The sequence below is a fragment of the Papio anubis genome, chromosome 9 (genome assembly GCF_008728515.1).
Source record: "Papio anubis isolate 15944 chromosome 9, Panubis1.0, whole genome shotgun sequence".
Lineage (NCBI taxonomy): Eukaryota > Metazoa > Chordata > Mammalia > Primates > Cercopithecidae > Papio > Papio anubis.
In genome coordinates this window covers 105,260,058-105,709,243 of record NC_044984.1, presented here as the reverse complement: position 1 = coordinate 105,709,243, position 449,186 = coordinate 105,260,058, and the positions used below count along the sequence as shown (strand labels likewise).

At 48.9% G+C, this 449,186-nt stretch overlaps 2 protein-coding genes, 1 long non-coding RNA gene and 2 pseudogenes across 9 annotated transcripts; 2 read left to right on the top strand and 3 right to left on the bottom strand.

Annotated features, from left to right (window-relative positions):
• Window positions 1–17,114: 17,114 nt before the first annotated feature.
• Window positions 17,115–17,842, bottom strand: LOC101001001 (annotated as a pseudogene).
• Window positions 17,843–36,280: 18,438 nt separating this feature from the next.
• PHETA1 (PH domain containing endocytic trafficking adaptor 1) lies at window positions 36,281–44,431 on the top strand. Of its 2 annotated transcripts, none has more exons than XM_021922930.2 (3): window positions 36,281–36,459; window positions 39,139–39,283; window positions 41,697–44,431. In XM_021922930.2, the coding sequence occupies exon 3, from the start codon at window positions 41,733–41,735 to the stop codon at window positions 42,438–42,440; it is 708 nt and encodes a 235-aa protein (XP_021778622.2). In that variant the 5' UTR covers window positions 36,281–36,459; window positions 39,139–39,283; window positions 41,697–41,732; the 3' UTR covers window positions 42,441–44,431. The 2 variants fall into 2 exon arrangements, with proteins under 2 accessions (XP_021778622.2, XP_031506618.1); XM_031650758.1 differs by lacking the exon at window positions 36,281–36,459 and adding an exon at window positions 36,486–37,041 and having other exon boundaries at window positions 41,697–42,560.
• An 11,706-nt stretch (window positions 44,432–56,137) lies between these two features.
• Window positions 56,138–375,638, bottom strand: CUX2 (cut like homeobox 2). Of its 5 annotated transcripts, XM_031650756.1 has the most exons (23): window positions 309,526–311,218; window positions 193,285–193,395; window positions 189,650–189,697; window positions 142,773–142,851; window positions 114,228–114,362; window positions 112,197–112,320; window positions 110,330–110,406; window positions 109,241–109,307; window positions 107,430–107,478; window positions 101,710–101,814; window positions 98,922–99,113; window positions 98,778–98,836; window positions 97,674–97,722; window positions 97,481–97,580; window positions 95,423–96,064; window positions 93,886–93,987; window positions 85,039–85,802; window positions 83,259–83,418; window positions 72,434–72,703; window positions 68,024–68,212; window positions 64,289–64,562; window positions 58,824–59,173; window positions 56,138–57,981 (listed from the first exon to the last, which is right to left on the bottom strand). In XM_031650756.1, exons 1-23 carry the CDS (start codon window positions 309,754–309,756, stop codon window positions 57,932–57,934), a joined length of 4,227 nt encoding a protein of 1,408 aa, XP_031506616.1. In that variant the 5' UTR covers window positions 309,757–311,218; the 3' UTR covers window positions 56,138–57,931. The 5 variants fall into 5 exon arrangements, with proteins under 5 accessions (XP_031506616.1, XP_031506614.1, XP_031506613.1 ...); XM_031650754.1 differs by lacking the exon at window positions 309,526–311,218 and adding an exon at window positions 375,434–375,638 and having other exon boundaries at window positions 56,138–59,173; XM_031650753.1 differs by having other exon boundaries at window positions 56,138–59,173; window positions 309,526–311,217.
• Window positions 138,988–139,473, bottom strand: LOC116268932 (annotated as a pseudogene). Its single transcript, XR_004176201.1, has one exon. The product of XR_004176201.1 is annotated as a peptidyl-prolyl cis-trans isomerase NIMA-interacting 4 pseudogene (transcript).
• An 8,324-nt stretch (window positions 375,639–383,962) lies between the features above and the next one.
• Window positions 383,963–409,315, top strand: LOC110740759. Its single transcript, XR_002515851.2, has 3 exons — window positions 383,963–384,050; window positions 391,446–391,547; window positions 408,162–409,315. It is a non-coding gene; the product is annotated as an uncharacterized LOC110740759 (long non-coding RNA).
• Window positions 409,316–449,186: the final 39,871 nt, after the last annotated feature.

Sequence of the window (449,186 nt, the reverse complement as noted above, 5' to 3'; positions counted from 1 at the left end):
TCTGTCTCAAAAAAAAAAAAAAAAAAAAAAAAGTCTGAACGGATCATCCCATATTATTTGATCACTTTCTTATACCTGGGGACACTGAGGCCAAGATAGGACAGTTACTTGTCTGTAGCCATGCACCTGCCAGGCGGCACCCACAGAGCAGCCTGGTACCCAGCCAATGCCAAATGGCTGCTGAAATCTGCCAGCCACAAGCACTTTCCCTCTCACTGCCCAGACAGCAGCTCTGCTGACTTAAATTGGGACTTGTGGTTCTTCCCCTTTTTAATCACGGTTCAAACCTTCTCGCCTGCCAGATTTCTCGGAGGCCCAAATTGGTTTCCTTCCTCACTTAGTCGCTTCTTGCCGGCATCCCCGCCGGAGTCCAGTTTTTTGTTTTGGCGCTCGCTGAGACCCCAAGACTTCTCACTTTTTGTGTTTATTTTCCCTTGGAAAGGCAAAGGGATTCCAACAAATAACCTTCCCATCACCATGCCCTAGATTTGAGAGTGCCGCTGCCACGAGCACAGCGAGGTCGTCATCGCCACTGGGAGGCCGGCGAGCCGCGGCTCTTCCCGCTCGGCAGGTCACTGGGGCCCAAGGAGTGAAAGGGTTATTCAAATTCCCACGACTGATCGGTAGCTCTCGGAAACAAGTCAGGCCGTCTTAGGGGAGCAGGTCCAACCGCTCTTCCTCCTTGCTGTGAAAAACGCCAACACCTCCTGCTGGCCAAGTTCCAGAAAGCCGAAGACTCACAGGATTAATAACAATTACAACACAAGGGTCAATAGCAATAAATTAACAATGATCAATGCTATTAATACTTCTATTAGCAATTAGTATTAATAATAATTTTAAAAACAAAAGTTAATTAGTAGAAACACAAATACATGATAAGTGCTTGAGGTGATGGATACCTCATTTACTCTGATGTGATAATTACACATTGCATGCCTTTATCAAAATACCTCACATACTCCATAAATATATGCACCTACTATGTACTCATAAAAATTCAAAAAGTGGGCCGGGCGCGGTGGCTCATGCCTGTAATCCCAGCACTTTGGGAGGCCAAGGCGGGTGGATCACAAAGTCAGGAGTTCAAGGCCAGCCTGGCCAATATGGTGAAACCCCATCTCTACTAAAAATACAAAAATTAGCCAGGTGTGGTGGTGGGTGCCTGTAGTCCCAGCTCCTCGGGAGGCTGAGGCAGAAGAATCACTTAAACCCCGGAAGGGGAGGTTGCAGTGAGCTGAGATCATACCACTGCACTCCAGCCTGGCAACACAGTGAGACTCCGTCTCCAAAAAAAAAAAAAAAAGTTCTCTGTTCTGTATCTCCTAGCTGTGCAGTCACATAGATTCTCTGGGCCTCAGTTTCCTCATCTGGAAAATGAGGACAGTGACAGGACGACAGGACTGACCCCACTGGGTCGAGGGGGAGAATTTGGTGAAAAAACACATTAAGGGCTTAGGAGTCTGGGAGGTACTTCCACATAGCAACGACTGATAAAGAATGTTGAATATAGTGCGGGCGCCATGGCTTATGCCTGTAATCCCAACACTTTGGGAGGCCGAGGCAGGCAGATCACCTGAGGTCGGGAGTTCGAGACCAGCCTGGTCAATATGGCAAACCCTGTTTCTACTGAAAATACAAAAACTAGCTGAGCATGGCGGTAGGTGCCTGTAATCCCAGCTACTCGGGAGGCTGAGGCAAGGAGAATTGTTTGAACTCAGGAGGCGGAGGTTGCAGTGAGCCGAGATTGCACCATTGCACTCCAGCCTGGGTGAAAAGAGTAAGACTTCATCTCAGAAAAAACAACAAACGAAAAATGTGATTATAATCTATGACTGGGTGTGAGAGTCCCATGTCCCTCGAGAGTTGTGAAGAGCAGTGGCCACAAAGACCAGCCCTGTGAACAACAGACCTTCACACCCCTTTCACCGATGCAGACACTGAGGTTTGAGAGCAAAGATCTTGCCCAGGGTCACCCAGCCAGAGTGGAGGCCTTGGTGTCTGCATCTGTAGAATATGCTTCTGCAGGCCTGGGCCACAGGCGAGGAGGAGGCCCGGGGACCTGGTCTGGCCCCCAGCTGGGCAATGGCTACTGCTGGCGTTTCCCCTGCCCGAGTTTCCATCACAGCACTGCTGTGCAACCTCCAAAGGTCCCCTCTTGCTGCCAGTAAGAGGCTCCCACTTTCTGAGCCTCAGTATCTCTGGCTTGTCAAATGAGCATGATAGTAGTTGGGTGAAGGGAAATGACATTGTGTAGGACACTTTGTCCCTAGTGGCCTTCAGCGAATGTGCAGGGTGCTGAGTGTTATCAAAGGACACTGCGGCACACTGGGCTCCTCCTGGCTGTTCCTCAAACTCACCTTCATGCTCCCACTTCAAGGCCTTAGCACTGGCTGTTCCCTGTGCCCAGAATGCTCTTCCACCAGATGTTTTTTGTTTTGTTTTGTTTGAGACAGAGTCTCGCTCTGTTGCCCAGGTTGGAGTGCAGTGGCTCAATCTTGGCTCACTACAGTCTCCGCCGCCTCCTGGATTCAAGTGATTCTTCTGCCTCAGTCTCCTGAGAAGCTGGAATTGCAAGTGAAAGCCACCAGGCCCAGCTAATTTTTTGTAGTTTTAGTAGAGACAGGGTTTCACCATGTTGGCCAGGCTGGCTTCGAACTGCTGACCTCCGGCAATCTGCCCACCTCAGCCTCCCAAAGTGCTGGGATTACAGGCGTGAGCCACCACGCCCAGCTGTCTACCCTTGCTTTCCTCACTCCCAGGAGATGTCTGACCGCCCACCAAACCTAAACCAGCCCTGCCTCCATTGCTGACCCTCTCCATCTCTCTTCTGCTCCTGCTTCTTTTTTTCTTTCTTTCTTTCTTTCTGTTAGAGATAGGGTCTCACTCTATCACCCAGGCTGGAGTGCAGAGGCACAATCATGGCTCACTGCAACCTTGAACTCCTGGGCTCAAGTGATCCTGCTGCCTCAGCCTCTCAAGTAACTGGGACTACAAGTGCATCCCACCATGCCTGGCTAATTGTTTCTATTTTTTGTAGAAACAGGGTCTCTCCATGTTGTCCAGGCTGGTCTCAAACTCCTGGGCTCAAAAATCCTCCTGCTTCAGCCTCCTAAAGTGCTGGGATTACAGAAGCCACCGTGCCTGACTTGCCTCTGCATGTTTTTCCTTCCTTGCCCTTGTGGTCTCCTGACTTCATACCAGAATCATTCATTCATCTGTTTATTGGTGGTCTCTTTCCCCCACCCCCAGGAGCAGGTCAGCTTCACTTGGCCAGGCATTTGGGTCTGTCTTGCTCACTCTTGTGAGCACAGTTCTTAGCACATAACAGGTGCTCCTGGTGGCTTAAAAACAGTCCACACTTCTTTGACACACCTCCCTTGAAAAGGTGGAACCTGATTCCCCTGCCCTTGAGTGTGGGCTGGACTTAATGACTCATTTCTTTCTTTCTTTTTTTTTTTTTTTTTTTGAGACAGAGTCTCGCTCTGTCGCCCAGGCTGGAGTGCAGTGGTGCGATCTCAGCTCACTGCAACCTTGGCCTCCTGAGTAGCTGGGACTATAGGCGCGAGGGACCATGCCCAGCTAATTTTTTGTATTTTTAGTAGAAACAGGGTTTCACCGTGTTAGCCAGGATGGTCTTGATCTCATGACCTCATGATCCACCTGCCTTGGCCTCTCAAAGTGTTGGGATTACAGGCGTGAGCCACCGCACCTGGCCTTAATGAGTCATTTCTAACGAAGAGACTAAAGTGGAAGTGATGCTGTGTGACTTCTGAGACTGAGTCATAAGAAGCATTTAGGCTTCTCCTTGTACTCCCTTGAGCCGTCCACTCTGGGAGAAGCCAGCCACGGTGTCTTAAGGACACCCAAGTAGCTTTATGATGGCCCATGTGAGGAGGAACTGAGGCTTCCTGCCACCAGCCAGCAAGGAACAGAGACCTCCTGGCAGCAGCCAGGACTGAAACCATCTCTTCCAACCATCCTGGAAGTGAATCATCCAGCCCCAGTTGGGCCCCAAATGAGAACAGTCCTAACCCATTTTTGTTTGTTTGTTTATTTAAGAGATGGGGTCTTGTTACATCGCCCAGACTGGAGTGCAATGGCTATTCACAGGCATGATCCTAGTGCACTATAGCCTTGAACTTCTAGGCTCAAACAATCCTCCTGTCTCAGCCTCTCAGATAGCTGCGACTGCGTGTGTGTGCCACCAGCCCACGTTTTGGACTATAATCTCATGAGTGAGAGACCCGGAACTACAAGCTAAGTCAGATTGCATGTGAATTCCTAAAACCATATGAGATAATAAAGGTTTGCTGTTTTAAGCCAGTAAACGTGGGAGTAATTTGTTTTACCCAACAATCAATAATTAACACAGAGCTCAAGAAACCTTGGGGGGCCAAGCAACCAACCCTTTTCCCACCCGTTAGGGTCCAACAGAGACCAAGAGGGCTCAGGAAATGGTACTCCTTGGTCAACACACATCTGCCCCAGGCCAGAAAATAATTACATTACTGGGTCCTTCCCTATTTGCCTGGGTGGGCAGAACTCCCACAGCAGATTCCTGGGCTCAGGGTCTGATCTGCTGAGCTCAGGTGCCTGATGTCATCTCTCCCTGTGCTTCCTTCCCTTAGCTTCGGTTCCGTTTTCTGTCCTCCCAGTGCTTTAGAAGCTAAAATTGCCACAAGTCCTTCCCTAAGAAAAGCATGAACAGTATTTACAATCTGGACTCCATTTATGGAAGCGTGCGCCACACTGAGAACATCACAGGCCTTATCTCTTCCACCCCAAATGAAGGGTTTGCTATTCATTTTCCCGTTTGTCAGATGAGGGAACTGAGGCACAGGGCAGTGAAGTGAGATGTCCACGTCACACGACTGGTGATGGAGCAGCTGGTGTGGACTAAAGACTGGTCTCACTGAGCGCCCTACCTCTTAACCACCTACTGAGCCCAAGTAATAATAAAAAATGGAAATAATAACAGAATTAATGACTCTGAATTAGTGATTAATTATTATTATTATTATTTTGAGATGGAGTCTCACTCTGTCACCCAGGCTGGAGTGCAATGTCTCGATCTTGGTTTACTGAAACCTCTGCCTCCTGGGTTCAAGCGATTCTCCTGCCTCAGCCTCCTGAGTAGCTGGGATTACAGGTGCACATCACCACGCCCAGCTAATTTTTGTATTTTTAGTAGAAAAGGGGTTTCCCTATGTTGGTCAGGCTGGTCTCGAACTCCTGACCTCGCGATCTGCCTGCTTCGTCCTCCCAAAGTCCTGGGATTATAGGCATGAGCCACCACGCCCGGCCCAATGATTAATGATTAATTAATGTTCTTTTTTGTCTTTTTTTTTTTGGAGACAGAGTCTTGCTGTCACCCAGGCTGGAGTGCAGTGACTCAATCTTGGTTTACTGCAACCTCTGCCTCCCGGGTTCAAATGATTCTCGTGCCTCAGCCTTCCAAGTAGCTGGGATTACAGGCATGAGCCACCACGCCTGGCTAATTTTTTGTATTTTTAGTAGAGATGGGGTTTCCCCATGTTGCCCAGGCTGGTCTCAGACTCCTGACCTCAAGTGATCCACCCGCCTCAGCCTCCCCCCTGCCTCAGCATCCCGCCCGCCTCAGCCTCCCAAAGTGCTGGGATTACAAATGTGAGGCACCTCGCCCGGCCTAATTAATAATTCTGAGTGATTAATGAATTATTAGAGGATTATGTGCCAGGCACTACTCTGAGGGCTTAGTTTAGGTAGATTACAATTTACTTTGCCCAAGTGTAAGGAGAGAATGTTGTTTTCCCCCATTTGACAGAAAGGAAACTGAGGCACGAAAGATGAAGTGACTTCCCCAACTTACAAGGCTGGTAAGTGGCCCCGAAGCAATTAACACCCAGGCTCCCCAGTTCTGATCTTCACCAAAAACAGCAGCGGCCGCGCACCCCAACCCCAGGCTCCCCCTTCCACCTCCCCCCCAACCTCAGCCTGCGAGCCACCCCCTCTTCCGCTAGCCGGGGAATCTGGTTTCTGGGGGAAGTGACTCAGTGGCCTCAGGCCCAGCAGATAATTATTCACTTCCAATCCCGGTAATTAGAGGCCCTAATAGCTCCGCAGAGGACGTGCAACCCAGTTACCCCAGCCGTCCCCACCCCGACCCGGGATCAACGTGGGGCACGCGAGCTCCCCGGGGCCGGGACTTGGCTGCAGTCCCAGGCGGCGGGCCCTGCGGGTGGTAGCGTGCGGTGGCAGCCGCTCGGTGGCAGCCGCTTTGCGCGGAGCTCTGGCGCCCCCTGGTGGCTATGGGGCGATCGAGGGCTGGGAAGCGAACTAAACTCCCCAGCCTGACTCCTCCTCCCGGAAAGAACCCTCCTCCTGGATTCCCCCCAAACCTTCCTGGAAGTTTCCCCGGCTCCAGGTTGGATGCCTCTCATCCACCATCGAGTAGTCATCAACGTTGAGAACACGGGTTTGGGGACGGCTTAATGGCTAGCTTCTCCTTTTAGTGCTGGGTCACCTTGGGCAAACGACTTGGGCTCTCTGAGCCTCAGTCTCCTCATCTGTAAAATGGAAACAAAGAATGGGGACATCAGTGGGGCGTGGTGGCTCACGCCTATAATCCCAGCACTTTGGGAGGCCAAAGCGGGCGGATCGCCTGAGGTCAGGGGTTCGAGACCAGCCTGGGCAACATGGCAAAACCCTGTCTCTACTAAAAATACAAAAATTAACCAGGCGTAGTGATGCACGCCTGTAATCCCAGTTACTTGGGAAGCTGAGGCAGGAGAATAGCTTAAACCCGGGAGGCAGAAGTTGCAGTGAGCTGAGATAATGCCATTGCACTCTAGCTTGGGCAACAGAGTGAGACTATCTCAAAAAAAAAAAAAAAAAGAAAGAAAGAAAAAAAGAAGCATCAAAATGTTAGCTAAAGCCAGGTGAGGTGGCTCATGCCTGTAATCCCTGTACTTTGGGAGGCTGAAGTGGGAGGATCACTTGAGCTCAGGAGTTGGAGGCCAGCCTGGGCAACATAGTGAGACCCCCATCTCTAAACAAACAAAAATGTTAGCTAAGTATAGAGCCAAAATAATTGAAAACAGGCACACAAACAGATACTTGTACATGAATGTTCATAGCAGTGCCATTCACAATAAGCAAAAGATGGAAACAACTCACATGCCCACCAGTGGATGAATGAATCAAGACAATGCTGTCTATCTATACGATGGAATATTACACAGCCATAAAAAGGAACAAAGCATTGATATATGCTGTAGCATATGTGGATGAACCTTGGAAGCATCATGCTAAGTGAAATAAGCCAGTAATAAAAGGACAAATATTGTATGATTCTGCTTATGTAAAGTACATAGAATAGGTAAACCCATAGACACAGAAAGTAGATCAGTGGTTGCCATGGGCTATGGGCAGCGGGAATGGGAAGTAACTTCTAATGAGTATGGGGTTTCCTTTAGCAGTGATGAAATGTTCTGGATCTAGACTGAGATAAGTGATGGTTGCACAACATTGTGAATGTACTACATTTAGTTAATTCATGAGGCTGGGTGCGGTAGCTCAAACCTGTTAATTCCAGCATTTGGGGAGGCCAAGGTGGGAGGATTGCTTGAGCCCAGGAGTTAGAGAACAGCCTAAGCAACAGAGTGAGACTCATATCTCTACAAAATAATAATAATAATAATAACAGTAACAATAATATTCGGGCGAGGTAGAATGTGCCTGTAGCCTCAGCTACTCAGGAGGCGCGGTGGTGGGAGGGAGGGTCACTTGAGTCCAGAAGCTTGAGGCTGCAGTGAGTGGTGATGGTGCCCCTGCACTCCAGCCTGGGTGACACAGCAAGATTCTGTCTCTAAGTAAGTGAATACATTTAGTTAATTCATTAACTAAAATTAATTCATTTTGGTATGTGAATTTCACCTTAATTTTTTAATGTGGAAAAAGGTGTTAGGATGCACCCTGCCCTCTCTATTCCTTCAGCCCTATCCCCCCACCCCACCCCCATCCTCCATCCCCCATCCCGTTCCCCAGGTGATCTTGACCCCAAGATGCAGATGTGTGGCAGAGGCTGGGAAGTTCTCCCGCCACACCCCCAGAACCTGGCAGAGACTGGGGCTGCTCCCACAGAGGAGGTGACATATTTATGGGCCATTCCTCGCCTGCACATCAGCCAGGGTGGCTTCCTGGTCCTAGATTACCACACTTGAGGCCTCCTGAGCCCCTTGCCAGCCCAAGAAGACTTATGCAGGACCTGAGGCTGCAGAAAGGCATGGGGGTGCCCACCCCTGGAGCTTGTCCACCTGCACCCTCTGCGCTGGAGGAGGCAGCAAGCAGGACCTCTCTGGGGAGTAAGACGTCAAGATGCTCAGAGAGGGGCAGAAGGTGTCAGAGGGCACCGGGCGTGGTGGCTCACGTCTGTAGTCCCAGCACTTTGGGAGGCTGAGGCGAGCGGATTGTCTGAACTCACGAGTTTGAGACTAGCCTGGGCAACATGATGAAACCCCCATCTCTCTCTTCCTCTCTCTCTCTCTCTCTCTCTCTCTCTCTCTATATATATATATATATATATATGAAAAGAGGGTGCCAGAGGGGGAGGCAGGAGTTGAAGTCATGGCTGGAAGGGCCCCGAGGCAGGAGGTGCCCTGAGCCAGCGAGCGGGGTGCAAGGTGCAAGGAGCTGCACTTTCTTCTGCCCTCTGTGGGGTTCTCAGGCCTATCAGACCATCAGTCACCCAGATGGAAGGGGATTATCTTCAGAGCCTCAGGCGCCTGAGTCACTTCCTTTCAGAACTCAGACGCCAGCTCCCCTGGTCTGCGCTGGGGGTGGGCTTGAGCTTATTCTTGGGCCAAGAGCAGGACACTATGGCCAGCTGCCTGGGTGCGCCTCAGGGCTCTGCCACATAGACCCGCTGTGTGACCTTGGGGGAAATCACTTCATGTCTCTGAGGCAGCTGGGGCCACAGGGCCACGGAGAGGAGGAGAGGAGAGAGGGGAGTATTTGGCAACACTGTTAGAAGCAGAAGTAGAAAGAGGAGGGTGGGGCTGGAGGGTGGGGAGCGCAGCTGACCCCACATTTCCGTGCTGGGAGCCACTCACCGCGAGGCCAAGGTCGAAGTGGACATGGGCTGTGGCTGCCTGACTTCCCCTTGTGCTGGTAGAAGCACCTGATTTTCCATCCAGTCGAAGTTCAAGATGTTCTCTGGGGCTAACCCTCCCTCCTATGCCCCAGTGAGTGGTTCAGGGGTGGGCAGGTGGCCCCACAGGGCCAATGAGCCTCAATTCCAGGCTTTAACAGCACAGTTGGATAAGAAAATACCTCATTTTGGCTGGGCACGGTGTCTCATGCCTGTAATCCTAGTACTTTGGGAGGTCAAGGCAGGTGGATCTCTTGAGGTCAGGAGTTTGAGACCAGCCTGGCCAACATGGTGAAACCCCATCCCTACTAAAAAGTGCAAAAATTAGCTGGGGTGTGGTGGCACGCCTGTAATCCCAGCTACTCGGGAGGCTGAGTCAGGAGAATTGCTTGAACCTGGGAGATAGAGGTTGCAGTGAGCTGAGATTGTGTCACTGCACTCCAGAGGACATGAGCTCAGAATTTCTGAGGGCTGTCTTGCCTGGGAGTGAACACACTCATAGCAGAGCAAAGCCCAGAGACAGAGAGAAACCATCTTGATGACAATGTCTGTGCACCTAGATCCAGCCATACCTGAAAGCAGTCACTCTTGGACTTCTCAGCTCTGTGAGTCAGTCATTTCTTTTTGGCTGAAGCCTGTTTGTGTGCAGCTTTTAGCCACTTGGCAATGGCCAGAGAACAGCATTGGGTCCTCATAGCAATCATATCACCCAAAGGTCCTTTGTGGGCTCCTCGTACCTGAAACAGGAGACTGGGATGGTCCTGTTTGCATCTACTGGGCTGACTGGAATGGCCCTAGGGTTGAAAGTTTGCAGCACCAGGTGGCAGAGGAAGGCTGAGAGGAGTTGAGGCCCCATAAGGTCAAGAGAATACACTACCCCTCAACTTGAGATTTGCTGAGCCCCTACTATGTGCTAGGACTTTTCTAGGCACTGGGGATACAGTGGTGAACACAGCAGACATGGTGTTTCTTCTCATGGTAGACAGGCAGTTGGAAAGGGAATCCTTAAATACAAAGTGACAAGTTAAATACCCTTAAATACAGAATGACAAGTTCATGGGCCATGAAGCTCACTGAATCCTTTTAACAACCCTTATCATCTCCATTTTCCAGATGAGGAAACTGAGGCTCACAGAGGGGAGGTGACTTGCCCAAGGTCACACAGCTACTCAGATTCTAAGCTGGGGTTTACTTGCTCACTGTGTGACTTCAGGCAAGCTGCATCACCTCTCTGTTCTGGTTTCTTTATGTTTTAAAACAGAGACGGTAAAGTCTTTCCTAATTCTCAGCATCATGGTAAGAAGCAAAACCCACAACAAGTGCTCAGTAAACATCAGCTATTATTTTTATTTTATTTTATGTCTCTGAGATGGAGTCTTGCTCTGTCACCCAGGCTGGAGTGCAGTGGCACAATCTCAGCTTGCTGCAAACTCTGCCTCCTGGGTTCAAGTGATTCTCCTGCCTCAGCCTCCCGAGTAGCTGGGATTACAGGCGTGCCACCACACCAATTATTTTTTGTATTTTTAGTAGAGATGGGGTTTCACCATGTTGGCTAGGCTGGTCTTGAACTCCAGACCTCAGGTGATCCACCCGCTTCAGCCTCCCAAAGTGCTGGGATTACAGGCGTGAACCACCGCACCCAGCCTATTTCCTCTGTTTTACAGATGAGGAGTCCAAGGCACAGAGAGGTAAAGTGACTTGCTGAAGGACACACAGTTTGCAAATGGCAGAGTGGGGATTAGAACCCACTCATGCATATTAAACCCATTAATTTCCAGCCTAATGCATGGTTACAAGTTGCTTTTTACTATTTTTAAAAATTTTGAAAGACAATCTCGTTATGTTGCCCAGGCTGCAGTGCAGTGGCTATTCACAGGCACGATCATCGCGCACTATGGCCTTGAACTCCTGGCCTCAAGCGATCCTCCCGCCTCAGCCTCCCGAGTAGATGGGACTGCAGACATGCACCACCATGCCCAGCACAAGTTGCTTTATGAGTTTGGGGCTTTACCAGCAAATGAAAGACCTCCTTTGCTCTTCTGCAATCCAGGGTGCGACTCAGGAACCATGCCCGCCAGCTCCACCTCCCTTCAGCTCCTGACCCCGAATAGCCAGAAGGAAAATAAATCCCATGGAATCTATCTACAGAAGGCAGTCATTCTGGGCTTCTGGGCGGGGGTTGGTTGGTTGTGGGTTTTGCTAAAGCAGTACTTGGATAGGATTCTTTGGATTTGAAGCGGAGGGTACTAGGTGGTTAGGAATACTGGCTTTGCAGGCATGGTGGTGTGCACCTGTAGTCCCAGCTACTCGGGAGACTGAGGCGGCAGAATCGCTTGAACCTGGGAGGCGGAGGTTGCAGTGAGCCAAGATCGTGCCATTGCACTCTAGCCTGGGCAACAAGAGCAAAATTCTGTACCAAAAAAAAAAGGAATACCGGCTTTGGTGACCAGTAGGCTAGCACCGGCTCTGCCTCTTCCTGTGAGAACACTGGTGCCTCACTCACCATCTCGGAGCTTTGGGTTGAGGATTCACGGTGAGGCACCGTGTCAAACGAACACGCCCCAGCCCCAGGCAACACCTCTTCTTTGCTTTGAGCAGGTGAAATTTAGAAATTGAAATTGCCTCGGCTGGGCGCGGTGGCTCACGCCTGTAATCCCAGCACTTTGGGAGGCCGAGGCAGGTGGATCATGAGGTCAGGAGATCGAGACCATCCTGGCTAACACGGTGAAACCCTGTCTCTGCTAAAAATACAAAAAATTAGCCGGGCATGGTGGCGGCTGCCTGTAGTCCCAGCTACTCGGGAGGCTGAGACAGGAGAATGGCGTGAACCCGGGAGGCAGAGCTTGCAATGAGCCGAGATCGGGCCACTGCACTCCAGCCTGGGCAATGAGCAAGACTCCATCTCAAAAAAAAAAAAAAAAAAAGAAATTGCCCCGTGGGAGAAAATGTCCAGGAATTTGGGGGTCTGTGGCAGGGGTCTGGGGGGAAAATGAGAGGCCTCCTTAAAGGAGGGATGAAAGCATGAAGAGAGAGGTTGGCGATGCCAGCTTTTTTTTTTTTTTTTTTTTTTTTTTTTGAGACAGGGTCTTGCTCTGTCGCCCAGCCTGGAATGCAGTGGCGTGATCGCTCACTGCAGCCTTGACCTTCCAGGCTTGAGTGGTCCTCCTGCCTCAGTCCCCCAGTACAGGTGAATGACACCACGGCCAGCTAATTTTTAATTATTTTTGTAGAGAGGGAGTCTTGCTATATTGCCCAGACTAGTCTTGAATTCCTGGCCTGAAGCATTCCTCCCACCTCAGCCTCCCAAAGTGCTGGGATTACGGGTGTGAGCCACCATGTCCCACGTGCCACCTTTTTTTTTTTTTTTTTTTTTTTGAGACGGAGTCTTGCTCTGTCCCCCAGGCTGGAGTGCAATGGCGCGATCTCGGCTCACTGCAAGCTCCGCCTCCTGGGTTTACGCCATTCTCCTGCCTCAGCCTCCCGAGTAGCTGGGACTACAGGCGCCCGCCACCTCGCCCGGCTAGTTTTTTGTGTTTTTAGTAGAGACGGGGTTTCACCGTGTTAGCCAGGATGGTCTCGATCTCCTGACCTTGTGATCCGCCTGCCTCGGCCTCCCAAAGTGCTGGGATTACAGGCTTGAGCCACCGCGCCCGGCCCGTGCCACCTTTTAAAGCAGGACTCATAAATGCTGCACTTGCTAGGTGTGGTGGCTGACGCCTGTAATCCCAACACTTTGGGAGGCCGAGGTGGGCAGATTGCCTGAGCTCAGGAGTTCGAGACCAACCTGGGCAATATGGCGAAACTCTGTCTCTACTAAAAATACCAAAAAAATTAGGCGGGCCATGTGATGCCCGCCTGTAATCCCAGCTACTTGGGAGAATTGCTTGAACCAGAGAGGAAGAGGTTGCAGTGAGCCGAGATCGTGCCACAGCACTCCAGCTTGACAACAGAGACTCTGTCTCAAAAAAAAAAAAAAAAAAAAAAAAAAAAAAAATTAACAACCAAACAAAGAAACAGCCTGCACCTGAGCCAGGGGATGAGCCAGCAGGACCTTTCAGGACTTCAGGACTTCAGCAAACTTCACTCACACACAGCTACCCAACCCTTGGCTGGTGCCTCCTTTCCCCCACGTATATACCAGGGGAAGGGGACCCTTGAAGTGGAGGGACTCTGGCCCTCGCTATCGCTCCCTCTTCCTCCATGTCCTACCCAGTGTGGCGCCAGGACTGTGTGTTGTGGTGGAGGATAATTTCAGTTCCCTCTTGCGAGTGACTGGCTCAGCCCACTTCTTGGGTGGGGTGGCCACAGTGGAAGGAAGCTCTGCCTCAGATCCCATCTGGACCACCATCTGCCCCTGCTGGTGGCTAGGTGAAGAGGAGCATCACTGGAAAGGTTCGGAAGACTGAGATCTGGTCGCCAAACAGCGGGGACAGGGGACACCACCTCAGCCACTGACTCATGTCCTGGTCATTGAGCACCTGCTATGTCCCAGGCACTGCCAGGTGCTGAGACACAGCAGTGAACAAGGCAGACCAAACCCCCTGCCCTCCTGGACCTGCCCTCCAATGTGGGGAGAGGTCCACCAAGGGTACATCCACAGTTATCAAGCCCAGATATGTGACCTGCAATTGGCTTCTCCTGGTTTTTCTCCTATGTCACTGGCTATGTCTTCTCATCTCCTTTGTGGGTTCCACCTCATCTTCCCAATCTCCTGAGAAAAGCCCACAGGCCTCCCTGATGTCATCTCTTCTCTCCCCTCCTCTCTGCTGCAGCCACATGGCCTCCCGGTTGTGCTTCCTGCCTACGGGCCTCTGCACGTGCTGTTCCCTCTGCCAACAATGCTCTTCCCTGGCTATCTGCATGGTTTGTGCCCTTATTTCCTTCAGGTCTTTGCTCAAAGGCTGCCTTCTCAAAGAGGCCTTCCTTGGTCCCCTCCTAGTAAAATGGCAACCCCCGCAACCCATCCTCATGAACAATTCATATCCTCTTGCCCTGCTTATTTTTCTCCTGGGCTCTTAACTTCTCACTGCAAGCTCCGCCTCCCTGGTTCATGCCATTCTCCTGCCTCAGCCTCCTGAGTAGCTGGGACTACAGGCGCCCACCACCACACCTGGCTAATTTTCGTATTTTTGGTAGAGATGCGATTTCACCATGTTAGCCAGGATGGTCTCGATCTCCTGACCTCGTGATCTGCCCTCCTTGGCCTCCCAAAGTGCTGGGATTACAGGCATGAGCCGCCGCGCCTGGCCTTTTTTTTTTTTTTTTAACATAGAGATGGAATCTTGCTATGTTACCCAGGATGGTCTTGAACTCTTGGGCTCAAGTGATTCTTCTGCCTCAGCCTCCCAAGAGGCTGGGACTACAGGTGTGAGCCACTGTGCCCAGCAAAACTAACCATTTTATTTATTCATTCATTCATTTATTTAGAGACAGAGTCTTGCTGTGTCACCTAGGCTAGAGTGTGGTAGTGGCAGGATCATGGCTTACTGTAGCCTCGACCTCTCAGGCTCAAGTGATCCTCCTGCCTCAGCTCTGAATAGTGACACTCCAAAAAAAAAAAAAAGAAAAAAGCTGAATTTACAGGTGTGAGCCACCGTGCCCTGCAAAACTAACCGTTTAATTGATTAATTTTTTTGATACAGAGTCTCGTTCTGTCACCCAGGCTGGTGTGGAGTGTCGTGATCTCAGCTCCCTGCAACCTCTACCTCCTGGGTTCAAGTGGTTCTCCCCACTCAGCCTCCTGAGAACCCTAGAATTACAGGCAAGCACCGCCATGCCCGGCTAACTTTGTATTTTTAGTAGAGATGGGGTTTCGCCATGTTGGCCAGGCTGGTCTCAAACTCCTGACCTCAAATGATCCGCCTGCCTCGGCCTCCCAAAGTGCTGGGATTATAGGTGTGAACCACTGTGCCTGGCCATTGCCTGTCTTTTTAACTTGTATCCCTGGTGCCTGGGGCAAAGCAGTGCCCAGTAAATACTGGTTGAGAGAATGGCTAATGGGAAGAAGCTAAGGCCTCTGACTTAGTGGGAGGGGAAGGGTTGGGGTCACAGACCTTCCTGAAAAAGGCAATGGCTGAGTGAAAGCTTAAAGGATGAGGGGTAACTGGGTGAAGGAAGAAGCCTCCTGGGAAGGGAACCAGCACGTGCAAGGGACTGGAGCATGGTGCACTCTGGGAAGAAAGGGAGGTCTGGCGGCTGCAGCGGAGTGTGAGGAGAGTAAACCATGTGTGAAGAGGCTGGAGGGGTAGCCAGCAGCCAGGCTATGGAGGGCCTTGTCACCCATGGGGCAAGGTCTGGACTTGCTCCCAAGGCCATGGGGAGCCATGGAAAGGCTTTGAGCAAGAGGGTGCCATGACTTGATTTCATGAAAGTTCTAAGAGGATCCCTCGGCTGCTCAGTGGAGAATGAACCCCGGAGATGAGGGAGTTGGGAGTGGCAGAAGGGAGGCTGGAGGGGAGGCTGCAGTAGTCGACCTGGGGAGAGATAGCGGTGGCCTGGGATGGGGAAGTGGTGGCAGAGATGGAGAAGTGATGGATTCAAGACATGATTTGGAGGTAAAATCAGGACTTGATCTCAGTGGCCACAGCCCAGTTCTAGCTCCCAAATTCCCCTTTCTAGTTCTTCTAACTCACTGTCTTCTCTCCACACCTCTCCTGTTCCCAGCCACGAAGATGCCTGGGTGTTCACAGTAGCCCAAACAGAGACACCTGACGGTCATCAGTGGATGGATGGATGGATAAATCAAAGGTGGCATATCTGGCCAGTTGCAGTGGCTCACACCTGTAATTCCAGCACTTTGAGAGGCCAAGGTGGGTGGATCACTTGAGGTCAGTAGTTCAGTTCGAGACCAGCCTGGGCAATATAGTGAGACCCTGTCTCTACAAAAAATACAAACAAAAAAGTTGCCTGGAGTGGTGGCATGCACCTGTAGTCCCAGCTACTCAGGAAGCTGAGGTGGGAGGATTGCTTGAGTCCAGGAGGTTGAGGCTGCAGTGTGCCATGATTGTGCCACTGCACTCCAACCTGGGGAACAAAACGAGACCTTGTCTCAAAAAAAAAAAAAAAAAAGGTAGGGTATCCATACAAGGGAACATGATTCAGCCATAGAAAAGAATGAAGGAATGATACACGCCACAGTGGGATGAGCCTCGAAACCACGATGCTAAGAGACAAAGCCAGTTACACAGAAACATGTAGTGTTGATTCCATTCATATGAAATGTCCGGAATAGGGAAACCCATAGAGATGGAGAGCAGATGGCTGGCTGCCAGGGGCTGGGGGAGGGGCAATGGGGAGTGACTGCTTAACGGATACAGGGTTTTTCCTTTTGGGGTGATAAAAATGTTTTGGAATGATCAATGCTTCCAATTATCAAAGTAAAGGTGAAAAATAAGTTTTGGAACTTGATAGAGGTGGTAGCTTCATAATGTTGTGAATGTACTAAATGCTGCTGAATTGTTCACTTTATTTATTTATGTATTTATTTCAAGATGGGGTCTCGCTCCATCACCCAGGCTGGAGTGCGGTGGAGCAATCATGGCTCACTGCAGCCTCCACCTCCTGGACTCAAGCAATCCTCCCACCTCAGCCTCCTGAGTAGCTTGAAATACAGGTGCCTGCCACCCAGACCGGCTGTTTTTTTGGGGGGTGCCAATTTTAAATAGTTTTATTTAAGACATTGCATTTTCCACTTACAATACAGTGCTTATAAACTACAATGTTACTTCTTTCCCCTGTGCACATGTTCCATATAAGTATTGAGAATGTCCAGTAATTTAGCAGCTCGACTTTATTTATTTATTTATTGAGATGGAGTCCTGCTCTGTCACCTACGCTGGAGTGCAGTGGTGCGATCTCTGCTCACTGCAACCTCCACCTCCCGGGTTCAGGCGATTCTTCTGCCTCAGCCTCCCGAGTAGCCGGGATTACAGGTGTGCACCACCATGCCCAGCTAATTTTTGTATTTTTAGTAGAGACAGGGTTTCACCATGTTGGCCAGGCTAATCTCGAACTCCTGACCTCAAGTGATTCACCTGTCTCAACCTCCCAAAGTGCTGGGATTACAGCCGTGAGCTACTACGCCCGGCCCCTAGCAGCTCAGCATTAAAACTGCCACAGAATTTGTTACAAATTTGGGTTCTTCAGTGTTTTAGCTATGTGGAATCATGTGATCTTTATATTGGGGTTGGCTTAATCAACCTCTTAAATGGTTGTCCCTGAGGAAGTACCACTAGAGGGAGGAGCTCCATTACCAGGGACTCCCCCAGGTGAGCCTCCTGGCGGTCCTCCAGCACTTGGGTCCAGCTTGGTAGTGATGGGGTTGCAGTCTTTCTCCAGCTCTTTCTGCTGATGTTCAATTTCTTCCTTCTCTGCCATCTGATTCTTATAGAGCCAGTTGATAATTTCATTACAGTTGTCAAGAATCTTCTGTTTGTCCTCACCATTAATCTTGCCTTGAATTTTCTCATCTTCAACGGTGGCTTTCCTGTTGAATGCATTGGATTCAAGTGAATTCTTGACCCTCTGCTTCTCATCTTTAGCTTTGTACTGCTCATCTTCCTGGACCATACGCTCAATGTCCTCCTTGCTCAAACGACCCTTCATTAGGTCAAACAGTCATTCATTAGTGATAGTAATCTTGTTCTTTTTTCCTGTACTATTTTTTATTTTTTTGAGACATTGCTCTGTTGCCCAGGCTAGAGTGTAGTGGTGCAAACTCGGCTCATTGCAGCTTCGACTTCCTGGGCTCAAGTGATCCTTCTGCCTCAGCATCCCCAAGTAGCTGAGACTACAGGTGCACCCTATCATACCTGGCTAATTTTTTTGTATTTTTTTTTAGAGATGGGGTTTCACCATTGTTGCTCAGGATGGTCTCAAACTCCTGGGCCCAAGTAATCCACTTGCCTCGGCCTCCCAACATGCTAGGATTACAGGTGTGAGCCACCACACCCAGCTTCCTATACTTTTGTCCAGAGCACAGACACTGAGAATGTCTCTGACATCAGTGTCAAGTGACTTCAGTGTGAGGAACACTGTCACAGGAGGTATGCCCGTGAGCTCAAACTTGCCAAGCAGGCTGTTATCCTTGCTCATGGCACGCTCGCCTTCATAAACTGAGTAAGCACGACAGTCTGGCTGCCAGGGCAGGTAGTGAAGGTCTGTGTCTGCTTGGTAGGAATGGAAGTATTATGCTTAACAATGACTGTTGTGACTCAGCCAGCAGTTTCAATGAAAGGGAAAGAGGAGTGACATCCAGGAGCAATGAGTCTTGAATGTTTTCTGGTTTGTCTCCAGATCAGATGGCTGCCTGGGTAGCTGGATCGTAAGCAACAGCTTCATCAGGGTCAATGCTCCTATGCAGTTTGGTTTGTTTTATTGAGACAGGGTCTCGTACTGTTGCCCACGCTGGAGTGCAGTGGCACAGTCCTGGCCCACTGCAGTGTCAACCTCCTGGGCTCAAGTGATCCTCCCGGCTCAGCCTCCCAAACTGTTGGGATTACAGGCATGAGCCACCATGCCCAGCCTTCAGTTCTTTTCTATTGAAGAAGTCTTGGGCGAGCTCTGAATCTTGCAGTTAGAAGCTGAACCAGCAACCAGGGTGATATCATGAATCTGTGACTTGTCTGGTTTGGCATCTCGAAGGGCTTCTTCTATGGGTCCAGGATGCCATGGAACAGGTCAGCATTCAATTCTTCGAATCAGGCATGGAACAGGTCAACATTCAATTCTTTGAATCAGGCATGTAACAGGTCAACATTCAATTCTTCGAATCGGGCATGGTAATGGAGGTATAGATGTCAATTCCTGCCTAGAGAGAATCAATCTCAATTCTGGCCTGGGTGCTGGAAGAGAGAGGACGCTTTGCACGTTCACAAGCTGCATGAAGGCGTGGGGTCAGCTCTTTTTCTTTTTTCTTTTTGAGACGGAGTCTCCCTCTGTCACCCAGGCTGGAGTGCAGTGGCCTGATCTCTGCTCACTGCAATCTCTGCCTCCCAGGTTCAAGCAATTTTCGTGCCTCAGCCTCCTTAATAGCTGGGATTACGGGCACCCATTGCTACGCCTGGCTAATTTTTTTACAATTTTTTTTTTTTTTTTTTTGAGACAGAGTCTCGCTGTGCCGCCCAGGCTGGAGTGCAGTGGCCGGATCTCAGCTCACTGCAAGCTCCACCTCCCGGGTTCACGCCATTCTCCTGCCTCAGCCTCCCGAGTAGTTGGGACTACAGGCGCCCGCCACTGCGCCCGGCTAGTTTTTTGTATTTTTTAGTAGAGATGGGGTTTCACCGTGTTAGCCAGGATGGTCTCGATCTCCTGACCTCGTGATCCGCCCGTCTCGGCCTCCCAAAGTGCTGGGATTACAGGCTTGAGCCACCGCGCCCGGCCTATAATTTTTTTTTTTGAGACGGAGTCTTGCTCCTGTCACCCATGCTGGAGTGCAATGATGCGATCTTGGCTCACTGCAACCTCTGCCTCCTGGGTTCAAGTGATTCTCTTACCTCAGCCTCCCAAGTAGCTGGGATTTCAGGTGCCTGCTACCACACCCAGCTAATTTTTTTTTTTTTTTTTTTTTGAGACAGAGTCTCGCTCTGTCGTCCAGGCTGGAGTGCAGTGGTGTGATCTCGGCTCACTGCAACCTCTGCCTCCCACGTTCAAGCAATTCTTCTGCCTCAGCTTCCTGAGTAGCTGGGACTACAGGCGCCCACCATCATGCCCGGCTAATTTTTTGTATTTTTAGTAGAGTCAGGGTTTCATCATGTTAGCTAGGATTGTCTCGATCTCCTGACCTCGTGATCCACCCGCCTCGGCCTCCCTAAGTGCTGGGATTATAGGTGTAAGCCCCTGCGCCCAGCCACACCTGGCTAACTTTTGAACTTTTGTATTTTTAGTAGAGACGGGGTTTCACCATGTTGGCCAGACTGGTCTCAAACTTCTGACCTCAAGTGATCCATCTGCTTTGGCCTCCCAAAGTACTGAGATTACAGGCAAAAGCCACCATGCCCAGCCAGCTCTCCTGTTCTCACTGAGGTCCTTCTTATGCTTGCACGTGAGCTCAGCAGTGCAATGGCTGTCCATTTGGTTGCAAAGTCTTCTCCACCTTCTCCAGCTGTAGATTTGACCTCAAAAATTTCATCCTCAATAGTGAGGACTGACACGTCAAAAGTGCCACCTCCTGCACGCCTATAGTCCTGCTACTCAGGAGGCAAAAGTGGGAGGCTCTCTTGATCCCAGGAGGTTGAGACCAGCCTGGGCAACATAGTGAGACCTCATCTCTACAAAAAATTAACAAATTAGCTGGGCATGGTGGCAAACACCTGTAGTCCCAGCTATTCGGGAGGCTGATGTGGGAGGATCACTTGAGCTCAGGAGAGCAATGTTGCAGTGAGCCAAGATCGTGCCACTGCACTCCAGCCTGTGTGACAGAATGAGACTCTGTCTCAGAAAATAAAATAAGAATAAGACAAAATAAATAAAATAAAATAAAATAATAAATAAAATAAAATAAACTGCTACCTCCCAGGTCAAAGACCAGCACATTTCTTTCAGCTCCAACCTTTTGGTTTAAGCCATAAGCAATAGCAGCAGCAGTTGGCTTGTTGATAATTCTAAGTCCATTGAGACCACAATAGTTCTAGCATCTTTTTGGTAGCCTGATGCTGAGTCATTAAAGTAGGCTGGCCCTGTGAGCACAGCATTGGTAACAGTCTTCCCAAGGTAGGCTTCTGCAATTTCCTTCATCTTTGTCACAACCATAGGGGACACCTCTGGATAGAAGTTTTTTGTTTTGAGACAGGGTCTCGTTCTGTTGCCCAGGTTGGAGTGCAGTAGCGTGATCATGACTCATTGCAGCTTTGACCTCCCGGGTTCAAGTGATCCTCCCTCCTCAGCCTCCTAAGTAGCTGGGACTAGAGGTGCATGCTACCACACCTGGCTAATTTTTGTATTTTTAGTACAGACAGGGTTTCACCATGTTGTCCAGGCTGGTCTCGAACTCCTGGGCTCAAGCAATCCACCCACCTCAGCCTGTCAAAGTGCTGGGATAACAGGCGTGAGCCACCACACCTGGCCTGAAGCTTTTTGTTTTTCCCTTGTTCTCTCCTTGGACCTTGGGCCTGCCAGCATCACTCACCACCATGAAGGGCCAGTGCTTCATATCAGACCAGACAACAGCATGATCAAATCCACACCCAATAAGATGTTGGCCATCAAAAACTGTGTTGTTGGGGTTCATTGCAACTTGACTCTTTATGGCATCACCAATCAATCGTTCAGTAGCCACAAAGGTGGCATAGCTTGGAGTGGTTTGGTTTCCTCAATCATTGACAATTAACTTTACCTTTTTGTGCTGGACAATATGCACATAAGAGTTGGTGGTGGCAAGATCAACACTAAATGAAGGTCCCTTAGAAAATGGTTGCTGGCATGCAGGCCTGGCTCGGATTGTGAAGAGAGACACATGAACCCTAAAAGCAGTGGTCATATTCAATGAGACTCTAATTAAAAAAAAAATGTAGGGCCGAGCACGGTGGCTCACGCCTGTAATCCCAGCACTTTGGGAAGCCGAGTCAGGCAGATCACGAGGTCAGGAGATCGAGACCATCCTGGCTAACACGGTGAAACCCCGTCTCTACTAAAAGTACAAAAAATTAGCCGGGTGTGGTGGCGGGCACCTGTAGTCCCAGCTACACGGGAGGCTGAGGCAGGAGAATGGTGTGAACCCGGGAGGCGGAGCTTGCAGTGAGCCGAGATTGTGCCACTGCACTCCAGCCTGGATGACAGAGCGAGACTCTGGCTCAAAAAAAAAAAAAAAAAAAAAAAAATTTGGAGAGATGGGATCTCACTGTATTGCCCAGGCTGGTCTCTAGCTCCTGGGCTCAAAGTGATCCTTCCGCCTTGGCCTCCCGAAGTGTTAGGATTATAGGCGTGAGCCACCATGCCTGGCCCTAAATTATTCATTTTAAAATGGTTAACTTTTTGTTTTGTGAATTTTACCTTAATTAAAAAATAATGTAGGCCGGGCGCGGTGGCTCAAGCCTGTAATCCCAGCACTTTGGGAGGCCGAGACGGGTGGATCACGAGGTCAGGAGATCGAGACCATCCTGGCTAACACAGTGAAACCCCGTCTCTACTAAAAAAAATATAAAAAACTAGCCGGGCGAGGTGGCGGGCGCCTGTAGTCCCAGCTACTCGGGAGGCTGAGGCAGGAGAATGGCGTAAACCCAGGAGGCGGAGCTTGCAGTGAGCTGAGATCCGGCCACTGCACTCCAGCCTGGGCCACAGAACGAGACTCCGTCTCGTTCTGTGGCAAAAAAAAAAATGTATAAAAGGAACCCCCCGCACCCAACCCCCCCAAAAAAAGCCAGGCTCATGCTCTCTGATTTCTGCCTCCTTCACCCAGGTCAACCTTTGACTCCAGCATGAGGGGCTCTGAGAACCAAGATTCGCAGGCCCCCTGGAATTTCCCCCACATTGAGGCCCATATATCCATATGCCTGGCATTTTCCTTTCCTGGTGAACGTCTAGACTTGGGGACACTCCACCTTGCCCTTCCTACCCTGGGAATGATGCCAGTGTTAGTGTTGGCCCAGAATCCAGGGGTTCCACTGATGCTGCCTGGTAGCCTTCTCCCTCCACATCTGCCCTCTGCATTGGCTTCACTATCAGGCAGGCTCTGCTCCTCCCACTTAACAGGGTCTCAGGTCTGAGCCTGGCTGGCCAGGCATGGGTCACATGTCCATCCTTGAACCCCTCATCATAGCCAGGGGCACGGACCGCTCTGATTGCCCAGGCAGCGGGAATGGGCAATATGCCTTCCATGGAACTCTGTGTGTGTGTGTGTGTGTGTGTGTGTGTGTGTGTGTGTGTGTATGTGTGTGTCTTTCTGGGGGTACCACACATCTAATCTCCAAGGTCCACACAGCCTGTCTGCCCTGAACAGAGTGAAGCCCAGAGCAGGGAGGGGCTTCCCTAGGATCACACAGCCAAGAGTCCCTGACCTGACCAGGCATTCATTTCCCCATGCCATGGGTCAAAGGCTCAGGGACCTTCTCTCTGACTGTGACCAACAACGGATTGAGCCAGGGCAGACCTGTGAAATGTGAGGCATACACAAAGTACGGGATCTGAGTTTGCTGACAGCATGGTAGAAGTGGATAAGAGGCCTTGGGGAAGGGGACAGGGTATGGGAAGCTCAGCGGGAAACCCTACCCTGCTAGAACATCCATAGCCAGGGCTGGGCTGGCAGCCTGCCTTCCCATGAGAAGGTGGGACTGTCTTTTTGTGGGTACTCTCCTCATCTAATAAGCACTTAGCGAAATCTGCTGTGTGCCACGTGCTGGGAACATGGCAGTGCTAAAACAAAAGCCTCAGCTTTCATGGAGATTACATCCCAGAGGTGTGCTCCATTCATCCCACAAGCATTTACTGAGCACCTACTGTGTGCTAAGTATGGAGACAGGTGTTGGAGATCTGGTGGTGGTCAAGAAGATAAAGATTCCTGTGTTCATGGACACCGAACAGATAAATAGATAAGAAACTTCTCAGGCAGTGATGAGAGCTGTGGAGAAAATGAAATCAGCAAGGGTTGGCAATGATGGGGGTAGTCATAGAGCAGGTAGTCAAGGAGGTCTTCCTAGAAGAGGTGATGTTGGTTGTTTCACACGTAATGAGTCTCTCCGCATGTTTAAAACCAAACTTATACTCTTTTCTCTGAGTCCTGGTCCTGTCCCCCTGCTCAAGTTGCTGAGATGTTCAGACCAGGAACCTGGCCACTGCCTCGATTCTTCCCATTCTTTCACCTCTCACTTCTAACTTGTGACCATCTTGTACAGTTTTTCATAGCTGTTCCCTTTTCCAAGCCACCATCATCTTTCACTTGGACCCAGTCAGCATCTTTTGCTCAGAATCTCAGTGTCTGAGAGGCATCCAGGTTGTTGCATGTACTTCTTCTTTTTTTTTTTTTTTTGAGATGGAGTTTCGCTCTTGTTGCCCAGGCTGGAGTGCAAAGGTACGATCTTGGCTCACTGCAACCTCTGCCTCCCGGGTTCAAGCCATTCTCCTGTCTCGGCCTCCCAAGTAGCTGGGATTACAGGCATGCGCCACCACACCCGGCTAATTTTGTATTTTTAGTAGAGACGGGGTTTCTCCATGTGGGTCAGGCTGGTCTCAAACTTCCAACCTCAGGTGATCTGCTTGCCTTGGCCTCCCAAAGTGCTGGGATTACAGGCGTGAGCCACTGTGCCCGGCCTCTTCTTCTTTTTTTTTTTTGAGACAGGGTCTCGTTCTGCCACCCAGGCTGGAGTACAGTGGCGTGATCACAGCTCACTGCAGCTTCAACCTCCTGGCCTCAAGCAATCCTCTCACCTCAGCCCCTCAGTACCTGGAACCACAGGTATGTGTCACCAAGCCTGGTTAATATTTTTATTATTTGTAGAGATGGGGGGGTCTCCCTATGTTGCCCAGGCTGGTCTTGAACTCCTGAGCTCAAACAATCCTCCTCCCTTGGCTCCCAAACTGCTGGGATTATAGGTGTGAGACACCGTGCCCAGCCGCTTTCCTTTTTTCAATTGTGGAAAAATACACATAACATAAAACTTACCATTTTATCCTGAATCTGGTTTGGTGTTTGACAAACACACACACACACACACACACACACACCCCACACACCCCACCTCTGATTTTAACCATTCTAAACTGCTAAACGGTACAGTTTAATGACATTAAGTACATTCACTTTGTTGGGCAACCATCATCACTATCTAGTTCCAGAACTTTTTCATCCCCGCAAATGGAAACCTCGTGCTGGTTGGCAGTTACTCCTTACCTACCAACCCTGGGCAACCATAAATATTTCTTGCTCTATAGATTTCTCTCTCCTGGTTATTTGTTTTATTTTGAGACAGAGTCTTGCTTTGTCACCCAGTCTGGAGTGCAGTGGCACAATCTTGGCTCACTGCAACCTCCACCTCCTGGGTTCAAGCGATTCTCCTGCCTCAGCCTCCTGAGGAGCTGGGATTACAGGCACCTGCCACCATGCCCAGCTAATTTTTGTATTTTTAGTAGAGGCGGGGTTTCACCATGTTGGCCAGGCTGGTCTCGAACTCCTGACCTCAGGTGATCTGCCTGCCTTGGCCTCCCAAAGTGCTGGGATTATAGGCGTGAGCCGTTGTGCCTGGCTCTCCTGGTTATTTAATGTCAATGGAAACTTTATTTCTTTTCATGGCTAAGCACTATTCCATTATATGGATGTACCATAATTTGTTTCTCCATATATCTGTGGATGAACATTTGAATTGTTGCTAGTTTCTGGTGTTTCTGAATAAGGTTGCTATGAATAGTCATATACAGGTCTTTGTGTGATCACGTTTTCATTTTCTTTTTGGTAAGTACTTTGGAGTGGGATTACTGGTGAGTTTCTGTTCATTTTTTTTGAGACAGAGTGTCGCTCTCTCACCCAGGCTGGAGTGCAGTGGTGCAATTTCGGCTAACTGCAACCTCCACCTCCCAGGTTCAAACAACTCTTCTGCCTCAGGCTCCCAAGTAGCTGGGACTACAGGCACACGCCACCATGCCTGGCTAATTTTTGTATTTTCAATAAAGACGGGGTTTTGCCATATTGGTCAGGCTGGTCTCGATCCTGACCTCAGGTAATCCACTTGTCTTGGCCTCCCAAAGTGCTGGGATTACAGGTGTGAGATACTGCACCCAGCCTTTTTATTTTTATTTTTTGAGACGGAGTCTTGCTCTGTCACCCAGGCTGGAGTGCAGTGGTGTGATCTTGGCTCACTGCAACCTCCACCTCCCAGGTTCAAGCAATTCTCCTGCCTCAGCCTCCCAAGTAGCTGGTATTACAGGCGCCTGCCACCAGGCCCAGCTAATTTTTGTATTTTTAGTAGAGACAGGGTTTCACCATGTTGACCAGGCTGGTCTCAAACTCCTGACCTCAGGTGAATCCACCCACCTCGGCCTCCCACAGTGCTGGGATTACAGGTATAAGCCACCTTGCCTGGCCAAGTTTCTGTTCATTTTTACAAGAAATTGCCAATTTGCTTTCCAGAGTGGCTATACCATTCTACCTTCCCATCAGCGTATGGAAGTTCAGTTGTTCCACATCCTCACCAGCACTTGGTGTTGTCAGTCTTTTTAATTTTGGCCTTTCTAACTGGAACATGGTATTAGCTCATTTGGTGTCAATTTGCATTTCTCTGATGTGTAATGACACTGGGCATCTTTTCATTGCTTATTAGCCATTTGAGATGGAGTCTCAATGTACCCAGGCTGGAGTACAGTGGCGCGATCTCGGCTCACTGCAAGCTCCGCCTCCCAGGTTCACACCATTCTCCCACCTCAGCCTCCTGAGTAGCTGGGACTACAGGCGCCCGCCACCACGCCCGGCTAGTTTTTTGTATTTTTAGTAGAGACGGGGTTTCACCGTGTTAGCCAGGATGGTCTCGATCTCCTGACCTCGTGATCCATCCACCTCGGCCTCCCAAAGTGCTGGGATTACAGGCTTGAGCCACCGCGCCTGGCCCATATTATAGATTTTTATAAAATATCTGTTAAAACCTTTGTCCTGGGCCAGGCGTGGTGGCTCACGCCTGTAATTCCAGCACTTCAGGAGGCCGAGGTGGGAGGATTGCTTGAGTGCAGGAGTTTGAGACCAGCCTGGGCAACATGGTGAAACTCCATCTCAACCAAAAATCAAAAAAAAAAAAAAAAATTAGCCAGGCATGGTGGCGCATGCCTGTAGTCCCAGCTACTTGAGAGGCTGAGATGGGAGGATGGTTTGAGCCTGAGAGGCAGAGGTTGTAGTGAGCAGAGATCGTGCCACTGCACTCTAGCCTGGGCAACAGGACCAAACCCTATCTCAAACACAAACACACACACACACAAATATTTTGCCTGTCTTCAGATCGGGTTGCTTATCTTATTATTGGGTTGTAAGACTTCATTATATAGCTCTGGCATTTAGATTCTGTCAGATATATATATCAAGAAAATTTTTTTTCTCAGGTGGTAGCTTATCTTTTTGTTTCTCTGATGGTATCTTTCCTTTTCCTTTCCCTTTCCCTTTTCCTTCCTTCCTTCCTCTCTCCCTCTCTCTCTCTCTTTTAACAGGTTTTAAAAACAAACTTTATATTTTTTAAAGTCAATATGGGCCAGGTGCGGTGGCTCATACCTGTAACCCCAACACTTTGTGAGGGTAAGGCCGGCGGATCACCTGAGGTCAGGAGGTCAAGACCAGCATGGCCAACATGGCAAAACTCCATCTCTACTAAAAATACAAAAATTAGCCAGGCATGGTGGCACACACCTGTAGTCCCAGCTACTCAGGAGGCTGAGGCAGGAGAAATGCTTGAACCCAGGAGGCAGAGGTTGCAGTGAGCCAAGATTGTACTCCGGCCTGGGCAACAGGGCAAAACCTGTCTCAAAAAAACAAAACAAAACAAAAAACCCCAAACTTACTGAAGTCCAATTTTTAATGTTTTCAAGTTTATGCTCTTTGAGTCTTAACAAATCTTTATCCTAAAGTTGTAAAGATTTTCTATTTTTTATTTTATTATTTTTATTTCCTTTTTTTTTTTTTTTTTTGAGATGGAGTCTTGCCCTGTGGCCCAGGCTGGAGTGCAATGGCACGACCTTGGCTCACTGCAACCTGCACCTCCTGGGTACAAGTGATTCTCCTGCCTCAGCCTCCTGAGTAGGTGGGATTACAGGCATGTGCCACCATGCCTGGCTAATTTTTTGTATCTTTTTTTTTTTTTGAGACGGAGTCTTGCTCTGTCGCCCAGGCTGGAGTGCAGTGGCGCAATCTCAGCTACTGCAACCTCTGCCTCCTAGGTTCAAGCAATTCTCCTGCCTCAGCCTCCCAAGTAGCTGGGACTACAGGCGCACGCCACCACACCTGGCTAATTTTTTGTATTTTTAATAGAGATGGGGTTTCACCATATTGGTAAGGTTGGTCTCGAACTCCTGACCTCAGGCGATCCACCCGCCTTGGCCTCCCAAAATGCTGGGATTACAGGCATAAGCCACTGTGCCCGGCCCAATTTTTTGTATCTTTAGTAGAGACGAGGCTTCACCACGTTGGCCAGGCTGGTCTCAAACTCCCAACCTCGTGATCTGCCCACCTTGGCCTCCCAAAGTGCTGGGATTACAGGCATGAGCCATCGTGCCCAACCTTATTTACTTATTTTTTAGAGACAGGGTCTCACTCTGTTGTCCAGGCTGGGGTGCAGTGGCATGATCCTAGTTCACTGCAGCCTTGACCTCCCGGGCTCAAGTGATCCTTCTGCCTCAGCTTTCTGAGTAGCTGGGACTACAGGCATGTGCCACCACACCCAGCGAATTAAAAAACATTTTTTTTTTTTTGAGACAGAGTCTTGCTTTGTCGCCCAGGCTGGAGTGCAGTGGTGCATCTCGGCTCACTGCAAGCTCTGCCTCCCGGGTTCACACCATTCTCCTGCCTCAGCCTCCCAGTAGCTGGGACTACAGGCGTGCACCACTACGCCCAGCTAATTTTTTGTATTTTTAGTAGAGATGGGGTTTCACTGTGTTAGCCAGGATGGTCTCGATCTCCTGACCTCGTGATCCACCCACCTCGGCCTCCCAAAGTGATGGGATTACAGGCATGAGCCACCGCGCCCGGCGTTAAAAAACATTTTTTTTTAAGAGATAGATTCTTACTATTTTGCCCAGGCTGGTCACAAACTCAGGCGATCCTTCCAACTTGCTTGGCCTCCTAAAGTGCTGGGATTACAGGCGTGAGCCGTTGTGCCCAGCCGCCCCTATTTTCTTCTAGAGATTTTAGAGTTTAGCTTTTATGTGAAAGAGTTTGATTTATTTTGAGTTAATTTTTATGTATGGTATGAGGTAAGTATCAAGGCTATTTATTTCTATATGAATATCCAGTTATTCCAGCTCAATTTGATGAGAAGACTAATCTGGATTTTTCCCTTCAAATCTCCATTTTTCCCATTACTTAGGTCCAAAAGTTGAGAGTCCTTTTTTTTTTTTTTTTTTTTTTTTTAGACGGAGTCTGGCTCTGTCGCCCAGGCTGGAGTGCAGTGGCCGGATCTCAGCTCACTGCAAGCTCCGCCTACCGGGTTTACGCCATTCTCCTGCCTCAGCCTCCCGAGTAGCTGGGACTACAGGCGCCCGCCACCTCGCCTGGCTAGTTTTTTGTATTTTTTAGTAGAGACGGGGTTTCACCGTATTAGCCAGGATGGTCTTGATCTCCTGACCTTGTGATCCACCTGTCTCGGCCTCCCAAAGTGCTGGGATTACAGGCTTGAGCCACCGCGCCCGGCCGAGAGTCCTTTTTATTTTTATTTTTTATTTTTTTGTAGAGACGAGGTTCCACCCACCTCAGCCTCCCAAAGTTCTGGGACTGCTAGTATGAGCCACTGTGTCCAGCCCTGGGTAATATTTTTATTATTTGTAGAGATGGGGTCTCTCCCTGTGTTGCCCAAGCTGGTCTCAAACTCCCAGGCTCAAGTGATCCTCCTGCCTCAGCTTCCCAAAGTGCTGGGATTACAGGTGTGAGCCAGCATATGTGGCCCTGGAGTTATTCTTTTTTTTTTTTTTTTTGAGATGGAGTTTTGCTCTGTGGCCTGGGCTGAAGTGCAGTGGGGCTCACTGTATCTCAGCTCACTGCATCCTCTGCCTCCCACCTTTAAGCAATTCTCTGCCTCAGCCTCCCAAGTAGCTGGGATTACAGGCGCCCACCACCACGCCCGGCTAATTTTTTTTGTATTTTTAGTAGAGACGGAGTTTCACCATCTTGGCCAGGCTGATCCTGAACTCCTGACCTTGTGATCCACCCGCCTCGGCCTCCCAAAGTGCTGGGATTACAGGCGTGAACCACTGCGCCCAGCCCGTGGAGTTATTCTTAAGTCCTTTTCTTCCTTTCTCTTGTAGCAGGAAGAGCTGCAGACAAAACTCCTCAGACACCGAGTTAAAGAAAGAAGGGGTTGCCGAGCGCGGTGGCTCAAGCCTGTAATCCCAGCACTTTGGGAGGCCGAGACGGGCGGATCATGAGGTCAGGAGATTGTAGACCATCCTGGCTAACATGGTGAAACCCCGTCTCTACTAAAAAATACAAAAAATTAGCCGGGCGCGGTGGCGGGCGCCTGTAGTCCCAGCTACTCAGGAGGCTGAGGCAGGAGAATGGCGTGAACCCGGGAGGCGGAGCTTGCAGTGAGCCGAGATCGCGCCATTGCACTCCAGCCTGGGAGACAAAGCGAGACTCAGTCCCTAAAAAGTCTAAAAAAAAAAAAAAACTAGCCGGGCAAGGTGGCGGGCACCTGTAGTCCCAGCTACTTGGGAGGCTGAGGCAGGAGAATGCTGTAAACCCAGGAGGGGGAGCTCGCAGTGAGCTGAGATCTGGCCACTGCACTCCAGCTTGGGCGACAGAGCGAGACTCCATCTCAAAAAAAAAAAAAAAAAGAAGGAAGGGGTTTATTCGGCCAGGGGCATTGGCAAGACTTCTGTCTCAAGAGCCGAGCCACCCGAGTGAGCAATTCCTGTCCCTTTTAAGGGTTCACAACTCTAAGGGGGTGCGTGTGAGAGGGTCGTGATTGATTGAGCAAGCAGGGGGTACGTGACTGGGGGCTGCATGCACTGGTAATTAGATCGGAACAAAACAAGATAGGGATTTTCACAGTGCATTTCTATACGATGTCTGTAATCTATAGATAACATAACTGATTAGGTCAGGAGTCGATCTTTAACTACCAGGCCCAGGGTGCGCCGGGCTGTCTGCCTGTGGATTTCATTTCTGCCTTTTAGTTTTTACTTCTTCTTTCTTTGGAGGCAGAAATTGGGCATAAGATGATATGAGGGGTGGTCTTCTCCCTTTCTCTCTCTCTGTCTCTCATTCCCCACATGCAACATATCAGCAAATCTTATATATATCTTAAATATATATTAATATGGTGTGGCTGTGTCCCCACTGAAATCTCAGCTTGAATTGTATCTCCCAGAATTCCCAAGTGTTGTGGGAGGGGCGCTGGGGGAGGTCATTGAATCATGGGGGCAAGTCTTTCCCATGTTATTCTCATGATAGTGAATAAGTCTCATGATATCTGATGGGTTTATAAGGGGTTTCTACTTTTGCTTCTTCCTCATTTTCTCCTGCTGCCACCATGTAACAAGTGCCTTTCGCCTCCCACCATGATTCTGAGGCCTCTGCAGCCACATGGAACTGTAAGTCCAGTTAAACCTCTTTTTGGCTGGGTGTGGTGGCTCATGCCTGTAATCCCAGCACTTTGGGAGGCAGAGGCAGGTGGATCAAGAGGTCAGGAGTTTGACACTTGGACACAGGATGAGGAACATCACACACTGGGGCCTGTCGTGGGGTGGGGGAAGCAGGGAGGGATAGCATTAGGAGATATACCTAATGTAAATGATGAGTTAATGGGTGAAGCACACCAACATGGCACATGTATACATATGTAACAAACCTGCACGTTGTGCACATGTACCCTAGAACTTAAAGTATAATAATAATAATAAGAAGAAGAATAAAGAGATCAGGAGTTCAAGACCAACCTGGCCAACATGGTGAAACTCCATCTCTACTGAAAATACAAAACATTAGCTGGGCATGGTGGCAGCTGTAATCCCAGCTACTCAGCAGGCTGAGGCAGAAGAATCACTTGAATCTGGGAGGCAGAGGTTGCAGTGAGCTGAGACTGCACCACTGTACTCCAGCCTGGGTGACAGAGTGAGACTCCATCTCAAACAAAAACAAAAACAAAAACAAACAAAAAATATCTTTTTGTTCCCAGTTTTGGGTATGTCATTATCAGCAGTGCAAAAATGGACGAATACAGTAAATTGGTACCAGGAGTGGGGTGTTGCTGACAAGATCTGTAAAAATGTGGAAGTGACATTGAAACTGGGTAACAGGCAGAGGTTGGAACAGTTTGGAGGGCTCAGAAGAAGACAAGAAAATGTGGGAATGTTTCAAACTTCCTAGAGACTCATTGAATGACTTTGCCAAAATGCTGATAGTGATATCGACAATAAAACTCAGGCTGAGGTGGTCTCAGATGGAGATGTGGAACTTGTTGGGAACTGGAGGAGAGGGAACTCTTGTTATGTTTTAGCAAAGAGACTGGTGGCATTTTGCCCCTGCCCTAGAGATCTGTGGAACTTTGAACTTGAGAGAGATGATTTAGAGTATCTGGTGGAAGAAATTTCTAAGCAGCAAAGCATTCAAGAGGTAACTTGCAGGTTGGAAGTGGTGGCTCACGCCTGTAATCTCAGCACTTTGGGAGGCCAAGGTGGGCGGATTACCTGAGGTCAGGAGTTCAAGACCAGCCTGGCCAAGATAGTGAAACCCTGACAAAAAATTAGCCAGGTGCAGTGGTGCACACCTGGTGCCACCTACTCAGGAGGCTGAGACAGGAGAATCGCTTGAACCCAGGAGGTAGAGGTTGCAGTGAGCTGAGATCACACCACTGCACTACAGCCTAGGCCACAGAGTGAGACTCTCTCTCTCAAAAGAAAAAAAAGAAAAAGTCACTTGCAATAGAAAGAAAAGCCCATTTTCTGGGGAGAAATTCAAGCCAGCTCCAGAAATTTGCATAAGTAGCAAGGAGCCTAATGTTAATCCCCAAGACCATGGAGAAAATGTCTGCAGACCATGTCAGAGAACTTCCTCGCAGCCCCTTTCATCACAGGTCTAGAGGCCCAGGAGGAAAAGTGGTTTTGTGGGCCAGGCCCCAGGTCCCTGTGCTGTGTGCATCCTAGGGACTTGGTGTCCGGTGTCCCAGCTGCTCCAGCCATGGCTGAAAGGTGCCAACACAGAGCTCGGGCTGTGGTTTCAGAGGGTGGAAGCCCCAAGCCTTGGCAGCTTCCACATGGTATTGAGTCTGTGGGTACTCAGAAGTCAAGAGTTCAGGTTTGGGAACCTCCGCCTAGATTTCAGAAGATGTATGGAAATGCCTGGATGCCCAGGCAAAAGTTTGCTGCAGGGGTGGGGCCCTCATGGAGAACCTCTGCTAGGGTGGTGCAGAAGGGAAATGTGGGATTCAGAGCCCCCATACAGAGTCCCTACTGGGGTACTGCCTAGTGGAGCTGTGAGAAGAGGGCCACTATCCTCTAGACTCTGGAATGGTAGATTCACTGACAGCTTGCACTGTGCGCCTGGAAAAGCCACAGACACTCACTACCAGCCCGTGAAAGCATCCAGGAGAGAGCCTGTACCCTGCAAAGCCACAGGAGTGGAGCTGCCCAAGACCATGGGAACCCTTCTCTTGCATTTGGTGACCTGGATGTGAGACCTGGAGTCAAAGGAAATCATTTTGGAGCTTTAAAATTTGACTGCCCTGCTGGATTTCAGGCTTGCATGGGCCCTGTAACTCCTTTGTTTTGGCCAACTTCTCCTATTTGGAATGGCTGTATTTACCCAATACCTCCATCCCCATTATATCTAGGAAGTAACTAGCTTGCTTTTGATTTTACAGGCTCATAGGCAGAAGGGACTTGCCTTGTCTCAGATGAGACTTTGGACTGTGGATTTTTGGGTTAATTCTGAAATGAGTTAAGACTTTGGGGGACTGTTGGGAAGGCATGATTGGTTTTGAAATGTGAGGACATGAGATTTGGAGGGGGTGGGGCAAAATGATATGGTTTGGCTGTATCCCCACCAAAATCTGAACTTGAATTGTATCTCCCAGAACTCCCAAGTGTTGTGGGTGGGACCCAGAGGGAGGTCATTGAATCATGGGGGCCAGTCTTTCCTATGCTATTCTTGTGATAGTGAATAAGTCTCACGAGATATGAAGGGTTTATCAGGGGTTTCCACTTTTGTTTCTTCCTCACTTTCTCTTGCCACCACCATGTAGGAAGTGTCTTTCACCTCCCGCCAAGATTCCAAGGCCTCCTTAGTCATGTGGAACTGTAAGTCCAATTAAACCTCTTTTTGTTCCCAGTTTCAGGTATGTCTTTATCAGCAGTGTGAAAATGGACTAATACATATATCCATTAAATATATATCTATAATTAACCACTTCTCTCCACCTCCACTGCTCCACTCTAAGCCACCACCATCGCTTGCTTGAACTACTGCAGCAGTGTCCTCCCTGGTCTCCTGGCTTCTACTGTCATTCCCTGCAGTCCATCCTCCCATAACAGCTAGGGACCATGTTAAATCTAACACAGACCATGTCCCTCCTCTGCTCAAAACCTTCCCATGGCTCCCTATTCTTCTTAGAGTGAAAGCAAAATCTTTCCTCTGGTCCTTAAGCCCCTAGGTCACCTGGTTTTGCCAATAATCTCTGATCTATTGTTTTGGTTTTTTTTCTTTTTTTGACAGAGTCTTGCTCTGTCACCCAGGTTGCAGTGCAGTGGTGCAATCCTGGCTCACTGCAACCTCTACCTCCCGGGTTCAAGTGATTTTCCTGTCTCAGCCTCCCAAGTAACTGGGATTACAGGTGTACGCAATCATGCCTGGCTTTTTTTTTTTTTTTTTTGTATTTTTAGTAGAGACCAGGTTTCACCATGTTGGCCAGGCTGGTCTTGAACTCCTGACCTCAAGTGATTGACCCACCTCGGCCTCACGAAGTGCTGGAATTACAGGCGTGAGCCACTGCGCCCAGCCACCTGACCTATTTTCCTACTACTCTTCCGTTTGCTCACCTAGCTCTACTGGTCTTGTTGTTCTTCAAACATGCCCAGGATGGCCCCATTTCAGGGCTTTTGTACTTGTTGTTCCCTCTGCTTGGGACATCCTTCTTCCAGATAGCACATAGCTCCCTCCCTCATTCCTCCAGGTCTCTGCTCCTCAGAGAGGCCTTCCCTGACCACCTTGTCTAAAAGCTGCACTTCCAGCCTAGGCAAGATAGCAAGGCCCTCCATCTCTACAAAAAATTTACAAAAAATTAGCTGGGTGTGGTGGCGCACACCTGTAGTCCCAGCTACTTGGGAGGCTGAGGTGGGAGGATTGGTTGAACCCAGGAGTTCAGGTTACAACAAGCTGTGATTGTGCCACAGCACTCCAACCTGCATGACAAACAAACAAACAAAAACAACAACAACAAAAACTGCACTCCCAGGCTTTCTGCCCCATTGCCTTAGCGTACAGTCCTAGCATGAATAACTTACAGAACTCATTTGTGTTGTCTTGATTCTTGGCTGCACCTACTTACCTGGTTCAGGAGCAGTGCCTGGCACACAGTAGGCACTTAGTGAGAGGCTGAACGATGGAGAGCTGAGCCTGGTCTGACCTGTTCTTCCTGCTTTCAGGCCAGGACTGAATAGTGATTGGGAGGTGGCAGGTGGTGGAGAAGAGGCGTCAGGAACAGGAAGTAAGGAAGGGTTCAAGGAGCTGGAACTGTGTTATTTTGGGCAGGGCAAAAACAACAGCAATTCCTATTTCTTGAGAGCTTTCTTTTGTGCCGTGCACTTTACATATCATGATCGTCTTTATTTTCCGGATGAAGAAACGGAGGCTTAGAGAAGTGAAATGATTTCTCTAAGCTCACACAGTGTTCAGTGGCCTAGTGCGACTCGAACTCAAGTCTGCCCCATTCCAGAACTTTCTTCACCTGGAGCCAGGGGAAGCTTGCGAGGCGCCCTGTCCGTATGGAACAGTGCTGTATGGAAATGTACTGGATTCAGTTGTTTTCTGCCAATTACACATTTTTCAGGAGTTAGAGCTATTTTTCTAATATAACTGGGAGTTAAATTTGCTAAACCTGGCAACCCAGGTTTAGCAAATACTTTTATTATTTGTAGAGATGGCGGTCTCCCTATGCTGCCCAGGCTGGTCTTGAACTACTGGCTCCTGCCTTGTCCTAGGGGGAGTTTGGACTTAAGCCTAGGACTTCAGCGAATGGCCCGCCCAGGATCCCCAAATGCTTTTTCCAGGCTAATCCACGACCTGAGCCGGTCCTTACCTTTGGAATCGCAATGAGCTTCCCAGGCTCGAATCCTCTTTTCTGGGCTAGGGCACCGGGGAGTCGAGAGCCACGAGAGGACCCTTTAAGAGTGATTTCGAGGGCGGGCTCACGGGGGCGTGGCGAATTCGGGGGCGTGCCGGTTCGGGGCCGGCCAATCGGGAGGCGGGAAGAACGCGAGGGCGGTCCCGGCGCGAGCAGGCTGGGAAGGGTTAAAGGGGCGCGCCCGTGGGTCGCGGACTGTCCGGTTGCTCCCGCCTCCTTCCGTCGGATCTGAGCTCTCCCGCGGCTGCGCCGCCCCGGCCGCCCAGGAGACAAAGCGCTGCTGCCGCCGTTGCCGCAACCGGGCCAGTTCTGGACCATGGCCGGGTCACCCCCCAGCCTCGCGCCTCCCGTCCCGTCGCCGCCCTAGGCCTGCGCTGCGAGGTAAGGCGGGCCTGGCGGGGGGACCTGCACCGGGACACGGGACCCGGGTCAGGCCGCCCTGGGCCTCGGGGTTCCCCGGCCACCTGGAGAGCGCGCTGCGGGGATCTTCCCTGCTGGGACTTTGCACCAGTGGTCACTTCTCCAGCTGCCGAGGCGAACTTGGCCGATGACCACCCTCCCCGCCCTCAGCCCATAGGGACATCTGCCGCTGTGGGGGACTGCGGACAAGCCCCCTATTCTGCCGCTGATCACCCATCTGGGGCCCTGACTGTCCTTTAAGGAACTTAAGAGAGCTGCCACGCACAACACACAAAGGGACAGAGAGCAGCCGGGAGCAGGGCCACACCTGGAGAAGCAGCCCCTGCCGTGGGCAAGGGGGCTGCCTGTGTCTGGACGGCGGTGCTGGCACGTCCCTGGGGTCCCTGCTGGTGCGCTGACGGACAGGCTGGTCTTCAGTGTTCTTGGCACACATGTTTTTCAGCCTGTGCCTGCCACACCCTCTTCCCCACGCCCGCTGCTGGGGGACACTGAGGGCAGCTGGATTCAACCCCAGGACCTGTGATTCTGGCTTCTTTCGTTAAAGTGAGTGCCAAAATGCCATGCTTCAGTCTCCCCAGAGACCTGGGTTCCAGGGCCAGCTGTGCCCCTGGAGATCTTGGATGAATTATTTGCCTTTTTGACAGCTCTTTCCCTGAAAGCATTTTGCAAAATGACTCTTCAGGAGTAAATTCACTCAGCCCATAGAGGGATGGAAGTTAACATCCCCATTTTGCAGATGAGGCTGAGAAAACCCCGACTCACAGCAGCTAATATTTGCAATCCATTTCCCATAGTTTGCCAGTGGGTTTTCCTTCTTTTAGCTCATGGACCCTTGCCACACAGCCCATTTTAACAGACGAGGAAACTGAGGCTTGGAAAGGTGAAACAACTTGTCCAAGGCCTTCCAGCCTGGACCTGCAGAGGCAGGAACTTTGCCTTGGGAGCAGCACGGGGCCAGGCTCCCTCCAGCTTCCTGTCTGGCCCTGGGCTGTTGAATCAGCAGCAGTGCCCACAGTGGACTCTGAACTTCTTGGAAAACAGTGTGGGGAGATAAGGCAGGGACCAGGCCTTCGCTCCAGGCAAGGCTGGAGCCTGTGCCCCTGCAGTTTCCTGCCTTCCCTGTTCTGGTGGAGGCAGGGGTCATGGGCAGAGCTGGGTCCTGTGCCTGCTGGTGACTTTGAAGCAGTTTGGCCTCCATCTGGGCAGTGCAAGGAGGAGGTTTGCTGAGCAGGAGGGAAGTTGCTATTCCTTTGGCCTTGATGGGGTGGAGAGACCCCAAGATCGGCTCCTTTATTTGGGTGGCTTGCCTGGAGCATGTGATTCTGGGCACAGTTGTATGCCTCTGGCCAACTTATTGAACCTCCCTGTGTCCATTTCCACATCTGTGAATGTGGGGTGAGACCCCTTGTCATGGGGCCGTTGAGAAGTTTCAGAAGATACCTGCAGAATGAATCAAACAGCTATGTGAGCACCTACTGCATGCCTGGCACTGGAATTCAGACCACAAACGCCCCAGCTTTCCTAGAGCAGGCAAAAATGACCCAGGTATTAATAATTTCAGGTGGAGGCACAGGAGAGGGACTGGAGGGCCTCTTATGCATAGGGTGGCCAGGGACCACCTCTCTGAGGAGGTGACAGCTAGGCTGAGACCAAAGGATGGGGAACTGGCCTTGTGAAGACCTGCAGGCAGACAGCCGGGACCAAGTCTTGGAGGTGGGGATGTATCTGGTGTATTTAAGGAACAGAAAGGAGGCCAGGATGGCTGGAGCTGAGTGAACAAGGGGGAAAGAGGTAGGAAAAGGGAACTTGGAAGCCATGGGAGGCTTGGACTGTTTTTTTTTTTTTTTTGAGGCAGGATCTCACTATGTCGCCCGGGCTGGAGTGCAGTGGCATGATCACTCCCAAGTTCAAGGGGTCCTTCCATGTTAGCCTTCCAGACAGCTAGGACTAGAGGCTTGTGTCAACATGCCCAGCTATTTTTTTTCTATTTTTTGTGGAGGTAGGGTCTTGCTGTGTTGTCCAGGCTGGTCTCTAACTCAAGCGATCCTCCGGCCTCAGCCTCCCAAAGTGCTGGCATTACAGGTGTGAGCCACCGCACCCTGCCTAAGGATTTAATTTTATGCTGAGAGAAGTAGGGAGCCATGGGAGGGTTTAGAGCAGAGGAGGAGTGTGATTGGACTTAATTTTCACAGGATCCCTCTGTGGGGAGTGGATTTCAGTGTGGCTCGGAGAAAAGCCTAGGAAGGAGGCTTGGATCTTACCTTGAGGAACATGGACGGGGAGGGGGGCAAGGAGACTTGTGTGGAGGCTACAGCAGCCGTTCCAGTGAATGGTGATGGGGCCTAGAATGGGGAGGTGGAGTGGACAGATTAGGCAACTGATTTGGAAGACGCTGGAGAGGGGAGATCAACTGGACTTGATATGTGATCAGATGTGGGGGTGAGAGGGAAACCAAGGGCCATTTGCTGAGATCAGAAGTATGACACGGGGACGTTTGGGGAAAAGCCAAGAAGAATGTGAACTGCAGCTGTGCTCAGCAGGCGTTGTGTGCCTGGCCCCGTGCTCCGCAAAGTCCGTGTACTCACTGTATCATTGTCACAACAGCCCTGACTTAGGCCCTGTTACGATCCCATTTTACAGATGCAGAAACGGAGGCCCAGAGAGGTTAATAGCCTGCCTGGGGTCCCCCAGCCCAGATGCTGCAGAGCTGACATTTGAATCCAGAGAAGAGCAAGCTGAGGCTGGAGCTGAACAGAGGGCAGGGAGGCGAGTGGTGGCCTGAGAGGTAGGAGCGGAACTGGGCAAGTGGGGCGGGAGGGTCCTGTGAGAACTGGGGCCAGCATCCACATGGGAGTTCATGGGTGGTGGTGTGGGGAATGCGTGAATCCCTGTGGCTTAGAGAGGGACAGCTGTATCTGAGAGGCAGGGTAGGGATTCAACACCTGGAGACTTTGGGAGCTCTGGCCTTGGCCCCCCACTAGATCAGGACAGACTGACCTCAGTTTCTTTTTTTATTTTAAGTTCCGTGATACATGCGCAGAACATGCAGGTTTGTCACATAGGTATACGTGTGCCATGGTGGCCTGCTGCACCTATTGACCTGTTCTCTAAGTTCCCTCCCCTCACCCCCATCACCCAACAGGCCCCCGTGTGTGTTCTGCCCCTCCCTGTGTCCACGTGTTCTCATTGTTCAACTCCTACTTATGAGTAAGAACATGCGGTATTTGGTTTTCTGTTCCTGTGTTAATTTGCTGAGGATGATGGCTTCCAGCTTCATCTATTTCCCTGCAAAGGACATGATCTCATTCCTTTTTATGGCTGGATAGTTTTCCATGGTGTATATATACCACATTTTCTTTATACACTCTATCATTGATGGGCATTTTCTCAGTTTCTAAGTCACAATTCATGTTCCCTCTTCTAGGAAGCCTTCCCTGACTGCCTGTGTGGGTGACAGGAGGTGGCAAGGACAACCCCTTCCACCCTAGGTCAGGTAGTCCGACAGGGCCTCACTGCGGTCAGCTGCTCCTAGGAGAGCCACCACCCTGACCTCATTCCACCAGGCTCTGAGAAAGACGCCACCCAGGCAGGGCAATGAACACTGAGTGCCTACTGCGTACCAGGACTTTATATGCTTTGCCTCTTGAAAAATGTAGCTACCATCCTATGCAGGCTGAGGCTCTACAGTGGGAGATAAGGTGGGCTCTTAAAATGGCCGTAGAAAACCCCAAGGGAAGGTGGCCAGGCCAGGGACGCAGATGCCACCTCCCGATAAGTCCTTCCTGGCCAGCATTACCCCATCGTATACTCCTTGGGGGAAAGTGAGTGGGGTCACTGTGGCTGACGGCATGGAGTTAGAGTCCTCTATGCTAAATGGCATGGGACGCCCCCCTGCCCCTCCTTCCTGTAAGTCAGCCTAACCCTGGGTTTGCATGTTTGCCCAGATTCTTTCTTTTTTTTGAGATAGAGTCTGGCTCTGTCCCCAGGCAGGAGTGCAGTAGTGCGATCTCGGCTGACTGCAACTTCTGCCTCCTGGGTTCAAGCAGTTTTCCTGCCTCAGCCTCCCAGGTATCTGGGATTATAGGCACTCCCCACCAGGCCTGGCTTTTTTTTTTTTTTTTTTTGAGATGGAGTCTTGCTCTGTTGCCCAGGCTGGAGTGCAATGGCATGATCTCAGCTCACTGCAACCTCCGCCTCTTGGGTTCAAGTGATTCTTCTGCCTCAGTCTCCCAAATAGCTGGGATTATGGGTGTGCACCACTACACCTGGCTGTTTTTTTTTTATTTTTAGTAGAGATGGGGTTTTGCCATGTTGGCCAAGCTCGTCTTGAACTCCTGACTTCAGGTGAGAAGGATCGGCCTTGGCCTCCCAAAGCCCTAGGATTACAGGCGTGAGCCACTGCGCCCAGCCCCTGTCTTATTTTCCACAGGACATGAGACTACCTGGCAGACATCTTATCTGTTAACTGTCTGCTCCCTTTCACTTGCCAGTGGCATTTCAACAGCACAAGGGCAGGGACCCTGTCCGTCTTGTTTTTGCTCTATCCCTAGGCCTGGAACAGTGCCTGGCACACAGTAGATGCTTAATAAACATTCCATGAATGAAGTCAATCTCTACAAGTCTCTGAAGTTGGTTCCGCCCATATCCCTATTTCATGGACGGACAAACCAAGGTCGAACCACAGTCAGGGCTGGGACCTGGCAGGGACTGCGGAAGGCCAGCTGGTCTTGTTCTTGGGATGATGGAAACAGCAGCGCCTGAAATGAGGCCTGGGTTTGGATTTCAGCCCTGCCCAACCTGCTTTGTGACACCAGGGAAGCAGTTAACCTCTCTGTGCCTGTTTCCTCATCTGTTGAACCCAAGCCAGGCCAGTCCCTGTAACCTAAGGTCTATTGTGAGATCAAGTGAGTTCATCCCTCTGAAATGTCTGGCATGCGGCAGGAACTCACAACATTATTTCAGGGATACAGGAGGGCAGGAGGTTATGAGGCTGTCTGGGGAGGCTGGTGAGACCCAGGTTCCAGTCCTGTCTCTGCTCCTTAGGAGTTGTGGGCACATGGGCTGCCTGCTTCCACCCTGTGAGTGTCAGTTTCCTCATCTGTGAAACGGGGATGTAGAGTGGCCGCAAGGTCCCCTTGGGGCACTGGGTGACCTAGCATCAGTGGCCTTGTGCGTAACAGCCCTTCCATGGGGTCCAGGCCCCGGGCTCCCCTCCAGGCCCGGCGATTGCCGCCATGAAGCTGAACGAGCGCAGCCTGGCCTTCTACGCCACCTGCGACGCCCCAGTGGACAACGCAGGCTTCCTGTACAAGAAGGGCGGGCGACACGCAGCCTACCACCGGCGCTGGTTCGTCCTGCGCGGGAACATGCTCTTCTACTTCGAGGATGCGGCCAGCCGCGAGCCTGTGGGCGTCATCATCCTGGAGGGCTGTACCGTGGAGCTGGTGGAGGCCGCGGAGGAGTTCGCCTTCGCCGTGCGCTTCGCGGGGACCCGGGCGCGCACCTACGTGCTGGCCGCTGAGAGTCAGGCCGCCATGGAGGGTTGGGTCAAGGCCCTGTCGCGTGCCAGCTTCGACTACCTGCGGCTGGTGGTGCGTGAGCTGGAGCAGCAGCTGGCGGCTGTGCGCGGCGGGGGTGGCATGGCCCTGCCCCAGCCTCAGTCCCTGCCCTCTGTCCCGGCCCCAGTCCCAGCCCTGCCCCTGCCCCTGCCCCTGCCCCGCCGGCCCAGCGCCCTCCCGCCCAAGGAGAATGGCTGTGCTGTCTGGAGCACTGAGGCCACCTTCAGACCTGGACCCGAGCCCCCTCCGCCACCGCCTCGCCGCCGGGCCTCGGCACCCCACGGGCCCCTGGACGTGGCCCCCTTCGCCCGGCTGCACGAGTGCTATGGCCAGGAGATCCGGGCCCTGCGCGGCCAGTGGCTCAGCAGCCGGGTCCAGCCCTGAGGCCACCAGGGCACCTGTTTTAGGGGGACGCAAGCTCCACGCCCTCTGGGACAGGCTGACTGGGGGAGCTGGTCCTGAGGGAAATCATGGGCAAAGCTGGCCTCCAGTCCCTGAATGGCCTGGTTTTGGGGGATGCAGGCTCTGAGAAGGTGCTGGATTCTGAATGGGCCTTTAGGACCATGTGATTCAGAAGGCCTACCCTTGAGAGGACGTCACACGCGACACTAAGGAGAATCCAGGGCCTGAGGGAGAGGTTTCCTGAGAACTCCGGCCCCAGGGTGGCCTGAGCTGCCTGGCAGAGGCCTTTGCTGGCAACAGGCCTTGCTGGGCCTGCAGCTCAGAGGGTCACTGGGACTGAGGACAATCTGTGGCCTGAAAAGCAAATGCACAGTTAGTGCGGCTCCTGACCGGGCCCTCAGGGTGGACAGAGAGAGGATCGGTTGTGGCAGCTATACCTGGGCCTGGCCTTGCTCCAGGACCTGCCAGAGGAGCTGACCTGGCTCCGTGCCTGCCTGTCTCCAGGAGCAGGACAGTGGCTTGGAGGGTGGCGACCGGGGACACAGGTGCAGGTGTTAGTGCAGGACCGGAAGGGTGAGGTTGCCTGGTCGCTGGGGCTCCTGGCCTGGGCCGGCTGAGGCAGGACTCTGCCGGGTCCCCTGCCAGGCCTTATGGTGGTGCTCCTGGTGGTATGGCTTTCTGGCTGCAGGCCCTGTCTTTGTCTCCGTGGTGGCTCTCACAGGGCTTTCCAGACACTCCTTGACTGCATCCTTCAGTCTTGGCCCCCAGGCCTGGGGCCCCTTGGGAGCTCTCCTGACCTCCCTTTCTGGGCTGGGCAGCCATGGCCCGAGGTGACCTTCTAGCAGGTTCCCCCAGGGAGGGGAGGCCACCAGCTGACTCACCACCTAAGATGGCCCAGGTGCTGACCTAGTGGCAGAGAAAACACAGCCTCACACCGAATGCAACTTCCAGAGCCCCTCTTCAGCTCCAGGCAGCCCCCTCCAACAGGTCCCCTCCTGAGCTCAGCCCCCACCCCCATACTCCCGGTGGGGACCAGGTCTTGCCTAGCTTCGGGGCTGACCGCTGGTCCCCTTTCTTCTCACCACAGTGCCCATTCTTCATCCAGGGAGAACCTCGGGGCTGGGAATACCCTCTGGCCCTCACCCTGGGTCATGTTTACAGTCCTCAATGCCCCACACCAGGGGCTGCCTGAGGACACCTCCACCCTGACCTTGATTTTGCCAAACGCTGCCTCTTGGTGACAGACTCAGCCCGAAACCCCTTCTTTCTGTCTTTGGAGACCCTTGGGCTTGGGGAAATATGGAGGGGGTTGTGTCTGCAATCAAGGCCTCTCCAGCTCACGGCTGGCCCGGTGGGCTGGGACCTCAGTCTGAATTTTAAATACTTAGGGTGCATTTTTTTTTTTTCTGGCAACAAAACTTGATGTTTTCACTGCTTTAGTTTCCTGTTTGCTGGGGGGAGGGGATATGATCTGTGACTCTGGGCTTGGCTTGGGGGAACAGTTGTCACTGCTCCTGGGGAGAGGGGCAGCTTGGGCTGGAGAAGCACAGCCAGAGATGGAGCCCCTCGAGAGGGATCCTTGGCTGCTTCATTGTCTTCCCCCCAGCAAGCCCTGCTCTCCTCCACAGGCACCTCCGGGGTCTTGGTACGGTCCCCGCTCACCTCCTTCCAGAGTCCTGAGCGGTGTGGGTGGGGGTGGCACAGGATCTGGGGCTTGGGAGGGGTTCGGAGCTGCCCAGAGCCCCGTGTCCTGGCAGACTCAGCTGGTGGGGTGAGGTGTTAACCCCAGTCCTGGCGTAGGTTTACAGACTCTCAAGGTACGCTGGCCCTGGTCTCCTGGGAGAGAGGGGTGGGGGATGTCCCCTACCAAAGCACAAGGTGGGGTCAGGCTGCCTCCCAGGTTGGGTGTCGGGGGAGCTTTCCGGCAGCCTGGGAGGGAGATGCAAGGGCTAAAATAAAATTTTGTCAAGTAATGGCTGATCATGTCATTTTTTTCCCCATCAAAATCCTTGATTGATTTCCCTGGCAGAGCCCAGAGCAGGCTGTGCAAGGGCAGGGACTAGTGGGTGATACCACATGGCTGGTGCCCTGCCAGGCGCATTCTCACTTCTCAAGGCAGATGCTGGTCCCATTTTACAGATGTGGGAAACAGGCTCATTGAGGTTATGAAACTTGCCAAAGCCACATAGCTGGAGAGTATCAGAGCAGGGATGTAAATCTCTGGAATCCCATGACAGGATAGAGTCTTCAGGAGGAATATGAGGGAAAATGGAGCCCAAAGTTCCTTTCAGAAGGGAGAGAAGGCAGGGAAAAGCCAAGGATTTGAAAGCTAACTGGGCTGAAGACCTGAGAGTTGGGAGGGACATTAACAATCCTGATTAGGATGGCAGATGGAATAGTCGAAACTGCATGCTTCTCACTGATAAGTTCATGGAGGCTGTGGAGGGAGCTGGAGTGAAGACTCTGGCACCGATACAAGTTCAGAAGGAAAGAGCCTGTGATTGATTAGTAATATCTGCCGTGAGCACCACGTGCCTGGTAGTGGTGCTCATGCCATGTATCCGCTCTCTGACTGATTGAGTCTGTCTACTGGGTTAATGGGGGTTCACAGAAGGGGCTGGCCCAAGGTGGCCTAGCATGATGGACTTAAGCCCTAGGTCCTCTTCACATGGACTCAGTTTGGGTCACAGGTCTCCCTTGCAGGCCTGGAAAAATCCTGTACATTTAGGAACATGTGGCTTAGGGTGAGCAACCTATAGTCCTCATGTTCAAGAAATGAAAAGTATGAAGATCAGGGAATTATTGCCCTTGTGAGCATCCAGTGCATGCTGAATAATTTTTTCCATCTCTTGTGGGACCACAGCTGACAGATGGGGGCTGGGGAAGTGGCTCCCCACACAAGCTGAGTCAGGGCACTGCCTGTGGCATTTGTGACCGCAGCCACCATACAGCATGGGGCAAAGAGTGGGGGAAATAGTGGGAGAGAAAAACAGCTCCAAGAGGGAGGGTCAGCAGCAAAATGCTGGACATCCAACTGCTGATATGTCAGTGATTCCTCTGGACCCAGGGGAGGTGTTCAGGGCACAAGTCTAAGGGGGCACCATATGTGGTCAGAAGGAATATTCTGAGAAGCCACTCGGGGTAGAAGGTGAGGCCCTCAAGCAGGACAATGCAGTGAGAAGTTAGGCTGATTGCCAAACATCCTTCCACCCTAAATACTTAGTCAAATTCAATCAGTTACGCTGCCATAGGCTCTCAGGGAATAGCTAAACTTTAGCTGCCAGAGAGTGGCCGTGTGGCCTGATTTTGGCCAATGAGATGTGAGTTGGAAGAGTCTTCTTCCTTCCAAAATACGCAATAAAGAGCTCTTCATTGGCCAGGTGCGGTGGCTCACACCTGTAATCCCAGCACTTTGGGAGGCCAAGGCAGGCAAATCACGAGGTCAGGAGTTCAAGACCAGCCTAACCAATGTAGTGAAACCCTGTCTCTACTAAAAAGTACAAAAATTACCCGGGCATGGTGGTGGGCGCCTATAGTCCCAGCTACTCGGGAGGCTGAGGCAGGAGAATCGCTTGAACCCAGGAGGTGGAGGTTGCAGTGAGCCGAGATCGTGCCACTGCACTCCAGCCTGGGCAACAGAGCAAGACTCTGTTCCAAAAAAAAAAAAAAAAAAAAAAAAAGGCTCTTCATTGTTCTCTGTCGGGGTGGAGAAGGGGGAGTAATGTCTGTGATGTCTGGAACTTTGGCATCCATCTTGCAGTCATGAAGTTGACCACTCTAAAGGAAATGCCCCATACTGAGTTTGGCACACATTTGAGGGTGGTTCTGGGTAACCAACTGCAGGGCTGTTGTTGGCTCAGTGGGGTGCGGGTTGGGGCTAGAATGGGATTTCCTGTTACAGTAAAGGGGCCACTGCTTCTTACCCCTTCCTAAAGAGTGAACAAATATTGAAGGAAGATCATGTCCCCCTACGGCCCTGCCTCTCGGATGTTCCTAAGTGGGGCTGCTTTGTCCCTGCTATGTGCTATGTGGTTAGATCTGGTGCCAACTGTCTGCTTCCCCAACCCCTCTGCGGATGACTTCGCCACACTCACCTTGCACAAACTTTGTTATGAAAAAGTTCCTGCGGCCAGGCACGGTGGCTCACACCTGTAATTTCAGCACTTTGGGAGACTGAGGCGGCAGATCATCTGAGGTAGGGAGTTCGAGACCAGCCTGACCAACGTGGAGAAACCCTGTCTCCACTAAAAATACAAAATTAGCTGGCCATGTGGCGCACGCCTGTAATCCCAGCTACTCGGGAGGCTGAGGCAGGAGAATCGCTTGAATCTGGGAGGTGGAGTTTGTCCAGCCTGAGCAACAAGAGTGAAACTCTGTGTCAAAAAAAAAAAAAGGCCGGGCGCGGTGGCTCAAGCCTGTAATTCCAGCACTTTGGGAGGCCGAGACGGGCGGATCACGAGGTCAGGAGATCGAGACCATCCTGGCTAACACGGTGAAACCCCGTCTTTACTAAAAAATACAAAAAACTAGCCGGGCGTGGTGGCAGGCGCCTGTAGTCCCAGCTACTCAGGAGGCTGAGGCAGGAGAATGGCGGGAACCCGGGAGGCGGAGCTTGCAGTGAGCTGAGATCCGGCCACTGCACTCCAGCCTGGGCGACAGAGCGAGACTCCGTCTCAAAAAAAAAAAAAAAAAAGTTCCTGCTGCTTGTCCTAACTTCTAAAACCTCAGCATTCAACATGAAACTCTTCCAAGATGATAAAAGAATAAGTTGTCTAAGCCTAGCTGTAGGTTTTGCATTTTTCTGATGAAGACTTTTTAAAAAGGTGGGCAAAATATTTGCAAATCATTTGCAATCTGATATGCAGAATATAGAGATATCCTAAAACTCAACAACAACAAAAAACAACCTAATTTAAAATTGGGCAAAAGGCCAGGCGAGGTTGTTCATGCCTGTAATCCCAGCACTTTGGGAGACCGCGGTGGGCAGATCACCTGAGGCCAGAGGTTTGAGACCAGCCAGGCCAACATGGTAAAACCCTGTCTCCACTAAAAATACAAAAATTAGCCAGGCGTGGTGGTGGGTCCCTGTAGTCCCAACTACTCGGGAGGCTGAGGCAGGAGAATTGCTGGAACCCAGGAGGTGGGAGGTTGCAGTGAGCCAAGATGGCACCACTGCACTCCAGCCTGGGTGACAGAGCGAGACTCCATCTCAAAAAACAAAACAAAACAATCTGGGCATGGTGGCTCACGCCTGTAATCCCAGCACTTTGGAAGGCCGAGGTGGGAGGATCACCTGAGGTCAGGAGTTTGAGACCAGCCTGGCCAACATGGTGAAACCCTGTCTCTACTCAAGATACAAAATTAGCCGGGTGTGGTGGCAGGTACCTGTAATCCCAGCTACTCAGAAGACTGAGGCATGAGAATTGCTTGAACCCGGGACGGGGAGGTTGCAGTGAGCCGAGATCATGCCATTGCACTCCAGCCTGGGGGTACAGCAAGACTCTGTCTCCAAAAAAAAAAAAAAGGCTAAAGACTTGAGCAGACATTTCTCCAAAGAAGATATATAAATGGCCAATAAGCAATAAGTACATGAAAAGATGCTCACCATCAGTAATCAGTAGCAAAACACAAGTCAAATTAGGATGGCTACAGTCAACACAGAAAATAACAAGTGTTGGCCAGAATGTGGAGAAATTGCACAACCCTTGTGCACTGTTGGTGGGAATGTAAAATGATGCAGCCACTGTGGAAAAAAGTGTGGTGGTTCCTCAAATAGTTACAAATAGAATTATCATATGATGCAGCAATTCACTGCTTGGTATATATCCGAAAGAATTGAAAGCAGAGTTTTTTGTTTTTTGTCTTTTTGAGATAGAATTTCGGTCTGTCACCTGAGCTGGAGTGCAGTAGCACGATCTCGGCTCACTGCAACCTCTGCCTCCTGGGTTCAAGCAATTCTCCTGCCTCAGCCTCCCGAGTAGCTGGGATTACAGGCACCTGTCACCATGCCTGGCGAATTTTTGTATTTTTAGTAGAGATGGGGAGGCTGGTCTCGAACTCCTGACCTCAGGTGGTCCACCTGCCTCGGCCTCCCAAAGTGCTGGGATTTCAGGCGTGAACCACTGTGCCCAGCTGTTTTTTTTTTTTTTTTTTCTTATAGAGACAGGGTCTTGCCCTGTTGCCTAGGCTGGAGTGCAGTGGTGACACCATTTAGGCTCACTGCAGCCTCAATCACCCTGGTCCAAGCGATCTTCTCACTTTGCCCTTCCAAGTAGCTGGAACCACAGGTGCATGCCAGCACACCTGACTAACTTTTTTATCTTAGAGATGGGGGTCTTGCTGTGTTGGCCAGCTTGGTCTTGAACTCCTGGGCCCAAGCAATCCTCCTGCCTTGGCCGCTCAAAGTGCTGAGATTACAGACATGAGCCACCACACCTGGCTAAAGCAGGGTCTAGAAGAGACATTTGCATACCCATGTTCATAGCAGCATTACTCATGTGTCCATCCCAAGTGTCCATCAGTGGATGAGTGGATAAACAAACCGTGGTCTATCCAGGCGATGGAATATTTTTCAACCTTAAGGGACGGAAATTCTGACACATGCTACAACATGGATGAACCCTGAAGACATTGGGCTAAATGAAATAAGCCAGTCACCAAACAACAAATACTATATAATTCCACTTATAGGAGGTATTATTTTGATGCAAAAGTAATTGCAGTTTTGCTATTACTTTTAATGACAAAAGCCGCAATTGATTTTGCACCAACCTAATACTAAAAGTAGCCAAATTCAGAGACAAAAAATAGAAAAGTGGGTGGCAGGGGCTCAGGGGAGGCAAAATGGGGAGTTAGCGATTAATGAGTACAGAGTTTAGTTTTGCAAGATGAAAAGAGTTCTGGAGATGGAGGGTGATGATGGCTGCATTGTTATGAATGTTCTTGATACCACTGAACTGTACACTAAAAAATGGTTAAGATGGCAAAGTTATGACCGGGCACGGTGGCTCATGCCTGAAATCCCAGCACTTTGGGAGGCCGAGGTGGGCAGATTGCTTGAGCCCAGGAGCTTGAGACCAGCCTGGGCAACATGGCAAAACCCCGTCTCTAAAAAAACCACAAAAATTCGCCAGGCATAGTGGTATGCGCTTGTAGTCCCAGCTACTCAGGAGGTTGAGGTGGGAGGATTGCTTGAGCCTGGGAGGTGGAGGTTGCAGTGAGCTGAGATCACACCACTGCACTCCAACCTGGGTGACAGAGTGACCCCCATCTCAAAAAAAAAAAAAAAGAAAAAAGCAAACATTATGTATATTATGTATATTTTACCACAATAATAATAATAATAATAATAAGGCGGGCCCATAGATTGTTTTTTCCAAGAGGGTTTCCTGTTCCTGACACAGGGGCCAGCTACCTTTGTGGTTGCCCTGTGCCTGGGACTGAGAGCAGCTGAGTGTCGGGGCTGCAGTTGCTGCCCTCTCTTCACGGTCCAGGGGCGCAGCTGTTATTGCTTCTCTAGTTGTGAAGCTGAAAAATCCCAGGGCAGGGCACCCAGGCCCTCTAGGCTGCGGCTCCTTGAGAAAGGGGCCTCCCCTCTGTCCCTCCCTGGGGCCTGGCACAGAGAAGCCAATCTTTGCCGCCATCCCTCTCTCAGCTTCCCTGATTCTTCCTTCCTTGACTACAGCTGATCGGATGAGAGTTGGTCAGACACGAGCTGAGCCAATCAGGGTCCTGGGAACTAAGTTCAGTAGCCATAAGTGCTAAACTTAAGAGTTGATGGTGGCCGGGTGCGGTGGCTCAAGCCTGTAATCCCAGCACTTTGGGAGGCCGAGACGGGCTGATCACGAGGTCAGGAGATTGAGACCATCCTGGCTAACACGTGAAACCCCATCTCTACTAAAGATACAAAAACTAGCTGGGTGAGGTGGCAGGTCGTGTAGTCCCAGCTACTCGGGAGCTGAGGCAGGAGAATGGGGCGTAAGCGTGGGAGGCAGGGAAGCTTGCAGTGAGCTGAGATCCGACCCTGCACTCCAGCCTGGGAGACAGAGTGAGACTCCGTCTCAAAAAAAAAAAAAAAAAAAAAAAAAAAGAGCTGATGGTGAGCAACCCTTCTGGGACATGATGGCAGGAAGAGAAACAGCCAGGCCTTAGAGAGAGCTAAGATCACAATAGCCTATGCAACACCTATTGAAGTCCGGCTGAACTTCCTGTTTTGGGGTTTTCCAAGATCTCCCCTCGATCCTCCCAATAAACATTTGCATAGTTAAGTGGGTTATAATTTCTTTCAACCCAACAGTTGTAAGACACCCAGTGAATATCTGTTCTGTGCTCCTATTCTGTCATTCTCTTCTGTTTGCCAGTGTCCGTCCTAGGGGCTGGCACACCCAGGGGGCCAAAGAAAACCAACTGGATGAGAAGTCCCTCTGAGACCTATGACAGTCAGTGGGGCTTAACCTTTAGTTTGTGTCCAAATCACCTGGAGTGCTTCTTAAAAATGCAGATTCCTGGGCCCTGGCTCAGTAGGTTTGGGCAGGGCCCAGGAAACTGCATTTTGAGTAGGGTGCAAGGGATTCTAGGGCCACAGGTGAAGAAATGATAAGGTAGTGTGGTGGCAGCCTCTAAGATGGGCCCCAGGTGACCCTGCTTCCTGGTATCCACATCCTGGTATGGTTCTTTCCCACACTGAGTTATGGTGGGCCCATGTAGCCAATAGATTACACTGGATGCAACAATGGGGCTTCCAAATCTAGGTCACAGAAGACACTACAATCTCCGCTGTGGCTACTCTGGGGGAAGTCAGCCACCATGTTGTGGGGATGCTCAAGCAGTGGAGAGGCCTACCTGGAGAACTGAAGCGCACAACCAGCACCAACTTGCGGGCCATGGGAGTGAGCCATCTTGGAAGCGGATCCTCCAGTCCCAGAACAGCCTTCAGATAACTGCAGCCCTGGGTGATGGCTTAACTGTAACCTCCTGAAAGACCTACCAGCCAGAATCATCCAGTTACACAATCCCCAAATTCCCAACTCATGGAGATTATGAGAGATAAATGCTTACTCTTTTAAGCCACTCAATCTTGGTATAGTTTGTTATGCAGTAATAGACAACTAGTAAAAGTGATGCTATGATGATCAAATCCATTTTCCAGTTAAGGAAACTGAGTTTCATGGAAGGGCTCTAGAATTACCTGATAGTGGAGATTCAAAGCCAGGCCAAGCTAAGTTCAAAGCCTGTACTTTCATAGCTATTCCCTAGGGGGCTTGAGAAGATCACACATCAGCAAAGAGCTCAACTGTTTCTCCCTCTCATTGTGTGCAAGTAGGGAAACAGACCTGGAGTGAGGAGTCACCATTGTTAAGGTCACCTGGCTGGCCTGTCTGGGTGACGTTCCCTGCCCCAGGCCCCTGCTCTTGGGAATGGGAGTGCATTCAGTGTCCCAGGTACCTGCAAAGACAGCCTGGTTTCCATAGCGGCACAACTTGGAACCTTGGCTGTGGGGAGGTAGGGCTTCAGAATGACCACATCAATGGCCAGTCAGCTAGGGAGGGCTTGGTTTTGTGCATTTTCCAGGAGGTGGTAGGATGTGGGGCTGCCTGCTTAGTGGGAGGAGCTAAACTAGGAGGGAGGAGGGCACAGAGGCCTGAGGCTCAGGGCCTGCCCTCCGTGCTCTGGCCTGCCTTCTCCCCAGGCAGATGGGACCTCCTAACATCCTCAAAGTGCTAGATTGACCACAGCAACCCCCTGCCTCACACCCTCCATGGCTCCCTAGTGCCCTCATGAGAAAGGCATATTTCCTGCCATGCCCCGAAGTGCTTCACAATTTGGCCCCTTCCCTCTTCCTCCCCGCTGCCCTACCTAAACTTCCAGCCTCCTTTGGGCTTCTTCCTCCCTGGTTCTTATCCCAGTTCCACCCCTTGCCTATAGTTCTTTCTGCACTCCTCCTCTACTTCTCTTTTTCTTTTTTTTTCTTTGTTTTTTTTGAGACGGAGTCTTGCTTTGTCGCCCAGGCTGGAGTGCAGTGGCACAATCTCAGCTCACTGCAAGTCCCGCCTCCTGGGTTCACACCATTCTCCTGCCTCAGCCTCCAGAGTAGCTGGGACTACAGGCACCTGCCACCACGCCAGGCTAATTTTTTGTATTTTTAGTAGACACGGGGTTTCACCATGTTAGCCAGGTTGGTCTCAATCTCCTGACCTTGTGATAAGCCCGCCTTGGCCTCCCAAAGTGCTGGGATTAGAGGTGTGAGCCACCACACCCAGCCTACTTCTCCTTTCTTTTTTTTTTTTTTTTTTGAGATGGAGTCTGGCTCTGTCGCCCAGGCTGGAGTACAGTGGCCAGATCTCAGCTCACTGCAAGCTCCGCCTCCCGGGTTTACGCCATTCTCCTGCCTCAGCCTCCCGAGTAGCTGGGACTACAGGCGCCCGCCACCTCGCCCGGCTAGTTTTTTTGTATTTTTTAGTAGAGACGGGGTTTCACCGTGTTCGCCAGGATGGTCTCGATCTCCTGACCTCGTGATCCGCCCGTCTCGGCCTCCCAAAGTGCTGGGATTACAGGCTTGAGCCACCGCGCCCGGCCTACTTCTCCTTTCTAACTCTTGTCATCTTTCAGGCATCAGTTGGGATGCCCCCTCCTCCAGGAAGCCTTCCTGGACCCCACTACTTGTGCCCTCATGGCCTCCTGTGTTTCCTCTATCCAAGCTCTGAGCACACAGTAGGTACTCAATAAATGCTTATAGCACTGAGCAGACAGTAGGTACTCAGTAAATACTTAATAGCTGATGTACAGTTGCCCAGTGGCCCCCAGCTGGGCTCTCCACTCTCCTCTGCGCTCTGATCCAAACCTGTCTCCTCCTGGGAACTGTCCTGGCCTTCTCATTGCTCTCCAGCCCCTCCACTGTCCCATAGCCCCCAGTGCAGAATTTCACATTTTGCTGCGCTGTTGCTGCCTGCTTCACTCCAGGGCAGTGGCGGCAGATACCCTGTCAACACCAAAGCTGATGACCCAGAACATGCTTCAGTCACTGAAGCCCACAGGCACCTGTTCCCTCAGGTTCTCAGGTGGCTTGCACGGTGCCAGACTCCACTCCTGCCAGCCTGGTCCCATAGGGGGCCACACCCTAGGGGTTTCTGACCTCCGACCTTCTCAAGAGCTGTGAATGAACGGAGGGTCTGAAAGGCTAGTCTTTGGTTTTAATTTGAATCTTTACAACCACCTTGTGAGCAAGATGCCATTACTATCATCTCCACTTTATGGCTGGGAAACTGAGGCACTGCATAGTTTAGGCATTTGCCCAACGTCACACAGCTCTAAGAGGTTGAGCCAGAGTTGAAACCAGGCCATCTGGCTGTTGACTCCCATTTTCCTCACCAGCTCTGAGGATAGGCCATATCCATCCACCTGAAATGTCACATGCAATGGGCTGGTTCAGGAGCTCCAGGGCTGATGGGGGACTGGGCCCTGACCTGCCACCTCCCACCGCCACCACTCCATGATGGGGTGCCCAGGCATCCCAATGGGCCATCCTGCTGGGCTTGGAGCAACTAGTTATCCTAACCGAGACGGCGGTAACTGTCCAACTCTCCCTGCAAGGATATATGGAAAAACTGCGGCAACTGGAAGATTTCCAGACAAAGGGAAAAGGGCTGTCTTGGGACAGGCACATGGCTGGGCTCATGGGTGAGTAATGTTTAGTGCCACTTCAGGGACTCTCCCGACATTACAGGTCACAAAATCCCCTCCTGTAGTCTAATGCACAGAGACTCACTATCATGGGCTGGAAGAACCTACCCCCTACTTACAATAACAATAACTAATAGTTACTGAGTTTTTTCTTTTTTTCCTTTGCGGTGGAGTCTCGCTCTGTCGCCCAGGCTAGAGTGCAGTGGCGCGATCTCGGCTCACTACAACCTCCGCCTCCTGGGTTCCAGCGATTCTCCTGCATCAGCCTCCTGAGTAGCTGGGATTATAGGTGCACACTACCACGCTTGGCTAATTTTTGTATTTTTAGTAGAGATGAGGTTTCACCATGTTGGTCAGGCTGGTCTCGAACTCCTGACCTCATGATCCTCTCCCCCCTTGGCCTCCCAAAGTATTGGGATTACAGGCGTGAGCCACTGCACCTGGCATTTTTTTTTAAATAGTCTCACTCTGCCCACCCAGGATGGAATGCAGCGGCGCAATGGCTCACGACAGCTTCCGCCTCATAGGTTTAAGCAATTCTCGTGCCTCAGCCTCTCAAGTAGCTAGGACTACAGGTGCCCGCCACTAAGCTTGGTTAATCTTTGTATTTAGTTATCGAGTCCTTACTGCCATGCAGTTTTATGCATATGCATGTATATTCTTCACAATGACCTTCTGAGCTGGCTGCTATGATACCCCCATTTTGCAGATGAGGAAACTGAGGCCCCAGTTATACAACTAGGAAAGGCGTGATGCTACGTTGGTCAACAGGAAGCCCCTCTTGGCATTTTCCCATCGGGGCTGGGGGCACTAACCACTCACACACTGTACAGAGGTGGGCACAGCTTGCAAGCTTGACTCCTCATACCAGGCCCTGGAGTCTGACCAGCTTCCACCCTGCTGCAGGCTGGTCCACAAGGCACACTTGCTAACCCAGATGCCCACAAGGCCCAGGCAGGTTGCACAGTTGAGGGCTGAAGCAAACCATGGGCATATGCCCCATCTAAAGGTGGACAGACCTCATCTGGCTGTTGTCACACTGGAACGTGGGCCCAGTGTGGCCAAGATCTTGACTATTGCCTAGAGAAGCTCATGCTTTTTATGGGACATGCCCCCACATTTTAATGTTGGCAATTTTTTTTTTAGAGAGGAGGGTCTCACTGTGTTGCTCAGGATGGTCTCAAACTCCTGGCCTTAAGTGATCCTCCCACATTGGCCTCCTAAAATGCTGGGATTACAGGACTGAGCCACCATGCCAAGCCAATGTTGGCAATTTAGAAACCAGGCTTAAATTTTTTTTTTTTTTTTTTCCCAGAGACAGGGTCTCTCTCTACTGTCTATGCTGGAGTGCAGTGGCAATCACAGCTCACTGCAGCCTCAAATTCCTGGGCTTAGGCAATCCTCCCACTTTGGCCTCCCAAAGCACTGGGATTATAGGTGTGAACCTTTGTGCCTTAAAAACTAGTTGTAATCAATAGCAAAGACTTGGAATCAACCCAAATGTCCATCAGTGATAGACTGGATTAAGAAAATGTGGCACATACACACCATGGAATACTATGCAGCCATAAAAGAGGATGAGTTCGTGTCCTTTGTAGGGACATGGATGCAGCTGGAAACCATCATTCTCAGCAAACTATCGCAAGAACAGAAAACCAAATACCGCATATTCTCACTCATAGGTGGGAACTGAACAATGAGATCACTTGGACACAGGAAGGGGAACATCACACACCGGGTCCTATTGTGGGGAGGAGGGGAGGGATAGCATTAGGAGATATACCTAATGTAAATGACGAGTTAATGGGTGCAGCACACCAACATGGCACATATATACATATGTAACAAACCTGCACGTTGTGCACTTGTACCCTAGAACTTAAAAAAACAAAACAAAAATTAGTTGTAAAAAATACCATTTTGTAAAACATCTCTGAGGGCCCCATCTGACCTCCAGTTTGTACTCCTAGTCCCAGAACAAAGAAGCAAGACACCCAGAATTATTATACAATTCTGTATTTAGCGACTCGTTTACAGAACGTGTTCCTTTTTTTAAAATTTTAAACAAAGTTCATCAATCTCTCATAGAAACGGTTTGTGTATGTGTGTGTATTTTTTTAACCGTTATAGGACGTGAACCTGACAAAGTTGTTCACGGGTCCGCTAGCTTTAAGTACAACAGGATTTCTGTGTTCAAAAGACTATACTAAGTGCTTAATCAAATCCCGTCACACTAAAGCCAAATTTAGTTCTCTAGGAATCGGAGTCTGCGTGTAAGCCTGGATTTCAACGTTGTGTTGGTTTCAACAGTAAAAAGTGGTGTGTTCCCCCACGGTTGTCTTAATTGCAACAGGGTGGTGGTGGCTAAAAGGAGATGTTTCATTTGTTCCAGATTTGATTACTCTGAAAATTGGTCACTGTTTCCTATTGTCAAAATATAAAAATACCTTCATCTGGATAAAAATGTATACAGTGGAAAACTCTTCAATGCATAGCCTGGGTGTATGGAAAAGGTTTTCCTTCAGGGTTTGTGTTTTGTTGACTGTGTGGTGTGGAGACTGCAGCCTGGGCTGGGTGTGAGAGTTGAAATTTCTGGAACGGTCCTTATCTGTCCCCTTCTGGTTGCTGGGTTTTGCCTATATGGTTTCAAAATGCTAGCTACATCTTTGAAACCTCCATCGGCCATCTCACCCGCTGGCATTGCATCGGCATTGATTATAGTCACCTTTTCATCTTCATTCTGGGGAGTCACCCAATTCAGCCTTCCCACGGACAGTTTGAAAAAGGAAACGTAATAAAATCAAGGGAGAGAGATTCAATAACCAATATGGTGGCCGTTCCATCCAAATTGGGAACTCTCACCCTAGAAACCATGCCAAAGACGCTGGAGGAAGGGCTCCTTTGAGTTGGGGGTTGAGTCTCTGCTCCCCAACAGGTCATGCGTTGGAAGGTAGGAGAGTAGATTTGGAGGCTGGGATATGGTGAACATGCTGCGATGAACTTGGCCTTCCAGAGTTCTGCATGGACTTGGAGTTGCAGATGCCTTCCAGAAACAGCACCAGGGTCAACTTGAGAAAGAAGATGGCGAGAAGGGGAGCTGGGATCTCTAGTTTGATGAATCTACTTTTTGGCGCTGGTTACTAAGCTTCAGTGGTCATGGGATGACCAACACTGTCACTTTTGGAAAACACCAAGAGGGGAAGATGGTGGCCACAGTCTTGCTCTGGAATACCCACACTCCTACAAGTGGGGAAACTTCTTGGGTTGTGCCTATGGTTCACATGGGGAAATGGGGTCCCTCTGGTTCAAATGCCACTCTCCAAGCACCTGCCCCATGCCCACCTTTCCAAAGGATCTGGAAACACTTCTTGCCTATAGATGGACAAGATGGATGTCTGACCTCCATGGCCCACAGGTTTCTAACTAGTGAGACCTGTGTAAGCAGTTTGTTCTGTACCATGATACATCTCTTATAGGACGGTTGGGCCACAGCCCACATCTCTACAACATTTACAATGGCACGGATATTTTGTGTTATAAAGCTTGCAAAACAGACCACCAGAATGAAACACATCCTCAACGGCATCAAGATTTTCGTTTAGAGTCTTTTGGACTTTCTCTTTTTAGTACAGTTTCTGGAAGGGCAGTAGCAATGCGCTGTGTCTCACAGACAGATGTGGAAAAAAATCATGGTTCAAAGGTTATCTAGATTTTGGTCAGTCTTATAGTGTTTTGTGATGGCTTTGAACAATTGTCTTCTTTTAATCTCATCTAGTGGCAAAAACGACACAACTTCAGTGTATACTTCGCAACAGTTGTGACAGCATCCTGATTTTATAACTCTCTGTAATATCAAAACAGCATCAGCTGGGATAAATTCCAAAGGATCCTTTATTAAAATATCTAAAAGAGGTCTATAAATATTTATTTATTTTTCTAAAAGAGTTTGGAGTTTTCAGGTGAATATGTGGTGCCATTTTGCTTCTGCCTTCTGCAGAGGGGTCAGGGTGAAGAGGAGCAGGGGGTGCCGAAAAGTGGAGGCAATGGCATTTGACCCACCTGCTCACACAACTTCATAGAACTAGGATTACAACAAAAAACGTAAACGGCATAACATTGCTGTCCACATTTTGATGGTTGAGTTCCTCCCTCCCTTACCCCACCCTGTTGAGGAGAGTGAGTGAGAAAAGGAAGGTAGTTAGCAGGGTATGTCCCTTGCCCCCTCACCCTGCTTTCAGAACTCCCACTCCAGGGCCTCCTCCCGATTGGCAGCCCGCTCTAGTCGGTAAATGATGCTGTTCAGGTTGGCCATTTTTTCATGCCGCCGCTGCAAGTTGGGGTTCACCTTGGAACTGGGATGCAAGGCTCCAGCCGTGTCAGCAGTGGGGCTGGCACTCGGCACTTTGGCAGGGGGGGCGCCAGGAGGGGATGGGGAGATGGGAGCTGAGGAGGAGGGGACAGGTGACACAGACATCATGAGGCCTGGCGAGGAGGCGGCTGAGGGCGAGTTCAGTGACACCTCCAGGCTGCAGCGTGAGGACTCTGAGGCTGACTTAAAACTTAAAGGGTCCGGGTGAAGCCGCTCCCCAGCCTCACTCTCCTGGTGGGGATGAAGTGAGGGACAGTCTGGGGTGGATCCACCTGGAAGGAGGGGACTGGGAGCCACTTTTGGGAGTCCGTCATTACCCGGAGGGTCGGGATGCTCCTCTTTGGGGGGACCTTGGCCTTTGTCTGGCTCCCCTAAGTCCTGGGGCTGGCTGCCTGCCTCTTCCTCGGCATCCTCCTCTGTCTGTTCCTGCTTGATCCTCACTTGGGCCTTGTCCTGGGTGGTCAGGGGTGTGCTGTTCTCCTCAGGGCCCTCCTGAAGCTCCAGTTCCTTCATGGTTGGCTTCTGGTCCTCAGTCTCAGAGTCAGGGCTCTGCAGGGTGGGGTCCGGGTGGGAGTGGCCTGGCGGTAGGATTCCAGGACCCCCACTTGGGTCAAGGTCTGGCTCATCCTGGGTCCCCTCCACCAACATCTCCCGGCGCATCCGGGACCTGGGGCAGAGACGACGGTGAGCCTGGGGCTGGACAGGGGACATCCAAACCCTGGACTCCATCTGCATACATGGCATTTTGATCCCACCCACTGCCCTGGGGCTCTCTAGGCACTAAGCCTCCATACTTGCACCATCTTATTAAGTCTTCTCAACAACACCACAAGGTGGGTGCTATTATTATCTCCACTTCACAGGAAACAAGGCTCAGAGATGTTAAGTGACTTGTCCCAGGTCACACAGCTAGTAAGTGGCAGAACCGAGACTTGAACTCACGACTACTGAATCCCAAAGCAGATGATCTAGACCTGTGCTGGCCAACATAGCAGTTACTGGCCCTACATGGCTCGAGTGCTTGACATGAGGCTAGTCCAGATTGACATGTGCTGTAAGGGTACAACACACACCTGTTCTTAGGCTTAATACAAAACAAAGTGAAAGGTCTCATTAATAATGTTTATATTGGGCTAAATCAAATAAATGATTATGATTAGTTTTACCTCTTTTTTATGAGACAGTCTCACTCTGTTACCCAGGCTGGAGTGCAGTGGTGCGATCTTAGCTCACTACAACCTCTGCCTCCCGAGTTCAAGCAATTATCCTGCCTCAAGGCCTCCTGAGTAGCTGGGATTATAGGCGTGTGCCACAATGCCTGGGTAATTTTTGTATTTTTAGTAGAGACAGGGTTTTGCTATGTTGGCCAGGCTGGTCTTGAACTCCTGACCTCAGGTGATCCACCCACCTTGGCCTCCCAAAGTGCTGGGATTACAGGCTTGAGCCACTGGGCCCAGACCCAATTATTTTCTTACAGCGAATGAGGTCAAGAAATTTTAAATAACTTCTCCAAGGTCATAAAGCAACAGGGGTTTCTGTTTCCTTAGCACCTTCAATGCTGGGGCTCCCTGGCCATTTATGTGAACAATAAATTACACTAATATAGACTATTAGCAGCTATATAGTTACAAACATAATAATAACGGGCGCTTTATTGTGTTGGGCACTAGCTTAAGCACTTTTTGCTGTTTTCTTTTTTCTTTTTTTTTGAGATGGAGTCTCGCTCTGTTGCCCAGGCTGGAGTGCAGTGGCGCAATCGCGGCTCACTGCAACCTCTGCCTCCCGGGTTCAAGCAACTCTACTGCCTCAGCCTCCCGAGCAGCTGGGATTATAGGTGGGCGCCACCATGCCTGGTTAATTTTTGTATTTTTAGTAGAGACAGGGTTTCACCATGTTGGTCAGGCTGGTCTTGAACTCCTGACCTCAAGCAATCCACCAGTCTCGGCCTCCCAAAGTGTTGGGATTACAGGCATGAGCCACCACACCCAGCCTGTTTATTTCATTTTCTGTTAGGTTGGTGTAAAAGTAATTGGATTTTCTGCCTTTTTTATTCTTTTTTGTGTGACTTCTTTTTTTTTTTTTTTTTTTTTCCAAGATGGAGTCTCACTTTTTTTTTCCAGGCTGGAGTGCAGTGGGGGCACGATCTCAGCTCACTGCAACCTCTGCCTCCTGGGCTCAAGTGATTCTCCTGACTCAGCCTCCCGAGTACCTGGGACTACGGGTGCGCGCCACCACACCCAGGTAATTTTTGTATTTTTAGTAGAGAACGGGTTTCACCATGTTGGCCAGATGATCTCGATCTCTTGACTTTGTGATCTGCCTGCCTCAGCCTCCCAAAGTGCTGGGATACAAGCATAAGCCACCATGCCTGGCCTTTTGTGACTTTTTCAAATGGCAAAACCATTTTTTAAAAAAAATGGCAAATCCTTTAAAATGGATCAAGAAACATTTTTTTAAAAATGGCAAAAACCAGCTGGGCACGGTGGCTCACACCTGTAATACCAGCACTTTGGGAGGCCAAGGCAGGTGGATCACTTGAGGTCAGGAGTTCTAGACTACCCTGGCCAACATGGCAAAACCCCGTCTCTACTAAACAAAAACAGAAACAAAACAAAAGTGGCAAAAACTGCAATTACTTTTGCACCAACCTAATATAATAATCTCATAATGATATACTAATCTGATTTGCATTGATAAAGGAGACTGGCTGAGAGGGCACAGGAATTGGCATGGTCACAGGGCTCTGAACCCAGCAGTCTGGCTTTTATTTTCTTGCCCCTGCCTCCCTGCCCAGGTCCTGTGGGGCCCCATCCCAGGATCCTGGGCCTGGAGGAACTGTGACGGATCATCTAGTCCATACCGTCTCTCAATCCCCAATCCCCCCACAAAGGTGACCTTGCCCACCTTCCAGAGTTCTCCCCCATCTCCCTCAGCTCCCTCCAATGGGAAGAGCTTCGATGGGGAGGGACTTTGTCTGTTTTCTGTGGCGTCCGGTACAGAGTAGATGCTCAGTAAACATTTACCAAATGAAATAATGTGTTCTTCTGTAATTATAACCCTTTGAGAGTTCTTTGAGAGTGGAATTCTCTCTTCTCCTTTGTGCAAACTCCTATTCATCCGTCAAAACCCATCTCAAATACCACTTCTGTAAAGTCCTCCCCAGGCAGAATTCCCTTTTCCCTTAGCCCCTTGTTCCTTCCTGTTTCACAGCATTTACTAGATTATAAGTGAAATGTTCTGTTTTATGACTGTAAGGTCCTTAAGGGCAGGGATTGGTTCACTATGCATACATTAGAAACGTTTGTTGAATGAATATGTTGGATAATAATGGAGTGCTCAGTTCCTGTGGGGAATCAGAGGCGAGAAGATGTCCCCATATCCCCCAGGGAGGGAAGGAAATGAGCAGGCTTTAAGGACCTATGTCATTTGTTATTTGGCAGGCTCTGTTCTGAGCCAGATGATAAACCATATTTTATTTTATTTATTTATTTGTTTGAGACAGAGTCTCACTCTGTCACCCAGGCTGGAGTGCAGTGACGTGTTCTCAGCTCAAAGCAACGTCCACCTCCCAGGTTCAAGTGATTCTCGTGCCTCAGCCTCCGAGTAGCCGGAATTACAGGCCCCTGCCACCATGCCTGGCTAACTTTTGTATTTTTAGTAGAGACAGGTTTCATCATTTTGGCTAGGCTGGTCTTGAGCTCCTGACCTCAGGTGATCCGCCCACCTTGGCCTCCCACAGTGCTGGGATTAGGTATGAGCCACTGTGACTGGCCCAAACTGTATTTTATAATGCGTTTATACCCAGAGTTATTTCATTTGATCTACAATCATACATTGCGGGATAGGTATTAGGTTCCTTATCTGTAAAATAAGGGTGAGACTTGGACAAGTAAAATGACTTATGGAGGGATTGGGGACTGAGAGAGGGTACGGACTCGGGTCTGTGGGCCCCTGGTGCCCAGGAGAGAGAAGATGCTCAGTTGCTCCTCCCACCAATCTCCTCTTTCCTTGATCCCTTGGGGATCAAGAGACATTCTCTTCCCCTAGAATGGATGAGTGGATTTTCTTCTGTGGTACCATGTGAGTACCAGAGACTTTTCCTGCTCAGGAAGCTTGGCAGGGGCGGGGTGGGGGGGTGTTCCTCAGAGACGGTCCCTGAAATTCCCCCATCAAGCATTCTTTACAGGGGTCTCCTCAGAGCCAGCCCTGGGACTAAACTCCTAGGAAGCTCAACCTACTGCAGGCCAGTGACTTGTGAGAACAGGGAGTCAAGAGTGGGAAGAGCTATGGAAAGCAGCAGCCATTGAAGTAGGAATCACCCACTCCCTGAGGTAGTGGAGCCTGAAAAGGATATCAGAGGGGTTTCTTTTGGTTTCAGCGGTAGGAGGGGCCAGGAGCACGAAATCAGGGATCCAACCTAAGGCTCAATGAATAGTCAGGGTTCCTCAGGCCTGTACCCCCAAATACCTTTCCCTGTCCCTTCTTTGAGGCAGACACAGGGCAAACAGGGTAAAATAATAATAAAAATAATGACAATAATCACATCAATACCTACCACATACTATGTGCTGGATATATTTTTTTTTTTTGGAGATAGTCTCACTCTGTTGCCCAGGCTGGAGTATAGTGGCATGATCTCAGCTCACTGCAACCTCCGCCTCCTGGGTTCAAAGGATTCTCCTGCCTCAGCCTCCCACATAGTTGGGACTACAGGCATGCGCCACCATGCCTGGCTAATTTTTGTATGTTTCGAAGAGATGGAGTTTCATCATGTTTCCCAGGCTGATCTCAAATTCCTGACCTCAGGTGATCTGCCCATCTCAGCCTCCCAGAGTGCTGGGATTACAGGTGTGAGCCACTGTGCCTGGCCTACATGCTAGGTATTTTATGTAACTATGTTAGTCTATCAATCCTTTGTGCAACTCGATGAAGTAGATCCAGCTACTGTCCACCCCATTTTACAGGTTAGAAGACTGAGGCTCAGGGAAGTGAGGAAGGCTCCACAGCTGAAAGTAATGGAGCTGGGATTTCTTCCACATTTGCCTGCGATTTACTTTTTTTTTTTTTTTTTTGAGATGGAGTCTTGCTCTGTCGCCCAGGCTGGAGTACAGTGGTATGATATTGGCTCACTGCAACCTCCGCCTCCTAGGTTCAAGCAATTCTCCTACCTCAGCCTCCCAGGTAGCTGGGATTACAGGTGCACACTGCCATGCCAGGATAATTTTTAAATTTTTAATAGAGACAGGGTTTCACCATGTTGGCCAGGCTGGTGTCGAACTCCTGACCTCAGGTGATCCACCTCAGTCTCATTTTTCTTGTTTTTGAGACACGGTCTCGCTCTGTCACCCAGGCTGGAGTGCAGTGGTGTGATGGTAGCTCACTGCAGCCTCCGCCTCCTAGGCTTATGCAATCCTCTCACTACAGCCTCCCAAGTAGCTGGGACTACAGGTGTATGCCACTGCACACAACTAATTTATTTATTTATTTATTTATTTATTTATTTATTTATTTATTTATTTATTTTGTAGAGAGGTCTCCCTATGCTGCTGGGCTGGTCTCGAACTCCTGGGTTCAAGTGATCCTCCCGCCTTGGTCTCCCAAAGTGCTGGGATTATAGGCATGAACCACTGTACCTGGCCCTGTGTTCTATATCTAAGTGCCTATGTGGTGGGGTCTCCCATCTCCCAGAGGCTATGTGGGGCTCCCTCCAGGCTCTCGGATGGGGAAGGGGTCCCACCTGGGTTCTGCCACCCGCCCTGTGGGCATGCCCCCATAGTCCCACCTGTAGTTGTGGAACCAGTTGATGACGGTGTTGGTCTTGAGGTTGAGCTGGAAGGAGAGGAGCTCGATGGTCTGCTGTGAGGGGTAGGGTTCCAGCTGATAGGCCTTCCGCAGCGCCTCCTTCTCCTCAGGTGCCAGCACCACCCGGGGTTTCTTGATCTGCAGGAGGCTCAGGTCCTGGGGCTGTAGGCAGGGGCTGGGGCACTCCGAGTGGGTGGCCGGGGACTCACTGTCTGAGCCGGTGCTGATGAGGCCATAGCGACGTTTCAGGTAGGCTGGAGCCGGGGGGAGAGGGAGGGCTGAGAGGTGCTGTCCCCACCCCATCAGTTCCTGGCCAGCAGGAGTCCCATGGTGGGAGTGCATCTGTCAGGCCCACTAGGAGGAAGCCATCATGCCCTAAGCTTAGGAGCACGCCCCCCAGCCTTTCTCCCTCCTCACTCTCCTGCATCTCTCAACTCCCACCCCCACGCCACAAGATGCTAGCCTGACCTCACCAGCCAGGGAGCCCTGGCATGAGCGAAGACTTAGGATCATTCCTCACACATAGGAAGCACTCGAAACAGGGTGCTCCACGGTATTCTCTCTGTTTTTGTAGAGACAGGGTCTCACTCTGTCACCCAGGCTGGAGTACATGGGTGCAGTCATAGTTCACTGTAGCTTCAACCAACTAGGCTCAGGCAAACCTCCTGCCTCAGCCTCCCAAGTAGCTGGGATTACAGGTGTGAACCACCACCCCCGGCTAATTTTTAAATTTTTTTTGTAGAGATGGGGTCTCTGTCACCCAGGGCTGGAATGCAGCCACACAATCACAAGTCACTGCAACCTTGAAACCCGCTTCAAGCTTATCCTCCTGCCTCTTCAGCCTCCTGAGTAGGTGGGATTACAGGTGTGAACCACCACCCCTGGCTAATTTTTAAATTTTTTTTGTAGAGATGGGGTCTCTCTCTGTCACCCAGGCTGGAATGCAGTGACACAATCACAAGTCACTGCAACCTTGAACTCCTGCCTTCAAGCGATCCTCCTGCCTCAGCCTCCTGAGTAGGTGGGACTACAGGTGCGTGCCACCATGCCCGGCTCATTGAAAAAATTGTTTTGTAGAGTGTTTGAAATGCTTCTTCCCTGGTGCCGTAAAGAAATAGCACTTGAACATAAATTTAATTTACTTAGCAAGACCATTTTTATACTTTCTGCTGAAAGGGTACACTTACTTGCTAGCAGTTTTGCCACAAGAGTACACTGAACAAAGGAAACAGAGTCATTTATAATCTGATGTGTCCACCCTACTGCTGTGTCCAGTTTCCACTGACTGGAACGGGACCTCACATTCTGTATTTGTCCTGACTGGCTAGCAACTTAGAACTTTTTAAAAGAGGCAAAGGCAGAGGAGAACAAAGGAAGGAGGAAGTAACTTGTAGAACGCTGAGAAAGGTAAAAACACCTTCAAAGAAGGAAAAGGAACAGACTATGACCTAAGGCTTGTTTGGACCAGTATAGGCATGCCAGGGCAAATATTTAGGCTAAATTGTGGGAGCAAACATAAAGTACATTGATTTCTTTATCATGGCTAGCAGATATTTAAGAATGTTAGCACAGATCTTTGAATAAATTTTCCTTCTAAGAGAAGTTACTATTTATTCCTAATTAAATTGGGAGGAAAGTCTTTGAAGAGGAACCTTTACTTTATTTTTTACATAGAGGTAGGGTCTCACTCTGTTGCCCAGGCTGGTCTCAAACTCTTGGCCTTAAGCAATCCTCTCACCTTGGTCTTCCAAAGTGCTGAGATTACAGGTATGAGCCAACACACCTAGCCTACGATATCCTCTAGATTGTCAGAAGCATCCCTGAATTTCTGAACAGCCTTTGGTGGGCGGTAGGTAAGGACACTAATTTAAATGACTTACTGACTGCATAGTGCATGTTGACCCCAAATCATGAAGATGTTGGGGAGAAAAAAGCCCACTTCAGAATGAAAGAAGTAAGGTATGAGGGTCTTACTTAATCCTCACAGCAATGCTTTGTGGCTCTGAAAATGCATTTTTAAGATGGAGTCTCACTCTGTCGCCCAGGTTGGAGTGCAGTGGCATGATCCTCTTGGCTCACTGCAACCTCTACCTCCCAGGTTCAAGCGATTCTCCTGCCTCAGCCTCCCAGGTAGCTGGGATTACAGGCATGCATCACCACGCCCAGCTAATTGTTGTATTTTTAGTACAGATGGGGTTTCACCATGTTGGCCATCACTTCTGGCCTCAAGTGATCCATCCACCTTGGCCTCCCAAAGTGCTAGGATTACAGGTATGAGCCACCACATTGAGCTAGCTCTCTTATTTTTCAGAAATAGAAGGAAGCACAGAGAGGGAAAGTAATTAGCTCAAGGTCGTCACACAGCAAGGAGGTAGAAGGTCAAGTTCTCAACCATAGCATTGTCTGATGATGATGGCCCAGCCCTAGGTGCTCTTCAGAGCCTGGCGTGTCCCTGGGTCATCACACGACCTGCCCTCACGCCCTGGATGGCAACTTCAACCGCTCCTATCTTATCTTCCAATGGACTTTGAACTTTTGGAAATACAGAGTAATCCTTTATGCATAGCATGAGACTGGGCGCCCAGCTCAATGCCAGTTGATCTTCCATCCAAATACTAACCAGGCCTGACCCGGCTTAACTTCTAAGATCAGACGAGATCCCGTATTCAGTGTGGTATGGCTGTAGACAATGCCAGCTTATCTTATCAGGATATAATGTCACATAATGTGAGAACTTGCAATCTCCTTGCCCACCCCTACAAGAGAGGTTTCCTGTTTGCTGGTCCTGTCCTTTGTTATGTAGAATCTGTTATGGGCCAAGGGCTGATCTACAAAACAGGGAGTTGAGGCAGAGGAGGGAGGGAGGGAGGTACACAGAGTTTTGGGAAATAGGCAGTTGGGGCTGGCAACAGACTTTGGGGTAGCTTCAGAGGTGTGAAAGGACACCAAGAGATGGGGTATTCAGTTTCCTTTCCTTTTATTTTATTTTATTTATTTATTTTTTTTTGAGACAGAGGTTTGCTCTGTCACCCAGGGTGGAGTGCAGTGGCGCAATCTCAGCTCACTACAACCTCCACCTCCTGGGTTCAAGTGATTCTCCTGCCTCAGTCTCCCAAGTAGCTGCGATTACAGTGTGCGCCACCATGCCCAGCTAATTTTTGTATTTTTAGTAGAGACGGGGTTTTGCCATATTGGCCAGATTGGTCTTGATCTCCCAACCTCAGGTGATCTGCCTGCCTCGGCCTCCCAAAGTGCTGAGATTACAGGCGTGAGCCACTGCACCTGGCAGAGTATTGGCTTTTCATGGGAGAGGTAGTAAATATTTACAAATTAAAAAAAAAAAAATTGGAGATGGGGTCTTACTGCACTGCACAGGCTGGAGCACAGTGGCTATTCACAGCTTTGATCACAGCACATTGCAGCCTTGAACGATCCTCCTGCCTTAGCCTCCCAAGTGATCCTCAAGCGATCCTCTTGCTTTAGCCTCCGAAGTAGCCAGGACTACCCATGCCCCGCCACTGTCACAGGCTGTAAATATCTTCATTGCTTTCAATTACATTGTTACATTGTGTTTCAAGGTTGCTATTTCATGCAGTCCCATACCAGGCTGAGACTGGACTACGGAGGCCCTGGGTTTATGTGGGTTACAGCTAGGTATGGTTCTGGGGAAAAACTGAGATCCAGTGCTGGGGCCCATCCCCTGCCCAAGTCTTACCTTTCTTCTCCAGCTTCTTCATGTCCCTCAGCTTCTCCACGTTATGGGGGTCATTGAGCCACAGCTGCATGCGGACAAAAGGCTCCCGCCCCTTCAGGCTCAGCTTGTGCCAGGGTTTGGGCCGGGACAGCAGGTCAGACACGGAGCCCTGCGTCAGACCCAGGATGCTTTCCCCAAACAGCCGCTGCCCTGGGTATAAGGGAGGGGAGCAACCTGTTACCCCAGGCTGGGCAGAGAAGCCTGCTCCCAGGAGAGACATGGAACAGGCCAGAGACACAGGGGAGAGCCTCGAGGCTATCTCCACTGACTCAGAAGGGAGGGCCAGAGACGGCAGAGGACCCGCACCTGATGTGAAGCTGAGGGGGGTCTGTCTGTAAAAGAGATTTGGGGGCCGGACGAGGCAGCAACCAACAAAAGATTTTTTCTTTTTTTCTTTTTTTGAGACAGAGTCTCGCTCTGTTGCCCAGGCTAGAGTGTAGTGGCATGATCTTGGCTCACTGCAGCCTCCGCCTCCCAGGTTCAAGCAATTCTCCTGCCTCAGCTTCCCGAGTAGCTGGGATTACAGGCACGTACTACCACACCCGGCTAATTTCTGTATTTTTAGTAGAGATGGGGTTTCCCATGGTGGCCAGGCTGGTTTCGAACTCCTGACCTCAGGTGATCCATCTGCCTTGGCCTCCCAAAGTGCTGCAGTTACAGGTGTGAGCCACTGGGCCCGGCCCAAAAGTGCTTTTTTAACTTAAGAGGTTCTTTACTTCTAGGAGATCCCTGAAATTGTCTGCCAACATCATACATACAAATGTGTAACACCATGTTGGAGGATAATTTGACAGATTCCATCCCAGTTTTAAATATGCACAGTTTTGGAGCAAGCAGTTCCACTGCCTGGGATAGCTGTACTTGCCCAAGGTCAGACAGACTTATTTTTAGAGGCAGCAGGAAAGTGGAAAAAGTCAAAATACCCATCAGTTAGATAAAAAACTGTGGCGCATCCATGGCCTGAAACACTTTCCAACGGTGAAAAAGAATGCGGGTGACAGAATTATTCTTTTTTTTTTTTTTTTGAGACGGAGTCTCGCTCTGTCGCCCAGGCTGGAGTGCAGTCGCCGGATTGCAGCTCACTACAAGCTCCGCCTCCCGGGTTTACGCCATTCTCCTGCCTCAGCCTCCCGAGTAGCTGGGACTACAGGCGCCCGCCACCTCGCCCGGCTAGTTTTTTGTATTTTTTTAGTAGAGACGGGGTTTCACCGTGTTAGCCAGGATGGTCTCGATCTCCTGACCTCGTGATCCGCCCGTCTCGGCCTCCCAAACTGCTGGGATTACAGGCTTGAGCCACCGCACCCGGCCTACAGAATTATTCTAACATGGGAAGGTGTCCACAAAATGCTGTTCATTTTTCTTTTCTCTTTTTTTTTTTTTTTTTTTTTTGAGGCAGGGTCTCACTCTATCACCCAGGCTGGAGTGCAGTGGTGTGATCTCAGCTCACTATAACCTCTGCTTCCCAGGTTCAAGTGATCCTCCCACCTCAGCCTCTCAAGTAGCTGAGATCATGGGCTTGAGCCACCACACCTAGCTAATTTTTGTATTTTTATTTTTCATTTTTTTTTGGGACAAGATTTGGCTCTGTCACCCAGGCTGGACTACAGTGGTGTGATCTTGGCTCCCTGCAACCTCTGTCTTCTGGGCTCAAGCCATCCTTCTGCCTTATCCTCCCGAGTGGCTGGGACTATAGGCACGCACCACCACGCCCAGCTAATTTTTGTATTTTTTGTAGAGACGGGTTTTCGCCATGTTGCCCAGGCTGGTCTGGAACTCATGACCTCCAAAAATCCTCCCACCTCAGCCTCCCAAAGTCCTGGGATTACAGGTGTGAGCCACCACACCCAGCCTAGTGTTCATTTTTCAAAACAAGTTGCAACGCACTATGTTTGTCATTTCATCTATATAGAAAAAAAGGAGAGGAAATTAAGTGTATATATGTTCTTGTATGTGTTCAGAAAGTGTCAAGGAGACATTAAAAAACTGAAGTGTAGGCTGGGCATGGTGGCTTACACCTGTAACCCCTGCACTTTGGGAGGATGAGGTGGGAGGATTACTTGAGGTCAAGAGTTCATGACCAGTCTGGCCAGCATGGTGAAACCCCGTCTCTACTCTACTAAAAACACAAAAATTAGCCAGGAGTGGTGGCTTATGCCTGTAATCCCAGCTACTAGGGTGGCTGAGGCAGGAGAATCACTTGAACCTGGGAGGTGGAGGTTGCAGTGAGCTGAGATCGCACCACGTAACTCCAGCCTGGGGCTTGGGTGACAGAAGACTCCATCTTAAAAAAATACACACACACACACACACACACACACACACAAACACTGGAGTGTGACTGAGAGGCCAGTGTGGAGGGACTTATTTACTTTTTTAGTAACTTGTTTTTTTTCCTGTACTGTTCGGTATATTTTAAAACTATGAGTATGTCTTATTTTTATAATAGAAATTGTAGTGAAAATGTTGGGGTTCGTGTACATCCCTCTGGGAGGGGGGCATCACCTGCATTTAAGACTCAGAGGAGGCCGGGCGCGGTGGCTCAAGCCTGTAATCCCAGCACTTTGGGAGGCCGAGACGGGTGGATCATGAGGTCAGGAGATCGAGACCATCCTGGTTAATACGGTGAAACCCCGTCTCTACTAAAATGTACAAAAAACTAGCCGGGCGAGGTGGCGGGCGCCTGTAGTCCCAGCTACTTGGGAGGCTGAGGCAGGAGAATGGCGTGAACCCGGGAGGCGGAGCTTGCAGTGAGCTGAGATCTGGCCACTGCACTCCAGCCTGGGCGACAGAGCGAGACTCCGTCTCAAAAAAATAAAAAAAATAAAAAAAAAAAGACTCAGAGGAATTTGTGTCCCAAAAAGGGAAAGAGCCCTAGAAGAGATTTCTCCACTGTGGCCGGCAAGGACCTTAGCACTGGGTGAGGACTGAGCTGGAGTTCTGCAGTGATTGGGGTTCTCTACATCTTCCTGGAAGGAAGTTTTTAAAGCCGTGGACTGAGAATTCCAGGTACTCTCAGACTGCATTCACCTCCCTTTGTCCCATCCCAGACCCAGGTCAGAGCCAGATGCCTCACACAGGGTCCTGGATGCCCTGGGGCTGACTCCAGTGCCCTGGGATCTCACCATGGGCACTTTTATCTTTTTTTTTTTTTTTTTTTAATTTAACGTTTTTAGAGACAAGGTCTTTCTCTGTCGCCCAGGCTGGAGAGCAATGGCAGGATCATAGTTCACTGCAGCCTTGAATTCCTAAGCTCGTGCGGTCCTCCTGCCTCAGCTTCCTGAGGACTACAGGCATTCACTACAAAGTGTGAAGTTTGTATGCATGAAGTTTGCAGCTAATTTTAGGAAGCTTTTTTATTTTTTTGGAGATGGAGTCTCACTCTGTTGCCCAGGCTGGAGTGCAGTGCAGTGGTGCAATCTCAGCTCACTACAACCTCCGCCTCCTGGGTTCAAATGATTCTCCTGCCTCAGCCTCCCTAGTAACTGGGACTACAGGTGCCTGCCACCATGCTTGGCTAATTTTTGTATTTTTAGTAGAGATGGGGTTTCACCATGTTGGTCAGGCTGATCTGGAACTCCTGACTTCAGGGGATCCACCCGCCTTGGCCTCCCAAAGTGCTGGGATTACAGGTGTGAGGCACCATGCCTGGCCTATTTTTTATTTTATTGATTGATTTTTTTTTTTGAGATGGGGTCTCACACTGTTGCCCTGGCTGGAGTGCAGTGGTGTGATCTCGGCTCACTGCAACCTCTGCCTCCCAGATTCAAGCGATTCTCCTGCCTCAGCCTCCCAAGTAGCTGGGACTACAGGCATGCGCCACCACGTCCAGTTAATTTTTTTGTATTTTTAGTAGAGATGGGGTTTCACCATGTTAGCCAGGCTGGTCTCGAACTCCTGACCTCAGGTGATCCACCTGCCTGGGCCTCCCAAAATGCTGGGATTACAGGTGTGAGCCACCATGCCCAGTCATTAATTTATTTTTTTTTAGAGACAAAGTCTTGCTCTGTTGCTCAGGCTGGCATGCAGTGGCATGATCATAGCTCACTGCAGCCTTGAATTCTTGGGCTTACGCGATTCTCCTGCCTCAAGCTCCTGAGTTGCTAGGACTACAGGCATGTACCAACACGTGTGAAGTTTGTATGCATGGAGTTTTCACCTAATTTTTTAAAGCTTTTTAAAGATATGGGATCTTGCTATGTTGCCCAGGTTGGCCTCAAACTCCTGGCCTCAATCGATCCTCCCTCCCTGGCCTCCCAAAGCACTGGAATTACAGGTATGAGCCACTGGGTCACAGCTCCAGACACCTTTTCAAGGCAAGTAGGAGCCAACCCAGGTGGGAGGCGGCCTCTCTGATTCCCACCTGCTCCGTACCTAGATTGTTGTCTGTGAGGACCTCCTTCACCCTCTTGGTGATGGAGTACGTGTCCAGCTCGGGGGACATGGCAACGATCTCCTGGATGCCCCCTGGGGCCTGGCCGCCCGAGTACATCTTCCCACTCAGCGAGGAGCTGGAGCGGCCCTCTGGCTGCTGGTTCTCCTTGCTGCTCTCCAGGGACAGGCTCAACGGCTCCTGGGAGCTCTTCTCAGGCTCTGTGGGGCTGGGGGGTGGGGATGGTGAGGACCTTGGTTCTGTGGGACTGGCTGTGGGCCACAGAGAAAGAGAAGGCGGTTACTATAATCTGGCACAGACACATCCAGTTTCGGGAAGCTTGCTTCTTACAGCCAAGAGTTGCCAACCACCCATTTTGCAACCACTGTAGTAATAATCACTCAGGTAGGGACCACCCTGGATGCTAAAACTAGTGGATGAAAGTTTGATGAGGACTAGACTGGTATATTTACAAAGTCTCCAAGTATTTCCCCACATGATGCTTAGTAATTTTTTTTTTTTTAGACGGAGTCTCGCTCTGTTGCCCAGACTGGAGTGCAGTGGCGTGATCTCGGCTCACTGCAACCTCTACCTCCCGGGTTCAAGTGATTCTCCTGCCTCAGCCTCCCAAGTAGCTGGGACTACAGGCATGTGCCACTACGCCCTGCTAATTTTTTGTATTTTTAGTACAGTTAGGGTTTCACCATGTTAGCCAAGATGGTCTGGATCTCCTGACCTCACGATCCACCTGCCTCGGCCTCCCAAAGTGCTGGGATTATAGGCATGAGCCACTGCGCCTGGTTGATGCTTAATAATTACAAAGGGAAAAGTAGCCACTTCACAGCAGAGAGACCTGGTTGGACTCTCTCTCTGTCACCCAGGCTGGAGTGCAGTGGTGCGATCTCAGCTCACTGCAACCTCTGCTTCCTGGGTTCAAGTGATTCTCCTGCCTCAGCCTCCTGAGTAGCTGGGATTACAGGTGCTGGTGGGCACCATCTTAACCAATGATCCAAGTTACTATCATCAATCACAGGATGAGTTGGCAACGTGGGCCTCCTGAGAGGATGGCCTGAAAAGGACACGGCATCACTTCTGTGATATTCCCAGCCCCAACTACACAGCTCGAATCTGATTTCGAGGGAACATCAGGCAACCAAACTCAGACTGTCCAGGAAGTAACAGCCTCTACTCTTCAGAAAGGGCAACACTAGAAAACAAAGAAAGGCAGAACTGTCCAAATCAAAACATGAAAACTAAACACAAGTGATCTCGAATCCCATCCTGGACAGGGAAAAGAAATTTACATATTTTATTTAATTAATTCATTTTGAGACAGGGTCTTGCTGTGTTGCCCTGGATGGAGTGCAGTGGCTCGATGATAACTCACTGCAACCTCGACCTCCTGGGCTCAAGTGATCCTCCCCGCTTAGCCTCCCGAGTAGCTGGAACCACAAGTGTGCATCACCATGCCCGGCTAATTTTTCTTTCTTTTTTTTTTTTTTTGTATTTTTTAGTAGAGACAGGGTTTCACCGTGTTAGTCAGGATGGTCTCGATCTCCTGACCTCGTGATCCGCCCGTCTCGGCCTCCCAACGTGCTGGGATTACAGGCTTGAGCCACCGCACCCGGCCTAATTTTTCTTTTTTTGAGACAAGAGTCTCACTCTGTCACCCAGGCTGGAGTGCAGTGGAGTGCTCTCGGCTCACTGCAACCTCCACCTCCCGGGTTCAAGAGATTCTTGTGCCTCAGCCTCCCCAGTTGCTGGAATTATAGGCGCACGCCACCACACCCGGCTAATTTTTGTATTTTTAGTAGAGACAGGGTTCCACCATGTTGGCCAGGCTGGTCTCAAACTCCTGACCTCAGTGATCTACCTGCCTCGGCCTCCCAAAGTGCTGGGATTGCAGGCATGAGCCACAGCGCCTGGCCAAGATTTATATGTTGTATCTAAAAATTTATATAACATATAAAGGATATTACTGGGACAACTGAAGAAACCTGAATATAGATGGTAGGATACATGCCAGTATTTTACCACTGTAAAATTTCTTGTTTTTGGAAAGCACTTGCTGAAGTATTTAGGGCTAAAGGGACAAGATGTCAACGAATTCCTCAAATGGCAGAGAAAGAGTATGATTGTGGCAAAATTAATAACTGTTCAAACGGGGTACAGTACAGGAAGTTTGCTGTTCTTCTGTTTCAATTCTTCTGTAAATTAGAAGTTACCTCAAAACGAAAAGTTAAATAAACGGCAACTAAAGAAGTCAGCAATGATCTACAAGATCAACCACAGGAGACTGGCTGAATAACATACGGGAAATCCCTGCAGTGGGCTCTTCCGAGGCAATGAAAGAAAATGTAATGAAAAGATGTCCATAGTGCAATGCCACATTTAAAAAGCTAGACTGGGGACGGGTGCAGTGGTTCATGCCCGTAATCCCAGCACTTTGGGAGGCCAAAGTGGGTGGATCACCTAAGGTCAGGAGTTGGAGACCAGCCCGGCTAAATGGTGAAACCCCATCTCTACTAAAAGATACAAAAATTAGCTGGGCATGGTGGCGCATGCCTGTAATCCCAGCTACTCGGGAGGCTGAGGCAGGAGAATCACTTGAACCTGGCAGATAGAGCCTGCAGTGAGCTGAGATCACACCACTGCACTCCAGCCCGGACAACAGAGCAAGACTCTGTTTCAAAAAAAAAAAAAAAAAGCAGACAGATTTTTAAACTACGTTTTTCATTTTTTTTCTTTTCTTCTTCTTTTTTTTTTTTGAGATGGAGTCTCACTCACTCTGTCAACCCAGGCTGGAGTGTAGTGGCATGATCTTGGCTCACTGCAACCTAGCCTCCTGAGTTCAAGTGATTCTCCTGCCTCAGACTCCCCCATAGCTGGGATTACAAGCGTGTGCCACCACGCCTGGCTAACTTTCGTATTTTTAGTAGAGATGGGGTTTCGCCATATTGGCCAGGCTGGTCTTGAATTCCTGACCTCAAGTGATCCACCCACCTCAGCCCCCCAAAGTACTGGGATTACAGGCTTGAACTACCATGCCTGGCCCATTTTTCATTTTTCAAAAGACATTTTGTGTGAATATATATTGGAAAAACGATGTGAAAGATTTCTGGGGCTTGTGATCTCGGGTGGATGAATTTGCCAAGCCTCCGTCCTTGCATCTGTTAAATGGGGCCATAAGACACGTAGCACTACACACACACTGACCCTACTTGGGGCCATCGAGGGCCTCCATGAGATCACATGAGGCAAGGGCCCACCTCCACCTCCTCCACCACCTCTACCTCCTGGAGCATTAGAGGCACCCATGGGAGTCCCAGTGTGGGCTGAGCCTCCTGAGAAACCAGGACACGTGGGGGCGTCCCCAGGGAGGCAGCCCTAACGGGTTGGCAAGCATGGTGTGTGGTCTAGGAATCCCAGCGCTGGCCACACCTAATCCCAATAGAAAAAGATGCCTCTTCCTTGAGGCATTCGACTGCCACCTGCTGGAAAGTTGTTAAAATAACCATTAAAATGTATGACAGCTAAAAGAAAAGGGAGCAATAGCTTTACTTTCAGAAAAGACATCCGGAGCCCAGGAAGGGTTCCTTCCTTCTCTGTCGTGGGTGAGTCGGTCACATGGATCAGACCACTCCTATGCTCCAGAACCATCAATGGCTCCCCATTGCCCCTTGCACAAGAAATGTCTATCACCTTGTCTTGCTGATTAAGGCTCTGAACTCCCTTGTCCCTGCCTACCCCGCCAACTGGAGCTACAGCATCCCCCTCACTCCCCTTCACAAACATCTAGGCTCCTCTCTAAGCCCCTGTGTCTTTGCTCAGGCTGGTCTTGCCATCCTGAGGACTTTTCTTCTAATCCTGAATGCCTAAGCATTCCTCAAGACTCAGTCCTAAATGTCCCTTCCCTGAGGTCTATTAGACCTTTGGGGTCTAATAGCACCTTGAGTATATATTGTCACAGTTTGCTATAATTTCTTGCTTGGGCCAGATCTCTTCCTTACTGATGACAATGATGATGACGCTAATAAATTCCCTTTACTGAGCACTTACTACATGCCCAGTGTAGTATTATGTGCTTTATGCCTATGATCTCTTTTTAATTTTTTTTTTTTTAAATAGAGACAGGGTTTCACTATGTGGCCTAGGCTGGTCTCAAACTCCTGGACTCAAGTGATCCTCCTGCCTCGGCCTCTCAAAGTGTTGGGATTACAGGCGTGGGTCACTGCAGCTGGCCAATGCTCATGATCTCAAGTGACCCTCATGACACCTCTAAAAGGTAAGTACGATGTCATCCCATTTTATGGATGAGGAAACTGAGGTTCAGAGATGTTAGGCAACGTGTCCAAGATCACACAGCAATAAATGGCAAAGCCAGGACTTGAGCTGGGGTTGGGTTATGCCCCACACTGTCCTCTCATCTACCAACTGTGAGCCCCTTGAAGGCAAGGACTACAAGTTAGTCACAGATGAGTCCCCAGAGCCTGGGGGTAGGGCAGGGGCTCTGAGCAGATGCCTATGGAGTATTTTCAGCCAGGATCCCTGAGTACTCCTGAAAAGGGCAAGGTGAAGCTCCAGAGTTCCAAGTAGCAGCATCACAGCCCTTTGTGACTGTGGGCTCTCAAGAAGTCTACTGTGCCCCCTGCCCCAAGTGAGCTGATCCTGGCCATCCAGGTGGCATCCGTGTGATGCTGAGGCTGATGTGGGCATGTCCCAGGCTCACTGTTGCCAGCACTGATGCCATGCTGGTGTGGGAGGGCCAGCCTGGGAAAGTGAGAGTCTGTCCCAGGTATCTGCCCACTGTTGGCAGCAGGAGAGGGGCCGGGGCCAGCTGGAAAACTGACGGTCTTTGGGCCGGGCACAGTGGCTCACGCCTGTAATCCCTGCCCTTTGGGAGGCCAATGTGGGTGGATCACCTGAGGTCAGGAGTTTGAGACCAGCCTGGCCAACATGGTGAAACCCCATCTCTACTAAAAATACAATAAATTAGCCAGGTGTATTAGCACACACCTGTAGCCCCAGCTACTCTGGAGGCTGAGGCAGGAGAATTGGTTGAACCTGTGAGGCAGAGGTTGCAGTGAGCTGAGATCGCACCACTGCACTCCAGCCTAGGTGAAAGAGCGAGACTCCACCTCAAAAACAAACAAACAAAAAAACCACAAAAAACTGAGGGTCTTTGAAGGCGTCTGCCTCTTGGAAAACTGTCTGCACCCATGTCCCAACCTAGAGGGTCAAGAAGCGAAGCGAACAGGATGACATGGAGATAAACTCAGATGACTGGCAGGAAAGAACACAGCCACCCCCGAATCCCACTCCCCCAGGCAGAAACCCACCTTTCTGACTCCTCGCACTTTGAGAAAGCGATGGAAAGGTTCAGAAATTATCTCTATCAGGAGGAGTGTGCTAAGTACAGGGCTGCGGGGTCACATGTGAACAACTGGGTTGTCTGGAGAGGGAGGTGATGACAGGGAGAGGCGGGGTCTTCCTGCCTTGGTGGGCTTGAGGGTGGGGCGCTAGACCTGGTTGTGAGCAGCTGGGGACAGAGGAGAGAGCAGAGTGATCAACCCGTCCCACTCTGCCTGGGACTTTCCTTATTTTACTACAGAAAGTTCCAGATCCTGGGAAATCTATCTCTCCTGGAGAGACAGAGACGGTGCAAGAGAGATGGAAAGAGAGCCCTGGAGGGACAAGGAGGGTCAGGGAGCGAGAGACAGAGCAAACAGAGGGGGAGAGAGAGAGTGAGAGAGGTGGGCGGGGGGAGGGGAGACAGAGAGAGAGAGAGAGGTGAATAAAAAAAATGCAGAGTGAGAAAAACAGAAAGAAGACATTGGAGGTGAATGGGTGCAGTGGCTCAGGCCTGTAATCCCAGCACCCTGGGAGGCCAAGGTGGGTGGATCACCTGCAGTCAGGAGTCCAAGACCAGCCTGGCCAACGTGGCAAAACCTGTCTCTTCCAAAAATGCGAAAAAATTAGTTGGGTGCCTGTAATCCCAGCTACTTGGGAGACTGAGGCAGGAGAATTGCTTGAACCCGGGAGCCAGAGGTTACAGTGATCACACCATTGCACTCCAGCCTGGGCGATAAATAAATAAATAAATAAATAAATAAATTGGGGGAGAGAGACAGAGATCAGAAGAGAGACAGAGGGAAGAGAGGGACTGTGTATGGGGACAGGACAGGGCTTCCTTGACTGTTTGAGAGTTCTGAGAAGCCTCAGATGGAAGGGTCTGGAATACTGATGCTGCCACGGTGGGTAGTGCTGATTACACCTGGGACTGCGCCTGGCAGTGGGCATGGGGATAAGGGCATGCTTTATAACCCTCCCATGGCATCTGGCTCAACCTCAGTAACGGGTATGGTCAGGGCTCCAGCGCTGGTCCCTGCCCGCCTCAGCAGCCAGGGCGTACACATGAGGGACTGGGACAGGTCCTGACACCCAGCCCCACAGCCAGACTCTGTGGGACTTTGTGGGCAATGGATATACCCTTTTGCTTCCAGGCCCAGTGGGTTATGAACAAGCAGAGGCTGTGAGGGTGGATCTGCCATCACCACCCTCTCCCTAGGGCCAGCAGTTACAGTAGCCACTTCTAGGCCTGATTCCCTGATTATTATTATTATTGCTTTTGAGACAGGGTCTCGCTCTGTTGTCCAGACTGGAATGCACTCACTCCAGTTCACTGCAGCCTTGACCTCCTAGGCTCAAGCAATCCTCATACCTCAGCCTCCTGAGTAGCTGGGACTACAGGTACCCGCCACCACGCCCGGCTAATTTTTGTATTTTTGTAATTTTGTATTTTGTAGAGAAGAGGTTTTGCCATGTTGGTCAGGCTGGTCTTGAACTGACCTCAAATGATCTGCCTGCCTTAGCCTCCCAAAGTCCTGGGACCACAGGCGCGAGGCACTGCGCCTAGCCTTGGCTTCCTATTCTGGGAGAGCAGGGGACCCCCCCACCGCCACCTCTACTCACATCCCTTCCCAGGCTGTGCATGGTCCCACCTCCTAGCCGCTGCCTGTGCTGTTCCTTCCACAAGGAACACCATTCTCCATCTTCTCTGTTTACCTCTATCCTACCTGTAGTCAAATCCTTCCATGACAATAAAATTCAAAACCAAAACAATCAGACACTGGGGAAATGCAAATAAAAACTACAGTGAGATACCACTTACACACCCACCAGGATGGCTAGTGCCAACAAATGGGACATAACCCATGTTGGTAAGGACCTGGAGAAATAGAAACTCTTTGAACTTCCTCAGTAAGTTAAACACAGAGTTACCATATGATCTAGCCAACTGTACTAGATATATGACCAAAGAACTGAAAATGGAGGTTCATACACAAATATGTACACAAATTTTCATAGCAGCATTATTCAAAATGCCAAAATGGGGTCTAGCCATACAATGGAATATCATTTAGCCACAAAAAAGGAAGGAAATTCTGTTGCATGCTACAGCTTGTATGAGCTTGAAAACATGTTAACTGAAAGAAGCCAGCTACAGAAGGTCAAGTAGTACAGGATTCCATCTACATGAAACATTCAGACGAGGCAAATCCAGACAGAAAGAAAGCGGAGTTCCAGGAGCTGGGGGGAAGGAGGATGGGCAATGACTGCTGGATGGGTATGGGGTTCCTTTTTGGGGTGGTGGGAATATTCTGGAATTAGATACAGGTGATGGTCACACACCTTGTACACTTCAAAAATGGTTTAAAAGGTACATTTTATGTTATGTGATTTTTTTGTTTGTTTGTTTGTTTGAGACAGAGTCTCACTCTGTCACCCAGGCTGGAGTGCAGTGGTGCCATCCCGGCTCACTGTAACCTCCACTTCCTGGGTTCAAGTGATCCTCTCGCCTTGGCCTCTTGAATAGCTGGGATTACAGGTGCCTGCCACCACGCCCGGCTAATTTTTGTATTTTTAGTAGAGACGGGGTTTCTCCACGTTGGCCAGGCTGGTCTCAAATTCCCACTCAAATGATCCTACCGCCTCCCAAAAGTGCTGGAATAGGTGAGCCACGGTGCCCATCTGTTATGTGAATTTTACCACAATAAAAAAGTTAGTTAAAACATAACACCACAGACCAGGCACAGTGGCTCACCAGCTTGGGTGACAGAGTTAGACTCTTTCTCAAAAAAACCAAAAACCAACCCTTCCCCCACCACAACACAATAAAACAAAACCAACCCCCCCCCCCACCCACAACATTACAAAACAAAACCAACCCCTCCCCCACCACAACACTATAAAACAAAACCAACCCTCCCCCACCACAACATTATAAAACAAAACCAACCTCCCCCACCACATCACTATACAACAAAACCAACCCCTCCCCCAATTACAATATTATATAACAAACCAACCCTTCCCCTACCACAACACTATACAACAAAACCAACCCTTCCCACCACAACACTATGCAACAAAAACCAACCCCTCCCCACCACAACACTATAAACAAAACAAACCCCTCCCCCACCACAACACTATACAACAAAACCAACCCCTCCCACCACGACATTATAAAACAAAACCAACCCCTCCCCCACCACAACACTATACAACAAAACCAACCCTTCCCCCACCACAACACAGCAAAACCAAGCCAACCCTTCCCCCACCACCACACTATACAACAAAACCAACCCCTCTCCCCCCACCATAACACAGCAAAACCAAGCCAACCCCTCCCCCACCACCACACTATACAACAAAACCAACCCTTCCCCCACCACAACATTATACAACAAAACCAACCCTCCCCCACCACAACATTATACAACAAACCAAACCCTCCCCTACCACAACACTATAAACAAACAAACCCTCCTCACTGCCCACACCTCCACAACAAAAACCAACCCCTCCCCCACCACAACACTATACAACAAAACAACCCCTCCCCCACCACAACATTATAAACAAAACCAACCCCTCCCCCACCACAACACTATACAACAAAACCAACCCCTCCCACCACACCATAAACAAAACCAACCCTCCCCCACCACACAGTAAACAAAACCAACCCCTCCCCCACCACATTATAAAACAAAACTAACCCCTCCCCCCCACCACAACACTATACAACAAAACCAACCCCTCCCCTACCACACTATAAAACAAAACCAACCCCTCCCACCACAACACTATACAACAAAACCAACCCCTCCCCCACGACACTATAAAACAAAACCAACCCCTCCCCCACCACAACACTATACAACAAACCAACTCCCCACGACACTATAAAATAAAAACCAACCCTTCCCCCACCACAACACTGTAAAACCAAAACCAACCCTTCCCCCTCTATAACACTATAAAACAAAACCAACCCCTCCCCTGCCAGCACATTATAAACAAAGACCAACCCTTCCCCCACAACAACACTATAAAACAAAAAAAGGATGGAAGTCTTTTGTGAGGTAGGCTCTTGGTAGGCGCATTTGGGGACCCTAGGGGGCAGGGAGCCTGATGGCCCACAGCCCGGGGTGCTCATCCTAGCTCTGTCACTCACTGGGTGGTGGCCTTGGGCAAGTCACTGCACCACCGTGCCTCTGGATTTCCTCATCTGTGAAATGGGAATGATAAACAGTCCCTTTGGGGGAGACTGAGATGAAGATTACAGGACAAAGCACTTTGACCACTGGTTATTAGCATGACTGCTTTTTTTTTTTGAGATGGAGTCTCCCTCTGTTGCCCAGGCTGGAGTGCGGTGGTGCGATCTCAGCTCACTGCAAGCTCCGCCTCCTGGATTCACACCATTCTCCTGCCTCAGCTTCCCCAGTAGCTGGGACTACAGGCCCCACCACCAAGCCCGGATAAGTTTTTTATTTTTATTTTTTGTATTTTTAGTAGAGACGGGGTTTCACCGAGTTAGCCAGGATGGTCTCAATCTCCTGACCTTGTGATCCGCCTGCCTCAGCCTCCCAAAGTGCTGGGATTACAGGCATGAGGCACCGCACCTGGCCAGCATGGCTGCTTTTAATCCTCGTTACAGCCTTATGGAGAGGAGTTTTAAAATCAAACATTGTATTTATAAACTATTAAAAACATATAGAAATATACAGAAAACAATACATAAGTCCTCTCCTCCCTTCCACCCATCACTGTAATCGATGCTGACACTTCACTCCCGTCACTTCCGATCTCTTTTCTTGTTTTAAAGAAATAGGAAAGGGCCAGGTGCGGTGGCTCATGCCTGTAATCCCAGCACTTTGGGAGGCTGAGGCAGGCGGATCACGTGAGGTCAGGAGTTCGAGACCAGCCTGACCAACATGGAGAAACCCCGTTTCTACTAACAATACAAAATTAGCGGGGCATGGTGGCGCATGCCTGTAATCCCAGCTACTCAGGAGGCTGAGGCAGGAGAATCACTTGAACCCAGGAGGCAGAGGTTGCAGTGAGCTGAGATCATGTCATTGCATTCCAGCCTGGGCAACAAAGCAAGACTCTGTTTCAAAAAACAAAAAAAGAATAGGAAAGGAGCAGAGCAGACAAAGTCACCACTCCTGCCTCTTCCTGGCCCCCTCCCTGCCCAGTGCAACCTCCCTCCCCAGCGGGGGGGCTGCCTCCTTATACATTTCATTTTTTTTTTTTTTTGAGACGGAGTCTCACACTGTTGCCTGGGCTGGAGTGCAATGGCGAGGATCTCGGCTCATTACAACCTCCACCTCCAGGGCCATGAGATTCTCCTGCTTCAGTCTCCTAAGCAGCTGGGATTTCAGGCACGCGCCACCATCCCCAGCTAATTTATGGTATTTTTAGTAGAGACGGGGTTTCACCAGCACCCCCTGAGATGCTCCTGCCCACACTCACCCTGGGAGGCACCAGGCTGCTGGCCCACCGCCTGGCCGAGCTGGTCGGAGAGCCACAGCTGCATGCGGATGAAGGGCTCCCGCCCCTTCTGTGTCAGCTTGCTCCATGGCTTCGGCCGGGACAGCATGTCGCTCACACTGCCCTGTGACAGGCCCAGCACCTGCGAGGGGTGGGGCAGGGGGGTAGGTCAGCAGGCCCCTGGGACATGGGCCTGGCCCTCCCTCCCCTCCCCCACTTTTTTTTTTTTTTTTTTTTTTTGAGACAGAGTCTCGCAAGATCTCAGCTCACTGCAAACTTCGCCTCCCAGGTTCAAGTGATTCTCCTGCCTCCGCCTCCTAAGTAGCTGGGACTTGTACCAGGCTGGTGCATGCCTGGCCAATTTTTGTATTTTTAGTAGAGATGGGGTTTTGCCATGTTGGCCAGGCTGGTTTCGAACTCCTGACCTCAAGGGACCCACCCAACTCCACCTCCCACAGTGTTGGGATTATAGGCGTGAGCCACCACGCCCAGCCTCCCCTCCCTTCCCCTCTGTCAGAGTCCAGGCAGCCTTCATTTGTTCCTCATAGGTGCCTGCCATGTGCCTCTGCTGTGCCCTTCCCCTCTGGTACCCTCCCTGATGTCCCTATATGTAAAAATCCTTCAGTGCCCCCTCCTCCAGGAAGCCTTCCCTGACCTCCCACTTAAGTCATTTCTCCCTCCTCCGAGCTTGCCTGGCCCTTTGCCTATTCCCTATTTAAGAGGTGACACTTAAAACTGGCATTGCAGGGGCACCAACCAATCAGGACGCACTGAGGTCCCCTGGCTGGGGTGAGCCTTACTTAACCTTTTATTTTTAAAATTTTATTTATTTTTGTGGGGGGGATGAGGTCTTGCTCTGTTGCCCAGGCTGGAGTGCACTGGTGTGATCATGGCTCACTGTAGCCTTGACCACCTGGGTTCAAGCAATTCTCCCACTTCAGCCTCCTGAACAGCTGTGCACCACCACACTCGGCTAATTTTTTTTTAAATTTATTTTGTAGAGATGGGGGTCTTGCTACATTGCTCAGGCTGGTCCCGAACGCCCCCCCCCCCCGTTTTTTTTTTTTTTGAGATGGAGCATCATTCGGTCACCCAGGCTGGAGTGCAGTAGCAAGATCTTGGCTCGCTGCAACCCCTGCCTCCTGGATTCAAGTGATGCTCCTGCCTCAGCCTCCCAAGTAGCCAGGACTATACAGGCGCAAGCCACTACGCCCAGCTAATGTTTGTATTTTTAGTAGCGACGGGTTTCTCCATGTTGGCCAGGATGGTCTTGATCTCTTGATCTCATGATCTGCCCACCTCAGCCTCCCAAAGTGCTGGGATTACAGGTGTGAGCCACCGCCCCCGGCTTAATTTTTGCATTTTTTAGTAGAGACGGGGTTTCACCACGTTGGCCAGGCTGGTCTCAAACTTCTGGGCTCAAGAGATCTTCCCACCTCCATCTCCCAAAGTGCGACTCCCAGAGTGCGACTTGGTGAGCCACCAAATCCTGCCACATAACCCTTTAGTGGCTGGACCTCAGGCGATCTGGAGGGGCCTGGAGGAAGGGAGTTAAGTGGCTGTTTACTAGCCAAGATGGAAGCATTACCCGGTTTTAACAACCATGGAGCAGAACGGTGACCCTCCTTCCTGCGGGGCCCAGGGACAGGACTCAGAAATGGAGGGCCTGGGGCCCTGGGGTCCCGTCGGCCTGCTTGGGTGGGCATCCTGCTTCTCAGACATCTCCCAGAGCCCAGACGCTGTGCGCCCGCCCTGCACTCACCTTCTCCCCGAAGATCCTCTGGCAGATGCCGTTCTTGGCCAGCTTCTCCTTGACCTGGCGGGTGAGCTCCAGCGTGTCCACCTCACGGTACATGTACAGCTCGTACTGCTCGGGAGTCAGCGGCGGCACGGTGGGCTTCAGGGTGCGCGGCACGTAGGCCGGGTAGTAGGGCAGCCGCGCGCCTGCCTCGGCCGTGGCACCCTCAGCCTTGAGCTCGCCCGCCCTGGGGGGCTCGTCCTCCGCCCCTGCCGCCGCCTCGTCCTCGGGGGGTACCGGGGCCTCATCCCCGCGGGGCCAGGCGCGGCCATTGGGCTGGCCAGAATAGCCGGAGGAGGAGGAGGAGGACAGTGAGGGCGACACGGAGGCGTAGGGGCGGCTGAGCAGGCCGCGGTCGGAGGCCCAGTGGTGGTCGAAGTAGCCGGCGTCGCCAATCTCGGACTTGACCTTGCGGATGATGCTCTGCACGAAGGCGGCTGGGGACAGGACCGGGAGTGGCGCCTGCACGGGGCCCCCGCCGCCCTCCTCCTGCTTCACCAAGGCCGGGGCCCCGTTCTGGCTCGCGGTGGCCAATGACGGCCGCTCCGGAGGCGAGGGGGGCACCGAACGGCCCCTGGGTGCCGCCTCCATTTCCAGCAAGGCCTGTTGCTGCGCCTGCATCTCACGGCGTGCCTGCTCCAGGATGCTCTTGATGGCGTCCTCCGAGGTGCTGGCAGGGCCCGCGCCATTGGCAATGCTCAGTGGGGCCGCCGAGGTCTTGGGCTCGCCTGCAGGGAGGGGACAGGACGGCCCGAGGCCCAGGGTCAGGGCACGGCGTGCAGGGGATGTTCATAGCATCCCTGTTGATGCCAGCAGGGTGTCCAGGCAACCTCTGTGTCCAGCAACTGGGGATTGGCTAAGTAAATCATGATCCCTCCCTGTGGCAGAATATTAGGCAGCCACCAAAAATTCGGTTGGCAGTGAGGTTTTGGCATATGCAGAGAACATACTCATGGGGATAATGCAATGTAAGAACACACCTGACTTCTGTTTTGTTTTGTTTTGAGATGAGGTCTCACTCTGTCACCCAGGATGAGGATGGAGTGCAATGGCACGATCTCAGCTCACTGCAACCTCTGCCTCCCTGGTTCCAGCAATTCTCCTACCTCAGCCTCCCCAGTAGCTGGGATTACAGGCGCGCACCACCACGCCCAGCCATTTAGCTTTAGTAGAGACGAGGTTTTGCCATGTTGGTCAGGCTGGTCTCGAACTCCTGAGCTCAAGTGATCTACCCCTCAGCCTCCCAAAGTGCTGGGATTACAGGCATGAGCTACCGTGCCCAGCCTGACCTGACTTTTACATAGGCTATGATCCAACCATGCAAATGTTTAAAGACAAAGAAAACACGAAGGCACAGAAAAGGGGCTTGTTCACTTGTTCTGTTTTTTAAAAAATTCTTTAAAAATATTTCCTTCCTTCCCCGTTTCCCTTCCCTTCCTTCCTTCCTTTCATAGAGATGGCGTCTTGCCATGTTGCCCAGGCTGGTTTCAAACTCCTAGCTTCAAGTGATTCTCCTGCCTGGGCCTCCCAAAGTGCTGGGACTGCAGACATGTGCCACCATGCTCAGCTAATTTTTGTATTTTTTGTAGAGACGGGGGTTTGCTATATTGCCCAGGCTGGTCTCAAACTCCCGGACTCAAGCGATCTGCCCTCCTCAGCCTCCCAAAGTGCAGGGATTACAGGCGTGAGCCACTGTGCCCAGCCCTTCACTTGTTCCAATAGCAACGAATCCAAATGCCCATGCAGAGAATGGATCAAAAATAGTAGGATGGGCCAGGCACAGTGGCTCACACTGGTAATCCCAGCACTTTGGGAGGCTGAGGCAGTCAAATTGTCCGAGTTTAGGAGTTCGAGACCAGCCTGGGCAACATGGCAAAACGCAGTCTCTGCAAAAAATACAAAAATTAGCTGGGCGTGGTGGCTCACACCTGTACCTCAGGGTCTGAGATGGGAGGATTGCTTGAGCCTGGGAGGTCGAGGCTGCAGTGAACCAAGATTGCATCACTGCACTCTGACCCAGGTGATAGAGTGAGAGACATCCATCTCTAGAAAAAAAAAAAAATAGTGGGATGATCACACAATGGAACACTGTACAGCAGTGAAAAAGTCCTCATGCAAAATCACACATGAATCTTTTTTTTTTTTTTTTTAAAGAGATGCAGTCGTCGGGCGCGGTGGCTCACGCCTGTAATCCCAGCACTTTGGGAGGCCGAGGCAGGCAGATAACGAGGGCAGGAGATCAAGACCATCCTGGCGAACACGGTGAAACCCCATCTCTACTAAAAATACAAAAAAATTAGCCGGGCGTGGTGGCGGGCGCCTCTAGTCCCAGCTTCTCGGGAGGCTGAGGCAGGAGAATGGCATGAACCCGGGAGGCAATGGAGCTTGCAGTGAGTGGAGATCGCGCCACTGCACTCCAGCCTGGGAGACAGCGAGACTCCATCTCAAAAACAAGAAAAAAAAAAAAAAAAGATGCGGTCTTGCTGTGTTGCCCAGGCTGGAGTGCAGTGGCTCAATCTCAGGTGCGATCATAGCTCTCTGTGGTCTCAAACTCTTGGGTTTAAGTGGTTCTCCTCCCTCAGCCTCCCGAGGAGCTAGGACTACAGGTGTGAGCTACTGTGCCCTTTGTGTAAGACCTAGTAACATAATATTGAGTGAAAAAAGCAGGTCCAGGCTGGGAGCAGTGGCTTATGCTTATAATCCCAGCACTTTCGGAGGTGGAGGCAGGAGGATTACTGGAGCCCAGGAGCTCAAGACCAGCCTAGGCAACAAAATGAGACCCTGACTCTACAAAAAAAGTAAAAAAAAAAAAAAAAAAAAAAAATAGCCAGGCATGGTGGTGTATGCCTGCGGTGCCAGCTGAGGCAGGAGGATCACTTGATCCTGGGAGGTCGAGGCGGCAGTGAGCCATGTTTGCACCACTGCACTCCAGCCTGGGCAACAGAGGGAGAGCCTGTCTCAAACAGCAACAACAAAAACAAATCCAATAAGATGGCATTCAGTATCACATGTTTTCTTTTTTTTTTGACTGAGTCTTGTTCTGTCGCCCAGGCTGGAGTGCAGTGGCGTGATCTCGGCTCACCTCAACTTCTGCCTCCTGGGTTCAAGCAGTTCTCTTGCCTCAGCCTCCCGAGTAGCTGGGATTACAGGCACTCAACACCAGAGCCGGCTAATTTTTTTTTTTTGGGATTTTTAGTAGAGACGGGGTTTCACCGTGTTAGCCAGGCTGGTCTCAAACTCTTGAGCTCAAATGATCTGCCCGCCTTGGCCTCTTAAAGTGCTAGGATTATAGGTGTGAGCCACCACGCCTGGCCGGTATCATGTGTTTTCTATCAAGTTCCATAACAAACAACATAAACAATATATGATTTAGTGAAAAATATTTTCTACAAATGGCAAACACAAAGGAACAACAGGACAAAAATTTAGGATGAAAGACATCTCTGGGGAAGGAAGGCAGGGGTGGGATGGGGGAGGAAAATGCCAGATGTCAGTTATTGGGAATTTTCTAAATCTTGGGTTGGGCAATATGTTCCCAGAGGTTCATTCTGTCATTTACATGAATGAATGAATGAATGCATGAATATACACACACATATATACACATATATATGCACATGTGTACACACATACACACACACACACACCCGGGAGAAGGCCATGCAGGCAGCAGCCCTATGAGTGTGCCATGAACCAAGGATAATAGATGGATCTGTGCCCTGAGGAATGACAATTAACCAGTAAATGAAAAGGTGCTTCCCTCTGCCTTCAGAGTAGCGTTCCCGACACTGGAGTCTCTCCAGCTCTGTAGAAAGCCAGATCAATGTAACCCCTTCTTCATTATCTTTGTGTAGTTTTCATCCTAGTGGGTCCTCTTAGACCCATTAAAAATAATTTTCATTGCTTTTCCAATTAAAAAGTAATATAGCAATGGAACATTATTTTGTCATAAAAAGGAATGAAGCACTGACAGGGGCTACAACAGGAATGAGGCTTACAAACATGGGGCTGAGTGGAAGAGGCCAGACGCGAGGTAGCACACATGATATGATTCCATTTACACAAAATGTGCAGAATAGGTCAATCCACAGAAACAGGATGCAGATCAGTGGTTGCCAGGGGCTGGGGGGACAGTGGAATGGAGAAGCACTGCTTAATGGGTATAGGGTTTCCTTCTGGGGTGATGAACATGTGTGAACTGGAGAGAGATGATGGTTGCATAACACTGTACTAAATACTACTGAACTGTACACTTTAAAATGGTTAATTTTGGCCGGGCACGGTGGTTCACGTCTATAATTCCAGCACATTGGGAGACTGAGGCAGGCAGATCAATTGAGGTCAGGAATTTGCGACCAGTCTGGCTAACGTGGTGAAACCCTGTCTCTACTAAAAATACAACAATTAGCTGGGCATGGTGGCACGCACCTGTAATCCCAGCTACTCGAGAGGCTGAGGCAGGAGAATTGCTTGAACCTGGGAGGTGGAGGGTGGGTGGAGGTTGCAGTGAGCCAAGATCACACCACTGCACTCCAGCCTGTGCGACAGAGCAAGAGACTCTGTCTCCAAAAAAAAAAAAAAAAAAAAAAAAAGGCTTAATTTTATGTTACGAGAATTTTACCTCGATTAAAAAAACCTCATACTTGCCTACTACGGGAGCACAGAAGAGCATGCAAAAAAAAAGCACAAAAAGTTAAGATGAAAATGAAAGTCCCCCTTACCGTCTCCTAGGGGCAACCACGTGAAATATTTTCAAGTATTCCCTTCCAGTCTGTTTTCTTTCTTTTTTTTTTTTTTTAGACGGAGTCTCGCTGTCTCCCAGGCTGGAGTGCAGTCGCGCGATCTCCACTCACTGCAAGCTCCGTCGCCTTCTGGGTTCATGCCATTCTCCTGCCTCAGCCTCCCAAGAAGCTGGGACTAGAGGCGCCCGCCACCATGCCCAGCTAATTTCTTTGTATTTTTAGTAGAGACGGGGTTTCACCATGTTAGCCAGGATGGTCTCGATCTCCTGACCTCGTGATCCGCCTGCCTCGGCCTCCCAAAGTGCTGGGATTACAGGCGTGAGCCACCGTGCCCGGCCCAGTCTGTTTTCTAGACTACATGCATCGCATGATCGTACTCCATATGTGGAAGTATAGTCTGGTTTGTCCCCATTTAGTATCAACATGAGTGTTTTTTTTTCTTTCTTTCTTTTTTGGAGACAGGGTCTTGGTATGTTGCCCAGGCTGGTCTCAAATTTCTGGGCTCAAGTGATCTTCCTGCCTCAGCCTCTCAAGTAGTTGAGACTACATGCCTGTGCCACTATGCCCGGCTAAACATTTTTTTTTTTTTTCCTTTTCTGAGACTGAGTCTTGCTCTGTCGCCCAGGCTGGAGTGCAATGGCACGATCTCGGCTCACTGCAACCTCTGCTTCCCAGGTTCAAGTGATTCTCCTGCCTCAGCCTCCTGAGTAGCTGGGATTACAGGTTCCTACCACCATGCCCGGCTAATTTTTGTATTTTTAGTTGAGACAGGGTTTTACCATGTGGGCCAGGTTGGTCTCCAACTCCTGACCTCAAATGATCCATCTGTCTTGGCCTTCCAAAGTGTTGGGATTACAGGCATGAGCCACCGTGCCTGGCCCCATTTTTTCTTATCATTAAAAGTTCTACCTTTAAGGGCTGCACATGCCACTGAAGGGATATTATCTGCTTTACTTACCGGATCCCCCACTGCTGGACACTTAGGTTGTTTTTTTTCCAGTTTGTCACTCTTATGAACAATGATGGGAACGGCTTACATATAAACCCCTGTCCCCATTCTGGACATTTCCTTTGAATCCCAGAAGCAGAACTTGTGATTGAGCAGTTAGTCACATTCATTTCCTCCCCGGCAGTGGCTAGTGTGCCCACTGCTTAGCATTCATTTTTTTTTTTGCCAGGGGTATGGGGCAATAACCTTTGTATTTTTCCTCTTGCTGAACTCCTCCTAGACCCTGAATATAAGGCCACCGGCTGGTCCATGGATAGCAAACGTTTTCCTCTGCTGCGATGTTGTCTTTGACATTGCCCTGGTGCCTGCTTCTGACCCCCAGGAGAAAGTGCTGTATAAAGAGGTGGGAGCCCTGGGGTTTCCCTCTGTCTCTGTGTAACTGAACTCATGTCTTCCCTCCCTGGCCTCAGTTGTCCTGTCAGTTTAGTGGGAGACTTTGGCTAGTTATTTCTTTTTCTATTCTTTTTTTTTTTTAGACAGAATCTCACTCTGTCACCCAGGCTGGAGTGTAGCGATGAGATCTCAGCTTGCTACAATTTCTGCCTCCTGGGCTCAGGTGATCCTCCTGCCTCAGTCTCTTGAGTAGCTGGGACCACAGGTGTGTGCCACTACACCTGGCTAATTTTTGTATTTTTAGAGGAGATGGGGTTTCTTTTTTGTTTTTTGTTTTTTAGACTGAGTTTTGCTCTTGTTGCGCAGGCTGGAGTGTAGTGGCATGATCTTGGCTTACTGCAACCTTTGCCTCCTAGGTTCAAGCAATTCTCTTGCCTCAGTCTCCAAATAGCTGGGATTACAGGCACTTACCACCATGCCCAGCCAATTTTTGTATTTTTAGCAGAGACAGGGTTTCACCACGTTGACCAGGCTGGTCTCAAACTCCTGACCTCAGGTGATCCATTTGCCTCGGCCTCCCAGAGTGCTGAGATTACAGGCATGAGCCACCATGCCCGGCTCTGGCTAGTTATTTCTCATGGTTCTTTTCACCTCCATATCATGTTTCACCCATATCTGAAACCCATGTCTAGTCCACAGTAGGTGCTTAATAAATGTTTACTGCATGATTACATCCTTCTCTGTCTTGCATCTCTCTTGCTACTGGAACTGACCAAAAAGGAAATTAGGCTCAGGGGATTTTACAGGTGGGGCAGGGTAGCCAGGTAAGTCCCCTCTCCCCTCACCCCTCCCAGGGACCAGGCAGGAGGGAGGGCCATTCATTGGGAAACATCTCGGCTCCTGGCGACAACTGGAGGGATTCAGGACACCTGCTCGGAGCAGCCACCAGGGGGCAGCAGACACTGCAAAAATGGAGGAGGGCTTTGAAGCCGGAGTCCAGGGTCTCAGTCAGCCACAGTCTACGCTGTGCTGGGTGTGAGGATGGAACTTGGTCCCTGGCTGCAAGAAGCCCCTACAGCACAGGGAGGGACAGCCACACCAGCAGAGTCGTTTGTGACAGCGCGGAACTGCAACAAGGAGGTAATAATGATAATATTTGCTGTAATGATGGCTGATCTTTCAGGATTATACTGACCTCATTTGATCCTCACACAACCCTGAGAAAGGAAAACTAATACAGTCCCCCCCTGCTTTTTTTTCTTTTTGAGATGGAGTTTCGCTCTTGTCGCCCAGGCTGGAGTGCAGTGGCGTGATCTCAGCTCACTGTAAGCTCCGCCTCCCGGGTTCAAGAGATTCTCCTGCCTCAGCCTCCCAAGTAGCTAGGGTTACAGGCATGCACCACCATGCCCAGCTAATTTTTTTGTATGTTTAGTAGAGACGGGGTTTCGCCACGTTGGGCAGGCTTATCTTGAACTACTGACCTCAGGTGATCTGCCCACCTCGGCCACCCACAGTTCCCATTCTAAAGATGAGAAGATGGGCCGGGCACGGTGGCTCACGCCTGTAATCCCAACACTTTGGGAGGCTGAGGCAGGTGGATCACGAGGTCAGGAGTTCGAGAGCAGCCTGACCAACATGGTGAAACCCCGTCTCTACTAAGAACACACACACACACACACACACACACACAATTAGCCGGGCATGGTGGTGCGTGCCTGTGATCCCAACTACTCAGGAGGCTGAGGCAGGAGAATCGCTTGAACCCAGAAGGCGGAGGTTGCAGTGAGCCGAGACTGTGCCACTGCACTCCAGCCTGGGTGACAGAGTGAGAATCCGTCTCAAAAATAAAAAAAAAAAAAAAAAAAAAAAGAGGATGAAGGCACAAAGAGGCTAAGTAACTTGCCCAAGGTCACACAGTCAATAAACAGCAGAGCCAGAATTAGTGGCCAGTCCAGCTCCACTGCAGCAAGCAAGCAGGTCATTGTGGTGGGGGTGGAGGGAGGCGGGCGCAGTGTCCAATCCATCTTCTTGCAGGAGGTGACTTCTGAGTTGGGTCATAGGTATGAGCAGGAGTTGGCCAGGTGAAAGGCATCCGGGGTAAGGACAGCATCAGAGGCGCAGGGTGGGGTGCACGGCAGCTGGGCAGGACTGTGAACAGTTCACGTGACAGGCACGGAGGGGCCTGAAGACTGTAGGGCCTGTAGGCCTTGTCCAGTCTTGGGATATTTTTCTTTTATTTTTTTTGACGGAGTCTTACTTTGTCACCTAGGCTGGAGTGCAGTAGTGTGATCTTGGCTCACTGCAACCTCCGTTTCCCAGGTTCAAGCAATTCTCCTGCCTCAGACTCCTGAATAGCTGGGATTACAGGCATGTATCACCATGCCCAGGTAATTTTGTATTTTTAGTAGAGATGGGGTTGTACCATGTTGGCCAGGCTGGTCTCGAACTCCTGACCTCAGGTGATCAGCCCACCTTGGCCTCCCAAAGTGCTGGGATTACAGGCATGAGCTGCTGTGCCTGGCCAAGGGTTGAGATTTATGTTGAGAGCCGTGGCAGGGTTCTGAGCGGTGCCACGACCACCCATGCACTCAAGATGGGTCCCTCTGGCTCTGGCGGTTCTGATCCACCTGGATTCCCTCTGGGGTGGACAAAGGCAGACGAGGCCTCACCTCCTGTTCACAGCTGGCCCCGGGGGCCTCAGGCCTTGCCTGCAGGGGTCACACTCACCGCCCTTCTGCGACTCGATCTCCTTCTTGGCCTGCTCTAGAATGCTCTTGATGGCGTCGTCCGAGCCCGTCTCGGGTGTGCGGATTCTCGGGGTGATGCTGCCTGGGGAGGCAAGAAGGCATCTGTGGCAGGATCTGCATGTTGGGCTCAGTCTCCGGAGCCTGGTGGGGTGGGGGGCTGTCTCCTCCTCCCAGGAGAGTGAGGGTTAGACCATCAGTGAGATGGCAGAGCCACCGCTTAGTCTGCCTAACAAACTGTGGGCCTATGAATGATTCTGGCTTGAAATAAGAATCATAATAATGAGGCCAGGCATGGTGGCTAATGCCCATAATCCCAGCACTTTGGGAGGCCGAGGTGGGAGGACCACTTGAGGTCAGGAGTTTGAGGCTATCCTGGCCAACATGGTGAAACCCCGTCTCTACTAAAAATACAAAATTAGCTAAGCATGGTGGCGTGCACCTGTAATCCCAGCTACTCAGGAGGCTGAGGCAGGAGAATCGCTTGAACCCAGGAGGCAGTGGTTGTAGTGAGCCGACATTGTGCCACTGCACTCCAGTCTGGGTGACAGAACCAGACTCTGTCTCAAAAAAAAAAAAAAAAAAATAATAATAATAAAGAAACAGGGTGCGGTGGCTCACGCCTGTAATCCCAGCACTTTGGGAGGCCAAGGCGGGTGGATCACCTGTGGTCAGGAGTTTGAGACCAGCCTGACCAATATGGTGAAACCCCGTCGCTACAAAAAATGTAAAAATTAGCTGGACATGGTGGTGTGCAACTGTAGTCCCAGTTACTAAGGAGGCTGAGATAGCAGAATTGCTTGAACCCAGGAGGCAGAGGTCGCAGTGAGCTGAGATTGTGCTACTGCACTCCAGCCGGGGCAACAGAGTGAGATTCCATCTCAAAAGGGAAAAAAAAAAAAAAAAAAGAAATGATGATGACAATGACTATGGCAACTGCTGCCCCTAACAGTTCTCAAGCAGCACGGTGTGCCAGGTGCTGTGGTCAGTGTTTGATGCCCGTTTAATCCTCATGGTGTCTCCTGGAGGCTGACAGATGCAGAAACCGGGGCACAGATGAAAGGAGTCGTCTGAGGTCACCTAGTGGGTGAACAGCAGAGCTAGGACTCAAACTCAGGCATCTGTGAGGCCACAGCTAGGACCCTTCACACTGATTACCCAAAAAATCAAGTCTGGTAAGGCTGACAGTCTTACAAATGTGTAAACTGAGGCTTGGAAGTGTTTGGTGAGTACCTGCCAGGGCAGCAGCTGGAGACTTTTCCCACCACCCTTATCCTGAGTGCCCCAGGAAGGGCAGCCTGTCTCTGGCTAGGGCCAGGAAGGAGAGGGTGAGGATGTATTTCCTGCTTTTACAGAGGGGAAACTGAGGCACAGAGAGGCAAAGTCACTGGCCCTGGGTCACACAGCCAGGTGGTGGCAGAGCTGGGTTTTGAACCCAGAGCTCATGTCCTCAGCCCCCAGCCCTGATGCCCTGGACCTGGCGTGGTGGCCAGCAGGGACAGGCCCTCTTGGGCACTCACCTCGCTGCCGCACTTGGATGGTCCTGAGCGCCAGCACGTTCTGCTCATCCGATAGGAACTGCTTCATCTTGATGAAGGGCTCCTTGCCCTTCACCGTGAGCTTGCGCCAGGGCTTGGGCCGGGCTAGGATCTCGCTGACCGAGCCCTGCGATAGCCCCAGCACGTAATGCCCAAACACCCGCTGCCCGATGTTGTGTTTTAGCAGCTGCTCCTTCACCTGGAAGGCGATCTCTGCCGTGTCCAGCTGCTCCTCCTCTGCCCCAGGCCCCGACGCTCCGCCCCCACCACCATCGGCAGGCTCAGGACCACCTGGTGGCTCAGGGCCAGGGGCCGGGGTGGCAGGGGCTGTGGGGGGCTTGGCGCCGTAGAAGGCTGGGGGGAACACCAGCAGGCCGCCCGCCTCTCCCTTGAAGGCGGCCGGGGGCATCATCAATCTCTCCCCTGACGCCAGGCTGGGGAAGGGGGACAGCGAGAAAGTCCGAGGGCCATCAGGCCCCAAGCCGGGGCCAAGCAGGGGCTGCCCGGGGCTGGGAGACAGGGGGTCTTCAGGCCCTGGTGGAGGTGGGAGCTGCTGAGGGGAGGGGTAGGACTGCTCCGTGCCCAGTGAATCCTTGATGGAATCGTCCTCTGATGGGTCTTCCTCTAGAACACCCAGACAGACAGACAGACAGATGGGGAAGACAATGATGAGGGGAGACAGAGACAGGGAGAAAAAGAACCAGAGGGGGAGACAGACAGACAGAGACAACGAGAAAGAGAGACACAGAGAGAAACCACATGAGAGGGACAGAGAGAGAGAGCGCGAGACAGAGACAACATGTGAGAGAGACAGAGAGAGAGATGATGAGAGAGACAGAGAAACCACATGACAGAGAGGGGCGGGGAGAGAGGCGGGGGAGAGAGGGACGGGGAGAGAGGCGGGGTGGGGTGGGGGAGAGAGACAGAGACAGAGACATATATAGAGACAGAAAGTCAGAAATGAAGGGAGGAGGAGAAGGAGGGAAGGGGTTGGTGGGGAGGTGGGGTGGGGAACAGTGCTATAGGCGTCCAGCAGCTGGAAGTGCCGACCTTGGCTGTTTCTGCCCTACCCCTCCATTCTCCAAGCCCCACTCTTCCAGGCCCGGTCCAAATGCCAGCTCTGGGGAGCGCCCCACCCCATCACCAAGAGCATCAGCCGAGAACGTGCCACGGGCCCAGCACCTTGGCCTCGGACGGGAAGTCGAACTCGCCACCACCTGCAGATGGGCCCTTGCTGAGCACCCACCCTGGAGCTGACTCACTAGACCTGCACCCACGAAGCAGGCCCCAAGGTCACACCCATTTTATGGATGAGGAAACAGAGGCAGCACAGAATCCTGCTGGGGTCACAAGGTTAAAAGGTCAGCGAGTGGCCGGGTGTGGTGGCTCACGCTTGTAATCCCAGCACTTTGGGAGGCCGAGGCAGGCAGATCACCTGAGGTCAGGAGTTTGAGATCAGCCTGGCCAACGTGATGAAACCCCGTCTCTACTAAAAACATAAAAATTAGCCAGGTGTGGTGGTGCATGCCTGCAATCCCAGCTACTCGGGAGGCTGAGGCAGGAGAATTGCTTGAACCCAGGAGGTGGAGGCTGCAGTGAGCTGAGATCGCACCACTGCACTCCAGCCTGGGCGACAGAGCGAGACTTGGTCTCAAAATAAAAAGGTCAGCAGGTAGCTGAGAGGGGGATCACGTCCGCAGCTTCCCAGTGGTCGGCTGTGGGGGTGCAGTGAGAATGCCTGCTTGTCCCCCTGTAACCTCTTCATGAAAGCCCCTGCAGCTCAAGAAGGCTCAGCAGGGAGTGGAGCCCTTTAGAGGGCCTTGGAAGGGCCCAAGCCAGCTGTGTGACCCCAACTGTGATGTGGGTGTGTGTGGATGCCCTGCAGGACAGGCACACAGCAGCTGCCAAATCAATGCACACCTGTTGTTTTGTCGCTCTCCTGCCTGCATGGAAGGCAGTGGTCCTTGGGCATGAGCAGGCCAGAGACCCACAGGCAGTCCCCGCCCCAGCCCTCAGCCCCAGAGTATCCTCCTCGCCTACCAGGGCTGGCCAGGAGGCTGGGCTTCTCCAGTAGGAATTTCTGCGCAGGGAAGAAGGCCTCCTTTGCAATAAGCAGTGAGTCTTCAGGCTTGGCCATGCCCTAGGAGACAAGAGGCAGGTTGAGAGGGCACCTGGTGGGTGGAAGGCTCACTGGGACAGCCCGTCCTGCAGGGATGGTGGCAGGGACACTTACCTGGGGGAGGCTGCAGGTGCTGGAGGCCAGCTTCATGGCTTTCAGGATACTGCCGGAGCAAGTGGAGAGGGTCTGAGGTCAGCCAGCCCCCGGGCTGGAGGAGAGGTCTTGCAAGAGGCACTGACCCGGCTTACCTCCCTGACAATGACTGCTCCATTCCCCAGAATCCCATTAATTCCAGAGTCATTGCAATCCCAAGCCTGAAGTAGCAGGCTCATTAACAGGTGGTAGTGTTACCTGAAGGGGTGTTGCCTGAACTGATCCCATTCTGGCCAGCTTGAGTTTAGCTGGTTAATGAATCACCTCCCAGTTACCATGCCCATAATAAGTTCCCTTGTATGGTCTGCAGGCAGATTGGTTTTTTTTTTCTTTGAGACAGAGTTTCACTCTGTCACCCAGGCTGGAGTGCAGTGGCACAATCTCTGCCTCCTGGGTTCAAGCGATTCTTCTGCCTCAGCCTCCCGAGTAGCTTGGACTATAGGTGAGCGCCACCACACCTGGCTAATTTTTGTATTTTTAGTAGAGACGGGGTTTTGCCATGTTGGCCAGGCTGGTCTTGAACTCCTGACCTCAGGTGAATTGCCTGTACAGGCAGCTCTTGATGGAAAACGACTGAAGATGGTTGAATTTCATTTTGCTTTGTTTTTGAGACAGGGTCTCACTGTGTTGTCCAGGCTGGAGTGCAGTGGTGCCACCACAGCTCATTGCAGCCTTGACTTCTCAGGCTCAAGTAATCCTCCCACATCAGCCTCCTGAGTGGCCAGATCAGCCTCCTGAGTGGCTGGGACTACAGCACGCACCACCACCACTCCTGGCTAATTAAAACTGTTTTTTTCTCGTAGAGATGGGTTATCCCCATGGTTGCCCAGGCTGGTCTCAAACTCCTGAGCTCAAGCGATCCTCCTGCCTTGGCCTCCCAAAGTGTTGGGATTACAGGGATGAGCCACTGCACCTGGCCTAAGGATGGTTAAGGTTTGATATCCACAGTGTTACTGGAGAGAACAAATGGGGTTTAGTAGGAGGGAGGAAGATGATGAACTATGCCAAGCGCTCCTGGCCAGGGAACAGTGCTGGGGGTCTGTGGAGCCCCACCCCACATGGTACCTCAGCTCCGTTTTAATTTCTTCATAGTCAGACTGGGCCTGGAGCTTCTCTTCCAGCTTCTAGAAGAGCAAAGAAAGATGGTAAGGCTGGTCTGTGTGCTTCGGCCTGGGGCCGCCTGCCCCCCGCCCCCTCCCCAGGACCCACTTCTATGGCCTCGGACTTGGCTGTGAGCTGCCGCTCCAGGTCAGCGATCTGGTTGGCGGATGCCTCCTCCAGTTCCTGCAGCGAGCTCTGGAGGTGCTGCACATCCTTTAGCAGCCGCAGGATCTCCCTGTCCTTGGAGGCCAGCGCGGCCTCCAGCCGAGGGCCCGAGCACAGAGCGAAGTTCACCTTATCCTGCAGGCAAAGGGGTCTTTGAGGGGCTGAGAGGTGAGGGACTGGGGTCCACAGGTCTGGCCTCCCCACCCTTGAATCCCAAACAGAATGTACATTTGTTGATCTGGATGATGGTATGGGGTGTGTTTGTGTTGAAAAATTCAAAGTGCTGTACACTTATGATTTGTGCACTTTTCCTTATGTATTAAGTTACACTTTGACTAAAAGATTTATTAAAAAAGAACAACCATGACAAAAAGAAGTAGTCAGCTGGGGTTGGGGATTGGGCGCTCGTGACAGAGGAATCAGCATAGGCAAACGTTTGTTTCTCGCTCAGGTCTGGCTCCTGCTCCAGGGGTATATCCCCATTCTAGGCAACAAGGGACCCTCAGGATTAGACTTGACACCTTGGAGCCACGGGCCACGTTATGGGTGGCTCCTTCCTCTGCCTAATTTGCTGATAGCCCCAAGACCTACGGCTTCTCCACATTTTAGGAAATGGCCCCTCTGTCCTGGATGAAGATGGAGAGGTTGCTGTTTGAGGAACCTGAAGTCAGGCTGATGTCAGGCTTAGTTACAAATAAATCTAAGAAACACTTAAAAAAAAAAACCAAACAAACAAAAAGCCCCAACCCAACCCCAGCTTTCTTCCATGGAGATAAATGCCAATTAAAACAGGAAGCGGATGCCATTAATACATTAAATTAATTAGCATCGAGTGCCACTGTTGTGCTCAGAAAAGCACACCCCCCAAACCAGCAAAGTTCCCTGGGGCTGATTAGCACAGGCATTTGCCGGGTTCCACGGGGGTTAATTAAGAACCATTGGCAAATTCCTCTATGAGGCATCCTCATGGGCTCTCTCACTCTCCATCTCTCTCCACACAGCCTCTCTCTCCTGTGTTCACTCTGTCTGTGTTATGCCATCACCCAGGCACATGGACACACACACCATCTCCTGGGACACAGACACAGGCTGACACACAAGGACACACCTATAGCCACAGCACACACTAACACATGTACTTTCCCAAATACGCTGACACACACAAATACTCATGCATCAAAGAGAGACACTCACAAGGACACATCATCACACACAACAGACATGCATGTGCCCAAAGAAGCTACATGCTCTCCTGAGCAAAAACATCCCAGACATACCAAAGACACATTAATAATTATACTAGTAGCATCAAATACTTAGTGAGCATATACAATGACCCAAGCACCATTTTAGGCACTTTACATGTAATCCATTTTTTTTTCAGAGACAGGATCTTGCTATGTTGCCCAGGCTGGACTCAAACTCATGGGTTCAAGAGATCCTCCTGCCTCAGCCTCCTAAGTGGCTGGGACTACAGGCATGTGCCACCATGCCTGACTCATGTAATCCTTTTAATAACCCTATAAAGTAGGTGTTACTTGTATAGATGAGGAAACTGAGGCACAGTCAGATTAAGAATATGGTCAGTTGCCCAAAGGTCACAAGTAGAGACATACATACACAGTAACACATTCACAGAGACTCATTGCAATATTCAAATGGAAAGAGAGACATAGACACCTGGGCCTGTATATGTGGGTGTCAGATGAAGTGAAAATTATGCTCGCAAGTTCAGGTTCATGGGTGGAGAGGGAAGTCACCCTGGAGCAGACCTGTTATTATGTAAGGAATCATGAATCTCACCCCTTGGTATGCAGAGATCTGGAAAGAAGGCAGACCAATTCACATAATGAACCCACGGCTTTCTGGGAGAGCCAGGATGGAGACTGCTAATATAGGACAGAAGGGTAGGTTGGGGTGGCCTTGATGAAAGTCTCATCAAGAAATGACACCAGGACCCCAAAGAGGCACAAACCAGGAGGAAAGAGAAAGATGAATTGATTAATTAGGCCTAACACAAGAACCTCAGGGTTGATCACCGAAGACTGGCTCTTCACAGCATGTGCCGGGGGTGGGAAATCCCCCTAGAATCACCTGGCATGATTTGGAAACCAATGGCTGAGTATGAATGTTAAATTTTATCTTGGTGTGTGGCCCCACTGCAGTCCTGGTGATGATTGCCTATTGATATGTTGGCTGGCTCATACTCCTAAAAGTACCCAGTTTTGGGACTGAAAACCAGCAGGGGCATCACCATCCCTGGCATCCACCAAGCTGCTATGACCAGTGTTCAACAGCGACACCTGGTGGCATCCACAAAAACTGCATGCTGCTGTATTGCCTCAAACTCACTCTCCCCCACGTCCTTGCTGGTGCATCTGGCAATCAGAATGATCTTTGGTCTGAGGAAGTTTCTGGCATTCTTGGACAACTGGGGGTAAGGGAGGCCTTCAAAGGAAGATATTGGAACTCCTGGTAATAAAGGATATATGGAAACTTAGGCTTGAAAAGTAAAGAACTGTGGTTGTATTTTTATCCTCAGCTGATGTAGCAGGTCATAGTGATTACATTCAGTGTATGCACAGAGACCCACACACATTCACACTCCCAGTTTCAAATGGATGCACACAATCAACCACAAAGTGTCACTCACATGCTGAAACCCACAAACTCATCCATTCCCGATCTTTCCCTCTGCCCTCCCTGCTCACTTCCCCGACCCCATCCTTACCCCACTGGGCCCCTGGGGAGAGCAGCAAGCCAGGCGGATGGAGCTGTTGACAGAGGCCAGCTGTTCCCGGAGACTTTCCACCTCCCGCTGGGCAGCCTCAGCTCGCTGGGGAGAAGGGGACAGCGTGGGCGAGAGGTGAGCATGGCCACTGCAGAGCCCACTCTGCACTTCCACCTTCTCCCTGCACTGTCTCAGGCAGGGTTTGGGGAGGCGGACCTCCGAGGGCCTCAGGTCCTGCCATCCTAGTCCCGGACCCTGTCCTGGAGCTATGAAGACCAGTCACAGAGCCCTGTCTGGGCTGGGGACAAGAAATAGCAGCCTCTGAGGTTACTCCTGAGCTGAAAGGACAGGAAGAAATGCCCCTCTGAGGAGGTTCTGGGTTCTTGTGGGGTGCGTGGGACCCCCAGGGAGTCAGAACATTCCTGCTCTACAAAGGCAGGGAGAGAGAGGCTGTCTGGGTGGGACTGGCAGGTTTTCACACATTTCTAGATACTTCTGTCTGCCACATTAATTTCAGGCCTGGCTAGTCCGAATGCAAGAGCTGTCCCAACTCTCATGCCACCTGGTATGGACTGAGTTCCAGACACAGCATCTGCAGAGGTGCTTTCCCAGCCCATAGGCTATTGCAGCCCCTTGGCAAGTCATTTCCTCTCTAGGTCTCAGTTTATTTTTATTTATTTATTTATTTATTTATTTATTTATTTATTTATTGTGATGGAGTCTCACTCTGTCACTCAGGCTGGAGTGCAGTGGCACAATCTTGGCTCACTGCAGCCTCCCCCACCTGCGTTCACAAGATTTTCCTGCCTCAGCCTCCTAAGTAGCTGGGATTACAGGTGCACACCACTACATCCGGCTATTTTTTGTATTTTTAGTAGAGACAGGGTTTCACCATGTTGGCCAGGCTGGTCTTGAACTCCTGACCTCAGGTGATCCGCCTGCCTCAGCCTTCCAAAGTGCTGGGATTATAGGAGTGAGCCATCATGCCTGGCTCAGTTTCTCTTTTTGAAACGGGGGGCAATAAAAACATCTAACAAAAAGGGGTTTTGAGTGGTTAAAATCAGAATGCAACAGTTCACTAAACTGGGTCTATGGTAGATTTTTTTTTGTTTTTCTTTGAGACAGGGTCTCGCTCTGTCACCCAGGCTGGAGTGCAGTGGTGCAATAAAGGCTCACAGCAGCCTCCAACTCCCAGGTTCAATCGATCCTCCCATCTCAGCCTCCTGAGTAACTGCGATTACAGGTGGGCACCACCATGCCTGGTTAATTTTTGTAGTTTTAGTGGAGACGGGTTTTGCCATGTTGGCCAGGCTGGTCTTGAACTCCTGGGTTCAAGCAACCCACTTGCCTTGGCTTCCCAATGTGCTGGGATTACAGGCCTCAGCTACTGTGCCCAGCTGGTAGATTTCTTTCTTTTTCTTTGTGTGTGTGTGTTTTTTTTTTAAAGACAGAGTCTTGCTTTGTTGCCTAGGCTGGAGTGCAGTGGTGCGATCTTGGCTCACTGCAACTTCCACCTCCTGGGTTCAAGCAATTCTCCTGCCTCAGCCTCCTGAGTAGCTGGGATTATAGGTGTGTGCTGCCAGGTTTGTCTAACTTTTGTATTTTTAGTAGAGATGGGGTTTTTCCATGTTGGCCAGGCCGGTCTCTAACTCCTGGGCTCAAGCAATCCATCCACCTCAGCCTGCCAAAAGTGCTGGGATTACAGGCATGAGCCACCACACCCAGCTGGTAGATCTCAACTCTTCAAATTTCTACCTAGAAGGAAGCACCCAAATGTTAATACATTTAACCTTGTGGCTTTGGAGAGAAATCTGGGCTCACATCCTGACTTTGCAGCTTTCTGGTTATGTGATCTTAGGCAAGAGGATTCATCTCCCCAGCCTCAGTTTCCCTATTAATAAAATGGGGATTATAAAGGCAACTATCTCATAGGGTTGTTCTGCAAATGAAGTGGTTTGGCCAAATGCAATTTGGTACATATCTTCGCTTGGTGCCTGGCACATATAAATGCATCAATAATTGGCTAACTTTGTTAACATCATGAGGGTATATTACTGGAGCCATTACTTAGAGAATTGAAAGAGCTGTGGCTGTATTTTTACCTTTGGCTGGTAATGCAGGTCATAGTGATTATGTTTAACTCTATACTGACCTTGACAATCAGGATGCTATGCCCAATGTATGCATACTGAGACCCACACACATTCATGTTCACATTTGATTTATTTATACGTATCTTGCCTTGTTCCAGAAACGGTTCAATTTTGTTTTAGGAAGAGTTTCCTGGTGTGTGGGACTGTAAAGGAAATATTTTTATGCTTCTGTATAGTTAGGGCTCTCTGAGCATATCTGATTGAAAATTGAGATCTGGACTAAAGGACAAGGCTTGGAAATTCAACTCATGGCTGATCAGCTACTGAGAACCCCAGAGGTTTCCTTCCCTGGAGGTTTATGTGTTTAGACATCAAGGGTGGGTGAGACACACAGCACGGAGACAGACCCTGAACAATCAAGCTGGGTTTTAAAGCAATTAGTTGGGGCTAGGCATGGTGGCTTATGCTTGTAATTCCAGCACTGTGAGAGGATTGCTTGAGGCCATGAGTTTGAGACCAGCTTGGGCAACATAGCAAGACCCCATCTCGATGACAACAACAAGAAGAAAAAATCACGGGTGTGGTGGTATGAACCTGTAGTCCTTGCTACTTGGGAGGATCCCCTGAGCCCAGGAGTTTGAGGCTGCAGTGAGCTATGATCTTGCCATAGCACTCCGGTCTGGGTGACAGAGCTGGACCCTGTCTCTTGGAAAAGAAAAACAAAAAAAGCTACTAGTCTTATCTCCCCCTCAAGAGATGTGTTTCCATTCCAAAGACTAAAAGCCAGGTCTTTGTCTCTGTCCACATGACACTTGGGAGGTAGATTCTTTCCCTCCCTCTCTCAGAAGGTCCCTAGGTGAACACTTAGATTCAGAATTGGGGCAAACTCAAGTACATGTGGGATGATAGCTGGCTCTCATTTTCTCACCCCAGGAGTAAGAATCGGGGCAAACTGGTGTGGTTATTATCCTGTAAGTAATAATATGGATCTGCTGTACCCCAGCATCCTCATTAAAATAGTATTAATAAATACAGAGATTAAAAACCTAATAGAGTGACATTTATTTTCTTCTCCATACGTCTCTATAATGTGTGGGTTTTAGTTTTGGACTTAGGAGAAACATTATGAGAAATGCTTCCTATGCTTTCTATTCCAAGTACTATAAGATCGTTTATTTTATTATTTATTATTATTTTTTTTTGAGATAGGGTCTCACTCTGTCGTCCAGGCTGGAATGCAGTAGCATGATCACAGCTCATTGCAGCCTCCATCTCCCTAGGCTCAGGTGATCCTCCCACCTCAGCCTCCTGAGTAGCTGGGACTACAGGCGTACACCACCATGCCTGGCTAATTTTTAAATTTTTTGTAGATATGGGGTCTCCCTATGTTTCCCAGGCTGGTCTCAAACTCCTGGGCTCAAGTGATCATCCCACCTCGGCCTCCCAAAGTGTTGGGATTAGAGGCATGAGCCATTGTGTGCAGCCTTGCCCGTTCTTATAAAGTTTTATTGGAATACAGCCATGCTCATTCACTTACATATTGTCTATATTTTCATGCTATAATGGCAAAGTTGAAAATCTGTGTCAGAGACTGTATGGATTGCACAGCTGAAAATATTTACTCTCTCTTTACAGAAAGCTTGCCCTCCCCTGGGTTAGACGATGGGGCACCCTGCCGAGGAACAGCACACAGCTGTAAAACAGAGGAGCTGCTTTTTATACTGATACGGAAGGAGCTCAAAGATATAGACAGGGAAAAAGTAAGGTTCACAATGGTATACATAGTATATTATTATTTTGTTTTTAAAAGGGGTGGCTGGGCACAGTGGCTCACACCTCTAATCCCAGTGCTTTGGGAGGCCCAGGAGGGTGGACTGCTTGAGCTCAAGAGTTTGAGATCAGCCTGCACAACATGGCAAAACCGCATCTCTACGAAACATATAAAAATTAGCCGGGTGTGGTGGTGCATACCTGTAGTCCCAGCTACTTGGGGGGCTGAGGCAGGAGGATTGCTTGAGCCCCAGAGGTTGAGGCTACAGTGAGCTGTGATTGCAGCAATGCACTCTAGCCTGGATGACAAAGTGATACCCTGTCTCAATGAAAAGGGGGCACTGGTTAAAATAGATATATTCTGGGCAACATAGTAAACCCTCGTCTCTACAAAAAAATACAAAAAATTAGCACAGCGTGGTGGTGCAAGCCTCTGTTTCCAGATAACTGGCTACCTGGGAGGCTGAGGTGGGAGGATCATCTGAGCCGGGGAGGTCAAGGCTACAGTAAGCCGTGATTGTGCCACTGCACTCCAGCCTGGGCGACACAGTATGACCCTGTCCCCCTTGCCCCCCCAAAAAAGATATATTCGTGGGCTTGTGAATGGATTGACCATCTCTGGAAGGAGAACCCAGGGGCTGCTAAGAGAGGCTGCTGCAGGAGAGAACTGGGAGGAGGGCTGGACTTTCCAAGACAGGCCCTTGTGTAGCTTCTTGAGTTCTGAACTACATGAATGCATTACCTATTCAAAAAATCACACTAAAAAGGCTATGTAGCCCATACAAAATGGGGCTCACTTAATGGTCATTTCAGAAAACTATGCTGGACCTAAGCCCAGGGAAACCACTGCGGTCACTACCACCACTGTGACCTCGCCCTGTCTTTGGCCTTCCTGACCCTCCTAGGGGACACTGCTTCTATAGGGGTAGGGGCTCATAGAGTCTCAGCACTTCCAGCCCAGGCCTGCACCTTCGGGTGGCTTCCCAGGGACATAGAATCAACCCTTTTATCCAAGTCTCCTCTGCAGGAGGGAGTGCCCCCACCGTGCCCATAGAGCCACACCTCGGGCCTCTGCCCCTGCTGAGCCTTCTACCTGGCTGCCCTCCCTCAGGGAACAGCATCAGGACTCTGAAACCCAGCTACAAAGTCTCTTCCAAGAGGCCCCTCTTAACTGCCCCTGGGGAAAATGACCTCTCTCCCTGAGGGCCCGCAGACCTCGGGGCAGGTGGGTATCTTCTCCCACCCCACAGACAGGAAGATGGGCCTAGGGACAGAGGGCTCGAGGCCCTGCTGGCCTCTCCTGGCCATGTCTCTGGCTGGTGGCACTGCAGGGAGCTGGGGGACAGATGTGGTGGACACGCAAGACTCTGGGCTAGAGCCCCCTGGCTGTGGTCGCCCTTCTTTTAAAGTCCTGCTTGACTCTGCCCACCAGATGGCAGCACCTCTGAGCTGGAGGAAGGCAGGATGCAGGAGCCTCACTTAGAATCCGTGCCTAGATACGCTGTCATTCATTCTTTGGGTCTTAGCTCCACATCCTTTCCTCTCGGATGTCTTCCTGGACTCCTGCAGTCTGGGTCAGGGGCCCCTTCCTGCCTGTTGCTGCTTGGAGCACTCTATTTCCAAGTGTGTCTGTCTGTATTCCCTACCCCAACCCCCACCCCGGGCCCACCCTGGGAGCTTGGAGAGGGCAGGGCCTGGGGCCCAGACCCCTCCTGGCTCCCTTACATGGCATGCACAGGACCCACAGTTGAATAAATATTGGCGAAGCTCCGTCCCTTCCTCCTCGTCTGGCCCGAGACCCCCACCCCAGGCAGAGGGAACCTTTGGCACCCACGGGCGGGAACTGCGCCTCCTCACCTGATTAGCTTTCTCCAGGTTGGTCATGATCAGGCCGACTTCATCTGCCCTGAGACACAAAGATGAGGCCCTGAGGAAGGGCTTCCAGCGGGCTCCAGGCCTCCGCCCCTCCTGACACCCCCAGCCCCTGCCTGAGCCCAGGGGAGGGCTGAAGGCACTCCCTTCCAGCCTTGCTACAGGAGAGAAATCGGGCTGGGGAGAAAAGAGCCTAGGCTGTGAGGAAAAGGGAGTAGCGCGTCAGCACTGCACCTCTTCCAGGCAGTCTGGCCTCCCCTCTCCCCCAGGGGCCCTCTCTGAACTCCACCTCCAAGCCTTTGTCCCGGTGGTGCCTGGAATGCCCTTCTTCAAGAAAACGGCCCTCGGCTTTAAAATCCTGATCACAGTGTTCTCCTGGGAGGCCGCCCTGCACTGTCCCCAGTGGTCACTTGTTTACTGCGCTGCCCAGCCCCCTCCAGACTGCCAGCATGGAGGGGCTTGGGAGAGGTGTCCCCTCTGTTAGCAGGGGGTGGGAGATGTGGGGGGCATGTGGGGAGCACTTGGTGACTCAAGGCCACACACGTGCTTCATGCATGCTTAGGGCCTTCCTTGGCTCAAGCTGTTCCTGCTGCCTGGAGCACCCTTCCCTGCTTTCTTCACGTGGCCTTCTCTTCATTCTGAAAGCCACCTCCTCCAGGGAGTTCTCCCTGACTACCCTGGATAAAGGACCCACTCCTTCTTGTCATTCTCTTTTCCCGTCCCCAGTTCTTCCCTTTGTAGCATTTGCCATGTGCCAAGAACAGTGCTGGGCATACAGAAAGTGCTCAATATGTGTGAATGAACAAATGTATCACTGCACATCAGTTTTTGTCTCCTCTCCTTGACTGAGGACAGGGTCATGTTCTCATGTTTCCTCCAAGGATGCAGAACAGCACTGGATAAACAGTAGGTGCTCAATAAGTGTTTGCAGAAGGAATGATTTCTTAAAGCCTAAATAAACGCTTGAGTCCAGAGTAATTTAGGTGAATGCCTCTCAGCCCTGAGGATTGGAGTGTGGAGCTGGGGAGTGGGGACAGTCCTAGGGGGCCAGGGCAAAGGGGCAGGCCGCCACCAAGCAGCCCCTTGCTCAGCCCAGGTCCCAGAACATTATTTATGGCTGTGGTATGCAAGTGGCATAGCAAATGACAGCAGTGTGCCTTTGGGGGTGAGGAGCAGGGGTGCTTAATGAAATGGGGGCCTCCAGCAGAGAGTCAGAGGAAGGAGAAGAGTCAGAAAGAGGAGGCATGTCTGAAAGGTCAGAGGGAAGAGGCATGTCTGGAGGGACAGAAGGAGGATGTAAGTCCTGGAGGATCAGAAGGAGGAGGCAAGTACTGGAGGGCCAGAAGGTGGAGGCGTGTCTGGGATGATCAGAGGGAGGAGGCGTGTTTGGGAGGGTCAGAGGGAGGAGGCGTATTTGGGAAGGTCAGAGGGACGAGGTGTGTCTGGGAGGGTCAGAGGGAGAAGGCCTGTCTGGGAGGGCCAGAGGGTGGAGGCGTGTCTGGGAAGGTCAGAGGGAGGAGGCAAGTACTGGAGGGTCAGAGGGAGGAGGCCTGTCTGGGAGGGCCAGAGGGTGGAGGAAATACTGGAGGGTCAGAGGGAGGAGGCATGTCTGGAAGGGTCAGAGGGAGAAGGCCTATCTGGGAAAGTCAGAGGGAGGCAGCACGTCTGGGAGGGTCAGAGGGAGGAGGCAAGTACTGGAGGGTCAGAGGGTGGAGGCAAGTACTGGAGGGTCCGAAGGAGGAGGCCTGACTGGGAGGGTCCGAGGGAGGAGGTACACCTCAGCAGGGCTCACTTACTTGGATGCCGCCTCCTCGTCGTATTTCCGCCGCAGCTCTAGCAGCTCTGCCTGTGTAGCCTTTAGCGCTGGGAGAAAGCAGAGGCAGGGTAAGGCCCCACCTCCAAGTGGGAAGGAGCTGGGTCTCCCAGGGAGGTGGAGCCCACTCCCTCTGCGAAGCCCAGCAGGCAGAATGAGAGCTCGGGTAGTGACGGAGACCTTTCTCTCAGTCAGAATTGGTGACAGGCAATGAGTTTCCTGCCCCTAGAGGGGCTCAGGCTGGTGAGAAGGACGTGCAGTGGCTGGGGTGGGCAGTGCAGGGCGGATGAGGTACTCTCCATGGGCCTAGAAGCTCAGGGGACCCAGGCCAGGGTTGAGGGGTGGAGGCGTGGTGCTGTCTGCCCCATGACCTGGGGTATAAGCCCCTCAACATCCTTAAATCACTTCAGGACCTGGGCAGGGCCATCCATCCATGTGCTCAACCACCCCGCGGTTCCAACCTGGCAGGCCGGAGGACAGGGAAGATCCACACAATGAACAGATTCATCAAACTCCAGATTTCTAATTTCTCTGGGCAAATGGAAGGGCCTGGCCACAGGGGACCATATGGCAGCGGCCAGCTGGTGCTAAGCAGTGGCTGTCTCTTTAGATGAGGCCTCATTTCTCCAGTTTGCCCCAGACCTCACCCCTCCCCAATGCCTCCTCTAAGTCAGTGGCTTGGTAGTGTTTTGGCCCCTGCAGGGGTTGTATTAAATTAATTAATTAATTAGAGACAGGGTCTTGCCATGTTGCCCAGGCCAGTCTCAAACTCTGGGGCTCAAGCAGTCTTCTCACTTCAGCCTCCCAAAGTGCCGGGATTACAAGTGTGAGCCACCACGCTTGGCCACCACCTGAATTAACTCTCTCTCAAATCCTCTTTCCACAGCAATGTAGCCTCTGGGGCATAGAGGCTTGGACCCCCACTGGGTAAGATTATTCTTCCCAAACTCCCATTTTGCCCTCTTGATTCTAAAACACCTGGATGTGGCAGACCCCAAGCCATGACCCCTCGTTGACAGCATTACTGTCCCCTCCCAGTCCTCTCTCTGGGCCACATGGTGCTGACACATACCTGAATGTAGGACTTTGATTTTCTCCTCTGCCTCCCCCAGTCTGGCCGCCAAAGTGATCTGTACTTCTTGAAGGCCCCTGCGAAGAGACGAGGCCTGCTTGTGCTGGCTGTAGGGACAGGCCTTGCCTGGGGCCCCCGAGTCAAGCCCCATCTTGCTTCCTACCCCTTGCCCACTCCCTATAACCTGCACCTCTGTCTTTCTGCAAGTCCTTAGACACGACATTCAGGCACCTGGCTGTCCCGCTGCTCCACTGCCTATGTGGGCCCTGTCATGGTTGCCCCTGTTAGTTTCTGCCAGGATTTTTAGGGGCAAAAATTTACAGTAGCAAGCAACCTCTCCGGTCCTTAGTTTCCTTATTTTTAAAATGGGGTTTCTGATAGGGTCTGCTTCAGGGGGTGCTGTGAAGCATGCTCACTGGTGTGCCTAGCCCCTAGTAGTTCCTCAATATTGTGAATTACTGATACTGTCCTGGGGGAGTAACATTTCCTCTGTTTTCTTTTTTTTTTGAGATGGAGTCTTCCTCTGTCGCCCAGGCTGGAGTGCAGTGACCCGATCTCAGCTCACTGCAACCTCCGCCTCTCAGGTTCGAGCAATTCTCCCACCTAAGCCTCCTGAGTACCTGAGATTGCAAGCATGCACCACCACACACAGCTTAATTTTTGTAATTTTAGTAGAGACAGGGTTTCACCACGTTGGTCAGGCTGGTCTCAAACTGCCGACCTCAAGTGATCCGCCTACTTCGGCCTCCCAAAGTGCTGGGATTACAGGCATGAGCCACCGCGCCCGGCCCGTTTTCTTTTTATTTAAAGATAGGGTCTTGCTCTGTTGCCCAGGCTACAGTGCAGTGGCACAATCATAGCTCACTACAGCCTCAACCACCTGGGCTCAAGTGATCCTCTGCTCTGCCTCCGCCTTACATGTAGCTGGGACTACAGGTACATGCCACCATGCTTGGCTAATTAAAAAAAAAAAAAAAAAAAAAAAAAAAATATATATATATATATATAGAAATTTTTTTTTTTTTTTTGTGGCTGGGCACAGGGACTCACACCTGTAATCCCAACACTTTGGGAGGCCAAGGCGGGAGGATCTCTTGAGTTCAGGATTTTGAGACTATCCTGGCCAACATGGTGAAATCCTGTCTCTGCTAAAAATACAAAAATTAGCCAGGTGTGGTAGTGCACATCTGTAATCCCAGCTACTCGGGAGGCTGAGGCAGGAGAATTGCTTAAACCCGGAAGGCGGAGGTTGCAGTGAGCCAAGATTGCACCCTGCACTCCAGCTCTGTAGCCCAGGCTGGTCTTGAACTCTTGGCCTCAAGCAATCCTCCTATCTTGGCTTCCCAAAGTGCCGGGATTACAGACTGCAGTGGGCTATAATTGTGCCATTGCACTCCAGCCTGAGTGACAGAGCAAGATCCCATCTCTAAAACATTCTAATTATTGTAAAATAAAATTTAAAAATATTGCAGCACCAACTCCTGCTCTACCAATTTTGTACCTGGCAGTTCCCATAACTGCATAAGCTAAGTCCTAGAAGTACATGTCTTAATCATTAAAAAAATCCTACCAGTTCTGTTTCTCTAGAGAATGCTGAGGAATGGATCGCCCTTAGCCCCATTTACCAGGGGGGGAAATTGAGGCTCAGAGGATGATGTGACTTGCCCAGGGCTGGCCACTGAGTTCCTGCGGTGGAGCTTGAACCCAGACCCGGCTGGAGTCCAAAGCCCTCGGCCCTTCCTCATCTTGGTCTCCAGCCTGCATCTGGATTCTGGTAGGAGACTTTCCCTGTCCATGACCCAGCCAGGTGGGGCAGCAGGAGCCCTGCCCGTTCCTTCCTCCCTCCCACCCACCCTCCCTTCCTCACTTTTGTTTTTCCGCCTCATTTCTCTGCAGCAAGGTTTCTGTCAGGAGGGCTTTCCCGGGAATGCCTGGGAGGCGGCTTCCCTCGGTCAGCGTGGGCCCGGCAGGCGACGTCCCCTCTCTCTGCTCTGCAGGGAGAAAAAGAGGGAAAACCCCCATTGCCAAGAGAGCAACGTGACAGCCAGAGCGGCTTCCTGTAAACTGGATCGATCATCGATTGCGATCAATTTCCCAAACTCGGGCCTTGGAGAGAGTGCAGCTGTGGGGCCCTGCGGGCCCCGTGTCCTCAGCACACAGGTCATTTCCACTGTGACACCAGTGTCAGTACATGCAGAGCTTCTTTTGCCTGCTCATACCTCCGGGGCCTGCTTTATTATACTTTTAAAATTGTGGTAAAATATACGTCACATAAAACTCACTTTTTTTTTTTTTTTTTGAGACGGAGTTTCGCTCTGTTGCCCAGGCTGGACTGCAAGTGCAGTGGTGCGATCTCAGCTCACTGCAGCCTCTGCCTCCTGGGTTCAAGCAATTCTCCTGCCTCAGTCTCGTGAGTACCTGGATTATACGTGCCCGCCACCATGCTTGGCTAAGTTTTGTTTGTTTAGCAGAGATGGGGTTTTACCATGTTGTTCAGGCTGGTCTTGACCTCCTAACCTCAAGTGATCTGCCCATCTTGGCCTCCCAAAGTGCTGGGATTACAGGTGTGAGCCAATGCGCCTGGCCAAAATTCACTATTTTAAGCACCATTTTACAGTGACATTTAGTATATTCACAGTTTTGTGAAGCCACCACCACTAGTTCCAGAACATTGTCACTGCCCCAAAAGGAAACCCCTTGTACCCATTAAACAACTCAACCAATCTCCTTTCTGTCTCTATGAATTTGCCTGTTTTGACATTTCACACCACCAGAATCGTATATTATGTGGCCTTTCCTGTCTGGCATCTTCCACTCAGTACTATGTTTTCTTTTTATTTATTTATTTTTTGAGATGGAGTCTTGCTCTGTCGCCCAGGCTGGAGTGCAGTGGTGCGATCTTGGCTCACTGCAACCCCCGCCTCCCAGTTTCAGGCAATTCTCCTGCCTAAGCCTCCCAAGTAGCTGGGATTACAGGTGTGTGCCACCACACCAGGCGAATTTTTGTATTTTTAGTAGAGACGGGGTTTCATTATGTTGGTCAGGCTGGTCTCGAACTCCTGACTTTGTGATCCACCTGCCTCAGCCTCCCAAAGTGCTGGGATTACAGGCGTGAGCCACCGCGCCTGGCCAGCACCATGTTTTCAAAGTTCACCCATGTTGTAGCATGGATCAGTGCTTCCTTCCTTTTCATGGCCAAGTAATACTCCACTCTATGGATATTTTGTTTGTCCATTCAGCTGTTGAAAGCCACTTGAGTTGTTTCTGCTTTTGCTGTTATAAGTAACACTGCCATGTACATTTGTGTACACTGTTTTGAGCCCGTGTTTTCAGTTCTCTGGGGTCCACACCTAGCTGTGGTACTTCTGGGTCATGTGGTGAGCCTGTGTTTTAGTTAGCAAAGGACTGCCAGACTATTTTCCCCTCCCCACTGTGGAGGGCGCACATGTGGACGCTCAGCCATCACTGGCCTCACCTGCATCACGTCCGCCTTGGCAGGCCCTGTGGGGGCTCATCCCAGGGCTTGGTGGGTGCTTTTGGTGCTGAATTCGTCACAGGGGCAGAGGGTGCTTTGGGGCTGGCCATGGAGGGTGGGAACCTGAACGGGTCTCTTGACTTCCCTCTCCACCTGCCACGCTATATGTCTTACTAATTTGTTCACTGACAGTCTCCCTTTCTAGAAGATCATCACCACAAGGGCAGGATTTTTCTCTTTTACTCCCAATTGCGTTTCCAGTGCTAGGCTCAATATACACCCAGGAATTAGACGGTTACCAAAGGCCTTCACCTGCCCAGTTCCCTGCCCCAGCCACCCCCCAACAAGGCTGGCCGAGTTTGGCTCTGAAGATCTGCAGCCTGGTTGTTTATTGTAGATGCGCCGAGAAGGCCGTATCAGTACCTTTGGGGCTGAGGAGCTCGGGGTTCCTCTTCCACGAAGTGTGGAGGTCTCGCCGGGGCTGCCCGCTGGGGTCAAAGCTGGGGGGCTGCAGTCTGTCGTCTAGGCCGCGCGCCGCCTCAAACACAGGCACGGGGTCTGTGCAGGGAGAGAAAGACAGGGATGATGAGGGCCTGATGGATGGGGACACCTGGACTGTGGCTGCAGGGCCTGGCAGGCCCCACAGGAGCCACTGGAGTCACCCTGCTGGCTCGCAGGAAATAGCATGGACTTTCTGCTCCACGACGGAGCAGGCTCGTCCAGGCACTTGTTCAGGGCAGCATCTGCTCTCTCCAGGGTGTGGGTGTCCTGTCCAGCTGGGAATAATACTAACAATAATAACAGTCGACCAGGCTGGGTGCGGTGGCTCATGCCTGTAATCCCAGCACTTAGGGAGGCTAAGGTGGGCGGATCATCTGAGGTCAGGAGTTCGAGACCAGCCTGACCAACATGGTGAAACCCCATCTCTGCTAAAATTCAAAAAAATTAACCAGGCATGGTGGCTCACGCTTGTAGTCCCAGCTACTCTGGAGGCTGAAGCAGGAGAATCGCTTGAACCCGGGAGGTGGAGATTGCAGTGAGCTGAGATCACGCCACTGCCCTCCAGCCTGGGTGATAGAGCAAGACTCCGTCTCAAAAAAAAAAAAAAAAAAAAAAAAAAAAGGTTGTCCGAGTGCAGTGGCTACCGCCTGTAATCCCAGCAATTTGGGAGGCCGAGGTGGGAGGCTCACTTGAACCCAGCAGTTCAAGACCAGCCTGGGCAGCATGGCAAAATCGCATCTCTGCAAAAAAATTTAAAAAGTAGTCTGGGCTCAGTGGCTCATGCCTGTAATCCCAGCACTTTGGGAGGCCGTGGCGGGTGGATCACCTGAGGTCAGGAGTTCGAGACCAACCTGACCAATATGGTAAAACCCCGTTGCTACTAAAAATACAAAAATTAGCTGGGTGGCTGGGCGCGGTGGCTCACGCCTGTAACCCTAGCACTCTGGGAGGCTGAGGCGGGCGGATCATGAGGTCAGGAGATGGAGACCATCCTGGCTAACACGGTGAAACCCTGTCTCTACTAACAATATAAAAAATTAGCCGGGCATGGTGGCGGCGCCTGTAGTCCCAGCTACTTGGCAGGCTGAGGCAGGAGAATGGTGTGAACCTGGGGGGTGGAACTTGCAGTGAGTCGAGATCGTGCCACTGCACTCCAGCCTGGGGACACAGCAAGACTCCGTCTCAAAAAAAAAAAAAAAAAAAAAAAAAAAAAAAAAAAATTAGCTGGGTGTGGTGGCAGGCACCTGTAATCCCAGCTACTCGGAAGGCTGAAGCAGGAGAATCACTTGAACCCAGGAGGCAGAGGTTGCAGTGAGCCGAGATGGCGCCATTGCACTCTAACCTGGGGGACAGAGTAAGGCTTCATCTCAAAAAAAAAAAAAAAAAAAAAATTAGCTGGGCATGGTGGCACATGCTTGTAGTCCCTGTTACCCAGGCGGCTGAAGTGGGAGGATCACTTGAGCCTGGGAGGTCGAGGCTGCAGAGAGTAGAGATTGTATTACTATACCCCAGCCTCAGCAACAGAGTGAGATTCTGTTCAAGTGATCCTGCCTCAGCCTCCCGAGTAGCTGGGATCAAGGGTGTGCACCACCATGCCCAGCTAATTTTTGTATTTTTTTGTAGACACAGGTCTCATCATGTTGCCCTGGCCTCACTGCATTTTCTTGATTTTATGATGCCATCTGTGGCACTTTGAAACTGTGCCTTGCAGACCTCCAACTACAGCAAGGGGCACTGAGCAAGGATCTGGCTGCTGCTCTGAGATCCATCGCTCTGAGGCCAACCTTCCCATGGCCTCCACCTACATGCCTGTGTGCAGCGGGGATACCGAGGCGGGACTGCTCTGAGGGCTGACTTTGGAGTGACGACTCCCCCATGGCCTCACCCAGCACTTCCGTAGGCTGTGTGGGGGTCTAGATGCTCCCAGGTGGCTGCCCCACCTCTTCGCGAGCTCTCCCAGCCTCCCCGCTCCCTGTATTCCTATTTTGCACCAACATCCTCGCCCATGTAATTCTTGGTGTGCTTCTCAGTGGACCTGGTGACACCATCATTTGTGACACACGTTGTTGGTTAACGGCTTTTTCGGGGGGCAAAACACACATCTAGATGTAAGATGTCCACCAATTCCCCAATCACTCAAAGGTGAGGAATGCGCAGGTCCTACTGCCTGGAATTCAGTTCCCTCTCCCAGCCCTTCACGCCGCAAGTACATCTGCTTCCTTATACTCTGAAGTCCTGCCTCACTTCTTCCAGGACACTTTCCCCAAGTCCCCATCTAGGGCAGGGACTAAGAAACGTGGATCATCTCAGAGGTGTGTTGGCACCTTCCAGGCTACAAAGCCCATGCACAGGACTGGCTTCCCAGCATCCTCACGGCATCCCCTGGAGGCTGGCTTGGATCCAGTGCATTTTCACAGATGAGGAAACTGAGGCTCAGAGAAACCAGGTGACTTGCTGAAGGGTAGACGTGAGACTCGAAACTGGGTCTCTTGCTTTGATACCACAAAGGCCTCCTGTCCTAGTGCCTGCTCTTGCCAGCCCTAGCAGGTGCAGATGGTGTCCACGGCACCCAGGAAAGCCAGGGTCCTGGACATAGACCAAGGGGCCTAGTCTGGTTCAGTTCTTTCTAATGCATGGAAGCCCTGTCTTTTCCTGGTCCCTCCCCTAGAATTTTCTTTTTTCCTTTTTTCTTTTTTGGAGACAGAGTCTGGCTCTGTTTGCCCAGGCTGGAGTGCAGCGGCGTGATCTCAGCTCACTGCAATCTCTGCCTCCCGTGTTCAAGCTATTCTCCTGACTCAGCCTCCCAAGGAGCTGGGATTCCAGGTGTGTGCCATCACACCTGGGTAATTTTTGTATTTATTTATTTATTTTTTTTGAGATGGATTCTCGCACTGTTGCCCAGGCTGGAGTGCAGTGGCACGATCTTGGCTCACTGCAACCTCTGCCTCCTGGGTTCAAGTGACTCTTCTGCCTCAGCCTCCTGAGTAGCTGGGATTACAGATGCGCGCCATCACACCCAGCTAAATTTTTTATTTTTGGTAGAGATGGGGTTTCACCATGTTGGCCAGGCTGGTCTTGAACTCCTGACCTCAGGTGATCCACCCACCTTGGCCTCTGAAAGTGCCAGGATTACAGGCATGAGCTACTGCGCCTGGCCAAATTTTTGTATTTTTAATAGAGTTGGGGTTTCACCATGTTGGTCAGACTGGTCTCGAACTCAGGTGATCTGCCTGCCTTGGCATCCCAAAGTGCTGGGATTACAGGCATGAGTTATCATGCCTGGCCCCTCCCCCAGATATTTCTGCCAGCATCTGTTTGGCCCTTGCTCTCTGCTGGGAAGCAGAGGGATTAAGAAGATGGACCTCAAGGTTAGATATCCCTGGAGTCTGCTTATCTATACTTGCTTCTGGGGATTGCTGTGTGACTTTGGCAAGTGACTGTACCTCTCTGTGCCTCACCATAAATGTAGCAACCTCATGGGGCTGTGGTAAGGATCCATGTAAAATGCTCCACGTGGCACCACACACTTGGTCAGCTCAGAGTAAACAGAAGCCCTCACTTCTTTCTGAGCTCCAGTCACATTGGCTTCTTCTTACTTCCCACCTCAGACCCTTTGCACGGGATCCTTACCAGGAACATCCTCCCCTGAGCAACGCCTTTCAGCTAGTTAACACTTACTTGCCTTCCATAGTGCAACTCAAATGCCCCTGCTTCCAGGAAGCCCTCTACTAACCTGTACTCTGATATGAGCTGCCTGCACCTTTCCTTCACGGCACCCACTGCAGTTCTAATGCACGTTTATTTGCAGGTTCACCTAATTAACACCCACTGGACTGCAAACTCCACATGGGAAGGCCAGACTGCATCTGTTTTTGCACCCTCTCCCACCCCCCACCCTGCTGGAATTCTTGTACCCACCATGAAGTGTGACCCACAGTCCAACCCAATAAATATCTGCTGATGGAAGAAACGGGGCTGTGCCTGTACATGGGGCCTTCAGGTCTGGCTGGAACAAGGAGGCTTCCCTGTTTTACTCTGCTGTGGCCAGTTTGTTTAGGTGGCGGGGGCTCGGACAATGGGCGTCCATGCCGAGGTAAGCAGGTGCGCAGGAAGGCAGTGGTGGCTTTCATCTGCCGGCAGCCCCCACGCCCCGCCATTAGGCAGGGCCTGCGCAGCAGGGTATGCCATTATGTCTCCCCGGGCTGATGTAATTATACATTGACATAATTAACCCAGCAAGCGCATTAGGCAGGCCAGCTAAAAATTCATCTATAATTATTTGTTGTGTGCATGCTAATGAGTCCATCTGCACTGCCTTTGTACAACACGAACAAATTAATTTACAAGTCTGGATTTTTTAATAAGTTCAAGGAAACGCTTCCTATTGTGTCCTGGTTTTTGAGAAAGGAGGAAAAAAGGCGACGAGCACTCGCCGGGGTCAGGGAAGTTAGACAAACACAAGACGGTGTGGTGCCAAGTGGACCACGCAGGGCCACGGAGGGCTTGCTCCGGTTCCAAGGAGGGGGAGAATCCGGCTCGTGGCCCAGGGGCTCTGCTGGCCGTGAGCCCATTGAACCAAACGACTATACTTGGTGATAACGGATGTCTGTCACTCACCCTGTTCTCAGGGATTAGGTATTGATATTTCATTCTACTCTGAGGCCCTGTGGGTCATTCCTTGCTGGCTGTGTGCTCTGTCTTGGGGAGGCTGGCCTTACGTGGCTCCCTAGAGAGGCTGGTGGGAACAGGGTCTGGCTGGACCTTTGTCAGGTCCATAGATTTCAAAGCTCTGTCTTTTTGCCTTGCTTTGCAGGTACGGTGTAAAACAGTCATTAAGTTCACAGAGTCCAAAGTCCAGCTCAGGGTCCAGATCCCATGGGGCCTGGAGCCTCAGTTTCTCTATTTATAAACTGGAAACTTCCTAATTCCCAGGAATTATTATTACTGTTATTATTTAGAGACAAGGTCTTGCTCTGTTACCCAGGCTGGAGTGCCGTGGCTCGATCTAGGCTCACTGCAACCTCTGCCTCCTGGGTTCAAGCGATTCTCCTGTCTTAGCCTTCCGAGTAGCTGGGAGTACAGCTATCACCATGCCAGGCTAATTTTTGTATTTTCAGTAGAGATGGGGTTTCACCATGTTGGCCAGGCTGGTCTCAAACTCCCAATCTCAGGTGATCCTCCCACCTTGACCTCCCAATGTGCTAGAATTACAGGCATGAGCCACTGCGCCCAACCACTGATTTTTTAATTTTTGTAGAGATGGGGTCTTGCTATGTTGCCGAGACTGGTCTCAAATCCCTTCCTAAAGTGATCCTCCTGCCTTGGCTTCCCAAAGTGCTAGGATTACAGGTGTGAGCCACCACACCTGGTCTTCCCAGGAATTCTTATTGGGAAGATTTTAAAAAGATATTGAGAGAGGCAGTAGTGATTTAAGGATCGGGTGTCAGCTCCTACTGCAATTGGCCAAGCTAACCTCTTGGAGCCTCTGTTTCCTCATTTGTAAAATGGGGGTGCATGTCTAGGGTGGTTAAGGACTGGGGGAGAGAAGGTGTGCAGATAATTGCAGACCCAGGCACAGGGTGGCGCTTGCTAAGTGTTGTCTGCTTTTATCACCCCTAGACAAGGCAGCACACCAGGCGCTGGCATTCTGGGCGCTGGCTGTCTGGGCAGAGATGCTCTGTGGAACTCGGGACAGGGTATGGCTTCACCTGTTTGCATCAGTGCCCCAGAGACCCAGAATCTAATAATCCTGCTTTGAGCTAACTCTACTTTGGGACCCAAATATTTAAACTTAGAAAGTCACACTGGGGAGCGATCTATCAGATCAATCCGTCCAACATCCCTTCCACCCCAGGACACAGTGGGGTCTGATGTTATCCCTGAAATCTGCTGGAGAGTTGGTGGCAGAGGCTGAGATGGGCCCTTAGACCGTTTCCTCTCACACTGTGCTGTCCCGGATTCCCCAACTTGAGGGAGAAGGTGGCTGTAATATCCAGATGCCTTGGCCAAAGTCGGGCTGCAACGGAGTCCTAACGGCCAAAGCCCTTTCCACGGATTAGAATTCGTTCAGTCTTCACCACAACACAGAGGCAGGCACTGCTGGATCCCAATTTCCCACATGGAAAAACGGAGGCACTGGGGTGAAGTCATTTCCCCAGGGTGAGGCAGGGAGGGTTGAGCTGCCGTCCAGGGACACTGGCCCCGCTTGGCAGAACAGGGTGCTCAAGAGACCTTGCTGGCTCGAAGCAGGGGCACATCAGAGTCCCCTGGGGAATCTGTCAAACATCTCGGGGACTCAGTCCTAAAGATTCTCATGTGTGTCAGTCTTAGTCCTTTCAGGGAGCGGGTGGGGTTGTTCATGACTCGGCTGCTAGACCTTCTAACTAATGGGTGATTTCCATTCTCTCTCAGATACAATGGAGCTGTCAATTAAGATGCCCCGCCTTCCCCTGGCAGCGGGTCAGATGCTCTGCCCTGGGAATTTGAATGGATCCCTCAGCCGGCCCAGCTACCCACTGCTCTGGTCCCATCTGACCCAGGTGGTCTCACCATTCTCCCCCACCTTCTGCCATCTAATAAATTCCTTTCATGCCTAATAGTTTTGCAGAGCTGGCTTCTGCTGCATGGCACTAAAGAACCCTGATGGATACATGTGATGAATGATTTTGGGCCAAAGGAGACCTAAGAAATCACTGGTTTAATAGATTCATTTCAAGGCTGGGTAAAAATTGGGCCTAATAATAAAGAGACTGAGGACTGAATGCTCAGGAGGGTGCAGGGCCAGGTGTACCCTGGGCTTTCCCAGATGACATCACAGGTTTGGGGGAGAAAGGAAACCCTGTGGCTTAGACAGGGCGGATGCAGGGCAGCCTGGCCAGGAAGCAACCAGGAGGGGTGGACTACCGCAGTGCACCTCCAGGAAGGAAAGAGGAGGAAATAGGCTCTGAGGGTCTGTCTTGTTCGCTGACACACAGTAGGTGCCTCATAAACATCTGCTCACTAACTGAGGCAATGAGAGGTTGGCGAAGAGACCAGAGGCCCTTCCGAGCTGCACGAGGGGAAAGCGTCACTTGAGCAGAGGTTTGATTAGAGCGAGAGCAAGAAGCGAGAGGTGAGCTCAAAGTGCGGCTCTGCAGGCAGAGCCATCTGGGTTAGAATCCCATCTCTGCCACTTACTCATTGTGTGGTCTTAAGTGAAGCATTTCAGCCCTTTAAGCTTCAGTTTTCCCTTCTATAAAATGGTGACACTAACCGCATAACTAACTTACTATGAAGATGTGAAACCTAAGTTTTGCAACAGTGCCTGGTACACCTAAGTGCTCAGTAAAGAACAATGGGCTGATTCCCACAGAGGCCAGAGGGGACCACTGCTCGTGTCCCAGCTTTGCTCTGCTACTGCCTGGCCTTATCTCCTGGGCCGGGCTGCTTTGAGACAGACCATGAGGGCCCTGGCTTCTTACTATTAGACCAGAAGCACAAGTCGGACGGCTGCCCTCGGTCCTGCTGCTGGCCTGCTGGGTGACCCTGGACAACGCACTCAATTCTCTGGTTCCCCTGTCCAAATGCCCATTACAATATATCTCAGGCATGCACTCAACATTAGGTGTCATCAGATAGAGGCAGGAGGCCATGGAGGCGAGTACTTTGGCCCTGGGTCTATCCCTTACAACCAGGATGGTCAGGGAGGGTGATTATGAGACACGGCTGAACTTGATGCAAGAGATATGCAAGGGATTTATTAGGGGAAGGCCCACAAAAGAAAGAGGGGAAGGAAGGGGAGGAGGTGGGATGCTGGTCTGATGCCTGAGAAAGGAGGGAAGGAGGAGGGAGGAGTGGACAGGATGAACCTTGGACTGTGGCATGGCTCTGAGAAAGTCTTGGCCAGGCTGGTGGGGAGTTTCAGAGCAAGGTGTACTGGTCAGCTCCAGCTGCCATTAAAAACATACCACAGGCCGTGTGCCGTGGCTCACGCCTGTAATCCCAGCACTTTAGGAGGCCGAGGTGGGCAGACTGCCTGAGGTCAGGAGTTTGAGACCAGCCTGACCAACATGGTGAAACCCCTCTCTACTAAAACTACAGAAATTGGGGAACACTGTGATTTCCCCAAATCCCCAAAGACACGCTTAGAGAAAGGGAAAGGAGGCCAGGCTGGGAGGCTGGAGGTCAGACCCTGGCTGTAACACCACCAGGGAAAGTAACTTAGGGTCCCCGAGCCTCAGTTTCCCCATTAGTAAAAGGGAGATAACAAAAGGACCTACTGCATGGGGTTACGCAGGGGCTATCTGAGCACGCCGAGCTCCTGCTTCAGTGCCCGGCATCTGTGGACTCCAAATGAGTGCTGCTCTTATTATTATGACTCGTGGCAGTTGTGGAAGGTGCCACTCAGCGCTCCCTTCGAGAGAGAACCTCCCTCGAGGTGTTGGTGACACCTTCCAGGTGTGGCATCTTCCAATGGCTGAGCATGGCGGGAATAGTCCTGCCTAATGCTGGAACAGGCAATTGTACCATGGACTGAACTGTGACCCTGCCCGCCGCAGACCCGCATCCTGAAGGCCTAATCTGGCCCCCATGTGGCTACATTTGGAGATTGTCTTTAAAAAACAACAACAACAACAACAACAAAAAACTAAGTCTCACTCCATGACCCAGGCTTGAGTGCAGTGGCGTGATCTCGGCTCACTGCAACCTCTGCCTCCTGGGTTCAAGTGATTGTCCTGCCTCAGTCTCCAGAGTAGCTGAGATTACAGGCATGCGCCACCATACCTGGCTAATTTTTTTTGTATTTTTAGTAGAGACAGGGTTTCACCAGGTTGGCCAGGCTGGTGTCTAACTCCTGACTTCAAGTGATCCGCCCGCCTCAGTCTTCCAAAGTGCTGGGATTACAGACGTGAGCCACCGCACCCGGCCTGTGGTATCCTCTAGATTGTCAGAAGCATCCCTGACTTTCTGAACAGCCTTTGGTGGGGGAGGTGGGGACACTAATTTAAATGACCCATGGATCATCCCCTTTTCTGTGCATCAATAGGGGAAAGGCTGTGTGAGGACACAGTAAGAAGGCAGCTGTCTGCAAGCCAGGAAGGGAGGTTCTACTGGAAACTAACCCTGAAGGCACCTTGATCTTGAACTTCCAGCCTTCTGAACTGTGGGAAAGTAAATTTCTTGCTCCTGTTCTGGGTGTGTTTTGTTTTTTTAGATGGAGTTTCGCGCTTGTTGCCCAGGCTGGAGTGTAATGGTGTGATCTCAACTCACTGCAACCTACACGTCTTGGGTTCAAGTGATTCTCCTGCTCCAGCCTCCTGAGTAGCTGAGACTACAGGTGCAGGCTACCACACCTGGCTAATTTTGTATTTTTAGTAGAGATGGGGTTTCACCATGTTGGTCAGGCTGGTCTCAAACTCCTGACCTCAGACAATCTGCCCGCCTCGGCTTCCCAAAGTTCTGGGATTACAGGCGTAAGCCAAAGCGCACTGCCTGAGATTTTTTTTTTTTTTTTGGAGATGGAGTCTCGCTCTGTCGCCCAGGCTGGAGTGTGGTGGCGCGATCTCGGTTCACTGCAAGCTCCGCCTCCCAGGTTCACGCCCTTCTCCTTCCTCAGCCTCCTGAGTAGCTGGGACTATAGGAGCCCGCCACCTCACCCAGCTGTTTTTGTATTTTTAGTAAAGATGGGGTTTCACTGTGTTAGCTAGGATGGTCTTGATCTCCTGACCTCGTGATCCACCTGCCTTGGCTTCCCAAAGTGCTGGGATTACAGACATGAGCCACTGCGCCCGGCCTGTGGTATGTTTTTAATGGTAGCTGGAGCTGACCAGTACACCTTGCTCTGAAACTCCCCACCAGCCTGGCCAAGATTTTCTCAGAGCTGTGCTGCAGTCCAAGGTTCATCCTGTCCAATCCTCCCTCCTCCTTCCCTCCTTTCTCAGGCATCAGACTAGCATCCTACCTCCTCCCTCTCCCTCTCCTCTTTCCTAATAAATGGGCCTTCCCCTAGTAAATCCCTTGAATATCTAAAGCTGTCTTGGCATCTGCCTCCCGGAGGACCCAAATCACTTGCTTCTCAGAGCCTCAGTTTCCCCATCTGTAAAACCAGGACAAACACAGACCCTCCCCCTAGGAGTCTGTGGATATGAAATCCGTGACTGGTGCTGGTGCATTCTGCAGTGATGAGTCTGAAGCTGGCAGAGCTCCCCAGGGCACCTGAGTCCTTGTGCCTGCTTTACTCAGCCCGAGTTTATTGAACGACTGTGGGAGGCATGATGGTGAGCGAGACAGATGAGACCCCTGTCTTTGTGCAGCCGACATCCCAGTGGGGAGACAGGTGCTGCACCTTTGCAAGGGTGCTCAGTGGTACCATAAAGAATGTTTCCATCAACACCGACCCTGGGGGGGATCTCAACTCACCTTGGGGAGGAGATTGGGAAAGATCTCAGTGACATGGAACTAGGGGTGCTGCTGTGGAGCAGGGAAGATCTGTGGGAGAGAGGTCTAGGTAGGAGGCACCGCTTGTGCAAAAGGCTGGTGGCTGGAAGGAATCTGTGCAAAGCTCAGTGGCATCTGAGGATATGACACCAGGTCCCAGTGGCTAGAGTGGAGTTGGGGGAGATGAGGGGGACAGGTGGGCAGGTAGATCCCAAAGCCCCTCTGTTGATAATGTAGATGAGGGTGGGATTTATCCTAAGGGCAGTGGGAGGACACATTCTAATTTGCCTTTTTCAAAGGCTCATCTGGCTGCTTTGTGAAAAGTGGGGTGCAGAGGGCACCAGACAGGTGGCTACTGCAATAGTCCTGGCAGCCATGATGATGGCTCTGGTCACAGTGGTGGCATAAGTGGGAGCAGTGCTCAGATTCACGAGTTACACAGGAAACGTTGGTGGGACCTGGTGCACTGAGCTGAACAGTGTTTCCCCAAGTTCATGTGAATTTGGAACATCAGAATGTAACCCTATTTGGAAACAGGGTCTTTGCAGATGTCATCAAGTCAAGATGAGATCATATTGGAGTAGGTTGGGTCCTAATGCAATGATTGGAGTCCTTAGGAGAAGAGGAGAGGATGCACAGAGCCACACAGGGAAGGAGGCCACGTGAAGATGGATGCTGAGGTGGAAATGACACATCTAGAAGCCTAGGAGTGCCAAGGATTGCCGGCAGCCCCAGAAGCTGGGAGAGAGGCATGTGACACCACCACAGAGTCTCCAGAAGGAATTAACTCTGCCGACACCTTGATGTGGGGCTTCTGGATTCTGCAGCTGAAAGAAAACATTTGTTGCTTTAAACCGCCCAGTTTGTGGTAACGGGGCACAGCAGCCAGAGGAATCTGTTCCGCTGTGTTTTGGAGACTTGAGGTCCGAAATCCAGGTGTCAGTAGTCAGAGAGCCATGCTCTCCCCAAGGCTCTAGGGAAGACCTGGGCCTTTCCCCCAGCTTCTGGTGTTGCTGGCAATCTGGCTTTCCCTGACTTGCAGCTGCACGACTTCGATCTCTGCCCTCGTTGTCACATGACCTTCTGTCTCTCTCTCCCCGATTCTTATTCATTTATTTATTTGAGACAGAGTTTCGCTCTGTCACCCAGGCTGGAGTGCAGTGGCGGGATCTTGGTTCACTGCAACCTCCGTCTCCCGGGTTTAAGCAATTCTCCTGCCTCAGGTTCCCAAGTAGCTGAGATTACAGGCAAAAGCCACGATGCCCAGCTATTTTGTATTTTATTTTTAGTAGAAATGGAGTTTCACCATGTTGGTCAGGCTGGTCTTGAACTGCTGACTTCAAGTGATCCATCCACCTCAGCTTCCCAAAGTGCTGGGATTACAGGCATGAGCCACTGTGCCCGGTCCTTGTTTGTTTGTTTATTTACTTTATTTTATTTTATTTATTTATCTTTGAGACGGAGTCTCACTCTTTCGCCAGGCTGGAGTGCAATGGCGTAATCTTGGCTCACTGCAACCTCCACTTCCCGGGTTCAAGCAATCCTCCTGCCTCAGCCTCCTGAGTAGCTGGGACTAAAGGCACGTACCACCATACTCCGCTAATTTTTGTATCTTTAGTAGAGACAGGGTGTCACCATGTTGGCCAGGATGGTCTCGATCTCTTGGCCTTGTGATCTGCCGCCCTTGGCCTTCCAAAGTGCTGGGATTACAGGTGTGAGCCACCACACCCAGCTTCTTGTTTATTTTTGAGATGGGGTCTTGCTCTGTTGCCCAAACTAGAGGGCAGTGACATGATCACAGCTCACTGTGGTGCCAAACTCCTGGGTTCCAGCAATCCTTCCATCTTGGCCTCCCAAAGTGCTGGGATTATAGGTGTGAGCCACCATGCCTGGCCTCTCCTCTTCTTATGAGGATGTCAATCATACTGGATTACAGGTCACTCTAATGACCTCATCTTACCTTGATTATATCCTGCAAAGTCGCTTTTTCCAAATGAGGCCACATTTAGAGGTATTGGTGGTTAGGACTTCAACATATCTTTCTGGGGGACACAATTCAAACCATAACATTTGGCAATGGACTCGATACAAACTGTGAGACAGGGAGGACTGAGGAACTGCCAAGGCTCCAAGTATCATAGGAAGGAAGTCCTCACTCAAGTCTAACCTACTTCTCTCCTGCTGTATCCATTTAATCTGCCGTTCAGGGAGACAAGCCCATGCCATAAGGGGACCTGGTAGGTCCTAGGCACTGGTCCTCCTGCCTCCTCATTCTCTCTGACTCCTGAGGAACTGGGCTGTGGGTTCAGTTGGCTGCTCTGGAAAGTACACAGCTGCAATGATCGTTTACTTCCCTGGGTATTTTCCACTCCTTGTTTCCTCCCCCAACGCACAGTGCTGTGTTCCCAGATTTTACGTTGTACAGGGAACTCATTTCTTCCCACCTTCCCTATCTGGCAGGAATCCGTGGAGCCCTGAGCTACCTTGCTGGGAGTTGGGGTAGGGAGGAAAAAATTACAAACATCCAGACAATTGCAGGATTCTGCCAACTTCTGTGGAGTAGAATGCTCTGCCGGGCGGCTTGGCAAACCTGAGGGCCTCCCGTTTACTTTGTCCAGTGGTATTCAATGCATCAGCTAAATGTCATTGGCTCCTCTTACAAACACAAATTGAAAGAGAGAGAAATGACAAAAAATCTTTAAAATGTTTGGAAAACGTTTCTCAGAGAACCTGACAGCCATGGAACACCAAAGGAATCTGGTTTTTCATTCCCGTGTCTTCCCTTCCTCCCCTGGGTCCAGCTCTGGCTCTTCACATAGTAGGTGCTCAATTAACGTGGTTGTTTGAAAAGTGTGATAAATGATGACATTATTAGAGCTCTGGGTGAGAGGGTAGGGTGCCACAGAGTTTTAGAGTTTTACATGGGGGCATCTCTGTGGCAGGCAGGAATAATGGCTCTTCAAAGACATCTTGACCCTCAGAACCTGTGAGTGCTTTTTGTTGTTCTTTTTAGAGACAGGGTCTTGCTCTGCTGCCCAGGCCAGAGTGCAGTGGCACAATCACGGCTCACTGCAGCCTCGACCTCCTGGGCTCAAGTAACCAATCCTCCTGTCTCAGCCTCTGGAGTAGCTGGGGCCACAGGCACGTGCCACCATGCCCAGATAGTTTTTTAATTTTTATAGAGATGGGTCTAACTATGTTGCCCAGGTTGGTCTCAAACTCCTGGGCTCAGGTGATCCTCCTGCCTCAGCCTCCAAAAGTGCTGGGATTATGAGTGTGAGCCACCATGCCCCACCTGTGTGTTTTGTTACATGGAACAGGGACTGAAGGTTGCAGATGGAAAGGGATTACAGTCAGAGATTGACTGAAGAGGCTGCCCGGCTGTCTTTGAAGATGGAAGAAGGGGCCATGAGCCAAGGAACATAGGCGGCCCCAGCCCCAGAAGGTGGAAAAGACAAGGAAATGACTTCTCCCCTGCAGCCTCCTGCCTCCAGAAACAACACAGCCCTGCGAATGCTTTGATTTGTGCCCAGTGAGACCCATCTTGGACTTCTGTTCTGCAGAATGGTGAGATCATAAATGTGTGTTGTTTTAAGCCTCTAAGCTCATGGTATTTGTTACAGCCGTGACAGGTGACTAAGAGTCCCTAATGCAGTCGTCATTTATCCACCAGTCCACTACGTGTTGACAGCATTTCTTCAGTTGCCAAATATTTCCCGAGTGCCTGCTGTGTGTCAGGGAAGGCTCTGGGCCGTGGAGGTCCAGATGGAAGTGAGAGAAAATTCCTGCCCTCCTGGGGCTGATATTCTAGAGGGAATGATGGACAAAGGATGGGTGAGGCAACTGGAGTGAGACAGGCTCAGAAGCAAAATGAAGCAGGGCTGGGGGAGAGGGTGGGCTGGGTGGCGCTAACTAGGCAGCCTGGTCAGGGGAGTGGTGTCTCCTCGGAGCCCTAATGAGGCAGCTAGCAGGGGGGTTGCGGGGGAGTATTCTAGACACAGGAAACACCAGGAGAAACAGCTTTCATTAGATAAAGAAACGGCAGCTGACCGTCCTACCAACCTCCCCTGGGGTTACCGTCCCAGAAATACAACTTTGCTCCGTCTTCATAAGAACCAATCCATTTCACAGATGGCGACTGGCCCAGGGGACGCCCAGTGCCAATTTCCTCTCCCCTCCCTGCGCAGGCTGGGAGGGCGAGGCGCTGTGGCTGAGGGTGGCAGCTGGGTTCAGAGTGGGCTGTGGCCCTCCAAACGTGAGTGTTTGAGCTTCATCTCTCAAACTCCAGCAACCATCCGTCCTGGGGCAGATGGGCCCCACATCCACAAGGTTGGGTAGGGCAGGGGACAGATGAGACCCCCACCCAATTTCTTCAGCCAAGAGCTCAGAGGAAGTGGAATTTCTTGACCCCACCTCCAACAAGTGCCAGCACGTTGCATATTTCTATATCTCACTTAAATTATGGAAACAACTGGCCGGGCGCGGTGGCTCACGCCTGTAATCCCAGCACTTTGGGAGGCCGAGACGTGCAGATCACGAGGTCTAGGAGTTTGAGACCAGTCTAGCCAATATGGTGACACCCTGTCTCTACCAAAAATACAAAAATTAGCCAGGCATGGTGGCTTGCGCCTGTAGTCCCAGCTACTCGGGAGGCTGAGGCAGAAGAATCGCTCGAACCCAGGAGGCAGAGGTTGTAGTGAGCCGAGATGGTGCCACTGCACTCCAGCCTGGGCGGCAGAGAGAGACTCTGTCTCGGGGAAAAAAAAAAAAAAAAAAAAAGGGAAACAACTATGTGAGCTATCACTATCAGCCCCCTTTTCCAGATGAGAACACTGAGGCCCAGCCAAGGGAATCCACTTGCTCAAGGTCACCAGGCAAGAAAAAGTCAGAGATGGATTTGAACCCAGGCCTTTCCACCAAGCCAATGCGACCCAAATGCCAGACACTAGTGTACTCCCTTTACAATGTCTGCCATGTCCATTTGCCCCTGAAAGATGACTCACTTGACATCTGCCCTATGTGACTCACTTTTTATTTATTTTTGTTTTGAGACAGGGTTTCACACTGTCATCCAGGCTGGAGTGCAGTAGTGTGATCCTGGCGGCTCACTGCAGCCTCAACTCCTTGGGCTCATGTGATCCTCCCACCTCAGCCTCCCCAGTAGCTAGGACTACAGGCACATGTCACCATACCCAGCTAGTTTTAAAATTTTTTGTAGAGACGGAGTCTTGTTATGTTGCCCAGGCTGGTCTCGATCTCCTGAACTCAAGCGATCCTCCCACCTCAGCCTCCCAAAGTGCTTTGATTATAGGCATGAGCTACTGTGCCTGGCTGACTCACTTTTTAAAAATACATATATTTTAAAGGAATGTTTTGTCTCACTTTCATAAATAGAAAATCGGGATCTTGTATCATAAGTAGAAGGTGCTTCAACCATAAAAATAAAGGCAAGGAAAAAAAAAAAACAACAGAAAATGGATGTTACTGAATCTGAATTTTCATTAGACCTTGTGGCCTGCCCAAGACCTTGAGCCTGGGCTGCCTCTCCTGAGGTTCAAAGGGGAGAGCTGCAGGTGGTGTGGAGGTGTTGAAGATGCTCCAGCACCTGGCTGAGACTTTACTCAGAAGGGAGCAGAAAGATGGCACCCGCATGGCCTGCAATGTGTTCAAAGTTTCAGTCTTGGGTCCGGTCACACCCAGGCTGTCTCTAATATCATGTGGACTCTGCACCTGGGGAAATACTAGGTGCCGCCAAGCCCCGACCTCTAAAATCATGCCCCCACTCCAGCGTCTGGCAAGCCTGGTATCCCAGTGTCAGGAGAAGTGACAGGGCATCCGTGCAGCTCCTCGCCTGGAGCCAGCGACGCAGGTTTCTGTTAGGCTCAGCACTTCTCCCGGAAGCCTTCCAGCCGACACATGCGGCTGCCCAGAGCTGCCAGCACCACGCAGGGGTGTGAGCAGGACTTTATTTCCCCACTCACTCCCGCAACACGCAGATAGTCAACAGACAGACCAGGGCGGTGGCCATGACGATCAAACAGCCTTAGACCCAACCTGGATGTGCAGACCCCAAATCTAAAGTGTTTAAATACAACAGACCCTTCTGATGCGCTGATGACTGGCAGACTTGGATCCACTATGAGCCATCAGAGGTGGCAGGTCCTGATGGGCATGCAGGGATGGGGGACACTGTGGGGAAGTGTACCCCCCTTTGTCCTACACACACCAACCTGCTCTGGGGCGCAAACTGCTTAGTAAAATGACTAATTCATTTGGTTACATGGAATCCAAACCCATAGAGAACACAGTCAAAGGACTGATACTATCTGAAGACCACACCAGACTTTCTAAAGGCACTGGTGGGTACAACACAGCCTATTCCATCTTTCACCACTAGCTGATGCTGTTGGTGTTTTTTTTTTTTTTTTTTTTTTTTTAAATCATGGAGGGGGTTGGGGAATCTAGGAAAAGCTGTCTCTATCCTCCCACTATGTCCATCTGAAGGAAAGTGGCATTTGGAGCTTTTTTAGGAAACACGGAGCCGGAAAGGCTGTCCGAGAGGCTGTTTAGAAACACATTTATGCAGAAGTATGCGTGCACCCCTCCAAAATATCTTCGAGACAGAAGCCTTCTCCCATCTGGGCCTGGGCTCCGGGCGCCTGCGGGGGTGGGAGGCTCAGGCTATTGATGGTGGCAGCAAGACTAACTTTGATCCTTTAATCTAAACTTTTCAATAGCAGATGGGGTGCCAAGTCCTTATATGCAGCTGTGAGCCATGTGTCTACCCACTCCTTTCTTGGGGCAGTTGGTGGTGGGGCCGGCGGGGGCTTTCTCCTGGCTTGGGCAGGGACAGAGGGCTGGGAATGAGGGTCTTCTTTGTCAGCACTGGGTGCTGATGGTAATAATTAATACCACCACCACCAATAGCAACAGTCACTGTTTACTGAGCATTTACTATGTGCCAGACACCCAGCTAAGGACTTTACACTCCTCACCTTCCTCAGCCCTCCCAGTGGCACTGGGAGGTGAGTTTGCTTTCCAAAGGAGGAAACAGCTGCTCAGAGAGGTTGGTTGAGCCAGTTACTCAAGGCCACCCAGCCAGGGAATAGCACAGCCAGGACTCAAACCCACAGGTCTTACAATACAAATAAAGTTCTTGGCCAGGAGTGGTAGCTCACGCCTGTAATCTCAGCACTTTGGGAGGCCGAGGCGGGTAGATCATCTGAGGTCAGCAGTTCAAGACCAGCCTGGCCCACGGTGAAATCCCGGCTCTACTAAAAACAAACAAACAAACAAACCCTAACAAAAAAAAACCCCAAAACAACAACAACAACAAAATCAAGTACTTATATACTGAGCTGTGCAGAAAGTTCCAGGGGGGCAGGGGTAGTGTCTGTTTTGCTCAGCATCGTGCCCCCATTGTTGACAGAGTGCCTGGCAAACAGTAGGCACTCAATATTTACTGAATAAATTGCATGGGGCAATGACTGCTGGGCACCATGTTTAGTGTTCTCTGTTGCTCACTGAACCCATCCAAAGGCCCCTATAATGAGGGGAGGTCATTATCCACATTTTACATTGGGGAAACTGAGGCTCGGAGAAGTCAAGTGTGATGTGGGAAGCAAAATGGCAGCACAGGATTGGCCTGGTTCTGCAGGGAGGTCCTTCAACCTGGAGTCTTGCTCCTTCTTCCTCCACCCACCAGGTTGGGAGTGTATGACTGTCTCCCCCGAATGAAAGTTCCACTTGTTCTTCCTCGAGCAACACATCTGCATTTCAGCCAAGGCCTCATCCTTCCAGTCTGGAACTTTTCAATCTACTGGCAGCAAAGACCCTTTAACTGTTTTTCACTCTTTTTAGAGCTCAAATCTCCAGTGGTTTTGTCCAAGCTCCTTGGATTATTAAATTCATCCTGCAACTGGGGTAGTGGGTAGGAACTGGGTCAGGGGGCAGGTCTAGATTCAGGCTCCATCACTTCTCTGCTGTGTGACCTTGGGCAAGTGGCTTGAATTCTCTGAGCCCGTACTTCTTCAGCTTCCCAGTGAGGAAGGATGATGGAGCCTACCTCCCAGGGTATGTGTGTGTGTGGAATCAGTGAAATTATATCTGTAAGGGCTGAACACACTGCCTGACACACAGAAAATACCCCAGAAATGATCTCCACTTGGTGGTACTTCAACCTTTAAAACCAGGTCCAAAGGCCTCCCTCTCTGAGGCCTCCCCCAGCCGTCCTTCCTTGAAGCCTGTTCTCTGTTGTGTATTCTGGTTGTCTGCCTTTGGGTCATGTTGTCCCTGCTGAACCCGAGAGTCCCCAAGGGCAGGCCTGGACTTGAGCTTGAGTTCCCACAGGGCTAGGCACATAGCAAGCACTCAGAGCATGAGCTAATGAAACGCCACGGCTCAAATGCCTGTCCTCCCTTCCGAAAGGGACTGGCCTTTACTGAACACCTCCCAGGCAGCAGCACCCAGCTGGATGCTTTCATTCAGTCCACTTTTCAACCCCGAGCTGCTGGGAGGAGCAAAGTGTAGCCAGGGGGTCATGGGGAAAGGGCGCTCCTGGAAGAGGAAACGACGTGGGCAGAGGTGTGGCAGGAAATGGTGGGACACTGCCTTCTAAAGTTAACTGTCACCTGGGTGCGGTGGCTCACGTCTGCAATCTCACCACTTTGGGAGGCTGAGGCAGGTGGATCACCTGAGGTTGGGAGTTCGAGACCAGCCTGACCAACGTGGTGAAACCTTGTCTCTACTAAAAATACAAAATTAGCTGGGTGTAGTGGCATGTGCCTGTAATCCCAGCTACTCAGGAAGCTGAGGCACGAGAATTGCTTGAACCCTGGAGGCAGAGGTTGCAGTGAGCTGAGATTGCGCCACTGCACTCCAGCCTGGGTGACAGAATGAGACTACATCTCAGAAATAATAATAATAATAATAATAATAATAATAATAATAAATAAAGTTAACTGTCATCTTCAGGAAAATCTGCATTGTTAAGCTTTTCCTTTTTTAACGGGTGAAATACTGTTTTATGTTAACCTTCAATGTTCCACTGACCATTATGGGACTAACTGAGCAGAAGCGTGGGCATGGAGGAGGGAGAGGAGGAGGGAACGAGGGAAGGCTAGCACAGACAACAATTTCTAATCGTAGAAAATCTCTATTTCCTGTAGTTGTGCAGGTGGCTGATCCACTAGATGGCACTGAAATGAGTTATTTGGGACAAAAACAAAGCTAGATGCTTCATCTCCCCTGCTACTTCTATCAGTATCTATTATATTTCAACTGGTTCAAATGTAAATGTTTAAAAATTAAGATCACAAAAGTCCAAAAAAAACCCCTCATACCCTTGAGGTGAGAAAGATTTTTAAAACAGGACCTTATATTCAGAATCTACAAAGCAAAGGTTTGCTAAGATTTCTTGCTTTCTGCAAGTATTTTTTTGAATGCCTGCTACATACGATAGACAAGAGACTATACACTAAGTTGAGAAACAAAAGGTAAACCAGGGGAGAAGATACGAAACATGTATACCTGGACAAAGGTTAATATCCCTCATATACAAAGAGTGTCCACAAATCAATAAGAAAATAATCTACTCTCTGGTAGAAAAAATCTACTATCTGGGCTAAGGAGATATAAACCAGAGATTTCTAAAAGTATAAATATGAATGTTTTATAACATATGCGAATATATTTAGTCAACTAGTAAATAAAGGACTGCAATATAAAATCAGCAAGGAGAAAAACATTCTTATTCTGATCACTGATTCTGGGGTTTGTGGTCAATACAAGGCTACAATCTACTTTTCCTTCCCAAGTTTTCTTCTTGGTACAGCACAGTACCAATAGGGCATGCATTCCCAAGCCCCCTAACTGTCCAGTATTGGAGAGGGGTTAGGTAAATTACAATACAGCTATACAAGAGATTGTTAGGTTTGTACAATGAATCAAAGTTACTTGGGATCTATAATCACACAGGGAAATATGAGTGCTTCATGTCAGATAAAGGAAACAATTAAAAACGGTACATGCAGAATCAGCAACTGTTTTGAAAAAGTACACAGGGAAAAATCACGGAAAAGAAAAACAACAAAATGCTTTTCTAGCTGGTCGTTTTCCCTCTTTCTGTTTCTCTCTATTTTCTGAAGTTGACAGCATGCATATGCTACTTTTATAATCGAGGAGACAAATTTAAAAACTTTAAACGTTGTAGAGCATTTTCCTATTCTAAAGGCTCAGGAACCCTGTTGCCTGCACCACTGTTTACCCAATGTCTCTGACAACAGACCGAACCTCGCAGAATCAATAGCAGACGCTTGTCACTCCTGTAACTGTTATACCCTGATGTCAATGGGCTGCTGATTACTCAACCCTGCGGAATGCTTTCATGTACAGCGTAGCGAATCCTCACGTCCACCCCTGAGTAGGTTCTATTACTATCCCTCTTCTAAAGACACAGAAACCAGAGCTCAGAGAGGTTGAAGCCCTGGCCAAGGTCACACAGCACAAAACACCAAGCTGAGAGTTCCACCCAGGTGTGTCAGCCTCTATAGCCCGAGTGCTGAGCACCTTCCTGACCAGCCTCGCCCCCCAAGAGAAGGAGCAGGGTGAGAAATGTCTGCCAGGAACTGCCAATCTGCATCAGATTTGTAAAAACCAAAGCACAGAAGAAAACAACATTTTGGGGGCACTCACCTGTCTCTTATCTCCTCAGCAGTGTTCATCTGCCTGCCCTCTCATTTCCTCGTTCCTTGTTTTTTTTTTTTTTTCCTTTTAACTAATCACTCAGTTAACAAGTTAGCCTTCTGAAGCTTGGGTCCGTACCTAGCGGCTCTACGAGTGTGATAAAGGAATCAGCCATCACCAATACAGAAGTCAGAGAGGTTTAAATCACATCATCACCCACAACAATGACATTAATTATGCTTTTAACACGTTTTACTGCTTTTTTTTTTCTCACTTCACGCCACATCTGTGTGAACAATATCCAAAAGATTTACGGTTTTCTTTCGTAATTACAGACATCCAGGCTGCACACTTATCAAAATACTTGCTGAGCCATCAGGCTCTGTCGTATTCTCTGCCAAAGATCTGTGTTGGCAGCAGTCACTCAAAACAAAAATGTTGAATCAGGACTTGTGTGGCTTCGGGTGGCGGGGAGGAGTATTTCGACAAATAATTTGCCTGTCAAGAAATATAAAAACAGGAGCGTGCGCGTCCCGGAGAATTTTCCAGGAGTGTTATTTTTACGGAGGGGGTTGGAGCTGGGGGGCCGGCAGGGAGCGGGGAAGCTGGAAGCGCCCAACACACATTTGACATTTGGTTCTTGTGTCTGAGGATAAAATTTAATGAGAACAAAAATATGTCTTCCTAATTCCCCTAAGAAATCATTAAAACATTTTGTTATTCTTAAATGTCTCAAAAATGAATTAGAGGCCCTAAAGGGGCTGTTCGTATGGTACGTCTCCATCAGTTAAGGCTCCTCGTTCTCTAACTCGGTGACAGCTGGGGACAGCTCTCCCGCCCCTGCATTTCTGGGGAGGAGAGTTGGGAAACCAGACTCGTGGAGTCAGCGCCGGGCTTGGAATGACCTCCCTGCTCCCGGGCTTTGGGGAGAGAGGAGAGAGGGCACATAGACCTTCCAGAAGGTTCCATAGCAATCTTGGGACCTTGAGTGGCCCCTGGCCTATGACTGTTTTAACAGTCTTCTCTCCAGAAAGATGAGGGTCCCGTAAGAACACCCCCCAAATGAGGGCTCGTTTCCAAGTGGGTGGCCGTAAGACCCTTCTGTTTCCCTTTGTCTTCCTGCCTGTCCGTACCCCCAAGCACTAGACATGCTGGTGTCCCCCTGTGACTGTGATGACAGGCTATGTGACCGATGATTTGGTCACTTCTGCCACTCAAAGGTAAGCTTCTGAGGGCTGGGCCCATGTCTGTGTTTGTGGGATCACAGCTGTGCCTAGTGACCCCACAGTGTCCAGCAAGTGCCGGGCACACAGTAGGCACCCAATAAATGCTATCTGAGTAAACAAACACAAGATGAGCATGGAAGGGGGGGGTCTCATTGATGAAGTATCTCTTTGCTCCAGTAACCTTTCCTTCCGTTTTTGCTGCTGAGTCTTATTTCTAATATTCAACAATTATTAGGTGCCTACTGTGTACCAGGTTCTGAGTATACAAATTTACTATGATTCAGTCCGATGTCTGGTGCATCTCACATCTGCTAGGAAAGCTGGACACATACATGATAAGGAGAGTAGTTAACACTTAGTAAGCACTTGCTATGTACTGTGAACCTTGTTGCCTCCAAATAACAGCATGAGGCAGGTTCTAATATTATTCTCAATTTATAGAAGAGGAGACTGCAGCTCAGGAAGGTGAGTTAATTCCTCTACAGTCACGCAGTGAGTAAGTGACACAAACAGGATTTGAATCCGTGTCTTTGAGCCTGAAAGCACACGACTATCTATCTCAGTGCTGCCCCCTCGTGTTACAATTGAGGTACTACGGGGTCCCGTGGGAGAGCGCTGCCTGGGGACCCAGGGAGGCATCTCTGGTCTGTACAGGGTCATCCTCCAGTGTCATTCATCGTTGACACGGTGGGACCCAAAGGATCGAAAAGGGTGGGAAATAAGAGGGTGTCTTTTTATAGATCTCACTGATGAGAGTGGAGACATTTTAAGCAAAAAGGTGGCAAGGAATGGTGCCACTGGGCCTCTTAGCCATGAGTATGGTATGGCCGGCAATGAGCGTGATAATGACCCCAGCTGCAGACACATGGGCTCTCTTGGCCTCGTGCCATAGCGCCATGTCCTCGCAGGGACCACAGCCTGCAGCTGTGCCATCAGCTCTTGCCATTCCTTCCACTCTCATCACTGGGAAAACCCACGTGGCCGGACTGTTCCCGTGAGCGCGGGATGGGGTGGAGCATGGGACCAGGCAGCAGGCGCGTGTGTACTGGCTGAGCATCCACCCCAGAAGGATACCTCTGTGTCCTAACGCCTGGAACCTGTGAATGTGACTTTATTCAAAGTGTCTTTGAGCTGGGCATGGTGGCTGCACCTGCAGACCCAGCCACTCGGGAGGCTGAGGTGGGAGGATCACTTGAGCTCAGGAGGTCGAGGCTGCAGTGAGCCAAGATTGCACCACTGTACTCCAACCTGGGAAACAGAGCGAGACCCTGTCTCTTAAAAAAAAAAAAAAAAAAGAACCAAAGTGTCTTTGCAGATGTAATTAAGGATCTTGAGATGAAATCAATCTGGATTATCCAGGTGGCCCCTAAATCTAATGACAAGTGTCATTACAAGAGAAAGGAGGTTGGGCACAGTGGCTCACACCTGTAATCCCAGCTACTTGGGAGGCAGAGGCGGGAGGATCACTTGAGGCCAGGAGTTTGAGACCAGTCTGGGTAACATGGTGAGACTTTGGGACTACAAAAAATAAATTTAAAAAATTAGCTGGACTTGGGAGGCTGAGGCAGGAAGATTGTTTGAGTTCAGAAGTCTGAGGTTGCAGTGAGCTATGATCACGCCACTGCACTCCAGCCTGGGCCACAGAGCAAAGACCTCATATATATTTTTTTAAAAGGAGAGAGAGAGAAAGGAGAGGGAGACTGAGACCAAGATACAGAGGAGAGATTGGAGTGATGTAGCCAGAAGCCAAGGGACACCTGGAGCCACCAGAAGCTGGAAGAAGCCAGGAAGTATCCTCCTGAGCTTTCAGAGAAAGTATAGCCCTGTTGACACCTTGATCTTGGGCCTGTGGCCTTCAGAACAGGGACGGAATGAATCTCTGTTGTTTTAAGGCATCTATGGTAATTTATTACAACAGCCGTAGGAAACTAACTCAGCCTTCCACATGCAGCCACATGGAGCACAGTCTGAAAAAATTTGTAATACATGATGAGACCCGAGTCACGTCTCTCCCTGCCTGTGAGACCTTGGGCATTGGGCTCAACCTCTCTGTGCCACAGAGAAGCGAGCTGCTTGGACCTGCTCCCACGGGGCGTGTGAAATACAGAGCACAGAACAAAGGCAACTTCTACATCAGGCCTGTGCTTCTCAAACTTTCCCGTTTTCCAAGATCACCAGGGGAGCAGAAGCTAATTCCGTGGGCCAGGGATGAGGTCTGACACTCTGTATTTCTTTCTTTCTTTCCTTCCTTCCTTCCTTCCTTCCTTCCTTCCTTCCTTCCTTCCTTCCTTCCTTCCTTCCTTCCCTCCCTCCCTCCCTCCCTCCCTCCTTCCCTCCCTCCCTCTCTTTCTTTTTTTTTTTTTTTTCAGTCTTTCATATGATTTTATTTTCTTCCTTCAACCATAATAATATGATATCCAAATTTCGTCTTAACCGGTGGGTCTGTAAACACAGACTTATCCATCCCACTTACAGGCAAGGCAAATGCTGCTTCTTGAAATGGTCCCACCATGGACCCTCTGGTCATCCAACCCAAGTCGCCCCCTTGCCTGGCTTTATCTTCACTATACTGTGAGGCCACTTCATTGAGTCTCATCCCAGACTTTAACTTTTCCATGGCTTCCATGATTTTGCCATGTTTTTCACATAGAATGTGTCTGACCTTTACTGCATTGCCACCACCTTTGGGACCTTGAGCCTTCTTGTCAGCACTGTCACTCCCAGAGGCTGCTCCCCCTTTCCCCGCTTTTCCAGAACCAGTTTTTCCTTTGGGCGGCATCTTGGAAGCTTGTTGTTGAACCTCTTTTTCTTTTTGACAGAGTCTTGCTCTGTCACCCAGGCTGGAGTGCAGTGGCACAATCTCAGCTCACTGCAACCTCTACCTCCTGGGTTCGAGCAATTCTCCCACCATAGCTTCCCAAGTAGCTGGGACCACAGGCGCCCGCCACCATGCCCGGATACTTTCTGTATTTTTTGTAGAGACAGGGTTTCTCCATGTTGCCTAGGCTGGTCTCAAACCCCTGGCTTCAAGTGATCCCCCCATCTTGGCCTCCCAAAGTACTGGCATTACGGGCGTGAGCCATCGCACCCGGCTGAGACTCTGCATTTCTAACCAGCTTGCAGGTGAGGCTGGTGTTTCTGGTCCACAGACCACACTGGGTAGCAACAGGCCAGAAGACCTCCCTCTTCATCCAGCCCACACACTGTTGGAGGGCAGGCTGCGTCAGCATTACTGGACTAGTGCCCCAGGGCTGCAGCAAAAAAGCACCACCAGTGGCGGCTGAAAACAACAGACACTTATTGTCTTGCAGTTCTGGGGACCAGAACTCCAAAATCAAGACGCTGGCAGGGCTGTACTCCTTCTGAAGGTTCTGGGGGAGGATCCTTCTTGTCTCTTCCAGTTGCTCGCGGTTGCTGGCAATCTTTGGTGCTCCTTGCCTTGTAGCTACATCACTCACACCCCTGCCTCTGTTTTCACACGGCTTTCCTCAGTGGCTATCTCTATGCCCTCGCCTCTACTTTTTTCTTTCTTTCTTTTTTTTTTTTTTTCGAGACAGGGTCTTGCTCTGTCACCCAGGCTAGAGTGCAGTGGTGTGATCTCATTGCAACCTCTGCCTCCTGGGTTCAAGTGATTCTCCTGCCTCAGCCTCTTGAGTAGCTGGGAATACAGGCTTGCATGCTACTATGCCTGGCTAATTTTTGTATTTTTAGTAGAGATGGGATTTCCCCATGTTGGCCAGGCTTGTCTTGAACTTCTGACCTCAAGTGATCCTTCTGCCTCTGTCTCCCAAAGTGCTGGGATTACAGGCTTGAGCCACTGTGCCTAGTTTCATACTTCTTATGACACCAGTCATTGGATTCAGGGCTCTCCCTAAAGCCAGGATGATCTCATCTGGAGATCCTTAGCTAATTACATCTGCAAAGACTTATTTTCAAATAAGGTCATATTTTGAAGTTCCACGTAGACATAAATTTTGGAGGCCACACTATCCGACCCACGACAGTTGCCCCAGACAGAGGAACAGAGGACTTTCCCGTCCCAAACACAAAGATCCCAGAAATGACCTTGACATCCAGTCTAAATGACTCTGTGTTCTCTGTGGCTTGGGTTCTGCAGTCGGACAGCTGAGGGTGGGATGTCATTTTCCTCTTCACAGGCCCCCAGCCTCAAACACCTCCAGTAGTGCTGATTCCTGCCACTGTGTGGAAGGATGGGGAAAGGACCGGGGGAGGTCTGGGTGGGGAGAGTTACCACAGCAAGGCCTCCTCCGGGTTCTGCCATTGGTAAGCAGATCGTTTCAACTCTTTGGGCTCCTGTTTCTGGGTCAGTAAATGAGAAGGTAGCAGGGGATGGGCCATTTAAAATAAGAGGAAGTTTTGGCCGGGCACGGTGGCTCATACCTGTAATCCCAGCACTTTGGGAGGCTGAGGTGGGTGGATCACTTGAGGCCAGGAGTTTGAGACCAGGCTGGCCAATATAGGGCAACCCTGTCTCTACTAAAAATACAGAAAGTTAGCCGGGAATGGTGGTGGGTGCCTGTAATCCCAGCTACTCGGGAGGCTGAGGCAGGAGAATTGCTTGAACCCAGGAGGCGGAGGTTGCAGTGAGCTGAGATCACGCCACTGTACTCCAGCCTGGGCGACAGAGCAAGACCCTGTCTCGAAAATAAAATAAAATAAATAAAATAGGGGAAGCTTTTATGGATGTCTGGCATATGTATAGATCCTCTGTGTACAACCAAATGTTTTCAAACTGTAACCCAAACCAGGACCGAGAAACCACAGTCCCAGCACCCAGAGGCCCCTCCCAGGAACTCTTGCCCCCTTCAAGTGTTTGAAACCACTATCTTGATTTCCAACAGTACAGGTTGACTTTTTTTTTTTTTCAATTAAGGTGAAATTGATACAACAGAAAATTTATCATTTTAATGTGAACAATTCAATGGCATTTAGTACATTCTCGATGTTCTACAACCACTTGTTCACTTAGTTCCAGAATATTTTTATCCCCCAAAAAGAAACTCATACTGATTAAGCAGTCACTCTCCAATCTCCCTCCCCAGCCCAGGCAACCACCAATCGACTCTGTCTCTATCTATGGCTTTCCTGTTCTGGATGTTTCATGTAAATGGAATCCTACACTACATGGCCTTGGTTTCTGGCTTCCTTCACTCAGCACTGTGTTTTCGAGGTTCATCTTCATTGAAGCACATATCACAGCTCCATTCCTTTTTTATTTGAGACAGAGGACAGAATCTTGCTGTCATCCAGGCTGGAGTGCAGGCACGTTCTCAGCTCACTGCAATCTCCACCTTCTGGGTTCAAGCAATTCTCCTGTCTCAGCCTCCCGAGTAGCTGGGATTACAGGTGCCCACTACCACACCTGGCTAATTTTTGTATTTTTAGTAGCGATGGGATTTCTACTAAAACTGCTGAGTTGGCCAGGCTGGTCTCAAACTCCTGACCTCAGGTGATCGGCCCACCTTGGCCTCCTAAAGTGCTGAGATTACAAGTGTGATCCCCTGCACCCAGCCCTTCATTCCTTTTCATGGCTGAGTAATAGTCCCTTGTAAGTCTAGGCCACATTTTGTTTATGCATCCATCTGTTGATGACCATATGGACTGCTTCCCCCTTTTGGCCACTGAGTAACATTAATTGTCTGTTTTTAGATTTTCTGTAGGTGGAATCCTACAGGATGTGCTCTTCTGGGGCTGGCTTTTACTTAACAACAGATTTTTGGGGTTGGCTGTGCCATTCTGGGGGAGGCACTGGAGGTCTTGCCTCTATTGCCACCTGCAGGCAGAGAGCACTGGGAGCCCTCAGTCTTCTGTGCTAATGGGATGGGGGCTCTAGTGGGTAAGATTCCAGCTCCCCAAGGAGGTCCAGGTGGGATATCTCACCAGGATACCCCTAAAGCGGGCTCCTGGCTGATGTGACAACATGATGAGGGAAGATCGGGGGAGCTCTGTGGGGACATGTCACACCAAACTGGCCGCAGCCCCCCTGCCCTGTACGGAGTGCCTGGCCTCACCCAGGAACCCAGGTGTGTCCCCACATCCCACTTCAAAGTCCCTGTGTCGCAGTCCTAATGGCTATTTATTGTCGTTAACTATCCAATTATGGAGCCCAAGCGTTTCTTACCTGGTGCTTCAATTAATTGCTTGTAAACACTCAGAAAAGCAGCCTCCGCCTCCTGACTTCTCTTACTAAGGGCCACCACCTTTGGAGACAACAAGAGAAAGAGTCACGTGTAACCATGGCATCTTTGTCTGTAAGCAAATGTCATCATTTTTTTTTCCCCCACAAGAAAACACCTGCAGGTTTTTTTTGTTTTGTTTTGTTTTGTTTTGTTTTGTTTGAGACAGAGTCTCGCTGTGTCGCCCGGGCTGGAGCATCATAGAGTGATCTTAACTCATTGAACCTCAGCCTCCTGGGTTCAAGTAATTCTTCTACCTCAGCCTCCTGAGTAGCTGGGATTACAGGTGCCCACCACCATGCCCAGCTAAATTTTTTGTACTTTTGGTAGAGACAGGGTTTGACCACATTGGCCAGGGTGGTCTCAAACTCCTGACCTCAGGTTATCTGCCCACCTTTGCCTCCCAAAATTCTGGGATTACAGGCATGAGCCACCATGGCTGGCCATGCATTTTTTTTCTTGTTTGTTTAAGAGATGGGGTCTTGCTATGTTGCCCAGGCTGGTCTCGACCTCCTGCGATCCCCCTGCCTCAGCCTCCCAAAGTGCCAGGATTACAGACCACCACTGCACCTGGCCTTGGTCATTTTCTACCTGTGCAAACATGGGATGGGGGAGGGGCAAGAAGGAGAAATGAAGATTAAAAGTGTGGGCTGTGGAGTTAGAAAATCTGGGTTGAAAGCCCAGCTCCACTGTGTGCAGGCTGTGTGGCCTTGCACTGCCCCTCTCCGATCCTCAGTTTCTTCATCTGTAAAATGCAGGGTAAATAACAGGACCTACTTCCTAGGCCTGTTGGGATTAAATGGAGCTGCACCTAAGTGCTAAGCACAGGGCCCAGCACACAGTATGTTGGTAACACCTGTTATTCTTCTTATTAGTAAAGGGTAGATTGGAAGTTCAAATGTGATACATGATTTAGGAGGAAAGTGGGACATGCCTAGAGAATATTTCTTGCCACTGAAAATTAAAGAGAAATTGTTAAAGCTCTCGTAAGATATCAAACAATTTCAACAAATATTGGAGGGTAACAGCATTACCCTCTTTAAAAGAGGTGGAAATGTATGGGTGATTAAAGTGATTTAAAAAGGTTAGTTTCAGGCTGGGAGTGGTGACTCATGCCTTTAATCTCAGTGCTTTGGGAGGCTGAGGTGGGAGGACTATTTGAGCTCAGAAGTTCGAAACCAGCCTGAGGAACACAGTGAGACCCTGTTTATACACAAGATAAAAAAATTAGCCAGGCATGGTGGCTCGTGCCTGTTGTCCCAGCTACTCAGGAGGCTGAGGTAAGAGGATTGTTTGAAGCCAGGATTTTGAGGCTGCCATGAGCTATGATTGCACCACTGCACTTCAGCCAGGGCAAGAGAGCGAGACCCTGTCTTAAAAAAAAAGAAAAGGTCCATTACAAAATCTCTGTCATTTCTCTCACTGTTATTCTGAGAAAGTCCCTGGTCTCTCACATTCCAGCACGAATGAGTCTCTCGTTCCCTCAACAAATGTTTCCTGAGGACCTGCTGTGTGCCAAGCACTGCGGGCTGAGAGCCCGGCCATGGACAAGGCAGACTCGGGCCCCACCCTTATGGGACTTACAGTCCAGTGGGGACACTGGCATTAAGGCAGCTTCCCCAGATGACTCATTAATTACAAGTGCTAAACGCTTGGCAGAAAAGCACAGGGTGGCCTTGGGAGTGTGTAAGTTGGGGGGAGGCTGACCCAGTTTGGTATCAGAACATCAGGAGTTATCTCTCTGAGGAGGGGAAGTCACTTGGGGGAGGGCAGAAAAAAAGTTCTAGAAGCTAGACAAAGGGAAAATCACCAAGCCGCAGGTAGATCTTTTTTAAATTTAAAATTAATTAATTAATTAATTAATTTAGAGACGGAGTCTTGCTCTGTTGCCCAGGTTGCAGTGCAGTGGCACGATCTCGGCTCACTGTAACCTCTGCCTTCTGCGTTCAAGCAATTCTCCTGCCTCAGCCTCCCGAGTAGCTGAGATTACAGGTGCCAGCCACCATACTAGGCTAATTTTTTGTATTTTTAGTAGAGATGGGGTTTCACCATGTTGGCCAGGCTGGTCTCGAACTCCTCACCTCAAGTGATCCGCCCACCTCGGCCTCCCACAGTGCTGGGATTACAGGCATGAACCACTGCGCCCGGCCCTGTGGGTAGATTTTTATACTTGCTTAGATGGACAAGAGTCAGTTTCTACTCTGGGGACATGTGGTTGAGTGGGAGACACAGCTATGACCAGTAGGAAGCATAACACAGGAGGAGGTGCAAACCCTGGTGGCTCCTGTGAGCCCTGAGGGGGGGGCAATTCATTCAGAATCTTGGGGCGGGGGGGCATCCCTGATGGGCTAATAAAAAAAAATGACACCGAACGTTTACCGTGTGCCAAAAGCTTTTACTATTCATGACATTCTGTCTCCACGGACACATCAATCACCAAACAGCTGCTGCCACCTGCCCCATCGTACAGATTAGAAAACGGAGGCTCAAGGACATCAAGCCACTTGCCCAAGGTCACCCGGTTAGCAAATGGCAGGGCCAAGATTCACACCAGGTCTGGGGATTCAAATTGCCATTCTGAATTCAAATGCTGCCTTCCTTTTGTCCTGGATAGAAAAACCACCCCAGCCAGTGGGGCCGGGCCTTCAGAGCCCATGAGGATGCTGCTACCTTACAAGCCAACGACAGCTGCCCTGGGCGAGAGGCTGCGGTGCTGGTGACCTGGCACCCAAGAAAACAATGAGAAACAAAAGCAATTCATCTCTTGGGTCTTAGAAGAAGAATTATCAAAGATCAGCTGGAAGAATGACTCAGTGTTCCATTTTACGGTTGCCTGAGCTGAGTGCATGTGCTGGTTGGGGTCTGAGGAAAGGCACTGGCCTCCCATGAGAGACTGAGCAAAGGTGGGGACAAATGCTGGAAGATTCCTTTAATGTTCCCCTGTCCCTGCCTAGAACACCCCCTACTTTCCCTTCATGGCACTTATCAGTTTGCATGATTTATCTCTTCCAGTGGGGAAGTCTAAATCTAACATTATAAGGAGGATAACAGCTTTGGTCTTAGTTTTCCCCACTGGAGCAGAGCTGTTCAATATGGCAGCCACCGGTCCGTGTGCTACTCAGCACTTGAAATGCAACGATTCCAAACTGAGATGGGTTGTAAGTGTAAAATATAGCATTTCTAAGTCTTAGAAAGAAAAACGAATATAAAATATCCCAATAATTTTTATTTTTTTGGACAGTCTCGCTGTGTTGCCTAGGCTGGAGTACAATGGTGAGATCTCGGCTCACTGCAAACTCTGCCTCCCAGGTTCAAGCAATTCTCCTGCCTCAGCCTCCTCAGTAGCTGGGGTTACAGGTGCTCATCACCATGCCTGGCTAATTTTTTTGTATTTTAGTAGAGATGGGGTTTTACCATGTTGCCCAGGTCAGTCTCGAACTCCTGAGCTCAGGCAATCCGCCCACCTTGACCTCCCAAAGCCAGTAATTTTTATATTGATTACATTTTGAAATGCTTATGTTATGAACATATCAGGCTAAATAAAATATATTATTAAAATTAAATTCACCCACTTTTTTTTTTTTTTTTTTTTAGACAGAGTCTCACCTTGTCACCTAGGCTGGAGTGCAAAACAGCTGCAATTACAGATGTGCACCACCACGCCTGGCTAATCTTTGTATTTTTAGTAGGGATGGGGTTTCAACATGTTGGTCAGGCTGGTCTTGAACTCCTGACCTCAAGTGATTTGCCTGCCTCAGCCTCCCAAAGTGATGGGAATACAGGTGTGAGCCACTGTGCCCAGCTACACTTCTTACTTTTTAAATTGTAACTACTAGAACATTTTAAATTACAAATGTGACTTGTGTTCTTTTCCTCCTGGACACTGTTGATCTCATGGATCAATGGTTGGCAATCTTTGGTCCTTGGTGTGAATCTGGCCCTTCATCTGTTTGTGTAAATAAAGTTTTATTGGAACAAAGGCACAGTCACTCTTTATGTGTCTATGGCTGCTTTCATGCTACAAGGGCAGAGTTATGTAGTTGTGAAAGACACTTTGTGGTCTGTGAGGCTAAAAATATTTTCTATCTGGCCCCTTACAGAAAAAAGTTAGCTGATCCTTGCTTTAGGGGTTCATCTAACAGCTGGACAATATTTTTAAAAGCAGAGATCAAAAATTATCCTGAGGCCCGGTACAGTGGCTCACACCTATAATCTCAGCACTTGGGAGGCCAAGGTGGGAGGATTGCTTGAGTCCAGGAGTTTGAGACAAGCCTGGCAACATAGCAAGACCCTGTCTCCCCCCACCCCAACACACACACCCCTGGATGTGGTGGTGTACGCCTGTGGTCCCAGCTACTTGGAAGGCTGAGGAGGGGGGATCGCTTGAGTCTGGGAGGTTGAGGCTGCAATGAGCCATGATTGTGCCACTGCACTCTAGCCTGGGCAACAGAGAAAGACCCTGTTTCAAAAAAAGAAAAAGAACCCTGTGTGGTGGTGCACCCCTGTAGTCCTAGCTACTCAGGAGGCTGAAGTAGGAGGATTGCTTGAGCCCAGGAGTTCGTGGCTGCAGTGAGCTGTGATCACACCACTGCACATTAGCCTGGGCAATAGAATGAGACCCTATCTTTACAAACAAAAGAAATCCTGGACTGGTACTCAGTGTGAATCAGTTCATGTTTAGGGCTTCCCAAAGGCAATGTGACTTTCAAAGACAGGAGCCGTGTGGATTTCCTGCCTCATTCAGTTTCGTTTCAGGACAATGACTGGCTGTCTGTGGAAGGCCAGGTCCCTAAATTCCTTTTTTTTTTTTTTTTTTTTGAGATGGAGTCTTGCTCTGTTGCCCAGGTTGGAGTGCAGTGGTGCAATCTCAGCTCACTGCAAACTCCACCTCCCAGGTTCAAGTAATTCTCCTGCCTCAGCCTCTCGAGTAGCTGGAATTACAGACATGCACTACCACACCTGGTTAATTTTTTTTTTTTTTTTGAGACGGAGTCTCACTCTGTCGCCCAGACTGGAGTCCAATGGTGTGATCTTGGCTTACTGCAAGCTCCGCCTCCTGGGTTCACACTATTCTCCTGTCTCAGCCTCCTGAGTAGCTGGGACTACAGGTGCCCGCCACCACGCCCAGCTAATTTTTTGCATTTTTTAGTAGAGACGGGGTTTCACCGTATTAGCCCGGATGGTCTCGATCTCCTGACCTCGTGATCTGCCCGCCTCGGCCTCCCAAAGTGCTGGGATTACAGGCATGAGCCACCGCGACCGGCCACACCTGGTTCATTTTTATACTTTTAGTAGAGACGGGGTTTCACCATGTTGGCCAAGCTGGTCTCAAACTTCTGACATCAGGTGATTGCTCGCCTTGGCCTCCCAAGGTACTGGGATTACAGGCGTGAGCCACCGCAGTCCCTAAATTCCTGAGGGCATCAGAGCCTGACCTGGTACTGGGCCTAATGTCACTATGAGCATCTCTTGGCCCCAGTTTGTCCATCTATCAAGCGGGAAGAATAACTTCTACCTGCCTACGAAGCTGCTGGGGCAGGAGGAGCTAACATGCAGCAAAGACTCCCATGGAAGCTGATGAAAGCTTTCAAATAAATCTGAAAATTCTTCTTCTAATCACATAGGCTATCTTTTCCAAGGGTTGCAACTCAATGCATTTCACCCACATGCTGGGAACAAGTGAGCTTGGTATAAAAGGCCATGTTCAACAAGAGACTGTGTGTTTCTGTCTCATGGCTCTGCCCAAATATACAGAAGGGCAGCAGCAAAGTGCCCAGAATGACAGATTTGCCCTATGACAGAAGACCCTGGAAGGCCATGTGAAAGGAGGAGGAAAAGACAGGAAGAGGAGGAGGAAGAGGGAGGAAGAGGGAGGAGGAGGAGGAGAAAGAGGGAGGAAAAGAAGAGGAGGAAAAGGAGGAGGAGAAGATGGAGAATGAGGAGGAAGAGGAAGGAAGAGGGGAAAGAGGGAGGGGGAAGAGGGAGGAGGAGGAAGGAGGAGGAGGAGAAAGAGGGAGGAAAAGAAGAGGAGGAAGAGGAGGAGGTTTAAACACTTTGAACGATGATGAAATGATGAACGGAACATGGAAAGATGAGCGTAAAATGATGATGATGATAAATGATGAAGATGATGATGATGAACATTATGATGATGAACCCATATGATGATGGAACATTTGATGATGATGACATGGTTGATGATGATGACATTGTCGATGATGATGATGCAACATAAATGAATATGATGAAACATTTAAAACATGGCAACATGATGATGCAACAACATGATGAAAATGTGATGAAACATGATGATGATTTAAATTTATTGTTGATGATGATGATGATGGTACGAAATGATAACATAAAACAATGATGACCAGCCGATGATGATGATGGTTTATTTTAAACATGATGAACAGATGATGATGCAATGAACAGGCCGATATTTATTTAAAACAAATGATGATGATGACACGATGATAAAGATGACACGATGATGAAACATGACATTTAAAACAATGATGATGATGATGAACAATGATGATGATTAAACAATGTGATGATTAAAAGATGATGATGAATGGAGGAAGAAGGAGGAGGAAGAGGGAGGAGGAGGAAGTAGAGGAAGAGGGAGGAGGAGGAAGAAGTGGGAGGAGGAAGAGGGAGGAGGAAGGAGGAAGAGGGAGGAGGGAGGAAGGAGGAAGAAGAGGGAGGAGGAGGGAGGAAGAGGAGGGAGGAGGGAGGAAGAAGAGGGAGGAGGAAGAAGAGGGAGGAGGAAGGAGGAAGGAAAAGGGAGGAGGAGGGAAAGGAAGGAAGGAAGTGGAGGGGAGGAAGAGGGAGGAGGAGGAGGAGACCATCCACAGACACCCTCAAGAAGGTCACCATCAGGAATAGCCAGTGACCAGGGAAGGACATGGTGGATGAAGCCCATGGTGATAATGGGTGACAATGGAATGGATGGAACACAGTGGAATCAAAGTAGGGAAGCCAGCCTGCTCTAGTCACATAGCTCTTTTCAGCCAGGTGGTTAAAAACAGAAAATTTGGGCCCCCTCCCCCAGGTTGAGCTCCCCCAAGCTGTCTGAGGTCGCAGTGACATCTGGGAGCCACTGAGAACCGCTCTGTGCCAAGTTCTAAGCCTTACTGTGTGCTCCAGGCGTTTTCTTTGAAATCCCCGCCTTCCCCCAAGCACACCTTTAGGATGCGGGCATTGTGATCGGCCCTGTTCTACAGGGGAAGAAAGAAACTGAGGGGCAGGGATGTTAAGTAACTCGGCCAAGATGAGAGAACTAGTTAGTGGCAGAGGTGGTATTGGTGCCCAAGTGCCTCTCACTCCAGGGCCCAGACTTGCAGCTGCAAACTGTGCTTCTCCAAGTGCTGTGGGCATGAAAAGGGGGACCTGCCATCGAGACTGCACAACCCCTTCCCTGGGTTCCGTGGAACATACTTTGAGAACAGCCTCCCTCTACCTACTGGGTCCTGGGCTTTGGGGAGGGGAGGGTGATTCTGAGAGATGATCAGGGGTGGATGTCTGATGTGGCAGGAATTCCAGAAGAAGCTGAAGACTGGTGGACAAGCGAGAGGAGGCGGGTGCTTGGAGGGTCTCAGAATGAACTCCGGCAATGGAAAGGCAACCCAGAGATTGGGGAGTGAAGGAATGAGCTGGGTTCGGAGGGGAAGGGGTGTCCCTTGATGGCCTCTGAAGGCTGGTTGTCCCTCTGGGGCATGCAGATCAGGGGGCCACACAAAAGGCAAAGAGGGGAAAGAGTGGGGGGAGACACAGAGAGGAAAGGAGGGCCACAGAGAGCGAGGTGGGCTGTGGTGGGACCAGGTTTGGCGTGGTGGGTAGGGGCCGATGGGCCATGGAGAGGAGCGATGAGAACCCCTGGAAGCCATGAAGCAGGGGCGAGACTTGCTCAGATGTACCAGAGCGGGAGGGGCTCATGGTGACCACTCGGGGGTGCTTTGGGGTCTGGGTGGGAGGTACTGGGCTCCCCATCAGGGGAGGCACCCAAGTACATGCCCCTGTATCTGCGAGGCTGTGAAGGTACTCAGGGAGACCCACACGTGGGGAGGTCTGGCCAGACTATCCCGAGGGTTCCCACTCACTCTGAGAGTCTCTGTGAGAGATCCCTTTTCTTTACAGCAACCTTCTGATCTCCTACCACCCGGAAAATGGGGGTAAAGCCTACTTCGATTGGCTGATTTGTGCATTATTATTGTTGATGACAGTGACTACTGAGCACCGACTCTGTGCCAGGCACTGTGCCATGTACTGGATGCACATTAGCTTAACCCTCATCGCTCTGGGGGTGTGACTATCCCATTTAACTGAAGAAGATGTCGAGGCACAGAGGGTGATGACCACATGGGTTTGGGAGCTGAGACTCAGACCCAGCTTAGTCTGACAGCAAAGCCCATGCTTCTCAGCCTCCATTCAGAATCGATTCTTTGGTTGGGGGCTGGTGGAAGGAGCTGGAATAACCAAAAGAGTGGAGGAGCCAGGCAGGCAGGTGGGTGGGGAACGGGAGGCCAGGAGGAGCTGCAGGACTCGACCCTGTCTGCCTCCAGGTCTGTCTGCTGGGGCCCCCGTTCCCGGGCGAGTGCTAAAGTGCTCTCTGCCATCCACCAGTGATGCTGCCGAGCAAATGAAAATTACATTTTAATATCAGAGCTTAAATAAGAAATAAGTTTGATGTTTGTTTTTGATAGCTACTGTTGTCAAACTGGGCTCTCAGGCTCCAGCCAAAATGGGGCAGAAATTGGAGACCCTCTCTGGCCCTCTGGAGGGTCACCCGGGGTCCCAGAGAGACCCCATCCTAGCCTGTTTCAGGAGCCAGCACCAGCTGGTTCTAAAGACTGATTAAGGTTTGGTGTGGCTGCTCATGCCTGTAATACTAGCACTTTGGGAGACTGAGGTGGATGGATCATCTGTGGTCAGGAGTTCGAGACCAGCCTGGCCAACATGTGAAACCCCGTCTCTACTAAAAATACAAATATTAGGAGGGCAGCTGTAATCCAAGCTACTCAGGAGGCTAAGCTAAGGCACTAGGATCTCTTGAACCCGGGAGGCAGAGGTTGCAGTGAGCTGAGATCATGCCACTGCACTCCAGCCTGGGAGACAGCACAAGACTCTGTCTCAAAAAAAAAAAAAGACCGATTGACTGGAACAGAATTACTGCATTTGGCCATCTGTCATTGTCATTGTTTTGCCTTCTCAGATGTAAATCACTAATTCATTTTGAATTCCCAAGTGTAAGTCACTAATTCATTTTGAACCCTTAGGGGTAAGTCACTAATTCATTTTGAGCCCTCAGGTGTAAGTCATTAATTCATTTTGCCCTTTCAGGTAGAAGTCACTAATTCATTTTTTTGGACCCTCAGGTGTCAGTCATTAATTCATTTTGAGCCTTCAGGTGTAAGTCACTCAGTTTGAATTCACAGGTGTGTCACTAATTCATTTTGAACTCACAGGTGTAAGTCATTAATTCATTTTGAACCCTCATGGGTAAGTCAGTGATTCAGAGCTTGAGCTCTGAGGCCCTCTCTCTTCAGAGGTGCAGGTCTAGCTTCCAGATTCTGCCCTCAATGCCTCAGCCTGCAATGGTGATGGGCACGGGGTGCACAGTAACTCTGCAACAGCAGCAGGTGGTACACACTGAGCAACTACTATGTGCATGACCAGGGAATCAAGCCAGCCCTTCCCCAGTGCCCAAATACATAGTGATCCTTAGGGATGCCTGGAAAAGCACCAGGCACCCTGATTTGTGTTTGTGTTTTAGTGAAAGGAGGTGTTTGTGCTTGGTCTGGATTCTGAGCATCTCCACCTCTGAAGACAGGGCGCCCACGCATCCATCAGCATCTGCTGACATCAGGGCTGCAGGAATGCTACGTTCTATCCAGACATTGCTCCATTTCCTCAACTAGCCAGTGGGCATCCCAAGGGTAGAGGCTAGCATTTAAAAAAATTGAATATGGCTGGGCATGGTGGTTCACACCTGGAATCCCAGCATCTTGGGAGGCTGGGGCCGGTGGATCACCTGAGGTCAGGAGTTTGAGACCAGCCAGGCCAACATAGTGAAACTCCATCTCTACTAAACAAAAACAAAACAAAAAACCAAAATGGCAAAAACCACAACTACTTTTGAGCGACAGAGTGAGACTCCATCTAAAAAAAAGGCCATTTCTAAAAAATACAATATTTTATAAATGAAATAAAAATAAATAAAACTATACATGCAAAGCGTTAAGACAGTGTTTGACCCATCACAGATGCCTAATACATTTATTTGCTTAACAGATACTTATCAGGCATCTCCTAGGGATGGGGCTGTTCTAGGTACCAGGCATTCAGCGCCAAGCAAGACTGGCCCAAACGCCTACCTCTGTGGAGCTGACATGTTCAGAGGCAGAGGCGGGCAATGAAATAAATCATGAAAGAGAATGTGGGACAGTCGTCAAGTGCAGGGGAGGAGAATGGAGTAGGGAGGTGACAGGAGTCCTGGGCAGGGCATGTGGGGCCACAGGAGGGGAAGGCGTCATGGGGAGATTTGGGAAAGAGTATTGCAGGCAGTGAGAACAGCAGGTGCAAAGGCCCTGGGGCAGGAGCTGTCTGGCTTGTTTGAACGCCAGCAGAGAGGCTGGTGTGGCAGGAGGTGGTAGACAAAGGGGAAGAGGAAAGGGGGTCGGGAGGCGAAGGGAGGGGCATAGCCCTGGGGGTCACTGCGGGGACCCAGCCTTTCTCTCCGAGGGGTCTGAGGAGCCACGGGAGGGTTTTGCACAGAGGAGAGCAGATTCATGTGATCTGACTTGTGTTTTAACAGGACCCATCTGGCTGTTGTGCAGAGATAGGACTGAGGGGCTGGGGTGGAAACAGGGAGACCAGGGAAGTGGCTCCTGCCGAGTTCCAGGAGAACAACCCAGGCGGCTCAGAGCAGGATGGTGGCAGTGGTGCTAGGATTCTGGGATTCTGAAGGTTGAGCCACAGGACTTGCTCCCTGGGAACACAGAGTGGATTTTGGAGGCATAAGAGCAACAGAGGGGCCATGGATGACTCCACAGCTTGGGGCTTTAACAACTGGATAATCATTCATTCATTCAGAGATGGGGGTCTCACTATGTTGCCCACACTGGTCTCCAACTCCTGGGCTCACGTGATCCTCCTGCCTCAGTCTCCCAAAGTGCTGGGATTACAGACCTGAGTCACTGCGCCTGACCTACTGGATGATCTTCCATGGCTCCTGCTATGACATTAACATTTTTCTCCCTCAGAGCCCAGGCGGGGCTGGGCACAGAGTGGGCAATAAACCAACACTGACTGAATGAACAGACCATACATAATATAAGGAAGGAACTTAAGAGCCTCCCTGAGCTAATCCTGCCAAACTTACATAAAACCCTGAGGCTTCCCAGAGAACAGTGGAGAATGATGCCCTCTTGGTAGCTCAAACTCAGCTGAGGTCCTGACTGCTCCGTGGAGACCTCTCGCAAGTTCCCTGGTAGGGAGGGGACAGAGGCCCAGGATCTGCCCCAGAGGTCCCAGCACTTGTCTTGGGGAAGTAAATAGCAGGGCAGGAAAGAGCAGAAGCTAGCCTTGGGGTGAGGAGACCTGGCTTCTGGTTTTAACTGGGGCCTGCATCCCCATTCACCTTGGGCAGTCATTTTCCCTTTCAGAGCCTCAGTTTCCCCATCTGTAAAGTGAAGGTGCTGGGCTATGGGCCAAAGGCCCTTCAGACTCAGTTGTGCATTGATTCTAGATGCTAATTCACCAAGGCAGATATAATATATATATATCTTTTAGTGATGGGGTCTCACTGGTCACCCAGGCTGGAGTGCAGTGGTGTGGTGCCATCATAGCTCACTGTGGCCTCAGACTCCTGGGCTCAAGTGATCTTCCTGCCTCAGCCTCACAAGTAGTTGGGACTGCAGGCATATGGCACCATGTTTGGCTAATATTTTCATTTTTTTTTTTTTTGTAGAGGTGGGGTCTTGCTATGTTGCCCAGACTGATCTTGAACTCTTAGCCTTAAGTAATCCTCTTGCCTTGACCTCCTGAAGCGCTGGGATTACAGGTGTGAGTCTTGTAATTCTGGCCCACACAGACATAGAGAGAGAGAGAGAGAGAGAGACAGATAAATATTGTCTTGCCCTCACATGAACATGCCCTGAACCCCTCTGGACCACCACTGGGATTTTAATGAGGCCAGTGCAAGACCTAGGAAGCCCAGCTACCCACCCAGGCTCTGACTGAGGGGTGGGTCTGCAGGAAGAGGAATGCCATGCAATTTTATTCTCATATTTGTAATTATTCCCCGGGTAAAAATAAGGCACAGAGCAAAGTGTTTTCAAATGTCGGCACTAAGAACACTTTTGATCCAACATAATACAAGCCCCCAAATGCATTTATGTCAGGCTCCCGGAGATACCGCGAGTGGTGTTCCGTGCCAGGCTGGCTTTCACGGCTTGGAAGCAGTGCAAAAATGAAATGTCCCACAAGCAGCGGCTGGCAGGCCTGCTATTAGCAACAGTGTAATCATCAATTATGTCCAATCACAAACTACTGACTTTATAATTATCAAATGAAGTTCTAACTTCTCACCTCCGCTTGGTGGCAACTAATACAATCTCTCAGTTCCAAAAGGAAGCTTTTTTCCCCTTTTCCTTTTCCTCTCGTTCTCTCTGTCTTCTGGGGGAAAAACAATTTCCAGGCCTCCACGTAAGACTGCATTTAAATTGCTTGTCACTCAAAACAAAGGGGAACCACTCATTTGTAATTCACCAGCTACCTGAACAGACTGCCTGTTTTCCTCTAAGCATCCATGCACTGAAGCACAAAGATCATTTTTCTATTGTTAAAATTGTATAAGCCAGGGCTTTTTTTAGCAGTGAATACACAATTTCACTTCTCTTCCGAGGGCTCCTGGCATAAAAGGGACAGGAGGCTTTCTTTAGCGCCTTGCAAATAAATTTTGCTTTTGGGTATTAAAAAAATACACTATATGTTCATATAATGAGCCGAAAGCTGCAGTATCAATTCTTTGATATGGTCATATACGGAGATGAGACCAGGGTAGAAGTTCTGTTTCCTGCCCTGCCTGGGGTGTGACCAGTACATGAAGCTGGGAATCCAGATCCACTTTCATGAGCTCTGGGAAGCATCTGTGTCCAGTTTTCTCTTTTTGGGAGCTGATGCCACAAGCATGGCCCCACGCTGCTTGGCATGTGGCTGGCAGGTCATGCACGCAGGAACAACCTAGAGTGGGCGCTACGGCTCTGACCTTGCCATTCCAGCCAGAGGCAGCTTCCAGCTGTGTGTCTTTCGGGCCACCTCCTCCCAGAGGAACAAACCACAGACAACTGCCACCAGCCCCCTGTGTGCAACCGATTAGGATGTCTTCCCAAGGCTCAGCCTCCAAAGGCCAGGCTCGCTTTGCCAACAGTTCAATTTTTCTGCCTAACTGATTATAGTCATAATACCTTCCAATTTGAATCTAGAGCTTTTTATAGCTTACAAAGACCTTTCACAGGAATCAGCGCATCTGAGCCTCCGAACGCTCCCGGCGCGGCCTGGGTCCTTTTATTTTAGAGGCCCAGAAAGCTGAGAAGGCGGCTCCAATATACACACACGAGGGGCCAAGGCAGGGTGTGAATTGGGGGTGGGGGGCTGTCTTTGGACTCAGAGCCAGTTGTGTGGTAAGGAATTTGGGACTGGAATCTGTGTGATGCCCCCACGCCCCCACCTGAAGTGGGCAAATGGTTTCCATTTTGGGTAATTCAGAACAAACTCAGGTTCATCCCTAAAATGTCCCTTCTGTCACCTAAATGTGCTGTGCTTCCCTGAGTGGGAGGGAATGGGGGTGGGCTCCCATTAGCCCACCAGGGGCTCTTTGTAAGCCACTTTGGCCTTTTTTTTGGTAGCAGCCGTGAGAACTAAGAAATATTCCCGATGGCAGTGACACTATCCTGTATGACACTGTAATGGTGGGTACATGACATCATGCATTTGTCAAAGCCCCTAGAACTTTGCAACACAAAGAGTGGCCCCTCATGTAAAGTATGGACTGTAGTCAATAATCGTGCCTCAACACAGGTTCATCACGGTAACAAATGCACCACACGCTAACACAGGATGTTAGTCATCAGGGAATTGGGGTGGGGGAAGAGGGAGTCTACGGCAGCTCCCTATACTTTCTGCTCAAATTCTCTCTAAACCCAAATAAAACTGCTCTAAAAAATAGGGTCTAGGCTGGGCATAGTGGCTCATGCCAGTAATCCCAGCACTTTGGAAGGCTCAAGGCAGGTGGATCACCTGAGGTGAGGAGTTTGAGACCAGCCTGGCCAACATGGTGAAACCTTGTCTCTACTAAAAATACAAAAATTAGCTGGGCATGGTGTCGTGCACCTGTGATCCCAGCTACTCGGGAGGCTGAGGCAGGAGAATCACCTGAACCTGGGAGGTGGAGGTTGCAGTGAGCCGAGATTATGCCACTGCACTCCCGCCTGGGCAACAGAGTGAGACTCTGTCTCCACCTCCACCAAAAAACAAAGGGTCTATTAATTAAAAAAAAAAAAAAAAAAGATAATAGCACCCGGGACTTTTTCTAGTGCTTATCATGTGAGTTCAGTGAATCTGTGCAACAGTCCTGGGGTCTGTATCCTTCTCGTCCTCATTTCACAGATGGGGAAAATGAGCCTTCAGAGAGGCGGGGTAACATGTGCAAAGTCACACAGCAAGTGGCAGAGCTCAGATCCCAGCCTGGGCTCCAGAGCCTGTTCACTGCGCTGTGTGAGTAAAGGGATGATGCATGATCACCGGGCTCTTGCCAAAGCCTGCCCCTCCCCATGGGATACTGTCGTGTGTGCTCACTGCACGTGTGTGTCCCACCTCGTTCACGGGGGTCACATGACACACGAGACTGGGGGCCATGGATGGTGGGTCCATGGCCAGATGCACCCCATGGACAACATATTTTCTTGGACCCTCCAGTGTTTTAAAAATATTTGAGCTGTCAAAATTCATCAAGTTATACACTTAAGATTTGCGCATTTTACTGTATGTAAATTATACCTCCATAAAGTCCTGTGAGCATGAAAATATGTGCATATATATTGAGCCAGTATTTAAAAACCAGAAGAGTTCCAAATTGCTGGCTTCTCTTGGGAAATTAGAGGATCTGGCCACCCTGGGCCCATGTTTCCGTCGACAGCGGCCACCTGGAGCTGGGTGTCAGCCGTCTGTTGGGACAGGCTGAGGGTCTGCGTTTGGCTCCCCGTATGGGTGTCAGCCCATCCAGGCCCCACGAGCATTAGCGTTTCTCTGTGGCCTAGACTGACACCCCCTTTATCCTGGCTTCGCCCCCCTCCTTGAAATTTCTCGAAGCCCACCAGCCCCTCCCCGTTCCTCCGAGGAGCGATTGCACAGCCGGGTGACAAACAGACAGTGTTGCAGCAGGAGGGCTGGTCCTCGTCCTACTTCTGCTTCCAGGCAGCACCCCTCTCCCCACCCTGTGGCTGGCAAAGTGCCAGCCGAACCTCCATGTGCGTCCTGCACACAGAAGAAGAGGCCCTTCTGACTCAGTTCCAACCTGGGCTTAGAGAAAAAGGCCCTTTGCGGTGCCTGCAGGAACGTGAGTCTTCCTGGGCGGTGAGGTATGCCTAGGTGGAGAAAGAACTAGCAGCTTTCCTGGAATGCTCTGTGCCTCAGTGTCCCCACCTAGAGAGCAGGGACATCAGGACCCAGCTGGGGTGCAAAGACACCAGGGTTAAAAGATACGCTTCGGGCCAGACACAGTGGCTCATACCTGTAATCCCAGCACTTTGGGAGGCCAAGGCAGGTGGATCACCTGAGGTCAGGAGTTCAAAACCAGCCTGGCCAACATGGTGAAACCCTGTCTCTACTAAAAATATGAAAAAAAAATTAGCAGGGCGTGGTGGTGGGCACCTGTACTTCAGTTGCTGAGGCAGGAGAATCGCTTGAACCTGGAGTCAGAGGCTGCAGTGAGCAGAGATCACACCACCGCACTCCAGCCTGGGCAACAGAGCAAGAGACTCCATCCCAAAAACAAACAAACAAATAAACAAACAAAAGATATGCTTTGTTCACTGTTAAACACAGGGTGAGGGTGGCCAGGCCACAGACCGTTTTGGAATTTCTGGCCAAAGGGTTGTAAGGGTGTGTGAGAAGATGACATCGTCCAGGGGGACATGAGAGGTGGAAGCCACTGGAACATGAGGGCTGAAGCCAAAAAACCAGAGCGTGGGCAGAGGGTCAGCAATGCCAAGAACCCCTCTCCCCATCCTGCCGCCAGCAACAGGCACCCTCTTGAGACTCGGGGCTGTCCAGGGTCTACACGCCAGGCCCCAGTGACACCTGCTGCCCCCTGACCTGGCTTGGTGACCCTGACCTGGCCCATGAGCTCTCACCACCCTGTGCTCTCTCAGCCCTGTGCTGCAGTAGCCATGCCTCTGGGAAGGCTGCAGGGATCCCAGGTGGCAGTGGCCTCCCCCTTGCAGTGATCGTGACAAGTTCTCTGAAATACCAGCCCAGAAGAGCGGAGCTAAAAGAACACGTGTGCCCTTTCTGGAAAGGCAGCCGCCCAAATGTCACTGAAGTACCACCCTGCCCAGGCTTTTAAATATAGCAGCGTCCTTTCTGGACGTATCTGTGGAGTGTGGTTGGAGACAGCCCTGGGAGAGCCTCAGCCGGGCGTGCATGCCCTCCTCTGTCTGATCCCAGCTCGGTCTGGCCGGGGTCCTAGCTGCCTCTAGCTTTCCACCTGTGGTGCTCGCTGTGGACTCAGCCCTCTGCAGTGGGCTCCGGAGGTGAGGAGCCTGGGTTTGACTCCCAGTAAACGCCTCCCTCTTTGTGGCCTTGGGCACAAAGATCCACATCTGAGGAGTATCATCAGGATTAAGGTGATGATACATAAAAGGTGCTTAGCACATAGCCTGGCAAACAGATGATACTCAATAGATGTTGATTTTATTATTATTAATTCTTGTGATCCTTGATGTACACAGTCCTATGCCAAGATGAACAAAACACAGCCCCAGCCCCTCACTCCTAGAGTCAGAAAGACATAGACCACAGCAGAGGGTGGCAAGGAAGCAGCGGTTTGAGGAGGCACAGTCAAGGACGGAGCCATGTACCCTGCAGGGCACAGCTAGGAGGGCTTCAAGGAGGCAAAGGCACAGGCTCACGCAAGAGAGGCAGGCCGTTCGTTGATTCACAGAGGAGGGAGAGCAGTTGCATATAAAGGTGAGAGGTGAGAAAGGACCTCGCCTTGCCAGACAACACCCACAGTCCATTCCTCTAAATCCTAGGTTGCAAACGTGGGGCCTGTGGTCCAAATTCCACATGCACTTGGTTTTGCTCAGGTTTTAAAAATGATCGATGCTCGCCAATCTTTAAGAATCTGGAGATTTTTGTTTTTTGCATAAAAACCAAGATTTCCAGCTTCTCTGGAAGAATTGGAAGATGTGGCCACAGTGGTGTCACGTTCCCCCATTACAATCACATCGACCACACAAAGAGGAATAAGAGTGAATTGGAGGGTGGCCAGTGTGCTGGGCACCATTTTAAGTGCTTTATACATATTAAGTCTAGAAATCATCCTAGAAGCCCTGTGAGGTAGGTGCCTGTGCCGGTAAAAGTTTAACAACTGGCTGTCCGGTGAGAAAAAATAAAGGTCTGATTTGTCGTGCCTGCCAGCTGCTGTGGTGTAGATACTCCCACCATGGCAGATTTCACGCGATCAGTGTCACTGATGGTGGCGTTCACTGTATGAATCTCTGTGTCACACCAGCGGCAGGTGCTGTTATCATTTCTGCTTTCCAGATGAGGAAACCGAGGTGCAGAGAGGTCAAGAGACTTGCCCGGGTCACGCAGCTAGGAAAGCTGGCAGAGTAGGGATTGGGAGACAGGGCGGCTTGGCCCTGAAGTTTGTGCTCTCAGCTCCCGAAATGAGCTGCAAGACCTGACTGCTGTAATCTACCTGAGCTGGGTACAGGCCACTCCTTCATACGGCTTACAGAGTCCCTACCTGCCCCAGTCCCCACTCCTCCCTGTTGTCTCGTCTGTGCCTGCGTTGTCCATTTTGCGTACCTGCCAGGCCCCCGTGGGTAACTGAGGTTGCAGCTCTGCTTTGGGGATGAAACGCCACCCCGGTCCTACTTTTCTGTTTGTGTCCAGATTGTGGACCTGGAAACAAACAGGAGGCACTTGGGTGGGGCAGACCCAGCTCCTTTTCCTCCATCCCTACCCTGTCCCCTTGCACCTGACACAAAATGCAGAGAAAACCTCTTAGCTCGAATGTTCCTCATTGTTTTCTCATTCTCTTCTTCCCAGGAATACCAGCAGCATCATTTTTCTTTGAGACACGGTCTCGCTCTGTTGCCCAGACTGGTGCAGTGGCATAATCATGGCTCACTGCAGCCTCGACCTCCTGGGTTCAAGTGATCCTCCCACCTCAGCCTCTGGAGTAGGTGGGACCACAGGTGTGTGCCACCATGCCTGGTTTATTAAAAAAAGAAACACTGTGCTTCTGGATGACTAGATAGCATCAAAACAAAGGAAAAAAAAATTAAGAAAAAAGTAAAAAAACAATTGCTTTTTGGGTAGAGATAGGGGTCTCACTATGTTGCCCACGGTGGTCTCAAACTCCTTGGCTCAAGTGATCCTCCTTCCTTGGCCTTCCAAAGTGCTGGGATTACGGGCGTGAGTCACTGTGCCTGGCTGCACCACCAATTTAATATAAGCATTTTTTCTGCTCTCCTTCTCACCTCCTGCCGTACCATATAATAAAACTTTGAAACAACATGATTTACAAGGGAAAAAAATACCAAAAACAGTTCACCTTGGGTTGGAAGTACAAACCGTGCTGTATCCCCTATGCTCTGTGGGGAGAAGGTGCTTCCATTTCTCAGAGTAGGGGGGGCTTAGAATGGGGACCCCATTTTTCATGCTGTTTCTCAAAGACAAGCAGCCTTGAGAAGCCCCCACAATGGCCTTCATTGTTGCCGGCTAAGAGCCCACAATGGCAGCAAATGAGGGAGAGGCATGTATTTGGTGGGAAGCATGGAAATAATCACGTATGAGTAGATTTTTAAAGTAATTTAGTTACCTTGCACAGCAATGACATCTGGTTTCTACTTTCATTAATGACCAATGACATGGGCTGAGGTTTCCTGACATGCTGGGGGACAGGAGTCTATGCATCCCCCGGCAGCCTCAACTGTTCTGTTCTGATCAGTCCAGACCTTGCTACCAATTGCTCCCTGCCCCTGTCTTGGGATTGACTGGGCTGTGCACCGGGAAACTCCCGATGGAAGTGCCCAGCATTACCTGTAAGTAGATTTGCTAAAAACATTGAACCTGAATCTGATCATGCCTCTAGATCCAACTGCTCATGCATAGCAAATACAGGGACGGAAGAACAAGTTAAACGACACCATGGGATTGTGATCAGCAAAATCTCAGCTAGAGGTGAGGCGACTTGCTCAATGTCTTGCAGCTCAGGACAGAGCTGGGATTGAACCCAAGCTCATGAGCACAGTGCTGTTCGACAACATGGGGAGCTGGAGAAAGCACAGCTGGGCTTCCCAGAGGACAGGACGAGCATCCAGAAGAACAGCCCAGAACCAAGGTGGGCACTTCCCCACTAGGGGTGAGGTCCCTCCTCCAGCCCTCTCTCTAGGCCGACTTTATCAGCTGCCCTACACACTTCCTGGGTGGAAAGTGCCCCTCACAATGGCTGCCTGAACTCCTGGGTTCACCCTACAGCACCCATGCTAATAACCCAGTTTGGGAGGCCAAGGTAGAAGGATTGCTTGAGCCCAGGAGTTCAAGACCAGCCTGGGGAACTCTGCCTCTTAAAAAAAAAAAAAGCAAAAAGCTAATAACCCAGACCAGTCAAAACCAACCAGTTCTGAATTCAAACTCCTGGGATAATGAATATCATTGGCTTAGCTTGAGACCAGCATCAGCCCCTGGTCCAATCAGTTGCAGTCAGAGGAATGTTTTCAGGAAAAACTGTTCCAGTCACTTCCACATACAAAGAGCAGGCACATGTGCTCATGAACACACATGCACGCACATATACAGGAAGGGATGGACAGGGAGCTTACAGATGAGAAGACATAGCTTGACCAACTTGTCTCAGTTTGCCTGGGACTTTCTTGGTTATAGCATGGACATTTGTGCACCTCAAGACCTTCCCAGTTTTAAAACGGAAAGTTCTGCATCCCAGGAACCCTCCCAGTCCAGGGCCAAGCTGTGACAGTTCATCACTCTACTTAAGAGGTACATCTTAGCCAGACATGGTGGCGCATGCCCATAGTCCCAGCTACTTGGGAGGCTGAGGTGGGAGGATCACTTGAGCCCAGGAATTTGAAGCTGCAGTGAGCTATGATTGTACCACTGCACTCCAGCCTGGGCAACAGAGCGAGACCCTGTCTCAAAAAAAAAAAAAAAAAAGGGCACATCAACCAATTATAATATGTGAACCTATTTGAGTACTGATATAAACAAAAATCTGTTTTAAAAAATGGGACGGCTGGCCGGGCACGGTGGTTCATGCCTGTAATCCCAGCACTTTGGGAGGCCGAGGCGGGCGGATCATGAGGTCAGGAGATAGAGACCATCCTGGCTAACATGATGAAACCCCGTCTCTACTAAAAATACAAAAAAATGAGCCAGGCATGGTGATGGGCGCTTGTAGTCCCAGCTACTCGGGAGGCTGAGGCAGGAGAATGGCATGAGCCCAGGAGGCGGAGCTTGCAGTGAGCCGAGATCGCGCCACTGCACTCCAGCCTGGGCAACACAGCGAGACTTCATCTCAAAAAAAAAAAGGGTGGGCTAACCAGGGACACTGGGTATTTGATGACATTAAGAAAGTACTATTAAAATTTTGAGGGTAAGATAATATTGTGGTTACACTTAAAAAGAGATTCCTTTTTTCAGAAATATATACTGAAATATTTACAGGTGAAATGATACAATGACTTGAGTTTTCTTCAAAATAATCTAGAGGTGTGAGAAGAAAGTGGCCATGCAGGAATAGTTGTTGAAACTGGGTCCATGGGACTGACCAATTATTTTATTCTCTTTATTTTTGTATGCTGGATTTTTTCCATAATAAACAGTAAAAGAAAACCAACCCAAATGCCCATCAATGATAGACTGGATAAAGAAAATGTGGCACATATACACCGTGGAATACTATGCAGCCATAAAAAAGGATGAGTTCATGTCCTTTGCAGGGACATGGATGAAGCTGGAAACCATCATATTCAGCAAATTGACACAGGAACAGAAAACCAAACACCGCATGTTCACACTCATAAGTGGGAGTTGAACAACGAGAACACATGGGAAGGGAACACAGGGAAGGGAACATCACACACCAGGGCCTGTCGGTGGGTGGGGGATTCGGGGAAGGATAGCATTAGGAGAAAAACCTAATGGAGATGACGGGTTGATGGGTGCAGCTGCCCCGGCTGGAATGTAGTGGCAGAATCTCGACTCACTGCAACCTCTGCCTCCCAGGTTCAAGTGATTCTCCCGCCTCAGCCTCTGAAGTAGCTGGGATTACAGGCATGCACCACCACGCCTGGCTAATTTTTGTATTTTTAGTAGAGACAGGGTTTCACCATGTTGGCCAGGCTGGTCTTGAATTCCTGACCTCAGGTGATCTGCCCACCTCGGTCTCCCAAACTGCTGGGATTACAGGAGTGAATCATCGTGTCTGGCCTACAAATCTAATCCAGGAACACTGGTGAGCAAACCTTTTTCATCAAGAACCACGAAGCAAGTATTTTCAGCTTTTCAGGCCACCTGATCTCTGTTGCAACTCCTCAACTCTGCCCTTGTTGTGGGAAAGCAGCCACAGACAATATGTGAACAAATGTGCATGGCTGTGTTCCAGTAAAACTTTATTTGGCCCATGGGCTATACTTTGTGAACCTCTGGTCTTGAAGGATTCAGTTTCATCACTTATTTGCTGTTGCAACTTAGGAAAGTCACTCAACCTTTAAGGTTTCCTCCCCTGTAAGATGGGGATAATAACAGTTCTGTATCAGGCCAGAATTCAATGCAATAATGAATTGAGCTTGGCCCAGTGTCAAAGTGAGTAGTAGGTCCTCAACAAATAGCAGGTGATACTGTTATTGATCTGTCATATTCTGCTAGAACATTTTGTTCACTGCTTAGAACAGCATCTGGCACATAATAGAAGCCCAATAAATATTTGTTGAAATGATGAACAATTATGTCTGCCCTGTCAAGCAAAGAAAGCAAAGATGAGAAAACATGGTCTTTTCATGACTTTTCAAACTATCAGCCCATCTTGTACATTGAAAGAGGAAAATTTAGAACAGAGACATATGAGTCCTACTTCACACAATAAGGAGTCAGCTCACGAGATCTGCTTTCTGAGACTTTGCATAGCTGAAGGCTGAGTTTTGTAAAGTGTTGCGCTGTCAGGGGTGGTCCCAGGAAGCTGGCCAGCCCAAGTTCTGATGATCAGTATCATGGAAGAAGCAGATTGCTCCAACTGCCCCTCAAGGGCCTGGCCAGAGATAGGAACGTGGGCTGAATGAGCCATGGGGTCGGGCCAACGTGGGATGTCTACGTCCAGTCTTGGCCGCCATGTTGTTTGAAATGAAAATTAACTCTCAACCATTGGAGTAGGGCTCCTCGGAGCAGGTGCTCGCCTTTCACAGAGAACCTGGGGGTGGGGTGGGGGTGTTAAGTCTTGATTCTAGAAAAAGTATGTGGAAGAATGAAACAAGATGACATCAGGGCTTGGCTCCAATGGGCCAGAACTGGAAGCAACCCATTCTCAGCAGCATCTATTTCTTTATCTTGACTTCTGGACAAACTGCAGACTACTGGGCTCTGCTGTGGTTTGGACGTGGCTTGTCCCCACCAAAACTCATGTTGAAATTTGATCCCCAACGCAGCAGTATTGGGAGTTGGGGCCTAGTGAGAAGTATTTGGGCCGTGGGGGTAGATCTCTCATGAACAGATTAATGTCCTCTCTTGGGAATGGATTATTTCCTGAAAGCAGGTTGTGAAAGAGTCTTGCTTCCTTGGTTTCTTCTCTTGTTTCCTCTCTCACCATGTGATCTCTGCACACACTCTCTCCCCTTCCACTTACCACCCCAAGAGGAAGATGGCCCTCATCAGATGCAGCTTCCCAATCTTGAACTTTGCAGCTATCAGAATGGTGAGCCAAGTAAACCTCTTTTCTTTATACATTACCCAGCCTCAGGGATTTTATGATAGCAACACAAAACAGACTAAGATGGGCCCCTCTCCGCTAGCCTCCTGGGTGGCTTTACCTGTTGGCATCTCTGCCCAACTGCTGACATAGGGCTGGTTGACATCGGCACACCTGCAGAGCTTTCTAGACCCTGAGGTATTAATAGATATCTGTCTAACATTTGTTTGCAGAGAATCACTCCGCCATTCCTCCAGAGAGCAAAAACCTAAATGTCTTCAGGAACCTCACAGATAGCTAAGTCCAGGAGGTGCAGCAGCCCAGAGGAGATGAGGAGAGAGGCTGAGGGTAGACTGGACTCCACCCAAAGCATTTATACTCAATTTTAGGACAACTCTGTGCTAAGTGACATGACAGTGGATGAGGTGGATGGCCAGGCTGCTCATTTGTGATCTTCCTTCCTCCCCTAAGATTGGCTGTGGTGGCCATTTTTGCACCGAGGCATTGTCCTGACCTCAGCTGATTAGACCAGGGGCCGACACTGATCTCAAGCTAGACCGGTGATACTCATTAACTCGGGAGTTTGAATTTAGAACTGGTTGATTTTGACTGGTCTGGGTTGTTAGCTTGAGTGCTGTGGGGGAGCCCAGAAGGTAAGCAGCTGCTGTCGGGGGTACCTTCCACTAAAGTCTACAGGGCAGCTGAGAAAGCCAGCCTAGAGAGAGGGCTGGAGGGGGGACCCCAGTCCTTGTGGGAGAAGCACCCGCCTTGGTTCTGGGCTGTCCACCTGGGTGCTTGTCCCATCCTCTGGGAAGCCCAGTTTTGCTTTGTCTGGCCTGTCATGCCAGAGAGCCACAGGACAGCACTGTGCTAGTGAGCCTAGGTTCAAATCCCAGCTCCACCATTGGCTGTGAGACCTCAAGCAAATCCTCTCACCTTGATGAGCCTCAGTTTCTTCATCTGTAAAGTAGGGAGAATAGCAATACTTCCCTCACAGGACTGCTGAGGACTGAATGAATGACAGAGTCTGCACACCTGGCGCACAGCTAATATTATAACCAGTTCTGCTGTGAAGCTCACTTGGGCGCATTTTTGTTTCTGGCACCCCAAGGATTTCACTTAAAACTGTCCTCCAGCTGCCCTTGACAATGCCCCTGTCTTCATGGAGGATGCCAGGATAATGCTCGAGGTGCCAGGGGGTCTCCTCCCCTCCCCGACCAACACCAGGGATAGAACACAGACAGAGACAGAATGCAGACAGAGACGCTGTACTTACTCCTGATGACCCAGGTAGCCCCAGCAGGTGCCATTCCCCCACCCCACTCATTGTAGAAAGCAACAGGCGAGACAAACAGATGGAAGAGAAATGGCTTTTCCCTCTCTCCCTAAATAACAAGATGGGAAAAAAAGGGAAGATGAAAAGACTGCCACCAGCTAAATTAAAGAGAAATGGCCATTTTCAATGATAAACTTTGCTTAAATGCCATCCCTACACCCAGGCACAAAACCACCCTGGGGCCAGGACCGGCGAGGGGTCCGGCTTGCTATCGCCTGTCGATGTATCATTAATTTCTTTTTGTTTCCTGCTAAGGCATACACCCGACTCAAGGTGAGAGAACGCAACCGGGCTGCGACTTCTCAGATTGATAGATCGTGTTTCTGTGCTGGGTCCGTTTCATGCTTGGTGACTCTGCAGCAAAGCAATTATCACCGTGGAATGCATAATGGCCTAATTAATAACTAATGTCAGCTTGGCCTCTGAGCCATGATTCTACCTCCGCAAACCAACTTTTTTTTTCTTTTAAACATTCGGAGAGAAAAATATTATTGTAATTGACTGGTTAAACTGTCAAAGTGTTCCTAGCCTGTGGACACATGGTATAGTAGGAGACACACACAAAGACTAGAATAAGGAGAGGCGTTCTGCTGCCAACTGGCTATGTGACCTTGGCCAGTGTCTGAGCATCTCTGTGCCTGAGTGTCTGCACCTGTAAACTGAGCTATTTATTTATTTATTTATTTTGAGACACAGTGTTGCTCTGTCGCTCACACTGGAGTGCAGTGGTGCGATCTTGGCTTACTGAAACCTCTGCCTCCCAGGTTCAAGGGAATCTCAAGCCTCAGCCTCCCGAGTAGCTGAGACTACAGGCATGCACCACCATGTCCAACTCATTTTTGTATTTTTAGTAGAGACAGGGTTTCGCCATATTGGCCAGGCTGGTCACAAACTCCTGACCTCAAGCGACCCACCCGCCTCAGTCTCCCAAAGTGCTGGGATTACAGGTGTGAGCCACCACACCTGTCCAGAGTCACATTTTGAGACCTGAGTGGAATTCGTGTGTGTGTGTGTGTGTGTGTGTGTGTGTATGTATTCACATATACACAAAAACTAGGGTTGTGTAGTTCTTGTTCACTGCTGTATCCCCAGAGCTCGGCACACAGTAGGCACTTAATAAATAATGGTTAAGGGCAAGGACTCTTGAGCCAGACTGCCTGGGTTCAAATCTTGTCTCTGCCATATGCTACAAGCTGTGTGACCTTGGGTAAGTTACCTAACCTCTCTGTGCCTCATTCCTCTCATCTGTAAAATGTTGAGCATAACAATATCTCCCTTAAAGGGGAGTCATGGAGGATAATGAACTGGTATCTGCAAAAGACCTAGAGTGTTGTCTGGAACAGAGAAACGGCTATAGCAATGTCTGCCAACATTACTATGTGTCAACATTCATTTAATAACTATTTACTCAGCACCTATTGTGTGTCAGGCAGTGTGAGGGACCCAAGAACATCATAGTCTATGAAATGCTGCCTCCTCCGTTTGGTTAAGTGGGAGGGACAAGTACTATCTGAGTAATGAGGCAAGCAAACATATAATTACAGACTGTGCTAAGCATTGTAAAAGGCCCTGGGAAGGCATGTACTGGGGAGGTCTGCTTGAATTTGGGTAAGTCATGAAGGCCTTCCCAAGGCAGAGACATCTGAACAAAGAGCTGAAAGACACATAGGTGTTAGGTAGTGGTTCTTGGTGATTTGGTCCCCAAGGGGACATGTAAAGTCTGGAGACATTTGTGGTTGTCACAGCTGAGGAAGGTGCTCCTGGCATCTAGTGGGGAGTGGCCAGGGATACTGCTAACATCTTACATTATACAGGGCACCCTCACCATGAGGAATCATCCAGTCCAAAGTATCAATAGTGCCAGCGCTCAGAACCCCTGCATTCAGGGGGAGAAACGGGGGCGGGGGAAGAGCAGAGGGAAGAACTGGTGCAAAGTCCCTGAGGTGAGGAGAGCATTTTCAAAGAAGTGCCATGACGGGTGAGAAGAGGGAAGGGGCGCAAGTGAGCAGCAAGGCAGGGGCTAAAGAGCAGACGGTCTTGGAGGTGGTGGCTGGAGGTCTGGGTTTCATTCTGGGTACCACTGGAAGTTCCCAGAGGCTTTAAACAGGGAGGCATGCCATGTGATACCTGTTTCTAAAGAGCTCACTTGGGCTGCTGGGTAAATTAATCTGGGAAGCAAAGGGCTGGATTCTGTGATGCCGAGTTATTTTCAGGAGAGACAGGGATGTGGACAGCCCACTGTTGCCCTTTGAGGGGAGCACGGTTGTGAAGGCAAGGTGGGCATGACCAACATTCAGGAGGCCCAGGTGAGGACAGGGACCTAGGGGATCATGAAGTCTCACAGCCAAGGCCACATCTGAGTGGAGCCTTGAAGGACAAGTGAGGATTTGCCAGGGGGCTCAGAAGAGGAAAAGCATCCTGGGAGAAAGGAACAGAATGTACAAAAGCTCAGAAGCCTGAGATAACTCGGGGTCAAGCTGTCAGGTGATGGGGGATGGATATAATAACTCTTTCTCATGTTGGACGCTGGAAAGCTTTTACCACTTTTATTTTTATTATTTTTTACAGAGACAGGGTTTTTGCTCTGTCACTCAGGTTGGAGTACAATGGCGTAATTTCGGCTCACTGCAAACTCGGCCTCCCAGGCTCAAGGGATCCTTCTACCTCAGCCTCCTAAGTAGCTGGGACTACAGGCACATGTCACCACACCTGACTAATTTTTGTATTTTTTGTAGAGATGAGGTCTCATCATGTTGCCAAGGCTGGTCTCAAACTCCTGGACTCAAGTGATCTGCCTGCCTCAGCCTCCCAAAGTGCTGGATTACAGGCGTAAGCCACTGCACCCAGCCGCTTTTGCCACTTTTAGGAGACAATATTTCTCATACAATTATTTTTGAAATCCTCATGGAAAAGGATACTGAAACACAGGTAACTCAAAGCTGCTAGTGCAGTGGCAGAATTTGAACCCAGGTCTCTCCCTATTATATTGAACATAAAATTCTTATTGCCTATCGATGCATTATTTATTTATTTTTCTTGTCTTCTGGTCATTTCTCTTAAATCAGTGCCAATCAGGCCTCAGCCTGTGGTCCTGAAGCCTCTTGTAGTCTCTCTCTCCCTGTCTCACACCAGGGCATGGGGTTCAGGAGCTGGACCTGACACTCCATGTGACCTGAGCATGATTATCCACCTTGCAAGCAGATCTGCTCTGTGTAAACTGAGGCCCCTGTGCTGATCGTCCCACCTCCTACTTGCCTGATCTTTACGCCTCAGTCACTCATCTGTACAACAGGCATAGTAATAACCCCTATCCCAGGGGCTTGTGACAATGATTTCCAAAGTCAGTATGTGTAGCAAGCTTAGCAGAGAGACTGATATATATTGAGATGCAGGAGATCTGGCTGCTGTGGCTACTGATGTTCCTAGGAACAGTATTCTTGGTCTGCAGTGTGTTCGAGGAATCTGTTGGTTCAGCGCCAGCCCTTTCTTTTTTTTTTTTTTTTTTTGAGACAGAGTCTCGCTCTGTTACCCAGGCTGGAGCGCAGTGGTGCAATCTTGGCTCATGGCAAACTCCGCCTCCTGGGTTCACGCCATTCTCCTGCCTCAGCCTCCTGAGTAGCTGGGACTACAAGCACCCGCTACCATGCCCGGCTATTTTTTTTTTTTTTAGTAGAGACGGGGTTTCACCGTGTTAGCCAGGATGGTCTCGATCTCCTGACCTCATGATCCGCCTGCCTCGGCCTCCCAAAGTGCTGGGATTACAGGTGTGAGCCACCGTGCCTGGCCCAGCGCCAGCCCTTTTTTAGCCCAGTGATTGGTCTCACTCAGTGGGAAAAATGATGGTGATAACAAGGATCATTTCTTGAGCACCTACTATGTGCTAGGCATAGTTTCATGGAATCCTCCAACAACAACCCTATCAAGGAGGGACAAAGAATCCCCCCTTTTCCAGATAGGAAAGATGAGGCTCAAGGAGGGGAGATGAATTGCCTAAGGTCATATGGCTGACGAGAGGCAGACGTGGGGCTGTGTCAGGTCCCACTGGCTCCTGGAGGATTCCCAGACCGAATCTCACAGGTTGGGTATCCAACAAAGGGGCTTGTCTCCCTGAAGCCAGGTCCTCTTCTGCTAATGGTGTCATGTCCCACTGGCCCCCAGAGTCTGAGCCCCAGACCCTCTGTCTCCAACTGCCACATCAACCTGGATCCCTACTTCCCAACTCTTTCAAACCTGTCTCCACTTTGCTGCTCCTCTGTCGCTGTCCCAGGCCAGACCACCGTTAGTGCTCATCTCTTTATTTTTTGAGATGGAGTCTTGCTCTGTTGCCCAGGCTGTAATGCAGTGGCGCGATCTCAGCTCACTGCAATCTCTGCCTCCTGAGTTCAAGCAATTCTCCTGCCTCAGCCTCCTGAGTAGCTGGGATTACAGGCACATACCACCATGCCTGGCTAATTTTTGCATTTTTAGTAGAGATGGGGTTTTACCATGTTGATCAGGCTGGTCTCGAACTCCTGACCTCATGATCCACCGGCCTCAGCCTCCCAAAGTGCTGGGATTACAGGTGTGAGCCACCGCACCTGGCTGCTCATCTCATTCTTAAGTGCTCCAAAGCACGACCCGACTTTGAGTCAGCCCTCTCCTGCCCATATACCTCCAGAGAGATCTTTCTGGAACTTGGTTTCGGGTCATACTTCCTTATACATCCAAAAAGCTTCTATGGTACCTCCCTCTGTCCGCAGATAAACTGCAGACTTAACTTGGCATTCAGGACCCTGGTGTCCTGCCCATGTGTGTTTCCTGGCCTTGTCCTCTCCCCCAACCCGGCCTCCCAGCACTGCTCACTAAATAGCCATCTGGGAATAATTATTCATTTTAAGCTTTGTTTGTGCTACATATCATGCTGAACACTTGACATGTGTTACCAGCTCATTCAACATCTTGACAAACCTATGTACTAGGTACCGTTTTATTGATGAGAAAACTGAGGGTCAGAAAGAGAGGAAGTGGGCCGGACACGGTGGCTCATGACTGTAATTCCAGCACTTTGGGAAGCTGAGGTGGAGGCATCACTTGAGGTCAGGAGTTCTAGACCAGCCTGGCCAACATGGCAAAACCGCATCTCTACTAAAAATACAAAAATTAGCTGGGCATGGTGGTGCGTGCCTGTATTCCCAGCCACTCAGGAGGCTGAGGTGGGAGGAATGCTTGAGCCTGGGAGGCAGAGGTTGCAGTGAGTTGAGATCGCACCACTGCACTCCAGCCTGGGCGACAGAGGGAGACTGTGCTTCAGAAAAAAAAAAGAAAAAAGAAAAAGAAAAAGAAAGGGGAAGTGGCTTGCCTCAGATCACCTCCCCGGTGTTCAAACTGGGCTTGAACCCAGGTCTGCCTGATGCCAAGGCCTGTGCTCACCACCACCCTTCATTCCCCATGTTCCATCCTGCCCAATCTTCCTAATGTTAGCTGGGACCTCACTTCCTCCAGGAAGTCTTCTCTGATTGCCTGCCTAAAAACTACTCACTCTCATTGGTACAGCTGGGACATCTGTTCCTACTGTACATTGGCTTTTTTTTTTTTTAAGTGGACCTTGGGCATGGGATCCCAATGGTGGCTCAGCCTCCTTGCTGAACAGAGTTCATCTCTTTCTCTAGCCAGCTCAGCACAGGGAAGAATGCATAGTAGGAGCTTTATAACATCTGCCAAATTGTTAACAATCCCTCCTTGCTCCTGCTTTGCTGCTCCCTGAATTTGGCAGGACTCTTGGGTTCCATTCCCATTCATCTGTCCAAAATGTACCACCGTGTGCAAGGCTGTGTATTCAGGGCTCTGTCCTGTTCCCTGACAGTGAATGAGGTGCTCTATCTGTGAGGGAGTCCACAGGGCACCAGACAGGGTTATGTGCTCACCTAATTCTGTTTTTTACCCGCTCTTGGGCATATAATGTTAGACTACAGCCTTGACATTGGGTATGGTTTTGTAACAGAGTTCTGGCCAAAGCAATGTGGGCAGAAATGACGTGACCACTTCCAGTTTTGGCCCCTGAGAACCTCCTAGGAGGGCCATCATGTTTTCCTCTTTTCCCACGTACCAGATGATGGGAGACGCCTGGATCCCTGAATGACTGCGTGGATTAGAGTCTCCTCCACCACAACTTCCATCAACCAGCACTAGACTGTGACGCAGCCTCATCTGTGTTTGAAGTTGTTACAACAGAGACGAGCCCATTTTGACTAACGCAGACAGGCGTGGGTTCAAATTCTAGCTCTTCAACTTCTCAGTATGTGATCTTGGTGTCTCAACCTGAGTATCAGTTTCCCCTTTGTAAAAAAAACCACAATGTTCTCAGGATTCTCCAGAATATTCTGTAACAGCCCAGATGTTGGATAACCAGCCCTGAGTATGACACTCAATCAGTGCTCAAGAAATAGGAACTCCCCTTGCTCCCCCGCCCCCTCCCATCTCCCTCACCCCACCTCTGTGTCTCAGTCCCTGGGTCTCAGGGCAGGACCTCTGCTGAGTTCTGGGCTGTAGGATTCAGTTGATTTTAATCTTCACTGGATTCTGCCAGTCTTTGGTTTTATGTATTTTAATTAAGTGTTATTATTTTGTGCTTGTGGTGAGAGTGATTTTATTATAGGGCAGGAGTTTATAAACCTCAGGGAGGAAATAAATAAGAACCTTTGTCTGTTGCAGTGTGGACTCCAGGGCCAGGTGGGAGAATAAACAGAATTTAAGAGGCGGTCTTCAAGGGTGGGGAGGCGATGGGGGCCAGTGAGCCAGGGATACCTGGCTCAAGGTGATGCTGTGCTTGGCAAAGCAGATCTGGAGAGACTAGGGGCCAGGGCACAGAAGCATACCTGGGGGCTCAGACCACCTCTCATTGGCTTTCAGGCCCTGCAATTCCCACTTGCTTCCTGCCTTGGGGCATTTGTACCTGCTATTCCTTTTATCTGGCATGCCGGTCCGCTCTTCCTGTGGCTAGAATGTCCCTACTCTTGCTTCAATTCACACACAGGTCACTTCCTCCCGGAAGCCCTCCCTGACATCCCAGGACGCTCTCATAGCCCCAGGAAGCTCCCTGGTGCAGCTGGAATTATATATTTACATCTGTCTTCCCGCCAAAAGGTTAGCTCTGTGAGGGAATCATCTTGGTCTTACTTGCTTCTGTGTCTATAGCAGTGCCAGGCGTAGGTGCTCTGTAAATATTTGCTAAACAAATGAATGAATGAATAAGTGAATGAATAAGGTGATTAAATTTCTCACATTCCCTCTACACCTAAAAGCAGAGGCTGGCAAACGTTCCCCGTAAGGGGTCAGATATATTAATCTTTGTGGGCTAGACAGGTTCTGATCTAACAACAGCCATCCCTCAGTATCCATGGGGATGGTTTCAGGACCCCCTGACGATACCAAAATCCTCCAATGCTCAAATCCTTTATACAAAATGGTGTATTGTTTGCATATGATCTATGCATATCCTCCTGTATACTTTTATTTATATTATATTTTATTTTTTGAGACAAGGTCTTATTCTGTTGCCCAGGAGTACAGTGGTACAGTCACAGCTCACTGCAGCTTCAAACTCCTGGGCTCAAGCAATCTTCCCGCGTCAGCCTCTCGAGTTGCTGGGACTACAGGTGTGCACCACCACGCCCAGCTAATTTTCAAAAAAATTTTGTAGAGAAGGGGTATCAATATGTTGCCCATGCTGGTCTCAAGCAATCCTCTTGCCTCAGCCTCCCAAACTGCTGGGGTTACAGGTATGAACCATCGTGCCCAACCCTCCTGTATACTTTGTTATTTATTTATTTATTTATTTATTTTTGAGACGGAGTCTCACTCTGTCGCCAGGCTGGAGTGCCGTGGCGCGGTCTCAGCTCACTGCAACCTCTGCTTCCCAGGTTCAAGCAATTCTCCTGCCTCAGCCTCCTGAGTAGCTGGGGCTACAGGCATGCGCCGCCATGCCCAGATAATTTCTGTATTTTTAGTAGAGACAGGGTTTCACCATGTTGGCCAGGATGGTCTCGATCTCTTGACCTCATGATCTACCTGCCTCAGCTTCCCAAAGTGCTGGGATTACAGGCATAAGCCACTGCACTTGGCCCCTCCTGTATACTTTAAATCATCTCTAGATGACTTATGATTCCTAATAAAATGTAAATATTACATAAATAGCTGTTACACTGTATTTTTAAAATTTATATTATTTTTAATTGTTGTACTATTACTCTTTAGTGGTTTAAAAAATATTGTTGATCTGAGGCTGGTTGAATTCATGGAATCCATGGATACAAATGGACTGTGTTCTAATAAGACTTTATTTACAAAGATAGGCTTTAGCCCAACGGCCACAGTCTGCTGACCTCTGACCTAAAGCATGCCATTTGTACCTCTGGTCTCGCTTGTTACAAAGATTCTCTGTGGTGGTTTACTGGGGTCAGCCCTGCAGTGGCTTACAAAGCAATTTTATGTTTTCAGAAATTTTGCAATCTGGTTGTTAAACATAGCCATAAAACTAAATCATATAAACCTACAACTAAACAAATTTTGTTAAATATAAATGTAATACCACATGTGCGAACCTTGAGGACATAAAGCTTAGCCAAATAAGCCAGTCACAAAAGGACAAATACTGTATGATGCCACCTATAGGAGGTCCCTGGAGTAGTCAAATGCATAGGGACAGAAAGTAGAATGGCGGGTGCCAGGGGCTGGGGGAGAGGAATGGGGGGAATTCATATTCAATGGGTAGAGGTTTCAGTTTTGCAAGATAAAAAGAGTTCTGGAGATGGATGGGGCTGGTTGTTGCATAACAGCATGAATGTACTTAACTCATTGAACTGTACACTTAAAAATGGTTACGACGGTAAATTTTATGTTACATGTATTTTACCACAACACAAATTTGAAAAAAAGGCAATACATACTCAATGCTCATGACTTCCTAATTATTTGACTACATTCCACTGCTGTCTGTGCTCTGAGGATTTTTGCATCTATTGTGTATGTGCTGGAAATACTCTATAATAATGTTCTGCACATCTCTTCCCAGCCCCCTGTCAACGACATCATGTTTGCAGCTTGAAATTGGCCATGGTGGGAATATTTACACCACAGAAATGAGCAGATGCCACAGATCCGGGCTCCTCCCAGCCAGCCAGTTGTTCAGCATTTACCAGCACTCCCCTGGTTATTTCCACAGGTCTGTCTCTTCTGCTAGATGGTGAGTTTCAGGGCAGGGGCTCTCAAACCTGTGAATCACCAGAAGCTTTTACAATCCTGACGCTCAAGCCTCATGCCAGACCAAGAACACCCGCCACTGTGAGCTGGGACCCAGGTCTTGGTATTTTTTAAAACTTGCAGGGGATTCCACTGGGCAGCCAGGGTTGGAAGTCAGTGGGCTCTGAGGTCGAGTGTCTCAAACTTTCATGTGCCCCATAATCACCAGCAGACCTTGTTAAACTACAGATCTTGGTTTTAGAGGTCTGGGACATGGAGGTAGGGGATGGAGACTGCACTTCTAAGGTACTTTCAGGCGATGTGGATGCTGCTGGCCTGGTGACCACACTGAGTAGTGAAAGATTCTAGAGAAAGACACTGCTGTAGGCAGCACACAGGCAGCCTCACACTCAGCTCTGGAACTCACCTGTGATTCCTACTTTGGTTGGCAAATCTCTTTTTCCTTCCCCTTCCTCCCCTCCCCATTCCTCTCCTCCCTTCCTCTCCTGCTTCCTTCCTTCCCTCCCTCTCTGTCTCTCTTTTGAGATAGGGTCTTGCTCTGTCACCCAGGCTGGAGTCCAGTGGCATGATAATTGCTCACTGTTGCAGCCTCGACCTGGGCTCAAGCAATCCTCCCGTCTCAGCCTTTGGAGTAGCTGGAAATGATTTTATCTATCTATCTATCTATTTATTTATTTTTGAGACAGGGTCTCACTTTGTTATCCAGGCTGGAGCGCAGTGGCACGATCTCAGTTCACTGCAGCCTCGACCTCCTGGCCTCATGCATTCCTCCCACTTCAGGCCCCCTAGTAGCTGGGAGTACAGGCGTGCACCATCATGCTTGGCTAATTTTTTTGGAGAGATGGGGTTTCACTATGTTACCCAAGCTGGTCTCGAACTCCTGAGCCCAAGCAGTTGGCCTGCCTTGGCCTCCCAAAGTGTTAGGATTATAAGCGTGAGCCACTGTGTTTGGCCAAAAAATTTTTTTTTGTAGAGACCAAGCCTGGTCTCAACCTCCTGAGCTCAAACAATCCTTCCACCTTGGCCTCCCAAAGTGCTGGGCTTACAGGTGTGAGGCGCCATACCCAGCTAGGCAAATTTCTTTCAACTGGGTGATCACATTGGTTCTTCACCCATTCCCCCAGGATAAACAAGGTAGATGTTACAAGAACCCATTTTATGGAACAGGAGACAGGCTAGAGAGGAAGTGACCTCACCCGGGCCTATCCTTCTCCTGGCTGTGTGACCTAAGGTGGGTTTCTCACTCTCTCTGGGCCTCATTCCTGCTGTTCAGGGCATCTGGGAGGTTTGATTGTGATATCGGATGTCTGAAGGTCTCTCGCAGGGCCCACCTCAGAGAGGACACCTACATCTAGAAAGGTTCCTTCTGTATCTAAATTTGGAGGTGTTGCTTCAGGGGACCCATTCTGACAATGAACCTAGGGGGTCACACAGTCCAGCCCTCTGCCTCTGAGCTAGGCCAAGAGTGGGGGCCCTTTCTGGGTGCAACTGCACTTTGCCTTTGTGGAGGCAGCAGTCAGCACCTCCACAATTAGTCAATACACCGGGGGATTATTTCAGAGTCATAATCATCTTAATTGTAATAATCATGGTAATCGCAGCCTCTGACACTGATCTAAGCTTTCTCTGCATCAGGCACTGTTCTACGCCTTTACATCTATTACCTCATCTGATCTTCACCTTCACCTATAAGGTGAAGTACCATTTGTACCTCTGTTCTCACTTGGTACAAAGATTGTCTATGGTGGTTTACTGGGGTCACCCTGCAGTGGCTTGCAAATCCCATTTTACGGACGACAATGAGTTCCATTTTACAGATGAAGACATCAAGGCACAGAGAAAAAGAAAAGTGCCCCAGTCACAGATTACAGTTGACCCTTGAACAACATAAGTTTGAACTGCGCAGGTCTGTTGACACACAGATTTTTTTTTTTTTTCAGCCAAATGCAATAAAAAACATAGTTTTTAAAGCCTGGCACAGTGGCTCACGCCTGTAATCCTAGCACTTTGGGAGGCCAAGGCAAGCGGATCACCTGAGGTCAGGAGTTCGAGACCAGCCTGGTCAACACAGTGAAGCCCCGTCTCTACTAAAAATACAAAATTAGCCAGGCGTGGTGGCACAGGCCTGTAATCCCAGCTACTCAGGAGGCTGAGGCAGGAGAATCGCTTGAATATGGGAGGTGGAGGTTGCAGTGAGCTGAGATTGCAACAATGCACTCCAATCTGGGAGACAGAGTGGGACTCTGTCCCAAAAAAAATACACACACACACACACACCATAGTTTTCACTGGATGTGAAACCTGCACATATGCAGAGCCAGGTTTTCCTATATGCAGGGGGACTTGCATGGTTTTGGGTGTGGGGCAGGTCTTGGAACCAATCCCCCATGTATTCAGAGGGATGACTGTAATAAGTAGCAAAGCTGGGATTTGAACCCAGGCAGTCTGATTCCAGAGCCACACTCTTAACCACTGTGCTATACTATCTTTTAGGTAACTCCTATGCATGACGTAAGTATGCATGTCCCTCACTGTACTTTTAGCTTAGAGACAGGGGCATACGTCTTGTTCCCTGCCTATCCCCAGGACACTGCACAGGGTCTGCATATAGTGGGGCTCCAGAAAGCATTTCTCAATGAGGAAATGGGTGGGCTGGTTCCTCTCTCCCATCCCCATATCCTGACCTTGTGAAACTCAACCATAACGTGATTGTCACTGGCGCTGTCTGGGGGTGTGTGGGTCCATCTGTCTCTCCCATGAGGTCGTGTATGCTGTGAGGACAGGAAAGGTATCTGGGGCCACCCGTTGCCACATCCCTGAAGCCTGGCACTCACCCTTGTAGACAACAGGTGCCAAATACATGCTGTGAAATGAAGGTCTCAGGAGGGAGGCAGGGGTGTGCTCTGGGGGGGCTCGTTGGAGGGGTGAGGGCATCCCTGGGGGTGTGCCCTCTAGGAAGACTCCATCACGGCCTGCCCCCAGCTGGCTGCCCTGGCTGGTTTTCCAACAAGAAAATGCAGGAGAAAGCCAGAGTGAGCAGGAGGGGGACACCAGGCTGCCCCAACCCTAGGAGCTACGAGGATTGAAGCCCAGTGGGAAGGCGGGATGTACGTCTGGAACCTTAGGTTTTGGAGAGAACAGAAAGAGTGTCCAGAGCTCAGCTGGCAGCAACACTGAATCACCATGATCCTCTCTACTCTGCAACAAGCTCTTGATCTGCACCGAATCCACCCAGCCTTCCTAGGCGGTAGGTCCCCATTTTACAGACAAGAAAACTGAGGTTCACTGAAGAACCTGGCAATCGGCAGCACTGCAATTTGAACCCGGCTCCAGGCGACTCTAAGCTTAAGTCACTTCTCCACTGCCACAGGCTCCAGATGAACGAGGAATCTGCACTCACCCTTTCACCCCCGGAATTAAGTGCTGCTCCTGACACCCAGTGGGTACTCAAATTCTTCCTGAATGCATGAGTAAATAGTAATGTTTACCACCTTAGCCCCTGCATCTAGCGCCACACCTGGCACCTAGTAGGTGCTCAACAAACATCTACTGACCAGATAAACGCAGGACTGCACGAGTGGCCACATGACCCACGCTGGTGTCGGTGGGGCTGTCACAGTAGCTTCCATCTTGCATCTCCCACCTCCCAGGAGGCAGACATGAGCACTGAGAGACACTGGGCCGACTGAGCCATGAGATGGATGCACGCCCAGCGGCCTTATCTCCCCACTGACTGGCCCCGCACGGCCTTCCATAATGCAGTCCATTAAAAGGCTTGTAAATTTTCATACACGAAAGCCTACCATGGCGTCGGCACAGACTAATTGTTGTTAAATGTGCGGGAATGTTACTGCCACGCGGCTGGAGCGATCACTCTTCCCAGCCCGGCCCAGACGCCAGCCCATTCCTCTGCAGGCGGAAAGCTTACAACATTCGCACAAGGCCAAAAAGCAATTCGTGTCAAAAAGATCAATAATATAAAAATAAAGCGCGAGAATTCTAGTTAAAGGGAATGTCATATAAATATGTGGTTCACGTCCATGACTCCAAGATTAAAAAAATCAATCAATATCGTTCTTTAGATGATGTTATTTCTAATGAGAAATACCCGGAACAACTGCAAATAACTGCTTAACTGGGGGGGAAAAAGCATTAATAATTTACTTTATAAGGCATATAATACCGAATGAAAGAGGATTGCTGCTGGTTCTTAATTTGGTTGTAATATGGCGTGACAGGTTCAATAATGCTTTGGTGGGTTCTTAATATTAAATTCGGAAGGACGTTCATTCAGTTTATCGTTAAGTTTTACCCCAAGCCGGGCAGGGCAGACTTCCAGAGGGGCAAGACTTGGTTATGGGCAGCCAAGGACGATGCACCATCAAAGCAACTATGTTATCAAAGAGGAAGGAGGATGGGGAGGCCGGGCGCGGTGGCTCACGCCTGTAATCCCAGCACTTTGGGAAGCAGAGGCAGGAGGATTGCTTGAGGCTAGGAGCTCGAGACCAGCCTGGCCAACATGGTGAAACCACGTCTCTTCAAAAAATACAAAAATTAGCTGGGTGTGGTGGTGCACTCCTGCAGTCCCAGCTACTTGGGAGGTTGAGGCACGAGAATTGCTTGAACCCAGGAGACAGAGGTTGCAGTGAGCCAAGATTGCGCCACTGCACTCCGGCAGAGGAAAGAGGGCGGGTCATGTGTGTGCACATGTGCGTGTCGGGGGTAGTAGAGAGAATGGGAGGTCTTCTCCTCATTATATCTGATGTGAGCTGCAAGCAACACTCCTGTTTATTGAGCACTTATTATGCACCAAGTTCTGGGCTGGATATGCAGACTTGGGCTCGAATCACAGCTCTTTGTATGCGGTGGGCTTTCCTGGCAGATCCTGCCTGAAAGAACAGTTCAGCAAAGAAACATCTAAAAGGCCTGGCCTGGCTGAGTGATGAGCTCCTTTCTGGCCCTAACCACCTGCAGATCTCCAGCTGGGCCCTAATCTAGAATCACCAGCCTCAGCTCCTTCTGCACCCCCAGATCCCTCAAGGGGCCCGTTTGGCCCTCTAAGCTGAGGTTCACATCTTCTGCTCTCTGTTCAGCTGATGAATCGCTGTGTAAGCTCAGGCAAGCCACTTTACCTCTCTGAGCCCTGGTTTTACATCTATAAAAGGGGATGATACCAGCTCTGCCTCCCTGGCTGCGTTGCTGAGAGGAGGTGACACAAGAGGCATCCCCCTAAGTGATGGATAAACCTTGCCAGCCGGTGTCCCTGCCCGAGTTCCCACTCACTACCATGGCCTGCGGGCTGAGCCTCAGTCATCTCACCTGAGCAATGGGTAGGAGCAGAAACTTCATCATGGGGCTCATGGGAGGGATAAACGTGATATACCTAGTCTCAGCGCACCTGCTGGGAATGCCAACTCATGCTCACGAAGCATTCACCATGTGGTGGGCTTTGTTCTTGGGGCTTTTCAAGTATCAACTCATCGAGCACTCCCATCACTCCTATGAAATGGGTACTATTACCACCATTTAAAAACAGAGGACCAGCCCAGGCAACATGGTGAAACCCTATCTCTACAAAAAAATACAAAAATTAGCTGGGTGTGGTGTTGTGCGCCTATAGTCCCAGCTACTTGGGAGGCTGAGGTGGGAGGATCGCTTGAGCCCGGGAGGCGGAGGTTGCAGTGAGATGTGATTGCACCAATGCACTCCAGCCTGGGAGACAGAGCAAGTCTGTCTCAAAAAAACAAAAACAAAACCAAAAAACAAAACAAAACAAAACAACAACAACAACAAAAAACAGTAAAAGCAGAGGAAAGTGAAAGCCACAGAAGTTATGTGCCTTGCCCGAGGTCACACAGCCAGGAAGCAGACGAGCTAAAATGAAAGCCTGAGTCAATTTGGCCCCAAAAGCCACAGTTGCCCCTACTGCTCATCCCCCAGGGTGGCCTCACCAGCCAGCAAGGCCACTGCTCCCTGTGGCCTCCCCTGCTCCCTGTGGCCTCCCCTACTGTCAGAACTGCACACGTCTAATATCTGTTGTGGTTCTAAGGGGGCCCTGTTTACAAAGGGATAGTCATACCAGTGCCAGGAGCACCAGGGTAAAGGGTAGTTTAGGGAGTGAGAGAATTATGCCATCAAAGACAGCTGGAAGAGCAAATAATGTTAAAAGGCAAAAAAAAAAAAAAAAAAAAAAAAAGCCCTGTAATTAAATTTCAGCTCAAACGGAAGAGCAAGAGTTTGCAGGCAGACGCGGAGCAGAAGCAGGGCACAGAAACCAAAGAAGGATGCAGCACATGGGGCTGGTGGGGCTCGGGGCCAGAGTAGGGAGGGACGTGCACATCTCGGGTGATCTCAGCTGTGAGGAAATCCTCCCCTCCCCTCTCAGGAAGCCTGGCTGCGAGCACAGGTGCTGACCCACCAGAAAGGTCTTCTCCTAGGTTAGGACTATCCTTCCCCACCCACGATTGTCTTGGTGGGAAAAGCAGAAAAACCTCAGTGTCTCAGAAAGCATCTGGGCCTGGGGCAGGAAGGATGGAGGAATGATCTCTCCTCTCGGTCATCTCTGAGAGACCAGGGCCCCCATATTATCAGATTAGTGGCCAGAGGGATCCTGTTAAAACCTGAGTAAGAGCTGGACACTCCTCTGCTCTAAAGCCTCCCATGACTCCCACCTTATTCAGAGTTGCAGTCAAAGTCCTTACAGTAGTCTCGAGCCACTAGCTTTAGGCAGATGCATAAAAACAGATGATGCTAAGCACCAGTGAATGCGAGGGGCTCCAGGGTTGATGGAGGGCTGGGGTGGTCAGGGAGGGTTCCCTGCTCCCCAGGACCTGATATTTGAAAGGAGCTCATCCAGCAAAGAGATGGTGCAGGGAAGAGCATTTCAGGCAGAGGGTATGGCAAGCACTGACACTCTGAGGTGTGAATGAACCAGGTGCTCACAGTCAGATGGCAGTTGGGGCTGCAGTCATCTGATGGCTCAACTGGGTTGGACGTCCACCATGGCCCCTGACTCCAGTCTGGTACCTCAGCAGACTGGCCTCTCCTCCATGTACTGTCTTATCCCTCAGACTCTCTCCATGCAGGCTGGGCTTCTCACACAGGGTGGTCTCCAGGTAGTCACACTTCTCACATAAAGGATGGGTTTGGAGAGGTGTGGTGGGGAGAGCCAGCAGGAAGGCTAAAGGCTACACTGGATCATGGCACAGTGTCACCTCCGCCATGTTCTACTGGTCAAAGTAGGCACAGGAGCAGATTCAAAGTATGGAGACACAGACTCCATCTCTTGGCGGGGAATGCAGGGACACATGGCAGATGTGCATGGGATGGAGACACTGCCGTTGCTGTCATGGGGGCAGGGTGTCAATGTGAAGTGCAGCAAACAAGTAGAACCTCTGGGATGGAACCGATGGCCTCCCTTGGGCTCCTGGATATTATTTCAGAATCACAGGGACTCGGTTCCTATAGACATTTTTTCTTTTTCTTTCTTTAAAGGATTCCATGTGGAATCCTAGGGACATCCTTGAGGGCAGGGATGGTGTCTCACCATCTTTGGATCTGCAACAGTCCTCACACAGAGCCCGGGACACAGAAGGTTCTCCACAAGGATCTGTTGAGCGGACCTGCATGGTGCCAACAGAAGGGTAGCCTTGTCTTCTTTGGGAAGTCCTTCTTCTGGGTACTGCAAAAATGCTTGCTCTCCCTCATACCAAGAGGGGTCGAGGTGACCACTGAGTTGTGACCATCACTGGGCTAGCATCTAGAACCCTGCCTAGTATGCAGCAGCTACTCAATAAATGCTTGTTGCGGTGAATAAACGATTACATGGACTCAACTGATGATCTAATGCATCTTTGACCCTCTCTCTAAGCACCTAGAAGATGATCATGCCACACGAATTTCCCCAGACCCTGAGTTGTTAGAGGGAGAACATTCTCAGTCCCACGCAACCATGCACGCCCACCATGTTGGCAACAAGTGACTCACTGGCCACTTGACACACAGAATGTCACGAATCTCATGCAATTGTACAAGCTGACCCTATTTATAGATGAGGAAACAGTGGCTCAGAGACATAAAGTCACTCACCAAGGTCACATAAGCTTGTCAGTGTTAGGGTGGGGTTCAGACCTTGGGTGTCTAACCTCCCCTGGGCGTCAGAGGCCAGGTCGGCCCACTTGGTCCCCAAACTACTGTGTTTCTTTTTTTTTTTTTTTGAGACGGAGTCTCGCTCTGTGGCCCAGGCTGGAGTGCAGTGACCGGATCTCAGCTCACTGCAAGCTCCGCCTCCCGGGTTCACGCCATTCTCCTGCCTCAGCCTCCCGAGTAGCTGGGACTACAGGCGCCCGCCACCTCGCCCGGTTAGTTTTTTGTACTTTTTAGTAGAGACGGGGTTTCACCATGTTAGCCAGGATGGTCTCGATCTCCTGACCTCGTGATCCACCCGTTTCAGCCTCCCAAAGTGCTGGGATTACAGGCTTGAGCCACCGCGCCCGGCCCCAACTACTGCGTTTCAATCAGGCCCAAGTGAATGTCTCTGTTCCAATCCAACCCAAAAGGTTTTCCACCATACAGGCCACATTCCCTTCATGATGGAAGAAAAAGGCGGCAGAGAAAAAGAAAATCTCAAGCTGGGCCGGTGCACACACGCTTCAGAAAAGTTTCACCTCTGAGTTAGCATAACAAAACTTTTAATTTAGATGTTTTCATGTCTCCCTCCAAGTAAAAATAAGTTTAAAATAATGACTGTAATAAATGAAGGTAATTAATTGTAGTTTGTTCCTTTACTGTCTAGTCAGCTTAATTTTACCTTTTCAACTAATAATGAGAAAATAATTTTTGTGCTCGGAGGGTTAATGATATGTAACTGCGAGAACTGCTAATTGCATGTTGCAATCCATCCATCAACAACCCCATCTGTGCGACTTGATTATGTTTGCTAAATTATTGCTTTGAATTATCTTTCATAAAGCAACTTTTATAATTAGCGAGGCTTTCGTCTTGCTCTTTTCTCTGTACGCAAGGATATTCAAACTTTGGCCATTTCAAGCTGTCTCCATTAAGCCACCTTCTCCGGCTGTCTTTGTTTCCCTGAACAGGAGAAATCAAAACTGTCCTTTAAGCAATCAAGGCAGACAGAGAAGCTTCCTTGATTCACAGCAGGGCAAATTCACTTCCTCTCCGCCCCCTCCCACCGGCACAAGCGGGTGCACGCGCGCACACAAACACACACACACACATACACAGAAAGAAAGAAAAGATAGATCCACACATATATAATATAAAAAGATAAGAAGTATGCCCAGATTCTGAACACGCCAGGGCTGGTGAAGCAAAATTCAGGAATAACATGGTATCTTTTTTCAACATGGTATATTTCATGGTATATACCATGAAACTGAACATGGTATAGTTCAAGGAAAGGCCTGCACTGGGAAGAAGGAATGACGGGTGTGATACTCAGCCCTGGCATTTTATGGGCTAGTTTATGTGACTTGGGACGGTGTTTGCCCCAGAGAATATTTCCAGGAGGTGATTAATACCCACTTGGGAATCGCAGCGCCAGCCCACAGCCCAGTGGATTGCGAGAGGAGAGCGGCATAAAGGATGAGGCCTCATTAAAAAAATTAAAATGAAAATCAAATTTGGATTATAAACGGCCTGTGCATGTGCAACTTTTTCTGGACGAAGAAGATGCTTTTTATTAACACCTTCCTTTGGCGGCGTCTCTCCCCTGAGGCGCAAGGAGGACACAGAGGCCACGATGGCTTAGTCAATAGATCATGAGAAAAGCAGCGGTTTCAGGAATAAAATTCCAGACAAATGTAGTCTTCTTGGTACATTAAAGGGACGATGGAAAGCCCTCTTAAGAAAATTAACAAAGTTCTTTAAGGTCTCCAGCTATTAAAGCAGCATCTATTCAATGTGTCACATGGGTTTTGAAAACGAGAATTCTGCTATGTCTTTCCTTTTGGCCTAAGACTTTCTCTGTCCCAGTATTTATTGAGCACCAACCGTGTGCCAGACCCTGGGACTGTCTCCATGCTGCTAAAGTTTTTGAATCCTTTCTCCTTTTTTAAGAGACCAGGTCTCGCTCTGTTGCCCATACTAGAAAGAAGTGGTATAATCATAGCTTACTACAGCCTTGAACTCCTGGCCTCAAGTGATCCTCCCACCTCAGCCTCCTGAGTAGCTGGGACTACAGGCACGAGCCACCATGCCCAGCTAATTTAAAATTTTTTTTGTAGAGATGGGGTCTCATTATGTTGCCCACGCTGGTCTCAAACTCCTGGCCCCAGGTGATCCTCCCACCTTAGCCTCCCAAAGTGCTGGGATTACAGGCATGAGTGACCGCACCTGGCTTCTAAATCCTTATTGTTAGCCTCATTTGGCTGAGGAGGAAAGCTGAAGTCCAGAGAGGTTAAGGAACTTCCCCAAGGCCACACAGCTGGTTTAGGAGCAGAGCTGAGGTTTTGACCAGGCCTGAGTCAGATCTGCATGTATTTTCTACCATGCTGCAGTCAGGTCTTCTCCCAAACATCACCCAAACCTAACGTTTCTCCTATTGAAAAGCTAACATAAGTCATACCCACCTCCTATAGGAAAAAAACAAACAAACCCTGGAACCCTTCTTTGAGATAAAAAGCCTTCAACACCTAGTTAGGAAAGTGGCAGATGGTTGCTCAGGCACACTAGAGACCCAGTAAACCTGTATTGGAGGTCACTGCTTATAGGAATAATAAAATATCCAAGACTTCTCATATGCAAGGCAGTATTTTAAGCACTTCATCCGTGCTAACTTTGTTCTTCCTCAATCTCACCCCGTGAAATATGTATATATATACATTTTTTCTTTTGAGACAGTCTTGCTCTGTTGCCCAGGCTGGAATGCAGTGGTGCGATCTTGGCTCACTGCAACCTCCGCCTTCTGGGTTCAAGCGGTTCTCCTGTCTCAGACTCCTGGGTAATTGGAATTACAGGTGCCCGCCACCACACCTGGCTAATTTTTGTATTTTTAGTAGAGTTGGGGTTCCACTATGTTGGCCAGGCTGGTCTCAAACTCCTGATCTGAAGTGATCTACCCTCCTCGGCCTCCCAAAGTGCTGGGATTACAGGGGTGAGCCACTGCCTGGCCTGAAATATGTATAATTAGTATCTCATTTTACAGATGAGGAAATGGAGGCACAGAAAGGTTAAGTAGCTCACCTCAAATCACACAGCTAGTAAGTGGGAGAGGTGGGATGCCAACCCAGGCTGACTCCAGCATCTGTGCTCTTCACCTGCTAACAGCTCTTCGTGTGTCAGACATTATATTAAACCCTTTCCCTGCATTAGATCTCAGTTAATCCTCAAAACAACATGAAAAGACTTGCCAGTGTCTTTATACTCCCATTTAACAGATAGGGAAAACTGAGGTTCTAAGAGGCCAATGGAAGCTCTGTTCACACCAACTCAAGCAAGGAAACAGTTGAGAAAGTGATGCGCTCTACAAACAGCTCAATGCCTGTCTTTAGATTGGGCAGAGGGATCAGTTGCTATAGGTAGCTTGTGTGCTGAGCGGCTCTCCTAGGACTAGGAGTTGGTAGATGGGAACCTCTATTTTTTTTTTGTAACACAAAGTCATGAAAACCCCCATTCCTAACATTATTGGTCTTTCTGGTTGTTTTCTTCCCAGCCCAGGCACCTTGCAACCAAATGAATCAATACCGGATGGCCCTATAAATAAATAAGCACATCAGTCAACTCGGTAATAAAATGAAAGGATGAAAAATATGGAAATCAGCGACATTTGTGTAAATCCAGTTATTGTTTACTTTAATATTGCCTTATGTGCTTATGTGGTTCCAAAGAGACATATTTAAAGTAATGTGGCGCTTGGTGGATGACAGACTTAAAATGCATCCCCTCTGGTGAGCTCCGAGTGTGGCCAATCCTTCTGGGGTCCTGCCTGAGCCCCGGAAAGCCTGAGAAGAGCCCCCTCAAGATGGAACGCTTTAGAAATCCCTGGACCCGCATGATTCCAGTCTTTTCTTGGCCTGCCTCCTGTGCCAGCCAGCCAAATGGACATTATCATACTCTTGGTTACGAAGGCAAGCAAAGAGGAGAAATGGGGGCGGTTCACCCTGATCACAGGGCTTCCATAAAGCAAGATAAATTATTTACCGAGGACAGCAAAGGAACTAGGGCTCAGCGGGTTGGCAGGAACGAATGCGGACAATGTCACTTTTATACTCAAACAGTGGGCTGGTGCAAAGAATTTCTGGTTGGGCTGGTAACTGTGTGGACTTATCTGCAAGGCTGCCTCAGAGAATCAAAGAAGAGCAGAATGCCAAGAGAGGGCAAAGGTCATCTCGTACCAATATCTGATTTTAAAGATAGGAAACCAAGCCTGGAAGGTGAGGTAGGTTTGTTCAAGGTCATAGATTTTTCTTAAATTTTATTTTTTATTGTTTTAGAGACGGGGTCTCACTCTGTCACCCACGTTGGTGTGCAGTGGTAGGATCATGGCTCACTGCAGCCTCAACGTGACGGGTTTAAGTAGTCCTCCCACCTCAGCCTCCAGAGTAGCTGGGACTACAGGCACGTGCCACCATGACTAGCTAATTTTTAATTTTTTTGTAGAGATAGCGTTCTTGTTATGCTGCCTAGGCTGGTCTTGAACTTCTGGCCTCAAGTGATCCTCCCACTTCAGCCTCCCAAAGCACTGGGATTACAGGTGTGAGCCACTGTGTATGCCCCAAGGTCACAGATCTTACATGTAGCAGAGCCAGTGTAAGGTTGGGCAAAGTCTAGGGAGAGGGAGATTTCTTGGAATCAGACTTGAATTCTGTCAAACTGAACAGAGAACCAATTCTTATCACTACACCATTGGGATGGGACACCAGAGGGAAGGGCACAGAGTTTGCAATGGGGACAGGGAAGCTTCTCCAAAGCTTCTGGAGGCTGCTGGCCCCCTTGGGCAACTCTAGGTGGGACAGGAGGGGGAGCCATGGGGGGCACTTTTCTGACATGTTGTGGGCCCTGGGTCTTACCTCGGCTTGGAAGCTTTTTAATACAGGAGCCACCATCTCTCTGATTTCCTGAAAAAGAGATCAGCAAAGAGTTCACTACAGTGCCAGGTGGGACGCCCCCATGGCCCCTGCTTATAGCTCGCTGCTGTCCCTGGCTCAGCATTTCCCAAGCATGTCCCGTGGGGCCTGAACTCCATTGGATTTCACAAGGGACACACACAAATAGGGGTACCAAGCCACACCAGACTGGGAAATGTCAAGTCCAAGGGGTTTCTTTCCTGCAGGACTTTCTGGAGTCTTTCATAATGCATGCAGGGAATTTCCAGAAGACAAAGGAAGTGGCATTTCTCAAATGGGTTTGATCACAGAATGGTCTTTTATGCAAAATGTCTTGTGAGACAGGTAGTCCATCCCAGGTCACACTTTGGGGTGGGGTGGGGGCTGGAGAGGTAACCTGAATTCTCCATGCTTAGCACTACATGGAAGTCCTTCCTTAAAAACCTACTGCCCTTCAAGGTGTTGCCCGGGGCAGCCTCCTTCAGGTTTCCGTGACCCTACCCTGTAGCCACCTCTCCAGTGAAGACTGCCTTTTGCATTTTAGCAATGCCACTTGTGTACTTGACTCTCCTTCCTCACCGGAATGTGCAGTTTCTGCAGTCTAGGCTGGGTCTCTACCCCATTTGAGCTGTGCAGATGTTTGAGGAACTCTATGGAAGTGGGCTGTCTTCAGAGGAGAAGTTTGTCCCAGTCACCCTGAGCCTCCTATTTCCAGACCCTAATTTCCTGGCTTTCATGAATGACCTGAGGATCCCAGCAACTTGGGCTAGCCTGGCAAACTCCTACGTATTCTTCTCCCTGGCACATAAGAGGGAAGCCTTAAGAAGCACGTGTCCTGAGACTCCAAACCTAATCCTCCAGTTTCCTGTGAGATCTGCTGGTGTGACTCCCCCATCACAATCAGCCACAGCTACCAGTAATCCCCATGGGAGGCACTGAGGGACTAGACAGTGTGGGGAGGGGGTGCCCCAGACAGCACAGGAAAGGAAGAGATGGGCTGAAGACTTATGGGCAGGTAAAGAATAAACCCCTTCATTATGCAAATAATAATGTGTTGCTTCCGCCCCTGATTCTGGATCCCTGGGGCTTTCCTGAGCCACTGATTGATAGACTGATGTATGTCGGGGACCTTCAGAGGAGACACAGGCCTAGTAGACTGGACCATAAGGGGCCATGGGTGCAAGGCTGAGCCATGGAGAAGGAAACTTCTGAGAATCTGGGTCACAGGTGGTGAACTCAAATGCCCACCAGGCCAGGCAGGAAGCAACTACAAGGGAGGCTGGGACAATGCAAGCCCCACCAATGAAGTGACGTGCTCTGCTCTAGCTGATGACGGTAGCATAAGCACGGAACCTCTGGGTTGCACAAGCTACCAAATATTCTCAAAAGACACCGGAAATCCAATTTTTAGGTGAAATCATCTGAGATGCTAAATATTGGCAACTCACCATAAAGTTCAAAAGACTTTACAGACTAAATAAAAATGTGATGGCGGGAGACCTCTGGTCCATGTTCAGAAAACATTAGTTCTGGATGGGACCTCTCAGAAACCATCTCTCCAGTTCCTTGAGTTTACAGAAGGGGAAACTGAGGCCCCAAGAGGGGCTGGCCTGCTCAAGGTCACACAGCAAGTGAATGGTGCAGCTAGAATTTGAACCCAGGTCACTGGACTCCCCAAGCAGGACCTTTTCACAGGCCCACACTCAAGTATCTGAGCACTCTGCGAGGGACAGGCTTGGTGGGACTTCGTGCTAATACCGCCCATTTCTAGAAGCACGCCGCCTCGTCTGCTTCACGGCTGGGGGACGCCCAGCACAGGCGCGAGCAGGAGGTGAGCTGGGCACCAGCCAGAGGAGCTCTTAAATAAAGCCTCGGCGTGACTTTCTCCATCAGGAGAGACTGGCTCCAAAAAGGAGAATTTTCAGAGGCACAACTATAATAGGAATGGAAACTTATTCCTCCTAATTACATAATTGCATAATTATGCAGTATTAAAATTATGTAAGCTGAACTCAGAGGCTTAAAACATGGCCTGGATTTCCCTCATCACCTGGGGGCTCCCACATGGCCTCAGAAGAAAGTCAGTTGGGCTAGGAGAAGGAGGATGAGACAGAGGGTCTAAGCTGACTAGAGAGAGGGCATGTGCAGCTGTGAAGATGTGGGGCGGATTCAGCTCTGCTTCCTGGAGTCAAAAGAGAGTCAAAGGTAACCTCATTCTGGGGAGAAAAACTAGTTTCTAGACCAAGCTGAGCTCTGTTCTAAAAGGCGAAGGAAGGGTTCTCAGCATCACTGGTGCCTTCTTGGCTCTTGGAGTCAAACCAAAGGCCTGGCTTGACTTTTCTGAAGCCACAACATGGGAGAGGCTTTTAGACCTGAGATTCATGCCCCTTCTCCACGTAGACACTCTCTTCCTTCCAGACTTGCTCCATGGACAAATTCTAGCTAGATCCTAGTCCCTTCTCTTGCCTTGAAGAACCAAAGACATTTATGACTTGTGTGAGAAGGATTTTGCAGCTAAGAGGCTGAGGTGGACCTGAGGCTTCTCCGCTCTGTGCTCATATGGCCTGATCCCTAGCTGGGTTTGCCTCTTCCCTGTCTTCCCATGTTCCCCTCCCTGAACAGCGAGATGGCAACAGGATCCCCCACCAATCCCGGTATCAGACTGGCAGAGTGTAACTGGTGGAATCCAAGTCTCCCATCTGAATGCCAAACTCTGCCCCACCTTCCTGCAGCACACCTGAGCAGGTAAGGACAGATGTTAACCTTCTGCTGACCAGAAGGAAACACAGTTGGCTTTGGGGAGATCCGGCCGCAGAGATCCCTGATGTCTGTTCCCTGTCACAGCCCTGATGTGCCACATCCTTTTCATATAGAGTCAGAGGGCTTTATTTTCCCTATTTGTGTTTATTCTCATCATTTGTTTTGTAATTTGAGAAGCAATAGGGGGGCCTGTGAGAGGAGCGAAAAGAATTCACACATCCAGGGCTGGTAAACAATAGAAACTTGTCTGTTCTAGTCCGTTCCTTGGGGGACTCTTACATTGCTGGGGGCTAGTCATTCTCTGTCCCCTACCAAGCTCCCTGCAATGGCTGCTAGAAAAAAGGCATAGCTGGTTGCTGGGACTGCAAGGGAGGCGGTGAAGGGGAAGAATAAGGTGCACGTACAGGGGGTGAGAGGCCGAGTTTCAGAGATGATGAGCGCCAGCAGGCCCCGAGAGGGTGTTAGAGAGTCGACGGCTGCCTTCTTCCAGACGCCAATGGGAAAGCAAAATAAAATCAAGAACTCTAAGGCACACTGTCTTTGCCAGCAAGGCCAGGCATTTGACTTGGATATGAATGTGGGGGGAAAATGGACGTTTCACAGCACCCTCGAAAAACAATGACGTTGATGGAGAAACGCCCCGCCCCCCCTTCAGTCGGCACTGTTAAGCACCGCTAGGCCAAGAAACCCCAAAAGGTTGGGGGCTGTCATTTTTCTTTGTGGCTAATTAGCTTCTTTTCTTGTTAGTCACTTACATCTACAGTTTTCAAAATATAGTTTGAATGGAGAGAAATCTGCATTCCTACTGAGTTAATTCTATAACAGCAAATATACCATACCTCAGGTACATTTTTCTTAAATTCCCGGCGGAGTTCAATTAAATGTTTATGAGAATGTTCACTCTCCTCCTGCCGTGCAGACAGCTCAGAAGCGACGGAATTAAGCTCCTTCTGGAACAATAAAAAAAAAAAAAAAAAAAGGAGAGAGAAAAGAAAAAGATTTTTTTTCTTTATTCCTTTTTAACCATTGTACAAAACAGCATTCTGAACAAGTTTTCTTAACTTACAAAGCTGAGAAAAGACAGGATATTGACTCCTGGCACAAATAAATAATTTACAAAACTGGGATGCAACTGAAAAAAAATCCAGGACGGCTTTTTTTGCTCATTGGAAGTCAGGCCAGATCAATAATCTTCTATAAAGTTGGGTGGAGTTGGTTTTTTTTCTTTTTTCATCTCTTCCCCCACCCCCTGCCCCACCTCTTAAATTTCCAAAGGAGTGATGGCATAAGCTTGTCAGTAACTGTAGAAAACATCTCCAAACCATGTCAAAATAGTAAAGTGCGGCATATTGTATGGGCATATTATAGTGGAAGAAAGTGCTGTCGACAGCTTTCATATATCAGAGGTGGGAACGGCTCCAACTATGACTTACTTACACTTAAAGGTTCATAAATACGCCTTTTAAGATATAGATGGCTTTTTAATTTCAGTAGATTTTGGAAAAATGAAGGTGCCAATAAGAAGTAAGCTGACCTTTTGTGTATCTCGCAGTAAATCATTTAAGGTTCACTTCAAGTCTAAGAAATATTTCATTGAAGACTCCTGGATTCAGAAGAAATGGATTGGAAGGCGCTTTGTTGGCTTATATGCAAGGAAGGTATCAGACCAGGTTTTTATAGGATGCACCAGCGAGGGAAAGAGAGAGAGGGATGGAAGGGGGGATGCTCCGGTTCACACACATCACAGACAATGTCTGCTGGTCGTGCATGTATATTTGATCACCCCTCTTGAAGCTTTCTTCACTTTAATGGTGGCAGTTTCACAAGGGGAGTACAATTCACCATGAGTTGTCGTGGATTTCATTTGCATAATTCAAGAAATGCTCTGTTTATGTGGTCGGCTGCTTCCTTGCACCATCCCGAGATGGGCTTTTTTTCTGGACCATAACTCGAGGAGCATTTCTGTATATATCACCCGATTATATTTGCAGCAATCAAGCCCCATAATTTCCTAAATCCGGTGATGCAATAAATTTCTGCAATCAGATTTATTAAAAACACACACGCAGATGCGGGAGTGTATTTCTAGGGTGAACTCTTTAATCTAACATATGTATGATGAGGCCCAGCACCGTGTTGAAAGACCCCATTTGTCATCACTAATACACATTCATCTTGCACACACAATGAAACACTTTTGCCATTAGATAATGAAATAAAAGTACTATTAACCCACTGCAAATCCTTTTCCCTCTAAGAGACGAAATGCATGGTAATTGTCTTATATCATGTCTCAGAGTCACTAAATCTGCTCAATAGCAGCTCACCAGAGCACCATAAACCTGGCACCCCAAGCTGGGAAGAGTGTCCCTGGCCTATGGATTTCTCTGTAGAAATCCAACAAGGAACTTCTATTTCTGGAGAAATGTCTAACTTCTTTAGAAAATTATGAGACTAGAAGGGAGAAGGTGGAGGCACCAAAGTAGCTTTGAAATAGAGGTGAGGGCCAGGTGCAGTGGCTCATGCCTGTCATCTCAGCACTTTGGGAGGCCAAGAGTTCGAGACCAGCCTGGGCAACATAGTGGCCTCCTCTCTACAAAAAAATAGAACAACAAGCTTGTCGTGGTGGCACTGCACCTACAGTCCCAGCTACTTGGGAGGCTGAGATGGGAGGACTGCTTGAGCTCAGGAGGTCAAGGCTGTAGTGAGCTGCGATGGTGCCACTGCACTCCAGCCTGGGTGACACAGAGACCCTGTCTCTATGTTGGGGGTGGAAGGAGCGGAAACAGGTGCTCTCCAAGGTGCTGAAAGCAATTCTTGCCAAAGCACAGGGTACTCCCACTTGAAGGTACATGGGGGCTTCCAGTTTAAAAGCCCGGTTTATACCAGGATTAAGCCAGGTGAGGAACAAGGTGTTATGAGCAAAAAGGGGGAATTCTGGTTTATCATCACTTAAAACTAATCACAGTTTCTAATAAAGAAACTACAACTGATCACAACCAAAATATCCAGTGACAGGAGAGATCAGTGTTTGTAGCAATATACAAAGGTAGACAAAACCCAACTGGTTGGCACGGCCATGTGGACAGAATCTCACTTGGCAGGACAGAAAAAAACTAGAGTGCCATGGTCAATTTGAGTTGCAGCAGCGTACTCTCAGCTCTTTTTAGTTTTTCTCTTCTCTCTTGAAGACAAAGATGTGATTTTTACATTGCTGCAGGACAAACAGAACTGGAACATGGGTTTACAGCTCTCCATCTTGGATTATTGTGTGTCTGACACTATGTTCTTTGAGACGGAGTCTCACTCTGTTGCCCAGGCTGGAGTGCAGTGGTGAGATCTCGGCTCACTGCAAGCTTCACCTCCCAGGTTCATGCCATTCTCCTGCCTCAGCCTCCCGAGTAGCTGGGACTACAAGCACCTGCCACCATGCCCAGCTAATTTTTTGTATTTTTAGTAGAGATGGGGTTTCACCATGTTAGCTAGGATGGTCTCGATCTCCTGACCTCGTGATCCACGCACCTCGGCCTCCCAAAGTGCTGGGATTACCGGCATGAGCCACCGCACCCGGCCGTGTCTGACACTATGTTCTTATTGCAGGGACACTGGTGCCTTCCCATAACACAGCAACCAATGTACCTGGTGGGGGTGGACTTTGACTCCTCATTAAAAACATCCAGCCCAGGTTCTGAAAGGAAATCGCAGAGCAGGATAAGTCTAACCACCTGATGTGTTATCACAGACAATTATGCCTGACTCCCTCCACCTGCACCTCTCAGGCTGCTGGTGGGTGCAAATCTGACAGACAGGATGTCTGCTGTGTCCACACTGCAGAAAGAACCAAGCCAGGGAAGGCAGGGGGACATCACCAGGACCCTCACTCTGACCCCACCACAAGCCCAGCCCTTGGTATCTTTCCTCGAGCAGACGAAGTCACTGACATCCACGTTCTTCTCAATTTTGCCTAAATCTATGCTTGTCCTTCAACCCTGAATTCTTGCCACAGTTCACTGGTAAACACACTAACACCAATAATAATAATAGTAAATAGTCATAACTACCTTTTATGGAAAGCTTACATGTACCAGGCACTATGCCTAAGTTCCTAACATACATCATCTCAGGGAGCAAACACATTAATGTGTCTGTATGGTGATTCAAGCAGGGGCTTGGAAATATATTACAGTCAATTCTAATAACCGAGGTGTGGATTATCTCCTTGGTGGATTATAAAGGCAAATTTTTAATGCCCTTCTCTTCAGTGGGCTTCTGCTCCGCTTCTCCATCAGCTGGGGGGTGTTCAGGGCACTTGTTTTAAATGATATGGATGTGTAAAGCTTCAAGTGTTCAATAAATGTTGTCTTTTTTTTTTTTTTTTTTTTTTTGAGACAGGGTCTCACTCTTGTCACCTAGACTGGAGTGCAGTAGTGCAATCACAGCTCATTGCAGCCTTGACCTCCCAGGCTCAAATGACCTTTCCACCTCAGCCTCCCTAGTAGCTGTGACTATAGGCATGTGCCATCATGCCCAGCTAATTTTTGCATTTTTTTGGGGTAGAGACAGGGTTTCACCATGTTGCCAGGCTGGTCTCAAACTGGGCTCAAGCAATCCACCTGCTGTGGCCTCCCAAAGTGTTGGGATTACAGGTGTGAGCCACCATGCCTGGCCTTGGCTGATATTAATCTTATGCTTAGATAAACTGAGAGCTAAGAAAACACCTCACCAGATCAATGATTTCAAGAATTCTGGATTTCACAGCTCAGTAAAAATTCTGCTTTAAAAAGAAAGGAAGACTGGTAGAGTATTGCCAAATGTTACTGTATCAAGCAAAGACATTAAAAACCACTCCCTCCCACCCTAAAAGAAAGGATATTTGAATATCAGCAAAGCAAGAGGGCCAATGACAGCATCGGCACGGGTCTTTCATAATACACACAGCTAAAATTAAAAAGCTCATGGCATTATATCTATTTTGAAGGAATGGAAAAAAATTCTATCACAAACATAAACCAGCACTGGTCTAAAGCTGCGTTTTAGAAAGCATGTCTGAACCACCACACACACAGCTTTGGTAATCCAACAGAAGTCAGGATCTCCTACCCAGCCCCTGCTGGCCCCACCAAGCCCTGGGGGAGCCATGATTAACACAGCCCCAGACTTTGGGCCAGGCCCAGGCAGGGAGGAGACTCATCTGATTAACCGGCCATCAGCAGCAGACAGACAGCCCGGAGCCCGGCGCAGACCATTCAAATAATGATCATCATAAACAGCCCATTTGCAACTAAAAAGAAATAATTTTAATGAGCCTGAAGCAGATGATAGATGCAGCTGAGGCTCGGGCCAATATGCAGAGAGAAAGGAGGCCGGGGCTGAGCTGCACCCCGTACCGGGCGCTGCAGGAGAAGCCGGGGGCTTGGAGGAAGGGGCTCTTCTGATGGGATCTGCAGCACCCCCTGGAAGTGCCCACTGCCCAGCGAGAGCCCCTGTCTCTGAGAGGGTTTGCCACTGGTGTGCTGAACAGTCTTGGGACTTAGTCCTCCAAGGCACTCAGAACATATGAGCTAGAAGGAATCCTCAAGGTTGCTCAGGTCACTGCTGTCCAAACTTTGACCACTCATGTCCCTCTGTGTGAATTTTGCCATATTGATATAGCATCTAAAATATGATTATTTAATATTTTTCTTCAAAGGGACTCCTATGGTTCTCTTTTTGAGATATGGATCACTTTAAGTTCCATAGTTCAATGTTAAGCTCAGTGAATTAAATTTTTTTTTTTTTTTTTTTTTTTTTAGATAAGGTCTTGCTTTGTCTCCCAGGCTGGACTGCAGTGGCATGATCACAGCTCACCGCAGCCTTGACCTCCCAGGCTCAGGTGACCCTCTCACAGCATCCTGGGTAGCTGGGACTACAGGCATGTGCTACTATGCCTGGCTAGTTTTTATTTTTTTTGTAGAGATGGGGGTCTCGCCATGTTGCCCAGGTTGGTCTCGAACTCCTGAGCTCAAGCGAAAGCTTAGTGAATGGTTTACACCTGAGTAACCACTACCCAGTTCAAGATGTAGAGCATTCACGTTCCTAGGGCCTCTGAAAACTCCCTAGTACTCTCTCCTTGTCAGTACCCCTTAAAAGTAACCATGATTTGGACCTTGACATCATAGACACATTTTTTCTATTCCTGACTTTTACCTAATGACTCCTTCCCTTTTTTTTTAAACCTAAATAAGTGCATTTGAAAAGGACACTTTCTTGTCACTAGAGAATTGTGTACCATAATCAGATGGTAGCCATTAAAACAGAAGTATAACCAAAAACAAATCATTGCTGCCTGTGTTTGTTATAAAAGGTTAGCAAGTGCTGGAGAGGTGTTAAAGGTAATGCAGTCCCCTACAGAGACTTTCTGCTTGTTGGAATGAAGAAGGGTGGAAGAGATAAGGGAGAACTGTTCTTCAGAACCCAAGTCAATCCCTCCTAACCCTGGCTCTACTGAATGCTTACAATTTCATGTCCCATCAGTGGGATGTGTCCCACACTTCAGTAAACATGAATCATATCTGAGTCTCCCATTTAAAGATGAGAAAACGGAGGCACAGATAGTTTTGGTTACCCAACCACATCACACATGGTTAAGAGGTTGGATTTTCTCAGAGGGGAGGGTGGGTCTTGGCTAGGGAAGGAGAATGCTTCCCTAGCATTCTCAATTTGTCCGGGTTTCCCCAACCAGGAGGATTGGGAATCTTACAAGAACACTTAGTTTTTAAAGAAATTTCACACCTGATCCCAAAGTGTCAGCTATATAAAAAGCCTTGGGCTAGAATTTGCATTCCTATGAGGGGAACACATGTTAAGATACAACCTGAGATCCTGCCTACCTGTGCCCATATTCTTCTCAGCTCCAAGGACACCTCACACTCAGACATATCCCCCTAGGGCCAACTCCAAGAAGAAACCTCCTAAAAAGTGAGTGTTGCGAGCTGGGTTTAAGGAATTGAGGACCTCAGCTGTTACTAGGCTTTAAAGAGATCCCATGAAGAGAAACAATCTCTTTATCAATATGTCCCTCCTGGCTTAAAACCTGGCCTAGGACAATCTCCTCACTCCTGGGTGTCCCTGGGTCCCTCCCACTTCCCCCTCTCCTTGTTTCCTTCCCAGCCAGACCAAATTCCGTGCAGAAACCCAAATGCACCAGAATCTTCTGACTCCATGGTTCCACAGTCTCCTTTCCCTCAGCTCGGATGAGCTCATTCTGTCTTTGTGGTTGATCTTACTCATCTCTTTGTGTCTCAGCTTAAATGTCTCCTCTTCCATAAAGGCTTCCCAGACACCCCTCAAGTTAGGTGTCTGCTTTGAGCCCCTGTTAACTCTTTCTGATATTTGCCACCAGATTTTTTTAAGCCCTAGAACTTTTATCTTCAAATGAAACTTTACACAGAAGTTCCTTATAGGAAACAATAGCTCATAGTCAACATTTCTTGAGTGTCTATTATTACCTATATACTAATATTTATTGAGTGCACTAAGCACTTTATGTACATTATCTCTTGTAAGGATATGTATGTGAAGTGAAGGTCAAGATTCCAGGCCAGGCTTCAGAAGCCAAGATGAGCAGTGATTATGACTTCCAATACAGTCACCGATTCCCCAAATCCAAACAGGAGCTCTGCTTTCACCTTACTACAGGGAGATGCAACCGAAGACGTTGGACCCCATCTATCCACCCACTCATCTACCCATCCACTCATCCATCAACGCATTCATGGTCTCTGATGTGCTAGGCATTTGATAAAGGGGATGGCAATGATAAGCCAGATATAGCCTGAATCCTCCAAGAGCTCAGAAACCAAAACAGACAAGCTTGGGTGTAAGTAATTTTGGCGAAAGGTGACAAAGGCCATCATGCAGAGACATTATCTTTAGTGCAGGCTTGGAGAAGAGTGAAACCCTAACATGTCTTTTGTATTGCCTTTGGGTGGGTATGGAAACTGATCAGGCAAAGAAGAGGCAGAGCTTTAATCTACCTCTTCTAATTAAATCATAGTGTGGTCCCAACTTGGGCAGGGGCTGCCAGTAACCACTGAAGTGCTAACCAGGCTGGAAGCCCTTTATGCAACATCCATCCAACTACCAAACCACCATCCATTTATCCATTCATCCAATCATACATCTATCTACCCAACTAACCATCCATTTATCCATTCATCCAGTCATACATCTACCCATCCAACCACCATCCATTTATCCATTCATCCAATCATACATCTATCTACCCAACCAACCATCCATTTATCCATTCATCCATTCATCCGGTCATACATCTACCCATCCAACCACCATCCATTTATGCATTCATCCAATCATACATCTATCTACCCAACCATCCATTTTCATCCAGTCATACATCTACCCATCTAACCAACCATCCCTTTATCCATTCATCTAATCACACATCTACCCACCCACCCAACCATCCATTTATCCAACAGTTCATCATCTAGAAAAGGATCATCCATTCATCTATTCATCCAACTGATCTTGTCCAGAATCCATGTACCCAATCACTCAAGCAGTCATCCATCTGTTATCTAACTCCATTCAATCATCCATTCCAACCAATCACTGGTCCAATTCTGTGTCAGGCACAGTGCTAGGTACTGGTATATAGAAACCAACCAATGCAGTCCCTGTCCTTGAGGAGTTCACAGTACAGTGTGGTAGACAGAGAGAGCCATTCTAATGCTATGTGCCAACATACACTATGAGCAGTACAAAAACAGTATGACAGGAACACAGAGAGCAAGGTGACTTACTGTGATTGGAAAAAAAGAGTTGCCAAGATAGGAGCATCTGACCTGGTCTGGAAGGATGAAGAATTTGTCAGATAAAGAAGCCAAGCAACCCAGGCAGAGGAAATGGGAATGCTGCAAAAGCCCTTACTTTTTTTTCTGAGATAGGGTTTTGCTTTGTAGTCCAGCCTGGCGTGCAGCAGCACAATCCTGGTTCATTGCAACTTCAACCTCCCATGCCCAAGCGATGCTCCCTTCTCAGCCTCCCAAGTAGCTGGGGCCACGGGTGCAAACCACCACACCCAGCTAATCTATTTTTTGTAAAGACAGGGCCTTGTTATGTTGCTCAGGCTGGCCTCAAACTGCTGGGCTCAAGCAATCCTTCTGCCTCGGCCTCCCAAACTGCTTGGATTACAGGCGTGCACCAACTACACTTGGCCTGGTCTTCCTATTCTTGTCTTGAGTTTTCTTCTCCTTAACACATATGACTACCAAATACATTGTGTATTTTACTTCTTTACTAAAATGAAAGCTCCATGAGAACAAGATATCTTCAGTGCCTAGAACAGTTCCTGATACACAGCAGGCATTCTAGAAATGTTTATTGGTTGAATGAATGAGCGAATGCTATGTGTCAAGGCCAGAGACCCCTAAAGAGCTCAGTCTGTCTGGGAAACAGTGACACGGTTCAGAGACCCCTGACTTGGGTTCAAATGCTGGCTTTGATGCCTCGCTAGCACTGTGACCTTGGACAGGTGACTCAGCCTCCGTTTCTGTGTCTATAAAATGGGGATAAGAATTCGTGCCCATAGGGTTATTGTCAGGACCCCTTGAGAACCAGATTGTAAGCAGGTCAAGTGCTTGGCTTGATGTCTAGGGTCTTTAGAGTGTTGACAACTACCAATGGCATGCAGTCCCTCAAGGGTGGGGGCTGTGTGCATGACTGGGTGATACAGCTCTTGTTCACAGCTATCTAGGGGTTCTAGTTCAACGCCTGGTGCACAGTGGGCATTCAATAAACATTTGTGGAGTGACTATTAGTGGAATAAGTATGAGAAGCCCCTTGTGGCAGGGGGATGGAGGGACAACTTTGTGGGAGCAAATGTCCCATTCTGCATCTTGGGCCCATGGAGGTCTTCAGGATTTTGCTATCAGAGTTGCTGGCAAACACTGAGGAGGGCTTCAGGGGATGTTCAGAGCAAAGGGACTTGTTCTATCTGCTGTGGGGTAGGTTGGGAGTGTCGCTTTCAGAGGGGCCTCAGAGGGCTAGCTCTGGGAGGGTGCTGGGGGATGACCCAGGATGGAGGGCACCTGCCAGCCTGCCATGAGTGAGGAGACAAGACAAGACGGATGGCTCTGCAGCCCGCCGAGATGGATAACTGAGCCGCGGCTGGGAGACAGCCCGGGTTACCAGAGCCATCCATCACTCCCTGCGCTGTATGTAAATTCAGATGCCAAGATGTATTGGGCCAATTATCCGAGGCCAGGGCAAGGGGTGGTGCCTACGAGAAACAAAGTTCCCAGCCAAGCTGGCTTCCCCGCGTTCTATCAGCTGGGCTAGGGTGATGGACAGTTCACATTCGGATCAAAGAGCCAAACCTCAGGCCCAGGTATGAGCCAAGAGACTGCCAACAACTTCCTAGAAAACTCCCAGTGCTGTGAGAACAGCAGGCTAACAACTGCCCCACAGAGGGCTGGCTATCAACTAGGTCCACAATGCCCAGCACTACAAAAGTTCATCTCTCTCTCCCATTCACTGCATTTGGAGTGCAGCGGATTCTCTAGAAACATCTGTTGAGGGAGCCAATGAAGGGTCTTAGGATGCAGGTGTCATCGGATGCACGGTACCTGCAGAGAAACAAAGCCACTCGCTCCACATCACATGGCAAGGAAGTGTCATCATGGGGACCCGAACCTGTAACTTTCTGATTTTCCTCTGGGTTGTTTCCCTGGAGGGCAACCTTTCCCTAAACTGTCTGTACAAGGTCTGCCGTGGCCTGAAGACCAGGAGCATGACCAGGCCTAGTCCATCTGTCTGTCCATCCACCCGTCCATCTGTCCACTCAATAACTACTTTTTATGTGCCTACGGTGTTACCAGGGACAAGACAGACCCAGGTCCTGCCCACATGGAGCATGTGGTTACATGGGGAGCACACAGGCAATTACAACTGTGGGACATCAGGCCCACCTGGCAGTTCCGTAGCTCAGGCTTCCAGAAAGCCCAGGCAGTGGTTGGTTTTTAGTTTGAGGCAGGCCACGAGCCAGTATTTGGCAGGCAGATGGGTTCAGGTCCCGACCTTCTTGCTTGTCAGCTCTGTGAGCTTGGGCAGATCTGTGCCTCTATGCATCTAGGACTCTCACTGCTGTAAAACGCAGTCAGGGCATCACCTCTTTCTGGGGACCGGCAGGACAACAGGCTGGTGGACTGCAGGGGTTCCAGGCTATGGGAGGTGCCTGGGAAGGGCTGGATGCTCTGGGCCAAGGCTGGCACTTGGGCTGGGGCTGCCACCAGCCCTGAGGCCCTGGGAGTTGGGAGGCAGCAGCCGCTTTGCCTGCCCTAGGTATCAGGCTGATGTAAATTGGCAAATCTTGTCAGCCTGATCTAACAATTTCTCCTCCTCTCTACTGTGGCCACCCTAGGCCAGGCCACTGTCATCGCCTGCCTGGGTGACCACAGGAGCCTCCTCACTGGGCTCTCTACTGCCACTTTCACCCTCCTATGGCCCCTTCCCCACTTGGCGGCCACAGGGATCCTGTTAAACCTAACTCATATCCTGTTCCTCCTCTGCTCAAAACCCTTCCATGGCTCCCATTTGAGACTGAGTCAAGGTCCCATATGATTCATGTTAGGTTTCACTTCCTTCCACACCCTTGGCCCACTCTGCTCCAGGCACATGGGGTCCTTCCTGACTTTTTTCTTTTTTTTTTTTTTGATAGAGGGTCTTGCTTTGTCACCCAGGCTGTAGTACAGTGGCACAATCACAGCTCACTGCAGCCTCAACCTTCTGGGTTCAAGCGATCCTCCCACCTCAGCCTTCTGCGTAGCTAGGACTATTGGCGGGCACCACCACATGCAACTAATTTTTTTTTTTTTTTTTTGTAGGCACAAGGTCTCACTAAGTTGCCCAGGCTGGTCTTGAACTCCTGGGCTCAAGTGATTTTCCTGGCTCAGCCTCCTGAAGTGCAGGGATTACAGGAGTGCACTACCACACCTGGCCCTTACTGATTCTTTTTTCTTTTTTTTTTTTTTTTTTTTGAGACAGAGTCTCATTCTGTCGCCCAGGCTGGAGTGCAGTGGGACGATCTTGGCTCACTTCAACCTCCGCTTCCTGGGTTCAAGTGATTCTCCTGCCTCAGCCTCCTGACTAGCTAGGATTACAGGCATGTGCCGCCATGCCCAGCTAATTTTTATATTTTTAGTAGAGATGGGGATTCACCACATTGGCCAGGCTGGTCTCCAACTCCTGACCTCAAGTGATCCACCCACCTTGGATCCCAAAGTGCTGGGATTATAGGTGTGAACCATGGCGCCCAGCCCTTACTGATTCTTGAACACATTAAGCACGTTTCTGCTTTGGAGCCTTTGCACTGGCTGCTCCCTTTCCTCACCGGCTCGGAGGCTCGGCTCTTACACCACCTTCTCCCAGAAGCCTGTCCTGCTGTCCTATTTAAAACAGTAAGCACCTCCTCTCTGCCTCAGCTGCCCTCTGCTTATTTTTCTCCCAAGCCCTTGTCGTTGACACGTTTATGTAGTCACTTCTCCATTTGTTTATTGCCTGTTTCCGCTGCCTGCCTCCCACCCACTCCAATGTCAGCTCCACAAGGACAAGGATTTTGTTTGGGTCACTGCTGTGTCCTGATGCTTGGCACATATTAGGTACTCAATACTTTGAATGAATGAATGAACAAATGAACAGACGAAAGACTGGCTAACTCTGGGTTCCTAACCCCACCCATCACCCCCATCAGTCCCCCGCCACAAGCATCAGGCAGGAAAACAAGCCTGCTCCTGTGCAGGCAGGACCTGGAGGTGGCTGTCCTTGAGAGAGGATGCCAATCAAACGCCTAATTATCTCGCCGGCAAGTCCCGAAAACCAGAGCCACATCCGATCACTTCCTCCTGCCCTTGATTGCTGATTTATATTCCGAGTTCTCGGAATTTAAAACCTCGCGGGCACCAGGAAAACAAAATAGCCCCCACTCTGATAGGTGTCAGGTGAGGGGCTGGGGACTCCCTGTGCCCCTCTTAGGGCTGACAAGTCTGGCCCAACTGGGTGAGAGGCCAGAGAATGCGTCCCCCTGGCAAAATGGGGGTGGGGGAAAGGGATCCCATCAAATGATCATTCACTCATTCATTTGTCAATGAATGTTTACTGAGCACCTACTACATGCCAGGCTCTTGCTAGGGGCCACAGTGGCAATGATTCACAACACAGAAGCCGAGTGCCTCCTGCATGAGGGCACTTCTAATGCCTTGGCCCACTGCATCTTCTGGGAGGTCTGTGTTCCTAATAGCCCCTTTTACAGCTGGGAAAATGAGTCCCTGAGAGATCATGTCACTGCCTCAAGGTCACAATCAGGCAAAAGCAGAGCTGGGCTTAGAACTCTGGTCCACTCTTCTCCAAACCACTGCATCCACTCTGAAGTCTGCCACTTTGAACATCTTTGCTCTAACTCATTTCTTGGAGCAGCCTCTTTTTCAAGGTTGGGAGCATCTGGGGGTGGGAAGAAGGTCTGTGGGAAACTCAGGAAGCTCTGGAAAAATTCTCTGGCATGCAGGGTTGAGAAGGTGCCAGGTAGGGAAGCATTTATTAAGTGCCCACTGTATGCTGGGTGGGGTTCTGAGAACCTCATGCTCTGGGGAGGACTGGGGAGGACTGGGGAGGACTGTCACACAAACGAGCAGGCGTCCCAAGAAAAGCACACTAGGAGAGTTGAGCCTGAGGGCATGTGGGGCCTGGGGGAAGGCACTGGAGGAGGAAGGAGCCGTGGGCATGTGTGGGGCTGGAACCCCCAGGATGTTGGGGAATGGGTGACCATCTGGATGTATCTTACGGCCTTGTGGGGATTAGGTTGGAAAGTCGTGGGACCAAGGCAAGAAGTGATTGGGAGCCAGAGGGGTTGGCTGAGCAGACGTGCCACTCCCACCTCCAGGCAGCTGCAGGGAACCATGCGGACAGGAGACTGAGCCTAGAGGCTGGCAGAGCAGACACACCATCCCCTGCTACCAGCAGAGAGGAAGGTGGATGGGGGCATCAGGCAGGAGACAGCGGTGATGGATTTCAGGGACTGGCAAGGAGAAGCCCCGGCCAGGGAGGTTGAAGGTGAGATTGAGAGGGGAGGCCCTCAAACGTGGAGCGGCCGGGGTGGTCACAAGCCACTTTAGCCCAGGGGCTACACGGTCTTGTCCCCTGCCTGCTGTTGACTTTGCAGAGTGCCTGACCTCCCCCTGCCTGCCCCACCATTGTTTAAATGAGAGCAAGGATGCCTTGAGGGTTTACGGAGAGGCCCAGCAGAAACCAGTAGATGCAATTTCTTCCTAAACAAATGGGAAGCATCGCTGCTAATATAAATGCCCCCGCAGAGTCTAGTTTGTAAGCATGAAGACGGAAGCATTTATGAAGAAAAAAATTTGGTAGGGCTGATAAGGAGGAAGAGAGAATCAGAGGTCGAACTAAATGTTCCTGCCCCCAAATTCTGCTGGCGTTCCTAACTCCTGGGCACACCCCAAATTTGGCTGCATCCTATACGTACATCATGGCTATTCTTTTGGGGTCAGAAGACACTGATCCAAGTGATGACACCTCTGGGAGGGAGGCCTGAATTGAATAGGGGCTGGCCAGGTAGGGTTACCCGAGAGTCTGCCATGAGGCTCCTGCTTCCCAGATGACCCCACGACAGAAGCCCCTGTCCTAGCCTCCCCACAGCACTCCATAAACAGTGTCCAAGTAGCTGTTCCCTGTCCCGGGTGTATTTCACATCAAGCTGTACGGGGTCCTGAGATACAGTTCTTGCCACTTCCAGAAAGGAAAGAATGGGGGAGGGAGGGAAAGAAAAACACAACCTAAAAAACAAAAATCCCTTTTTATCTTTCTACATTTTATTAAAGTGTTTATTACCAACATGAATGTGAAATGCCTATCCAGCTGACTTTAATTACCTGAAGCTGCACCCGAGACCCCCAACTGCCTCCCCTGTAAGTAAAGGCATGGCCAGGGACGGCTACACAGGGCAGGCGCAGACCCAACTGTGGGAGAGTTCAAAGACAGGGCTTGGATCCTTGCTGCAAGAGGGGGTGTCCTCTCCTCTCCCCAAACCATAAAAAGCCATTTCCCAAAACAACACAGGCAAAACCTTTCTCTCCAAATGCTCTCTCCCCCGCAACCCAAGGAGACTTTTATCTCTGTTCACCTCCCCTCCTGATTCTAACAGTACAGTAAAGCATGTTCATCTGTGAAAAACTGAAGAGTAGGGTACCACGCAGCATGCAAACAGAGTGCTGTAGAAAAGAGCCTTCCTGCAGGCTTTTTTCTCTGTGACTGTAGACGGACACACAGACACACAAGACATAAATACACATGGACACATAAATGCACACACAGACACATACATACACACAGACATGCAGAGATCCATACATGTAAGACAGAAACGCACGTACATAGATACAGAGACACAGGGACACATAGAGACACATACCACAGACAGACATGTTCACATGGAGACACACACAGACACAGATGCACCCAGATGTCTGTGCAGAATTGAGTTCTTACTCTATCAACTAAGAGAAAACCTGAGCATGACAGACCAGCCTGCCCTAGACCAGGGCCTGTGGATCCTTGACCTTCTCTCTGCCCATCTCATTCCCCTTCTTTCTGCACAGCCTAAAGAGGCCTAGGATGCAGGGCACACACATTACCAGATTAGGAGTGTGGGCTGGGTTCAAATCCTGTCTTTGGTGCTCTCCAGCCAGGAAATCCTAACACCCGGATCTGTTTCCTAATCTGCACAATGGGGATAATCTTTGTGGGCATCATTTCAGCTAGAGAGATGGGGCTGGACATCACACTGAGCTGCCCAGAGTAGTACTGAAGTGCAGAATGCAGATTGCAGCATGAGGAAGGCTTGAGTTCAAATCCTGCTTGCTGCTCTTGCTAGCTCTAACCCCAGGGCAAGTCAGCGCTCCTCTCCGAGCTTCAGTGTCCTCACTTGTACCACCAGAATAATAGTGTTGTTGAACGAATCCCAGCCACGTCTCTTCAATCCCGCCAACGTCCAGAAATAATACCCACCCCCACTGCCGCCTTTGTCCAAGCTGCCACCCTCCCCTGCCTGGATTATTTCCGAGGCCTCCTCCCTTTTCTCTCCGCACCCACCCTTGCCTGCATTTTCCACGTGGCGGATAGAGTGAGTCGCTCAAAATGTGAATCACATCTTCTCTTTCTTTGGCTTGAAACTTGTCCGTATTTTTGCCACGGTCTTATATTGAAATCAGACTTCTCACTGGGCCTAGAGGGCCAGGCCTCTGCTCACAGCTTCCTATACCTTGGTGGGTGGGGGCCCTCTCTCCCCAACTCTATGCACTCCAGCTACACCCCCGCTGCTCCTGGGCCTCCAATGAGCCAGCCTCTTTCCCACCTCAGGGCATTTGCATGTGCAGTACCTGCTGCCTGCAATCCCGCCCCATCCCCCCAATGCTGCCACCTTCTCAGCAGGGCCCTCCCTGGCCCCACTGGCACCCTGCCTCTAAAGCAGATCCACTTTCTCCTTCCTCCTTTTCCACAGAGCATTCATCATCATTTGCAAAGACACAGTTATCTGCATATTTAATTGTCAGCCTCCTTCCTAGGACTCAAGCTCTGGGAGGGCAGGGACTCTTGTCTGTTTTGTTCACCTCCATAGCTGCAGCATCTAGGCCAGGACCTGGCCCAAGCCCAATAGACACTGTTCTTTTTTTTTTTTTTTGAGACAGGGTCTCACTCTGTCCCTTAGGCTGGAGTGCCATGGCGCAATCTCAGCTCACTGCAACCTCCTCTTCCCAGGTTCAAGTGATTCTCCTGCCTCAGCCTCCCAAGTAGCTAGGATTACAGGTACTCACCACCACACCCGGCTAATTTTTGTATTATAGTAGAGATGGGGTTTTGCCATGTTAGCCAGGCTGGTCTCAAACTCCTGAACTCAAGTGATCTATCCACCTCGGCCTCCCAAAGTGCTGGGATTACAGGCATAAGCCACCGCACCCAGACGTAATAGACAATTTTTAAATGAATATTCACCTCACCAAGTTTCTCTGCTCACTGAATGACAATAATGAGTATGAAAAGATTTTGATAACTACAGAATGTTTCACATAAATAAAACAAAAAATTACGATTCTGGAAGAATGGAAATATCTCACTTTAGGGTCCAGGGTTGGAAAGGAGATAACAAAATAGCAGCAAGAAAGGGAAGAAAGAAGTGAGGGTAGCAGGAAATTCCAGATGAAAGGGATGAAACCACTGGGTTCCCCCAAACAGGCCTGAGTGGGGGCGCTGCTGTGGGAAAAGTTAGCACATCCTGATGTTTTAGGGCCTGGGAAAATTACCTGAATGTAAGCCCATGCACATTTCGGGGCTATATTATTTCACTGTGTGAACCTCACCTGTGGCTCCCTGGTGATGGGAGGTGGATCTGACCTGGCTAAGCCTCACCCATTCTACACCCGCCTTGGGTGACCTTAGACTGGGTTGAGCCACAGCCATACTCCAGCTGGATTAAGCCATTTAAGGACAGGGAAGCTGTCTCTGCCCTCACACAAGGACAGGCCACCGCTGGCATTGCATCCAGTGCTATTTTTCAAACCACATTTCTGAAGGAGGGTGTTGTTCTCTCCAGGAACCCTCAAGATGCCTACACGCTGCTTGCCAACAAGCCAGTAGCATGTACTCACTTATTCATTCAACAAACATGTAAGGAGCGTCCCCTCTGTGCCAGGCACGGTTCCAGGCACTGGGGATCCAACAGCGGCCACTGCAAAGTCCCTGCGAGTGTGATGCTGACAGTCTAACATCTCAGCTTTCACGGATGAGGATGTGGGAGTCTGGGCTGACATGACATTTATCCAGTCCTGGGGACCAGGCAGAATAGCACCAACAATAAAAATAACAGTAACAGAAGCTGATCCTTTCCCACACTGACTAAGTGGTAGGCGCTGAGCTAGGGGATTTAGAGGAATTATTCTCTGAGCTTCACAACAGTCCTTCGAGAGAGATATTAATACTTCCATTTTGCAGATGAGAAAACTGAGGCTAGGAGGGAATAGGTCAGTTTCCCCAGGTCTCAGGTTTGGGAAGCAACAGGGCTAGGATTTGAACCTGGGTCCTCCTAGCTCCAGAGCCCGTCCACTCTTTTAGTGACTCTACAAGATACTCCAATCTAAATCCCTTCTTCTCTGAGTCACTGAGCACCATCTAGACACAATATTCCTGTACATACAGCCTCTCGCCCCTGAGCCCCACACCTATTCCAGCTATCCATAATTAAAAGGTTTGAACTCTGCTCAATCCTCTGAAAGATTCAAGGACCCAGAACATACTGAGCAGTGATCCTGAACTTCTAGAACTGCACTGTCCAATACAGTAGCCACTAGCCTCCTGTAGTTATTGAAATTTAGTACCTCTACATTAATTTAAATGAAATGCAATCACACATGCAGTTCTTCAGCTGCACAAGCCATAGTTCACGTGCTCAGTAACCACAAAGGGTAGTGGCTACCATACAGAATGGTTCAGATATATATCATCTACATGTTCTATAGGACAGTGCTGCTTTAGAACACCTAAGGATGTGTGATTTTGTTGCATGCCCCCACCTGTCCTTCATTTCTTCAAGCTCCAATAGCTCCCAGAATTCCCAGCCCAAATTCTGATTGAAACCAGGGCCCAAAAATGCACCCTCAAATATCAACAAAGACAATACTAAGCCCAGATACTGCTGGTGGGAATACAACATGGTACAGCCACTTCAGAAAAACAGTTTTGCCATGTCTTAATAAGTTAGACATAAATTTGTCTTATGACCCAGCAGTTCCACTCCTCTACCCAAGAGAACTGAAAACATGTGTTCAAAGATCTGCGTGCAAACTTTCACAGCAGCGCTATTCACAACAGCCAAAACATACAAACAACCCACATGCCCATCAGTTGATGAATGGATACAACGTGGTCTATCCATACAATGGAATATTATTTAGCAATCAAGAGAACAAAATACTCATACACGTTACAACACGGGCAAACCTTGGAAACATTATACCTAATGTAAGAAGCTGATACAAAGACTAATTGTATAATCCCATTTATACGAAATGACCAGAAAAGGCAAATCCATGGACACAGCAAACAGATTCGTGGTTTCCTGGGGCTGGGAGTGGGATCAGACAGTGACTGGAAAAGGACCCAAAAGATCTTTTTTGGGATGACGGAAATGTTTTAAAATTGGATGTGGTGATGGTTGTACAACTCCATAAATATATTAACCGATTGTGTTGTACGTGTGTAATAGGTGAATTTCACAGCATATCAATTGTATCTCAAGAAAGCTGCTGGAAAAAACTCAAAACAAAGAAATGAGGAGGTAGGGGAAGCTAGGCTTAGCAGCCACTCCTCATATTCGTAAGGCTCGTGCTGGCTTTGAGAGCCTTGTCTTTGCATTGGTCCATCAAGATTATAACAAACATTATAGACAAGTCCTTGGTGTCGGGCTCTGTGTCCACTGTTTTAGCTACAGTGATTACCAGCATCCCCATGTCACAGATGGCTGTCCCAAGGGCTCAGGGAAGGTGCTTCCCCAGCTCAAGGACAGAGCATGGTAGAACCAGGGTTCCAGCCCATGTCTGTCAGTCCACAAGATGTTCCATCCAGTTCTCCCAGTGATGTTGGCAGAAGCTTGCAAGAACCAATTTCATTCTGTGCCCTTGAAATCTTACACCAGGGGCTGGTGCCCAGTGATGCCCCACTGGCCGGGACCCATGGGGTCAGTTTCAGATGATTTCTATTCTAAAACAATGTTTTGTGTTTCTTTTTTTTTCCCTAGGGGGTTTATAAACTCTGTCTTTTCCATATCAGGTTGAAACTTAAAATACAGGTTGTCAGCCAACATACCAGCATTTTTCTAAAAATAACCCAAATTGGCTAAGCCATTTTTAAGCGATGGAACGTCAGGGGAGGGAAAAAAAGGTGTGTTGGGGCAGGAAAGGGAGGGAGGGATTTTAAAAGTGGTTTCACATGCTCGTTTTTGAACGGCTTCAAACAAAATACAGAAAAGGCCTTGTCTGAATGAGAGCAACGGGGACCAGTGACTGCAGGTGCTGGCTGGCCACGGGGCTGTTTGTGGCTTCTCTGGTGCACTTTGGGTCTCAGATCTCCTGCTTAAGGGATGGGAGTTTGACACCCCTCCATGTGGGTCTCCAGAACATCTCCCGTAGGGGTGGGGAGAGGGAGATGGGAGTGCACAGACAGCAGGACTTTCTTCCGATGGCCACTGGGTGGTACAGGAGCTGGATGGCTGGGGGTCCCCAGATAGACACAACCAAGGGTGGAGTTTGCTGCCTCACTCAGGCAAGACCACCCAGGCTCTGGGGTTCCTCACAAACTGGATCTGTTCATTTAATCAGCCTCTCATCTGAAGACACGCTCATTCAAATATGCTTTAAGCACCTACTGTGTGATGGGCACTGGGTACATCAGGGACTGAGGAGACCTGTTCCCAGCTGACCTCCTGGGGCTTACAGGTGAGGGTAGGGCCCCAGGAGGTGATGCCATGGAATGACTGGGTGGGGTGGGGCCGTGGCAAAGGAAAGACCAGCGTCCCTGCTACAGGAGGCTGCAACGCTGAGCTCTGGCCAATTGCTGCTGCATGGAACTGTGGGTCCAGCAGGGTCGGGGGGCTAGTTCTCCAGAAAGGCCCCAAATCCAGATTTTTGATGTGAAAATCTCCTGAACTGTAATCACTGGCAACAATTTCAGACAAAAATTTTAACAATGCAGTTTGTGCCAAACAAAACAGATTTACTGGGGACTTGGACCCTGGCCTGCCAGTTTGCAAACTCGGGTCTAGCCTGTTAATTATGCAGGATGGAGATAATAATAATAATGACGGCTTCCATTTATTTTGTGCTTATCACGTGTGTGGCCCTGTGCTACAAGAACCCCAGGACAGGGGGTGCTGTTATTATTCCTTTATTACTGATGAGCACCGCTGAGGCACAGAGAGGTTAAGTCACTCGCCTAAGGTCACCCAGCTGAGGGGGCAGAGCTGGATTCAAGCCAAGGGACTCTGGATCTAGAGATTCGCTTTAGCCGCAAGGCGATTGCAAGCCAGGTGGCCACTAGTGTGATATGTTCATGTTGTCCTGTGAGATCAAAGACCCCGCAGGAATGTGGGGGTCCTTAACGCTGTCCAGCTGAGTCACCCCTGCCTTTTGTAAGCCTATCACCCAGCAAGGTTGCGGAGGAGCCCAAGGCTGAGTGGCATCCAGAATGTTGGTTTCCTTCACTGTCTGCTCCATCCTGGGACAGACTGTCCCTGTCCCAGCCGGCCCTAGAGGGTCTTCAGGAGAATCTGTACTGATTTTCCCAGAGGGGCACCTGTCTGCCCATGCCTTCTGCCCACCGCAGTCGGCTTTCCCCGACCTTGACATCTCATCAGGAGGCAGAGGCCAAGCCCATGGCAGGGCTGCCCACTCCAGCCAGTGACAGGTCCCCAGGCCCGGCTGGCAGCCCCCACACCCCCCACACCTCCAGCGCCTTCGTTCCTGGATCCCAAACAAGGGGCCTGTTCACAGCAGAACACTCATTACCATTTCCATCCGTCTTTATCCAGCAGATGTGCGGCCGGCGTTACAATTACAATAGCGGGGGAGAAAATAGAAAGAAATTTCGGAATTTGTTCCCCAAAGATATTCAAATTAGTTAATCAAGGGGCTTATTATTGCTTCTTGTCTCCCCCCCAACAGCTATCCATGAGGATAATTGATCAGCTGCTAATAACTGATTACACTTCACAAGTGTTTTCTTATGCCCATTACCAGCGTGTTTAAAGACATTTTGTAAAGTTCTAATTATTTCAAATTGTTTTGCTGTAGAAAACACCTCGGAACAGTCAGCCGCCGGCTGTGCCGGGGATGCTTGTGCCAGGGTCAGAGGGTATTTGGAGGGACTGATCAGGGCTATGGGGCGCAGTCAGGCAGGTGGGATCGTCCCTCTCTCTCCTGGACTCCTGAGTTGCTCTTCCCTCCCTTGAATCCATTTCTGCCACCCTGACCACCATCCCTTAAAGACAAGCCGGGTCCAAACGCCCTGGCTCACACTCCATTCACTCTTTCCTTCACCCAGCTCATTCATTTGTTCATTGAACACAGCAGCTCTCAAAACTTTTGCGTCTCGGGACCCTTTTATGAGCTTAAAAATGACGGAGGAACCCAAAGGGCTTTGTCCAGGTAGGTCACAGCAATCGATAGTCATCATATTCAAAATTAAAACCGAGAAATGTTTAAAGCACAAGGATACACAAACACACACTCTATTAGCCATAGGAACAATTGATGTCATCCAAGCTACTTTGGATAGCTTCTGGAAAATTCCACTATGCGTTTGTGAAAGAATATGAGTAAAAAGGGCAAGTAGCAGCTTAGTATTGTTATGAAAGTAATTTGATCTTGCAAACCCCAAGAAAAAGGCCTCGGGACATCTAGGGGTCACTGACCCACACCCTGAGAGCTGCTGACTTAACCAGGACTTAGGGGTCCTTCTCTGTGTCAGACCCCAGGTGGGCTGTGATGATGAATTGGACAGACAAGTTCTCCTTTCCTAGGGTTCCTGGTGGGGGAAGAGAGCAGCCAGCAGGGGTTACTAGCAGCCTCACCTGATGAAGATTTAGTGAATGCAGGAAGAAGGCATGAGCTGGAAGGCGGGTTATGTGGTTCTGGGGAAAAGAAAGAGTTGGAGGAGTAGGGCTGGGTTCAAATCTCCTCAGCCATCAGGGTGCAGTGGCTCACGCCTGTAATCCCAGCACTTTGAGAGGCTGAGGCAGGAGGATCACTTGAGGTCAGGAGTTCGAGACCAGCCTGGCCAACATGGTGAAACCCTATCTCTACTTAAAATACAAGAAATCAGCTGGGCATGGTGGTGTGTGCTTGCAGTCCTAGCTACTCAGGAGGCTGAGACAGGAGAATCACTTGAACCCAGAAGGCAGGGGTTGTAGTAAGCCAAGATCGCACCACTGCATTCCAGCCTGGGTGACTGAGTGAGACTCTATCTCCAATAATAATAATAATAATAGTCCCCTCAGCCACCTTCTCACTGCAGAACCTAGGGCTTTCCACGTGTGGGCCTCTGTTGCTGGTGGTAACAGGGTGTTAGTAAGACCAAGATAAGGTGCTTAATAAAAAGCCCCCATCATTAAACTGGTATGCAGTAAGTGCTCAATAAATACCCTTCCTTATAAGCATCAAGAGAGACTGGCTCCTGCTCCCCACAACCTGAAGGCCAACCATCCATCCTGCTGGCTAGCTCAGGGCACCCGTACCAGGGCCAGGGGTCAGGGAGGTGCCCCGAAGGAAGTGGGGTGACACTGGACTCTGGGCATGAACAAAGTGGGGGGTCCCCAGGTGGAGAACAGGAAAGCACACTCCAGGCAGGAGGAACAGCAGGTCCAAAGGCCTGGAGGTGGGAGAAGGCACGGTGGATATCAGCAGGTATGAGATGGGAGACGGCAGGTGGAGAGAGCCCGGGCATGGGCAGACCAGTCATAAGAATAATAGTGGCAGGGCTGGGTGGTGGCTCATGCCTGTAATCTCAGCACTTTGGGAGGCCAAGTGGGCCGATCACTTGAGGTCAGGTTCTGCAGCCTGGCCAACATGGTGAAACCCCGTCTCTACTAAAAATACAAAAATTAACTGGCGTAGTGGCGTGCGCCTGTAATTCCAGCTACTCCGGAGGCTGAGGCAGGAGAATCGCTTGAATGCAGGAGGCAGAGGTTGCAGTGAGTTGAGATCACGCTACTGTACTCCAGCCTGGGTGACAGAGCAAGACTCTGTCTCAGAAAAAATAAATAATAAAAAAATAAGAACAATAATAGTGGTAGACGGCCACACAATGACCCCTGTGGGCCAGGCACGTTCTTAGCACTTTACCCATGAGACTTCATCTCACCCCCTCTGCATCTCTACCAGTTGAGTACCACCATTATCCCCATTTTATACATGGGGAAACTGAGGCTCAGACAGGTTAGCACTTGCCTGGTACACAAGACCTGTGAGTGGCATAGCTGCAGATCCAGCCCCTGCAGGGGGGCTTTGGAGGCTCCAAGTTTTGCCCTTCCACTGTTTGTTCTCAAGGGATGCCAGGGGGTGGGGTCCCGCGGGAAGCCGGACAGCAGGACCCTCCTGGCGTGCTGGATCTGCGAGCAGGTTGGCTGTGCTCAGCTGCGTGGGAAGCCGGACAGCAGGACCCTCCTGGTGGGCTGGATGTGCGAGCAGGTTGACTGTGCTCAGCTGCTGGGTGCGGAGTGAAGGCAGCTGGAGACCAGCATTGAACAGGAGGTGAGTGTGAGGAGGGTCCTTGGAGGGTGTCAGTTTCATGGCAGGAGTCAATGCACACAGATTAAAAGCCGGAGCATTCAGCTTTGAGGGTAGCAGCAGGCCCAACAGTGAGGGATCTTCACTGATCGAGAACGAAATCACTCTTGCACAAGCTACACATGGAGGCAGATGCCCACCTGCCTCTCTTTTGCCTTTGCTCCTCGCATCTGGAACCAACCACCTTCAGGTGTGTCTCTGTTAAGCCACAAAGGGTCTGTTGATCAGCTAAAAATGCCAGGCATCTCTCTGGATGTTCAGGAAAGATTAACTCATCTCATAGTCAAAAAGCATCGAGAGGTGGGAAAATGCGAAAGGAAGACCATGGTTAAGTGGACGTCCTGGCTAGAGCAGTTTAGATTGTGGGGCCAGGCTAGGTGGAGGAATGTTCATGAATTCGGGGAGATGTCCCTCTGAGAAAGGTCAGGAACAAGAGTGTGGGGTGTGTGCATGAATAAGAAGCGGAAAGACGATCCCACCAGCAACGTACTGTAATCTGGTTAGGACGGGCAAAATGGGAACCTCTGCACCCTGCTCCCGAGTCCTGAGCAGTAATTGTTGCATTAAAAAGAACAGGTGCAATAAAAGCGCAAAGGCAAGGCCACAGAGAGAGAAGGAATGTACAGTTTATCTGATGTGTGCAGAATCAAGCACTCCTAAAAATTCAATAAGGAAGAGATGACCAAATAAAAAAATGGGCCAGAGACTGAAATCAGCGCCTCACATAAGAGGAGATTCCAACAGTCAATGAACACACAAAAAGATGCTTAACCTCATCTGTCACCAAGGAAATGAAAATTTAAGCCACAAGCAGATAGCGCTACATACCCACCAGAATGGCTACAAGGGAAGACAGATAATACCAAGTGTTGACAAGGATGTGGATCAACTGGAACCTCATACAGGGCTGGAGAAGGGGTCAGTATCTGGGAAAACTACTTGCAGCGTCTACTAAAGCTAAACATATGCCTCCCCATGCTCCAGCAATGCCAACCCTGGGTACCTACCCCAGAGAAATATGTTCACCAAAATACAGCCCCATTCTTCAAAGTATGGTCACAGGCCAGTGGCATCAGCATCACTTGAGAACTTAAGAGCAATGCAAACACTCAGACCTACTGAATCGGGATCTTGATTTTAACAAGTTCTCTAGGTGATTCATGAGTACATTAACGTTTGAGAAGCGCTGGTCTGGAATGTTCACAGAAGCACTATTCATAATAGCCCCAGACTGGAAACAACCCAAATGCCCATTAACAGGAGAATGGATAAATACATTTGTGATCTATTCACCCAATGGAATACTACAGTGCGGCCACGAGCATGAATGAACTACCACAACAAACAATATTGATAAATCTTACAAATGCAATGTGGAGCAAAAGCAGTGCAGTGCAAGGGCACACACACTGTATGATTCCACTTACGTAAGGCACAGAAACTGGCAAATCAAGCCTGTGTGGTTAGGAGGCAGGAGAATGGTTATGTTGCTGGCAGGGTAGGCTGGATTAGACATGGACTAGAATGGGTACAAGGGATGTTTCCGGGTGGCAGGGAATGTTCTGTTTCTTTTTCTTTTTGAGACAAGGTCTCATTCTGTCACCCAGGCTGGAATATAGCGGTGCAATCATGGCTCACTGCAGCCTCGACCTCCCAGGCTCAGGAGATCCTCCCACCTCAGTCTCTTGAGTAGCTGGGACTATAGGCGCGCACCACCACACTCGGCTAATTTTTTGTAGAGACGGGGTTTCCCCCACGTTGCCCTGGCTGGTCTCAAACTCCTGGGCTCAAGTGACTGCCCGTCTCAGTCTCCAAAAGTGCTGGGATTTTGTGAGCCACTGTGCCTGGTCTGTGCACCTTTCTGTGTGAATGTTCTGGGGGTAAAGGGAGGGAGGATCAGCTTTTTTCCTTCTGCCCAAAATACTCCTGAATCTGCCCACATCTTGCTGTCTGCATGGCCACAAACCCATCCTCTCTCACCTGGACTGGTGCAGGAGACTCCTTGCTGGTTTTCCTGCTGCCCTCTCTTCCAACAACCATGGGTGCTTTCACAAACATGAATCAGATCCCATTGCTAAAACCTGCCATGACAAGAGGGGTGACTTCCCATTGCTCTTGAGGCTGGGGAACCAAATGCTCCCCACGGCCAGCAAGCTGAGCATGACCTGGCCCTGCCCACTTCTCTGCCCTCAAGTTCCAACCACTCTAGTGTTCTTTGGTCAAGCATCTGGCTACCTCAGGACCTTTGCACCTGCTGTTCCCATGCCTGGACCTCTTTCTCCCTAGATTTTTTCTATAACTGGCTCCTGCTGGCCTTTCCTGGCCATCCTGCTACATGGGACCCCTGTTCTTCCTCTCCCTTGGCCCCTGGTGGCTTCCTTTACAGAGCTCTGCATGCTGCTTTGATGGTACCTTTGCTGGTGTCCAGCAGTCTCCCCTGCCCAATGCTGATGGCAGAGTCCATGTCTTTCTTGCCATGTCCCAGCTCAGGACAGCACCTGCTCCTCCTCCACACTGCATCGTCCTCTTCCTCCTCCACCATTTCTCACCTGCTCTTGATTCCTGATGTTACAGACACTTGTGTTAGTAATCTGTCTATTGACGTAGAAAATCCATTCCAAAAAATACACACAGTAGGTGCTCAATAAATGCTTGCTGAAGAAACAAGGCCAGAAGTGGCCTGGAGAGCCAAATTATGCATTTGCAGAGTGTTCCTGAGCCCCCCTGCCGCTCAGCTGTCATCAATTTCCAGAGGTGTGCCACACAGCCTGGCCAGCCCACTGAAGGTTTTCAAAATATGTCCTTGAGGGACATAAGAAAATGAGATAGGCCAAGTTGAAAAACAGAGTGACTCAGTGCAAGCCTGTGATCGATGGCTCTGGGGTGGAGGGTGCCTGGCAGTTGTGCCCATCTGGGGCTCTGTTGGACCTGGCTCTTCAACTGATCTGAGCCAGGACTCCAGGCCCATTCTCAGCCCCATCACCCCAGCCCCCAGCACAGACATCTGTGGGCCAAAGCCAGCAGTGAAGAAGCAGGCCAGTGGGCCAGTCCATGGTCATCTGGACAGGGGGCCACAGAAACCCCAGGCTGGGGTCCTGCATGGACAGATGCTACTCAGGAGACTGAGTGGCACCTCAGATGACCCAGCCAGCCTGTCATGCACAGACAGGCTAACTCCAGGCACCAGTGGCATGGGGGTGCTCAGGGATGGCAGGCCCCAAGGCCTGGGTACCCCAATCCCCACCCAGGTTTCTAGCCTAGGAGCCACATGAGCCACTGAAATGCGTTTAGGTGTGGACATGGGGAGGGAGGACACTCAAGCAGGGAAAGAGGTCAGGAGTAGGGGGAGGATGGTGGTAGAGAGCTCAATTTCACACAGAGCAGCCGGGGGGCCAGGGGAGGGTCGTGGAAGAGGTGACTTTTAGACAAAGACCTAAAGGAGTGGGGACTCAGGCCATGTGGCTCTCTGGGCAAGAGCCCGATACTGAGGGGCACAGCAGATGCAAAGGCCCTGATGCTACAGGAGTCACGAGCAAGGGAAGGATGAGCCCTGATGCCAGTGTCACTGAACCTGCAGGCTGCTGGGTGATACGGAGGCCTGGCACTGCACCGTGAGCAGGGTGCACCAATAACGCCGCCAAGGGTAGCACAAGTGAACACCTGGATAGCCCCAGCTCTGCACTGGTAAGTTCTAAGCACATTCATACTTAGAGCATAAAAATATACATCATGCTGCCAGGCACAGTGGCTCATGCCTGTAGTCCCAGCACTTCGGGAGGCCGAGGCGGGTGGATCACTTGAGGTCAGGAGTTCAAGGCCAGCCTGGCCAACATGGCAAAACCCCGTCTCTACCAAATATACAAAAATTAGCCAGGCATGGTGGCAGGTGCCTGTAATCCCAGCTACTCTGGAGGCTGAGGCAGGAGAATCACTAGAACCCAGGAGGTGGAGGTTGCAATGAGCTGAGATTGCATCACTGCACTCCAGTTTGGGTGATGCCGTGAAATTCTGTCTCAAAAAAAAAAAAAAAAACCATATATACATCATATTGATTTTAATACCTGCACATGTCTCAGCGACCCTCTCAGGTATGCACCATCACCATCTCCACTTCGCAGAGGAGGAAACAGAGGCTCAGAGTGGCAAGGTTATACAAGGTCACACAGCTGGCAGGTGGCGGCGCTGAAGGCGAGCCCAGGGACCCTGCCTCTGTGCAGCTGCGAGCCTCACTCCACGGAGTTGCCCTTCTCTCTTCCAGCAACCATGGGCCCTGGTGGCCGGGTGTGGCCAGAATGTGCTCAGTTCCCTCTTCCCCACTCGGCTACAGGATCTGCGCCTGTGCCCTTCCTGCTCCCCTGCTCCCTGCCTAGTTTATGCTTCGGGTCTCAGCTTAACGTCATAGCAACTTAGCCTTCCCCACGAGGCCCTCATGCCACTTTCTCAGCACCGGCATACCCCATGAGAGTGTCCACCCCCGAAGGCAGGGGCCTGGGTGGACCACATTCCTGCTTCCTATTCCCAGCACCTGGCTCAGTGCACAGCCGGTCCCCATAAGTGTCACCTGACTAGGCATCCACAGTAACAACTAAGGCAGCCCTTAGATAGCTGATGTGGGAAAGGAGAGAAGGGAAGGGAAGGCAAGATGGATGCTGAGAGTGGGAAAGAGGAGGAGAAATGCCAAGAGTGACAGAGAGAGGACGTGAAAGAGAAATCTAGAGAGATGGAGAGAGAAAGGGGGCAAGGGCAGAACAGAGAGGGCAGGAGGAGGAAGGGAGGGAGGGAGATAGTGAGAGTGAGAGAGAGGACCAGAAAACAGAGTCTGAAGACAGAGTGAAAGAGAGAGAAATACAGAAAGAGAGGAGGAGAGAGAGGTACAGAGACAAACAGAAAGACAGGGAGGGAGGGATGAGATGTGAGAGAAAAAGAGAGACAGAGAGAGAGATAGAGACTGACTACTGCCTAGCAGCTCCTACATTGCAGGCAGCAGCCTCGGACCGTGGAGCTGACACAGGCAGGTACTGTCAAGCCCCTGGCTTGTACCCCTTGGCCAGGCTGAGCTGGGACTGGGCCTCATTAGAAGAGCTGTGACTGTAGGGACTGGGCCTCTTGGGAGGGCTCCATTACTGAGCCTTCCCAGGCTAATGGGCTCAGGGGCTGCACTGAGTGTGTGCCGGGGTCTCCTCGGGGCTCAGGGCCAGACCTCTGTCCTCAGCACCCCACTCAGCCAGTGCTGGACACCCCCACGAAGGACTATGGGCCTAGCACAGCCAGAAACAGCACCTCCTTCCAGCCTGCAGAAGGCGGTAAGAACAGCTAGGAACTGTGGGTGAAGCGCCGGTTGGCTTGGCGGTTTCAGTACACGATTATACTGACACCTGTCCCTGCTCTGGGTGACCACCATTTTACAGATGGCAAAAGTGAGGCATAGAGAGCTGCCATTGCTTATCAGCGGTCACCCCTCCAGTAAATAACAGAGCCAGTACTTGCTCCCAGATTTGACTCTAAAAATCCAGGTTCTCTTTCCATGATACTCATTTTTAAAAACAGTACCATTTTGACACTGCTAAAGTATTACATGCATAAGATAAAAACGGCGACAGCACATTAGAATTCAACATCAAAGTCTTCTTCCTCTAGAGGTGCCCACCTTTATTCTGTGTCCTTCTAAGGATACTTCACTCATATTCAAGCAAATACAGAAGCAGAATCTTTCTTTCCTTCGTTTTACTCAGAGGATATCCCATTCCTTGTTATGCAACGTGCTGTTTTCTTTTTCCTTTTCTTTTGAGACAGGGTCTCACCCTTTGCCCAGGCTGGAGTGCAGTGGTGTGGTCATAGCTCACCGCAGTCTCAAACTCCTGAGCCCCAGTGATTCTACTACTTCAGCCTCCCAAGTAGCTGGGATAACAGGCGTTTGCCACCCTGCCCAGCTAATTTTTCTGGTTTTTTGTAGAGAGAAGGTTTTGCCATGTTGCCTAGGCTGGCAGTGATGCCATTTTCATATAATTTACTGTCTGCTCCTTTTCATCAGTACATCAAGAGCATCCTTCTTCCTCTTTATGGTTGCAGAATATTTTATATGGATGAGTCTTATCTATCCAGTCACTTAGGTTACTTCCAATCCCCTACTCATGGACACTCAAGTTACTTCCAATTCCCCATTCATAGATACTTAGGTTACTTCCAGTTCCCCCCTTGTGGACACTTAGGTTACTTCCAATCCTCGACTCATAGACACTTAGGTTTTTTTCCAGGCTTTGCTCTTACTATCAATGCCACACCAACACATTGAGATGTACATCTTGGTAGTCACATATGGGTGTATCTAAAGAATAAGTTCTTAGACAAAGAAGGACTAGGTCACACAGCTGCACCTATGTAAATGTCACAGATGTTGCCAGCTTGCCCCTCAAAGGGACCACATTGATTGCTGCTCCCATCAACCCTGCAAGGGACTGCCTCTTTCCTGCAGCCATGCTGAGGATAAGGGTGAGGACGTCGGGGATGTAAAAGGGAAAAGGCAGAGGATACGGACAATTGAAGTCTGTCCAGAAGAGGGTGGCAATAGGTGACAACAGGTAGCAATGGGTGCCAGCCACCCAAGGAAAAAGTCTCACAGTGACTTCAGGGAGGTCACTTGATACCTCTTTGCCTTGACCAGGAATTCTCCTTGAGCTAAATAAGCTTGTTAGTCACAAATATCTTCCAGGGGGTACTGGGTCTCCCCAAATGCCCTAGGCCAATGAGTACTGCCACCAAACAGAACACGCCAGGCACTGTGCGAGCCCTGATGTGTATGACCTCATTCTATCTCACAGTCACCTGGACAGGGACGCACTGTCATCAGCTCTATCTGCAGGACGGAGAAGTGAAGCCCAGAGAGGTTTAGTCACTTGCCCAAGGTCACACAGAGCTAAGAATGTGATGAGGCTGCGATTCAAACCAAGGTCTGTTGACTTTAGGGTTTGAGCGTTTAACCCCCGTGCTATCCTGGCCCGAAGCAGTCTGGCTCCCAGCCAGGTAACCAACGACCTCGCCCTGCCTCTGAGACCCTGGCGTTGCTTCTATCTATTGCCGGACCCCTCAGACCCCGAGATTTCCTTGCACGGAACTCTCTGGTGATGTTAAACCGGTTCCTTCAACTGAGGGGACTGGAGCCTGGGCACAGCTCTATGCCCATGAAGATGAAGCAGGAGCCACCCTTGGAGCCAGCCTTGGAGGCCCAAATGCCAGGCCTGCCTGAGGGATAGCCTGACCCTGTCATTCTTGGCTATCCCAGAGCCCAGCTGAGTCCCCACTGGATGTTCACATATCATTCATTCATTCATCCAGCCATTCAACAAATATTCATTGAGTTCTCAACTGGGGTGAAGCACCTAAACTTCAGAAACTGACCTGAATTTGACTTCCAGCCTCACCCATTCTTAGCTGTGTGACCTTGGACAAGCTGCTCAAGGCCTCTGAGCCTCAGTTTCTGCATCTCCCAAACAGGTAGAATTATGACCTCCTCCCGAGGTACCAGGGCAGACTGAAGGAGGAAGGTGCATGTCAAATGCTTGGTACAGGATCCGGGGCAGTTGGTGGTGAACAAATGGCTGGTGCTATTCCAATTACTGAACGAGACTGACCCTTTTCCCGTCACCAGGAGCTACGAATCCCTGCATTGGCTCCCCTGGAATGTCCTTTTGGGGGCACTTGAATGTATCCTGGGCTGGCTCAGGGACCACTGTCCCCTGCCCACCTGAACGAAGATGACCACTTGCCTTGGTGATCAATGTGTTACTGAGCTCAGCCAATTTCTGCAGGACCCGCTCGTCTGACCCCAAAGTCAAAGCTGCCTCCTCCTCCCTCTCCATCCCCAACTACGACTGTTCTAAAATTAGCCGGCAGTTGCCAATTCCAAGCGGAGCCAGCTTCTGGGAACCGGGAGGCCTTGGCATTGTCACCTGAGCCGCCTTCTCCATCCAACTGCGTAATGAATTGTCAGTCTCAGCCACCCCACGGATGGTCTCGAGTTTACAGCTGTTCCACTGTCAAGGACACGGGGGCTAATGGCTCTGAGAAGACAGATCAACTGGAGAACGTCAGGATGATGAATGAATTTGCCCAATGCCAGGATGCTGGCCGCCGGGCTGTATGTAAAAGAGAATGCCTAATTTGTTCTTACCTGCAATTACCTGGAGCCCAAATCTTCAGGTATGATTTAGTGTGGAAGGGGTCCTCTGTTTAGAGGAATTAATTATTTCAAGTGGCACCAACCTTTGAGCTCTGATCACTATGGATACCCTCCCTGGGGCCCTAGGATGGGGGCATGTCTCTAGTTAGGTCCTGCTCTATGTGGAACAGAAGGGAACACAGACTAAACCCATCACAGGCATTCGGGAGGGCTTCAGAGATTGATTTTTATCCCCCGACCCTGCCCTGAAACATTTTTGCATCAAGTCTTCCCTTTGCACATTTTTAAACAAATGTCCCCCCAATTCCCTGTGCACCTCCCCTCCTGCCAGATTAGGTGCACCCATCGGAGATAATCCGATGAGTCAGTGGGTCCTTGCACCCCCCCACTGAATTACAAGGATTTCTCTTGCCAACCAAATATTTCATCCAGCTGTAGATATCATGAGGAAACGGCAAACAAAGAGAGAGATTTAATAACTGGAAATAAGAGTGAGGATGCAGATAGTTTAATTTTTTTTTGTATTGCATCTAATTGCAATCAACAGTAGACATCTGACACAGTGACAGCCTCAGCAAAATTGCTGCTGAGAGAACAGAATCTTTGTCTAAAAATAATCAGACATTCTGTGCACCACTGTTTGTTATAACGGTAATCGATGCTGGAGGCTTTGAATTCCATCAATTTATAGATCTGTGCAGGCCTGCCTGGCGATGGGGCTGGTGCACAGAGGCCCTCGCCGGCTCGGGCAGTGCTGGGGCCCGGTGTGTGATTAAGATAAGCCCCGATTCCTTTCATACATTCCTTATCAGGGTCTAATTCTCCAGCAGGTAGAGATGTTCACAACAGTTAAAGATTAGTGCAGCTTCTCAGACGCCAAATTTGAGGGTATTGATCAATAAATCAAATCAGGCCAATCAATCGCCCAATCAGGAGAGTCTAGCCAGTGCATTATTACCGGCGCCTCCAAGCCAAAGCTTTTCATGGGTTTCATCAAAACAGCCTCACCTTGGCTTCCCGCCAGCTGCTGGCTTGCCTAATAGACTCCACAGCCGAGAGGGGCCTCCTGCCCAGCGGAAGAGCAATAAATTTCTCATCAAACAGCCGATGGAGAAACAAGATGAACATCTGTTTTGCTGCAATGAAACTCCTGTGTTCTTCAGAATGCACAAACCGCCTCTGACAGACCACCCCAAAGGCGGCTTCCCTGGCACGCGGCGGCCCCACGGAATATTCCGCCCGGTTATTTCAATCAGGTAATTTAAGGAGACTTTTGCATTCTTCTCTCTGCAGCTGCCGGAGCTCTGCAAAGACTATTCCGGCGCAGTCGATAATAAATGCCATCCTGGGACCCTGTAGTATGAAGGCAATTTTATGATACCCATTATGTGGCAATGTAACTTCATTAAAAGCTGTTTATTCCCTCTAAGCATTTTAAGCACTTTCCCTCACCCATAAAGGAGGAGCCCGGGAAGTTATTTTTACAGAAAGGGTTCTAGGCCGTATTTCTTCCCTCAATAACTCAGGGGAGCCTCGCCCACTTGCCTTCTCACTTTGAGGAGGGGAAGCAGCCCTGGGTCTGGGGAGGCTGGGGGAGGACTAGGTTTTCCCTGGGACCCAGGCATGGGGCCACCTCAGCTGCAGGAGTTGAGAGGTCCAGGAGAGGAGAGGATGGAGGCCTCAGTTCCACCAGACCCTCAGAGGCCCTTTGTTCCTATCAGACTGGGCTGAAGAAAGTTCCAGAATATGAGAGCCAAAGCCAGCGTTTTCCAAACTGGGTGTCCCCCAAACCTTTCCTTTTACTTTTCTACACTGACACGAATCCAAAGAAATTATTTCTCAGCCTGTCGTAAAGGCCCAAATTCTCCTTTGCAGGGACAGCTGGAGGCTGAAGGATCATTTCTTAGCCCAAGACTTGAATGCCACATGTGCAGGGTTCTTCGGCGGAGGTCTGCAGGCCCAGGCAGAGAGGAGCAATTCTTACGGGTCTGTGGAATTGGTTTCCCTCCCTGTAGAGGGGTCTGCTGATGTCCTGCACGGGAGACGTGGAAGGTGGCATTCTGCTTCTTGGAAAGCAGGAGAGGGAGAAAGTAGGGAGGGAATGAATGAGACTGCAGAGAGGAACACCTGCAGGCATCCGTCAGGGCTGCGGAGGGTTCTCGAAGACTTCTTTAATTCGGAGAGTTTGGTGTCCGAGGGGAAGAAGGACAGAGGGTCAGAAGCCTACAGCCCAGCAGGGTGATGCGGGGGGAGGGTTGGGTCAGGGGGCCCCATGGGGGCTGGAATTCTGCCAGGGATGCATTGGAGCACAAGACGGGATCTGGACTAGTGCCATGGCAGGATCCAGGGTCAGGGTAAAAATCACAGTCCCAGGGGCTGGGCACGGTGGCTCACGCCCGTAATCCCAGCACTCTGGTGGGCCAGGCGGGCAGGTCACCTGAGGTCAGTAGTTCAAGATTAGCCTGGCCAACAGGGCGAATCCCTGTCTCTACCAAAAATACAAAATGAGCTGGACATGGTGGCATGTGCCTGTAGTCCCAGCTACTCGGGAGGCTGAGGCAGGAGAATCACTTGAACCCAGGAGGTGGAGGTTGCAGTGAGCTGAGATCGCACCACTGCACTCCAGCCTGGGGGACAGAGCAAGACTCAAAACAAAAACAAAACAAAACAAAACCACAGCCCCTGCTGACCAAGCATATCATAGACGAAACTAAAGGAAAGGGTAGGCAAAACAACAACAACCACAATAACAACAACCACGGGGATGGCTCAGATCAGCCGGAATGAACTCTGTGCCACGCACCATTCTAACCCATTCAATCCTCTCAACACCACCATGAAGTAGGATCATTATTAAACCCATTCTGCAGATTTGGAAACTGAGGCCCAAAGAAGTGAAGTTAAACATCCCCAGGTCACAGAGCTAGTAAACAGAATTCATCATGAACATTTCTTGGGCGCTTGGAGTTCCCATCCTGTGCACCTTTTCTGTGGTCTCCTGATTTATCTTTCTAATACTCCTCCACAGTGGTGTGGGTATTATGCCCATCTTACAGGTGAAGAAACTAAGGCTCAGAGAGGGGAAGTGATTTAAGCAGGTCAGTCAGGGGCAGAGCTGGGGCTGAAATGCATTCCAAAGTCCTTGACCCCTTCGGGCACTGTTTCCTGGCCTTCCAGGGGTCCTGCTGGGCTCCTTGTGAGGGGCTCCTCAATGACGAGGGGAGTCCACAGTCCCCTCTAGGGCTCCCACTATTGCCCTGTCCAGTCTAATCTCTGTGCAGTAGCCCAGGGAATGTCTGAAAGGTAAACTAATCCTTCCAAACCCTCCTCGGCTGCTGCTGGCTCTGAGCAAAAGGCCCTGCATGGTCCTGCACAGTCTGCTCCCAGGTCTCTCTCAGCCCTGCTTTCCCCTGTGCTGACTGCTGACCCCCTTGCGGTCATTCCCCGTTGCAGAGTCCAGACGCACTCCTGGACCTGGCACATGCACACGGTCCTCCTGCTCAGCCCTGGGATGCCACGACCACAGGACATCCCTAAGCCCCCAAGGCCTCTGAGCTTCCATCTGAGCCTTCATCATAGGCATAAATCACTGGGCTTCATTCCAAATGGCCATCCCATAAATGTCCATCTCCCTCATTAAACGCTGACTTGGTCTTGTTTGCCTGTGTACCCAGCCCCTGGCATGATGCCAGGCACATAGTAGGTATTTAAGAAATATTCACTGACTGATCTAAGTGGGGACCCCTGCCCTCCCTCCCAGTGTCCCACCTGTGGCCCTTCCCTTTCCATCCCAGCTGGTCCCTTGCAAATCCAGTCCTAGTTCTCAGCCACATTCTATGTTTTAAATGGGGAAGGGAGAGTGGCTAGACTGGGTCATAAATCCACCCTTGAGCCAAGGAAGTTGTGGAACAAGAATGAACCCAGTCAGAGGGCTGGGCTTGTCAACCTGACAGCAAATTACATTCCTGCCAGACCACGGGGCTGTCTGCCCAAAATACAGATATGTACCGGGGTCTCTCATACAGAGAGGCCACAGTATATTAGATTTATCATACACTCCAGCCAAGATGTGCTGCCGAGATTTCGGGGCAAGATTTATTACACTGGCTGGTTTTTAAAATGAAAGTGAAAAGAGGATATTCTGGCAAAACTGCGGGCTGTTAATGGGGTGAGAATCACATAAAATAGATCATCTTGGAATCTCTTCTTCTAGACACAGACAGACCTTTGCAGAAAACCCCAGGGTTTCTGGAAAAAAGATGCTCGACCCAGTGTTTTTACACAGAACCACTGGGTGACCTTGGGTGAATTACTCTCATGCTTTGGATGTGTATTTCTTATCGGCAAACAACAATAAGAACAAACAATGACAGCTATAACTTATTGATTGCTTACTACACGCTGGGCATTTTGTATGGGGTGATTCTCTGAATGGTGGCAACAATGCTTTGAGACAGTTATATTTTTATTCCCATTATAGAGATGAGGAAACTGAGGTCCACAGAGGTATCATCACTAGGACAATCAACAGCAAAACCCGAATGCTAACCCAGGTCTGGGGCCAGCCCGGTCAAAAACCTTCAATGACCTCTGACCTTCCATTCCATGAAAAGTTAGCTCTGCCTGTTCAGATGAAAGCTACCAGAAAAATCATCCTCGACTGTGCGCTGTGGCTCACGTCTATAATCCCAGCACTTTGGGAAGTCGAGGCAGGCAGATCATTCGAGGTCAGGGGTTCGAGACCAGCCTGGCCAACACAGTGAAATTCCATCTTTACTAAAAATAAAAAAATTAGCCAGGCATGGTAGCGTGCACCTGTAGTCCCAGCTATTTGGGAGGCTGAGGCAGGAGAATTGCTTGAGCCTGGAAGGTAGAGGTTGCAGTGAGCTGAGATTGCACCAGTGCACTCCAGCCTGGGTGAAAGAGTGAGACTCTGCTCAAAATAATAATAATAATAATAATAATAATAATAATTCTTGTCCTCAAAATGGAAACTGCAACTAGGAAGCCCCAGCCACCCCTTGGTCCTGGTGGTGTCTGTCCTTTGCAGAGATGGCTGCAGGGGGAAAAAGGGGTGGCAATTTCATTTGATTTCTCATGGTGTTTGCTTTTAGATTCTCAGGCTCTCAAGCAGGTTTAGCTTGTGCTGAGTAAATGCGGGCCCTGCTCCCAAGTAGGCATGGAAAACATTTTAGACACATAAGCCACAGGGGTGCTGGCATGCCAGAGGGGACAGAGATGAGAAGACATCCTGAAGAAGCCCAGCACGGGGAAGACCCAAAACTCTAGAACAGTGGTTCTCAAGCTGGGGCAATTTTGTCCTCAGGGGGACATGTGGCTATATGTAAAGATATATTGGATAGTCACAACTAGGGGGGTGCTACTGGCATCTAGTGGGTGGAGGCCGGAGATGTTGCTAAACATCTTACAAGGCACAGGACAGCCCTGCGATGAGACATTTTCCAGTCCAAACTGCCCTTCATGTGCGAGGTTGAGAAAACTGGATCTCAAAGGACCTGCAGGCATTTCCTCCAGCAAACAGACTGGAGGAATTGGGGAATGAATGGGAGAGGAGCTCAGATCAGTGTGGGCCAAGAAAGTCACATGTGAACAAGTTTCAGGCCAACAAAGTAAAGCAGTCCTGATGGTCAGGAGCCCTCTCCCCAAAGGTGGCCCAGCATACACTGGTGAGCTGATACATCCTGTGGACGGAAAATCGAGCCTAGAGTGGGGGCTGGACACAACCACCTTTTTTTTTCTCATCCAAACCTGACACTGAATAAAGTCCCCAGGACAAGAGCAATGATGTTTGGGGTTCCTTCCAGAATCTCCCATGGATTAGTCCATTTAATCCTGCCCACAGCCCCATGACACGGGCACTGTGGTTATCCTTATATAATAGAACAGGAAACTGAGGCTTCGAGAGGTAAAAGTCACTTGTCTAAGGTTACAAAGCCGGCAGGTAGGGAAGTCAGGGCTCGAGCGCCCGAGTCTCCCTGATCCCAACGCTCATTAGGAAGATATTCCTCACACTGGGCATGGTGGCTCACACCTGTAATCTCAGTGCTTTTGGGAGGCCAAGGCATGAGGATTGCTTGAGGTCAGGAGTTCAAGACCAGCCTGGGCAATATAGTGAGACCCTGTTTCTACAAAATTAAAAAAAAAATTAGGTGTGCTGCACATCTGTGGTCCCAGGTACTCAGGAGGCTGAGGCAGGAGGATCGCTTGAGCCCAGGAGTTTGAGGAGGCAGTGAGCTGTGATCGCATCACTGTATTGCAGCCTGGGCAACAGAGCGAAACAACTCTGTCTCTTAAAAAAAAAAAAAGAGACTCCTCAAACCCCATCAGTTCTCCCCCCAACCCAGGGAAAAGCGCCCACTGCCACCCCGCCCCTGCCACCTACTGCTTTGATTTAGAAACCGAGGCAGGAGATCTGGACCCAACATTCAAGACCTAAGTTCAACAGTTCAGCCGTCTCTCATGTTAAAGACACAAAAACATGCTCAATAAGCTGCCCAGATCCCCGCTTACTTTTTTTTTTAAACCAAAACACTGCAACTGGCGGTGAAAAAGACATTGTCTTGAACACACACTTTAATTGATGTCTCCGACCATTCAGTAACATGGATAAAAGAAAACTTGCTTTATTAATAGGCCCTCATGCTAATTAGCACAATTTATTGCCAGGGAGGCAGTCCCTACCTTCTGCAAATGTTATGAGTGTAGACAAAAAAACTTTTGTTGAGAACCCAACACGACATCGCCGCGTGACCAAGCCTGCCACAAAGAGATGGGAAAAGCATACAGCTTAGAGAGGCCACTCAGAGGCATGGGGTGCTGCTCTATAAATTTATTATGTCACTTGACCATTTCCCAGTAATCAGAAAGCCCCAAATTTAAATGTCGGCTGGTTTCTGCCCATAAATACGTGTTTCTCACCACTTTGAGGAAGGTTCCCTAATGACTGTGAAGCTTTGTGGAAAAGTGTGAAAAAAAAAAAAAAAGGTGTGGGTGAGGAGGGGGTTGGTAAAAAAAAATCTTAAATGTTTAATATTCAATAAATGTGTCAATTTTACATACAGAGGCAAATGGGTCTTTATTGAGGAATTGGTAAATTTCCTCAGAGAAAAGTAAGTGCATTTTAGCCTTCAAGGAGTCCCAGATGAATAGAAATGGAATGTGATTTGTGATAAAACTCAGCTGCTCTATAAAAGACGTTAAATAAATGTTGCTGTTTCACCAGGGATGTACAAAATTGATTGCATTATAGACTGATTCTAGGATGCTGCATCCCTGTACGGCCCCCTCATCAGCTTCTGTGTGTGGGGGGAGCTGCTTCCAGAGACAATTTAGACTGCTTGGCGACTCCTCTTCCTAATGCTGTAGCAGAATTTTCTGGAATTGTAAGATTTCCCCTTTATATTTCGATTTCAGTTGAACCATAGAAAACTGCTGCTATTTGACTATTTTTGACCTCTTCAAAACTGCAATTTCTTCTCTATTTGCTTAATATTTCCGGTGGCCTGACCATCATCTTGGGGAAGGCTGTTGATACCTCCAAAGAGAATTGTGGTTGCTGTCTAGAGTTCACGGTTGGTGATGTCCCTGTTCCCTTTGTCTGGTCACCAGAGGGCACCCCAGTCTGCAGAGGGAATCTTACTTTTCCTTCAGCCCACCTTGGGGAGCTTGGGAGTATCCCGTGCCCTTTCCGAACCTCAGTTTTCCCCCTCTGCAAAATGGGCACAACTCCACCTTCCCCCAGGGTATCTGGAAAACTGGATGTGGTAACCATTGCAGGTAAGCTGTCCCATGCTTTCAGCCAGCTAGTATAAGGTATTGTGTATCCACCAGGGGCTGCGTGTGACTCACATGGGACACACACAGCCCTACCCTCAAGGAACTGCTAACGTCACTGTCAACACAGGACAACTTCTTCAAGTGAGAAATGAGGGTTCACAGACTGAAGGGTGGAACCAAACTGATCAGGAAAACTTCCCGGAAAGCAGGAGCGTGGTCTCATTCAGACACGTCCCTTGCTTCTCCATGCCCGCTGTCATCAGCCTGGTCCGGTCACTGCCAATTCCTGCCTGGATGCTTGCGGGTGCCTCCCTGGCTCCACGCAATTCTCTGCCATCTCACTTCCACCCTGGCAGCCGGACAGGGTATTTCAAGATGTAAACTGGATGTTGATACTTCCCTGCTTAAAATCTCCCTGGACTCCCCATCCCATTTCAGATAAAATCTGAACCCTCCAGCCCAGTCTGCAAGGCCTGTGTGGTCAGGGCCCTGCCTACTTCTCTACAGTATTTCCTCCCATAGTCCTTGTGCTTTGCTCCCACCCTCTGGCCCTTCATTTGGTTCCCGGAAACTGCCAAGCCCATACCAGCCCCAGGACCTCTGTACGTGCAGTTTCCGCTACCTGAATGCCCTCTCCTCCCAATTCTTTGCCCAGTTCAGTGGTTCCCAAAGTCTCCGGCCCAGCAGGATCAGTGTCACCTGGGATGTTGCTAGAAATGCAGATTCTCAGACAGGCTCCAGACCTACTGAATCAGAAACTCAGAGGGTAGAGCCTGGCGATTTTTTTCAAGGAAACTTCAGGTGATTCAAATGCACGCTCAAGTCTGAAAACCAATGGCCTAACTCAGCCCTGCCCCTCAGCCAAGTTTCAGCTTAAACATTACTTCCAGGAGACCAACACCCCAACATGAGGTCAGGTTCCTACTGTCATGAGCCCCCACTGCTGCCTCCTCACCTCTCTGAAGCACCATGGCAACTGTGATGTCATCATGAACGATTTCAAGTCTGTATCTCTTCATAGCTAGACTAAAAGCTCCAGGAGGGCAGGTACCCCTGTGCGCCCAGCACCTTATCGTGCCTAGCAGAGAGTAGGTGCCCTGGAACTACGTGTTGCATGAGCACATGAATGAATGCTCAAATGAACAAATGAATGAGTTCTGGAAGAATGACAGTGTTCATAAAGAAAGTGCCCCCTGGCATCCTATTTTCCATCCACCAGCCCACAGATCAACCCCATTTCCATTTGACTTTCTAAGTATCACCCTGGTCAAGTCAGAAGCCAATCACAGCAATGCATGGGGATGACCATCAAATTAGAACAGCAACAACAACAAAAGAACCAGCCAAGAGGAGATTCCCATGCAGTGGATGTGCAGCTCAGGGGCTAAGCCTGAACATCCCTCAAGAAGAACAACAAACCTCTCTCTCCCTTCTCAACAGCAACTGGCTGTGCAGAGAGCCTCCAGGCAAAAACCTGGAGACCAAAATGTGCAGGCAAGAAGTCTGCCCATCAGCTCGGAAGATTCCAGTCCCACGGTCACCCAAATCTTATGGCTGAGAGGCTGAGGCTGCCTCTAACTAAGCCTTGAGTTTATTGCAAGCTTCTCGATGCTGCACGGCAGTTTGCTCAGCTCTTGGAGCTAAAGCTGGAAGGGAAATCATTTCTTTTCCTATAACTCAGAGCAATTATATTCTCTTAGTGCGGACATCTGGCTCACTGCTGATCTCCTTACTTACGTTTTCCAAACGATATCAGTTCTGGGAAGATCAATTATTACTGAAAAGTCGAGAAACGTTCACCGGTTATTTGCATTGATTTGGTTGACAAGACACAGACTCCTTTTAAACTACAGATGTCCATGGAAGGGATAGAGAGGAGAAAAACGCAAAAACCCCAGACAGCTCGAGGTTCGGAGCCTCCACCCAGCTGCAGGAAGTGCAGAGAGTGGAAAGCGCTGGCTGGGATGCGGACACTGAACCACCCTCCCGGAGTCCCCCAAACAGAGCCATTTCCATCAAGACAAACAGGTAGCCAGTGTCAGCCAGCGCCACAAGCAGCCATGACGATATAATTGGTTCGCTACCGCATCATTTTTAATCAATAGGATCCGGAGTTTCCACAGCTTGGACAGCCCAAATCTCCCTGGCAGCCAAGAACCAGCGGGTTGTTAAAAGGCCCGATAGTTCTGCCTCGCTAATGGGTGTCTGGTTCCCTCAACCCTGCTGATTTTTAAAATAAACCTAAATTCCAATAATTGTTTAATGTTTATTTTTATTTAGTTCTGGTTCAGATGCTCTGCGTCTCTCTGACAGAAATTGATATCTGGCTCCTGGTGAGCTTTATTAAAAAACAGGCACACACACACGCACGTACACACACAAACACACACACAGAGGCACCTGCACACACACAGGCACATGCACACACACGCACTGGCATATGCACATGCACACACGCATACACACACAGGCACATGCACACATACACGCAGGCACAGGTACACACAGGCATATGCACACACACGCACACACACACAGGCACAGGCACACACACAGGTGCATGCACATGTACACAGGAACATGCACACACAGAGACATGCATACGCTGCCTGCCCATTGGGAAGTGAGTTATTTATTTGGCACAGGTGAGGCCCAGGACCCACATATCTGGATGGGAGAAGACAGAAGGGCCAATTTCCCAAGCTCTGCCTTCTCCCCGGCTCCTTCCCCGGGACGTGAAAAGGGACCCTGCCGTTCTTTCATGAGGGAGCCCTGTTCTCAGCTCAGGCACTGGACAAAGGCGACACTGGGCCTCTAATTATGGCCTGCAAACCCCTTCAGCATCACTGTGGCCACAGGCTGGGACGACTCCTCAGAGAGGGCACTCTGGGCTTTTCCCTCCCATAGCCCCAGATATGTCAGGTGGCTGTGCTCTCAGACCCGCTGAGCCACTAGCCACCTGTGTGTACAGGGACACGGGACCGGGGTTTCCCCACAAGCCATGGAAACCAGGAAGCAAGATGTCTCCCAGCTGCTTGCATTGGGTCAGAGAGACTCACTCCCACTGGTACATAAGAAACCCCTCTCGTCTGTCCTTCTGACTGGTCTCAGAAAAGCCACAGTGAGCCTGGGTATTAAGGGGAGGCTTTTGGTGCTCTCAGTGGCTGCACAGTGCACTAAGGGGCTCATGCGTTCTCTGGGAAAATCACTGCAAACTGATGACCTGCAGATCAGGCTTGCCAAGGCCAAGGCGTGTGTGAAGGTCAAACTCGAGGCTTTCCTTCCATACTCTGCACCCCGTCCATCAGACTGGGGTGTGCCCAACTTCTCCATCTCCGTCACCCCCAAGTGGAATCAGTCACCGACACCTGCTAGGATGACTGCAGGCATCATCAGCGCCTGTTCTCTCCTTGGATGCCAACGCCACTCTGGGTCACAGCCCAAGAGGCATCACCACGGCGACCAGGACCCCTCGCTGGACCCTGCCTGGAGCTTCCCCACTCCCCTCCCATTCCCACACACCTTAACCAGAGTTGCCGATGCCAGACATGGGCGTAGTCCATCCCTCCTTGATCTCTCTCGATTCCCAGGAGATGCTCCCGTGGCTTCCACATGCTTATTCCCTCCACCTCGGCCTTCTCAGCATGCTGGGCCTGAGGTCAGGGACCCAGTCACGGAGAGGAACAACCTGCTATTTTCATCTTTCCAACACACCACACATAAGAGGAAGTGATGTCAAAGTTCCTCTTTCTATTGGAGAATGGGGAAGACTGGAATCAGTGAGAAGTTTCAGCAGCAAGTGGAGAGGAATGTTGAAAAGAACCCAGGCTTTGTCATCAGAAGAGCTGGGTTTCAGGAGGCAGGGGTTGCAGTGAGCTGAGATCGTGCCACTGCACTCCAGCCTGGGTGACAGAGCGAGACACCATCTCAAAAAAAAAAAAAAAAAAAAAAAAAAGAAGAGCTGGGTGTGCATCCAGCTTCAGTCACTTCCTAGCTGTGTATCCTGGGCACATCACCCTATCCTGTGATCCGGCGGGGGCAGTTATTATTCTTTTTTTTTTTTTTTTTTGAGATGGAGTTTTGCTCTTGTTGCTCAGGCTGGAGTGCAACGGCGTGATCTCGGCTCACCACAACCTCCGCCTCCTGGGTTCAAGTGATTCTCCTGCCTCAGCCTCCCGAGTAGTTGAGATTACAGGCATGCACCACCACTCCTAGCTAATTTTGTATTTTTAGTAGAGATGGGGTTTCTCCGTGTTGGTCAGGCTGGTCTCGAACTCCTGACCTCAGGTGATCTGCCCACCTCGGCCTCCCAAAGTGCTGGGATTACAGGTGTGAGCCACCGTGCCAGTCCAGTTATTGTTCTTAATACTCTCATCCTGGGATACTCAGGCCGAATGCTCTGGTGCAATCTCTTACCACTGCATGGGGGCTGTTACTGTTGGCACCCCAATTCTTAGAGACAGGTTCCTTAAATTCTACCCCCCCAGTACCTTGCATGGGGCATCCAGTGGCCCTGTTTGCACCCAGAATTTGCTTCCATCCACAGCAGCCACAGACAACCTCTAGCGGGCTCCCTGCTGTCCTTGTATGACCCATAGGTCATTTCCTGCCACCCTCATGCCCTCTGGACCACCCTGGCCCACCACCACCCACTCCCGCAGAACCACGTCTCTGTGTGTAATCGACTCTAATAATTGTCCCAATACATACGGCGTGTACTCAGGGTCTATTATCAGCTAATGAGTAAATAATATTCTGTTCTAAATCCAAAAGCGCTATTAGATACCAGAGGGGGACTAATGGGCGTTTTAAGACCCCTTTAATCACATATTAACGTGACGCGAAGCAGGCTGCGGAGCCCATATGCCAACCGCCCTGCCACTGAGGAGGCTTTTCCTCTTTAAAAGAACAAAGTCGGCCGGGCGCAGTGGCTCAAGCCTGTAATCCCAGCACTTCGGGAGGCTGAGACGGGCGGATCACGAGGTCAGGAGATCGAGACCATCCTGGCTAACACGGTGAAACCCTGTCTCTACTAAAAAAAAAAAATACAAAAAAACTAGCCAGGTGAGGTGGCAGGCATCTGTAGTCCCAGCTACTCGGGAGGCTGAGGCAGGAGTATGGCATAAACCCAGGAGGCGGAGCTTGCAGTGAGCCGAGATCCGGCCACTGCACTCCAGCCTGGGCAATAGAGCGAGACTCCGTCTCAAAAAAAAAAAAAAAAAAAAAAAAAGAACAAAGTCGGGGAGAGAGCCAGCCCTCCATTCTCAGGGCTGGTTAGGCAGCCAGGCCGACCCGCTGGGGGTGGAAGAATGTCCCCGATCCGACTGGCTATCTTTGAATAAAACGAGTATGGTTGTGGCCATCCCTGCTTTTCTGGGGCATGGTGGGGAAAGAGGGTTCTGTTCCTATGGACGCTGTGATGAATTACCATCAACTAGGGGGTTTTAAAACAACAGGAACGTCTTCTCTTCCGCTTCTGGAGGCTGGAAGTCTGAAATTAAGGTGTGGGCTGTCAGAGCTGCACTCACTCTGCAGGTTCCAGGGGCGGGTCCTTCCTCACCACCTCCAGCTCCTGGTGGTCACGGCCATCCTTGGTGTCACTGGGCTTGTGGCATCGCTCCCATCCCTGCCTCTGTCATCACATGACTTTCTCCCTGAGTGTCCCTGTCTTCACGTGGCCTTTTGACAAGTACATCAGTCATTAGATTTAGGGCCCACCCTACTCTAGTATGGCCTCATCTTAACTGATTTCACCTGCAGAGACCCTGCTTCTAAATAAGGTCATACCCTGAGGTTCTAGGTGGACACGAATTTTGGGGGATGACATTCAATGCAGGACAGAGGTGAGTTGGAGGGCTAGTGATGACAGTGGGCAGGGAGGGCGCTCTGATATGGGCCCTCATATTCTGAGCGACTATAACATAGAGTTCCTGCCATCCTGCAACCCCCACCCCGCTGAGCATTCCAGAAAAGTTCAAGCACCCGACCCAAATTCCTCCCACGGATCCATCATGTCCTATTAGCAACTTGCGTTTCTTATTAGCTACTTCCATCGACTCATATTAATATTTGTTTTCCCTAATACAATGCAGAAGTCTTCTCCGATTAGTAACTTTCATATCACATTAGTGGAAACAACTATGAATACAATACAATCCCAATATGACACAGTTTGATGGGGAGTCGCTAACACAATGAGACTCTCCCCTGCGATGGCACAGGAATGTCGCCCTGTTGTCAGGCAGAGCTGGGGAACGTGGAAACAATCAGTCCCCAGCATGCTGAGCCACATGGGCCACCCTCAACTGACGGGATGAGGTTCTGGTGTGGTGGGAGGTCCTGCTTGGAAGGAACCAACTTAGTGCGTCTCTCCTTGTTTCCAAACACCCACCCATCAGACCGATACGGATCATTCCAGCTCTTCTCCAAAACATCTGAGCAGCCCCAGAATCTGCAGGGGACAGGCGACAGGCAGAGAGAAGGGCTCGTGACATCTTCTGCAACCCAGATCTCCACGGCTCTACCTTTATCGGTGTGACAGGCAGGGCTGGTGTTGCCCAGGTTAATTCATCAAGGATGTGTGAACACAGCAGAGTTGGGGTGATGTGAGGAGCTGCAAACTGGGTTGCTGTCTGATGGGGCCTCAGGAAATGGATGGGGGAGGAACAGCGCTAAGACGGTGCACATCTGTCAGGGTAGTTTAGAAAGACCTCACTCCAGCCAGCAGCGCTCCGGATTGGTTTGAGTTCAAATCTTATTACTGCCCAGAGAGTTCACAATAGGTGTCCTTATTATTGCCCTTATTACTGCCCAGCACAGCAGGTGAACTCTCTGTGCCTCGGTTTCCTCCTCTGTAAAATGGGGATAAAACAGGGCCTACCCTGGGCACAGTGGCTCACAACTGTAATCCCAGCACTTTGAGAGGCAGAGATGGGTGGTTAACTTGAGGTCAGGAGTTCAAGACCAGCCTGGCCAACATGGTGAAACCCCATCTCTACAAGAATACACAAATTAGCTGGACGTGGTGGTGTGTACCTGTAATTCTAGCTACTCAGAAGGCAGAGGCATGAGTAATCGCTTGAACTCAGGAAGCAGAGGTTGCAGTGAGCTGAGATCATGCCACTGCACTTCAGCCTGGGCAACAGAGCAAGACTCCATCTCGAAAAAGAAACAAACAAACAAACAAACAAAAAAAAACCCCAGGGCCAGCCCAATAGGATTGTTAGGAGGATTAAATGAGATAGGAACAGAAAAAAACTTAGAGCCTAGCACTGCGTCTGACACATGGTAAATCTGCCTTAAGATGCAGCACAGGCGATGGCTGCAAATCCTGAAGTGACTCGGTCCCCTCCACCATGGACGGGGGCCACCCCCGCTTGCCTTTCAAGTTCACCCACTTGTTCTGAGTGAGCTCTGAGGTAGGCATTACAGAAAAATACAAAGTTGAGAATGAAACAGGCCCTCCCCTCGAGAAGCCCATGGTCTACTTAGGGGCAGAAGCTACAGAACCGAGAGGCAGGGCTCATATCACAAGAGGTTTTCGAGCCACGTCAAGGAGTGTGAACTTTATCTTGATGGAAATAGGGAACAGTGGAAGAAGTAAAAGCCCCCAAGCTTCAGTGCGGGCGAAGGAACGAAGGCCTGTAGGGACAGGGTACGGTGCTTCCCTTGGTGCCAAACCACCTGTCATCTCATTCCTGGCAGATAGAGAGGCCACGGGACAGCAAGAGACAGAGACAGACAGGGGCCGGGAGGACAGTGCAGAAGCTGAGACTGTGAGCTTCTTGTGACAGCGCTGGTGCTCTCCCTCTCCCTGCCAGCCTGTCTGGGAGACTGGCAGAGCCCCCGCCCTGCCCTGCCACAATCCATTCCAAGCTATCCCAGGCAAGGTTGCCGAATAATTCCCACCGCCTCCAAACGGCACTCCACGTGGCAGCCAGCAGCCTGCTGCCAAGGGGCAAGTGGCCAAGATTCCCTTCCAACAGAGACATCCCCTCGCCAATCAGAATGTGGCCGGCACGCGTCCCAGAAAGTCGGACGGTTGCTGTCCACCAAGCAGATGACGCTGTCAGGACTTCTCGGTCCTGGGCAGTGTCCACTACCCCCGCCCAAGCCTCCCAGCAAGGAGGGTCCACACTCAGGAACCAAACACCTGCCCCCTTCCACATTTAGCCTCTGCAGATCCTCCAGATGAAAGCACAGGCTCTAGAGTCAAAATGCGAGGGCTCAAAGCCTGGCCCCTCCATCAAGCAGCTGTGCAAACCAGAGCAAGTCACTTAACTTCTCTGAGCCCTGGGTTGTGTTCACAACACGGGGTTCATACCTCACAGAGTTGTTGGGTGGGTTAAATGAGAGTATCTGCAAGAAGTGCTTTTCCAGTGCCTGGCGCTTAGTCCATGCTCAATAAATGTTAGTTTGGGTATTACCATCTACAGTATGTTGTCTACTCAGAACTCAGCTAACTGATAATGTCAGCTTTCCAGAATGGAGCTAGGAGCCAGAGGGTTAGAAGAAAAGGCTTCCAAGCAGTTAAAATAAATGTCGCAGGCTGGGCGTGGTGGCTCACGCCTGTAATCCCAGTGCTTTGGGAAGCTAAGGCAGGAGAATAACTTGAGGCCAGAAGATCAAGACCAGCCTGGGCAACAATAGTGAGACTTTGTCTTTACCAAAAAAATGAAAAAAGTTAGCCAGGTGTGATAGTGCACACCTATAATCCCAGCTACTCAGGAGGCTGAGGCAGGAGGATCACCTGAGCCCAGGAGGTTGAGGCTGCAGTGAGCCATGATCACACCACTGCACCCCAGCCTGGGTGACAGAGAGAGACCCAGTCTATAAAAAAAAAAGAGTCAAAGTGGACACACTGAAAGCCCAATCATGAAAACCATTCCATATTAGTAATATTAGAGTAACATGCTTAATATAATCATAATTAGTAATCACCACCACCAAACACTGTGGATAGTAATTTAAATACATCTTGGCATTTCACCAGTAGGATGCTGGTAAATGTTAAACAATCAGCTCTCTGGAGAAAAAGGACAAATTCTGATATTTACCATTTCCATGGTGTACATTTTCCCACCACGGTCAATTTCAAGCCCTGCTGTGATGTCACTCCACATGGAGCTGGAAGGCGATGCTTAGAGCTGGTTCTCACCCACCAGCTCTGGTCACTGCTGCATGAACCCTCTCCACATCCCAATGAGGTCAGTGCTATTTTTACCCCCATTTTGTAGACAAGGACAATGAGGCCCAGATACACATATTTCTTCGCCCAGGGTCATACAGTGAGCACGTGGCAGCAGCACCAGAATTTGAGTCCAGTTCTGTGTGGATTTTAAAGTTCGTGTTCTCTGCATGTGGCCCAAATTCCTCACCATTAGACAATAACACTGACCATCTTGGTAGAGATGACAACAGTCTGTGTCCACCCTCCACCAAACCCTTGCATCTTCTGTGCTTACCTCTGTTTGACAACTTCTGGAGGCCACTGTCTCAATGAGGTCACTCTGGTTTGGCTCTGAAGACCTCCCGCCATGTGGGTCACCATGGCCCTACACGACCTTCCTGCTTCTCTTTTCTCAGGGGGCAGAAAGATGCATCTCTTCCCTACCCAGACAGCTAGACACCTAATGTTTTCCTAATAAAATGGCACATAGGCTCATAGCGTCCACCCCATCCTTACCTCCATAAATGGCCCCTAGTCCCTTATGACACAGAGGCCCTGCTGACAGCATCTACAAAGTAGCTTAAGAAAAAAAGGGAATCCACTGCTCATATAATTGAACAGTGGAGTGTTGGCTTCAGGTATGGCTGGATCCAGCATTTCAAACACTGTTTGCAGGGGTTTGATTTCTGTCTCTTGGCTCTGCTTCCCTCTGATCTGTCCTCCTCCTCTCCCACCACGGCTGGCCCTGAAACTTTAATTTTCACACAAGTCACCTGGAGATCTTGTTAAAGTGCAGATTCTGCTACAGGGGGTACAGGCAGGGATAGGTCTCTGCATTTCTAATGAGCAATTCAGTTCCACTGTGGACCACACTGTTAGCACTGAGGATGTGAATCCAAAACATTCAAATCCCCAAATTGCTCATGGGACCCCTAACATTCCTCTGTGTCTCAAGGTTTCATAAACTCCCAAAGCAATTATTGCGTGACTTCTAACTATGCACACCTTGGGGGGTTGATCCAGTTTGTGTGGCTTCCTCATGCTCACTTTATGTTATTGTCTTCTGCTTGTCATTTTTTTGAGATGGAGCTCACGCTGTCGCCCAGGCTGGAGTGCAGTGGTGCGATCTCTGCTCACTGCAACCTCCACCTCCTGGATTCAAGTGATTCTCCTGCCTCAGCCTCCCAAGTAGCTGGGATTACAAGCACGTGCCACCACGCCCAGCTAATTTTTGTATTTTTAGTAGAGACAGGGTTTCACCATGTTGGCCAGGCTGGTCTCAAACTCCTGACCTCAAGTAATCCATCCACCTCAGCCTCCCAAAGTTCTGGGATTACAGGCGTGAGCCACCATGTCCGGCCCTTGTTCTAACTCTTACTCAACAAACACCAAGTGTCCACTCAATACCAGGCTTGGGAGGGTGCTGAGAATATGGGAAGACCCAATCTCTGCCTCAGGGAGCTGACAATTCCCTTCATTTTGCAGGAAAACCCCCAGAGAGTCGGTGAGTTCAGTTTCCAGGTAGTATTACAATAACAGCATATGCTTAGACAGTACTTACTACGTGCCAGGGACTGTTCTAAGTGCTATAGAGATATTAATCCATTTAATCTTTTTAAATCACCCTATGCCCTAGGTCCAATGATTAGCCCCATTTGACAGATGAAGGGATTAAGGTTCATGGAAACAAAGTTACCCGCTCGAGGTTATATGACCTTGAAAAGAAAAGAGAAATGATTTAAACTACCAGAGGAAAAGTAGGTGTGGGGCACGGTACTATGTTGGGGACTAAGGAATGCTCCAGGGTAACTGGACCCCTGGCAGGCATGGGTGGGCGCGAGTCAGCAGAAATAAGTGACGACTCCTGGCTGGATTCAGGGGCATGAAGAGGGAGAAGAGTCCTGCATTATTTGGCACTCTTCAAGTTGCAAGCAGCAGCAGCCTAACTCAAAATGGCTTAAGAAAGGAAACTGTTGCTTATACATCTGAACAGTGACGAGGTAGTTTCAGGTATGGCTGGATCCAGCAGTTCAAACAACCTTGGTGGGGTTTGATCTCTTTCTGTTGGATCTGACTCCCTGTGAGCTGTCCTTCTTCTCTCCACCATGGCTGGCTTCCTCCAGGAATGGAGGGACAATGGCTGCTGACAGCCCTAGGGTTACATCCTCCCGCAGGTAAAAGGACTTTTCTCCCCCAGGCTCATATATAAGTCACAGCGAAGTTTTATTGGAGCACAACCACATCTATTCATTCATGTACTGTCCACGGTTGCTCTTTGGTTACAACGGTAGAGTTCAGTCATTGCAATAGAGACCATGCGGCTTGTAAAGCAGAACATATTTACTATCTGGCCATTTGCAGAAAAACCTATTTTAGACAGCAATGCTATCAGTAATACTTAACTAACACCCACCGGGTGAGCACTATATGCCAGATATAGTTCTAAGCATTTGTTTGCTTCTTACGACAATTCTATGAGGTGGGGAAACTGAGGCATGAAGAGGTTAGGAGCGGTCAAGTTCAAGGTCAGGCAGCCAGTTGGCAGTAGAGCTGGGATTCGAATTCAGCAGCCTGACCCCAAATTCTTTTTTTTTTTTTTTTGAGACAGTGTCTCACTCTGTCGCCCAGGCTGGCATGCAGTGGTGGGATCTCAGTTCACTGCAAACTCAGCCTCCCGGGTTCAAGCGATTCTCCTGCCTCAGCCTCCCGAGCAGTTGGGGTTGCAGGCACCTGCCATCATGTCTGGCTAGTTTTTGTATTTTTATTAGAGATGGGGTTTCACCATGTTGGCCAGGCTAGTATCGAACTCCTGACCTCGGGTGATCTGCCCACCTCAGCCTCCCAAAGTGCTGGGACTACAGGCGTGAGCCACCACGCCTGGCCCTTACCCCAAATTCTATGCTCTTCATCTCTCTGCTAATCAAGTAAGGTCTTCTGGAAGCTTCAGTAGGTAGGTGTCTAAATTAGGGTGTGAGTTTCCAATTATGGGTTCAAGAAACATACACGCACTTGCTAAAACAAGTAGTCAATCACCCACAGAGCTTCCTCTGCTTCTGAGCTGTTCAGCACTGTCCCATCATCGCTCTGATGGAGACAGCTGTCCCAGTGAGCCATTGGGTTCTTCCTGGACAGGGTGGCCCAAGCCCCCAAAGTGGGCCAAGGCTGCATATCCCAGCAGTGGGGCTTTAATACAGCTCCAATCCAACATGGGCTTTAGCCCACCCACCAGGGCTCCATGCACAGGCTCCAGTGATAAGCCTGCTTCTCTTGCAACAGGATCTCACCACCGCTGGCCCCAGAGCTCTGAGGAGCCCACAGCTCTAAGGATGAAGCCCCAGCTCCCACCCGTGGCAGTCACTGGAATGCTTTGGGCTGGGGTAGGGAAACAGAGACTTTCAATTCCAGTGGAGGGAGGGAGGGGCTGGTGGCCAGGGGCAGGCCTCACCTCTGAAAGAGAGTTCAGGGCTTCACACCAGGCCCGGTACTGCTGCTTACTAGTGGTGTGACTCTAAGCAAAGCATTTTCTCTCTCTGGGGCTCAGCTTTCCCCCTCTGTAAAATGGGCCTAACAGTAACCCCTGCTGAAGGGTAGATGTGACTTTAAGAAATGACATCCTGGCCAGATGCGGTGGCTCACGCCTGTAATCCCAGTGCTTTGGGAGGCCAAGGCAGGAGGACTGCTTGAGCCCAGGAGTTCGAGACCAGCTTGGGCAACATAGGGAGATTCTGTCTCTACAAAAAAATAGAAAAATCAGCCAGGTATGTTGGCACATGCCTGTAGTCCCACTACTCAGGAGGCTGAGGTGGGAGGATCGCTTGAGCCTGGAAGGTTGAGGCTGCAGTGAGCTGTGATCGTGCCACTGCATTCCAGCCTGGGTGACAGAGTGAGACTGTCTCAAGAAAAAAAAAAAAAAGGCATCTAGCAACACTCAGCATAGAGTGTGAGAGCTAAGAGAATGGGTTTTGCAGTTGAACTGCCCTGTTTCAGTCTTGTCTACACCATACTGCTGTGCAACTACTATTTTGCTGAGCCTCAGTTTCCTCATCTGTACAATGGGAATAATTGTAGAACTTTCCTCTTGGGGTTGTTGTGAGGATTAACTGAGCCAATAGGTAGTCAGGGCGGACACACAGTAAAATGCTCAACATTAGCTGTTAGGATTACTGTCAACCAAGGCACGCAAGAGAGTGTTTCAGTAAGAACGTGTGTCCTTATTTTCTGAGATAAGCATGACATGAACCAGACTCTGGGAAGCTGGTCCCCAGCCCCCAGGGAGGTGACCCAGTGTTCTGGGGCCTTGATGCTGGGGGAGGCAACCTCATGATCCCCCAGCCCCACGGAGCCTGCTGCTGTGGTTCTGGTTCATTTTGGGCTGAGTCCTCAGAGGGGGCATCCTTTTAATGGGTGTCGCCCATCCCAGGGGCTGTGCTGAGACAGCTGAGGGGGATAAAGTGGCCATGCTTAAGTACCCTTCCGGTGATCCAGGGCTCTGGCTCAGAGCCCAGGGCAGCCGGGCAAGGGCTGGCCCTTTAAGCCAAGGAGACACCGTCTGCCCCATCTGTCTGTGGTCGAGCCCAGGCTCATCTGAAGCCCCCAGGACTCTGAGCTCCACCACCCACCCACTGCAGACCTGATATCCCCTCTGGGAGACCATGGGCATTTCAGGTTTCAAACCCGTGGCCAAAAGGGAACTCTGCACTCGCACGTCCCACCTGCTCCCACTATTCCTCCCAGCATCTTCCCCATGGCAGGAAGCGGCGCAGAGTCCACCCAGCTGCTCAGGCCAGGAGCCCAGGAGGCATCTTCATTCATTCCATCCCGCCGCATTACATCATCACCGCAAGCCCCAGCAGCCCCACTCCTAAGGCCAAGTCCAAGCCATCTTCTGTCACTAAGCCTCCTCCTCCAGGCCACCCACCTCCCCCCACGATGCTGTTCCAGAGGAATCCCCTGAAAATGCCACTGGACTGCGTCACTCCTCTGCATAGCCCTCCATTGGCTCCCTGGGCATGGAGACAAAAACCCAGGCCCCTTTGTGTGGCCAAGGAGACCTCCACAGCCAAGCGCCACCCTGCTCCCTGCCCACATCTCGCGCCCCCTCTGTACCGGGTCACGCGAGTTCTCGGACCAGGAGGAGCCCTCCCTGACACACCACACACGTGTGCACATGCTGGCACACAGGCACAGAGATGAAGGCTCAGACACACTCACACACACCCTGCACTACACACACGTCCTGAACACACCCAGATGCCTGCACATACATGCCTGCCCATACACACTCTGACACACACCTTGCACACACAGTCCAGACACACCTACTTCTGACTGGTCTGATTCCTCAGCCTTAGGCGGTCAATTTAGTAACTCTCCACACCATGGCATGCTGTTTCTTTGCAGAACCACAATCTGTGATTCTTCTATCACAACTCGTTGACATGCTTAGCAAATGTCCCCCTAGTCCCGTCCTAGGCTGCCTGTCCCAGGAGACATTCTTCTGTTCATTGCTGTATTCCCAGCGCCCAGCACCCAATAGGAGCTCAATGAATACTGAAGAAGGAATCATCCCCTAACTCCTTTTCTGGTTTTTTGTAGTTGTTGATTTGTTTTGTTTTTAGACAGAGTCTCACTTTGTAGCTCAGGCTGGAGTGCAGTGGTACGATCTCGGCTCACTGCAACCTCTGCCTCTCGGGTTCAAGCGATTCTCCTGCCTCAGCCTCCAGAGAAGCTGAGATTACAGGTGTGCACCACCCTGCTCGGCTAATATTTGTATTTTTAGTAGAGACAGGGTTTCACCATGTTGGCCAGGCTGGTCTCAAACTCCTGACCTCAGGTGATCCGCCCACCTTGGCCTTCCAAAGTGCTGGGATTATAGGCGTTAGCCACCGCACCCAGCCTCCTTTTCTGTTTTTAAACAGGGCTGCACTTCCATGCTTGCCTATGGGTCAAAATGTCCCGAGAAAACAAATAAGTATGTGAATAGCCAGAAGGGGGCTGGAAGTTCAGGAGACTCATTGTTTATTCTGAAATCATTTTTAATATCTTGATCAGTTGCTGATGAAATAATGCATCTTTAAAAACTAATATTTTTAAACGAGCTACCCAAAATGTTCTCAAACTGATCCGGCTTCAGAATCCTTGGGAAGTATTTCTAAAATCCTTGCGGGTGGCCAGGCCCAGTAGCTCACACCTGCAATCCCAGCACTTTGGGAGGACAAGGCAGGAGCATTGCTTGGGGTCAGGAGGTCAAGACCAGTCTGGGTAACATAGTGAGACCCCCCCTACTCTAGAAAAAAAAACAGGTGGGCATGGTGGCGCACACCTGTAATCTCGGTTACCTTTGAAGGTTGAAGTAGGCGGGATCGCTTGAGCCCAGGTGGTCGGGGCTGCAGCGAGCTACGATCGTGCCACTGCACTCCAGCCTGGGCAACACAGCAAGACATTGTCTCAAAAAACAAACAAACAAACAAACAAAAAAAAACACCACACACAAAAACAAAAAAACAAAAAACCCTGGCAGGAGAAGCTGCGTTGGGCTCTCAGGTGGGTACTGTCAACACCTGTCTGAGTGGGAAGAGGGATCAGAATACCAGCTGGGCTTGAGAAATGGGGGTCCACACAGCCCCTTCCCAGGCCTGAGGGATGGCACCTTGCTCCCATTTCCTGCACCCCTCTGTGTTCACGACCAGCCTGTCTGTCAATGAAGGAAATAAGTTTTTCTGTGGCTGAGTGTTGTTCCCAAGGCCACACTGCTGCTGTTACAACCAAGAGTACAAGGGCAGAGACTGGCTCACCATTTGACGGTTTTTTTCTAGACTCTTCCCAGGAAGGGCAGCTAGGCTGACCGGGCCAAAAATCACAGACTGTCCTCATATCTTTTTTTTTTTTTTCCTTTAAGTAGAAAGTTATAATTACATGTATAGCCCTATTCAATATAATAATCTCACAAAATTTCCCTTCTCCTAAGGGATTTTTTTGTTTGTTTTAAATCGTGTAAAACATGCAGGGGCCCCAGGCTGCCGTCACCCATCTTCATGCAGATGCTCCCAGCTTTCAAAACAGCTGTTCCTCCCCAGAGTCCCATTCCCTTCCCAAGTCCAGGCTGTCTTTGCACTGCCCACTCACACAATGGCATACTTTCTCCAAGTGTCTGATCATGGCTGAGCTTTTTTTTTTTTTTTTTTTAAAAAATAATTCTTTTTTTTTTTTGGTAGAGACTGGGTCTCACTTTGTTGCCCAGGCTGACCTCGAACTCCTGGCTTCAACAGATCCTCCCACTTTGGCCTCCCAAAGTGCTGGGATTATAGGCATGAGCCACCGCACTTGAGCTCAATCTTCTTAAAGATGGGGATTGACAGAAAACAACAACAAAAAATCAAAGGTGCTTCCAGGAGGTCATTTGCTATTTGCTCCCCGCCCCCTACCCATCCTTACCAGGTCCTTCCTGTTTGTGAGGTGAGGAAAAGAGGGGGAAGGAGACTGTCCCTGATCCTCTGTTTTCACCTGACATAATTGAAAACTGTTTTTCTATTATCTGTTCCATCGTTGGCCGCCTGCCTTGCCTCTTTTCGTTGAATCTTCCTGACTGCGTCTCTGGAATCACATTGGTCCTTTGCACATCTCTCTAGGGATTTGGTTTAATTTTTACATCTTCTGAGGGTCCCAGTTGCTTTACTGATTCCTGGACAATTTCAGGTGGAGACAACATGGAATTCCTATGGTCTCATGGATGTTGTGCTAATCCATGTCTTTGCTTAATGTCTGCAGGAATGGCCAGTGAACATTCCTCTTCAAATACATCTCCTGGAATATCTGTAGCTGTTGCTAAAGCCATAAACTACTATCCCTAAGTGATCCTTCATCTTCCCCACTCCCTCTCATCAACCTAAGAATGACTTATGAGGCAGAGATAACAAATATGTAGCATGTGCGTGGTCACTGCCACCTCCCATGTCCATGGTAGACACTACTAATGGATCACCAACTCCTATGCTGCAATCCAAACCATCGATGAATTTGGTCAACTGGACCTCTCAAGTAAAGCCCAAATCAAATCAATTCTTATCCATCACCCATCCTCACCTGCAATAACCTTGAACCTGGTCTTCTGGCATCTCTTCCTTCCTCCTTTCCATTGATTCTCTACACACAACCTAGAGTGATTTTTTTTAAAGCTGTAATCTTTGAAACATAAACCAGATCCTAGCACTTCCCCACAGAAAATCCTTCCATAGCTTCTCAATGTATTCAGATAAGATGCCAGCTCTAGCCTGTGCTTGAGTTTTGCATGAGCTGGTCTTTTAGTATCTATTACCAGCCTCTCCCGACTAAGGCCTGGCACATAGTAAGAGCTCCAAAATGTTTATAGATTGAAAGAGGCTCTCTTTTGCTGATCTAGAATGCAGTCTAAGAATCCTTGTCAACGCAGAGCTCCAGGAAGCCGCCAGTGAATTCTCAGAGTTAGCATGCAAAATGCAGCCTCCCTCAAAGTCTGTTCTGATACTGGGCGATTCTACCCACCTCCGACTATTTGGGAATGAAGCAGGGTGCAAATAAATCAGTGTAGCCCCCTTGATCAGCTTGTTTTCTTTCATAATATGTACAAAGTATTTTACTCCTGATTTTTGTTTGTTTGTGTTTATTTTTGTTTTTTTTTGAGGCGAAGTTTTGCTCTTATTGCCCAGGCTGGAGTGCAGTGGCACAATCTTGGTTCACTGCAGTCTCCATTTCCCGGAGTCAAGCAATTCTCTGGCCTCAGCCCCCCAAGTAGCTGGGATTACAGGCATGCACTACCACACCCGGCTAATTTCGTATTTTTAGTAGAGACGGGGTCTCACCATGTTGGCCAGGCTGGTCTCGAACTCCTGATCTCAAGTGATCCACCTGCCTCAGCCTCCCAAAGTGCTGGGATTACAGGCGTGAGCCACCACACTCGGCTTCCTTTACTTTTTGTAGTGGAAAATGGTTTGCTGAGGTTGTGCTTTGGGCTTCCCAGGGCTGCTGAATGGGGTCCCTCGGCTTTGGGCATCTGATGGCAGGGACCTTCAGGAGTCTTATGTTTGGACCAGTGCATCAGTGAGGCTGTCACTGCAGAGAAAGATGCTAGGGGTCAGGTGATGGACTGTTGCTTCTTTAGAGCATCACCTTCATGACTGGCTGTGTCACCAGGATGGCTGAAAAATAGGTTCTAGAAAATCGAACATTCTGGAAAGCCCAGGAGTCCCAGAACTGGAGGAACCACCGGGAGAAAGAGAAAATATTCCAAAAAAAGGAGTTTAGAATGGGGGTAGTCTCTGAGCCTGCTAACTGATTTCTTGGGGAACAGGGATGAGGGCAGGACGAAAAGGGGAACATCTTAGAGCAAAAGAGGAACATTCCTGGTGCTTCCATCAGGTTTCTTGGGAAGCAGGGATGAGGGCAGGAAAGAAAGGATACAGAGCAAGGGAAGAGTAATTAGTGCTATTAATTACATCCCAACCACAGCCTACGTTTCTGCCCCAGGATTAAAGAAACATTCATTTGGAACGACTATTAAAGTCTTAAATTCAATGCTTCACAAATCAGGGCGGTGGAATGAAAATTCTTTGTCTATAGGGACCAGGAGGCAGAGAGCAGAGAATTTTCTATCCAGGTTGCTGCAGTCCAGCTGGAAAAACCAGGGCTTGTGAGCGGGGTTTGCTTGTTATTATTGTTGGCTGGTTTTTATTTTTATTTTTTTTTAAATTTTTAAGCTCTTTCAGGCGGGGACGTGTTCCAAATGTACAATCTAATGTGCCATAAAAGTCACTAATGTGATTATACTTTTATATCATATTAGAGAAAATGAATACTAATTCAATACCAAATGCTAATTCGGTAGAACCACAAAATGCTGAGAGGTTGCAAAACACTTGCCAGGTTGAACTTTCTGGCTGGTGCCCGAGAGCGTGTGGTGGCATTTTCAGGAGTTGGTGTGTGCGGTTTAGTGAATCGGGTGGTCAGAGCTGTTGGGGTCTGCCATTCCTCTGCAGTGGACAGTGGCTAGGGTGGTTTCCCTGGGAACATATGGGAGAAACCTCGTCACCAGGGGAGAAACTTTCCAATGCTCAGAGGAATTTTCCCAATGGAAATTTTGCAAAATTTTGCAATTTTCATTGGGAGTGTAAATCTGTTTGGATTTTTAAAGTAAGCATGTTGTTTGATGGCATCGGCAATGGGACAAGCTGCCTGTAAATCCAAGGCAAACTTTTCAAAGAAAGAGCACTAAGAATCGTGGCCCAGGAAGTAATATTAATGGCCAACATTTGTTGAGCATTTACTATGAGACAAGCACTGTTTTAAACTCTTTTTTTCCATTAATTCATTCAACCCTCAAGACTACTGTATGACCTAGGGACCCTTTTTGTACCCATTTGACGGATGAGGAAAATGGAGGCTCAGAGAGGTGAAGTGACTTGCTCAAAGTCACACAGTCAGTAAGGAACAGAGCTGGGACGCCAGGCCAGGTTGTCAGCTCCAGAGCTGCATCTTTCATCACTCAACTTAATTGAAGTCAGGCCCACTGACCAATTATGTCTTACCTGTATTATCGCGTGTTAACCCGGAGGCAATCCTTAAGGTAGATATGCTCTTATTCCCATCATACAGATGAACAAACTGAGATTTGTAAATGTTACCTGACTTGTCCCATAGCACCTACCACAGCAGCAATGACAGACCCAGGACTCACAACCACTGTGCTACACAACTGCCCAAGTGCCCCAAAGCAAGGCTGCCATCCCCAAAAGAAGGTCCTCACATCTCTGTCCTCCCCAAACTGATGTCCAACATCCCCACCAACTCTGGCTTCCCTGCTTTTTCATGGAGACTTTTGTCCTACCACTTCTGACCCAGGAGTTCACAGAAGAACAATTCAGGTCAGTTTCTGGAACAGTTCCTTCCCTGGAGTCTCTCTTGCAAGACCCCTGCCTCTCCGATTCCCACACAGTTCCATCTCCCAGGCACGACATCCCATTTTATTATCAAACATCAACCGTATCTCCCCGTCTTGGCCAGACACATCCAGAAATGCAGGGCCAGAATTACGACGCGTCAACTCGCCTTCATAAATAATATTTTGCAATTTCCTCGTCTGGGGGCATGGATAAATTATTCTTCCACGTCAAGGTTATAATGATCAAAAAGGTGGCCCGGCTGGCCCTCCTCGAGAGTGAGGAGGAAAAGAAGGCTCTGATTACACTGTGGCGCCAGGCTGAGGCAGGAGCCCCGTGGCCTGGGCTCCTGCCTGGTGGACTGCATGACAATCAGATTGCCGCAAACACGTGAACTCGGATCTGAAGGTCCCGCTCCAGGAGGGATGCACACGTCAGGCACATCTGACTTTTGCATCATTCACGGGACTTAACAGAACGTATATTCCAGTTACACTACATGTGGCGCTGTTTTCTTGTCCACTTCACTGAGAGCCCCAAGGAGCCTGCTGCAGTCACACAGGCTGGCTCTCTCTGTGGGGTGCTAAGAGCAGAACTGTGTCGCCACAAATCCATATGGGTGAAGTCCTAACCTCCAGGACTCAGGATGTGACCTTATTTGGAGACAGGGTCTTTTACTCAGGTAATAAAGCTAAGATGAGCTCATTCGTGTGGTCCTCGATCCAATATCATTGGTGTCTTTATAAAAAGGGGGAACTTGGGGCCCGGAAACACAGAAGAAATGAACGTGAAGATGGTCATCTACAAGCCAAGGAGAGAGGCTTTAGAAGAAGCCGCCGCTGCTGACCAACATCTTGATTTTGGACTGCTGGTCTCCAGAACCATGAGAAGACAAATCCTTGTTGTGTGAGCCACCCAGGTGTGGCACTTGGTCATGGCAGACCTAGCAAATGAATACACTGAGATATATTCCTGGGGTGAGGCCATCGGTAGTAAGTGATGCCAATTTGTGTTTTTAACTATATATTTGCTTATGGTCTGTCTCCAATATAACAGAGGCTCCAAGAGGGCAGGTATAGTCATGTACCACATAATGACATTTTGGTCAGTGATGGATAGATATACAATGGTGGTCCCATTGTGTAAGACTCTAGTACCATATTTTCATTGTACCTTTTGTATGTTTAGAGATGTTTAGATACTCAAATCCTTAGCACAAGTTACAAGTGCCTAGAGTATTCAGTGCAGTCACATGCTGTTCAGGTTTGTGGCCTAGGAGCAATAGTCCAGGTGTGTAGCAGGCTCTACTGTCTAGGTTTGTGTAAGAACACTCTGTGATGTTCACACAGCAATGAAACTGACTAACAATGCATTTCTCAGGATGCATCCCGGTTGTCAAGCAATGTGTGACTGCAAATCTGTCATGGTCGCCACTATATCCCCAGCACCTAGAACAGCGCCTGGCTCACAATACGCTTGTTGAATGAATAAATAAGTGAATAAATGAATGAATGCCAGGAAGAATGCCATGCATTCAGTAGGCGCCCAATAGCTTTCATACATTGCAGTTTGGAAGGATGTGAGCCAGAGATGCCTCTAAAACTAGAATCCAGGGGCCTTCCCCAGCGGGAATAGCCCTGAACCTCGGGTTGCTTTCGGGATTCAAAGAAAAACCCAAAAAGAAAGGTTTGCTCCAGCTGTAGCCACCCCATCTCCACCACCATTTTGCGAGGTTCCTGACCAGCAGAAATCACACCTTGCCTTTCCTGTTTACAAGCCCAAAGCCACACTGTCTCTTCTATCTTTGGCTCTGTTTCCCACAAGGTGCCTTCTTTATGTTTCTGGAGATGCAGCAAGCGGCCTCGCAGGCCCCGTCTAGAGCGGCTTGTCCCCAGTCCCTGACTGCCAGATGGAAGCTAACACCTCCTTCCTCCGTCCCCCACACACGTCCAAGGCTCCCGCAGCACCGCACCCCTGCCTGCCAAGGCGTTGCCAGTTCTACCGCCTCTAACATGCGTATATTTTTCAGACCCTGAGAGCAAATGGTTTTTGCTTTCACAGCAGAATCAGGCCCAATAACAGACATTGCAAACAGGTGGCCCTTGGGCAGAATATGCACACAGTCATATTTAGTTTGGCCTGCATCATGTATATGTTTTAATTTTTCTTTGAAAATGGGTGATTTTGCATAGAAACCCCAAGGCCCAGCCTGTCATGTATGCCACCATGCCCAGCTAATTTTTTATTTTTGTAAAGACAGAGTTTCCCCGGGTTGGCTAGGCTGGTCTCAAACTCCTGACTTCAGGTGATCCGCCCACCTCAGTCTCCCAAAGTGCTGGGATTACAGGTGTGAGCCATGGCACTGGCCTTGAGCCTTTCTTAAACCTTTGCTTCAGAGCACGTGAGATTTCTATGGAAATCAATGACTGATGCGATCCGGGCCAATGTCCTGGGTCACTGATGGCCTTGGTGCACAGTAGGTCCTCAATAAATACTCGTTGAATGAATAAACAGCAACAGCAATCCCAACCGTCAGTAATCGCTTGTAAACAGCCAAAGAGGTGCCCAAACCATCAGACTGTGATGGCCGGAGCGAGCCTGGCCAGCCCTCAGGAGCCTCCCAGGCAACACAGAGATCTCCCTGCCTTCCTAGGAGAGGCCAATTAACACCAGATCCCTCTTTGGCTGGCCCTCAGCATTGAGAGCCGGTGACAGACACAGTCCACCGCCCCTAAGTCTCGGCAAGATGGAGCCAAGCGTCAGTCGTCTTCCTCTGCCGTCTGCCCTCCACGCATTCAGTAGGCGCCCAATTCTCGCTGCCCTCCCAAAACCAGACGAAACTGAGAATTCTCCCTGTCAGTGCTGTATATCACTTTGAGATATATACCATATTAGCAGAAAGAACTGAATTATATTGCATTCATGATGCAATTAAACACTTCACTAGGAATCAATGTAAAACTGATGAGGCCTGAAAGTAGTGCATATGGCTTAGAACATTATAAAACATTACCTTCACTCAAATCCTTTTCAGTAGCAATTTAAATCTTCTTACAGTTACTGCTGCCAATGGTAAACCATCTACTGATTCATAACAGCGCATGGTAACGAATGAATTTTTTTAAAAATTTATTCAACTACTAAATTACCCATGAAACCGGAATAGCTGACAGGAATAATCTGAATTATTATTAGCTCTGCAAGTATTCTGCATTAGCCAATTTAAAACCACGGTTCTCAGGCAGGAACCAGTTAGTAGAGCCGGAGTGTTAAATGACTGCTATAGTTCTTCATTTTACTGCTGCTTACATTTAAAGGTCAAGAGATAAAAATTACATATGACTCCAAACATAGGAAGGGTGTTTATCTTTTTCTAGGAATCAGGTCAGTTGTAAACTTTAAAACGTTTGAGATGCAACTGTACAAACTCAAAGGCCTTTGGAATTGTTGGGAATCAGGAGGCTGGTGGGGGGGGGGGGTTTCCTTCCCCCTGCCACCATTGCTGCAAAATAATAACCAAATAAAACACGAGGTGACCTCTCGTCCTTGTGGTCCAGAAACCTGCTCCCTGAAAGATGCTAATTTCTAATTTTCCTCCCTGGCCTCCACACACCCCACCCCTCCCAGCCCCCAGGGCTTTTCCCAGCTCTTGGGCAGCTCTGGAAGGATCCTGAAGCTACAGAAAGACGAAGCCACAGAAATAGGCGCTAGTTGCTCATGAAGAGGTTATTTGGTCCAGCCGTCCGCCTCCTGCCCGGGGCAGAAGCAAGATGTAAGCTTTCGGGCTCCTTACTCCCTTCCCTAACCGCCTTCCTGTCCACACCCACTCATCTGTTGTTGTTTTTCCTCCCCTCCAAAAGCCCAAGGGGGAAAAACCAAAGCGAGAGAAATAAAGAACCAGCTTTCTCCAGGAGCCCCATGTTATCCACGCACAGCTGAACAAGGATCGTAAAACACCAGCCTCGTTTCTTTGCGTGGCTTTGGCAAGAGGGGCATGTGTGTTTGGAGCTCTGTGGAAGGACAAGCTAGGCAAGTTCAAGGCATGATTCTCTCTTTTTTTCCCCCCTTTTTTTTGGTGGGGGGGAGGAAGATTAAATTTTTTTTTAACTCAGCAAGTTAATATATGCTCATTCTAAAACATTCAAATGATGGAGAAACACACAAAGAGAAAGCTGACTGCCCTGTCTTGCCACTTTGCATTTAGCTGTCGACAAATACTAATGAAGCAAGCACCTACTATGTGCCAGGGCGCTGGGAATGCAGCAGTGGGCAAAACCTTTGGTCTGCATCCTTCCAGGTTTTTCTCTATGTGTCAGCTGACATACATTTTCTCAAAATGATCATGTACTACTCCTGGTTTTATTCATCGAACAAAGTCACTGCCCAGATATCCTGGACATCTTTAACTAAAAGGCTACAATTCCACTGTGTATGCAGACTGCATTTACCCAGACCTGAGCAAGGCCTTTTTGTAGCAAAATAAACCCATTTCCAAATGAAAAACTGTTCAGGCTACAAGCAAGGGTGTGCCTAGCCCAGGCCAAAATGGAAATTGAAAATGTCTTGGCGTTTTAAGGGAGAGAGGGTGGGAAGAGATGGTGCACTCCAGTGAAAAAACAACTTTCAACAGGTAAAGAAAGCATTTGTGCTCCGCCCCTGCCCCCAAATGACCTCTTTTGCACAAGCTGATTGATTTCTATGGATTGGTGTGGCTTTAAAACACCAATGACTGTCCGATATCCTCTGAACTGCCAGGAAGCCCCCGTTAAAGCAGGGGTTTTCAACCAGGGGTGATTTTGCCCCCCAGGGGACATTTGGTAACATCTGGAGACATTTTTGGTCGTTTCACTTTGGGATTGTGGGGGGCGGTGTGCTACTGGCATCTAGTGGGGAGAGGCAGGGATGCCACTGAACACCCCACAATGTACAGGCAACCCCCCACAGCAGACTATCCAGCCCAAATGTCAAGGTTGAAAACCCTGCCTCAGTCATTCTAGGATGGTCTAGGGTAGGGGTGTCCAATCTTTTGGCTTCCCTGGGCCATATTGGAAGAAGAAGAATTGCCTTGGGCCACACATAAAATACACTAACGATAGCCAATAAGCTTAAAAATCCCACAAAACTCATGATGTTTTAAGAAAGTTTACAAGTTTGTGTTGGGCCACATTCAGAGCTGTCCTAGGCCACAGGTTGGACAAGCTTAGCTAGGTTGATGTGGTTGAAGACTGGGTCTTAGACACAGACACCCTGTGGGTAAGGCCCAGTTTGGCCACTTGCTGCTGGCTGTGTGACTTTGGAGAAATGATTTAGCCTCTCTGAACCGCAATACTATTAAGTTTGTGTAGGTAAGTGTCTTGACCTACTACTACTTTTTTTTCCACCCTTAGAGGCAGGGTCTCGCTCTGTCACCCAGGCTGGAGTGCAGTGGTGCAATCATAGCTCACTGCAGCCTCAAATTCCTGGGCTCAAGCAATCCTCCTCCCTCAGCCTCCCGAGTAGCTGAGACTACAGGTATGCACCCCCATACCTGGCTAATTTTAAAAAATTTTTTAGAGAAGGGGTCTCACTGTATTGCCGAGGCTGGTCTCGAACTCATGGGCTCAAGCAGTCATCTGGCCTCAGCCTCCCAGAGTGCTGGGATTACAGGTGTGAGCCACCGGGCCCAGCCCCTTACCTACTTCTTAATAATATCTACTTCTTCAGGATTATTGGAGGAATTACAGGAGATACTTTGTGTCACCTATGCAGTGCAGCATTACTTAGTGGTGGCAGTAACATAGCTAGTATTAATAGTAGTAGCAGCAGTAGCTGTGGTAATAATGAAAGCAATTTTTTAATTGTAAAATATACATAACATAAAATTTACAATTTTAACCATTTTAAAATGTACAGTTCTGTGGCATTAAATACATTCACATAATTGTGCAACATCACCACTGTCCAGAACTTTTTCACCTTCCCAAACTGAAATCCGATACCCATCCAACACGAACTCCCCCTTCTTCCCCACCACCCGCCCCAGACGCCCACCATTCTACTTGCTGTCTGTGGATGTGACTACTCTAGGGACCTCCTGTAAGTGGAATCATACAGTATTTGTCCCTTTGGGTCTGGTTTCTTTCACTTAGCATGATGTCTTCAAGGTTCATCCATGTTGTGGCCGGGTCAGAATTTCCTTCCTGCTTAAGGCTGTATAGTATTCCACTGTATGGATGGACCACATTTTATTTATGTGTTTACCCACTGATGGCAACCTGGGTTATACTCTTTGGCTCTTGTGAAAAATGCTGCTGTGAGCATGGCTGAGTCCCTGCTTTCCACCTTTTAGGGTGTGTAGCAAGAAGCGAAACCACTGGATCAAATGGTCATTCTAGTTTTAAGTGTTTGAGAAATTGTAATACTGTCTCCCGTAGTGGCTGCAGCATTGTATTGGAAGCAGTATTTCTAGAGCCGTGCCAACGACGGGGTGCCTGGATGGGAAACCTCCTTGACAAGTCAGCCCCCGTGTCTGGGAGCCTGGGCCCCCTGGAGGCCTCATTTGCTGAGCCCTGCTGGACACATCACCTTCCCGGGCATGTCTACCTGGGCTTTTGCTACCTTTGCTGTGGCATCATAGAGATCTGCTCCAGGCCACCTCCCTTGCCCTCTCCCTCCTCTGCTAGGTGACCTCATGACAGCCTTGCAGGTGCCCAGCTCTGAGCAGCCTTGCCGTCCATTTTCATCCTGTCTCCTCTCAATGCCAGGCTCTGTGATCACACCCTGCCCCGTGCGATTGAGCAATCTGGGGGCCTCCAACCTATGAGAGCTGGATCCTGGGAGCCCAGAGCACGAGAGGGTGGGAACCACGAACTTGAAAAGGGCTCTTCAATCCCAGCTTGGAACTGTGCCAAGGAAAGGGGGCCCCTGGAGCAGGGACTAGGGAAAAGACAGGGGCACAGTGGGAGCCCGGTGGGCAGTGGGGACAAACGTAGTGAAAATTGACCATGGGGACATAAATCCCAGGTTATTTTGTATTGCTCTGAGTGGGCCACCTGGCTGGGGGAGCAAGATTAATGCTAGGACCTCCTCTCCCCTCCCCAAACACTCCTAGGACTAGGAATCAGATAGAACTGGTTCAAATTCCAGCTTTGTTAGCATCTACCAAAATAGTTCCGAAAATAATTTTCCACAGTTCATCTCATCTAAATCTCATGTTGGAGATCAGAGCATGCATGCATGCATGCATGCATGCATTCATTCACTCATTCATTATTTATTTTGAGACAGAGACTCGCACTGTCACCCAGGCTGGAGTGCAATGGCATGATCTCAGCTCACTGGAACTGCCGCCTCCCAGGTTCAAGCAATTCTCCTGCCTCAGCATCCCAATTATCTGGAATTACAGGCGCACGACACTACGCCCAGCTAATTTTTTGTATTTTTAGTGCAGACAGGGTTTCACCATGTTGGCCAGGTTGGTCTCAAACTCCTGACCTTAAGTGATCTGCCCACCTCAGCCTCTCAAGGTGCTGGGATTACAGGTGTCAGCCACCGCACCTGGCCCCAGAGCTATTATTATCCCCATCTTACAGAAGGAGAAACCAAGCCCCAGGAGCTGAAGCAACTCTATCAAGATCACACAGAATTATTAGTGGGGAAGCTGAGCTTTAAACCTATGGAGTCTGACTCTGGGGCCAAAAGTCTGATGATCATGCTAGACCACGCTGGAATTTAACCTCTGACACCCGCACGTTAGTCTCCTCGGATCAACTGCACACGTTACTAACCCTCTCTTGCTTTGCTTGCTCTTCTGTAAAATGTGATAATAACAGAATCTACCTGTGGCAAACACTACAGATTGGCCACCCACAAGCTATTTCAACCCATTTCCCCACTCTCGTCTGTTCTCATTTCCTGGGGCTGCCATGCAGAAGTATCACAGACTGGGTGGGGACACAGCCAAACCATATCACACATGGTATAATTCCAACTCTACAACATACTGAAAAAGGCAAAACTATGGAGGCAGTAAAATGAGCAGTGGGTACCAGGAAGGTTGGGAGAAAGAGGGATAAGTAGGTGGAATGCAAGAGGATGTTTAGGGTAGGAAAACTCTACTGCAAGATTCTACAGTGGTAGAACCACGTCATCATACATTGTCCAAACCCATAGGATGTACGCCGCCAAGAGTGAAGCCTAATGTCAACTGTGGACTCTGGGTGATAACGAGGTGTCAATGTGGGTTCATCACTTACAACAAATGTCCCACTCAGGTGGGCGTGTTGCTGGTGGCAGAGAATGTGCTGTGTAGGGGCGAGGCATATATAGAAATTCTCTATATGCTCTGCTCAATTTTGCTGTGAACTTAAAACTTCTCTAAATACAAAGTTTGTTTAAAAATAAATCTGGGGCTGGGCATGGTGGCTCATGCCTGTAATCCCAGCACTTTGGGAGGCCAAGGTGGGTGGATCACAAGGTCAGGAGTTTCAGACCAGCCTGGCCAATATGGTGAAACCCTGTGTCTACTAAAAATACCAAAAAAAAAAAAGCTGGGTGTGGTGGCACATGGCTGTAATCCCAGCTACACGGAGGCTGAGGCAGGAGAACTGCTTGAACCTGGGAGGCAGAGACTGAAGTGAGCCGAGATCACACCACTGCACTCCAGCCTGGGTGACAGAGTGAGATGGAGTCTCAAAATAAATAAACAAATAGCCGGGCATGGTGGCTCTAGCCTGTAATCCAGGCACTTTGGGAAGTTGAGGCAGGAGAAGACTTGAGGCTAGGAATTCAAGACCAGCCTGGGCAACAGATAGGGAGACCCCCATCTTTATAGTAAAAAAATTAGCTGGGCATGGTGGTGCATACCTGTATTCCAAGCTGCTTGGGAGGCTAAGGTGGGAGGATTGCTTGAGCCCAAGAGTTTGAGGCTACAGTGAGCTATGATCATGCCATTGTACTCCAGTCATTGGCCTGGATGGCAGAGTGAGACACTGTTTCAATGAATAAATGAATGAAGCTTAAGGCACTGGTCCAGTTACTTGCAGCTGAATACATTCCTTATAGGAATGAACCTCAGAAGGTGCTGGGGCCATGGGCTCACCCCACATGGATAGAGGGGGTTTGGACAGAGTAAAGAAATCCTGCATGTTAACACATGAAAGCCAAGCCACGCCTGGACAAGCATTATATGAGATCACAGATCCTGTGCAGGTCCTTCTGTCCTTGTGCCCTGACAGCTCGAGGAAAGAGGGTTGCAGGGATCAGAAAGATCAACGCTTATGGCTCAGAAGACTTCCTGGGAAAGTAGAAACTCAGCCTGGAGGCTAGGAGGTGAGATGAAAGAAGATGGAGGCCAAGCTGCCTCCAGGGCCCTCCCCAAGTTCCCAGCAGAAGCCTCTGCCCTGCCTATCCCAGGTGGAAGACGGTGGGACAGGAAAAAGGTGCGACCAGAGAGCCCACCCCCAGCTCACTCACAGCCTGACCCAGTGACAAGAGAAAGAGCTACTGCCCGGCCCACGGTCTTCCATCCTCAGGCCTCCAGGTAAAGATCCTTGGATAAGCGCCCCTGGCCCCCCACCAATTTCACCCTCAACTGCTGCCTTCAACAAAGGGGGTTTAAGCACAGCTCAACCCACGGACAGCGGCGGTAAGTTAAGGGCATTCATTCATTCATCTTTAAGCATTCAGGAATTTCAAGCTGGATGCTTGGGCTCCAGAGCTGAGCATGAGGGAGATGTGACACAGAGGTGCCCTCAGTGATGCACAGGAGAGGAAATATGCATGTCCCCCACTGTGACATGTGCTTCTGCAGAGTGAAGCCCAAGGAGAAGCCCCCCACAAACCCAGTGTGGAGATCTGGGGTCAGGGGAGGCTCTCCAGAAGAGGTGACATCTGAGTTGGGAGTTAATCAGCTAAAAAGTTGGGAAAAGGCAGCCTAGTGACAGGGAAGGTCATGGACAAAGGCCAGGCAGAGACCAAAAGAGACGTTCCAAATAGGAGGAGAAGCAGGGTTTTACTGATGGCTCCGGAAAAGGCAGGGTGGGTGTCTAGGGGCCCTAAAAGGTTGAGATGCACCAATGAAGCTGCTCAGTTAAGCTTCTCATGCCCAATGGGAAACCAGTGAGTCAATAATTGAGTACTAATTAAGCACCATCTGTGTCCCAAACACAGTTCTGGGCACCACTAGTCAGAGAGGAGGAGATGGAGATATGAAAGGCCCAGGCCTGGCCTTTAAAGACCTCATGATCTAACAGGGGGGATCATACAGCAGCATAGACACCAGGCAGTGGTGGGTCCACTGCCCGTCACGCAGGCCTGAGCAATGTCAGAATCTGGAGAAGGCCCAGCTTGTCAGGGAGGGCTTCTTGGAGGCATCAGTCACTTCAGAGCAGAGGCTTGAAGGAGGCATCAGTCACTTCAGAGCAGAGGCTTGAATGACGAGTCAGTTTAGATAAACAGACTCTGCTAGTGATGCCAAGCAGGCACCAAGGAAACACAAAGAGGTTTTGCGCAACAACTCCCAAGAGGAATCCTGGGAGGTGCTGACAGAGAGGGAAACTGAGTCCCCAGAGCCTCCAAGAAAACCCCCCCCCCACACCCCAGATGGCCCATGCCAGGCATGCAGGGAAGACGGGTGGTGGACAGGTGATTAGCACATGAACGCACATCGATGGAGAAGGTATCAGGCGGCGAGGTCTCCAGAAAAAGAAGTGAGCTCCAACGTGGAAAGTCGGCATTGTCTCTTTAAGTGAGCATAACACTGTATCATCCTTTCTCTCCCTATTTTGGGTTTTATTAGCAAAGCAGTACAATGTTTATACTAGTGGGTATTACATTTGCCAGAACAATTACAGTATGACAAATGGTACATCAATGTAATCCATCAACCTTGCCAAGACAGGAATCCTTTACTCGGGACTGCCATTAATTCTGCGCTCCCGTCTCTGGGGTCCCGGGTCTGTGTAGCCATGACAACGTGGACGACGCCTGGTGCGAATGCCAGGGCTCTGTGAAAAATGGGCACCTCCTCGATGTGCTGGAATTTAACCTCCGACACCCGCATATTAGTCTACTAGGAGGCAGAAATTAGAGTTTGGAACTGGAAACACCCAAGGCACTTGAGGGGAGAAGGGTGTTTTTTTGCTCCTTCATCCAGTGCAGCTCCTTGGAAGCTGGGAGGGATTTGCACCAAGGAGTCATGTGGCCCTCCTGTCGCTGCTTGCTGGATACCAGCCCCAAAGCCAGGAGCAAATTCAGACAGGATGTGTCAAGTCTCAGTAGCAATGGCAGCTCTTGAGGAAAGGGGACAGGAGACTTCATGGCACAAAGTGCAAAGACAGTGGGCATTTGTAGAGACAGAAGGGGGAAGTCCTTTTTTGATATATACAGAAGGCCTCAGAGATTCCAAAAAAGCAAACACCCTTCTAGGCACTCGGAGAAAAGGCGATCTAATACACAAGGATCTCAGATCCCTTCTGATTGGGCGACACCAGCCCTCCGTGATTGGCACATCATTTCTTGACCCTGGGCTCTCTCTGCCTCCCCCAGCTTGCAGCTCCCCACAGCAGCAAAATCCCAGCAGTTACACACGCCCTCCAATGAGACTGCAGTCATCAGCTGCAAATTCACCAGGAGTTTCAGGGTTCCTCGATTCATCCCAACCAGCAAATTACAAGCCGGGAGCGGCTTTATAAAATATGAAACGGCTGCTGTCAGTTTTTCCATCAGTTCTACATATTTTGCTGTTAACAAAAGGAACCGATAAGCACTTCTCATAAGGAAAAACAAGAATAAAATCAAAGGCCCCTAATGGAGACAATCTCCAAAGTGCAACAACACAAGCCCATTTCTGTTTCTTTTTTTTTTTTCCCTTCCCTGACAAATCAATCTGGCCATGGTCCAAGGATACAGGCAGACAGACGGAGCTACCTCACCTGTTTTATTAAGCCATTACCAGAATCATTTTATTCCCATTTATAATGTTCAATACATGGTCTGAAGACTTTTCTAATATAGTAATTAGATGGAACACTAGATAGATGGATTAAATTGGGACGATCTTTTATGCCATTGTACATTGCCTCACAATATTCTGCCTGGTTTCTGAGATACCAAAATGTAAGGATGTGGGTATATAAATACATCCCTTTTATTTTGAATTGGAGGGCCATACTTTGCATGTGGCTCATGTCAGCATGATCCTTCCCATTTGGAAATCTAATGGAAATTTACAAATTTCCATGATAAATCTTGCTAGGAAAGGCATCCTATATTCCACTCTCCTGCCCCCAGGCAAAAGTTTTCCTTTTTTTTTTTTTTTTTTTTTGAGATGGAGTCTCGCTCTGTCACCCAGGCTGGAGTGCAGTGGTGCGATCTCAGCTCACTGTAACCTCCACCTCCAGGGTTCAAGCGATTCTCCTGCCTCAGCCTCCTGAGTAGCTGGGATTATAGGTGCCCACCACCACGCCCTGTTAATTTTTGTATTTTTAGAAGAGATAGAGTTTCGCATGTTGGCCAGGCTGCTCTCGAACTCCTGGCCTCAAGTGATCCGCCCACCTCAACCTCCCAAAGTGCTAGGATTATAGGCGTGAGCCACTGCCCAGCCTAGTTTTCCAAACATCACCATCAATGTCATGGTCACCATAACAAGTATTTACTGGGTGCCTATTAGGTACCATGCATGGAACTGAGACCTTGACATTCATCGGGGGTCACATGACTTGGGAGCTCAAAAGCGTCTAAGATTTGAAATTGCCCAGAGTTGGGTTTATGTCCTGGCTCTACTTACTTGTTGTGTGACCTGGGGGAAATGTCACTCCCTCTCTGAGTCTCCATTTTCCCCTCCTGTAACATAGGGATAATATCAGTACTTATCTAATGGGCCTGTTCTTTGATGCTTAGATACTTAGATGAGGCTTAGCATGGGGCCAGATAAAGAGTGGGTGCTCAATAAATGTCAATCATTTTAATTTTCATCTTGTTTAGTCTGAGGAGTTAGCACTGTGCCCATTTTACAGGTGGGGAAACTGAGGTTTGGAGACAGGAAATACTTTATCCAGGTTACTGAACAAGTAAGTGGCAGGCATAGGTCTCTTAACCGCCACCAAAGATTGTCTCCTTTGAAGAGTAAAAGGAAGAACACCTCTACCAAGAAGAATGTGCGTGTGTGTGTGTGTGTCTGTGTGTGTGTGTGTTGACCTAAGCCCCTGAGTCCCTAATTTGTACCTAAGATGGGGATTTAAACTGTAGTCTTAATTCTAAGGGCCTGAGAAATAACTGAGATTGTTATTTTTCTGGCCCTGCATTGGGACAAATGCTTTCCAGTCCCTCAGAGGCGACTCTTCTAAGGCAGAAGGCATTTCTGGCTTTATGTGATTCATCTTCATCTCAAAGTTTGGTGGTCAACACAGAACATCTCCCTTCACATGCCGTCTCCTCTCAATCTTCAGAACGACACTAAAAAATGAGACCAGAGAAACATGTCCTGCAGGCGTCACCTGAGGCTCCCTGCTCACTTCTCAGGCACCATCCCCAGGTGGGAACACTGAGGCAAGGAAATAAACCTGAAATATCATCAAGAGAAATGATGCCACTTCAGAGAGGGGAAAACTGAAGCTCAGAGAGGTGGTGTAACCTGCCAAAGGTAACACAGCTGTTGAGGTCACGTTAGGACCTGGAGTCTCAACCGGAGTGTGACAAAGGCTGCAAATTCCCCCACCCCCATTCTGATTTTGCCTGTTCCCCTAGCTTTGGACCACGGCAGCCTGCCTGTGCAGGGGCTATATTTAGCTGCTGCTTTTTTCCAGTTGTGCGTGTAAATGGAGAACATCTAGTGGATGAAACCCATTAATATAAAAGAGAAGGACGCACCCAGCCACGAAGCTGGAAGCTGAGTGCTTCTGAAGACCTGCCTTCACCATGGCCGGGAAAATAATATTATCCTCCATACTAATATTCCTAGATCAAGAGGGGGTGCTCAATTTGATAGGTGGTGCTGTGACTCACAAAAAGAATAAAACTCTGAAAATCGCTTCGCTGCTAGCTCAATCTATGGTATTGATGAAAAAGTGAGAGTTGCCTTCAATTGTCAATTGTCCCCCATCAATGGCCCCAGGACCTGCTGTTCTCGCTCCTCTGCCTGGGAAATTAAGTCCCTGTATAGCCTTGCAGGGGTCCTCAGAAAGTTGTTAAATGGGTTTCCAGCTCACCCCAAGTCTTTTGCTATTTTTGCAAGAAGCGCTGACCTGGAAGGTTTCAACACTGAAAAAATGTCTTTAAGGAGCACGGTGAGGGACAGGGAGTGGAGCCAGCATAGGGAAGCAAAAGAACAGAGAAGTTACTGGAAATGCCAAATACTGACATTTACACTGTAGGACAGGTCCCACGACTGCCTCACTGCTCCTCCTAACCACCCCCATTCATATCCCCATTTCACAGAGCAGGCGATGGGGGCTCAGAGAGGGGAAGTGACTTACCCAAGGTCACACGGCCAGTTCAGGGCTGAGTTTCGATTTGCACCTGAGTTTGTCTGATTTTAACATCTGGACCTGTAAGTCCAAGTGGCTCTCGGGCAGAGTGAAGGTGGGTACACCTTTGACACAGTAGGCAGCTCTTGGGCGAAAACTGTCCTGAACGTTTATCCTAGTTGCCACGACCTTGGGAAGCTCAGCCCCATGGAAGGAATGGATGAACTGTATGCAGTGCATACAACTATTCCTTTGTTCATCCACGTTGTATAGCAGATTTTTGTCAATCGGGTGTTCATGATACAAAGGCCTTCCAAGGAGGAATAGCAGCTGGCTGGGGCTGAGATAATGCTGGATCAGATAAAGCCAGAAACGCCTGCTGCCTTAGAAGAGCCTCCTCTGAGGGGTTGGAAAGTATTTGTCCCAATGCAGTGCTGGAAAAATAACGATCTCAGTGACCAAAACCTCGACCACCATTATTTCTGAACATAGGCCCATTGCTCAAACCTTTGCCACAAATGCCATTTGTGGTTCATCCACTTTCTGCAGCTCATCCCAGGCCAGCGAGGCAGAAAATGTCCCCATCACATACCCCTCTCCTTTCTCTCCCAAACCCCATCCATTCTCCTACTGAGCACTTGTGGACCACTCGGGCCAGCAGGATCTTTCTCTCATGTCCAAAGAAAGCCTCCAGTTACATGAAACCTTCTGGTTTACAAGAAGGAATGTCAAATCCATCATATCCTTTGGTCCTCGTAGACCATCCCAAAGAGTAAGGGCTATCTTATCCCCCTGCCCCCACGAAGTCCCTGAGGCTCAGGGAGTTTAACAACCTGCTAGAGGTCATGCGGCGATCAAAGACGGGCCTGGAGTCCAGATGGGATTCTGCCTTGGGTCGGGATCTCTGAGGGCTGAGATGGGGATCTGGGGGCTAGTGACTTCTGGGCGAGGGGATATGCCCTCAAGAGGAAGCTGACAGAAGTAAGGGAAGCAGGCGGGGGCGGGAGAGGAGTTGGGTGAAAATGTGGGTTCAGCGAGAATCCAGTGTCGCCCCTGGGAGTTGTGTGGGGTGAATGGTAGCATAGTGTAGTCCCAACTTGAGGGAAGGGGTCCAGGTTTTTACTCTTCCCCTGAATCAAGTCACTCAGGGACTGTGGGCTGCCTCTAGGGTGGAATAGGATGGAACATCTTGCAATTCCCTGGAGAACAGAACAGCCAAGTCACAGCGGGGATGGATGCTGCCTGGCAGAGGGGTCTGGGTGGGCCACCAACAATGTCCCCTGGAGATTCTAGGGCTCTCCTTCCTAGCATTCAACCAAGAAGGGTGGCAGGGATGGGGGATTCCGTGCCTAAGCAGAAGCCAAATGGTAGCAGTCCATGGAGAAGGGAGACCCTGGGGGCTGCCAGGAGGAAATTGAGGCTCAGAAAGGTCAAGCAGCCCGACCGAGGCCACACAGCATTTCCTTCCACTTACCATGGAGCCACGACCCTCTGGAATAACGAAGGGCTGACAGGCAGCCTCTCTGCTGTTCTCCCCTCTCCTCTACCCCAACCCTCCTCTCTCCCCACCCCCACGTGGCTGCACCTCCTCCTGCTGGCTCCCCAGTGCCCGGGTGCTGGATGGGAACAGTGACACCTTGTCAAACAGGCTTTTGATAAATGCAAATCTCTCTTAATTTGAATTTAATTATCAATGAAGTGAGCGACTCCCAGATCGCTTCTCCCCATCAGAAACTGGCAGATACATCTGTGCGTGGAGCGAGACTGGCATCTGCTGGTCCTCATGCCAAGCCCCTCCCCTCGGCCATCCTGGCAGTGGCGGATCCTCTGTGGGAGGGGTAAAGGGGATGGGAGTAGGGGTCCCTACAGCTGGAGCCCCGACTTTTTCAGCAGCCCAGGCTAGAGCCGTCACATGGTCTACCCATACAGTCTCTTTCCAGATGCCTAGAGAAGACACTTGCCCAAAGCCAGACAGCAGGGCTGGACTCAGGTGACCTGATTCTATCATGACCAGAGCTTGTTCCACTGTTCTGCCATCAATGTCAGGGCAGGGAAGCAGTGGTCCAGTGCTTCATTCCTGCCCCATGCTCACCCCTAAGCAAATTCTGGGTGGGCTCTGCATGGTGACTGGTTCATGCCTATAATCCCAGGGCTTTGGGAGGCCAAGATAAGAGGATCACTTGGAGCCAGAAGTTCGAGACCAGCTTGGGCAACATAGTGAGACCCCATCTCTATGAAAAAAAATTTAAAAATTAGCCGGGCATGGTGGCATGTACCTAGAGTCCCAACTACTCAGGAGGTGGGAGAATCACCTGAGCCTGGGGAGGTCGAGACTGTAGTGAGCTGTGATTGGGCCACTGTACTTGTGCCTGGGTGACACAGTGAGACTCTGTCTCAAAAAAAATTAAATAATAAAGTTTGTAAAAATCCCATCATTCAGAAATAACCTCTAGTAATGCTCTACCATTTCCCCTTCAGACTTTCCCTTCCCCCGAAGTGTCTGATTTCAATTATATTTAACAACAGCAACAACAATAATAACATCAGCAGAAGAGAGGTGAGAGCACTAAGACCAACTTGGTCAATATTTCTCTTGCCTCTGTCCCTTTACAGTGGACTTTACAGTGGGCTTTAAAGTGTCCCTTTACAGTGGATTTTGGATGGGAGTGGTGGCTCATGCCTGTAATCCCAGCACTATGGGAGGCCCAGGCAGGGGGATCACTTTGAGCTCCGTAGTTTGAGACCAGCATGGCCAAGATGGCCATCTCTACAAAAAATACAAAAATTTAGCCAGGTGTGGCGGCTTGTGCCTGTGGTCCCACCTACTCAGGAGGCTGAGGCTGGAGAATTGTTTGAGCCTGGGAAGCAGAGGATGAAGTGAGCCAAGATCGTGCCACTGCACTCCAGCCTGGGCAACAGAGTGAGACCCTGTCTCAAAAAAATAATAATTAAAAAAAGACAAAAAATAAACAGCAGATTCTTAGACCAAATCTTTTTAAAATTATTTTTATTTTTATTTTAGTTTTTATTTTTTTGAAACGGAGTCTCGCTCTGTCGCCCAGGCTGGAGTGCAGTGACCCCATCTCGGCTCACTGCAAGCTCCGCCTCCCAGGTTCGCGCCATTCTCCTGCCTCAGCCTCCCGAATAGCTGGGACTACAGGCGCCCGCCACCACGCCCGGCTCATTTTTTGTATTTTTAGTAGAGACGGGATTTCACCGTGTTAGCCAGGATGGTCTCGATCTCCTGACCTCGTGATCCGCCCGCCTCAGCCTCCCAAAGTGCTGGGATTATAGGCGTGAGCCACGGCAACCGGCCTCTTAGACCAAATCTTGACACATACACCCTCCCCTGCCTCAGCCACCTGAGACTGTTTAGTGAGACCCTGTACGTTCCTGCACTGGCTTCAAAGGCATTGACCCTTCCAGTCCTGGAAGGCAATAACTCCTGACAAATGGCTAGGTCTTGGAGCCAGGCTCCCAGAGATCGAAACCTTGGCTGGCCACTTACTTGCTGGGTGACCTTGGGCAAATCTCTCTGAGCCTTCCACACCTACCTGTATAATAGGTTAATAACTGTAGCCACCACCAGGGGACGCTGCATCAATTAAATGAGAAGAAGGGCAAAGGGCTCTCAGCACAGTGCCCAACCAAGAGCTGAGGGCTTCATAGATGTGCCTGTCATTTTATTTCTGGACACAAAATCTCCTAGCCCTGCTGCACCTGCAATTTTTCCAGAGGCTGCTCAAATGCAGCTGGGGTCTCCCTATCAAGAGGCCTTGCCCCTATCGGGTCTGGCCAGGTCAATGCAGCAGCCCCCTCTGGCCCCAAAGCAGAGACCCCACCTGGGTCCATCCATCCTCTTCTCTGCCAGGCACCGCCATCTCGGGAAAGGGCAGCTCCATCCTCCCATAGCACAGGCCAAATTGTGGACTCCGCTCTCTCTCTCACTTCCCACGTGCAAGTCTTGTTGTCTCCATCTTTATATTCTAAGAGAATCGCATCACTTCTCACTCCGCCATTCCCTCCCCCGTCATCGCGTGCAGGAACACGTGATGTTCCTGCATCCTCCTCATGGGGTCCCGGCTCCAGTATACACCCCTTAGGCCTGTTCCCCATGTGGCTGCCGGAGTCAATGACCTCACCCCTTCACTCCAAACCTTGGAGGCTCCCAGCCCACTCAGAGCAAAGACTGAAGTCCTTTCCTGGGGCCCCACACCCACCTGCCCCCTCACTCCTCCTTCAGTCAACCAGACACTAATTGTAGGAGTGCACATTCATATCTGAATGCACGTCATTCAGTGGCACTTACTAGTACATTCACAATATTGTACAACCATTGCCTCCATCTAGTTTCCAAACATTTCATCACCCCAAGACCCAGCAAGTATCTGTTTCCCATTCTCCTTTCTCCAGCCCCCGGAAAGCACTAATCTGCTTTCTGTCTCTATGGATTTGTCTGTTCTGGACATTTTGTATAAATGGAGTGCCTGGCCTCTTTTAATCAGCATTGTGTTTGAGGCACGTCTGTGTTGCAGCCTGTGTCAGAGATGCATTCTTTTTCGTGGCTGAATAATATTCCATTGTATGGACAGACCACATTATGTTTATCCATTCATGAGCTGATGGACATGTGGGTTGGTTCCACCTTTTGGCTAGTGTGAATAGTGCTGCTGTGAACATTTGTGTACATGTTTTGGTTGGAGCACCTGTTTTCAATTTTTGGGGGTATATTCCCAGGAGCAGAATTGCTGGGTCACATGGTTAAGTCTATGTTTAACTTACTGAGAAACCATCAAACTGCTTCCCACAGCAGCTGCACCATTTTACATTTTGCATTGGTGGTTCACTCAGCTAGGAATGCCCTTTCCCCTGATATCCTCATGGCTGCCTTATTCAAATCCTTCAAAGGTGCGAATGTCACTGTCTCAGTGAAACTCTATTTAAAACTGCATGAGCTCTTCCTGTCCCACACCCCACCCTCCCCTGCACCCCATTCTTTCTTCTCTTTCATTTTCTCCATAGCACTTATCACTGTGGACTGACCACACACATACCTTTTTATTATTTACAGTCTTTCTCTCTAAAATAGAGCTCCAGATGGACCTTTCCTGTCTCACCACTGAAACTCCAGGGCCTGGCACACAGCAGGTACTCAATCAACAGTTCCCAGAGCAGTCTTTCTAGTACACAATTGAACCCCAGCCACTGCTCTGCTCAAAGCCCTGAATGGCTTCTGTGGCCCTCAAGGGAAAATCCCTTGCCCCACTCTCCAGACATGTCCCTGTCATGTCCCCACATGTACCCTGTGTTTAGGTCACACTGAACTAGCTGTAGGAATCCAAGCACACATGGTCCTTCTGCCTGGAGTTCCCTTTTCCACCCAGATTTCTGGTAAACCCTCTTTTATCCTTCACAACACAGCTCAAGTGTCACCTCCTCCATGGAGTCTTCCTTGACCTCTCCAGGCAAAATTCAACTGGTCTCCCTGGGAATCTCCTTCCCACCTGTGTCAGCTTACACTGCTCTAGGTACATATTTGGTTTGACTACACCAGCAGCACACACACACACACACACACACAGAGACAGAGAGAGAGAGAGAGGGAGAGATCTTATTGGTTCTGTTTCTCTGGAAAACCCTGACTAATACAGATTTTGGTACCAGGAGCGGTTAGAGAGGAATAGAATTTTTTTTTTTTTTTGAGATGGAGTCTTGTTCTGTCGCCCGGGCTGGAATGCAGTGGCTGGATCTCAGCTCACTGCAAGCTCCGCCTCCCAGGTTTACGCCATTCTCCTGCCTCAGTTTCCCGTGTAGCTGGGACTACAGGCACCCGCAACCTCGCCCAGCTAGTTTTTTGTATTTTTTAGTAGAGACGGGGTTTCACCGTGTTAGCCAGGATGGTCTTGATCTCCTGACCTCGTGATCCGCCTGTCTCGGCCTCCCAAAGTGCTGGGATTACAGGCTTGAGCCACCGCGCCCGGCCGAGAGGAATAGAATTTTAAGGATGAGTTTTCAGACATAGTTTTGGGATTTCTGGGGTTGGCTCTCTAATTTAATTAGCTATAAAGATGCTAATGACTCTATTTCCAGTAGTAAAGAGAACGTTGATAGTCCATGGTGTTTATTCCCTAATAGAGATATGCAAACTATTTATGATGGATATTCCAAATCAACCACTGATAAAGAGCAAGCGTGTGGGCAACCGTTTCTATAATACTTTCTTTTTTAAGGCCCACTTGATATGCCAGATACTTTGAAACATTTTTGGCAAACTAGGAATACAATGACATTGGCTGGTTGCTCCTAATGTCTCTGGACACAATGGGGAAAGAAAAGGATGAGTTTAGAGATTTAAGTTACCAGCTCAAGTGCCACATAAATGGCCTGAAAGCTTCCATGCATGCCCTGAGGGAGACTCTAATCTCCTGTAGCTGCAGGGCTGAGATTGATGAAAATCACACCCAGAATCTCATTCTGTGACTGGCTGGATTACAAGCAAGTTGAACTCCTAGCCTTGTAGGGTGTCTACTGCTAAAGTGAGGGCATTGACTGTGATGGAATGGAACTCTGAAAGTTAGGATGGGGACAGGTGGGAAGACCCTGGTGAAGCTGGACACACTCAGCCCCTAAACTCTGAGTCTTCCTTGCCAGTGGAAGAAGTTTCCCCGCCACCAGCTGGAGTGGCCTCTCCACCTCCTGCTGAGGGAATTAACCCTGCATTGCCTGGGGAAACTGTTACAGCCTCCCCTGAGGTAGCTGCCATGCAAGACAATCCTAAGTCTTCTGAAGACCCCCGCCCCCAACCACCTCTTTGCTTCTAGACTTGTAACTAGACTGAATTCCCAGCAGGTCCCTAAAGGGGAGGTGATATGGTTTGGCTGTGCCCCCAAACAAATCTAACTTGAATTTTGTCTCTCAGAATTCCCACATGTTGTGGGAGGGACCCAGAGGGAGGTAACTGAATCATGGGGGCCTGTGCTATTCTCATGATAGTAAGTCTCATGAGATCTGATGGGTTTATCAGGGGTTTCTGCTTTTGCTTCTTCCTCATCTTTTCTCTTGCCACTGGCATGTAAGAAGTGCCTTTTGCCTCCCACCATGATTCTGAGGCCACCCCAGCCATGTGGAACTGTAAGTCCAATGAAACCTCTTTTTGTTCCCAGTTTTGGGTATGTCTTTATCAGCAGTGTGAAAACGAACTAATATAGTAAATTGGTACCAGTAGAGTGGGGTGCTGCTGAAAAGATACCTGAAAATGTCGGAGTGACTTTAGAACTGGGTAACAGGCAGAGGTTGGAACAGTGGACGGCTCAGAAGACAGGAAAATGTGGAAATGTTTGGAACCTCCTAGAGACTTGTTGAATGGCTTTGACAAAACTGCTGATAGTGATATGAACAATAAGGTTGAGGATGAGGTGGTCTCAGATGGAGATGAGGATCCTGTGGGGAACTGGAGCAAAGGTGTGTTATGTTTTAGGAAAGAGACTGGCAGCATTTTTCCCCCGCCCTAGAGATTTGTGGAACTTTGACCTTGAGAGAGATGATTTAGGGTATCTGGCAGAAGAAACTTCTAAGCAGCAAAGCATTCAAAATGTGCCTTCAGTACTGTTAAAAGCATTCCATCTTAAAAGGGAAACAGGCCAGGCACAGTGGCTCATGCCTGTAATCCCAGCACTTTGGGAGGCTGAGGCAGGCGGATCACCTGAGGTCAGGAGTTCGAGACCAGTCTAGCCAACATGGTGAAACCCCATCTCTACTAAAAAATAGAAAAATTAGCTGGGCTGGTGTGGATGCCTGTAATCCCAGCTACTTGGGAGGCTGAGACAGGAGAATTGCTTGAACCTGGGAGGCGGAGGTTGTGGTTAGTCGAGGCTGCGCCATTGCACTCCAGCCTGGGTGACAAAGTGAGACTCTATCTTAAAAAAAAAAAAAAAAAAAAGAGAGAGCATAAAAATTCAGAAAATTTGCAGCCTGATGATGCAATAGAAAAGATTAAAGTCAATTTTCTGGGGAGAAATTCAAGCCAGCTGCAGAAATTTGCATAAGTAGCAAGGAGCCTAATGTTAATCCCCATGACCATGGGGAAAATGTCTTCAGGCCATGTCAGAGACCTTCACAGCAGCCCCTCCCATCACAGGCCCAGAGGCCCAGGAGGAAAAAGTGGTTTCATGGGCTGGGTCTAGGGTCCCCATGCTGTGTGCAGCCTAAGGACTTGGTGCCCTGTGTCCCAGCCGCTCCAGCCATGGCTGAAAGGGGCCAGTGTACAACTCGGGCCATGGCTTCAGAGGGCGGAAGCCCCAAGCCTTGGCAGCTTCCATATGGTGTTGAGCCTGCAGGCACACAGAAGTCAAGAATTGAGGATTGGGAACTTCCATCGATATTTCAGAAGATGTATAGAAATGCCTGGATGCCCAGGCAAAAGTTTGCTGCAGGGGCAGGGCCCTCATGGAGAACGTCTGTTAGGGCAGTGCAAAAGGGAAATGTGGGGTGGGAGCCCCTTGACAGAGTCCCTACTGGGGCACTGCCTAGTGGAGCTGTGAGAAGGGGGCCACTGTCCTCCAGACCCCAGAATGGTAGATCCACTGACAGCTTGCACTGTGAGCCTGGAAAAGCTGTAGACACTCAATGCCAGCCCGTGAAAGCAGCCGAGAGGGAGGCTGTACCTGCAAAGTCACAGGGGTGGAGCTGCCCAAAACCATGGGAAGCCACCTCTTACATCAGCATGACCTGGATGTGAGACCTGGAGTCACAGAAGATCAGTTTAGAGCTTTAAAATTTGGCTGCCCTGCTGGATTTCAGACTTGCATGGGCCCTGTAACCCTGTTGTTTTGGCCAATTTCTCTCATTTGGAACGGCTGTATTTACCTAACACCTGTGCCTCCATTGCATGTAGGAAGTAACTAGCTTGCTTTTGATTTTATAGGCTCATAGGTGGAAGGGACTTGCCTTGTCTCAGATGAGACTTTGGACTGTGGACTTCTGGGTTAATTCTGAAATGAGTTAAGACTTTGGGAGACTGTTGGGAAGGCATGATTGGTTTTGAAATAAGAGGACGTGAGATTTGGAGGGGCTGGGGTGGAATGAGATGGTTTGGCTGTGCCCCAACCCAAATCTCAACTTGAATGTATCTCCCAGAATTCCCATGTGTTATGGGAGGGACTCAGGGGGAGGTAACTGAATCACGGGGACTGGTCTTTCCCATGCTATTCTAATGATAGTGAATAAATCTCACAAGATCTGATGGGTTTATCAGGGGTTTCTGCTTTTGCTTCTTCCTTTTTCTCTTGCTGCCACCATGTAAGAAGTGCCTTTTGCCTCCCGCCATGATTCTGAGGCCTCCCCAGCCATGTGGATCTGTAAGTCCAATTAAACTTCTTTTTCTTCCCAGTCTCAAGTATGTCTTTATCAGCAGGGTGAAAACGAACTAATACAGGAGGGATAAAAAACATGACCCATGAGGTGTGCTACACTCCAAAAGAACGACTTGAGTTTTCTAATTCGTAAGATAGAAATCTGGGGAATATGCCTGGCAATGGGTGTGGGATAATGGTGGAAGGAACATAACATTGAATCAGGCTAAATTTATGGATATGGGCACACTAAGCAGAGGTTCTACATTTACTGTTGCAGCCTAGGAGTTAGAAAGGGTTCTAACCATTTGTTGGGTTGGTTGGGCTGAAACACGGACCAAAAGGTGGCTCACAGTGAGGGAGAGGGAGATGCCAAAACTGCCTTGGTTTAATCTAAAAGGAAGAGATTCAAGGACCTAGGAAGACTGGGACAGTAGAGTGGATTTGTTATTTAAGACCTACACACCCACACTGGGAAGAACCAGAAGACATGACTATCAACCAACACGGTGAGAAGCAAAGTTTTTGGGGGAGCCGCATCATCCTTGAAGAGCTCTGAGACCATTCTTCTCTGTAAGCCAATCCTTACCATGGGAACTGAGGTCACTGAATTTGGAAACCTAAATACAAAGGGTGTAACTGGATCCCGGAATGGCAGGGGCCAAGTGGGGACACTCACTGTAACAGACAGCAGCGTCAAAACAGCAATCAGAATAGTGTAATCACACAGACCTATGACATTGACTAGTTGGTAATGGTGTTCCTAGAAGTGAAGTAGAGAGGAAACCTACTAAAGTCTTACTTGATCTGTATGAGCAGTAAAGTTCTAGATCAAGGGATCAAAAGTTTAACCTGAATCATAAAAACAGGGTGTCACAGCCCCTCAATCAATTTACAGACTGGAGACAATTTATAGACCCAGAACCCTTTGAATGAAGGGGAGGCCGGGTCCCCTTAAGGGAGGACCTTGGTATACTGCCAGAAGTTTATACTCTTCATTTTTCTCCCAGCCTCCCACAAAGGAACCTGTTGCCTTTTACCAGAGTGACTGTGCACTGGGGAAAAGGAAGTAATCAGAACACTCAGTCACTACTGGACACTGGCTCAGAACTGACATTGATTCCAGGAGACCCAAAATGTCACTTTAGCCCTTCAGTCAGAGTAGGGGCTTATAGAGGTCAGGTGATCAATAGAGTTTTAGCTCAGGTTCATCTCACATGGGGGCTGAGTGGGGCCCCAAATGCATTCTATGGTTATTTTCCAGTTCTGGAATGCATAATTGAAACAGACATACCCAGCAGGCAGCATAGTCCCCACACCGGTTCCCTGACCTGTGCAGTGAGTGCTATTATGGTGGGAAAGGCCAAGTAAAGGCCACGAGAACTGCCTCTATGTAGGAAATTAGTAAACCAAAAGTAATCCTGCATTCCTAGAGGGTTGGCTGAGATTAGTGTCACTATAAGGGACTAGAAAGATTGGGGTGGTGACTGCCACCACATCCCCACTCAACTTGCCGATTTGGCCTATGTAGAAGACAGATGGATCTCAGAGAATGACAGTGGATTACTGTAAGATTAACCAGGTGGTGGCTCCAATTGCAGCTGCTGTACCACATCCAATTGCAGATGTGGTTTCATTGCCTCAATCTCCTGGGACCTGGTATGCAGCTATTGATCTGGCAAAGGCCTTGTTCTCCAACTCTTTCCATAAGGCCCACTAGAAGCATTGTGCTTTCAGCTGGCAAGGCCAGCAACACACCTTCACTGTCCTAGCTCAGGTACAGCAACTCTCTGGCTCTATGTCATCATTTGGTTTGCAGGGACCTTGATCACCTTTCCCTTCCACAAGATTTCACCCTAGCCCATCACACTGATGACAGTATGCTTATTGGACCTTGTGAGCAAGAACTGCCAATGATCCTAGACTTATTGGTAAGACATTTGCATGCCAGAAGGTGGAAAATAAATCTAACAAAAATTCAGTAGCTTTCCACCTCAGTGAAATGTCTACGGCTCCACAGTGTGGGGGCATGTGGAGCCCTTTAAGGGGAAGAAGTTGCATCTAGTTAGTCCTGCAACTGAAACAGAGACAAAATGCCTAGTGGGCTTCTTTGGATTTGGGAGCCAACATAGTCCTCATGCCACCCATACTCATGTATGGAGTGACCTGAAAAGCTGCCAGTTTGGAGTAGGACCCAGAATAGGAGAAGGCTCTGCAACAGGTCTAGGCTGCTGTGAAAGCTGCTCTGCTACTTGGGACATATGACCCAGCAGATGTCATGGTGCCCAAGGTGTCAGTGGCAGATAAGGATGCTATTTGGAGTCTTTGACAGGCCCCTATCTGGATAAATCACAGTGCAAGCCCTTAGGATTCTAGAGTAAGGTCCTATATCATCTACAGATAACTGCTCTCTTTTTGAGAAACAGCTCTTGGTTTGCTACTGGGCCTTAGTGGAGATTGAATGCTTGACCATGGGCCCCCAAATGACCCTGTGCTCTGAGCTACTCATCATGAACTGGGTCTCATCTGACCCTCCAAGCTATAAAGATGGGCATGCACAGCAGCATTCCATCAACAAATGATGTGGTATATGTGATTGGGTCCAAGCAAGCCTTGAAGGCACCATAAGTTACATGAAGAAGTGGCCCAAATGCCCATGGTCCCCATTCATGCTGCACTGCCTTCTCTCTCCCAGCCTGCACCTATGATCTCATGGGGAATTCCCTACGATCAATTGACAGAAGAAAAGACCCAGACCTGGTTTACAGATGGTCCTCCAGGATATCTGTAGGCACCACCGGCAAGCAGACAGCTCCTTCCTGGGACATCCCTGAAGGACTGCAGTGAAGGGAAATCTTCCCAGTGGACAGAACCTTAAGCAGTGCCCCTAGTTGTTTACTTGGCTTAGAAGGAGAAATGGCCAGTCCTGCAATTCTATAGCAATGGATGGGCTGTGGTTAGTGGTTTGGTCGGATGATCAGGGACTTGGAAGGAACATAATTGGAAAATTGGTGACAAGAAAATTTGAGGAAGAAGCCTGTGATCCAGGAATTAAGGGGTGGAAGTGGGAGTAGCACCACTCACTGTTACCCACTGATATGGTTTGGCTCTGTGTCCCCACCCATATCTCACCTTGAATTGTAATAATCCCCACGTGTCAAGGGCAGGGCCAGGTGGAAATAAATGAATCATGGGGGCAGTTTCCCCCATACTGTGATAGTGAATAAGTCTCACAAGACCTGATGGTTTTAAAAATGGGAGTTTCCCTGCACAAGCTCTCTTTCCTGCCACCATGTAAGACGTGCATTTGCTCCCCCTTCACCTTCTGCCATGATTGTGAGGCCTTCCCAGCCATGTGGAACTGTGAGTCCATTAAACTTCTTTCCTTTATAAATTACCCAGTCTCAGGTATGTCTCTTACAGCATGAGAACAGACTAATACAGCTGTGAAGAGCCACTAGTGAAATGTTTGCTTCTTGTTCCTGTGGCCTTATGCTTTGCTGTTCTAGAGGTCTTAGTTCCAGAGAAAAGACTGTTTCTACTAGGAGATACAATTATTCCACTGAAAAGGAAGTTGAGACTGCCAGCTGGCCACTTTGGGATTCTCATGCCTCTGAACAACAGGCAAAGAAGGGAGTTACTGTGCTGGTTGATGTGATGACCCTGACTATCAGAGGGTCACTGGACAACTAGGCTACAATGGGGGTAAGAAAGAGTGCCTGGAATATGTAGGAGATCCTTGGTTTTACCATGCCCTGTGACTAACTAGGGTCAATGGAAAACTACAACCCAGTCCAGGCAGGACTGCTAATGGCACAGACCCTTCAGGAATGAAAGTTGGGTCACTTGCCCAGGTAAAGAACCATGACCAGTTGAGTTGTTTGCCGAAGGCCAAGGGAATATGGAATGGGAATCCCAAAGTGGAAGAAAGTAGTTATAAAGACCAGCTATGACCACGTGATCAGCTACAGAACTGAGGACTGTCATTTTCATGAGTATTTCCTCCTTATTTTGTTGTGTGTGTGTATAAAGATATATATTAAGCAATTATGTTTGTTTTCTTTCTTCTCATTCCCTTATTAGGTACCATAAGATGTACTGACTTTATATTATGGTATTTGAATATTGTTAATTTTACATCATAGTATTTAAGCTGTTGGGTATCAAGGAAAAGAGTAAACATCACTGAAGGACTTACTTCCTCTTCCAGGGAAGGAGTTAGTGCATTTTTGGTTGTAAACAGGATAGTTGTATCACGTTAGGTGGGATTACAACCTTGTTATTATCTTTACTTGGAGATTAAACATGGTTTAAGGAGATGCATATGGGTGCCAAGTTGACAAGGGGTGGACTTGTGACGGTCAATTTTATGTGTCAGCTTGACTGGGTCATGGGGTACCCAGATATTTGGCCAAACATTATTCTGGAAGTGTCTGTGAGGGGGCCTCCAGATGAGATGAACATTCGAGTCAGACGACCAAGTAAAGCAGGCAGCCCTTCCTAATGTGAGTGGGCCTCTTCCAATCAGCTGACAGCCTGAACAGAACAAAAACACGGACCCTCCCTCGAGTAAGAGCAAGTTCCTCCTGCCTGTCTACTTGAGCCAGGACAGCAGTCGTTTCCTGCCTTCAGACTGGAACTGAAACACTGACTCTTTCTGGTTCTTGAGCCTGCTGGCCTTCAGAGTGGAATTACACCATCAGCTCTCCTGGGTCTCCAGCTCGCTGACTCAGATCTTGGGATTTCTGCCTGTAATCCCAGCACTTTGGGAGGCAAAGGTGGGTGGATCACTTGAGGTCAGGAGTTTGAGACCAGCCTGGCCAACATGGTGAAACCCCGTCTCTACTGAAAACACAAAAATTAGCCAGCCTCCTGGCTAACATGATGAAACCCCGTCTCTACTAAAAATACAAAAAATTAGCCAGGCGTGGTGGCGGGCGCCTGTAGTCCCAGCTACTAGGGAGGCTGAGGCAGCAGAATGGTGGGAACCCGGGAGGCGGAGCTTGCAGTGAGCCGAGATTGTGCCACTGCACTCCAGCCTGGGCGACAGAGCAAGACTCTGTCTCAAAAAAAAAAAAAAAAAATTAGCCAGGCATGGTAGCACATGCCTGTAATCCCAGCTACTCGGGAGGTTGAGGCAGGAGAACTTCTTGAACCTGAGAGGCAGAGGTTGCAGTGAGCCAACATCGTGTTCCTGCACTCCAGCCTGGGCAACAGAGCGAGATTCTATCTTTAAAAAAAAAAAAAAAAAAAAAAAAAAAAAGATCTTGGGACTTCTCAGCCTCCAGGATCACAGGAACCAATTCCTTATAATAAATTCCCCCCCACCACTCCACACATACACAAACATAATACATCGTGTTGAATCTGTTTTTCTGGAGAACCCTAATATAGTTCATAACCCAGTGGCCCATTTGGCCTTTGCAGATGTATTTCGTTTAGTTTCTGCGTTATCTTAAATATCAGATATTTTACATAAAGATCTAAATTTTCATTTTCTCTGAAAAAAACAGGAAGAGCTGACCACACTGTGCTTGCATTCCTGTCTGGCAATCCTCAGAGCCATTTGCCTGAGTGCCCATTCTCTAATTAGCCTCAGTCTCCACCACTCCCTAAAGCCTCACATCTGCTCTGTTTCCCTCATCAACCTACCCATGGGGAATCTGCAGGAATTTGAGTTTGCAGTTCCTGTCTCACATGTCCCCTCTTCCTCTAGACTGTGGGGTTTAAATGTAGCAACTATGAATGTGTTCCCCAATGCACAGTCCTCAGCACTGGTATAGTATTTACCACAAAGTGCTCAAAATACATTTGATGAATGAATAAATGAATGAATGAATGAATATTCCCCTGCACCCAGGACAAAAAGCCAGAAGTGCCCCCAAAACACAAGTCTCAATAGCTTCCTTCCAAAACCACCCTGCACACTACTTGAGGGGTAGCAGGGTTTCAGCCATGGCAGAGTGTGGTGGTGAAGAGCATCAACTCTGAATCTATCTAGTGGTTCCTCAAAAAGTGCAGCATAAAATTACTGTATGACCCAGCAACTCCACACTTAGGTACATACCCCAAAGAACTGAAAACAGGTGTTCAAACAAATACTTGTACCCAAATGTCCACAGCAGCACTATTTGCAACAGCCAAAAAGAAAAAACAAGCCGCATCCCCAGCAACAAACGAATGGATACATAAAATGTGATCTCTCTAGGCAATGGAATATTGGAATATGGAAATGGAATATTATGCCACCATAAAAAGGAATGAAGTACTGATCCATGTGCCAACATGGATGAACCTTGAAAACATGATGCTGAGTGAAAGACACCAGACATAAAAGGCTACATGGTGGAGGATTTTGTTTATATGAAATACCCAGGCCGGGTGTGGTGGCTCATGCCTGTAATCCCAGCACTTTGGAAGGCTGACGGGGGCAGATCACCTGAGCCCAAGAGTTCAAGACCAGCCTGGTCAACATGGCAAAACCTTGTCTCTACTAAAAACACAAAATTAGCCTGATGCGGTGGCACGTGCCTGTAGTCCCAGCTACTCAGGTGGCTGAGGCAGGAGAATCGCTTCAACCCGGGAGGCGGAGGTTGCAGTGAGCCGAGATCGCACCACTGTGCTCCAGCCTGGGCGACGGAGCGAGACTCTGTTTAAAAAAAAAAAAAAAAAAAATCTCCAGTATAGGTAAATGCACAGAGAGGGAATGTAAACTGGTGGCTCCCAGGGGCTGAGAGAATGGGGAGTTGCTGCTATTAGGGCTCAGAAAATGGACCCCAAAATGAAGGCCTCACAAGCAGTCTCAGAAGCAAAGGTTCTTCTCTGGCCTTCTCCTGCTCTCCTGTCTCTGGCCCCTCATTCTCTGAGACTGGCCATAGAAACTAGAATCCTCTTCCTCAAGGCCAGTCATTAGAAATCAGAGCCCCTTCCTAAGCAAATTGACATAGGAACAGAAGACTAAATACCGCATGTTCTCACCTGTATGTGGGAGCTAAACATCAGGTACTCATGGACATCAAAATGGCAAAAATAGACACTGGGGACCCCTGGAAAGGGAAGGGAATGAGGGGAACAAGGGTCAAAAAACCAACTGTTGGCCACTACACTTATTACCTGAGTGATGGGATTTGTACCTGAAACCTCAGCATCAGGCAAGATAAGCAGGTAACAGACCTGCACATGTATCCCCTGAATCTAAAATAGAAGTTGAAAAAGAAAAAAAAAAAAAAAAAAAGAAATCAGAACTCCTTTTTCCCCAAACCAGTCATAAAACCTAAAAACATTACTTGAACTTCCCAGCACCTTTCTATATAAAAACTGGCCGTAAAGAAAAGATCTGACCTGCCTTGTTAGATTGTAGGTCCTAAGACCCCCAATCCAGAAAGGGTCCCACCTCACACGGAGAAGGCAGGCAGGCTGCATGGAGGCCAAGAAGAATCCAGACAGACAGGCTTTACTGGGCTTCCCAACTCAGTGTCTGAGCATTCCATCATATCTTCTGGTTCAATCCTACTTCTACATGGCTGTCCACACTTGATTGAACTTAAGCATAACAATGAATAATTTTCCCTGTATCTTTGGGTCTTCATTCTGAAGGCTCCCATGTCAGTAAAACTATGCTCAAATAAGTCTGTATGCCTTTTCTCCTATGAATTTGCCTTTCATCCACTGACTTTCAGGGAACCTTCAGAGGGTGAAGAGGAAGTCTCCCTTGGCCCCTACACTGCTCAGGGGTATGTGGTTTCCTTTTTGGAGGAATAAAAATGTTTGGGATCTAGATAGTGGTGATGGTGGCACAACACTATGAATGTACTAAATGCCACTGAATTGTTCACTCTGAAATGGTTAATTTTATGTTATGTGACTTTCACTGCAACTAGGAAAAAATGTTGACTAGAGCCAGGCTACCTGGGTTCAAATCCCAGTTCTGACTTTTGCTAGCTGTGTTTTACCCCATCTGAGCCTGTTTCCTTATTGATACAAGGGGACCAAAAGGAGCATCACTCTCTGTGGGTTTTAAGATGATTAAGTTTGTTTGGGCATGGTGGCTCACATCTGTAATCCCAGCACCTTGGGAGGCCAAGGCAAGGGGACTGCTTGAGCTCAGGAGTTTGAAATTAGCCTGGGCAACATAGTGAAACCCTGTCTCTACCAAAAATACTAAAATTAGCCAGGTGTGGGGGTATGTACCTGTAGTCTCAGTTACTCGGGAGGTGGAGGTGCGAGGATTGAGCCTGAGAGGTAGAAGCTGCTGTGATTCATGATCGTGCCACCGCACTCCAGCCTGGGCAACAAAGTGAGACCCCGTTTCAAAAAAAAAAAAAAAAAAAAATGAGAGAAATGGGTAGAAAATGCATGCACTCCAACACATACAAAGTGCCTGGTAATGGCCGGGCGTGGTGGCTCATGCCTGTAATCCCAGCACTTTGGGAGGCCAAGATGGGTGGATTGCTTGAAACCAGGAGTTTGAGACCAGCCTGGCCAACATGGCAAAACCCTGTATCTACTAAAAATACAAAAAAATTAGCAGGGCATGGTGGTGCTCACCTGTAATCCCAGCTACCCGGGAGGCTGAGGCATGAAAATCACTTGAGCCAGGGAGGCGGAGGTTGCAGTGAGCCAAGATGGCACCACTGCACTCCAGCCTGGGCGACAGAGGCAGACCCTGTCTCAAAAAAAGAAAGAAACTATGTGCCAGCTAAACATTAGCTATTTCTGTTATCACGTTGGGATTTATTGAGTTTTCTGAGTCCCTTCAGGACTGTATCAGCCAGAGACACGGAAGGCTCCTGGGGCCAGCAGGCCCGGCCAGGACTCCCAGACCTTGTGGCTGCATCGGACATCCAACGAGGCGATCAAACATTTCCTGCCTATTAAATTACAGCAGGAGTTATCCATCCAGGAAGAAATAAAAACTGCAAATATCAAAGCCAATGCATAACCTTCCTGGACTTCTGTTGCAACTTCCTTTCTTTAATAATTATTGTTTAAAAGAAGCAGCCTGTGACAGGGCAGGGTGGGTCAGTCCCCTGCCCCATTTGAAGTTCACTGCACGCACTGACTTGTGTCCCCATATCAAATATCTGCAGCCACGAGGAACTAGCCGGTGGCTGTTTGCTCTCTGGACGTTATTTATTGCTCGTGCAAATTGGCAGGATCTCCCCTGGTGCATAACTTTTTTCCCTGACTTGTTTCTTTCCAGAAGATCCCAGACTAGGGGGCCAGCCTCGCAGACGCCAACAGAACAATCTTCTTTCAACAGCATTAATTATCTGTATGGCTTTCCATAACAACAAAAGAAAAAATCTTGACCCTACTGCCTGCCAATATTTAAGGCACTCGGAGAGGGAAATCCTTTTATCTTTGCATCTCCCAGAGCAGTTCGGTTTGATGAAACATCCTTCCCCTCCCCCGTCCCATTTTATATTCCGAACTTTCTGGCCTGATTAATTCTCTCCATCTCCATAAAGGGCTGTGTATACTCTTGAGTGTTGACTTGATTTTCTTCTATAAAAACATCCTTGCAAGAAATTAAAACAGCTTAGCCCATCCTTACTCTAGAAACTACTTGTAAAGAGTCTTATTCCTCGGTAACGAAAGGTAGGGTGGGGGAAATTAAAAGATCTGTCATGGAGGACGGGTGGGGGAGAGAATGTAGAAAATGGAATATGAGTTGAGAAGATTTCTTTATTTTAAATTAAAGTTGAGGATTAAAGGCATCAGGCTTTCAAGAGTTCTCGTGAAAGGCTTTTTGGCAGTCCCAGGTGGACGGGCCGTAATCTTCTTTTTAAATGGCTATATTTAGACCACAGAGCAGTCAGCCAGTCGAACCAGAAACTTCCAGCAGGGGACTGCATGAGGGATGGAGGATGGTGTTTTGATATGAGCTGTAGAAACGGAATTTAACCTCCTAAGAGTGATTTGTTTTTGAGAACTCGTAGCACCTGGAAATAGCACATGTATTTTAGGTCTCAGTGGAAGGGGCTCTTGAACAGTTACCTAAGAATTTGGGAAGGCAAGACCTTACCCCAAATGCCTCTGCATTCAAGAACTGTCAGATTCATACCTATAATGACAGCTCCCATGAAAGCATCTGTGGCCTATAACTTACACAGTCATTTTTCAATGGAGGAAAAATTATCTTAAAACCCTGTTTTTCTTAAAAGTTCAATTACTGGGTAAAGTACTATTTATAGAAAATATGTTTATTGGCTGGGCATAGTGGCTCACACCTGTAATCCCAGCCCTTTGGGAGGCAGAGGTGGGCGGATCCTTTGAGGCCAGGAGTTTGAGACCAGCCTGGCCAACATGATGAAACCCCTACCTCTACCAGCTGGGTGTGGTGGCACACACCTGTACTCCCAGCTACTCAGGAGGCTGAGGCATGAGAATCGCATGAACCCATGAGGCGGAGGTTGCAGTGAGCCAAGATGGCACCATAGCACTCCAGTTTGGGCGATAGAGCAAGAATCTGTCTCAAAAAAAAAAAAAAAAGAAAGAAAGAAAGAAAGAAAGAAAAAAATACATTTACTTCAGAATCTGCCTCCCAGTTTAAGTTCCATGCTCATGTTTAATGCATCTAAAATTTGACCGAGTTCACCACTACTCTGGTTGAGGGCACCTGGGTGACACAGAAAGGTTATTGGAGCGAGGACTATATTATTAATGCACATTAAATCAATATGGTAAAGAATCATTCATGCCCCCCAATAAAGATACCAAGTTAGTTGTGAGGTTTTTTGTTTTTTTTTTTTTGTGGTAGCAACTTTAGCACAATTTGCTTATGTCTGAAATAAACTACCAGTGTTGATGCAGCCCAAGTGTAGAACCCTTAAAAGTCTGGCGGGCGACAGGCAGGAATCTGGAAATAGGAATTCAGTAGAAACAGGAATACCTTGAGCTTCTGAGACAGCAGGACCCCCCCTGGGCTGGTTTCAGTGTGGTTTGGTTTTTGTTCATTACTGGAGGCACAAGTAAGTATTCTAAAATCAAAAGTGACAACAACCCAACTTGCAAGGCAACATAATCCCCTCCGAGGAAGCACAAACACGTTTCCCGCATTTATCTCAAATTGCAAATCAAAGTGGACCCCGACATATTTTCTCTAAGCTAATCTCCAGCAGCCTGGTAACTTTGAAGGGGTTTAAAATTAGACCATTTGGGGTTTTTTTGCCTTTTTTTTTTCTCCCCTGTGGTCACTCGCTTCCTTATTCAGCAGGTCTCCAGAGAGAAGGTGTCAAAGGAGTTGAGGACAAAGGGCATCCTTTATTACCCTGGGCAGCTAGATCTTCCTACACCTGTGAGATTCTACCAGGCTTCCCAATATGTCAGTCTACTCAGCAGCCCAACAGCTCCCAGGAGCGGGGCCTGGGAGCCAACACGGTTCAGAATGTTCTCAGGAATTCTGATGTCCACTGCAGATGCTGAAGCCCAGCTATTTGTGGTTTTAAGGGGAAGGAGATGTGATTTGACTCACAATATAGTTCTAAGTAATAGCCAGGGATCCCCCTAGAAATCTTATAAATCACATCTAAGTGCACCGGCTCATCATTCATTCATTCTTCCATTTATCCTACCCAAGTTTATCAAACACCTACTATGTATTGTACCCCGAGCACAATACCAGGGCATAGCAATGATATAGAGGATAACCAAGAGAGTTGCTGTCCTCATAGAATTTAGAGAAAAACAACCAAAAGAGTGACTTCAATATCACGATGGAGCGAGACCATGGGAATGTGGGGATTCTCCATGCTATTCCCTTTCGCAATTCTCTACATTTAAAAAAAAATTATCTTTTTTTGAGATGGAGTCTCACTCTGTCTCCCAGGCTGGAGTGCAGTGCCACAGTGTTGATACACTGCAAACTCCACCTCCCAGGTGCAAACTATTCTCCTGCCTCAGCCTCCTGAGTAGCTGGGATTACAGGCGCATGCCACCAGGCCTGGCTAATTTTTGTATTTTTAATAGAGACAGGGTTTCACCATGTTGGCCAGGCTGGTCTCGAACTCCTGACCTCAGTTGATCCTCCTGCCTTGGCCTCCCAAAGTGTTGGGATTACAGGCGCGAGCCACTGCACCCAGTCCATAATGTTTTTTTAACAATAGTAAACATTATTTATTTTTTCTATGTATTCATGCAACCATTTTTTTGATGTTACATGAGGCCCAAAGGTTGGGCACTAGACTGAGAGAACAAGACTCACAGGATCCTCCCCTTGAAAGAACTTCCAGTCCATCAATGCAAGTCAACGTTTTTGCCTATCAGATGAGTGAGCACAGTTAAAATTGCTTCAAGAATCTGGGGGGCCAGAGGGACACTCCAGAGACCCAACTAATCTGTTGGCTCACTGAGAACATTCAAGGTAATTATGTGCATAGATTTTTCTATTTTTTTAAAAAAAGAACTTTTTTTTTTTTGTAAACACGCGGTCTCGTTATGTTGCCCAGGCTGTTCTCAAATTCCCGGACTCAAGCAATCCACCCACCTCAGCCTACCAAAATGTTGGGATTACAGGTGTGAGCCACTGTACTTGGCCAATGTGTATAGATTTTAAAAACAATCTCTGGGCAGGTTGCCATGTATGGGGACACCATAGATGGGGACTGGCAAACTCCAGCTCACAGACAAATCCAGGTCACCCCATTTTGTAAATAAAGTTTTACTGGAACACAACCATGCACCTTCTGTTACAGATGGTCTATGGCTACTTTTACACGGCCATGGCAGAGGTGAGTAGCTGCAACAGAGACCCTATGGCCCACAGTGTAAAAAATATTTACCATCTGGCCCTCTAGAGAAAAGGTTTGCCCTCCACTGCTGTTCTTCACAGATTATTATTGGGAAAACTGAGAAAGTTTGCCGTGAATTAAATCACCCATCTTGCAATCTGATAGGAGCCCAGATTAGGAGATGAGTGATTTAACTCGTGGCAAACTTTCTCAATTTTTCTAACATGTTTTCTTCTTTGATAGCCCACGTTTTTTGCACACTGAGTTTGCTTGGAATTGTACTTCTCTACTTTGGTTGGAAAGCTTTAAAAAAAAATCCCAAAAACCAGACACACCCCAGACCAATTAAATCAGAATCTCTGGTGGTGTGTCCTGTAAAAAAAAAAAAAAAAAAAAAAAAAAATCTGTATATCTGTATTTTTTTTTTAAGCTCTCTCAGGTGATTTTAATGGGCAGCCAAGGGTCTAACTAGTGCTTAGGGGGAGGAATATCAGTCTAGCATGTTTGCAAGGATGACTGTGGACTATTGTCCCAGTGCAGCAGCCTCATGGAAGCTGGTCTGGACCTGGGACCAGTTGGTTCCACTGGGAGGGCCAGGTGGTCCTGGATTGAGGCTAATGGTGGAGGAGAATGGTACAGTTTGATGGTGGAGGCAGGGGGCTTTGTGCAGTGGTATGCTGGTAAATGGTTAACAGTAGATCTACAGGGGAAAAAAAGCCCTGACTGGTAATGCTTGCCAATTTCTGGGGTGTAAATATGCCCATCATGGCCAATTTTAATCTACCAACTGGACATCACTGAGCACACAGCTAGGGAGAGATGTACAGGGGCACTCTATCATGCTTTAACATGTCATATTTCCACCATATACATTTGGTGGATGTAAATAACCTTAAAGAGCATATAATAGTAAAATGCAGTAAAATAATTAGGAAGTGATGAGTTTTGAGTATTTGGTTTGAAATATAATTAAATTCTAGTAAGTTTATATAACTTACTTTTGAATATGTGTTTAATAAGTAATTTGCAAAAGTCTTAAAAATTTAACATTTGGCTCTAGTGAGCTGGTATAAACTAGCACTAGCACAGAACTCACATCAGAGGCCAAGAGTTGGGAGTCACCTGCACAGGAAAGAGTTGGGGAGGGATGTCTGGTCATCACCAATGGAAACTGCAAAAGGAGGTCTCCCAGCCTTTACCTGGGAAATACGGTAAGGTAAAGGAACTAGAGCTTGCCGTTTCCTGGCTGTGTGACCTTGAGCATGTTGGTTTGCTTACCTGAGCCTGAGATTTCTCATCAAGTAAATGGGGTTATTATATATGGGTTCTGAAGCCAAGCTTGGCCTGCATTCAAATACCTGGGGCCAAGTGGCTCTACTACTTCCTTAGCTGTGTGATCTTGGGCAAGTAACTTCACCTCTCGGAATCTCAGTCTTCTCATCTGTGAAATGGAAATACTCAAAGTATCTACCTGATAGGATTGTTGTGGGGTTAAAAGTGCTCTGTAGGTAAACAGTACATGGCATGTTGTAAATAGTCAATAATCAATAGCTCTCAGTGTCATCTTGGAGGTCTGTTGTAGGGTCAGAGGAACTCCTTGTTGTTTACTGAGTGCTTATGGTCATCATTAATGCTGTTTTGTCAAATATTTCTGGATTTCTCTCTCCCATGCACAAGGTAAGATTGTGTTTCTTGGTTTTTTGTGGTTGAATGAGGCCAAGTTGCTAGTTTTGGCCAATGAGTAAGTGATATGTCACTTCCAGAGTGGAGCATTTTACCGTAGGTACAAGACCCTTAGAGGTCTCCATACTTCTAGCATGGTGAATGGCACATCAGAGCTGGTGGCTGCACTATCAGCCTGAGTCCCTAAAGAGACACTGATGAGCCAAGTCCACTACCCACACATGATGGACATGTAGCCAATGAATGGGTCATGCGAGTATGCAAGTTGCTTTGTTATGTTAAGCCACTGAAATTTGGGGGTCTTTTGTTACTGCAGCATAATGTAGCCTGTACTTACTGATACATTGCTTGATTAGTGGAATTGATGACTACTATTAGCAATATCACCATATTCTCCAAAACCACAAACATTCATCTAAAAACTCTTACCCTCTTTTCAACCTAGATCATATGCTTCTATGAGGAAAACTTCAATTAATATGAATTCATTGGCAAGGTGTAAGGAATGGAGCATAGTATTAGCTGTCTAATGATCTACATTTGAATCTGCCACTTGCCAGCTCTGCAACCTCAGGCCAGTCACAATCCGTGGTATGAGAATAATAAGAATGAACGTATGTGCCCTTGCTTTACCAGAATGTTCCCCAACTAAAATGAGATAGTGCACTGTAGAAACATAAGCTATTATTGTTGGAGGAAATTATGATCTCTGGTTGTGATAAAGTTAGACTTTTTTTTCCCCCATTGCTCTTCAGGAAAGCCCTTAAGGAATTCCAGTCGAGCTTCTGTTTTGTTTATATTAACCAGCTCCAGATCCAATTCGGAGTAACTATCTCTGGTCTCTTCCAAGATTCCTCCACAGAACTCTACATTCTTGGGCTTCTTCTCTTTCTCAACTTGCTCTGAATCACCAATGTTCTGTAATATGCCTTGGGAACTTGTCCCAACAATCACACTCCTTCTCAGAAAGTTCTTCCTAAAGTCTTCATAGAAATGCTCACCCTGGGGATTTAATTAATGCCAGGGCCTATATATTGACTTGGGATCAAATTGTAGAATGAAATCTATAAGTCCAAATAACATTCACAAACCAATTAGTTAACAACACAATGCTTCTAAACTGCCAAAAGGGGGGAAAAAGAGACTCTTAATTGCATCACTTTGTCCTCACCACTTCTCAATATTTTGCAGGCCTTGGCATTTCCTAATTATAAGCATAGCCTAATTCAATCAAGATTCCACCACTGGTTTTACTAATGCTCTGACTGATGCTGTGAAAGCAACATCTTTCGTTCCCCCAGATAAATTAAACCTCTGTATTATAATCATTACCTAAAAATTCTCTGTGGATGTACAATTTCATTTTTAAAATTCATAATTACACACATCTACCTGTCAAATGAATAGGTGTTCTCAACATATAATGCAAGTCAGCAGGAACTAAGCCTTAGGCAGAAGGCCAAGAAAGGCGTGAGGGATTAGGGCTTGGGTTCTCCATCAGCAAGCAGACACCAAGGTATTCATCAAACTGTGAATGACAGCAGCCAGTGTTCTCAGATCTACGTCAAAGAATAGGAGAGGATTTATTCATTCACTTATAAATCTTTATTGACAACTTACTGTGTGCTAGTATGTGGACAAGGCAGACCTGATCTCTGCCTGTATGGAACTTATGGTCTAGTGGGGGAGAAAAACGCAAAACAGATACTCACACTAATAATTATTAATACCACTGTGACTAGTTCCAAGAAGAGAGAGAAGGGGTACCAGAGGGTATAACAGGAGCTGGATCATCTAGTCAGGAGATAACAAAGACCTCCTTGAGGAGATGACACTTAAAATGGCACCTGATAGAGAAGTAAGAGTAAGCAGGGGAAGAGCATGGGGTAGAAAATGGAGATATACCATGTTCATAGATTGGAAGATTCAATATTATTAAGAAATTTTGTCCAGCACTTTGGGAGGCAGAGGCAGGTGGATCATGAGGTCAGGAGATCAAGACCATCATGGCTAACACGGTGAAACCCCGTCTCTACTAAAAACACAAAAAATTAGCTGGGTGTGGGAGTGGGCACCTGTAGTCCCAGCTACTCGGGAAGCTGAGGCAGAAGAATGGCGTGAACCCGGGAGGCGGAGCTTGCAGTGAGCCAAGATCACGCCACTACACTCCAGCCTGGGCGACAGAGTGAGACTCTGTCTCAAAAAAAAAAAAAAAAAAAAAAAAGAAATTTTATTATCTCCAAATTGATCTACAGATTCAATGCAATGTCAATCAAAATACCAGCAGGTTTGCTTTGTTTGCTTCTTGTAGAAATTGAAAAGTCAATTCTAAAATTTACATAAAATTAAAAGGACACAGAATATCCAAAGAAACTTTGAAACAGAAGAATGAAGTTGAAAGACTTTATCCAATTTCAGAACTTACTGTGAAGATATAGTAATCAATAAAGTGTGGTAATGCTATAAGGATAGACATATTGATCAATGAAAAAGAATAAAATGCCCAGAAATAGATCCACACCTAGATGCTCATTTGCTTTCTGAATAAAGGAATCAAAACAATGGAAAGTGATAAATAAAATCTTTCCAGCAAATGGTGCTGGAACAAATGGATATCCATAAAGAAAAAAGAAAATGACCCTCAAACCCTTATCTCACACCATACACAAACATTAATTTGAGACAATGCTAGAACAACAGCACTTCCAAAAGAAACATAGGAGAATATCTTTGGAGCTAAGCAAAGATTTCTTATAGCACATATGAGAGAAGGTGTATTCCAGACAGAAGGCACAGCTTAGGGAAAGTCCCTGGAGAAGGAAAGAGGTTGATTTTCTTAAGAAACTGAAAGAAGGCCAGTATGGAGTGTGGCAGAGTTAGAGACATTCACTGCTGCAGTATCTTTACCTGAACTTTCAGAGAATGAAAACACAAGCCACACACTGGGAGAAAATATTTCCAGATCACCTATCTAACAGAGAACTGATCCCCAGAAGAATCCTCAAAATTCAACAACAAGAAAACAAACAACCCAACTAAAAAATGGGCAAAACGTATGAAGAGAAGCATCACTAAAACAGACACGCGGATAGCAAATAGGCACATGAAAAGATGCTCAACATCATTAATCATTAGGGAAATACAAATTAAAACCACAACTAGATACTGCTATGCCCCTATTAGAATGCATAAAATTGAAAAAGAAAAAAATTGATAATATCAAATGCTGGTGAGCTTGTACAGCAACTGAAACTCTCATATGTTACTGGTAGAAATGCAAAATGGTACAGCCACTTTAGAAAAAAAGTTTGGCAATCTCTTAAAAAGTTAAACATACACTTATCAAATGACCCAGCAATCCCACTCCTAGGTATGTATCCTAGAGAGATAAAAGCTATGGTCAAACAAGAACCTATATGCAAATGTTTTTAGCAGCTTTATTTGAAACTGCTAGAAACCACAAATGACTTGAACATCTTTCACCAGGTGAATGAATAAATCAACTGTGCTATGACCACACAATGGAACACTATTCAGTAATAAAAAGGAACAAACTACAGACACATACAACAATGTGGATGAATCTCAAATGTGTTATGCTAAATTAAAGAAGTGAGGCCAGGCGCGGCGGCTCACGCCTGTAATCCCAGCACTTTGGAAGTTGAGGTAGGCGGATCACTTGAGGTCAGGGGTTCGCGACCATCCTGGCCAACATGGTGAAACCCCATCTCTACTAAAAATACAAAAATTAGCTGGGTATGGTGGCACATGCTTGTAGTCTCAGCTACTCGGGAGACTGAGGCAGGATAATCACTTGAACCTGGGAGGCGGAGGTTGCAGAGAGCTGAGATGGTGCCACTGCACTCCAGCCTGGGAGACAGAGTGAGACTCTGTCTTAAAAAATAAAAATGGGCTGGGCGCGGTGGCTCAAACCTGTAATCCCAGCACTTTGGGAGGACGAGATGGGCGGATCACGAGGTCAGGAGATCGAGACCATCCTGGCTAACCTGGTGAAACCCCATCTCTACTAAAAAATACAAATAACTAGCTGGGCGAGGTGGCGGGTGCCTGTAGTCCCAGCTACTCGGAAGGCCGAGGCAGGAGAATGGTGTAAACCCAGGAGGCGGAGCTTGCAGTGAGCTGAGATCCGGCCACTGCACTCCAGCCTGGGCAACAGAGCGAGACTCCGTCTCAAAAATAAATATATAAATAAATAAAAAGAAAAATAAATTAATTAAAGAAGTTAGATTCAAAAGATCACATACTGCATCATCCCATTTCTATGACATTTGGAAAAAGGCAAAGCGATGTGATCAGAGAACGCATCAGCAGTTGTCAGGTGTAGGGGTGGGGGAAGGGCTGGATGTAAAGGAGCAGCAACGAGGAAATTCTGGGGGGTGATGGAACTGTTCCATATTCTGATTGTGGTCAAAGCTCATGGAATATACACAAAAACAAAAAAATTACAGTATGAAAATTAAAACTCTACCAGTCATCTCATTCCCTGCTTAGATACTTTGCCAGGCTTGCCACCATCTACTGGAGAGAATCACAAGTTCTGAGCCAGATGGTCAAGGCCTGATGCACTTTCCTAGGCTCCTCCCCAGCTGGTCCTCTCTAGCCCTCCCGGCTCCCCTTCACTACTCCTACTCTATTAACTTTAGGACTCCAGGCCTCAGGGTCCTTGTTCACGCTGTTCCCTCTGCCTGGGACACCCTTACTTTCCTCCCTCCCTGGCAAGCTCCTATGCTTTCCTCCAAATATCACTCAAATCAAATCAAATATGGCTCAAATCCTCCAAATATGTCTATCCTCCTTGGATAGGCGTCACCTTCTGTCCAAAGTGCCAAGCACTGAGGCTCAGTCTGCAGCGACGCTGAACCCAGCCGGGGTGAGCACAGTAGTGGTATCCAATGACCCAGTACTTAGGAAAATGCTGGCCAAGTTACACCTCGGATCAAGGTGTCCACATCCCAAAAGGGTTATAATATAAAATGCAGGAGAAATAAGGGACATTTGTCCAGCTGAAAAACATGAACTTCCTTAATAAGGCTTATTTTAACCTAAAGAACTCGATAAGCTGGAAACTCTCAGGAGATGGAAGTCAGGACAGAGTATGGCTACCTAAGAGAAGCCAGATCCTCAAGTCCTGCTGTGGGCTTCCCAGGCCCTCCCCGTTAGGTCCCCAGAGCACACAGCTTGTCCAAAAGTTCCCCCCACGTCTGCCTGTGTCACACCTCTATGATGAAGCAATTCCTTCCCCACGCCCAGAGAGATTAAGGAAACAGCAAAAGCCCCAGAACGCCGCTTAAGAGAGATTTCTTAGGCCGTAGCTCTGCGAGTCAGAAATAAAAAGCGGGGTTTCAGCATCGTGCAATTAATGCAGCAAACATTGATTTCTGCACTGTAAGAAGCTGGTTCATTAATTCCAGATGCTCCCACCAGTCAAACCCAGGTTCGGCTTCTTTGCAGTATGAGGCAAATGAGAATACTGAATTTTAAAATTCCTTTCTGCAGCAACCTTTATTACCAAACAGAGCATAAAACCCACCCACCCAGATTGCTTAATTCTTCCTAAATAATTAACAGCACCTGCTCACCTCCCCGTTGACATGGGCAAAACTCACTGAGCCACTGGACCCTTCTTGTGCGAGGAGAGATCAGTTGGCCACAGACCTCGATCCCCCACCCAAGTCCTGAGTGACCACTTTCTTTGCTGGCAGAATATCTCGCCCAGGCCTCCCAGCATCAGGGCTTCTTTACTGGATTAGATTTTTCTCCAAATCACCTTTGGGAGGTAAAGACCCCACAGGGACTTCCTGAGAAACATGTCTGTGGGTTCTTTGAGGGAAAAAGAAAGGAGAAGCCCTGGGGAGAACCGTTTCCCCTTGCAAGAGGCTTCTGCAAGTTGAAAGCTTTCATTTTTTTTTAAAGGCAAATTTCCCTTTAGGAGACTTGGTGCCATTAGCAAGGCTCAAACTCTGTAATTCAAGTCCAGAAAGGTCCAGCAATTGGCCAACTGTACTGGTGGCTTTTCTTGTTATTTGACAGAGCCTTGCTACTCAGAGTGTGGTGTGCTTTAGGCAGCGTCAGCATCACCTGGGAACGCAGAAGTGCAAGTCCCCCCGGGCCTATTAAATTCCTGGGAATGGAGAATCTCTCCCGGAGATTCTTATGCATGCTAAAGTTTGAGGACTACCAATTGAGATCGCTGCCAAAGGATTCTATTAAAGTAGAAGTTTGACATCTGATGGCTGCCATTTTGCTTTGATGGACATCTTCAACTGGACTCCAATTGAATGTGGGCCTTGGAGGTCGAGGAGACCGAACCTTGTTTTACTAAATGAAAAAGAAGTTGTGGGGAGGAGTAAAAGTGAATAAATGACTCCCAGTAGATCATTAGCATTGGATAGGGCTGGGAAAGAGATGAGGCATCTGAGATCCAAGTTCAAAGCCATTGTCTCTTTTTTTTTGAGACAGAGTCTCATTCTGTCACCCAAGCTGGAGTGCAGTGATGCAATCTCACCTCACTGCAACTTCCGCCTCCCGGCTTCAAGCGATTCTCCTGCCTCAGCCTCCTGAGCAGCTGGGATTACAGGCGCACACCGCCACACCCAGATAATTTTTGTATTTTTAGTAGAGATGGGTTTCATTGTGTTGGCCAGGGTGGTCTTACACTCCTGACCTCAGGTGATCTGCCCACCTCAGCCTCCCAAAGTGCTGGGATTACAGGTGTGAGCCACTGTGCCTGGCCAAAAGCCATTGTCTTGAACTAACGATGTTTCTCTGGCAAGAGGCACCAGCAGGCCTCACCCTTCCCCTCCCCTGCATCCCATCCTCTGCCCCACTTTCCAATTCATAAGAACAGTTTCTTTATCCAAGATGGACTTGGGGGATGAAACACTCAGTCCTTTGAATGTGTGGGTTCCCCCTTCACGCCTCCCCAGCCTTCTCAGTTATCCTGGTGAACACAACGAAGATTTCATGCACCAAATACCATCCAGCTCCAATTGTCATTTCAGGATTCGCACCGTTTTAATGAATGCCAAAACTGTTTTTTCACTTGATAGAGCCTGACAAGACCAACAATCACAGATTAGAGAGAAACTTCTTGCTTTTCAACAAAGGTTAATAAATAGTGACAGCATTAAGTCTATTCTGATTAACTATGCTGAAAGATATTATTGCTGTTTGTAACATGAAATCATTATTGGATTAAGCACAGCATATAAAAATGAAATGTGAGTTTTAATCTCAAATGTAGAATGCAGCCTGCTCAGATAAAAGCAGAGGTAACACTTGGAGGCCTGTATTAATATCTGAGTCACTCTGGCGAAGGGATATTATATGGTGTTTGTCTGGTCTGGATTTGATGGGAGAAGAAGAGGTCCCTCAGTGAACTCTCTTGTTGTCTGCCACCCCGCAACCCCAAGATGCTAAAAGGCAAACAGCAGTGACAAGCCCCTTGTGCTAGACTGTATCATGTCAAGTAGCAAAACAAAAGCATGTAGCATCCAAACGGGGATGGATGGACCACAAGTGGCCTTGGTTGTCTAGGGGCGTCTCTGACCTCAAAGACCTTCCCCAAGAAAATGCCAATGATAATTAAGAAGCTGGAGATGAAGCACTTCAGGAGGCCAAGGTGGGAGGATTGCTTGAGCCTAGGAGTTTGAGACCAGCCTGGACAACACAGCAAGACCTCCTCTTTACTTAAAAAAAAAAAAAAAAAAAATTAGTTGAGTGTGGTGGTGGGCACCTGTGGTTCCAGCTACTGTGGAGGTTGAGGCAGGAAGATGACTTTAGCCTAGGAGTTGGAGAATGCAGTGAGCTATGATCGTGCCACTGAACTCCAGCCTGGGCAACAGCGTGAGACCCTATCTCAAACCAACAAACAAAAAGAAGTTGTTAGAGATCGGGGAGATCCACCTCGCTTTCTTTTTTTTGTTTGTTTTTTGGAGATGGAGTCTCGCTCTGTCGCCCAGGCTGGAGTGCAGTGGCCGGATCTCAGCTCACTGCAAGCTCTGCCTCCCGGGTTTACGCCATTCTCCTGCCTCAGCCTCCCGAGTAGCTGGGACTACAGGCGCCCGCCACCTCGCCCGGCTAGTTTTTTTGTATTTTTTAGTAGAGACGGGGTTTCACTGTGTTAGCCAGGATGGTCTCGATCTCCTGACCTCGTGATCCGCCCGTCTCGGCCTCCCAAAGTGCTGGGATTACAGGCTTGAGCCACCGCGCCCGGCCCCCACCTCGCTTTCTAAATGAAGAAGCTGGAGAAGTAATTTAATGGTTTCCAGTGGGTCATTAACCTGCAACAGGGTTAGGAAAGAGATGAGATCCAAGTTCAAAGCCATTGCCTTGCCCCTTCTCCACCATTCTACCACTGTGGACTACCAAAAATGCCCCAACCTGTATAACAGATGTTTTGTACATTTGTTCTTTCAGCACCCAGACTGTGGTCTCTAAATACCATTGGTGCAGGGCTCCCTGGAGCAAAGCCTGAGTCCAAGGCTGAGGTGGGAAACATACGGAATGAGCTTGGAACAACTTGTCCTCCCAGAAAGCAAGAAGGTCATCCAAGGTCAATGGGGGAGTCCAGGGGCATCAGAGGCCCCCACATGCCAGAGATGGGACAATCGGAGCATAAATAAGGGCAGTAACTGAAATGGATTAAGACACTTCTGTTACACTTGTATCTATGGGCTTATAATGATATTTTTAAAAACTCTCGTAGGCCACCTTTGGAGGATGTTAGGGAACCAGCTCATTATTTTGAAAACCAGCAAATAAAGAGAAAGATTTAAGTACCTATCTTCCCTTTTGTAGACATACTTTCCTTCAGGGTAAGCAAATAATTGATGAGGGGTGGTTTCTCTGTGGAGAAATTGCCCAGCAAAGAAAGAGAAAGAGGGACAGAATGAACGTAAGCACATTTAGCAACCCCTAATGAATTCATGGACCCAGGCAATGATTATCAGTGGTCACGAAACCCAGCAGATGAAAAACTGATGGGGAACTTGACAATGGATGGACCGGCTGACAGTTCCTGTACCCACCAATCAATCTCCATGTCCCGAAAGGGAGACCACCAGACCTCATGTGCCTCTGCCGGAAGAGCATGTAGCCACCTGCAACATGGTCTTGCCAAAAATGTCAATCTGGCATCTGATCAAGCCTCTGGGGTTACCACTAGTTCACAGGAGACCCAGGGAATGGAGGAGAGCATTAAATGACACCATGAAGACGCACTCAGCCAAACCCAATGAACAGAAACTCTACGGGACAGTCTGATTTCTTCGGCAAGAAAAAAAGTTGCAAGAAAAAAAAAAAAAGAGAGAGAGAAAGAGAAAGTGAAGGGGAGGAGAGTGGGGCAAAGAGAAGGGGGGGAATGAGTGGAGATAGAGAGAGGAGATGGGGTGGGGGGAGAGAGAGAAAAGATAGTGGGTAGAGACAGTGGGTATGGAGGCGGCAGAGAGAGAGGGGAAACAGATTAAAATATGAATCTGAGTCCACACTGATATAAATAAAAAATTGAATAGATAAATAAATGGGGAAGAAGGAAAAAAGCTCTTCAATTAACAAATGTAGAAGTAATGACGGAAACAGAAAATCACCATTTGGCAAACACCATAGCAATAATTGTTTCAAGCAAGAAGCATCCATGCATGCTGAAATTACTGGGCAAAAGAATGATGACAGAGAGTATTACATTGTCTCAAAATGTTTCCCCACAAGTACTTATTAGTTACAAAGGGAAAAATAATAATTTTACAGCAGAGGATCCAGCCAGTCGTCACCTTGAGCAAGTGACCAAAGTTAACAGCAGTGGCGCCTCCTGATCCAATGCGTGGAGAAGGACACAACATCACTCCCATAGCCCAAAATGCACAACCTGAACCTAATCATAAGTAAACACCTTGCATTCTCAAATGAAGGGACATTCTTCAAGATAAATGGCCAGTTTCATCAAAAGTGTCAAGGTCACGAAAGACAAAGGAAGACTGAAGAACTGTTTCAGATTAAGGGAGACTAAGGGGAAATAAAAATTCCATGCATGCATGATCCAGAACTGGACCCTGGACCAGAAAAACGACATCAGTGGGACACTTGGCAAAATTTGAGTCAGGTCAGTCCATTATGTAATGGTGTTTCAGCCACGTTAATTTTTCTGACTTTGTAATTGTGTTGTGGTTAGGCTGGATGTTAGCACTCAGGGAATCTGGGGAATTCTTTGTACTGTTTTGTGTAACTTTTTGTCAATCTTTTTTTTTTTTTTTTTTTTTTTGAGGCGGAGTCTTCACTCTGTCGCCCAGGCTGGAGTGCAGTGGCGCGATCTCGGCTCACTGCAAGCTCCGCCTCCCGGGTCCGCGCCATTCTCCTGCCTCAGCCTCCCAAGTAGCTGGGACTACAGGCGCCCGCCACCGCGCCCGGCTAATTTTTTTTGTGTGTGTTTTAGTAGAGACGGGGTTTCACCGTGTTAGCCAGGATGGTCTCGATCTCCTGACCTCGTGATCCGCCCGCCTCGGCCTCCCAAAGTGCAGGGATTACAGGCGTGAGCCACCGCGCCCGGCCTACTTTTTGTCAATCTTTTTGAAATTATCTCAAAATGAAAAGTTAAAAAAAAGTTTAAATAAATTATACCCAAAGTCTTCCCTAACTGCCCTATCTCATTTATTTGCTTTTCATCCTCTTGAATTTTAAATTTTCAGGCATTTGTTTTCTCACTGTAACTTACAAGCCCCAACCCAGACCTTTCCATTCCCTGCACCCTCTGCTCCCTCGTCTAGAGGACGGGCATCCTGCCTGCCAGGGCACATGTCCCAATACTCCCAACTTCCCAGAGCCAGCAAGAACAGAATAAATACGGTGGGAACTGCAGCACTGGGCCCTCCCCAGGTGAAACCTGCAGCTCCCGGAACTCCCTGAGGCAACAGAAGAACTTAGCTGGGAACATGGAGAAAAGAATTATAAGTGACATGTACATGACATCTTTGCCTGATTAGATTAGGCAGGAAATCCCGAAGAAAAGAATGGATGTGCCCCAGTCAGATGTCAAAAAAGTTCCTGCAAAGGAGAAACTTACAGGAGCTCAAGGACTCCAGGTGCATACCAGGTGGGCAGGCTGTGTGAGGGGCCTGTGGGCTTAGCCACAGAGCAGGAAGGCCACCGGGGAGTCTTGGCAGACCTTGGGTGTGATTCAGAGGGACATGGCCCACTGTCACCAAAAACTGTACATATGGGTACACCTGTAGATATTATAAAGAGCCTCAGTTTCCTCACCTGTAAAATGGGGATAGAGGTTTCAATGAGATGGTTTAAGTTAACGCAATGCCTGGCACACACTGTCCAGCCAATGGAAGGTGGCATTGTGTGTTATCATTGCTTCTGAATTTCAAATGCAACAATCTTGCCACCATGTGGGCCTTGCCTGCACACAGCCTGTCCAGCAGCCCTATCAACTGAGCTGCTGACTGCACAAAGCCCAACACTTTTCTTCCACTACATCCTTGCCTCTCCCTGTTCCCAGGTTGTCCCCGTCCCTCTTTCCTCTCCCAGCCATAATGGGCAGCATCTGTTCTTCCATCTCACCAGAGATTCTGTGCCTCCCTGCCTTTGTACCTATGAATTCCTGAAACAGAAATGTGTTTTCTGCCCCACTCCTTTCTGTCACATGTTGTTGGAAGTATCATCATTCAAGGCCCTTCTCTCTGAAGTCTTCCAGGATTGCCTCAGTCAAAATCTATCACCCCTTCCTTGGCACCCACCTGGTACCTTTTCTTATTTCTACCAGCAATTAAGACTCATTATTAGGCCAGGTGTGGAGGTGCACGCCTGTAATTCAACATTCTGGGGCTGAGGTGAGAGGATTACTTGAGCCCAAGAGTTTGAGACCAGCCTGGGCAACATAGCAAGACCCCATCTCCACTAAAAATAAAAATATTAGCCAGGACTGGGTGCAGTGGCTCATGCCTGTAATCCCAGCACTTTGGGAGGCCAAGGTGGGTGAATTGCTTAAGTCCAGGAGTTTGAGACCAGCCTGGGCAACATAGCAAGACCCCACCTCTACCAAAAAATAAAAATATTAGCTGGGGTTGGGCATGGTGACACCTGCCTGTAGTTCCAGCTGCAGTCATGCCTGTAATCCCAGCACTTTGTGAGGCCAAGGTGGATGGATTGTTTAAGTCCAGGAGTTTGAGACCAGCCTGGGCAACATGGCAAAACCCTTACACAAAATTAGCCAGGCATGGTGGTACCTGCCTACAGTTCCAGCTACTTGAGAGGCTGAGGTGGGAGGATCGCTTGAGCCCATGAATTCGAGACCAGCCTGGGCTACCCAGCAAGACCCCATGTCTACTAAAAATAAAAATATTAGCCGGTGTGGTGGCACATGCCTGTAGTCTCAGCTACTCAAGAGGCTGAGTGAGATGGGAGTATCACTGAAGCCCAGGAGGTCAAGGCTGCAGTGAGCTATGATCATGCCACTGCACTCCAGCCTGGGCAACAGAGAGGGATCCTGTCTCAAAAAAAAAAAAAAAAAAAAAAAAAAAGACTCATTATTAATATCATCAGTGAAATCGGAGCTGCCATGAATTGCCATTAGAGAAATTCTCAATTAATGCTCTGAACAGCCATGCAGCAGGTATTACTGTTCACCCAGTTTACTGATGAGGAAACTGAGTCACAGAGAGGTGAAGCCACTTGCACAAGGTTACCACTTAGCTGGGAAGTGACAGATGCAGGCTTCAAACCCAGGTCTTTGTGGCTCCAAAGTCCCAGCTCTTCTCCTGATACTCCTGGGAAAGGCAGCTGGAGAGAAAGCAATCTACAGTTCCCATCTCCCAGGGGGTGTGCGGTATAGGCCCTGGAGAGGCAGGGAGAACACACGCATGCACACTCACATACGCACGCACACACTCGCACGCACGCACGCGTGCACACACGCGCACACACACACGCGCACACGCACACACGCACACTCACGCGCGCACACACACAGAGCTTTCCAGCTTCCCACACTAGCACTCTCCTGAATTTCAAAACATCTCCCCTTTGCTGAGTCACCTCTTCCGTCAGCCCCTTCCTGGGAGGAGGCGGAAAATCAATAGCCATTGCCTATCAACTCAGTGATCAAATCAACCAGCATCAGGCCCCCGAGGCCACGGCTGATCATTCCAAAACCCCCAAACCCCATTTCATTACTGTTAAAAGAATATTTCCTTTTAATCACCCCCAAATATTTCTGAAGAGGCAGAGATAAATAAGACTGCCTGGGGAGAGCCAGGCCATACATCTTTGCACCAGTGAAGGTCACACACCGGCCCAGGGAATGAGGCAGTGGCCCTCCCCAGAGCAGGGCCCTGATCCTCAATGTGGCCCCTGAGACAATTCTGGGGATAGCGATGAGCCCGGGTCCCTGGACAGATCAGCCAAGGACTGCTCGTTAGAGGAGAACAGGTTACAAGGCGCAGCTGGGAAAACCTGGCTGGGGGAAACAGAGTGTTTCAGGTAGAACCACCGAGACTCACGCCCCATTCATCCAATATGGGAGCCACGGGGTCCCCTCCCTGCCCCTGTCCTTTCTTCAAAAGAAGCATGCACATTCTCTGAGGGCCACAGCGGGCTGCAAGCCCCGGTGGTCCCGAAAGGAGTCAAGGTCACCAGGTGGGGCCAATGTGACTCTTGGTGTTCCATGAACTTGCAAGGTGTCTCTGAAGCTCAACGGGCTACTGTTACCTCCTCTGGTAACCAGGAACGGACTTTATAACCCCTCTTCTGGCCTGGCAGCTCTGAGAACAACCCAGCAATAAAGATAATGGCCAGCAGTCCACATTGCGTGCCAGGTCCTTTCCTTCAACATATTGTGTGAATAATCTCATTTTATAGATGAGGAACCAGAGCCACAGAGAGGTAAAGCAACTTGCCCTGTGTCACACAGCCAGAAGGGGGAAGAGCTGGGATTGGAACCAGGGAAGCCTGGCTTCTGAATCAGGCTCTTCCCCTTTTCCCACCTCCCCACCTGGCCAGAATGACTGCCCAAGGCTTTGAAACCCTCTGCAAATGATGGGGTTCAGAAGATAATTCCTGGGCTTCTCTTCGGACTTTGTTAGCCCACAAACCTCCCATGAGGCATCCTGAGATTTGGCTTCTTGATTAAATCCTTAACGCCCCAAATCCATGCATGCATTCGACATGGATACTGTTTTTTATACTATGTAAGGGGGGAAGAAAGAAAGGCAGAAAAAGGAAGCTCTGGCCTATGAAAGACCCTAGTCTACCTAACATGAACATGGTGCAGCCAGGACATGCTGGAATTAGAAGACATAAAAAAGATGTTTGTGCCCCGAGAGAGAAAATGCAGACAACAATACAGAAAGAGAAGAGGCACTTAATAGTAGCCGTGGCGCTTAGGCAGGACTCAAAGCACAAATAAGTTAGGGTTAGGTAGAAGACAGACATTCCAGGTGGTCAGAACAGCTCGGGCAAATGCATGGATCCAAGTTGGTCTAATCAGGAGGAATCCCGGGACATTTGCTAAAGCCTAGGAAAGAGCTGCTTTCTTTCCCTGGGAGTTGCCAAGGTGGTGAAACAGAGCTACCCGGGGAGAATCCTGGCTCAGAACAAAGCCCACCCATACAGGGGAAAAGCTGAGCCAGGATCTGAGTAGGATGAGATAACATCATTTGAGCAGCTGGATACAGTCATGCCTGAAGCGAGACACCTTACCCTTTCAGGTCACATGAGCCAATAAAAATCTTCTTTTGTTTAAGTGGACTCCAAATAAGTTTCTCTCAGATAGAACCTTAAGAGTCCTGCCTGTTATAGTAGACAGTGGCCCCAAATCATCCCCAAGTGTGACAAAGTCCCTGAAAAGTCTATTTGAGATTCATGCATCAACCAGTTCTCTTCTTTCACTTGGCCCCAACAGAGAATCTCCTTGCATCCCAGCACTGAGCACAGAAATGTTCATAGAATGAATGAATGAATGAATGAATGAATGAATGAATGAATGAATGAAGTTTCCCTCCCAGTTGATGTACGCCTGTCTGTCAAGGTCATATTCACTGCCTCTAACCCATTCCCTGGTCTTCGAGTTGAGAGATAACACCTCAGTTTCCTGCCAGCTCCTTTATCTCCGGCCATCACACTCACAGTTAAGTGACTGACTCCAAGGGATGTTCCCAGCACCCAGGAACAACTCTGCAAAGGGATGATGCTTCCATCAGGCGCCCTGTTCATGGGAAACTGCCAGGTCGTTCCCGAACCCAATCACCTGTTAGCCACAGTGAGCATGGTACACCGCTCGTCCACCCATCAAACAAGCATTGATTGAGCATCTACTATACACCAGACCTTTTGCTCAAAGCATCCAAATGAGTGAGGTCTGGGTCCAGAGGCAAAAATCCATGAAACAGAAGAAGCTTTACCCCCATCCAATAAGACCGTCAAGGTAAGAGGAGTGTCCCCTCTAGGCAGGAAACTTACAAACTTATCTGTTGCTAATAATAATAAAAATAAAGGGTTTTCTCCTTAAAAAAAAAAAACCCTTTCTGTAGACATCAAGGCATCCACTTCAAATCTTGTTGGTATCCCCGTTAAACCTGCAAGGAATATCACCTTGCAAAAAGATAAAATAGTAACAATAGTAATAACAATAACAGCCTTTTTTTTTTTTTTTATCACTTACTATGCAAACTGCCAAGCTAAATGTTTTAGCTACACTGTCTCACTGAACCTTTGCTGCCTGCTACCAAGTGGGTAAACAGAGGCTCAGAGAGGTTAAGGAGCTGCCCTGAGGTCACTCAGCAACTGTAAGAACTAGGACTTCTACACAGATTTGGAAGACTCCAAAATGTCTCCAAGCCTCAGCTTTCTCCCCATAAAATAGGAATAAGGATTTACTTTAAGGGGTTTCTACGAAGACTAGATGAGATCATACATGCAAGCTGTTTCAGCACACGGCCTGGCCCAGGCAGAGGGCCTCACTGAGCGAGCCTGGGTATTTCATCATCAACATGTCCGTGATTTAAGGTTTAATGATTTAAGGTCCGTGATTAATGGTTTAAGGTGGGGTGGGCTCAGGGCACAGTGTGGTGCCAGGCTCAAGAGAAATCTCATGCCACTCTCCTCTCAGCTGTCTGCCACCAATGCTCAGATGTCAGTCGGCTTTGGACAAGTGCACAAAACAGTCTCGAGTGCCCACAGCCACCACAAGCCTGAGCTTGCTAGATCCGCCCTCGGAGGGAGAGCTGCCAGGTGGCTTCCTTGCCGGCTGGCTCCCACCCCTGGCTGCTGCCCAGGGCGATTTAACCTGAGTCCCTGCCTGCCTCGCCAGAGCGCTGGAGGACAGACAGGAACAGCATTTGGCGCGGCCCACCCACGCAGGACACCCACCCCATAACCCACACCACGATGCCTCGGGCATGCCCAGCCAGATGCCTGGCACACAGCAGCTGCCTGACAGCAGCACGCAGTGGGCAAGGCTGCAGAAAGAGTGGGTTACACATCGTGTGATTTTAAAAAAAGGGGATATTGTGTGCCGATGGGATGTTTTAATCTGAGTTCAGGCGTTCCAGAAATAACAATAATAGCTCCTGCTCTACAGTACTTACTATAACCTTTTATGTAAAGTAAGAGATTTAACCCTCACAACATCCCCAGGTAGTCAGTACTGTATTTAGCCCGATTTTGCAGGTAAGGAAACTGAGGCACAGATAAAGTGACCTGCCTGATATCACACATAGCTAGGACACACTGAATCAATCTGAGCCACGGAAGTCTGCCATGTTCCAGAAAGACCCCAAGGGAACAAGTAAGAGACAGCCCTGAGCCTGGCACTGTTATGACTCTCATTTTACAGGTGGGAAGACTAAAGCTCAGCGAAGCTCAGCAACATGCCCGAGGCCACACGGCATTCGAAGCCAGGCTCCAGATACGCATCTGGCACTGGCACGACCATCTTTTATTCTGCAGAGTACCTGGTTTCTATTTTGTAAGATGTGACTCCCCCTACCCACTCACCCACCCAGCCACCCAGATCTGCAGAAGGCGATACCACAACATGACAAATCCCAGTGAAGGGACAGTGAACCGGACAGGGACAGAGATCAAAAGGAGGTTCCTCCGGCTCTGTGGCTTTGTGGAGAAGCCCGAAAGCCACCAGGTTCCCTGCAAGGCATGGGTTTTCTAGCCTGGAGAAGCGGCTATAGGGGGTCACACCCTGCAGGTGGCAGGGTGCAGGGCTGCTGTGGTGTGGCCATCTGGGGGACCCTGACAATCTCCAGGGCTGTGGCCAGAGTCCCTTACCAACCAGCTCGGGGCAGCCTTCCTGGAAGGTGCATCCCAGAAACCAATCCTGGGGCACCAGCCCCACCTCAGGCCAGACTGACCCACTGTCACCCAGGGGTCCTCATCACGAGGGGTGAGTGCACCTTGAAAAAGCGCATTCGTGTCACAGAATCCTTTGATATTTAGAAAGCAACACCCCTTCCAAAAACAAAACACCCATTGTTTTTATAGCCCAAGCTACAGAAGGCAATTCTTGACAAAACCATCTTGGTTGGAAAAGGGTGGGTTAAAAACGGCCACAGCCCTCAGAGGGACTGGGGAGGGTTTTCCAGGCTCTGACTGGAGCTGGGGCTGAGGCAAGAGGCTGGGAGTCTACAGTGACCTCCTTGGTGGCAGGCTGTGCTGCCTAGGGAGGGCTCTGTTGGGGGTCCCCCAAGAAAGATAGAAGTGCCCCACACATGTGCTCACATGCAACACATGCAACATGTGTTCACATACATACTCACACAGGTGTCCAGCACATGAGCACTGCTCACACCCTCCTGTGCAACGTGGGCTCAGTTCACACGCTCTCATATGTAGCACACACATGCAAAATACATGCACACAACTCACTCTGCCACGTGACACCCTCCTCCATGCAAGCTCACATGTTCAAATGCATACAATTCACACACTTGTGTGTGTACACTCATGCTTACACACACACGCATACCCCTCTGACTTGCACACATGGGTGTCTGCGCCCACACAGACCCACCAGTCACACACCCACGTGTCTCCTTAAGATACACACATCCACACAAACAGAAGACACAGAGGGCCAAGACCCACACCCAGCCACACCCATGGCCACCTCCGAAGACACACAGACCCACACACAACTCATGAGTGCACACACAGAGATAGGCAGAGATCCACACTCAATCTCACACATGGACGGCTCTCACAGCCACCACACACACAGAGAAAGACACATGGAGAGCCACACAGGCCACGCTTACATCGGGCTGGACACACAAAGGGGCACAAGGACACACACAGACACAAGGACACACACACACACATACACACAGTCACAGGCTCCTGCTCTCACATCCCCCAAGTCCTCTCAACCCTCCGCGGGTCCTCACACTCACCCTGGGCAGCTCCTGCCTCCTCTCCGGAGCTGTCCAAGGCTCCCAGAAGTGTCCAGACACAGCCCTGCTCTGAGGGCCCGTCAGCAGCACCACCGGCAAATAAAAAGCGAATGTGCAAAAATAAAAGCGAAAGGCTGTGATAAAGCCGTTCCCTTCCCACAGGACTCTGAGCTGACGCAGGTTCTGCTCTGCAATAAACATTTTCATTCTAATTTTAAAAGACATTAGCATTACCTCTTTGGCTCTCGATCGAGCCAGACGGTACCTCGCCTCCTAGCTGCCCATCGGCCTCGCTGGGCATGGAGGGGACAGAGGGTCACTCTGCATGATGGGCACTGACCAGGCTGCCTGGGTCTGATTTTACACCATCCGTGCGGGTCCCAGTTTTGGCGTCTGATAAACTCGATAGGTGATCAGAGACACTGGGAGCCCCAAATCTGGCAGAGACATCCCCCAACTTCCCCTGAGACTCTGTCTCACCCTAGCCAGGATCCCTGCAGGTCCAATCCTGTTCTCCCATGTGAGAGCTACACATGAGGAAGGTGGTTTTCAAATGGCAGGTCTGCCCCCAACAAATAGGGGGCCACCCCCACTTCCCCACACCTTGACCTGCCTGCAAACCCGAGTCTCACCTCATACCTCCCAGCAGTGACCCAACCTGGCTTTCCGGGGTTGGCAAGGAATGAAGGAAGAAGAGAAACCACATAACGGTTGAAGAAAGCCGCGAGCTATTTTTATGAGCTCAGAGGCCTAGACCCCAAAATGCAGCACTGCCTCTGGCCTCCAGCCTCAGCGCTTGCCACGCCCTGATCTACTGGAGGTCCCAGGCACTCTGAACACTGATTTGCACAAAGCCCACCTCCGAGCCTTTGGCCAGGCCATTTCCTCCACCTCTGCTGGGGCCGGACCTAGTCGCCCTTCAGGTCTGAGCTTCCAAGTCACTTCCTTCCACACTGCTGAGCATTTGGGATCCTGTGTTGAACGGGGCAACCCAGTTCCTGCCTTCACTGAGCATATGATGTATGCGGCCTCCTCCAGGAGGCTTCCTTGGCCTTCCAGGCTATATTGAGCACCTATCCTCACTCCAGAGGCCTCCTGGCTCCTACTCAGGGACAGCTCTTCTCAGGCTGGTTCTGTGTGCTGCACTTCTGGCCATCCCTGTCTGGGGACTCCCCGAGGGGAGAAGGCAGTCTGCGGTGCTCCCCCTTTCCCCTGCACCAGGCGTGAGCCCCACGGGCGGCTGCTAACTGCGTGAATAAATGAATACCCAGCTTGTGCCAGCCGAGGCCAAGTCCCTCCAGCGTGGCTTACTGTCTTCCTCCTCTGAACTCACAAAGAGAAAGAGAAACAGGAGACCAAAGTGAGTCCCTGCTAGAGAGAGGCAGGTGACATCAGCTCCCTGCTCCTGTCCGAGCTGCTGTGGGGCTGGGGGCATAGGTCCCCTCTGGCCATTCCCCACGTTAACATGTCACCATATTGTCAACTGGGCCTCCGCAGTCCCCGAGCATCAAGATATGGGATGGAAAGGAGAAATGCCGGCAAGGCAGCTCACAGCAGCCTCAGTGGCCTCCCTCCAGAGATACAAATCTACTTTGAAAGGTCCCTTGCTGGCCTACACCTGGGAAGTCCTGGTGCCAAGGCGGATGACTGCAGCTCCTCCCTGTCTCTCCCACTCAGTTTTTTTTTTTTTTTTTTTTTTTTTTGAGATGAAGTCTCGCTCTGTCACCCAGGCTGGAGTGCGGTGGCATGATTTTGGCTCACTGTAACCTCCACCTCCCAGGTTCAAGTGATTTGCCTGCCTCAGCCTCCAGAGCAGCTGGGATTACAGGCATGCGCCACCACGCCCCACTAGTTTTTATATTTTTAGTGGAGACGGGGTTTTGCCATGTTGTCCAGCCTAGTCTCGAACTCCTGACCTCAAGTGATCCACTTGCCAAGGCCTCCCAAGTGTTGGTATTACAGGCGTAAGCCACTGCGCCCAGCCCCCAACTCTGTTCTTACCCCCACAACCCTCCTCTCCATGGTGGCCTGAGACTTCTTTGCAAAAGGTAAGTGGATCCTGTCACTACTGTCCCCAGCTTATGCCCTTCAATGGCTTTCTGTAGCTTTTAGAATTAAACACCCCAAATCCTTACTCTGAGCCTTGGGGAAAAGTCCAAACTCCATGCAGTGGCCTCAGGGCCTTGTCTGATCCGACACCCACCGACCACTCCAAGCTCACCTCCATCCCAGCAAAATGACTCACATGCCCCAGAGCGCGGGTTCTCTGTGCCAATGCCCACGCTGTTCTGGGTGCCCAGTGCTGTCCCCCAGGTACAAAATAGCCACCCCGATCCCCTGCCTGCTCGCTGCAGTCTCTTTGCAGATCCTCCCTGGCTCCTGACTCTGAGTGCCTCGCTTGCCGAGCAGGACTCGCTGCTGTGGGAAAATGTCATCTTGTGCAGTCACAGGTGGTCTTCTCACCTCGGTGACCCCCCCTGAGAGAAGAAGCCTATTTTAGTTATCTAGGAGCTCCCCAGATCTGGCCCAGGGTAGGCACATGAATATGTATTAATTATTGCTGCTGCGATTAACATCATTTTAGGCTCCCTCTGCTGCTGGTGCCTTGCTCTAAACTCTCATATTAGTTCGTTGCTAATACATAAAGCCAAAGAGACCGACCCTGGCTCCTCTGCTTCCTCCCACTCCCCGCGCTGCTCTCTGGAGACGGAGGGCTTGGGGACAAGCAGGTGAGCAATGTGTCATTTCCCAAAACACTCCCCAAAATTGAACAGGAAGATGGGGTTCATCACCCCAAGACAGGCATCTGAGTACCTGAGCCCAGAACAACGTGGATTTTCACTCCAAGGCCACACCTGGTGGTCTTAGGTGACACACACTCATTTGAGGGTCTCATGTCACCTTCCTGGGTGTATCTGGAGCAGAGCTCCCATCAGAAGCATAAGAAGGGAACAGGAAGGATGCCCAGTGCAGAACTTTTGGGGGTGCTGGGCTCTGTCTGAGGCGTTGGCAAGGCTCTGCTTTTAGGATTTAATACTTTTTATCTTGACAACAGGGACTCACCCTCTGAAGCCAAGATCTTAGCTGCCCCCCAACTTCTTCTTTTTTTTTTTTTTTTAAGACAGAGCCCTGCTTTGTTGCCCAGGCTGGAGTACAGTGGTAGGATCTTGACTCACTGCAACCTCCACCTCCCGGGTTCAAGCAATTCTCTGCCTCAGACTGCCAAGTAGCTGGGATTACAGGTGCCCGCCACCATGCCCGGCTAATTTTTGTATTTTTAGTAGAGATGGAGTTTCACCATGCTGCCCAGGTTGGTCTCTAACTCCTCACCTCAAGTGATCCACCTACCTCGGCCTCCCAAAGTGCTGGGATTACAGCCCACCATCTTCTTCAAGCCAGATCTCCTGAACAATTCCAGCTCCACTCACAAACCCACCCTGTGGCTGAGCTGGCCTTGCTTTCTGGAGGGAAAGAGGAGGCTGGAGGCACTGCTGAGCTGGGAAGCAGGGATGTGAAGCATCAGAGAAGAGGGACAGGACAATGGGAAGGCTATGGGGCCTCAGGCAAGTGACTTTGCCTCTGTGAGCCTCAGTTTCCTCTTCTGGAAAATGGGTATAAGTGATAAAAGCTCCCGAGATTCCACATGGGGAGTACCCAGCACAGGGCCTGGCCTCCCACTCTGCTCCGTGGTGACCATGGGGATGATAATTTGGGTAAACCCAATTGGTTTCTGGGATAGCAAGAAAGGATGTGAGGGGTAGGGGGATAGAACAGCCCGAGGCAGACAAAGAACCCCAGTCCAGGCAGGTAAGGAACTTGAGACCTCCATGGTCTGATTCCCCCTCACCCCCACCAGAGGGCTCCATTTTGTACCCTCTGGGCTGTTGCAAGAATTTGGACCAGGCTCTGGTGATGATAACTGCTCTGAGCACCAGGCAGCTCTTGGTTCTCCCTGCTGATGGGGGGCTCAGTGGCACACTTAATCCTGGAACTATTACTCATCCACAAGTCACTGGTTGAGCCCCTGGCGCTCCCTCTTGTCCCAGCATCACTACTGACCCTGTCAGCCTCTGAGCCCTCGCTCGAGGAGGCTCAGACTTGCACAAGGCGGCTCGGCTTCAGGGACAGCTCACGGCTCCTGCATGGAGCAGATGCATGAGAGCAACCACCATCTGCAGGGACTCACTCCGGGCCCAGCATTTCCTGACCCTACATGGCACCCAGCATGTTCCTCCATTCTGGCTTTGAGACATTGAAAGGGGTGACAATGTCCGAAGCAGACAAAATGGAGGCTGTGAGTTTCCCTTATTTCATGGAGAGAAAACGTAGTGATGGTAGTAATGGTAATATTGATCAACACAATTTTAATAGGAACAGCTATAACTCACACACTGAGTCCTCCACCCACACCCTCTCATCCACCCCTCACTGCAGACCTCAAGGAGGGGATGCTACGCTTACTTTACAAATGAGAAAACTGAGACTTAAAATGGTGAAGTCATTTCCCTCCTTACCTCATTAGACCAGGAAATAAAGACTCAGAGAAGGCAGGCCACTTGCCTAAGAACACACAGTGGGTAACAGACAGGAATTTGATACCAAGAGTATCTAACCTTCATCCTTTTTTTTTTTTTTTTTTTTGAGATAGGGTCTCACTCTGTTGCCCAGGCTGGAGTGCAGTGGTACAATCACAGCTCACTACAGCCTCAACCTCCTGGGCTCAGGTGATCCTCCCATCTCAGCCTCCCGAGTAGCTGGGACTACAGGCGTGCACCACCTCACCTAGCTAATTATTGTATTTTTTGTAGAGACGGGGTTTTACCATGTTGCCCAGGCTGGCCTTGAACCCCTGAGCTCAAGACTGCCTCTGTCTCCCAAAGTTTTAGGATTACAGGCATGAGCCACTGTGTCCGGCCACCCTCATGCTCTTAACCACAGCCAGGAAAACACATGGCTAGTCATTCAGCAAACAGTGTAAGAGATGCTGTGGGGTATCTGGTGCTAGGCAGACTGAGGTGAAGTCCCTGGGTGCTTGCAGCTGACCCTCTAAACAGGGGGAGACAGACACTGAAGGCTGCATTACTCCCAAGGTGATGACAGCCAGGTAGCGGGCCAGGGGACAATTCCGTAACCAAGCCAGTCTACCTTCTTCCAGAGATGAAGAGAGCCTCCCTGGTTAAATAAGACAGCCTCCAGGCTGCACAAAACTTCCGGCCCAATGAGCAAGACAGACATGCATTGAACAGTATCACATAAATCACTCCTATTGCTTAAAAGGTGGATGCACCAGCTGCGGTGGCTCAGGCCTGTCATCTCAGCACTTTGGGAGACTGAGATGGAAAGATCACTTGAGCCTGGGAGTAGGAGACCAGCCTGGGCAAACGGTGAGACCTCCATCTCCCCCCAGCCCCAAAAAATTAGCCAGACATGGTGGCACACGCCTGTAGTCCCAGATACTGGGGAGGCTGAGGTGGGAGGATGCCTTGAGCCTAAGAGGCTGAGGCTGCAGTGAGCTGGGATTGCATCACTGCTCTTAGCCTGGGAAACTGAGTAAGACCCTGTCTCGAAGAAAAAAGGTGGATGCTGCCAAAGGCTAGGCGCTGTTGCAACTGGGGCACAGGGGGAAGACACAGGTCTCTGACCCCAGTCCCCAAGCTAAGGTAATAGCAGAAGTTACTTACCTGGCAGGAAAACCAGGCTCCCAGCACGATCTTTTCCTCCCTCTGCCCGCTCCTGGTCCCCGTCCACTTCTCCTGCCCTTCTGCCACAATGAGGTGGCCAGGGCTGCTCACACTGGGCCCAGCCGCAGGCTCTGTTCCCCTCCTTCATGCGGCTCTCGGAGAGATCGATTCCGCCACGGGAACGGCCAGGATAATTTTTGCTTAGCTTCAAATACCTGGTTCTCATGAATTCCTCTGCCAGAAGGTTATAAAGCTTCCTCTAAAACGTGGGGGAAAGATTAAGCCTGCTTATGGTTAATACACTGTCCTCTGTCCGTCAAACTGCCTGTCTGCTATTGAAAGTTCACTATTAGATACTTATTTAAACAGCCTTGCAAGGCTTCCGAAGAAAGTGCAGTTATGCATTTTTCCCCTCCTTGCTGGCACGAACTACTATAGATAAACATCAATTGGCTCCTGCGGATCACAGTCACAGTAAATAAATTTTTCAGGAAGCTTGAGATCCGCACAAAGGCTCCGCCAAGCTCCCATTTCACACAACATCAATGTTTGGCCTCCAAGAAATAAAAGCTCTAAGGTGTCCGTCGCCAGGGCAAAATTATCAATTGTCAAGTCACTTTTAAAAGAAAAAGAAGATAGAGGCTTTCAGGGAGCCATTTCATCCTGCAGCTTAAAATAAAAGGAAGAGCGACAGGCACTTCACCCACAAACTAACCACTAGGACTTCCCCCTAAAAGCTCAGGTGTTCATCGCCCCCCTCAAATTTCTGGCCCCAGCCCTGCTGCCCTGGGTGAGCTGAAGCAGTCAGTTCAGCTTGGAGCAGCCAGTTCCGGCTGAGTTCAGTGACTTCAGTGACTCAGGCGTTGGGTTATTTTTACTTTCTCAAAGTGGGTTTTTTTTTCCCACTACTTTTAGAAGTGGCAGACGAGGCTTGTCTATTATAAAATATTTGGTGCAAATACACGCACTCTCTTGCTCACCGCCCCACACACAGTTCTCATCTGTGTAAAAATCTCAAGTCACCGTGGTGTGAGGGGCAGGAGATGCAAAAGCTAGGACACCCTCCTTGGCGAGCCGGGGTTTATGTAACACTCAGCACAGTTCTGCTGGAGTGGGGGTCATCTAAGCTGGGAACCTGAAACAGGTGTCGTTTCCCAGATGGGGAAACTGAGGTACAGGGGAGCCTGAGGAAGGGAGATGTGGAGGCAGATGTACCTGCATTTGAATCTCAGCTCTACTACGTTCCCACTGCATGGCCTTGGGTAGGAAACTTAAATCTGTTGGAGCCTGGCCAGGTACAGTAGCTCACGCCTGCAGTCCCAGCACTTTGGGAGGCCAAGGCAGGTAGATCTCTTGAGCCCAGGAATTCGAGACCAGCCTGGGCAATATGGCGAAAACTTGTCTCTACAAAAAATACAAAAATTAGCTGAGTTTGTTGGCAGGCTGTGGTCCCAGCTACCGGGGAGGCTGAAGTGGGGAGGATCATTTGAGCCTGGGAGGCAGAGGCTATAGTAAGCCACGATGGGGCCACTGCACTCCAGCCTGGGTGACATAGTGAGATCCTTTCTCAAAAAAAAAAAAAAAAAAAAAAAAGAATCTGCCAGAGCTTTGGTTCGCTTATCTGGAAAATAAATATGGATTACAGCTGTCCCTTCCTCACAGAGTCACTGCAAAGATTAGCCTCTGCCATTCCTATTTGCCCGCTTTATTATTAAAGGTATTAGACCCTCCTAGCCAATTGCTGGCAGGACCAGGACTGGATGTGAGAAAGGAACACTGTTCTTGGAGGCAGCAGATCCAGCCCTGATTCCAGACCTGTCACTTTTGCTTACGGCTCCTCTCCCAGTCCCAGATTCTTTGTCCAAATAATGAGACCTTGGACTAGTCAGTGTCTAGCATTAAAACCCATAGTGATGTCTTCCCAACAGCCTCATTGGGAAGGTACTATTATTATGCCCAATTTACAGAGATGAAAATTGAGGCTCTGGGAAAGGCAAGCTGTCAGGAAAGGCCAATAGCCTAGACCTCAGCTCAGCCTGCTCAGAAGCCTCTGCTCCTCCTGCCTGACCACACAGCCCCGTTTGCAGCCAAGACTTCAAGTCTCAGTGTTTCATTCAGAGACACATCTGGGACTAACATCTGGAGCCCTTCTTCCTGCCTGCAGATGGGGGAGCCATTCCCACACCTTCTCTCTTCTTCCCTACAGAACTCCTAACAAAGGTCAGCGTGAAAAGGACACCCTTGCTCTCAACGTTTTCTAAAGATGCTGGTATTCGGTTGAATTGTGGTCCCCTAAAATTCACATCATCTTGAACCTCAGAATGTGACCTTATTTGGAAATAAGATAAGGTCAGAAAGAAACTTAAATCTGTTGGAGCTTGGCCGGGTGCAGGGGCTCATGCCTGCGGTCCCAGCGCTTTGGGAGGCCAAGGCGGGTGGATTTAATCAGTTATGTTAAGATGAGAGCATATCGGATTAGGGTGGGCCCTAAATCTAGCGACCCTCGTCCTTATAAGGAGAGACAGGTGCAAAGATAAGACAGTCATGTGGCGACAGAGGCACGATTGGAGTGATGTGGCCACAAGCCAGGGAGTGCCAGGCAGGGCCGGCAGCCACCAGAAGCTGGGGGAGGTGAGGAAGGACTCTCTTCTGGAGTCTGGAGAGGGGGCACAGCCCTGCAGACACCTTGATCTTGGACTTCTGGCTCCAGCACCATGAGAGGACACATTTCTACTGTTTTAAGTCCCTTTAGTTGGTGGTAATTTGTTCCAAGGGTCCTCAGAAAGGAATACAGTGTTCTTCTATAAAAAGTGCATAGAACCCCAGGTGACAATTATCTGGGCTTTAGGAAGGTTCCAGGCTGGGTGGGGTGAAAAACTGAGGTGGGTCCCATCAGTTGGGCAACCGGGATGAGGTAGCCCAATACTGTACCCCTGCATGGCCTGATCTCTGTTCTTAGGGGTCTGCACAGGGAAGGGTGAAGGCTGCCTGGTTGTACTTGACCTCAGCCAATGGTGACCCCAGCTGTGTCTCCTCCAGGCCTTTGTGAAAAGGGCACGGCTGAGTCAGGAAAACCACCCTGGCAGCTTTGGGGCTGCGGATCTCACTTCCCTCCGCAAACAGGAACAACGAGGCCAACCTCCTGGGGCCAAGTCCAAGACAGTCTTTTATCCAGTCCACGGCGCCTGCTCGCCTGGCCCTGGCTGGAGTGGGAACACTGACTCCTTCAGCCACCTTTTGGGTGAGTCCAGTGAGTGACCCCTTACATGGATATGCACACAGATGTGCAAACTGAGGCCGAGAGTGACTGAAGTTCCTGGCTCAAGGTCCCATGTAGTGAGGACGCGGTGCAGCCGGGCACAGACTCACTCTGTCAGATTTCACTCCCCCGTGGCCTTAACCCCGAAGATCAAGGAGAAACACACAGGGAGCCTCGGCACACAGTAGGTGCTCCATCAATGCTGGCTTGTGCTTGCTTAGAACCTGCTGTTTGGTGATGGCATTGTTTCTCAGTGCCTCTCCTGAGATGAGGAGACCTCAAACCGGTTTTTACAATTAAAAAAAAGAGAGAGAGAGAGAGAGAAGTAGCATCTCTGTTCAGCTGATGGGTTGGTGGCACATTTGAAAAACCACTGGACAAAATAATGGAGCTTATATCTCTAACACCAGGGGCCTCTGGGTGAGGTTTGGGATGTTTTCGCAGTTCACTGCAAGGCGTGGGCTCACGGAGGATATCATTTGACCCTCACCCAGAAAAAGGATGCCGAGAGATGGGGAGGTGCAAATCACCTGTTTTACAGAGATCAAAGAAGAGTAGTAAACTGATCGCAGGCCAGGCACGGTGGCTCACACCTGTGATCTCAACACTTTGGGAGGCTGAGGAGGGTGAATCACTTGAGGCCAGGAGTTTGAGACCAGCCTGGCCAACATGGTGAAACCCCGTCTCTACTAAAAATACAAAAAATTAGCCAGGCATGGTGGCGCATGCCTGTAATCCCACCTACTCAGGAGGCTGAGGCAGGAGAATCGCTTGAACCCAGGAGGCGGAGATTGCAGTGAGCCGAGATCATGCCACCGCACTCCAGAGCTAGAGATTCCACTTCAAAAACAAAGAAGAGGTAAAGGGATTGCCCCTTTCGGGCCAGCCCAGAACCCAAAACAGAAACCTTGCTCACCTGAGATGCTCCCTCATCTGGCCCCACAGAGAGCTCCGTCAGCTTGGCACTGACAAATGTCCCTAACTGGTCACTCTTATCCAAGCCCATTCCCACAACTCTGCTCCAGGACCAGGAATCGCTCACCAAGATGCTGCAGCTGCCTCCTCCCTGGCCTCCCTGCCTCCGCTTGGAGCTCACCTCTGCTCCCCTCCACTCCACATGATGGCCAGAGGCACCTTCCTCACATGAAGCCCACCTGCATCACTCCTCTGCCCCAAACCCTCCACGGTTCCCATCACCCTCAAAATGTAGTCCAAACTCCTTATCTGCCCATGAACCCCCTGAAAGGCCTCCAGCCTGCTTTGTGCTGTTTTAACCGAAGAGGAGACACAGGGCCACAGTGACTAGGTTCTGTTTTTTGCCTGTTTAATGCTCAAGCATGAATGCTCTGGTTACAGTTCCCCAAAGGCACCTGCACTCTCTGACCTCTGAGCCTTTGTACCTGCTGTTCCCTCTCTCTGGAATGCCTTTCCCTCTACTTCCTCCCATTAACCTAGGAATGCCCAGTCATCTTTCAGCTCTCAGCTTCGATGCTGCCTCCTGCAGAGGGCTTTCCAGGCCCTCTGGGTGGCCCCTATTGCAGCACATGCTGCCCTGCTCAGGAAACCAACCTCCAAGCAGAACTTGGGTCCAGGAGAGCACTGCAGGGCCTGGAGGGGTAACATCAGGGAGGGTAATTCAGGTGGAGGCTTTGCTCCTCTCAGCTCAGAGCCCTGGGCCTCAGGGCAGACAGACCGGGATTCCAAATTACAGGCCTCAGATGCTGCCAGCATTTTTTGTCCCCTACAGTGTGTTATCGAATATGTTTTCTTATTTAATCCCCATTACTCCCCCCATTTCTCAGATGGGGAAACTGAGGCTTGAAGAGAAATCAGTTGCCTAAGGCCACAGTTTGGTGATCTACAGAGCAAAGACTCGATGCCAGCACTGCTGGCCTTGGCCTCCAGGGCTGGTGCCCTTGATCACTGTCACTGGGCAGAAGATGCTCTGAGAACAGCAACTGCACAGGACAAAGCAAAGTGACTGATCATTACCACAGGATGCAGGAGCTGGGGAAGACTGCATCTCCACTTGGAATATCCTGCAGGTCGCTTTGCCCCGTGCCTCAGTCTCCCCACCTGTAAAATGTCATAACACCACCCAACACTGCACACCACCGCCCCTGGATAAGGCAAAGGAAGTGGAGTGGGAAGGAGGTCATAACTCCTGAGGTCAGCAGGTCACTCAGGAGCAGGCAGGTGGGAAACCCAAGGTGACTCTCCGCCGCCTCTCCCCACTGCAGAGCTGTCAGCCTCATCAGAGGGGTGTACCCCGGCACCCAGCTGCCCGGTCGGACCTCTCATGTCCATGCATGACAGGTGAGCTTCATGGCTCAGCTCATTGCTCAAACCACAGGCACTCAGAGTTGCACGTCTAGAGGAAAGTACTAAGGGCTCAGGGCCTGACACTCCCAGGTGTGCATCCCATCTCTACCATTTGCCAGCTGTGTGTCTTCAGACAAGTCCCTTAAATTCTCTGAGCCTTTTCCTTCTCTGAAAAATGGTGACATCTCCATCTACTCCACAGGGCTGCTACGAAGACTTGAGTTAAAGCGTCACATCGTAGGGATTCAGCCTGCTGCTATAAAGACTTGAGTTAAAGCCTCACATCGTAGGGATTCAGCCCGCTGCATTTTGAATAATTAATGAAGTGCTTTCAGTCCTTTACTTTTTTATTTAATTGAACTTTTCATTTTGAGATAATTGTCGATTCACAGGCAGAAAGAATACAGAGAGGCCGGGCGTGGTGACTCCCACGCCTGGAATCCCAGTGCTTTGGGAGGCCGAGAAGGGAGGATTGCTTGAGGTCAGAAGTTTGAGAAAGAATACAGGGCGATCTCTTGCCCCTTTCATCCAATTTCCCCCAAGGGTCACAATTTACAACACAGAGCAGGACCAGGATACTGACACTGATACAGTCAAGCTACAGAGCATTTCATCACCCCCAGGCCTTCATGCTGCCCTTTGATAAGCATGCCTATTTTCCTCCCTGGCCCCATTCCCACTCCATTCCCTGTTCCCCAAACTTGTCTTTTCAGGAATGCTACGTAAGTGGAATCCTTCAGTATGTAATCCCTTTTGAAATGGCCTTTTTTCCCTCCGCACGATTCCCTCAAGCTTTATCCAGGTCATTAGCGTATTAATAGCTCGTTCCTTTTCATTGCTGAGTAGTGCTCCATGGTGTGGGGGTGCCACAGTTGAACCACTGGCCTGGTGAAGGACATCTGGGGTGTTCCCACTTTTTGGCTACTCATGAATAAAGCTGCTGAGAACATTTGTGTGCAGGTTTTGGGGTAAACTTCAGTTTTCAGTGCCCTAGGATATAGTCCTTCATTTTTAAACCCCTAAGGGCATATAATTTCATTCATTCAACAGATATCCATCACAACCTACTATGTGCAGGGGCTGTTTTAGGCACTGAGGAGATAGCACACAAAGGCAGACAAAGCTTCTGTCCTCTTGGATGATACAAAACAAAATGACTGAACAAACAACTTATGTTTAAGTTGACTCTATAGCCACACACAGAAATGAAAAGCATTCTCTGATTAATGATCAGATTAGTAGCTGCTCCAGTGAGCCAGGTTAAGTGCAAAGCACTAGGGTGTGTTTTCTCAAGGAACAGTATTACCTGCTAGTTAAACATGCATGGCATCAAGATGAAGCCACCAGTTGGCAGGCTAGAAAAGTGACTTCTTCTTCATAGCATTTTCTTTCTTTCTTTCTTTCTTTTTTTTTTTTTTTTTTTTGAGATAGAGTCCCACTCTGTTGCCCAGACTGGAGTGCAATGGTGTGATCTTGGCTTACTGCAACCTCCGGCTCCCAGGTTCAAGCAATTTTCCTGTCTCAGCCTCCCAAGTAGCTGGGATTACAGGTGCCCGCCACCATGCCCGGCTAATTTTTTTTTTTTTTTTTTTTTTTTGTATTTTTGGTAGAGACAGGGTTTCACCATGTTGGCCAGGCTGGTCACGAACTCCTGACCTCAAGTGATCCGCCTGCCTCGGCCTCCCAGAATGCTGGGCTTGCAGGTGTGAGCCACTGTGCCCAGCCCATAGCATTTTCTTTAGTAAGTCCCTTGTTACGGTAGAATAACTTACGATGTCCATTCCCATTTCATAGGCTGTAAAAAGTATATCACTTGACAGTTTGAATAGCAATGGGTAACATTTCTTGAGTGCCATGTTTGGCACCATTCTCAGATTTTTACACATCATCATTTTTTTTTAGTGATGGGGGTTTCGCCGCTATGTTGCTCAGGCTAGCTTTGAACTCCTAGGCTCAAGTGATCCTCTTGCCTCAGCCTCCCAAGTAGCTGGGACACCAGGAATGCACCACTGCACCCAGCTGTGCCTCATCACTTTTAATCCTCATAAACCAAAAATCATTCCCTGAGATAACTGCTCCATCAGCCCCATTTTAAAGAAGAGGAAACTGAGGTTCCAGGATGCTAAACAAGTGGTCAAAGGGTATATGGCTGGGAATGGCAGAGCCAGGATTTAAACCTTTGGAGATAGAGTCAATTTGATGTCCTAAAAGAGGAGCCTTCTTCCTCTCCCTGTCTGCACCCAGTTCTACACCCAGGTCTGTGATGTTAAGTGTCTTTCTCTCACAGGCACGGCACACCTCAGTAAAGACCCTGGATAGCAATTGTTTCTAAGATAAATTGGACAGTTCCTCATTAACTATGAAAGGCCTAAATGCTGATCACCTCAATCAATATGTTCTAAGCTCTCATCATTAGAAAAAGAAATAATCAGGTCAGCCAAACCTGATTCTTTTGATGAAAATGTTTCCTTCTTTGATGCACCCCAGGCTACACAGTTCCAGTTGCCTGTGAACTAAGTACTTTCTCCATCAGTGACACAATCTTCATCTTAAATTCTGAACTCACATCCATTGCTCTGTGATACTACCATGATATAATAGAAATATTTATCCGCTGAAGTGGCCAATGTCTTTAGCAGGAACAGACAGCATGCTCTTTCTTGCTGACAGGTTGGTAGCTGGTGGGGGTAATTACACACTGCCACTGTGTTGCTTCAAAGTTAACTAGAAGGACCCAGGAAGTATGCTCCTGGATCAGGCCTGGCACAAGGTAGGAGCCTCTAGCTTCTCCATCAGCTACATCTGCTCCGGATCCCTGATCTCACACCATTCAGGGCATTTCCCAAACCAATAATAAGTACAGAAAAGTCTCTCCACCAGCATTCACTGATGTAACAACAACGTGTCAAGTATCTGCCCTGTGTAAGCCCTTGCTGGAAGGTGGGGAGATGGCAGGGGATGAGGTCTTTCTGAACTTACACTCCAATGAGGGAGACAGATTCCAAACTCAAAGAAACAACCCAATACCCAATTACAACTGGAAACAAATGCTGGGAAGGGAACCAAGTAGTGCTGATATAAGAATAAAGGGGAAAGATGTGCTGTGGCAAAAATGGTCCCAGAACACTTCTCTAGAGGAGACGGGAACCGAAGGAATCAGCCAGGGGAAGAGCATTCTGGGCAGAGGGACAGCATGTGCAAAGTTCTGGAGGCACAAGTAAACTGATTAGAGGATTTCAGAGGCCAAAAGTATTTACAGAATTCCTTTGACCTTATCTCCTTCCACTCTCCCCTTCACTCACTCATCCCATCCCCACTGGTTTCCAGGATGTTCCTCAACCCTTCTGAACACATTCCCACATCAGGGAATGCCTGGAACACCCTTCCCAACCCTCCCCCCAGATCTCCACATGACCTGCTCAGATGCATGCTTGTAAATGGTTACAACGGGCTCTCTGAGGAGTAAGCCCTGATTTGTGGCATCTGCCAATTTCCATGGGGTAAATACTTCCACCTTGGCTGATTTCAAGCTGCCCATGGAATGTCACTGAATGAGGGGCTGGGAGAGACACACACAGTCAGCTCTCAGGAGCCAGTACCAGCCAACTCCAGCACACCACAGCACCTCCATCCCCATCCTCTATCCTACTTTCCTTTCCTTCACCATTTTTATCATCGTGATGTTCATTTATTTTTTTTTCTTTGCCACCTGTCTCCCCAGACTAGAAGGTCAGCTCCACAGCGGCAGGGAATGTTGCCTGCTCTGTCACAGTGCATGGAACAATGCCTGGCACATAGTAGATGCTCAATAAATACCAAGATAATAAAAGAATGATGAGAAGGTCCATGTGGCTCCATTGTGGTGAGAAGAGGAAGAATGGGAGAAGACGGGCTGAGGTTACTCCAATCCCCTGCACCCCGCAGCAGCCTCTCCAGAAGGTGGGCACCTCGGAGCCCAAGTGACAGCAGGTACAGCGGCCTGTCTGCCAGCCCACCCACCAGGTGGCCTCTCATTATACAGCGCTGTCATTGCCGCAAAGCTTTCACAGCCACTCTCATACCATTTTGCTTTTAAAATAGAAGTTTCCTGTGAACCTGCAAATAATTCATCGCTGTGAGTCCTTAAAACGTTCACAGGTATTTAAAATGCTATATAATCAAGTTCGCAGAAATATAAAGTGTAAGCGTTAAAATACTTTAATGTTCTAATTAAAACAGGCCACTTATGCCCCAGCCCTGACTCCTGTTTACTATTTCCGTAATAGCCAGTGGCTTGTTCTAGGAAAAAAAAAAAGATTCTTTTTAAATTGGCCTTGAAAAAACAAAGAAGAACAAAAGAGGACAAAGTTAAAGTTTGCTTTCTCCAGCAGTGCACTGAGGAACTGAAAATCACACTTTCTAAATATTCATAGGTTGCCAACTGCTAAAGCAGGGGACAGGGGATATCTGGGGTCCCTCCACCTGCTCCCCTGGAAACAGATGGTACTTGGGCAGGAATGGGAGGAAAGGGCAGGCGCTGAAATCCTTTATGTCTCAGAGCTCAGAGAATGCCCACCAGCCCAGGCCCCACTAACCACTCCACTCCTGCTGATTCAGTCTTCACCGCTGTAGGCCAGGAGAAAAATCGTATCTATTTGTAAGGTGTAAGACAAGTCAGGGCTCTATCCGCCTCTGGTCTCTGACAAGCACAGTCGTGATACCTCTGCATATGCTGTTTCCTCACACTTCCCCATGTACACTTCTATTCATTCTTCCGTCCTCAGCTCCAGTGTTCACCTCCTCAGGGAAGCCCTTCCTGACTACTCCCACCCTGGAACTTGATAAGATGGCCCTGCTGTCTACTCTCACTGCCCTATCTGCTAAGGGCTGGTTTGTTGTTCTTCCGCCATCAAAGTGACCTTGAACAATCATATTCTCTGGGTCAAAAGCAGGCTGTCCTGTGGATGGCAGCCCCTGACCGGTTGCCTGGCCTTTCTCCCAATCTCCCTGCCAGTCCCAAGGTTCATGACTACAAACTCCCGTGCTTCCCTCTCAGAGCTCTCAGCGCCACCTGTCATCTTCTATTACCTGTGAGTTTGCTTGGTGGGCGTCCCCTCCACTGGGCTGTATTCTCCATGGAATTCAAGACATAGCAAGTTCTCACTAAACAACACAGAAAGCAGCCTCTTAACTCCCTCCTAAACCTCAGTCCTCTTTTGCCTAAGTGACTTACATCTGGCTCATTCATTCATTCATTCATTCGGCAACACCCACCCCATCACCACAGACCCATTTTATGTTGAGCCCTGGATGGTATCCCAAGATGCATTGACTCTGGGGTCCTCCTGCTCCACTCACCCCAAAGGACTCTTCTTCCCTTCCCATCTGTCCCTGGTCCCATCAACCCATCAGGCCCTGGACCTTGGACCCCGGTCCCAGGCTCCAACATCTGTCTCCTTCATGGTCTTCTTGGCCTGCTAATCCCTGGCCTTCTAATCCTTTTTCTGGAAGGCCTCTCACACCCACACTCTCTTTCCCCTGTCCTGCCCCAGTTCTTGGTGACCTCGATGGTCACCCGCTTGGTGGTTGCTCCCTGGCTGGTCACCCTGCTCATCTCTCTCCTAAGCTGGTACCATGGTTTTTGGCTGAGGGTGATCATGACCCCCAGTGGACATTCAGCAATATCTGGAGACATTTTTGGTTGGTACAACTTAGCAGGGGAGGCAACTGCCACTTAGAAGGCAGTGGCTAGAAAGGCTGCTAAGCACCCTACAAGGCACAGGGCAGCCCCTACCACGAAACAGCCCCCAATGTCAACAGTGTGGAGTCGAGAAACTTTGTGATAGAAGACTTTCCAACACAGCTCGGAACACATCCCCCTCCTGCTCAAATGTCCTCCATGGCTCCCCATGGCCCACCAAGGTACCCAGCAACCCCTCTTCTGACACCCAGGCTCCTGCAATCTGCCAGCCTAACTTCCACATTGCCCACCCTTCCCAGACGAGCCAAACCGGCCTGCTCAGGGCCACCAGGGTGTGGCCATGCCTTCCCCTCTCCGAGCTTTTGCTCATGCTCTGCTCTAGGGCACCTGCCTCCTCCACCTCCCGATGAGTCTTCCAGGTTTCAGGGCTGGTTTCAAAGCTGTGTCCTCTCTCCCAGCTCCCTGGTTGGTCTAACCACTCTCTTTCCTCTGTCCCTACACCCTGGGCTTTAATATCCCGGGGCGACCTGCCACTCCAGTCCGACCTGTTTGTTGATTTTCTCAGAGATTTTCGGACACTTGCCCAGCATGGCCCTTGGCACACAGTAGGCATTCAAGAGGTGTGAAATTAATTCAAATCCCTCTTCCCACTAAAGTTGCAAATTCAGAAAACTCCTGGAATCAAACCAATGCAGGCCGCCAGCCTTTTATTTGGACTGACTCTAATTCCTTTACAAATATCATATTCCTTCCAATATATTGTGATTTTCCACTTTCTCCCTTCTCTCGCACTCCCTCCCGCTCATCTCTGCTGGATGAAGAAGCCGGAATTGCTCCGTCCACAACATGAGCAGATACAACACAGAGATGCCTCAAAACACCTGCTGTCCCCAAACAGACATCCCCAGCCTTCCCAGGGACATTCCTGTCCTTTTGTAGAAGGTTGATTTAAAACAGCAAAATAATACATTCTGCGTGCTGAAAACCTAAAATCCTCCTTAAGAAAGCCAAACACGAAAATTGCCTATAATCTCCACCACCCCAAGGAAGAGCAAAACAGGCGTCTGCGTCATTCCTCTCAGGGGTAAGGGAGCCGGGGCATTTATACGCCAACTTCTGAGACGGGAGGGCTGCACCCCGGGGGTTATGGCCTCAATACTTCTGGCCTGCCCTCTCTCAGGCAAAGTGGTCTTACAGTTTTGGAAAAAAACAGAGATGCAGTCACCAGCAGTCAGAAGCTCGTGGAAGACACTAAAAGGTCCAAGGGCAACAGAACAGCACCTGCTCATCTTCTGCCCTATCTCAGGCTACACAGTGGACAGAGGCTGGTCACCGCCGTAGCACCAATTCCCACTGCATCCAGAAATCACCCCTTATTCTCATTTGGGGGTCCCCTCCTCACCCCCTCCTAACCCCTCCCAATTGTCATGAACATCTGTCATGCTTTATGGCCACTCAGAATCAGAATCTCCTTCCTATGGGTGGAGAAGCCCCTCCTTACATGAGTCTTGGTGAGGGCTGAGTCGGTTTCTGTTGTTTGCAATTAAGAGTCCTGGGTGAGGGCCGGGCGCGGTGGCTCACGCCTGTAATCCCAGCACTCTGGGAGACTGAGGCGGGTGGATCACGAGGTCCAGAGATTGAGACCATCCGGACTAACACAGTGAATCCGTGTCTCTACTAAAAATACAAAAATTAGCTGGCGTGGTGGCGGGCGCCTGTGGTCCCAGCTACTCAGGAGGCTGAGGCAGGAGAATGGTGTGAACCCGGGAGGCAGAGCTTGCAGTGAGCTGAGATCGTACCACTGCACTCCAGCCTGGGCGACAGAGTGACACTCCGACTGAAAAAAATAAATAAATAAAAAATAAAAAATAAAAAAAAAGAGTCCTGGGTGAGGTTCTTCCTTGACTCTAGGGGTGAGACTAGATCTCATTCCCCTGGTCAGAGGAGGTTCTGCTTTCTTAATTTACAGAAACTACACTATATATGCTGCTTGGCAGTGGCTTTCATCCACAGAGCAATGTGCGAGGGATATTTCCCTAGGACAAGAAATAGCCACTGGTCTTCCCCTTCTAAACAGAAACTTCCCATACTTAAAAAAACAATAAAAACAAAATAAAGTGAACTTTATGTAGAAGAATTTGAGACACCCCTTGAGAAAGCTGGAATCCCAGGGGGGTGTTTGTAAACCTCACCTGGACACTCTGGGTGGACAACAGTAGGGGACAAAAGAACATCAATCCTCCCACCGCTGCAGCAGTCAATCAGAAATGGTGACAGCACGGAGAGGGCTGGGGCCTGGGGCCCGGACACAAACACCACTTTCCAGAAACACTCCTGCTACTGGCCCTTATTATTCATTGTACCTACAGCTATAAGAGCTCCTACATATTGAAGAATTTTAGGAGCGGACATTCACAGCACTGACTTCACAATAACTCTATCATAGCTATTATCAGCAGCGTCTCCACTTCATAGATGAGGAAACTGAGGCTCAAGAAAGCTTAATAGCAGGAATATCAGTAATAATAACAATAACTCATATTTGTTGAGGGCTTATTATATACCAGGAAGTGCCTATATTATATTGACTTATTTCACTCATTTCTTCAACAGATATTTACTGAGCACCCACTCTGTGCCAAGTGCCGTTTTAGGTGCTAGGAAGACAGTAGTAAGCAAAACACACAAAATTCCTTGCTCTTTTTATCTTATTTTTCGAGCACCAGGGTCTCACTCTGTCACCCAGGTTGGAGTGCAGTGGCATGATCACTGCAGCCCCAGACTCCTGGGCTCAAGTGACCCTCCTGCCTCAGTCTCTGGAGTAGCTAGGACTATGAGTGCACAGTACCACATCTGGCTTTTTTTTTTTTTTTTTTAAAGAGAAAGAGATGGGGTCTTGCTACATTGTCCAGGCTGTTCTCAAACTCCTTGCCTCAAGCAATACTCCCATCTCGGCTTCCCAAAGTGCTGAGATTACAACTCCTGGCCCTAGAGCTGACATTTTAATGGGAGAAATCAGCAAACAAGGTAAATGGGGGAAATATAAATGTTCAATCATGTTAAGTGCTAAGGAGGAAAGAAAATACAGCAGGGAAGGGAAGTGAGGGCTGTGTGTGTAGGTGTGTGTGTGTTATGGGATTTTAGGCAGGGTGGCCAAAGAAGGCCTCTCTGTGAAGGTAACTTCTGAAAGACCACCAGACAGAGCAAAGGAGCAGGGCAGGCTGCCTTGGGCAGAGGGAACAGCCGGTGCAAAGGCCCTGAGGTGGGAAAGTGCTCAGTCCATTCAAGAAACAAGGCGGCCAGATATTATCATCCCCGTTTTACAGATGAGAAATTGAGGCCCAGAGAACGGAAGTGACTTGATCAAGGTCACACAGCAAGTAAGTGGGCATGACAGGACTAGAACCCAGGACTTCTGACATTAGACCAGAGGGTATTTTTCCACTGCCATCTCTCAGCGAGCAATTCCTGTGTGCCACGCCTGGATTAAGATGATTGTGGGCACCTGCTTGTCACCAGCGAGAGCTGTGAAGTGAGGCGTCCTCCCACCCAGTCCCAAACCCACACTTGGAATACCCCATGTGGACACCCACATGAACTGGCCTGGACACACACGCACACAGGTGTATGCACAGGCTGTTCTGCCCTGGACAAAGCAGGTGGGAGAACAGTGCCGCTGAGGGATGTGCAAAGATTAAGCTAATAAATAAAGCTGCCCAATCGATGATTCTTAGAGCAGAGCACGGGGGAATGAGAAATCACTACTCGTGCCGGGGAAAATCTTGCTCTTCTAGGTCCCACTAAGTCTACAAACTTAACCAACAGCAACGAGGAAGCAAGCCGAAAATACAGCAGGGAAGGCAAGACAGGGAGGGGTCAGGGCCTGGGAAGGGGCTGCAGCGACCAGGTAGGGCTGTGTGACTGTAGGCAAGCAACTGCCCCTGTCTGAGCCTCATCTGTAAAATGGGGCAAAACCAGCCCTCGTTCAGAAGGCCACCAGAGGTCCATGCTGCTGAGTGTCGCAGATGGTGTGGACAATTTTGACTAGATAATACTCACCTGTAGCATAAACTCAGAGGCTACCAGAGGAGAAAGTAAATCCCCCACCCACCCCAAGAACCCCTTCCCAGGGGCAACCACTGTTGGTAGTTTTTAGGAGTCCTTCTGGAAAGTCTTAGACCAAAAATTATTCTAACCTGCTTGTACGTGTGAATGACAATTTGTTTGAGGCCACCAGTTTGTAAAAGGCAGTGAGATGGAAAGCTCCCACATCTATCCGACCTCAGAGCCCAAGTCCGCAAGCTCTGGGCCACCAGGTCCCAGCTCTTCCCAGTCCACAGACAGCTAACATTCTGCTGCAAGTAGTTCCTCAGTCCCCATGGGACCAGGCCAGGATAGGCTTGGGGCTGTAGGCCTCGTTAGGCTGGGCTGGGACCCCAGGTGGTCCCACGCACGCCTCCTTTTTCTCAGCCACCTGGCCCCTGACCAGAATGATCAAATCCATCTGCTTCCCCCAGTTAAGCCACCATCATCACTCACCAGATGGCTATAGCAGACCCCTCAAGGGTCTCCCAGCCCACCCTCCTGAGTAACCTTTTCCATCGCCAAACTCAAACAAGCCACCCCCCGTTCAAAACCTGTCCATGGATCCTAATTGCACTGTAGAGAAAACCCAAACTCCTTCCCTGACTTTTTATTTTTAGAGACAGGATCTTTCTCTGTCACCCAGGCTGGAATGAGGTGGCGTGATCATAGCTCACTGCAGCCTAAAATTCCCAGGCTCAAGTGATCCTCCTGCCTCAGCCTCCTGAGTAGCTGGGACCACAGATGCATGCCACCACATCCAACTAATTTTTTAAATTTTTTTTGTAGAGATGGGGGTCTCACTATTTTGGCCAGGCTTAGTCTTAAACTCCTGACTTCAAGTGAGCCTCCTGCCTCAGCCTCCCAAAGTTCTGGGATTATAGGCATAAGCTGCTGCACCTGGCCCCCAATACGTGAAATGAGATGCTCTTGTTCCTTTCTCTGGTAACTTTCTCTCTGCTTCCTCCCAACGCTCAGCATGCCTTAGTGATTGGACACTGTCCTTTCTTTCCTCCTTGGCTCCTCCCACCAGAATAGAAGCTCTGCGAGGGCAGGAACCTTGTCTCTCTCAATGTCGACTCATCCCCGACGCCTAGTCTGGTGCCAGGCACAGTGTGGGCTCAACTGGTTGTTGAATGAATAAATTTAATGACCAGAAGCAACACCCCAAGGTGGCTCCACAATTAGCCACCTGCAAATTCAATGTACTCATTCACTGATTTCTATACCAGTGTTCTGAAAATCTCCAAGGACAGGGATGGAAACCCCAGGTACCCCCAGAGCTGAGATGCCTTTGCCACCCCTGGACTCCCTTTGTTTCCTCTCTTCTTTCTTGTTGTTACATTAAGCAAAAATTTCTTCATTGGCAAATAAATGCTTTTCCCATCAATAACCACGGAAGACTAAATCAAACCTTTAGCTGCCGTTCTTATCTCTTAAACAGACCCATGGATTTTGCAACTAATCAGAAGATGAATCAAACGCTGCCATTTGAGGTGGGAGATAATCTGGTCAATTTCTTCCAGGAGGAGGGATCTGGGTGGGAATTTGCGTATGGCCCCCAAAAAACAAACACTCTTGTAAATAAAGCCGGCCTCCATCCTGTCTCCACAATGCAACTCTTATTGAGTGAGTCAGGTGTTTGGCTGATTAAAAATTGATCCATTTCAAAATCTAATCAACAGAATAGGATTCTTTCATACGTTATCAAGAGAGCTGCTGACATCGAAAACCAAACCTGTTATTAACCCATGAACTCCAGTGACCTGCTCCTCGCCGCTCCGAGGGACCGTAAATTATTCAGTGGTCCAAGACCGGGGCTGGTGAGCCTGATGGATTTAGGCCATCAGTCCAGGGGGGCAGAAGTCCAGGGGGTTCAGGTCGATGGCACGGCCGCGCCAGTCCCCAGAGGCTGGGGTTCAAGACACTCGGGGTCTGCGAGTCATGTCTGTGAATACATTGCCCGCCTCTGCCTGGGCCCTGCCACACGGCTGCGCCTTTCAAGGAAAGGCCTCTTTCAACTCCCTGAGCAGGGCAGGCAGAGGCCGGCTTGGGCCTCGGGGGACTGCGGGGTTGGGGAGCACTATTTGGAATTCCCAAGTTAATAAATTATTTCCCTTGAACTACGGCAAAGGAAAAAATAAATAGTCAAGGGGGGGCAGAGATGTATTCTGCAAACAGTTAGGAACAGGCAATACAATCAGTTCAAATATTTTACCTCGTCGTGTAAGGAATAGCTCTGTTGCAATGGGACTGTTTAAAAGAGGAGATGAAAAGAGCCATCCTTTGGCCGTTTATGTGTCCAGCAGGGCCCCGAGGGGCGACGGGTTTTCTCGCCAACTTCTCAACTCTTTGACCTTGAATTAAAGCCTCGTTAAGAGTCATATCTTATAAAAACAAGAGCAGTGTAAATAAAGGATTTTTTTTTTTTTAAGGACACACATATACCCACGCCAAAGTTTCCATTCTGCTAAGCAAGCAGGAAATCCAATGCAGCAAAGGCTGCACTTGGCATTATTATTTTGGGGCTCGTAGTCAACGTCTGACCTGATTAGAAAGGAGGACTTAGGAGGGGAAAATGTAAGAGTCTCGAGCAGGGCTGGAAACAGACTGGAACCTGGGAGAAGGCTAGACCGTCTGCTGAGTGATGGAGAGAAGGGTGAGTCGTATCTATGCTCTGAGCTACTGAGAGACCCCAGAAGAGCTCAGAAGCTCCCACTGGCTCCATGGAGCAGCTGCTGGGAGAACCAGCAAGGAGGCTCTGTGAGCTGTGTAGCCAACAGAATTCAAATCCCGGCTCTGCCACCTCCTGGCTGTGTGAGCTTTGGCAAGTGAGTCCCCCAGCCTCAGTTTCCTCATCCATCAAATGGGAATAAGAATGCAGCTATGGATTTGAAGTTCTCTGGGTCATCTCTACATGGTAGGAGACACGTGGGAATTATTCAACTGCTCAAAAATGGCATCTGTTACTTCCATTGTGAATATTGCTATTACATGCCAGGTGTTTTGTTTTGCTCCTTAAATCAGTTCTGGATAAAGTCAGTGGCGGATCAGCATCCTCCTCAACTGCATATCCCAGCCTGAGGACCTGACCTTTATAAAAATGATGATGCTAACTTGCCTCTCCAGTGCACAGGGCTTTCGTGGGAACTTCAGAAAGTATCCACATGATGTGTGGTTAAGCTTGAAAGCCAAAGTCCTGGGTTCAAATTCGAGCTTTGCCACTGACTAGCTGTGTGACTTCAAGAATGTGAATTCACCTCTCTGAGCCTTAGTTTTCTCAACTTTATAATGGGATAACAATAGTACCAACTTCATGGGGTTCACTTAGCACAGTGCCCGGCCACCTGCTAAGCCCTTACTGAAGGCTGGCTATTCTCATCATCATTATTATTCAGACTCTGTTTCCCACTTGGTCTGATGGAGACTTATTTTGTTCATTTCCTCGGCAGAGTGGAACCTGGCAGGGGCCTCTTGCTGAGTGACTCTGGGCAAATCACTTGGACACTCTGGGCCTTGGATTCCTCCCCAGTAAGGACAAATAATGAGACTTATAAGCTCCATCTGGCTTGGTCATGACCTGATTCCCTCAGCCTAGAATAATGCCAGGCCTACAATAAGTGTTCAAATAAGTAAAAAGACAGCACGACACACAAATATATTTGTCAAATCAGCTCTCCCCAGAAAACATCAGGAGCAAATGGACATGGAAGGTGAGCAGCTCCCTCTGCGCACCCAAACGCTGCCCCCAAACCCCGATCATCCCCTCTACCCATTGCCGAAGAAGGCACCCAGCTCACCCCATCACAAACAGCCTAGACACTTTACTCCACTCCAGAGAACATCCAGGAGACCAGAGAGAGGCCGACTCCCTGTCCAACAAACTCTTACGGACCACCAGGAATGCTCCCTTAAATAATAAATTTATAAGTCTGAAGCCCCTCTGACCTCTCCTCAAAGCAAAATCATCCTCCGAAGGCCCCTCGACCTGATCCTATTGATCCTGTCTGAGCTGTAATTTTGCGGCGGCTCTGCGCAGACGGGGTCGGCCTGCCCAGTTGGCTGCGGTCTGACGGCTCCAGGGCTGCCCAGCAGCAGCTGGGATGGAACAGAAGTCAGATCTGCCCTCCAGAGCCAGGGAGAGCGTCTGCTCCTGTGAGCAGGGCTCAGGGTGGGGCGGGGTGGGGGGCGGGGTGGCTGTCTCCTCCATCCTCTGCAGCCCTCGGGTGTGACTCCGCCAGGCCTGGTCCAGAGAAGGCCCGTGGGGGACTGGATGAATGAACCCTGAATCCCTAAGGCTCTGAACAGGTAGGGGCAGAGCAAGAGAGACAGTTCTGGGGGACCAGGTCTGGGCAAACCTTACCTGGCTAGATGGTGGGGTCTCGAGAGCCTCAGGCCTGGGCCCGAGGGGCACGGCGTCCCCACTGGTGGCCAGACCTGGCCAGTACCACAAGCTAAGACAGGTTCCTAGGTCCAGCCAGGTCCTCCCAGCTGCTAGGCCCCACTGCCGTCTGCTGTTTACCCGCTGCCTGTTTTCCTCATGACAGGCCTTCCAAGAACTGCAGCCAGAAATCAATGCAGTTGGTTCTGGTGCCCACAACCCCCCACTTCCCTCCTGCTGCCAAAGTTCAGCTGCTGCTTCCTGTGAAGCCAGGGCAGGCTCTGGGCTGAGCTGAGGGGCAGCTCAAGGTAGGGGCACCCCCTCAGCCCCCTGTCCAAGCAGAGGGCCACATCAGAGGGGTCCCGGGCAAGGCTGGGCAAAGACAAGCGCCTATCTTCACTCACAGCTGAGAGCTGACCCAGCTGATCAGGCAGGGAACAGCTAGGGCGTATCCCTGCCCCATCTTCCACTTTAGCAAAATAGGCGGGTGGCCATCACAATTTACTCCCCTCAGGTGTTTACCCTATGGCTTTGGCTCTGAATCACCTGGGGACTTAGTTAACAAATTCAGTCTCAACCCAGCCTGCAATCTGTTTTGAGACCTGGGGTGGGGCCCAGATGCTGGGCTTTAACAAGCCCCCAAGTGATTCAAATGAGAAGCCTAGATTGGGAAACACAGTTTGTATGCAAAGATTCAGCTTCCAGGATGTTAATCACTGCAGTGTTCAGAAGACAGAAGAAATGGAATTAAGCCTTGCTGGATAAAATACAGTACACCCAGACACATTTCATTTCAGATAAACAATGTATGTTTTTTTTTTCAGTATAAGTATATCCCAAACATTGCATGAGATATACTTATACTGAAAATCATTCATTGTTTATCTAAAATTCAGTTGTTTTTATTTGAGACATGGTATCTCTCTGTCCCCCAGGCTGGAGCGCAGTGGTATGATCATCGCTCACTGCAGCCTCGAACTCTTCAAGATATTCTCCTGCCCCAGCCTCCAGAGTAGCTAGAACTACAGGCGCTTGCCACCACACCCAGCTAATTTTTAAATTTTCTTGTAGAGACAGGGTCTCCCTGTGTTGCCCAGGATGGTTTCAAATTCCTGGCTCCAAGTGATCCTCCTGCTTTGGCCTCCCAAAGCATTGGGATTACAGGCATAAGCCACCATGCGGCCAACATTTTTTATGGTTACAACTTGGGGGATGCTATGGCATCGAGTGGGTAGAGGCCAGAGACGCTGCTGAGCATCCTACAACACACACAGCAGCCCCCACAACAAAGAATTCTCTGGCCCCAAACGTCAATGGTGCCAAGATTGAGAAACCCTTATTTATACCCAAGAAAACTGTGTGCCCCTGTGCACTAAAAGACACTCATGAACCAATGTTCCTAACAGCATTGTTTGTAGAAGCCCTCAACTGAAGTCACTCAAATGTCCCTGAATAGTGTGGAGTGGATGAATAAATTGTGGTGTAGTCACAAAATAGAATGCTACACAGCAATGAGAACAAACTGTAATGCCACACAACACAGGTGAATCTTGAGAACACAATGTTGGTAAAAGAAACCAGACACAGAAGAGCACAGGCTGGTTGATTCCAAACAAGTAAGACTAATCTGTGCTGGGGAGTGGGTGGTTGGCGGTGACGAGAAGGGATATGAAGAAGCCTCTAGGTGGGCCAGGGATTTTCTAGTTCTTAATTCGAGTGGAAATTCCATGAGTATGTTCAGTTTGTGACAGCTGAGCTGAACCTATAGGATCTGTGCCTTTTTCTGCCTGTGACATGTCAACAAAAGATCTAAAGAAACTGTGATAAAAATTTATCTCTTAAGTGGACCATTTTTATTTTCTTCTTTTGCTTATCTGTTCTTTCTATAATGGCTACATTGAATATATTTTACTTTTGAAAAGAATGAGTAGGATAACAGCAAATGTGTTTCTTCATTCATCAAAAATTTGCTCACTTCTGCAATGTGTGTGCCCCCCCAGCACAGGACACTGAAGTTGGGGTGGTAGGAGGGGTCCCTGCCCTCAAAGGGCTCCCTGTCTTGATGGGGCTGGGAAGAGGGCATAAATACAACCAGGGACTGTAAACAAGCAGGCCAAGGGCCACAGTCAGCCAGTAATCAGGTATTTTATCCGTCCAGCCCAGTATTTTAATCAATTTTATTTCCCTGGGGCAGGGCCAGGTCTCCCCAGTTGCCTAGCACCCCGTGCCCCCAACAAGCTTCCTCCTACTTTACTCAGAGCCGTATCTACCATTCATGTGACTTGCCTGTCCCTAAGCTCATGGAAGTTTGCCATTCCTTGAGGTAGATATTGCAATCAGCAAAGTATTGTGATGGAGAGATGGACAAAGGGTTACAAACACAGAGGGAACTGCCTGGGGGTGGGGAGGCCCACGGGGTGTGGGAACCTGCTCTTGACAGGAACACAAACACATGTAGACTAACTATTATATATATAAATAAAGCAAGGCTAAATGTAACAGACTATGTGCAAGATCTATATGAGTAAAACTACAAAACTGACGAATAAAATCACAGAAGAACTAAACAGATGGGGAGATAGTCCATGTTCATGGATAGGAAGACTCAATATTGTCAAGTTGTCAGTTCTTCCCAACTTGATCTATAGACTCAGTGCAATCCCAGTTAAAATCCCAGCCAGCTATTTTTGTGGGTATTGACAAAATGATTCTAAAGTTTATATGGAGAGGCAAAAGACCCAGAATAGCCAACATAATATGAAGGAGAAGGACAAAGTCAAGGACTGACACTACTGAACTTCAAGACTTATAAAGCTACAGTAATGAAGACAGTGTGGTATTGGAGAAAGAATAGACAAATAGATCAATAGAACAGGATAGAGAGCCCAGAAATAGACCCACATAAATATAGTCAACTGATCTTTGACAAGGGAGCAAAGGCAATAAAATGGAGAAGAGATATTTGTCTTTTCAACAAATGGTGCTGGAACAACTGGACAGCCACATGCCAAAAATAAAAAATAAAAATCAATAGAGACACAGACCTTACACTCTTCACAAAAATTAACTCAAAATGGATCATAGACTTAAATGTAAAATGCAAAACTATAAAACTCCCAGAAGATAACATAGGAAAATATCTAGATGACCTTGGGTTTGGTGTTGACTTTTTAGATACGACACCAAAAGCAAATAAATTCTTGATAAGCCGGACTTCATTAAAATTAAAAACTTCTGCTCCTGGAAAGGGAGTATTAACAGAATGAGAAAACAAGCCACAGACTGGGAGAAAATATTTGCAAAAGACACATCTGATATAGGACTTTTATACAAAGAACTCCTAAAACTTGACAATAAGAAAATAGCTTGTTTAAAAAATTGACCAAGGACCTTAACAGACCAAAGAAGATATACAGAATATGCAAATAAATATATGAAAAGATTCTGCAAGTCGTATATCATCAGGAAAATGCAAATTAAAACAATAATGAGATACCTCTACACACCTATCAGAATGGCCAAAATCCAGAACATTGATAACACTAAATGCTGGCAAGGATGTGGAGCAACAGGAACTCTCATTCAATGCTGGTGGGAAGGTAAAATGCTGTAGCCACTTTGAAAGACAGTTTGGCAGTTTCTTTAAAAACTAAACATACTCTTACTATATGATCCATCAATCTTGTTCCTTCATATTTACTCAAAGGAGGTGAAAATTTATGTCCACATACACACACAAAAAAAACCTGGAGGCAGATGTTTACAGCAGCCTTACTCATAATTGTCAAAATTTGGAACCAACTAAAATGTCCTTCAGTGGGTGAATGGACAAACAGTGGTACCTGCAGACAATGGAATATTATTCAGCACTAAAAAAAAGATGAGCTAAAAACCCAGGAAAACACATGGAAGAATTTTAAAGGCATGTTGCTAAGTGAAAAAAGCCAATCTGACAAGGCTACATACTGTATGATTCCAACTATACGGAATTCTGAAAAAGGCAAAACTATGGAGACAGTAAGAGGGTCACTGGTGTCCAGAGGTTGGAGAGAGTGGGGAGGGATGTAGTAGTAGAGCACGGATGATTTTTAGGGCAGCAAAAATCCTATGTATGATACTATGATGGCAGATACATGTCATTATACATTTGTCCAAGCCCATAGAACATACCACACCAAGAATGAACCCTAATGTAAACTATGGACTCTGGGTAATGATGTGTCAATGTACATTGATTTGTAACAAATGTATGATTCTGGTGGGGGATGTTGATAATGGGGGAGGCTATGCACATGTTGGGGCAGAGAGGATATGGTAACTCTTGATTTTGTTGTGAACCTAAAACTGCTCTAAAGAAAATCTTGAAAAAGAAAGAAGGAAGGAAGGAAAGAAGGAAGGAAGGAGCGAGGGAAGGAAGGGAGGGAGAGAAGGAGGGAGAGAGGGAAGGGAGGAAGGGAGAGAGGGAGGACAAACCTATAGATAGTGTTAACAACAGTTTTATTTCTTGTGTGTCCCTAGGAGATTGTCCAGAGACCCCCACTTGCTGAAGCTGGGCAGGATGTCTTCAGGCACCCCCATTCCCTTCTAAAATTCCCTGGATAGCTGAGATTCTGGCTTCTTATGCCTCCATGGCTGCTGTGGGCAGATCAGAGACTTACAAACTCCTTGTAAGATCAGGCAGAGCATGGAGGTGTGTGCCTGGGCCACGAGTCACAGAAGGCAGCCAAACTCCACGGACAGGAGCTCCCAGGCCGGCCGGCATCCCCCATGCAGCGACCCTCCCATTCTCATCACATGAGCCAGGCCCTGGGGCTGTCAAAAGCCATGCTCTATGGTTCTGTAGGGACTGAAGCCCACACAGGTATCGTCTAGAAGCACACCCAGACATGGTGACCTTTTTATTAGGAGCTGAACTCCCGCCTCCCCAACTGAAGTCCTAACCCCCAGGACTTCAGAATGTGTGTCTGGAGACTGTATTTGGAGTAGGGCCTTTAAAGACGTATTTAAGGTAAAAATGAGATGATGAGATCATGACAGTGGGCCCTAATTCAATCTGATGGGTGTCCTTCTAATAAGAGATGAAGACACAGACATGCCCGGGGTATGACCGTGTGAAGACACAGGGAGAAGACAGGCATCTGTAAGCCAGTAAGAGAGGTCTCAGAAAGAACCTGCTGAAACATTGATCTCAAACTTCTAACCTCCAGAGCTATGAGAAAATAAGACACACACACACACTCACAGAGAAAGAGAGAGAGAGAGAGACAGAGCAAGGTTTTGTTTATGGCCAGCCTTAGGATGGAGTTGCTGACTGAGCTTTAAAGAGAGGTGATGCTTTAAGCTGGGCCCTGATGGATGAATAGGAGGAGTCCACTGGACAGACCAAGTATGGAAAGTTACTGTGGGCAAGGGGAAGAGCATGGAAGAGGGAGATAATAGTGCCCTCCAGAGCTGCACTAACTTCAACATGGCAGCACATGGGCCAAGAGAAAGGGTCAGCCAGGGTGAACCTGGAGAGGTGAGCCCTTACTACGTATCAGGCTCTGTGCTAAGGAAGTAATTTTCCCATACTGTCATCACTAAACCTAACAACCCCATTCTTCAGATAGGAAAACTGAGGCTCAGAGATTTGAACCCAGACCCAGTCTGACTCCAGGGCCACATTCTTTTTTTCTTTTTTTTAGACCGAGTCTTGCTCTGTCGCCAGGCTGGAATGCAGAGGCGCGGTCTATGGACACTGCAACCTTAGCCTCCTGGGTTCAAGCAATTCTCCTGCCTCAGCCTCCTGAGTAGCTGAGATTACAGGTGCAGGCCACCAAGCCCGGCTAATTTTTGTATTTTTAGTAGAGACAGGGTTTCACCATGTTGGCCTGGCTAGTCTCGAACTCCTGACCTCAAATGATCCACCTGCCTCGGCGTCCCAAAGTGCTGGGATGACAGGCATGAGCCACCAAACCTGACCCAGGGCCACATTCTTAACTGAGAGATTTTCCCCTCCTGTCCAACAGGAGAGCTATGGGGGCATTACCGGTACCCCATCTCCTCTCCTCTCAGGGTGCAAACAGCCCCTCACGTGGGCACACGAATCAGGGAAGAAGGGAGCGGAGTTGAACCACGTAAGGCAGAGCAGGTGAGCTACAAAGGCACTGCTGCAGGGCCCTGCCGGGAACACAGGAGAAAACACCAGCTGCTCAAACCAGCATCGCTTTTCATCTCTTCAGAAAATGGATGCGCTCCTGGGTCCCCGGAGAGCCCAAAGTTTGGGCTGAAGGCTTTCTGGAAAAAAAATTAAAAAGCTCACTGTTGCAGGCATCTCCACAGTCACCCCGGGTGACGCCTGACACTTCACCGCAGCACTCGCTGACAAGCGTCTTCAAAGGACAGAAATCGGCCGGCTTGCTGGCTTTTCATACAGATGTCATTCATCCACAGGAAGCACTTTTCCCTGTGCATTGTGAGAGTTATTTTGGTTCGAGGAAGCCAACCCCAGAGCAAATCCAAGAAAGAAAGAAAAGGAAGAGGGAAAGTAGGGAGGGCAACTCTGGCAAAATTAGAAAAAGTGGCATTTGAGTAAACTGCACACAAAACAATCTCTTCTAAGATGATCTTTTTTTGAGATCAAAGATAAAGTGGGGAGAACGGAGCAGGTGTGGTGGGCTTGGGGACACAGGAGGGACTTGGCCAGGCTCTGCAGGCCACTTTTTAAAAGTGGTCAAAAGCCATTCCCTGCTGGGCTAGGGTGTGATCGGTGGGGAGGGCAGGTGACTCTTGCTAGGGGGTCGTGATGGGCTGCTCTGAAAAGAATCTGAACATCTGCTGAAGCTCTGCGCCGGACCTTATTTCTCAGGGTGGTTTAGTGATTCGAACATGGCCATGTCACTGCCCCAATGTTCCTTATTCTGGGATACTCAAATCCCAAGGGCGGTGGAGTTCTGCCCAGCCCTGTGTCCTGGCACACCCTATGGCCTCCGTCTGTCCCCTTGTTCTCCACATGATGTTCTTCAAACAACAGGGCACATCCTGCACCAGACCCGCCTGTCAACACCATGCCAGGTTGGCAGACATGACTTGTGTCTGGCTCACGTTTGGAGAATTTTGGTCACACAGAATGGAGTGGCCAAGAGTTCCTGGAACCTTCCATGGGGAGACATGTTTTGGGGGGTGTTTCAGACCCAGTGGCAGAAACTGGGTCTGAACAAGCTTAAACAACCAAACACACAAATAAAAACATGGGTTGGGCTCCTGTAATCAAATGATAAGGAGACAGAATGCCCTCAGGATGATTCAAATCAGGACTCTGTCTCTTAGCCTTTCCCTGCAGGCTGGTTTCACTCTGTCCCCATGAAGTTGTCTGAAACCCTGCCTCCAGGTGGCTCTAGACTTCCATCCTTCAGGCTTCCTTGCTTCCTTCCTTCCTTCCCACATCTCAGCTATAGAGAAAACAGAGACTTTCTGCTCCAGCTGAAAAGTACCAGAGAATTCTGATTGGCCCAGCTTAAGTCATGTGACTCTCTGGTGGTTCAATCACTGTAGCCAGAGGGATGGCATACTATGACTGGCAGCTTCCCTGTCTTCCTGGGTTGAGTCACATGACTGAGCAGAGGTGGAAAGCAGGAAGAAAGGTCACTACAGGAACGGTGTTGGAGTGCAGGGCTGCTACCCCAAGTTGTATCTGTGACACGATGGCCTCTGGAGCACCCAAGAGCCAGTCTACCTCCCCAGTCTGACTTCTCCAAGTCGGTTATTATGAGAAGCAGACTCACAACGGCCATTCCAGTCACAAACATCCATTGGAGGTGCTCCCTAGAGGACTCACCGTATGGACCAAGTGCTTGGTCGAGTGCTTCCTATAAATGATCTCACTGGTTCCTTAACAGCAACCCTCTGTCATCCCCCCCTTGCTCAGAGAGGGGCAGAGGCTCGCTCAAGATCACACAGCTTATAAAGGCAGAGCTGGGAGTTGAACTTGATTCCAGTGGGTTTCAAAGCCAGTGCTCTTCACCCCGACACCATTCTGACCCTCCTCCTTAGAGTAGTCAAGTTTCCCTAGAGCAGAGCAAGGGGATTTACATGCTGGAATAGAGGAAGGTCCCTGAGTACACTGACCATGGGGTGGTGTCCTCTAGCAAAGATTCTTGTCACTTGTATAAAGTGAACTCCCCTCACCCCTCACCCAATGGGTGCTTAACAAATGTCGGCTGAACTGGACTCCAGTTCCAGGCAGAGCTAAGGTAGAGAGACTCCCAGGATTTGTTCAGCCTTTGGTCCCTGTGAGTGACAAAGTGGCCCAGACCCCAGGGTAAGTGAAAAGCGTCAGGTCACCCATGAAGCAAGAGGCTACCAGACCTTCTAAAAATAATTCTAAAGGAGAAGCTAATTTTCATTACATTGAGAGGACTTCAGTGTCCAGTAACATGGAAGACAATATAACCTGAAATGCTCCCACTATAAAACACCCAGAAATACTGGATAAGGTATACCAGCATCCCTTTAAATATATAGGTCAGTTCTGGAAAAAGTAAGAAATTCCCAAGGGCCAAAACTGAAGAGGAAACTCACTCAGACTGCTAAGTATGTGAACTAATAATTAAGTGTCCTCTGCAATAAAGGAGTGGGGCATGGAATAGGTGCCCATCTTAGTACTGAAGAGACCTTCACACTCAGCGAGAATGTGGATCAGAACACCTCTGTCCGCTAACACTGGAAGAAGACACGCCTTGATCTGTCTCTGCCTTGCCTCTAGTTTGGAAAACCCAAAGGTAGCTTCCCCTGAGAATGTATAACCATAATCCTGCACTTGCATGGGTTTGGAGTTCAAATTGATTGTCCCTTTGGAGTTCTCAGACGTGAGTATGGATCCGAATCACCTGGGCAACCTGTTAAACTAGAAACTGCTGGGTCCCATCCCCAGGATTCCTGACTCAGGAGATCTGGGTTGGAGCTGGAGAATTTGTATGTCTAACAAATTTCTTGGGGATGCTGATGCTGCTGGTCCAGGGATGACACTTTGAGAACTACTGTTCTCTGCCCCCAGAAATTAACTTAAAAATCATTCTCGCATGGTAATACTGCTGGACATTAAGCCAAAACAAATACAAAATATGTCTATTAATAACACAGGGGTGGCTGGGTGTGGTGGCTCATGCCTGTAATCCCAGCCCTTTGGGAGGCCAAGGCTGGTGGATTACCTGAGGTCAAGAGTTTGAGAACAGCCTGACCAATGTGGTCAAACCCCGTCTCTACTAAAAATACAAAACCTAGCCAGGCGTGGTGATGTGCACCTGTAGTCCCAGCTACTCGGGAGGCTGTAACAGGAGAATTGCTTGAACTCAGCAGAGGCAGAGCTTGCAGTGAGCTGAGATCGTGCTACTGCACTACAGCCTGGGCAACAGAGCGAGACTCCATCTCAACAAACAAACAAACAAACCAACAGGGGTGAGCAAACAATGACCTGTAGGCCAAATCCCATCGGCACTGGGTCAAATCCAGTCACACTCATTAGTTTATTTACTGTTTATCACTGTTTTCCACAAAGGCAGAGTTAAGTCATTGTGTTAGAGACTGTCATCTGCAAAGTGAAAAATATTTGCTATCTGGCTGACTTCTGCACTAAGGTCAATCCTGGTCACACAGAATTCACAGACATACAAGCCTACCAAAGATGACCTCTCAATCCAAAATTACAAAACAAATGGAGAACTGGTCTACCATTAATCAACAGGCAACATTAGCAGGATCACACCCAAGAACTTCAGATAATGAAATTATACACAGACTATAAAAACAGCAGACAGGCAGAGTCTACATTTAGCAACTCTTAGGTCTTCAACCAGAAGGAATTATGAGGATGATATTTACTGAGTACTGTATGCCGGGCATTGGGCCCAGTGCTTTATATACTCCAAGTCCTTTCCACATGAAGCACTCAATATTAGGTAAAAAAGACTGAGGCTCAGAGATGGGTCATTCACTTGCCCAATTTCACAGCAAATATGAGGCAGAACCAGGATAAAACCCAGGCCTTGGGCTGAAACCTACTTCTAGGCAGCTTCAAATTCTATGCCTTACTTCCACCCCAGAGCAAGATGCATGATAAAAGTAGGAGCTCTTAACTTGGGGTACATGGCTAGATTTGGGGGAATCTTGCAACTCCCTGAAACTACATGCAAAATGCTAAGTCCCCATCATATTTCTGAAAAGAAGATCCATAGCTTTCATCAGATTCTCAAAATCAAAGCCCTGAGATAGCCAGATTCAAATCCAGGCCTTCTCTCCATGCTAGACAAGAATCATATTAACAGTGAACATTTCTTGTGCACGATGCCAACTGACACCACTTGAATGTTATAAGCGTATGTTTAAATCCCATGACAGCCCTACGAGGAAGTTATTTTATCCCCATTTTACAGATGAGAAAACTGAGGCCACAGAGGGGTCAGGTAACTTGCCACAATTAGCAGGTAGTTGAACAGGGAACCCAGAGTCAAACCCTCTCACCTGCACACTTCTCACCTGCCACATAGCCTCCTGCTGCCGATGGTAACGAGCTCTCAGATTCTGAATCCAATCATTTGTCTCTACAAGCTTGGAAAGCCCAAGGTCTTTCCTGCCCACTTCTAAGCCATTTGCACATGCACAAGAAATATGAGGCTCCTTCCACCTTGATTTTGGGGTGAAGCCCCTTTCTTGATCCCAATGTCCATGTCCAAAGAACACTCTTCCAAGGTCAGCCAGACAGGAGGCAGATATTTCCCAGAGAACGTTCATTCCCCTGTCCCCACCACCTTGCTGGGTGCATGTCCAGACACCAGCTACCTACTTGGCTGGTGCCGCACTCCTCGACAGCATAAACACACACATTTACCCAATTTTTCACAATGAGCAATATTTACTCAACAGCCCAGAATGGCTCATATGGAACTATTAAACCCCATTGCCTCCGTCTGCAGCTCGGAGTGCAATAATGAATCAGTATTTTGGAGCGATTACGATGCTAATAAGAATGTGTGAGGCACAGAATAATGCTATGCAGGGGCGGCCGCCAAATCCCCCGGACTCGCTGCCTCCCTTCCTCTGGGAATTTTACCCTTCCAGGAGCCAGCCTGCCTGAGAACCCCCAGCCCCCAAGGCAGGCCCTGCTGGAGTTACTGGAGCACCAGACAGATCTCAAACAGAAGCCCACCGTTTCTCAAAGTGCAGGCCCCATGAGGCCAACCTTTGCCAGGGCTGTGGGAGGCGATGGTGCTGCCTCCCGACGTCCCAAAGGCCCCAGAGCCACCTATGCTGGTTGGGACCTGGAGCTCTAGCACAGCGTCTCACATGCTCACACACACACACACAGACACGGAGGAAAAAACCTGCTCATTCCCTCAGGCTGCATGCCTGGAGCAATGTTGGATTGCGGGGGGTGGGTGGGGGGCGCGAGGAGGAGGGAGTGTTTGCTTGTTGTTGTTGTTTTTGGATCCTTTTCTTTTTCACAAGCCCCTAGGTAAATAATACATGGCAGAAAAGAAGCCTGTATTTGAATGTGGTGAGATCCACCCTCAACCCCCTCCTCATCTGCCCAGGGAAATTACTTTATTCTTGTGCCAACCTTGGCCTCCTCATCCCGGAGACTGGGGAACTTTCTGGATGCCCAGGGAGGCTAGACATGCAGACTTGGGCCAGAGGATGGTGGAGGGAACAGCCAAGCCCCCTTGTCTGGCCAGGTCTCCCAGTCCAGGCTCTCCGTCCTCAAACTCCTTCTATCCTCCTCCTCTTCTGTCCCCTCCCATTCATGATAACGACCTCAGCAGGGCCTACAAGATTCGTGGGATCCCGCCCTGTCCCCTGCTTCCCAGCCACATCCTGCCTATCTGCCCCTCACCCTGCACTCCAGCCACACTGCCCACCTTTCACTTGCTGGAGCCAGAGGTACGGTCTCCCACCCCAAGGCCTTTGCACATACCGCTCCTACCCTCCAATCGGACTACCATGCCCCTCCTCACTTGGCTAACTCAGGAGTCCTTCCCTGACTTCCAGACTAAAGCCGGTCCCTATAATACGGTCTCATCATTCCTAGCTCATTTCCTCTGCAGCCCTTAGCCAGGCTTGCAACTTGAAATGTACGATTATTTGATTAATGTGGGTCTCTTCAGGGATTTGACTTCTAAACACCACACAGACCAACAGCACCTCGAGAGCAGAGAGCATGTCTGTTTTCATCACCAGGGCATCTCCAGCACGTGACCTGGGCCCAGGCCCACAGTAGGTGCTGAGATAAATACTTGTTGAATGGATGACTCCCCTCGCTCGAGCTGTCTCCCAGCTCTGCTTCCCCAGTGACAGCTGCCTTTTCTGTGAGTGTTGCCACACAGCCTTTCCAAGCCTTTTTTACATGACATCATTTTATCTGCCATAAAGGGCCACGTTCACAGTACAAGCCCTGGATAAATATTTAATCACAATAAAATGCTCGCAGACCCTCAACCAGGAGGACGACCCTGTGCACTCCCTTTGTAGATTGAGTGAGGGTGTGTAAGTGTGTGTTCATGTGCACACATACACATCTATCTCTACACAAGGTGTCCCCCACAGAAACGTGCATGCCACACGGGCAGAAAAGTACCTACCTGGGAAGGTGCCACCCACATTCATTCTGCAAGGATTAAGTGAGCACCCAGTATACACTAAGCATGGCGGACCCGCCAGCGGCTACAGCAGAAGCGCTAACATGGATTGGGCACTTACTCTGTGCTAGACCAGTCCTGGGTTAAATGCGTCAGGCAAATTAACTCATTTAACCCTGCTGACATTCCCTGTGAGTGAAGCTGCGAGGGAACCTATTTCACAGGCAAGGAAGCTGAGGCACAGACGGAGTGCATGCGCTGAAGTCTCATTGGCAGGGGCAGAATTTGAACCTGACTGTGCCTGACTCTAAAGCCAGGTGTTTGGCCAGGAGGCGCCCCCCACATCCCTGCCCGCTGAGAACAAGGCCAAGTAGGTAAAACCGGAAACAGTGTTTCCACCACAGCAGAAAAAAAAAAACACAAAACAGAGATGCTCAGGGCCAGGGCCAGGGCCAGACTGAGGGGAGAGTGACCCACTCACTTCACAGAACATGGGGCGGGTAAAACGCTTTTCCGAAAGACACCAAAATGACGCGGAGAATGGTAATGCGGTTATAAGCGGAAAGACCGTGATGTAGAATTGGATGTACTTAGGTGGGCAAAGCAGGACGAGGGTGTAGACAGAAACACACTCCACGCCAAAGGGTGTTCTTCTAGTCTCCTTCTTCCTCTTTTCTCTATTTGCAAAGCCCTCCGATAATGGGGCAACTTTGTCTTCCATAATACAAATTACTTTTTAAAAGCCCTTCTTTCCCTTGCAGTCGTGGGATTCCCCGAAAACCCTTCTATGGCCATGCTTCCCTCCTCCTCCCCCATCCCGAAAAGCTTTCCTCAGCGGCTCTCCTTTGTCCCATAGTGACTCAAACAGGAATAAAAAAGAGGAAGAAAGGAGAGCAAAGGACACTGTGGACTGCGGTGTGCAGGGGTCCTGGGTGCAGCTCGGGAAGCCAGGCATCCACTGTGCTGTGTGTGTGTGTGTGCCCGTGCATGCGCACATCTCGGGACAGCTTGGTCCTGCAGAGACTCACTGATCAGGGCCTGGCCTCTGCAGGGCCACAGCCATGAGGGAAAACCTCCCATGAACAGCCCCAAGGAAGCGGCGGGGCAGCAGGGCCAGCTGGAGGTCCTGGAATCCCAAGGCTAGGAGGTGGCAGGTGTCACTGCTTCCTTTCTGAAGACCTCACGCCTCTCTTGGAGGAACGATAACTGTGTCACGTCTCTTCATCCTTGTCCCTGGCACTTGGCCTTCCAGAGGATGAAGCTGACAATAGGGCAGAAGGAAGAAGGGACTAAGGCTTCCCTTTCTGCTTCCCGAGGGTGGCTGCAATGGCCTAACTTTTTCCTTGGCCCTTAGAGAAGGGACTTTGTCTAGTCCTCACTTCCCAGAGGCTGTCAGCTCCAACAGAACCTTCCAGAGCTGAAGGCTGGGCCGGGCTGGGCCTGAGGGAAAGGGAGTTTGCTCATCTCAGTATCTGCAAACCAGATAGAACCCCTGCTTCCTGCTGGGTTCCAGCAAGTTCAAGAGTGAGATCTCTGCTTCCCAAAACTCTGGCCCATCCATGGGCATTTATTGAGCATCTAATATGTGCCAAACTCTGTGCTTGTGACAAGAGTCAAGAAGACAGATACAAATGCTGCCCTCATGGGTCTTAAAAAGACCAGCCAAAGAACCTCAATCAACTATGATGTGCGTTATTGTGGGGGAGCCCCCTAATCCAGTCAGGAGGTTCAGGAGAGCCTCCCAGATTAGACACGAAAGACGAGAGAAGTGTGTCCATCTGTACAGCGCTTTTATAAGGGAGTTCCAGGCAGGGACACCAGGATATGCCAAGGTCTGGAGGTAAGACAGTGTAAGGCATTTCAGGGCTGGGTAATAATTTAACCCTGGCTGGAAGATTTGGGAGTGATAAGAGATGACATGGTGGGATTGGATGAGAGTGAGGGGAGGTGCTCATGACCAGCCTCTTAAGGTACAAGTTTGGACTTTGTCCCAAAAACAATAGGGAGCCACTTAAAGCTTTTCAGTTGGGGAGAGGGTGTGGGGTCATGATTCGGTTTCAATAAAGATCTCTCAAGGCACAGTTCAGGGTCCCAGACTTGGTTTTTCCAAGAGAATCAAGAAAGGACATTGCCATAAGACCTAAGAGAAGTCACTGCCACCTCCCTGCCCCGATTTCCCGGGAGTGCCTTCTAAATGGAGCCCCGGACCTGCTGGAAAAACCATGTCAGTCGGGATCCCAAGGTGGGGGCGGGGAAGGGGGTCAGGGCTAGGTCTGGTAGGGGTAAGCTGGGGAGAAAGGGGCCCACGCTCTCCCCAACACTCCTCTCACTGCCCCCACCCTCGGCATCCCAGCCAGAACTGAGGACCCCCCACGACCACCTTCTCCTTGGTAGCACCCCTTCCATATCACCCTCCCCCTCCTCCAATATGTAAGGGGCTCTATCTTTAGAAAACAATCCCACTTCCTCACCATGGGGCCTCAAGGCCTCAAGGCCCCACATGATCTGGCTCCTGCCACCCTGCCCCCACTTCATCTCCCACCTCCCCACCTCTAGGATACAGAAAGCTGACCCTGGGTGGGGGGACCCAGGAAAGTCAGAAGAGTCACGTGCCCCATTTGGATGGTGAGGGAAACTGAGGCATCAATGGGGCCCTCATAGACAACAAAATGGTCCGGGAATCAGGCAGTAGTCCTGCTCTCCTCATTGGGAGTTGGCCTGGCTATTTCTCCCTAGAAGCCCCACGCTGGGGCCAGGGGGGACCTAGCCTTATCAAGGACCTTTGGGCGATATGGTTATTTCTACCCAGTTTGCTCCGTGTGGAGTTTGCATATTTTTTCAGAGACTGGGCCCAGTTCCAGAATGGAAACGTAGCCCTCCTCCCCTCCCACCTCCCCTAGAAGTCCTGCAAAGAGGACCCCTCTCCAGCTGACCAGTATGGTAGGTGCCACTGTCAGAGGCATTTGAACCAGAGCGACTCCATTTTGAGCGAGGGCTGGAAAATGAGGCTGAGACCTGCTGGGCTGCATCCTCAGAAAGTTCAGCATTCTGAGCCTCTAGATGTTTATGGTTAAGGGAACAAATTAATAATGTTTACTAAACAGACCCAGACTTGGGAGTGTCCAGATATCCCAATATTTGGAGAACAAAGGGATTCCTAATTTTGCTTTAAAGATAACAATATTGATTATTGCAAAATACAGTAATTAAGAAAATTAATCCTTTATCACAAACCCTTGTCACAGAGCATATCTCCCTGTATATACGAGTATTGTACCTAGGGTGGATGCGTTCCTCCTCTTATTTTTGGGAACGTCCTACTCTGTCTATGGAGTAGCTGTTCTTTCACCATGTTACTTTCTTAATAAACTTGCTTCTCTTTGCACTGCGGTCTCCCCCTGAATTCTTTTTTGCGTGAGATCTTGGGGTCTCGCTTGGGACCCCTTTCCTGTAACACCACGATCTGCAAGGATGCACTAAAACATCTCCTTGGGCCCCACCCTTTCAGCCACCCTCCAGCTTCTCCTGTACCTGAGATGAGAGAATTGCTCCGTCTCTGTCTCTCTCTCTCTCTCTCTGTCTCTTCAGTGTTCTCCCTTCCTCCCCAGCCAGGGAAATGGGGGTAAAAATCTCCCAAGATCCCCAATTTAAAGTAAAGTCAGATCTTTCTCTCTCCCCTTTCCTCACTACCTAATAATCACACTTGTGTGAAGCTGATGCTCTACATAACGAAGAGAGAGGCCTCCTTGGAGAGGGTACAATCAGACAATTTTTAAGATCATGGAGCATTAGACCATTCCCAACTGGGTTTACTAATCAAACAGCCAAATCCTTCATAACCAGCCAATCCCTACAGGGCAATTAAATCCTTCCCCTTTAAAACACTTGCCACACTGTCTGGGGACAGAAAGAAAAATTTGCAAAATTCATTTGATAAATTAGCCAGGGAAAAGAAAGGAGTGAATCAAGCTTTGTTCTTTTCATTTTTTTTAATTATGGAATTCACAATGCCTGAATAATGTTTAATAAGAACTATGAAAATTCCTAACAGTATTACAACACAACACAAAAGAATTAACCTGGTTACCGTGAAAAATTGCATATTTAATTAAGAACAGAGAGTTCAAAACTATCCAGAGATTTCAAAAGTGCTGTTGCCTGAGGGGCCAAATTACATGCTTCCAGGGCTGCTAACGGAGTTAGCGCGTTCAGTCATTACCCAGGCGTCCCCATTAAGTGACTCTGGGCAGATGACATCAAATTCATTTCAAAAGCACCAGGAACTGAAGCATTCACTTGGGTAGTTTAAGGGAAAGCAACTATCCTGCTGGTAGAAATCAGACCCCTTGTTGATAAAGGCAATAATTAAAGAATAATGTTAATTAGCTGCTTTTATTTGAAGGAAAGTACGGTAGTTGGAGTGCTTCCAGGCTGTTGAGGTGGGAGTCACTCTTTCTGGAAGAAGTGGAGGCTGCTGGCAGGAGTGGGGAGCGAGGGGCCCACAGGAAGACAGGAAGATGGTGGAGGCTGGGGCAGGGAGCAAGATGGGGCCCGTATAAGGAGGCCTGGGTCCCCACACTGGAATTGGCCTGGTCACGCGGAGGTCCTCAAGAGAGCAGCTTGGAAAGCAAGGAAAGATGGTGCTGTCAGCATCTAGGGCCCTGTCACTGGCAGGCCCACTTCCATCATGGCAGACAAAGCCAGATCTCCAGTGGCCACTTCCTGTCACACCCACTCCACTCCACTGACATAGCAATCTCTGTCCCACTAACTTGCCTCATATAACCTCCTGCCACACCCACTCCCCTCACACAACCTCCAGTCACATCCACTCCAGCTTGGTCACTTCCTGTCACACTCACTCCCCCACACAATTTCTTGTCACACTTACTTGCTACTGGGCCACTTCCTATCACATCCACTGCAGCTCAGGCCATTTCCTGTCATACTTACTCTCTTCACACAACCTCCTGTCACAACCATTCCAGCTTGGCCACTTCTTGTCACACTCACTCCCCCACACAATCTCCTGTCACACTGAATCCCCTCACACAACCTCCTGTCACAACCATTCCAGCTTGGCCACTTCTTGTTACGCTCACTCCCCCACACAACCTCCTATCACACTCACTCTCCTCACACATCCTCCTGTCACACTCACTCCCTACTTGGCTACATCTTGTCACACCAACTCACCTCACACAACCTCCTGTCACATCTACTCTCCTACTCAGCCACTTCCTGCCACACTTGCTCCCTTTACAGCCTGTCACAACCAGCCTGAGTCACCTGAATCACCACCACCATCACCCTCACTGTAGCCAACTGTCTTTTCTAAAGATGGCTGCCATAATATCACTCGCCACCCAGGCTTCCTGCAAGGTGACCTTGACACTCCTTCCACCCAGTGGTGGGATCTACATCCTCCTCCCTTTGATCCTGGGCCAACCTTTGTTACTGCCCTGACCAGCAGAGTGGATGGAAGTGATACTAGCAACTTGCAGGGCAAGAGCATGAAAACACCTTCACTTCCACCTGGCTCTCTCAGGACGCTCCCTCTCAGAACCCAACCGCCATGCTGTGAGGAAGCCCAAAGGAGCCCACACAGAGACCCCGGGGACAGCCATATACTGGGGTTCCCGCAGGTAGTTCAGGTACCAGCCAACAGCCAGCATCAATTGTCAGATGTGGGAGTTGTCAAGTTACCCCCAAATGTTGAATCTGCCCAGATGAAGCCCCAGCTATCATGGAGTGGGGACAAGCTGATCCAAGTGGGCTCCGTCCTAATTCCAGCCCACAGAATCAGGTATACAAGAGTTGTTTCTGTCCACTAAGTTTGGGGTGACTTGCTACCCAGCAACAAATGACTGCTGTGTTTACACGGACACATGCAGTCACACATGTTAAGAACAGTCCTCATCTCCAGCATCCTCCTCCCCTGACAGATCCATCCAAGAGGCTGGCATGAGAAATGCATCCATGGATCTGTCCACCAGTGACAAGAACACCCAAAGAAAGCCACAATTGGCCTCCGCCTTTTGCCTCGGATCTCAACAGCCCTCGAGGTCTCCAGGGGCACAGCAAACTGCACGATCTAGCTGTGGAGGGGAAAGAATGCAGGAAGCCCTGTGTTACAGAAGATAACACCGAGAGCCATGCAGCTAAGCGGCCTGCTCAGGACCATGGCCACTTCACAGCAGAGCTAGGCTGCGATCCCCCCGACTCCCAGCGAAGTGGTTTGATTCTCATTAGCAAGGTGCCTAATTAGGGCAGCTCATCAATACATCCCACAGAAACAAATTACCCTCTGGCTCAAGCCTACTTACCTGTAGGGTGGCTGGGCCAGCCCCAACCTTCTAGGGGTGCCATCCTGGGCAGGGGACAGGAAACATGCGCCAATGGGGCCACTGGGGCAGTCGGGCAAGCTCTGGGGGCTGGGGGAGGGGGGGCTGCCTTCCTCAGGGCACCCCACCTTGGGGGCCAGGCGGGAAGCAGGAGCTGGGCCTTGGTTTCTCTCCTCGCCCCCTCCAGGGAGGCAGATGGCCTCAGCAGGCCTCACCCACCACGATATGCCAAGATGCTCTGCTCTGCTCGGAGAATAATTTTTTTCCAGAGATGAATTTCACAAAGTAGGCCAAGGGCCGTGGGACCAACCCCTTTGCTCGTGGAGGCTGAAGAGAATGTCCTCCGAGGGTCGGGGCCGCCTCAGAGAGACTTCCAGGCTGATGGCCCGAGGGGCTCAGGATACTACCCCAGGATAGGAAGGACAGGAAATCGGCCTGGTCCCCCAGTGTCTGCTGCTATGGTGACCAGCTCTGACAGTGGCCCCTGGGACTCTGACATCCCTGATGCTTGTCCCAGCCATTCGGGCCCACGCCCCTACTCCTGCCAGACGACATGGTCCACCAAGAGCCACCCACCATCACATTAGACCTTTACGAGGCCCATCTGCACACACAGCAGCTTCTGGGGAGAAAAGCGGGAACCCGGACATGCAGTAGCCCTGTCCCAGTGATACATAGTCTCTGCTTTGCATAGTAAAGAGAAATAAGGCGAGGCAGGAGAGCGTAGGAACATGGACTCCAGAGTCAGGCTGCCTGGCTCTGCTGTGTGGCCCTTGCACAAGTCACTTAATCTTTCTGTGCCTCACCTTCCTCCTCTGCAAAATGGGAATATTAAGAGTGTCTAGGGCCGGGTGTGGTGGCTCATGCCTGTAATCCCAGCACTTTGGGAGGCTGAGGGAGGCGGATCGCCTGAGGTCAGGAGTTCAAGACCAGCCTGGCCAAGATGGTGAAACTTCATCTCTACTAAAAATACAAAAATGAGCCAGGTGTGGTGGTACCCGCCTGTAGTCCTAGCTACTCGGGAGGCTGAGGTGAGAGAATCTCTTGAACCCGGGAGGCAGAGGCTGCAGTGAGCCAAGATCACACCACTGCACTCCAGCCTCAGTGACAGAGCGAGACTCCATCTCAAAAAAGAATGTCTACACTATAGAATTGTTATGGGAATCAAACCACTAAATGATGGTATTTAGAAAGTACTTAGAGTCACATAGCCTCCCTTGGCAAGTGCTTGTTAAACTAGAAATAAATAAAAATTAAATTAAATTAAATTTAAAAAGCTCTTCTGAGCTGCTCTCATCCCTGAAAGGTCACGTAAATTCTGCCCATTATCTAGAATGGCTCTACTGAGGCCAGAGAAGGCGGAGTCACCTCCACACCAGTCACAAAAGTCGGCACAGCTAATGCCCAGGGTGAGGTTGCTATAACTCACACGCTTATATGAGGGCCACACCGAAAGCTGCACAGGGAGGCCTGGGCTCAGCGGAGGTTTTGCAAAATGGGAAACCCGCATCCCCAGAACCCAGCCTTGTGTGAAATGCAGGCCCGGGGACGCCAGCTCTCGCACTGAAGAGAAAGCCAGGAATCTGGTTTTTTGTTTGTTTGTTTGTTTGTTTGAGATGGAGTCTTACTCTGTCGCCCAGGCTAGCCTGCAGTGGCACGATCTCGGCTCATTGCAACCTCTGCCTCCTGGATTCAAGCAATTGTCCTGCCTCAGCCTCCTGAGTAGCTAGGATTACAGGCGTGTGCCACCAGGCCTGACTAATTTTTGTATTTTTAGTAGAGACAGGTTTTGTCATGTTGGCCAGGCTGGTCTCGAACTCCTGACCTCAGGTGATCCACCTGCCGTGGCCTCCCAAAGTGTTAGGATTACAGGCATGAGCCACTGCGCCCGGCTCTGAGTTTTTAAAACGGGGCCTCTGATCAGGTCACCAGGCATTCAATGTTGACCAAATCACCACACCAAGTGCTGTAGCTTTGATGTATGGTAATGAGTTCACCGTCTGATAGGGTAGACCAACAAGGACCAAGGAACTGTGGAATCATCTGGAAGCACGGAAAGCAGCCCAGGCCAGGGATGTCCAAGTGAGAGGTAAAAGAAGACATCCAACCCAGCGCAGAGTCAGGGAAAGAGGGCGGGGGCCTACTAAGAGCAACGTGAACGGTGTTCCAGGCAGAGGAAACAGAAAATGCAATGCTGGGAAGTGTGAGGAGTACCGAGGATGTAGAAGTGGAGATAGTGAGACAGAATGTTAAGGCTGGAGACTATGGAAGTACGTGGCAGATTCCTAGAATACTCTTGGGGCTAAATCCCATCTCTGCTGGGGAAATGCTGTGTGTCCACGGGAGGCCTCTGAACATCTCAGCATAAGTGGGTTAGGACGTTGCTTTCACTAGAGCAGGTGTACAGCCCTTAGATGGCCCCAGAGATGACACTGGCAAAGGGCCCTCTTGAAGGAAGAGCATTTCTTAGTCATTAGTGGGACTTAGTGGGAAATCGCTCTCCCACTGCTGGGGCAAGAGCCACGGGGGAGCAAGCACGAGAGACAAAATCACATTTCCAGAGCCCCTGGTATGTGCCAGGCATTGTGCTGGGCCCTGCACGTAGAGTCGCCTATTTCCTCCATGTGGAGATGCTATGAGGGGATTATTTTTGCTACCCCCATTTTGCAGATGAGAAAACTGAGGCACAGAGCAGTCCTCTGGCTGCCTCATGTAGCTGGCAAGAGCAGAGCCAGTCTGTTTGGCAAGAGCCCTGCTTTGCCCCTGCACCAAGCTACCTGTCTGGGGTTTTCCCCTCAAAGGGATGAAGGTAGGGGTGGGGGAGCTTGAGCAGGTGCAGCAGGCAATCCTGGGGAGGCAGTGCCTGCCACTGGCCCCACATGCCCATGTCACCTCCATCACAGTGAGATCACCTCTCCAGGGGCCATGCTTAGCTTTGGGGAAGTCATTAAATGCCACACCAAACTAGACAGAATATAATTGCAAGGCAAGGAGATGTTGAAAGAAGTTCTGCCTGGGAGCATGAGCACACAAACACACACAGAGACATACTAAGGTGCACAAATAAACGAAGACACACACTGACACACACACACACAGATCTCCATGTGTGGATGCGGACACACAGGCACACATTCAGAGACATACTCAGAAAAACACAGACACAAAGACACACACATAGAAACACACTAAGATACACACACAAGGACACAGACAAAAAATGAAAAGACCCACAAACACACTGCTCTATACCCTCATGGTGATGAGAGTCCACAAGGGAGGCAGGTGTTCATCAGTAACCCACAGAGCTATGTCTGACACTTGCTATGGTAAGTGCTGTAAAGATGGGGTGCACAGCCTCATGGGGCCATACGAGCTGGAGCAGGCAGCTGCCCCAAGGAAGTGATATTGAGTAAGCTCCAAGGATCAAGGAGGAGTTGATGGGAAGAAGTACGAGAAGAGTGTCGTAGGCAGAGAGAGCAGGTCACCCAGGGGGGCTATGGTGCAGGAAGGAAGGAAACAAGGAAACAAGGAACATAGGGAGCACAGGGAATGTGGCTCGGGGGGGGCCACTAAGTGAGGGGGGCATCCGTAGTGAGGAGGACACTTTTGATAGGTATGTGCTATGTCCAATGAATGGTTTAATGTACTATGTACGATTAATACACAACTGGTTTAGTTGGTATCCGGGAGGTGGTGAGTAGGCTTTGGAAAAATGTGTTATGTGTTATAGAGTTCTTGCTTGTAAGCATGTTTGCAAGGTCAGGTAAATATGTAAGAATATGTGCTATGTACAGTTAAGCATATGTAGTACTATATATTATTCACGTTGGCTAGGGCACATGTACAGTTATAATGTGCCGATTAAAAAAGAACGAAGGGCATGCTGAATTACACTAATACAGATCTGAATTTGATTCTTATAAGTTACAATATATATGGTAAACCCTAGCACAACCACTAAGAAAATTCTCAAATAATATAGTTAAAGAAAACCTCACTAATTAAATTAAAATGCTACATTAGAGAATATTCACTCAATGCAAAAGAAAGTAGTAAAAGAGAAACAGAGTAACAAAAAGATATGGAAAACAAAAAGGAAAATGGCAGACAAATTCTACTATACCAATAACAGCATTAAATATGAATGGATTAGACAATCCAATCAAAGAGCAGAGCTTTTCAGACTGGATAAAAAACATGATCCAACTATATGTTGTCTATAGGAGACACGCTTTAGATTCAAGGGCATGAACAGATGGAAAGTTAAAGGATGCAAAAACATATAATGCAAACAGCCACCGTAAGAAACTGGGAGTAACTATATGAGTATCGGACAAAATAGACTCTAAAGCAAAAAAAAAAAAAAAAAAAAAAAAAAAAAAGGTTACTAGGGAAAGGACATTTGCTAAATAAAAGGGCCAATCTGTCAGCAAGAGATAACAATTATAAATGTATATATGTACCTAATAACAGAACACTAAAATATATGAAGCAAAAACTGACAGAAATGGAGAAATAGACAATTTAACAATAGTTGGAGACTTCAACACTCCACTTTCAACAGTGCACAAAACAACTAGACAGAAGATCAACAAGAAAACAGAAGACTTGAACGACACTATAAACCAAGAACAGAGGGCAGTGACCAGTCCATGCTGAGCATGGAAGGTTAGTTACATTGAGGCTTTCACCTCAAAAGCAATGGAGGGCCATTGGAAATGGTACTTTTTAAAACAAAATGCATTTTTAATTGATACATAATATTTGTATATATATTTATGGGGTACATGTAATATTTTGTTACATGCATAGAATGTGTAATGATCGAGTCAGGGTATTTAGGATATCCATCACCCAGGTACTGGAAACATTCCAAGTCCTCTCTTCTAGCTATTTTGAAATACACAACACACTGCTGTTAACTATAGTCACCCTGCTCTGCTATCGAACATTAGAATGTATTCCTTCTATCTAATTGTATGTTTGTACCCATTAACCAACTTCTCTTCATCGTCCCCTGGAAACTCTTCTTCTTAAACTTCTATTAAAAACTTCTTAACCAATTTTTAATAACCTCACTTGCTGCTGTGGTCAAGAGAGTGGAGAAGCCAGAGTCAGCAAAGGAAGAAATTAGGAGACCAAAGTCCAAGGGAGAGGCAATGGGGGCATGGGTCCAAGCGACAATGGTGGAGAAGAAGGTAGGAGATGGGAAGCAGGGGGTATCTAGGAGGTAAATCCCCAGGATTTAGTGATGAACTGGACATGGGAGGCATACAGGAGAGGGAGGTAATCAGAGTAGCTCCCACGTTTCTGTCCTGTAGACCCGGATGGAGCCATCCCTAAGATGAAGACCCTACAATGGAGAGAAAAATTAGGTTTTGAACATCTTGACCTGGAGACATCTTTGAGACAGACATTCAAGAAAAGTCAATAAAGTGGCTTAAAAGGAAAGAAAGAGATGTCAAGAAGGCTGTTGTACAGAGAGGTTTGGCACCCAGAGGCAGAGACTGGAGAGTGGGGAGGCAGTGATGTTGTGGATACAGATGAGGTCACACAGGGTCAGGACACAGAGTGAGAAGAGATGGACCTTGAAAGGACCGACATAATTAGAGGCCAGTCGGAGGAGGATGGGTCTGAAAAGAAACAGGGAAGTGGTGGCAAGAGGTAGGAGGAAAATGAAGAGAATGTAGTATCAGGAGGGCCAAGAGGGGGCTCTGTGGGGGAAGTGGCGGGGTGGGTGGGAGATACAGAAATGGGATCGAGTGTGAGCCAGATGCTCTATAAATGTGGCTGAGCAGGAGAGGAGGATGTAGGTGAAGGGTTTCTCTGCCCTGCCTTCCTTCATATACCCTTGTGCCTCAGTTTCCTCCTCTGCAGACTGGGAGGTGGTCCAACAGCATAGGCGAGTGGAACCATTTCTGACAGGCTCCAAGCACCATGCAGAGGTTAGGGACTGCTAATCTGCACTGAACAGTAAGACCAGGGAGCCCCTGTCCTAGTGGCAGACCTGGTGACCTGCCTTGTCCACCTCCTTGGTGATAGATCATCCTCCTTGCCCAAAAAAGTCTCTCAAAGACCTTGCTGGGCTCCAATCTGCTACAGGACAGAGCTTGGTCCCTCCTGGGCCCATCCAGGGTTTGGTGACCATGGTTCCTGTGGTGTCTCCTTGAAGGCAGGTTGCCCTCTGAGACCACCCACCCTCTGCCTAGGCTAGAGAATATCACTGAATCCAGATGGGGAAGGAGGGGAGAACTACACGTCCCAAGCCTAGAACCCTCTCCAGCAGCCCTCACCAACCTCGCAGGCCTGCAAGGCCAGTGTTTGTCTCCCCTCTTGGTCCCACAGCTCTGTGTACAGCCTCTGATTACTGTGCTGATGATGTCATTTTGGGGTTATTTCACTACAGTTGACTCCTCCACCAATCGAAAGCGTTCTTAAGAACAGGGACTGCTTTCTCTTCATCTTTACATTCCTAGTGTTGGCTGAGTAGATGGTGGATGGATGCATGCACAGAAGAAGGGATTTTTGTTGGATGTACAAATATGTGGATGGGTGGATGAGAAGGTTGCTGGGTGGCTAAATGGATGAATGGATAGATGAATGGGTGGGTGAAGGGGTGGAGGAATTCATGGATGGATGGAGGAATTCATGAATGGATGGATGGATGGATGGATGAATTCGTGGATGGATGAATTCATGGATGGATGGATGGAAAGATTCATGGATGGATGGATAGATTCATGGATGGATGGATGAGTGAACAGATGGATGGATAGTTAAGATCAGTAAGAAATGGGGAAGCACAGCTGGATAAAGTGTTAGGTGGATATTACAGTGGATGAGAGAGCAGATTTATGAAACAGCAGATAAGACTATGCTGGGTGGGTGGTGGATGAGTGGGTGATGGATGATAAAGAGGTGATCCCCCAACCCCTGCTAGACTTCCAGTCCACAGGTGCTCACAGATTAGACAAAACTAAAGGGTGAAAAAAGTTCTCTTTATTCCATACTCCAGCCCATATCCCCTGCAGTCCCCCAGGTAGACACCCAACCTCTCTTACACCTAACAGCATCCCCATATATGAAGGTCAGCACACGACCCCCTGGGACAGAACACCTGCATGTGGCCTGGGCTCTACAGCCACGCTGTCTTAAGTCACCTCATCTTTTTATGGCCTTTCCTAACAAGTGGCACCTGGACACACATTGGTAGTAAAGCCCACAGAGACCACTGGGCAAAGGGCCCTTCTAAGAACATAACCCAAGCCCCCCATGACCCTCTTTGCACCTGCTCTATGTCCAGGAGAGGAGAAAGCGCCCCTTGCCCACTGCACGCCTGCCGCTAAAAGCCTACAAATCCACACCAGCTGGTCACTCACACAGAAAGCCAGCCACGCCCTTACCAAGGAAGCACAGCTGCCACCTTGCTGGGGGCACCAGGCATGTCCCCATGGCAACCTCTCCACCCCCACAATGCTATACAGTGCCAGTCCTCAAAACATTTGTGTGCCCAAAGGCTTCCCACCACGAAGACCCCTTTCTGGGCAGAGATTACAACATCCAGTTAGTCACAGATGCTCTCCTTTGCCTATTTTCCAAACTTCCCCTCCCTCCCTTCAGTGTTTCCTATCAGGCTGAACCCAGTGGGAGCCAAACATAAATTGGATCTCATTTCTCCCGTTTTAGATCCTCAATATCTTCCCACTTCCACAAGAATAGAATCCAAAGGAATCCGGCCACTACCGTGGTCTAAAAGGGCCTGCGTGAGCAGTAACCACTTCCCCCTGTGACTTCTCTCCCTCCTCTCTGCTCCCCTCTCTAGCCTCACTGGCCTCCCTTTGGTTCCAGGACGTTCCAAGCTGAGTCCCACCTCAGGACCTTTGCACAGGCTCCTCCTGGAGCTGTGAGCTCCCCCGCCTGAACTGTGCCTGCACAGCTCGTCTTCATGGATCAGGTCTCAGCCTCCAGTGTGGGCCTCCATCATCACCCTGAATAAACAGGCGGCCCCTCCATGTGATTTCAGCACTCTTTCCTCCATTCTTTCTATTTCTGTCATTACACATTTATTTGTTTAGCTTGCCCTGCCACACCCAGCACCTGGCATTGTGCAGGGCCGATAGCGCGTGCTCAAGAAATACCTGCTATCTGATGGATTCGTGTCAGATTCAGAGCAAAGACTCTGGCCGGACTGTCCGCGTCCGAGTCTTGTGTGACCTTGGGCTAGGGAATGAACCTCCCTGGGCCTCAGCAGCCTCAGCTGCAAAATAGGGTGACACCAGAGCCTGCCCCGAGGGATGCCGGGAGGATTCAATGAAAGAACGAAGGCCAGGGACCATTCTCCAGCCCCAGCCCCAGCCCCAAGTCCTTGCTTCCTGGAGCCGGAGCAATGAGTGTAAGGTTTGCCATGGAAAGAAAGAGCTTATAAGGTAAAAACGCAAACTGTAGTTCAGCCACAGAAAGGAGGGTTGGACTTGACTTTTAAAAAAAATTCTAAAAAACTTTTTTAATAAAGGCTACAAGTCTATCTCCTTCCTTCTTTATCAACGACACGATTTATTGACCGGGGAGGCCATATTGACTAAATAAATCTTGATAATGACCACGGCAGCAATCAATACCTGCTTATTACCAGCCCCGGCCGAGAATTCCATCTTGCGGAACGCAGGCCGGACGACAGGGCGCGCCACACGGCTCCAGGACCAGCGGGGCCGGGAATGGATGGCCGGGTGGCGCTCATTCTCCTGGCTGGGAGACACGCTCCCAGCTGGGAGCGGGGAGCTTTCTCTCACCTTCCCCCGACCCATGCTTCTCAGGCTTTGGGGCCCAAATCCATTTCCATGAGTTGACGGTGGCAAAGTATCTTCAAAGGTTTTTAAAAAGAACAGAAAGGGGCCGGGCGCGGCGGCTCACGCCTGCAATCCCAGCACTTTGGGAGGCGGAGGCAGGCAGATCACATGAGGTCAGGAATTCAAGACTAGTCTGGCCAACATGGTGAAACCCGTCTCTACTGAAAATAAAAAATTAGCCAGGCGTGGTGGCGCACGCTTGTAATCCCAGCTACTTGGGAGGCTGAAGCAGGAGAATTGCTTGAACCTGGGAGGCGGAGGTTGCAGTGAGCTGAGATTGCACCACTGCACTCCAGCCTGGGCAACAGAGCCAGACTCTGCCTCAAAAAAAAAAAAAAAAAAAAAAGCATACAGAGAAAAATACTGACATAGTGACTGTAGATGGGGGAACCTCAGCAGTGGCATGAGACAGACATCAGTCCTGGGAGGGGCACCTCTGGCCATTAGTGAGGCCACAGCAGGAATATGGGTGGCCAACAGCCCTGGGTCTTGGGTTCAAGTCCAGGCTGGGCTGCTTCCTGGCAATGTAGCCAGGGACTAAGCCTTCTGTGCCTCACTCTGCTCATCTGTAAAATGGGAATGGTCATAGTTTTCCTTTCATAAAGTTGCTGTGGGAATTAAAAATAAGACAATATAAAGGGCTGTGAACACTGTCTGGCATTGCAGTAAGAGTGCAAGCTCCATTTGTTAAAGAAATTCCAGGCCTGCACAGGCCTCTCTGCAAGCTGTCTTCTGACCCACAAAGCCAGGCCCGGCCTTGCTAAGCCCTGCCAGGCGGCATGCAGGGAGGCCTGACCTCCTGTCCCAGGCTTCTCTGCAAAGAGCCAGTGCACCTGGATGCTGGCTGCTGGCTCCGGGTGGGCCGCGCTGGGAGAAAGACCCAGGTTAGATTCCTGTCCTTACAGGGTATGGTGGGGGTTCCTGCGCCGGGCTGGAGTTCAGGTGAGCTTCTCTCATCTGATACCTGAGCGGCTAATACTACAAATCAATCTCTAGGCTCCACCCAGATTTGGGCACCTCTGAGCTGACCAGTGAGGCCTCAGAGGTGAATGACAAACAACAATGATGGCAATAATAATAAAGGTAATACTAGTTGCTCTTGTTTATTGGGGAATGATGGTGTCCCAAGTGTGTGTTATGGGCTCTCCATCAAATCAAATCTTCTCAATGTCCCTGTGAGGTAGGGGCTGTGTTTCAGTCCCATTTTACAGATGAGGAAGCTGAGGCTTACAAAACCGGGGAGTTGCCAAAAGCCTCCCAGTGAGGAAGTGGCAAGATCGGGGTCTGAAGCAAGATCTGACCACTCCGAGCCCAGCTCCCATCATTGCAGGTGCAGCTCCTTGCTGAAATTCAACAGGAAATGCCCTTCCATTTTAAGAAAGATAACAATAACAACTGCCAATAAAGATAATAAATAGCAATTAATAATAATCACCATTAGGAAAGGCTCACAACATGCCCAGCCCTAGGCCAAGTGTCTACATGGAACTGTCACTTTCTACTTCTCACGATCCTTGAAGAAAAGTACTTCTACCTCCAAATGATTATGAAGTAGAAGCTTTATGAGGGCAGGACTTGGTCTGTTTTGTTCTTTGCTACACTCTCAACATCTCAGGCAGCTTGGGACACATAGCTGGGGCTGAAAAATGCTCATCAAATGAATAAATGACCTGTCTCAACAAACCAGGGATGCTCCATTCTAGACAGAAAAACTGGAGCCCAGCCACAGAAGGAAAGATGGGTCTCCTGCCTGATTATAAACAAGGGGTCCCTGGGCATGGTGGGAAAGAAAGCCCCTCAACCCTGGGATCACTGCCCAAAGACCCAGGCCACATTCTCATGCCTGCTGGGCTGATCCAGTGGGCCTGGGAATCAGGAGAAGAATGTCACCTGGGTCCGAGGACGTTAACTGGCTGTCTTGTGTCCCAGACGACAGCCATCTCACAGGTTATAGGGATGCTTTCAGCTCTCTGTGGCTGAGGCCACCAAATCATCGCTTATGACCTGCAGCCTGCCAGCAATTAATAAATAGATATATTAATTAGATGGGAGCTGCTTCCCAGGTTGGAAGTGGGGTCACCCTAAGGCGAGACTGATGGAGCTAAAGGTAAACCCTCATTTGCCACAGGCCTGAGGCCGGTGCCCAATTCCCAGCAACTTTCAAGAGCCAGTGAGCCAGGGGTCCCCCAAGACTGCCCTTCAAGGTGAAGTCAAGGGGCAACTGCCCCCAACCTCATCCCTCCTGTGGATTCAGCCACCCCATCATTCAAATATTTATTGAGCACTTACTATGTCCCTGCCCTCCCCAGAGAGGGAAGCAGACAGTAAACAAATGAACAAATAAATATACAAATAAATATTAATCACATCAGGTGAGGTAAAGTGAGGAGAGGGGAGCTGATTTGGAAAGAGAAGTCAAGGAGGACCTCTCTGAGGAGGTGGTATTCAAGTGGAGGACCGAACTAACTGAAGGGAGGTGTCTGGAAATTGTCTCAGAGAGAAGGAACAGTAAGTGCCAAGACCCTGAGGCTGGGACATGCTTGGCTTGTTTGAGGCACAGCAAGGAGGCCACAGGGGCTCGAGTAAAGACGGAGAGAGTGGCGGGGATGGGAGGGGGATAGGATGGGGGGATCCTAAAGCCTGAGGGCAAGTAAGGACAGATAACCAGGAAAGAGACAGTGCTGGGAGTGACGGCTCCCCGGCGCCCCCCAAGACATGACAGCAACCTCAATGGAGAGTCTCCTACACCCTGAGAGCCTCATGCAGATGTCCCAGTCCCATTTCTTCTTTCCTGTGGGACAAGAAACAGACTTGAAGGCACGGTTACATGGCAAAGAGATGTGTAAGGGTCAACGTCTGCACCTGCTGGAGGGAGCCAGTATGAAGAAGAGAGAGGACGGAAGGACGGGAGGAAGGCTGTTTGGTTGATGGAAGCTCCTAGACTGCCATGGAGTTAGCAGGGGGTCCCATGTGTCCCAGGTACGAGTCTGCAACAGAATTTCTGCTGCACTCTGCCCCTGGCTGGGCCAGCTATGGGATGGATTTCCAGTGCAGCATGGGGGCCAATCACACTCCTTGAAGTTGAAGATGGGCACGATGCATTCTCATGGAATGCCCTTTCTCCTACTACCATTGCTATCTCGCGAGTATGCACCGGGCAACTAGGATTCAAATCCCAGCTCTTCTCCTTTCTTCCTAGATATGTGTCTTTGGGCAAGTTATTTCCCCTTTCAGAGGCATGGTCTTCTCATCTGGAAGATGGGTGTAGCAATGGTATCTCCTGGAGTGCTGGGATTACAGGCGTGAGCCACCGCGCCTGGCTAATTTTTGTATTTTTAGTAGGGACAGGGTTTCACCATGTTGGCCAGGCTGGTCTCAGATGCCTGACCTCAAATGATCTGCCCGCCTCATTCTCCCAAAGTGCTGGGATTACAGGCATGAGCCACCGCACCCGGCCATGCAGTGTCATGTTATATCCTCCATCCCTACTCCTCATTGGCAGGTGGCAAAAGTGAGGATGGGGCGGGCCCAATAGCCTGCTCAGAATCTTCCCTTGGCCATACTGCTTCCTTCAGTTCCTTGGAGGCACAATTCTTCCACCCTCCTCGGGGTCTCCGCAAATGCTATTCCCTCTTCTGAGATGCTTTTCCCTAACCTTGTCCTTGAGATCTCAACGGAAGGGTCATTTCTTCCAGGAAGCATCCCCTGAGGTCCAGACCCAGGCAATTCCTTTGCCATATGCTATCTTGGAATCTATTCTCCTTGTCCATCCGGGAAATGACATGTGCATCCACTCATCCCGTGGCCTGTGGGCTCTGAGAGAGCTGGCACCTTGCCTTCCTTGCTTGCTATATCATCTTTAATACGTAATTATTAGTTATTGTATTTGTGTTTTTATATATAACTATTAATTATACCATAAGTGGTGAATGTACAGTTCTGGAGTGAAGGATAATTGCAATTATTATTCATTTTAACATTATATCATGTTTCAATGTGCTGGGCATGGATCTCAGTGCTTCGTATGCATTAACTCACTTAATCCTCAAAACAGGCTGGGCACAGTGGCTCACACCTGTAATCCCAGCACTTTGAGAGGTTGAGGTGGGAGAATCACTTGAGCTCAGGAGTTCAAGACTAGCCTGGGTAGCGTGGTGAGACCTCCATGTCTACATTTAAAAAAAAAAAGCCAGGCGTGGTGGTGGTGCACCTATAATCCCAGCTACTTGGGAGGCTGACTTGGGAGGATCACCCAAGCCTAGGAGGTTGAGGCTGTAGTGAGCCCTGATGGCACCACTGCACTCCAGCCTGGGTGACAGAGTGAGACCCTGTCTCAAAAAAATAATAATAAATGTCATCACAACAATTCTTAAGGAGGTGACTACTACTATTATCCCCATTTTATATATGAGAAAAGTGAGGCTCAGAAAGGTTAAGTGACTCACCCAAGGTCACACAGCTGGTAAGTGGCAGGGCTGGGATTTGAACCCTGGCCTCCTGGCTCCAGAGTCCAGGTAGTCTTTGGAGGTGGAGGGTATAGGGCTTGATTCTGCACACCACATCCCCTGGGACACCCGCACCCACAGACACTCGTAGCGGATGACAGACACTCGCAGGCGTCTGTAGCAGCAAGGTCTAGGAGTGACGGCCCCACTCAGGGAAATCTGCCCTGGGCTGGCGGCCCCTGTGACCCCTGTGGTCTCCGGATCCGCAGCACCCACGGTCCACACCGGCGGCTGGGCAAGTCAATGGACCATAATGGTTCCTGGGGAGCCATTTACCCCATCCAGCTTGAGCGACGGGCAGCTCACAGAGTCTTAAGCACCGCTGGGCCCCCCGGCGTCTCTGGGCAAACGACCAGCTCAGGCCAAAGAGGCCAAAGGATTGATTGATTGATTTCTTTCTTTCTTTTTAATGACAAATGCATATCCTGCAACTGCTGTTTCACTGGGCTGAACTGAAGACTGGCAGAGGCTGGGGTGTGCTCGGGAGGGGTTTCAGGGGACAGCCACAGGCCCATTTTTGGGGGTGTGGGCTCCTGGGAAGAAGCAGAGACAGCAGGCTCTGAACGCTACTGACCAGGTATCTTCATGGGTTAGTCAGGAGCCTTTCATTTGTTCTGGAAATGCAGCCTCTTCTGGAACTAGGCACTGGGAAGGTGCAACCTGTGGCCTTGAGCTACAGAGAAGACCCTCCCCAGGACCCTGACAGCTAGCCTGACCCACTGAGGACCCCTGGCATAGGGCCCTGGCACTGACTGTTCCCTCTGCCTGGAATGTCCCTCCCAGGTCTCCACTCCCTTCTCCATTGGACCTGCCCAGTGTGGCCAGAGCTCCTGATTTTCAGGGGACACTAGTCACCTGGATTTCTTAGGTAAATCTCCTGCGTTCTAAATGCTGACAACTTACACAAAAGTGTTTTTAAATATCACACTAATCTAGACAGACATATCCATGGGCCAGACATAGCTCCCAATCTGCAATTTCTGTAGTCAGAGCTCCCAAAATATAAGATACTACATATAATATTAGTACAATACTAATATAGTAAACCCCCAATGGAGTAAGAGAGAAGAGAAAACTTGCCCAGAAATCTCTAAAACAGCCTGCAAGGCCAGCAAGTTCCAGCCACTGCTGTTTATTTGGTTTTCTCCTCTCATACTCTAAAAATACCAATGACAATACGAAGTCACTCAGACTCACAGGGCAGCAACTGTGTGCCCACACTGTGCCCTTTCATGTTCAAAGTGGTTTAATCTTCCTGAACAACCTAGAAGGTGGAGACTATTATTAGTCCCATTTAAAGACAAATAAAGTAAGGCTTGGCGAGGTTAAGTGACTCATCCAAGGTCACACAGCTGGTAGGTAATGGAGTCAGGATTTGAAGCCAGGCAGGGGCCCCTTACCACCCTGACTCTTCATGCTTCTCTCTGGAGGGAAAGGGTCAAGAACAAGTTTTGGGAACTGAGTTTGATCCACTTTAATACTCTTAACTGGAAAGTTAAAACTTCAGCCATGCCACAGCCTATATATGACAGCCATGACATAGAACAGTAGACCCAGGGCAGGCAAACTACAGTTCTCAGGCCAAATCCGGCCCCCTGCCTGTTGGTATAAATAAAGTTTTATTGGAACACAGCCTCGTCCATTCATTCTTATTGTCTACGGCTGTTTCATGCTAATCGCAGAGTGGAGGCTTATGGCCCACGAAGCCCAGTGTATTATTATCCAACTCTACAGAAAAAGGTTGGCCCCATCTGATGGTAAACCTAGCATGTGTAGAGAGAGACCATACCCTGAGAGGGTTCTATGGTCAAAACCCTCTGGGGTGTCCTTAGCAATATGGGAGCACATCTGCATATTACAGTGGGGAACCAGTGGTGGAAGCTTCTTTAGTTTTCTTTAGGCTGAGTGGTCACGACATTTGGGCTCAGAATGAAAGAGATGAAGGAGACAACCACAGGGAGATGGGAGGAAAAGGGTCTCAGGCAGAAGAAAGCATACATGCAAAGGCCCTGAGGTGGGAATGTGCTCGATGTGTTTATGAGACAAAGAGAAGGCCGCTGTGGGACAGTGGTTGGAGAGGGAGCCAGAGAGATCGAGAGAATGGGGCAGATCCTGGGGGATCTGTCAGGGGAAAAGAATTTGAATTTAATCTAAACATGATAGGAGTATATTTTTTTTCTTTTTCGTTTTTAAACAGGATCTTGCTCAGTTGCTCAGACTGGAGTGCACTGGTATGATCATAGCTCGGTGCAGCCTCCACCTCCTGGGCTCAAGCAATTCTCCCACCTCAGCCTCCTGAGTATCTGGGACTGCAGGCAGGTGCCACCATGTCCAGCTAATTTTTTTATTTTTTGTAGAGAAGGGGTATCACTATGTTGCCCAGGCTGGTCTCAAACTCCTGGCCTCAAGCAATCCTCCCACCTCAGCCTCCCAAAGTGCTGGGATTATAGGCATAAGCCACCTCGCCTGGGCCATAATAGGAATATAAAGTCTATACCCTCCAAAACACTACAAGTCATTTTGGTGAAGGGCTCATTGAGGCTTAGAAACCAAGTAACTCCATCCTAGACAGAATTTTTTGTTTCAAAAATATTGCTTAAAAGCCCCACACCACGACCACGATGGAGAAAGAAGGGGAGGGGCCCAAGGTCATCACGCTTGTAATCCCAGCACTTTGAGAGGCCGAGGCTGGCGGATCATTTGAGGTCAGGAGTTCAAGACCAGCCTGGTCAACACTGCAAAACCCTGTCTCTACTAAAAACACAAAAATCAGCCAGGCATGGTGGCGTGCGCCCATAGTTCCAACTACTTGGGAATCACGTGAACCCGGGAGGTGAAGGTTGCAGTTAGCCAAGATTGCGCCACTGCACTCCAACCTGGGTGGCAGAGCCAGACTCCATCTTGAAAAAACAAAAAAGAAGAAGACAACGCATTTAAGTGACCCACAAAGGTGACAGCATCCTTCACCTTTACAAAAACTCGTACAGCAAAGGTGGGCACAGCCAGCCGACTTCATGGGCTAAGAAGCAGGAGAATTGTGATGTAGGATGGTTCACCCAGGAGCGCTAGAGGCCACAGAATACAGGTCTTGGGGTCCTTCCCCCCTGCCAACCTCTACCATCCCTGACACCCTCCAGTATATGACAACATCATAAATAACAAGCACCTCCAGAAGAAAAATATCAAACAGAAGATGGGACCCTGAATCCCAAGGCCAGGAACAAAGGCAGGTCACCACCTGAGTCCCCTTCCAATGCTTCACCTCTGCCAGGCCCGGCCTTTGAATTAGATAGCCAGGAAGCCGCCGGAAATTCAGCCCTTTCAGAAGTAGCACAGAAAACCACAATTTCTGGGCAGCCCTGTCTACCATCATCCAGGACCATATATTTAGCACCAGCCAAGGTGCTCACGTTTGAAATCCCATCTGCCGGAAGAAAGGTTACCACGACAGAATGTCAAGTTCGAAGATAGAATCCTCTTTTTAACAGGAGAGTTTAAAAAAAAAAAAAAGAAGAAGAAGAAAAGAGAAAGAAAAACCACCACCAGCATCAGAAAAGCTGTTCCCTCTGGTCAAAATAGCACCGTGCTCATCTGAAATAACCCACCGAGACACTTATTTGCTTCTTTTAGCTGGTCCGTGGTTTCTCCATTTTCTACAGTGAATTCAAGTATTAATAAAAGAAATTTCAAGACCCCCAACAGCAAAACCAGTGAGGGATGAGATGTTGCTTGTTTTTTCTTCTTGCATTCAAAGAGAGAGCCTGTCTTTGAGAAGCAATCTCTGTCAAGTTGAGAAACTACAATTTTGGGATACCCAGAAAAGGCTGCTGGGTTCTTTAAATAAATTCTCAACACCTGTTTCTAGCTCTTTCTGCAGAAAAGGGCCACAGGGTGTGGGTTCTACGGACTTGGAGAGGCAGAGGGAATGGGGTCACCCACTGGCTGGAGTTATAAGAGAGTCCAAGGGTTTGTCTTATTCTCAGAGCGGTCCTCACCTAATGCCAACCCCTCTCAGGGGGCTGAGCCATGCCAAGCTCTGCGGGCTCACGCTCCCCACCTCGGCTGCAATTGGACCTCGGCAGTAATTCTATTATGGCGAAGTTTCCAAAGTTAGGATTCCGCCAACAGGGCTGATAGCTTATTTACTGCTGTCATCTATAGAAAGAGGAATTTTGACACATTGTTAAATGATAGCACATTTAGATAAGTCAAGCTGTCAGAGGCTCTAATGGATGTCTAAACTCTCTGTGGCTGATATGTAAAATTTATGCACTTCAGAATATCATAAGGTTATAATATTTTAATCACATCCCTGCTCTTTTCTAAACTTTGAGCAGGGGAAAATATTCCATCAAGCACCATCTTGCTCTCCTGCGCCAGGAGACTGAGTGTTCCCGGAAGTTTCTCCAAACTCCTTGGAAAAGTCCGGCCTCTCTTTGCTTATACTGTTGATCTGCCTCCCAACTGCTGACATCCGAAGCAGAATTTGCCCCTTCCTCCCAAATTAGTACTATGTAATCCTATCGGCCAAGCTCCTTCCTCCCCAGAAACACAGATGAGCATTTGGTCTGGGGACCCTCATTTGGACAGGGTGCCCCCCCAGCTCATTGTTAGCTCAATTAACTCTCTTTGGAGTCAGGGAAGACAGCATGGGAGACTGGACCCAGAGCATCGTAAGAAAAGTAGAAAGTTAAGCAGAAAAAGAAAATCATAAAGGTATGAATCCGGTTACGACGATTATACACAGAAAAGCCATAAAAAAATACTGCATTAGTAATGTTCACCATAAAGCAATCTTATAACCAAATGAAATATGCCTAGCATTATCTTTGGATGGAATTTTATTTCTTCTCGTTTCCTGAGCGGCTAGCTGCAAAGGCAAAAAAGAAGCAAAGATGGGGGGAGGTAGTTTCAGGAGTGGTGGAGTAGGGTGGCATATCTCAGATCACCTTTACCATCCGCCCAAAGTCATTAAGGTTGTTGACTGACTTCCAGGCTAGGAAAACAGCCCTGCTATGTACAGAGACGGTGCTGGAAGGAATAATAACGGGAACGCTTTCATTTTTGAAAAATATACATTTCCGGAGGGCTGGACGCCAGGCTGATACAAGGTCACCTTTCTTGCCAGGATCAGTACGGCGTCAGCGACGTGGTATGGCCTGGGGACACAGGGCGGCCTATGCTGCCTAGGCCACTTTAATGCTCAGCAACCACGCTGTGAGAAACCATTCAACCTGAACAGCCAGGAGTGAAAGCAACGCACCTCCTCACCATCACAGGCAGCTCAGCCTCAGGATGCGGGACCAGGGCTCTCTGGCTGCCCAGGCCTGGGCCTGGGGACCTGCCTCTCCTACCTGGTCTCAGAACAAGCCGGCAGAAGTTCTCCTTTCTGTCTATCTCCCCTATAAGAGGAAAGCAGGGGAGGGGGAAAAATGAAAATAAAAATGTGTCGTAGGAGTCACTGGCATTATGTACAAGAGAGGATCCCAGGCCAAAGTGCTTAGGCTCCTAATCCACTTCCAACAAAAATGCCATCAGTGAGGATATGGGGTGGGGTGGGGGTGGGGGGCTGCGGCCTGTTGGCCAGGGGACCAACTGAAGATTTCAGGCTGGGGGTGGTGAACACAGCAGATGGAGGGCCAAAATGTTTGCACGCGGCCACGGCTGCCACGTTTATTTCTCTGCTTTCTAGAAGTGTGCTGCCTTGCAAACTCCCACAGGGATACCCCCTCCACTTAATATCGATGTAAATGAGTTTACCCCCCTTCCCTAAGAGCCTTCTCCGGTACCAGCCATTGTCTTAACGAACAACCCCCCCCCCTTCACACATTCACCCTGTAGGCTGGGAGGTCTAGGTCCTATCTCCCCATCACCTGAACAAACCCCTCCACCACCCCTTACCTTCATCCTTTCCAGTTCAAATTTGCTTTCCATCTATGCATCTTCTAAAACGCTAACAAAGGGTTCCCAGATCAATGGGCGTCCAGCTGGAATCAAGATTTGGGTGACCTCAACCGTTCTACAAAAGACCCCTTGGGTAGAAGATTGAAGAGAGTGAGGTTCCAACCTCCCCAGCTCAGACATTAGCCCCCCGGGAGCCGCACCCACCCCTCAGCACCCAGCCCCTGCCTCTCCCCGGGCTGCAGCCCGAGCTCCCCGGATTGAAAACGAGTTATCTAATGAAAATTGTGTTAACTGACATTCCGGCCGACAGGGAGCAAATACCAGCGCTGTAAATCTCGCCGCGGAAATTTTCTCCAGCCCAGAATAACAATAGGACCCTGCAAAGGGCTTTCGCCAGCCCTTCTGGTTCCTCTCCTCTTGTGTGCCACGTTCTTGTCATTCCTTATGTTACAGAACATCAATCATAAATAAAGACGCTGTCCCCCAGCCGTGCCCGGGTCTCATTTACAAACATTAGCAGGGAATACGATTACCATTGGCCTTCGTGCCAAGCCCAATGTGGCTGCCCAATTCTCTCTCTCTCTCTCTCTCTCTCTGCCTCCACAACCCCCACTCTTCCAGAAAGGCCACTTTAGCATCATTTAAGCCGGCAGGCACAGCTCGCAGTCCTGCCCGTCTCAGTTGGCCACCAAACTGTAGCCCCAACTCGAGTGCAGACCCGGAATTGCAAGGCACTCGGCAGTTATTAACTGCATGCCTCAGTGCCCCGATTTTCTCCCCAGCTCAATGGCTTTGGGGGAGGGGGAGAGCGAGGAGCGGGGCGTTTGGAAGGACGAGGACTGGGAAGCGGGGAGAAGCGGCGGGTGCTAGAACCACTTATCAGAAGAAACTTAACGAGATTTGCCGGCGGATTAAAAAAAAAAAAAAAAAGTGGGTCCCTTTTTATCTCCAGACTGATGATCTCGCGTCTTCCGCGAATGACACGGTCAAGGCAGGATGCTCTAACCGCCCCGTTATCCGCACCATTTTCCCGCCCCTGATCCCCGCCGCACCCCCCGAGACTTTGCGAGACTCCAAGGCTGGGGGGCCTTGCCAGGCGCGTCCGGGGCACCCCGGGATAGAACAGAGGCCGGAGCTGCGCCTCCACGGTGCGTTCTCTGAGATTCCGCCTCCCAACCCCGGCTCCTAGCGGGTCTGCAGAGAATACCTCCAAATCTGGGGGAGGCACACAGACTCCCACAAAGGGAGGATGGGGAGAAAGTGATGGGGTTTGGAAGAGTCGCCCTAGGGAAGGAGAGAGAAAGAGCAGAGAAGAGATGAGAGAAACAGAAGAGACGGGAGAGACGGGAGAAAGAAGAGACGGGAGAGAGGACAGAAGGGGAGCGGCGGGGAGAAACGCAGGAGGCAGAACAAGCGAGAAAATCTCTCATTTAAAAGTTCCCATGGGCCGGAGGGCTGGGAGTCACCTGCTCTGCGCTGCTCCCGGCTCTCCACCGCCCTGGAGGCAGGAGCGCAAACTTGCGCGCGCCCGGGCCCATCTCCACCGCCCGTCTGCATCTAGACTTGGGAATGAGGTGGAAGGGGGGTAAAGGCAAGAAGCAAAGACGAACCCCAAGACCCCGGCCCGAGGAGAAGAGGTCTGCCGGCGCGGGCGGCCAGTCCGGCGGCGGTGGCTCTGGCGGCGGCGGCGGCCCCCGGGTGGTGGCGCGTCCGGGCTGCGCAGCCAGGCGGGCGGCGGCGGCTGAGGTGCCGGCGGGCGGCGGGGCGCGGAGCCGCCTCCTCGCCAACCCCGGCTCCCTCCTCCTTTCCTCCTCCTCTCTCCTCCTCCTCCTCCCTGCCCGCCAGCTCCCTCCCTCCCTCGCCGGAGCCCCAGCCCGGTGCGGACAGGCAAGCGGCGCGCTCCGCGGCCTCCCCGGGCGCCGCGAAGTTGGGAGGCGCGCAAAGTGCGGCTCAGGGGAACCGCCGGGGAGTCCCGCCAGCAGCCCCCTGCCCGGGGTCGCAGCCCCTGCCTTCCCCGCGCTTCGCCCGGCCGCTCGGCCGCTCCGCCGACCGAGGGCTCACTAGCGCTTCTCCATGGTCGCGGCAGCTAATCGATGACTCAACCGAACAAAGAGCAGCGGCGAGATCAATTCCTAATACCTATCGATGGGCAGCGGGCGGCCGAGCCCCGGCGAGCCCCGGCAGCCGCCGCCCGCCGCCCCGGGGCGCCCGCCCGCCCGCCCGGGGACCTCCCCAACGCGCCCAGGGCGCGCCTGGGCTCCCTACTGCCGCGGCCGGCGCGCCTGCACTAACCTGGAGTCGCCGTAGATCAAATCGCTTCCAATATTGGAAACATCGATCCCACATTGGCGGCCATCTTGGGGCTATCGAAACGCGCACACACAAGAGTTTGGCTTTCTCACGGCTGCACTTCCACATCCGGGCTGGACTCCCCCAGCCCCGGGCCGCTGCCGGCCGCCCGGCCCCGAGCGCCGCGGCCCCGGGCCCCGGGCGCCCTCCGGCCTCCTGCCACCTGCTGCCCCTCGCCGCTGCCGCCGCCAGCCGCCGTCCTGGTCGCCCCCGACTCCCGAGGGCGCGGGCGGCGCCGCGGGAGCTGCCCGCCCGGGAGGCAGCCGGGATGGGGTGGGAGGAGGGTGGGGAGGCAGCCTCTCCGAGAGGCGCCGGCGCCGCCGCTGCCCTGCCTGCCGCCGGCTCCCGGGCCCGCGGAGCGCTCGCTGCATCTCCCCCCCCAAGTCCGGGGTCGGTGTGCCGCGCGATTGCACTTGACTTTGGCTTTTTGCAAACTTATCAATACTGACGTAACGTGCTGATCAATGCAAAGGGAAGTTTGGGAGGGGGCGCTGTGGGAGGCGGGCGCGCGGAGCGCCTGCCCCCGCTTGCACCTGTCTACCCCCCGCTCCCGGCGTTGCACACTTAAAAAAAAGTTAATAGTTGCAATGCATTTTTTTTTCTTTTGCAATCGGAGCACACACAACACGTGCCTCGGGCTGCCGCCGCTCCTCCGCCAGATATGCTTGGGATCCGAGGGTCGCAGCCAGCACTTGGGGCTGCGTAGACGCGCCGGCCGGCGGGAGGGTGGGAGCCGCCCGGGGGCGCCACTGAGTCGTGGGAAATGTCACCACCACCGCCCACAGTTTCCGCGCCATTATATTATCATTATTGGCGGGGAGGGGGACTTCGTCTGAGTAGTAGCTCAGGGTTCTTTATGGGCGGGGGCCGAGGGCGGGGCCTCAGGTCCTTTGCAATAGGGATTTATGTTATTGTTATTATTCGGGGGGTCTTTAACCCAATTGTAGGGACTCCCCCACAACTTTGCAAGGTGAAACCCTTTTACTGTGATGACTATTATTGGAGGTTTATTATTTGGTTCTGAACCAAACCTTGGGAGGGCCCTTTCCCCCAGTGGGCTTGTTTTATTGTTATGAGTGTTGAGGGTGCCCTACCCCTGCTGTGGGGGCTCCGGATCCTTAACAACCTCGGAGGTTTCTGCTGTTGTTATCATCGTTATTATCGGGGCTCTGTTCTTTGCAACATGACATTCCTTTATTGTGATTGTCTTTGGGGAGAGGGTCTTTAGCATGGCTAGAGGGAGGTTCCGGTCCTTTGCAATTCTTCGGACTCTGGACAACCGGGGTGACTGGATTTCTTGTTTTACGTTTTTTTCTTTTCTTTTTTTTTCTTGCCTCTGTGCAAGCTCGAGGTCCTCTGTTTCCTCCCGAAATCTCACCTCCAGGGGAACTCATACTCCCAGCCCCTTCCATCACCAACCCCCTTACCTATCCCTGCCACCACCCCAAAAGTTGAGGTCACCCTTCCCCTGACACATAGCACCGCAGCCTCTTCCCCACTCTAAAAAAGAGGGCATGTTTTTCCTTTTTCTGTGATGAAAAGATTTGCTTTTATGGACAGCAAATGGAAATTATATTCTTTTTATAACCCAGCTTGGACTTCTGACATCACTCTTGGTCTGGGACAATAGATCAATACAGTGGGTTATAAAAAAGATAAAGTTTAGAAGAGTTGTAAAGAAGAGAGAATCATGATGGATATTTTTGATGATTTTCCAATATTTGTGTCTCAGAGCACGTGCTTTGCGGCAATTAAAGTTTTTAATGTAATGTAAATAATTGTTTCATAAATGCTTCGGAAGAAGGTGTGATCTTTCTGAGCAATCATTTGAGCTGTTTAAAAAATGAAATGTGATTTAAACAAGGATACAGTATTTGTTTCCATCCCCATACATTTTCCATGAGGTCTGGGTAAATATATTAATGAGGAGTTGAAAGACGCGTAAGACCAAAAGTACTGCATTCACCGAGATGTAATGAATTAGGCCTAGTTAGCAATTCCGAGTGGCCTGTTTCCCTGCCAGATTAAATTGCACGTGATGTGTGGTTTATCTCAGCTCTCGATAACTTCAGGTTTAAATTACAGCTCTCATTCTGCAAAATGAATTTAGGGAAATTTCATAACTATCACATTACAATTTTTTAAATGGCTACATTTTTCTCCTGAGCATCTGTAAAGCTTGTGGCTTCCTTGTCTTTGGGTCTGTTTTTTAAAGTCCTGTAATAAAAAATCTAGAGTGAGTGTGAATCCCTTCCAAGCAATGTTTAGCAAGCCAAGGGGCTGATGAAAAAAAAAAATTATTTTAAACTTATGTCTGATTTTGCAGTAACAGGACACATTGACATCGTGTACCTCCTGATATGTTGTGCTTGAAGGACACATCACTTCTGTGGTATTCCTGTCAAAGGGGTATAATCTAAAGCTAATTGTGAAGAAACATCAGACAAACCCAAATGGAGGGGAAAATTCTACAAAATAAACAGCCTGTTCGCTTCAAAAACGTCAGTGGCACATGAAACACACAGAATAATGGAGGACCTATTTCCAATTAAAGGAAACTAAAGAGACTTGACAAGTGATTATAACATATGATCCTGGATTTTCTTATACTGTAAAGTGGATTAATTAGAACCAATGGCAAATTTAAAATAAAGTCAATAGATCAGATAATAGTGTATCGATGTTAATTTCCTGATTTTGACCATTATACACTGGCTATGTAACAAAATACTCTTGTGTTAGAGAACACACGGAAGTATTTAGGGATAAAGGGACAGACATCATGTCGCCAACTCTCAAGCAGTGCAGATAAAAATAATATGTATCTATTTATTCATCTATATCTGTCTACCTAGAGGCAGTGATAAAACAATGTTGCAAAATGTTAACATTTGAAGATTCTAGGTGACTAGTACACAGAAATTCCTTCTACTTTCCTGGCAAGATTTCTAGGAATCTGAAAGTATGTTAAAAGAAAAAAACAGATAAATCTAGGTCTGACTTCATTTAACCTGTTAGGGACTACTGGCTTCCAAATAAAAATTCTGCACGGGACTTTCTACTTTCCTGACTGAAGTAGGCTGCACCTTTGACCCAGTAGGAAATTGCCACAGCAAACATGCTTACCGACGAGCAGCGAGAAAATCCAATAATTCAGATTGTTTTAAGTCTGTGATATTTTTAAATGACTTAATGCAGTGAGTCTCTGAAGAATTCCAACAATTTTAATGGTAGAAACTTGCAGTCCCACAGAGGAATGGGTTGCTACATAAATACTGAATGATCGTGTCTTTCTGTCTGGGCTGAAACATATTAGCTTTGCCTAGTGGCTTATTGCTTTATTCACAAAATAAATTTCAACCGTCTCTTCCCACCATATTCCAAGTACATCGTGTGCCTGTGCTTATTAGATGTGGGGGCTTCTACTCCAAAGGCATCTGTAACCATCTCAGACTTAGCAATAATGAATTAAGCAGATAAGTGTTTACCCCCAAACAGAGTTAACTGGGGAAATATTATTATGGGTGGTCCTTAATGAAGGATAATAAGCCAGGAAATTCAGACTTTGTCAGCAGACAATGGCCTTAGATTTAAGAACTAAAGCACTAACGTTTTAAATATTTTTGTGAAAAGCTGTTTTTCATGTTCTTAGCACATCCTCTGCCACAAACACACACACACACGTACACAGATAGGCAAAAACTTAAACAGGTTTCAGATTAATTCCTGATTCCCAAAGACTCACACATCAAGATGAGTATTAAAAAATTACAGTAGAAAAGAAAGTACCTCCCCTCCCCCAGAGGAATCAGAGGGCAGCTTGGGGCAGCCTATCCTAAAAGCAGAAGCAGAGAGCCGGGATCCTTTAGGAAATTCACTAACTGTGTAAGAATCCCGGGGAAGATAATGGCAGGTCCTTAGCCACATACATAATGATATGCGAAATCCCCAGGATCAAAGCTGAAACAAAAGAAAATGTCCTTCGGTAGCTCTGCGTTGCCCACTGCAGCTGCCAGGCAGGGAGAAAAACAACTACAGGATCCGAATTCATCTGGAAGTATTAAACAACACTAGGAGTAAGGGATATGGGACTGTCTGGTGGACACCTGCAGGGTGTGTTCCTGGAGGCTGGCCCGTGGTTAGGTCCAGGATCCTGCAGCTAGAGTGACCCGCCAAAAGGTCCAATCCTGGCACGATGCTGTCGACCACTGCCATTAGTAAACACCTACTGGTTGTTGGATGCTTTATAAATAAACCACTAGCATAACACAGTGACTAGGCGCATAGTGGTTAGGAGAATAGAACATAGTGGTTAGCAGCCATCTGGAGCCAGATTGTCTGGGTGTGAATTTCAACTCTGCCACTTATAAGCTCTGTGACAAGTTGGGCAAGTTATTTTACCTCTCTGTGCCTCATTTTCATCATGTATGCAATGGCGCTAATAATTGTGCCATTGCATACATGTGATGAGGATTAAATTAGTTAATCTATGTGAAGCACTGTGTAAATGCACAGCATGTACTAGATCTCATTATTATTGGCCTCACAATGGACTGGGCAGGGATTGGTATTCCCATATTGCAGATGCAAAGATTGAGCCCCGGAGAGAAGTGGTCGGCTCATAGTCACATGGTTGTAAAGGGCCAAAACTAGGACTAATACCTGGGTTCACTCACAGCAAGTCGGAGCTCTTTGCACTTGAGGCTGTTCTGCCTTTCATGGAGGGGGAGAATGGGTGCAAAAGTAGACTCCCAGAAAGCAAGGGCTGCAGCCTGAGCCATGTGCTGATGCCCAGTGGCCAATGCTCAGTGGAGAGAAATAACACAGGGACAGGCTCCCTTGACCTGATTCCCCTCCAATGCCAGGGACTAGTTAAAAAAGCAATCTTGTATTCAAGCTGTGTTGGTCATTCTCCTTTTTCTCCTCTCTTGCACCATTTTCCACCTGCTCGGTGCCCAGGAAGCTGACCTCTGTGGACTACATCTCCCAGGCTCCCTTGCTCTCTGGCTTTCACTTAGGTTTGGCCAGTGGGAGGCCCTGGTAGGAAATAAGAAGGCAGGAGGAGAGAAGGTTGGGGTGCTCATTCCCCAGCTCCCTCCCTACTTTGCTGCCATTTTGGCTGTGACTGGGTCCTTCTACAGACGCAGCGCCTGCCAAGCTGTCCCTCTCCTGCTCTCACTGGGTCCCAGCAACTGCTCCCTCTTCCTCCTGCTTCAGGTCTGGGATGGAAATGGCTTTCCCCTGTTGCTGGCACCTGGTGGCCTCAACATTCCTCTGCCCACACCTCTGCAGATGGTCTCTTCATTTAAAAATCCCAACCAAGGCTGGACACGGTGGCTCACACCTATAATCCCAGCACTTTGGAAGGCCAAGGCAGATGAATCACTGGAGGTCAGGAGTTCAAGACCAGCCTGGCCAACATGGTGAAATCCTGTCTCTACTAAAAATACAAAAATTAGCTGGGTGTGGCGGCAGGTACCTGTAATCCCAGCTACTTGGGAGTCTAAGACAGGAGAATCACTTGAACCTGGGAGGTGGAGGTTGCAGTGAGCCGAGATCACACCATTGCACTCCAGCCTGGGTGACAGAGTGAGACTCCATCTCAAAAAAAAAAAAAAAAAAAACAAAAAGCAAAAAAAATCCCAGCTAAGTGTCCCTGCTGGAGCCCTGACTGACCCCTACCACGGAATGCAATTCAATTGTTAAGAAAGTGAGGGCTATTTGTATATGTTGAGGCATATATTTATATGTGTCTATGATATATGGTAAAGTAAACATAAGCAGGTTATAGAACAGCATTATGGAATAATCTCTTTCCTTAAAATGTGGTGCTTTGGGAAAAGTCAACAAAAGTAGATATCAAATGGTTAACAGATATTAGTTCTGGAAAATGGGCTTACAGCCCCTTATTTCTTTTTTTGTCGTTGTTGCTTTTGTTTGTTTGTTTGTTTTGAGGCAGGGTCTTGCTCTGTTGCCCAGCCTGGAGTGCAGTGGTACAAACATAGCTCATTGCAGCCTCAACCTTCTGGGCTCAAGAGATCCTCCCACTTCAGCTCCCCAAGTAGCTGGGACTACAGGTGCACACCACCATGTCCAGCTAATTTTTTACTTTATTTTATGCAGACATTGGGTCTCTCTGTGACCCCAGCCATATTGCCCAGGCAGGTCTCAAACTCCTGGACCCAAGTGACCCTCCCATCTCAGCCTCCCAAAGTGCTGGGATTACAGTCATGAGCCACCATGCCCGGATAATTTCTACATCATCATTTTAAGCTTTTTTATGAGCACAAATTTATTTTTTCATCAGGAATCTTCATTTGCTTGTGGGAGGTGTGGGGGTCGTTCTTCCTGGGACCCTGACTCATACACATACCACGTCCACCTGAGATGTCTATAAAAGAAGAGCTGACTGAATAGCGAGATTCCATGTTCTTGGGCTGGAAGAATTAACAGGATGATGTCACTCGTCCTCAAATTAATTCATACATTTAAGGCCATTCCAGTGAAAACCTCAGTAAGGGTTTTCATGAAACTTGACAAGCCCATCTAAAAAATTCTTACAAAGATGCAAGGGTCAAGAACAGCTGAGGCAAATTTGAGGAGTAACAAGATAGGAGAATCATTCCTATAAGAGATGAAGACTTCTTATAAAGCTGTAATAACAGAGAGCTAGTAAGATACATAGACCCAAGGGACAAAATCAAAAGCCCAGAAACAGACTCATACAAATTTAGAACCGACACATGAGTAGATAGCAAAGCTGGCATAATAAACTAGTGGGGAAAGGATACATTTCATTTTCAATATGATGCTGAACCAGCTGGCTACCCATATGGGAAAAATACAATTAGATCTCTACCTCACACCATACACCAAGATCAACCCCAGGTGGAGATGTCAGCACACCATGAATTTAAAGAAAGAAATTCAATTTGTTCCTTTTTTCCAACAGCACTGAACATTGGAATGGAAGAATCATATTGCGATTAATCTGACTTCATTATACTCTGCCTGTCTGTCTGTCTGTCTGTCTGTTTTAAAGCATCCTAATAGCTCTGGTCATATAATAGCCCAGGATTCCTTCCTGAACTGGACTGTGGCCAGAACCAGGACTGAATTTTCTTTGAGCATCTCTGGAATGAAATGCCACTTGACAGCTGGCAGCTTCCAGGAGGTTTAGAGACACTCACTCGCCAAAGGTTCTAGAGGCCTCTGCTCTGTACAGCTTACAGCTCTTCCTTGGGCACACAACGTGCGAGCCTCTGAGAAGCTGGCTCCAGGGCAAGCACCTGCCTTTCAGGTCTGTGTTCCTATTTTAGCAGCCCAGTGCGTAAATGAGACAGCGACTGAAGTCCTCAAAAACAATCACTGTGGAATTCTGGACACCCATTTGACCCTCCATCTCACCCAGATCCCATTATCTGGCCTGGGCAGTGGCCCATTCCTCCATCAGCATCCAGAACTGTGGACTCCCAAAGGCAACATCAGCCTTGTCTGTGCTCTGCGAAGAACTGAGCCCTCCAGCACACCCCTTCACCCACCCAAACAAAACTCCACAAACGGGGCCCCCAAAACCTCAATGAAGAGTGCAGACTATTGCTACAGGTTTTCTTAAGGGCAAGGCACGGAGGGCTTACCGCCTTCAGATCCTCTTTGCTTCTTTCTCTCCCCTAAGTCCCCTTCATTAAAGCAGCCTCTCCAGGCTCTATTTTTAATTTCTCTCCCTACAAACGACTCATTCGTCTTCTCTCACTTATCGCTCACTCTCCGATTCTCCAGCTCCTTCTCTTCTCCCTCTTCCTTTGTTCTTCTTCCTCCTTGGGCTAACATTTCTCCTCCCTCTTCTTCAAATCGGAGGTTCTCACATTTAATCTCATCAGCAAAACATGGGCCTGGAGCCAAGCAAAAAAAAGAAAGAAAGAATTCTTTTATTCCTTTAGTAAGCCAGGGAGATATGGATGCTTACATTTTCTCTGTCCCACTCCACCATCATCATCATTGTCATCGTCATCATTGTTGTCATAATGGTGCCTACTATGCACCAAGGCCATCCCCAGCATTCTCCCCAAATCTCACATTGAGCATGACTGTGTCCACTTTACAGATAAGTAAACTGAGGCTTAGAGAGGTGGAAGAGCCCACCTGAGTTCACTCAGCAGGACGATGGCTGAGCACAATATGGAAGCTGGTCAGGAAAAGGTGCGCCCTTTGGCAGCCCTGCTACAAAAGCCTGCTTTTCTCCCTCCTCCCACCCTCCCTTCCTGCCCTGTTTAAGCTTCTGCTGCCAGTGCTCAGGGCAGGAGAGAAGCAGGGATAAAGATGCCATTCAGACAAATTGGAGCCAACAGGGGCAGGTGTTGGGGGAGCACAAGTGGGAGAAGAGAAGGAACGTGTCTGCTGCCCTGGCAGCCAGTTCCTGCCTTTCCACTCATTCAATCCCCTTGGAACTTCTGGATTCTCAGCTCTTGGCTTCCACAAACCAAAAACTGATCCACTTGGCCTCATGGGGCTGGGCTCGCTCTCCCCATCATCTAATTTCCTTCCGCAACAGCACTTTGAGGTAAGCGTGGCTGTTTCCTTCCTTTAATAACTGAGGAAATGGGGGCTCAGAGAGGGTCAGTGACTTGTCCGAGGTCACCCAGCCTGTGAGCAACAAAGGCAGGGGTCAAAGCCTGTTCTCTTTGATGCCAAGGCTCCAGTTCTTGACTTTTAAAGCCACCCCCTCCCTTTCTTGACTGCCTGTAACTCCTTCATGGGGCCTTACATTTACTGCATAGCTGGTGAGGGGCTGAGTCGGGCCTGGAAGTCAGAGCTGACCCCCTCTTGCGGCCAGATTCAGGCCACATTCTCCAGAGCTCTGAGCATCCAGGATGAAAGTTCAAAGCTCTTCTCTGAAGGGTGAGTCTCCATCCCTCACACTGCAGAAACCTTTGAGGATTAAAGAACTCAGCATCTAGGGGAGCAAAATTTCCCCAGTCACTCCCTGACCCAGGAAGCACAACATCTAGTCCCTCTTGCCACACTCCTTGACCCAGGAAGCACAACCAGCCCTGCCGCCACACTCCCTGACCCAGGAAGCACATCCAGCCGCTTGTGCCATGACTCTTCTTGCTCCAAGTCCTTGGCATCCATCAGGGCCTCTGGCAAATGTACCAGGCACTGGGGACCTCAAGAGGTCATTGGTTCCATTCCCCTGCCTCCAGTTTTGAAGCCTAAGAGACTCTAAAATGAACCTCAGCACCCAAGGTCAGGGTCTAATCTGCCACCCATGTGCCTACAGCCTTTTCTCTACACACTCACACATGTACATATTTGCACATATGTGCACACACAGATGCACAGATAGACATCTGCACATGCTCCTGTCTACACTTGCTTACACCTGCACTTGCACCCATTCTGCACCGCTCACATGTATTCAGGTTTGCACATAAATGAACACACACATGCACACACACCTGCGTGCCCCATGCACATCTTTCCATGCACATTTGCACACGAGCCAGAAACAGGTTCTCTGAGACACGCCTGTGTGCTCACACACACGTTTGCACAGCTTGCGTGTGCACACAAGTGAGTATCCTGCCAAGATACAGGCAGGAGGATGTGTCCTGTTGTACCTTCCCCTACCCTGGGTGGGGCAGTCAGGCCTCTCCTGGGGCTTCCTGGAGCCTGGCCTTTGGCAAAAGCCCCACCTGGTGGACACTCGGTGTATACACCAAGCCTGGGTGCCCTTGGGACCTGAATGAGGGCTCTGGGCAGCCCCCAGGCTGGCTGGTGATAACTGAGAGAGCCCAAAGCCAGACTTGGGGGCGCCCCTACCCACTTAAAGCTTCCTTCTCTCCTCCTATCCTTTCCTTTCCCCAAGCAGCAATTTCCTTGGCCAAGACAGAAAAAAGAGGATCGGATCCAGAGGCAGGGGTTTGAGTCGCTGCTCTGTCACTCGCTGGCTTCTCCCAGGCCTCATCCACCCAGCTGTAAAATGGGTGCAAAGTTCTCAAACAGATATTCAGAGGAAGCAGATAACACCAAAATGCAAAGCAATTGCCTGTGTATCTCAGGACAGAGCCTAGGACGAGTCTGAAGTCAGACCCAAGCCCAAATGAGGATGCAAACCCCAGCTGTGCCTCTTCCTTGGTGTGTGACCCTGGGCGAGTCACTCCACCTGCCTGAACCTGTTTCTTCAGTTGTAAAGTGGGTCAAAACCCCCAAAGGGGTGGTTGGAAGAAACCATCAACATCGTGGAAGTGAAGTCTGTTACTCTCCCTCCTCATTCCTCCCAAACCAAACACAAGAATGGTTGGGAATTGCAAGAAGCAGGTCTGGAATCACAGCAACCAGGTTTGAACTCTGATTTGAATCCTGCCTCTGCCACTTTGTAGTTGTGACCTTGGGCGAGTTGCTCTATCTTTCTCTAACTCCTGGCCTCAAGCGATCCTCCCCGCTGAGCCTTTCAAAGTGCTGGATTCAGGCATGAGCCACCCCACCTGGCCATCCTCAGTTTCCTGGTCTGGTTAATGGAGACCTCCTAGTGTTGTGACAATAAGACAATGCACGCAAAGAGCCTGGCAGCCACAGGTGCCCCCTGAATGCAGGCTGCATGATCAGCATCGATGTTTGGGAGAAATGAGTGATACTTGGAGGCCTCGGTGGACCTGACCCTTAGGAGCCCAATATAATACTTACATCATTCAAATCAATTATAATTTAATCACTATGTGCTAGGCACTTATCTAAGCACTAAGAATTAACTCATATAACTTCATAACAACCCCACAGGTAGGCACTTTTATTATCATTTTTGAGACAGGTCTCACTCTGTTGCCCAGGCTAGAGCACACTGGTGCAATCACAGCTCACTGCAGCCTCGAACTCCTGGGCTCAAGCGATCCTCCCATCTCAGCCTTCTGGGCAGCCAAGACCATAGGTGTGTGCCACCATGTCCAGCTAATTTTTTTTTTTTTTTGAGATGGAGTCTCACTATGTTGCCCAGGCTGGTCTCAAACTCCCTGGCTCAAGCGATGCTCCCACCTTGGCCTCTCAAAGTGCTAGGATTACAAGTGTGAGCCACCACGCCCAGCCGGCACTTTCATTATTATCCCCATTTTACAGATGAGGACACTGAAGGCACAGAGGGGATGTAACATGTCCAGGGTTATGGAGCTAGACAGTGAATTGAAATCCAGGCAGGCTCACTCCAGAGCCCTCCGGATTTCTCCCTTTTCCTACACCCACTGAGCTGTCATAACAGCTTGGACCTCCCAGCCTCCCCCAGGTCTGGAAGCTTCCCTAGGAGCTGAAGTCTGTTTTACAGGGCAAGTCCTCCACCATGAGAAGCTCCAGCAGGCCCACACTTCCTTCCAATCCCCAGGGGGCCACATGGCCACATAAGCATCACGTGTCTCCCAGGGACTGTGGAATTAAGATAATCTCAGGGAAGTAATAAACATGATGGAAATGACCCTCATGAAAGAGCATCTGCTAATTCTGGGAGCCCGCGTCAGAAAACTTGCATCTGCTAGATGTTGCTAAGTGGCATGAAGGTAGGGAGAAACCTGGCTGGGGGGGGGCCTCGCCCCACTGCTGAAGCAATGCCATGGGGCAGAGGGACAGATGGCGGTCCAGACAAGAAGCTACTAGAAAAGAGAGATTCTACCAGGGAAAGGGTGCACCCCACACTTCAGTTAAAAGTCAGTCAGTGGAAAATGACTGCCCGATGATGCCAGCAACAGAGGGGTCAACTTTCAATGTGGCAGGGGGTGGTACAGGAGCTACTGGGTTTGAATCCTAATTCTGCACCTACCTGGCTGTGTGGTCTAAGTCCGGGTGCTTAGCCTCTCTGGACATTAGCTTAATTCAGAGGCAGTGGCCCATGTCTGTAATCCCAGCACTTTGGGAGGCCAAGGCAGGCGGATCACTTGAGGTCAGGAGTTCGAGACCAGCCTGACCGATATGGCAAAACCCCATCTCTACCAAAAATGTAACAAATTAGCCGGGCATGGTGGTGTGCGCTTGTAATCACAGCTACTCAGGAGGCTGAGGCAAGAGAATCGCTTGAACTCGGGAGATGGAGGTTGCAGTGAGCCAAGACTGTGCCACTGCACTCTAGCTTGGGTGACAGAGTGAGACCTTGTTCAAGAAAAAAACCAAAGAAAGAAAATGAGAAGAGTAATACCTGCCTCTGGTAGATGGTGTCGCTGGCACCAGCTCTTCCCCTTCCGTCTCTGTGTGCCCAATGCCAGGTGACTTCGAATGACCTTCCCATTGTGGGTGGGGGTGATTTTCCTGACGCTTGATCTTGAGCTTGGCCATGTGACCTGCTTTGGCACACAGAATGAGGCGGAAGTGTTGGTCTGCCGGTTCTGAGCCCACGTCTCAAGAGATGTTTTGTGCTTCACTTGTTTTGTTGGGCCTTTGCCTTCGCCGTGGAAAGAACACTTTTGGGCTAGCCCACTGGTCCCAGGCAGAGGCTGCAAGACCTAAGAGTAGGGAGGAGGCAGGGTTTCTGAATGGCAGGTTGGGGGAAGCCTCTGGCACCCAGGGAACACCTGCTGAGGACTGGTCTGTGGCTAAGAAACCAACATCTCATGCACTGAGTCTCTATGCTGTGGGTCCTACTTGTAACTGCCGCAGATGGATCTATTGCCATCCCCCTGGGAGCTGGACCCGGCACCCCTTCCTGAGCCAATCCTGTGGTTTTGCCAACCTGGATGAGCCCCCGAGGTCACACAGCCTGGGCACCATGGGACTTTGTGCTTTCAGCCACTGTAGCCCCCTGACCTAAGACTATGGGCTCCTTGCAATTAGCTGTGGGTTCCCATTGAGTCCACCCTTAGGCCGTCCAACTGCCTTGAGGGGACCCACTCTGGCCCAGGAATGAGGTTCCCTGGTGCTCCTGCCAGTCTTCCTGGTGGCCTGCGCCACTTTGGGCTCTGCAGTCCGAGCAGGTCTTGCGTGCAGCTACCAGAGTCATGACACCATGTGTCCTCGGGCAAGCCACTGCCATCTAGCACCTCCCAGGCCTCATTTTTCTTATTTACATCTGTTAAAAGGGGAGGGAGTGCCGCTCTCCATATGACCCAAGTTTGTCAGCATGAAGATTCATCACTTTGGAAAGATGGGTCCTCCAGAATGCTAAGGGGTCATGAGAGCCACCGTCCAATCTTACTTCAAAGGGCATCACTGAGATAAGTAGAGGAGAATCCCAGAGCTTTGCCCAGCTTCTCCTTAATCCTCTCCCTGCTTCCTCCTTTGTGTGAAGGTCTTGAATGTCAGCTTCTTTGCCAAGCTCACGCTGACAAAGAAATAAAGAAGTACAAAGCCCCACTGGCCTGGACAAAGATTCCTTTTTTTTTTTTTTGAGACAGGGTCTCCCTCTGTCACCCAAGCTGGAATGCAGTGGCATGATCACAGCTCACTGCAACCTCGACCTCCAAGACTCAAGCCATCCTCCCACCTCAGCCTCTCAAGTAGCTGGAACTACAAGTGTGTGCCACCACACCCAGCTAATTTTTTTTTTTTTGGTAGCGATAGAGTCTCACTCTGTTGCCCAGGCTGGCCTCCAACTCCTGGGCTCTGGTGATCTTCCTGCCTTGGCCTCCCAAAGTGCTGAGATGACAGGCATGACCCATTATGCTTAGCCAAAACATTCCTCTCTAGAGCTGCGTGTGACAGCCATGAATGGGCATTTCACAGATGGGGAAACTCAAGTGGCCAATAAATACAGGAAATGCTGCTCAGCCTCTCTGGTCATTAGGAAAGCTTCAAAATAAAACCAAAATGAGGTATCCCACTCACGCAATTGGCCAAAATGTTAATGCCTGATAAGAACAAGTATTGGAAAGGATGTAGAGCAAATGGAGCCCTCATACCCTCTGGGGGCAGGAGGTGAGTGTAACCAGTAAAACCACCTTAGAACACAATCCGGCAGCATCCAGTGAAGCAGATAACATGCATGCTGTATGTTCCGGCGATCTACTCCTAGGAATATTCCCAGCAGGGACTCTTGTGCCAGGACAGGATGCAAATGATTTGTATCTTTATATAAGATCGTTTATAAAAGACTGTTCACAACAGTTATTAAAAAGAGGGGCCAGATGTGGTGGCTCATGCCTATAATCCCAGCACTCTAGGAGGTTGAGGCAGGTGGATCACATGAGCCCAGGAGTTCAAGACCAGTCTGGCAACATGGCAAAATCCCATATCTACCAAATACATATACACAAAAATTAGCCAGGCGTGGTAGTGTGCATCTCCAGTCCCAGCTACTCGGGAGGCTGAGGAGGGAGGGTCACTTGAGCCTACAAAGTTGAGGCTGCCTTGAGCTGTGATCATGCCACTGCACTTGTGCCTGGATGACAGAGCAAGATCCTGTCACCAAAAAAAAAAAAAAAAAAAAAAAAAGGAAAAAAGTAGTCACCAAATGCCTATGGACAGTAGACTGGATAAACAAATTGTACAGTATTTATACAATAGAATTCTATAATTCTTTAAGTGGAGAAAATAAGTGAATCAGAGCTACATAAGTCAACATGGAGAATTCTCACACAGTCATGCTGAGTGAAAAAAGCAAGGGACTGAAAAACACAAATAATAGAATATTATGTATATGAACTTTTAAAACAGGCAACACTCTGCTATATATTGTTTCAGGACACATTCACGTGTCTCAATAAAACATTAATTCAGGTTGGGCGTGGTGGCTCACGCCTGTACTTCTGGAACTTTAGGAGGCTGAGGTGGGCGGATCACCTGAGGTCAGGAGTTTGAGAACAGCCTGGCCAACATGATGAAACCCCGTCTCTACTAAAAATATAAAATTAGCCAGTCCCAGCACTTTGGGAGGCCGAGATGGGTGGATCATGAGGTCAGGAGATCGAGACCATCCTGGATAACATGGTGAAACCCCGTCTCTAAAAAATACAAAAAACTAGTCGGGTGAGGCGGCAGGCGCCTGTAGTCCCAGCTACTCGGGAGGCTGAGGCAGGAGAGTGGTAAACCCGGGAGGAGGAGCTTGCAGTGAGCTGAGATCCGGCCACTGCACTCCAGCCTGGGCGACAGAGCGAGACTCCGTCTCAAAAAAAAAAAAAAATTAGCCCGGTGTGGTGGCATGTGCCAGTAATCCCAGCTACTCCGGAGGCTGAGGCAGGAGAATCACTTGAACCCAGGAGGCAGAGGTTGCAGTGAGCTGAGATCATGCCATTGCACTCCAGCCTGGGCAAAAAAAGCAAAGTTCCATCTCAAAAACAAGCAAACAAACAAAAAACACAACAACAACAACAACAACAAAAAACCGGCTGGGCGCGGTGGCTCATGCCTGTAATCCCAGCACTTTGAGAGGACAAGGCGGGCGGATCACGCGGTTAGGAGATCGAGACCATCCTGTCTAACACGGTGAAAAATCCGTCTCTACTAAAAAACAAAACAAAACAAAACAAAAAAACAAAAAAATTAGCCAGGCATGCTGGCATGTGCCTGTAGTTTCAGCTACTTGGGAGGCTGAGGCAGGAGAATCGCTTGATTCTGGGGGGCAGAGATTGCAGGGAGCCGAGATTGCACCACTGCACTCCAGCCTGGTGACAGTGAGACTCTGCTTCAAAAAAAAAAAAAAAAAAAACCAAAAAAACCAAAAAAACCCAAAACATTAATTCATAGGGATGATAAGCCCCAAATTCAAGATAGAGATAATCTGGTTAGGGGAGGAAGGACTGAACTTGGGGAGCAATAGGTAGAGGGGTGTTAGCTGGTCATCCTGTATTTTTTTTTTAAGCTGGGTTGCAGGTATATAGATGCTGTAATGTTGTTCTTCACATCTTCTCATATCTGTAATAGATCAAAATAAATTTTGCAACAGGGAAATGGAGTATTATTTGGTTTGGGGGACATGTAAGGACTAAACATCCTCTCTGCCACTTAGTGTGTGACCGTGGGGGCTCTTTGTTTTTCTGAACTTCAGTTTCCTTACTGGGCGACTGTGAAGGTCTGAAATCATCTAGTGAATGGATTTGGTGCAGAGTGAGTGCATGATAGTTGTTGAAGATGACTACTGATCATTTGGGTAAGTTCCAATCTTCATGTCTCCCTCCCTCCCTCCCTCCCTCCCTCCCTTCCTTCCTGCTCTTGACAGGGTCTTGCTCTGTTACCCAGGCTGGAGAATAGCAGTGTGATCATAACTCATTGGAGCCTTGAACTCCTTGGCTAAAGCAATCCTCCCGCCTCAGCCTCCCGAGTACCTGAGACTACAGGTGCATGTCACCACACCAAGCTAATATTTTTTGTAGAGGTGGGGTCTTGCTATGCTGCCTAGGCTGGTCTCTAACTCCTGGCCTCAAGCATTCCTCCTGCCCCAGCCTCCCAAAACTCTGGGATTTCAGGCAGGAGCCACCATGCCCAGCCTCATGTCAGTTTTCTTAAAGCAAGGTGTCTAGGGGTACCCAAGAAAATGAGTATTGTGGAGGGTAAGGGAGAGGCAGCTATCCTCTTGGTGTTTGCTCCTATGGCAATGCCTGTGCTGAAAAGAGACGAGGTCCTGCCCATCAGCATCTCCTCGAAGAAGATCCAGTGGACGCAATGAGTGGACTCCAGATGTGGATTCCCAGACACTTTCAGACACATCCAATCCAACTAGAATATATTTCTATGAGCCCATTGGGTCTGCCAGTGGGTCTGCAAAAGGCCAGTGGGTCTGCAAAAATATGTTCATGGTGCAAGGTCCAGAGGAGTTTATGATTCTTTCCCTCCATCAGCCAAGGGGTAATTTATCAAACCCACTCTGTGCTTGGTGTTGGAGATACAATAATGATGGCATCTCGAGAGTTACTATCCTTTTGACTATCACAGTCCTAAAGACATGAAACTGCCTCACAAGAGAGAGGATAACACGGCACAATATAGTCTGGAATGGAGCACTGATGTCACAGAATTCTGCATGACCAGCACATAGTAGGCACTCAGAAAATACTTCTTAAGGTCGGACGTGGTGACTCACACCTGTAATCCCAGCACTTTGGGAGGCTGAATAACCTGAGGTCAGGAGTTCAAGACCAGCCTGGCCAACATGGCAAAACCCCATCTCTACTAAAAATACAAAAATTAGCTGGGCATGGTGACATGTGCCTGTAGTCCCAGCTACTTGTGAGCCTGAGGTAGGAGAATCACTTGAATCAGGGAGTGGGAGGTTGCGGGGAGCTGAGATTGCGCCACTGCATTCCATCCTTGGTAACAGAATGGGACTCTGTCAAAAACAAAACAAAGAAAAGAAAACCACTTGTTAAAAAAAAAAAAAGGAAAGAAGGGAGGATGAGAGAGAGAAGAAGAGAAGGGAGGGAGGAAGGACAAAGGTAAAAGAGAGAGGGAGGGAGGAAGGGAAGGAGAGAAAAGATGGTATTTGTAGACAGTCAAGGTAGGAAAAAGGAGAGCTCTGGTTGGAGTTAAAAGGAAGGTTCCTTGGAGAAAGTAGAATTTGTGTGCATCAGACTTTTCCTGGTCTCCTCAGTAACAATCTCCCAACCACAGAGGCTTAAAACAACAAATGTATGTTTCTTGTTCCTGTTATGTGTCCACTGTGGGTTGGCTCAGGGCTCTGCCCCAGCACCCTCACTCAGGCACCCAGGACGATGGAGCCTCTATCCCTGGGGGTCATGGCGGGGCAAATGGAAACACAGTACCTCATAAAGCATTGTCTCGTACAGCCTTCCACGGGTTAACATCCCACTGGTCAAAGCAGGGGCTGCCAGGCTTGGCATCTCTCAAATCCTCTTCCATCTATGCTGGAAGCTCTGCTCTTCTTAATCCAGGAAAAATGCATAGACGGCCTTAGAGAAATTGTTAGGATGCCAACAAATCTGTAGCCTCATCCTGGAGTCCCACAGACATTGGTGAGACAGTCCTTGTCCTCGAAGAAGAGAGTGCTGAGAGAAGGGACAATCTGGGGGAAGGAGCAGGTTGCGGTATCTTGGGGGCTGTCCAGGTCCAAGAGACAGGGCTACCAAGACTCTCCTTGGGGCAAGATGTGCCAGACAGACTTTGCATGTATGCGGATGCCTGGTTTCCTGCTCCATGGGTATTAGGTACACATCTCAGTTCACAGACAAGGTGTACAAGAAATAGTGGGTCTCCTTATGTTCTCTTTTTTTTTTTTTTTTTTTTTTGAGACAGGGTCTTGCTCTGTTGCCCAGGCTGGAGTGCAATGGCATCATCTCAACTCACTGCAACCTCTGCCTCCTGGGTTCAAACGATCCTCCCACCTCAGCCTCCCAGGTAGCCGTGGATACCAGTGCATGCCACCATGCCCAGCTAATTTTTGTATTTTTAGCAGAGATGGGGTTTCACCATGTTGGCCAGTCTCAAACTCCTGACCTCAAGTGATCCACCCGCCTTGGCCTCCCAGAGTGCTGGGATTACAGGCATGAGCCACCATGCCTGGCCTCCTTATGTTCTTTAAGCCAATTTAATTTCTACTTCAAATCCCATCCACACCTCAAATGGAAGATGGGCAATTTGATGGCAGCTGTTCTTACATTCCTCCTTTGGCCCTATTTCAAACGTCTCTCAATCTTTCTGAACATTCCCAAAGTGCAAGCTTCAGTTAGATGCTAGTGCATCTGTAACTTGAAAAAAAAAATCTCTCTTTTAAATAGAGAGAGAGCAGGTTACAGGCTCAGTTCCTCTGGCAGGCAAAAATGTAATTCATTACTCTCAACATATTCATTTATAAGAATCTACTCTCTATTTAGAGCAAGAGATGCCAGTTTTCTACTTAGAGTGGTGATAGGAAGTTTCCTTTTACAAATACACTTATTTAAGTAGAAAGTGAGCCAAGTTAGAGAAAAAATATTTAAAAAATAATAACATAGATGATACATGGATATGGCAACATTTGAGATTGTGGATGGCTAGGATTGAAGGATTCTATTGGATACTGACCTTGGCTTTGACATTAGATGTGCCAAGTTTAAATCCAGGCCACACTCGCTATACAAACGTGGGCAAGCTACTGACCTTATCTGAGTCTCAGTTTCTTCATCTGTGAAATGGAGATGATAATAAGACTAATCAAACTTCCATAACTCACTTCATCTTAACCCTTTGGGAGCAGATGTATTTTGGAGTTCAGAATTCTTCAGAGTTTTGGAATACTGTATACTGAATATTAGTTACATGCAGGGTCTGGCCAGCACCCTGTGACCAAGCACATTGATGTTTCTGCAGCAAACGGATGGCTGTTCACATTAAATGGGTTTTTTTGTTTGTTTGTTTTAAGTCTATACATCCTACAAGTCCTGGTCAGACTTTTCAGTCAAACGAATTTGCCACATAAACTTGAAAATAAAACCTTTCAAATTCCAAAGCTTCGGGGATTTTGAAATTGCAGACAAGGGACTATGGACCTAGACCAGCTTCATAGGAGGCTGGATTGGGGGTGCATGAGACTAAATGAGATAGAAACATCCAGCATAGCCAGCACAGGATACGCATTCCGTCAAGCTCATGCAGCACCAAGGCAGAGGGAACAGGGAGAGGCCAGAGCTCAGAGGAAGGGGTTAGAGACAGCAAGGGATGCCATCCATGGACTGTGGATTATAAGAACTTCCCAAATTTCTGAGAAGGCGCCTCCTCTAAAGTGACTCTGCCTCTCCTCTTCTTCTTTCTTCCTCTTTCTTCTTCTTCCTCCTCTTTTTTCTTCTTCTTCCTCCTCTTCTTCCTTCTTCCCCCTTTCCTCTTCTTCTTCTTCTTCTCCTTCTCCTTCTTCTTCTTCCTCCTCCTCCTCCTTCCCCCCCCTCCCCTCCCCCTCCCCTCCCCTCCCTCCCTCCCTCCCTCCCCTCCCCCTCCTCCTCCTCCTTCTTCTTCTTCTTCTTCTTCTTCTTCTTCTTCTTCTTCTTCTTCTTCTTCTTCTTCTTCCTCTTCTTCTTCTTCTTTTCTTCTTCTTCTTCTTCTTCTTTCGGATCAGATCCACTCTGTCCATCCAGGCTTCCATTCATTTCATCCTCCACTACCTTCACCTACCTGGCTCCATTGATTCCCCCACCACCTCAAACCTCCCGGTGGCTGGGATTATACGTGGGGGCCACCACACCTGGCTAATTTTTGTATTTTTAGTAGAGATGGGGTTTCACCATGTTGGCCAGGTGGATCTCGAGCTCCTGACCCCTCATGATCTGCCCGCCTTGGTCTTCCAAAGTGCTGGGATTACAGGCATGAGTCACCATGCCTGGATCCCTCTTTCTTCTTATTCCCCCTCTTCCTCTTCCATCTTCATTCTGCAGCAGGCAGTCCTATCCAACTGCTTGATTTTGAGTACCCTCAGTAGTAGACCCCAAGATTAGGACTCAATTGCAAGTACAGTCATGTGTCACTGAACAATGGGGATACATTCTGAGAAATGCGTGGTTAGGTGATGACACAGTGCAAACATCACAGTGTCTGTACACAAACCCAGATGGTCTAGCCCATACACATCTGGGCTATACGGTTCAGCCTATTGCTCCTCGGCTACAAACCTGTGCAGAATGGTGCTATATGGAATACTGTAGGCAACCGCAATACAATGGTAAGAATCTGTGCATCAAAATATACCTACACATAGAAAAGGTAATGCATTGGGCTACAATGTGATGATGGCTGCCATGTCACTGAGTGATAGAAATTTTTCAATTCCATTATAACATTATGGGACGACTGTGGTACATGTGGTAAAATGTTGACTGAAACGTTATGTGGTGCATGACTGTAGGGCAGAGGCACAGAGCAATGGGGAAGTGAGACAGGGAAGAGAAGGAAGCCTATTAAGAAATGACTTATCAACTTGATTGCCTATGGTTTAATCCATAGGCAGAAAATGCTATAGACAATGTAACACACACTCTCAGCCTTATCCTGTCTGAGGAGTGAGGGAGCTGGAGTATTTATACACCAACAGCCATAAGTCATTGCCAAGAGGTGCCATCAAGGGGCATACCTTCCCTGGCTCTTCCAGATTCCTGTGTGTGTGGGCAAGGTGGGCTCCTGCAGCCTGGGAAGGCCTTCTGCCAGTGACATGTAGGTGCTAGCAGTTGGCAGTCAGAAGGCATGTCCTGAAATGAGAGGATAAGCAAACAGGGGTGGGGTACTGATGGGGCCTGTTACATTGACCTCACGGCCATGCTCCCCATATTCTTTGCTGGCATATTCTCGATTTTGTGGGCATGTCCATCTGCCCAAAATCCTGACTCAGAGGAAGGTGAGAATGACTCTCTTCAATTTCAGAGCTAAATCTTGATTAATCTAAAGTCTAAACCAATTACAATGTCTGCATTACCCTTGTTGGTGATTGGCCTAGTCCTGGATATGTGACTGTTTTAGCCAATGAGATGTGAGGGAAGGTCTGCAGAGGTGCTTCTAGCAAAGGTTTACTGTGGATGCTTCTGTGTCCAGGTGTGATACTTGGTGCTGGGGTAGCCACTTTGGGGCCATGAGGGGAAGCAGGCCAAGGTTAAAGGCCACACAGAGAGTCGATATCACATAGTCACTGATCACTCAAACCTGGATTCACCTACATCTGCACTTCTTGTATAAGATTAAGATAATCTATTCTATTTTTAGCCTATTTGAGTTGGAATTATCTCATAGTAAAAGGACATTATTTTGTATATTAAAGGAAAGTATAAATCTGGAAGGTGAGAACAGGTGTGGAGTCTCAAGTTGTAAGATTACATCTCAGCTAGCAACCTAGCTGAGATGTTGGATCTTAAAGACTTTAGCATGACAGAGGGGACACTAGAGGCAGGCAGGAAGGGGACAGTGAGACAGCTGGCTGGGCTGGATGAAAAGGAGGGTTTCAGGAAGGAGGTTGGATTGAAAGTCATTAACAAATTCCTGGTTCCATTTCTGTATTCTCAATGGAGAGCAAATGATTTCAGCTCAAGCCCAGGGTCCCTCAATTTCTTCCCAGGATCCTTGACAACTCCTCCACCAGGAAAGAAAGCTGGACTGCGCAGGTCAGGAAGATTCCGGGGAGATGCACAGCCTTCGCGTTCTGGGCTCATCTGGCCTTCAACGTGTGATTTTGAGAGTTGGAAGCGAGAAGATTATAACTCAGAATGGCACGCGGGTGTGAAGCCGGCTGCCTTGCCAGCTATTTGCCTGTATTTAAAACACATATGGGTGATATTTTTAAATATCTTTGCTGTGTGATTGAAAAACATTGCAGTTGCTACTTCGTGGACGTGGGTTTTTATGCAAACCCAGGGACGGAATGATGAGTGTATGTTGTACCTACGTGGGCTTTGCTGGAGAGAATGCAAGGACAGAATGCACAGCCTGCAGAAATGTCGGGCAGAGAATTGGGGCTGGGCCATTCAACATGTAACTTGGGTATAGGGGCGGCTGGCACAAGTGCCTGGGTTTTCTCTGAGGTTTGTCTCTCCCTGCTTTCTGTCCTTGGGATTTGGATGGGGCTCCTCCAACGTCCCTAGGAGCGGGCATGTGACCCAGGTTTGGCCAGTCAGGTCATTCAAACTCATTTGCCCCAGCAATTGGTTGTGGGGGGAGCTCATGCCCCAAAGCAAGCCTATGAGACACAATCCTGGACTTTCAGGAGCTATTGGCATGGAGGCACTTTCCTCCTGTAAAGTGACTGGTTGCTACCTGAAACAGTACCTGAAACTGCCAAATACCAACTTTGTCCCCATTTGGAGAGAGCCTGCTGAGAATAAAGCCAAGATGGGGGAATAGGGAGTCTGAGAGATGGAGAGAATCCTGGATCCAGCCATGCCTGAACCCCTGCCTGCCTGCCTTCCTTCCTCCCCTTCCCTTCCTTCCTTCCTTCCTTCCTTCCTTCCTTCCTTCCTTCCTTCCTTCCTTCCTTCCTTCCTTCCATCCTCTCTCATTTCTTTTCCTTTCTTCCTTCTCCTTTCCTTTTAAAATCATGGTAAAGTATCTATAACATAAAATTTGCATTTCAAACATTTTTAAATGTACAACTCTACCTCCTTTGTGAATCCTTACCATTCTGCCCAACCAGCCCTCTCACTGCTTGCCAATAGTGTCCTCTCCCTTGTATTAAAGTCTTTAAAGTCGCTGTCTCTTTGCCTGCTGCCATCCGTGTAAGATGTGACTTGCTCTTCCTTGCCTTCCACCATGATTGTGAGGCTTCCCCAGCCACATGAACTAACAGAACAAACCCCAGTGCCATCATCTCCTGGCTGTCTCCTTTGATCTGGTCCCTGCCCACCTTCCTGCATCCCACTCTGATTCCTTTGGTGCAAATATCTGATGTCATGTGGGCATTTGATTCTAAAATGTGAGTGTGAAGGAGATTGGGAGTGTGGCTACTAAGTCTTTCCAGAAATGCTCTTAGCCTTTAGGGAATCAATCACTATTTTGAAATGTCATAATATACAGAAAGGGAAAAGTTAGACTGGGTCTACTGTGATGAGGACACATCTTCAAGAAGAGTCTCGTGTTGCCTCATCCTCAGCTTCTCATGAGGTGACGTTGGTTGCATTGTTCTTGGTTATTCCATAAAATCTTAGGGTCTTGTAAAAAAAATCCAACTTTGCTTAGAAGTGAGCTTATAACTTGAGACTTCCTCCATTTTCTGACTTTCCAGATTTATAGTTTCCTTTAATATCCAAAATAAGACCCTTCTACATAACAGAGAGTTGTATAATACATTTAAATGTACAATGCATTAATGGCATTCACAAGGATGTGCAACAAAAATCACTATTTCTAAAATTTTTTATCACCCCAAACAGAAACTCTGTACTCATTAAACAATACTTCCCCTTCTACCCCAGGACTCTTTTTTATTTTTAGTTAAATTAAATTAATTAATTATTTTTGTTTTTATTTTTTTGAGACGAATCTTGCTCTGTTCCCAGGCTGGAGTGCAATGGCGCAATCTCAGCTGATTGCAACCTCCACCTGCTGGGTTCAAGTGATTCTCCTGCCTCAGTCTCCTGAGTAGCCAGGACTACAGGCATGCACCACCATGCCCAGTTAAATTTTTGTGTTTTCAGTAGAGATGGGGTTTTACCATGTTGACCAGGCTGATCTTGAACTCCTGACCTCAAGTGATTCACCTGCCTCTGCCTCCCAAAGTGCTGGGATTACGGGCATGAGCCACCACGCCTGGCCTATTTTTACTTTTTAAAGTATACCATATACATACAGTAAAATTCTCCCTTTTTACTGTGCATTTGTACAAACACACAGTTGTGTAACCAGCACCACAATCCAGATACAGAACAGTTCTTTTTTTTTTTTTTTTTTTTTTTGAGACAGAGTCTCGCTCTGTCGCCCAGGCTGGAGTGCAGTGGCGCGATCTCGGCTCACTGCAAGCTCCGCCTCCCGGGTTCACGCCATTCTCCTGCCTCAGCCTCCCGAGTAGCTGGGACTACAGGCGCCCACAACCGCGCCCGGCTAATTTTTTGTATTTTTAGTAGAGACGGGGTTTCACCGTGGTCTCGATCTCCTGACCTTGTGATCCGCCCGCCTCGGCCTCCCAAAGTGCTGGGATTACAGGCGTGAGCCAGATACAGAACAGTTCTATCCCCTGACCTCACATTCCTTGGTTCTTTATAATCTGCTCTCCTACTCTCCACCACCCTGCAGCCCCTGGCATCCATTGATCTGTTTCCTGTTTGTAAACTTCTGTCTTTTCCTGATTGTCATATAAATGAAATCATGCACTATGCAGCCTTTTGAGTCTGGCTTCTTCCACTTAGCAAAATGCATTTGAGGTTCATGTTGTTGACATTCAGTAGTTTATTCTTTTTTATTACTGGATAATAACAGCCCACTGTATGAATGTGCCACAGTTTATTCACCATGTACCAGTGGAAGGCCATTTGTCTACTCGTGTACTCTGAATTTACTTCTGCCCTAAATTCCTTTTTTATTTCTCAAGCTGTTTAAGTCAGGTTTCCGTTACTTGCAACAAAATAATCTTGACAAGATATTGGAGAAAGCTACCTCCCTTCTCTGAAATTATTTATTTCATCTATAAAATGAGAGTGTATTGCTCAAGACAGTTTTAATTGTAAGTAATAGAAATCTAGACTCAAAATTGGTTTAAGTGAGAGGGACAACTATGATCTCACATAACGTGGATCCTGCAAGTGGAGCAGATCTCAAGGCGGGTGACTTGGTGCTTCAACCATGTCGTCCCAGTTGCAGGCACGTTCCATCTCTTTGTTTTGCTGTCTTCAGAGTTTCTTCCTCAGGACAAAGCAAGATGGTGGCAATGGTTCCACTGGGACAAAGTTCACAGAAGTTTTCTCGTAGATCTTAGGAGACTTCTAGAAACCACACCCAGCAAATTTTTCCTCATATCTCTTTGGCCAGTGATATGGTGTGGCTGGGTCCCTACCCAAATCTCATCTTGAATTGTAGCTCCCATAATTCCCACGTGTTGTGGGCATCCAGTGGGAGCTAACTGAATCGTGGGGGTGGTTTCCCCCATACTGTTCTCCTGGTAGTGATTAAGTCTCAAAAGATCTGATGGTTTTATGAGGGGTTCCCCCTTTCACTTGGCTCTCATTCTTCTCCCACCTGCCACCATGTAAGCTGTGACTTGCTCCTCCTTGCCTTCTGCCATGATTGTGAGGCCTCCTCAGCTATGTGGAACTGTGAGTCAATTAAAACTCTTTCCTTTATAATTACCCAGTCTCGGGTATGTCTTTATTAGCAGCATGAGAACAGACTAATACAGCCAGAGCTGGGCCACACATTCATTCCTGAATCAGTGCCTGAGAGGAGGAATGGGATTCGTCTGCAACAGCAGTGGGCTGCCTTCTCCTGAGGCAAGTGACTTGGTGGGGAGGGGGCTGGGAACTTGAACAAAATGGGAGGCAGAAGAGGGGCAAGAATGCTGGAAAGGCAACCAACAGTGTGAACTACACAAGATAACACTAGCTGCTCAGCTACCTCTCAAGGGGGAAGTAAGATTCAGAAAAGTTGTAACTCTCTTCAACATTGTGAGAAAATATGGGTCAGAGACCATCCCAAACCGGAGAAAATCACATACCACAGGCACAGATGCAAAACCCTGAGCTAGCTCCACCCAATGCACGTGTGTAAGTCACTGGCTTCTGTGACAGAAACACAGCTCAAATTGGCTTAGGCCTAAAACAATGTATTGGCTTTACCTGGAAAGTTGAATGGTGTGGATGGGCTTCAGGCATAGTTGGATCAAGAGCCTCTGCAGTTGAATTTTCGACTTCAATATTCTCCTTCTCTAGGCTCCATTTCTTCTGTGTTGTCTTCATTCTAGACAGGTGTCTCCTCTCAGAGGGGCAAAGTTGGCTACCAGAGCCCAGACTTCCAACCTCTCAGCCTAACATACCTATGGAAAGGAGAGCACCCCTTCCCAAAAGTTCCCTCAGAAATCCTGGGGAAGATTTTCATTAGTCCAGAGTGGATCATATGCCTATGCCTGAACCAATCACCAGGACTCTGCAAGATGGGGCCCAGATCACATGCCCAATTCTACAGCTGCGGCAGGGTGCTAATGAGTGATGGGAGTATGCTGGCCAAACAGAAATGAAGAAGCTACATTTACAAGAAAGAAAAATGGTATGCAGGCAAAAGCAGTGCTTGTCTCCTCTGGCTTTAGTTTTACTGATAGAGGAACTTAGGCCCAGAGAAGATAAGACACCTGCCCAAGGTCTCACAGCAGTGGATCAACACAATTAATGCCAGCTCCTGAACTCTTAACCACTCCACTGCCTGCCAGCAAGAGTGAAGAGGGCAGGTGAGTCTTTGATTCCCTATGACACCCACTCTAGACTCCCTTTCACCCACCATCCTCCTTATCCAAGGATTGTCACACATGTTTCTTAGCTCCAGATTGTATCTACTTTGCAGTTGAAGCATGACATTTTAGGGGATTGTTACAAACTGAAGTGTATCCTTCTGAAATCCACATGTTGAAGCCCTAACCATGAGATGATAGTATTTGGACATGGGGCCTTTGGAAGATGATTAGATTTAGATGAGGTCATGAAGGCAGGGCTCTAATGATGGGATTAGGACTTTTATAAGAAGAGACACCAGAGGGCCTGTGTGTGCTCTCTCTCTCTGTCCTCCCTGCCATGTGAGGGCATAGTAAGAAGGAGGCCAACTGCAAGCCAGAAAGAGAGCCCTCCCCAGAACCTGACCATGATTTTGGATTTCCAGTTTCTAGAACTATGAGGAAATAAATGTCTGTGGTTTAAGCCCCCTGTCCATGGTATTTTGTTATGGCAGCCCCAGCTGACAAATGTAGGGTTCCATCTAGATCAACAGGCATTTATTGTGCACCTGCTAAGTGCTAGACACACGCAGGATGCCAAGGTTCATTCGCTGGGTCTCAGTGCACAAAGAGCTTGGAATCTAGAGGTAGTATCAAAATATCAATGGTGGGGCCAGGCGCAGTGGCTCATGCCTGTAATCTCAGCACTTTGGAAGGCCGAGGCAGGCAGATCACTTGAGATCAGGAGCTCCAGATGAGCCTGGACAACATGGTGACACCCCGTCTCTACTAAAAATACAAAAATGAGTTGGGCATGGTGGCGTGTACCTGTGATCCCAGCTACTTAGGAGGCTGAAGCAGGAAAATCGCTTGAACCCTGGAGGTGGAGGTTGCCGTGAGCTGAGATCACGCCACTGCACTCCAGCCTGGATGACAGAGTGAGACTCCATCTCAAACAACAACAACAACAACAACAACAACATAAAAACAATAATGATGGATCTCTTTTATCTTTTCTATAACTTTCCAATCACTTTTATTCAAGGAAAGAAATTTCTAACTCAACCAGTAACCTCCTTGCACTTTCTTCCTTTCTCCATCTGTCTCTCGAGACAGAACAGCACATAGACTACAGGACTCTGGATTCATTTTTTCCTACTTATTTCCCTCCATGGCAAGAGAAAAAAAATGGCAGCTATAAAGAGAGATGGCAGATGCTCTCAAGTGCCCTGTGTTCAGGGCTTTCCATGTCAAACCTCATTTAATACCCAAGTCAGCCCATGAGGCATCCACGACTAGTCCCCTTTCCCAGATGAGGAACCTGAGGCTCAGAGAGGCAAAGTGATTTGCCCAAGATCACATAGCTGGGTGAAGCTGAGATTTGAGCCCAGGTCTCTCTGGATCTTTTCTTTTCTTTTCTTTTCTTTTTTCTTTTCTTTTCTTTTCTTTTCTTTTCTTTTTTTTTCTTTTCTTTTCTTTCTTTCTTTTTTTTTTTGGAGACAGAGTCTACTCTCTTGCCCAGGCTGGAGTACAGTGGCATGATCTCAGTTCACTGCAACCTCCTCTTCCCGGCTTCAAGTAATTCTCCTGCCTCAGCCTCTTGAGTGAGTAGCTGGGATTACAGGTGGCTGCCACCGTGCCCAACTAATTTTTGTATTTTTAGTAGAGATGGGGTTTCACCATGTTGGTCAGGCTGGTCTCAAACTCCTGACCTCAAGTGATCCACCCGCTTCAACCTCCCAAAGTGCTGTGATTACAGGCGTGAGCCACTGCGCCCAGCCCAGGTTTCTCTGGATTTAATGTCCAAGCTCAGCTGCCACTGACTCCTACTGGCTAACCAGTTCCATGGATGAGCTCATAAAACAGATACTCATCCCAAGTTGAGACATTGTGATGACCTAAATTTTTTCATAAGAGCAGACGCCACTGAGGAAGCTGGTCATGATGTGGATGGGCACATTACAAACTGTTATTGACTCTCCAAGTGATAATAATGGTATTACTTTAGCTATTCACAAGAGCCTCAAGTCACTGAGCCTGTTCCCCGTGCCGGTCACTCTACATGTTTCACTCTTTCCCTGTCACATCAATCCTGTGAGGTAGATCTTAGCGGCACCCCCATTTTCCAGATGACAAAACTGAAGCTCTGCAGAAATCTCACCATTGAAAACCATTGAGGGAGGAGTAAATTTCCCAAACCCCTTGAGGTCTGGAATTTTAGGAGTCCATATTCAAAGACAGGAGAAAGATGGAAATTTAGAGCAAAATTTTCCTTTCATAGAGGAAAGATGTTAGCATCCATGGAGAATTCTGGGAAAATGCCATGAGCTCCCCACGGGCCCCTGGGAACCCTGGCAGTTTCCCTGAACTGATTCGGAGCTGGTGGATGTGGGAGAGAGAAGGCTTTTAAGGGACTCCCACAGAAAATGCAATGATAGTGGTGTTGTGCCCTGGGAGACCTGCGGATGGGGTTCTCAGTGAGAGGGGAGCCGAGATTCATATGCTTGAGCGGTTCTGCTGTCTGAATGTGCATAATGAAAAAACTTGTACAAAAATGTAATAAAATGGGTCTGTGAATTCAACCTTAAAACATCATGTGCACCTGGGTATTGTCCTGAAAGAAAAAAATCTTACCACCAGTTTGGTGAAGTCGGATGAGGGATGTGGTTAACAGCTAATCATTATTTGCTTTTATGTCTTTTGCAAAGGTAATACATATGCATTATTAAAAATGCAAGCAATGTATAGGTGATGGTATTTCAGTTAGGAATGCTTCTAGCTACAAGTAACAGTAAACTCAACTAATGCCTCCTTAAAAGACTTAAAAGGGCATTTATTGTTAATTAGCAGGAAGCCTGAAGGTAGGGGGTTCTGGGCTTGATTTAGGGACTCAACCAAGGCAACAAGGACCCAGACTCCTCTGCTCTTTCTGTTCTGCTAGACTCAGTGTGCTGGTGATGTCTCCCCTCATGGTCACAAGGTGGCTGCCACAGCCCCAGACATCAGGTCCTCACATCTGAGTCCCATGCAACAGGGAAGAGGCATGATGGGGCTAAAGAGAATCTTGTCTTCTTTTATTTTTTACTTTATTTTTATGAGACAGGTTCTCACTCTTGCCGCCTAAGATGGGGCACAATGGTGCCATCACGGCTCACTGTAGCGTCGACTTCCTAGGCTCAGGTGATTCTCCCACCTCAGCTTCTCAAGTTGGGGCTACAGGTGCGCACCACCATGCCCCACTAATTTTTTGTATTCTTAGTAGAGATAGGGTTTCATCATGTTGCCCAGACTGGTCTCAAACACCTGGACTCAAGCAGTCTGCCCACCTCAGCCTCCCAAAGTGCTGGGATTACAGGCATGAGCTACCGCGCCTGGCCATTGTCTTATTTAAGAGGGCGATCTTTCTCAGAGACTGTCCCCTTCCTTCACAAAGTTGGATCTCTGTCCATTTAATCTCTCTGAGCCTCAATTTCCCCATCCTGGAAATGGGGGTAATCATAGCACCTTCCTGATAAGGTGTTGTGAGAATTGATTGAGAAAGCTTATTAGCCTGTAATAAGCACTTACTATAATAAGTAAGTACACTGGTATCTTCACTTTGCCTGTCCAGATCCACTCTTTTCCACCTCTCTCCAGCTTGCTCTGTGCTGCCCCAGGACTGCAACGGCCTCCCTCGGCCTCTGGCTTCTGCTGGATTTGGCCAATGGAAGATATTGACAGAAGATCAGATGCAGGAAGGAGAGGGAGGTTGGGTATTTATTCTTCTGGCTCCCTCCCTGGGGGACTGCCAAGGGAGGCTGAGCTTCTCTACCGATGGCCACAGCTTCTCTCTCTCCGCCAGCTGCTTGCTCTATATCTCAGTGATGCCCACATGGGTACAGCTCCCTGTGGCTCCTAGCACAATTGCTCTTTCAAAATCTGCCTTCACCTTAATAAATAGTCTTCCAGCCTGAGCAACAAAGCAAGGCCCTGTCTCTACAAACATTTTTTTTTTTAAATTAGCTGGGCGTGGTGGCAGGTACCTGTAGTTAGTTCCCAGGTACTCAGGAGGCTGGGGTGGGGGGATCACTTGAGCCCAGGATTTCGAGGCTGCAGTGAGCTATGATCATGCCACCGCACTCTAGCCTAGGCAACAGAGAGAGACCCTGCCTCTAAAAATATATGCATAAATAAATAGTCTCTTTATTAAACTCCTCTGTAAATGCCAGTTGTAGGGTTTTGTCTTTTCCTACCAAGACTCTGACTGATTCAAGACATTAGGATTTTTTTGTTTATTTGTTTCCACAAAGTTATTTGCAAACTTCGGTATTTCATTAGTAGCTACAAGTAACTTGTGTTATACCTTGTGGTTAAGAATCACCTGTCCAATTGGTCAAAAAGTTGGTAAGCTCAGATGTGATCTGTGAATTAATTCTAAATCCTCAGGCCTCAATACATTCTAAATTCTAAATCCTCAATACATGGAGGCACAGTATCTTTTATGTGAGAATGATTTTGAAAAATAGAGAAAGGAAAGACAGGATTTTACATTTACATGGTCTGAACTCATGGCTGTGTATTCTTGACACCCTTCGGTTAAATGGAAAACACTGGGTTTTGAAACTGTATTGATTTCAGTGGGCATATATTATTTTACTGTAAGTACCAATGTCTGTTGTACTTAATACACAATGGATTAATTTAAAATGCATTAGTTTAATAAAAATGCATAAAATAGAATAGAATTGCATTAGCTTCAATAAAAAATTCAATTTCATAAATATTATCTCCTGTTAAAATGCATTGATTTTCAGAAAAATATATTGGTCAAAGGTAATTTACATTGGTTTGAATGGAAATGCACCAGTACCCATACATATGTATTAGTTTAGTCAAACGTATCCAATTGTGTAAAATATCAGTTAGGCTGAAATGGATTCGAACCCTGTTGTTCTCATTGTTGTTGTTGTTTTATTCTCTTTTGCTGAATAAATAAATATCTCACACGACGGCTTTAGTGTGGCCCAGTTCACTTGAAGGAAGGTAGTGAGTAAGCCAGGGGAACATTCTGGTAACCTACAGGTCTGTGAGTGGCGCTGACCTCAGCGGCAGTTAAGGGTGGCAGTGAAGGGGCAGCCGGCTTCCTCACCCAGGCTGGCTATGGGATATGAGCAGAAGATCCAGGCTGAGGGCCCAGAAGAAATATCCCCTGCCCCCTCTGAGGACTGATTGGAGACACCCCCTAAACTAGGAAAATGGCGTCTTCATCATGGCACCCGCTTCAGGCCTTGACTACTGAAACTGCCTTTGCAAAATTAGAACTAAGGAAATTATGACAGTGAATGCTATCAGACCTAATCAACTCCATCTTGCTTCTAACCTCTAAACTGTCCTTGTCCATTCCTGGGCATAGGCCCAACTAGCCTTGGGAAGGAACTTATAGTTTAAATAATAGCCCTTCCCAAAAGCTAAACTCTTCTTGTAAAAGGAATGAAAGGTCACCAGCCACCAAGTTAGAATGAGAGGGGTTGGAATTCTAAATATTACCAGCCATTATTCCGGAGGTCATAAGATTCACAACTTCCCCAATTACTCTTAAAGGTAACATCAGCCAGGGGCGGTGGCTCAGGCCGGGCATGGTGGCTCACGCCTGTAATCCCAGCACTTTGGGTGGCTGAGGCCGCGGATCACCTGAGGTCAGGAGTTCGAGACCAGCCTGACCAACATGGAGAAACTCTGTCTCTACTAAAAATACAAAATTAGCTGGGTGTGGTGGCACATGCCTGTAATTCCAGCTACTCCGGAGGCTGAGGCAGGAGAATCGCTTGAACCCAGGAGTTGGAAGTTGCAGTGAGCTGAGATTGCACCATTGCATTCCAGCCTGGGCAACAAGAGCGAAACTCCATCTCGGAAAAAAAAAAAAAAAAAGTAACATCACTGTTGTGAACCTAAGATTGGCCTTTTGGGATGTCTTTTCAGGTTTTTGCATTTCCTACAACCGGATGGCCCCACCTGGACATGCAAACCAGTTCTGTGGCCCCCACCCAGGAACTGAGTCATCAGAAGAGAACAGCTTCGACTCTCTATGATTTCATCCCCGAGCCAACCACTCAGCACTCCCGATTCACTGGCCCCTACCCACCAAATTATCCTTAAAAACTCTGATTCCCAAATTCTGGGGGAGACTGACTCGAGTAATAATAAAACTCCGGTCTCCTGCCCAGTTGGCCCTATGTGAATTACTCTTTCTCTACTGCAATTTCCCTGTCTTGATAAATCGGCTCTGTCTAGGCAGCAGGCAAGGTGAACCCACTAGGACAGGTGGAGCTGGAAGGAAGCCTGAGATACAGGGACAAATGGGGACCAGAATCAGAAAGTGAGCTCAGGGTTAACAGGACACAGGATCCCATGAGGTTCTGGGGTCATCCAGGCATGGGTCCAAACCCTGCGCCTGCCACTTCCTGTGTGACCATGGCCAAATCACTTCACCTCTCTGAATTTCCACTTCCCCCAGACACTGTCAGACACTGCTCTGATCACTCTGTATATGACTGACTTGTTTCACTGGCTCTGTAACCCCATGGTACAGGTAAGTGACTTGTTCTGCTATAGCTAGCAAGTGGCAGAGCTGGGACCTGAACCAGAGTCCCTGCTCTCAGCCACTAGATTGCCTCCAATAATTGCTTTGTGGCTTCAGAAGGAGGTGTTTCATGGCAATTAAGGGAAAGTATTCTAATCCTGGCTCCGCAGCTTTCTATCTGGGAATCTTGGAATAAGTGACTTGCCTCTTTCAGCCTTAGTTCCTTCATCTGCAAAACAGGTATAATGATAGCATTCATCTCCTAGGGCTCTCAGCATAGTGCCAGGGACATGGTAGGGGCTCAACAAATGGCAGCTCTTCCCTCCAGCAAAAACATATTGAACACATATTGAAAAGATGCAGGACTTTTCAGAGCCTTTAGTATGCTAATGTGTGTCATGAATCTCTAAGAGGGAAATGAGTAGGCAGAGTCTACTAAAGATATCATTGAGCTGTGAGGAGAAGAATTACAAAAAATAATTAGAGGCTGGGTACAGTGGCTCACACCTGTAATCCCAGCACTTCAGGAGGCCAATACGGGAGGATCACTTGAGCCCAGGAGTTTGAGACCAGCCTGGGCAACACAGTGAGATCCTGTCTCAACAACAACAACAACAACAACAACAACACACACAGGATTAGCCAGGAGTGGTGATGAACACCTGCAGTCCCAGCTACTTAGGAGGCAAAGATAAGAAGACTGCTTGAGTCCAGGAGTTCAAGGTTTCAGTGAGCTGTGATCACGCCACTGATCAGCCTGAGCAACAGAATGAGATTCTGTCTCAAAAAAAAAAAAAAAAAGGAGAAATCACACCAACTGAGTAGCATTTCCCACAGTGCAGGATGAGTTCCTAGTGGTGTGTGAGTTGCTCTTGCTGTCCACAGGTGGACATTTTCCAAAACTTTTTACTGGGGAAAAATATTAGCAAAGTTGTAGGCCAGGTGTGGTGGCTCACACTTGTAATGCCAGCACTTTGGGAGGCCGAGGTGGGCAGATCGCTGGAGCCCCAGAGTTTGAGACCAGCCTGGGCAACATAGCAAAACCCCCATCTCTATAAAAAATATAAAAATTAGCCAAGTGTGGTGGTATGTGCCTGTAGTCTCAGCTACTTGGGAGGCCGAGGTGGGAGGATCACTTGAGCCCAAGAGGTCAATGCTGCAGTCAGCTATTATTGCACCATTTCACTCCAGCCTGGATGACACAGGGAGACCCTATCTAAAAAAAAAAAAAAGAAAGAAAGAAAAAGAAAAGGTGCAAGAAGAGTAAGTACAACAAGCTCCCTGAATTTCCCCAGATTTGCCAAATATTGACATTTTGCCACATTTACTGTATCTCTCTTGCCTCTATTTCCCAACCCCTGAGGCATTTGCGAGTTAATGCAGTCACTACCACGATCCTTGACACACACGGTTCAGTGTGTCTCTCCTAAGAACAAGGTCATTACCTGTATAATTATCGCATTCAGAGAACTTAACATTGATGTAGTTCTATGATCTGAATTTTTTAGATTCCATCTTTAAATTTCACCAGTTGTCCTAATACTATATTTTACAGCAATTGGTTTTCCAGTCTAGGAGCAAATGCAGGATCATACACTGAAATCAGCGGTCATGTCTCTTTGGTCTCCTTTGATCTGGAATCCTTCCTTAACCTTTCTTTGTCTTGGTCTTGATATTTTCAAAGAGTCCGTTTTGGAGGATTTCCCTCACTTTGGGTTTCCTGGATGTTTCCAGGAGATTAGATTCAGGCGATGCACTTTTAGCAGGAATACCACAGAAGTGATGCTGTGTCCCCTTCAGTGCATTGTAGCAGGAGACACCTGGCATCTGTCTGTCCCATTTCTGGTGTCATATCCACTTACCTCTTGAATAGAGTGGTATCTGCCAGGTTTCTCCACTATAATTTTTCCCTTTGTAATTAGTAAGAAATATATAAAGGGAGCTATTATAGATAAGACTTTGCCAAGTTAAACATGGAATTTTTAAAAATTAACATATATGGATTTATTTTTCTGTTAATTTTCTTTCTTCAAAGGAAAACTGGTGTTTCATTTAAAGCAGCAACGTAATGTTTCCTTCTCCAATACATATATTTACAGTAAAAAGAAGAAAAACAAAACTGAATCAATTTGAAGGAAAGTGTAAAGTAAGTGACAACAGTGCATATGGGAAGATATTATAAAAGGTGGTTCCTGGGTGGCTGTTTAAGAGACGCAGGATAGAGTCAGCTCTTGTCCCAATCAGTGCAGCAAAAGCCGCTGGAAGGTGGTGGAGCAAAGCTGTCGGGCTGGGAGAGGGTGCTCTTGGGGTCTTCTGAGCTTTAGGGGGTCTTCTATAGTTCCCCCTAAAGAACTATAGGGGCCCAGAGACCCTGAACTCACCCTCTGTCTCACCTTGCAGGCCAGGGGAGGCAACCACTGGGATGGTCATTTTGGCCCCTTGACTGGCATGACCAGAGGGACCATCAGCTAGTCTGAGCCCCAGAGACTGGGTGCGAGTCCTGGTTCTTGGAAATCCACCCAGCAGTCCATACAAGCTCAGTACCTACAGAAAGAGTCCCTCCCAGCCTCTTCTAAATCAGAACCATGGGTAACAGCAAAGGCAGACTGAGTGTTGATTTTCTGGACCCAAATTGGATGGTCTTGGAGTCTTGCAAAGGATGGTGAATGCACCAAGAGGCAGGGTCACCAAGGAGGTAGCAGGCAGGGAGGACTTTGGAGGGAAAGGCCTGCCACCTGGGAGGAAAAATCAAATCTAACAGAGTGTCTATTCTTTAAGTATTGAAGGCTCAGTTGCTTCCTATAATCAGGCCAAAAAGTGACCCTTTGAGTTGTAACAAAGACTGTCCCTTCAGGGGCTGGTCTGACTAAAGCCTTGATACCTGTCTCAGAAGTCACCCACTGGATACCTCAGCCAAACTGGCATCTATAGCTGGGATACAATTGGGTCTGAGCAAAGCCAAGATTGGGTTAATTCCAGGACTGTGGCAAAATCAAGAGTAAACAGATCCATGCTTCAATTCTGAGTGGTCAGAAAGGGCGTGGGCTTCATGTTCACACCCCAGCTCCAGGTCAGCCACGGGGCTGAGGCCCACTCAGTTCCCCTGAGGGCTCAGTCTTCTCACCTGTAGAAGGGGTAATAATATTGCCTACTCTCTGGGTTGGGAGGTACCACGTGAAGGCAGTGAATAAAGACCTTGGCACAATGCCAGGAATGTTGTAAACAGTTATTAAATTTGCAGCTATAACCACCCAGTGGATTCTCCTTGCCTGCTACCCAGATAGAGCCAATTTACCAAGACAGAGGAGTTGCAGTAGAGAAAGAATTTAATACACATAGAGCTGGCTAAACAGGAGACCAGAGTTTTATTATTACTCAAATCATCCTCCCAGAAAATTCAGAGACTAGGGTGTTTAAAGATAGTTTGTGGGCAGGGGCTAGGGAATGGGGAGTGCTAATTGGTTGGGTTGGGGATGAAATCACAAGGATTCAAAGCTGTCCTCTTGGGCTGAATCAGTTCCTGGGTGGAGGCCACAAGAACAGATGACCCAGCTTACCTGTCTGGGCACACCAGCTGATCCATCAGAATGTAAGGTCTGAAAAATATCTCAAACACCAATCTTAAGTCTCACAATAGCAACATTATCCACAGGAGCAATTGGGGAGGTTAGAAATGTTGTGGCCTCTGGCTGCGTGACTCCTGAGCCATTATTTCTAATCTTGTGGCTAATGTGTTAGCTTTACAAAGCTTGCTTAGGTCCCTAAGCAAGGAGGGGGGTTTGTTTTGGGAAGGCACTGTGATCACTTTTATTTTAAAGCTAAATTATAAATAAAATTCCTCCCAAAGTTAGTTCTGCCTATACCCAGGAATGAACAAGGGCAGCTTGAAGGTGAAAGGCAAGATGGAGTCAGTTTTGTCAAATCTCTTTTATGGTCATAATTTTCTCACCATTATGATCTTTACAAAAGTGACTTCCTAGCTATTATGACTGTCATCATCATTGTTACTGTTGTTGTTAGTCAAACCAGCCCATCGGAAAAGCCTGAAGAGAAGTCATTCGGGTGAACAAGAACTCCTTGAAAGCAGAAATACTTTTTTTTTTCCCAAGCATATGCCGCATTTTCAACTTTGTTAAGTTATATATAAGACAATGCCATTTTAAGTGTACAGTTTAGTGAGTTTTGACAAATGAATACATTTTTGTAACCAACTTTGGAATCAATATAGAGAACATTCCCTTCACCCCAAGATATGAAGGAGTACCCTGGTACCCCTTCCCAGTAAATCCGAAAGCAGGAATACTTTTTTATTCGTCTTTGTACCTCAGCACCAACACGAGGGCCTGGGTGTGAATCCTGGTTCATGGAAATCCACCCAGCAGTCCACACTAGCTGAGCACCAACAGAAAGGGCCCCTCCCAGCCTCTCCTAAGTCAGAGCCATGACCAACAGCAAAGGCGGGCCGAGTGTTGCTTTTCTGGACCCAAACTTGGGCTCTTGCAAAGGAAGGTGAATGCACCAAGAGGCAGGGCCAACAAGGAGGACACACATAGTAGTGTTTGCTAACAAGAATCATCAAGGGGCTGATATTTTTTGAGCAGTGACTATGTTTGAAGCCCTGGTTAAGCCTTCGACATGTGTTCTTACATCAAAACCTCAGAATCACCCTAGGCCCTCACATGTTGCTGGTGGTCAAATGTGAAATGTAAAATGGTACAGCCACTGTGGAAAACAGTCTGATGGTTCCTTTTATGGTGAAACTTAGAATTACCATGTGACCCAGCAATTCTGCTCCTAGGTATATGCCCAAGATAAATGAAAATATATGTCCACACAAAATCTTGTCCACAGTTTGTCAAGGCCTGGAAGCTGCTGCTTTGACAAACTGCAACAAACTTTTTCCTCTTCAGAGGCTTTTGGACTGAGGATGCTGCTGCCAACTTGCTGTGTTGCCTCAGACAAGTCACTTGGCCTCTCTGAGCCTCAGTTTCCCCATCTTCAAACAGGACTGATATCCCCCTACCTACTCATATGGCTCGTATGTAACTGGATCATGCATTGGCCACACAGAACTGGACTCAAATCCCAGGTGGGCCAATTGCTAGCTGTGTAACTCAGGCATATCTCATAGTCACTCTGACCCACAGTTTCTTCATTTGTAAAATGGGGAAAGTATGAGGACCTACCCCAGGAGGGTGTAGTAAGGGCTAAGTAAGGAGATGATGCAAGGAAAGCGCTTAGCCTGGTACCTAGCACATGGTACATGCTCCCTCCATCCCTGTGAGCCTCAGGGATGATGACGTTCTTGACTGCTTGCTTTTACTAAACCATGAGTTGGTGGTGAACAGAGGTTCAGAATCCAGAGTCAGACCTGGTACCAAATTCTGACCTTGACCTTACTTTCTGTGTGGCCTTAGAAAGTAACTACTTTGAGCCCTGTATTAGTCTGTTCTCACGCTGCTGATAAAGACATACCCAAGATTGGGTAATTTATAAAGAAAAAGAGGCTTAGTAGACTCACAGCTCCACATGGCTGGGGAGGCCTCACAATCACAGCAGAAGGTGAAAGACACGTCTTACATGGCAGCAGACAAGACAGAATGAGAAGCAAGTGAAAGGGAAAACCCCTTATAAAATCATCAGATCTCGTGAGACTTATTCACTACCACAAGCACAGTATGGGGGAAACTGCCCCCATGATTCAATTATCTCCCACCAGGTCTCTCCCACAACACGTGGGAATTATGGGAGCTACAATTCAAGATAAGATTTGGGTGAGGACACAGACAAATCATATCAAGCCCTAATTTCATTCATTCACTTCCCATTCATTCATCCATTCAGCACTTACTGAACAATGGCTTTCAGGCTGAGCAGTGTTTTAAGCACTTTCCTTGCAGCAATTAATTTGACTCCCACAGCAACCTTAAATGAGGTAGATGCTATCATAATTTTCCTTTTACTTATGGGTGACCTAAGGCCCCAAGAGGAACTGTCACCTGCCTTGGGTAACACAGCTTGTAAATGTTGAAGTCAGGATTCAAACTCAGAACACCTGGCCACGAAGTCCATCCTCTTAACTTTTTATGGCCAGATTTTCCCTCTCTGCAAATCACAACAACCCTCCTGGGGTTGCTGTGGGCATGAAACTCGATCTTGCCTTTACACACTTAGCACAGTGCCTGGCCCTCAGGGAGCTGTTATTTTAATTTTATTTATTTATTTATTTATTTATTTATTTATTTATTTATTTATTTTGAGACAAAGACTTGCTCTGTTATCCAGATTGGGGTGAAGTGATGCGATCTCAATTCACTACAACCTCTACTTCCCAGACTCAAGTGATTCTCCCACCTCAGCCTCCTGAGTAGGTGGGACTACAGATGCATGCCACCATGCTCAGCTAATTTTTAATTTTTTTTTTTGTAGTGATGAGGTCTCACTATCTTGCCCAGGCCGGGGAGCCGTTATTTTTATTTATCATTTTCTTTTTCTTGCCAGTACACCTCCAGGCCTCTGCACTTGACTCCCTCCTTGACCTGGCTCACTTCGGATTGCCTTTGAAGCCTCCAATTCAAGTGTCACCCCTTCTAGGGAGCCTTCTCTGACCTTGCAAAACAGGCTTAGTGCCCTTTCCTGTGTAAGCAGAGCCCCTGAGGTTACCACACTGTTCTACAATTTTCCACCTCCAGCTAACGTAGGAACAGGAGTTGTGCTTTCTTTTTTGTATTTCTAGCTCTTGACATGGTTCTGAACCACTGCGGATACATGCTCAGAGAACAAGTACTCTTCATTCAACAAAATGTTCCAGTACGGACGCGTGTTGGGCTCTGGAGCAATAGAGTGTGGATCTGTTGAATGGCTAAAGGACCTATTTCCATTTTCTGTGCTTATTTGGCCATCTCACTGTGAGTGCTACTCCCTCACGTACCTGAAAATGCTAAAGTGGCACTTTTTTTTTTTTTTTTTTTTTGAGACAGTGTCTTGCTCTGTCCCTGAGGCTGGGGTGCAATGGCAGGATCTTGGATCACTGCAACCTCTTCCTCCTGGGTTCAAGCAATTCTCCTGCCTCAGACTCCTGAGTAGCTGGGATTATAGGCACCTGCCCTCACACCTGGCTAATTTTTGTATTTTTAGTAGAGACAGGGTTTCGCCACGTTGGTCAGGCTGGTCTCAAACTCCTGGCCTCAAGTGATCCGCCCGTCTCAGCCTCCCAAAGTACAGGGGTTACAGACACGAGCCACCACACCCAGCCTAAGGGGGCACTTCCTAGAAGGTTCCAGGCCCCTCCAAGTAGGAATCCCCTCCCCAGTTCCAGATATCGAGCGATCTGGCTGTTCTCCCCTCATTCCTCCCTACAAAGCTCCCAGGCCGCTCCTGCACCCAGCCCCTCTCCTGAAATAGTCTCTTGTGGCTTCCCATTTGTCTTCCCAGAGCAGTCTCATTTCTCTCATGTGCCACGGGATGCACCAACTCTCCAGGCTAAAAATACCCCTGACATTTCTGAAGGCCTGTTAGGGCCAGAGCTGCTCTCCTGACGAGCATGAGTGTCTCTGCAACTGGAAGCAGGTGGCAGCACAGTCGTGGGCTGAAGGCACCTACTGCACTCACAGCTCAGTCCCACCCAATGGCCGACCTGCCTACATCCTTCATGACCCCCTCCTCAACCCTGAGATCCCGGAGACCAGGAGTTATGAACTGGATCGTGTTCCCCTAAAGCTCATACGGTGAAGCCCTAACCCTCAGTATATTTGCAGACAGGGCCTTTAAGGAGGTAATTAATGTTAAATGGGGTCATAAGGGCAGGGGGCTTATCCAACAGGACTGGTGTCCTTAGAAGAGGAAGACAATAGATCTCTCTCACGCTTTTGCTCTCTCTGCACACACAAAGAAGAGGCCATTTAAGGACCCAGCAAGCAGGTGGCTGTCCACAAACTTGGAAGAGAGAGGCCTCACTAGAAACCAACTCTGATGGTATCCTGATCTTGGACTTCTGGCCTCCAGAATTGTGAAAAGATAAATTTCTTTTCTTCTTTTTCTTTTTCTTTTTTTTTAAGACCAGGTCTCACCCTATGACCCAGGCTGGAGTGCAGTGACACGATCATGGCTCACCTAAGCCTCAACCTCCCAGGCTCAGGTGATCCTCCCACCTCAGCCTCCTGAGTAGCTGAGATTACCAGCATGTACCACCATACCTGACTAATTAAAAAAAATTTTTTTTTAGAGATGAGGTTTTGCCATGTTGCCCAAGCTGGTCTCAAACTCCTGGTTTGAGATCACTCAAGTGATCTGCCTGCCTTGGCCTCCCAAAGTGCTAGGAGTACAGGCATCAGCCACTGCACCCAGTCAAGATAAATTTCTGTTCTTTAAGCCACCCACTTTGTTGTGTTTTGTTATGGCAGCCCTAGCAAACTGATGCACCAGGGATTAGGGCTGGTTCCTCTCCATGTCCTCACACAGCCTGGCACAGAGTAGGTGCTCAGTAAATGTTTGTTGAATGAGGCGCAGTAGTTATGAACAGGGATTATGAAACCAGATTGCTTGACTTCCGGTTCTGGCTCTGCCCCTTACTGGGTGACCTCTCTGTACGTCCATCGTCTCATCTGCGAAGTGGAAGTAATACAAGCTCCTAGGGTTGTTAGAGGACCACATAAATATAGGTATTGCTTCTAGAGTAGAGTTTGACAATGGTAAGCATAAGATATGAGTTATTAGTATTCGTATTCTTGTCATCATGTTTATCTCATTGGGAATCTAGCTTTTCTTACTGCGCTGCTGTTTTTGTCTATGGTCTTTATTCTCAGTCATGTGGCAAAATTTTGCCACCCTGATGGTGGGAAAATAGCTGCCAGGCACTCAAGCTTGCATCCCATCCCTCAAAAACCCCAGTCTAAACAGAGCTTGTCGTTTCCTTCCTCAAAGTTCCAGCAAAAATCCTGGAGTGACTTTCTTCAGTCTGTCTTTGAGTCCTGCCCTTTCCTGTACCAATCTCTGGGGCCAGAGAGAGAGCCAGTTCTTATGAGCCAGTCTTAGATGTGTGCCAATCCCAGAACCAATCACTGTAGCTAGAAGGACAAAAATCTCTGATTGGCCAAGTCTGACACCAGTGATTGTGTCTAGGAGGATTAAATGCTCTAATTGACTAGGCCCGAGTCACATGGGCACCAGGAACCAATCATTATGTCAAGGCAGATAAACTGCTCTGACTGGCCAGGTCTAAGTCATGTGCCCATCCTTGGAGCCAAGGATTGAGGTGGGCTTCACCCAAACCTTGCACTGTGGTGAGGGAGGGGTGAGGGGTGCTACTCCCAGATGCCGGAATGAATAGAGGCAGGCAGACGACAGCAACCCCAAAGTGGAATGAAGCCCTTTGTCCCTTTTCCCCAGAGTGCCCCCCACTCTAGGTTATACTGGGTGTATGACTTTTATTAGACATGACAGTTGCAATGGTGTGTGTGCATGCATGTGTGTCTACATCACATTACACAATGCAATTTAGATTAAATATTAGATCTCCTATTCTTAAAAGCCTTCAGATCCTTCCCTCCCAGCATCAGGGAGTTGTCCCTGGTGAGCCTCTGGCTTGTCCAGAGTTCCCCTATCCCTATGGGCAGACGTTTTGTGGTTTCTCTATCTGGGTCCATAACCACATCTCTCAGCATCAAGCCACACAAAATGCATTTACTGAACAAACATACCTTGATCTTATCTTCCTGCCTTGTCTCCTTCTAACCCTTTAGTTCCTCCTTCCACACAATGAGCAACTATTCACTTGGTAGGATTGGAAAGTCAAGCTTCATTCACTATGAGGGTCTCCCCAGCATGAAAAAGTCAAGTCATATCTTAGAATAAAAATGGCTGTGGGAGGGATATGGGAATAAGAAAGTTCCAAGGGAAATTCTCCCTCAGACCTTGGGTAAAGCCTCTCAGCTTCTCAAATCAGGCAAGCAGTTGTCTTATTTGATTAGGATTAACAGATTTTCAAAGATAACCTATTTTGGTTTTACGATTCTATCTCTCCAGGCAGTGTTTACAATATGTATTTGCAGAAACAGAGAATGTATGCCAGGAATGCGGCGAGGGCCCTTGCCTGTGCTCACACAGTCTGTCATAAATATAATATTAGGATGATGCCTGAAATTAATGTGAATCATTTCCCAATAAATATAGTCAGTTAGTGAGGTGTTCCAGGACCGCTGATGGGAGATATATTTTGGTAAAATATGGTTTTTTATCGGTTGGGAACTGGGGGTGGGGGCATAAGGAAGGCATAAATCTCTACGGAAGAAGTATCTTTTATGATTATTCAATTCCACAGTAGCTCAAAGAGCCTAAAGTAGATTCATATTTACAGTTCCTGGAAGCACCTGGTTTTTATATATTGGGGAAAGAATTAGTATCAGGGCCTCGTCGTGGAAATCACTGACTTATGCTCTTGGACGGCAGGGAGGTGAGAGGCTCTTCTGCCAGGGTGCTCCATGGGACTGAATTAATTTCATCTGCATCCAGGCGTGGTGTGAAGGAGACGTCACACAGCCGTCAGGGCAGAAGGGGCTGCTGGAAAGGTGGTCTTCGCTGGCCCTGAGGCACAGGTGGCCCCTGACTCACAGGAGACAGGCACTGGGAATGGGGGATGGGGGAGTGGGGTTAGGGTCGCAGGGCTGGAAGAGGAAAAAGCATGCTAGGGAAAGGGCTGAAGCTAGCTGGCTGAAGGCAACTGTGATGGGGTGAATATGCTTCTGTCTCTGAGAGCTCGGCCTAAACATACATATTCCCCATCTCATCCCACCTGCCTTCATGCTCCCACAGTCTGCAGATGAAGGAAGGAACCCTGGCCCTTTGTCACTGCTGTTAATTTCCCTGCCTGGGCATTATTAATTTCATTTGTTTTTGAGATGGAGTTTTGCTCCTGTTGCCCAAGCTGGAGTGCAATCGCAGAATCTCAGCTCACTGCAACCTCCGCCTCCAAAGTTTAAGTGATTCTCCTGCCTCAGCCTCCCGAATAGCTGGGATTAAAGTTGCCCACCACCATGCCTGGCTAATTTTTTTGTATTTTTAGTAAAGACAAGATTTCACCACGTTGGCCAGGCTGGTCTTGAACTCCTGACCTCAGGTGATCCACCTGCCTCAGGCTCCCAAAGTGCTGGGATTACAGGTGTGAACCAGCACAGCCTTAATTTTAAGGTTAACTTTTGTATTAGCCTGTTCTTGCACTGCTACAAAGAACTACCTGAGGTCAGTCGCGGTGGCTCATGCCTGTAATCCCAGCACTTTGGGAACCCGAGGCGGGCGGATCACTTGAGGTCAAGAGTTTGGACCAGCCTGGCCAACATTGTGAAACACCGTCTCTACTAAAAATACAAATAATAATAATAATAGGCCGGGCGCGGTGGCTCAAGCCTGTAATCCCAGCACTTTGGGAGGCCGAGACGGGCGGATCACAAGGTCAGGAGATCGAGACCATCCTGGCTAACACGGTGAAACCCCGTCTCTACTAAAAAATACAAAAATCTAGTCGGGCGCGGTGGTGGGCGCCTGTAGTCCCAACTACTCGGGAGGCTGAGGCAGGAGAATGGCGTGAACCCGGGAGGCGGAGCTTGCAGTGAGCTGAGATCCGGCCACTGCACTCCAGCCTGGGCGGCAGAGCGAGACTCCGTCTCAAAAAAAAAAAAAAAAGAAAAAAAAAAAAATAATAATAATAATAAAAATAATTAGCCGGGTGTGGTGGCACATGCCTGTAATCCTAACTACTTGGGAGGCTGAGACAGAAGAATTGCTTGAACCTGAGAGATAGAGGTTGCAGTGAGCCAAGATTGTGCCACTGCACTCCAGCCTGGGCAACAGAGCAAGACTCCATTTCAGAAACAAAACAAAACAAAACAAAACAAAACTACCTGAGATTGGGTAATCTATGAAAAAAAAAGAGGTTTAATTGACTCACAGTTACACAGACTATACAGGAACCCTGGTTGGGGAGGCCTCAGGAAACTTACAATCATGGCGGAAGCTGAAGGAGAAGTAGGCAGATTTTCACATGGCGGAGCAGGAGAGAGGGGATGGGAGGGGCTACACACTTTTTTTTTTTTTTTTTTTTGAGATGGAGTCTCGCTCTGTCTCCCAGTCTGGAGTGCAGTAGCACGATCTCTGCTCACTGCAAGCTCGGCCCCCCGGGGTTCATGCCATTCTCCTGCCTTAGCCTCTCGGAGTAGCTGGGACTACAGGCGCCCGCCACCACGCCCGGCTAATTTTTTGTATTTTTAGTAGAGACGGGGTTTCACCCGTGTTAGCCAGGATGGTCTCGATCTCCTGACCTCGTGATTCGCCCGCCTTGGCCTCCCAAAGTGCTGGGATTACAGGCGTGAGCCACCGCACCCAGCGGGGGCCACACACTTTTAAACAACCAAATCTTGCAGCAATCACTCACTATCACAAGAGCAGCACTGAGGGAGAGGTCCACCCCCATGAGCCACTCACCTCCCACCAGGCTCCTCCTCCAACACTGGGAACTACAATTCAACTTGAGTTTTGGGTGAGGACACAGAGCCAAACCATATCAACTTTATCATTTTTTTTTCCCCTCTGCAAACAAAGTAATGCAGGTCCACCATCTGTTAGCCAAAATTCTAAAGTCCTAAAAGCTCTGGAAACTGTTGAGTCCTTCCTGGTTATCATGTGTGGTGGCAAAAGCTGATCGGAACCGATATGAGGTTATTTATATTACTTAGTCATCCCCCTTTGTGAAAATGTTTATACCTTTCACTGCAGAAATATTAATGTGTTTGATTATAGGGTGCTCTCCCGAACCTCTCTGGGAGAGTTAGATAAGACACAGCACCCGATGCCTTTCTAAGAGTCACACAGACTTTGAATCCTGAAATAGATCTTGCCCTAAAGGTTTCAGATAAAAGATTGTAGACTTGAACTGGCTAGTTGCCATAAGAAAGTCTATATAATGTAGAAAGTAAAAGCCGTAAACAAAAAGTGGGCAAAGCATATAGATATTCACAGAAGAAAAACAACTGCCCACTAAGCTGAGAATGAATTCAACTGTACGTGTAATTGAAGATGGCAGACTGAAACCATAATAAGCTCCATCTTCATCAGATTTAAAAACTGGGAGAACAGGCCGGGCGCGGTGGCTCACGCCTGTAATCCCAGCATTTTGGGAGGCCGAGGTGGGCAGATCACGAGGTCAGGAGATGGAGACCATCCTGGCTAACACGGTGAAACCCCATCTCTACTAAAAATACAAAAAATTAGCCAGGCGTGGTGGCGGGCGCCTATAGTCCCAGCTACTCGGAAAGGAGGCTGAGGCAGGAGAATGGTGTGAACCTGGGAGGTGGAGCTTGCAGTGAGCCGAGATCGTGCCATTGCACTCCAGCCTGGGCGACAGAGCCAGACTCCATCTCAAAAAATAAAATAAAATAAAATAAAATAAAATAAAATTTAATTTAATTTAATTTAATGTAAAAAGGGAGAACATCCATTGTTGGTGAGGATGAGGATGTGGTTAAAAGGCACTTGCATTCATGCAGATGATGGGGTAAATCTCACCAACTTTTTTGGAAGACAATTTGGCAATACGCATCCATATTTTATGAATTTATCTTTGAGACGGCGGTCTCACTACATTGCCCAGGCTGGTCTCAAACTCCTGGGCTCAATTGATCCTCCAGCCTCAGCATCCCAGGCAACTGGGACTACAGATGGACACCACAGCGCCCTGCTGGAGCGCTGCATCCACATTTGATAAGTATATCCCCCTTAGTCCAACAATTTCCCTTCTGGGAATTTATCTTATAACTAGTCATATTCACCTGGTGCACAGATGAATGTTCACACATATTCAGTGCACCTCCGTTTGTAGTAGCAAAAGACTGGAAACAACCTAAATGTTAAGTGTTTATGAGAGAGGATTGGTTAAATACACTTGGGGCATGAAAACCCTGGAATATTATGAAGTGATTAAAAAGAATAAACTAGATCGACATGAACGGACTTGGTAAGATGCCCACGATATAGAGTCCCAGGGACAGAGCATGCTATGCAATTCTACAATCCGGTTTTTAGCTTCCAAAAGTACATATATACATATTATGTGTTTATGTGTGCAAAGAAAAAAATCGTGGAAGAATATACTCCAAACCATGGTTATACTTCTATAAGATGCATGAAGACCAGGGATATTTCTCTAGATTTTATGCATTTTTGTAACTTTTAAAAGTTTTTACATTGATTCTATATCAATTTGTAGTTAAAATAAGTTACCGACAGTGAGGAAAAGGGAGCAAAAATTTCCCTTAATTCTACCTTCTTGCCCAGAGATCACTGTTGTTGAAATGTGGCGTTCTTTTAGAATCTTCTCTGTGAGTACATCATTTTTACATCCATGCACATGTACATTTATTTTCTATCCGCAAGAATGAGTTTGTGCTGTCCAAACTTAAACTCCCCTGCAATTTTCTTTTCCCTTTAGACATGATGCCCCAGCCACCTTTCCACGTTATTGCCCAGAGTTCCCCATCCCAGGCGTGCCACCATGAGAAGGCATCATCGTCCATTTCACTGGCCACCCATTGATGGATGCCTGGGCTGACTCCAACTTTGGAGGCCTCATGTTCTGAAAAATTTTTGTCAACCAAACTGAATTTATTAAGTAATAATTAATTTGTTTCCCCATTTTTTATTCATCAAAGACATACAAACTGCAGACCAGGGTTTGTGATTAGCAGGAGGCTCCCAAAGCCCCGAGAATCCCAGCCAAGAACAAAGTGGCTGGGTGTTTGAAGAAGGCTGGGTGACCTTATGGGTATGTGGGTTCCCTTTGTGTGTCGGGCTTTTTGCTTTTTTAACACAGGAGTAAACTCAGACCCCAAACGGAGAGGGGAGGGATGGCAAGGGCATTGGTAGGCAGAAAGCTCTGGTGTTCAAGGGAATGGTAATTACAAAGTCACAGTGAAATCGGCCTTTGGGTAAGTGGCTTAAACGTTCTGAGCCTCAGTTTCCCCTTCTGTATCATAGGGATCATCTTTCCTGCCTCCTGCTAGAGTTCCATAGTGGCACATAGTAGGGCCTCAATAAACTCAACAGACGTTAAAGAAAAACTACTAGAAATGAGGTGGAGCGTCTGTTATTTCAACAAATCTGTATTGTGCTCCATGCTGATTGCTGGAGATGCGGAAGGGACTAAGACCCAGCCCCTCCTCTCCAGAAACCCAAGGACTAACTGGTTTTGCACAAGGAAAGGATGATTTACCTGAGAAAAGTACGGTGTTATTCCAGGCAAGGAATTAGACACTGGATGGGTCAAATCAACTGAAAGCTGGAAGCAGAATGAAAGGGGCCGGGGCTGGGGGAGGGGGAAGTGGGGAGTGACTGCTTAGTGGGTTTGGGGTGTCCTTCTGGGACGAAGAAAATGTTTTGCAACTAGATAGACAGGGTGATTGCACAACACTGTGAATGTATTTAATAAACGCCACTGAATCATACACTTCAAAATGGTTCATTTTATATTATGTGAATTTCACCTCAATGAAAACAAAAACTAGAGGCACAGATGGGTAAATGCAGCTCCCCACCCGCCCTCCTACCTAGCCATGTGAAGAGGACCAGGACCTACTAGGTGTGGGCGGGACCTACTAGGTGTGGGCATGTTGCTTAACCTCTTGATGTTTCAATTTCCTCATCTGTCAATTGCAGATTATAAATATCCACTCATAGAGTTGCCAGAAGAATTAAATCAGGTAACAGTTAAATCAGGTAATTAAATCAGGTAAAGCTTACAGCAGAGCCTGGCCCACAGTAAGTGATCAACAAATGGCAGTTCTTATTATCACTACAGGCAAGAAAAACGGTTCTCAAGGGTAAAGGCAGAGAGACAGACAGGGAGATTGCCTGGGCTGTGAATTGCCAGGTGTTTCTTTGGGCCAGAGACATCCACAGGCATGATGAGGGAAGGTGGGAGAAACCAGTCTATTTCTAGATCCAGCTGAACATGCTGGTGGGGGACCTCAACTGATCACAGCATTTATTGCAAAGTATAAATATGTAGTTTCCATGTTATGTTTCTTATCAGACAAGGAAAACAGACATTCTGCCAGAAACTCAAATGCCTGTGATGTTTTTAAAGGGATTAAAACAGGAATAAGGTTTCAGGTCAGTTGCAAAGGTTTTCATTGTTCAAAATAACCCTTGGCAAGGGCACATGAACTATCTTTCTTCTGTCTTTATAGCAAACCAATTATTCACTATTGTTTGTACAATAAACTGAGAATTTTTTTTTAAATGCATGTTGATGACTATTCTGTTGTTTAAAAAGAAGTCACTGTGCTCTTGGCTTCCCCACTGGCTTTTGGCCTCATGAGGGATATTGGCAGAGTTTTTGGTAGTAGTGCCTCATGAAAGATATAGTGAATGCATGCCTAGCCCCTATCAGGTATTCTGAAAGCAATCTAATTGGCAGTTTCTACCTACAGAGTGGCAGCTACAGGATGGGATTCAGGAATGGTGTGCACCAGGGGCTCTTTGAGAGTATCCTGTAGAACACAAAGTTAGTGGGTTCATAATAGATGTTCTATGAGAAAAGCATTCCCTGATCAATTAAGTATGGGCAACAGCGAGATTAACAAAGTTCCACAGGTTTATTTCATGCACAAATTGTCAGAGCCTTTAATGTCCTAAGTCTCATTTGACTTTCCCAAGAAGGGGTAGAGGATTTAGTGTTTCCCAAGTTGATTTGCATAGAGAATCCTTTGTTTTCCCAAAACAAGCTAAAGAACTGGGGTTCCAGGGATTTCACTTTGGAAATCACTGGGTTACACCTTCCTTTCCAAGTTTACCATCTTACAATTGAGGGTGCAACCTGATCATCTTGATTGGACTCAAGTGTGTCACCAAACACTGAATGAGCATTTATCAAAGACTCTGTCCTCAAGGAGAACACGATCTTGCCAGGGAGAATACTAGCACTAACAACAACAATAGTAATAACAGCAGCTTTCATTTACTGAGCATCTGCTACATTCCAGGCACTGTGCTAAATGCATGCTCAAACAAGCTCATTTAAACACATCAATACTGGGAACAGTGTTATTATTTGCATTTTACAGGTGAAGAGATGAAGTTCAGACACAGCAAGTAACTTGGTCAAGGGCACACAGCAAAGAGGTGGCAGAGTGGGGCTTTGAGCAGATTGTCTGGATCTGAAGGTCACAGACATCACTCCACTTGCTCTAAAGACCTGGTCAAAGGAGAAAAGCAAAGGGGTTAAGTCATAGGCCACCAGCATAAGAAAAGGGTAGCAGAGACCTCTTGGCACCTACTCCAGTTTGTGATATGAGGTGTTCATAGCCCAAAAAGAGGCTCTAGGGAGAAGGACTAGGGGCTGGGTGAGAACTGGGGAGAAGCTTGAACTCCACACAGAAATATCTGTAAGGAATGGTGCAATGGCTATAAGTTATCCCAGCGATGGGAGAGCTGGAGAGGAAGCTCAGGATGATAAGAAGTAGGAGGCCAGGAGACACAGTGGGAGGAACGTGGACTGGAGAACCAGGAGAACTGGCCTCTTCTCTGGATCTTGCTCCAATTTACTGTGCAGCCTTGCACAGGTCACTTAACCTCTCTGTTTATCCAGGTCTCAGCATCACACACCACTCTTATACTCATACTAGAACTATGACTCTGCTTCCTCCAAAAGAGAGGCCTTTCAAGGGCAAGGAGAAACTTCAATTCACCATGGTGCCTCATGCCTCAAATCCCAATACTTTGGGAGGTTGAAGCAGGAGGATCACTTGAGCCCAGTAGTTAGAGACCAGCCTGGACAACATAGTGAGACCCTGTCTGTACCAAAAATACAAAAATTAGCTGGGTGTGGTGGTGCACACCTGTGGTCCCAGCTACTTGGGAGGCTGAGGTGAAAGGATCACTTGAATCCAGGAGTTTGAGGCTGCAGTGAGCTGTGATTGCACCACTGCACTCCAGCCTGGATGAGAGGTAAAGACTTTGTCTAAAAAAAATAAAAATTAAAACATTAAAAAAATGAAGTTTCTGGAAGACTATATAGGTCAGGGGAGATAAAATAGAGGGAAGAATGTCAAAAGCACTTTGATTCCCAAGAGGGACAACTCCCAGGAGTGCTATTGCCCATGGAAGACACTGGGATGGGGATTACAGTTTTTAATGCATTTCTTTTAGTTCATCGTGCCAAAGAGCCAACAGTGCAGTGGCATAGAAGGGGTTCCCTCCTCAGTTCAACCTGTGTAACAGGCAAGCACCTGGTTGACACTGGCTCTAGTTGCTATACAGACCAGCCAGCCTTCCCTCTCCAGGTTTAGATTATAAAGTCGTGGTGGCCGGGCACAGTGACTCACGCCTGTAATTCCAACACTTTGGGAGACCGAGGTGGGTGGATGACTTGAGCCCAGAGTTCAAGACCAACCTGGGCAACATGGTGAAATTCCATCTCTACAAAATATTTAAAAAATTAGCCGGGCGTGGTGGTGGGTGCCTATAGTCCCAGCTACTCGGGAGGTTGAGGCGTGAAGATCACTTGAGCCCGGGAGACAGAGGTTGCGGTGAGCCGAGATGGCACCACTGCATTCCAGTCAGGGTAACAGAGTGTCCCTGTCTCAATAAATAAATAAATAACAAATAAAATGGTGGTGTTTAGGGTGAGGAGCTGGAGGGTAAGGGGGTCAACCAGTACTTTAGTGGACAATGAGAGGTACTGAGGGCAATTCACACAATCTGTCTGCTGGTAAACACAGGCCTAGGTAATAACCAGCTTCTGCAAAGATGAATAAATGAAAAGTCAATCGGTGGAGGGTATGCAAAAAATGACTGCATAATCAGAGGGAGGAAATGTCTTTCTAAAAGGAAGAAGCTACCTTTAAAAAATATTTACTGTGTGTCCCAGAAGAAAAACAATGAAAATTTGTTTTGTGTACTAAATAGAACATACACAAAGGGGATAATTTCAATAAAATAGGAGCAGAAGTTTCTAAGAACAGTATAGACAGAGATTAAAAAACAAAAGCAAAACTAAGATCGCAATGACAGAATTTAAATCCCCAGTGGGGGTGGTTAAAGTGCAGCAGTGACCTTGCAGGAAACCAAAATCAGTAATATGGGAGCCAGGCTTGAGAAGCTCTTGTAGAATAAAGAGGAAAAATGATAAACGTTGTGGACAGAAAGATTATTTCTGCGGGGCAACATCAGCTTAAGGAAAATGGGCATTCATGAGGGAAAAAAAGAAAGAAAACGCAATAACAAACACGGACAAAAATTACAGAAACCATTCTGGGTCAGAAAAAAACAAAGCCCAAGTTACTGGGTGTGGTGGCTCACGCCTGTAATCCTGGCACTTTGGGAGGCCAATGTGGGTGGATCACTGGAGGTCAGGAGTTCAAGGCCAGCCTGGCCAACATGGTGAAACCCCATCTCTACTAAAAATACAAAATTGGCCAGGCATGGTGGTGCATGCCAGTGATCCCAGCTACTTGGGAGGCTGAGGCAGGAGAATTGCTTGAACCCAGGAGTTGGAGGTTTCAGTGAGCCAGGATCACTGCACCCCAGCCTGAGTGACAGAGTAAGACTCCTTCTCCAAAAAAAAAAAAAAAGGCCAACTATACAGGAAAAAGGACTTATCGCAATTCAGGCAAAATTACTGAGAAGAGGCACACGTTTTTCTGGCTATCTTTCGCTTTGTAATGAACCCCATCATCTTACTACATTATCTCTCGTGGTTCTGTGGGTGCCCTCGGCACAGCTGGGTGACCTTGCCCAGGGTCTCTGGTTGCAGTCAGCTGGTGGCAGGGATTAGATCATTTGAAGGCTTCCACCATTGTGTGTCTGGGATGTGGGCTGGGATGGCGGGAACAGGTAGGGGCTGGCTGGGCATCTCTTTCTCTTCGCCCTACCTGTCTGTGGGCTAGCTTGAACCTCCTCACAGCCTGGCAGTCTCAATCAAGGTTATTGAGTTTCTCCCATGGTGGCTGGCTTCCTCCAAACTGAATGTTCTAAGAAGCCCCGGAATAAGCTTCAAGACTTCTTCTGTGCCTAGCTTCAGAAGGCACACAGTCTTCTGAGTGTCTTCTTTTCCATTTCATTCTATTGGACAAGTCATAGAATGGAGAAAGAGATTGTACTTCTCAATCGGGAAAGGCTTGTGTGTACGGGGAGGGAAGGAGTGGATGGTGGCCATCTTGGAAACAAACTCCCATCCCCACCGACATGCCCTTAAAAATATTTCAAGGAAAAACCTCTAAGGGTCCAAGTTGAAAACACAGGTTACTTGAGAAAGGTAAGAATCAAATTTCTCATATGCAACCCCAAATATGGAGCAGTAGCCTCAGAGTTACAGAGCAAAAGTATGTTCATAGTAATTTTATACTCCATCAAGTTATTACTCATGTGTGAAAGCAACTAAGGAACATTCTCTGATGGTCAAGGGCTCAGAGAATGTAATACTTGTGTGATCTTTTGAAAAAGCTACTTGAAGATATATTCTAGTCAACCAAGAAGTGAATCCAAATCAAAGGATGCCTGAATTGGAAAGCCAATGAACTGAGTGTTTTCTGTTTAGTGGAAATATTTCCAAGAATAGCAAAGCTCCTCAATATTTGGTGATGATCATAGAAAGAATAAACGGAGGCTGAAAAATTTCGGCTGTAGAATCTGCAGATTTGCCTCTACCACTCTGTGTGTCCCAAGATGCCGGGTGTATGGTCAGGAATCTGGTGCACATTATTTTTTTTCTTTTGTTTTGAGGCAGAGTCACACTCCATGGCCCAGGCTGGAGTGCAGTGGTGCGATCTCGGCTCACTGAAACCTCTGCTTCCCAGCTTCAAGCGATTCTCCTGCCTCAGCCTCCTGAGTAGCTGGGATTATAGGTGCAGGCCACCACCTCCAGCTAATTTTTGTATTTTTAGTAGAGACGGGGTTTTGCCAGACGGACCAGCACCAGTGCAGTGGCCAGGTTGGTCTCGAACTCCTGACCTCGGGTGATCCACCCATCTCAGCCTCCCAGAGTGCTGGGATTACAGGCATGAGCCACCGCGCCCAGCCTGATGTACATATCTATGAAGCACGGAAATGACACTTTGTCATTCAGTGAAGAACAAAAACACGTGACCTCTAGACCAGGGGTCGCAGGCCCCACTGATGTTTAGGGGCCAGCAGGTATTGTCTGTGGATAAAGTGGGTAAGTGTTAGAGAGGATGTGGAGGAGAACTAGGGAACTGGGCCCTGTGATGTGCATTTTACAGATGTCCCCTGTCCCAGGTTTGTTTGCTTGTTTTTGAGACAGAGTCTTGCTCTGTCACCCAGGCTGGAGTGCAGTGGCACAATCTTGGCTCACTGCAACCTCTGCCTTCCAGGTTCAAGCAATTCTCGTGCTTCAGCCTCCCAAGTAGCTAGGATTACAGGCATGTGCCACCATGCCCAGTTAATTTTTATATTTTTAGTAGAGATGGAGTTTCACCATGTTGGCCAGGCTGGTCGTGAACTCCTGGCCTCAAGCAATTCACCCGTGTCAGCCTCCAAAAGTTCTGGGAATACAGGCATGAACCACCATGCCCGGTCCCCTGTCCCAGGTTTCATAGCAGTTTGGATCAGGACAGCTTCTTATTTCTGGAAGTTTCTTCAGAGGATGCTTATAGGGATGTTGGCACTATCAGGAGGCAGCAGAAGTCTGTGTTTCTGAGGGGTGGAGGTGGGAGCAGCCATTGGCCTGGAGCTCATGTCCTTGCCACTGGGCACCTGGGTCTGCAGTCACTCACCTGGGTGAAGACGGACCTTGTCTCTCTGCTGGCCAACCAGCCCTCCCTGCCTCACTCCTTCCTCATGTCTGTTCCTCCACTTTCTCTCTCTTCCCACCTGCCTTCCCTCCTCCCTCCTGTCTATTTGTTTGTCTCCCTTTGTCTCTCTCTTCCACTTAGCAAGCTCTAGGTGCTTACCTACTGTGTAAGTATCACTGGGATAGGCTTTGAGTGTGACACGCCGCACCCAGCTGGATGTGAGCTCATCTGTCTCCCCCTCTTCCATATATGCAGCAACAAGGCTTTTCAGTAAAGAAATACAACAAATTTCTCCGAGGCTGATAGTAATTACCCTCTAGACACAATCACATGAAATTAGCTGGAAAACTAACCTGATCCTTGAACTTTCTGCCTCCTTGGTAATTTCAGCTCTGAAATACTGTCATTGCATTTAAGAAAGAACGGCGAGCCGGAGCTTTGTGATAGGCCTGGAACAACTCCGCAAGCTCAGGCATGCCAGGGTCAGACACTGGCTTCTAGAGGAGGCCGGCTCCTTGTCAGGGGTCTGCCCAGCTGTGCCCCAGAGCTCAACCCTCATCCTGATTACAGGCCAGAATTTCCTTCCTCCACCGAAGCCCACGCAAGTTGGGCACTCTGGTGGAGGAAATGCCTCACTCCAGTACTTTGGACCATGCTCGGATCTGCACATTTACACAAAACTACAAAACCTTCAACTTCCTTTGCCCCCTTTCACCCCTCCACCCAATTCATACACCTAACCTCTTTTATAAAAGTCTTAACGTACTATTTGCCCTAGGATTAAATTAAGCCCAAATTTCTGGTTCCTTTCATCATTGTACCATCATGCTATTGGGGAGGGCTTATAAGATCCTCCACATTCTTTCTTGACGAAAATCATTTTTTTTTTTTGAGATGAAGTCTCCTGTCGCCAAGCCTGAAGTGCATGGCATGATCTCGGCTCACTGCAACCTCCGCTTCCCAGGTTCAAGCAATTCTCTTGCCTCAGTCTCTTGAGTAGCTGACATTACAGGCACCTGCCACCATGCCTGGCTAATTTTTGTATTTTTAGTAGAGACGAGGTTTCGCCATGTTGGCCAGGCTGGTCTCGAACTACTGAGCAGAAGTGATCCCTTTGCCTCAGCCTTACACAGTGCTGGGATTACAGGCGTGAGCTGCCGTGCCTGGCCGAAAATCATCATTTTAGTAATGCCTTTTTCTTTTAAGTTGGTGCAAATTATTTTATGCTTTATGCTGTAATCAAAACTATGTGAGACAGACATTATGTTGAGTGAAAGAAGCCAGACATTGTATGAATTCATTTATGTGAAGGGAAAGAACGTGCAAAGTGAATGAAAGTCAAAATTATGTTTTCCCCTGGTAAGGTGGTCAAGGGGTATGAGGGAAACATCTCAGGTGCTCGACATGCTCTGTATCAATTTTTTTTTTTTTTTTTTTTGAGAGAGAGAGAGAGAGGGTCTCGCTCTGTTGCCAAGGCTGGAGTGCAGTGGTGCAATCACAGCTCACTGCACCCTTGACCTCTCAGACTCAAGTGATCCTCCTGCTTCAGCCTCCCAAGTAGCTGGGACTACAGGTGCACACCACCATGCTCAGCTAATTTTTTTATCTTTTTGTAAAGACAGGAGTCTCATTATGATGCCCAGGTTGGTCTGAAACTCCTGGGCTCAAGCGATCCTCCCACCTCAGCCTCCCAAAGTGGTGGGATTACAGATATAAGTCGTCACGCCTGGCCTGTATCTTAATCCGAGTGCTGGTCACATAGGGGTATGTAATGTTTGCCAACATTCATTGAATTGAACACATAGGGATATGTGCTCTTTATCATGTTATACCTTAATTTAAAAATAGATGCACACAAGTTAGTTTCTTTACAATGCAAGTTTGTGCTAAAATTTCTCTATTTTTTGCTGTCCTTTGTACTATTGGCTTTGTTTGTTGGCAGAAAGTGTGTTCTTTGCCCCGTTAGCTTATTTTTAAGGAGCACTGGTAAATTACTTTTATGCATTGCCCCCATCATGATATTACTCCTCATTAGACTTCATAATCTAGAAGGAAAGCTAACATTCATACTCAAGTAACAATCATGCAGAGTTTCAGTGTGAATTTGGGAGGGAACATGAGAATCTCTAAGGATGAAAGCAAAAATGTAAAGAGTGATCTCACGCAATGAGTACAATCTAACAAGAACACAGGAAGAACAAACTGGGGTTCCATGGGCTGGGGTTGGATCATGGAGGGCTTGGATGCCAAATTGCTATTTGTTTTAGTAGGCCATTGGAAGCTCCTGGAGTTTCTTGATCAGAAGAGGAGTGTTATCAAACCCATGCTTCTCAGAGAGAAATATGGCAGTGTGCCCAAGACGAGGCAATGTCTGAAGGCTGGGAACCAGGCAAGAGGGCACTGCAATAGTCCAAGTGAGAAGTAATAGGGCTTGACATAGGTAAAGAACTAGAAAGGAGGTGATGGATGCTTTAAATAATGGGACCAATGGGTATAGAGAGGAATTGATGAAAAAGAGGGAGAAAAGGCCGGGTGCGGTAGTTCACGCCTATAGTCACAACACTGGGAGGCTGAGGTGAGAGGATCACTTGAGGTCAGAAGTTTGAGACCAGCCTGGCCAAGATGATAAATCCACATCTCTACTAAAAATACAAAAATTAGCTGGGCATGGTGGTGAATGCCTCTTACCCCAGCTAGTCGAGAGGCTGAGGCAAGAGAATCGCTTGAACCTGGGAGGTGGAGGCTGCAGTGAGCCAAGGTCATGCCACTGCACTGCAGCCTGGCTGACAGAGAAAAAAAAAAAAAGAGGAAGAAAAGGCTTGGCAGGTGGAAGCATGGGCTCTGAACTGATACTGTATGTCCTGGAATCCCAGCTCCACCCATACACCGGCTGTTGATTTTAGGCAAGTCTCTTAACCTTATTATCACTCATTCAATGACAAGGAGATGTAAGCTTCCATCTTTTTGATAATAAGAACACCTGTTGCACAGGATTACATGAGTTGTGCCACATAAGGCACTATTGTAGGACACAGGGACACTGTAGGCCCTCAGTGAATGGGATATAATATGATGATTTTTATTATCATTATAATTATTTGGGATACTATTAAGAATGCCTAAAAGGTGGTCAGCACAGGCAGAGTGAAAGGTTGGGCAAATGATGGGTTCCTTTTTTTCTTAGCAAAAGCTTTAAGAGCCAACACATGGTTCACTATGGTCCCATTTCCGTCTGCCATTGCAGACAGAGGCCACGCCACTAGATCTCAACAAGAAGATGACAGAACAGAGCCTCAAGCCACCCACCATTGACACATAACCTGAACAAGAAATAAACCTGTATGGTTGTAAGCCTTGGAGATTTAGGAGATGTTTGTTGCTGCAGCATAATCCAGTCTCCCCTGACGGCTATAGAGGGTGAACGAGTTGTCCAATGACCCTCATCTGTGACATTAACAAGGTGAAAGCAGAAAACTCCCACAGGTTCCTCCAGAAAGGCTTACAAAGACACAGCTTCAATCTTCCCCATCATAACAACAATCATAGCATCAGACTGTTAGTACACGCCAAGGGGGATAATTTGGGTGGAGTGGGAAGATGCTCTGTACCCGGTATTTTACAGTTAAGGGCAAATTTGCAGAGATTTGGAAAATTGGGTGCTGTGTGGAGTAAACACACTGAGCAAGTTTTCAGCTACAACACAGCTGAGCTCAAGGGAATGGGGTTTGATAGTTAGTGTCAGCATAATGAATTAAAAAAAAAAGAAAACCCATTCCAGAATGTCTGCAAAACACTGTCAAGCTAAAAATCGTGCCTGCGGGGTTTTTTAAAAAAGCAATTTCCCTAGCCACTGTGGCTAATAATATCTCATTTTGTTGACTCTAAAAGAAGGTCTTTTTAAAAATACTGTAGCATGTAATCTCCCAGTTTAAATCCTCTCAATGACTTCCTATTGCCTTGAAGGTCAAGTTGAAATTCTTCAAATGACCCATAAGCCCCTTCATGACTGGGTCCCGCCTACCTATCCAGCTTCACATCTGGCCTCCCATCCTGTGGCCCCACTACTCAAGGACAGAAAATTCCTAGTAGAAGCCAAGCCCGCCGTGCCTCTGAGCCTTTGCATTTGCTGTTCCCTCTGTCCAGAACACTCTTCCAACCGTTGAGAAAATGTTCAGTTATGCATAGGGTACCAGCAAAGCAGACGCTCCAAATGTCTGAAATAATACAAATAATTTCAATAATGCAAATGCAAGTACCTTTCTCCAAAACAGTATTGGGATGTGGGGGACATCACAATATGTTTTAAAGTTTCCTTGTACAGTTCTACAACACGGGTTTGAACTGCCTGGGTCTTATGCATGGATTTTCTTCCATCTCTGGCACCTGTGAGATAAGACCAACCCCTCCTCTTCCTCCACCTACTCAACGTGAAGACCATGAGGGTGAAGAGCTTTATGATGATCCACTTCCACTTATTGCACGGTAAATATATTTTCTCTTCCTTATACTTTTCTTAATAATATTTTCTTTTCTCTAGCTTACTTTATTGTAAGAATATAATACATAATACATGTAACATACAAAATATGTGTTAATCAACTGCTGACTGGAAGCCTTATCTGTTAAGCAATAATTCCTCCCCTCCCTCCTTCCTCCCAGCTTCTGGTAACCTCTAATCTACTGTCTACTTTCTGTTTCTATGGATTTATCTCTTTTGGATCCTTGTATATGAAATCATACGATATGTGGCTTTTGTGTCTGTGTCTCCCCCTTAGCACAATGTTTTCATGGTTCATCCACACTTTAGCAGGTTTGTAATCCACGCTTTAGCAGTATCAGGACTTTATTCTTTTTCATGGCTAAATAATATGTCACTGTACGGATGGGCCACATTTTGCTTATTCGTTCATCTGTTGCTGGACACTTGGGTCATTTCCACCTTTTTCTTCCACCTCTGCTACCCCGAGACAGCAAGACCAACCCCTCCACTGCCTCCTTTTCCTCCACTCACTCATGATGAAGACCATGAGGATGAAGACCTGTTGCCAGCAGTGCTACCATGAACAATATTGGCATTGCTTAGAGATAGTGGTGATGGTTGCACAACACTAACTCAGGCAGATGTTGCCATTCTGACCATTTCTGATTATACAATGTTCATTACCAGAGCAATGTTCACTACCAGAAATCAACATGAAAACTAACCAAACTAAGCAAATGTACTTAAGGCCACTGAATTGTATATGCAGAAATGATCAGAATGGCAACATCTGCTTGAGTCCCTGTTTTAAATTCTTTTGGGATGTACCCAGGAGGAGAAATGCTGGGTCCTACAGGAATTCTCCTGTTTCTCATCACCCCACTACTTCCCCCTATCAGTAGCAATAATATTGTTTGGGGAGCCCTGGCTACGTGCCAGGCACTGTGCTAGGCCTTTCAGCTGCATCAGCTCGTTGGAGCCTCTGGCAACTCTCTGTGGTATATGCACTTATTACCCCCATTTTCCAGGTGGAGAAACTGAGACCTAAGTAGATCCTGCAACTTGCCCCAAATTACAAACCTAGGAAGTGGCAAAGCAGGGATTTGAATTCCAAAATCTCTGCTCTTAACCAGTCTTCCTCCTGAATCACATGAGGTGGTGGCGAGAGGAGTGGGGAATGGGAGGGAGGTGGATGGAGACCCTCTTTCTGAAAGTGTTGTTCAGTCTATAATTATCAAGATTAACTGAAAAGTCTTGTATGGTAGTCCCAGGACTTAAATTCCTTTGAAGGGTTTTTGATTTCTGGTTTTTTTTTTTTGTTTTTTTTTTTTTTTTTTTTTTTTTTTGATTTAGGCTCACTCTGTCGCCCAGGCTGGAGTGCACTGGTACTATCTCGGCTCAGTGCAATCTCCACCTCCTGGGTTCAAGCAATTCTCCTGCCTCAGTCTCCTGAGTAGCTGGGATTACAGGTGGGCACCAGTAAGCCTGGTAATTTTTGTATTTTTAGTAGAGACAGGGTTTTGCCATGTTTCCCAGGTTGGTCTCAAACTCCTGACCTCAAGTGATCTGCCCACCTTGGCCTCCCAAAGTGCTGGAATTATAGGCATGTGCCTCTGCACCCAGCCCCTTTGGAGGTATAATACTGTTTTAATGTAAACACACCATTTGACTATTTTATACAAGGGAGGAGGAAGCTGGTGCTCCCTTATCGTAAGAGCAATGTTCATTACCAGAAATCAACATGAAAACTAACCAAACAAGCAGAAAGAAGAAAATGTTAGAAACACACACACGCAAGCTCTACCTACTCAGGCGCTATTACTATTAACATCTTGGTGCTAATGATTCTTTCAAATCTTTCTCTTTTTTGAGACAGAATCTTGCTCTGTCACCCAGACTGGAATGCAGTGGTGCAATTATGGCTCACTGAACCTCTCGGGCTCAAGTAATCCTCCCACCTCAGCCTCCTGAATAGCAGCAACTACAGGTGTGTACCACCATGCCCTGCTAGTTTTTTTTCAGAGATGGGGTCTTGCTATGCTGCCCAGGCTGCTCTTGAACTCCTGGGCTCAAGTGATCCTCCTGCTCCAGTCTCTGGAGCAGGGATTACAGGCATGGGCCACCTGGCCCAGCTTCCAAATCTTCTTCTATGCATATGCAAGTGTATGATGAATCTCTTTTTTAATGAGATTGCACAGAGTATACCATTTCTTAATTTTTTTTTCATTTAACACACCACAGTTATATTCCATGTTAATAAATATATTTCTCCAATATAATTGTATGATTATTGTGTATTTCATTCATTCACTCAGCAAGCGTTTACTAAGTGACTTTGTGTCTCAGGATGTATTTAAGAGAGCCTATAGTCTTATATATAAGTTCTCCCCAACCTCTTACTAGCATAAAGACCACTATATTAAATATGCTCATAGCTAAATCTTTGAACTTATACTTTGATTAGTTTTTGGAAATAAATTCCTAGAGGCAGAATTGTTTGATCTAAATAAAACACTTTTCAGGTTTTTGACATTCTCTGAACCAGTCATATTTAGTTGTGAGGAACAGATCGCTACCTGAATTAGCTCAAATTCAAAGTGGTTTATTAAAAGGACACAGACCTTTGGAAGGGTGAGAGCAGAGCAACTTCAGGGTTTTCAGCAGCCGAAGTTCATGGCCTCTCAGTCTAATGGTCCCATTGACTTGATCCTGCCAACTCAGTCTTCGTTTCAACTTTATCCAAATTCTCAAGAAAGAGAGAAGCTGGTTGGTGAAGCCTCAGCCTATGGGACTGGCTCCTCTACGTTAGACGATTCCTTGGTTGAATTATGCACAGCCAGGGAGACCCATCTGGAACTGATAACCTCCTATCCCATGAAGTAGATCTTAATAATGACTTGAGAATAAAAATATGTAGGAAGAGAAAAAAAGAAAACATCCTTTTAATTTTTTTGTGTGTGTAAATGGATCGTCACTGTTGGAACATAATCAGAATTCTTTTGGTTTTATGTGACAAAAACCCAATTTAAACTGGCCTAAGCATGAAGATATTTATTGACTTGTGTGACTGGGAAGTTCAGGGGGTAGATCTGTCATCAAACACAGCTACAGCCAAGAGGCCTACAGTGTCACCAAGACTCTTTCTTCCCCACTCCCCACCCTCTCTGCTCTGCTCCACTTTCTTCTGCGATGAAGGCATTCACAGGTTAACTCTCTCCAAGGTAAGGTGCAAAGGCCCCAGCAGTTCCTGACTTATCCTACCACCTTGGCAACCCCAACAGGAAGAGGGCCTGACTCCTTCCAGCAAAAGTCCCAGGGCTCACTCCTGTTGAGACTTCACTGACTCAATCACCATGGCCAAAGGAAAGGAGGTGGCTAATTGGTCTGGCTTAGGTCCTGGGCCCGCCCCTGGGTCGGGTAGTAGGGTTAGCCCTGTCTGAACCAAGCGGTCAGAGAGTAGGAGAAGGGTGACTCCCAGAAGGAAAATCAGGTGCTTTTTCCAAAAGAAGTGAAGTGGACACCAGGCAGAGCACACCAAGAAGTGCTACTGAAGAAATGTAGTATGGGTTTTTCCCCCTTTTTTCAGTAGAAGACATGCATCATATTGAGCCATTCTGATTTTCTGTTCTCAGTTTTCTCAAATGACAAATAGGAAGTGTTGTGAGTTTGGTGTGAGAAGTTCCACAGAATTTTCTGGAATGATGGAAACATTCTATATCTGCACTGTCCAGTATAGAAGCCACAAGCTACAACATTGCTACTGGATGCTTAAAATGCAGCTAGTGGGACTGAGAAACTGAATTTTTCATTTTAATTAATTTAAATTTAAATAGCCACACAAGGCCGGTGGCTGCTGTAATCAAACAACACAGAATAAAAGCCTGCTAAGTTTTTCTGTTAGCATTGGATAGAAATGTGAGATCTTCAATGCATCTGGTCTGTAGTAAAAGAAACTCTCTTGCCCTTGTCTGCTGCCAGAGAAACTTTCTGAATCTCAGGGAGTTTTTCCACGAGAGTGATGGGAGGTCTGCGCTGCGTCCATGGGGCCAGCGATGAATGTGGCGCCTTGTAATGAAATAACTGAAACATCATTGTGACTGTAGAATCAAGGGTCTTCTCTCCTTATCTCCAAAGTGCCCGTGTTTTACATGAAAAAGCGTTTCTAATTAATAGGCCAGCCCCTCTTGAGTTTGATAAAAACAGAGGAGAAAAGGATTTGATTAACCCACGATCTTTTCAATTTGGCGTGTTCTGCATGAGTGAAGTGTGTTTTCTGCAACCGAGCCAAGCCAGGCTCGTCCTGGTTTACCGTGATAACATTCTTCCCTTTGTGCAGCCCTGATTCACTTCCAGGAGAGGCTGGTATGAAGAGATTCTCAGAGGTAATCACTAGCGCGGCCCCCAAGGGTAATCTGGATTCTCGTACAGACAGTGGCCCACACGAGGAAGGAAAAGATGACAAAAGCTTCCATTGTCCCCAAGTAAGATAGTTTGTTCAGCCTGGAGACTGAGGGCGGGAGGTTTGGGCTAAGCAGGGATGGGAGGAAGGGTGACTGGGTCACTCAAAGTCAAAATGTCAGAGACTGTGATGGCACAGAAGGAAGACAGCCAGTTGTAGCTATTGTCTGGTGCTACGACCTGTTGTCTACTATCTGTCCTGTCTGCAGTGTGTGACCAAAGAAGCCCTCGCTGTCTGGGGTCAAGGCAGGTCACAGAGTAACGTGTTTTCTGATTTCATTTTTTTTCTTTGTCGATGTAGAGATAAGAAACTAATTTCTCCTCTCTGCTTACAGGGACAGGACAGGCTAGGTAGCAGATAACATCTCTCTAGATGGGTGTGGTGGTTTTAAAACATGACTGCAAATTTTTTGACAGTTCACTACTGAGAAGTGAGGTCTTTCTGTGCTCATCATTTGAATCAGGATGGGATTGTAACTGCCACCATGCTAGAGAAGCCACACGTTGGAACCTCAGTTGGGGGACCCTAGCAGAGCCCAGCCTTCCAGCCATCCCTAGCAAGGTACCAGACATGGGAATGGACCCTCCAGGCTAACCCACTGGCTAACTGAATACTCCTGAGTGATCTCCATCAACACCATGCAGAACAGAAGAATCACCCAGCTAAGCCCTGCCTGATTTTCTGACCCACAGAATTGTGCAATATAAAAGTGGGTTGCTGTATTCAGCCACTACGTTTTGGGATTATTTCTCACACAGTGAAAAGATAATAGGAAAATAATGTACTGAATTCTTTTGTTTATTGGTAGGCTCCTGACCCCATTCATCAAGGCTGGGCCAGGGAAGGCTTTGAATATGGTGACTGTTTGGGTCTGTAACACACTTCCTCAAATGACACACACTTCCTGCTTGAATTTTAAGGTGTATTGACCTCATAACGTCAGCCCCATGGACAAAAACTTTCAGGCTTCTGGGGCTCGGAGATGGATTGGGGCTACTGAGTTGCACAGCTTCAGCATTCAATGTGAGTGGACCCTCCCAGTGGAGTTGAGCAGTATGGTGGCTTTGGGAGATGTCATGGAAAATGTGTGGACTCTTGACAGACTGCCTGGGTTGCAATGCTGGTTAGAACTGTCACACTGTGTGACCCAGAACAGCTATTAGCTCCAGTTTTCTTGGCTATAAGATGGGCGTCATGATCAGGCCTACTTCACTGAATTACTATGAGGGTTAAATAAGAATTTACATAGAAGACATAGAAGATATTGTCCCTTCTTTTGCCATTTGGTATCTGAAGTCCCTTTCTACATTTTGGGAATTCTTGGCTGTATCAGTCATGGGGGATGGGAAGGCAGAACACTCATCTCTCTTTGGAAGTTGGAAGCCTGGCCTTTGCTCTCCCAGTCTCCCTGGCTGCTGGGGTTTCCTGTGTCATAGGTTATATGACATGGGCTCAGTCAATCAGGTGCACTGGCCTCAGACTTTGAACTGGGAGCTGAGGTTTGAAGAAACCAGGACAGAGAAACATACTATTGGGGGGCATCAGCAATGGCAGTCACGTCCAGCTCCAGCAGTGGGGGACACAGTCAGCAATGCCTGGGTCAGTGGTTAGCACAGGAGCCTTCACCAGGCTGGCTTGGGGTGTGATTTTGGTTGTGCTTGGGGATCGTAGTCCCCCTTCGGCCCTTTCCCCCTTCTGAAGCTGCTGCTTCTTCCACATGATTTTGCAGCGACTCCATGTCCTTCCATTAATTCTTCATCTGCTTAAATCAGCCCAGCTGGGTGGGTGTCTATGTCCTGCCAATGAGAACTCTGACTGATGCTCTGCATGCAAAGTATCTAGCACTGTGCCAGGCACAGAGAAGGGCCTCGGGAAAGGTCCCCGTGGCGGACATCACCCTTTGTTTTTTCTTTTTTGAGACAGGGTCTTGCTTTGTCACCCAGGCTGGAGTGTGGTGGTGAGATCATAGCTCACTGCAGCCTCAGCCTCTGGGCTCAAGTGATCCTCCTGTCTCAGCCTCCCAAGTAGCTTGGATCACAGGTGTGTGCCACTATACCTGGCTAATTTTTTTAAAATTTTGTAGAAAAAAGAATCTTGCAAAGACGGAGTCTCACTATGTTGCCCAAGCTGGTCTTGAACTCCCAGACTCAAATGATCCTCCTGCCTCAGCCTCCCAAAGTGCTGGGATTACAGGTGTAAGACACTATGTCAGGCCAGAGCACTTCTTAAACGTATCAAAATGAGAACTCTTCAGGCAAGAGACCTTTGAGAGTAAGTTTTTGCCAAGGACAATGCTAATCACTTAGTGGGTCCTCATAGTTACTTTTTACCTAAATGAAGTTCAGGCTGCAAATGTACCTGTTATGAATTAAATTGTATCCTCCCAAAAAGCTATGCTGAAGCCCTAACTTCCAGTACCTCAGAATGTGACTGTTGGGAGACAGGGTCTTTCCAGAGGTAATCAAGTTAAAATAAGGTCACAAAGATGGGTCCTATCCAATACAATGGGTATCCTTATAAAAAGGGGAAATTCGGACACAGACACACACACAGGAAGAGGATCGTGTGAAGAAGAAGATGGAGATCGGGGTGCTGTTTCTACCAGCCAAGGAACATCACGCACTGCCAGCAACCCCAGAAGCCAGGGAAGCGGCCTGGAACAGATTTGCCTTCACAGCCCTCGGGGGGAACCAATGCTGCCAATACTTTGGTCTCAGATTTCTGGCCTCTAGAACTGTGAGACAATACATTTCTGTCGTTTAAGCCACCCAGTGTGGGTACTTCGTCATGGCAGCCCTAACAAACTAATACCGCACTCTTCTTCCATCTTATTTTGTTATTGTTGGATTTTTGTTTTTGTTTTTGTCTTTCCCCCAATGTTTTCTTTTTTCTTTGTTTTGAGACAGAGTCTCACTCTGTTGCCCAGGCTGGAGTTCAGTGGTGCCATCTCAGCTCACTGCAACCTCTGTCTCCTGGGTTCAAACAATTCCTCTGCCTCAGCCTCCTGAGTAGCTGGGATTACAGGCATGCACCACCATGCCCGGCTAATTTTTTTGTATTTCTGATAAAGATGGGGTTTCACCATATTGGCCAGGCTGGTCTCAAACTTCTGAGTGATCACTTCAAGTGATCTGCCCGCCTCATCCTCCCAAAGGGCTGGGATTACAGGTGTGAAGCACCACACCAGGCCTCCCCCAGTATTTTCTTATGAAAAATCCCAAATATACAGAAAAGTAGAAAGAATTGTGGATACCCATGTACCCACCTCTTACATTTTGTTATAATGTTAATTATGTTGTTTTATTGCATGGCTATCAAGCTCTCCACCCTTCTAGCCATCTATCAATCCATCTTTTTTTGTTTTGTATTTCAAAATGAGTTGCAGGCATCATACACGTCATCCCTTAACACTTCGACTTGTGTATCAACTATAGTTTGATATTTGTTTTCCTTTTTTTAGGTGAAATTGGAATACAATAAAATGAACACAATTTTCACATGTCATTGCATGAGTTCTGGTAATGTCTAAATGGGGTAACCCAGAACTCTATCAAGGTGCAGCTCATCATCAAAACCCAGAAAGTTCCCCTGTGTCCCTTCCCAGTCAATACCCACCCCTGCTCTCCTAAGAGGGGAATGCTGTCCTGATTTTTCTCACCACAGGTTAGTTTAGTCTATTCAGTACATATAGATAGAATCGTGTGGTGTGTAATCTTTTGTGTAAGGTTTCTTTCACCCAATATAATTTTTTTCTTTTAGTAGAGACAGGGTTTGAGCCATGTTGCCCAGGCTGGTCTCAAACTCCTGGACTCAAGCGATCCTCCCACCTCGGCCTCCCAAAGTGCTGAGATTACAAGTGTGAACCACCATGCCCAACTCCAATATAATATTTTTTATTTATTCTTATTTTAAGAAAGCCAGGCTGGGTGCAGTGGCTCACACCTGTAATCCCAGCACTTTGGGAGGCCAAGGCAGGAGAATCACTTGAGCCCAGGAGTATGAGACCAGCCTGGGCAACACAGGGAGACTTCATCTCTACAAAAAAACAAAAAAATTAGCCAGGCATAGTGGTGCATACCTGTGAGCTCAGCTACCTGGGAGGCTGAGGCAAGAGGATCACTTGAGCCTGGGAGGTTGAGGCTGCAGTGAGCCATGATTGCACCACTGCACTCCAGCTTGGGCTATAGAGCAAGACCCTGGCTCAAAAATAAATAAATAAATAAATAAATAAATAAATAAATAAGCTTTCTCAGACTCCTATGTAGTTAGGAGTAGTCAGGGAACATAGTTTTGGTCAATGAAATGTAGGCAGAAGTCTGTCAGGTGGAGTTCCCAGATAACTCCTTGTTTTCCTGATTTAAAAATTGCAATAGTAGTAGTGGTAATGATGGCGGTGGACAGACTCAGATAGTATATCCTTTTTTCCTCCTCCCTTTCCCTTTTTCCTTTTTGGAATGAGGATGCAATGTCTGGAGGTAGACCCATCATTTTGAGGCTATAAGGATAAAAGCCTCATGCTAAGGATGAAAGAAGAAAACTAGGTCTTTTTTTTTCCCCCATAAATAGAGATGGGGTCTTGCTATGTTACCCTGGCTGATCTCCAACTCCTTGATTGAAGCAATCCTGCCTCAGCCTCCAAAAGTGCCAGAATTACAGGCATGAGCCACTACACCCGGCCTTAGATGATGAGGTCTTTGGCAATGTCCTTGGATAGCTGCACCAACCTTGGACTGTTGAAGTCTAAAAATCTTGTTAACTGAAAACATTTAACCCTTACTTGTTTAAGCCACTAGTTGTTGAGTTTTCTGCTATTTGAAGCCAAATACATCCTTAATTAATACATCTGAGTTTGAGTGGTTGCTTATTTTTTTTTCTATTTTAATTCAAATAAATATGCTATTAGCTCAATAAAATTGCTTCTGGATATCATCTGAAATTGATTCATGTAAACCAGTGCAGTGACAGTTTTAGAAATTCTGACTTAGTAGGGTCCTTACTTTGGTTGAGCATTTCGGAATTTACTAAGATTTTCCTCCGTCATCCTTTTATTTAATCTTCACTGGAATTCCACAAACTAGTGAGGTAGATATTATCATCCATGTGTTACAAATGGGGGAATGGATGGGGCTGAGACATATTAAGTGACTTGCCAAAGACTCTACAGCTGGTAAGTGGGGAGGCCAGAAGGACCTCAACAAATGTTTATTATGCACCTACTAAGTGCCAGGCACTGTGGATACAAAATGGAATAAGACAGACAGTCTCTGATCCCATAGAGCAACAAGGAGGCAGAACATTAAACAAGTCATGGCAACCGAATGTGATCAATGTTATGGCAGAAGAAATCTCCAGGTCTGAGAAAGCATGAAAGCAAGTCCCTATCTTAATTTTGTTCCCCCAAAAGCCGACCTTAAAGCAAGAATTTGAGAGAATATAGATTTGGGGGAGGTAATCCCAGGAAGTGACGGAAGGGGAATGCAGGAAGTCAAACAGGGAAGAGAATATGTGTTGAAGGGTGATGCTGTGGCAACTCGGACACAACCCCGCCACCCCCCAACCAAGGACCCTCTAGGAAACCGTGCAGAACGCATCTCGGTGTTGCCTCAGGAGGGGCGAGAAGCTGGGGTGTTTAGCCACCACCCCTTGTGTCTTGTTGGTTGAGATTTGCTCCTGGGGACATCAACTCCCTGGCACTCTGGCCTGTCCCCATGCACGGACCCAGCGAGCTCTGGCATCTAAAGAATATGAAAAGCCCCCAGCCAGGCAGATGGAAGAACCCCGTGGCTTGCACCAAAACTGTGTGCAGATGACTCCAGCAAGGGCAGAGAAGCTATGGGTTACCAGCAAGGACTGCCACAGGTCCCTAATCCAGTGAAGAAGAGTCAGGAAAAGCTTCCTAAGGTAGTGGTGCAAAAATTCTAACCTTTGCTGGTCACATACTGCGACAATCTGACAATGACACAGCCTGTAAGAGAGGCAGACTTCATGTACAAAATGCCTCAATATCCTGACACTTGGCTTGTTGGCTCACCCGTGAGGCTGATCCAGGTTGAGCCTAAATGCTATGGTGAAGCTGAAGGCAGAGACAAGATCAAAGCACACCTGCTTCCAGAAGCCTCCTCAAGAACCGGCCTCCAGGGAGGGACCAGGGAACCGGCAGCCCTGTTTCCAACTTCGCCTGGGCTTCCTGCGGTGCGCGCTTCTGTCCTCGCTGACATGCCGAATGTTCTCCCCAAATTATTTCTGAGTTCTCCTGGCAGCGGCTCTGCCTCCCCGGCTCCCCTCCCCACTCCCGTTGGCAGATCTGTGTTATAAAATAAGAGGCTCGGGATTATGTCTGTCTGACAACTGAAGAATGAGCAACGGAGCAGATGCAGAGTCTTACAAATCCCGTGAATTATACATGGCCATCTGCAGCCTGGAGCCGTCCAGGATTTCCACCCCACACCACGGCGTTCCATATGGAGTCATATGTTTTTAGTAGCGGAGCCATGCTGTCAACGTCCAGCAATCCGTCATGTGGCACATGTGTGATGCAAGCGCCCAAATCAATGTTATCTCAGGCCCAGGAGTTCTGAGCAGAGCCGAGCGGTGGCTGGGGCAGTCCTGTCTTCTCACAAGGACGGCGCGGTGTCATTTTCCCACATTTGAACAATGTTATTAAATCTCTTTTTTATCACTCGGAAGGCAGCCCTCACACCCTCCACCACACACATGCCCCGAGAGAGAGGCCTGATTTGAATATAGAAATTTAAAAGTCACTAGATTGAAGCTGGATGCTGGTGGATTTCAACGGCTTCTCTCAGGACGGGAGCCTGGGCCCCGTCACCCTCTTCCTGAGACCTGGGCGCCTTCGCCTGAAATCACTGGGCTGGAAATCACATGACCCCCACCATGGCTGGAGCTGATTGGCTCAAGATGGACTCCTGGCTCTGGCTGGGCCAATCGGATTCTCTCCTCTACTCAGGGCTGCCCTGATACCTTTAAAGGAAGGAAATTTGGGCGCAGTGGGGAAGTAGTGTTAGGCCACGTGTGTAGGAAGGGAGAATCTGGGCTGCAGAGAGGGATAGCAAGAGAGGGGGAATGAGAGAGAGGCGAAAGGGAGGGAGGGAGAGAACAAGAGGAAAAGAAAAGCTATGTAGGGAGGTTCATGCCTGTAATCCCAGCACTTTGGGAGGCCAAGATGGAAGGGTCACTTGAGATCAACCTGGCTGACAGAGCAAGACCCTATCTCAAAAAAAAGGAGGGTGTGGAGGGGAGTGGGGAAGGAAGGGATCTCTGTCTCTTTGCCAATCCCCTCTTATTAGTCTCCCTCTGTCCTGAGCACTGGCCACACCACTATCCCTGTGTCTAAATTCTCCTGCTTCCCCAAGGGCTGTTTCTTGGCTGAGGTTTGTGGTGAGAGAGAAGGGATCTCGAGATCTCTTGGTCAACTAGTCCAGACATGGTGCCCTGGACATAATCGCCTGGCATCACCACAGGGCCGGGACGGAGCTCTTCCAACCTTTTCAGGGAACCAGGGTCGGGGTGGGGGCTGAAAAGAAAACGACTTTCCTGGGCCCTGATGACCTTCCCTCAGAAACACCACGGTGTCCATCCGAGAAACTGGGAAGGCGATCCAGCTCTTTATTTTTCTGGTAACAGGAATATCCAGAGCTTGGTGCTGTTTTGCAAATACCAACTTTATGCCTACATGGAATGTCTGTTGTTTGGCCTTCCTGATATCTCTTTCTCCTGCTCAGATACCAGCACCCTAACTTGCCATTGGGACACCAACCATCTTCCACTCGGGGTCCGCTTTGGGCTGATTGTCTCCTCACCTTGGCCCAGGCCCAGCCAGAGGACAGAGAAAGAGAGAGTAGAGGAGAGAATCTGATTGGCCCAGTCAGAGCCAGGAGCCCAGCTTGGGCCAATCAGCTCCCGCCAGAGATTAGTATAGATAGTGGTTAGTGAATGAGCGGAGAACAAAGCTGGGTCGTGCAATGTGAGATTGAACCTCTGTAGCTCTCTCACACCATCAGGAAGCTTTCACGGTAATCTCTGCCTCTTTTATCTGTGGAAAAATGGAAAAGACAGCAAATTTTCATCATCCTGGGGAATCAATGCTTACCACCAATGGGAACACGGAAGACCCTTGCATGCACCTTGGGAACCAAGACTGGGCCTTAGAGGCCCCAAGCCTCGTGGTTGAGGGTCATTGGTGTTCATTCCAGACAGACCTGGATTTGAACCTCGATCCCACCACTTTCCAAACCTCCTTCCTTGGACAAGTCCCTTCACCCCTCTGAACCTTGGTTCCCACATCTGTAGAATGGGAATGGCAATGAAACCCACCTTGTGGGAATGGAGTGAAAAGCAGCATCATTCCAGGTATATGCAGCATTGGTGGGTACTAGTGGGACAGAGACCAACAGTTTTTAGTTTAATAGTTATGCTTTTATTTTAATGTTACTATCTACTTTTGGAAAATGATACTGGTTTTTTCACTGATGGCAGTGCTCTAAAGTTCTTTTTCAAAATAAATTTAGTGAAACAAAAAAGGACCCAATTTAAAGAAAAATATTAAGTCAAAAGTAGTGCAGATGAAACTTGCAAAAACCTATGAAGCAGAATTCAAATGACTGAAGTTTGAGAAACACTGACATAATGTCCAATGCCTGGTACATAGTAGTTGCTCATTAAAAGTGTATAGATCGAGATGGATTGGTATTTTACACTGGCTGCAGGCAGCCAGGCCATGGCTAGATGGAAGTGCATGAGTCGGGGCTGGACGTGGTGGTTCACACCTGTAATCCCAGCACTTTGGGAGGCCAAAGCGGGAGAATCACTTGAGGTCAGGAGTTCAAGACCAGTCTGGCCAACATAGCAAAATCCCATCTCTACTAAAAATACAGAAATTAGCCAGGGGTGGTGCATGCCTGTAATCCCAGCTACACTGGAGGCTGAGGCAGGAGAATCACTTGAACCCAAGAGGAAGAGGTTGAGGTTACAAGTGAGCCAAGATCATGCCATTGCACTCTAGCCTGGGTGACAGAGCCTGACTCCATCTCAAAAATAAAACAAAATAAAATAAAATTCTTTTTAAAAAGAAATACATGAGTGGAAAGATGCCAGAGTCATATGACCTTGTGGGATAGATGCTCTGATGCCTGGTAAAGTGCTAGACACACAGAAGGTGATTCAAGTGGTTCTTATGGGAAAACATGAATCTCAGAGGAAATGATTCAAGAGAAGTTAGCCCCAGGGCAAACCCTGGTGCTTCGAGCTGTGACTTCTGATCCCCTCTTTGGGTCTAGAAAACTTCCTACCTCAAACGCCTTGTCCCTCCTGACAGCTGTCATCTTATCCAGCACACAGGAGGAAGAGGGAGCCCAGGGCAAGATCCTGTAAGATGAGTCCTTTAAGCTGCCATAGGAAGCCACAGAGACTGGCCATGACTAGTCCATTTTCCATCTGGGACTTGGAAATAAGGTTTTCCCTAGAGAGGAACGTCAAAGCCTCAGATGGCATCTAAGGGGCTAGACAGGGAGATAAGTGAATAAAGTTGGCAGGTTGAAACAATAATCCTGAGGATGATGTTTCACTGGGCATGTGCCACACCCAAGGTGACAAATTTACTAAGTTGCTATGCAGGTCACATAAGATCCTGTATGTAAGTGTCTGGCACAGTGCCTGGCATCCAGATGATATG

Bases quoted from the DNA above. Each gene is read 5' to 3' on its own strand.
- PHETA1 (XM_021922930.2), top strand. From the start codon at position 41,733: ATGAAGCTGAACGAGCGCAGCCTGGCCTTCTACGCCACCTGCGACGCC.
- CUX2 (XM_031650753.1), bottom strand. From the start codon at position 309,756: ATGCTAATGTCTTTTAAAATTAGAATGAAAATGTTTATTGCAGAGCAG. The intron at 189,698-193,284 runs GTATGGTATATT...TCTCTTTTTCAG, and splicing joins TTAAGAAAAATGTACCTGAG to GAAATCAGAGAGATGGTGGC. The intron at 101,815-107,429 runs GTGAGGAGGCGC...CCTTCTCCCCAG, and splicing joins ACCTGGAGAAAGCTAATCAG to CGAGCTGAGGCTGCCCAGCG.